General features: G+C 42.3%; 32 protein-coding genes and 3 long non-coding RNA genes across 77 annotated transcripts in view; 23 read left to right on the top strand and 12 right to left on the bottom strand.

Annotated features, from left to right (window-relative positions):
• Positions 1 to 35,390, top strand: part of lmo3 (LIM domain only 3) — a 37,495-nt gene extending 2,105 nt beyond the window's left edge. For all 3 annotated transcript variants that reach the window (XM_088288264.1, XM_088288265.1, XM_088288263.1), the window contains exons 2-4: positions 2,677 to 2,890; positions 25,851 to 25,976; positions 33,294 to 35,390. In XM_088288264.1, the coding sequence (XP_088144390.1) occupies positions 2,685 to 2,890; positions 25,851 to 25,976; positions 33,294 to 33,399 (438 nt within the window). In that variant the 5' untranslated portion in view covers positions 2,677 to 2,684 and the 3' untranslated portion in view covers positions 33,400 to 35,390. The remainder of the gene's footprint in view (positions 1 to 2,676; positions 2,891 to 25,850; positions 25,977 to 33,293) is intronic.
• Positions 35,391 to 58,759: 23,369 nt separating this feature from the next.
• LOC148341507 (microsomal glutathione S-transferase 1-like) lies at positions 58,760 to 61,663 on the bottom strand. The gene is made up of 5 exons (XM_088288464.1): positions 60,834 to 61,663; positions 60,548 to 60,566; positions 60,332 to 60,456; positions 60,155 to 60,246; positions 58,760 to 60,040 (listed from the first exon to the last, which is right to left on the bottom strand). Exons 1-5 carry the CDS (start codon positions 60,867 to 60,869, stop codon positions 59,794 to 59,796), a joined length of 519 nt encoding a protein of 172 aa, XP_088144590.1. The 5' UTR covers positions 60,870 to 61,663; the 3' UTR covers positions 58,760 to 59,793.
• A 142-nt stretch (positions 61,664 to 61,805) lies between these two features.
• On the bottom strand, positions 61,806 to 63,537 carry LOC148341506 (microsomal glutathione S-transferase 1-like). Of its 2 annotated transcripts, XM_088288466.1 has the most exons (4): positions 63,407 to 63,537; positions 63,190 to 63,322; positions 63,028 to 63,119; positions 61,806 to 62,218 (listed from the first exon to the last, which is right to left on the bottom strand). In XM_088288466.1, the coding sequence occupies exons 2-4, from the start codon at positions 63,304 to 63,306 to the stop codon at positions 61,972 to 61,974; spliced, it is 456 nt and encodes a 151-aa protein (XP_088144592.1). In that variant the 5' UTR covers positions 63,307 to 63,322; positions 63,407 to 63,537; the 3' UTR covers positions 61,806 to 61,971. The 2 variants fall into 2 exon arrangements, with proteins under 2 accessions (XP_088144592.1, XP_088144591.1); XM_088288465.1 differs by having other exon boundaries at positions 63,190 to 63,465.
• A 19,208-nt stretch (positions 63,538 to 82,745) lies between these two features.
• dera (deoxyribose-phosphate aldolase (putative)) lies at positions 82,746 to 87,096 on the bottom strand. The gene is made up of 9 exons (XM_088288372.1): positions 86,973 to 87,096; positions 86,167 to 86,264; positions 85,859 to 86,006; positions 85,575 to 85,670; positions 85,362 to 85,496; positions 85,160 to 85,288; positions 83,592 to 83,704; positions 83,020 to 83,169; positions 82,746 to 82,952 (listed from the first exon to the last, which is right to left on the bottom strand). The coding sequence occupies exons 1-9, from the start codon at positions 87,001 to 87,003 to the stop codon at positions 82,896 to 82,898; spliced, it is 957 nt and encodes a 318-aa protein (XP_088144498.1). The 5' UTR covers positions 87,004 to 87,096; the 3' UTR covers positions 82,746 to 82,895.
• A 4,997-nt stretch (positions 87,097 to 92,093) lies between these two features.
• On the bottom strand, positions 92,094 to 108,126 carry hmga2 (high mobility group AT-hook 2). Its single transcript, XM_088288379.1, has 5 exons — positions 107,749 to 108,126; positions 106,699 to 106,785; positions 105,917 to 105,967; positions 94,630 to 94,662; positions 92,094 to 92,608 (listed from the first exon to the last, which is right to left on the bottom strand). Exons 1-5 carry the CDS (start codon positions 107,848 to 107,850, stop codon positions 92,534 to 92,536), a joined length of 348 nt encoding a protein of 115 aa, XP_088144505.1. The 5' UTR covers positions 107,851 to 108,126; the 3' UTR covers positions 92,094 to 92,533.
• A 1,061-nt stretch (positions 108,127 to 109,187) lies between these two features.
• tmbim4 (transmembrane BAX inhibitor motif containing 4) lies at positions 109,188 to 128,425 on the top strand. Of its 6 annotated transcripts, none has more exons than XM_088288272.1 (10): positions 109,188 to 109,422; positions 113,315 to 113,399; positions 119,088 to 119,211; positions 122,294 to 122,527; positions 126,331 to 126,439; positions 127,008 to 127,113; positions 127,268 to 127,301; positions 127,375 to 127,492; positions 127,566 to 127,611; positions 127,736 to 128,425. In XM_088288272.1, exons 4-10 carry the CDS (start codon positions 122,515 to 122,517, stop codon positions 127,940 to 127,942), a joined length of 633 nt encoding a protein of 210 aa, XP_088144398.1. In that variant the 5' UTR covers positions 109,188 to 109,422; positions 113,315 to 113,399; positions 119,088 to 119,211; positions 122,294 to 122,514; the 3' UTR covers positions 127,943 to 128,425. The 6 variants fall into 6 exon arrangements, with proteins under 6 accessions (XP_088144398.1, XP_088144400.1, XP_088144399.1 ...); XM_088288274.1 differs by having other exon boundaries at positions 113,307 to 113,399; XM_088288273.1 differs by lacking the exon at positions 119,088 to 119,211.
• On the bottom strand, positions 116,035 to 117,844 carry LOC148341503 (protein BTG3-like). Its single transcript, XM_088288797.1, has 4 exons — positions 117,445 to 117,844; positions 117,246 to 117,383; positions 116,366 to 116,540; positions 116,035 to 116,187 (listed from the first exon to the last, which is right to left on the bottom strand). Exons 1-4 carry the CDS (start codon positions 117,723 to 117,725, stop codon positions 116,035 to 116,037), a joined length of 747 nt encoding a protein of 248 aa, XP_088144923.1. The 5' UTR covers positions 117,726 to 117,844.
• On the bottom strand, positions 118,668 to 125,513 carry msrb3 (methionine sulfoxide reductase B3). 3 transcript variants are annotated; one of them, XM_088288278.1, is made up of 8 exons: positions 125,344 to 125,374; positions 124,079 to 124,193; positions 122,336 to 122,487; positions 120,553 to 120,661; positions 120,230 to 120,307; positions 120,107 to 120,135; positions 119,765 to 119,862; positions 118,668 to 119,258 (listed from the first exon to the last, which is right to left on the bottom strand). In XM_088288278.1, exons 3-8 carry the CDS (start codon positions 122,409 to 122,411, stop codon positions 119,082 to 119,084), a joined length of 567 nt encoding a protein of 188 aa, XP_088144404.1. In that variant the 5' UTR covers positions 122,412 to 122,487; positions 124,079 to 124,193; positions 125,344 to 125,374; the 3' UTR covers positions 118,668 to 119,081. The 3 variants fall into 3 exon arrangements, with proteins under 3 accessions (XP_088144404.1, XP_088144403.1, XP_088144405.1); XM_088288277.1 differs by lacking the exon at positions 122,336 to 122,487 and having other exon boundaries at positions 125,344 to 125,513; XM_088288279.1 differs by lacking the exon at positions 124,079 to 124,193 and having other exon boundaries at positions 125,344 to 125,511.
• A 742-nt stretch (positions 128,426 to 129,167) lies between the features above and the next one.
• lemd3 (LEM domain containing 3) lies at positions 129,168 to 135,381 on the top strand. The gene is made up of 13 exons (XM_088288948.1): positions 129,168 to 130,387; positions 131,653 to 131,693; positions 131,810 to 131,879; positions 132,190 to 132,263; positions 132,356 to 132,435; positions 132,495 to 132,640; positions 132,799 to 132,900; positions 133,053 to 133,155; positions 133,634 to 133,812; positions 133,876 to 133,957; positions 134,060 to 134,165; positions 134,238 to 134,316; positions 135,112 to 135,381. Exons 1-13 carry the CDS (start codon positions 129,178 to 129,180, stop codon positions 135,279 to 135,281), a joined length of 2,442 nt encoding a protein of 813 aa, XP_088145074.1. The 5' UTR covers positions 129,168 to 129,177; the 3' UTR covers positions 135,282 to 135,381.
• A 2,096-nt stretch (positions 135,382 to 137,477) lies between these two features.
• Positions 137,478 to 139,523, top strand: LOC148341499 (beta-2-microglobulin-like). Its single transcript, XM_088287896.1, has 3 exons — positions 137,478 to 137,646; positions 138,138 to 138,413; positions 139,069 to 139,523. Exons 1-3 carry the CDS (start codon positions 137,583 to 137,585, stop codon positions 139,080 to 139,082), a joined length of 354 nt encoding a protein of 117 aa, XP_088144022.1. The 5' UTR covers positions 137,478 to 137,582; the 3' UTR covers positions 139,083 to 139,523.
• A 506-nt stretch (positions 139,524 to 140,029) lies between these two features.
• On the top strand, positions 140,030 to 142,052 carry LOC148341498 (beta-2-microglobulin-like). The gene is made up of 4 exons (XM_088289049.1): positions 140,030 to 140,239; positions 140,799 to 141,071; positions 141,430 to 141,467; positions 141,564 to 142,052. The coding sequence occupies exons 1-3, from the start codon at positions 140,170 to 140,172 to the stop codon at positions 141,441 to 141,443; spliced, it is 357 nt and encodes a 118-aa protein (XP_088145175.1). The 5' UTR covers positions 140,030 to 140,169; the 3' UTR covers positions 141,444 to 141,467; positions 141,564 to 142,052.
• Positions 142,053 to 142,472: 420 nt separating this feature from the next.
• On the top strand, positions 142,473 to 148,978 carry irak3 (interleukin-1 receptor-associated kinase 3). Its single transcript, XM_088289047.1, is given in 14 exon segments — positions 142,473 to 143,034; positions 143,125 to 143,233; positions 143,928 to 144,194; positions 144,588 to 144,652; positions 144,741 to 144,786; positions 144,863 to 145,011; positions 145,147 to 145,211; positions 145,294 to 145,408; positions 146,242 to 146,360; positions 146,521 to 146,719; positions 147,360 to 147,422; positions 147,862 to 148,026; positions 148,220 to 148,561; positions 148,563 to 148,978. Coding segments are annotated over 14 exon segments (1,743 nt in total). The 5' UTR covers positions 142,473 to 143,022; the 3' UTR covers positions 148,590 to 148,978.
• A 599-nt stretch (positions 148,979 to 149,577) lies between these two features.
• On the top strand, positions 149,578 to 154,451 carry LOC148341496 (uncharacterized). The gene is made up of 6 exons (XM_088289048.1): positions 149,578 to 149,855; positions 150,658 to 150,875; positions 151,628 to 151,697; positions 151,805 to 151,895; positions 151,976 to 152,079; positions 153,349 to 154,451. Exons 1-6 carry the CDS (start codon positions 149,720 to 149,722, stop codon positions 153,663 to 153,665), a joined length of 936 nt encoding a protein of 311 aa, XP_088145174.1. The 5' UTR covers positions 149,578 to 149,719; the 3' UTR covers positions 153,666 to 154,451.
• A 3,325-nt stretch (positions 154,452 to 157,776) lies between these two features.
• kcnc2 (potassium voltage-gated channel, Shaw-related subfamily, member 2) lies at positions 157,777 to 193,275 on the top strand. Of its 11 annotated transcripts, XM_088289038.1 has the most exons (7): positions 157,777 to 158,588; positions 185,336 to 186,269; positions 187,091 to 187,261; positions 188,286 to 188,418; positions 188,834 to 188,943; positions 190,125 to 190,218; positions 191,328 to 191,438. In XM_088289038.1, exons 1-6 carry the CDS (start codon positions 158,031 to 158,033, stop codon positions 190,184 to 190,186), a joined length of 1,968 nt encoding a protein of 655 aa, XP_088145164.1. In that variant the 5' UTR covers positions 157,777 to 158,030; the 3' UTR covers positions 190,187 to 190,218; positions 191,328 to 191,438. The 11 variants fall into 11 exon arrangements, 10 of the variants coding, with proteins under 10 accessions (XP_088145164.1, XP_088145163.1, XP_088145168.1 ...); XR_015842376.1 differs by having other exon boundaries at positions 188,834 to 190,218; positions 191,328 to 191,391; XM_088289037.1 differs by having other exon boundaries at positions 190,125 to 191,432.
• Positions 193,276 to 196,524: 3,249 nt separating this feature from the next.
• On the top strand, positions 196,525 to 210,278 carry LOC148341494 (tetraspanin-8-like). 2 transcript variants are annotated; one of them, XM_088282793.1, is made up of 11 exons: positions 196,525 to 196,673; positions 202,426 to 202,486; positions 206,096 to 206,165; positions 206,374 to 206,439; positions 207,124 to 207,240; positions 207,699 to 207,773; positions 207,855 to 207,950; positions 208,017 to 208,106; positions 209,209 to 209,277; positions 209,342 to 209,425; positions 209,499 to 210,278. In XM_088282793.1, exons 3-11 carry the CDS (start codon positions 206,106 to 206,108, stop codon positions 209,631 to 209,633), a joined length of 792 nt encoding a protein of 263 aa, XP_088138919.1. In that variant the 5' UTR covers positions 196,525 to 196,673; positions 202,426 to 202,486; positions 206,096 to 206,105; the 3' UTR covers positions 209,634 to 210,278. The 2 variants fall into 2 exon arrangements, with proteins under 2 accessions (XP_088138919.1, XP_088138910.1); XM_088282784.1 differs by lacking the exons at positions 196,525 to 196,673; positions 202,426 to 202,486 and having other exon boundaries at positions 205,945 to 206,165.
• LOC148341493 (tetraspanin-8-like) lies at positions 210,105 to 214,143 on the bottom strand. Its single transcript, XM_088282770.1, has 9 exons — positions 213,837 to 214,143; positions 213,136 to 213,201; positions 212,610 to 212,723; positions 212,438 to 212,512; positions 212,281 to 212,379; positions 212,090 to 212,176; positions 211,036 to 211,095; positions 210,886 to 210,969; positions 210,105 to 210,809 (listed from the first exon to the last, which is right to left on the bottom strand). The coding sequence occupies exons 1-9, from the start codon at positions 214,023 to 214,025 to the stop codon at positions 210,705 to 210,707; spliced, it is 879 nt and encodes a 292-aa protein (XP_088138896.1). The 5' UTR covers positions 214,026 to 214,143; the 3' UTR covers positions 210,105 to 210,704.
• LOC148341492 (ras-related protein Rab-19-like) lies at positions 211,184 to 218,145 on the top strand. The gene is made up of 7 exons (XM_088282805.1): positions 211,184 to 211,332; positions 212,049 to 212,179; positions 213,081 to 213,211; positions 214,940 to 215,469; positions 216,434 to 216,617; positions 217,463 to 217,566; positions 217,650 to 218,145. Exons 4-7 carry the CDS (start codon positions 215,275 to 215,277, stop codon positions 217,836 to 217,838), a joined length of 672 nt encoding a protein of 223 aa, XP_088138931.1. The 5' UTR covers positions 211,184 to 211,332; positions 212,049 to 212,179; positions 213,081 to 213,211; positions 214,940 to 215,274; the 3' UTR covers positions 217,839 to 218,145.
• Positions 218,146 to 218,928: 783 nt separating this feature from the next.
• Positions 218,929 to 230,369, bottom strand: lrrc17 (leucine rich repeat containing 17). Its single transcript, XM_088282756.1, has 5 exons — positions 230,246 to 230,369; positions 226,322 to 226,659; positions 225,334 to 225,805; positions 221,174 to 221,329; positions 218,929 to 219,725 (listed from the first exon to the last, which is right to left on the bottom strand). The coding sequence occupies exons 2-5, from the start codon at positions 226,598 to 226,600 to the stop codon at positions 219,301 to 219,303; spliced, it is 1,332 nt and encodes a 443-aa protein (XP_088138882.1). The 5' UTR covers positions 226,601 to 226,659; positions 230,246 to 230,369; the 3' UTR covers positions 218,929 to 219,300.
• Positions 221,198 to 243,151, top strand: prdm4 (PR domain containing 4). 7 transcript variants are annotated; one of them, XM_088282727.1, is made up of 12 exons: positions 221,198 to 221,365; positions 238,924 to 238,984; positions 239,042 to 239,157; positions 239,228 to 239,416; positions 239,500 to 240,237; positions 240,324 to 240,473; positions 240,541 to 240,659; positions 240,746 to 240,831; positions 240,909 to 241,036; positions 241,115 to 241,615; positions 242,015 to 242,183; positions 242,271 to 243,151. In XM_088282727.1, exons 3-12 carry the CDS (start codon positions 239,043 to 239,045, stop codon positions 242,617 to 242,619), a joined length of 2,544 nt encoding a protein of 847 aa, XP_088138853.1. In that variant the 5' UTR covers positions 221,198 to 221,365; positions 238,924 to 238,984; position 239,042; the 3' UTR covers positions 242,620 to 243,151. The 7 variants fall into 7 exon arrangements, with proteins under 7 accessions (XP_088138853.1, XP_088138869.1, XP_088138816.1 ...); XM_088282743.1 differs by having other exon boundaries at positions 239,028 to 239,157; XM_088282699.1 differs by lacking the exon at positions 221,198 to 221,365 and adding an exon at positions 238,518 to 238,782 and having other exon boundaries at positions 239,068 to 239,157.
• Positions 243,152 to 243,246: 95 nt separating this feature from the next.
• On the top strand, positions 243,247 to 248,617 carry tmem209 (transmembrane protein 209). Its single transcript, XM_088280287.1, has 15 exons — positions 243,247 to 243,881; positions 244,780 to 244,919; positions 245,005 to 245,063; positions 245,142 to 245,270; positions 245,344 to 245,567; positions 245,634 to 245,838; positions 245,947 to 246,122; positions 246,197 to 246,268; positions 246,348 to 246,444; positions 246,988 to 247,113; positions 247,195 to 247,292; positions 247,367 to 247,481; positions 247,561 to 247,658; positions 247,893 to 247,966; positions 248,076 to 248,617. Exons 1-15 carry the CDS (start codon positions 243,276 to 243,278, stop codon positions 248,128 to 248,130), a joined length of 2,274 nt encoding a protein of 757 aa, XP_088136413.1. The 5' UTR covers positions 243,247 to 243,275; the 3' UTR covers positions 248,131 to 248,617.
• Positions 248,618 to 249,204: 587 nt separating this feature from the next.
• ahcyl2b (adenosylhomocysteinase like 2b) lies at positions 249,205 to 265,104 on the top strand. 2 transcript variants are annotated; one of them, XM_088284051.1, is made up of 17 exons: positions 249,206 to 249,583; positions 258,406 to 258,514; positions 259,241 to 259,384; positions 259,497 to 259,597; positions 259,814 to 259,916; positions 259,997 to 260,091; positions 260,216 to 260,322; positions 260,522 to 260,638; positions 260,710 to 260,773; positions 260,846 to 260,934; positions 261,018 to 261,088; positions 261,730 to 261,824; positions 262,051 to 262,149; positions 262,439 to 262,507; positions 262,600 to 262,678; positions 263,170 to 263,290; positions 263,460 to 265,104. In XM_088284051.1, exons 1-17 carry the CDS (start codon positions 249,251 to 249,253, stop codon positions 263,464 to 263,466), a joined length of 1,803 nt encoding a protein of 600 aa, XP_088140177.1. In that variant the 5' UTR covers positions 249,206 to 249,250; the 3' UTR covers positions 263,467 to 265,104. The 2 variants fall into 2 exon arrangements, with proteins under 2 accessions (XP_088140185.1, XP_088140177.1); XM_088284059.1 differs by lacking the exon at positions 263,460 to 265,104 and having other exon boundaries at positions 249,205 to 249,583; positions 263,170 to 263,294.
• Positions 265,105 to 265,678: 574 nt separating this feature from the next.
• Positions 265,679 to 279,539, top strand: strip2 (striatin interacting protein 2). The gene is given in 22 exon segments (XM_088284037.1): positions 265,679 to 266,211; positions 267,534 to 267,603; positions 267,945 to 268,019; positions 268,515 to 268,649; positions 268,734 to 268,854; positions 268,931 to 268,999; positions 269,086 to 269,192; positions 269,268 to 269,395; positions 269,518 to 269,706; positions 270,855 to 270,905; positions 273,320 to 273,552; positions 274,099 to 274,164; positions 274,239 to 274,302; positions 274,528 to 274,599; positions 274,685 to 274,759; positions 274,880 to 274,977; positions 275,870 to 275,996; positions 276,441 to 276,541; positions 276,682 to 276,748; positions 276,844 to 276,987; positions 276,990 to 277,212; positions 278,025 to 279,539. Coding segments are annotated over 22 exon segments (2,577 nt in total). The 5' UTR covers positions 265,679 to 266,100; the 3' UTR covers positions 278,276 to 279,539.
• A 377-nt stretch (positions 279,540 to 279,916) lies between these two features.
• dhx57 (DEAH (Asp-Glu-Ala-Asp/His) box polypeptide 57) lies at positions 279,917 to 287,945 on the top strand. 5 transcript variants are annotated; one of them, XM_088288912.1, is made up of 23 exons: positions 279,917 to 279,961; positions 281,071 to 281,253; positions 281,314 to 281,580; positions 281,650 to 281,847; positions 281,982 to 282,814; positions 283,078 to 283,232; positions 283,309 to 283,430; positions 283,537 to 283,732; positions 283,834 to 283,958; positions 284,263 to 284,396; positions 284,484 to 284,538; positions 284,636 to 284,850; positions 284,930 to 285,046; positions 285,119 to 285,215; positions 285,281 to 285,454; positions 285,535 to 285,735; positions 286,001 to 286,277; positions 286,360 to 286,455; positions 286,736 to 286,882; positions 287,017 to 287,091; positions 287,217 to 287,351; positions 287,425 to 287,625; positions 287,746 to 287,945. In XM_088288912.1, exons 2-23 carry the CDS (start codon positions 281,075 to 281,077, stop codon positions 287,887 to 287,889), a joined length of 4,143 nt encoding a protein of 1,380 aa, XP_088145038.1. In that variant the 5' UTR covers positions 279,917 to 279,961; positions 281,071 to 281,074; the 3' UTR covers positions 287,890 to 287,945. The 5 variants fall into 5 exon arrangements, with proteins under 5 accessions (XP_088145038.1, XP_088145037.1, XP_088145033.1 ...); XM_088288911.1 differs by having other exon boundaries at positions 286,736 to 286,948; XM_088288907.1 differs by having other exon boundaries at positions 281,071 to 281,580; positions 286,736 to 286,948.
• Positions 287,946 to 288,415: 470 nt separating this feature from the next.
• Positions 288,416 to 288,980, top strand: smkr1 (small lysine rich protein 1). Its single transcript, XM_088288398.1, has 2 exons — positions 288,416 to 288,507; positions 288,569 to 288,980. The coding sequence occupies exons 1-2, from the start codon at positions 288,505 to 288,507 to the stop codon at positions 288,812 to 288,814; spliced, it is 249 nt and encodes an 82-aa protein (XP_088144524.1). The 5' UTR covers positions 288,416 to 288,504; the 3' UTR covers positions 288,815 to 288,980.
• stmp1 (short transmembrane mitochondrial protein 1) lies at positions 288,801 to 289,724 on the bottom strand. Its single transcript, XM_088288399.1, has 3 exons — positions 289,560 to 289,724; positions 289,353 to 289,406; positions 288,801 to 289,248 (listed from the first exon to the last, which is right to left on the bottom strand). The coding sequence occupies exons 1-3, from the start codon at positions 289,572 to 289,574 to the stop codon at positions 289,177 to 289,179; spliced, it is 141 nt and encodes a 46-aa protein (XP_088144525.1). The 5' UTR covers positions 289,575 to 289,724; the 3' UTR covers positions 288,801 to 289,176.
• Positions 289,725 to 289,817: 93 nt separating this feature from the next.
• LOC148341483 (dynamin-1-like protein) lies at positions 289,818 to 295,636 on the top strand. Of its 2 annotated transcripts, XM_088288391.1 has the most exons (19): positions 289,818 to 290,052; positions 290,491 to 290,632; positions 290,992 to 291,038; positions 291,128 to 291,199; positions 291,335 to 291,421; positions 291,488 to 291,650; positions 291,765 to 291,885; positions 292,008 to 292,139; positions 292,383 to 292,589; positions 292,682 to 292,802; positions 292,900 to 293,055; positions 293,144 to 293,233; positions 293,353 to 293,445; positions 294,082 to 294,135; positions 294,329 to 294,385; positions 294,641 to 294,772; positions 294,849 to 294,958; positions 295,027 to 295,186; positions 295,328 to 295,636. In XM_088288391.1, exons 1-19 carry the CDS (start codon positions 289,951 to 289,953, stop codon positions 295,382 to 295,384), a joined length of 2,103 nt encoding a protein of 700 aa, XP_088144517.1. In that variant the 5' UTR covers positions 289,818 to 289,950; the 3' UTR covers positions 295,385 to 295,636. The 2 variants fall into 2 exon arrangements, with proteins under 2 accessions (XP_088144517.1, XP_088144518.1); XM_088288392.1 differs by lacking the exon at positions 294,329 to 294,385.
• A 230-nt stretch (positions 295,637 to 295,866) lies between these two features.
• On the bottom strand, positions 295,867 to 298,304 carry creld2 (CRELD disulfide isomerase 2). Its single transcript, XM_088288397.1, has 10 exons — positions 297,927 to 298,304; positions 297,732 to 297,814; positions 297,390 to 297,500; positions 297,235 to 297,326; positions 296,980 to 297,156; positions 296,802 to 296,903; positions 296,646 to 296,729; positions 296,466 to 296,561; positions 296,244 to 296,384; positions 295,867 to 296,173 (listed from the first exon to the last, which is right to left on the bottom strand). Exons 1-10 carry the CDS (start codon positions 298,062 to 298,064, stop codon positions 296,115 to 296,117), a joined length of 1,083 nt encoding a protein of 360 aa, XP_088144523.1. The 5' UTR covers positions 298,065 to 298,304; the 3' UTR covers positions 295,867 to 296,114.
• On the top strand, positions 296,785 to 310,737 carry alg12 (ALG12 alpha-1,6-mannosyltransferase). Of its 4 annotated transcripts, none has more exons than XM_088288395.1 (10): positions 298,498 to 298,717; positions 299,235 to 299,367; positions 299,435 to 299,608; positions 299,698 to 299,892; positions 299,964 to 300,068; positions 300,146 to 300,368; positions 300,447 to 300,616; positions 301,146 to 301,221; positions 301,291 to 301,536; positions 310,639 to 310,737. In XM_088288395.1, exons 1-9 carry the CDS (start codon positions 298,559 to 298,561, stop codon positions 301,526 to 301,528), a joined length of 1,473 nt encoding a protein of 490 aa, XP_088144521.1. In that variant the 5' UTR covers positions 298,498 to 298,558; the 3' UTR covers positions 301,529 to 301,536; positions 310,639 to 310,737. The 4 variants fall into 4 exon arrangements, with proteins under 4 accessions (XP_088144522.1, XP_088144521.1, XP_088144520.1 ...); XM_088288394.1 differs by lacking the exon at positions 310,639 to 310,737 and adding an exon at positions 301,611 to 301,778 and having other exon boundaries at positions 298,499 to 298,717; XM_088288396.1 differs by lacking the exons at positions 298,498 to 298,717; positions 310,639 to 310,737 and adding an exon at positions 296,785 to 296,946 and having other exon boundaries at positions 301,291 to 301,778.
• zbed4 (zinc finger, BED-type containing 4) lies at positions 301,829 to 310,223 on the bottom strand. Of its 4 annotated transcripts, none has more exons than XM_088288389.1 (2): positions 310,167 to 310,223; positions 301,829 to 306,521 (listed from the first exon to the last, which is right to left on the bottom strand). In XM_088288389.1, exon 2 carries the CDS (start codon positions 306,334 to 306,336, stop codon positions 302,635 to 302,637), a length of 3,702 nt encoding a protein of 1,233 aa, XP_088144515.1. In that variant the 5' UTR covers positions 306,337 to 306,521; positions 310,167 to 310,223; the 3' UTR covers positions 301,829 to 302,634. The 4 variants fall into 4 exon arrangements, with proteins under 4 accessions (XP_088144515.1, XP_088144513.1, XP_088144516.1 ...); XM_088288387.1 differs by lacking the exon at positions 310,167 to 310,223 and adding an exon at positions 308,631 to 308,715; XM_088288390.1 differs by lacking the exon at positions 310,167 to 310,223 and adding an exon at positions 308,374 to 308,524.
• Positions 310,656 to 318,718, top strand: brd1a (bromodomain containing 1a). Of its 2 annotated transcripts, XM_088288384.1 has the most exons (12): positions 310,656 to 312,037; positions 312,785 to 312,941; positions 313,070 to 313,201; positions 313,269 to 313,397; positions 313,471 to 313,780; positions 313,865 to 314,191; positions 314,622 to 315,185; positions 315,249 to 315,381; positions 315,467 to 315,600; positions 316,290 to 316,399; positions 317,338 to 317,492; positions 318,287 to 318,718. In XM_088288384.1, exons 1-12 carry the CDS (start codon positions 310,656 to 310,658, stop codon positions 318,468 to 318,470), a joined length of 3,717 nt encoding a protein of 1,238 aa, XP_088144510.1. In that variant the 3' UTR covers positions 318,471 to 318,718. The 2 variants fall into 2 exon arrangements, with proteins under 2 accessions (XP_088144510.1, XP_088144512.1); XM_088288386.1 differs by lacking the exon at positions 316,290 to 316,399 and having other exon boundaries at positions 318,287 to 318,452.
• A 1,575-nt stretch (positions 318,719 to 320,293) lies between these two features.
• Positions 320,294 to 321,788, top strand: LOC148341478 (uncharacterized). Its single transcript, XR_015839956.1, has 3 exons — positions 320,294 to 320,331; positions 320,837 to 321,004; positions 321,708 to 321,788. It is a non-coding gene; the product is annotated as an uncharacterized LOC148341478 (long non-coding RNA).
• A 386-nt stretch (positions 321,789 to 322,174) lies between these two features.
• Positions 322,175 to 422,495, top strand: LOC148341477 (uncharacterized). Of its 2 annotated transcripts, XM_088289057.1 has the most exons (6): positions 322,175 to 322,214; positions 326,672 to 326,755; positions 348,764 to 348,854; positions 372,692 to 372,819; positions 399,823 to 399,924; positions 422,357 to 422,495. In XM_088289057.1, the coding sequence occupies exons 3-6, from the start codon at positions 348,803 to 348,805 to the stop codon at positions 422,429 to 422,431; spliced, it is 357 nt and encodes a 118-aa protein (XP_088145183.1). In that variant the 5' UTR covers positions 322,175 to 322,214; positions 326,672 to 326,755; positions 348,764 to 348,802; the 3' UTR covers positions 422,432 to 422,495. The 2 variants fall into 2 exon arrangements, with proteins under 2 accessions (XP_088145183.1, XP_088145185.1); XM_088289059.1 differs by lacking the exon at positions 399,823 to 399,924 and having other exon boundaries at positions 422,357 to 422,471.
• tafa5a (TAFA chemokine like family member 5a) lies at positions 413,827 to 502,035 on the bottom strand. Of its 2 annotated transcripts, none has more exons than XM_088289055.1 (5): positions 501,325 to 502,035; positions 445,398 to 445,547; positions 426,314 to 426,441; positions 419,170 to 419,349; positions 413,827 to 415,144 (listed from the first exon to the last, which is right to left on the bottom strand). In XM_088289055.1, exons 1-4 carry the CDS (start codon positions 501,434 to 501,436, stop codon positions 419,341 to 419,343), a joined length of 399 nt encoding a protein of 132 aa, XP_088145181.1. In that variant the 5' UTR covers positions 501,437 to 502,035; the 3' UTR covers positions 413,827 to 415,144; positions 419,170 to 419,340. The 2 variants fall into 2 exon arrangements, with proteins under 2 accessions (XP_088145181.1, XP_088145182.1); XM_088289056.1 differs by lacking the exon at positions 501,325 to 502,035 and adding an exon at positions 474,340 to 474,936.
• On the top strand, positions 465,352 to 529,995 carry LOC148341475 (uncharacterized). Its single transcript, XR_015842378.1, has 3 exons — positions 465,352 to 465,703; positions 521,638 to 521,756; positions 529,895 to 529,995. It is a non-coding gene; the product is annotated as an uncharacterized LOC148341475 (long non-coding RNA).
• A 24,735-nt stretch (positions 529,996 to 554,730) lies between these two features.
• Positions 554,731 to 569,662, top strand: part of LOC148341474 (uncharacterized) — a 50,583-nt gene continuing 35,651 nt past the window's right edge. Inside the window, exons 1-3 of the long non-coding RNA XR_015842366.1 lie at positions 554,731 to 554,864; positions 565,072 to 565,222; positions 566,273 to 566,404. This is a non-coding gene — a long non-coding RNA (uncharacterized LOC148341474). The remainder of the gene's footprint in view (positions 554,865 to 565,071; positions 565,223 to 566,272; positions 566,405 to 569,662) is intronic.

The raw sequence follows: 569,662 nt of genomic DNA, 5'->3' as shown, positions 1-569,662 counted from the left end.
ACTCCGCTGCCATGGCAACGGTAATTAAAGTGATCGGGTGAAATGTCAGCAAATAGTGGGAGGTTTAGATAGTCGGGAAGGGGGTCGTCTCCTCCGACGTCCTCCATCCGGTGATGCTGCATGTGACCGCGGGGGACGCGCAACCCCGCGAAACGGAGGATACGAGCCAGCAAGCAAAAAAAAAAACAGATATCATTAAAGCTCCAAGCAGCTGTGATTCAGCCCCCCCCCCCTTTATGGGGAAAATAACGCTTTTGTTAAGGCACCCCCCCACCCTCCTCTTCCACGCAATCGGAAGAGCCAAGTAGCCGAATTCCTTCCATGCTTCTCCCCTTCTCCTTCCTTGATTGCGGGGGGAGTCGAAACCATACCCCCCCCCCTTTTTTCTTCTTCTTCTGGCTTTGGTAATGAGCAGCGGGGACTTTGTAGTGTTAACGAGGCTGCAGGACGGATCAGTGCAGCTGAACAGGAGCGGCCGAAAGGAACCGTGGTGGTGGTGCGTGGGGGGTGCGGGTGGGTGGGTGTGGGCGGCGGGGGGGGGGGGGAGCGCAAACCCGCGCGCTCTCTAAATCCAGCCAATTAACAAATCAACAGCCGCAACTCGGTGGAACAAATGAGATGAGCTCGCCGGCGCGAGCTGTACGCGCACGCGTTTCAAGCCACCCGCAGCACACAAGTTGGAGTCCAATTCCAGGAAACGGACTTTTCCTGAGTAGTAGAGACATAATGTTGCCTTATAAGGATACTTTCACCTGAGGTAACTTGTTCAACATGTAAAAACAAATAACTCAGATACAAGTTTAAACAGAAATCGATGAAGTTGACTTTTCTGTGCTTGGAATAAGGAAAGTGCACCAAGGGGCAAAAAAAATTTAAACAAACTAATTCTAAATAAAAGAGTAGTTGCATGTTGCCTGTTTGATCGGATTGAAATCGTCCAAATCTTTAAGGATATGGCAAATAAATATTTTGTACAAAGTATACTTTAGGTGCATGTGCAAGTGAAGTTAAAAGAAATTTGTCTGTCCGAGACCAAAGATGCAGAAAAAAAGTTACAGTTGAATTATCTTTGGTAATAATTTTGACTACTTAAGATTATTTTAGATAATTTTATATTAAAGATAATTTTTTTTCATGACTTATATCGTTCATGTAAACTCAATTTTTGCACTACAGTGGATAGTTGAGGTGCGTGCTGTTTATTTTTGGAAGCGAAACATGGCCCAGAATGTTGCGAAATGCGTTCTGCGGCAAATATGCCGAAAATGAACCAGCGTGAATAAAAATAATCTTATTTAGAAAAATGAAAACCTTAAAAACATCCCATTAAATACAAATACATTCAAGTTTCTGTCAGTTTGTGACCCTTTCCTGAATTTACACAGAATAGTAAACTTTGCTTTTCACTTTGTGGTATTAGCAAAGAAGCACGACCCAAACAAGACTTTTTTTTTTTTTTTTTTTTCCATACTGAACTGAGCACTAGTGCGTGTGGTGAATGTTGGACAAAGGCGAACGGGGGTACGCCTCTCCGCAGGGAATAGTGGGAGAATACTAATTCCAGCCCGGTGCCCCCCCCCACACCTCTTCTTTAAGTCCCCCAGTGGACCAACAAAGGCTCTCCCCAGTCAGCTCAGGCCAAACAATGCAGCCGGGCAGGAAAGCTTCTCGTCTGTAGCCACGCCCCTTTAAATACAGACGAGGTCAGCACATTTAAAAACAGTCAGAAAAAAAAGTGACCCCCCCAAAAAAAATAAAAAAAAATTAAATAAAATGAGTGCTGTCTTTGTGGCAAGAAAATAAATGTCAAATATTTTTAAAGTGAATCCAATTAAAAGTTGGGTGAAATCTCAATATTCCATCACGATGTCCTTTCGTTAAGTGATGACACAGAGCAGGATTTATGATCGCCAACCCGCCCTCAGATAAATATCGCTTTAACATTTCTTTTCAGCTGCCTCAGCGATATTTCTCTATCTCCCTCGCGCACGAGCAACAGAAAGTGTGCCTTCCGTTTCAAGCGTTTTGGTTTGACGTTTTCTGCCGGTGTGAGTTTGCCGCTCTGTTTGTTTGACATTTAAAAAGTTGACGCCGATTTTGTGCATCTTTTCATATCGGTGTGATCTTTTGTTTCGTGTTTACCGGGGACATGTTGTGCTTCAAAACAGTGTCGTGTCGATGTTTGTCTTTTGTCCGTGCCTGAGTTTTGCTTTGCAGGGAAAACAGTTTTAAGTTTGAAAAAAAATAAATTAATAAATAAAAAAAAATATATATTATTTATTTATTTATTTATTATTTTTTTTAATTTTATTTATTTTTTTGTCTTTTGTTGAAACATTCATTGCGACTTGACAGCAATTTATGATCCAAGAAACCACCGCGCCTGTGGAAAAACAACCAATCAGAGATAAAAAAAAAAAAAAGCACATCGCTGATTGGTTGGTTTTCTTGGGGCGCGGTGGTTTCTTGCAACGCAAATTACCGGCAAAATGATGGCTCCAATAATGGCAGAAATGTATTTATTTATTTTTAAAAATCTTCATCTTTGCATGAATTATTTAATTTTTTTGATTTGGGTGACTAAAGTCAAAACTGCATATGCCGGTTTTTAAACCATAGGTGTAATTGATTCTGCGACTAAATCTTGCTTTTTTTTTTTGTCTCGCCTTGTCGCAGGTATACAAATGCTTTCCGTCCAGCCGGACACGAAGCCAAAAGGCTGTGCCGGCTGCAACCGGAAGATCAAGGACCGCTACCTACTGAAGGCCCTCGATAAGTACTGGCACGAAGACTGCCTCAAGTGCGCCTGCTGCGACTGCAGGCTGGGTGAGGTGGGCTCCACGCTCTACACCAAAGCCAACCTCATCCTCTGCCGGAGAGACTACCTACGGTAAGAGACGAGCGTGAAAAACAAACATTCCGGCGTTTTCGGTTCAAATCAATCTTTACTTGTGATTTTCGAGATGTGGGTCATATGCCGGTCGGATGAGAAATTTTTTATTTTGAACACTTTCAATTTAATTATAGTTCAATTATGTGATGATGGGAGGGACTTTTGTTTTTTTTTTGCGTATAATTTGTCAATGGATTTACATGAGGAAATCGCGCCGTGGTGCGACTCACTTGACATATCAAGTTTAGTCAACACAGTTCGGTTGTATTTAACTTTTAAGACAGCAACTTTATTTACATAGTGAATTTCATACGCAAGATAGCTAAATGTGCTTCACAAAATTAAAAAGGCAACATTTAAAGGCAATGTAAAAAAAAAAAAAATATGTAGCTTACTAAAATGACAAGAAAGTTTTCAGTTCATTATTTTGCCTTTAATTTTTAAAGTTCATGCAAAATGAAAATAAAATTGAGACACCACAGAAATGACAACACTGTAAATTAAAATATTATAATAAAATAAAATAAATAAATAATAAAAAAATAAAATAAAAATACTTAAAATGAGGCTTCAAAATTGCAAAAAAACTAAACAAAAAAATCAAGCCGTTGTCTCCGCTCTCAAGTGCGGCGAATATGTAAACGCACATCCCAATAAATTGGAGCTAGTTCACCACGCATCTCTCTTATGCCTCCACACGTTTGAACCGTGAAAATATAGCTGTCGGAATATCTACGCAATGAGAGGTGTTAGCCCGCAGCTAGCTCGTGAGCTAACTTTCGTCTTTTAACATCTTTTCAGCCACTATCTTAACATTTCTACTCTTTTCCCACTGATTTGTTCCCAAATCCAGCAAACGGCGGCCCACGAAAAGTCAGGATCCAATCAATGACGGAGATATTCACAGAATTTTCACACTCGCCGACGACATCGCATTTACTCGGCCTAACTTTGCCTCAAAATGAAATGATTTACGTTATCAGGACTTGCGACAGATTCATGACCCGGCGCACCCGCTCCCGTCAAAAGCGCTTTCTGTATATTATTTGGACTTGTTTATCTCGCTTGTGTCAGCCCGGGGTTAGAAGCGAGAGGGAGAAAAAAAAAAAAAAAAAATCCAGATTTCAGACTGTCCATTTTTTTTCTATTCTGACACGGGGTGCTCCTGTTCTGTTTAGCGGGTTTGTATGTTATTAAGCTCGACATAACAAGGGTTAATAGAATTCGACGGGGGTCTAAAAGCAGCAGAGACGTAATAATCCCTCTAAAATGAAAAGAAAGAAACGGTGGGAATAATACTTAAGGCTTCAGCAGTCCCCCCCCCACCCCCCCGGTGCGATTGAATATGACGCACAGCGAGGAATGCAAAGAAAATTACGGGTATTATCTCCTCCAGCTTGATTTGTACTTTGCTCCCTATGAATATGGAGAGCACCGTATCCATAAACGATCCCTTTGCAGGCTTTCCGTCGGTGATTCCAGGTAATAGCGCCACTTTGTTTATGCTGATGCGCTATTTTCAGGCAAGGCGAGGCAGCGAACGTGTTTCCGCGTGCATCCGAGGAGGGCTTGGGAGGGAAAAAAAAAAAAAAGCTGTTGGGCATCAGTTAATGGAAAACTGTAAAATTTCCGAGCATCCATTTTAAAGACGGCACCAGAAAGAAGGCTTTATTTATTTATCTATGTATTCATTTTTTTTTTTTTCTTCCCACCAACTTCCAATTTTCCTCTACAGTGGTTTTACTCAGATTGTGAACGCAAGCAAATGCGCACACCGGTCAACACAGCTGGATTTATTCAGGTTTTTAGAAAGCTGAGCGATAACCAAATGTAGAGCATGGTTTAGCGTAATTCTTTTTTTTTTTTTTTTATGCCTCTTCTTCAGGATAAAAAAAAAAAGTACAAAATAGCTTTTTTTTTTTTTTTTTTTATATCTCGCATCAAGCTTATTACGCATTTGTATGTCGGCGTCAGGCGTGACTGTGACATCACGTCAACCTTTATCGCCGGAGACTGACAGGCGGTGAAGAGAAAAAAAAAAGCTTAGCCTGTCTCAAAGCCATCTATTCTCCACGGAAATCTCATTTAGATACATTCCCGCTCGTGAACATGTGTCATCGCTTTAATAAGAAAAGGGATATTCCGTCGGCTGCGGCGTGTGATTACTCACAAACGGAGTTTTCCGAGTGCAAACACATTTGAATTAGTGTTGAAGGGGCGCGTTTTGCAATCAAAGCCAGAGATCCTGCCGTATGAAAAGTCTACACACCCATTCGCCAAACCTGTGACAGTGACTCTGAATAGCCTCAAATCAAGTTCTGATGTTCTAGTAAGCTTTTCCTGACGTTCTTTTGCTTTTCGAGCATGTGTGCTGTCGCAAAGTTTTTTATTCCAATTCCATTTCTTCTACCCTTCCTCATGGTTTTTGTTTTTCATTTTACAAAATCAAGGCACCGTTTGGTTACCCGTTTTCTGTTCTGTCTCCCTCTGTTGGCCATTTTTTTTTAAATCTTTCTTGTACAGGTTGTAATGTAAAGTGAAATTTGTTGCATGTGCAATTTCAATGAATTTTAATTGCATTTTTTTTTTTAAAGTTTTTGAGGAACAGCTTCACATAACTGTCATTATCACAGGACATTTGAGCTTTTAGGGGGTAAAAAAAATGTCAGGAGAAGCAAATTAGAACAGTTGAACTTTATCTGCTGTGAATCAGAGGCCCTTCAAATGAAGGCAGGTGTGTGCTGACTCCCATTTAACAGTTTGTGCGTGATTGGTTCATTCGGCACACAGCCACAGCTTCGGATAAGAGGGTGTGCACACTTTTGCAATCTGCTTAATGATAGGAAATTTCTAAATGTTTCATCCTGGTTTAGTTTTTTTTTTTTTTAGATCACAAAAACCTGACATTTCAACAGGGGTGTGTCGACTTTTCCCCCCCATTATAGCTGATATTTTGGCATAATTTACCATGTGGAATGCAAGTTGCACAATTTTGCGGAAAATCAACGTTGCCTAGTCAGAAATAAAATCGAAAGTTGGTGTTGTTTAGCTAAATAGTACGTCAACTCGCAATATGTGTCGTTTTCCCCAACAGAAGGTCAAACGTCATAACATTAAAAACTGCTCCGGGAAGTAGTTTGCCGTTAAAAATTTCTCACATTCTACAGTAATTGTGCAAATTTCTTCCAACGATAATTTATTCCATTTTATTTTTCAAAAGAATATAACTCAGAAAGGAAACAGGCAAAAATGAAGGCGAGATTGTGAATATTCATTTACTGCACTCATGACAGAGACTCTCCACGCTTTGCTTTGTAGCCACAGATACATAACATGAAGTCATAAATATTGTCATACAATATTTATTATATTTACTGTATTGGTGGCGGATGGTCAAATCTAGCTTGGTACGCGGAAACGTCATTTTTTCGTCGCCGGAGATCATGTGATTCGACTGGGCATTTTTGATTGGCCGCATTGCTTGATGTGTGACAGAGCTAAAAGTTATATGAAATCACTTTTTTCCTCCTTCTCTATATTCCTATATTCTTTCTGCCCTTCTTGGGAGGGGTAACAAAGGTAGCCATCTGTATCTTGACAAATGCGGCTCTGCGAAAAGGTCACGATGCCCGCTGTGCCCATGAATGCCACCAGTATTACTTACACCGTGGCCATATTTAGATAGCTGCGGTTTGAATTCCACGTAATCAATTAGGATGTCAAGCTGCGCAAAATCCCGCTGAAAAAAAAAAAAACTCGACGCGACAATTGCCTTCCTGGGAAACTTAAAATATTTTCTTTGCACTCGAAAAGAAAAGGGAGCCTTCAATTTGTCGAGCGCTTTGAACACTTTAGCGGCAGAATTTTGTCGGGAAGGCTTCATTGAGGCTCCAGATTGAATCCTATCTGGGCTGCTTGTTATTACAATGGAGCACTCAGCATGCACAAAAGGCTTCGCCTGCTCGAGCTTTTAATGGGGACTCGGAGGTGGAGAATGCGCCACTCAGTCTGTCAGCCTCGGCACTCCAGCATCTTTAGCCTTCATCTTTCTTTTTTTTTCCACCCCTCCCGCTCGCCGCGCTCCATCACAAGTCTCGGCCCTCTTGGCCTTCTTTGATGCCGCTAATCAGACTCTCCATCGCTTTCGTAGGACCGTCGTTGATACCTGATTCTAATTACACGCAAGGGTGGTGAGGGGGAAACTTTGTTTGATGTCTTTTGTGAGCATCTCAGCTTTGGCTTGCTTTACCTTTCAAGCCCCTCCCCTTCCCTCTTCTCATTCTTTCTCTGCCCCCCCCCCCCCCCTGGAGACCCCCGTGTATGAGGCTAGACATACATGCGGCGGCCTCATCGCTACAAGGTGAACTATTCCCCGGCACGTGTTATTATTAATAACTGCCAGAGAGAGGGGTCAACGAAGACAACTCCTTGAAAAAGAACCCCAGGCCAGGCAAGTAGGCCGCAGCTGGGTGTGTTGTAAAACAATACACCCCCCCCCCCCCCCTCCCGTCGACTCACCCTCGAGACGTGCTGCTCAAAGCAAGAATAATGCATAGGGGAGCGCGAGGAGAGCGCCGCAGCCTCACTTTTTAGGGCTGCGAAAAATGAAGATGTCACCACCTGGTGCTTTTAAGCAAACTTTCAGGAGCCTTCTTCTGTTTTATTTGGACTCGGCCATTGTTGCTAAACAGGGATGGATTCACGTGTTCTATAAAGCATGACGTCTGAATTCTGACATGACCGAGTGAGACGATCAATCACTCTACTGGAATTTTGCGCTTGTCTCGATCGTGCAAGACCAGATTTATTTCTCTCCATTAAGTCAAAGGGCATAATTCAAATCATGATTAATAATTGTAATAATCAGCGTTGTAACAGTTTGGGATTTTTCTTTTCTAATTTTTCTTTTGTTATAACTTTAGTTTTTTTTTTCAGTTTGTTTTAATTGGTTTGTAGCTTTTGTTTTTTTTTTCCCATTAAAAGCGTTTGTGTAATGTTGTATAAAGACTTTCATTTGATGTCCCTATATGAGGAATTTTAATAAATTGAAAACTAAAATATTGCAATATTATTAAAAAAAAAAATTGCTTTAAAATGCAAATACTGGATGCATATAAAGTAACTTGGCCAACACCGGAAATAAATACATTTAAAAATCAAAACTATAAGATATAATTTCAGTTATTTTTTTTTTAATGAATTTTCGCTTTCAATTTAAATTTGTATTTGTTAATTATTGTTAACTTTAATAACCCTGTTTGTGATTGACGTGCACATTTTTTTTTTCCCAGGCAAAAAAAAAAAAAAAATGATGCTTGGTCACTCGGAACGACTTTTCCAATGCCAGCATTCAAATGTGTGCAGAGTGGCGTACATAAAAATGGGAGCAATGCTAATCACAGACACATTATGGGATATCTCTTGTTAGCGCAATTCATGAGGGTTTATAACCTATTTTAGCGGCGCCGCATAATTAGCCCGTCTCTTTGAGATTACACTGGAAATAATTAAGGTTGTGAAAGCATGGCCGAACTGTAAATAGTATAATGGGAATCGTTGCTTCCGCGCCGTCTGCCCCCCGATTCTCTTCCGGTTGGATTAAATAAGAATTTTCAGGTCACGGCACACAAATGGAAGGTATTATCAGTAATGGGCATCCATTGTTGCGATATGATACGACAACTTTTATGGGAGCTCCTGCGGCATTTTGGAAGGTCAGTCAAGGTTTTCTGATTGCCGCGTGGTGAGATTAAGGACACAAAGCGGTGAAACGGCAATTACAGCTATTAGCTTTATGTCTTAACGGCTGAGCGTAGAAGGCCTAAAAGCGCTCCCCTGTTTGCGTTCGGGATTTCAAGGCACCCGAGATGCTGTTGCGTGATTCCTCCCACACATCTTGAGAGGAGAATCTGCCAGTGTGGGCTGTTAAAGTGAGAGGAGCGATCTGAAAGATTGGCCAAGGGGAAAAAAAAAAAAAAAAAAAAAAGTCACGTGTGGTTTATCGAAATAATGCAGTGAAACGAAGTCCACCTGACGTATTTTGTACTGAAATGTTCGCCAATGACGCGAAAAAGCACAAAATGTGACAAAATTCCAAACAGCTTTTTTTTTTTTTTTTTTTTTACGCCATTGAAGTTACAAACGCCGAAAAAATGGTCGATCATGTGTGCCTTGAGCCGTGATAGGCTCAAAGATAATCCGAACAGAAACTGGATGGGTGGATTGTTGTTCTTGTAGCGTCGGCGACACATAAATAGTCACGGTGATGTTGGCAAAAAGAGAGGACGTCTGTACTTACGTTCACAACCGAAACAGTACAAATTTCGTCACGTACTGTAAGGAGTTAAAAAAACATTTTGAAAACTACTGAAAAATATTTAAAAAAAATACTTTTTAAAGCATTCCTAAGTGCCAAAATGGGAGAAATTTTTGGTTTTGGAATTTAGTTTCATGTTTGTCTTTGTCTTGTCATGCTTATTGTGTCCACCTGTGCTCGTTTGCGTCTTGCCCAGGTGTTCCTCGTTGTCTCGTCAGTTGCTCTGCATTTAGTTCCCCGGTTCCTTTCAGTCTCGTCGGCTCGTTGTCCATGTCAGTTGTTGCCTATCGTGTTGTTTGGTACCATTCTTTGTTTGCCTTTTGGTTCTTTACATAGAATATCCTTTTGAGTTGAGCCGAAACCAGACAAATTAAAAGAAACTCCTGCCCGCATTCAAATTTATTGTGAGAGAATTAAACATTGTTTAGAATGTTCAACCAGGGGATATATTTTTGTCGAACTAACTTAATGCTAATAGAAAATGCGTAACACCGTAAGTGCGCTAGGAGAAGTTAGCATTGATGCTATTGTATTTCTAAAACTTCCAACAACAAAAAAAAACAAGTCTGGTCTTGCTCGTAATTGCGTTAAATCAACATCCAGTAGAGCTCAGTGCTGCCACGCATGTTGTGGCACAACCTGGTACTACACCAAAAGCATGTGGACTCGAAATTTTGGCTGTCTACTGTGAAAAGCCAGTGGGGGGAAAAAAAAATCTTAAAAATAAGCAATCTAGTGCAGGATCACAGTTTTTGCTATTTAGCAAAACAATATTTTTGCAAGTATTGACGGCACAATGCATAGCTTTGAGAAACAATGACCTTCAGTTTTCCCATTCGAGAGACAGTCGCGACCAACTGCACGTCGTACCAGCTGCCAGATATGTTAATTCGCTGGGTACTGTGCTGACCCGCTTATTTGTCAGAACATTAAGTCACGACATTGAGGTCGACCACAAGTGCTCCGTTTTAAACTTTACGGGCTGTTGACTTTGAAAAGCAAGCATGTGTCTCGTGACCAATCCTGTTCCAAATTTCACTGCGAAAGAACGAAATTTAGTGTGTTTTACTGCTGCTATCAACAAGTGTCACATTTCATATGTGGGGTTAAAGAGGATACTTGGTGCATGGCTCCCCCTAGAGTTACGGAGTATAATTTGATTCACACCGCTGCATGGTCAGTTTAGTCAGATCGAAATGAATCCATAAGCACAAACTTTCTTCTCGACTGAAGTTGGTTGGCTACTATTTTCCCTTCCGATCCTCCTGTTGCGTATTAGACAGTGAGATGATTACTCACCGGTGAATAGACAGCTCACTCTCGCCGAACACGGTGTTTACTGTAATGGTCCACTTGTGCCGCCCGCGCCTTTATGTGTTGTTATTGTTGCGCTATTGATTTCCCACCGTCACATATTCTTGGTAGACTTATATAATTCTCCAAGGTTTTTCTTTCTCGCTCGCATCTTCAGGTTGCCTTGTTCCCACTCTCCGATTCACCGCATCTATCGCGGACTTTTGTGCGGCGATGACATCGACATGGCATCAGTCATAACTAATGAATATGAGGTGAAGTGTTTAAGACGAGGGTAACGGGAGGCATGGTGATTGCAGGTGTGCGTCGTTCTTAGTTAACCCGATGTGGATGTTTTGGAAACGTGGGAGGATGCCAAAGTATCAGGAGAAAACCCACACAGGATTTGACTTGGACCGTAGACCAGTAACTCCGGTGCTACCCTTTTGGGGGGGCCCTATGATGAAAAGTCAGATGGTGCCTCCCACCCCAACCCGATGTAACCATCTTTCTCGCTTTGTTGCTCCGATACCAGATATGCTGAAAGCTAACCAGTCGTGCTGCCCTTAAAGAATTTAATAAAAATCTAAAGCACAAGAAATGTGTAGGACACATAGTAATTTGGTAGCTTCATATTTTTTTTTCAAACATTTCCACGTGACCAGTTGGTTCATTGGTAAACGGTCGAAAAAAGTTCCCCTCTCATACAAACACGCGCAGACTCGCGATGTGACGTTAGCCGCAAAAATACGTTGGTATATTTTTTTTAATTCCCGGTGACACATTTAGCAGATGATAATATGGCGTTTAAATAGTAAAGCTATGGAATTTGTAACGGAATTAGTGAAGTATTTACTTACAAGTTGCGGGCGTCGCTAGCATGCTAGCTCCTCGTGCTGCTCCATGCTAACATGCACACACTCGCTATGTGACGTTAGCCGCAAAAATACGTGATATATATATTTTTTAATTCCCGGTGACAAATTAGGCAGATGATATTGGTAATTTGGTGTTTAAACAGTAAAGCTGTGGATAATTTTCAACGGGAAGTATTTACTTACAAGTCGCGGCTAGCATGCTAGCTTCATGCTAACAAGCAGTCCGGATGATTTTGACGGTTGACATTTCTTTGTAAATGTTATTTAAAATGACGGGAATTAGTAAAGTATTTCCGTACAAGTCGCGGGCGTAGCTAGCATGCTAGCCTCATGCTAACAAGCAGTCCGGATGATTTTGACGGTTGACATTTCTTTGTAAATTTTATTTAAAATGAATGTCTTGCAGCAAATCCGATCCAAAACAGTCGCCAATCACTGACGCAATCGATGATGTCGCGACGTGATGATGGACGATATTTCCCAGTTATCTTTGTGCTCTCCTTCCACCCAAATAGTGGTAATTACCGCCGGATCATATATAGAAGGGGGTTTATTTAAATCTGGACACAAGTGTGCCAAATGAACAAATCTAAAAAGCGACGCCCTCAGGGCCTTTTAATACACAAGCCGCCGCTCCGTTTCATCAGCGGGCTTATCTAATACGCTGTCCCAAACACATCAACCAGGGTAATGAAAAATTCATTGAGTCAGTTACTTTGCGCAATTGAACACATCCATCATCTTGTGTTACTTTGTAATATAGTAAATCACGCCGCCGTCCCAATCATGAACCCCCTCTGACCGAGCAGACCTCCCCGTAATGAATATTGACTCCCATTGTGTTAAATTCATTCAAGCAAATCAAGTTTTTAAACACTCAAAGCCCGCCATGTCCCACTTTGCTCTTTCGAGGTTTTTCATTAAACACGGGAGAACTTGATTACCTGATAACTGAATTTGAACTTTCCTCCAGAAGCGGCAACTCGTGCCGATTCTTCCGCCCATGTGATATCCTCTCTCCTTCCAGATTAACCTTTCTGGCCCTAATAAATGGTCTATATTCACATCAAAGGGATGAGAAGATGGCGCAAGGCCTTGTGGGAAAGGGGGACGCTGGCCTACTGAAAGAACCGGCGCTGAGCTCCCCTTCTCATTGAACAGTAATCTTCGCTGTCCACTCCAAAATTATGCCCCGCTTTGTCTTTTTAATTAAACTCAAGTGCAGTTTGGCGGCTATTTGACCTCTACTGGCCCCTCTTTACTGGAAGTGCCGCAGGTCATTTCCATGCATATATTAATATCCCCTTTCCTTTTGGCAAGGCTTTACAGATTAAGTGGAGTTTTAAGTCTTGTCTATTTCCATTTTTTTGGGACTACGTTACACAGCAAATTCTTTGATGGAGAGTAAAAACAATGTTTGTTTGTTTTTTTTTATACAGTGTAAATGATACATGCTAGTCAAGTCCACGACAAATACTTACCTACAAGCGGCTGAAATGAGTTTCCTCTGCCGGGTGTTCGGGCTCTCCCTTAGAAATGGGGTGAGTAGCTCGGCCATCCGGGAGGGACTCCGAGTTCGAGCCTCTGCTTCTCCGCGTTGAGAGGAGCCAGATGAGGTGCTGATTCGGATGCCTCCTGGACGCCTCTCTGGTGAGGTGTTCCGGGCAGGTCCCACCAGCAGGGGGCTCCGAGGACACCCAGGACATGCTAGAGAGACTATGTCTCCCGGCTGATCTGGGAACGCCTCCGGAAGAGCGAGAAGAGTTTGCTGGGGAGAGGGAAGTCTAGGCTGCTGAAGCTGCTGCCTCTGCGACCCGACACCGGATAAGCGGTGGAGAATGGATGGATGGCTAGCGACATGAGTAACGATAGCAAGTACGAAGCCCGCTTGTCAGAGCAGCGAGCAACACAACCCTCCCCTCGCCACACTATTCTGCCAGAAACCGGTCCTCAAAATTTATGGAGTTGTGTGAACCGGAAAAAAAATGGGGACCACTACCTTATGGTGTTTTTGATCGTATGCTCACATTAAGATAGCTGTCTTTCCCAAGTTATGGTTTAGGTAAAAACTCAGTGTGTAATTCTCATATTTCAACTTCAACTGATTTTGAAATACTACCATTTAGCGCTTGGAACTAAAACGCCGGTTTGAGGGTCCCTTGTAGGGACCGGCGGTACCACTGTAGACGATTTGGACCCTTGACGATTTCAAGATTCGCCTAAAGAGCAAATAATTTCTGCAGAAATCTGTGTACATCTGGCGGTAACACAGACAGTTTTGTAGCTGATAAAGCTATCAGCATCTTTGGAAAAGAATCCCAAGATGAATTTATAGGTCCAAATCATACCATAGCGAACTGAACTGTACTGCTTTGTGGAAATTGGGCTCATGTCTGCAGTCACGGGCCTCAAACCTTGGCGGTAACGCAGCGCCACCGCATATTTGGCTTCTCCGTCTGTTTCGCGAGCGTGCGAGAGGATGATAACAGGCTTGGTGTTTACCTCTCACGGCGGCGCAGCATTCCCTCCCGCCTTCATCCCCACAAGTTTTGGCAGACGCTTCTCTTATTTTGTTTCATGTTTTGGGAAGCATCGGCAATATGCCCTCGCGATGCCTCTCTTGTCCGAAAGAACCCGATTTCTCTCATATGAACCTGCGACAAAAGCGGGTTGACGACGTCAATGGCGACAAGAGTCGGGCGTTGTGCCCACTACATATGGAATTAGAGAGATGGAAAAATCGTCGTAAGCGTTTGTAAGTGGAGATACCAGATCAGGGAAGATCCAGTCAAGACCGCAGCACTTTAGGCCGATTCTGCGATTTGACGGAATAAAATTCCAAAAACTGATTAATCGGCCGATTAATACCTGTATGAAAAAAGCGTCAACAAAAAAAAATGGAGCCATTTTTGATCATTTCAAAAGAGCTATTATCAAATGTCCGATTAATCGGATCGACATGATTGTGACAAATGTTCCTTTTCCCCTACGATCCTTATTTTTTTTCCCGCATGTCCATTCTAACAGCCATGCCGGTGTCAGAGGTGATGTTCCACATGAGAAAGGTCACGTGAACTCAAAGCCTCGTATTGTTAGCGGAAGTGTGCGAGCAGGAGTCAAGCCCCATTATGGAAGTGTGGGAGCGGCGGAACCTGATCCGCGAGTCACTCGGTTCGGGTTTGCCGGCAATTAGTGTGGTAATGTGTCTCGGCACAGCGGTGTGTGTGTGTGTGGATGTGGCGAGGCCTTGTGTGCCACTGCTGGTTAATGAGGCCTTTATGGAGATGAAGTAGGGGTGTGGGCAGAGGAAAACACCGAGACGAGTGCTAGCCGCGGTGATGCTAGCCGGTTCCAGCTGTTAAAACGGCGCCGGGGTGAAAGCGGGGAGACGGGCGCAGAACTGCGGAAAACAGCATTGCAAATTGCTGATTGGTTGGTGTCAGCCCCACTTACAGACGTTATTTGAATGGTTTAGGCAGGGCTGGGAGACCTGTGCTGAACCCCTGAGCGACTTCTCAATTAGTGGGCGGCGTAGCAGAACTGCCAGACACCATTGTGCATCCCCCAACGCCCAACCGTCATCCTGCTCCAACCTTCCAAGCCACATGTTTGCCAGATCTAGTGATCAGGCACTTGGTAAGTTATTCCACGCCGACTTGTTGGGAAGACTCCTTATCGGTTCATTTTTGTTTTCATCGTAGCGGCTTTGAGGACGCAATGCGATGTTTTTGATGTGGCTCTTTCTTCCGCGATAACGGCGCTCTCCGGATTGGAGTCGCGTGAGGCTTTGTAAAACCTGAATATGGCAGATAACGCACTCCACAATGGAGAAGTCCGCTTTGCTTAACCGAGTCGAGCCGGTCCCCGTTGCCGTGCTCCGCTTGTGTGAAATGAGATGTAAATGTGGCAATTTTAACAGCGTGATTTATTCATGAGGATGCCAAAAGAAAGAGAAGAATGCTAATGCTACACACGACGGTGCCCTTGGCCGGGCCACATCGACAAACAAGTCACTCAACGAAGGAATTAACAACTTCATTAGGTCACCTGACAACATTGGCACGTCGTCCCTGACGTCACTCGAGAGGACCTATCTATTACCGCAGATGTTGCTGAATGCGTTATTTGTGGAGTTGATATAACAAGTGTCAACATGATCGGGTTTTAATCTGGAAATGTTTACCCAGGCAAACGCGATGAAAATGAAACGCCGCGAATCACTCAAGTGAAAATAATTCAAAGACTCATTATTGGTGTCCAAAGTTTATTGGTTTTGGGGGGTGGGTGTAAGGAATCAATGCCGAGGTCATTCCTGCCGCTAGTGTTTGGATCCTGGAGGGGCAGAGTGACTGCAGAGCGGCTGCCGGTGAATTGATTGCGCCCTCTGCCAGTTTTCCAGGCGCTTTTAATCTGCAAAATGGTAAATAGGCAATCAGAGGGATGCGCAGCAGTGTTCAAATGTCGGTCCTGTGATTTTTCAGCCACCCCCGGTGATGACTTGATCAGTGGGTGGGACGGACAGAACTTCAGAGACTTCCCAGAGCTTCAGAAACCATTCAATACTTGTGATTGGCGGATGTCTGACGTCTCTTGCCCAAAGTCAACTGCAAACCCCCTCGTGTTTCAAGGACTTTGGTAGAACTAGAAACTGTTCCAAAAATGGACGCCACATTCTCTCTAAGCCAATTAAACCAACTAAACAGTCAATACAGTTTTACATGTTCGGTTAATTAGCACCTTTATTATTATGAAGCAAACATGGTGAATCAGCTGTTATGCCGCATGCAAATAGCATAAGCAGCCTCAATTTGACTTTCAAGTGTCTTAAATTATTTTGTTTGTAGATATTTTTAAAAGATATTCTAATTATGTGAAGCTCATTGAGTTACCTTGTCAAGTATCGGTACTCGGGTTTTACTCTTGTCGTCTGCTATTTTTTGCGACTTGAAGCTAGGTTAATTCTCTATTCTTGTATTCTCTCCCATATGTTTTGCCAAGCAATTCACACAAAGAACTATTTGCCCTTCACTTTTCCAAAAAGGACAAGCACTTATCCGAAGACAAACAATTAAAAGCCGGTCTACCTCAGTCCTCTCGAGAGCACCCTCCGCACTTTAATGGTTTCGCGTTTTTTCGGCCAAACCTGGGAGGCTTTCTATGATCTCATTAATTTAATTGGCATTGCACCGTGTCCATTCATTAGCGACATCGCCTTTGTTTCGCAGCTCGTCTGGTTTTTACACATTGTTGCCTTATCGGAAACGTTTTTTTTTTTTTTTTGTGAAATAATAAGCCGTGATGCTATTGTAAAGGTACGCTTTGGGGCGGGCCTCAATGCTTCTCACAAAGTTGACCTTTTCGACAGACCATACTCAGGTAACTCCCCCTTGGAGAGTTGCTGATGGGATGATTACAAAATTGAATGAACGTAACTAGATTGCTACGGACAGCGATGACAACTCAGTTGAAGGGAGCAGTGGGAATATTTATGTATTCTGATGCACGTCAACATTTTAACATGGCGTCAGTAAGCCGAGATGCAGCCGGGGGGGAATGTATCCTCCGGGTAGACGTGTGTGAGCTACAACGTTGTGCCACCTGCTGCAACTTATAAGTTACTTATACCTACGTACGTATAAGGTTGGCGATTTCAAGAAGACAAAATCCACTGACTAAATGAAGAAATTGAGACCAGTAATAATATTAAAAAAAATAAACAGTACTTAGCATATTTTCCGGACTATAAGCCGCTCTTTTTTTCCTAGATTTTGAACCGTGCGCGTAATACAACGGTGCGGTTTTTCTGTGGATTTTTTTTTTTTTAGGAGTTGCTGCAGCTTATATACAGGTGTGCCTTATAAACCGGAAAATACGGTATATGAAATAAAAGTGATGTTCCCACTCAGTTCTGTCATTTATTCCAAAAATGTTTTTTCACTCGAATTAAAATGAATCAAAACATGTTACCTTCTGGTTCGCTGAAACCTTTTAACCGCCATGACGGCATGTCGTTGAGCCACTTTATTAATACGACAAATAATATTCCCACCGTTTCTTTTCTATTCAGCCTTATAAGACAAATGAAAATGTATTCTGACTCACACTTTTAATGAGATGCTTTCCCCATGTTAAACTCTGGCAAAGTACTCTTTAAATGTTGTAGCTTTACAAGTTGGCTACCATTAACCCCTCCCCTACATTGCCACTCACTTCACACGGCAAGCAATTACCTCGCCAATAATGCACCGAGCTCACAAATGTGCGAATGTGAATTTCCTGTAATTACTCCGGGCTTTTCACGTGTAGTCTGAAAGTGCTGAGGGGTCAAACTGGGCACCGGTGATTGTGTCTGAAGGAGGGTCACACACACACACATTGGAGGGTCTGTTTTCACCCCCGGCTTAATTGTCCTGATGAGAGAGGGGGGGGAGAGTTACGTTTTGTTTAGCAGAGGTCAAGAGTGGCTCCTTTGTTTTGGTTCTCAAAAGCACGGAAGGAATGCCATCTGATGGAATAAAATGACAGGCCCTCAACGGCAATATCATTTAGGGTGCGTTTGAAGTGCAGCTGTAATTAATTTGAGGGGCAATGCCGCCTACTGATGCTCTTAGGGAAGTTTTTGTCATTTGCAATTCCCCATTAAAGGAACCAAGTCAATGTGTTCCCGTAAATGTTTTCCACGGTGCAAAACGCATTCATGAATTCTGACTTTATTTCCCCCGAATGTTTCTTTCAAATCAATAACTTGAAGTGTTACCGGGCCACAATTTTGTCGCTTGTGGATTGAACGAGTTACCCCCCACATTGTAAAAATATGCACTTTAAATTTATTACAGTGTCACTGGAAAAAATAAAATTGCATAGACGTCCACATCAAAGTCTTGACCAGGAAATAGTCTTTAATACTTCACAAAAGCAAACAGGGGGGGAGGCGTCTGGATACAAATTACCTTCATGGCTGACCGGTTCCTCCTGCACCCAAAAATGTACTCAAATCAATCTAATGTAATTATTTCCATTTTCATTGCTTACAATAACATGCAGACTTCAAATCGTTTCAAACTTCCCTTCATCGTTGCAATACAGAAAACATCTCAAACTGCCTTTATTATAACGTTGCCACTTTTCTCCACCTTTTGTCTCCGTGTGGGCCCCGCCGCCGATATTTCCAATTGGACTAAAATGCTTACTTGTTCAGTCCCCTGGATGCATTATTCTTTTGGATCATCCCCTCCAGTGGAGATTAGTTAAATTAGCTGTGAAGAGCAATGACTCATGGGACTGTGCATGTTTGGTGCAGATAATTGCGGGGCTTGTGTGTGCCACTATCTGGCACCCGGCGTGGTATAGCAGGTGGGCTGGCGCTGGGAGAGTGCCTATCGAGCGACACATCTGGTCGGAATCTTTTATTCAGTCGTCCTCAAAATGGACCCGGGTTGAGCCTTCTGCCAGAAAACTGTTTTTTGTTTGATTGGGGTGAGTTGTTTACATTTTCGGACACTATTGATAGGAGAGCATTTTCGGACTAATTTTCCGGTGGGTTTCTGTCATTTTGCTCTCACGATCAACATGGCTTGTAAAGTGAAACCAGTTTACAAAAGCAGAGTTGGCGCTGTTAAAGAATTTGAAGACAAAGATCGTGACTAAAAATCTGCATTCGCGATTCATTGAAGCAATAGCCACCAAATGAACGAATGACCTCGAATGGGTTACTCGATGTACGTTTGTCGAGAAACATATGGTCATCCGGCAAATGATAAATCCAATTTGAATAAAATAGGAAATGGACTTTATTTAACCTTTATTGCGATTATTTTTACGAATTTGAATGTTTCGAAGTGTAGCACAACACTCAGAGGTTAGTTCAAAATATGCTAAATAATTTAATCGAGATCTCCCGCCGTATCCTGGCCAACTACAGAACTCATCCATTTTAAATCAATCCCTGTTGCTACCAGCCTCATGCTAGCTAGCGCTAAGCTAGCATATCTCACAGCTCTGAAAACGCCCTGTCATTAGTTTTTTTTGCTAGCATGACATTAGCCCGCCAACAGCTAAGGCGTTAGCAGGCCAAATATTTCCGCTGCTTGGACGGCGTTAGCTGCCCACGTACATTATTCGTGTTGCTAGGATGGTGTTCGCTAGCCATATATTCTCATCACTACTGTACTTTTAAGCGTGAATGTCTTGTGTATGTAGCATGTGTACTCGCAGATAGAGAAATGAAACGTGCCCTCCAAATTTGCCTCTCTGACGACAACGTGTTATGACTCGTTCAAATTCAGATTCAGCGATCGCTACCCAGTTCGACTCACACAGCCCTCTGAATTCTTGCCCAAAGTAACAAAGAACATGACCTTGCACGTACGGCTCATCTTCTGAAAGTTGCTTAATGTAGAAAAGCAGATGTTGTTAAATCTCTCGACGGAGGTTATACGGAAGCTAATTAGGTGGCGCTCTGTGGCGTTTCGCCGAGCTGACAGTTACTGGGGGGAACGTTGCGTTGTATACTCCCGGAAAGCGGGCCATAATTCATCATTAGGATATCAGAGTCCAGGTGCAGATGAGAACTGATAGAAGCTGGCAGCCAGGCAAGTCGGGGCACTCGAGGAAGAAAATCTTATCCCGCGGACAATTCCCAGGTCATGGCCACGGTAATTGAAATAATTTTGCCCCGAAACGTTGTTTAATCACTGACAATCACACAGGCTGGGGGTATTAAATTGAAGAACGCGAGAGTCTGATTACATCTGCCACTTTTAACTGCCCCCCGCCCCTCCCCCTTCCTACCCGCCCTGTTGTAACTTTCTTTACTTTGCAGCTATATTATAAAACCGGCCACCGTGGTATCCATTGGAATTCATTCGACAAACTCCCCGTGAGTAAATTCGTGGTTACAGACAGGCCGAATCAGCAAATGGGACAAAACGCAATCCCATTAAAAAAAAAAAATAAAAAAAAAAAGCTCATGTCGAGATGCAACAAATCATTTGTCTGTTATTAACCCTGAGCCTGTAATTATGCAGATTACCATAGATTTTCCTTGGGTGCCTGGAAGTGAGATCCCGGGGTTGTTCTCGGCGTGGCAGGCGGACGAGGGAATGGCCATGCATTACTGAACTTGCCACATTCATCATGTTGACTGATGGCACGGAGAGTCGGTCCCCGGGTCCCAGTGGTTAATGTAGTGGGTAATTAACTGTCATTTGCCTAGTAATAGGCCGATGATCAATGGTTTGTGAGGAAACAAATTCTAATCCGGCAGCTGATGAATGCATGCAGAGGCTGGGGCAATTCAAGTGGTGGGAGGGACGGCAAAGATGGAGATCGGGGGGGAGGAGGAGGAAGAGGAGGAACGTCGCGGCTGGAATTTTAAATGGCTACTGGAACTCAACCCCTTCCTAATAATAATTTGTAAAAATACTAATAGTCATATTGTCTGAGGAAACACACGCGTATATTTATTTATTCATTTTTATATTTATTTATTTTTATATTTATTTATATATTTGTTTATTTATTTATTTGATTTATTTAGAACAAAAGCAGAAAATAAAAAGAAAAAAATGAATCGGTATATGTATAAATATGATGCAGTCGTTCTTCGCAAAGGATAAAGAATATATGCCGATGAGTATTGTTATATTTTCTGTCTGTGTTGCCCCATCGTTTGTATTCAAATATACGGATGCTATTCGTTAGCCTGTCTTTGACGTGAGTTATGTGGTTGTTTTCAATATATGTGTAATACTTTTTAGTTTTCGGTTCAGTTTGTTTGGGGCCAAGCACTGAATTGAAGGTGACCAGTCATGTTTTCACCCCCCTGTTGGGTGGTTTGTGCTTTGCTTTTGATGTGAATCGTTTTAGGTTATTTCATAACCTACCTTGAGAGATGGCAGAGCATGTTTCCGTATTTGTTTTTTCCGAAATGAATAGACGATGATTTGAACTCCCCTTTTCGGCAGGAATCCTTTGCATAGACTTCAAACTTATCACCTTAAACACAAAACTTTTATGTTTCGCCTCAAGTCCAATGGATAAATATATTCCCTGGTTAGGTTCCTCATTTCTAACGAGCGGGGAGTCGTCGTATTTTTGACGCGTTTAGCTCGCCAAAGCTGAAACAATCCATTTGCCATGACACCGCTTGTGCATTCTCCAAAGGACTCGAGTGCCTCGTAGTTTTGGGGTCCACTGGGTTAAAGCCTTGTGGAATAATTTAATTGGTATGTTTTGTTTTTTTTCCCCTCTCTTTCCCCACTCATCAAATAGGTACCACTGAGCCGTACCGGGCTCTAATACACAGTGAACGCCTTCTGACCGACAATACAAGGTATTGAGCACTGACTGCATCAATACCCTTTCAAATTCAGATTTGCGCAAGGCATGAATTTGAATTCCAGGCTGTATCTCCGAACCCCTTTAAATATACATGCTGTCTTGTCAGCCGTGGATATTAAGTGTATGTCAAGCCTGCTGTTTTACATTGTGATCCCGCAGCCCTCGAGACATAACAGGCAGCTGTTAGAATAAGCGAGAAGGGCCACGAGAAACGTATTTATTTATTAGCAATTATAATGCGCAGCTAAATGCATCCAATCGCGAGCTTTGCGGCCTCCATGCCGTCATCCGCCCCCCCCCTCCGATCGCGTGTGAGCTTCGCGCCTTTTGAATTCATTACAAGGAAAAGCACGCTTAATTTGCCCTCCTCCCCCGAGAGCCATTAGCGTCCGCGACATCAAACTGGCGGAGCGGCGAAAGACGAGTGGCAGGTACGCGCCATCCATCTTCCCTCCCCACAGGGCGAGGGAGGCCTTTTCGCCGCGACACGCCCGCTTTGAAGTGTGTTCGCCACACCGGAGCTGCCATCGCCGGCCAAAGGATGGTCATCAGAACCCCGATGCCTCCAGTCACCCCCCCCCAAAAATAATCAAATAAAAAAATAATTTTATATATATATATATATATATATATATATATATATATATAATTTATTTATTTACATATATATTTATTTATATATATTTATTTATATATATATATATAATTTATTTATTTACACACATATATATATATATATAATTTATTTATTTACATATATATTTATTTATATATATTTATTTATTTATATCTATATATATATATATACATATATATATATAATTTATTTATTTATACATATATATATATATATATATTATTTATTTATTTACATATATATTTATTTATATATATTTATTTATATATATATATATATAATTTATTTATTTACACATATATATATATATATATATATATATATATATATATATATATAGTTAAATTCAAGAAGCAAATGTGTTGTCCCCGGAAGCGAGCAGACGCCGGAAGGCCACGTTGAATCATTTAACGCGGTGGTTAATGTAGCACATAGGTACCAAATGAATTATGCAGTAAACAAGTGGATGAGAAGCAGCCACGAGGTCTGTTTAGGAACCTGGGGGGTCTTTGGGCTTCTCATTTTTTTTTTTTTTTTTCCCCTCAATAAGCACATCCATCACCGATGCAAGAAAAATCTCCGCTCACAGGCTGGAAAACATTATCAAAGATTTAATTTCTCGGTTGCAGTCAAAGCGAAGAAGGATGGTTTTAAAATAAAATGTCCTCTTGGAATCAAATTAGAACTTTAATCTGGGCTCCATTTTTTTTTTTTTGGAAGACAGTTTTTCCCAAAGGAAATGTGGCAAGAGAAATAATAAATTAATTCTAGAACGTTCAGCACAGTTATATTTTAACTCATTCGCTACCAGCCGAGTAAAAAAAATAAATAAAATGGATCTTTGACGTCTTTAGCCGTCAATGGTAGTAAATCTAAATCTAACATATCACTGAACAAAATACAAATCAAATTTATTTTGTTAAAATGCAACTGCATTGTGTATAAGTACCGTACGTTTTTAAAGTTTGTCATGGAGCATATGTTTTCTAATAATTTCTTTTTTTTTTCTTATTAAACTCGTGATTCTTTTTACTGAACCATGATGCAAGTGAAGTGTGCTTATATAATATTGAATATACATTACGAATAAAAACTGAATTTATTTGATACGGTGGTAATTGGAAAACTATTTTCCAGATGGCACTTTGGTTTAAGAAGTTTGAGGACCACTTGACCCCGATTGCAGTCAATCAAGAAACAGCGCGTTGGCGTTTGAGTCTAATATGCCACTTGAAACATATTACGTAATTTTGTTTTTTCGGCCAGTCGTGACCTCCAAGTAAAGTTTCCTTTGCGTACTTACAGGCTTTAACTTCACCGACCGATCCCGGCGGAAAGTCGGGCGTCGTTTGTTATTGATTGCCGCGCTCGACGCGACGGGGGAATAGTAACAGGGCACAAGGACGTATATCGAGAATCTTTGGAAGCAAAGTAGTGTGACAGACTTTTTAAACAGACGCATTTCAGGAGAGACGCCGCAAATGAAACGGTGAAACAGAACACCGTTTTGATACAATCCGACAAGCAGAAAGCTTCTCACCTCACTTTTTTTTTTTTTTTACGCCAATACCTTCCATCATTTATAATCTGGGAGCCTTGAGAGCATGCTATCTGAAAATGATTCGGGTTAGTGGAAGACAAGGACATTCACCCCTGCCGAGTAAGCGGCATCTCGCTGTGACTTTGTCGTACAAAGTGCCGCTGTTAGGCTTCGACACACGTGCTCATTATCTCGAACTAAATCTATCAAATCTGGTTCTTTCTTGCTTTTTTTTTTTTTTTTTAATTGTTTTTTTTTTTTTTAAGATCAATTACCATTCTCTGTAAGAAGTCATCATTTCATACAAGCGCCTCTTGGCGATACGCAAAAAAAAAAAGATAATGCAGACATATCTAAATTTAGAGAACTCAAAGGAGGAGGCATAATTCTTTTAATTAAGTCCGTAATAATCCGCGGAAGAAGCCTTTTTTTTTTTTTAATGTTTTCACCTAGCTAGCGCGTTACAAGCAATATCCTTCATTGTCTCAAGGTGTGTTGACAGTGGCCCTTAATTCTGGAGGTATTCATGAGGGCGCAATCTATCTGCCTTCCGTGCCTCTGGGAAACATACTTTCTGAAGGTTAATAAACAACCCTGCATATCCCAAGCCCCGAGATCATTTATCAGATTGCGATCTCTTACAGACTCGGAGAGTGGCATGCCGTTTTATCATTTTAACAACGATGGCTAAAAGTGCCCCAAGAAGTCTGCTTAATAGGTTATTTTGTTATATGATTTCGTTATCAGATTCCTTTCTCCCTTGTAGCCTGGTCTAGGTCGCTGTGTAGTAACAGCCCTGAATCCCTAATGAATACTCCCATTAAAGTCCCTGGAGCAGGCAGAGAAATAATAGGGTCCTCCCTGGGCAGTGGTGGAAGCCATGTCCCATCTATTTCAATGGCACAAGCTGTGGCCCTGTATTTTTTTATTTTTTTTAATGCTTTGGCCAAGCCCAATCCATTTTTTTGTCTTTAGGAGTTCTCTTTTTGTCAAACTTAACATAAAACAACCACTTTATGATAGTTAACTCATTCACTGCCAGCCCAGGTAAAATGACGTATTTATCCGTCAATGGGATTGAATGAGTCAGGTTCGTTTAGCTTAATGCTAACAACCACTGTGAAATATCATAGATGCGCTAACAAATAGCATCGGTGTGACGCTTTGAACTCCTGTAAAGAAATGTAAGAGGACTCACAGGAAGAAACTGTGGTCGCTAGTCGTGTTCACATGAGCGAGTGGGTACCAAATTTGGACTTTCTCGGGAAAACATTTCATGGACAAACAAATGAAAAATCTAATTTTTCAGAGTTGTAAATAGCGTGGACTACAGCTAGCATATGAAGTTTAGTCGTCGATTCGCTCGGCTTGATTGCGATTTCAGTTGCCGGTCTGATGACGACCCTGAACAAAGTAAGTGAGATAGAAAATGGATGTAATAAAATTATCATATTGCGTCAGTCTATAAATGCGAAGGTGTGCTCTTGGATATTTCTTTTAGGAACATTTCGATCATTTTAAACATAAAAATAAGTTCAGCCTCACGGGTCTCAATTTTTCTCATTCTTAAATGTCACAAGTATAACAGAAATGAATCATTTTGTGTATAGGAATGATTTTTTTTAATTGCTTTGTATAGAAGTCATCGTCTCTTAATTTCTGGTGTATTTCTTTTGGAGTAAGTGTTGCGTAAATAAAAAAAACATACACGCTCAGTGAAATCTTCGATGCTTTGAAGGTGCAATCTATTTGAGGTGCAGTGTTTATAAAGACCGCGTGCAAACAAACGCTGATACTATCAATGCCTTTTTGGGCGGCAGTCAATAAGACGTTCGCTTTCACGCCAGAATAATCCTCTGTTGGAAATGAAGTCACCACTTCCCTCAATTCCAGTCAGTCTTGCGAACTTGCAGTTTTACAGACCCTAATATTAGGTGTTCTATACGCCGCAGGTTGTTTGGCGTGACGGGGAACTGCGCAGCCTGCAGCAAGCTAATTCCAGCCTTCGAGATGGTCATGAGAGCCAAAGAGAACGTCTACCACCTGGACTGCTTCGCGTGCCAGCTCTGCAATCAGAGGTGAGTGATTGAACTGCACCGAACTGGCGTGTCTCTGCCGCTACCTGTATCCGGCCAAATGGCTTCTCGAGGAAGAACGATTGAGGCGTGCTAACCCTGCTGATGATGGTTGAACATCGGGAGATTTATCACGCTAACAAGTGACCAGAGAGATACCCCAGATGGACCCCGGGGATGATGATCTTGTTTTACCACGGTAGAGTTTCAGGCGAGACAAAGCTAGCGGGTCCGTACGTATTTTTCCATCGGTCTTCATTACTGGCAGTCCACCTGAATCGGGAATCTGATCAAAGGCTGTCTGTAGAAAGACAACAAACAATGCAGACGTTTGTGACGCCGTCTGAGAGGTTTTTAGGCAACGGTGTGTTCTACGCACTACACTGCATGATACCAACTAGATGCTTGTAAGACAGAAGAACTTTGTAGCATTCAACATTGGATGAATGGGACACACCTGAACAGGTTGGAATGAGCGATCTCGCTGGTGGAGCGATATGGGTCAGGTGGGGCAGACAACAGGTGTAACGATTAATGAGAATCAGTACAGCTAGAGGGCGGGCAAAACACTTCCTTAACCCAAATTCTTATCCAAACATCAAGACGCTTGTGTGATGATTAAAAATTCTAAAGCAAGGATTTTTAATTTAATAAAAAAAAAAAAAGAACAATTGTAAGAGCAATTGTTAACTTTAACTTTTCTTGACCGGTTAAGAAAGTGAAAAGTTAGCAAAAAAATCACTGGTTGCGTATTCGAAGGTTGCGGTGTGATTTCAAGAGGTGTTTCAGTTTGTCGATTTATCTCCATAGAGAAGTCCAAATATTTCTGCCCACGTCTCGTAATTCAATGCCACCAAACGTAAGCCAACCCGCCGCGGTAGTTGACCGCAATTGAGTTTCCATTTGCGAAGGTTCCAAGAAGCACAATCAGACACAAAGAACATTAGTCTCTCCGTCGCCGCCATCCGCGCACGCCGGACGCTTCGTGCATACTAAAAAGCAGGAGACCTGGTTACGCACAATTAGCACTTGGTTATTGTCTTGCCACTTCAGCCGGCTGCACCAGACAGCCTTTCCTAATAGAAGAAGTCAGCTAATCTTCATCAGCTAGACCCAGGCAGGCCAACCCTGCTCTCCCGCATTAAAACCCACTTAAGCGCGGGCAAATCTTTCTTTTTACATTACGGCGGCTGATGAACTGTTGAATAAAATTGACGTTTGTGTGTTTCGCACGGTCCACCGCGGCCTTGCAGGCACCATTTAGATGCCCATCACAATTTTTGCCGGAGTCTGGCCGCGGTTTATGGTGTGGCACCGGATTTAATTGAAGCTGTTCGTCAGCTTTGACTTTTTGTTTTCCAGTTTGTTACTTGCAGCCGATAGATACTATTATGGACAAAAATATTGGGACACGTAGAAATAATGGCTTTTGGAAGTATTTTGAATTTTTTTTTGTCCTGATTTGTTTATTTTACGTAGTTGAATAATGATTATAATAATTGATTACATTAACTTTTTTTGAGACCTTGAATATATTTTTTACGATATTTTTTAGTGATTTAAAAAAAACGGATGGAAAGCTGTGCCGTCGCAAGTTAAGAAAAACTAAATAAATTTAAAGTGAATGTCAAAATTCCCACAGAAGCCAACAAATCGTATTTTCCGGGCTATAAGTCGCAGTTTTCTATGTTGAAAAAAATGAGTTGTTTACTGCATGTACAGAACAATTTTGTACTGTGAATGCACCTAAACGTACATAAACAGATTGTTAAAACAGTGTCTTATAACACGACAACAACTTTGCTAATTAAAACAGAACAGACTCAAGAGAAAAAAAAATTGATTTATTTGGCGTATTTTCTGAATTATAGAGCGCCCCTACTGGTGAATGCGAAATCTACAGAAAAGCTGCACCGTTGTATTAGCCGCAGGGTTCAAAATCAAGCAAAAAAGTAACTATAGTCCGGAAAATACGGTACATATACTTACTTATATGGAACATAAAAAGAAAAATGTTAAAAAATAAATCGGTAATCATGTGAGTGTCAAAACGATTCTACTCAGAACAGTCTGCGAAGTTCCAAAGTTCCAACTCGTCTTTGTTGTTTGTGTTGCCGTAATACGCCTTTGGAGAGAGTAACACGTTTAGGTTAGGTAAAATGCTCAGCATTTATAGTGTGATTAATAGATTGACCTTCAGCAAATTGCTCCCAACTCTCTCGGGATCTCACTTTTCCTGAATAGTTTATCCGCCTTGTTTCGGATGGCCTGAAAATGAGCTCCTGCGCTTTGTCTGGCATACCGATCCTGCTGCTTGCCTTGTTCGCTGGCACCAGCTCTGTCCCCTCTCATTTCCCCGCCTCAAACAAACACGAAAGACCAGCCACCCCCCCATCGCCTCCCCTTCCATTGACCCACTCCCCCGACAGGCCCTTCAATAAAGCAATCTAATCCATCTCGCAAATGGCCCAGAGATTTCTCTGCGGAACGTCGTCAGAAAATGTGAAATCTGATAAACAGAGCAGGCGATCGGCGGGTCGGCAGGGGTCAGCCGGTGTAATTATCCGTCGCTCCTCCAGGTCAGCTGCCGCGCAAATTGGCGTTTGAAGGTTGAATTGCTACAATCGCGTATGAACATCCAGCCGACTCCCCCACAATACTCCGCCATTTATCAACCCGTGTCTTGCGTTCCTTTGTGGGTGCATTCAAACTACCCGAGAGAACTCGGAAGCCGGTGATTATTCTGATTCCATCACTGCACGACTCTAATAGTCGTTGCCATGCTCTGCTATTAAAGGCCTTGGTTAAGTGATAGGCCAATTAGTGCACGGGAGCGAGTGACCGTGACCTTTGTTCTTTGTCACCATCACTGTCAAATTGACAGCAATCCATGTATTGCCGTGAAAGCAAAGCAACGAAGAGTGTGATAAATGGAAAAGCATCGCCGGTTATCTCGCTTGTGCATCGACCAGACCATTTTTTTTTTTCTAGTTCCCACTTTTTTTCCACCGCGAGCATGACTTTGAAATGTTATCAAGCAACGGGGAGTGACTACTCTCTTGTCCGTGGTCCGTCAGTGAAAATATAGGATCCTACATCAGCCCTGATTCCTCGTGTCTGCACCCAATGCGGCCTCACTCCGTTAAACCAAACATAAATCTACCGTTGTAACCTTCCCAATTGCCCGGGCCTGTTATTCTCCCTACCTGAGCGGCGGCGAGCAAGCCGAAGCCGAAAGGAACAGGCGACCGCTTCCGAAAAGAGGTGTTGGGAATAAGGAAGGAGATATGAGCCTCCATCTAGCAAGCAGTTAGCCACAGATCAGCCGTGGGGGACAGCTAATCGATGAGGCTGTCGTCCAGCCTCATCATCTAGCCAGTGCTGGCCCAATTTCCCCCTGATGAGCTGGAGGCCACAGTCTGGGGAGGCTGGAGGAAGGTTAGCGCAGAGAAGAGCAGGATGGGTGACAGTGCAGGCGAAGGTCAGTGCTGATAAGGAGGTGGGGTTGCGAAGGGGGGGGGTGGTCTCCATACTTGAGCCTTGGAAGGAGAGACTGACGCCAATTGGGTTCAGCGCAGCAAAGCTCAGCCACGGGTGCCTTGTATGTCGTGAGTCAGGCTTGTTAGACAGGGGCCTAATAGGCAATAAGGGACATAGTTGTCACTTTGTGTATGATTGGTGTCGAAAAGTGGGAGCCTGTGCAGGGAAGACTACTCGGAGAACACAATCGTGCTTCCTCATCCTGATATATGATAAGGGCAAAATGATGGACACATTAAAAGAGGGGTCCCCAATCCTGTTCCTCGAGGGTCGGTGTCTTGCCTGTTTTCCATCTCTCCTTGATTCAAATATTCAGATAATCAACAAGGTCTGCAGAGCGGGATAATGATCATTTGAATCAGGTGTGTTGCAAGACAACGACCCGCGAGGAACAGGATTGACCCATGTCTTCAAATATATAAATGAGGATTTACCACACTCGTTTACAGTTAAAAAAAAAATGTCACTAACCATTCAATAACCTGAGAAATACGGAGCAGAACACTAGCAAAGTTTAAGAAGATTCAATAAATCAACACACTCAAACAATTGGAAAGGGCAATCGTAACGATTGCATAATCTCACAATACAATACAACTTTATTTATAGTCCTGGAAATTGACCAGTTAGGCGACTGGCTAGCCAAGTGATTTGGAGATTTCTTCTTCAAAGCTTGAAATGGCCTCGCCCCAGCGTACCTCTCTGAGCTCCTCCACCCCTACGCACCTGCCCGCTGCCTCAAATGCTGCTAAAGTCCAGACTAGCAGAAAATACCAAGACAAAAGAAAGAGTATTAGTCGAAGAAGAAATTGATAGAAGCTGTTCCTCAATTCTCCAACAGAAAGTTCAAAGTAACCAAGAACTCACGGTGTACCCAGATGTTGTTCTTGTCAGCTAGCTTAAACCAAGGATGCAGTTGAATATTTGATAAGGCTTGACTCCGGAAAATATGCCAAGATGCATTTCGTGCTGCTATCGCGGAAATTTGTCAGAGTCAAGAGGAGGAGGGCAGCTAACAAGTACGCGGCCGTTGTAATTTACAAAGAGACTGTTCTGGAGTACATACTTAGGAAGACCGTACGAGGCGCGTTCACAAGACCGTACTCGGCATTCTTCATATTGATCTTGTCTTTTTTCTTTTAGGGGCACTGTTGGTTGGCGGAGTCTCATTTGTGTAGTATTTAAATGGAGCTGAAGTGGAAGGAAGACATCAAAGTTTTAGCTAGCTTGTGACCAGTGTCTCTACATTTGTGTTGGTTGTTTCTAGTCCAGTTTGTCGCATACCTGGAAGTCTACTTTTTTTTTTTAATAAGATATAAGTACAAAACGTGGTATGGTTTTGATTTTTAATGGGGCGGGGTTAGTCATCTTCCTTCAATTCATAAATGAATTTCGATGAGCTACTCTTCCCACATTCAGCGAAATGCTACAAAAGTGATAAAACCACGTCGACCCTAAACATACTGCGAAAACAAGACTTTTTCACGGCGAATCCTCCCATTGTCCTTGTCCTGATAAGATGCGGTCCCATTCACAAGGCTGCGTTATCCGAGAACGCTAACTACATGTGGCACAGCTCACTTTTTCTCCTGTTTCCTCATTTGAGTGGAAAGCGACTACTCTAGTTAACACGCGCCTCCGGGGCATATAGCTGGCATCGCAATGCATCTTTTAAGTGTGCCTGTGGAAGCCATTTTTTCCCCTCCTCAATCCCGCCCCCTACAACAAGAGGTCTCTAAAGACTCATTAGTCACACTCACCTCTCGGTAAAGACAGGGAAGAAAGCGAAAGGGAGAGATGAAGAAAGCGTCAGAGGACGATGACTGCGTGTACAGTTAGCATCTGGATGACGACGGACCGCGATCGGAATACAACTAGGCGTAGGATTGTATTTATGACGTCAAGGGACTCTTTTAATGAGCGTCATTAGTAAAGACCGATGAAATGACTGCATCCTTGTCATAAATCTTGTTCAGCTAGAAAGTGTAGCTTGTTCTATTCCAACACTTCTTAAATGCTAATGCAGAGTTGCTACATTTGCTGTTAGCAACACTAATTGGCCATCATTTATATTTTAAGTTGCAGAAACAGCAAACCACTTTCCAAGCCTGACCTAATAGAACTGTGGAAAATATACTCGCCTATTGTTTGTTCCAGGAACTGGAAATAGACGGGGGCGGCAAAACGTCCTTTATTAGACACGCCTGTGATGGGCCCCGGTGTAATATCCTCATCAAAATTGGCGCACAGATGTCACATATGCTGTTGACATTTCACCGGGCAGAAACAATTTGTCTGTGTGAAATAGGGGAGAGGAAAACGAGCATGGGGAGGTGAAAAGGGGGAGAAACAATTTGACTGGTGGAGAGAAGGAGTGCGGAAAAAAAAAAAAACTGCTTGACAAGAGGTCATTGTGAGAGTGGACACAGTGTAAGCAGAAAAATAATAGCGATCAGAGGCGTTTGTTTTCAAGTAGCAATATGTAGAAATATGAGTTATAGTGGGAAATAAATCGTGATAAAGATGACCAAGACAGCACATCACACGTATATCGATATATCGACCAACACATCATGGAGTCTGTTGCTCTGCCAAACTCAGTGTTGACCAAGCACATCAAAATTTGCTCTTATAAATAGTGAACAGGTTTAACCCTTACGGTAGTCAACCTTTCTCGCAAGTGGATATAGAATAACCAGACAGGTGAAGTCAGTCTAGATTACGGTGATGCATTATACTTTGGAGTCAGCCAGTCCTCCTTCAAATGTCTCCAGTTGGTCCAAAACGCTGCTGCTCGCCCCTGAACTTAAACACGCAAGAGTGAGCGTATAACTCGTATTCCGGCTTTCCACTGCTTGCTTGTACACTTCAGAGTTCATTTTCTGCTATTTGTCTTCAAAGCTCAAAAAGGTTTTGTTCTGAGCTGCTCCCATCGGATCATGGACGTACCATAATCAGACAAATATGTTTCTTAACACACCCCACACCACGAATCTTTCAGACTGAAAATAAAGTTATCGTCTTTGCCGAACCAGATAGTGTAACGGGTGATTTCATGTTACATCAGTTCTGAGCGCAGAGCTTCACAGAATGTTTTCCTAAGTAATTATAATCCCTTCCTTGCAGCTCTGCCTTTTGCCTTCTTTCCCAAAATGCACCGGTCTCACCTTTTATGGTCTATCTGTTAATTGGTCCCAAACGGATGTAACAAATCATGCTCTCAATCTGCCCTCCAGCGCTGAATAAACACAACGAGCATGTCAGGTACGCGAGCTACCACGCGGCTTGCAGCTATGAATTGTGTATTCTTAGTATCCGTCGAAAGTCAAACAAGAGGAGAAACTGCCACCCCCCTAAAAAACCCACACTCGTACCCTCTGGTAAACACTGGCACCGGTGTTCGCCAACCTTGTCCAACCTGAAGGGAGATAAGCGACCCTCAGGACAATTCAGTGAGAGTTGCCTCTCGTTCGACATAATCTCCACTTGGCGCTGCGCTGAAAGGTCAGAAATAACCGGAGACCCGCACTTGTGAGGACGTGGCTGCTGGGGATGAACGAGGTTCGGTATCATCTGCAGGTGGAAGGGAACTAAACAAAGAAACACCCGACTATCAGCTGAATTTACCCTAAGTTGTTAAATTTCCTTCCCGCTTTGCAGCTGAAGGGGTTTGGCACAGTGCTACCTCCCAAAGACGAGCTAGCACCACGCTAGCCTACAGCTCGATATTAATGATGCTCTTCCGCTTTTTCACCGCTCTTCTCCTCTCGTGTCGCGCAGGTTTTGCGTGGGAGACAAGTTCTTCCTGAAGAACAACATGATCCTGTGCCAGACGGACTACGAAGAGGGCCTGATGAAGGAAGGCTACGCTCCCCAGGTCCGCTGACACTCGTAAGAGTGGGGCGGGGGGGGGGGCCAAACGCAGGAAGACAGAAGAGCGGGAGAAGACTGATGGAAAGCTTGCAATCACACAACAAAAAGCACTATCGCTTCCTGTCCTGTCCTGCTCCTGTCCCCCCCCCCACGTGTACATAATGAAGCCTCATTTGGAAAAGGGGAGGTACTTGACTGTACAGAATAGCCATAGAGACTGCGACATAACAGCCAGAGGCCCCGGAAGCGGACTCTTCAGTAAAATAACGTTTTGTTTGTTTGTGACTGACAAGTGCTGCCTCTTTCTTTCGTGGAAAACAAAAACACTTGCCTCAGAACAACACAAAGCAAGTTGTTGGACAGATATCTCCATGCATTCATGAGTCACCTTTTCTGACAAGGACTGTGCGGTCCAACTACTTGAATTGAAAAAACAAAGAGGTATTGTCAATCAGTGTTTCTTTGGGATAAACACCTTTTTACTGGATGTTGTAAAGTGTAAGCAGAGGAGCTTGAAAAAAAAATTAATTTAATACTTGTGTGGGTGCGCGTGTGTAAATCGCTCTTTGTTTTTTTTTTTTTTTGAGGGTTTTTTCTCATGCGGTCTTGGTTTGGTCTCTTGGAGTCAACATCAGGTTGATCGGTATATTTTTTTAATGTATTAATTTTTACTGACAATATGATTGCTATCCAATTCTGTGCAAAAGGCCTTGGCGTTGTTGTGTTAATTCTAGTTTTTATAAAATTGGATAAATAGCAGAATTCCACAGACGTTTTCTATAAGTGGAATGTGATGGGCCAAGTCAAATTTGTCTATATACTCGCTTCCTCCTCACCACCTAGCAGGAGTGGGTCGGGGTGAAGTGGCAGTAAAACAGGCCAAAATTCAGATGTGATGTCACGGGTTAACTGGACAACGAAGAATCTTTTAAATGATGATCTAGAACTATGGCAGCAACGAAACGGGCAACCTTTCAGAATCGGTCATCGCCACCTAGCAGGAGAGGGTGGGGAAGAAATGGCAGTAAAACAGGCCAAAATTCAGATGTGATGTCACGGGTTTAGGGAAGAAGAATAATGTTTTAAATTTTGATGCTCTAAAAAAGTTGACGATATCAGTGGAACTGTCCACCTGCACGGAGCTGCTTGATAACAACAACATCAAAAATCCTCCATTTTTAAAGCCTTGACAAAGTAATTAAGTAAATTTGATATTGAGCGACACTGTCGCAGCCATCCACGACAAATCGCCTCAGACTTTTGCACAGTAGTTTGAATTTAACAGCCGATTATAATAATAATAATAATAATAATAATAAATGGGTCACGGCCTTATGGACTAGAGTAGAGGATCGGTTTACAAAGGGTGGTGCGCCTCATACTCGGAAAAATCACTGGACTGGACTACTCTTGATTCCATTTTTTTTCAATCTCATCTAATTATAGCATAGTATTTGACCACCTGGATTTGGAGACTCATTTTTTTTTTCTTTTTATTTATTTAATTTTTTTTTTGTATGGGAAGTGTATTTATTAAACTTTGTATTGGAAAGCAGGCTGGTTGTTGTTGTAGCAGTTGTATAAAAATCACCTTGAGGGGTTTGCTTAACTTTCAGACGATTATTTATTTAAGCAGTTCCCGTCCTGAATCTGGCTTCGTTCAACAACGCTGATACTTGAATGCAATCGATGGCGGACGCGCGACTCCGCTCGCCACTCGCGGCCTCATCATCTTGACCTCCCCGTCCTGAGTAAACTGTCCAGCTGCGCTCAGCGTTCATTCTTGACTTCAAAATGTCCTCTGTAAAATGTTCTTGTACATAAAAAAAAAAAAAAAAAAAGAAGAAGAATAATAATATTCCCTTTTGCTTGCCTATTGTACAATTCTTTCTTTTTATGTGTCATCCAGCATGAGATGTTTATTTTTAGGACAACGCTTGTAAATAATGTAATTGTAATAATTTTAAGCACAAATGTAATACAGTTTTATTGTGTTACAACGGACTTTGGTGTCTTTTTATTCTGTCATTTTTTTTTTTTTTTTTTTTTTGTAAGAGGGCAAAACGTGCATTCGTTCAACCAGTTGACAGGAGGAATTTATATCCGAAGAAAGGTTTACACTTTCAAAGCCATTTAGAAGGCCGTGTGTTTGCTGGAGCTGCTAAGGTTAAGTATCTAGCTCAAGGGCACGGCATTAGATGCAAACCAGCCATCAAAAAAAAAAAAAAAAAAAAAAAAAAGCCAGTTTTCTCTGTCTATTACCCTAACCAACAGAGCATGTTGCAGCTTATGATATATGACTGATTTGAAGTGCAATAATTTCCTCAGTTTGTTGTCTCTGCTGCTCGGAGGGGTCGGAGAGGGTGGTGGGGGGGGGGTGAATCCCATTTCAGCCTTGCTTAGATGGAAGGAACCCAATGAAATGTCAAAGCTAAGAAGCTTGGTTGCGGAGGGACAAATCTCCCCATTTAGATGCATGCTTGAATATAAAAAGTGTCCACACCCTTGCGCAAATTCCATTTTTAATTTTCTTTTTTTTTTTGGGGTCAAGGGTTTTTCCACCATTAATGTTGTCCCGATCTCTCTTTGTTGTTTTTGGTTTAATCTTTAGTTTCGTGTATTTTCCCTCCTGTTTGGTGTGTCTCGTCATGCTCATCGTGTCCACCTGTGTTGGTCTGCCCAAGCCCCAGTGTCTCGTCCAGGTGCTCCTCGTTGTCTCGATAATTGGTTTGTATATAGTTCCCTTTTTTACCCAGTTCTTGTCGGTGTCGGATGTCCATGTCCGTTGTCTTCATGTCAAGTCGTTTTGTTCTGTTGGACACTGTTGCTTTGCACTCCTTGATATATATATATATATATATATATTTTTTTTTTTTTTTTTTCAAGATCCTTGTTTGCCTTTTGTTTTCATCAATTAAATACCCTTTAAGTTCCCCTTGCATTGCTTCCCTGCGTTTGGGTCCTCCTCTTCCTCAACCTCCATGACAACCTGACCATGTGACCTATAATCTGTTCAATTTATTTGAAAAAAAAAAAAAAAAGGGAAAGTGCCTAAAATTCACCGCCAAAAAATGATTTAGTTAAAGTAGGCTTTTCCTGACATTGCTTTCTCCTAGAAAACTGATTTGTTTTAACATTGACTGCTATTTTTGAACTGGTCATAATTCCCACCTTTTTGTATAAGGCCGCGGTTGCAGCTAAAAAAAAAAAAAAAAAAAAAAAACAGTCCCAAAGCGTATTTGTGTTAACATCAAATGTATATTTTGGAATTTTCAGCTGGAGCTCGGGTCACAGACAAAATAGAGTGAATTATGAACAGTTCAAAATAGCATAAAAGCTTCCTGCTTCTGCTAAACTCTAAGCAAAGGTTATCCAATTTTTTTTTTTTTGAGGGGTTAATCAGAGGCACTTTAAATTGGTGGAGCCACAGTTGGATGAGGGTGTGCACACTTATGCAGTTTTGCTTCCTTCCCGCTTCAAAAATATTTATTAATTAAAAAAAAAAAAATAATTGACGTATAGCACAAAAAAAAAACTAGCATTTAAACGAGGATGTCGTCACTTTTTTGTAACCACAGCATTTCTAAAGAAATCCGCACAAAAATGTCAATTTCGGTCCCAACGCGTGTCAAGCGTGAAACGCTTCATTTCTACTTTGCCGTCAGCAGCCTTCAAGATGGGAGTCGAGCGATCTCCTCGTGCGAATGGGGGTGTGTGTGTGTGTGGGGGGGGGGGTTATTTCTACTAATTACCTGGATTTCAATTTGGAATCATCTGGAATGTTGAGGTAAAACATTTGGATTAAAGTTATTGCGCTAATTAGCAAGGTGCTTCCAAAGTGCCCTGTGTAGTTTTGGTGAAAGCGATGCTTCCATCACATTACAGTGGATAATATCCGGCCCAATTAAGCTAATTGAATTTCCTTATCCAGAGACACGAAAAAAAAAAAAAGAGAGAGAACGTCTTTGATTAGGCTCAAGCTGTTGAAAGTCCTTTAGTAGATGAAAACACTCGAGTCGATGGGAGATTACAGCCAAGCGAAATTAAAAGAAAGTGTGGCAACCGCGGGGAGGATTCGCACTAATGGCAGACATGTGTCATGTGTTATTTTGCCTCGGCTGTTCCGGAGTCAGATGTTCGGAGCACCCCCCCCCCCCCCTCCTCCTTCCCGCCCTGAATCCTACTGCTGATAGCCTGGCATCATTAGTGCCGTGTTGTCTTTTGTGACAGCGGTGATACATTGCAGCGCGATGGCCATTTGCACCATTACGAGACGTGCGCTTGAATAAAGGAGTAGTTTGTGTGGAAAGTACACACACTCGCTTTGTCATGTATGTTTGCCCCGCAGATGAATAGAAAACCGTGTTGTTTTGTCACGCCGGCTGATTTATGTCCTTACCTTTTTACGTGTGGGGAAGTAGAGCATGCTTACAGTGACTGGGGGGGGGGATGTAATATGTACTTGGAAAATATTTCAAACTGATGTGAAATCAAAAAAAAAAAAAAAAAAAAGTACAGTGCATTTTATTTTTATGTCATTCCCAAATATGTTGTACTTAAAATAAGGGCGTTTCTCAGAACGTATCGCCCAATATTGTGCCATAAAATGAACTTGTTCAAAACCAGGTAGAAATCATTTTGTTTTCAAATTCGAACTTTCCGGCAGTGTGCTATGAATAAATGACAGGAGATTGTTGAATGGCGTGTTTCATATCGGAGCATTTGGAATCAAGGACTAAGCACTCAAGTAAAAAAAACAAATGTATTTCTAAATTAAATATGTTTGTACTTGAACAGGTTCAACAACATTCAAACAAAGATTTCATTTTTTTTTCTCCATCATAACTTATTATACAGTGAACCCATTAAACAGGCAGTTCAACTTACTAAAGTTGTTACAGTGTAATTACACAGTAATAAATACTTAAGTTTTTTTAATCAGACACATTTTAAGAGTATAATGCAGGTGTGGGCACACTACGACCCGGGGGCCACATGTGGCCCGTTTAACGTTTTAATCCGGCCCGCCGAACGTGAAAAAAATTGTTTGAATAAACCTTGTTAATGGTTTATTTTCTAAATACTGTGGTTTTCCAAAGCCATATATATTGTTGTAATGCTTTTGTTCACTTTCATTTCAAATTAAATGTAGGTTTTTTTTTTTTCTTCGATGAGGTGAGGTTACCAAAACACTTCATCAATCTGCTCCTGGTACGGTCCCTCTGTCAAATTTTAGAACCCATTGTGGCCCACCAATCAAAACGTTTGCCCAACCCTGCTTTATAGTGTTGTACTTAGACGTCATTGAGGCTCCTCTGTTCATAATAGTTTTCAGTCAACAACTAATTCCCTAAACAATCTCTTGAACCCAAAATATGCAAAAGAGCCACATGACACATCTTTAATAGCGTTGTAGACGTGTGAGATGACCGCCTCCAAGTTATTTATGCCCTCATACTGTCAAGTTTAGTTCACAATTATCCCGTTTTGTCCATGGTGGCCTGAATCGGAGCTGCAGAGACCACTGGGCGCGAGCTAATCGCATTAGCATTCTAGAAAATGGATGGATAATTAGTTTTAAATGCCTCGCATCACCATTTGTCGGGTTCTTTAATGCAAAGTTTTATACAATCATATTATTTCTGGCAAGGACTGTGTGAGGTAACCACGTTTTTGTCGGTAGGCTTGGCAGAACAGCATGTTGCTCATTACCTCATTTCGGAAAGGCTACATTGCGTTAGCGAATTAGCTAAGACTAGAAAGAAAACTGTTGAATTAAAAAAAAAAAGTTGGAAATGATCACAAGAACAGCTCACGAGGTCCTTCCGGAAAAAAAAAAAACAAAAAAAAACACACACACTCCTCTCCTCTCGCCACAAATGAGATGGAACCTTGAGAAGAGTAAAGAACGTTTAAAGAACGGCGCCACCTCGCTCACAGCCAAAGTGAGCCGCTTGAGCGCAAAGAAAAACACAAACTCTCCCACATCCAAATCTACAGTCATTAAGAGCGTTTAGAAAAAAAGTATTAGCTGCCAGGCTGTGTATCGTTAGCGTCTTCATCCCTGTGTTAATGCTGACCCTGGAGTTAGCGCTGCTCTCCTTTGCCAAACGGCTCCAGGGGCAAAAATAATGATCTTTACAGACATGCCAATGCTATCTGGACCAGATAACGTTGCTTTAATGACTCCTTATCCTTTGGCCCTTTCAAGGAGATGGGCGCCCTGGCAAATAAATTCCAGTTGTTGGGTCATTAGCTCTTTATTGTGGTGATAATGGATTTTGTATTTTTGGGTCTGATTTGAGTGTAAGACCCGAGCGAATTTGACTCTTTGAACAATTAGTCAGCTCCCATGAAGCGTACGCAGCGCCGGGGTCAATCGAATAATGATTTGTTATGAGTGGAAATAAAAATAGAATTGTCGACAACGCGAGCTGTTTTGATTTCATGCTATGGCTAATAATTTAGCGTTCGCAAACTACGCCCGATTTATTTGACTATCTTGAACTAATGAATTAAAAAAAGTGGAATTTTTTTTTTTTTAAAAAGGACTTTATAAAATATTGTAGTTGTTGTATTTACGCAAGCGCAGTTCATTTGCAGACTGGATGTGAACGGGTGAACAATTTCATAAAAGTCGAGCGGTACGCAGACTTCTTATAGGCCCAAAAATCCATTCGATGATCGTCTCGTCTGAAAATAAAGATGGAACATTGAAGAAAGAAAAATAACACTTTATAGCAGGCGTGGGCAAACTGCGGCCCGGGGGCCACATGCGGCCCGTTAAACGTTTTAATCCGAATAAGAATAAACCTTGTTAATGTTTTATGTTCTAAATACTGTGGTGTGTCAAAAACAGATATTTTGTTGTAATGCTTTTGTTCATTTTCATTTAATTAAGTTTTTTTTTTTTCTCCGATGATGTGAGGTTACCAAAACACTCCGTCCATCTGCTCCTGGTCCGGCCCCTCTGTCAAATTTTAGAACCCATTGTGGCCCACCAACCAAAACGTTTGCCCACCCCTGCTTTATAGTGTTGTACTTAGACGTCATTGAAGAGCGCACATCTTAGCCACCAGGGGGCAATATAATAGACGTCACTCTTCAGTTCGCTGCCGTAATATCGGTCGCTCTTTGCGGAAGATAAAGAATAAATACCTGGATTTGTATAACTTGTATTTCAAGATCCTGTGAGTTGGGCCACTTGTGTCTCAAGGCCGCATTTTTGTTTTAAGTTAATCATCTGTGATATTTGCATTTGTTCTATTGTTTAAACATTTCATAATCACGCAAATATGCACGCAATAGCATTGAGGATTAGTGAAGGTTAGGGCAATTAAAAGCTGTAATATGGAGTCACAACCTTTCCCCGGCAGAGTATTGACAATCGGTGTGGAGAGAACGTCAGCGAGACACGCAATTAGCACCTCATTGATTGCATTAATGTCCCATCACAAATCTGACCCCGTCAACTGATCCGCCGCATGGCCATCGGGATTCATCGCAGCGTTTAGGTCTGTGAACTCCGTTCTTTTGAAGCAGCCGGATAACTCCTACCAGATGCCCATTTAGGACCCGATCCAGGAAGTCGACCATGCGAGGAAAATCACAGCACTCCCACGCCAACACTCACCTGACCAGCGAAAGTGGTTTCAATTATTAAAAAAAAAAAGATTGCGGTGCTTATGTGGTTTAGTGGTCACATATACAATTAATTAAACAGGTCCTCACTCCCTACACACTTTCCAGGCATGCAATCATTTGGAGGTTTGTAGATTCATCGTCAACATTATGAATCTCTTCAAGGAGACATATTAAGTATTTTTTGCGGCTTTATAGGAGTCTCCTGGAGACGCTGACGGACCCAGACTGCAATGAATGATGCTAATTTAGCCACATCCCGCCCACTGTACATAAAACGTGAGCTCGTAAAGATTCAATCGCACGGATGGGCAGGCACTCCAGAGACGCAACTATTCAAATACAAACAATTAAAAAGTGAAGTTTCCACAATGTCGACATGACAAAGACCGCTTCGAGTTGTTTAACATCACCCCCACCCCCCCAATTGAAGTTTACGCTCTAAAAAAATCTGCTAGCTTGATGCTAAGAGTTAATTAGAAAAGCAATAGAGATGCTAGGATAACTAGCATCAATGAGTTATAAATCTTTAAAAAACTATTTGGAACACACAATATAACGAGACTAACAGGCATATATTCTTCATCCTCTGCGAAAAATGTGGCGGCTAAATCACACACACCAGACTCTGTTACAGTTAATGAATTTCTTCGGTATAACGCGACTCGAGTCCTCTAAATGCATTTCCTATCATTTCAATTAGTGGTGATTTTATAATTTCCGAACAATGGATTTCGGGAGTTGGTTGAGATTGGTTCCTCCATCTCAGGTCAACCGCCAAATCTTGACCACACAAAACGATTTGTGTGTGGAAATTATTGAGCAAGTTTATTTTCTATTGTCGGCCTACGGAAAATCCGTTAAGTCTGTTTACTAGGCCTGAATATAATCACGTGGGATGATTTCTCGAGGGCTGTCGCATTGCGTGCTCAGCAAGCGGCAAAAGTCAATGCAGCCGTATTTCAAACCCTCACTTGTTCACTCAGATATTAATTATGTTGAAAAATGGGTTTAGTGATCCGAATCAAGCTTCTAGCCAGGTCATGCTGTTTTGGAAATGAAGGAGGAGTGGGAGTCTTGTTTTCCCCCCCCCCCACTTCGTAATGGAGATCTGTGTAATTTTGTTTGTTTTCCTCCTGGTTCGCCAGCGCTACGGCGATCCCACCCTGCCATCCTTCATGGCTGTTGATGCCGACCCTGTGTGTTTATGAAGCGCTGTTTCCGTATGACCTAATCTCAAACAAATTGGAAAGATGATTGTTATCTGCGGGGGGTATAGGAGCTGCCTTATTCCTAACAATAACCTTCAGAAAACCTTTCAGGATGAAAAAGGCAGTGGGAGGGAGGGGAACGGGGGGGGGGGGTTCAGGCCAGATTATTGAAAAGGCAATTTTCCCACCCAGCTCGTTTGGTTAGATGCAATGAAACGTCTTATTTTGTTGCGGGGGAAAATGCTGGAAGAGACTCAAAAGGCGATTCTGCCTCTCTTCACCAGCTCTCTCTAGAGGATGAGTGTAATCAAACAGGGCAGATGGAGGATCTGAAGAACTTTGAATATGGGCGTTAAGATGTGCAGAAAATACAGAAAGCAATGCGGCTTTTGCACCACACACAAACTTTTGGGTTATCAAGCTAATTTTGAATGATGCAAACTTTTAGGAGTGGTAGTTTCAAGCCGTTTCTAGGGTCAGGCTGTCTAATCAGCCGCCGGTAGGAAGGCAGAACAATGTTCTGACATCCTTGTGATTTTGTGAAACGTCATCAGTCTTGCCTCAGTACTGTTCCAAAAGAAAGTATGGAATACCCGGATGTTCTTGTACTCTATCTCAAAAACGTCACGGAACTACGTCAGAGTCCGGGGAAGTATTATACGACCCGTTTACAAAGAGTTCTCAGGAAGAACATTCTCACGTAGGACCTTATCAGGACCCCCTACTTGATCGGCCCTTACCACCGTTGTCTGCAAGTTTCCTGATGTTGCTCAGTATCCGAGAGGCTATGCGGTGGGGCGGAGTTTGACATACTGGGGGGGGGGGAGTGCTGAAACCTAAACCCAGCTATCTTCGGGCAGTAGGCGGGGTACACCCTGAATTGGTTGCCAGCCAATCACAGGGCACACATAGACGAACAACCATCCGCGCTCACACTCACCTAGGAATGTGGGAGGAAACCGGAATACCCGGAGAAAACCCACGCAGGCACAGGGAGAACACGCAAACTCCACACAGGAAGGCCGGAGCCGGAATTGAACCCACGACCTCTGCACTGTGAGGCCGTTGTCCTAACCAATCCTCCACTGTGTTGCCCGATATACATTACATTATGTATTAATATGGTAAAAATTTCCATCTCCAGCTGTGAAATTAAATTGCCAATTATGAAAAAAAAAACCCCACCTGAGGTTAGAAAATGAGACGTCTCAGATATCACGGTACATAAAGAGTAAATAAATGGAAAGTAGTTATATTGAGCATTTGCAACCGGTAGATAATCATCTAGCAGTTTGAAGTATTGTGATAGTAAATGTACTAATGTTTTTTTTTTTTCGTGCGTGTGAGTGCATGCATAAAGTGAAGAAACGTGCTAATGGATGTGACCAAAATCCAGGAAAAGACCTCACAAAAACACGTTCTGAATATAATGCCATCCTGTATGATCCGTGTGAACCTGGAACAATTATAAAGCTTGCAGAACACAAGGTCACGGTCTCTCTCCCAATCAGCTCCCATGTAACATCACACAACAGCCATAACTCTCGTCATTAACTCGCCGCGCACGTCTCACCCTGCCAACTGCGGCCCTGCAAGCCCTCACTACTGACTTACGGTTATTAAGGAAGCTGTAGACTAAGGTGACGCTAACAACAACAGTGAGCTTCACAAATGTGCAGACCATGCTGTAATTGCGCACTGGAAGAGCACAGGGGTTGGCTTGATAAGGACGCCGGGCCTCCATCCTAATGGGTACTCTGGAGACTCTCAGGCAGGAGCGCCTGCTGCCAATCCAGCACTGACCAACTGACAAGGCGGGGGGATCTTGATGGGGCCGCGGCCTTGCTGTAATTACTGTTCACCATCCCGTTACGGAACCTGACACTGCTAATTCTCCGCCAAACTATAGCCTTAAAGGCCAAGGTGGACCGAGGAGTATCTTCTGAAAGTCATGAATATAACAACACCCATCGCAGCGTGGGGTTTATTAGAGGAAGAAACACCAGAAACCTCTTCGAACAAAGTGTTTTAGAGTTTCAACAATACCAAACTCAACTATGTGAAAGGAAAAATTTCACTGTTAGTTGGTTGACGTGGATTTTCTTTTCTTTTACCTGAAGGCCACACAAATCCGACGTTGGTGGTCTGAAAGTCGGTACACGCCGTCTGTTTGGTGTAGCAAGCGGCGTCGGAAAGTCAGTTGTTGGAGTACCTGAGGGGCAATCGGGTTAAATGAGCCCTGTGATTGGCTGTGAGCTAGCGAATCAGTACACTAGACAAGAAGTGATGGAAAGCGGAAGAACTGTGAAAATCTATGCTACGGAACTACGCATGCGCAAAAGTCTCCGTGTGCTTCCGTCATTTTCCGGTCCGACATGCCGACGCTGAGGCCACGACGCCCGACGTCAGATTACTGCAGAGAGGCCTTTAGACATACACAAACCTCTCCATAAACTAGCCACCACTTTTCAAGCTCATGTTTTACCAACAAATTTCATGTCCCCACAACGCTGTGTTGTTTGTTTGCGGAGATAATTCTGCATCTGTAAAGTCACAAAAGACTTTCTTTTGGCCGCCTCCGCCGCTGAACCCTTGACCGCACTTGCACAATTTGAAAGAAGGCGCCCACGTACAAAATTTGCCATGGTGTAACTCACTCTGGATTGAATATGTGGGCAGAGCGGGAGGGGAACAATATACTGTATGAGCTCTCGCAAGCACAAGAGAGAGGCAGGAGTTGGAGATGGAGAGACTGCAGTGTTTGTATTTGTCTTTGAAGACGGAACGGAGCGGTTGAGCGGGAGTGTCTCCGGGGAGCAGCTAGGCTAAAGCCATCGCCAGAGGCTCTACCCCAGGGCCTCCCAGCCGCATGAAGCACTACTGAGGCATCGGGACTTACCTGGGACCTGCCTGCAGGGACAACAAAGAAACCAAAACAGCGAGCATGAATAATACATTTTGCACCGGGAGATACTGCTTAACAATAAGCCAATGCTACAGGGAGTGAGATTCAACTTTAATTAATACGTGACACAGAAACTGCGGAGTCCGCATTAGTGACCAAAAGCTGTTGCCATGCGTTAAATGTAATCGCTAAGGCTCTCAAAGCAGACCAATGAAATATGTCAGACTCAAATCTGCCTTGGTACAACTGAACTTATAGTGGAATAATTTCCACACAGCTGTCATTGGACAATATGCGGGGTAGGCCCTGAACTGCTTGCCAGCCAATCGCAGGGTTTTGCAAGATGTGACGACAAAGACAATTTGCCTTCTTCGACTCTCGGATTGTGATTTGCTTTAGATTACTTCTGCATTGATTGAGACGTATGATGTCAAAAAGGCAAAATAAGCAGCACAGGTCCAAAGGCGATCCACGTCTGGTTCTAGCAGTCCGATGACCTTGAATAGGATCTTAATGGCGTAGCAGATGAGATACAGTACACTGACTCCTCCCACCTCCATCGTTCTTTGGGGGTGTCCAGGAGCAATGGAATGTGTTTCCACTTCTTGACGTCCTCTCTCCAATTCAACCTGGGCCGACCTCGTCTTCAATTTCCATCCACAGATCCTTGATCCAATGCTTGGTTTTGATCTTGTCACACAGCCGAACCGGAAAAGTTTGCACTCTTTCACAATTTGAAATTGTTGGTCGTCCGATTACTGCAGTTATTTATTTTTATTTATTGATTTATTTTTTTGGGGTACTATGTACTGTGGGCGACGATCAAAAGTCTCAATCTTCCTTTCTGAGATTGTTATTATTGTGTTCCAGTCATACAACAATAAACTAGCAATACCCTGAAGGGTAAATTTGCCAGTCCTAGCTTTAAAGTTCTGTAGTCATCATCGGACTACATTCATTACCATTGCTAATAAAGTTTGGATTGGAACATCTGCTGCAGCTAGTTTTTACCAATAATTAAAGCCGGCTCAACATTGAATGGTTTTATGTTACTATAATGATTCATCCCTTTCGACAGCAGCCACACAGGAACCTTTAAAATATCCCAATGATCGACTTCGCCAAGGCTTATTAGGGTTGGCGTAAAAGGGTATTCATTCTCCCCTCCTCAAACTTAATCAGGCAACGGAGAGAAGAAACAAGGGACTGTAGATAAAAGCGTTAGGAATGGTAACGATGCCAAATAATGATTTCTGCTGTGGAAATTGGATCTATTGCCACGGGGAAGAAATGGAGAAGAAAGACCAGAGGGAAGGCGGAGGCACCCACATCAGCATTTCATGCAGGTGCACCCAAACTCGCAAAAAGGAAAGCCCGTCATAATATATAGGAAAGAGTTTTCAGCATCCTATCGGTGGCCTCATTGCCCTGTGGTTCTTGTCTGTCCCGTTCTCCCTTTTAATACCTCCTCAGTATTCAGCGCAGATACCAAGTCAGAATACACAGCAGGCCCGAATTTATAATTTAATAATTTTGGTCCTGTTATCTCGGCCTGCTGGGTTCCACCCCGCAGTTGACACACTTAACTCAGATCTCGGCACAACAACAGCCTTATCAACAAGAATAATTGTCCCAAGATGGCAACTCTGACCATATTGGTCCGCTCAAACCACCATCCCCCGACGTGACTACTGCTGATAACGAGCAGATAGTAGTGCTGAAGGATCTGGAATGTCTAAACTTGACAAGGCCCCATTAAGTTCTCATTAGCGATCATGATCAGCTGCAGCTGGTAGTTTCTTTGCAAACATAAAACTGATTTCTATGATTGACCAATACTCTGTTTAGGAATATCCAAGGAACTCTGTGAAAAGTTTGACCGCATCATCATTTCAAACACATGTAAATTATTTGGATGCACTTTTCCAAAGTCTGGAAAAAGATCTTCAACTGTCATCCTCCCATGAAAGGAAATTGGTTGGGATGTTCAGGAACAACTCAGTAAGGCTACCAATCTACCATGAACTGAAAACTGCAGAAGCACCAGAGGAGTCCCCAGGGACTTTCGATGGTGTTTTATCAAGTGTAAAAAGTAGATACTGTATGCCCAGAGAAAATATGACATACAGTCACCTGATGGTAGTCACTTTACTACATAATTGTTATTGAGGGGAAGCAACTGAAACTTGCGTCAGAAAAGTTCCAGGACTGGTGTTAAAAAGAGGGCCCATTTTGAAGGTGTTTTCAAAATTAGACATTTTCAAGAATCCTTCTAGCCTTCTTCTCTTTGAACTTTCCTGCCTCCATTTTTATGTTGGCAGGCATCGACTTCAGTGACAGACTACCAACATGCTTTGTTCTGCGCGGGCATCATGACTCTTCATTTATACTTCGGAGTGCAGACAAGTTACCACCCGCCGCAATTTATTTTACCAGTAAATATGTTTCCATCATCGATGCTCAAAGAGCGCACAGCACGTGTAGTCGTTATTATCCTTGCTCTGTTCAATTATTGATTTTGCGAGTTCCGCCAGGTGAAAGCCAGAGCAAGCTGCGCCCGGGCCAAATAAATGTGTTTGCGCCATCGCAGACTTCTTCTGTATCAATCGCTGCGCTCGCATCACAGTCTTGCCGGCGGGTTCTGCAGTTTCCCCAGGTGCACAATCCCAGTCTCGCCCTCGCAGCAGCGGCGGCATCATTGACATCTGCACGGCGCATGAGGGATGTTGCCTTGACGGATTCCTCCCCTCATCCGCCCCAATCTGATGTGTCAGAGGGCTGGCAACACCGCTAACACACTGACATCATTCTGCACTCGGTCTTCACTCACCACGGGGGAGCAGATTTGTCTGAGCCTATTCAGCCTTGAGTCATTTTGAAATGATCGCACACGAACTGCTATAATAATATGTTACGTCATTGTTGCAATGAGACTCGGCTACAACTGTCATTATGCCATCAATTACGTACTGTAAGTCAAGTTTTCATCCAGGGCTGTCTTCAGGAGTCCACAGGCAAGTCATTAAAAGGTGGACCGTGATGTAATACGACTGAAATAAACATCCGCAACAAAACATAATGAAACTGAAACGGCAAATACTCTTCTTCAAACTCTTCCAGCTGGCAAAAGTTAAAAAAAAAGCTTTCGACTGGTTTATTGGTCTAGGACAGGCATATTCAACCCTGTTCCTCGTGGGCCTCATTCCTCCCTCCTATGACACCCGATCGTTATCCAGCCTCTGCAGATTTTATCGGATCACTTGAATCAGGTGTGTTGCAGCAGGCCGATGTCGACCCCAGATCTAGAAATTCCTGATTCCCATTGGGGAGGAATCCCTCAGATGAGTTTGGTCCTGTTCAGATTTCTTCCTGTCATGATTTGTCTTTGTTGTTTTTTGGTTTTTAGTATTTAGTTTCATGTTTTTTCCTCGCATTTGGTGTGTCTCATCATGTTCATTGTGTCCACCTGTGTTCGTCTACCCAAGTCCCAGTGTTGACCAATCAGGTCCAGGTGTCTTGTCCAGGTGCTCCTCGTTGTCTCATTAATTTGTTTGTATTTAGTTGCCTCTTTTCTTTCAGTTCTTGCCGGTGCATTGTCCTTGTCAGATGTCCCAGGCAGTTGTCCTCCCGCCGGTCTTGCTTTTTTTTACCCATTTAGTCAAGTCCTTGTGTTTTGTCGCTCCCAGTTTTGTTTTTTCCGATGACCCCTGCCTCGCTTCCCTGCATTTTTGGGTCCTCCTCACCAACCTGACATGACCAAACTGGAATAGTGGCTAATTGTTTCTAGCTTACCACCGGAAATGCTGAAGAGAGGGGGGTTACTATATCACCCGGAAAACTAAATTTGGAGCGTTTTGGGGTGTGCTCAGGCCACAATAAAAAACTGGTATGCGCATTAGTGTTCTACTTCCACAATAGCGTCGTCCATGTTGCAATTAGGAGGCCGCTAGCTGCAAGGTAGTATTCTTAATAAATTTCACTAACTCGTTTACTGCCATTGACGACTATAGACGTCAAAGATCCATTTTTTTTTTTTTTTTATACTCAGCCGGTAGTGAATGAGTTAACTGTTAGCTCTCGTGCTTTGGCCATGGCTCACCACTCTCGCGAACTAAAAATTGGAAATTCCTGTTTGTTCAGTCGATTATTCCTCTCCTTGCCAATGGAAAGTCTATTTCTTTGAAATCATGACAAATGGGGAACTTTCAAAGGAATACTTTAAATGATATAAAGACAGCTAGCTCAAAGGCAGACTTGGTGTACGGCTTACTCCAACCGAACAAAATCCCTTTGGCGATCTATTTGCAGCCAAATGCGTGGTGATTTCACGCACTGCTGCTTCAAAGATCGAGGTGGTTATAGATTAAAGCATGATGCTTTAACAAGCTGCCCTCATATTAACGAAACATGTCCAAATATCTTTAAAGGCAACCGCATTTTTTCACCCAACAATCCCCTGGCAAGATTATATCGTCTATATCATTTCGATCCGAATAACTTCCCGCGCAATGATGACAAGGTGTTGCACCAGAATTGCTTTTTTTTGGGGGGAGTGGACAGAAACAACTGCAAGAGAGTGAGAACACATCCACATGGCCAGAGGGATGGAAACAAAAGTCCAACTGGCTGGTAAAGTACAAGTGTGAATATTTCTGACGCAGCTCAAAATGCGCTGAATAGGTCCCGGCGCACAATCCGGGGCGAGCGCTACAAAATCGCGGCTTAGTTTTCATGGTTGAAGTGTTCTAATACTCTGATCGCCAGTCGACTGCCTCGTGCTTTGTTAATACATAAAGCTGGGGCAGGTTTCAGGATTTTTGCGATCCGTTGGTGCTATTTCAAGTACCTGGTCATGCAAAGGGTGCCTAAGCGAATACTGCGAGTCTTGTACCACCAGGAATGTCGTCCCCGCTTCTAAATGGGGACGCACAATCTAACACTGTAGTTACTTCATTCCACGGCGAAACAAAACCATCTTGGTTTCGCATGGGAATCTTTTTGAAGGGTAAACACTTATTCCCCGGAGCAATTTTGGACCTGTCAGCTGATAAGCTTGCTTTTATTTCACTAATAAAAAACTGTCAGATTTATCTATTATTAACATGGCTACTTATAATGGCCACATTTGTGCCTCGCCAAAATGGCTCCGGATGATTAGCAGCAGTTAATTAGCCACCCTGCAGGTTATTGATTATTCTCCCGCAGAACTCATTAACTCCAAACGTGTGTCTTGAAAGGAATGGTTGGAGTTTACTTCATAATGCTTGCACCATTGCTGCTTATTTTACTGGATTTGGAGACGGTCATAAATTGCATGCAGGGCTTCAATTACTTCCTTTGGATGGAATTCAAGACACCATTAAAGCAAAGGTCAAAACTTCCTTGTGGTTATTCACCAAAAAACGTAATTGGGATATTTTTTTAAATATGACTTGTGCTCGCTTGGTTTTGAGGATCGTTTAACTAAAAGGGTGGCCAGTGTTGGGTGGTGGTGTACAGGATGACCCGAGCAACCACAGTAGTGACCACTAGTTGGCGCCACACTGTTACGGGTAATCGTCAATTACACTCGGGAACGCAATTTTAGTTGAGTTAGGTCTGACAGCTGATTTTAATTATTTCTTTCGGTGCAGAAGCCAAAACTGATTCATCACATCAGGTCCCAAACATTTATGTACTGTATGTGAAGAAAACACTTAGATGGAAAAGCTCCAAAATTCGAAAAACTAGAAAAAACTGAACGGTATGCGCATGATTGAAGGGTACGAAAAAAGCTAGCACGACAATGCTAGCTTTCTGTTTTCAGATATTTACCGTACTGACTTAGGGGGAGCTGCACGCACCTCTCGCCGCACTGTCTCATCTGTTGTAGACGAGTCCAATCGTAAGGAGCTAGTCAGTGGAATTTTGCTTACCAGGAAAGAAACTTTACGTGCTAGAAAATAACTGTGGGTCAAGCTTATTTTTTTTTTTTAATGTTGGGGAAATAATCACACATTCCTATTTATCTGACATTCCTTCGCTATTTAAAATATACATTTGCGCACAGTTACTCTGTATTTGAGCTGTCAAGTAATTATAACCGTTTGCTTGATAGAGTCCAATTTTGCCCACCTCAGCTAACTGACTGAAAATCAATAAAAGCTGTCCTGTGTTGAATAATTTTCCTTCAAGTTGTTTATTAAACTAAATGACGAGCCTCATAACAGTCATCTCCTGAGTTCCTGTCATTTAGTTCCGGTTGAAACAGGAAGTGAGCGACGTCACCTGATAAGGTGCATCCGCTTTCCCGCCGTAATCGTGGCTCCCGCGTCAAACGTGTCCGAGCAAATTCGCGTCCCCATCTGAGGCGACCGGCGGGTGAAATATGGCGGATGAGCCTCTTCCGCTACGCCTGACAAGCATAAATTACGTTAATAGATTTGAATAAAAATCGTTTTACTCCAAAGGTTTCAGTACTTTGAAATGTCAAGATGATCTAGTGGTCCTACCTGGAGAGAATTCGGAAGCTTAAGTTAGAGCGCTAAAATATTAAAACAAGAAATTGTGATCCCCAGTGAGGAATGGCGGGCGCTTGATGAAAAATGGAGAACGCACAAGTGTCTCTCCCAGGTGGAGTTTTCTACATTTATTAATTGATCTGACGGCAGAATCTAGTCCTCCATTATGGCTCGGTATAATGAAGAAGATACGGCGCACATTCGGGAATATTTTAATGAACAAACGGCAATATCGTTTTTTTTTGGCAATTCCGCTCGGTAATTTACAATTAGGCTGTCCTTGTTATCTAAAATAAAAACTGTAATTAAGTAAGAAATTGGCCTTTTGTGTTAGCGATGGTGATTAGTAATGACGGTCTATTCACGGGAAAATTTATCAGAAAATTATTCTTATGAAAGGGAGAAAACACGGGACATTCCGTGCGACCTCTGCTACCGCGCGACGGCGGCGAGACTGTAAATTACCCGCGCCGTTTTGTTCATTGAACAGCGCCATTGTCACCGGGGCGAGCCGCGGACCCATCGGTTCTACCGCTTCCGTGACCGTTGCAACAAAAGGCAGACGAAACAAAATACTTGGAAAGCGAGTTGCGCGGCGGGAGGAGGCGGCTCGGAGTGGAAAACCAAGAGACCTTGCTTTTCAATTACTGCACTCAAGAGGTTAAATCAATAAAATTTAAATTGCTTATGGTAATCACCTGCACTCCAATCACTGGGATCAGCATAAGCAATCTGCTGACCCCAGCCATGCTCGGCCACTGATTGAAACATATGAAGACGAGTCGGCTGGCTGCAAGGGTCGGCGGAGATTAAACTGTGTTTATTTATTTGTTTGCGTGACCCGCCTGGCCCTTTGATATTTCTTATTAAGAGAGTAGGACTTTTTAAAATGCAAATGCTGCTGTGGATATTTTAGAGGGCTGCATAATATGGAATGTGGCATTGGAAGTGCAGAAAATACACAGCAATGAGGTCAAGCTCAAAAGGTTATACAATTAAAGTGGATTAGGTGGTTTTTTTTTTTTGTCACAACTGCAACTTTTACTAAAGCTGATTTAGGTCATTTTTTTTTCTTGGTAAAAGTTAAAAAGGGGAGTTTGCAATCCAGTGTCTCTTATTTGATTTGAAAGAAACCACAGCGCCTGAGAAAAACAACCAATCAAAGCCCGCCTCCTTGTGCGTCTGGAGGTTTGCTGAAACTCTGGCGGAATATCCAGGAAATGCACTCAGGGGTCCTTGTCTTGTTTTGATTAAGTCATGCCATCAATTTAGCTGCCATGGCTAATGCTAACGCTAACGTTTATTGTTGGCAGCCTATGGTAGTGCAATTATCAACCAATCAAAGCCCGCCTCCTTGTGCGTCTGGAGGTTTGCTGAAACTCTGGCGGAATATCCAGGAAATGCACTCAGGGGTCCTTGTCTTGTTTTGATTAAGTCATGCGATCAATTTAGCTGCCATGGCTAATGCTAACGCTAACGTTTGTTGTTGGCAGCCTATGGTAGTGCAATTATCAACCAATCAAAGCCTGCCTCCTCGTGCGTCTGGAGGTTTGCTGAAACTCTGGCGGAATATCCAGGAAATGCACTCAGGGGTCCTTGTCTTGTTTTGATTAAGTCATGCCATCAATTTAGCTGCCATGGCTAATGCTAACGCTAACGTTTGTCGTTGGCAGCCTATGGTAGTGCAATTAACAACCAATCTCGGCAAAGGAGAAATTTTCACTACCACGGATTTATATGGACTTGAGAACAGAATACAAAATGGGTCTATTGTGAACCAGAGTATTGTATGCTGAAGTTTATTTTTGAGAGCTCAGCGCTGAGTGTTAACATTATTCAATGTACGGCAATTTTACGCATTTAGGGAAGTCAACGCAAAAGTTAAACCCCGACATCCATTCATTCTATAGTAAGTTGCAAAATGCAGCCGTGCCGCATGAACACAACATGTCCGGTGCGCGGGGTCAATTGCATTCCATTTGTAAATATACCGCAGCGCTACTCATAAAATTTAGGTGTGTAGAGTGGCAGCTTTTCAAACTCGTGCTTATGCAGTCACCGGCGGGTCGAAGGAAAAAGTTGGGAGGTGATGCATAAGTGAAAGTGTTGATGTGGTCTTTTGTATGGATGAAAACTGCTCAGGAAAACAAATTTCCATTTGTTGCACATTGAAAGTGGTATTCAGCAGCATTTTTTTGTTTGTGGTGATTACAATGCGTGCGTTAGCTTATATTCTGAATTTTAAAATAATAATCACTTTTTTTTTTTTTACATTCTTTGCCGAGGATAAAGAATATAGCCCTGCGTGAACACTTATATAATTTGTATGCATTGTTTTGTGTTCAAATATGTTACTTGTGCTAATCATTAGCCTGTCTATGGTGTTTCCCATTATGTGTTAGCATTAAGCTAGCAGACTTATAGGCTAAGCTTAGAGAGGAAGCAAAATAAATTATTTGTAGTAAATAAATGACTCTCGGACTATTTCAGTGAAACTAAACTGTCCACGATGCGAGGGAAAGGAATAAAGATTTTGGTGGCCTCAAAATGTCCACCCGATGGCACCCCAATTGATTCCCATTCCCGTAAATCGTCCTTGCCATCTTCTCATTGCATATCCGGGACCTTAGGGTGCCGCTGTAAGATATAAATATCTTCTTCATCTCCGCGTGGAGCGTTACTTTGAAGTTGTATCTAATTAAGCGGCGATGCGGTTAAAAAAGCCGAAAAAAAAAGAAAAAAAGACACGAGGCAGTTCCTTAGCGTGTGGATGACAGTTAATGAAGCGCAGACACAAAAGAAAGAGAACAGACGTAAGTGAGGTGACGTTTTCAAATGCACACGGCGTCTAATTATACATGAAATATAAAATTTACACACAGTATCAAAAAGTGGATGCGTGCTTGGGTGAAGTCTGCTTAATTAACTGATTTAGAATGCCTGACTTGGTGTCAATGTTCCTCCCGGGCTGGACACGGAAGGAGGATTGTGGTTGACAAATGTGTGGAAAAAAAACAAAAAAAATGTTTTTGACCCGCATGCACGTAAATATGTGTTACTTCGTACAATGTGTGATTGAATAATAATTTTTCTATATAGAGGATAAATAATATATGCTCATGAGTATTGATATATTGCCTGTCTATAAGTGTTCCTGCACCGTTTGTGTTCAAGTAGAATTGCAAAAAGGCACACAGGGCACGAGTTGTTCGTTGGTGCGCACAACTAAATAGATTTTAAACACAAATGAGGAGTCTGAGCACGCAAATTAATTGTTTGTGCATGTGCACAAATTAGTAGTTTGTGTGCATGTGTTAGTAATTTGACCGTGCGCACAAAAGCACATGTAGTAATCTGTGCATTCTTTTGTAGTTTGTTCACACACTCGTTGTTTGAACATGCTCTTGAATTTATAGTTCGTGAGCACAAATTAGTCGTTTGGCTGTGCACGTGAATTGGTAGTTTGGCCGTACGACAAATTAGTTATTTGTGTATGCGCACACTTTTGTAGTTTGTTTGCGTAAGTAGTTTGTAGTTTGTGTGCAGAAATTAGTAGTTTGTTGGTGTCAATTAGTAGTTTGGCCATGCACATGAATTTGTAGTTTGGCCGTTTGACAAATTAGTAATTTGTGCATGCACACGTATTTGTAGTTTGTTTGCACAAGTAGTTTGTACATGTGCACAAATTTAAAGTGTGTGCAGGATTTTGTATTTCATGCGCGCAAATTAGTAGTTTGTTGGCATTAATTAGTAGTTTGGCCGTCCACATGAATTAGTAGTTTGGACGTATGACAAATTAGTAATTTGTGCATGCACACATATTTGTAGTTTGTGTGCACAAGTAGTTTGTATATGCACCCAAATTTATAGTGTGCCAGATTTAGAATTTTGTGTGCACAAATTAGTAGTTCGTTGGCGCTAATTCGTAGTTTGGCCATGTTCACATATTGGCCGTAAGCAAACAAAACCACATAAATTAGTAGTTTGTGCAAGCGCTCGTATTTGTTTGTGCACACAAGTACTTTGCGGACAAATCCATATTTCGTGAGCACAAATTAGTAGTTTGAGTGCATTAATTAGTAATGTGCGCTAATTTATCCAAAGTAATTTGTACCAATTTGTAATTTGTGCGTACAAATTAGTAGTTTGTGCGCACAAAATGCAGATTCATCCGCATGAATTAGTTTTTGTCCTCTAAGTCACGTCATACGTGCACGTAATTTTAGTTCTGAGTATTGAGGCGGACTCGGTGTTACAAACTCCAGTTTGTTCGTTAAAAATGGTGTTGGGGTTATTATCCCCCCCCCCACCCCTCACCCTTCTTCTCCTAAGCTGTGAAATGCTTGGCTTGTCTGAGGAATGAGAGACCCTGAAGGGCCAAGGGTCCCGAACAAATGAGCGCCCATAAATTTTTTTTTTTTTTTTTCCAGAAACTCCTCTACTTATACAGAAACAGGACACAATGCAGACAAGCAGCCGCCCAAAGCAGCCTTCATGGTAATTTCATCCCACTATTTGCGGTGCCCACCCATGGGTTTCACTGCTCTGGATTGACGCCAGTCACCTTCATGTGCAGCGAGAGGCATTCATCATATCAGCGGCTGACACACTGTATCAAAACAAGTCTGCCCCCTTTTTTTTTTTTTTTTTTGGGCCAAGCATCTAGTCTAAAAAGCAATTGCGGATGAGGCTAAAACGGAGTTGTGTTCATGCATGTCAATTAAGCCCAGTGTTAAATATGTGACATTCAGCAGGGTGTTTTTTTTTTTTTGCACCCGGTTTGAAATGAAAGAAAAGCAGCGTTGTGGGGATATGCAGAGGAATGTTCGCAGCAAAGCTAATGAAGTTAATTGCTTGAGCTGAGACACTTTTATGAGCTGCACCTGGTCCATAAATGATTCCTAATGAGCAAGTAACCCCGGTTGACTTTTAAAATGCTTCCCTCTAGTGGCAAGGAGAAACACTTTTGAATCCTCCCAGTGAAGGAACAATTCACAATAATTTTTTTTCTAAAGAACTGCATTAAAATTCCGCTGATACACTTTATACATTTAGTTATTACAAATATGCCCGGAACTGCTTGGCAATTAAATGAAAATTGAATTATTAGTATTTTGTCCCCCCAAAAAAAAAAACAGTGAAACATTAATTTCCCCAGAATATTAAGAAGTGAAAATGAAATTGGATTAATCGTCCAATTATCAAATAATATGGACAAAAAAATATATATAAATAGTTAGTAATTATCAATAAATAAATAGTTTAATTTAATTGAAATTGTGACGATCGACAGGCGACATTTAAGTAGTGCAGTAAAATATGATTTCAATGGGGAGGTAGCTGTCTATTAAGATAAGCACAAATACAACTAAAAAACAAAAAAACAATTTCACGCATTTTTTTGTATCTGATTATTCAAGGAAAAACATTTTCCAAATTTTATTGTCGCTAATTGCACTGAAATAAGCAGGGTGGCAAATATAATAAAATAAAAAATAAATTAAAAAATAAATTGAATAAAAATAATAAAAGATGGAATGCACTCTGTAAATAAAGTTGTAGTGATTTATTCAGGAGTCGATTTGGGGAAGAAATACATTAACTGCCAGCCCGGGTAAAATAAATGGACATTTTGGCGTCCATTCCCGTCAATGGCAGTGAATGAGTTAATCACGAGGCCTTTATTTGATTATTTACTTGGTTACATTTCCACAATAATTTTCATTAAAGATTTAATTTTGGGACCACATATATCAAAATGGAAACCTTTTCTTCAATTACGAGACATTCTGATGACAAAATAATATGTTAATTTTACCGGAGGTTGAATGGTAATTACTATAGTCAGTGACAATCGCTCCATGTTTTTGTGGTTCAAAGTGTTTTTCAAACTTTCAATTAACAATAATAGTAGATAAAAGAAAATGATTGCGCAATAATAGTCAACAAGTCAGACCTGGATGTTTCTTCCACTGCTTTTAATATTCTCCTGACTGACATTTTGCTTTTACAAGTCGTATTAAAGAACAATCGATAGCTCCCAGGCTCCCGCTGCAGTTGTAAAGTGTCATTTACTTTTAAGAAACAGCGGTAAATACTGATCAATCATGATAAATGTGCATTTCGGAACTCACAGACTTTTTTTTTTTTTTTTGCAACAGAATTGAATTACTGTGTTCACATCGCCTTCCATATTGACCAAACAAACAATGAAAAAAGGGGGAAATTTTTTTAATTAAAAAAAAAAAAAAAACAGGCAAAAGACTTTAGACTCAAAATCATTATTAATTTAAATACAATGGTGCTTTTTTTTTTTTTCTCTCCATACACAGCAGACAGCTTACACAATTGCCTGGAATCCTTCCCACCGATTGTGAAACGTAGCGGGCGTTGCCCCAGACTTGCCCCTTTTCTGCTTTTGATCAAAGTACTGTTCGAACATGACATAAAAGTCAACCGTTGTAAATATAGAATTCTGCCAGATCATCAAGTGAGTGCCATAGTTAACACGCCAACCAAAGTTTATTAACTTGTTGCCATATTCAGACTTTGAATATCTTGAGTACTGAGCAACGATGATCAGACATAAAAACATATTTGAGGATGTTTAGCCACTTATGCTCATTTGGATCACGAGTAAGCTGGAACCGATCCCAGGTGACTTTGGGCAAGGGGAAGCGTACAACCGTACAACTGGTTGTCAGTAAGTTGCAGTACCTAATTTACTGGATTGATTGTATGGGTACCAACATTATCAAAACGATTATCGTTCACATAGATCCGAAACAACTGGTTTGATTTGTGCTCTTAGGTCTTATCCGAAATCATCTTTGGAATACAACGGTTCGCTGAACAACAGGAAACATCGGGAGTTTTACGAACCTCAAATGAACTGGGAGTGGCTCCGACCCGGTGACACCCAATCGAAGGTAAACAGAAATCGGAAAACTTTTGCTTTCGCAGCTTGCGGCTCATTTTCAAAGATTTTTAAATAAAACTGTTCAAACAACTGTGTTTGTAGTCGTAGAACCGACTTATTTAGTTAAAGCAGCTATCAGGTTTGTCAGGAGACCTTGTGTACTCGTCAAACACGGTGCTATTCTTCTCAACTACACAAGTCAGAGATACAACAAAGTAAACTTATCAACCGGTCTTTGAGAAGCCACCTAACAAAAACAGGCTCTCTTGAAGACTCTCCAAATATGGATTAGTCAACTGACCCCTGAGGACTCTCCAAATATGGCAGCTTACTCAAGTGACCCAAGAGTTGACCAGACATGACTATCCGGAGTTCAACCAAGTGATATTGCTGGGGTTGAGAATGACGCCCCTCAAAGACTCAAGACACCTAAAAGATCATGAGTAAGACAAAGCAAGGCTTAAGACAAGCCTGAATCAACCAAGAGATCGTCCCTCCAGAAACAATCAAACATTCTGACTCAGCTGTGGCAATGAAAGACCAGCTAAGTGAGTGACCTGACCCCAAGTCTAATCTTGAAAGTCTGTGGGCCACTTAGAATGTTTCTGGTAGTTGAACAGACTTTGCAGCAAGTAGAGTCCACAAAAAAAAATCCTGGAGTGCCTCAGATGCCTTTTCACACTTCAGGACTACACGTGGCTCTGAATCCTCAATCCTCCGACAGCAGCCCTCTTTGAAACACTAACCTATCTTTCATTTCATCTGAAGACCAATTTCTTCTTAAAGATATGATAAATCTTCTGTTAAACATAATTGACGTTGAGGAATGATCAAAAGTGATTGTTCATGTGTTGGAGTAGGATGATGCGGTATTCTCCATTAATGCACAGGAGCGTTCCTGACTGATCATAGAAAAGATAAATAGCCCCTAGGGACCGCTTCGAACCTGGTATGCAGCCCCCGCCCGGGTGTCCCTCTAAGGCCCACACAGCAAACCCCCACCCCATCCCCCGACCTGAGGAGTCTTTATTACCTTACAGCCCAGGTCACCGGACAAAGGGGGGCAATCATATAATTCTCTGTAAAAGAGGTTTTGAGAACCGCTCCCATGCTTGCGCTGATTCAAATGAGGTAGAAAGTTTGCTTTTAATTGGGATTCTCAACATTCAGTAACAATTACTCCCAAATCCAATGGAATGTGAAATCAGTCGAGCGGCGGTGGCTGTCGTCTTCAAAGAACGAGCACTTTGCAGAGAACATTGTAGGTCATGGAGAGGGTGACCGCCACACCCACGATAAAGGACAGAAACCTGCAGGGTTGACGCAAAGCAGCCAGGTAGACGATGGTGTGGCAGATCCGAGAAGCGGCAAAGAGGCGGAAGTGAAGCAAGGCGGCTGACAGTTCCGGTCCACTCAAAGCGTAGAAAAAGCCCACTAGCACGAAGGGAATGACGTTCTCCAAGTCGTTCAGGTGACATCTGGGAAACAAAAACAAACTTTGGTCACAAAAAGTGTGGATGACCTGGGACAGGTTACTAGAAATATCTCTGCTTAGTGATTCAATCAGAATCCGAATCTGAATTTTCACTCACCTACGAACTCGCTCAACTTCAGGGTGCGTTCTCACCATCTTCTTTCTCTCCTCCCTCGGCTTATTCCCCACATCTTCCTCATTGGCGAAAGCCTAAACCGTGGTCATGCAAAGCCCGCCGAAAAAATATTGTTTCACTTTCAAACAGTCGTTGAAAACACAACTGGTGTTTACCTACCCCTCTGCTGAAGCGGTAATAACCCGTAATTGGTGCCATGACCATCAACTTCATGATAACAATAAGTGAGTATGTGCTGAAAGCCATGAACACTTCATCCTGCATCAGGTCCATCATCATTATCGCTTTAGATGAAAACGACAAATAATGTTGAGCGTGATTTGATAAAAGTACCGGGAAATATACTTGTAGTATCAGTGAGGTTGATCAGCTTACCTGCGTGCGGTGTCAGTTGCTGCAAGACAAGAATGGAATGCGTTACGAAATAAGTCACCCTTTGCCTGATCACTGTGGGGGTGGAGCCAAGGACTCGGACCTACTGTGCAGCTCACATGTGTAGGATAGTAATAGTCTTACCATGACATATGATATACATTTCTGTTTGGAAAGCACTGGATCATTAGTTTAGTGAGAAAGTTTTTCAAACAACAAATCCTCGACTGAAGACATTTCATTTCACAGGATAAAGAGTAAACTACAAAGAGAGTAACAAGAAAACTACCTTGAGCAGAACCATGCCAGAGAGGTCTGGACGCATAACAAATGGAGGGTGGACGAGGCACAACAGGAGACCAGGACAGGGAAAACGAGTTAAACCTGTTTTTCGATAGATTTGACTCTGCTCCCCCTCCAATTTTCTATCAATATAGCCCCTCCTCTTCCCACTTCTCCGGGCTGGTCATCTCTCCCCACTTTCAGCTCTTCTCATCTCGGCTCAGAATGTCCCTCCCCAAATACCGTCAGTGCAGTTCAGTTGTATTTAACTTTTAAGTATATGACATCTCTCATTCTGTTCATAACATTTGTAGACGGGATTTGTGGGGCATCCGAGATAGCGCGGGGGTTCAGTTTGGTGGTTTCTGCTTTTGGAAGATGGTCTCGTCCTGTTGGCCTCATCAAGCCGTGAATTTCAAGTCTCACTGAAGCGGTTTCACAACCAAGTGTGAACGGAATCCATAGTCCTAAACTGGAAAAGGTTGGATGTACCACTCCGATCATGGCTTGTGATTGACCAAGATCACGGAGACAAGATGCTCAAATGAGTTCGCTCCATAGAAATACGGTGAGAAGTTGTTTTATCCAGAAGGGCTCGGAGTAGAGACGGAGCTCCTCTGAGGTTGCGCCGGCAAATGGTTAGGGTGCCTTTTGGACGCCTTCCTGGTGAGGTGTTCTGAGCATGTCCCACTAAGGGTGGGCGCCAGGGAAGACTCAGGGCGCGCTGGACTGATAGCACCTCGGGATCCCCCTTTAAGAGCAGGGTGAAGATCAAGGTCCGGTCTTCGCTGCTACAAATTCTGAGAGTAGAGTCATGTTTCTGTTTTTCAAGGCTATGCTAGATTTTTATTCATGTTTCTGTTACTTGACAGCTCAAATTTGAACTCGTGAATGTTTTAGCATGCCTTCTGGCCCGACTGATGCGATACCTTTTAGTTTTACTTTTATTTGACCCAAAAAAAAAAAATACTCATGAAAATGGTTTCATGAAAAATTTTTATTTGCCAAATTGTTCGAGTGAATAATGCGTGAACTGACCAGCATGAAAATGTGAAATTTGTTAGATGGTTAACGGGACACGTAGAAGTTGGACCAGCATCGACGTCCAAATGCAGAAAATGGCTGCGGAACAGTGGCTGTTATCTTCAGAGAATGAAAACTTTACTGAAGACGTTGTAGGCCATGGATATGGTGGCTACCAAGCCCACGAGAAAGGACAGAGCCCTGCACGGCTGAGGAAAAGCCCCGACGTAGGAGATGGTGTGGAAGAAGCGACAACCGGCAAAGATGCGGAAATGAAGCAGGGCGGTGGGAAGTTCTGGTCCACTCAGGGCGTAGAAGAAGCCAACCAGCACAAAGGGAATGACATTCTCCAAGTCATTCAGGTGACATCTGGTTACCAAAAACACCATAATAACAAGTTACAAGGAGTCCATTACAACTAAACCTAAATACATCCGGTGTCCTCAATCCTGTTCCCCGAAGGCCTTGTCCTGCGTGTTTTCCATTTCTCCCTGATTCAAATGATCAGATAATTAGCAAGAACAGCAGAAGCTAGAAAACAATCCTGATCATTTGAATCAGGTGTGTTGGAGAGATGAAAACGGGCAGGACACCGGCGCTCGAGGAACAGGATTGAAGACCCCTGATTTACGTTTTAAAAACATAGATAATCCTTGCATCCATCCATTATCTGTACCACTTGTCCTCACTAGGGTCGCGGGGGGTGCTGGAGTCTATCCCAGCTGTCTTCGGGCAGTAGGCGGGGGACACCCTGAACCGGTTGCCAGCCAATCGCAGGGCACACATAGACGAACAACCATCCACGCTCTCACTCACAACTAGGGACAATTTAGAGTGGTCAGTCAACCTGCCGTGCATGTTTTTGGAATGTGGGAGGAAACCGGAGTACCCGGAGAAAACCCACGCAGGCACGGGGAGTCCACACAGGAAGGCCGGAGCCGGAATCAAACCCAGGACCTCCGCACTGTGAGGCCAACGTGCCGCCCCCAACAATAATCCACCAGCTATTTTATACTAGTGATTGAACAATTAAACATTCTTAGTAGTCGACCTTAAGGTGTTCAAAGTCCAAGTCCTTTGCCCGCTCATACATCCAAACACATTCAAATGTCTTCAGGTCCTTGCAGACAACTTGTAAACCACCAAATCATGGAACATAACAGTTGGGTCGCTCTCACCTACGAACTCGCTCAACATCCGGGTGGGTTCTCAGCAGCTTCTTTCTCTCCTCCACGGGCTTATGGGCCACATCTTCCTCAGAAGTGAAAGACTAAAACAAGGACTTGGGCGTTGAAATCATGTTTTTCATCTCATTTAAGAGACAACTCACGTTGACTTACCCCTTTCCTGAAGCGGTAAAAACTTGTCAAAGGTGCCATAAACATCATCTTCAGGATAACAATAAGCGCGTAAGTGCTGAACGCCTTGAAAACGTCATCTTGCATCAGATCCAACATGGTCACTGCTTTACAGCTGACAGAGAAAGACGATTATTCGTATAAATGTTGACTTGTAAAAAGTAAACATGTGCAGAAGCGGCCGTTTTGATCGGCCTACTTGATCGTGTAGTGTCAGTTTCAGCGAGACAAGACCGGAATGTGTTATCTAACGCAAGTCAACCCTTGACCCACTTCCTCGAGGGGGTGGAGTCAGACCACATTGAGACATGTGAGCCAGATGATCAACCGACACGTTTGTGAAGCGATCCAGCGCCGACTAGTTTGTTGATCAACATGCCTGCTCACAACTCTCCGAGCAGCCGACAGTTTGCGACCGAAAATACATTTTTGGTTTTTCTTTCCCAAGCTCAATGGCCTGTTTTGAAGACATGGATGACATCAAGATGATTAGGACTGAAGAATTTTAAATACCTTTTATCCACGTTAGCCTTTTGCCCAAAAATGTTAACAGAGTGCACATCCGGGCTATCTGTGATTTAATGTAATGTTTTCGTTTGTCAAGGTTGTATAAAAAAAAAAAATTCTGTTTTAATTGCTATGAAATGTTTGAAAGCTCAAATTTGAGCTATTGAATGTTTTAGTATGCCTTCTGGCACGAATGATGCGATCAGTCAATAGCCCGTGACAAATAAATGGGCAGATTCAGTTATCTGTGACGTAAATTACGAGATTTGTTTCGAGATACATTGTTTGGCGATAATTGCTGAAAACGACTGAGCACTAGTTGTAGTATTAAATTGTCGATATATAGGATTTGAATTATTGATTTTATAAGTCCTGTCTACCCCACTTGTTAAGAAGCTAGTTCTTTTGTAGCTATCTGTACTAGCTAGGCTAATTTCTACCAGTAGTCTACAGCCTGCAGTTAGCTAGCTAGCTATGCTGACACCTTAATAAAATATCAATCCATAGGAAAGTTTTATTTAATTTTCACGGGACGTGATTTCAGCCATGTGACAATGTGAAGGGTCTCTTTACCAAATTTGGTAAGAAGCTACAGCCTTTGTTTCGATGAGTTAGCTATCAGTACTTGCTAGGCTAATTTCTACCAGTCGTCTACACTTCTGTTAGCTAGCTAGCTATGTTGACACCTTGAAAAAAAATACATTTATAGGAAAGTTTTACGTTATTTAATTTTCGCGAGGCGTGATTTCAGCCACGTGACAATGTGAAGGGTCTCTTCGCCAAATTTGTTAAGAAGCTCCGGTCTTTTTTACGATGAGTTAGCTATCAGTACGAGCTAGGCTAATTTCTACCAGTCATCTATAGCATGCAGCTAGCTAGCTAGCTATGCTGACACACCAAATAAATATAATTTTACAGAAAAGCTTTGTGTTATTTAATTCGAGCAGGACCTGGGTCCATATAAAAAAAATATATATATTAATTTGATATAATTGCGAGCCCGCTAACTAAACCAACTTGCTAAGTGTCAGAAAATCAACCAAAAGTACAATTTTCTCCTTGGTGATATCCACGGCTACATTTAACATCTTTCCTTCCGTCAACACAACTCAACCCCAGACTGCGGCGAGACCCGAGCCGCACGGTCGTCACAATCACTTTTGTCTCCAACTCTTGTCATTTCGCTTTAATCAAGCGCGCGTCATGTCGCAATGTTTGGGAGCCAGGTGCTTGAAACACCGCGCGCTTGAAACACCGCCTTGCCAGCGTGACGCTCTTTGAAAAGAGCGTGCAAAACACCTGCCAGTCACATCCCAGCAAGCCCGGCACACTCACTTTGTTGGGTGCGTGTGCCAGTTTGGGGAGGGGAGTCGTCGACTGTTGTAGGACGTCGCGAGCGAGCGTCAGCTGCCAAATAGAAACAGAATGTTGGTAGTTTGTCTATATGGCCCGAGGCGTGTTTTCCATGATTTTGACACGCTGATACATGTGGAAGCGTGAGACTAATAACAGGTGACACGCAAGCCATCAATGTTAGTTATTCGGTGCCTGACGTTTTGCCTGTTCTCGTTGCTTGGAACAGAGGGGGTTTGTGTTTGCGCAAAACAGATTAATACCCGTTGCGTCGCCCATTTTTTTTTTGGAGTGCTCATCGTTCATACTCGCAATCGCACGAGGTCGTGCAGTCCTGGTTTTGTTTTGTTTTTCGAGCTGCGGTGAAGCAAGAACAAAGAAGCAACATTTATACGGGTCGTCGTATAAATACGCCTGGTGACGCTAGTTTTTTTCTGGTTATGATTGTTTTTCAAAATGTCTTAAAACATCAGTTCTGTTTTACCACCTTAACTTGATTTCACCCCGTTTCAGTGAGCAAAGGCACCAGAGCAAAATTAGCATTTTTTAAAAGTCTGCGTAAAAGACAAGAATTTTGTCAAACCCGCAAAATTGGGATTGGACTTTTTCCAATCCTTGTCCTCACCCCTCAAAAAACAAAAAACTCTAAGACAAGAACAAACAAACTGCTCATCCTATTTGAACTTATTGCTAACCAAAACAGAAGGGCACAAATAAGCTCTTAACTCATTCACTGCCATTGACGAGTATAGACGTCAAAAAAAGTACATTCATTTTACCTGGGGCTCTGTTTCAAATTTTTTTTAACTGATAAACACATCACCAAGCACAGCAACAATATTCTCCCTCCTGCATTTCTTACTTATCCATGCACTTTCAAAACAGCTCGCACGGAGCGCCCCGTCGTCCTCCTTTTGTGCAGCAGATTTCACCGAGAAAACTAATGTCCTGTGATTTCCCTCAAGGAGTGGTAATGGCTAAAAGCCGCATTGATTCCTTGCCAGCCCTGCCAGTAATTGGGATGCGAGCTGCGCTGTGTTCCCATTGATTTCTTATGGTCGCCAGGTTATGCCGCTGGTGTAGGACAACAATGACTAAATAACAGCCTGGCCAATGATCTTAATGCCACAAGCCAAGCAAAGTTATTGATTTCATTACAGAATGCCTCCTAGGTTCTAGGCACATACATTTTTTTATTGATCACAACCGGTGTCCGCATTACTTTCAGGACTGTCACACGGAGCCGCCAATCAATGAAAGCCGAATTCTGCAAGCGCATACCGTGTTGGGGGCGGGCTATAAATTTGGCGGCATATAATCAGGATTTGGAAGGTGACCCCGACTGATCGAATTGATAAGTGCAAGCGTCCCCCCCCCCCCACCACCACCACCCCGCCCCCACTGCCCCCCCCTCCCGCAACCTGTGGGTTAAACCATAAATATTGCGTGATTAACTTGTCCAATTGGGTTTCATTTGACCCCATTCACACACCGGTGGCCCAAGGGCAGTAAGAAAATAAGAAATCAGATTAGCAGCCAAGCAGGAGAAATGCTCTGATAAGACTATACTGGGCAGGGTTTTTTATTTTGTCATTTTACCTGAACCTCAAAAGAGACAAATCTGTGACATTTATCATTTCTGAAGAAAATCCGAAAAACCTTCCATTGTCGTGGTTTCCCACGAGTGACAAGGTTCATTTTGTTCTTGTTCAGACTTCCTCCTCTTCGGTCCACTTGTAACTCCTCAAGAGATCGTCTACTTAAGTATACTCCTCCGCCGGTTGGCACGGCTGTACTTAACATGATCAATATGTCTTTATTGACATGCTATGCACCACAGTCCTTAAAAGTAGCTGTAATCAAACCTCTTCTTAAAAACAGCTACTCTCTCTACAAAGGCCTTAATTATAAACCGGTCTTTCTTTTGTCGCCAAGATTGTTGAGGAAGTAGTAAATGGCGTGAGTTGTGTGTTTCAGAAACTGCCTTAGATGGGTTGAAATCCTGCTTGTGAGATCAGTTGTAAATTTCAGTTATAAAGACTGTTTTTAACGTGCATGCAAAAGGAAAGCATGGAGTACCGCAGGGGTCCGTCCTCGGACCGGTACTGTTCGGTTTTTACCTGCGTCAGATTTGGAAAACGCTCCCACAACTTTATCGATTCATCGACAGAAACTGATCTTCAGGTTGACCGCCAAGAAATCCAAAATGGAAGTTGTCTTTAGTGATGGGTAAATGAAGCTTCAAATCTGCTTCATGAACCAGTTGGAGTATTTTTGGACTCCAGTAGATGGCCCTCTCGGTTCAACATTGGGCTGAAAGCAAACTTGACTTCCCATTTTTTTAAACCCTAGTTTGTAAATTTCAGTCATGAAGACTGTTTTTAATGTGCATGCAAAAGGAAAGCATGGAGTACCACAGGGGTCCGTCCTCGGACCGGTCCTGTTTGGTTTTTACCAGGGTCAGATTTGGAAAATGCTCCCGGTTTTTATACAGATGGCACACAACTTTATCGATACACAAAATCTGATGAAATTCTGATGAATCTTCTTTCCTGTGCCATCTACAGGACTCAAAAATACAACAACTGGTTCATGAAGCAAATATGAAGCTTCATTTTCCCATCACCAGTTAACTTTAGATTCTATCAATCCCATTTTGAGAGCAATTCTACCAAACATAATCAGTCAAAAACCACAGCAGTCAATCAGTTGTCGTCTTGACAAAAGGCGTGCCACATTGTTCTGTTTTAGGACCACTTGAATTCTCAAATAACCCGACTTGTGAAATTCAGCCATTTAGGAACGCGACCGCATTGCGGAATTTGATCAGTTCCATATTATGATGTTTGCCAAAGGTCTTAATACATCATGGCATGCTTTTTTTTTTTCAAATAGCTATGCTGCATTTGCGCCCATTTACGAGCTTCAGCTCCAATCATTTTTGATTGACAGTATCTTAATCTCGGAAGATGAGTGCTATAACCCACATCCAGTCAGTGGGTATGCTTCTAATGGTTTTCCCTGTTGGTGGTAGGCCGCCCCAGTGCTTGGGGTACTAAACCTACACAACATTCCCCTCCGAATGTATCTTAATGAAGAAGCTCATTAAGGATCAGCAGTTGCGCTCGGCTCTTAATGAGAGTCACACAGCTGCTCATTAGGCGCAGGCCTTTAGGCTTTGTCTTTTTACTCGCTCGCGAACGTGGCCCCGAACCCTCATTACGTCCACCTTTTTAGCAAGCCATTGTTGAGGTGGGTGATCAAACTAGTTAGCACATCTGGCAGCGTATAAAAACCTTGTCATTGGCTGTTAAAATCTGCCGGAACATACAGAAGAGCGGTAAAAGCCACAAGGTCCGGACATGAATGAAGTACACTAAAGTGAACGCAACGCTGCCGTTTATCGACTGGGACGAAATTATATGATGAATAATATTGACCGCGGATGGGTTGTCGTGACCATCGCAAATGCAGTTTCACGATATCTCCGGGGCGGTGCGATTTGATTATTTCACCGCAACAATTGTTGTTTGCGTGAATTACATTGTGCGCTGAAGCAGAAACTCCCGGTGGAGAGTGTTCAAAATGCGACCCAAATAATTGTGTTGATAAAAAAATATCATCACAGCACTCGTTATGATCTGGTTTGGTTGATTTTGGTTTGGTTTTTAGGTTCAGGTTTTAGGTTCAGGTTTTTCTTGTGTCCCTCTGTGCATCGTTAGAGTTTATTGTGTAGGCCTGTGAGTGGCCGGCCACGCCCTTGTGTTAGCCAATCAGATCCCGCCAACACGTTCTCTCTTGTCCAGGTGTTCCTCGTTGTCTCGTCAGTTCGCTTGTATTTAGTTCCCTGGTTCTGTTCAGTTCTTGTTGGTTGGTTGTCAGTGTATGTTGTCTTTTATCTGCTGTCAGTTTTTCCAAATGTTTGTTTGCTGCTTTGATCTGTGTTGTTTTGAGCTTTTGCATTCATTTTTGTTCGGCTTAGTACCTTTGTTTGCATTTAATTATTTTTTTCTTTTGGAAATTAAACCCTTTTTGGTTTTAAACTGCTCTCTGCTTCCCTACATTTTGGGTTTCCCCTCATCCACAAGAATGTGACAAATATTCCACTTGTAAACTTTTTTTTTTGGATCATGTCAATGAGATTGAAACAAAAAATCATGCTCCCCACCCCCAAAATCTCAAAAAACTCAAACAAATGACACATAAGTATAACCGGCATGCATCAGTGACTGGCTCAGAGGTCCGTCGGCATAGGACCTGGTTTCTTGATGATTACTCAGATGGACGAAAATCCACTTCCGTCAGTGCTTAGTCTGTTTTTTTTTTTAAGTTCCCATCAATCGTCAGCATTACGCGCAAAAAAAGCAAAACTAAAATAAAAAAATAGTATGTTATGTATATATATTTGTGCTGTCAGGAGATTACATTTTTCAACTACGTTATTAAAAAAAACAAAAACTGTAATTTACTCATTTACTGCCATTGACAGCCAAAGTCGTCAAAGATCCATTTTTTTTTTTACTCAGTTAATTATGATTAATCGCATTTTTCAATTACTATTTTTTGGGGAAGCTTGTAACAGGTATTTACTTGAATAATAACTTGTAATTACTGTAAAATCACCAAATATGTGTATTTTAATCAAAGACTTTTCTAATAGCTTTTGTTGATCCTTGAATACGATATGGACGTACTTCGCAGGCATTTTTCTTAGAAACAATTCTAAAAATGTTTAACTGAGTTAAAATATTAAATTGCGTTTTTTTTAGTTAATATGTCTATATATATATATATATATATATATATATATATATATATATATATATATATATATATATATATATATATATATATATATGCCCTCATTTCTTCTTTGAGACAGAAAACGGCATATCAAGCATACTGAGCAATTACCTAATTGTGGAAAGTTTTTTTTTTTGTTTTTTTTGTGCCATGCTCGTTACCCCAAATGAATTTGGCAGACTAAAAGCAATGCACTCTGGGTGATCCAGCCAGGCAAGGATCTCGCACAGCGGGAGGGGCCTCAGCGCCTCATTATGGCGCTATTTTAACAAAGCACTTTCTCTCTCCTCTCTGTAGAGTTGCATGTAACCGCCGCTCAATATCCCGAGCCTTTCCTTTCAGCCCTCACAAAGAGATATAAATCTTTCCGGGCAGGATAATTACCAAGATAATTTTATCCATAATGATACTTGTCAGTCAGGGGTGGTGATGAAATTGAAAAGGAAAAAAAAAAAAAATCTCTTCTGTGAAGCCCGGATTTATCCCGAGATTTATGCAGGGGGAAAGAAGAAAAGAGTAACTGAAGTCTGAGAAACTTTTAGGTGTATAATGGGCTAACTCCATAAATCCCCGCAGTGTAAGTAGAGTGTACATTTCCCGCCTGGCCTCAGGTGGGGCTTGTCTCAATTTGAAATAACGGTTGCGATGAATGATTGATCAGTGCTGACATTATAATGAACGGACTTCTGCCTTTTTCCCAAAATCTGTCAACTATTCGGGGTTCGTGTGGATTTTTTTCACTGACTCCTGTTTGGGTGTAACAATACATGTATTTAATCGATGTTGCACACATCCCATCGGCACGTAATTTTTATCGATATAATTAACAAAAATAATTATACACAAAATTCCCAATGTCCTATTATTTTTTTATTCAGAATGAATGAATGTTAATTTTAATTAAAATATTTTTTTAAAAAAATTCTTTCAGATTTTATAAGAAAGGAGATCATCTTGACAAGACCATTGCCGTCGCATCACAAACGGCGACAAATCCGAATCAATGAAAGAAGCGTCTTGCAACTACAACAAGAAGACCAGTCGATATTTTTTGAAACAAATATGCAAGCTGATTGCTAAATTTGTTGTTACATGCAGTTGCTTTTTAAACAGGAAAAATCACTGCAGCCGTTTTAATTAACGTGAAAATATACAATTTTAATACTTTATTAAAATTATAAAAATTATAATACTCGTATCAAAATGACTACACGTGTGTTTTTTAGACGGAATATTAAATGTTATTCAGATATGAAGCACTTTACCAAACGGCTTAATTGAAATGTTTTGATACATAAAAACTCCCACCTTATTCTGATAACGTCGGTTTGTATATAAAAAGAGAACTAGCTTGTCCTGTCTCACTTCATGCTGGAATAAAAAAATAAAAAGTTTGTTCTGATATCAATGATGGCGTCTTTTCCTATTTGCGAATGAGTGAAGCTGAGTTGGTTTAAAAATAAAAATGATTGAAAAACGTACACCCCTTATATGTAATATATATATATATAGTGGTATAAAATTTAAAAATGTAATATGTACGGTTCTTGAATCGTATCGTACCCGGTGTGTTCGTATCAAATTGTTTTTAATTACCAAAATGCGCAACCCTAATATTTATTATACGGAATACTCTTTAACTTATTTAATCCCAGAAATTTCCACTCGAGGAAACCCTCTCAATTCCTGCGTCTTTCTGGATTTTGACTGATTATGTGAGGCCAACAGAATATTGTGTTCTATAAAAACACAGAGCTAAGGAGCAAAAAAACCAAAAACGTATAAATACGTCTTTGGGAGGCGGGGACTACGTTTTTGAAAATGTTTATGTATGTCTTATGGATTGAATGACTTATAATAATAATAATTCAGAGGAATTATTTTATTTAAAAAAAAAACAGCACTATTATTTCGATATAATTTTTGCCGGTGAACCCGTCACCCTCACCCTAAATATGATCATCCACGGTGACATAATGTGCTCATATATTGTCTGCTTCCGTCATTCAACTTGACATTTAATTTGCTGTTCACACACACGCCTGTAAATACGCCGACACGTACTGCGTTTACATCTCAGCAATCCAGGACAGGCCTTTTAACAAAACAACGCACTTGATCATCGCGCGGCGCTGAAGAGAAAGCTGACGCCCTTGCGATGGAGAAACTGCACACTTTGATCTCGTTTTGAAATTCTTCCAACTTGTCTTAGCGTTGTTTTTTTTTTTTTTTTTTATAATAAAAAAAAGGGATACTTAAATTATTTCTGAGATGCTGTTATGAGGCTCAGTGGCAAAGGTAAAGGCCTCCCGTGGATAAGAGGAGATAAAAGCTTAAAAAAAAAGACAAAAGACATCACTGGCTGGATGTTATAATATTTAGCATAAGCAGTGCCAAACATTTCTTCAAGGAATACACGTCTTGTGCTTTCTTTTAAAAAATTAACGTGGTGGAACTGGGACCCTGTTACCCGTTGTATCGCTCAACAAAGGCAACAGAACAATCATTTATGTCAAAGTTTGACAATGACAGAATTAGAGCAGGATTTTTCACAGCTCCCCCGTCCCCCCACGGGGAACCTCGGCGCTCGCAACTCCGAAAAGTTTACTTTTCCTTGTCATTTGAAATTACGCTCATTTGCATTTTCGCACAGGAACGGCGGCCCGGATGAAATAAAAAAATAATAATAAAACAAAAAAAACAACGACGCCACCGAGAGGGACGTGAAGAGACGCGGCGTGCCTTTGAAATGGAACCTCGGAGCACTTGAACGGGATGAGCTGTCTCGGTGATCACCCCTGCAGGGCTTCGACAAATATGGAATTCCGGATTGAGCGACTTCTCCATTAACGTGATGTTCTGTTTCCCTCTACTGAGAGAATGAATCGGCGCATTTGATAGTGTGCCAAATTCATTCATAATACAGTGGATATTAAAAAAAAAAAAAAAGTCTACACACCCCTGTTCATTTTTCAAACGCCAGGTTCCTGTGATTAAAATATAATGAGACCAAGTCAAATCATTTTGAAAAAGGTGGTTGCAAAAGTGTACACCCCCTCATAACTCTACATATGGATGTCAAAGAGCTACTTGAACAGCTGAACTTTATTCGGGCTTGATCTGGGACAGCATTTAAATTCACACATTTAAAAGTCACTCGAGTTGCAATAAAATTTGCCCACCGTGTAAAAACTGCTCTTATTTTATCCATTTAATTAATTTCGCCGATTAAAACAGTGTGCACTTGTAATATCCCAGACCTTCAAGCAAACACTCGGTAATATTTGCTTTGAGTATATTTCAACTTCCACAATCCACTTTTGAAAATGAATAAATGCAATGTCTGGTTCTCGGAACGCTGACCTAAAAATTGAGACGACTGACTGCAGCGCGTTTGCACAAATGATTTGTGAGAAGTGCACTTTCTGCAGTGAAAGGCATTACTATGGTTAAGATTGTTTTGGAGGGAAGCATAAATAGCCGCTTGGCTGGCTCGAGTCGCGGGTTTCAAATATATGTATTTATTTTTTTTTTTTTAGAAGAAATCATTTTTTTGGTTTTAATTAAATTGATTACAAAAGTGGGAGCAAGGCATTATTTTTTGCGGTCTTGCAAAATGAATGCCGTCGTGTGATGTGAATGTTTCGGGGGCATAAATCCAGCCTATACTAATAATTTTATTTTCCAGTCGGCTGTCTTTTCATGCTTCCAAATTTTTTTTCATAGAATTACTGAAGAATTAGCTTCACTAACAAGCGTATTAAAAAAATGTTTGAGAGGGCATCTTTTTTTTTTTGTTGAACGTCTTTGTGGTTTTGTGATGAGTTAGTAACCGAATAGTCATTTTTATTTTATAATTTTTTTTCGGGAAGTAGAGTAGCCTTGATGGGTGACTGAGAATTTGCGCAGAAAACGTATTTTTGGGGGGTGATTAATAAAATATGATTTTTTTTTTCATCGAAAAAGTTTTTTTTTTAATAAAAAAAAGCTTTTTTTCGATTAAAAAAAAAAGTTTTTTTTCCCCCAAAAACTATTTTTGGGAGGAAAAAAATCTTTTTTTGGGGGGGAGATAAAAATACATTTGTTTTTCCCCCCAAAATTTTTTGGAGGGGTCAAAAAAAATTTTTTTTTAATTTTTTTTCTGTTATTCGGATATTTTTTGTCTGTTTTTCTGAATTTTTATAACTTTTTTATAAATGATTACAGAAAAAAATATTCTGAAACATGAAAAAAAACAAAAAAACAAAAACAAAGCCCCCCGCCCAAAAAAAAAAAATTTTGTTTTTTTTTTCAAAGTGAATTCAATACACCGTAATTAATTAACGACTCTTAACACAAACTTTTCTAAACGGGGGGTTAAAAAAAAACAAAAAACTTCCAGTTACGTTTCATTCACTCCCCTTGCATCTAAAAAGAAGAAAATCCCACCGCAGCATCAGCTCTTGAGCTCCGCAACTTCCCTCAGTGCGTCTTTGAGAGAAGGAACATTTGGAAAGGCGAAGAAGGGAAATGAAAGGAAAATCAATGAGGGCGGATTTTCGTTTGAGCGGGCCAGTGTGAAAAATCCAGCCGAGCGTTTCACATGCCGCCGAGCCTGACGCTGACCTCCATACGGCGCGCAGATCAATGGACAGGACGGAGGCCACCGGGGTATTGATTGATTAATCAAAGCTAATGTTCTTTTGATCAGCGCCTGCGCCCTATTAACTGGTAAAGGCGGAGTCAAACTGCGTGTTTTATTTTATTTTATTTACTCATTCACGGTATGTGATGATGGCTTTCAAACTGACCATCCAATCTGGAAAGCGACTTTGCATCGAGAGTTTACTTTACGAGCAGAAATAATTTCGGTGCAAGTCTGTTTTTGCCATTTGGATCAAATTTGAAAGCGAGTGTTAAGGAGCAGGCCCGATGTCCACTGAATTCGAACACATCATGAGAAAATGTCATCAAGTGTGGCAAAAAACACGATTGAGTGAAGAAAAGTTTTTTTTTTTTTTTTTAGTCATTTCAGAAAGCTATTTTGTTTTTGTCTTCAGTTTGATGTGCTACATAAATAAATATGCCTTGCCTTAAATTGTATTTGTGATTTTATAAATTAATTAAAAAATATATATATTTTGGAAATATGAAATCAATTGTGTGGATTTGGTCCAACAATTCTGACAATAATTAATTTTTTTTATTATTTTATCAACTGTTCAACTCCGGCAACAGCAGTAACTCCGTGTTAGCGATTAGCATGAATGCTAACTAGCCAAAGTATCAGAAACAGCACTGTCCAAAAAATAAATGAAAAATAATTTCACTTTTACGGTGTTACTTCATTTAGTGAGCACTTTGTAACAACCAAAAGTTACACAAAGTAGGCACTAAATGCAAAAAAAAATAAAATAAAAATGTGTTAGCATGCTAGCTGAGCGTCCGCTCCTCATCCCTGTGCTTCTTTCGTTTCTATTATCCACATCTGATGACCATTCAAACATTAAATTAGTTTGGATTTCGAGAAATATTTGTGATTTAAGGTTTTTAAACAACCTAAATCTGCGAATCATCATCAAAAAGTTTGGCTCTGTGCGCGCAAGTAGCGACGAATCCATCGCTAGCTAGCAGGCCGGCTCCACGCGGTTCTACTTGGCAAGCCCAACTTGTTTCATTTTTAATGATCTCAAGTGCCGATATTTTCACGTCTTCTTCCTCTCCTCTTCCCACCTCGGTTTACACTCCCAAACTTGACGCTCTTGAAATGGCGTCTCGTAATTTCGAAGGTGAGCGCTTCGCTCTTGGTTTGAAAGGCCCCTCGCTCCCTCGCCGCCCTTGGGTTTCTTCAATGTCAGCGCTCACTTCAAACGCCTCCGAATGAGCTCTGAGGACTCCGTTGAGATTTCCCATTGCAAACAATTATTCCGTCCGTGCTGCTCCGACAGAGATTCCGCTAGATTTATATTACTCGGCCATGAGTCAAATTTCGGTGTCTCTGCGGTATCGTGTGCTTCAGAGGTTCTGCTATTGACCCGACGCTTGAGGTGAATGTAGATGATTTCTATAGAGATATCCACCAGCTAGTTCGGAGTGAGATTTGAAGAATAAATCACAGCGAAACTCCCGCAGCCGAATGATCGTATTAAGTTACATTCTGTTCATTTTTGCCACAAGGGGGCAGCATAAAACTGTTTGTGTAGACCAGGGGTGGGCAAACTTTTTGATTGGCGGGCCAGAATGGGTTCTAAAATTTGACAGAGGGGCCGGACCAGGAGTAGATGGGATGGAGTGTTTTGGTCACCTCACCTCATCGGAGAAAAAAAAAATACATTTAATTTTAAATGAAAGTAAACAAAAGCATGACAACAATATATAAGTCTTTGACACACCAAGATATTTAGAAAATAAAATATTTACAAGGTCCATTCATTTAATTTTTTTTCAAATTCAACGGGCCGGATTAAAACGTTTAACGGGCCGCTTGTGGCCCCCGGGCCACAGTTTTCCCACACCTAGCGTAAACGGTCACAACTGCTCGGTAAGCTGCAGCGATATTGCTCAGTTTAGCGGAGGATAAAGATTGTATGTCTGTGAGTTTGACAAATCTTAACGACGAAGTGGCAAGAAACGAGTTGGGTTGGCTCTTGGTCGCAAATTATAAAAAAAAAAAAAAAATCCCAAACTACACCGAATGATCAAATCAAATCCACTGTGATTTTTTTTTTCCCCAAGTATTCACACTGATAGTTTTTTTCCCCCCCATCACAAAACCAAGTTCCTAATCACAGAACTTTTCAACTTAGTATTTCTGGTCCAGCCCTCTTACTGCTCTTCCTCTGGAGGTCCGACAACCCCTCTGGCCTAGGCACCTGGCTTCTTTCATGGTGTGTGGCTATATCATCCAAAATAGATAAGAAAGCTTCTCTGTTGCCACAGGAAAGCATTGTGAAGCCTTCCCCCCCGCCCTCCGCCCCAGAGCAGTGGATCTCTGCAAAGCCCCCCCCCCCCCCCACCCCTGAACAAGCTCCAGTCCACAACTGGAACTGTAAAAGAAGCCGGAGTTGCAACAGCCCTCACCTCCCCGCGGTAACCACCCACGTGGAGGAGACACACAAGCTGCAGCCATGTCCTGGAGGGAAAACGAATCTGAGTAAACATGGCTGAATAAATAAATGCGGCAACTTTTTCTCATTCGTGCTGGAGGACGCAGGTGAAGTTTTCAACGAGAGTCCGACAGTTTCGGTGTTCGGGGAAATTGGATTATTGTAATTTTATTGGAGCAAATTAAATTATCGGAATTGAATTTGTCGAATTCAATTATAGGAATTGAATTTGTCGAATTCAATTATCGGAATTGAATTTGCTAAATTCGATTATCGGATTTGAATTTGCTCAGTTCGATTATAGGAATTGAATTTGCTAAATAATTATTAAATCAATAATTTTTTTTTTTTTTTTTAAATCTATTAACTCATTCACTGCCATTGACGGGTTTATAAGTCAAAATTTTCATTTTACCTGTGCTGGTAGTAAATGAGTTAAAGATGTTTTGTAAGTGAATTTCCAGACTCGTACTGATGGAAAATGCTCGTTCAAATATATTTTTGGAATAACAGCTTCAATTTTTTGGGGGGTGATGCTTGGAAAATGGAGATGAGTCATTGACTAAGAAATCTTGGCGGACTCCATCGAGCTGTTTTGCCACTTAATATGATCTGTGTGGCACAATTCCAAAAAAAAAAAAATTTTTTTGTCCTTTAATTTTGTTCTGTAACATTAAATGCAGTTGTTGGGCAAAAAAGTTTTCAGTTTCAATCCTTCTGTTCTTATTGGCTCATTTTTGCACATTCGTAGCCTACAAACTGGCCGACAAAAATCGCAGATAACCTGCCGTTGCATTCACTGACCCTCGCAAACCTATCAATCAGTCCTATTTTAAAAGATTAATAACCAAACATAATTAGAACAGCTCCCGTTGGAATGTGTCACGAGATCGGCAAAGGAATCGGAATCGATGCTGATCAACTTTCCTAATTGCGAGCGAGCCTCAGACAGGTGAGGCCGGACCGGTTTGATCTCTCAAACATGTATTCCATCTCTTCTCCCGCCACGAGGGAGCATCCAACCAAGGTCAGTGCTCAAAGGCAGCGGCGCACCATGGGAAATGAGCGTGTGCCAGCCTCCCACTTTTGCGGGATCAGCGCGGCATCAGAAGGATCGGACTGACACTAGTGAAGTCCCCCGGTGCCACCTATCACAACTTGTTTCTGGCACCGAGGAAACCAAAGACCTGCTCTAATTGTATCATTAATATCATTGCAGTCGAGGTCTAATTATTTTTGCTTTGAATTTCACCTGCCCCAACCTTGAATCGGCTTCCGTGCGGATGTTTGAGGACAAGCAGGCTGGAAGTCATGGAGGGTTTTTTTGGTTTTTTTTTTTTTTTTTTTGGGGGGGGGGGTAAAAGCAACATGCAACAAATGACCTTCAACTGTAAAGATGAAATAAATAAATAATTAAAAAAAAAAAACATGATAACACAATTGTGTCCTTAATGCTGCATCGATTAATCAAATAAGTTGAATAATTTGAAAATTAAAAAAAAAAAAACACAGTAAAAGGGCAAGCCGGCCAATTAACCTGACACCCACGTTACTCACCAGACCAGGCCCCATCTTCAAACGTAATCCTTCCTCCCTGAGAGGGCAATGCAACCAAATTTGAATCTTAATTGGAACCTACCTCCAACACTGATAAAGAAGAAGTAAAAACATAATTTTGGTAAATATGCATGAAATACATTTTTTAATCAATTCCCTTCACTAATTAATCCATCCGGTATCATCCAATTTGTGCCATGGCGTTAACAGTCCGCCGACATCTTTTATTAACGGCGCGTCTGGCACTGTCGAATGATATTAATAATGCAATGTGTACAGTATATTATGTTAAATGAATCATCTCGACCGATACGTTACATGTGCATTTTGTGTCGGAGCCCAAAGGAGGTTGTCAATGTTGGGGTTGAGATTGACTGACTGGTTGTTTTCCGCACGGCGCGTTAAAAAAAAATGGATTTCATGATGGCTCCTTTAAGGACCTTTTGATTTTCTTAACGTGAAAATGTTAAGGTTTTATTTTATTTTATTTTTTTTCATTTATTTCAAGAGGTTATTTGCAAATATAAATGTGTTGATTTGATTTTGTGGAACAAAGTATGTGGATTTGCTATTCACGGGAGAAGCAAAAAAAAAAAAAAAATGCGCAGGTCACGGAAGAACACAAAAAGTTTTTTAAATTGCCTATCGATGATTGTGTTGAAATGAAACTCCTCAACTGACTTCAACATAGTTCCTGACGCCAACATTGCTTCAGTGAATAACGGAGAAAATTTGTGAATATGTGGACCTGCTGTATGCATTTCTTTATATTTTTATCAATGTTTTCTTCATAATAAAATATAATATAATAAATAAAAATAAATCAATATACCACTTACTAATCTCACTTCACAAACATTAGGCTAAAAATAATGAATAAAAGTGCATTGACTTTTTTAACAATTTATAAGTAAGATTTATTTAATAAAATTAAATATAAGTTATTTTTTTTTAATCTAATGCTTTTGTTTATTCACAATAAATAATAAACCAATTGCTTCATAATAAAATCAATAAAGGATGTTTTAATTGTTCATTCACTGTTTAAATTAATCAATTTTTTTTAATTATTAACAATAATTCCATTCACCATGTCTTTAGAAGTTTAGAAGAAATTAGCTTTAAAAAAATGACTCAAATCTCCTATTTCATGAATTCTAATGAATTGTATTCGCACCCAGCGGCCGTGACGTCCGACAGCAAGATGGCATCTAGGGATTTTTTATTTATTTATTTTTTTAAACATGTATTCATCCTTCATCCGCCGCAAACAGCATGACAAATCCAAAGTGCCGTTCATAATGGATAGTGGGGCCATTACTGACGGCGTGGGCCGCTCGGCCATTTTTTCTTCATCATAAACTACGTGTGGGATGCCGGGGCCTGGGAAAGTGTCGTTTTTCACCGCCGCTGCGGGCTAAAGAAACACTGATGAATTAAACAAGGGGAAAACAATCAATCTGAGCAAGACGATTTGTCAGGCGTGAGGGACTTGATCACAGCTGGCCTGCCGGGTGTTCATCCGAAGCGACCTCTTGGTTTGGCGCAATGCAAACAAACCTGCTCGCCGTCGGACGACACATCCAGCACAAACGAGTTACAGCTTAACTGGAATTTTATTTTGCTTAGTTAAAGTTGGCTGGAACGGTTTGGCTCGAACCGACCAATCAGAGGACTGGAAAATTCTGATGTCACGGGAGGGGGGGGCGGGGTCACTTCACTGACAAAAAATCTGAAATTTGATTTGCTGACAAAATGGTCCCGTTACGTCGACGAGCACTTCTGATTCGGAAGGTTGTGGGCAGATTAAACTGGCATAGCAACAGATGAGAAGCTGAAATCTGATTGGACAAGCAAAACAAAACGGTAGCCAATGGATTGGTTGCGAGCCAAATGCGAATTCTGATGATTTAAAATGACCTATTGATGCCACAAGATGGCAGCGATGCACTTTTTTTTCCCGATTCGACGCGGCGACAGCTACTAAAGGAAGCTCCTCCTCCTCCTCACCTCGGCATAGTTCCTTTTTAAAGCCACACACACTCAAAGTTAAATGTAGAATTGAACTTAATTGATTTTAAACCATTTTAAATGAGATGTGGTTTAGCCTCAGCAAAAATAAATAAATAAAAATTAATCATTTAAAAAAAAAAACTGAAAAGTTTTTGTTTTTGGGGGGGGGTGGTAGCGGGGCAAATGTCTTTTTTTCCCCCTGAATATTCACGAATTGATGATGAATGCCAAACCAGGATTTTTTTTTTTTTTTTTTTTCCTTTGCGTCAAACAAGTAAGAAAAAACTATTTTAGATTTTTCATTATCAAGTGACTGAATCCAATCCATCGGCGTCCTAAAACGTATTTCCCGGCCGGAAGCCATTGCTGTGTCGTCATGAAATCAAAAGCACGTGTGGAAATATCCCGCTCGTCCACGTGCGTGTCCTCGAATGCGTTCAGTGGGGCTATGACGCCAAACGAGATGTTTGAAGAATACCCGGAGACGATTTGAACACCTGAACAAAACCTTTAAATTGAACCTAATGAAGCAAAACGGTGAGGCTGCTTGGCGTGTGGGGGTGTGTGTGTGTGTGTGTGTGATAGGGATCTGAGTAGATGGCCTAGGGAATCAATCAAGCTGGTTCCAGCCTCCACGCCTCCATCTTATCAAGTGGCAGCGCGCTGACCGATGGTTCAGATTTGAGATGATCTACATGCCTTTATGTAAGTGCGGCTAATCCATCAAGAAGCGGACCGTACAAGCTCACTCCATCATTGCCGCCGAGTCCACACCTCACGCAGAGCTTTTTTGGAGTGTTTTTTTTTTTTTTGTATCTGTAAGGAGTGAGGGTGGGGAGAGAACCAAAAGGGAAAAACAATTTCAAAAGTTGTCAGTTTGCATCATTTATTTCCATCAGGGATGGCGTCATTCAGTCTCGATAAATCACGCAGTCGGCTCGCCCCGGACGGGAGTGAGGATAAGCGGTATTATAAAACAAAAACAAAAATGGATGGATGGGTGCGCAGAAGGGGTTTTTAAAAACATCCAAATGAGAAGTATAGATGAACTTTCAAAAAAAAAAATAATAAATACGAAGCATCAATGTAAAAAATATAAATGTGTAGCGATTGAATTTGCGTTTCGAATTTTTTTTTAAAAACATGTTTAAAGATCAAATGTATTGAACTTAAAAGTTAAATAAAAATGAACCAGTTGTGTGCACTAAAATATTGGAAAAAAGAACTTTTAAATGATTTGCATTTTTATTTAAGACAGTTCAACACAGGATTGACCGATTATCGGCCGGGCCGATTCTCTGCGCCGATATTCCGCATTTTGACGATGGTCTTTTATTTTATTTTATTTTTTTTTTTTTTTTAAATCTGACGACTCAAGTGTTTTGCATTTGCATTTGTTTTTTTTTTTTTTTTCAATAAAAATGAAAATTTCTCCTAAACGTTTGAAAACTATCCGTTCTTAATGCAAATGCTTTAAATTTAAAAAGTTAAAGACAACTGAACTAAAGTACTGTATCGAAAAAAAAAAAAATAAAGCTATTTTTTTTTTCTCATTTTGCTAGCTTGCGGGTTTAATATTAGCGCAATGTATTTTCAAAATGAAATATTTTTCAGCCTTCATAATAAACTGGAAGCCCTGCAAGTTTTTTTTTTTCTTTAATCTATGGCACCAGTTTTGAATCACTGGTCTATCTAATTAAAAACAAAAAAAAAAATCAGCTATAAACACCGTTTTTAGATTCCTTCAAGTTTCTTGCAATCGCGCCAAAGCAACGGCAAACCTCACGTTAGCATGGCCTCATTCCCAGCCCTTTCGCGCCTTGTGCAGAAGCCAAATCGCTCCCTGGAGTTTCCCCCACCATCAAATCCGGCATTTTTCTCCCAAACACTCCCGTAATTAATTCACTCATTTACACTTTCTTTCCTTCAAGGTCAAGTCTTCTGATATCTTAATTAAAAAAAAAAAAAAAAGAAGAGAGGAAAAAAGACAGAACAAAGTTTTTTTTTTTTAAAGTCTTCAAATGAGTCCTCAGTTTTGTGAGCTGTTCAATCAGATCTTTGAAACTCACTTAACCCCCTCGATTAATCCCCCCCGCGCACCCTTCAGTTGGCTCGGCGTCCCGCTAATGAAATTAAGAAGGAGAAGCCCCCATAACGGATTCAGCGCACGCAAGCAACTTTGAGTCCGGGGGACGTTCACAAGCAAAAATAATATCTGCATTGTTCAAAAAGAGACGTTTTATTGTTGCTGTTCAGTTCTCACCGAAACTGGTTCAAGTTTCTACCAGCGACAGTGACGGGGGAAAATGAAATTGAGAGGCTTGCTTGGTGAACGTGAGGTCTTCGTTGGTCTTTTGGAGCAAAAAAAGTTCACGCCATTGGAAGTTCATAGTAGGCGGCATACTGTCCCGTTACGTGATGATAAACCTGCACGAGCCACAACGCATTTATTATTCTCATATTTCTAATAGTGACTTAATTTATTATCACCTACCTGTCTCTCAATGTCAGCCAAAAGGCTGCTGGCCCCCAAACGGAAGAGGTGAGGAGTGAGCCAGTCGTTGCCCAGCTCCTCTTTGATCAGAAGAAGCCACACCAAAGACTCCTTGGCTGTCCGGATGCCCCCCGCTGGCTTGAAGCCCACCTGAGGGTCCATGCGAGAGAAGCGTAGTATGATTAGACGGCTAAAAGATGGAAACTAGCTGAAAGAAATGCTTTTTTTTTTTTTTTTTCCTCCGCTTGGGCTCCCCCTAGCGTTGATAAATTGTATTGCACTTAACAACTGAATTGTTATTTAAAATGTGTCATGTACTGAATTAAAAAAAAAATGAAGTTATTCTATCATTATGCATTCATTTGATTAGACACGTAAGTAATTTCTTTAATCTGCCACTAGAGGGAGCCCTGTTGAGAATCACTAATATGGCTTCATTTTAATTTGTCCTTTTTTGTACTAAGACTTTGAATACACGATAACACAACTGGAGCAGAATTCTACTACTTTCGCACTTTTATATTCTGTATTCATCATAATTAAAGCGGCGTGATAATTTAGTGACACGTTACCTTGTGGCCTGTACGCAGGAAATAGTCGCGGATGGCCCTGACCATCACGATGGCGACAGGGTAGGTGGCGTTGACGGATTCCTTTCCCGTGGACGTTTTGATGAAGTCGGAGCCTGGTGGGATGAAGACAGTTGTAGCGAAAGAAATCGAGAATATGATTAAATTAGCATGTAGTGGCGTTGAGTACGGGAAATTTATTCGCAGTCCGGACGGAGATACGGTAACAGTAAAAAAATCGCAGATATCGATATTTTTATTTATTCGTTTAATGAAGGTCTTTCTATTTGAATCCAAAATGTTAGACACTTCACAGGAAGGTGCAAAATGGACTCTGGATACTCTGGTCAGACAAGAACAGATGTTGCCGCTGATGGCTAACAGAGGGCAGCTGTACGCTCATCAATAAAATCCGACATTTTTTCCCTCCCTTCACAGGCAATTATCAGCGTTCCTGATAAAAATAGAAAATGAAATGACACTCTTTTAATAGATGATCCACAAACTATAGAGTGATAATCAGCCCTTCTGTCTCCCTGGTGTATAATGACTGTTCATTACGGAACAGAACAAGATGAACATTTTCCAGTTCATTAAAGACCTGTGCTATGTATTTTTTTTTTTTTTAGCATTTCAACCCCCTTCTCTCCCTCAAAGTGGCATAATCCTTAAGATTCGTCATGGGGTGTCTTAATTACCAGATAATGGATAACGGTTATTAAATACGGGTGGTGGTAATGAAGCTCCATTCATTTGTGCGCGAAGGGGGGAGGGGGGGCGACCGGTGGAGGAAAATAGCCGGCGTCAGAGATTAATAGGTGAAATTATCATTCAATTTCAGGAATCTGATACGCAATTCATAGGAACAAGCGGAGATTAAGAAGGGAGAGCGGTGACAAAAGCAATGCATTTTAATAATGATCTCCATCAGAGCCCCCTGACGATTCGGTCCTGTAATCAGCTTATTACGTGACGGCGAGTAAAGCACCTGGAAGGCGCGCGAGCGAGTTTTCGGCATCAAGGCAACAAGGATAGAGTTTAGGAAAAGCCCAATCGGCGGTTTCAATTTATATTCTTATGGTTCACTTCATGTGTTCATGGACAAAAATAATAATCACGATTATTTTTGACTGGTGACGTTTTCGGATTACAAGGCACAATCTCAACGTCTATTTTATGGAAATTTCCACATTTCAGACACACTGGGTTAATAAGGCACATGAACTCGTTCACTACGAGCCGAGAAAATAAAAAAATGGATCTTTGACGTGTTTGTCCGTCAATGGTAGTAAACAAGTTACGGGAAACAAAACAGTAAAGCAAATAAATCAAACTTCATCCATTCATAAGGCGCAGTGTTGATTTTGTTAGCAAATTAAAGGATTTTAAGTGCGGCTCATAGTCGGAGAAATACGATAACAAGCACGATTACTGACCGATTTCGATACTCCTTACTTGTACGAACAATCAGAAAATAAATCAGAATAAAAAATGAAGTCATATTTTAAACTAACAGCAATAAACCACAACGAACACTTCCGAGTCAACAATTTCGGATTGACGGAACTGACCGGCCATCATGGCGACCAAACTGGCCTTGTAGACGTTGGCAAAGGTTCCCAGCTCGCCGATGGCCAGGATGGTCTTCATGTGGGCATCGCCGCAGGCCTCTCGGAACTGGCAGATCTCGTCATACATGGCTGTGGAAGCCAAAAACTGACTTATTATTCATTGTAATTTTTTTAATAGTTTATTTTTTGATGGTCTCGCTACCTTCCCACCGTCCTGTGATCGCAAGCGTCCTGTTAATGACGATGTCGATCTCGGTGGCGCCGTCCGCTACAGCCATGCGAACTTCCGTGAGGCGAGTCTCCAGTGGGGTCTGACCGGCTGGGAAACCAGTCGCCACTGGAAGAGGACAAACGTCACCCGTTTTGAGTAGTTTTCAGTTTTACCATTTCCAGATGTTAGCTTTAGGCGGCTTACCCGATGCAACCGGAAGATTGGAGTTGGCAGCTTTGAGTGATTTGACCGCATCGGCCACACGTGACGGATACACACACACTGCACCGGTCGTCACTCCTTCGGAAGCAAAAGGGAAAACGGCAGAGAATGATTTCAACTTGGTTTGTGTCTCCCCTTGCAGGCTGCGAACAGAACTGCTGGACGGAAACTTGGATGTTTAAGAAAGAAAAACTTGGCATGTGGAACAAAATCCATTGAGTGAAAAAAAATAAATAAATATTTAGCGCAATCAAGGCTAAGCAGACCTTTATCATGCATGTCAATTTTCTTTAGGAGCTCATACTGGACGGGCTGGGTGGCCTTCATGCACAGCCGGTGGACGTTGGACGGCGTATCGTCCCCGGCCAGCGTCGTCAGGTCGATACAAGTGACGGCCTTCAACAGCCAGGCAGCCTGCAAAAGAGCTCAAATGTATTTAAATATTGTCAAATATTTTTACACCAAAAAAAAAATGGAAAAATACTGAGATCTGCACATTTTTTTTTTTTTTTTTTTTAATTTTCAAAACAAAATGACTGAGTCAGTTTTCAAAGTAATGCAAATTTTGTTTTACCTGCCACTGTTTCTTGGGGATCTTCAGTCCTTGGATGTATTGAGCTCTCCGAAGCACTGCTTGTGTGTTCACTCTCACTTTGGAGACCCACTCCAGATCTAAAATACAGAAAAAAAAAAACATGAAATTTAAGTTTTCCAGCACTCACACCATGAAAACTGCAATATCGGATTTGGCAGTTTTTTTCATGATAGCGCAATTGTATTTATTATTTAACATTTTTTTTTCAAGGCGAGGCAGTAGTGCTTTAAGAAAAGCAAGTTGTTGTTTTCTAACTTTGTGTTGCAAGCAAAACGTGTAAATTAATTTCGAATAACATCCGGCCACTTCAGTTCCCATGGTTACCATGCAATTAAGGTGCTTTTGTGCTTGTAGTTATTTTGCAAAATGTATTGTATTGTTCAAAATAAAGTGAAATGCTGATAAGACTTCGACGATTTTTTTATTTAATTTAAACCATCGAGAAGCATGTATCGGGACGCCACTGAATTTTCCAAATGTGTTTGTTCGGCGTCTTTGGCTGTGAATGATCCGAAATGAATCTTAAAGCCAAAAGGAAAGCGTGGTGATCATGAGATGTTAATTACATGGTCACGCGACAAATTTCAGCCAACATTTTTTGAACAACGAAGCAAGAAAAAGTCCGTCTGATTGTCCCGCACAGCTCCATTCCTGCATTTTGCAGGTCGTTTACCTCTAAAGTGTTACTTATTAATCAAACAGAAGGACAGAAAGCGATCTGCAAACACACACTTCGACCACATATTTATTTTTTTTTGTAAAAAGGCGCTTTTGTTAACACTTACCGAGTTGGGTCCCCGGGTTTCTAGCAGACATAATGACAATATTATATTTTTAAGAGCAGATATTTGGTTTTTTCCTGGTCTCCACCGAAGCTGTCAGTCACCACTTCCTGCAGCCAGATTGTACCGGAAGTGGAATCCCTACGCAGTAAAACATCTCACCGCGACGCAAGTCGAAATTCGCGATTACTTTTTGTTCCCATTAATCGTGTACTCCAAACCAAATGTGAATTTAACAGCGATATTCCTGACTAAGCGAGTCGTAACTTGGAATTAAACGAAGGAAGTGTAACCCTTTCATAATAAAACATAAGGTACTCGCAAACATTTGAGTTTCACTTGTAATGTTCCGATTTTCCCACAAGAGAGCGCTGTAGACTACATTTTGAAGAGTGAAGCGAAAATGAAAGGTTTTGGTTTAACCTGAACGCAATCCTAGAAGAAATGTCCGCAAAATTAGCTTTGTTTTGCACAAATGTATATATATCATGTCAGATATTAATCAGTGAGTGAACGGCTACAAAACAGAATCTTAATACTGTCGTTCAAAATGAGTTATCTATAGTGAATAGGGAAAGAAAAGAAAACAAGTCATTGATGTTATAGTCCACAGGTGTCAAACTCAAGACCCGTGGGGCCAGATCGGGCTCAAGACATCGTCTTATGTGGCCCGCAGAAACAAATCAATCAATTTTTCATGTTTCTTGTTGAAAACTTGAGATATTGCAAGCACTTTATTTCTTACTAATGTCCTTTTATTAATATAAATTAATTGAATATTTAAAAGTATATATTTTCACTGGCCTTTGATTTGAAAACTAGTTTTTAAATCAATTGTTGTATTATTCGAGGCGATCGTACACATATTTGGGTTCACAGTCAGAGCAGCCCTCCGAACAGGAAAAGTGGTGCACAGAATTGGATGAAAGGAAGAAAAACAAACTTCAATCCAAGTATTTGACAGAAGGGAAAGGACTGGCGAGGTTCCTTGATGACTCGACTCCGGTGGAAGTGACGGCGTGCTGACTCAGTGATGAAAGGAAGCGACGCCGTGTGAGTCAGTGTGGAGTCACTCCATCACTGCTTGTGGAAAAAAGAAATAAAAACTCATTTGAAGATTATTTAATTGCAGATTCATAACGTCACATAATAAACTGGAGAAAACACTAACATGCTAACAGCTACTATGCTAACATCTGCTATACCAGTCAAGTAAAAAAAGAAAAGTATCTTCGACGTCTTAAGCCGTCAATGGCAGCAAATGAGTTAATATAAAAACATGTCTTGAATGAGATGTAAAATGCTAATTGTTGCTTAAAAATGCTAACATGCTAAATGCTAATGTACTATAGTGCTTGGACTGGTATGTTCCCAGTTGAGCAAAGCCAGGAATTTTTCCATCATCATTAAGCACTTATCGTGCGGTGCCACCAAGAATCGTCAAAAAAGACCAAAAAGATTTTTGTAAAAATAACTGTGGTCAGTGTCAATTGCCAAACGAGCCTTTGTGGTTATTTCCTTGCGGTAAAAGCAGTTTATGCTTTATTCAAAGTGATTGACAGGTGTTTTGGAGATCTTGTGGTTCACCATATGAACGAAACCACAATAGTGTGTCCATGAATTCACTAAATTGTGGAAATACTTTGATTCCTTTTTGGTATTATTTAAAAAAAAAAAATTAAAAGAAATGTGTGAGCGAATGAAGTCCAACCTCAAAAATTGCTTCGCCTCCATTTTTTCCCATAACATTTGTACAAGAGCCTTTTTTTTTTCATTATTATTTCCATTAAAAAATATAATAAAAAAATTACAGCATCACAAAAAACAAAAAAAAAATCACACACGTTCTGGATGCCATATATTTTTTTTTATTGTGCTGAGTAAAACGCAGTGAATATCTAAAAACTTTGAGCAAGCGAGTAAAAATTGTAGCGTAATCCAAGACAGGAAGTGATAGGAAAAACAATACCAAAAAAAAAAAAAAAAGTTAGATACATTAAACGTTAGATGTCAAAAAAAAAAAAAATGAAGAGAAGTTGGAAAAATCCAACCACGTGCCTCCCAGCTTTGACTACATAATAAAAGTTACAAGTTCAATTGAGGTGAATAAAAAAAAAAAAAAGTATCCCGGCAAAAATAAACATTTCAAGATGTTATATGTCAGTATTTAGGATTGAGATTGAGGTAAAAAAAAACAAAAAAAACGGCCTTTTGAGAGGTAGTAATGTGTATCTGATTGTACTAGAATAGAAAGGTTATGACGAGTATTTTATTTTTTTTTAAGACTCCCAGAGTTGAAAGTTCATCCACAGTGGCTTCAACAATCATCTCAGTCGAACAGGCTGCAAGCGCGTGCGCTTTTCGGGGTCTGAGGCTCTACCTCTGGCCTTGCGTGATTTTTTTTTTTAATTTATATTTTTTTTTAATTACAACACCTCCCAAAGTAAAAACCAATCCCATATCCATCTGGTTTAACCATATAACAAGAGAAGAAAAACAAAACAATCACATTTGCGTACACGAGACAGCTAATCAAGTATACCAACTAATTAAAGGGGACGTCAACTCCCAAAAAATTATTTGCAATAAAATGTTCTAAGCACCTTCACTCGTTCAAACATGACATTCTGATTAATATTTTGTTTGTGGAATATGATTTAAGCAGTAAATCACCGTTTTGAGCCATCTCGGGACGGCCATTTTGTAACTTTATGTCGACTGAAAATGACATTACGGTGGCTCAGGAATGAAAGCTCACCTGTTTTCGGAACTTTGATGCCATTTTCAGTCGACTAAAGTGACAAAATGGCCGCCCCATGGATGGGTATGAAAGGGTGGATTTGGCTGCTTAACTCATATTCCGCAAACGCGATATTAATCAGAATGCCACGTTTTGACTCGTGGGCCTGTATAGAATATATTATTGTAAAAAAAAAAAAAAAAAAAAAAAAATTGTGTTGACTTCCCCTTTAAAAAACAAGTCATGAATACAATATACAATATTCAAATCGGAAAGCCACTTAAGGGTGAGAAATGTACTGAGATTAGACAAAGCACTTTCAAACGAGGAGCCTTTGCAGTCCTGATAGATTCCGTCGATTATCAACATCAATCGGCGTTGCTCAGACTGAAAGTAAACCGGCATGACCAAAACTGGAGGTAGTGAAGTGATTAGTCCGTCGTTAGCTGATACTTTCGAGGTACGGTTCATTCATACTGTAGGTAGTACAATCAGGAAAAAAAAAAACAGTCCTACCCATTCATAAAACGGAAAAAAAAAATTCAAGTTAATTATTGTCAATTAGAAATCCCCGTTTGTCGTCTCATGTGTGGATATCGAATAAAGAAAAAATCGAGGGAATACAAGATTTGCATATTAAGTATATCAAATCAGAGCAAATGTCAGGGAGCAAAGCAGATTTTAAATGTAATAATAGATTTCAAAAAATGATTTGCGTTTTTGTGTTGAGGAGAAGGCCATGTCTAATGTAAAAATAGAACTTAGCGCCCTCTGGTGGCATCTATAGGAAATTACAAGTCAATTATTAGAAAATCCCTTAATGTGTTTTATATATATTTATATATATATAAAAAAAAAAATTGGATATGGGTGAAAAGACAAATAGTTCAACATGGACTTAAGTTGTAACGAGCGCAAACCTGACTTGAGTTTCGTCGTCGATCGTAAACAGTTGCGGACCAAATGCGCGACAGACGTCAACAAGCATGACCTCGCTTTCGGGTATACAGTATCAAAACGGAAGTTCCAACACATAAACGTGAACGCACACTGCCTTGAAGTGCGTCGCTTCGCGCCGTCGCCGAAGCACGGCGCGTTTCAAAAGCGGATTGTGCCGAGTCGGAGGTAGTTTTGAAAAAAAAAAAGAAAAAAACTGAGAAAACGCCGCTCGTCAGTGACCACAAAGCACTGACGGGCGAGCGGATTTATTTCCACGCGAGGCGTGTTACAGTGTGAGATGAGATGTCCGATGCCACGCTGCCACTAAAAATCCAGGTATCATGTGTGTTTTGAGGTAATGCGTTTTTTTTTTGTTCTTTCATGAGGTTGTTTTTTTGTTTTTTTTCTGCATGGCAGACCGTCTGACGATAAAAAAAAAAAACTGCAGTGCGACATTGAAAAATGACGATTTAAAGCTATGTTGTGCGGATGCAAACAACTTAAGCCATTCGGGAATAAATGTACTGTACAGTAGTCGGATGCAAACAAGTTTGGTTGTGGCGGAGGTTTGGGGATTCCACCAAGGACAGGACAACTAAAGCAAAAACGCGTGTCTGAGGTCGTGGCAATAAATGAGACCAGTATGACCTAAAGTCAATCGAAATTAAAGCTTTAAAACATATTCGAGGCTTTGGAATGAAATTGTTGATGATTATCTGGTCAATGTTTAAAGACGAATAAATTATGATGTAAAATAAGGGTCTTCAATCCTGTTCCTGTCCTGTCTGTTTTCCGTCTCGTTCTGCCGCATCTGATTCAAATCGTCAGAATTGTTATCCAGCTTCTGCAGAGCTTGTTGATTATCAGATTATTTGAATCAGGTGTGTTGCAGCAGGGAGAGATGGAAAACGGACAGGACATCGGCCCTCGAGGAACAGGATTGAAGAACCCTTATGTAAGTTATCGACGCTGTCGGGAGGAAGTCATTACTCAATTTTTAAAAAATTTCTCAAATTAAGACGACTGGTGAGTCCTAGTCGCACAATATTAAGAGTTTACTTCCTTTATACCGATAATTTTTTTTTTTTCAAATTTCCTAAAAAAAGAATACTTTTGTAGATGAGACAATTCCATCCAACAACGATGATATACTATTTAAAAATATATTAAAATAAGATTTTTTTTGAGGGGGGTTAAAATTACGTGAACAAAAACGTAATCGGTACATTTTTCTCGATACTAATAATCGGGCAGAAATTACGGAACTGATCCAAATCTGCAAAAGCAATCGTTATAAACGATTATCATGACCGGTAATTCAGTGGTGTTAAGCGTGATCGTAAATGTTAAACGTGTTCCGTATTTACGATCACAAATTTACCGATTTTGTCCAATTTCCAAACCATTCGAAATGTGTCGATTATTTTTGGATTCGCTTTTTCACTTTTTCGAAACCCGAGCGAACTTTCCAACTTTACCAATCGACGGCTTTAGGTCAACACGATCGATTTTACGAGAATAAAATATTGCCCTGAGGAACGCGTCACCCTGTCCTTTGTGGTGATTTTGGGTTATGTGCGGGTGGCTCTATTATCTGTAAAATTTCGAGAAAAATAATTCCGGAGACTGTCACTCCAACCGTGCCAAAAGGTGTGTGTGCATGTGCTGGAAATTGTAAGATAAATATATTTTGAGCTGCTTAGCGGCAGGTCTCTGCATCCAGCATCCAGTGACAAAGTGAAACACTGGACGTGGACTTAAAAAAACAAAAAAAAAAAACGTGAAATGACATGTGGAACAGGTTAAAAAATAAGTGGTCAAGGTAGTCTTTTCCCTTTGAAAGACCTGACAGATGAATGAGGTAGAGGTTTCATGGTATGGAAGCTTAATCTTCCTCCGGGGACTCCCCTGCCTCTTCTTCTTCCTCTTCCTGCTCCTCCTCTTCCTCCTCTTCCTCTTCCTGGCAAGGAACAACATGAACGAGTTACGGAACGGAACATAAATGCGTACAAGACATACTTTCCAGACTTTATTTTAAGGCTAGTTCTACTTAAAATATAATTTTTTTTTTTAGGGGGCGGAGTCAAGAGCATAGCATCGCAGGAATAACACCTTCCAGACTCGGATGAGATGAATTTCATTCCCCACGTGGCTAACCGGCGCAATTTTATAACCCGTCCTTTTTTCCCAGGCCGCAGGAGTGGAAGCCGTCGCACGTTTTTTTTTTTGAAACGCGCAGCTCCGCTTCCATTCATTAGCGCTTGCAGACGGCGGGCCATGAAGAGCCTGCTTAAATGCTACCATGTGTGACGAGGGCAAACGAGAACAAGAGGGGGAAAAAGTGGGGTGGATTGATGTGGGGTGGTTACCGCAAAAGAAGCTTTAATCTTATTGCATATTGCATGCAGGCATGGTAAAAAAAAATAAAATAAAAAATGTGGATTGATTCAAAATGTTAAAGGGGACATTTTATGCAAAACTGAATTTAATTGCTTGTAACGTTATTTTTTTTTTTATTATTAGATTGGAACATGTTGTGAAAAAAAAGAAATTGCCTTTAAATTCTTGACTGCGCTCATGTGGCAGAGGCTCTCCACACTTCGCTTTTCAGTCAGTTAGATAGGTTTCAATATAAAGTAGTTAAGAAATCTACTTTAAAAAAAAAAGATTGCCTTTAAATCCTTGACTGTACTCATGTCGTTCTGTGGCAGAGGCTCTCCACACTTCGCTTTTCAGTCAGTTAGATAAGTATCAATATAAAGTAGTTAAGAAATCTACTTAAAAAAAAAGATTGCCTTTAAATTCTTGACTGCGCTCATGTGGCAGAGGCTCTCCACACTTCGCTTTTCAGTCAGTTAGATAGGTTTCAATATAAAGTAGTTAAGAAATCTACTTTAAAAAAAAAAAGATTGCCTTTAAATCCTTGACTGTACTCATGTCGTTCTGTGGCAGAGGCTCTCCACACTTCGCTTTTCAGTCAGTTAGATAGGTTTCAATTTGAAGTAGTTAAAAAAAAATTATGAAAAAAAAAAAAAAATTCTGTACAATAACACGTTGAGTTGAGTTCGCTTCCGGACGCATGAACCCGAACCCCGCCCTGCACGGCGGAATGAAATGTTTTTGAGGTTTTGCTCAAGCCGGGCGTTGTTTGGGCTGAGATAAAGCAGCCTATCAAAGTGGGTGAGCTAAACGACATTTTTATGGTTTGCAGCTCCGCGGGCCTCACAGCGCCTCCCAACTGCTTCGGGGCCTGTTCCCACAGAGCTACAAATCAAAGGTGAGTTATGCAAAAAGTGGCCTGTAGCAGCAAACACGGGGAGGTTGGTAGATTCCTGGACAGTGAGGGCATGCCGAGGGTGGGAGGGGGGGCGGTCGTGTGGGGGGGTCCTGTGTCACGTTTCACTCACTCTCCATCCTCCCGCTAATGAATGTACTCGGGAACACAAGGAATGACTCAAAGTTATGCGTTACATCTGCACGTGTTTTGCGAGAGAGAACTTTTTTCGTTTGTCCTGTGCGCCGAGCTTGTTTCAAAGAGAGAGTCGAGCTAAAATGAATCTTTCAAATGAGTAAAAAAATTGCAAGATTATTTTTAAAAATAATAAAAAAATTCAAAATAATAAAATAAAATAAATAAATCAGTTTTTAATATTGAGCAACCTTTCTTTACATAAAACTGCATCTTAGTTGAATGTAAATTGATTTTATGCGCTCATTTGAAGTGATGTTAAATGAGAAATATTTTTATTTACTTTTACAATTTTGTCTCGCTTCACGTTTTATTTATTTATTTCTCTTTTACTTATATATTTATATATATATATTTTTTTTTTATTTAATTTATTTTATTTTATTTTTTTACACTTGCATGGCATTTAAGATTCACGACCAGCCCAAGTAAAATTAACGTACTTTTCGGCGTCTATATCCGTCAATGGCAGCAAATGCTTTAAGTGGCGTTAAGAAACGGTGATCTCTTACCTGAGCAGGCTTTTTCTGGACGACTTGCTGTGGCTGCAAGAAAAGCAGAGAGAGGGGAAATGTTAGGCTGACACAAACATGTCATAAAAACTCCACAAAGAGGCTCGCACAAATGTTCGTCTAAGGATCCCGCGTTTCTACCCGTGTTATCGCCCACGTTCAACGTGAACAAAATTCTCAATTGATTCATGTCGCCCCATCACCAAAACTTATCTTGCGGCTGATTTATATCCACTGTAACTTCTACATGGCCAAAGTCAACTAAAAGTGACAGAAACTGACCGATAATAAAAACAACAATTTTACAGGGTGTATCCCAGGGCTAGCCGGCGTTTTATGGCGAAAGGCAACGAGCCAAAGGAAGTGGCTACCCACCACAGGGGCATGATAATCTCCGAGGGAATGTTGGTGGATGACATAGACTTATATTGAATGCAGCTGCTCTTCACACCTCATAGACGTTGAGACCTAAGCAAATTGAGACTGGATGAAGGTCTTATTTGGACTGACAGCGGTAAGCTCCGCATAGGATGTGTATGAACGGAACATTTCTGGGAAGTAATACATGACAGAGTGTGTCGCTTAATCGCAACTCAAAGACAATTGAGCTAGGAAAATGGAAGGCGCAGGGGCAGTTTCAATTGCTGGTTGTGGTAGTTGTCGGCAGCAGCAATTTATACGTACATGCAAAAAAAAAAATGGCATCACGCTGATGTCCGTCACTGATGCAGTCAGACATGTTGGCTCTCGCTGAGATTTTGGAAACAAGAGCAGGACTGAGATGTCCTGAATCTCACGACAATGTCCAGGACATACCAAAGTTCCAGAAACAGATTCAGAAGACCACGATGAGAAACTTAAGTCCTCAATGTCAAGACAATGTCCAGGACAAACCAAAGTCTGAAAGAGATTCAGGAGACATAGAACTGAAACTGAAGTCCTTAATCTTAAAACAATGTCCTGGACGTACCAAAGTTCCAGAAAAAGATTCAGGAGAGAAAGAAGAAAAACGGAAGTCATCAGTCTCAAGACAATGTCCAGGACAAACCAAAGTCCGAAAGAGATTCAGGAGACATAGAACTGAAACTGAAGTCCTTAATTTTAAAACAATGTCCAGGACAAACCAAAGTTTCAGAAAGAGAATCAGGAGAAGAGAAACAAAATTTCTCAATTTCGAGACACTGTCCAGGACAAACCAAAGTCTGGAAGAGACTCAGGAGACATTAAACACAAACTGAAGTCCTTAGTCTCAAGACAATATCCAGGACAAACCAAAGTTCCAGAAACAGAATCAGGACACCACGATGAGAAACCTATGTCCTCAATATCAAGGACAAACCAAAGTTCTAGAAAGAGATTCAGGAGACATCGAACAGAAACTGAAGTCCTAAATCTTAAAAAAAAATGTCCAGGACAAACCACAGTTCCAGAAACATATTCAGGTGACCACGAACAGAAACTTATGCCCATAATGTCAAGACAGTGTGTAGACCAAACCAATGTTCCTGAAAGAGATTCAGGAGATAAACAAGAGAAACCTAAATCCTCAATCTCAAGACAACGATCCTGGAAAAAACAAAGTTCCAGAAAGAGTTTCAGGAGACCACAACGGGAAACTTAAGTCCTCTAGGTACAGGACAGACCAACTCTCTGGAAAAAGAAACCGAGCTTAACTCCTGAGTGTTAGATGACTGCACTTTGCATCTCATGATCCGAATCTTCAAATCAAGTGCAGGCACCCATTGAAGACCATCTCACCTTTTCATTGAGCTGAGGGATTCCCCTCCAGCTCACCCGCCACCCGTGCGGTCCAGAAAATGGTGGATATAATATGTCAAATGAAACCTTTCTATCCTGCCACTCATAATCATGAACGTTCTATTGCTCAACCGGAGATCTCATTTTTCGGTTTTTCTCAGGTTTTCACGATTTGCATAAACACTGATGTCACGTGAGGGATGTCCGAAGCCATCCTAAATCTTCACAGGAAGCAGCATTAGAGCAAGCCAACAGCTGAGCAGCCGGACCGCTCCGAGAATGTAAAAAGAACATGGCGAGTATCCTGTGCTTGTAATCCAGGCCAGCTGCAGGTCACTGAGACCCCCCCCCCACCCCAACCCGCCCCCTAGATCACTTTTAGCAGCTGGTGGGTTTTTGGACTTGCCGGAATGCCAAGAGGCTAAAACACAGCAAGCGAGTCTATGCCAACACCGGATGCGTAACACAAGTAAGGTGCAAAAACACAGCGGGTCCAAGTCGGGAGTCTTATCACCTACTGTTTAATGTTCTTATGTTTCCGCAATGCCTAAAAATAAATCAGGACGTACTAAAGTGAGTGAGTGCAGCTGTCAGTAGATTAAATGAGAAGATAAATATCACATCTTCAAGCGAGCAGGTTTTGGAGAAATTAAGGGGGCACAGATTTTGTTCTGATTTAATCCACCAATTATTTTTAGTCACCTTTATTATGAATCAAACTTCCATCCAATCTAAAACTGAAGGGATCATAAAGCATCAACACCATCTAGCAAAGGGGTGTCAAACTCAAACACACAGTGGCCGAAAAGTAAAACTTGAACTTATCAGGGGTGGGCAAACTTTTTGATTGGCGGGCCACAACGGGTTCTAAAATTTGACAGAGGGGCCGGGACCAGGAGCAGATGGATGGAGTCCTCATCGGAGAAAAAAAATACATTTAATTTTAAATAAAAGTGAACAAAAGCTTTACGACAAAATATATGTCGTTGAAAAACCACAGTGTTTCGAAAATAAAACATGAACAAGATTTATTCATTTAATTTTTTTTCAAGTTCGACGGGCCGGTTTAAAACGTTTAACGGGCCGCATGTGGCCCCCGGGCCGTAGTTTGCCCACCCTTGACAAGCATGTACGCAACCCATGTTACATAAGTACGACTTTGGATGATTCAATACACAAACAAACAAGCACCGTCACATGAAGCTCATATTTCACTTTTGGCTGTACACAACGCAGATGCGCGAAAAAAAACGAGGATTTTAGCGAACAGCGGCGGCCATCTTTAAAAAAAAAAAAAACACTTCATTATACTGTACTTGTTTGAACCGTTTTGCACAGTGGGCTACATGAATTTGTCGAATGACCCCCGAATAACGACGCATGACAAATAGCCATTCAAATAAATCGACTTCCTTTCGGCACAGACTGCTCTCTCTCCCAGTGCCCCGGCAAAGACCCTTCGCTCCTTATGCCCCCCCCCCCCTAAAAAAAAAAAGGAGAAACCACCGCATTGTCTTTCACTTACTGTGGCGGCTTTTTGATGTCGCCCAGCTCTGACACTATGAATCACTTGTAGGCCCCAGCAGCTGCTCAGTCGTACGAGTGATTCGGGAGACAGCTTGAGGCGTAGCACGAGGGCAGCCCCATTCAAAGGAATGTTGGGTAAGAATGACTCAAAAGGGGAGTGCGGTTGGGACCCCTTTCTCGGCTGAAACACAATCCCCCCCCCCCGTCTGCTGCTTGAAGAATGCGAGCTCTCCTCGCGGGCTTCTCACCCACCCAGAAGTCCCATCCGATCAAAGGGGGCGGGGGGGGGGGGAAGCATTCACTCCCCAGAAAGTACACTGCACAGGCCGCCATTCTGAAGAGACGAGAGTCCACTCAGCTTGCTCCCCGTCCTCTGCTTTGTGTCGAAATGTTTTAGCCTCGACTTGACTCACTGAGAAAAAATATTTCAGATTTTTTTTTTTTTTTTTTTTGAGCCATTTCAATTTTAGCTTAACTGTGTTGCCATGTCAATAAAATCTGCCCAGGGCCTTCAGAATGGGTTCTAAAATTTGACAAAGGGGCCGGACATGGAGTGTTTTAGTAACCTCACCTCTCCGGAGAGAAGAAAATTAAATTTTTTTTTTTTAATGAATATATATATATTTATTTTTTTTAACTTATTTTTTAATTTATTCATTTTTATTTATTTTTTTTTTGAAAAACCACAGTATTCAGAAAATAAAACACTAACAAGGTTTATTCATTTCATTTTTTTCCAGTTCAGCAGGCCGGATTAAAACGTTTAACGGGCCACATGTGGCCCCCGGGCCGTAGTTTGCCACGCCCGGCCTGACCTAGGGGGAGCTGGCCCTCGAAGATGTCATTCTTCTTTCCTGTGACCGGTGGGTCAGAGCAAAACTTGCTTCGGCTAAGTGCTACTCGCAAAATATCTGTAGCGGTCTAAAATGAAGGTACGTTTTGTAGTCTACACATGTCAATGGCAGCAAATTAATTAATACTCAGAATTTCTGACGAAGGATGCGTTTAATTTTTTTAAAATTGTTTTTGTCACATAATTTGATACTGCAGATATTCAGTAGTGGTTGAGAGGTGGCTACGGTTAGCTAGCTACTAGCAGTAGTAGCATTACTTTTGTTTATAACAACAATAAAACTGCAATTAAATGTTTAAAAAACATCAAACAGTCCAAGACATAAAATGAATCCAACTCTGCATCCACAATTCTGTCTTTAGCGACGCTAAAACGCTAAAATAGCCGGAAGCACATTCCACGTCAACAAGTATCCTCTTAGCCTCGTTCCCGCGTCGCTGTCCTCGCGGTAGCTTTCATGCTCCCTTAAGATAGGAGCTGCTGTTTGCTCTAGTTAACCGTTACTGAGCCCGCTAACCTTTGCACCTCCTTTGAAGCCCCGGCGGATAATTGGAGCAGCGAGGTTCAACCTCCACAAACACACACGGCTGCACGGGTGAAACGGCCGTAATGGGATATGCATCGGACGAGCCGCTATGCAGTGGAGGAGGATGTTAGGAATGTGGAATGCTTAACATTTAAATAGTTAAAGTTTAACGACGGTGCCTAATAGAGCACTTTGCCGAGGTGAACATTTTACTTATATGGCCGGTTTGTGGAACACTTGAAAATAAACACGTCTGCCCGGAGATATAACGATGACAGTTTTTAGTCACATGCACCAATATATTTGTCATTATGCAATTAAAACTCACAAAAGCAATTTTTATATAAAAATATTGTTCGGGCCATAGCGTTGTCTAACAAAATACCGTATTTTCCGGATTATACGCCGCTACTTTTTTCCTCGATTTTGAACCATGCCGCTAAAACAACGGTGCGGCTTTTTTATGGATTTTTCTTTCACCACTAGGGGCGCTGTATAGCTAAAAAAATATGCTAAATAAATCTTCTGTGTAAGTCTGTTCTGTTTTAATTCCCAAAGTTGTTGTCTTTAATGTGCATTCACAGTACAAAATCGTTCTATACGTGTAGTAAACAACAATTTTTTTTTTCAACATAAAAAAACTGGTGTGGCTTATATATCGATTTTTTTAGTTTTTTAAAGAGTTGCTAATTCTACCGATTAGTCCATGGATTAATCGATTAGTCCGACAACAAAATGTGCACGTGAGATCTAAGTATTATTTTTCGGGTCACCATAGTCATGTTCCACACCATATCTGTGGCTGGTGAGTGACGTGGGTGTCAACGAATAAGAGCAAGATAAATGTGGCTGTTTGTGTCACCTGCCAAATAGTTAATTGTATACCTCTTCATTAAGTGTTTTAAGATTCAAACAAATTGAAAAAGATCGTCCTGTGTCCCGGAAAGGAGTTTGTTCGACCCTATCTCAACCATCCTCCAGATGCAAGGCGAAGAGATATGTTATCAGCAGCTTCCTCATCGACCAGAGGATTTTAGTAAACACTGGCAATGTAAACCTCAGGTAGTCGTGGCGACGCAGGTAAGCACACAGCTGCAGTTCAAACAGACATTGGCCGTATTTACCACGGTCACGCGAACCAAGTCATGCACCAACTGAACATAAGGAACGAAAGTACCATGTTGTTTTTTTTTAACCTGAGCATCATTTTGCTGGAAATGCTTTTCCAAGTTGCTCCTCTCCCACTACGGTCTAACATGCTGACCCGTTGACGCCACCCAGTGTCCCGACAACCAGAGTTATGAATTGCACCTATCAGGGTTCGGCGATTAGGGGGAATTTGCCGAAGGGGCCTTTGTAGAGCAGAAAACTGTCTGTCGTTGTAAGGAATGTGGAAAATTCCTCGCAGACAAGCAGCCTTTTGTTTGGAAGGGTTTTTTTTTTGGGGAGGTGGGGGGGCTTGCTGTAGAAGGAAAGAAAGGCGCAGACAAATTGGACTGGCTCCATTTAGGAGCCTCTGCTGTTTGAAGTGAAATCTGTTCCCAGAGTATCTGGGAAAAGGAGGGAAAAAAATAGTGTGTAAGGTTCTTTTTTTTTTGTTGTTAGTTTACAGCAGTGGTTCTTGAACTTCTCACACCATGTATCGTTCCAAAATAAATGGTTCTTAAAGATGAAACGCAAACGATTGTATTGAAAAGTTAAATAGAACGGAACTGTACTGTATTCCACTTTGCCAATCAGTGGTTGACAGGATTTTTGAAGAAAAAAAAAAGAATTCCACTCCCGCTTGTTCTACTAGAGTTGCACGTGTTATGAATTAACCTGTCTTGCCTGAAACGGCTCACTTCCTGCCTCATAATAGCGCCGGCGCAAATACGCTAATGGCAAGAAAGTCTGTATCTATTTTAAGGAATCGTAACAAAAGAGCAGCATTGTGAGGGGGGCGGGGGGTAGCCATGCAGGACACCCCGGGACAGCTGTGGAGCTTCCTGTGTAAAACAAACAGTCGGTGAGCTAAGTGCCCTCCCTCTGCAAACGCACTACTTAATGTTTATTTGTAGATTGTGTTAAACAAGGATCATTAGAACAGGGAACATTTTTGGCTAATCTAAATAGTGAGGAGTCATTACAAATTGGTTTGTGAGATACAGTGTGGATGATGCGCCAAAATCCCCCCGAGGGGAATTCCAGAGAGTTCAAACGCTGTGCGAGGTTTGCAGTTGGCCAAATTGCATCATCGCTTTGTACAAGAGGAATAAAGACAGAATTTCGCTATTAGCATATAAAATAAATGTTTTAGTGTGGAACGATTAAAGTTGTCCACAAGCAGCAGTAGGAAAAAGAGGTAGGCGCTCTGGGGTGGGGGGGGGGGTGACCTGTGGAAAACCACTAAAGTCCTCGGAGACCTCCTAATACCGGGACAAAGGTCTCTAGTGGCTGGAATTCAAAACTGGAAGAAGGGGGGGTTGGAGAACGTAGGGAATGAGGCAAGGTCTCCTACTGCCGACAACCCCCCCCCCCCACTCAAAAACTCCTTTCAGTGTGTGTGATCTCTGGGGTGTCTCTTCCTCGCCCTCTTAAAGATACCCTGAGGGAACTAGTGTGGTCCAGTAGCACCCATCTCAAAATAACTAGCGCAAACCGTCCAAGATTCACGGACCAAAGAGACAGTATAGCCAAGAAAATAGAAAAAACTGAATCTAAAATATGATGTCTAAGATGATTTGACCTCTGTTGCTAACCTAAACAGCAGCACAGAAGCAGTATTATGGCTGTACTAGACTAATTGGAACATACTGCCACGAGTCAGAAAAATTCATAGCGCACACCGGGGCCGAATGAACACAGAAGCCTTTTTAAGTAGTTTCTCTGCAATGACAAGCTCTGTAAATAGTGATATAGACTCTCTTCGAATACATTTGCAAAGACAGTACCTTGCTTTGGTCCTTCAGTTTCCTGGTTCTGTCTCATTTAAAAGTAAAATCCTCCCAAGAATTGACACACTGTGCAGCCGAGACCGGCCTCTATGACACACACGTTGACATGGAGAGAAACATTTCAAGTCTGGATGTACAAGCAACCACTTTGTTAGCCTGTTTTAAAAAAAACGGGGGCGATGCTAGCATGCTGTTACAGTTCTACGATTACATCACCTGGTCAGAGTTTAGTATCAGTGGACCCAAGGTGTACCAAAACCGTTTTGAACGGGGAAACCTTTTTTTGATTTCAAAGATGCGAGTGCATCGAATTGAATTGCTCCATAATATATCCTGATACGTATCGAATCGTCTTGTATCGTAACAAAAAAGTCATTGGAAAAAAGTCCTTCCACTTTCAAATCGAACTATCCATGAATCGAAAACCGTATCTAATCATTTAATTAATCATCATTAATAATTTTGTGGAGACATGCACATGTGTACTCCACGAACTGTACGAAAGTCATCAATGAGAACCGCGACGCACCAACTGATATCAAAGCCAGAGTCCATCCCATTTGAGTTCAGTGTGGTCCGCCGACTATTTCAGAGAGGTTATGGGTGGGCATCGACTGGGAATTGAACCATCGCCAGATACATGGAAGTTAGTGTTGTGAGCCCAGTCAGACAGCCAACCAACCATTTTCTGTACCGCTAGTCCTGCTCAGGGTTCCGGGGAATTATGGATCCCAGTTAGCATCGGATAATACCCGTAATCAGCCCTGGGGCTTAGTCTACGCCGCTCTGTTGCAACCGCGTTGGTGTTGTAACATGCGTATTTCCCTCGGGTGTGATGTGGGTGTGATGCCGCCGCAGTACACTACCCGCCAAATATCCACCCATATTGTAGAAGACTTTTGGAGGGTTGCATGTTTTTCCCAGCTGACTTATCACTCAGCTATGTAAGATGTTACTTTGCCAGTCACCCAAGGAGATATTAGTCACAGCACATTTTTACAATTTATTCCAAAACAGAGCGTGACTCACGGTGGCCAAGCGAAAGTTTAAAATAGTTCGACTTCAACACACAACAGGACTTGATTCCGTCCTGACTCACTCCGGATCTAGCAAATACCTTGCCAAGAAACCGCAGACATCTCGTTCAGTATTTCCTCTAAAGTGTTTAACAGCTGTTTAATGTTTGACACGAGTGATCACAATAGAACATTTACCCCTTCCGAACACAAGCACGGCTTTTCACACACTGATTGTCTGTAAGGGCTCTCCAAAGCTGCTGGCCAAACGCCAGGAAGTGCTGCTCATCACCTCAGCCTTTCCTACTCGCTTCTCCAAATGCTTGGCACTTGCCACCGGTGTCTGACCCAAAGCCAAGAGCAGCAAAGCAGTTTGGGAGTTTTTCACCCAGTCCTCTTCACACTCCATCAACTCCCCCCCTACTCCTTCCACGCGCTCGCGCCAAAGCACTTGCGCTTCCTCTCCCATTCAGCCAGTCATTTCCGCGGGGTTGCATGTGGGGTGTATTAGTCTCACAGTAGCCTCCATTGAGAGTTTGTGCCGTCGCCAAAAAGAGGAGATGGGTACGAGTGTGAGTATGAGCGTGTCCTGGGTGTGAGTAACTTCAGATGTGACTGCGGAGAATGGTATACAAAGAAGCAGCTGTGTGTGGAAGGAAGCGGGGATGCGGAGAGGAACTGGCCGACTGGTGGAAAGGAAAGCCCGAGCGCAAAAGTCGGAGTGATGAAGAGAACCCTTACAAATTCGTACGGTGATTTCCTACTTGGCATGAGTCAATACAAGGCTGTCCTCGCACACAGAAAAAAGAAAACATTAGGCGGGAGGTCACGGTCCTCGGAAGAAAACGTCTGACTCATTTCCCATGTCAAAGCATGAGTCAAGGTACAATCATCCGCTAACTTTCATGTTTAGGAGCCATCAGTCACCATGTGGATGTGGAAGTCTACAAAATGCAGTCCTTTGGCAACAGAGACATTGGGCAAAACTGATGTTCTGGGAGGGGGGGGGTCACATGGCCCTTCATCAGCTTTGACTAAGAGAGGAAGCAGAAGCTTCCTTGTGCAATCGAGCAACCGCACACAGGCAATAAAGAGAGAGAGCGGAAAAGGAAATCGGAACTTAAACGGTTCGGCAAGTTGAAATATGGTCCAAGAGTCAAACAACAATCCAGATCTCCTTTACCACCCAACTCTATATTCCCAAAAGATTTTGAGAGATTTAAAAGCAGTTCTAGTAGGTCTTGCGTCACACTTCGGATTTATTTGCCCTTGATTTTACCGCATACGTTCCACCGTTTCGATTGGTCGAACTCGGTCAATTGCATCCCGGCTGCCACTTCAACCAACACGTATCCAATACTTAGACTTGACATGCGACATGTGATTCATCTTGGGGCATATCAAAAAAATTCCCAAGAACTGCAGACAAGACCGGGCAAGCACTTGCTCGCCGCTCATAATTCCACATATTTCTGTTACATTGCGTTGAAGCAAGACATTGGATTTGAATGCTTTCAATCTTCCTCCCATTTATCAAAAGCCGAATCCCACTTGGGAAATCATTCAGAGACCGACGCTGAACAAACAAGAGGCAAAGTATTCCACAAAGGGGGTCTGATTCTTCAACCAGCGTCTCTGAATGTCTGACGAAGCAAAACTGATCTGTCGCAAATGCAGCAAGGGTTCGAGAGAACGGCACAATATACGAGTCAAGTGGTTATCTAAAGAGTAGACTGTCTGTAGTTGATGTCAAGGCCAGAGCGTGGGCGTTGAAGCGGAGGTGCACGTACCTGGGACATGCAGGCACCAGCAGACACCACTACAAAGAAAGCACTGCGGCAAACTTCAACCGCTCGTTATCAGTTCAGTCCAACGGTTCAGTGGCGGCCTTGCAGCTGTGTTGAGAAACTGATTCGCCGCCGTTGTTGCTTGGTAATCAACTTCCTTGCTTAAGCTCATCCGAACAACTACCCTCGCGATACCGGGGAGTCACGGAATACAGCCTTATAAAGATGCCGCAAGAAACCAAAAGTCGTGCCGGGAAAATGTATGCGGAATCTAGCGAACATACAAACAGTCCATCCCCGCACACCCTTCCTGGTGGCACCTCGGACTCCATTTCCTCGCGCTATCAATCACTCCTGTCACTCTGGTGCTGATAAACACGGAGGCCTTCAAGCTGTCAGAGGCATTATTTCAGTTTTCCTGCGGTCAGACTGGAGGGTAAACATTTTCTTTGACTGATAACAGTAACCTTACGGGGGATCTCCTTGAACACATTTGAGGGTGACATCATCCCGTTTAATGACGCCAAGAGTCATTTCTCAAGATGTATTAAAAACAGACGGTGAACCTATAAGGGGATCCCCGTTGAGTAACAAAAGGCTTTTCAATGACAGGAAGTGAGTGCAGGGGTTATAAAATCAGTCACTTGAAGTGGTTCTCTTTCCTCGCTGACTGGGTGTTAAAACCCGGTGTTAACGCACACCTGAGTGGACAGCCGAAAGTGCAGATAACGAAACTATTGAGATTGTGTCTAAAAATGTACTTGTTCTTCGGCCTGATCTAACGCAGTGACAAAGTGTAAAGGGAGTCATGTGATGAGCTGAAAATATGGTTGAAAAATACAATTATCGAGCCCAGCACAAGAATGCATGCCGAGTGATCTTACCCATTTCCTGGGTCGCCCCCTGCGTCGTTTCTCCCCAGTTGCCTCGGCTTTCTGTGGGCGCAGGAATTGATTAAGACTCGGTGAGATGACATTACACAGAAATGGAGGCCGGGAAGGATAATCGAAGGTATTTTACAAAATTTGGATGGTCCGTCATTTGTCGTCCGTTACCGGCTTAGGTTATTCGTCGGTACATAATTTTTTGTAATCATCAGTCAGTCCGTTTGTCAGAAAGACCGTCAGCATGCTCCCGTCTTTGATGGTCTGTAAGTCCGTCAATAACTGGCGCTCCGTACGTCATTTTTAAAAAGCGTCCCATCATTCGTTAATCGTCACAAACCGGGCGTCCTTCTTTGACGGTCTGACGGACGGAATGCCCAATCGTCACTGTACCAGGGTTTGCCCCAAAACAAGTGGATCTTACACTCCCAGTAACTAAAGCAATCGTTTGTGTAACGATTTCTCGTTATAACACTTGGCCCACCTGTTGGTACACCGCATTCCCCGTTCTACCTGCTCCATTTTTAATGCGGACATTCGACAGTCAAAGGGAAAGACAATACCTTGTTTAATTAATTATCAGTGTGTTTTTTTTTACGGCTGAGCAGAGACGCGGCAAATGTTTCCAGCAGCTCATATTCAAATTCACACAACGATTATCAGATCAGATCATACTTTGACAGCTATGTTATATTGCCGGAATTTCAATGGGGAATATTGATTTGTCACATAGTCGTATGCCACGTGTTGTGGCTGCGTGTCCATCAGGTGTTGGAACCCACCTTCTGTGCTGCCTTCGAGGGGCCCTTATTCTTACTTCCTTTGGGGCGGCCCCTTGGTCGCTTTGGGACGGGCTCTCCGCTCGGCTCCTGGAGGGAAGAAAGAGGAGGGGGTGGGGGGGGGGGCGTATGACATGAGTGTGGAGAACAGGAAACAAAAGCGGGGAGGGGAGCACCCCCCCCCCCACACACACACACACACACACCCTCCTCGGCTCACACCACACACCGGGCAACCCCTCTTGTGTGGGTCCCTTTTCAAGCATGTGCTCATTTGCTGGTGGTGGTCCCCCATTTGGTCAGTGCTTTATGGGTCAAGAGCAAGGCAGACAAAGGTTGCGAGCGTGTGTGACAATCGCGTGCATGTGTGGGCTGACACTGGGAGGTGTTTCATTCGCTTTTATTCGGCGCCGTTACTTATTTCTAAACAAAGCCTGTTTCAATATGAATCCCATATTCCAAATGTGCATTTACTTACAGTATACAGTAGATTATTATTATTTTTTTTGTGAATGTAAAAGTGTTCCACAAGCAAAACATGAACGTGTATTTCATGCTTCTTGTTCAAATCAGTCCCAAAAATTGAAAATTGTTTGTGCGAATATTTTGCATCACTACTGATTCCTAAACGACTTTGTTCGATATATGTAATATTATAGTGAGGCGATACATTTACGGCGTTCAGTCATAACAACTGCGGGAAACCATAATAACAAAAAGTTTGACTAATTCCGTTCGTGTCAGTAAATATGATTCAATTTAGAATTGTGATCGGGTTTTTTGTGTGAAATACTGCTGGAATTACACACATGCACATGTTCAAATATGTCCCACTAGCACTCCAATCACGAATGTCTGCAGATTGGAAATTCCTCCATTCCACTTTTTTTTCTAGCACAAATATGTCACATAGATGAAACACTCATGTTGCATACTACAATCAATATAATTTTTATATATATATTTTTTTTACTTATGCATATTCATATCAATAAAAAATGTAAATTCAAATTTTTTGGTTTGCATAAGCACAAAAAATAAAATTATACTGACTTTTTGGGGTTTCCTCGGTCTCCCCGGTCCCCTCTTTTGGGGCTCCGCGGCCCCTGCGGGCTCCTGGAAACTCTCGCCGGTCTCGTCCCCGTGTCCACTCATGATTCCCGGTGGCTTCTCCGTCCTCCCCCCCAAAAAATGTTTTAAAAAAATCGGTGGTAGATTTTGTTATCCAATTGAGTGGGAAATAGCGGGTTTAGCCTGGAAGTTTGGGTACGGTGAGCACCAGGGGGGGGGTAGCGAGACACCCGAGTCCGCGACGCCGGAGGAGAAGCGACTCAACTCGGCTTACAAGGCACCGCGGCACCGGAGCAGCGGCGAGGCGTGACAGCTCGGCACGGACCGTCTGAGAAGCATACTAACCGCATCCACGGTCCACTCGAGGAAAAAAAAAAGCGCTCAATGAGGATGAGGTTTAAAAAAAAAAAAAAAAAAAAACAGGAGGGAAAAAAAGAGGACGAAATCACCTCTCCCGTGGGTGGACGCAGAAAAAAAAAGGGGGGGGGGGGTAGGGAGGTGGGGGGGTTGGACTGGGGCCAGAGAAAACACGCCAGAAGGATTCCTGGCAGTGGGCCAGACGTGACAGACCGCATTTATGAATTAAATTCACATTTTCACACGTTTCAATGGAATTCGACCACCGGATAGCCATTGAGAGGAAAGTTCAGTTCTCAATGGTGGCTTGATGATATCAGCTCGTTGGGAGGAGTTCGGCTCCAATGCAGAAGTTTTGCTCTCCTGGGTGGGAAGTAACGAAGTACCTGCAAATATTTTGGTGCGACGCTTAAATAGTTTTTTTTCAGGGATTAATTCTCTAATCATCAATCATAATAACAAAAAGAAGTATTAATTCATACCACGATTAAATAAAATTACATTACCATTCATATTTTGTCCACCAGGGGGCAATATAATATAGACACACGATTTTAGAAAAAAATGACACTCGTGAAATGAATGTAGTTGCTTTTGATGAGGACAACGAATATATGCATGTGAGTATGTTTTATATCCTCTGCCTAGTTGTGTTGTTCTGTTTGCGTTCAAATATTCGTTGAGTGTTGTTACTAGCGCAACAGGGATGCTAGTTTTGTTAATGCATCTGGTGTTTTGTGTTAAGTTAGCTAGCTAGCTAACTACCTTTGGGAGGGGGGGGGCGGGGGTCTAAACTTCAAACTGGCCAGAACTCGGCTATAAATATATGTATAAATAATAAAAATATAATTATATAGTATAATAAGAATCTTCTTTAAAAAAAAATAAATACAAATAATAAGTTTATTATCTGCTGCTTGTTGTGGAGTTCACTGCCACTATTAGCTTGATGACTCAAATTTTAGTCAAGCCAAGCCCACAGTGTTAACCAATCAGGTCCTTCCAATCCTTGTCCAGGTGCTCCTCATTCTCTCCTTAATTTGTTTGTATTTAGTTCCCCGTTTACGTTCAGTTCTTGTCGGTGTGTTGTCTTTCTCTTTTTTTTTTTCTGCCTGTCTGGCCCAGACACTTTTTGATATTTTTTTTTAGAGGTCGTTGTTGTTTGTTTAATTAAAACCTCTTTAGGTTGCTCCTGCGTGACTCCCCTGGTTTTTTTGGGTCCTCTTCTTCCTCAACCTCCACGACGACCTGACAAAAATCATACCTTGAGAATCTGAGTGGGGGCAGTCATAAATCGAGGTACCACTTCAGTACTTCTACTTTTATGGGAGTGTTTTTTTTTTTTTTCATGTACACAAACCTGTATTTGCCACTCATTGGTTTTCCTTGTTTTGTAAATAATACAGAGTAACTAAAATTACAGTGTTTAAATAACCTTGTCTCGTAATTCTTATAATGTGCTGTCTAAATATGGCAAAAATGATTGTTCCGCCCAAATTCTGTCTAGCAACAGGTGATGTTGTAAATGTGTGGGAACTTTTTTTTTTTTTTTCAGATTGAAGTTTCAGTAAACAGAAATTTCGAATTTTTAGGCATTGCTTCATCACATTCCAAATTTGGTCAAGTAAAATAAAATAAAATAGTTTTGCTGTCAATATTTAATACAGCGCACAATATATTTCTATTGAAGTTGATTTTAGGTTTATAAAGTGAGCGAGGCCGAAAACTGAGAATATGCAAGGTGTCCACTTGGTGGATCGGCCACGTCCCACATTGAAACTCTCCGCAATGGACGTTCGTTGAGATCAATTACCCAAGAACAGCCGAAACAAAGAATAAAGTGTCTTATGTGCGTGACCTTTCCCACGATCCCACCGTCTCTCGCTGCTTTTACAGCCCGGCCGGTGCGAGTAAATGTGCGCAAATGTTCGGCCAGAGTGAGCTTAACGTAACCGCGACGCTATCAAAATATTTGTTGGTGTAACTGCTCACTCCCAAGCGGACAATGACTCCACAGAGAGAGCATGGTTAATTTGTAGTGAGTATTCATTCATAAAAACAGCCCCCCCCCCCCGTCAGAAGAAGGGGGTCTCTGTGCAAATCCCGCCCCCGCAGACTGAGTGGCGTCGGCATCAAACCAATACAATCAATGGGCCGCGCAGCTCCTTCAGCAACCTTCAGGGTGGTTTTGTGGCACACGTGCAGCCTGACCCCTTGTTGAAGCGCAATTAAACGGGAACGTAAATATGTTGTTGCGTTTTGTGAGCCTTCGCGTCATCTCAGACTTTCCACCTTTCCAGCCTGGAATGCTGCCCGAGCTAAATAAATACATCCGAAACAGTCTGAGTGATGTGACGCTCTCCCAGCCAACCCAGTCGGGCGTCTGCTGTGAGAGTTGGGCTGTTTTTTTTTTTTTTTCCGTGTTCTACACAGTCTTGGGAAGGGGGGGGGGGGTGTACTTAATTTTTCTGTAGATTTTTTACTTTAACTCCCTACATTTGTACGCAACTTAAATAATCTTTCTCCATTGAAATGAATGGAAATATCATTAATCTGTTCCTGTACCACAAAACTACATAAAAAAAATTGCAACCTGCTTTTTGATCAGGGGCATAATACAGTAAAAAATAAATAAAATAATAAAAATAATAAATAAATGTTTCACAATCCAGCAAATCCGTACAGAGGAGTGACCATCAATCTTTGCGGACGATAAAGAATATATGCCTGTTTTTGTCTAGCAAAATGTGCGATGTTATTGCTAGTTTGTTATTTTTAGCCAATGACAGAGATGCTTGGCGAGTATGCATCTTAAATAATCTTTCCCCATTGAAATGAATGGAAATGCCATTAATTTGTTCCAGCACCACAAAAAAAAAAAAAAAAATTGAAACACATTTTTTAATAAGCAGCATAATGCAGACATGCATAATACCTAAAGTTTCATACTCTGGAGCGTTCTTTGCAGATGATAAAGAATATATGCCTTTAATTATCTCTCTACAGGTGCAATGTTGATGCTAGTTTTGTTAGCCAATGTTAGGTGTTTTCAATTGTCTGTTAGCAATATGCTAGCTGGCTAATGTCACTTGCGTTTTGATTATATACCACATACTTCACTTAACGCTAATTCAATTTTTGCCTGCAAGCCAAGACAGAAAAAGATTTTGTCAAAATTGTGCAAAATTAAAAGCAAGCACAGAAGTTTGCCTCCCAAACTAAGAGAATTTTTTTTTGCCATTTTTTGGCAGCATGTGTGTTGTTTTTTTTTGTTTGTTTTTTTTGTTTGTGTGTTTAAGTATTTTGCTGCATTTCGTTGGCTACAAGGAAATAGTGGCAAACTTTACCCCTTTAATTTTCGGCCTAGCGCGTCCGACTTCAACTTAAGCCTGATGGACAGCGTGGGTTTTCGGCGCGTAGCAGTTTTGCATCCACTGCTAATTTCAAATGTGACTTCAACGTCCACATTCTTGGCACGGCAAGAAAAAGGACCTATTGACAGCACGGGAACAGATGAGAGTTTGACCGCCGCGCCACCCAAAGTCCATTTTAACCGTCTCCCATCCAGACGTGGCCCTCCCAGGCCTCTCTCAAAAGCAGCGGCACATATGTCATGCATTTACAGCGCTACAGTGCTGAGAGGCCATCTGCCAAACACTTTGGATTGTTTAAGAATTCCTATTTCTATCTGATCTCGGATTACAAGCGTTTTTTTGGGAAAATAGATTCTCGCGGGGAGGGGGTATATAGCCCCGCCAGCCCCCCACCTCGCGTGTTCTTATTTTCAAATCAATTAAAACGGAGCCGTCGCTTTCGTCAGCTCCTGCTTTTGCGCTTTCAAGGACATCTCCATGTGGAGGACGACGTCTTCTCGGCTGTCAGGGGAGGAATGAGCGCATTAAATATAGACGGCGGGAGATAAAGTAAGCCATCCAGATGTCAGGCGGGTTGGCTTGCGTGTGTGTTGCATGTGGGATCGACTCAGAATAGCATATGGAGTGTGGGGTACTATTGCATATACAGGATGTAAAAAAAAAAAAAAAAAAAAAAAATTAGAGCGGCAGGGCGGAGCTACGGGGTGGACATAAAACAGCGAGAGGAAGATTTACCGGTGACTCTTTCTTGCTGCGGAGCGCTTGATACTCAGCCACAACACGTTTACTTTTTTTTTTTTAATTTAAAAAAAAAAAAATAGTCAATTGATTTGTAAATAATTTAGTAAAGAAAATTTCTTAGTCAGTCAGTTATAGCAAAAATTGTTCTTGCTTTTTGCCTATAGGCTTTTCCTCACTTGTATTATGAGTTATGCAACATTTTGTGTATTCGTGTATTTTTATTTTTATTTTTTATGAAACTCTTGACTGTGCCTTCTCGGTTCCAGAGGACGTAACCCGCACGATAATTCATGGTCATCCCGTTGAAAATATTTTACTGACGTCTCTGTAAAGCAGAGTAAAAGCTGTAATTTCCTTCTTGACCACTAGGTGGAGCCGATTTTAATCTCATCTGTTTCCCCCGGCCATAGCCACCTTGTTAAATTTGATCTAGCATTGAAATTGATGTTCAAACCATTTGCATGAAGAAAATATTTTTGACGATTTATCCTTTAAAGGTTTTAAACTGCGTGATTTTACGCAAAAAACATAAAATCCCAAATTTGGGACTCAAAAATAAAACTAATGAAGAGAAAAGCCAAACTGAACAGAGAAGTGGAGATTGCGACTCTCGTGTTAAAAATACCTCGAAACGACGTTGAACAAACCACACAGTCAAGTCGATGCATTCCTGGCCTTCCATCGTCAAACTATTTTCTCCTCGTACATGGCAGGGCACAGAGTGTTACATTCCACAAAACACAGGATCCATGAAGATTAGGGACACTGGAATGTGGGGAAAAAAGCAATAAAATAAAAAAACCTGAGAAGGAAGCTTTGAGGATTTAGAGGTCTGTCCTGTCAGACGAGCGGTGATATGCTCCAACAAGCCTGAGAAGTTATACGTTAAATGTTTTGAAGGACATGAAAACGGGGCGTGCGCCTTTAAAACAATCCTGTAATTTATTCTCATCTTTGACAGTCATCACCAAAATCTGGTTTAGGCTCCTGGGTCAATTTGACCCGTGGCTTGTTTTGTGACAAAAGTATCAGAAATTATTTTATTATTTTTTTTTTTTTTTGTGTGAGCTGTTTAGATGAACTCCAATGGAGTTGTGGAAGCCAACCGCCACACCCACAGAGGTCAGAGGTCACATTCAGGATTCCGGCAGTACACATGAGGTGCGTAAACGCCAAGATTTTTTTTTTTCCTTTTTAAAAATTTACAAACAAAATAGAGTTGAATTTTTTTTTTGTTTTTTTTTTTGTCAGAAATAAAAACCCTCACAGCTTTTATTAGGTGCTAATTAAAGCGACTAGTGGAAAGGAAACGACGCCCTCTGGTGGAACAGTTGTGCACATGCTCTACCTTCTCATCTAACAGAAATTTAAAAATATTTTTTTCTTTAACTTTAAAATTAAAAATCTGAAACTTACACATCCATGCCTGTAGCGTTCCTTCTGGAATAACGAAAAACTGGAACCCGAGTCACTTCAAAGTTGTCTGTTGGAGGTGCCTGTTTTGTTCACACGTTCCAGGCCCGTCGGAGCGGGCGGATGTTTAAATTTTCCCTAATCCGCGTTTAAAGTGCGCAGGCCATTGCGATGACATCAACCCCCTGCTCCGTTCCAGCACATGCAGACCTCCACGATGCTATTAATAGCTCCGCGAGGACTCTCATTGACTGCATTCATTACCCCAGAAAGAACCGCAAAGTGACTTTTGTTCACCCACCTCTGGGTGACAATATTTTGACGTTATGAAAGAAGTCAGAAGAAACCTTAAAAAAAAAAATAATAAATTACATGCGTGTAATTTGAGCATTTACTGTTACAGTCCACTTGCATCGTGACTCCTGATAAAGCTGCGAGATTGAGTATGAGAACCATTTGGAGTACTTGGTTGCAAATACTCGATGGTGCCATAATGTCGGGAAGATTTGTGGTGAAAATATTCGCCAAAAACACCGAATGTTTTAACATGACGTGTTTTAAATACAACACTTTCGAAAGTAACGTGGTATCGGTGTCATAGTATCGGAGCATTTTTCGTAGTTTTAAAGTTTTTACTTTTGCAATTCACTTACATTAACATTTTAGTGATTTAATATTTTGCTCTTTTTTTTTTTTTTTTTTTTTTGCCGTTACAGTCTACTTGCATCGGTGACCATCATTTTGATGTGAATATGCAAATAAAAGAATATATTTTACTACATAATTTTCAAATGGCTACAGCCGTTGCAAACCTGCGTTTAAAAGTGACTAATGAATTATGCAGTCTGCCATACACAGTTGCCTGGTTGCAAAACACGTCTTACATGTTTTGTTGGAAATCAACCCCTCTTGAATGATTTACGTGTTTTGACGTCTGCACATAAAACACTGCAGTTGGCGAGACAAAGTCAAATTTCTCCGATCAGGTAAGAGCAATTGAGCCTATTTCCTCAAACCACTCTGAAGCCACAGTAGCTGTAAACCGCAAAAAAAAAAGGCCTGTGCACGCTTTTCCTCGACGGCCAAGTGTTTTTCCAAGAGGAGAAACATTTCCAGCAAGGCCGAGACATTCCTGTCATGCTTTGCGTCAAACACAGGCTCGGTGTGTCGTAAATCAACATTCGGTATCTTCAAGCAGAGTAAAATGTTTCGTTTTTATTTCGGGTATTACGATTAACAAATAAGAAATGATGAGCATAGTTTGTAAATATTTAACTTTAGATAACACAAGAATGATCGAAGTTGTATTCTCATACAAAAGCAAGTTGCAAAATGGCCGCCCTTTGAGACGGATTAAAAGCAGGTGACTTTTGCCGCTTAATTCATATTCCACAAACGCAATAAATCATCAGAATGCAATATTGAGACTATTGGGAGGAAATAGAACATATTATTGCAAAGATTTTTTGTTGACTTGACAGCCCCTTTAAAAAAATATTTTTTTCTTGGATAAAGTTGGAGAGGGCAAAAATCTTGTGTGGGTCAGATTTGACTTTTTCTACAGATTTGAGTGTTACCATCCCCTTTTTTTTGGGGGGGGGGGGACCCATAACTGCCATGTGGCCTGCCATGAAAATGAGTTTGACACCCTCGCTTTAGTCTTTGCACTGGAAAAATACACTAGGCAGTCAAAGAAACCCTCGTAAAAACGGTTGGCTGTTTCAAGGCCTGTAAACTACATTGCTTTTGTCATTCGATAATCATTTACAGACTTGTATTTTTTTGGGGGCTTTTTTTCCTGCAATACTCATACTAATACTATTAATACTAATACTATTAATACTACTACTACTACTACTACTAATTCTACTACGAATACTACTAATACTAATACTACTAATAATACTACTACTAATACTAATATTACTACTGCTACTGCTACTAGTGCTATTAGTACTAGTATTAGTTCTAGTACTAGTATTAGTACTAGTATACGGTGTACTAGTACTAGTATATGGTGTACTAGTACTAGTATACTAGTACAAGTGTACTAGTACACTAGTACAAGTGTACTAGTGTACTAGTACACTAGCACAAGTGTACTAGTACACTAGCACAAGTGTACTAGTACACTAGCACAAGTGTACTATTAGTATTAGTATACTGGCGCAAGTATATTAGTATTAGTATCCTAATACTAGTGCACTATTATTAGTACACTAGTATTGGTATACTAGTATTGTTATACTAGTATTAGTGCACTAGTATTAGTGTATTAGTATACTAGTATTAGTATACTAGTATTAGTGTTATTATACTAGTATTAGTATTAATAATGATGAATCCATTTGTTTATACAAAATAGACTTTGCATATATTTTTTTTATTTCATTTTTATTTTCCTGACTGAAGCAGTCTGACAATGCCGGAAAATATTAAACGAATGGGCCTTTTCCTTGGTACCTTTACAGACCAAGCGGGAGCGAGTTGGTTCAGGAAAGCCAGAGGGATACCAGGCAGGCGCAAGTGGATTCAACTAAGAAAAAAAATCAAACAAAACAAAAATAATTCAACTTCATTAGTTCCCAGTTTTATTGAGTCACTTTTTGTGATCAAGAGAAGCGCTTAATTTTGTCAGGTCATTTTATAGCGTAGAAAGAATGGTGCTTTGTCGCCATCTAGTGGCGACTGCAGTTCTATGACATATCGAATACCTGCGTGCAGTGGTTCATGGAAAAACAAGTGAGTGTATCCTCGCCATCTGAGGAAGAACACGAGTTGGAATCGGACATCTCGCTATCCGCAGTGTTGGACAGTTTCTGGGCAATATAGTCCTCGTACATGGCAGCCACAGTCGCGACTGAGAATGGAGGATTTTCCTCACCAATCCTAAAAAATATATATAAACAAACAATAAGAGGAACAAGGCAATCGAGAAAAAATATTTTGCAATTTTACCCTCAATATTAGGATTGCGATTGTTTTATTATTTAATAACTAAACGATATATTTCTCTTTTTAACAAATGCTAGTAATAAATGAACTTTTTTTGCATTGAACAATATCAGATTTATTACACATAAGTGAGTTTTAACTTTTCACATCAACTTAACATTTGACAAGTTACGAAATAATAAATCAGATAATGGAATAAAATCTAAGGATTTATCACTTTAACTTTTCATGTCATACATGCATAAATTCATAAACAAAATACATGTTTCTAAATCACAATGTCTTTTGAATTTGCCTAATAGTTAGGCCCAACACTTCACTTTTGATAAGTTCCAGAAAGTTACCGTTTCGAATGATTTTATTTTTTGTGTCGTCTGTGATCTGCTTTTTTTTTTTTTTAAACAAAATTAAACAATTGAATTAACATCCTCCGAAAATGGTGATTCCACATTTTTTCCTATTCTACAATAATAATAATTGACATTTCTGTGAATTTGAAGACTTTTTTTTTTTAGGTGCATTTACAACAACCGACCGATAGGTGGCACTGCATACGGTGACACGTGTGCAATTATGACCATACGCTGACTTAGTGCAGTCGTGACTAGTGTTGCTTGTCCTATAAAGAGCCAAACTCACCTGCAAAAAGCTTCGCCAGGGTTTATCCACAGCGTGAAATCAAGTGGCAGTCGCAGGTCACAGAACTGCAGCCCACTTTCATGACAGGCCCGAAGAAGTTCTGGATCATTGCTATTGTACTGGTTTACTCGGAGGCACCTATGGGAGCCTCAAATTATTATTTGGATTCATTTAATGGGATGTAATTGCAACGCAGTACCTGTAGGCTTCCCCCTTGCTGGGGTTTTCGGGGTACCAGTGACCCTCAAATTTCTTCCGCAACGCAAAACTCAGCCTCTGGATGAAGAGTTCTGTTTTTTGGAATTCCACCTCTTTGGAAACAAGCGTCTTCATCAATGGAAACACAGCATCGGTTATTTCTTGCTCCATATTTCGAAATGTCTCCAATGGGATGGGTGGTGGAAAAGGGCATCCATTTTGTCGTTTTTTTCTCCCCCGCTTAGCCAGTGCCAAATTTATTGATATGTAAAATGGGACCATCTAGAACTATGTGGAAGAGTTACAAGTGAAAAGTTGTCCTTTATGATGCCAGGGATGCATCATAAAGATCAAATGTGCAACATTAAAGGTTGGTCTGCAGATTACAAATTATTGGATCGTTAGCTCTTGGCTCCCCTTTTCATGTCCTTTCGTCTCAAAATTGGCAAGTTTCTCCACCACAGGGTTGTGAAAGTTTGTTTTCTGCAAGAAAAGCGCATTTTTTTTTCAACAGAACAGCGTCCTTGGCAGAGGTACATCTTTGGTTGGAGGTATTCGCCTTTGACCTGTATCACAATAATTTTTGTATATTACTTTGCATTGTATATTAAAACTTGAATAATAATATGTAGTCTTTTTCTTTTTGTTTGTTTAAAATAAGCTACATTTGTTATGTTTTTTCTGACATTTTCTGAAGCGACTATGAAAAAGATGCTAAAAAAAAAAAAAAAAACAGACAATTAATTATTCAATTTAAAAATAGCTTTGCGACCAAGTACTTGGAAATCTGAAAGTGAATCTTAAATGTTCAAATGTCACTATTGCGTCATTCCAATATCAACTCCCAAAAAGAGAAACACGTCTTTTAACTTCATTACATAAAGTGTGACTGCATGAGTGTAATATTGAGTCATATTAAAAAAAAAATTAAAAAAAATATTTGTAATGTTAAAAAAAAATATTTGTAATGTTCTGGGAATTTTGCCATCTGTGTAGTTAATATGTCCATTCCATGTTAATTTATTCACCATAAATCCAAGGATTTTTTTTTTCTTCCAAAAGATTATTAAAGACATTACTTTTTTTGGGAGGGGGGTGACTAACCAATATAGTTTAAAAATATAAATTAAATCCCACACTAGCCTTGAAAAATTAATTACAAATTATTGAATTAAAAAAAATTAAATATAATTATTGAATTTGAAAAGAAGAGACGCGACCATCTTATTTTGCGCTTTTATTCATCAATTAAATGCATCACTTCAAGCTGTGCAAAAAAAAATAAATAAATCCATTCTTTAGAATTACAAAATAGCGTCCACATCAAACAATCCAAATGCTCTGCCTCTGCCTGAGAACCTGAATCGCACCTTAAAAGCTTCAAATATCATCAAAGGTACACTCAAAATAGACTCTGGTGTATTAAAAATAATCAAAGTGTGTGTTTCTGTGAAAAAGGACATCATCCATCTATGAATATATTCTCCTGTTGGTGAACGCGAGTGTAATCGTTTTGGTCAGTATTTGAATGTGAAAATATTTTGTGCACTTTGCCAATGTAGCTCAAAATTGATTTAACTAATTAATCTATGCACTCATTATCTTAAATTCACACTATATATGAGCTTTGTTGGGTTCTTATAGTTCCGTCCTTCCCTCCGATATGGAGGAGTCCGCGGCGGCACCTGTGGAGGCGGAGCCAGAGGCCCCCTCGGCATCTTGGGGCTGGAAAGACAGCGAGGCCGAGTTGATGCAGTAACGTTTCCCGGTAGGCTTCGGACCGTCGTCGAACAGGTGTCCAAGATGGGCTCCGCACTGCATCAAAATGGAGAATGATAATATATCATTTAAATGGGACATATTATGGAATATAGATTTATTTAATTTATTTTATTTTATTTTTTTATTTATATATGGCTCCCTAAAATATTTTTTTCAATTTAAAATCCAAGTTCGGAACTGTTGCCTTTAAGCTCAGGTGCAAGGGGGTCCAAGTCAACAGGGCGGGATGTAAAATGGCCACTGGAAAGTTCAACGCCATCCAGGCTTTGATTTTCTCCAGAGGAGTTAAAAGCGGACTTAGGAAAGTGTTATTTTTACTCAACGGGACATAAATTTGCTTGCTTAGCTTTGAAAGGAAATACCATGCCTTCTTAAAATGGAATCCAGGGGCAGCAAGTAAAAATCAAAACAGTAGGAGACCCAAAATTGAGCCCTGCGGAACACCATACCAAAAGGGATGCTTTTCTGTACATCGCTATTGCATCACGAAAAATCTTGGCGACTCTTCAGTACTCTCTCGTGTAGTGTCGTTAGTATACCTGGCTACAGGTGGTCTCCACTCTGTGCATCCCATAGGAGAAATCATCTGACACAGCGATGGACTCTTGTTTCACAAGGTCGAAGAAGGAAGGCCAACCTGCGCGTGTCATGAATGGGGAAAGTCATGTTGCAGTAATTGATTAAATATTAAAAAAATAAATAAAAACAGGGCATCTGACAGTATTGCCAAATATATTCAGTTTCATTCTAAATGATTTAAACTCCATGTATTTTTTTTTTTTTGTATAGATGTCCTGAAAGATACCAAAAAAAAAAAAATCAAAAGGCGACCTTAATTTTGATCACAAGGCTATTGACACATCTGTTCGGGTTGCGCTTACCTGATCCTGAGTCAAATTTGGATTTTGAACTGAAAAAAAAAAAATTGTTAGAAAAAAACAGTCAAGACAGGAATATTACTAAAAATTTCTTCTGCACTTCGTCACGCATGGGAAAGGTCTTACCTGAACAACGGCGCCCCGCAGACTACACACGTGTAGGTTCCTTCCTCCTTGTGGTACGTAAATTCTCCTGTGAAGGCACTGCAGAAAGGAAAAGTTCTCACACTCTGTATTTAAGTTGAGTTAAGATAATATTGTATAAAAAAAACTAAAAAAAAAATTTTTTTTAAAGTAGCATTAGAAGAAACAAAAAATCTAAATTAGATATCAATCGGTAAAAAAAAAATACTCCTTGTTTGAATTTTTTTTTTTTTTTTTAAATATAACAGACAATTTTCTTAATTCAATAACTAATAAACCTTCGTCAGGTGGTTCAAGGGCCACACCTCTCTGTTCCTCGTTCCTGGGTCACATGATACTGAATGGGCGTGAGACGCTTCTTCATCTCCTCCTGAGAGAAGGTCACCGGCCATGTTTTCTTGGTTCGAGCAGCTCCTGCGGGAAATATTGCTGATATTAACTCGATTGCCGTGAGCATTTAAAACTGCGAGATTACGATGATAATTTTTTTTTTTCTTCCCCTCAGGATATGATCCAAAGTTTTATTGTCATCATCATCCAAAGAAAGATTTCCTTGAAAATTAGGTGTGTAAATTAGTGAAACAAAATCAAACCAGATCAGTGCGTGCAAGCTGCAAGGAAGCCAAGCGGTGAACCTTTTGGTTTGTATTGTTAGCCGCCCAGATTCTACGCGTGTGACAACGAACAACACAAACAGCCATGAAACGAAAGCGTTAGCATACCATCTTGATTTTTTTTTTTTTTTTTTTAAAAATATGCTACGATCTAAAGTTTACTAAATTATCCGCTTGTTCTTTTAGTAACTTATTAGTACGACAATCCCAGATTTTTTTTATCAGTTTTATGGCTAGCATCTGCGCTAATAATACCATTCAGCGCTGTTAGCAGCTAACAATTCTTTTTTTTTTTTCTTTTTTTAATATCTTGCAATATTCTTCATTTCTGCTTCTACATCAGTCTTGCAACAAATAGAACAGGGGTGGGCAAACGTTTTGATTGGATTCTAAAATTTGACACAGGTGCCGGACCAGGAGCAGATGGATGGAGTGTTTTTGGTAACCTCACCTCATCGGAGAAAAAAAAAATACATTTAATTTTAAATGAAAGTGAACAAAAGCATTACAACAATATAAAAATAAAACATTAACAAGATTCATTCATTTAATTATTTTCAAGTTTGGCGGGCCGGATTAAAACGTTCAACGGGCCGCATGTGGCCCCCGTGCCGTAGTTTGCCCACACCTGGAATAGAACAAAGGTGCCTTTATCCCGTCATGTGTAGACGAAGCTCCCCCCCCCAATCATGTTTTTCTTCTCTTCCCCACAAACTGGTTGATTAAATGAACAGCGCCTCTGCTGGCTGCAACCAAGCAGCGCACTTCATTTTGCCTCAATTGTTTCGAGACGCCACAAAAAAATCAAAACCACTCAATGGACAGAAATTTCTTGATTGGTAATTAGTAGTGATGATAAAATGAAACTTCAAATCTGCTTCATGAACCAGTTGTTGTATTTTTGGACTCCATTAGATGGCACTCTCGGTTCAACATTGGGCACACTGACGTGCCATTTTTTTCAACCCTTAATTTAACCCAACAGTGCCATCTAGAGGACTCATAAAATACAACCTGTTTATGAAGCAAATTTGAAGCTTCATTTTCCCCATCACTTGTAATCAGTTCGCCTATATTTGGGACGCATGTGAATCCGCAACATTACTTTTGACCTGAAAGCACAATCCAGGAAACTACAGGACGTACTCGATCAAGACTAAATGAACACAAGCGAGAAAGATTCAGGAACCTCACTGGGACAAATTTTTGCTCCTATACAATTGAAGTCCAATACATTTGATCGGATCTGGAAATTCCACAAGCCTCACAGCACTGTTGCTATTCCCAGGGAGGTTTGATCGAAATGAAGAAAAAAACAGTGAAAGCAGCGCGTCGTCGTGAACGCAGACACACACGCAGACGGAGACTGTTAAGACATGCTGACACACCAAAATGTTAAGGCTTCTTTTTTTTTTTTCTCCAAACGAAACAGAGAGGCAGAGCACAGCAGGCACACGGCACCCAGTCAGTGGACCTGAGGGAAGACTGCAGGACCTCAGAGTCACAGGCTGACTCTTGCTTATTAGATGGAGAAGATTGAAGCCCGACATGGCTGCTTGAAGAGACACTCCAACCACCACTAGAATCAAAACACCCTCCTCAGCAGGGCTTACAACAAGGCCCGGGCTGGATGAAGAGGAGCAGACACAAGAGATGACAACACGAAGTGAGCGGCGTTATTTGGGATTCCCGGTTCATGCGACAGAGAGAGCAACGGTTAGGACACGCACCTAGAAAGGAAGCACAATGTTAGCCGATGATGGCCGCGTATCTTAAGTCGTCTTTGGAGATTTAAAAGAAGGGGGAATGGATGTCAAGATGGGCCACAAACAAAACCTGGTCACACTCCTTTTTCCGACTTAGAAACAACCTTTTGTTACTCCGCGACACAAAATGGCACAAAATTGATGAGACGGCCTGAACTCATTGACTGCCATTGACGGCTAAAGACGTCAAAGATCCTTTTTTTTTTTTACTTGGCTCTTAGTGAATCAGTTAACATGAATAAACTCAGTTATATATATATATATATATATATATATATATATATATATATATATATATATATTAATTATTTAATATTATTTATAAAATTGATGAGAAGGCCTTAACTCATTGACTGCCATTGACGGCTAAAGACGTCAAAGATCCTTTTTTTTTTTTTTTTTTTTTTTTTACTTGGCTCTTAGTGAATCAGTTAACATGAATAAACTCAGTAATATATATATATTTATTAATTATTTAATATTATTTTTATTATTATTTTCTTTTTTTATAAATCATGATCGCTGTAGTTAATCCCCAGTAGTCATGATAAAGCCTACCTGGTTCTATTAACTCATTCACTGCCAGCCCCAGTAAATAAATATATTTATCTAATATTTTTATTATTTTTTTTACTCCTACATCCATCAATGGCAGTGAATGAGTTAAGATATTTCGCGATTAGTGCTATTGCGTGTTGATTTCAAGAGCTGGTTTCTTATGTTTCATTCAATTGCCGTAGGCTTGACAGGATTTTATCAGACGCTCGGCGGTTCGCTGGGTTTTTATTTCACCTACGAGTTGTTTTTGTGTACAAAGCAAAGAATTGAGAGAATTGCTAGTAGTGGTTCACCGCGTATGTTTTTTTAAAACAAAGGACGACGATTAAAATAGTCATTGAATCAAGAGTGGTCACTGACTGCTGCATTAGCTTCTCATGCTAGCTGCTAATTAGCCGCAGACATGTTAGCTTTTATGTGTTTGTCACTTGTTGGTCGTCTTTTATATATAGTGGAATGATTTTTTTTTTTTTTCATTTTTTTGACTTGTGTGACAGTTAATGGTAAAGAATGAAATATTATCATTAAATGTTTGAAGAGTGTTTTTAATGTCATCGTTTTAGACGAGCTAACATCTGCTAATGCCTGTATGACATTTAATCGCGTTTAAATGTAACTTGAATATTTCATCATGGAAAATTAAGGTTTGATGATGGTGACACATTTGGGGTTCTGCAAAAAATGTTTAACAGTGGGAAATTTCACGTCGTGGTACATTCGCCTGACTCCCATGCAGGCATGCGTGGGTTCGCTTTCATCTTTGTGCAAATGAGTGCAAATTGGATGGATCGGTGCAACACGTCGTTTTGAAAAAGATGACGAAAATGGAATGGATTGTCGTCGTAATTTCATGTACTATTAAATCTCCAAAAAAAAAAAAAAAATGACTCTACCTAGCAGAAAGGCGGACACTGCAGGGTGGCAGATTGAGCTGCTGCCTTGCCCAGTGAGATGGTGTAAGGTCAGGAAGAGCCCACGTCTGAGCAGGGCGGCCATGAGATAGTCACACTATAGAGAGACAGAGAGTAGGCTGGATTATTCGGCTAAATATTAATATTTGGACGACAATTTGTGCTGTTTGGGAGATTTTGAATTTGGAGCGCTTGTTTTGTTTATAATTTTATTTATTTATTTTTTTTTACATTCGTATTTTGTTAAAAAAAAAATCAAATGCAGCACGTGCATATAGAGGTAGTAAGGACGACTTGAATATTAATAGCTCCGTCCATACTAAATGAAGGCAGAGGTGTAGCGTTACAAGTCAACCGTCTGAGCCATTGTTATTTTTTTTTTCATTGGATCTGAATGACGTGAACAAAACACCATAAATGAGTTTCCAGTATTTCATTAAAGCCAATAATCGGAGTTTACACCAAAATATTATTTTGTGACCTTTTTAGAAAGTTTGTTCAAATTTGACCCATGTCAACTAAAATGGATTTTTAGATATGTTAAAGCATGTTAAATATTGATATAAATTTGCGTGTTCTTTGTACAGGCTGCCCGCGCAAAACACGCTCGCTCTGAAAATCCCAAAACATTTTTTTTAAAATCCTTGTCATATTGACGTGTATTTTATGGGATCAACAGATGAGTTGGACACAGTCTCGAACTGTCTATGTAACCACCACATTTGCTCAGGTTAATGCAGAAACGTGCACCTGTTGGTGATGTTATTGTGTTAGGTGCGATAGGATGTCACATTGTTTGATCGTAGATGTTTTTATCAAAATATGGGAGATGCAATGCACATTCTCTTTCCATTAATTATCCATTTATTAATGTCAAACAGGGACTTAATATTGTAATGTGTGCAACACAAACAGCTGGAGTATTCGAGAAGGCGCCATGTTGAAACGTAGGGACTTTTGTGTACCAGTTCACCCCCCCCCTTGCCAGCCCCCCACACCCCCGAAAAAAATAAATAACTCCACCACTTCAATAATAACTTACTTATTGTCGAACGAGTAAACATTTGTAGTTAAGCAGACAGAAACAATCGCTCGACACTGTTTATGACATCGTTATTAACGTCACTGCAAGTCCCTCTTGCAGCCTGAAATGCAAGTCATCATTTCGAAGGATCGTATTTTAAACAGCCACAATACTGTTAACTTAAACATCAGCTTTACTAAGTTATTAAAATATGGAGACATACCAGTGGAGGTTAAGAGCAGGATCGCGACGTAAAGAAAAAAGCGGCGGCGACCAACCGGTGACAGTCTGCGGGTGACTGGCTGAAACATGAGCCGCAGATGGGCCACGAACAAGCGGACAAGGTTGGTAACACGTCCCGCGACACTTCCAGCTATGCAACAGCGCAGTTTCGATTGCAGGACGAGTCCATTTATGGTCCCGACATGTCTGTTTTTGTGCAGAAACTTTATTTAAAATCGAGATGTGTACAATAAGTGTCGAGAGTATAAAAATGTAAAATATATGATTTGGCTTAGTGTATATTTCTGCAATATATAATTGCCTTTTAACATTTATGAGCTTTATTTACTGTGAACAATACGCGTCAATAATGTTAAAAAATAATATGAATTTAAATATAGGGCTGATAAAAAACGAACTATATAGGATTAAAAATAAAATTGAGTCTGTTGAGCGGCCGCTGTTATTTAAAATATTTTTAAAAAGATGCTACAAAAATGTTTATTTGCCATTTTCCGTGACGTCATAACTACGCGTCCGAGTTCCACATCAGTCTTCGGTTCATATTCTGCGAACAAACGAAGATAAGATATATCGAACCATTTTAACAATGAGCAGTGAAAAATACCCGAGGTCTTCTATTGAAGATGACTTCAACTATGGCACAAATGTTGCTTCAGCCAGTGTCCAGATACGAATGGGTATGTGAAGTAGCACGACTGTTTTGACGCATATTGAAGGCCTAGCTACAAGCTAACGCAAATGGATGCAGAATTACTCAATTTAATTGTCAATGTAGCTAATGTAAATGTATGGCACTATAACATTCATATTATAACTGTGTCGTAGTTCGTTTGTATCTTTTTTTTTTATTGCCATTTCCCAGCCTGGTTAGCTCTACTAAAGCAATCTTGCCATTCTGGTTTTTGTGGGTGGGACTTTCATTTCATGTTATCAGTAAAACCATCTATTTTGTTTCGCTTGTCAGATTTCCTGCGGAAGGTGTACACCCTCCTCAGCTTGCAGATCATTCTGACGACCGGCACGTCAGCACTTTTTATGTTCTCTCAGACCATCAAGGACTTTGTCCATGCCAGGTGAGGACATTTCACTGGAGCTGGGTTTGAATATAGAAGCCTAAAAATGCCTCAAATAGGGGTCAAGTGGAGTCGCAAAATAATATCCTCCGTCAAAATAAATAAACTTCTCCTGGTCTTAACCCCCATCAGAAAAAAAAAAAACAGTTTCAAAGAAAAAGAGGAAGACATTTTGGGAAGGAATCAAAATGGTAGGATCCTGCTCCCGAGATAACCTTGCTGGAATAAATGCCGAATGGGCAACATTAATCACATATGATGCTACATAATATTAGTTTAAGCACCACGAAAAGCTCATTTAATGACACCGAGACTCCTTCGGGGAAGCGGTCGGTTGAGACAGAGTCCTCAATCGACCACAGCAACATCCTCATTTTGCTCATCGCCAACGAGTGTCCACTCTAAACGGGAGGTGGTGGGGAAGCGGCAGTTAAACAGCCTCCACTATCAAAGTGTTAAAAGAAAATCAATAAAATGCCCCTGGCACATCAAATAGATCACGACAAACCATGTGAGTCTGTCAACACCACCGTGGCTTGACTTTGTGGTTACTTGCTGTCTTTCGCAGCCCCGCTGTTGTTTTGGGTTCTGCTCTGGGTTCTCTGGTCCTGCTTCTGGCCTTGGCCGTGTACCGACACAAGCATCCAGTCAACCTCTACCTGCTGCTTGTATTCGTAAGTGATTTCTTTTACTTGTTGAGCAATTCTTTGCCGCAGTAATGTCAATTAAAACGTGTCACACTTACGGAAGGTTTTACAATCTTGAAGGTGACGTTGTCTGTATTTCTTGACTTTTGAGTGCTTTTAATGATGTGTGATTTGTTTACAGACTCTGCTGGAGGCGATCTCAGTAGCAACTGCTCGTAAGTCAAGTTACAACTGTACAGCATCTATTTGTTGGACCGTTGTGATAACAGAGCCCCTCTCTTGGTACAGTGACCTTCTACGAATACTCCACCGTGCTCCAAGCCTTGTTCCTGACCTGTGCCGTTTTTGCCGGACTGACCGCCTACACCTTCCAGTCCAAGAGAGATTTTAGCAAACTGGGAGCAGCGTGAGTTGGCTCAAAAAGGGAAGAAACGTGTCAAAGATTTAGAGTGCGGTTTATGATTTGCTTTGTGTTGCAGGCTTTTTTCCTGCTTGTGGATCCTCCTCATTGCAAGCGTTATGAGGGTGAGTTGATATATTTGGCATGGCGTCAGTTTCATTTGTTCAATTTACTGTCTAGTTAATGCTCGTGAAAATGGCCACTTCATAGAGGCTCACTTTTGGTCCCCCCCCTTGGTGTTCTTTGCAGGTGTTTTTCAACAGTGACAGCACGGAGTTGCTTTTCGCCGGGGCCGGGGCGTTTGTCTTCTGCGGTTTCATCATCTACGACACCCACCTGCTGATGAAGCAGCTCTCCCCCGAGGAGCACATCTTGGCCTCCATCAATCTCTACCTGGACATCGTCAACCTCTTCCTTCACATTTTGCGCATCCTGGACTCGATGAAGAAACACTAAAAAAAAAGGCCGGTGTCCATTTTAAAAGCTTGAATTTAATTCATTCTCACATCAGATTGTGTTTGGAATATGAGCACATGGCTGTCTTTAGTTTAACACTATGGGCAACTATACTGACAATTGCTTCTTTTACTTTCTCTCTACACTTCCAAATTTAGCATTTATAACATGTTATAAATTGAAAGTAAGTATTCGGAAGAGATCAAAATGCCTGTACCTTATGTAATGGAATGCAATGTCTTGTTTTGCAATGGCTGTTTTGAAATGCATTTAATTTAATTCCTCTAAATATGTTTTTTAAAATGTACTCTGCATATGTGCAATATTCAACTTGTGTCGGTTTGAACAGATTTCATTGTCCACTTGCTCTATTAATATTTTCTCCAGTCTTAATATGGGGTACATAATGTGGGTTTAATGACTTGTGTTCGGGCTTTGTTGTAAGATCATTTCTCCCACTGTGGGGCAAATTAAATATCATGATGAATGTCAAACCAAATAAATTGCAAATTGTCATCTTTTAACATTTATGATGCATTTTTTCCCAATTAAAAAAAATGATCAAGACAAAAAAATGTCAACAGCGGAGGTAAATCGCTTTTCCATTGAATTAACTCCCAAGTATTTATTTACAAGGTCGTACATAAACGGAGAAATACCGCATTAAACGTATTGAATGGAGCGCGAGGAACATTAAGGTTAATCACGTGTGCTCAAGCAACCAATCCGCTCCTCATTTTTCATCTGTGTAATAAACAACCAATCAGCGTCGCTCTCTTCTTGTTTATGTGTGATTGCCGGTTGGCGACAATGTTTTGAACGCCATTACTTCCATCTATAGATACAAATGGGAACAGCGCCTTCGCAGAAAAAATGAGACGTAATAAAGAGAGAAAATTCAAGCTTATCCACTAATTACGTTTACAAGCGTAAAATATTAATACATAATGTAACGGGTAAACATCCTGCTCAACGAAGCGACCTAGAAAAAAAGTATTTTAAATCCCATTGAGACAAAAACGGGAGGGAAATAAAAACCGAAGCATTTTGGTATCATCTTTTTCCAGAGATGTAAACATTAATTCAAGAGAAAAAAAATAAAGACGGCCTGTGGTCAGTTTTTGCGTGTTTTAACGTCTGCCAAAGTTTTTGGTCTAATCCAATTAGAACGCAGCAGCCTGTCACTTTGCTTACGTCACTTCCGCCCCAAAGTCCTTTGCTAGAGTTGGACCAAGATGGCGTCAACGCAGTTAACGGACGCGGAGCTTTACTCCGAATTGAAGCGCCTCGGCTTCACTCCGGGTCCGGTTACCGAAAACACTCGGCCGGTGTATTTGAAGAAACTCAAGAAGCTTCGCGAGGAGCACCAGCGAGGAGTTCGAGTCGCTAAAACCCGCAGCGGCGCGGCCGTCAACAGCAACAGTGGCGGCGGCGGTGGCGGTGGCAACACGGCGGGAGCCAGGCCAGCCAGCCATAACGTCACGCACCTGAGCTCCAGCAGGACACCGGGCCGGAAGTCCACCGTCCTCGGTTTCAGCTCGGACGAGTCCGACGCTGAAGCTCCACTCAGAAGGAAGTCTCTCAACCACAGCGACGCGGCGCCGCGGAGGAGCCCCGCTCTGAAGATAAAGCTCGAGAAAGAGAAAAGTCGACATGGCGCGGGGAGTCCGCTGAACAGCAACAATTCAACGTTGGCTCCGGGGGGGAACCGACGTGTCTCCTCGGGCTGGGGACTCGGTGTTAAATCGAATCTCGGATCGGATGGAAGAGATTACGATGAATCCGAAGACGAATTCGAGAAAGGCGAAGAGAAGTCCTCGCGTTCTTTAAACGGCAGCAGGGCGTCACACTTGAATACAAGCAAGCTAGCCGGGAATTACTCCGACTCCGACGAAGAGGAGGCGGAGGAGGTTTGGGGCCTTGGTGGAGACCGACAGCGGGGTACTCTGGAGCCCCGACGGGGCCACACGAAGGCGCCGAACCCACCCGGGAGTCTAAACATGTTTGGCAGACGGAAAGAGGAAGAGGGCGACGCGAAGAGAAGCTTCCCGAGGAAGACCATCTACGTGTCGCTTTCGGAGAACCACAGAGGCGAAACGGAGAAGAACAACCACGCCGACGGCGATGACGCCAGTCGCTTCAGCATCGGGCTCAGACCGCGATTTTCCAACTACAGCGGACTGGCCAGCATCTACAGAGGCAACCACTCCAACCACACCGCCCCCAACCACTCGTACAGCCAGCCCATTAAGGAGAAGCGGTCCGCCGCTCCGGACGATGAGCTTTTCCAGCAGTTCAAAAGGGAAGAGGTGGCCACCTCGAGCAGTTTCAGTGCCCACTACCTGTCCATGTTTCTGCTTACGGCTGCATGCCTCTTCTTCCTGGTCCTGGGCCTCATGTACCTCAGGATGAGAGGCACCGGGTCCACGGAGGTTGATGGAGTCAGTAAGTATCACGAAAATGAGATTCCTGCACATTTGCAACTTGTGCAGTCGGTGAAGAAGAGAACACACAAATCAGCACAACGCAAACAGTAGTTAATAATTCAAATATGACACCCGTTATTATCATGTGTGGCACGTCAGTCCAAACAGCAATGTTAAGTAAAAAAAATGTCTTCCGCAAGCCTGATGTTGATTTGCTTCCGAGTCTGTTCAGACCAACACCAGAATGAGTATTCGCTCTTCGCTTGTAGTTTTGATACATAAAATCGTCACTCGACACAATGTCAGATAATTGTGAAAAAGGCATTCACATGATGATTTGCTGCTCTGTTAGTCGGCACAGTGAAGCGCCGAAATTTGTCGAGAGTGATTTTAATCAGTGTCAGGTTTTGTTTGCCTTAGGTATCGGTGACTGGTATCGACATCATTCACGACTACCCGGTGCCTTCGCATATTGGTACTCATCCTCAATTTCTATTGAAGGAAAATACTAGAAACCCCACACATGATTAATAAAAAATTAAATAAATGATGAGGAAAAAAATAGCAAGTGTGCACAAAGGATTTGGAATCTTTTTTGGAACACACTACACAATCGCCACAAAACAGCTCTTTGCAAATGTAACACTGGAAAACAGAAATGGCAAACCCCATCATTGAGCTCTTAAAAAAAAGGCGCTAGAATAAGAATGAGGCTGTTTCTGCGCACTGAAAGCAGCAGTGCAGGGAGCTTTCATTATGGCTGACAGTGTGTCTGTGGTGGAGGGCAAGCAAAGTCACCAAATAGTTGAATCGGGCTCAACTTTTGGTGCAAAGCAGCATGACGTCATCCCGCTCGGTTTTCTTGCAGCGGCCACTGCCGTGCAGGTGCACGCCGACACGCGTCTAATTACGGTAACTAAAATAATTGATTCCAGCGCATAAAGCTCAAATTAGAACTTTCTTTTTTCACATTGTGGTTTCCATAGATGACAACTAGGGTAGCATGTATAATTTTTGTCAAGCAGTGACAACTTGCAGGGTTGCGCCGGTATTTTTTTTGGGGGGGGGGGGATTGCAAAAACAAAACAGTATGTCAGCCAAGAGTTTGGCGATGGAAGTAGTTGATGCGGTGAAAACTGGCATGTATAGACACTGACTCACTTATTTAATGGCTGCCTTCAACATGCTCTCTTATTGCAGAAGAATCAAATTTCCCGAAAACCGGTTGAGCTTGTGCCCTCACTTTAAAGCTTATTTTGACTGCATCCTTTTGTCTTGTTGCAGTTAAGAGTCACCCTTTTGGCAGCGAGTTCGACGCCACGCATGTAAGCACGCATTTTTTTCCCCCTTTGTACTGTACACTTGTCACAAGAACTGAATTTAACACAAAGAAAATAAGGTGAGATTTGTTTATTTGTGTGTGAATTGTTCCCATCTGCAGGACAAGCCCATTAGGGACCTCATCTTGAAGCTGCTGCTCAATCTCCACGACCACCTAGCGCACATTGCTGGTAGGGATCCGTTTTTGTGTTCGCTGGGTTTGTATTCGGTTTGATTTAGTTATAACAGTGGCTTTTGAACTTTTTCATCCAATGGCCACCTCGTGTCCAACTTTTAAAGTGTATCGCGTGTCATGGCGTCCCACAGGGGTCCGCGCTAGGACCAGTGCTGTTCAATCTTTCACATGCTTCTTTTTGGTGGCACTCGTATTAAAATATATATCGATATGCATTTAAAAGTTTTAAGAGGCAATTGCCCGCAAAAATATAAATACGTAAAACTCTTGTTTAGTTCAGTTTATGTGAGCGTTTTTGTTTGCAGGCCAACATGACTGTGGAAATCAGCAATATCCAAACAGAAGTCTGTCCATAGATGATGCTTCGGCCTATTTGACGGTATACTCGTGAATGCGTTTACTGTTTAAATGGAAGCAAATTTTGTTTTCGCAAGTTTAGTGGCGACGTTTATATTGTCTGTCAATTTCCAGGCTCAGAATGAGAAGTTTGAAGACTTAATCTACACGTCACTTGAATGGATCGTCCGGACAGGCCAAGATGTCGGGATAAGGTAAGATGGTGATTGACATATGGTTTAATTGCCGCTGATTTGTCACGTGCGGTTTGTAGACTGACGGGGCAGGTAGCCGATGAGCCCATGACGGACGTGTCAGAGGTCGCTCGGCTCGAGTCCACGCATCCAAGGATGGCCTTCACGTGCCGCTTCCGCCGAGCTTTCCTCACCGTCATCAGCAGAGTCTCCCTCTTGGCAGCCGGTAAGACGTCGACTGATTTCTTGAACGTAGCCGCGGCTATCCACGTTCGCGTGGTGATGTCATAATTTCGGAGGAATTTGCCCCTGGCCCGAGTGGAACGCGCGATTCGTTTGTCATGTTTCAGCCTGTGACTCATGCGTGTGCGTGTTTGTACGCAGCGGTCGGCGGTGTGTGGGGCCTGGTGTGCTACTTCAAGTATCGCTGGAAGAGAGAGGAGGAGGAAACCAGGCAAATGTATCACATGGTGGAGAGGATCATCGGTAGGATGCACGTCTTATCAAAATAACTGATGAAATGCATTCGCATTTTACAATAAAGCGCGATTTTAAATGTGAGGAATATTTTCCTTGGCATTTCAGCCCAATTCAGTGATTGAAAGCTGTGACTCGACTTAGTTTTTATTGTCGTGCAGATGTTCTAAGAAGCCATAATGACGCTTGTCAAGAGAACCAAGATCTTCAGCCCTGCCTGCCCATACCGCACGTCAGAGACGCCCTGGTGCAGCCTCAGGACCGGTCAGCACGCACACGCAGCACACAGATCAGGAAATCAAGCACAAACGCACTCGCCAGTTAGTTTTTTTTTTTGGGAGTTTGGTTTCTTTTCACTCGAAAAGTTCTGACCTCGGGCAAACGACACCCCAGATTTGTGAAATCCATTCAATCAGTCCGGGATTTTCTTTAAACGCCAACCGTATTCATTCAAAATAATTCTGTGGAACGGCAGCAGTGAAAGCTAATCATCAAATTGTGAGAATAAAGCTGCCAAAAGGTTTTTGGGGTTATTTCTCAAAACTCATCCCGGCGAACCTTTGTGAAATTTGCCGAGTTTGTCGTCACAGTTTGTTGATTTGAATCGGATGAACTGTTCGGTTTTAGCGGTTATGTAAATTAGAATGTATAGTTGAAGGCCACGGATTAGCACCGTTGGCTTGTGCAAAGATGCGCATACGTCGGCTTTTCCTCTTGGAAAAACATTTCCGTTGTTTCGCAGGAAGAAAATGCGGAGAATCTGGGAGCGCGCCGTGCGATTTCTGTCTGCCAACGAATCCAGAATTCGAACGGAGAGCCAGGAAATCGGGGGTTCCGACTTCCTTGTCTGGAGGTGGATCCAGCCATCTCTCAGTTGCGACAAGACGTCCTCCGTTCCCTCCAAAGTGTGGCAGGGAAAAGGTACCACTGAACCATGCGCTCTCACCGTTTCAACGCTCACCCGTTTGTGATTTGGATTCGCAGCTTTCCCCCTCGACCGGCGAAATTCGCCACCAAATAGCCTGACGCCGTGCTTGAAAATCCGCAACATGTTCGACCCGGTCATGTGAGTGTCTCATTTTGGTGACAAGCCACTCCTTTTTTTCTTTTTATTTATTTATTTTTTTTCTTCCCCACCTCACACGCACTGCTAATAAATAATTTTCAGGGAGGTCGGGGAGAACTGGGATCTCGCCATCCACGAGGCCATCCTGGAGAAGTGCAGCGACAACAACGGCATCGTCCACATCACGGTCGATAAGAACTCTCGAGAGGTATTGACACGCAACCGCTCTGCTCCCTGACGTCGGCGATCTCACAGCCGTCCTGGCCACTCTTGTCAACAGGGCTGCGTGTACGTGAAGTGCCTCTCTGCCGAGTACTCAGGGAAAGCCTTCAAGGCACTTCATGGCTCTTGGTTTGATGGTAGGTCACTAATTGAGTTGATTACAACAGAAGCAAAGCTTTGAAGGGAAGTCAAGTCCAAAAATTTTTTTTGCTCGATGTGCAAACGCGGTTTTCTGATTTCATATTTAAGCGGAAAAATCCATCCCTTTTATTTTTTGTCCATCTCAGCGACGCCCATTTTGTCCTCTGCTGTCATTTGAAAGTGACATGACAGAGTCAAGGTTATTTTATTTTAGTTCAACGCAAGCTGACGAAATAATTACATTGAGGGGAAAAAAAAAAAAATTACCCCAAAGAATAAATAAATAAATAAAAATACATTTTATGTTTACAAAACTAAACCTTATTTTCGTGCAAATGTCCTTTGCAGTTAATTTAATGCGCAAACACTTGGGGTTGATTTTGAAATTATTTCAGTATGACGGAAGAATTGCTGCCAAAGCGCTACGCTAATATACACGTATATCTTGCACGAAAAAATAATACAACTATTAAAAATGAACAATTGTTCTGGGATGGAATTAAAATGAACTTGTTACAAAACAGTCAAAACGAATTAAAAACTCCTAACTATAATTCAAATGAACTTTTATAACCGTGTTTGCAAATGTCACAGCACACCTGTTTATTTGGTTGAAATAAAACTGGTTCACGTTTATGTTCCACAAACATGATATTAATCGGAATACCATGTTTGGATTTGCGGCGGCACGCCGAACACATTATTGTCAATCACGACTTCCTCTTTAAGCAAGTAGTCCATTTTGTGACAAAGTGAAACCAACTGACAATGCGGTTCCTTTCTGCCAACAGGTAAGCTGGTGACGGTGAAATATCTGCGTTTGGACCGGTACCACCAGCGCTTCCCACAAGCTCAGGCCTGCAGCACACCCCTGAAGGCCTCCAGCCTCCACGTAAACGCCACGAACACTACGGCCAGCTCGCGCTGCCGCGGCTCGGCCAACTCCTCAGGCTTCTCGTGAGATCCACGCTAAGTTTTTTTTTTTTTTCTTCCTTCTTCTGTCCTTTGTAACAGGGATGACTTAACTTTTTTTTTTTTTTTTTTTTTTTACATTTTATGTTACTTCTCCCCCCCCCCCCCCCCCCGAGTCTTTTTCCTGTGTCGGTTTTTCTACGACGTTCGTATCGAAACTCGCTGACGTAACAATTTCCTCTGGGTTAGTTTTTAAATGCGCGTGCACGAACTCCAAAGTCGTGCATCTCTTCCACAGTCTGCGGAGTTCGCCACGGCTCATCATGGGTATACTGTCTGGCGGCTGCATGCATCGGCCTCCATGTCGGCGTCCCATACGGCAGCGTTAATCTCCTCTCGTTAGTTCCGAAGTACGCGAGGAAGGCATGAGCAGATTTGAAGAGGACATGCTGTAAATACTTGGGAATGACGGCACACGCTTTATTGAATAATCTGCATTAAAAGCAAACCACAAGCCTCTGCCACAACCCCCAACATACTTTTTTTTTCTTCTTCTTCTTGTTGTTGTTGATACAGCCACTGTTTGTTCCTTTTCTTTCCTGTTGACCTCCATCTTAATTAGCAGTGCTCCTGACATCACAGAATCAGCGAGTGTTGTCTTGTACATTTGCCCGAAGCTTTCTTCAGTTATAATCCAATTTTGTATTATGATTTTGCGTATTGTTTACCTCTTTCAAGTCTGGCCCTTTTTCTTCATTTTTATTTGACGTCCACCATCTCCCCCTCCCCGACCCCCCCTTTTTTGAAATGATGCCACCGTGACCTTTGGAGCACTCTAAATGTATTGATAGTTTGTCATTTGTTATATTCCAAGCTCTATTAAGAGATATGAAAGCTTTTTTTGTTTTGTTTTTTTTTTTCTTTCCAGCACCTGTTTATCAACACTACGATGCACCGAATTCATGTTTTTAAAATGCAGTGAATTGAAAGTCGCATTCAGTATTTGCAGTTTATAGTTGTTTGAATGATGCACATTGACAAATGTTCACAAACCTGGTGCAAAACATTTTGCAGCAGACATCCCGACCGTGCCTTAAATGTGTGCTTTGTTTTTTGTTTTTTTGTTGTTGTTTTTTTTTTTATAAAGATGGGCACTGCATCGCTGTGGGGGAATGTACTAGGTTTGAAATGTTGAAACCGGTTTAAAGGGGTAAGGAAAGCCGGACATAGGTGTAGTTTTGTTGGATTTTGACATCTGAGATTTGGTATTTTGTAGCAGTTTCCTCTGATTTCTTAAACCAAATGCTCCTCTATTTATTTTTTTTTAAATCAGCCATGGTGATGTAATATTTAATGTGACTAGAACTGTTACATAATGTGTCATAGCTTTTTTTTTTCCCACCCTCATTAAGGATTGACCTTACATCCGCTGCCAGACAATTGTCAGGATGTGTAAAACAATAAAGAACACTTTCAATAATAATATCATTGTTTCGGCTATTATTTTTACTTAAATAAATGATGCATGGTATTCAGATTTTTTTATTTGTTCCAAATTGCCCCACATATACATGCAATCCAACAGATACTTTTACTTTTTGAAATGAGTTCTGATAAGTGACCAATAGAGGTCAATGTTGTCTGCATAATGACTCAATTTCCAATTTAAAAAAAAACTAAAATACACAGTAATCGTTACTTTAATTATAACAACATATTTTTTCTAAGCTTTATCAAAATGTCGACATGAACATAAAGAAAGCACAAAATCATTCATCTGTAAACTAATGTCCGCCACAATTCATTCTTTTATGTATACCTGCATATACGCAGTATATTACATATGCTGTATGATTTACGTCACAACAAAATAAGGCAACGGTGCTTTTTTTTCGGTTCAATGTAGTGAGGATTAAAACTACACGTACATATAAATGTGAAAACAAAAACACGTATTATGGCGCTGTTGTGACGTCATTTATCAGCGACAACGTAACACGCATGAGGAAGTTATTTTTTTTCCCATAAACTGTCGTTTTCGTTGCCCTAAAATATAGGTTGTGTGTACAATATGGATGAAACAAATGTTTAATTATTTGTGCCATAAAACACATCCAGGTTTGTAATCTTACCGCCCTCATTTGTTGCAACGCACCACGTCGTGAAGCCAAACTTGTTCACGTGGGACAATATTAAATTCACTGATTGGCTGGGCGGATGGTGGGCGGGCTCAAGTGCGTTTATACGGTTGCAACTTTACTTTCGATTTAGATTGCTACACTCTCGAAAGAAGTGACGCAGTTCTTTTGAGTTGTATCTGCGACGAAATTTCGTTTTTGTGGCCTCAAACATGAAGACCTTAGTAATCTTTGCTGTTTTGGCGGCTGTCTACTGGAAAGTCGAATCCAAGTTCCGTAAGTATGAGATTCAACATAATTTGTTTATTGTTGTTTTTTTTTTCTTTTTTAATAAGTACCCCCAAAGCAAAATGCTAAAAGTTGTATAAAAAGCTGCTTCTACTGTCAAAAATATCAAAAAAATATCAAGCATAAATTGGGTTACTGCTGTCGCCAAAGTTAAGTTTCGGTTTCTTAGAAATTGCTTCTATTTGGGACCGCCCTCCGGTGACATCAGGAAGCGCAAAACAAAATAATTCTTAATTCCTGGCTAAGCAGTGTTTAGAGTGGACATTAAAAGTCTGCACACCCCATGTTTTTAATGAAGTTTAGTAGTGGCAGCATGCCAGGATGGAGAGAATTATGTACAGTTCAAAATAGCATTCAAGAAAGCAAATAATATGTCTGGGAAAGCCTCCTAGAACAACAGAACTTTGTTTAAAGTGAATCAGAGACTCCCATTTTACCGGAGCTTGACTGCAATTGGTGAATTCTTCTCTGATATACAGAATCCCCAACGGTGCAAGTGTACAGCCACATGCCCGGAGAGTTCGGGAAGCCTAACACGTTGATTTGCCACGTGAGTCAGTTCCACCCACCTGACATCAAAATCCAGTTGTTCAAGAACGGAAAGGAGATGGAAAATGCCGTCGAGACCGACTTGAGCTTCGAAAAGAACTGGCACTTCCATCTGACCAAGCATGTGGAGTTCACACCTCTGAGGGGTGACGAGTACTTCTGCCGTGTCACTCACGCCTCGGATCCTTTCAAAAATATTGACTGGGGTGAGTAAAACTTGTGACAGCGGAATCTCCAATTTCTGCTGTTAATGGTCCATTTTGCTAAATATAATGATCAGTCTGTCAACAAATTGTTCTCATTCATATTTACCTTAAAGTATCGGTGTCGCAGTATCAGAGCATGGTGCAAACACGGCGGCAAGGAGATGCCAAGTAGGGTTGAACCATTTTCATGAATAAACTATCAGATTTATAGTATTATACGTTTATTACATACTTCAATTAGCTTTAACTTAACACTTTAAGTTCATTATGACAAATTCACAAAATTCTAAAACTGTTTTTTCCCCTCCAAAATTGCAGCCTATGCAATTTGAAAATTGCATTCTTATATATTGAAATGTTGATTTGAATTCAATTAATTTCTGAGCCTTCGGGATAAGTATCAAAACATGTTAATAATAATAAAAATAAATCACGGAGGCAATGTTGAACGCGGAAGTGAGGGTTAGTCAAATTGGGCATTTTTTTTTTTTTTAACGGTGTAAAATAATGAATTATTGCTGTACTGTTTCACTAAATAAAACTATAATGAAAAGACATTTAAGCAACGGGATGACATCGTTGTGGGTGGTGTTATGTGAATTTTTCATTTTATGACACATTGTTTTTTGTTTTTTTATTATTTTTTTTTTTACAGATCCCTTCATGTGAGCAGGGGTCATTGACGTCTTTCCATCCCGATCCTGTCAAGTCTCATCGATTTTGCCCATCACTTGACAATGTCTCACACGTCTTCTGCATTCGGTGTTGCACTTCAGGCATCTGCTTCAGCTGGGGATATTTTCAATCAAGGACAAACTTTCTCAGTCATTATCCCATCCTATTGCTCAACTCACAAGCAGTCATTTAAAGGCAATATCACTCTGAAGGAAATAATGACAATAATTGATTTTCTCTTGGTTCACTGTCCTGAAATTCATTTTGGGCCACAATGATTTTTTTTCTTTTTTTTTTTTTTTCCCAAGTGTGGTTTCTTACTCCTATTAAATTGTTTTAAGTGTTTTAACTTTGTAAATGTAATTTGATGTAATACTCTTCCATGTATTAAAAAATGAAATAAAAATGTAATTCTCACTGATTGCTGAAGGGTCACTTTAGAAGTCTGCGCTGTCTTTAGTCATTTAATTATGAAAGCGTAAACAAGGACATGACATTGTATGTCACGTGACATCCACAAAAGGTGAAAAAAAGGATTTATAAGTTGAAAGTAAAGCTTTTTTGTTTTAAATGTAGTGGGAAATATTAATTCGGAAATAGTACAGTTAATATCATTGTATCAGTAAATATTTTATTTAGTTACTCCCCCACAATTTAGCGTTGAAGTGAGTTTAGAATAGAATATTCAGTAAATCGGGGGAAGAAACCAAAAGGAAGACTTTGAAACAAAACAGGTCAAGTAGGTCATTAAAAGTTGAATAAAACAATCTGGTTAAATTGAACGTCATAAAATGGGAGCGTAAAGTCACGGCGCTTATTTACTGGTTTACACTGGCGAAAACATCGAGGTGCGCAGCATGTGGGCGGGGCTTACGTCAACCGACCGCGTGACACGCCTGTGACGTAATCGCCATGCGCCTGTCTATTAGCAGGTGTGATTTATTATTTCTGAGTTGACATGTGGGCGGAGTTGTAATTTACTGTCGGCGGTCGACACACGGACAAGTACTCGTTTTACTTTCGTTTGTCGGTTAATTTGAAATCAAATCAGAGAAATCACGAATGAACTGGATTTAAAATTATGAAGACTCGCGTTTACTCGTCTGTATTCGTTTTTTTGTGCCTGTTGGATTCTGCGGTGAGCACAGATAGTAAGTATACAATATTATTTCTGAACATGCGAGTGAGATTATATCGCGGAAGTCGGCGTTCGGTAATCGAGTAAATTCGTAGTTTTACTTGATTTTGTGTTAACGGATTTGGCATTCATTAAAATTCACTTTTCGCCATGCGTTCGGTGCTGTCTTGTATTTGTTTACGTTTATGTCGTAAAACCGATAATCATGATCGTTCGAAGCGTGTTAATCGTGATATAAAACGTTCATACCGTATCATCTGTTGTTAGAATTATGATTTAGCGGCTTTTGTGTACACACTACTCAAATTCATGATGAATTTAAAGTCTACTTTGACCATGACTGGTTAACTTAATTTGAACTTCTCGAAACGTTTTTGGAGCTGAATGCCAAAATTCTGTATTTATTTATCTGGTTGTCTCTTTCAACCTGCGAATGAATCTTTGACTCTCAGCTCGGTGATTGATTTGTTGTGGTAACAGAAATACAGACTGGAAGAGTCACAGATAGGCATCGAAAACGATATCCTTGGAAATGTATCAGTCTATGTCATGGTTATTTTTTTTTTTTACAGCTCCACCAGTCGTGCAGGTGTACAGCCGGACAAGAGGAGTGTTGGACAAACCCAATATCCTCCTCTGCCACGTGAGCAAGTTCCACCCGCCGGTGATCAAAGTGGATCTGCTGAAAAATGGCATCGTGATCAGTCAGGCCAATCAGTCAGAGATGGTCTTCGAGACGGACTGGGACTACTATGTGACTAAACATGTGCCCTTCACCCCCCAAAGTGGAGAGAAGTACACTTGCGTGGTGACCCACATGGGGATCTCCAGGACATTTGTTTGGGGTATGTTTGCATTTTCAAGCTTACAAACATCTGTATTGTACCATGAGAGGAATATTGATGATGGAATTAATTTATTAACAACACCGTCCAATCACAATCATATAACTAATACATCAGTTAACCTTAGGTGGGCTTTAGTGGATTTGCAGAGGTATCATATCAGACTTGGTATCGGCCGATACTGAAAATCAAGTGACTTGAGTTATTGATTCGTGGTTAAATAAAAAAAAAAAAAAAAAAAGCATATTATTATGAATCAAAGTTCAGTAAACAGACTTGTTAGTGTCTACGTCAAATTTCAAACCTCAAAACGTAGAATCAGAGCTTCTGTTTACAATGTGATTATCTTTTTCTGCAGAACCGGATATGTGAGATCTTCCCCCGCCTTTGTTTTGGGTATGTACTGGTTTCCTGATATTTCTGAAAGCATTTTTATTTTTTTTTAAAATTTGTTCTCATTACCAAGTTTTTTTAACCGCTTGCTTGCCACAGGTGTGCTCCGTCTCGAGATGAAGACTCAATCACAAAAAGTAGTCATCCTGTATGGACAAATAATTTTGGCCGTGGTGACGGAAGCTCTCAGAAGAAACGGGACAGAAGCAGACAAGTGACCCTCCCTCGACCGGTTGTGAACGATAAACAATAGACGGTGGAATGTGGAATAAGAAGCAAGCGATCACGTGGACGATATGTTCCCGCCCATTTATTAAGTTGCACACTCGAGGGCAGAAAAACTGCAGAAACTCATGAAAAGTGTTTACAGTTGAAAGTTTACTGGGCAAATATATTGCACTATTTCTTGTATAACAACATTACGGTAGTTAAAGAGTTTGCTGACTTTACATTCGAGTGGAAACGGGGATTAATTTTTAACCTAAAACTTGTTAAAAATATTTTTATCTGACTTGCTTAATGTCAAAATATGCGCATATTTTTCTTACCGCCTTTATAAATAAACAGAAAATATATTTTTTAATTTCATATGTTATTACTGTATTTTGATTCCTAAACTCTGTGATTTATAATGCAAGAATAACTTTAACGCTGTATGGGAATCCAGTCCCGGATTGGGTAATCTAGATGTTCGGGTTAATTCCCACTCGGGGCCGACTGCAATATTCATCAGGGATGGGAAATGATTTAACTTTTAAGTATTCTTTTCATTTTCTGTGGTGAACATGTTAAGTTTTATCTGTTTTTTTAAAAAGAATTTATGGTGATTAAAAAAAAAAACATGTATAGATGTATTTTTTAACGAATCAAACAGGGCCATGAATTGCCCATCTCTAATATACAAACTATTTGAACCGCTTTTCCAGCCTGCCTTTTATTTCTGTTTTGAAAAGAGTAAATTAGTACTTTCACAACACTTCAATCATGCAATCTCACTGTTTTGAAGTATTAAAATTAATAATAAAATGTTATTTGGCGTTACTCGTAACGGCTGCAATGCATGATGGGAATGCCTCCGACAATTGCCGTTGTCGTAAAGTTAGCGTCAGTTGGATTGCGACAGAAGTGGTGTGGCTTTCAAAATAAGAGCATGAACCGGAAGTGCACATTACATTTGTGAATTAGTTTTTTGTTGTTGTTCAAATCCAATATGAATATCGTTGAAGGGAATTGTTTGCTCATTTATATTGATGCACTAATAAGTATTTTTATTTTTTAAAACCTGTAGCTGTTTTGAGTTGCTCGAACAAATTGCTAGCATTTCATTTTGTTCTAAGCACAGTTTTAGAATCCATTATTTTATTTTTTTTATAAATCAAGTTACGACTGTATAATATGTACCTTGTTTGATTATTGTTTAGCAATTTTCAACTTTTTCGAATTTTAAATAGCCCTTGGCTCGTCTCCTCGACGAACAGCGGGAGTGATGACGTCACTCATTGCATAAAACAGAAACCCGGACGCCGACTTACCCGAATGGGTTAATGCGTGCCTCGGAATGACTCGACCGGTGAGTGTTGTGGGGAGTTTCCACACTTTCACCATACGCATTTTTTTTTTATTGTCTTTATTTTTGCCTGACACTCGTGGCTGTTCCCAGCGCGAAATGGACCCAAACACGTTTCTCTACAATGTCCCCCCGTTGGTCGTTCAAAGATTTTGTGATATTATGGACACGGGATGTCATCGCTATGGATGGCGCGGACTCGGTGAGTTTATTTATTTATTTATTCATTTTTTAAATAGATTTGACCATTGAAATTGATGTCAGAACATTTGAACAAACTTCACATTTAAGGAATGGGCACGCTTGAAATTTTTAGGCAGGCAAATGACGTTTTTTTTTTTTTTTTTGTTATGAGTACATTTTAAATGCGTAATATAAGTACTTAAACCAGGATTGGAATAGTAATGTAAAAAGACAGAACACATATGGGATGGTATTAAAACAAAATTTAATTGCGTTGTTGTGCATATTAAAATTAACAGCTGTAGTAGTAGCAGAAGTTGTAAAAATTGCAGATTTTGTGTCAACTGCTAGAAAAAGTATAAACATAATGATGACGTTGGATATTTATTGTATGGTATGTTTTCTCATGACCACTTGGTCACGGCTGCCCTATAAATGATGATTATGTATGAGACTGGTCTCAGGATCGACCCCTGTGGGACACCGTGGCTTTTGTTTGTAGCCTTTAATTTTTTTCATTTATTTAATTCTCTGTATTTAATATCGCTTTTTTGAGTGCTGTCAATCGATTATATTTTTTAACTAATTAATTTCCCCAAAAAATCAGTGATCAATTTAAAAATATTTTTAAATAAATATAATCGAGTTTAAAAAAGTTAACGGCGTTAACATTTTTTAACAAATGTACTGTATTGGATTAAAACTATCCGCAGCCGCCCGAATCCTCCCGAGCTTCACGGAGGTCCGCCTGTACGAGCGCATGGAGGCAGGCGGTCGCAGTGCCACCAAGGAGCTGCTGTGGTCCTGGGCCCAGCAGAACCCGCAAGTGCGGGACCTGCTGCAAGTCCTGCAGGACATGGGCCACTACCGGGCCATGCAGCTCTTTCAGGGCCAGTGCCAAGCAGTCGAAGGTGCCGCGAGCGCTGCTTCCGAGCCTCCTGCGCCCAGATTACGCATAAATCAAGTCGTAAGAACAGATGGTATGCACGTTAAATGTTTAACCCAGGTGTGGGCAAAGTACGGCACGGGGGCCACATGCGGCCCGTTAAACGTTTTAATCCGGCCCGCCAAATTAAAAAAAAAAAATTAAGTGAATAAACATTGTTAATGTTTTATTTTCTAAATACGTTTTTTCCAAAAACATATATTTTATTGGAATGGTTTTGTTCACGTTCATTTTAAATTAAATATATTTATTTTCTGCGGTGAGGTGAGGTGACCAAAACACTCCATCCATCTGCTCCTGGTCCGGCCCCTCTGTTAAATTTTCGAACCCATTGTGGCCCGCCAGTCAAAAAGTTTGCCCACCCCTGGTCTAACCGTTGCTTTGCGTTCATTTTCTTTGCACACGACGAATCTATTTTCTATTCCAGAGACACCTTTGCCCCTCAGTAATAAATATGAACCCATCAGACATGTGTCAACAACTAATATGAAGGTAATTATGACTTTTTCTAGAATGTCGGCAAAAAGAGTTTTCAAGAGCATTTTTTTTTATTTTTTTATTTTTTTTTTTTTTTTTATAGGAGGCGATCATGTTTGAGATGAGTCACTCAGACGAAACGAGTCAGGGTACGTGCCGAATACCTCCAAATGATTCAGTCACTCGGATATGGAATTTCTGCATTCTGAATTTCTCTTTCTCCAGGAGAACCCCGGCCACAAATCACTTTGCAGAACATCGTAGAGGGAACTGGAGATTTTCACCACAAAATGCGAATTTCGGAAGGCTGCTTCTCTGACGTCTATCTGGCACGGATGGGATGCGAAACGTTTGCGGTGAAGCTTTTCAAGCAGGTGACTGGGAAATTTATTATTTTTTTTCTTAAGATGTCTCATTGATATGAAACCATTTCTAATATGTAGAAGAAGTGTTATTTTTCTGTTGAGCACAAACGTCAAACGTGATTATTTTTGGATCATCCTCCGTAGGTAAATAACGTATCCTGGAAGAAACTGTGGGACGTTTTCCGAACCGAAATGGAAATTCATCGATTGTACGTGTTAGCGGTAAAACCAATTTCTTGACAATATCAGCACCTTCTGTTGTGCAGCTTTTCAACGTTTCTGATGTTGCAGGTGTCGACATCCAAACATTTTAGAGTTGTTGGGCTGCTTTTCTGATGAGAGGTGCTACTGTCTGGTTTACCCTTACATGCCCAATGGATCGCTCTTTCACCGACTGCATCATCAGGTACATTATGTTTCAATATTAGCTAACATTCCACTAAAAAAAATGAACATGGGCCAAATGCCCAAATTTGTATTTTTTAATTCCCCGATAGAGGCATTAAAATTTTTGAATCACAGACCATCATTTTTTTACTCACAAATATAAGTGTGATTAATCGTTTCAACCTTATCGGTAAATCGAGTTTTGCCGAGGATGCTTGCAAAACTGTTCATTTTAATATTATGGTGTATTATATTCCAAAAATGAATTCATACAGATTGAAATCCGCGGCGGCGCAGGCGGCAGCTGTTGGTCGTTATGTCCATAATGCGAGTGGAGCACTGCTTGTAAATTTAAGCCAAACAGACACCGTGAAAAAAAAAAAATCACGCGATGGAGATATTATTTCCGAAATTGTTCATGCTTTTGTGTCTTGCCGTGCTCACTCTCATAATTAGGGACAATTTAGAGTGTCCAGTCAACCCGCCATGCATGTTTTTGGAATATGGGAAGAAACCGGAGTACCCGGAGAAAACCCACACAGGCACGGGGAGAACATGCAAACCCCTCACAGGAAGACCGGAGCCGGAATCGAACCCTGCACCACTGCGCTGTGAGGTCATCATGCTAACCAGTCGTCCACCGTGCCACCCAATTATTTAAAAAAAAAAAAAAAAAAAAAAAAAAAAAAAAAATCTCATTCACTGCCATTGACGGATATAGACGCCCCCCCAAAAAATTCATTAATTTTACCTGGGCTGGCAGTGAATGAGTTAACTGAATGCTACAAGTGGTGTACATCTGTGAAGTATCCCTTTTAATATGCAACTAAAATACGACAATGGCGTCCACAGAACAGTGCGCCCCCTTTGTCCTGGCAAGAACGTCTCGCCATCATCAACGGGACCGCCAAGGCCTTACATCACCTCCATACGTCGCAACCGTGTGCGGTCATCTGTGGGAATCTTTCCAGGTACTAAAACATCCTCACTTGTGGTTTAGAAAAAAATGAAAAAAATCCTGAAATTCTTCAAAATGTACAGAAAGTGTCTCTAACCAAAATTGCGCAATTTTGCGCTTGATACGTGAATTTCCCTAAAATGTGTGCGGGATTAATTTCTTGTGCGACGCAGTTCCAACATACTCCTGGATGACGCCATGCAAGCCAAGCTGTCCGATTTCGGCCTGGCCCGACTGCGTCCTCATTCGATCAACCGTCATTACACCATCACCCTGGATGCAGGTTCCCATGGCAACCCGGAGTACCTCCCCGAGGAGTACCTCCGAAATGGCAAACTCTCCACCGGTTTGGATGTTTTCAGCTTCGGAATGGTGCTGTAACGAATCCACGTTCTTATTCGACTCAAATGAGAGAGTTTACTGAATCAAAATGGTCAACTGTTAATAATTGTTCCATGAAACGTCACATTCACTTCCTTTTTTCGCCCCATATCAACACAACGCAATGACACGTTCTTTAAGCCTCACAATAGCCCAGGATGAACTTCCTCTTTTGCTCTAGTTTCAAGCATAAAGTGTGTATGTTTTTTTTTTTTTAAAGCAGCAGTCTGAAATGGCAGGAAATGATGCTGCGAAAAGTGTCACATTTTCAAGCCGCTGTTGAGCAAAGCGACAGTGAATCAAAGGATTTGTGGTTAGGCTTGAAAATGTACAGAAAGTACCATTTTGGCGGTTTGAATTAATTAAAAAAAAAAAAAAATGTAATCAGGACGAAAAAAAAAAAAGATCAATTAAGATACACTTGACATTTGTTTACGGTTAAAATTTGTGTTTTCTCCACGCAGCTGACATGTTTCATGCTTAAGAAATGGTATCGGTGTTTTAGTATCGGTGCTTTTATGAGTACAGACGTATAGCATCGGAGATATTAATGACATTATTCAATTCATGGACCGAGTTGAAACGTGCCCCTAAGGACACCCCTCACATTTCAGCAATGTACGCCCTTTAGGTTGTCATGGAAACAGTGACAGGACGTAAAGTTGTGGAGGAGCTGCCGAAACATACGCTGCTGGTGAGTAAAAACTACGGCTGTAACAGGAACAGTGCGGCTTTTACACGTCCTATTGCCAGTACAGTCCAAAGCTCTCGATTTATTTTTTTTTAACGCACAAATCTTGCAACCTTCGAGATGTCACTGATTTCTTTAGTATTTAAACCAATAGAATTTTTTAGGCTCCCTCTAGTGGTATATCAGTGAATTAAATGTTGAAATAGGATTTTTATTTTTTAATCCAATTTGTTGAGTACAGTTCAGTTGTATTTAACTTTTAATGTTCTCATTCAACTTTTTTCAAACAGTTTTTTTTACCAGCAGTAATTTTTATGGAGCTTTTTTTTAAAAAAAATTTTAATTTTTTTTATTTAAGAGAATTAAATGAATCCGCTCCAATGATTTTTTTTTTTTAATTAATTATTTACCGTAAGTACAGTTAAGCGTCTCCTTTTCACAGCGGGATGTGCTCACCTCCGAGGTGGAGGACAGCGGCAGCGTGGACTCTTGTCTGCACTTTTTGGACGCGTCAGCCGGTCGATGGCCAACGTCTTTGGCGCGCTGTCTTCTGGATCTTTCCTTGCAATGCGTCGCGAGTCACCACTGCAGACCCGGCATGGAGAACGTAAGCACTTGATTGTTTGTTGTGAAAGGGGCCATTTTGAGTTGTTGTAAAATAATATGAAATATACTTTTCAAGAATAAAACTAATTAAAAAAAATAAATAAATAAAATAAAACTAATTAAAAAAAAATAAAAACACAACAAGCTAATTAAAGCTAATTATTTATTTACTTATTAATTTTTTTTTTTTTTAGGTCCTTGGTGCCTTGAGTCAGCAGCTTCCACCTCCCAGCTGCTCTTCTTTGGACCGCCCTCACAGCCTGGATGACGGCGCCGCTGTTCACATCCAGCAAAGCCCCTCACCCAGCATCCCCGTGGAGCACGACGAACAGCGCAGCCTCCCCGGCTCTCCGGCGCAGGCGCGGCCTTGCGAATGCAGCCAGTCAGAAGTGACATACTTAAGCGCCACTGACTCTGAGAATGCTGAAACCAAAGGAGAAGCAAACCGGATGTGCAGAAGTTGGCCGGTTCAGTGTAGCTGCCAAGCCGAATCGGGAGCTCTGTCCTGTGAGGACTGCAGGGCGAATGGTTTTAGCAGACACTAGCGCGGAATTAACTGAGTAACCAACCATTGTTTTTTGTTTCTTTTGATGTTGCAAAGCGGGAGATAAGCTCTTAAAATGTCGGTTGCACAAATATATTTTTGCGTGGTTTTCTGCACTCAATTTCAGATTATTTTAAGCGTTTTTTTCCTATTTAATTTGATGTACCTCATATCTTAAAATAGTAGCCTCAATTCAACGACGTTTGAGTAAACACTTGTCTGCTTCTCTCATCTGCTGAATAAATAGACCACCCTAGGCGAAGTTTGAGGAGATACGGTGTTAATAAACCTGCAACAGAATTTCCTGAAAATTGCTTATATATACTGTTTATAAATTTGGGATGTGGTAAATGTATGTTTTCGACTATAATACACAAACACTATGTATCAAACTAAAGATGAAACAGTGTGACTGCATTATATTTGAGTGTTGATGATTTTATTGTTAAAAACATTACAGTTATATAACAAATGAATAAATGAGGTTGATATTTGTAATCTCAGTTGCAGGTTGGTATTATGTTCCCTCGTGAAAAGACAAAATGATATTGATTGACTGCAACCTTTTTTTTATATCGATTGGAGAGTTTTCAGCGAGAAATTGAGTTGAAGTTTACACGCACACGCGCGCGCGCACACGCACACAAACACGATCACGCACACGCACACGATCTGCGAATTCACACGCTCCGAACTGTCAATGAACAGTAGACCATAAATTCCGACTTTTACCCTTGAACATGAATGCAACATCAGCTGTCGGGGGAAACGTAGTGTTCTTTTTTTCAAAATAAAACCATATATCCCCGTGGTAAGGATTACAACGTTACATAAATGTAAAAAAAAATGGGATCTGTATTTAATTATTGCTTAAGAAATATTTTCTTTGTGGAACATTTAATTTTTCAACAATCCACGCTCAGATTTTCCTTGGTGCGCCGTGTAATTTTCCAAAGGTTGTTCAGAGACGCTTTAATTTTGAAAAGTTGCTATGCGGAAGTAGGGTTGTTGATTTGGTCGCAGGGCGAGTTTGTGGTCAACGCAGCTGTGGCCTCATTGTCCATGCAACCAGCTGGGCGTGTGTTGTAATTAAATTAGTCATTTATTATTTTATCTTTGACTGAATCTTAGTGGGACAAGTGTTTCTAAAATGGTCCTGTCAACATCACAACAAGTCGCCCTGGCGTTCACTGCGGTGCTCTTCACGTTTGTCGTCCTGCCAAAGATGTTCGGCGTCGGCACCGGGACGAAAGAGTCGAGGCTCGACCCTCGCTACTCCAGAAAAGGTGACGTAAGATATTATTGTGACAATTCCAAAGATATTTTTTTTTCCCATTATATACATTTTTTTTTATCATTATATGCTGTCTTTATTGCAGTCTCGCGAGATTATATTCTCCACTGAATTTCACCCAATTCTCATCATTCTATTCCATCGTATTCCTCTAAAACTCGAATCTGCTTTTCCCTACCAATTATTCTCAATACTTTATTATTCAAGTCAATAAGGTTTATTACTTTTTTCTCTTTCACATCATTCCAATATCTGAAACGTCATTCCGTATCATTTGATATCATTCATTCCATATAGCACATTTTTCACCAATGTCATTGTACTTTCCATTTATTTGTCAGCAGTATTTCATCATTTGCACGCAATTATTTCCGAAATTGCTTTTTGTAGTTACGATTAATATTTCATATGGGTGGGTAGCGATACCATGTGTCCATAGTGGACCGATACCTCCGTATTTTAAGATACCATGGACTGATAGTTCATACAAAAAAAACCAAACGAATCTGCCATCGTGTCAATCCTCCTCGGCAGTAGTTGGCGCTACACTGCGGCAGTTGGACACATCGGCAGGACTTTGTCTGCATCGGAATTGCAAATGATATTTTAGGATCAAAAGTACTACCGCTATCTGTACTCTGTATCGTTGAGTGAATACTCATATTGATCGGAAAAAAAGCTCAATTGAATATTTCTGATTATTAGCCCATATATCAGTTCAACTCTTACATGCTGTTCATTTTCATGCACATATAAACTAAACTCAAGTTTGCATCGTGCAATATTCATGGCAGGAGGTCCCGGCCCGGGTGCGCTTCGAAGTCCGGCGGTCATGGGCGCCCCCAGCTCGCATCAATCGGCCGAGAGCATACAGCAGATGAAGAAGCTGATGGAGCAGGAGATGAAGGGCGACAAATTCAAATCCAACAATAATAGCAAGGGCTACGTGTTCACGCTCATGCCGTTGTACGCCATTGGAGTCGGAGTCTTTGCGGCATACAAGTTTTTGAAGGTAAGTCTGAATTTGGGGAACGAAGAAAGTGAAATTCACATTTACATGTTTACTATTTCCCTTGACGTAAACTGGAATGTTGTTCAATAGGGCCCGACCGATTTAATCGGTGAAATTGGCCTATTTGAGCTTTTTTCAAAATAATCATACTCGGCCAGAGGTTTGTCGATTTATTCTTCATTTTTCATGAAGCAGTAGAAGTCCTTGTGCCATTTGTCCACTTGAAGAAGCTCTGACTCACTCCAAAATGCATTTTCCCGGATGACGCGGTCATCGCCAATTTTTGCGTGATCACAGCCAGCGTTTACAGCAACAATGGTTACATTCGTGTTGCCAAATTCTCCCGAGCGTGATCTTCTCCCGTCAGCAAGAATTGGAGCTGGAGTACTGCTATATCCCACGTGCTCAAAAAGCTTTTGGTGAGAGTCTGCGTTTTTATTTTTTTTGAAAATTAAAATTGATCAATTAAGCAACTAATAAATAAAGCACAAGGTAGTGTGAAGCTGTAAAATGTTCTGCATGTAATTAATAACTTTAAGTCGTTATTTCGTTCATTATCTATTTTTTTTTCATTTATCAGCCGATTAATCGGTTACCGTATTTTTTTTTCTGCTAATTATCGGAATTGTCATCAGCTTAAAAAAAAAAAATTATTAATATCGGTTGGGCCCAATTTGCAGTTGAGTAAATTAACACGCTGGCTCCTGTTTGCGGAAATGTAGTATTAACTTTTTTTTTTTCTCCATTTGCAGATCAAGTCTTCAGATGACCTGGCACAAAAGGACAAATTTACAAAAGGGGCCAAAAAATCGGCCGAGGCTGGTGTGTTATTGTTTTACATGCACTGCGCTTTCCATTTGAATACCTTGTTTGCTTTACCGCTATATTTGTTTACGCCACGTCAATGGAAACGTTTATTTTTCCGACAGAGAACCAGTTGAACGAACTGGAACAAAGGCTCGCCCAAACGGAGAGGATGCTCAATTCCATTCTCACTCAGCTCGATCCGCTCGCAAACTGGTGAGTGGTTAAGCGCGGAAGCGTTTCATTGTTTATCACGTTTCTTGACGATTGTAGAAGATAATCTCCGTTTGTCTCAGCGCCAAATCTGTGGCCCAGGAGCAGAAGAACGAAATCATGACCCAACTGCAGACCATCCGCTACCTCATGAAAAAGAGAGGAATGGACTGCCCGCCTTTGAACGGTGCGTTCAAGTGTCACGCGGAGGAACGACCGCAATTTGCAATTCAACTCATGCGTCCGCGTCGCTCCACCTCACTTTGCATTTTATTTTTTTTTTGTCATTTTCTTGTGGCTCGCGTGTCGACCAACCTGAGCCAGATGGAAAGCGGACTGTTTACTTCCGCTCGTATCTTGCTTTGAATGCTACAATATTGCGACATCGTTTTATTACTCTTTTATGACACTCAGTACTTTTCTCTCTTATTATCATCACTATTTCATATTCATGACTACAGCTGACCCTTAGAAATTTGAGGTAAAATTAAAAATAAAATATTGTCCATATAAGTCCGTGATGGGAAAACTTAATTTAGATTATTTTTCTTTCACTGAAAATTAAGTTAAAATGTGCATGAGAAGTAGTTAATTTTAACAACACAAATTTTTAAAGCAGAGATGCACATTTTTTTTTTCTGTAGCACATCAGGTTTTAATAATAATAAAAAAGAATAAAAAATATTATTATTAATAATAATATAAATAATACTATTAATAATAATGATAATAATTCATAATTATGAATTAAGGTCTATGTTCAGCAACAGGTAGATTTTTTTTTTTCCTTTTTTCTGAATCGTCATATCTGTAAATTACAATGCATTGTAAAAATCCGCATTGCGCAAGAGTTTTCAGGTCAAACTTAAAAAAAAATAAAAAAGAAAATATATGCTTGAAAAATTAAATAATTTGAGTTAAAACCTGGGCCAAAAATAAATTTATGGACACATAAAACCATGTCTATTTTTTATTATTATTATGTATAAATGTATGTATAAAATTATTATAAATGTTTTGTTGACATTTTGTAATCTTATATTATTGCAAATTAATTTATTATTAATTTAATTACCCACATTAAGCAATATTTTAATTCAACGTGCATGTAAAAAAATTAGTTTTATTTTCTATGTATCAGTGATTCTCAAAGTGACGTGGTACACATGCTCCCTCTAGTGGTAGCAAAAAATAACTGAATTAACTCTTCAGACTGCAGTTTAGTATCTTTTTAAATTTCTTCTTCTTTTTTTTTTTTTAATCCAGTGCTATTTAAATTTAAAGTACCGCACATTTGAAATTCATCTTTTACAACGGTCTGTTTTCAAATTTTAAAGTGCTCTATAAATAAAATGGAGTTGCGATTTATTTTGAATGAACTGAAGTGCACCACATCTCCATCGAAAGCATTTTCTGATTCCCCTAATGTTGCCTCTCAATATTTCTCCCTTTTCAGAGGCCTGCTTCGAGCGGAGTCTGGACAACCTCATCGAAACGTTGGGCGCCAGCGAGACCTCGCCGGCCGGCGACACGCCCGCCGGTAAAAGCGCCGAGACGCAACAAGATGCCGCCGAAGGCGGCGACGTGAACAAACCTCTCCCGGAGGAGAAAGACGTCGACCCGGAGGAAACGGACGAGGGCGAAAAAGAGGAGGTGGAGGACGAAGGGTCAGAGGAGTTTGATTTTATGCCTTCGCTTGACGTTACAAACTGTGAGGAAAGCGGCGAAGAGCAGCAGGCGTGCGGCCTCAGGCGGCGCTACGTTCCTGAATGAACTTTGTGTAGGAAATAGATTACTGTATATGATTATTTATTATCTGAATATTAGTCCCAAAATTTGAATCTTTTCACAAATTCATCTCTCCCCCCCTCCAAAAAAAAAAAAAAAAAGCTTTCAATCACTAATTAACAGGGCTTGAGTAGTTGTTGCTGATATAATGTGAGTGCAGTCAGCTGCTGTTATTAAATGTGAAAACAAATCTAAAAAAAAATAGATGTGCCTTTTTAAAATTGGGATTATACTGACTCGCACATTTTTTTTTGTTATATTTATTTACTATATATTATTTGTCATATCGCCTCACACTGGCTGAGGGGTCTTCATTTACTTAACTGCAGATGAGACCAGGTGCCTGTTGTGTGTCAGGCCTTTTTTTTTTTTCTTTCTTCTTCTTCTTAAATTAAAGGTCTTTAATATAACAAATGCATTTTTGGAAATGTATTTTTTTTCTCAAAAAAAAAAAACACATTTAAATGATTTTAAATGAAATTGAAACGTATTAATGAGCTGCCTGTTTACATGTGTGGTGTTTATTTCTTCTCGTATAATAACTGCTTTTGGTGTTATTTGCGAGAAAAAAAGAAATTAAATACTCAAGTAAAAAAAATAAATAAAAAAATGCCCTTATGATCCCTTCGAGATGCTCGCTGCAGTTGAGCAAATGGACGACCTTTTGCCATTTTGAGTAACTCCAGTACATGTTTACTGACTTGTTTTACCGCAGTGTCTTAAAAGGGAATTTTTGAACGGGAGCCCTACAGCTGGAAGACAAAAAAATATATATATAATTTAAAAAAAATAAATATATATATATATATATATATATATAATTACGTTACTTAAAGTAAAGAAAATGTCTGAATGGATTATTTCAAAATCAATTATCGTTGCATGTTTTTGTGACTTCTTTGCCTGCAAAATGTGAATTTTTTTTTTATTTTTTTGTTATTTGTTACAATTAGTCTTCAACGCTGCCACCGTTCTACTTCCTTAAGGACTACTACAACTTTCGTGTCCCTTAAATGCGTTTGTGTTGCACTACATGATTATTTTTTCCTTACCCAGAATATCCATAAATTGTCATGTCGAAGGAAATAAATGTATCAATGAATCATGGATTAGAATTTATTTGACCTACATCAGTAGAACAAAATTTGCTGACTTGAATGGCAGTTCTCACGATGTCCTGTAGGTGGCGGTGCAGTAGCACAATTACAGCCGCTTAACCTCTACTCTCGAACTGTGGTAAACGAATTCCCTCTCAGAGTATCAGGTGTTAACTTTATTTCTGAAATATTTAATCGGGCGTGAACGCGTCACATCCTATCAACGTACTTTTTTTTACATGTGACCTAATTAGAGAAATTCTGCCGGGTGAAAAAAAAACCCAATCTCCTAATTAGATATGCGGCATTTCTTAATGACTTCCTCTCATTGCCGCATGGAAACAAAGTTGTGGGATTGGTCGCCAATTAGCTTCTCAATTAAGGAAGGCAACATTTAATCAGCTCAGTGTTCCTCCAGTGGGATTCGGGTTTAATTCCTTCCGAAGGTCTGCACTTATTATAGTAAGTTTTTTTTTTTTTTTTTTTTTTTTTTTTTTTTTTTTTAATCCCTTGAGTCGCCTTTTGGACGGAGGTAAAAGTGCACACGGCATTTGGGGAAATAAAATCAACTTTAAAGTATAAAATACACAAAATGGTAAATATTTATTTTATGTGTTATTTTAACTTGCAAGCATTTACGTATTATTATTAGTATATTATTTGTTATAGTGAAGTTATTTTATTCATATAGATATATTTTTTTACTGTCCGTTTTTAAAGTGAACTGGGTTGTTTTGGCGGCGCTCTCAAAGTTTTCCCAGCAAATCTAAATTTTAGGGGTCAAAGGTTTGAGTGTTCCCTCATCTACGTCTGACAGGCCGTCTTGCTCTGTAGTTCCCTGACGTAAATATGCTTCAACAGGATTAATAACCATGCACTTGAGATGGAGCGGAATATTAAACGTTATTTATTTTTTTTCTAAATACTTCTGAGCAGAGACCCTTTCTCTGATTTTTTTTTTTTTTTTTTTTGGAATAAATGAAGCAGGCATATTACTTAGTATCTGGAAGTTACCGCATTTCTTGGACTATAAGGTGCACCTGTATACCCGCCGCAGCAGCTAATTTTTGGGAGAAAAAAAAACAACAAAAATAAATGAATAATTAAAACAGAACAGACCCAAGAGGAAAAAAATGAGATTCATTTAGAGTATTTTCTGAACTATAGAGCGCCCCCTACTGGCGAAAAAAGAACCCACAGAAAAGCCGCACCTTTTGTATTACCCGCGTGGTTCAAAATCTATGAAATATAAAATCTTGCTTTCGACTCGCCCCTTCGTGAATTTGCTCCCAACCTCTGCCAGCAGTCCAGTCCCGCGTGGGACCGATCGCGTCGCTCACTTAGTGAAAAATGGACTGGCCGGGAACCTCGTCTTTGAAACTGAAATGTTGTTACCCTGCAATTCCTCATAAGGATCAGCTATCCGGCTGCTCTATTTTTAGAGCCAAGGATGTGGGGGAAAAAAAAAAAAAAAGACTGTCTGGATTCTATTTTGAACTCCATTCCATTTGCGCCAACGGGACTTGATGAATTTCCAAGAACTGCATTTAAGTCTAATACCTTATTTAAGTTAAGGTCACCTTGAATGCATTCTATTTACCTCTTCCCGTCAGCGCCAGCGCACACGGGGAGTCACGTCCGTAACTTGGCCCGCGACCTTCATTCCCGCGTGATGAATGATCTCATTAGGAAATCAGCGAACAGCCCAATTTTCCACCGTCACCGAAAGGTCCGCTTGAAATGAAAGTGGGCGGTAGCACATCGCGGAAAGTGAGTAATATAACCGGAATGTACGTTTTTTTTTTTTTTTTGTTGTTTTTTTTTCCCCTTTTTTGGTTCACTGGCCTAAAAAAATGTGGCAGTTCTGAGAGTATCTAAAAAGAATTTTCTTCAGCTTGACCTTTTCGATGCAATCTTTCCATCTGGCGTTTCTTTCCGTCTTATACGCTTCAACAATACTTCATTCATAAACATCATTTGCTTCCCCCCCAAAAAAAAAAATAAAAAAAATCCCCAAATCCCCGTTAACTCCATCCCGTACAGCTGTAATCACAACAAGTAATGAGTAATTAGGTTACTCGGAGGCCGCCGTTTCACAAAGCGGCTGCACTGTACATTAGGGAATAATGATGCGTGTAATTAAAGGCGAGCCTCCTGCTTCGTCTCCCCGTTGATTGAATTGTGCTCAGACTTAATTCTGATGTCACTCTCTCCTTCCTCGTGTTCAAAATAAGAGCTCCTTTATTTCATTTATTCTCCGGGAGAGCAAAAGAAATGAATTGTGAGTGGATGACTCATCTTTTTTTTTTTTTTTTTTTTGTGGTAATTTTTAAATGAGAAAATAAAGAAGCAGATTCCAATTAGAAGGTCAGTTCAGTCAACTAGAACAGCTTAACTTGATTCGGGGTTAATCAGAGGCAATTTAAATGTTTAAATGACTTTTTTTTTTTTTTTTTTTAGTTTTAATGGGAGTGGTTAATTTTGAACGACATCCCATCGTCAGTCGCAATGGGGGAAATGTGAAAATCAGATGTTTCGGGGTGCTGACAGTGAGACAAAAGGGAAAGGGGATTGTTGTCACAATTTTCCAGGTTGTTTAAAAAAAAAATCAAACACACCGTATATAAAATCTCAAGAACAAGGGGTGTGTAGACTTTTTATACGGTGTGGAATTGCATGGTTGTATTTTAAGAAGTCAATTGGGATTTTGATTTTTAGAATGAATTTTGAATGAACTGCATCTAAAATAGTTGAGCTGGATGAGTCAAATATTCTTGAAATGATATTTTTGAAGAAATCTTCCCGTTGCAATATTCAACAGCATGAGCGCATTGATGGATGACTCATTTTTTTGGAACGATACAAATCTAAAAATGCCACATTACATATTTAGATGTGCGTTGTAATTTATTTTTTTGGGGGGGGGGGGGTCGAGCGTGACGCTGACGCGCGTCTCTGCGTCTTGGAGGAGGAGGAGGAGGGGGGCGGGCGGGGGGGGGGGTCATGGGCGGAGGAGACGCGCGTAAACGCCACCGCCGTCTTGACTCAATCGGCGCCCCAACAATGGGCACCCTTGCGTTTCTCCTCCCTCCAAACCCGCCAAGACGTCGAGCGGGTGCCACCGGCGACCAAAACAACCCCGACGTCGCTTTTTGACCGAGCAGCATCAGGACCGTGCGCCGTGGATGCGCGCGCACCGGCTCCGACTCAACGTCCACCCGCTTCTCCATCGAGTCATGTCTGATCCCGAGCGATGGGCAAGTTTGACGACAACGAGAGGATAATCCTCAACGTCGGGGGCACCAGGCACGAGACGTACAAGAGCACCCTGAAAACCTTACCGGGGACGCGCCTGGCTCTGCTCGCCTCCGACTCGGACATCGGTTCGGTGCTGGATCAGCTGCAACAAGTCCCCGGCTTCATCGAGTACAACGCGCGGACCAACGAGTACTTCTTCGACCGCCACCCGGGCGTCTTCGCCTACGTGCTCAACTACTACCGCACCGGCAAGCTCCACTGCCCGGCGGATGTTTGCGGACCTCTATTCGAGGAGGAGCTCTCTTTCTGGGGGATCGACGAGACGGACGTGGAGCCGTGCTGCTGGATGTCGTACCGGCAGCACCGCGATGCCGAGGAGGCGCTGGACGTGTTCGAGCTCAATGTGGACACCGGCGAGCAGGAGGATGACGACGTGGCCAAGAGGCTCGGCATCGAGGACGTGGCCGCCGACGGGAGTGGCAGTTTGTGGAGGAAGTGGCAACCGGTCGTCTGGAATCTATTCGAGGACCCTTACTCCTCCAGGGCCGCCAGGGTAAGGATGCCCTCATCCAGACAAGTGCTTCTCAAACTTTTTGCGTCAAGTCAACACAAACAAACAAAGTTGTCTTTCCAAGTTCAACCATGACCGCCATTTAAATCTAGTAGCATAGTAGGCCTAAGTGTTCAGCAAACCTGTGATGGTTTTACTCCTAAAAAAAATTTTCTTACAATTTTTTTTTTTTTTTTTTACAATTTTAAGCCACTGAGGCGATCTCACAAGCATACTGTGACTATGATGTTTAAAATCGGAATAACCGTACTTACACTAGTTGTCATTAAGCTTTACAAATTCAGGATTTTGGGTCCAATCACAGAGCAAGTAAAAAAAAACCCAAGAAAAAAACAATAACCGATCACCAATCCGATCAGATGATGGACCAGTTTGTCTAATATTATTTTTTTTTTTTTTAAAAAAGTTAATTTACTGTACAGTCAGCGGAGGATTGCGTCGACAAAATCCTTGTAGAATTGATAGCCAGTGAAATACTTTGGGAAAAAATTGAGCAAAAAAAAAATTCACCTCGAAAACTGCTAAACATTAAATATACTGCAAAAAAAAAAAAAAAAGTTTCAAAATATATTTTTAAAAAAAAATCATTGTTCATGCTGAGAAACCTTCCAATATTTCTGAACATGGCGGCTCCCTGAAATTACGAAGTTTGATGAATGGTTCCGTTTAATTCTTCTCGATATTAATCAGCAAAATGTGCGCATATATAAACTATGATTGCAAAAAAAAAATATAAATCTATATTTTCAAGATAAAAAGCAAATGTGTCGAACTACAAGTGAACCGTAATGAGGCGGTGATTATTTCGCATACCACTAGAGGGAGCCACGCTCGGATTTAATTTGAAATGTTTTGAAAATGTTTCATTTTAGTTGACTTTTTATTACTTTTGCTGTTAGTTTGAGTTAATTTTTAAATAAATGGAGTATTTGTCGAGTACAAGATACAAAAGTAATAAGTCAATAAGTATTGCGTAATAAAGTTAACTCTTCTTCCTTCTATATGGAGGCTCAGTAATAAATAAATGAACTCAAAAAGGTCATATATGATAATGACACCGTCTGAATTTTGCCATAATTATATTCAGTTTTATTAATGTAAGACGTATTAGTTTATTTAAAAAAAAAATACAAATTCATTTTAACTTTATTTCATTCATTTTTTTACAAAAAAATCATTTTTTTTCATTGCCGCCCACCCAGCAAAGCAACCCCGTGCGACCGCCACGGATAATAACGTAAACAATCCGAAACTGAACATTTTTGCGTTATTGGATCTCATCTGACTGCACCAATTGTCCAAATTTCCTTGAATATTTAAACGGGTTATGTAAGCAAGCACGCACGAGGAGCTCGCATTCTTCCGTGAGGGATATTTATAGCTCTTCTGTTCCTTTTTGCTCGCGCTTTAACAATATATTTTTTTTTTGTGTGTGTGATAGTTCCCAAGATGCAACAGTTGAATGTTGCATGAACTGATACACTGAGCATTGTGGTACTTTCGACTATTATTTTAATTTTTTTTTTTAATGACGATTGTGGGTCAAACAAATGGCGGGGCGATGATGCGTCCAAACGATTGCGCTAACCGTATGCTGTTCACCAAATATTTACACAGAAATGACAAGCAGGACAATAGATGACAAGCCTCCACTGTCTACATATGAGGTGTTGCTAAGATACCTCACCGGTTTGGTGAAATCGGAGCTGCTTACAGTTGGGCTCAACTTCCTCTTTTGGCTAACGAGCGTTTTTCCATTGGATATTTGCGGTCTACCTTTGTTCCATATTTTATTTTTTTTTCATATTTGCTTTACTCCAATGACCCAAAGCGCACAATGAGTTTCTGTCTCCAGGCCGAAGTCCAAAAATGACAAGACTGTCCCTTTAATGAACTTGCTTGCAAAGCGCTCGCGCCAGCAGTCGTGTTTCCGCGGGCTCCCCACGCTTGTTTCTATTGTTGTAGCCGTCCTGCTCTCTCTTCCCTCTCACACGCTGCCTCTCCGATCTGCATGCAGCGCGATGCAAATGTGCTGGTGAATCGGTTGAAATGTGTCTTCAAAATCGAATTTAAAAAAAAAATAATTAAAAAAAATAAATAAATAAAAGTAAATAAAGTTGAGATTTTTCGGAAATTTAAGTTGGAATATTATGAGAATAAAGTTGCAATTTTAGTTGAATATTATAATCGTATTATAAATTGTGATATTCTCACATGCATCATTTGTGTAGAATCAGGATTATTTTATAAGAATAAATTCAACTCAACTTTATTTATTGAGCACATAAAAAGTGGTGTAAAAATTAGACAAAAACAAAAAAAACTACTAAAATTCATGGAATCTATTACAAGTCTGTTGCGCGTTTAGTTTTTTTTTTCAGTCAAAATTGGAATTTATTTATTGGAACTTTATTCTCATAAATTTTCCACAATAATAAAAAAAAAAATTCTTGAGGTCATTCTAGCGACATTACAACTATTTTCCCCTCCTAATGTTATATGTTATAAAAAAAAAATATATATATATTTATTATTATATATGTATATATTTATTATTATTATATATGTATATATATATATATGTGTATATATATGTATATATATATATATATATGTGTATATATATGTATATATATATATATATGTGTATATATATGTATATATATATATATATGTGTATATATATGTATATATATATATATATATGTGTATATATATATGTATATATATATATGTGTATATATATGTATATATGTATATATATGCGTGACTGTAAGATTGTGTGCTTTTATCTGTTTAATTTTTGTATTTGTCCCTCTCATATTTCTGTAGTTGACCCTGGCTGGATTGCGATGGTAACAAACTAAAATAAAGACGAATAGCAACCGCCACCGATATCATTTTCCATTTTTGCACTGAGGCGGAGGCTTTACTGCCTGTATTGTAGATCACCCCCCTCCCCCCCTTTCGCCTCACCTACGCAACCCCCCCCCTCCCCTCCCCTCCCATGTCGGCTTCCCATCCCCGCCTATGATCTCATCTGAGACCAACGCTTGCTTTCTGCCACTTAAGAGGTTAAAAATCCAACCCGTCTGGGGGCCGCCCGCCGCACGCCTGAAGAAACCAAAGCCGGGCTTGCACGCTCAGCCTCCGAGTTGTCATGGCAACGTCATCGCTCATCACCGCGGCCTGTTTTCATTGAGATCCGTCTGCTCTGTGAAACGGATTGATTTCACCAACCTGCTCGACCATGAACCCCCTTATTGCTCGGTTACCCCCTTGCGTGCCAGCTTGTTAGTTTACGGGCGCTGATGCGTTGAAAATGAAGCGCGTTGGAGCGTGACGCATTCAACAACACGTGCATGCTTCTTTGACACCGATAGAGGTATGATGCGAGGTTGTGTGGCGTCTTTGCATCGTGTCATTTAGGTGCCTGAGAATAAGCCATTTGCCAGCCACTGTTTAAAAAAAAAAAAAAAAAGTCTACACACCCCTGTTCACATGCCAGGTTTTTGTGATGTAAAAAAAAAAATGGGACCAATATAAATCATTTTTAAACTTTTTCCTCCAGGAATGTGTTGACCTAAATTGGGGTCAGCGCACAACATTTAATTATTTGCCCAAAAACTAAACTGAACGAAACAAAAAGTGATCTGATCTTAACTGAACTAAACAAAACTCCGCAAAAACTGATCTGAACACAACAGAACGAAACAAGAACTGAACTGATCTATCATGGATATAAACTAAACTAAGCAAAAACGGAACAGAACAAAACTACTAAACTGTTCAAAACCAAAGAGAAACTGATTTGAATTAGACGAAACAAAAACTGATCTGAACCTAACGAAACAAAACAATAACTGAACTAAACTAAAACTGGTCTGGACCAAACTAAACTCAGCAAAAACTGAACTGAACAAAAACAAAACAACTAAACTGAACACAACTAAACAAAAACTGAACTAAACTAAAACTGGTCTGGACCAAACTAAACTAAGCAAAAACTGAACTGAACAAAAACAAAACAACTAAACTGAACACAACTAAACAAAAACTGAACTAAACTAAAACTCATCGAAACTAAACTAACCTAAACTAAATTAAAACTGATCTAAACTGTTCTAAATTAAACCAAACCTGAACTCGACCCAACCAAAACTGATCTGAACTAAGCAAAAACTGAACCGAACTGATTCAAACTAAACTAAACTTGAACTAAACCAAGTAATACCAAAACTAAACTGATCCGAACCAAACAAAAACTGATCTGAGCTGAACTATTTCTACTGTGGTGAACGAATCTTTAACTCGGCAACAATGCTAGCACCCGAGAGCGAAGGCGATGGGACTTGTTCCACAGCCATGAGCGACAAGTGTCTCAACGGCCATTTTCCCCAAAGTCCACAGCAACTTCCGGGGAGAGACGCTAAAACAGACAAAGAGTATTTTTAATCCTAAAAACGACAATCTTTGTTTATTAAACCGACAACGAAGTCCAGCGCATCAACAGGAGCATCAGTTAACGTGGCGCACAGCCTGACCAAGCACAAAAAGCCCTCCACCGATGACGGGATCGATAAAGAGCTGGGAATCATTATTCTGGGACCATGAAAATAACACCGGTTGACATATCGGTGTGAGTCAGCCTTTTCTGACATGAATATCATCTAATCTCAGTTCCGAACCGGACTGATGAGGATTTAATCGTTTCCATCTGAGCGATACGGTCTTGCATGCAGTGCCAGTCCTCTCACTGACTGAAAGTTTCGATTTGAGTTTTTAGTACAGGAATATATCTCTAAGTATTGTTTACAATTGTACATTTTTCATCCAGTACTGGCGAGTCGAGAGGTTATTTTAGAGGACAGGCACCAGAAGAAATCCAAACAAAGCACTTAAAATTGAGAGGCTCGACCCCGTGCATCGAGCATGCACACATTTATTTACCCACGGTACATAGTCGACTATTCAATTTTAAAATTATTTAAAGGAACAAACCACCTTCACGCGAGGCTCGTCGCCGTGTTAGCTAGCATGCTAGGCTAATTATGGTTACACAATGTATTTAGTTGATATAGTATCGGTGAATCAGTTATTTTGCATAATCGAGGCTTGATAAATATTTGCGGTTGTGAGGGTACAACCCCTTCACTAATTACTAGTGATGGACAAAATGAAGCTTCATGAAGATTCATGAACCACTTGATAATTTTTTCACTTCTCTGGATTGCACTCCTGGTTTAAAGATGCAGTGGACGTTTTGACACTAGCCTTTGTCTTTAAACAAAGAGCACCTTCTAGAGAAGTAAAAAAAATGATCAAGTGCTTCATGAAGCTTCATTTTGTCCGTCACTAGTTATTATTGAAGGGGTTGTTCCCGAACACCCGCAAGTGCTTCATGAAGCTTCATTTTCCCATCGCTACTTATGACCGACTCTCCCCCTGATAGTGAGTTGGAATAGCGAATTTCTGCCAAAAAATGACGGCAAAACACTTAAAGCATCATAAAGCACCAACACCATGCATCTAGCATACACGCAATTATGAACCCATGGTACATAGACGATGCATTCTTCAAAACAAATCACCATCTTCACCAGGCTCATAAAACAAATGTTTCAAGGCGCAATTTGGAAAACCTTGTCCAATCCCGCCGCACCGCTTCTCAGGTGGAAACGGACGGCGAGACCTCGCTGAGCTAATAGAGGCCGACGCGTAAACAGCAGCGGACCTGTCGGCCGGCGAGGAAGGCAAGGGCAAGCGTCCGTCCAAGCGTGGGCGGTGATGACACGCTGCTGGTCATGTTTGGAGCCGCTGTCAGTCACGTTAATCCGCCCCGCCAATCACGGTGGCATGCCGATGCTGTTAACTGTAACAGCTTGATGGAATGGAGCAGCGGGCATGGCTGTATAAGGAGTCAACAAACTGACGCTAGCGTCGTGCTGTGAGTCATTGTTGATGATACTGTAATGTTTTCTTCCTCGCCCTTTGATATGCGTGACAGCAGAGTTGTTATATGGAGAAAAACAAAGTGGAAGTAGAATTCCGGGAAAGCAACATTCTTAATTCCATAATGTTGACTTAGTGAAGTGTTGCTATCCATTGAGAAAAATTAGCAATCTACTTCAGGCAAGTGACACCAAATTTATATTTAAAAATGCTGAAACAGCTTGATTTCCTTTAGAGGAGTCATTCAAGGATCACACATTTTTTGTTGACTTAGGTCTGAAAGCTTTTTTTTCCGCTAATCTATGGGTACGGAATCCAAAACTAGTCTTGGGTATTCTCTCTCGTGTCAAGTTTTTGAGCGATAGGATTTCTTTAAAAATAGGAAATAAAAGTGTATGTATATAAATAAAAGACTAAGCTGGAATACATACAAGCTTTGAAAACTGCAAACAAGAAAATAGAACTTAAATCGGTTTGTCCATGCTCACAAGGGTAAGAGAAAAACCAACGCTAATCCTCTTAATTCCTACAATGCTATGTTTGTAGATTTATTGGGAGCCGCACACACCTCTCTCCGCACTGTTTCAATTGTGACTGCACAAACAAATTGCCATGTAGCTGTCGGTGAGTTCAATCGTAATAAGTTTTAATCGGTGGAATTTTGCCTATTTGGTAAGAAGTGGAGAAAAATAAATTGACTAGCAAAAAAAATGAATTTTGGAATCAAACCAATTTAGTTTTAATCAGCATATAAAATCAAGCTCAATTGTTTTCCCAAGTGTTATCTGAGTCACTGATAGCAAGAGTAGGCTAACTCCGTTTTAGAGGGATAAAGGCGACTCGACTCGTTCAGTATGCATGAATGGAGTCGTTCCCTCGGAGTTGCCGGCTTTATACGGCGTCCCATCGGGCTTTATGCTCCCCGTCTTGTCTGTCGTCCTCCTCGTTTTCTCTCTTCCAGCCTCACAAACGCAAAACTTGCTCCCTCACTTGCAATGGGGACTTTTAAATTATTCGGCACCACAAGTCATGCGCCAGATTTGGCATCGGTGAAATGTTAAGTCTGCCGACGTCCATTTAGGTCAACCGTTTTGAATGTCTTTAAGTGGGAAAAAAAGAGGAATTGAGAACTAAAGTGGGCTAACTCCGTTTTTTGGACATTTCTAGATTAAGTGCACAAATCAAGGCTCAGTTCCAATTTTGAAATAATTCTGGATTCATCAGTGCAACACGAATCTGAAAATGTTGGGAAATATATACTCGGCGCTAACTCCATTTAACCATTTTAAAATCATGGGCCAAAATCCGGATTTAGTTCCAATTTTGACATCTAGGGGGCAGTCAACATTACTGATCTTTAATGAGTGAGGCGGCGCCTTCCGTGCTAAAATTCATATGAGCTATAAGCCGCATGTTTAGGCCCGATGGTGAATAATTCACGCGTATCATATTTATTCCGGAAGACCGATTGTTTCTCAAGGACAGCAGATTGACTGAAAGTTGTTGTTTTTCCACAGCGTTTTGCACAACCCCGAGGCTCACTCCTTTCAAGGGATAATGGAAATTCTCACTGTCAGGCTCATATGAGTTTACTGGGGCGAGTCCCCCCCCCAGTGGGCTTGGGCACCGTAAAGAGATTGTAGAAAATTGCCTGAAACTGGTTTTCTTTACATGGTAATGGGAATTGGCACAATTGAGGAACTATATATATATATATATATATATATATATTTATATATATATATATATATATAAGGATTTCAAAATATAATGGGTTGATTTTTTTCATTTATTTATTTTTTTAATAATGTCTTGTATACAACTATTTGGGCCTCTGCAGGGCCTGGCCAACAATCAAATGTTAAATAAGAAAAAAATAAAAAAAATGTCCGCCTATGACTTGATGAGCTAAGCTTGGTAAAGCTCCCGTGTCACTTTCAAGCAACAACTAAGGAAGGGAAATTAAAAAAAATAAAAAATAAATTATTCGACTCGACTGATAGTGACAAATTGGAGTGTCAAATTAAAAAAAAAAAAAAAAAAAAAAGCCAGCCCGTTATAAAAAAATATTCTGAGCACTCTTTTCAGAACGTTTTCCTCTTGAGGACTGGATTCCTATGACAGACAAAGATAATGACAAAAACATTTGCAACTAAGTGACTCATTAAGGTGCAGCAATATTCATCATTTTTCATTGAGGATAAATAATATATGCGCATGTGTGTTGTTATATTTTCTATTATAACTTTATTATAACTGCACCACCAATGCTAGTTTGCCAATTCATAATAATTCATGATATTTTGTATAGTTTCAATTCTGGCTGACTGTGGTTTCATTTTCACGGGTGAAATACGTCTTTTGTGTCCACATCGGTACAGTGGGAATATGATTGGGAAAAAAAATTATTCACATCTTGTTCTGTTGGCTTCGCATGAAAGCCGAGTGACCTGAAGCCCGCAGTGCGGCGCAGCAGACTTTTGTCTCTCCGAAGTTGCTTTTACGGTTCAGTGATAGCGACCCGGCAGAAGCAATCCTATTAGTAATTCTCTACTGGATTCAGGATTGTAGTGACCCACCGGACCCTCTAGACCTGTTCATCAGACTCCCAGGCAGAGGATGATGTTCATGCCTGACTTCGCTCGCTCTCTAACAAGACGTGTCAGAGTAGTCCTGCGGAAAGTAAAACGGTGAAGGGTTCACTCTTGTAATGTCGCAACCGCTGGTTCAAACTCTGAAAATGTGAAAATAATGACACATATGCATGAAAAAAAAGATAATTTGGAAAGACAAATGATTGCGTCCTTTAAAGGCTAGGTAATCAAAATATAATCTGTTATTCCACTCAAGTCCGTTGAACGTCCTTGAGATCCAGTCTCAGTGACACTCTAGAAGGCCCGTGGCTGAAACAACGGGATCAAGGATGGATTTTTAGCACAAAGTGTAATCCTTCCAAAAGTTAGATTGTTGACCTCCAAATCGGTTCCAGTTCAGTATCTGGGTGAAAGTGATATCTCAGGACACACAATGACTCTGCAGTTTTTCCCTGGTTTCTTTGCTTTCTGCTTTTTGTCATCTTACTTTATTTATTGTCTGAGATGCAAATTAGGGTTGTGAGTATCTTTGGGTCAAGCTGAAAAGATGAAAGGAGACCTCACACAATTTTGTTGTCCAATTCACGGACGCATGATGTCATTGAAATTTCCCAAAGGACTCAGAATTCTATCACCAATCTGTTACAGGAAACATTTAAATGTGACGTAAGTCAACTTATTAAAAAGGAGAACTTCCGGTATAGTACATTTCAGAGTCTGTCCGTTTTCGCTTTACCGCCGGTTCTGGTGTCACATATAAATGCTGTAGTGTCTCTGATTACACCCGCGACCCAGCACGTAAATACAACCCTCTGCGCTGAAGCATCATTTACCCGCTCTCAGATGCGGACGATTATATTTTTGAACTGCAACTCTTGTTCCATTAGAAGTGTCTTACAAAGGCGGAAACGGGGAATTGGGATCATAAGTGTGTGCGTAAGTGGTCAGTAGTGAGAAACCTCATTGTGGCAAACAAGAGGTGCTCCATTTGCATCTTGGTTTTACTTGAATCGCTAATGGCTGCTTCTTCAGCTGGTTGAGCTTGAGTCCCGTTTTCCATACTTGACCCGTACATAAAATTATGTTCAAATCGGACCCATTTTTGACATTAATAAAAATAGCCTCTGTGTGGGAGTTTGGAATGGACACTAGAATTGTCTTTGTCACTACATTTGCACAGGATCTCGCAGAAACCTAAACCTGTTGGTTTTTGAAGGGTTACGTAGGAATCTTGAGACAGTAGAAGAGTCCAAGTGATGTATGTGTATATTTTTTGGACTATGGTAACAGTGTTCAAGAGGGTCTTTGGATCAGACACCAGAACTGTCTATGTTCCCACCACACTTGCACAGGATCCCTCAGAAACCTAAACCTGTTGGTCTTTGAAGGGTCAACTGGGAGTCCTGAGACAGTAGAAGAGTCCAAGTGATGTATGTGTATATTTTTTGGACTATGGTAACAGTGTTCAAGAGGGTCTTTGGATCAGACACCAGAACTGTCTATGTTCCCACCACACTTGCACAGGATCCCTCAGAAACCTAAACCTGTTGGTCTTTGAAGGGTAAACTGGGAGTCCTGAGATAGTAGAAGAGTCCAAGTGATGTATGTGTATATTTTTTGGACTATGGTAACAGTGTTCAAGAGGGTCTTTGGATCAGACACCAGAACTGTCTATGTTCCCACCACACTTGCACAGGATCCCTCAGAAACCTAAACCTGTTGGTCTTTGAAGGGTCAACTGGGAGTCCTGAGACAGTAGAAGAGTCCAAGTCATGTATGTGTGTATTTTTAGGACTATGGTAACTGTTCAAGTGGGAGTCTGGATCAGACACTAGAACTGTCTATGTTTCCACCACATTTGCACAGGATTGTAGAACCATGAACCAGTTGGTCTTGGAAGGGTCACGTGGGACTCTTGAGAGCGTAGAAGTGTCCAAGTCATGTTCGAGTGCATTTTTATGGGTGTGTTTGCAGGGGGCATTGAAACAGTCCAGAGAAGTGTCTGCGTTCTCATCAACTCCAACCCGACCCCTAACCCTCTAAGCGTCACTGGATGATCTTGAAACAGTAAGAATCCAAGTCACATACGCGAGTATTTTTCAAAATTGACTCCAATTACCGTATACTTTGCATGCATGGTAAACGTACGCGTGGATATTGAGCAAACCAAATCCATCACAGTCGTCATCATGAGGAATTGTCTCAGCCCCCACTTTTGATCTTCGGCTGCCAGACGGCAGGAGGTTGGTAACACTGGCGCTGCCCTGCCTTGACGCCATCTGGGCAGCTTTTGCTCCCCACTCCCGCCGTCACACCGCGATGCTAATGCACTTCCTGTGGCAGGCGAACAGTACTCATTGATCGCGGGATGACGTTGACAAAATCTACTGGACATGCTAAACTGCTCCAAAAGGTGTCTCTGTCCCATTCAGCGCCCGTGGAAATGTTATTACAAGCCACGGTATATTCGCCGTGGGGAAATTCACCACCGCTAATGTTCCTTCATCCTCTCACTCTGTGATTTATGAAGTTCTTTATAGCTTGTGATGAATTAGGTTACTCAAGTGAATGTAAGAGACCAGCCCTGAAACTTACTGTAGCAACTAACCCTTTGTACTTCAAATGAATATGGAAATGAACTACGGTCCCTTTTGTTCTGATTATTCACCAGATTTATTCTTCTTCTTATTCTCAAGCTCGCAACTCAGTTCCGTCGTTTGTTAAATTAATCTTCCCAATCGAAATGCTATGAATCCGTTATCGTTTTAGCAAAACTGCCACACTGCTATGAACGCCTTCATGCTCGTTGAGAGTGTCTTCATTTTGTGTCTGGTTGATTAATATTAATTGACGGGAAACACTGACACAGTTTACGTTACGATCTTCTTTAGAGTTTATTTTTAGTTTCATGCTATATTCGTTATTCTTCAGAAAACTTTAATGGAATAAATCAGATTTTTTTTTTAAAGGCCATCTCAACGATTTTAAGAAATGTCTCAGAAAACGGAAAGTAGGACTGTGATTTTTTTTTTTTTATTTGAACCCTAGCTTGCTTCACACACCTAAACAGATTGATTATACTTGATAATTGAGTATACCTGGGTTGATTTCCCACACCTGGTGATAATCAGCCAGAAGGTATGTAAGGAGGGTGTTTCTGTTGCTCCTCGGACTTTGCGCTAGATCGATTTCGACTTCTTCCTGGTTCACCAAGGATGATGAACACATTCAACCGGTGGAGTGAAACTGAAAATAAATGTCAGAATCAACACTTTTGAGTTAGATTTTCTCCCAAATTGTGTGTTCTTCCTTGACCCGTGCGGGTCGCAACTGTCCTACTTTTTATGGCTTTACTCTGTCAAAATGATTGGTGTGTCTGCCTGCGAGCCCCCACTTCACCCAAACAATAACAGTTTCTTTTTCTGCTGGTGGTGTTTGATAAAATGACTGGATATTTTCGATGGGTCTATTTTTCACCATTAGTCTAAAGTGGTGCAATGGGAAAGGGTGGGATGAGTCATATTTTTTCAGTCAGGAAAGAGGACCCACTTACCCAGTTTGGTCAAAGCAGATTTGGCAACAGCTCGTCATGAATCTCATTGACAAAATATTTGCTGAGTTTGGAATTCTTTCTCTAGTTTTGTGGACAAACCAAATGCGCTGGTTCTAGCGATCTAGTAGAACCCAGCGTGCAAATTTTTCATTCAAATGAATCTACTTTATCTTTAGTGTTCAATGAAAAGATTACGAGGTGGTATGCAGTAAAAGGTTGTATCATCTGCGACTTTATGGCGATGCTTCTTTCCACCTCGTCTGTAGCCATACATGTTTAATGACGGCGAGTACAGGCGGCAGTGACAAGGAGGACTTGTAAAACTGTCATGTCGAGAATGGGAGGCACCTGAACGAGCCGGAGAGTGATTAAACTCCGGGAAAAGGTCGCGTTTTATTGGCCTGCCTTTTAACCCCTTTAGAATAGAAGTAATTATCGCGTGGGGCATCCATACATATGGCCTTTATGTTCCCTTTTCTTACCAGACACAATTTCCGACCTTTGCAGAACTGTTATGTTGCCTTTGCGACAATAAAATGTTGCTGTATTGATATGCAGAACGATAAAAACCTGACCTAGACTCTCATAGATGGTCTCCTTTTTGCCAGCCCCACCTAGTACAAGGGGAAGGGACTCCAGTTTCTGGAGACCAACATCCGGCCAGTTTTAGACCTCTCCCTACTTCAAACACACTTGATAATAATCAGGATTGTTTCAGGCTTCGACAGGAGTTTTGATCGTTTGTTTTTGGAGTAGGGAGAGATCTAAAACGAGCAGGGCTCTCCAGGAACCAGAGTTCCCTACCCATGACCAAGTACCATTGAATAGTTCTACTTGTTGTTTGGCCCGGGAATTCCACGAATTCTTAATCCAGATATAGATGTCAATCAGTGATGGTCTAAAGCTGGGGTTCGTGATGGGTTGGGATTGGCTCTTCCTGCTGCAACACATGCTAGAAAACGGGTAGGACACCGGCCCTCGAGGAACAGGATTGAAGACCCCTGGTCTGGAGTTTTGAAATTGTTCATGCCATGAATGTAGTTTATGAAGCAGTTGTAGCAGTGTTCCAGACTGATACCACCACCACAACAACCTTACCAGCAGCTACATGCAGAAACGTAAATACAGCAGCTCCTCGAGTGTATTCAACGTGGGATGTTTTTCCGATTCTATTTTCATGTGGGAAAACCAAGACGAGTAAGGCTAAGCCAAGTAGAGTTGCGGCGTGGAAAGTAAAGGCCTTCCTCAAATCAATACCTCGACGCCTGGAAGCTAAAGGGCTTTGTGCCCACATTTACTGGAGCCCTGTAAGGAGTTTTAAGGGAAAGGGCTTTTGAGGAACGTAACAGAACGTAACACAACTGAGACGCTCTATTTTCTTCTCCCCCCCCCCCCCCCCCCCAAGTGTGCTACTATAAAATAACACTTCTTTCATCACCCTGGTATCATTCCCGGTACTGTCAGCTGTCAGACACTTCAAAATCCTCTCACGTGTCTTTTCTATTTCATTCAGGGTTGGTAAATCCCTGATTGGCAAGATTGAGCAGCGAGTCAAACGTGAATTCACACGAGGGGACGCAGTTGTTGGAAATTGAGCAAGCTAGAAAGCGTGGTCTTGGTTGCTGGTTAATAAATCTAAACTCGCAACAAGGTTAAGAATAAAACATTGGACTCTTATCAAATGGGGTTCCGAGCCCCATGATCCGACTCCCATTGAACGGTCCAACAAAAGTGTCATTCTATCCGATCACCTATCTGTTATTGATCAGTGTCTAGGGACAATTAATCAGGAAAAGTTCGGAGCTGTCACAAAGACGGACAAAGTCACGGAGCAAAGATGATTACCCGTCAATTTGCTTCGTAATGTTGGAATAATGCATGCGGCTGCGTCAAGGCAGATACATTTTGTCTGAGCCCAAGCCCTCTGGGATGTCTCCCGTCTGCGCCCGTCCGTGTGTTAATAATTACTCGGCGAGGATGCGAATGGATTAAATTTTGGTATAGACCGTGTTTGCCCCAAGACAATTAGGCACTCTTCTCATATTAACGTATTTTCCGGACTATAAGCAGCTACTTTTTTTCCTAGATTTTTAACCATGCGGCTAGTACAACGGTGCAGCTTTTCTCTAGATTTTTCTTTCACCAGTAGGGGCGCCCTATAGTTAAGAAAATACGCTAAAAAAATCTCAATTTAATTTTTTCTCTTTGGTCAGTTGCCGTGTTAAAAAGGCACCTTATAGTCCGGAAATGGCGGAACTTGGGCATTTATCCGAAAGCTTCCTTTTTCATTGAAGTGTATTTGCCAAACATCCATCACAACTCGAATTCCTCCTCCGTGTGATCGTGGGAACTGAAATTCCTCCCTGACCTCGGCGATATCGAATTTTCTGACCGAATGCCACGTACACTTCCAGTTCACCAAAAAAGGACATAACCACAAGCTCTCTAATATCCGGCTTGCCTATTTTTTTCTTTCAAAAACTTTATATTCATGACGGTAATCTAAATACGGGTCCCGTGAGAGCACCTGATGAGCCAGATGAGACGATCAATCAGAAATGGGGGGGTGGTAAAAAACCCAGACTCACTGGGGATGATCTCAAATCTGGCCAAGTCTCTTGGCTTTCCGCGAATCGTGCGTCTCACTGACTTGGCCTACATTCCCACATTTTTTTTTTTCCCACCAGAAGGATATTCTTAGACGGCTCTTTCAGGGTTATCCCTCGGATCAGAACGCTTAAGTTGAGTCTACGTCTTATCACGATTCTCATTTGTTCTTTCTCAACAAGTTGATTTAATTGAACACGTGAAGGCTTTTCTGGCAAACGGCAGAATACAATTTTTGTCAAACGTTACAGAATAATTCAGGCATTTCACTCAACGGCAACAAAATTCAATAGGAACAGTTTTGACGAGTGTGCTCTCATTATTCGGAATTTCTCCTGACCTCCAAGACGGCATGTGTAGTCTTAGTACTCCAAGTCTCCCTGGCTCTGATCTTTCTGGCACAGTTTGTTCTTTGGTTTCCTTTGAAGGAAATACTTCTTTTGAACATTTTGTATCTGCTTCCCTTGCACGACCACACGCAGACTTAAAACGGCAAATCTGTCCGGGAGACTGTTTGGCTACTCGTCATAGCAGGAGTTTTGCAATCCCCCCCGAATTGCGCTTCTTTGCTCACGTCTCTCTTCCCGAAAGGTGCTGGCGTTTTGATACAAAAGAACGTTTATTTTTAGCACATTAATGAATCAAGTTAAAGTCTAAAATGGCTGCCGCGGGAGGTCAGATTGTTTGTCATGCGGATGGACTAACTCAAGGGTGGGCAAACTTTTTGATTGGCGGGCCACAATGGGTTCTGAAATTTGACAGATGGGCCGGACCAGGAGCAGATGAATGGAGTGTTTTGGTAACCTCACCTCATCGGAGAAAAAAAAAAAAATCATTTAATTTTTTTCAAGCTCCGCGGGCCGGATTAAAACGTTTAACGGGCCGCACGTGGCCCCCGGGCCGTAGTTTGCCCACACCTGGACTAACTGAACCCCGCGGCGCAAACAGCCTCACATTGAGGTACCACCTCAACCAGTGTGAGCAAAAGGCCCGATTGGGGAACCAGGCTCCATCCAGCAGCCGTCTCCTTTCCTGTCACGCTCGTCCCTCAGGCGTTGTTAAAATAAATGCAAAAAAAGTGAAGTATATCTATTCTCAAACGGTGTCTAGTGTGAGTATTGCACAGTGCATATCAAGTGTTTCCTGTCCCCCTGGAGTATGGGGACCGCCTAGCAATGTGTGTCCTCCTTTTTAATTTTTTTTTTTTTGTCAAAAAACCTTCAGGTGTTTCCAGTTTAATTTAATCCATTCATAGTTTTCTCTCTTCAGTTCCGTGCATCGTAATGAGATTTTATTTTAAAAAGACGCAAATGAAACGTGACTCTCCGGATTCTTGATTGTTTTAAATACATCATGCGGTGATGAGGTCATTTTAAAACAATGAGGCAAGTGATGAGTTTGACACACTTGTTAACTTGTTGACTACCATTGACGGCGAAATACGTCAAAGATCAATTTTGTTTTACTCCGCTGGAAGTGAATGAGTTCATGAGGTTTCTATAATTCTTGACTTTGCAATTCTTGAGTTTTTCCCTTTGTCTCTCCGACCATGGATGGCAGTGACCTTGAGACGGGGGGAATTTGGAAATCACAAACCCGGCGGAGAGTCTAGGGAGGGATTAGTGTCTGTTTTCCTTGGCGTGCTTTCACGGCAGAAGGTGACACCCAGACACAACGGTGAGAGAGTCAAAACCTAAAAAAAAAAACATATCGTCTCTGAGAACCATCTAAATGTGTTTCCGAGCAGTTTTTTTTTGTTTTTGTTTTTCAGCTCTCAGCCACGATGTCTTCTTATCACATACGAGAATGCATTACAGTCCCCCCCCCTCGGGTAATTCGTTTCATGTGAACATCAATCTGCAGGGCTGCCTCATCACTCTATCCATTGTCGCGTCGCTTCTATCTTTGTCACCTTCGGGTAAAAACAAAACAATGTTTTTATCATTGGTGTCTCATTTCTTCACCTCTACGCCCGGGGATTCTGACCTGTGGCGCGGAAGACTCGCGTGTGCTCTTTCTTCCCATAGACCGAACCGGGACAGAATCCGATTGATAGGACAGATATTTTGAGGAAAGCATGTCTTTAAACATGCGATCCAATGGGAACTGTTCCCAAGAATGAGTGGAATATTTTGACGACTGTGGTGAAAATTGGTGGAATCACAATACAAAAGAATTCCAGTGCCGAAAAACTGTTCCGAAAAACTTCTATATTAGCTCAAAGTGTAGTAATGCCCTTGTTTACTCCGCCACGGGGTGCGCGGTGAGTTATATTTAGTTTTAGTTCTCGTCTTGGAGCTGAGTTCACGTTGGTGCGATGGTGTAGGGAAGTCGTTTCTGTAATAATCATTGCTATAGGGCTATATTGTGTGTGTGTGTGTGTGTGTGTGCCTCTTCTAAGCCGGGTCTGTTTTGCCATGGCTCCGCTCACTTCCTCCAGGCTAATTGGCCTTAACTCGATGCGGAACGCCAGATAAGTTCAGCCATAATTCCTGGTGTTGATAAATACCCACTAGGGGGGGGTGCTGCTGTGTACTGGAAACTGATCCATGGATGCTTCTGGAAACATTGGTGCTAGACTTGAGCTCTTCAAGATAACAGATACTTAAAAAAAAATAATAAAATACAAGCGGGCATATATTCTTTATCCTCTGCTGAGAAGTTGAAACTGGCCCCCTTTGCCGTGTTTATTACACCGCCCCCTGGTGGCCAAGGCATGCACACCAGAAAGAGCAGCACGGTCGATTGAGTCGAAGCAAAAAATGTTTTACGTTCTGTTTAAGTACGGGCAAAGATTTCCCGAACCTGTATTTGGTTAAATACTTCAACATTAAAAATGCTCAACTTTTCTCTAGCGGTATATCGCTGCTACTCTGCCAGTCTGTTTGATCGTAATGGGATCCGCTTCATGAATCATTAAAGACATTTTTCTTCCAGAACAGAGTGCGATTTGGCTTAATGGACGCGGGCGATGAGAGCTTTTCCATTTTATCGGTATTATTTAAAGAGGAATAGTCGGACAATGGACGGTCAGAATCGGAGCGAGCCACAATGAGCGGCAACCTTCATTATCGTCACTCGCTTGCCTCGCTCTCCTCTTTCACCATGTCTGTAATCTGCTTTTGTCTTCCATTTTTCATGCCTCCCTTTTTTCTTGCGCTTGGTTGTCTCCTTACCGCTGTCTCGTTTTTTTTTTTGTTTTTTTTCAAAGGCTTTCAGACAGAAATGCAATTATTGCACTAATGGTTGGTTTTATACCAGAGAGCGTTTTGGCACACTGTCATCGTACATTTGCATAAATGTGACTGTTCTCCGAGGTTTTTTGATCCACTACGATGCTAAAACGGCGATAAAAGCCTCGTGTTGTCTGTCAATAGTTCTGGTTTATTGACGCCAATAGACAAAATATCAGTCAAATTGGGCCGCTTGAAACCGTCCAGAGAGCCTGCATCCCGGTTCCCACGGAAACACCTGTTGGTCTATGGATTGTCACGGCGGAAGAAAAATAGTGGTTACTTTGTCAAACTAATTGGTCATATATGCCTTAAGCGTGTGGACTTAAAGCACCCCGACATTTGAATAATTGATGCGAGCAAGTTGTTGTTGCACGTACCTCTCGTAAGAATATAATTCTTAACACTGAGCACTGAGTGACACCGGAAACAAGACGTGTCCGATTTCAACAGCGCAGCTTCGCTTGAAGCCACGGGCCATCTCATGACCTCGATTTGCATTTAACATGCTGGTTTCAGAGTTGAGAACTTTCTTTGGTAATAAATGATACTAAACCTGAAAGTTGGCTCTTAACTCTTCGAGTGCCATTGACGTGAAAAGTCGTGCATTCTACGAGCAGCACGAGCTGACATCTACTAGATTTTTTTTTTAAATGGGAATGGTCCGAGAAAAGCCTTAGCCAACTCTAGTGTGATCATTAAAGTGGGAAAGTTGAAAAAAAAAAAAAGAACACTCTGGCCAGCAGATGGCAGCACTGGGTCTCTTTTGGATGAGATCGCGATGTATCTTGATGCATGTGACCATGGCGGACTTTTGGAAATTCGACCGTTATACGCAGCTTGTAATTGCTCAAAGATGACGGAGATAATTAAATTTCGAAGCTGAAGCGATGATGTAATGTTTGTCCGTACGTACACGCATTATGCACACACACGACTAAATCCTACTACTACTACTAAATAACAAATAATTCGGAAAGTTTCTCAAATGTAAAATTGTTATACTGGTATCTTTTCAAAAAGCTTGTTTTCTGTACTTTTATTTTTGGGGGGGGGTGGGTGTGTGGGGGGTGTTTGAAATGTTCACACCACAGGCATCATTGCCATGGTTTTACATCCACGGTGACCTTTTCATTTGGCAAGCTGTAACACTAACTCCCCGTTGGCCCGAGGGTGTTCATCTCGCTGGACGTAACGGCAAAATAGGCGCTGTAATTTCAAATTGCCTGAAGGGGGGGGGGGCAGTAAAATGGCGCAACATGAGTCAGTTCTGACCCGCGATCCCATTTGGGGCCTCCCGAAAGATTTTTATATGACGATGTTATTGGGCGTGCTGGAATGGGATTTTGTCATTCTTTTTTTTGCGATTCATGAATTTGCGATCCAACAGTCGTTTTATTTTGGTGTGGCATACGAAGCGTCTGAATGAATTTTCTGCCTTTCGACGTCACGGTGGTAAAGATCTCGGGTGCAAGTCTGCGTTCGTCAAAACACTTCGACATTCAGCTCAGCTCAGGCTCGATTGTCAGATCGGCTCCTGTCTTTTGTCACAGCGCGCCGCTACCGCCGCTTACACCTTCCTCATCGTCATAGCAACAGTCCATGCCCCTACCTCGTCTCCTGGCGAAGAACGCTGAGCTGCTGCCGTGCACTCTGTCAGTGAATGAAGCCGATAAAGTAAAAGAGCCGCTATTGTTTCTACTCGGCTTATTCGTTGGTCCTTGCGAGTGCTTGTTTGGCGGATTACGATTTTTAGAATGGAAGTCAGACAAGACTCACGAATGAGTGCTTTGGTGTTTTTTTTTTTTGTTTTTTTTTAGCCTAACCTCCATTATTCAACTAAAAATTCACATCGAGGAAATATGTTAAAGTTAGTTGAAGAGTTTCATTTTGACCTGTGGTGCTTTGCTGCCATCTTGTGGCATTTATCGGCAATTTCAAACCTTTTTTTTTTTTTTTTAAATGTTTTTTTTTTCTTTCATTGATTTATTGTTTTCCCTTGATTCTCAAAAATGTGGCGAGAAACACTCGTGGTGGTTCCCGCGAGTGTACAAAACAGTTCAGTTGTATTTAACTTTTAAATTCAAGTACATTCGCACTTAATATTAATGCCAAAATTAAGTTAGACTTTCCGTTGGTTCTTAGATCAGAATACACGATATATGTCACATGATGGCTTTTGTTACCATGGCGACCGAGGGCGGAGCTACGACAGGTGCCCAAGGGATTTTTTTTGTAATTTATTTATTTATTTATTTATTTTTTTAGCAACCCTCTCACCCTTCTTTCCTCAAATCGACAAATCGTAGCTACTTTTTGTGCTTTTATTGACAACTTCTGAAAACTCTCGGACTCCACATCCAGACTGCGAATGATTTTTTTAGTCTGAAAGGTTTTTTTTTTCTTGTTTTTTTTGCACCATTTGTGCACTTCAAGTGTACGACCACATGAAACTGAGATGCGAAAATCCGAGTGTGACCAAACGGCAAATGCTATAGACAATCCGTATTTTGCGAAGGGCTGCAGCTGTCAGCTGTAGCGGCACCGTGCGCATGTCCGCGAGCGTGCTCACACATTAAGGGAGACGTATCACGCTTCTGCTCGCCGGGTTTCCACTCTCCGTGTAGTTGCACGTTTGCTTTTGTGTGGGTGTGTGTGTGTGGATATTTTATTCATTTTTTTTCTGATGACAATAATATATTCATGTATTCAGGAATTCTTGGGAGGGCTGAGCAAATGTCTGCCAACTCGGCTTTTAATCACGACCGAGAAAGACACACAAACGTAAATCGTCATTTGTTCCTCCAAAGAGAGTCCTCTTTGACAAGAAACTAAAAGTAGTTTTGGAACATCTCACTGTTAGTACCGTATACGTTTTACGTGATGATACTGCATGGAATATTGTGCTTGACATTTTCTTTAATGAGTGAAGTTCAGTGGTGGATATTTTTGCCCGTACGTTTACGGTTTGGAAAAAGAAGAATAGCACCATAATTTGAATTGACCTTGAACTACTCCTTCCGATCTTTGCAGAGGATAAAGAATATATGTCTGCATATGTTGGTCACTTCAAGGATTATGACGCCGTGACAGATTCGCTACCAACCGAGTAAAAAAAAAAAAAAAAAAAAAAAAAAGGATCTTTGACGTCTTTAGCCGTCAATGGCATTCAATGAGTTAACGGCAAAGTTCTTTGAGACCTCAACAAAAATCATTGTCAGCATTTATCTCTAATCCTGTTCAGTCAGACGCCTCCAACGCCAAACGCTTCACGCCACACCGGCTCAGACGTGCCGCCGGTTATTAAAATATCACGACGGATTCCGTCTAATGAGGCCACACGTCTGCCATCCCGTCCACGTCTTTCTGATCCCTCCTCTGTTTTTGATTATCCCGTCAGACTTCCATATGTGGCCTTGCCTTGAAATGTGATTAATGTCAAATTTAGTCTCCCAGGATTTGGGAGCTCGGATTTAAACGCACCAAATCAAAGAGGTTGTGTCTTTTATTGAAACGCTGGCCTGTCAGTGGCCTCATTCGTAACTTTTTGTAAAGACAGGCTGTTTGGGGAAGTATTATTTTAAAATCCCAAATGTGGCATTTAGAAGAGAGAAAAAAAAATTTTCTTTAATGTTTAATCGTGGGGGATCAAGGCAGCTAAAAACGGAACATGCTAGCTAGCTAGCTAGCCACCAAAAATCCTACCCGGATTATTATTAAAACATGCCCTTTTATTATTTTTACTTTCATTTTTTTTGGTCTCTAGCTCTTCAAAGAAAAATCTGCAACACAACACAAATTAGCAGCCGTCGTCAAGGCATCAGCACTGTTGTTGCTAAACTGTCGACGGACGCGCTCGCGCAGTCTCAACATCAACATGTCATGCATCAATGGCACGTGTCCGCTATAGCCGAGCTGCTGAAATATGAACAGGCGACGAACACACAAAAGCGCGCGTGTGAGACGCTTATTTTTAGCCTCGCCGTCTCCCTGGGACCTTCGCGACGTTATTTTTATCCCCCTTGCTGGCTGTGATGTAGCATTTATTTTCTGTGATGTTCCGTAGTGTACACTGTACGTTTGTTGACAGTTTGGAGCAAAACACTTTGTCGTCGCTGCGCCTCAAATTTATTCCTTCCATTATTTATTTATATTACTTTCCCAAGAGCCTTTAAAGACCAAGTGGTGCATTACTGTCAAATTAAACCGGAACAAAATTCTGCGGGATGCTAGCTTCATGCTAACACACGATTAAATTCCCCATAAATGTCTATCGAATGACAATATAACGATACCCACATGCATATATTCTTTATCCTCTGCAAAGAGCAACCAAGATTACTGCATTTGACAGAGCTTCGTGTAACTGCACATTTATGAGACTGCCCCCTGGTGGTCAAGGCGAGCACAAGCGAAGTCCCATTAAATATGTTTTTCTAACGTACATTACTGGCCGAGTGTTTTTTTTTTTTTAAAGGAATTCAATTTTTCGCCGGCGTTTCATGACAAGCCGGAACGAATCGAAAGACGATTTGAACTCCCAAGACGCCGCTCTATTATTCCAACACAAACACGATAACGCCTCGCCTTCATTAGTCCCGAATGTGCCTTTCCATTGCCCCCTCTGTGACAGTGAAAAGTCGACAGCCCGCACTTTAAACGTCATCTTAAAAAGGGAATGAATAATTCAAATGAGCGTAGACATTTTTGAAAGGCGACTTTTATTTATTTATTTATTTATTTATTTATTTATTTATTTATTTATTTTTAGCCGTGGCTGCCAAAAGCAATATGGGTTTAGCAGTGTTCCCCCAGTGCGCTGGCTGTCATGTCACAGCACGGCTGCATAATGAGGAAGCGGATGTGTGTGTGCGTGTGTGTGTGTGTGTGTGTGTGTGTGTATCAGCAACAGCAGGAGACAAAGATGGGAGACAACAAGGGGAACAGCAAATCCTTTTGTCATGTGCGCTAGCGACTTCAAAAAGTTTTGTTTTTGTTTTTTTTGTCGCCGCCGCTTGCCTAGTTCATTGTCATTCTCGTTAACGTTGCACTGCGATGGAGTCGCAATGCGATTGATAAATCGGATATACCGGCCCACGGATTAAAATAGCCATCAAATATCAGTTTGTGACTTTTTGAATCAAAATTCCATGCGAACAGAACTGCTCGGGTCAAATTTTTGCTTTAGCTTCAGAGTTTTGACGATGGAATTGGGACGGGACCCCGACACCATCGCGCCATGTTAACTTATGTTATAGTTTCCCTCCAAATATGCAAATTAGGACCTCCGATTCAAATCAAAGTACAAATCATTTTCCTGGTCGTTTCATGCTCTCCTACTGCATCGTCCAATTCACCCCCCAAAAAAATAAATAAATAAATGGAGGGTGGCGTTACCATGGCGGCAGCTGATCAAGGGAAGACGTGCGGCATCGTGTTTGATGAAAGGAAAATTTCCTGTGCTGGATATTCTGGGACCTTTTCTCCCAGGCTTTATTTTCAGCCCGCTTTTGTTTCAATACAACCTCACAATTTTCCAAGCGAGTCTCGAAAGAATGAGGCTGAGATGGAAGTCAATTACTTGGCGCTTCAATTACGCAACAATGGGCTTTAAAGAGTCATTCAGTGAAACGGCACAACATAATATTGGTTTAACTGGTGTTTGATTTTAGAATGTGATTTACAAAAAAAAAAAAAGAAAAAAAGAAGGAAATGAAATTACACTTCATGCCTGTTTCTCAGCGTGAGTCGTTCCCTCCTAAAGACCGGCCGCTATTACGCAGCATGCCAAAGCGGATTTAATGGATTTTGTGATTTTAACGCAGTCATTTTTTTTATTCATTAATTACAGAAATTGTAAAAAAAAAAAAAATAATTAAAAAAAATATATATTTTTCTCTGACGCCCACGTCACTCACCAAGCCAGGTTCAGCCAAAATATGGTATCATTAAAATATATATATATTTTTTTTTTTATTTGATTCCTTACTTAAAAAGCCAGCGCAGATCAACTGGTCTCGACTGAATTAATTTACCAAAAGCGTCGTCCTGCCTAACTTTTCCTCCCGATCAAATAACTCCGACCTCAATCGCGACAATATCTTTTACTTAGGTTTTTTTTTTTTTGCCTCTCTTCAACTTTAATCTTCCGAGTACATGCTTAGCAGTCTTTCCTCCTCAATGTGACTCGGTGCGAGTGCAAGCGGGATAAGAGCAGCATGAATAAACAAAAGGACACATCACTTTCCCCCGTCGTCGACGTCTAAAAGGGTCAAATAAATGAATTGCGATGTTGATTCGACTGTCACTTTTGAGTAGACAATACGTCATATAATGAAGTGCTTTGTTGTGTCTTGCCTCCCGAAACCTTTCACGTTGATTTAGTGACGGACCAAAATTTTGCAGTGCATTACAATTTGGCATTTGAATATGACATTGACTTTGTTTGCTTTTATAGATCATTTATAACATTTTTTTTTTTTTTTAATATATACATGAGGTTTTACGGTTCCAAGGAGGAACTTTTGGAGCCTCTCCTGTATATTAACTCCTTGACTGCCATTGACGGCTAAAGACGTCAAGCATCCATTTAGTTTTTTTTTTCGATCAGTGCCCTTTTGTTGGTGTTGTCACTTTCAAAGAAACGACAGTGGAGTGTAAGAAATGAAAATTCACGATTTTAGAGTCATTCGGAATGTTGACTATGTTTACATGTCGTCAATAAACATTTTAATATATAGGCAGTATTCCGGTTTTCAAAAGCCATTTAAATATGCCTTCATTCAGGTTGTTAAAATTCTGATTATTACACCTTTATTACATCTTTACGACTACGTGCCGGTCAGAGTACCCAAATCGCACGAGACACTCTGTGCATGCTCAACCGCACAGAATCTTGGTCTTTGTAGTCCAGGACCGGAAATACACGGCGAAAGTTGGAATAAATAGGACAACACAATCTTGCAAGAGAAAGAAAAGAACGGAAGGAAAAGTAGAAAAAATTTTTTTAAAAAGTTTAATTACGTCATGACATCCGTTATTAAAATCCCTCAAGCCAATCAAACGGGTAATTCCGAATGGCTCCGAAATCTGAATTTTATCCTTTAACCCAAATATTGACTGATCGAAGATTTAATTTCTTTTATACATTTAAAGTCCAATTTACTTGTAACAAATATTTGAACCGCATTGTCTGCAGTCTTTGAATTAGTCATAACCTTTTTGTCTTTGACCGCATGAATGTAATCATTCCCTCTAAAAGCCACAAAAACTTGCATTTTTTTTCCACTGGCGCTGGGAAACAATTTTTTATTTATTTTTTGCCGAGTAGACTCTCTTTGTCTGTAGGAATATTTTAGAAGCTAAAAGTTAAATGATGTTTACCGGGAGAGCTTTCATGTTACTTCTCCAAGCGCGTAACTACTTCCAGTGGAGTTGCTATTTATATCTCCCCGGATGGTTGGCGTGGAAATTGCGAACAATGCTGCTTGGGAACACAGAAGCATCATTAGATACTGACTGATTGTGTCAGCTTTCTTTCCGAGTTGTCTGTTTTGGAGTCTTGTCTTTTGCTAAATGCAGTTCTTATATTTATCTTTGAAAAATTAATTATTGTGAATATACAACATTTGTAAGATAATTAATCAGTAACCAGTCATGGGAAAATGCAGTGGTGGGGCGTCAAGGCCTGCAAGGCTTTCTCTGCCGGCCGAACATAATCAAGAAATCATGATCATATTCTTCACATTGATGTCATTTTGTATTCTAGTGTTGAATTTGTAGGTTAGAGTTTTTAACCAATCAGAATTCAGCTAGCTTGTGTTGCCAGGCAGATTTCATAATACCAATCAAGCGTGCCATTCGTCCGAGGCCTTCAGATACCATCGTGCGGGGCGTCTGTTCTGTCAAAGCCAATCGACTTTCAGATTTGATAGACAGTTGCGACAGCCAATCAGATCGCGAGTTGGTTACAATGAGCCTTCTCGCGGGCTTACGCTGAAGGTGATGAACGCGACTTGTGATTGTGAGAGGGCGGCGCGATGCGGAATCAACTCACCCGGAAGTCGTCACTGGCGACCGTTGGAAAATCTAAATTATATTCTTGCTTTTTTTTTCAAACCACAATGGCCGAAGAAGGGAATTTAATTGCAGATACGCTTGCGAGGTCATTTTCTTGACGGACCTTTCAAGAGAAGCTAGCTCGTCCAACACTTGTTGACATCCTGATGTCAAACGTCCACTCCCTCGCATGCTAAACGAGTTCTCTCTTTGCGCAAATGACTTTTGGAGGGCCGTTCAACGCCTTTCAGACGGCCCATTTCTGAGTACGTTTTTCATTTCATGTCATGGCCATATTTCACACCGGCATAATCGAGCGCCACAGGCCAACTATAATTTGATATAGAGGTAGAATTACTCTGATACTTTTTTTAACTGCATTGTATTCAAAATGTGGCAAAAAGGAGGGACTACCCACGAGATCTCTCCGCCAACTTTCGCTTCCTACTTTACAAACCGCCCAACGTTAATAGATTTCCTTTAATCCGTATTCCCGCGCTTCATGTCAACAAGTGGCACAAGGAGAAGCGCGTGCTTGTTTGGTTGACTCGCTAATAGATTGCATCTCTCTCTGGAGGCAATTTAAAATTGAAGCAAGTTAATTAAACTTGTCTTTGTTTACTCTCTCGCTCAAGAGTTAATGAGTTATCCTCATTTTGCACGGAGGCTTTATAAAACTGCAACGTCAGCGTAATCCTTCGTAAATTGCGTCTCTGTTCTCCTTCCCTGCAGTTTATTGCCTTTGCGTCGTTGTTCTTCATCCTGGTTTCCATCACCACCTTTTGCTTGGAGACCCACGAGGCGTTCCACACCATCATCAACAAGACGGAAGCCACGCGGAACAGCAGCCTGCCCGATCTGGGACCGCAGTACGAGATCGAGACCGACCCCGCGCTCATATACGTGGAAGGAGTTTGCGTCTTCTGGTTCACCATCGAGTTCCTGGTCCGGGTGACCTTCTGCCCGGTCAAGTTGGAATTTGTTAAGAGTCTGCTCAACATCATCGACTTTGTTGCTATCCTTCCTTTCTACTTGGAGGTCGGTCTGAGTGGCCTTTCCTCAAAAGCTGCCAAGGATGTGTTGGGATTCCTCAGGGTAGTACGTTTTGTGCGTATCCTGCGTATCTTCAAGCTGACCCGTCACTTTGTCGGGCTTCGGGTGTTGGGCCACACGCTACGGGCCAGCACCAATGAATTCCTGCTGCTAATCATCTTCTTGGCGTTGGGGGTGTTAATATTCGCCACCATGATTTATTATGCCGAACGCATTGGCGCGAAGCCCAATGACCCGACGGCGAGCCTCCACACCAAGTTCAAGAACATTCCCATCGGGTTCTGGTGGGCCGTGGTCACCATGACCACTTTGGGATACGGCGACATGTATCCAAAGACGTGGTCGGGCATGGTCGTGGGGGCGCTGTGCGCTTTGGCGGGGGTGCTTACGATAGCCATGCCCGTGCCTGTGATCGTCAATAACTTTGGGATGTACTACTCCCTGGCCATGGCCAAGCAGAAGCTCCCCAAGAAGCGGAAGAAACACATCCCTCAGACAGTACAGGGGGGGTCCCCGACCTACTGCAAAGCTGAACTCACCACCACCTGCAACAGCACTCAAGGTGACCCGTGCCACGCCAAGGGCGGCAGGGTACTTGAACGCAACCGCTCAGGTAAGACCACAAGTTTCTTATCGGCAAGAACGCTTTGTAATTCACCGTTGTGTGACCTGGCTGATTTTCGGAGTCTTTTCGGGTCAGGGGAGGAAAATCATCAAAACAAGTGACACCACAAGATAATCTCTCAGGATAATCTTGAGATGCATCAAATAACCGTGCCTTTGTTCAGAATCAGAAGTATATAAATTAGATTGATTCAAGATGAAATAATTAGATAGAAAATAAATCCGAAACTGTTTTTCAGTCTGTTAGTCTTAGTTTTGATGCACCTGTCGTGCCTGCCAGAGGGCAACAGGTCGAACAGGTGTGAGCTCGGGTGCGTATTGTCTTTAACGATATTGAGAGCTCTGCTGAGCCACCGGGTGGTGTCGATGTCCGACAGGGAGGGGAGAGGGCAGGCAATAATCCTCTGCGCTGTTTTGATTGTCCTCTGGAGCCTCACTCCGTCTGCCTCAGTGCAGCCGCCGTACCAGGTAGAGACACAGTATTTCTCTGTGCCGGTCTTTCCTAATTCACTGCCAACCCCGGTAAAATCCAATTTTCGGCTTCTATGTCTGTCAATGGCAGCGAATATTAACAAATACCGTATTTCCGGACTATAAGCCCCACCTGTATATAAGCCGCAGCTTTATACGGGTGCAGCTTATAGTCCGGAAAATACGGTATTCTCATCAAATTCACTGAATTCGGTGGTGAAGCAAAATAGCTTCATCGCTATTGACCTCTTTCATCACTCCAGCGTTAAAAAGGATCAGAGGAACAATTGGAACGTGAAGGTGAGAGTGTGTTTGACATGCTCGTTATACCACTCGCAGTTCTGTCAGCGGACTGTAGCGGTGGCAGCGACCTGACCATGTCTCCAGAGGAGAGGGTCCCCATGCGAAGGTCGAGCACCCGGGAACACGAGCGGCGGAGCGCGGGGACGTGTTTTCTACTTGCTGCTAGCGATTACAATTGTCCCGCGGATGGAGGCATAAGAAAAACAGGTGAGGATCTGTAGAATTTCTCCAAGCGAACTGCTTTAAAAGCCATCTGTCAGAATTATCGAGATAAATATTTAAAACACCCCCTTAAGGGTGATATGAGGAAAGACTTCTGTACGAGTGCCGTAGTTAATAAACCGGTTACAAATTCACTGATGAAAATTGATGACTCGCGTCCACAGGCGGCTAGAAACTGCGCACTCAGTGGTTGGTTTTGTCTTCTCCAAACAAATCAGCAGAGATGGGCATGTCAGTAAATTCTGCCGGTTCGTCACTCCGTCATTTGAACCGCGCTTCCGTCATGGCTAAATTTCATTTCCATATATATTGTCAATACAGTCCGTTCGAAGCAACCGCAGTGTTTGTTAGTCGTCTGATCCGGTTAGTGACGATTGAAAAACTTGCTGCCGTCAGTTTTTCGAAGTTTCCCGTCATTCGCCTGCAAACCGGGAGTCCTGAAGTCATGTAATAAGTAACCGTTAGCATAGCTCTTTTCACGATGTTTAACTCATTCACTCCACAAGGCATACACACACCTTTTTAAAAATGTAGTCCCCCGCATCCCAAAGACGTATTTATACGTCTTGGCCTTTCTTTTTTTTTTTTTTAAGCGTTTGATAACACTTTCGATCACTCGCTCAAGACTTATACACAGGAAAAAAATCTGTGACCTCCCCCAGAAAAAAAATCTTGTCATTTAAATCGATTATTTGGCCTGCAGGATAATCACTCAAGATAATCCTTTCGTTATCCGAGAATGCACCCTTTGCTAACTTTGATTGATGACCTGATTGTCATTGTGCGCTTACGTAAGACTTCATCAAGCCTTTCCTGTGATTGTCCGGGAAATAATCTGTGCATGCACTCACCATACACAATATGATAGTTGCTCTGTCTCACTCTTGTCTCCTGTCTTGCCATGGTTCACTCGACCTGGACTTGGATGCCTGCCTGCCTGCCTGTGTGTGTTCATATCCCGCACTTCCTCCTCCACCACCTCCACCTTTCTGTCGTGCCCCATCCGAAGGCTACGAGAAATCTCGGAGTTTAAACAACATAGCGGGCATGGCTGGTAACGCCCTGAGGTTGTCTCCCGTCACCTCGCCCTACGGATCGCCCTGCCCGCTCCGGCGCTCACGTTCCCCTATTCCCTCCATCCTGTGAGACATCCGGCGCCACCACACTTTTTTTTTTTAATTTAATTTTTTTTTTTTTTAGCATTACCCGCTTCATATCCGATCACAAACTGAACTGTGCTAGATCTCGTGGTTAATATTGAGCACCTGTAGCAAAGACTGATCAACTGACTCCCGCCTGAGTGTGCTTGGCCATCATCCTCCTGTGTCACTTGAATTCCCTTTGTTTTTTTTGGGGGTTTTTTTTCTTAATATTTTAATCTGATATTGTCATATTGCAATAAAAAAAAATGACTGGTGGCTTTCAAAGTTGCAGCCATAAAATTTGGTAAAGGACGTGTTTATATTCAGGGATATGTTCTATTTCGATACCTAGAGGGAAATGATGTGCTTCCATAAGAAAATATATTTTTTTTCCATTTATTATTATTTTTTCCAGCGCGTATGTCTGCCCCTCTTCACCTGCTCATGTTTTTGCATGGACGCCACTCTGTAAACCGTCGTCGTCTGCAAGCCGTGTTGCCAGGGGGAGTCCACATCAGGCACTCTGTGAGAATATCATATATATGCCGTCATGCGTTAAAAGGAAGCACTGGACACACGCTTTCGGTTGGGTTTTATGGATCAGGACCTGTTTGGCTAAAATTGGAGTGCAATACTTGGCGTCAACCTGCAGAGGCGCTGTTGGGTTAGTCAGTTATTGGAGGTTTTGTGAAATTAGGATTATTCTGATGAATAGGAATAAAATCTGATTCTCAGTTAAAATATTCTTTAAAAAACATTTTGATGCAGCATGAATCACTTAAGTTCTTGAACAATTTTCAAGCAAATTTGTAAATTTTATTTTGATAACTGTAGGACTTTTTTTTTTTTCGGGCAATCATATTTCGACTTTTTTTTTTTTGTCGTTACAATTTTATTCTAAAAGAAATTACAAAATTGACCCATAATTTCACTAATTTGTTCTTTTTTTTTTATTTTTCCCCCATTTAGATTTTATGCTAGCAATATAAAAATAAATATTTTTTATTGTGTCAAATTTATTTATTTTTGTTTCCTTTTTTTTGAAAAATTTACAAGCATACATTTTATTTGAGTCATGTTCAAACCTTTTCCTGATAATATTCAGTTTTTATTCTGGCAGTTTGTTGACCCTTTACTCGTCAGACATAAACATGTGTACTTTTTTTCATTATATTATGATAAAAGTAATATTAACATATCTACATCTCTTATTACAATCTGGCATTTTTATTCTTGCGACTTTTTTTTTTATCTCAATTTAGTTATTTATTCTGAATTAATTTCCGTAACAGTAAAACCGTTTCCCCTCAAATATAATTTTACGTCAGTACTTTTTATCGTATCTATTCTCGTAACTTGACATCTTATTTTTTTGCGTAATTGTCGCAATTTTACTCTGACAACATCGCCCATTAATTTTTTTCCCCACGTATTATCACAATTTTCTATTTAGTGACGTAACATATTTTCATATCACAACATTGAATTTAACTTTGTAACTTCATTTTTGTTCTAAAAAGTCATTTCAATGTGGCGCTAGTACTAAAACATTCAAATCGTTCTTATCCCAAAAACGTAATTCGTCATCCGACTTCATGTCAAAGCTGATGCGCCCAATCAAGAAAGACGGTGTTCTTTCCTTTCCACATGACTGCACATATATGCGCATATAAGTTGTTTGTATGTTTCTGGTTGTTCACTCGTAGATAACTGCAAAGAGATGGTGTTTACTGGTTTCACACAAGCAGAGAGTGGCGTTCTATCTTAATGGCTTTGGGAAAGCAGCGCCTTGGCAGAAAGGTAACCGCCGTTTTGAGTTGACAATCCTGGAATTTAAATTTTTGACGTAATATATCGTCAATGGTCCCTGAAGAATTCCATTTTTTTTTCATATTTTTATTTAGTATTTTTTCGTAAATGGCTTTTGTCCGTTCCAGACATCCCATTAATGTAAAAATGAAAAACAATTACAAAAATGGGCGTACGTGTTTTTAACAGGACAGCGAGATTGAGATTATCATGATATTGCGATATTTTTCCGACTAATATTACATTACTCTGGCAGCGTGACATTTTTTGTTTTTGTAACAATAAAACGGCTAAAAACATTTTCATTTTATTATTACGAGTTTTTTTCGCCGATTTATTTTTGGGAACTAAGATTGAGATTATCATGACATTGCGATATTTTTCCGACTAATATTACGTGATTCTGGCAGCGTGACATTTTTTGTTTTTGTAACAATAAAACGGCTAAAAACATTTTCATTTTATTATTACGAGTTTTATTCGCCGATTTATTTTTGGGAACTAAGATTGAGATTATCATGACATTGCGATATTTTTCCGACTAATATTACGTGATTCTGGCAGCGTGACATTTTTTGTTTTTGTTACGATAAAACAGCTAAAAACATTTTCTCTTTTTTTTTTTTTCTCGATTACAATACACAACTGTTCATAATTTAATTTTTATTTTTTCGTCCATACCGTGGCTTTCATGCACCTTCCCATCAGCCTCATGATACCGTACCCCGATCCAACAAAATTCCCCGCATGCTCCAACAGGTGTGGGCCTGCACACTTGGACCTCACCCATTCTTCCAATACCACCGCTAGCGAAGGGTTGCCTAGCAACTGGCTTGCAGATGATGCTTTTTGCCCATAGATTGGCCCGACAGAAAGTCAACTAAAAACAAGCGCTCTTCCTTGTCTGTTGACTAAATTATTGATCACTTCCATCTAAAAACACAATCGTCACATGTATGTTTCATCCTGCATGTATTTCAAACAACACATGCATGGCGATATGTTTATTGTAGACGGGCTGAGAGTTAATTTCTGGTTTGATTAACACCCCCCCCCCCCCTTGGGGTGAGACTATCTAACAATATGAGGACCTATTGCAGCGGGACGACCCCATTTGGAGGCATTCCAGCCGCTACTACAGGACAATGAAGGGGGGAGTCGACGCAAAAACCACTAGGAGACGGCCGTCCTCTCGGCTCGTGGCTCGTGCCCCCCCCCCCCTTCCCCTGAGAATCCAGGAGGACTGTGACCAAGCATTTAATCCTGAGCAAGAGGCCAAAGCGAACAGGACATGTGCTCCAATAGACTTGTGTAAATAAGTCACCCACGGCAGCGCATTTTTTTTTGGTTCACGTTGCACCGTCTGGCACTCAAATCTCACGATGGCATCCCCCCCCCCCCCCTTCCTTGCAATAAGTGTATTAGTCGAGGCACTTTGTGTTCTACAATGGGGTGTTTTCATATTGTGGACATTGAGTATATTCAGTAGAGAGCGACAACTGTGCTACTTTGAATCAATGTGACATCTCCGCTTTTGGGTCAATTTCAGTCCGGCGTGTGTTAAATGTACGTGCGTGTCCTATTGAGAACATGAAAGGTCGTGTCGGTGGATTTTTGATGACGTCACTTTTCGAGATTAGCACAGAAACGGATGAGAGGGTCGTCGTCCCGATGTCCCCGCCCCCCGCACCCCAATCCCGCCTCCTCCCACCGTGATGCTTGTTGAAGTCTCCCACTGTGCATTGAACATGCAACGACCCTGCGTTAGTGCTGCAAATGAACCAAATGATTATGAGAGGATGACTCAGCGCTGGCTAAAAAAAAAAATGTTTCTTCCAAATGTATCCCAATGTTTTTTTTTTTTTTGTTCTGGGTCTGGACAAATTGTGTAGCAGAAGTTTACCAATTGAAAAAAAAAAAAGTGGGAATTCCAGAATGGCTACTTTTGGACAGTAGCAATTCTGTGTACCCAAACAGTTAGATCCCTTTTTTTTAATAAAAGTTGTATTAGGGCCACACTGAAAAGGAAAATATGAGAATAAAATTAGCATTATTGTACTATTAAAAGATTTTTTTAAAAAAACATGACAAAATTTTTAATTGGTAATAAAAATATTTTAGATGGATGGAGGGCTGCGCCGTTGTGGGAGTGGTCACAGCCGACAATCGCGGCCAATCAGAGAGTGTCCTTTAGAGTCTCGACATGACGTAAGCACACCTGCGGTGTCAAGTGGACTTTCTGCCACCAAATTTGCCAATCGCACCCATAAAAGAAAAGACTATGAAAAAAAAAATAAATAAATATTCTTGTGAATTTTTTCCAATCATGTCATTCCTTTCTTTACATAATTTTCCCCGCAAATGTTGACTTTCTTCTTAACTTCTTTTATCCAGTGTGGCCCTAATTCTCCTTTTTGATTTGCAATAATCCGAGAAACCGAAAAAGCGCCAATCCACACTGTGATTTCCGTCGAAAACTGAGGGCTTGTCGGAGTGTAAAAAAAAAAAAAATGACGAATGATGGAGAGGACTGTCAGGTGGCATTTTTGATGTGTCACCCTCTACCCACAATCCTCCTTGTGTAGTACACACGCTGCTTTACTCTTGAATCTGACAAAAGAGTACCGTTTTTTTGTGTATTTTTAGGATAAATGTAACTTGGGGAGAAAAAAAAAAAACAAGCCGTTTATTTTTCTGAATCCAGAACTTGTATTTTTGTGTCTTACTGTTCATGGCCTGTGAAAGTCATGGTAGTCCGATGCTGTGCTTCTTTCTCCATCGTGTCTTCAGACGTCGTCGAGCTTTTTTTGATCCGAGTTCACGTTTTTTTTTTTTGTATGTTATATCGTGAGGACAAAATTCGAGTTTCGAGTCTGTATTTGTGGAGCCTTCGTTGGCGTTCTGAAGTGCATGCTAAAAAGACAAAAAAGACAAAAAATGTGTCAGTTAAAAAAAATAAAAAGAAATGACACTGTATATCATGTGGAGAACAATGTGTATAAAAGTGAATACGATGTGAAAGATTCACATAAACTATTTATCTTTTAAGGAGTGGATTCTTGTTTTCATTTTCATGACATAAATGTTTTATTTTTGGGGCTGTTTTGAATTACCAAAAAGAACTAAAAAAAACGTCAACACACAGGTAAGTGTTGTACGCACGCAAACTTATTCAAATACGTCGTTCGAGGGCTCCCTCTTGTGGTATGTGAAAGAATCGCTATCAAAGTACAGTTCAGTTGTATTTCACTTTTTAGTACAGTATATTTAATTTTTAAGAAGTTTGTTTTTCTACTTTAATTTAGGTATTGTGATTTTTTTTAAAATTATTTAACAAGTGTTTATTTTATTAAAAATTTCTAAATACAGCTTCTTTTTTTATAACATTGTTCCATTTAATTATATTGATTTATTCCCAACAGCCTATTTTTTATTTATTTATTTTTTTTGCTTCTCTTTGTTGCGCTTTATCCTGTTTGCATATGTGGATCTTATTGTTATTTTTCCTCCAATCAGGTTTCAGTGTCTGTGTTGCCAGGTACATCTATTCTGCCCAGGCCTTTCAGAATCCACGTGCTGGCTATTTTTTTTTTTTTTTTTTTTTTCCACGAAACCAGATGTCAAATTCAACCACCCTAAGTCTCACAATGATGTCATCCTTTTCCCGTTCTCTGATTGGCCAAAGCAAGCATTTCTGGTGAGCATGATTTATTTACTTTTAGGTTAACATGTACATTATGGGCTATTATTGTTATTGTTTTTTTTTTTTTAATTATTATAAGACAGTATATCGCACTCAGGCCAAAATATTGTCCCTCCAAAATAGTCATCTTTCAGGCGATGCCAAAAATGGCAAGTTTGTTCAACCATTTGTTTAGTGTGAAAGAGAGCAAGTGAAATTCTCTCTCTCTCTCTCTCTCTCTCTCTCTTTTTCCCTGACTTTAAAGTGCTGCAAAAAATAAAAAATAAATCTCGAAGCTTAATCTTCATGGTTTGTGATTTCCGACATTTTTCACTTTGCTTTATTTCATCTCTTGTTATCGGGAATGGTTCCGCATTGAAAATCGTAGTCACAGGGGCTGGGTGTGATGTGCCACAATTATAGATGAGATAGTGAAAAAAAAAAGGCAACATGACTTTCCCATTCTATATATGGAAACTCAGACACTGAATATTTGATTGAAGGCCCATGCATATATGCAAGCTACTTTGTGGAACATGAGGCATCAGAATACCAAAAGTAATTCCTTGTGATTGAAAACTGCATTTCTCTTTGGTTGTACGTTTCTTCAACAGGTTCGGAAAGAAATTGTCAACACGGCTATTGTTCGTGCTCACCTATTCACTCTTCAACTCACGTCTCACATTTAAGCACCATTTGGGGCCTCTGGATCTCTGAGGCATTCCAACTATCTTTACTCGGGTTGCCATGGAAACAGCCACAGACGTGCCACGGAGATGTAAACAGTCGGAGCTGGGAGTGTGTTTTATTCAAGGAAAAAAAAAAGAATCCTCCGCATCCTACATCCACCCACGGCACACTCCCATGCCTCGGGGAGGAGGACGGATGAGTTTCTTAAAAATGAAAGATGCTCGAAACGAAAAGAGCAGCGCGAAGATGCATTCATTGTACCTCGTAATTCTTAGTGTTAACTTGAATCTTGAAAGTCGAGTAAGACGTCATTCCATCTTTAAACTGCTTTGATAAAAACACGCCAAACCTTTTGTCGATGCTGTCAGAAAACAAAAAGGCGTCGTACTGCGACGTGACATTTAAATCTCGCTAAGTGGCGCGTAATGAGGCCGCCGTCGAGAGCCGAGTGACTCAGGTGCTGTGAGTGGAGGCTCCATTTACAGGCTTTTATACCACACATACTCCAAAAAGCCACGGTAACGCTCTAAATTACTCGCACAATGACACGGAGCCGGAATTATTCTAATTAGGAAGTCGACAACAAAACAGGAGAGATGGCACGAGCACGGCGCGGGAAAGACGCAGCGGGGTGCTCGCGTGGTCATGCGCAGGAAGCTGCAATCACTTCAGCCGGCCATGACGACACTTCACTCCTCTGAGCATGTGGGATACTTATGTGTACTCCTCCGTTTATTTTTAGCTTTTCTTTAGTCATAGCATCAGTGGATGTTGCCATCAACTCCATGAAGAATGCTCTGAGGCAGGTGTGGGCAAACTGTGGCCCGGGGGCCACATGCGGCCCGTTAAACGTTTTAATCCGGCCCGCTGAATTTGAAAAAAATGTAATGAATTAACCTTGTTCATGTTTTATTTTTTAAAAAAAATTGTTTTTTCACAGACATAAATATATATATTTTGTTGGAATGTTTTTGTTCACTTTTATTTAAAATTAAATTCTTTTTTTTTTTTCCTCCGAAAAGGTGAGGTTACCAAAACATGTGGCCCGCCAATCAAAAAGTTTGCCCACCCCTGCACTGTAGTCTACGTCTGGTGGCTAAAAATGATGCGGAGATTAACACGGGCACACAGGGCGAGGAAAAATAATTCTTCAAATATTTAGTTGAGACCTTTTGATCAGCAGAAACCTCTCATCCGGCTCAGCTGCCTCCATGTCCACCGCACGGTGAGAGATCATAGACTGTCTGCGCCCAGCAGCGTCTTAATGAGCCAGTCAAGCAAAGGTAAGCCGGTGCGAATTGTTGCATCAGGCGTTGCGGGCGACACTCGTTTTTTCGTGCGCTAAATTTAGCTGGGCCGATTTGCCGTGTTTGCAGAGGTAGGAAAGCTTTTCATCAGTTGTCATGGGGAAGCTGTTGCGCAGCACGGGGTGGATGAAGAACTCTGTGTGTGATAACGGGCCAATTAAAAATCAGAACATTGTTGGCTTGATTGTGGCTCCGGTTGGTTTGGATTCCGAAATTGTTTCCCCGAGTTCATTTTCATGCGTAATTTCATTCAGAGTTTTACAGATCGGCAGTTGCTACGCAACGGAAAATTCAAGTCAACGGCTTTTACCTCAAACGCACAAATGATAAAATGTTTGTTTGACCTTTCGGTTCTGTTGGAATTACTACTTGGAGTAATCATAAAACAGCCATTGATGTTTTTGTTTTTTTTTTTATTTCATTTAAGAACACGTCGCTCCTAATTTTGATCGGATATTTTTTTTTTCAGGATTTTTAGGGACTGAAGACCTCAAGTGAGAATTTGCATGCATGAATTGTGATGTTTCATGATGTCATTTAGTCACCTGTGTCTGCCCCGCCCCTTTCCTTGAGTCTCCACCAATCAGGTACCGCCTCCATGATTTGTCCAGGTGTGCTTTCATACCTTTGTTTTTTTGTCTTGCTTGTTCTTTGTGCTTGTTTTCTCAGTTTCTGGATTTGAAATCATTTTTGACCCTTGACCCTTGTTTGAGTTTTCCACATTTGGACGCACCTGGATCAGCTTCCACCACATCATCTATGAAATCGTAAGATCACCTTCAATGTCCACGCACGTTAATCCAAGGTCGTACTGTTTTTAATTTAAAACTCCAAAACAACTGAACTGCACTTGGGCGGTGATTCTTTTACTCGCCACAAGAGGGAGCCGGCAAATCTTTAGTGGCGCTCGTAATAAACTTGCAAAATCACTCGTTTTGGACTCGAGTGGACGACACGCCCACTTACTAATCGTGTCACTCTGTCGATTAGCGAGATGGACGCAATTTAAGGAAGTGACTGCTTTCAATGTTGAGACAAAATTGCGCCAGTCAAAGGGCAGTTTAATGTTAAAAATGAAGCCGGCTGGTAAATTACTGATTGAATAAAAAAAAATAAAAAAAAATCCGGCTGCGTCTTCTCAAGAGTTCTGCGCTGCGCTGATTGTCTCTCTGCTCAGTGCCTCCACTTCAATCACCGTGTTGAAATTCTCAAGTGCCGCCATTTACAAAGCAGAAATATTGCCAATCGCGAAGCCGCTACGAGTGCGCCGCGCCGGTGGGACAATTTATTCACAAGCTCATTTCCAGTCGACGGCCGCACCGTAACTGCTAGACGAGAGCGGCAAAGTGCTATTTGACATGAGGAGCAGCGTACAGAAGATGCTAACTTAATTTTCAGTTCGCGGAAGATGCTAGGCTAGCCAACCAACCCGTCGTTTGTCGAGGTTAACGAATATATGCCTGGGAGTTTTGTTTTATTAATCTAATTAATTTAAATTTCCGCACAACAGTTCATAGACGTTATTCAGGACCGTGTCAAATGTTTAGCGATGTTTGTTAGCATTAAGCTAATCAGACTTCCAAAGCCAAGGTTGAGCTGTTAACTTAGGTGGGGAATGGCGGAATAAAAAACAAAAATTGCTCAATTTAAAAATATAATCCCATCACCAAATTGAATTTACGTGAATCTAAATTTCGCTCCACGTTAAACCACTTCGTTAACAAGCTAATTACGTTAGCATTAGCAAACTGTGTCCTTGATTGTCAGGCAGCTGCTGATGAGTCATCCCCTAATCACAATTTATATAGCGCCAATTGTAATATTTTCGGATATAAAAGAGAGAAATTCCAGACTTTTTAGTGCTCGCACGAATTTGTGTTCAGCTGTCAGTCGCGCGTCGTTAGCGAAACGCGAGTATGCTGTGCGTTCCGTTTATTTCTCATTACTGAAAGGCTACCGCGGGATTGAAGGACATCATCGCTTAAGTGAAAAGAATTGACTGTTTATTTGATTTTTATTTTTTTTTCCACCTATCGAGATCAGCAGCGACTTTGGATTCACCCTCAAGGTGGTCGCGATAATTGCCCGGCAACGTTCAACCTTGACACAACTTAATATCCAGTCCAATTTTTTTTTTTTGTCACAACCACTCGCCGTTAATGTGATCTAGGCAACAATTGAAATATTTATTTCTCATTCATCCCATTTTAATGATGAAATACGGACTCGCGTGCCCCTTCAGCCAAGACTTATTTGCAAGGTAATTTTTTCCCATTAACCTTTCAACAATCTAGTCAGGATTCATTAATCTTATCGCTCTATTAATCCTCATGTAATTAAGCAGGATTTCCGCGATTATGCTCGGGTGGAAAAAAAAAAATCAGCTCTGCTGTTACCCCCCAAAAAAATCAACTTTTAATGAGTACAACACGATATATTATCTTAAGTAAGTTATAAGTTTAAAAGCCAGAATAAGATTTAAATTCTCCCTCTTATGTGTTCCAGTTGAATGAATTTAAATTAGAAAAATCATTTAAATGCTTTGTATTAAAACTAAAGCTAAATCTCAAATGAAGGAACATGAGGCTGTTTTTCCCCAGAATTCCACATTTTTTTACACACCAAAAAAATCCTATGAAAGCGAATAAGAGCTCATTTACATATTGAGCTCCTCCCTCCGGAGCTTTCAATTTGAAAAGCAGTGCGAAATCTCCGGCCAACCTCCGTCCAAAAAACTAAAGAGGAATTTTTCTTAAACGTCTTATTTCCAAGCGGCAAAAGTATGTCATGCTGAGAATGCCTCCCCGAGAGATTGCTTGTGTTTATCAGCTTAGACGGACTGGTGCCTGGAGGCGCTGCGGGCCTCTTTGTTTCATTAGCATCATTTGATTACCAGCGTCTGAATGTATCACTGGCATCACATTCGCCGCTGAAGGCGCCGTCTGTGTTTGAGTGGGATGATAGTGGAAGGAATGTGACTCAGAGGCAAAAACTCGGCCGTGCACATCCTCACGCATGTATCGGGAGGAGGGAAAAAAAATATATATATTTTGCGGGTAACTTGGCTTGGCGTACTAGTTTAGTTGATTCCTGCTGCTTTGAGCCGAGTAAAAAACAAAAACGGATCTTTGACGTATTTATCCGTCAATGGTACTAAACAAGTTAAATTTGCCAAGCCATGGAAATCAACCTTCACATGAAGCAATACTTGTAGCTAGCATGCTAGCTTAAATACAACATTGAACATAATCAATTTATTAAAAGATCTTTCAAGAACGATTCATTTAATCACTCATAGTCCGACTCAATTAATGCCGGCTAATGGTTGCGCTAGCTTCGCCGCACCGCGACGCCCTTTGGAAACAGGAAGCCGGTTGAATCGAGCGCCTGTCCTGTCTTGTTATTATTCCGACGACTTTTGTGTCACTTACGGACATAACAAAGCAGCTTGGCGAGTAATCGGGTTCTTTTGCGCCGACAAAATTGAGTCATGTTAATGTTAGCTGGACGATTAGCATCCCTGTTAGCGGTACGCAAAAGGCGGGAGAATGACATCACAATTGCTATTCGCTTGCATAAGAGGCGGCCTTTTTCTGGTCATTTGCTGTGATAAAGTCTGGATGGTGTAAAGATAGTTTTGTAAAAAAAAATTAAATAAATAAATAAATTTTAAAAAAAAAGTCCACCGCATACAAACACAATGCGCAAATCAGGCATCCTTCAAATGTCAGGAGTTGCTTGGCAACAGGCGCAGAGGTGAGTTGCAGTTCTAAAACGGCGGCGTTACAAAACCAGAAAACTTTGCAAAATAAATAGGAACAATCATGAAGCTGTTATACGTCACGTAAAAAAAAAAAAAATCCATATTTGCGCAAGCGTTTATCGGACAAACCTCAGAACAAAAAAGGAAAATAACTGAAAAATTGTGCGAGAAATTTTCTTACCATTGACCGTTCTGAATTATAAGGCTGATGTAATTATTTAAAAAAAAAAAAAAAGGGTTCTCTATTCACATCGCCACCCCTGGAAGCTGTCTTTATCCCGCTGCCATGGCGACTATGGCGCATTCGAATCGTCAACCTTTAGTTGGAGGTGCTAGATTTAAAAAAAATAAATAAATAAATAAATAAATGAGTCCTTGGCGGGCTCAACTGAAAAGATTCAAAATGTATTCTTTTCAACATTCGCGGGCCAATGAAAGGAAGTCCTTCAAGCTCCTCCCCACTTGCGAGCGCTTTTATTGTGCAAGTCTGAAGGTGCAGCTGGCGGATGAGATGACATCAAACAAGTGAGCATCCTCGTGCGCCGCTGCCCGTGACGAATGACGGCCACAAAGGTTAAACCACTGTGACATAATTTGAAAATATTTCAATGAAATGAAAGTGATTTAATTATTTTTTGACTTTTGTTTTTTTTAAACTCCATTATTTTTAATTTGATTTTAGGGCGTTTTTTTTTTTTTTAAGTAGATTTTATTCCTCCCAAAAATCCTCATTGTAATTTGACCTTATTAGTTTTATTGTTAGTTAGTTTTAGTTTTTTTTAAATTAATATTATTTTGATACGGGGCAAAAAAAGGCATGCAAAATAAAGTAAACTAATTGAAATAATGAAAATAAATTTAAAATGAAGCCAGAAAGCTCATACGCGACATTAATTAATAAAATAATTCACGCTATAATTTTTCATCGTTGTTTGTTTTAGTTTTATGAAGATAAAATGCAGTTTCAGTTAGTCAGTCAGTTATTTTTTTTTTTCTAAGTAGTTTTTATTCCTCCCAAAAATCCTCAATTTAGTTTTGCCTAATTAGTTTTATTTTTGGATTTATTTTTTATTTATTATTTAGATATGGGGCAAAAAAAAGGCACACAAAGTAAAGTAAACTAATTGAAATAATGAAAATAAAAATAATAAGGGAATAAAATAAACTGTTATTTTGCTAGTTTCTTTCACGGTTGACTTCAAGTGCCAAAAAAAAATACAGCACTAGTTTGATAGAACAAAGCCAGATGGAACAAAAATAAATATATTTTTTTAACACTCTATATGTCGTATGTGAGAGGGCTCATTCTTCTCATTCTGCGATTTGTTGTAATTCAAATGGTTGGTTGGGCCTTTCCCTCCATTTGCCCTTCAAACACCATTCATCCTTGTGGCGCCATGGCAACAAGGAACACTCACGACAAAGCAGCGACAGATATGAAAAGGGTTATGTAAGATAGATTTGAAGGAAATTTGAAGGGTTTTTGATTCAAATCTATCACTGACGAACATAATTGCTGGTGTCTGGGGGGCCAAAACATTAAAAGAAAACCGCAGCGGTAGTCAAACGCACTTTGTCAGGAGTTGGAACACGTGCACATATTTTCGTATTTATTTTTGATGACTGTGAAATGTCAAAATCAAATTTGAACCTAACATTATTATAAGTGTCAGCTCATTTTAGAAAATGGAAGTGTTAATAGAGTGATGTCACATATGCGCCACGTCACATTTGGACTACATGAAAAATAACAATGGGGGAAGGAGAGAGATTCAAGTTTCCAAATTGGAAATGCAGTCACTATTTTGAGTGTGTGTAAGCAAATGGAAATTCTGGTACATTGCACACCCTGTGCTGTTAACAAAGTGTTATTTAGCTTCAAAAACTTTACCTGTATGTAAAGAAAAAAAAAATTATCGCTGTACATTCAAGATTAGATAAAAACCCAAAATGCTCTGTGACTGTACAAGGTCCCAAAATGTAATCATTATATTTACAATGTATATTATAAATATTAATTGTGCCATGAAAATAGACCAAAATAGACCTTAAAAAACACACTTATGATTGGAGTCTTCAAAAGATGTTTTATTATTATTATTATTATTATTATTATTATTATTATTATCATGTTTGAGTCAAAAAAATGTTCTCTATTTTATTTTTTATTTAAAAAGAATCCATCCAATTGTAAGCAATAAAACGTAGCCATTTTGAATGTCGCCCCCTCGTGGCTCTTTAAAAAAGAAAAAAACGTTCGATTACGATTGAAATCGATGAAATAAAAAAAAAATGTCTCTGATACGAAAAAAATGTTTTAACATTTAAAATTCAGAATAACCTACATTTTAGAGCTTTTTTTTTTTAAATCCTGTTTGCAGCATTTTGATTTTGTCTTAACATGTGCATTGAAGGGAGACAGAAAAGATCGTCTCATATTTCTGGTGTGACTCGACTGCCATCTAGCGGTAATAATAGCACAAAGCACTTGAAGATCGCTCAAATTTCTTCAAACCATTTTCCGAATAAATATTTGTTCTTTTTTATTTTATGGTAGTTTTAAATTAATAATTTACATTTTCGGTTTTATATAAATTTTTATGACATTTACTTGCGATTAACATGATGATTAATAGTCATCAGCAGCTATCAAACCATCCGACATTTTGGAAGACTGACTATTATTAAATTATTTGCTTGTATTTTTATTTTGTTTGTTTGTCTTTTATTGTTTTTTTTTACATTTATCATTGCAGGATGACCGGAGACCAAACGTGTCGAAACGGAGTTTCATCATTATGACAAGCCTGATGATGGTAAGATCTTTTTTTTTTTATCATTATTATTATGTTAATAAAAGCAACTGTAACATCAAAACCGTGCTTTAATAATTGTAAAATTAAAAAAGAAGGCAAAAAAAGCGAATCAAGTGATGAATTAACTTAAAATGCGTCCAGTCAAATGTGGTTTGTGGTTCCTTTCCAAACCACTAGAGGGAGCCCGCGTATCATCGAAATTGTCAAACTATTTCTTATTTTTCCCCCTACGGAAATATAGAAAGGTTTCGTATGCTTTTAAACAGCAAAATAATATTAAAAATATTTTTTTAAAACGTTTTAAATGTATGTTTAAAATATGCAGAATAAAAGAAAATTATGTATAAAAAACAAAAGTAATTTCATCAAACTTGGGACAATTAAAAAAACGAATTAAAACAACCTTTTGATGCGTTTAAAAAACTTTTTTTAAGCATGCAGTAAAAACAAGTGATCATTTTATCAACCTAAAAATGACTAATCTTTAGTCATTGTAAACAAATATATATTTTTTTGATGTGATTTATTGCAAAAACAAAAGCATCATATCAAATGCCTTTCCTCCAGGGATTAATTTTTTTTTTTTTATTGTGACTTGATGCTCTCAATAAACCATGACAAATACATTATTTGTAACGATTATTGTCAACCCCCCTTGAAAAATAATTTTAACGATTCCCAACTCTTGAACTGTTTATGCTGGAAGGCTTCGTCCCATCTTTCTTTTTTGAAAGGGAATCGACTCCAGTTTCTTTACAATTACGTCATAAATCACGATGCTCATCGGAGACGCTAGCCATAAAAATAGTTTAAAAGAAAAAAAAAAAACTGTCTTGTCTGTCTCCTGAAGTGTTTCTATCGTGGTTTCCCCTTCACAGTCCAATAATCCCTGACTAATTGCTAACAGCGCTAACAGCGCTCACATGATCCAACCTTGAAAAGAAATCAAAGTACAAATGAAAGATGAGCTCGATTAGCCCTCCAAAAAATAAAACAATAAAACTGCACAAGCTAATCGACTCAACGTGAAGAAGGTCCACTTTTTGGTGTTGCATAACTTCCCCTTCAACTTGCGCTACTCGGCATGTTAGCTAATGCGCGTCTGCTTTGCTAGCTGCCCGCCAACTCGCTGATTTCGCAGGGTGAGTCTGAGGTTAGCGTAGCGAGAGGAAGTGAAGGACGCATTGACTGGGTTTTTCGTGTGATTTCTTATTTTTCACTCCCAAAGCTAGCATAAAAAAGAAGTGGTGGTTGTGTTTTTTTTTTTTTTTTTTTTTTTTTTTTTTGGCGTTGGTTTCCCCACAAAGCCAGCATAAAAAAGAAGTGACGGCAGTGCTAATGTCCCAAATGTATTTCTGTCTTTCTTTCTTTCTTTCTTTTCATTTTTTATTTTGTCTTTTTTCTTTTCTTTACGTTTCTTCTTTATTTAATTTTTGTCTTTATTTCCTTTTTTTTTGCTTTTGTTCATTCATCTTTTTTCCTTTCTTTTTTTGGTTCTTTTTTCTTGCCAAAATGTCTTTCCTTTTTTCTTTCTTTCTTTCTTTTCATTTTTCATTCTCTCCTTTCTTTATCTATTTTATTTGTTTCTTTTCCTGTTTCTTTTTTCTTTTTCCTTTCTTTCTTTCCTTTTTCCTTTTTCCTTTTTCTTTTTCTCCTTTCTACTCTATATTCTTTCTTTCCTTCCTTTTTTCTTTCTTTTCATTTTTCATTCTCTCCTTTCTTTATCTGTTTTATTTGTTTCTTTTCCCGTTTCTTCTTTCCTTTCTCTCCCCCTTTTATCTTTTTCCTTTCGTTCTTTCTTACCATTTTACTTTCGCTTCCTTTTTCATTCTCTCCTTCCTTCTCTATTTTCTTGTCTTTCTTTCCCTTTTTCTTTCGTTCATTTTTTCTTTCTTTCTTTTTTCTTTGTGTTTCTTTCTTTCCTTGCTTTATGCTCTCCTTTTTTCAGTCTTCATCCTCTCTTTCTTTTTTGTTTTGTTTTTTCACTTTTTTTTTTCTTTCAGTCTGTCCTTCATTCTGTCTTTGTCTTTCTTTCTTTCTTTCTTCCTTTCTTTGCTGGCCGGCGCACCATGGACCGCTTCCAAGTTGTATCACGCCGTATTCCATTCTGTCAAGTTACTGTCATCACGCCAGTTTTTTTTTTCCTCATCCGCGCCGTGAGTGCTACGGCAAATGTTTTGACACTTCAAGACTCTCGCCAGGCACCCACGGCAATCACAGCCTGTCATGTTTAACCATCTTGTTCCTCTTATTCACACCACCGTAGCTTTTTTACCACGACGCAAAAAATGATTGATAACCCCCCCCCCTACCCCCCTAGCCCACCACCCTCTGTGATGGTTTGGGAAGAGGAAAAGGGAGGACGCAAGATTGCCAAGCATGTGGAAATCTGGCCCCAATTGTTTATGTAAACGTGACATGAGGAGGAGAAAACGGAATTCCAAGGTGACGTGTTGCACAGATGGTTTTCTGCTCTCAGCGTGACCCCCAAAGGTCGACCCTCTCTGTTGAAGCTCGGGAGCACGCTGTTCTTCATTTTGCAGAGAATACTTATTATTGTTAAAAAAAAAAAAAAAAAACTGGATTTGGTGGTTCATTTTCAATTTTTAACTGCTTCGTCTCCGAGTATCGCGACGGTCGCCGCCCCCCTTGTTACGTCAATTCGCATTGTGTCGTTCTTTCCGCGTCGTCACTGAATGTTGTTATTTGTGTGGCCGCCAGATGGTGCTGTTCTACTGTTGTTTCGCTGATTTATTTGTTTACGTTCATATATTTTGGAATGTTCACGTTTACGTATAATATTTAAATATTTTAAACTGTTGTGTTTTGGGGAGCTGGACTAGATTACTGGAATGTCTTTTATGTATGTATGGTATTTATATAAATATTATTCTCAGTAGTATCTGAATCCCGATTTTAATCTTGACATCTCTGCAAAACAATTCCCTTTTTGGGTTTGACAGTCGGGTGAAAACAATAATACAAGCATCAGGTTTCGATTTGAATCTTTTATGCAGTGAGCATTCCATAAGAGCTCTTGCGTGGGTGTGTTAATTTTTGCGTGTGCGCTTCCAAACTGCTCGTGCGTGTGCCGTTCTGCCATCGCCCCAAGACAAAGCATGCGTTATTACGTTATTATGACTGAGATGGAAACAAGTTGCAACAGTACGTTTCTTTTTCTGCTTTCTTACCAACAGGTTTCTTTTCCTCTTTTTAGTCTTGAAGGCATCGTGTCTGCAGTTGAAAAAAAAAAAAAATGCTTCCAAGCGTCGCTTTGCATGGGACACATCTGGATGGGGGAGTTCCCCCTCCTTACATTTTTTTTGGAGGGGGGGGGTGAAGTGTAATGGATGAACAATGTGCACATCTGTTCAACTTTCTTCACAAATATCCTTCGTACGCCCCCCCCCCCAAGTTCCCAAAGCAGTTATAATCCCGCCCCCCCCCTTCCCCGTTTCCTCTCTTCACCAGCAGAACAGGAAAGTTTAGGAGGAGGGGTGCGGTTTTTCTCTTTTTTTTTCCCCCCTCGTTTTTGTTTTGCGCTTTTGTAAGCGTCGGTGTGTTGAGAAGACGCTGTTACTTTACTATTTGGTTGTTTTAACACCGCCGGAGGAGACAAAATGGGGAAAGTGAACATCTGGTTGAAAAGGAGTTTTATTGTCGTCGCAAGTCTGATGACGGTGAGTGCTTTTTTTTTTTTTTTAAATCTTCATAAGTTTCCTGCTGCATTTCCATTATGCTTTGTTGCTTGTGCTTATGCAACTTTTTTTCAATGTGGGACAACTGATTTCTTATGTAAGAAGCTTATTAAATCTCAAATTGTGTGTTCGCTATTCCTCTTTTATTTATTTATTTTTATTTTTATTATTTTAAATTTTCTCGTGACAGATTGTAGGAGCGCTCATGTTGGCCGAAACATTGTTCAGCCACGGGCAATTCCACGCGGATGAGAAGGTAACGCCCCCTATCTGCCAAACTCTCAATCTGGTTTATCTCTCGACATGTCGCGAAGGGAAGCAGACGTCACAAAATTAAACAAAACATTTGCTTGTGAGCTGTCAAAACTGGTTCGTTTTTTGTCACATTTTTTAAATATTTTTCCCTGTAAATGCAGTGTTAATGTTCAAACTTTGAAAATTGCGGAACTGCTTTCAATTGAAAGAAAAATAAAAAATCATTTAAAATATGAATAGAAAAAAAAAACATCAGTACAACATATCCACAGTTACACAAAAATATGACATTGAAAGTAGTACAACAAAATAATTTTTTGGAATCCCTGCCGCCAAATTCATCATTGCAAAATTGTCTGTTTTATTTATTTTTATTTCTTGCGTTGTGAGCAAAAGATGTTGCTAGTTTAATGTTAGCAAGCGTTGCAAAAAAAAAAAAAGCCATAGAGGGGCTAACTAAAATAGTATTAATGTCGCAGTAGTTGGAAAGCCAGAGGCAACCCATTTAAGCACAGTGGTGCAGCAGCACACGTAGACAGACAATAAAAAAAATCCAGTATTGAGTCAAGGCATGGAAATTATTGCAAAAGTCTGCAGTATGAATGCTTGTCATACTCATAACATAGAAACAAATTGTTTACATTTCTATGAAATCCTCATGAGAACTACATTGTGAAATCCGCAGGTAGAGGACATGATCGTGGGCATTCACACCATGTACGCCCTGTCCATCACGAGCCTGCTCCTGCCCATCATCGGCTTGTACGGCGCCTGCAAGGAGAAGCGATGGGTGCTCGTTGTGGTGGGTGAACACACTCAAGCGCAGAGGTTGCAACTCTGTGCTACTCACTCTGTGGATTGCTTTAAACGCTGTCCTTAAGTAAAAGTTACAAAGTTGAGTGGCGCTTCAAGTGAGGTTTCAATACTGCTAGTGGTGAGTTGGCTCCCTCTAGTGGCTGTTCTTCAAGTGGACCTTAGACAACGTGGAAGGAATTCTGAACTGTTCCCTAACTTTAAGATTTCTGTTAGAATGGCAGAGAAAGCCTACTAGATCATCCGAAATGTATTTGGGGTGACTGAGAGGCATTTCAAGTCGATTTATTTCAAACTTTAATTTAGTTGGACACGTTTTAAAGTCACATTAATGGCGCAAAAGATTTGAAATCACAAAAACCTGCCGTTTGAACAGGGGTGTGTAGACTTTTTATACCCTTTTTTATTCCCCTTCAGAAAGTGACGCTTTGTTGTTGTGCATCTCAGTTCACAGTTGGAACGATCCTGTGCAGCCTGTTTGTGCTTTACATGACCGTCCATGTGCTGGTCATGCGACCGATGGTAATTCCAAATCACGTTTTTTCTTCACTTTCCCGCAACGTCTGAAGAAAAAGTCACCCGTGTGTGTTCCCTCTTTTGCAGATCGTTAAGATCATGTCCAAATTCTACCTGAACATGCAGCCGATTAACAACGCCAGTGAGGTGGATCTGAGAATCCTGAAGGACACCCAAATAGAAGTGGGTGACATCAGATGGTGCAAACGCAATATGGACGACTTCTCCGTTGTTCTGTTTGCTTCCTAGTTGGAGTGTTGCGGAGTGCAACAGGGATACACGGAGTGGGGCTACAACATCTCTGAGTCCTGCCTGTGCAACGACACCTTGGCCGACTGCGTGAGTACGCAAAATGGCGCTGTGCCGTGAAACGCGCCGAATATGCATGGGTGAAAATTTGCATTATTACATACTCGCATTCCTGGTGTCAGGTTATAAAGAAACTCTTTGCTAATCTGTTCCCTCAATTTATTAACAGAACACTAATCTGTACCCCCAATTTACTAATCTGTTCCATCATTCTTAATCTGTACCCTCACTTTAATAATCTGTACCTTCATCTGTTGTCTCAATCTAATATTGTGTACTGTAATCTGCACCATTAATTTAATGATATGTTCCCTCAATTGAATAATCTGTACTCTAATCTGTTCCCCCACTTTACTAATCTGTTCCCTCACTTGAATAATCTGTACTCTAATATGTTCCCTCAATTGAATAATCTGTACTCTAATCTGTTCCCCCACTTTACTAATCTGTTCCCTCACTTGAATAATCTGTACTCTAATATGTTCCCTCAATTGAATAATCTGTACTCTAATCTGTTCCCCCTATTTACTAATCTGTTCCATCATTCTTAATCTGTACCCTCACTTTAATAATATGTACCTTCATCTGTTGTCTCAATCTAATATTGTGTACTGTAATCTGCACCATTAATTTAATGTGTTCCCTCAATTGAATAATCTGTACTCTAATCTGTTCCCCCAATTTACTCATACGTACTTTAATGTGTTGTCTCAATTTACTAATATCTACCCTCAAATTACTAATCTGCGCCCTCAATTTAATAATCTGTAACCTAATATGTATCCTAAATTTATAAACATGTACTCTCAATCTCGTAATCTGAACCTTAATCTGGTGTCTCAATTTCCTAATATGAACCCTCGAATTACTAATCTGCACCCTCAATTTAATAATCTTTCAATTTGATCATAAAACGCAGCAGAGAGTGAAAAATTCTCCCGAAACGGTTTGTATTGCCGTTTAAATTAGCTGTCAAATTAAACATATAACAAACATACCGACTGTCGTTGTTCATTTATTTAATCATACTGCCCCCTGGTGGCCAAGCAGCACACTACACAGAGCGTCGCACATGTTCAAACTGTTTAATTCTTGATATTAATTTTGAATGATGCCGTCATTTGTGTCGCAGGTGGCCGCCCCCACGAACAGTAGCCTGTTTCAGCTCACGGAGAACGCGCCAGTCATGATTTATAAAGAAGTACGATGAACTTTTATTCAACACGATATATGTATCATATCATAACGCGCTGGACTGTCTTCAGGCATGTCTTCCCATCATGATCTCACATTTAAACATGGCCATCAACATCGTGGTGGGCATCTCAATGGGCTTGACTTCACTTTGGGTACGGACGCTTTGGATTTCTCACCATACTTTGAATCCACCGGTCACGCTTTTTTTTTTTTCTCTCTCCCCAGACGTTGTCCTGCGTGCTGAGCATCGCCATTTTGTGTCAGCTTAGAGTGAAAAAGGACACGCTGGTGGTGGCGTACAGTCGAGAGGCCAAAACGGGCAACTATGCCGTGCTCGCCGAGCCGGCCGAGCTCACTTGATGGTCTCGGCGGCAGAAAGTGTTAACGTCCAAATGCGTGACCTTTCGGGTCAAAGCCGTGCTTTCGGAATGGGAGGTTACGTTTAACTTAACCAAAATATGCATCGTCTGATTTGTGAATGTGTGCAATTGAATGCAAGTTTGGGATTCCTCAACTGACTTTTTTTTTTTTTTTTTTTTGCATGTGAAGGAATTCAAATTTTTGCTGTGGTTGTTGTTATCGTTTGTTTTAAAACATTGAGTTGTGCAATAAAATGTTTGACATTCATAATTTTAACAGTATAACAGTGCATTCAAGTTTCAGGTCAGTGTTTGGACATTTGAGATTTTTGGGGGCGCGGCTCACGTGCGATACTGTAATTTTTTCATCATTTGTATATTTTTGTATAGTGATTAAATGTAAATTTAATCTTTTTTCATCTGTATCTTTTTAGAACTACCCAAGTGTATGTTACCATAAACAACCAAAAAGAACAATTATAACATTTTATTCCTGCTATTTACAATCAAGTAGATTACATAACTGATGACATTATATATTAATTTGACACACTTACCGAAGGGGAAAAATGTTTAAAAAAAAAAAAATGAAACATACATTTTGTAATAAATAAAATGGACGAAATAAATGATAAGAAGCGTTGAACAAAAATTGAACGACTCCGTCCATGTGCTTTGATACAAACTGAGGTTTCCGGTGTACTGTTTTATAATGTGTAACATTCTCAGTCAATTCTATTTAGCCATTCAAACCTGCTGCGGTCTGGTTAGATAATATTGCAAACACTGTGCTACATACATAAGGAGTCGGTTACATACATTTCTACGACTTATTCATACCTGCTTTTTTTAGGTGCGGAAATGCCCCCCCCCCTCAGTGCATGCTGGGATTGTATGCTGGTTATTGTACTTGATAAATGTTCAAACTGGGACCACCATTTATAGGCAAAATGCATGTGTGGGTTACATGTCAGGTTCACGTGCATTTTTAAGTGATGGCCTGGTTATTAATGGTGTACAGCATATTTGTGTTTTACATGTGCAAATTCCAAAAAGGTTCGCTCTGTGATGACTAGAAGGCACCAGGGACGTAGCGATTGGATTGGAGCAGGGCCATGAATTCGTGTTTGCGCTTCATCTGCACCATCAGCTTTAAACTCATCACTAGAAGGACCGCCTGGGAAAAAAATGCACTTTAATGCCTGGATGGGGATGCGAAGTGATTAAAGAGAGATAGAAAGAGAGAGATTTACCCAGAATACTCCGCTTCCAAATTTAATTCCCATGGCCAATGAGAATGCTCGCTTCAATGCCGAGACATAGATTGGAAGGCAAGCCTGTGGATTTAACACATTAATGTTTATAAAATATAAATAAATACATGAATGTCATTTTTTTTTTACCTCCTGATAGACATATTGGTTCTTTGGAGCCCCCAGAGTAGCGCTGCCTCGCAGTCGTATCTGATAAAATGAAGAAAAAAAAAAAAGAATCAATGACTTGCAGTGCTTGCAATAATCGATAAGGGGCGCTGTTAGAGTTTACACGTCAGGCCCAGCTCGTGTGTGCCTCCATTGTAACCAAAGAAGAAGATAAACCGGAAGCGAGAAAGTTTGTTGGTTTTGGATGAATTAGCAGCTGAAAAAACGTTTCTTTAAAATGTTTGAATGACTACGAATGGAATGAAGATACACATAAAGGTAAAGTCTTTGGTGTGTCAATATCTGACTTATTTGTAACTTTGCTACATGTTCAACTGCAGTTTATGTTTTTAATTAAATCTGAGATCAATTCCTTTTTCCTTTTTTAAAAATTAATTATATTTTATTTTCTTCAATGGCCCATTCCTTGGGGTCATTCTTTTTTTTCAATTCTAAAATATTTAGAAAATGTAAAATATTTGGATGAATATTTAATTTTAAAATGCTTTAAAAATGTGATCTTTTGTACTTTAAAACTATTTAAAATATTTGTCCATTTTCTTGATTTTTTTTAATAGGCAGCTAAAAGCAACATTTTTAATCCAAGTAATTTTTTGAATAAATATTAAGTGTGGGAATGATTTAAAACAATCTAACTTCCTACTTTTTCCAAATGCCCACCATTCCACATATGTATATTTAAAAGAAATTCTAGAATGTATTTACAATATTGAATATATTTTTAAAATCGTTTTTCATCACTCATTATTGATTTTGGTTTGGCAATTATAGTATTTAATTGTTAATTTCCTCGATTTGCTCCTTTTATTTAATCACGAGATAATGCAATTCTGTTTTTATTCACATGCCCACCCTTTAATGATTTATGCTTGAAAAAAAAAAACAAAATTTCATTAAAAAAATGAAATGATATAAAACATTGTATTCATTTAAGAGTAAATACATCTCAATTCCAATTTTATTTTATTTTGCAGGCCTGCATGTTGTGCTGAATATGTCTTAACGGGACACTCACACATTTCCCCGGCGACTGACAATGACAAGAAGCAGGGATGGCTGTGCCCCAGTCTTTGTAGCCTTCAATGAGCCCACAGCATTTAAACTGGTAAGCATACACACACACACACACACACAATACACTCCATTTATTTACAGAAATGGGAATACAGTTGACTGTATTGTTGATGAATGGCCAACATAGCTTACATGTGCTTGAATACTATGAAGTAAGGTCCTGTTGACTTTGCTGGTGGCACTCAGAGGCATCATGGACAGCAACTTGGACTCCTCTCTTGCCACCCCTGTCTAAAAAGAGCCTCTTAAGTTGGATTGAAAATGAATACAAAGCGCGTACGTCGTCTACCTCGTAAATGTCCTGGTAGCTTAGCGCTGTTTTGACGATGATTGTTTGACTGGCCGCTGCCATCCCGGCCGCAAACTGCACGGGGGACGTCACACAGTGGAGATGAATAAATCTACACGCAACCCCTGTTGACAGCGTGTATTGTGATGCAGAGAGTGAATAGCCAAATTACCAGAATCAAACACCACCTCCTCCCCGTGCAGGCTCCGAACACGCCGAGCACGGAAAGCAGAAGGCAGGCGATTTCCAGGATGTACAAAATCACCACGGACACGTTGGACACCAGCTGATGAGACACATATAATGCAGAAATTTACATATGCAATCGCACGCCACGAATGTTAGTGATGTCAACAATTAAAAAAATGACACTATATATTTATGATATGATTCTAAAAATATTTTACAGTTTCTTATGGCCATTTAATATGATGACAAAAATATTCAAACTATAAAGGCTTTCGTCATGCACTAAAATATTATTATTATTTACTTGGCCATGATGATTGTTTTTATTATTTTTGGTTTTTCTTTTGAGGGATGTGACAACGGCACTGAGGCCGTAAAAAGGGGCGGGTGGGGTGAAAGTTCAGGGTCACATGTTCAGTACGTCACTTGACTATAATTCACCGCCTCGCTCAAGGACACGCCAGTGGGAAGAGACGCTGGGCACAACGATAACATTTTAGGAGTCCCACCTGGCCCGCCTGCAGGAGGTCTCGGTGGCCCACCGCCGTCATGGTCAGCATGAAGAAGCACAGAGCCTTGGGGGAGGTAAGCAACACAGAATACCAAGACGTAGAACAGCAATCTGATTGGTTTAGGATGCTTATTTTTAAAGAACTCAATAATTAACCTAACATGCGTGTTTTTATTACATCAGAATAATTTGAGTCTATCTGCGATCTTCATTTTGCAATAATGGGCTCCCTCTAGTGGTAAATAAAAGAACAACTTCCTAGGTAGATAACAGTTGAGTTAAACTGTGTTGGCCCGTGTTAGGCTTTGAATTTCCTTCCTCCCTTTCTTAAATTTGTGAATTTAAAACATATATTCCTACTTTTGACCCAGGCTGCATGATCCGATAGTCGACGTCTACAATTTTATGCAGTGTAATATATAATAATACTACCAGTGCACATGCATTTTCACTTTAAAATCCTTAAATGAGATCCAAGGAATCATTACACGCGCTTGAATGTCATTTTGGCTTCCACGAGAGCACATTCAAAAAAATGTGCATTCTCCTCGTGACGTCATCTGTCATTCCGATACTTGTAGTCTGGACCGCAAATGTTGCAAAAATGAAAGCAGCACTGGCCACAAGGGGGTCGTCCCTGAGCTCTCTTTTTTTTTTTTTTTTTTGCACAAGTTGCATCAATTCATCGCATGCACCTACCATGTTGACGGCGCAGGCGAATATAAACGGCCTCTTCAGGCTCGTTTTATCCGCCACCACGACCACCGCGTTCCGCTGCATGTCGCCGCCGCCGCCGCAGACCCCCAGCTTTGACAACACCCCGAAAGCACACGGGAGAAGGAGAACGGGTAAAGATGCGCGCTGGTGGTGTTTAGGACGTAACGGCATCCGAACGCGTGCGGAGGACGTCACAGCGATGCGCTGGATGGAATATCTCCAATCGCCCGGATAACGTTACGTGTGACGTAAGCGAGGGCTGCAGTGGCGGTCTTAACTTGAAATGCATTCAATGCGGCAGCCACCCCCCCCCCCCTTTCGACCCCTCACCACCAACGAAACAAAATAATGTTTTGTAAGCCAATGAAAATACAGAAACAGCAAATAATAATTAAGAAAGACTGAAAATTAAAAAAAAAAAACATTTTTTATTGCATAATTTTTTACAAGATTAACAGCATTTTTTTTTTTTACGTAAGATCTGAAAACAAATGTATTCTATAGTAAGGCCTGATGTAATGGTCGATGTAAAAAATTATATAAATGTTTTTTAATTAATTGGATTAACTGGTAATCTGTACTCTTTTTTTAATCGTTTTAATATTGAAATATGACACTTCCTTGTTCCTAATATTGTGGCCTTCAAAAAGATCTTTTCTTAAAAAAATCCTGAGAGATTATATTTCATGAAAATATATATTAAATATGATTTAAAGCAGTTACATAGCATGCTGTTTAAAATCTGGAGCAATTCAAATGAGGTTTGGTGCAGGTGAACTTCATTACCCACAATGCAGCAGCCTTAAAGGAACAGTGACATTATTTTCTCAAGAACAGGTAGGGCGGGATTCTATTGTTTCTTCAGGTGCTATGAAGAGAGCGCGAGACCGATCGGGGGGAGAGGAACTGAAGTCGCTGATCGTACTAATGTGGGAAGGAAAGACGAGTTTAAAGGGATAATAAAACGGCAAATTGGATTATGGCGGGAAAAGCACTTTTTTCCGTGTTGTTTCTCTAAATGAAAACATTCTGTCAAGTGGATCAGTTCGGAAAGCCCGGGAATTAAAGGATGTTTTTTGCTGCAGTTGCCCTTCAACGGGATTACGTCCTGAGGGCCTGACAACAGAGACTCCAAGCAAAGACAAAAAGGGAAGAAAACTTGGTAACAGCAAGAAAATGTGAAGGACTTTTTTTTAACCTTTTGAACGGAACAATTTAACACCGTGACAAAGAGTCCTCAGGAACTGGTTGGACTGGATCGATGTGGACACGTTCGCTCCAATTCACCCTGCGGTGTGACATATTTGCTTGTGCAAATTGACTTTCCTCAAACCTCAAACTCGGCATCCCCACAGCCCAGGAATCGGGCTGACCACCCCCTACCGTCTCCCCCCCCACCCCAACGACAAATTCCTCCAGGATGCAGAACCCGGGACCAGAACATGACGACTCTTTCGACTACCTGTTTAAAATCATCCTGATCGGCGATTCCAATGTTGGAAAAACCTGCGTAGTCCAGAACTTCAAGTCGGGAGTTTTCTCCGAGAAGCAGCAGAACACCATTGGCGTGGATTTCACTGTGCGCACTTTGGATATTGAAGGCAAGAAAGTCAAGGTCAGTAAGATATCGATTTTCATGTAACTTGCCTGCAGCGAGGTTTGATATCTAATCCATCGCCGACAAAGTCTGGGGAAAAAAAGTCCCAGCATGTGACTCGCAAAGATTAGGACACGCTAAAATTACACCCTTGTTTTTGCCTTTGTTTTGTTTCTTGTGGTGTCAGCTGACTGTAACGGCAACACGCCTGAACTCAAATCATTATTTTTTTTTTTCAAACGGCTGTCAAAGCCATCAAGCGGAACCTTTATGGGTTTTAATTACTAACGAGCTTTTGGCCTGAGTTTCAAAAACAAGTCCGACCAGCCGATGGGACCGCGAACCGGTTCTTCAGGTTCCTCGGCGTGTTGTGTCAGTGACAGAACCACTGATAAGTAGATGTTCTGCGCCCTGATTGGTTCCGCCTAAGTTGATAGAATGTTCCAAAAGAAGTTGGGCCGCTTGTTTGTGTTGACTTGCTAGCAAATATTTGAGATAACATTGAACTCAAGTCTCTTAACAAGCAGCTGAGCTAGCTTAATGCTAGCACGTCATGCAAAACATTGACAAGCTAACGAATAGCATGTATGTACAGCAAAACAGTGAGCATCTATTTCTGTCTAGCTAGGTAGATAACTAGCTAGCTAGCTATCTCGCTAGCTAGCTAGCTAGCTCGCTCGCTAGCTAGCTAGCTATCTTGCTATCTACATGGATGTTATATGGCCCGCAGGGGACTTGGCAAAAACTGGTTCCTCTTTCCCTGCTGCTGATGCTACAATAAACAAGAGCAGCGGATGAGGGTTGCTACGGCGCCTGTTGCCGTAGTGACGACTTTAGTCACATGCTCCTGTGTGTGTGCGTGATAAAAAATCATTCACCGAGCTGTGTTAATTTAACATGGTTTATTGTAAGAAGTAATTCTACTTTGAGGTTTTTAATTGTGAGTACTTTTAGCATCTCTGACGAATGATGTGTTTAACAGATGCAAGTGTGGGACACGGCGGGACAGGAACGCTTCCGGACAATCACTCAGAGCTACTACCGCAGCGCTCACGGCGCTATGATCACCTATGACATCACGCGGCGCGCCACCTTTGAGTCGGTGAGCGACTGGATACAGGAAGTGGAGCTCTACGGGGCGGCCAACGTGGTGCTGGTTCTTATTGGTGAGTTTGCGCTTCGTCGCATCCAGCAGGTGGCAGTGTGGTGAAAGAAAGTTTGGTTTTAATGTTGAGAAATTGTCGAATCGAGAAAATCTGCAATTAATTGACCCCGCCAAAAGGGAATTTTATTGCATGTAAATGACGGTAAAGCACTTTATTTGACAGGGCTATGGCCTGACGAAACAAAGTTCCTACTCTCACTTCCTTGGCACCAAAAATTTTCAATGAATACTAGACAATAGATTTGTGATGATGATTTAATTATAAACCACCATTTTAAAAATCTTGCTTCACATATTCTGCCTAGCAACAGGTGATGACATGTGGCTTGACTAAGAAATAGTCAGCGCAATTCTGGTTGTCCATCTTACTCTTTAGCTACATTTCCATTCCAGTAATAAAGCTTTTAAATTAATCACATATTTTTTTTTTGCAACAAAAAGCCTTTCACATATTCTGCCTAGCAACAAGTGATGACATAAGCATTTGACATGACTAAGAAATAGCTCAATTCTAGTTGTCCATCTTACTCTTTAGCTACATTTCCATTTCAATAATAAAGTTTTGAAATGAATCACAGTTTTTATAACAAAAAGCCTTTCACATATTCTGCCTAGCAACAGGCGACTAAGCAAAAACACCAGAGCAGAATGTAAAAACTAGAGCCGTATTGTTGCCATACTTGCGAGCTTTTACAATCAATCCTGTTGAATGACTTTTTTCTTGTGTGGTATGTTTCATTGAAATGTAATAAAGAAGTTGAGTATAATAAAAATAAGACAAAATATGACAAATCAACTTTAAAACCCCCCAATGGTTGTTTTACGAATGTCTGTCTCTGTCAACAGGAAACAAATGTGATTTAGAGGAGGAACGTGAGGTTCTATTTGAGGAGGCCTGCAGTCTGGCAAAAGAAAGCGGCGCATTGGCTGCCTTGGAAACATCTGCTAAGGTAAAAAAAAAATAAATAAATAATAGAAAAATTAAAACTTGACTTGTAGAAGCGTTGTAGAAAATATGTATACGTTTGTCCAGGAGGGTCAGAATGTGGCGGAGAGCTTCATGTTGATGGCGAAGGAGCTCCTCTCTCGTAACGGACTCCAAGTCCAGCAGGACGAGCTGGAAAGCTTCAGCAGGCCCCGACTTCTCCTCAGGACTAACTCCCGTCCGGTTAACGGCTCCGTGGGCGCCTTTCCATCGGCGGAGAAGAAGTCGTGTTGTTGAGGATGTTCTTGAGGGAACACAGTGGATGCCGATCAAGACGATAAGAATGGATGAGCATTACTCACGTAATGAAGAATCAATCCGAAGACCTTAAATAGTTCTTCTATTTTTTTATTTTTTTTTTTAAGATCAGAGTTTTTCGGTGACAAATTGTTTGACCATTTTCCCTGTCTGGAGGAAACTGGAGAACAGGCAACAGTGGACCGAAAACTGCTCAATAAATGATTGTTCATTTTTCTGTTGTGATCATAATGTTGCTTTGTGAATGAATTGTATTAAATGTGAAAGTCTGCACTGAAAAACTCAAGTTAACCGCATTTCTATAAAAAAAAATGTTTTACATCCTACTGTATTTGAAAACCAAATGCCATTTGTATTTTAGAATGTGAAACAGTGACACCAAGTGGAGAGTTTATGATCTTCACCCACAATCTCTTTCAACGCTTTTGCTTCCCGACTCTCACGTGAACGTCTACCTGGATGACAAGTACGCCGGTGAGTCTAGCCACGCCCACTTTATTTATCTAATTGGTTGGTAGATTGACACAGGTGGTTTAGCCTTTGGCTATTTATTTAAAAATCAACTTCTCTTATTTCTCTTTTATTTTAGGTATTGATACAGTGCTTCTGTGTAAAATAGTTAATCATAATTTGATAAATTGTGTTATGTTATAATTAAATTAATTGTGAGAAAATAGGTTCATTTTGTCATCAAATTAATTGTCGCGTTCCTAAAAATGGTCTGAGTAATTTTATCTTTTTTTTTTTCCTGAAAACAAAAAAACTGAACCAAGCGCTGATTATATTTATTGATAATTTCCGAGACATAGCTGAATGGTGTGTTTTTTCACTGTTAGCATGTGAAGCCATCTGAAAATTTCTTGTGATTAAGGGATATATAAATCAATTTGACTTGACTGGTGGTTTAGCAAGTTTTAGCAGAGGTGGCTAACATCATGAGATGTTTAAGTAACAAAAAAAAATAGGTTGATGAGGTCCAAAACATCTACTCGACCAGTGGGTTGAACGTTTTGCCGGTTGAAAAAAAACCTCTAGAAAAAATAGACACGTTTTTTTTATTTCCAAAGATCTTATTCAAAGTACCACTCATTCATTCACTAGTACAAAAAGAAAATGAATTGAGAGATAAAGCACCTGTAGTTCATAGTTTCGAGCAGCTGGGGGCGGTGTTTGATTTGGGGAATACAAAAATTTCTGCAGAAACTAAAGATGACTAAGCACAGCAATGTGACAACTAAGGATCCCTTCTAAGAATTCAAATACCCCGTAAAAGACTTCCCATTCTTATTTACATAAATTGCATGAAACAGAGGACAAAAACATCCATTTTTTCCTCCTTTCAAAACATAAAATCACTGAGTCAACCTGTGATCATTCTTCCGCCTGATCCCAGACTAAATCCCCCTGCACACAAACCTTCAACCATTAATCTGCCTCTAGATTAACTCAACCTGATGATCTCAAACTTTTTCAGCTTGCGCTCTTTCAGGGGTCTCAGCCGGACCCCTTCCTCCGTCTCGGCCACCAGCTCTTGCGCCTCATTCTCTGTCCCCCCCTGTGCCCCGTTGGTCCCCCCTGTCTGTATATCCTTGGGACACTCCCCGTTGTAGGTCTTGACGTAGTCGACCACGCGCCAGCCCCGGAACTCCTGTGGCTCGGCGCAGGTGAGGCCCGTGTGGGAAACGCCGGGGTGCAGCTTGAGCCAGTAGATCAAGTAGTGGATGTTGTAGTCGCAGATCCACGGATTGTTGCCCAGAGACAGCTTGCGCAGGAAGTAGAGGTCCTCCAGAACGCCGTACTGGAAGTAGTGGAGGCTGTTGTTGGACAAATCCAGCTCGCGGAGGTACAGCAACCCTGCGAATGCACCTGGGAGGAGAACACATGACTTGGTAAAAAATGTTTTGGCCCATGCAGACTTGCTTAAGTTCTTCCGCTAAAAACCCTGGCTAAACGTAGCTCCTCCCCCAAGACGCACATTTTTCAAGTGAGCATAATATTCCGAGTTGCTCGGGTGTTGCCTTTTAGATTGATTGCTTGAATTAGACATTCGATAGTGCTTACACACAATAGAGGACTTCATCAGGCGGGAAAAGTCAATCCCCAAACCTGAACCTAATAGAGCATGCATTTTACCACCTGAAGAGGTGACTGCAACCTATGGAAACCCTCCAGAAACTGAAAGAGGCATCTGTAAAGGCCTGGAAAAGTATCTCAAATGAAGAATGCAGCAGTCTGGTGAAGTCCAAATCTTGTCGGCTTGATGCCGTTTTTGCGAGTAAGGGTGATGGCAGTAAATATCAAATGTTATTCACTTGAATTAATTTAATAATGTCTGCTTCGAAACGTGTTTGGGTCCCGTCGCCTGGGAACGGCGGTGTTCCCTGCACTTTCCTCTCAAATAGTGCTTTGGCGCCATCTTGTGGTTTCTTTGGATGTTTTCGAACAATCGCAAAGAATATCAATAAGTGAAAAATTTCAAGAGTCCTCGTGGCACTGCAACATCGGTATGATCCGCTTGCCCGCATGTGGCGTGACGCCCCCCCCCCCTTTCTGTCGTCCCTCACAGGAAATGAACGTGAGTCAATGGAGTGTCTTCGTACGCTGACGGGAAGGAAGCGAGCGAGTGGAATGAGACATTTCCAAGCGTTTCCTGCTGCGCTTTGCTGCCTTCGCTTTGATCTCCACGACGAAGGGGAGAGAAACAGGAAGTCGGGGGGGGGGGGGGTAACCATATGTTTAAAAATAATTGAATATATTAAGAAATAACAGAAGAAGATGAGGGAGACGTCCTGTTTTATCTCTGGCTTGCTTGACTGCGACCTTCCGAAACCATCTCGGACATTTCCCCTGCATACTGAAAATAGAGTGTTAAACTCTCACTGGATTATTTAAAGGAAATATCGAGTTTCACCGGCGTATCACGTCTTAAAAGAGATATCTGATGAGAAATTGTCCCTACCCAGGCCGTAACGACCCCGGCAGTGAGTCCAAATACTTCAGAGAGAAAGCCCGTGGTGAGATTATTTACACGGACGCACTAACGAATACAACTGGCGGGATTTGTTAAGGGTTTCATTTCCGCGCGGCAGACATCGTTAGCTTTGAGCCTCACGGCGGTCCATTAGCGCGATGAGAGACACATGCCGGAGGGTCAAGATCATTCGCCGTGCTTGATTTTTTTTAAATGGTATTAATATTAAGAGCATGCAATTAACTCATTCATTACCAGTTGAGTTAAAAAAAAAAATCTTTGACGTCTTTAGCCGTCAATGGCAGTAAATGTCGGAAGTACACAAACGTGTTTTTTCTGGCACCTGTGTCTATTTGGTTCAGGCTGGTGCTGCTGAGGTTGAGCATCTTGAGGTCTTTGGACTGCAGGAACTGCTTGGGCCTGAGATGTTTGATGTTGTTGCCGGACAGATCCATCTTCACGATGTCGGAAGGCAGGTTGGACGGGACGTTGCTCAAACCTGCCAGAAAGTGGAGGAGTGATCAATTCTTTTGGAGTAAGTCGGCATGAGAGAATGCAAGTAGCGTGCGAGCATCATTTTGTGTGTTGTTTTTTTTTTAGTAAATACCGAGTGAGCCCCGCTCATAAATAGCGAACAACCACATGTAACTGGCATACATTAATTTAAACCATAATTATACTACAAACTGTGATCCCACGACACTTCATAAAGCATTTTAATCTTAAACATTGCCCTTAAAAGTAAATGGCTTAAGGGGGTTATGATTTTTAAAATAAAATGCCCCGGATGTCAAAAACTCCCCGTCATCTCCACTAACAACCCAGGCTAAACTTAGCCCCTCCTTGGTGCACAAAGATGGTCGTCTTTCATTTGAGACGCGTGATTCAACGTCCAGTGATGCCTTGACTTAAGAGTTTAATTCATTCCTTGAATACTTACTCAAAACACTTCAAATCTTTGAACTCATTCACTACCAGCCTCGGTAAAATGAAGGTACTTTTTGGCGTCGATAGCCGTCAATGGCAGTGAGTGAGTTTTAAATCATCTGAAATGTCATTAAAACCCCAAAAAATGTAACAAAAATAGTTAAATATTTTTTTAATTTTATTATTATTATTATTTTTTTTTTGGTGCCTTGGCCACCAGGGGGCATTATAATTAATCGATCTTTGCAGAGGATAAAGAATATATGTAGTTAAGTCGCGTTATATCCGTCGCGTCCGGGGTTAATATTATCGTAATGTCAATGCAAGTTTGTTGCCATGAACCCTTGAGCGTGTTTCGCATCGACCTGAATTTCTTGCATCTGTTTTGTCCATCACGTCCGCCGCTCATAAATTCGCAAGTTCCCACAGGTCACCTCGGAGTCAATGGGAGCCCCCGAAGATCCGATTTGTCAGAGTCTAGCTATTTTCAAGATGTTGCGGGGGTTGTGTGCATTTTCCCTTTTTTTTTTTTTTTTCCCCTTTCTACGACAAACACAAGTGTCTCAATGCGTTTCCAAGGTCCACACTCACACACATCTCCCCTCTGATTGGCCGGACTTACAGTAATCATGCGAACATTCTCCCACCCTTGTAATATTTTGCCTGTTGCGATTTTTGTTGTCGAGACTCAAGAAGTTTTCTGCAGCTTCTTCACACTTTCTAAACAGAACCAGACGTGTGACGCACGTTCAGCTGTCACGGTTTGAATGAAATGATGAAAACATATTTCAAAAGCTGTTTTGATTTTTTTTTTTTTTTTTTGTGGGCTCAACAGTGTTTGCGGCATCCAATTAAACATGGCTGATTGTCTTTGTAGTAAACTAGTCGCAGGTGATCGGACGTAGTCATACTTGCGTCGTATGCCTGCAGTTACATCTTTTGTCTGCGTGCAGTTTCCTGCATGGACGCTGTAATTTAGTCCGAGAACGCTTGCAGACGGGTTTTTACAGTGCAGATGTTAAGCACACTCAACCGACACAGATGTTGTAAGCTGTTATCGTGGAGACGCGGTGCCGTGAAGCTAAGTCTGGATACAGAAATGCACCTCCAAGGTTTGTTGTTATTACAGGAGCAGACTTTTAAGGTAACATTTCATGACTCTAGGACTGACTCTGTCATTGGGACCAAACACACAAATTCTCGCTGTCCAAGAGAGAAGCTGTGGTGGAGGAAAGATATCATTTCCTACTCTGGATACTTCGATGAAAGTAGATTGACGAAAGATATCTTTCATAAAAGGAAAGCAAAATTGATGGTTTGTGGAAATATGGCTTGGGGTATTTCAATTGTCCTACTTTTTTTGGTGCCCTTGCGCTTCACTTTGGAGTCTGTCGTGACCTTTTTAGAGCGCCTCGTCGTCTGCTGTGAGTGCGTGCATGTGATGCAGAAAAAGCAAGAAGTGAGGAGGTGGGAAAAAAAATGCGAGATGACAGTTTTGAACTGTCGTGGCTGCTTTAGAGCGCCCTGTTGTCCCGTCGCCAACATGTCGATGTTAGACAAAGTAGCATCCATTTTTCCAGGCTGTAACAGTAATAGCCTGTGAGGAAGCCTAAATACAGCTTTGATTTATTTGGACTGGTGGACGTTAATCGACATGGTCTACTTCAGAGGGTGAAAGGAGCGTGACTTGAGAGTCTGTAAGTTGTAAATGCGCATAGTTTATATTGTTTGGACTGTGCAATTTATTTATTTTATTTTTTTTTGCGCCTCGAATTCAGGCCCACATTTTGGCAAATTACAGGTTTTTCATCCAAGACGTTTTGCTTTATGGTTGCACAAGTATCCGCACGCAGCCATCTTTTTAGTGCAGGGTGTAAACGTCAGCGGCGCATTTCTACGGGGAACCCGAAGCCCCTTGCTGTCAAACGCGCGTTTCATAACTCTGGCGCACAGTCCAGTTCCAAACGGACCTCCTGCAGGAAATGTCTCATTACCTGGCAGAAGCTGCATCCTCAGCAGAATCATGTTCGAATACATTTTCGTTTCCCTCCAAGACGCTTTGGAAGAGTTTTTTTTTTTTTTAATCGGTCGTTGTTTTGAGTAATGGCATTAATTAAAAAGTTCTCATCAGTAAGCAACATCTAAAGCAGCCTTGAGTGAATCGCAGCGCTGAGAATGACGTGGAGCCTGAAATTTGCTGTGGCTCACCTCAGAAAAGCAGCCCTCAAACCACGGGGGCGGCGCCATTTGCACACCAGGGAGGAAAATGAGGACGCGGAGAAATCTAAAAAGGCTTCAGTTAAATTCTCTGGTCTCTGGTGTCAGAAAGAAAACTGTTTCCAAATTTATTCCGCCCCCATACACGCTTGGTTCAGATCTCTCGTTCTCACATTTGGGCCAGTGCTTCTTGTCAAGTGATTGCCAACTTGAATTTTGTGACATCGTCTTTTGTTGCGAGAGATAAACAGTCTTGCCGTTTAATAGCCGCCACAGCCAAAAGTTATTACCCTTGATAAATGACTTGCATTCATTGCTCCGGGTCGTAAGACAAACCCGTCACCTTGTTAACGTCATCCAATTTCATAAGATCGTAACCGACGAAACCGATACGTATGTTTATTCTACTCAACATCAGGATTGCGTAACATTTTAAGAAGCAAAACTCAGGTTGCATCATAAACTAGATGAAGAACTGCCGGGAATCGATGTCAGGAGTCAGATAGAGACCCCATTCAAGTTCCTACTGTAGAAATACTCGGAAAATATGCTAAACATCCGTCCTCGACCATTTGCCCGACACAGATGGTGCTTTGTGGGATTTGGGTTCAGTGAAAAATGATTCGAAAGATGTTTTGGGGTCTGAATCATTCTCAAAGACAGACGGAGTCTATATGAGTTCTGTGTTGTGGTAGTGGGAGCCAACAAAACGGGGCATTGTTTGGAAGAGGACATTGGCGAGATAAGTCAGCGTGAGCGATAATCGTCATGTAGCGACGACACCGAAACAGTTCTCAAATGATAACTGAAGAAACAAACGCGACCAGATGTCAACTGAACCCCCTTCTTCCTCATTGTCTTTGTTTCGCGCCAATCTTTTTGTCGCTAATTCCAGCCTGTCTCTATCCGGACTTTCTTTTAGCCAAGCGAGGTTTAAAAACAAAGACAGACTTTTAAAGGCTGTTTACAACTTCCTCTCAGAGGATTCATATGTTGTTTGTTGTTGTTGAACAAATAAAATTCAAAGCTGTAATTAAAACGATATTAGCATTGGGTCTGTCTCTTTAAAAGGGATGTCAACCCCCCAAAAACTTGACTTCATCAGTTTTTAAGTTGCTCCTCACCGGGACAACAAGCTGGCCTTTTCCCTATCCTCTGATTGGCTCCTTGGTCTTTCTTGACTGACTGTTTATCCCAAATTTCTGATTTGCCGTTCATTTTCAACGGGCAATTCGCAAAACAGTCCGAGTCACCACCGATTCGTGCGGAGCCATAGTTTCTAATATATCGCTGTGATAGTGAAAGCATGAGAGTTGGGTTATGTCGGGGAAGTCCTCTAGTCTAGACAATCATGCTCACCTTTGTAGCTGCAGTCTAGCAGAGGTTTGGGGAACATGTAGGTGTGGCACAAGGATTTGGCCACTGGCTTTTTGATCGGTGGCTTAAGTTGAGTCTCATCCACCTGGTTGTCACCTGCACACAACGAGTCCACGTTCAGCTTCTTCAGCTTCTGGCCCCTCAGCGAAAGGGGCTCCGCGCATTTGGCGTAATTGCCCAGGTTGCGGTTACTAGGCACCTGCAGCGTCCTAAGCAGGCTGTCCAACGGGCAGTGACAGCTCCAGGGATTGTCGTAGAGACGGAGGTAGGTAAGGCGGGGCATGGGGAGTAGGACCTCCTCGGAGGCCGTTTTCAGACTGTTGTGTTGAAGCAGCAGCGTCCTGAGCTTGGAAAGGCCGTTAAATGCTCGGTCTTCCACCATGGAAATGACGTTCTGTTGGAGGTCCAGGCTCTTTAGTTGGCTGAACTGGGAGAACATGTTGTCCCTCAGAACCTAAACAATGAGATATGGGATTTGTTGTCATTCCAGGAATTGAAACATGTCCCATGATCCCAAGGATCCATTGATGCAGAGGTACAGTAAATGTGTTGTAATTAGCAAAACCGCAAAGAGGCAAGGACGGGGGTCACGGTTCTGACAATCAGTTTTTCCCCAGCAGCCCTTTTTAGCCAAAATCAAATTGACAACATTCTTTAAAATCCTACATGTATGTATAAACAAGGGCAAGGTTTTTCATTGAATGAGTGCATTTCTGTTAAGCACACATGCACAAACAGAGAAATTTCCGTTTGATCTCAGCCCCCCCCTCGTGATGGTGCACAGATGTTCATGCCGTCAACAAACTGGCTGCAATTTGGGTCATGGTGAGAGGTCAGATCCACCGACTGGATGGAAATGAAACCAGACGACTTAATTGGAGACATAAAAGATGACGGGACAAGCTGTGGCTTGCATCAGGACTGCAGCAGGTGCTACGTGTCTTATATCCTGAGAGCTGCTTGTACTTGCCTGGATTTTATTCCTGGCCAGCAGCAGGTGGTGGATATCTTTGGGCCAGTCTTGCATCACGGTGGTCAACTGCCTGTCCTGGCAGTCCAGGTACTTTTCTCCCGCTTCCATGTACTCCTTGCATTCCTGAGTTTGGCGCCTCACGACACTGGCCCTTCCCCTACCCCGCGTTTGGGCCCACTCGGCCGTCCCTCTCTCCGTGGCGCCGGACCGCGGGCCTCTGCGGGGTTCGGCGAACCGGAAGAGCAGCAAGAGGGACAGCGCGGCGAGGAGACGCATGTTGGAGAAGGAGGGTAGTCAGATCAAGCTCGGAAGACGGCGTGATGAGGTTGTCACAGCTGGAAATAAAGAGGACAAGTGGATTTAGATATTGTGTTTCAGTAAAAACAAGGAACACTGAAGCTTATTTTTTGAAAGTTCATGCGCTCCCTCCAAAGGGTTTTGTCCAGATCTCTTAAGTTCTAGTCTGTATCCATTCAAGCCCACCTTTCTGGACCTTGGTCTATGCACTGGGAACTGAATAGGTCATTGTTTCTGCAAAAGGAAGCATGGAAAAGGTCTTCAGGTTAAGAGCTCGAAGAGCATGAGTGCACCCTGACTGATTCAATGGATGGATTCGCAGTTTATGTTAATTTCAGTAACTCCTTTGCGATCAGAAGCCGAGACCTTTTCCAAGCATCACACAGACACACAATGAGTCAGTTCCAACTATACCAAAACCACAACCCACCCCTTAACAGTCTTGCTGTGTCTTGCACACTGGAACAACCCCGTCAGTGCAGATGATCCTTTTGTGTGAATAATCGAGCGGGAACAGACAGAAACAGCTGCGAATGTATATGCGGATGCGGATGGGCCCTCGGAGGCAGTCTATCACCTCACCCTAGTTGCCATGACTTCTCGTGAGGTTCCACCAAGCCTTCGTACTGAGTGCCTCGTTGTTGTCACTCAGCATATCGTCTTTCCCTTCCATGAAACATGATCACTCTTTTAAGTGTAACCCCGTTTATAGCCGGTCAGTCTTTTCCTAGCCATCGGAACTGGCCCGGGTCACTTTTGCCATCACAGCTGTGAAGCAGCAACTCATCTGCGATACAATACATTCCCCACTAAAGCCAATGTGGTTCACCTCGTGCCCGCAGCGCCCTGAATTAGCCATCACAGGCTAGCATTATTGTCCCAACTAAAACTTCTGCGAGTCAATATTTTGCACAGGGCTGCGGTCACTTCCATCTCCAAGGATGTGGCTTAAAATATCATCCAGACTTGCTGCTGAAAAACTTAGCGAAATGGGATCTTGTCTAACGCTTCTGTGCCCTCAAAACGACATACTTAAAGTGACTTTTTGCGCAAAATCCGACTTAAATGGTAAGAACAGGCTCCATGGGCTGTGCGCACCAGTTATGTAACATGTTTACTAATCTATTTTAATCCTTTGTGCCATCATTTATTGTACTTTGGTACCAAAGTGGATTCCCTCCAAGAGACTTAATCTTTCTTCTCTTTTAGTATGTCTGCTAATTCCATATTTGGCTGTCAATACCGCATGTCAGCATGATTAGTTGACATCCTGCAGGGTGTTTGTGTTAACTGCTTATATTAGGTGCAAATTGTAAAGACATTTTGTGTTTTTTGTGCGAACGTTCCTGCGTCTACGCTCAGTTGTAGAAAGCATGCCAGCTCGAGGAACACTGCCAGCATGTAGTCCTTAACGACGGGATGGTTATGGGTGTTATACTTGGGCCGGCATGATTACGAACCTGAAAATTGGAGATTTCAGTTGGTCATAAATTGTACTCATGGTTTTCGAAACCAATACAATTTACAGATGTGCCTTGAAAACAAAGTTACAGAGCAGATGTGTGGCCATTTATAGACGTGTATTCCGTTGCTTTGCACGGTTTGCCCACTTTGCCGACTTGAATTCATATACAATCGGATTATTCGTGGAAGAGGGGAGACAAATTCCGCCTCATGCCGTGTCTACGAAATGTCTACGGACTTTTGATGGGTCATTTGACGTCAGCAGACCGAGGAACAGACATCATCACATGCCACCTACAGGAGGAAAACTGTGTGGCGAAAGGCACTCTGAGCATCAAGGAAACACAGATGGAAAGCGCTTACATCTTTGAAAATCATTTTCAAGTCTCGAACAACCAAGGTAGAACATGATTATGTTCGGACGATTCACAGGACATGGACCAACTGAACAGTTTCTCCTCCAAAGCTTTTTGAATGGATCAGCACTTTCTAAAAACGTCTCCACTTGTTCCAATAACTCCAAACACGGCATGGAGCTCCACGGGGACCTATCCTGACACAAGGGCCACTTTGTTTCACAAAAGAAAGAAAGTAGAACCAGAAGGAGAGCGCTTGCAAAAACAACTGCGAGAGAACAAGGGCCCCCTGCGTTTCTCAGAGCAAGTGTGGTTTTTTTTGAATGTCGAACCAGAAAACAGAGCGTAGTGTACAGGCATACAGTAGACTATGCAGACTCGGCAAGTAAGAGCCAGGATCCCTGAGTGCCTAATTGAAGACAGATTTGTTTATTTCTACAAAGAGGGACAGAAAACCAGTTTTTCCCTTTCACAAAATCGAGGTGATGTGTTGGACCGCAACGTGAGATTGGCGTTCTTAAACATCCCTCTTTGTTCCAACTTGTTCCATGTTTTTCCTTTGTGTTGGGACTGCCAATGCATAGTACTTGAGATCTGCTGGTTGCAGCGTCACCCTCCCCTCAACAACCTCCCTCCCCTTCCCATGTCTTGGCTGCTGCGCTAATGCACTAAAACCCCTCCGACATCTGGATTTTGTCTTCAGTGGGAAATCGGTACAGTCGGCATTTCATTCAAATCATTCATCATGACTCAGTGGGTCATCATGGGCACTTTGGCTCGGTGCTAGAGAGTGACGAAAATAGGGCACCTGGACATACATTGGTACGTTTAATACCCTGGACTGTGTGCCTTTTACCAGACGGATTGGTAGAACTAACATGAGAAGTAAACACTGAACAGATAATAAAGAGAGTCTGTCTCCATCGGGGTCCGCTTAAATGGAGCAGTAAGAAGCTGAAATGGCAAGACTTGAAGTATATGAGCCTAACTAATCAACACACACTTGCAAGTTAAGCCTTTTTCCTCCCCTTCCCTTCTCTTGGCCGGGGCAGAATTCCAGGGTGAAAGCACATGTGGCTGGAATTTTACTCACACGGGGGGCATGTCACCCCTCCCTCCTCTTTCTGTCCATTTGCATTAAGTTGCATACACAAAAAGTACAAAAAGGATTTTGCATCGCTGAGTCTAGATTCTTCTAAATAAGCAGTCATTAAGTTGACATAATTACCGAGACTACTTTAAAATTGGCTACATTAACCCCCTCCCCTCTCATGCACATGACGTCCTTATCTGGATCGGTCCCTCGTCACAAGGGACAGTCTAGTAAATCATGGATGTTCCATGGGGCCACCATGAAAAGTTTTCTTCTTCCCCACCGAAGGGGATCTTGGCCTTGACGGAGCGGGAACGGGATGTCTGCAAGACGCGCTTACATCAGCGGAACTGTACATTGGCAAATTCTTTCAAAGTCAACCATTTTAGTCCAGAGACGTCTCTTAATTGGATCCATCCATCTAAGCACATTGACAGGATGTGTTTATATGCTTCCAAGTTCTCGTGCAACTTTTCAAATGTGTATATAACGCCGCCAAAGGTGCACAAACAAGGGGAGTGGATGAATTCTTTTGTCTTGTCGTGTTATAGTAACAGTATAGCAGTAATAGTATCGTAACAATGTCAGGAAAAAGCATGAATGAGTCTCGTTTTTTTTTTTTCCTCAATCCTAGAGGGATTGTAATCACAAACATGTGGCAGGATGTATATCAGACTGGACCGGAATGCAACAGTGTCACGTCAGTCCTACCTGACCAGGGAGCGAATCTGGCTCGGGTCGGCCAATTAGGACCTGCAGATCACCGGTGTGTCCCGCGTCCCCGGCTCCTAATCCTGACATGAGCGCGGCGTCCTAGCCAAGAACGTCTGCCTCTAAACTTAAAGCAGGGAGTGAAGAACAACTGGCTGCTCCTCCACTCCTCTCTCTCTCTCTCTCACACACACACTCTCTCTCTCTCTCTCTCGGGAGGGGAGATGCAAGCTAATTGGGGGACTGTGTGTGTGGTTTTCATTTTATAACTCACACAGAAGAGGGTCTGCCCTGAACATCCAGTCCACCGCCTCCTGGATCTCGTTCTAACTGGCCTGATGCATGGCGAGTCAGTCTGATGGTAGACGGCAAAGCCTTAGAAATGTAAATATTACCAGGTTTGCTGCAAAATAGACTTGTCCCCAATCTGGAGAGGAAGAACTTGCCTTGGATGATAAGAACCCTTAGATGCAGTTTCATTCAAGTCTTGTCAGCAATTTTCCCTCTATCAACCAGGTATCAAAGCAAATAAAGCAGCTTACAGTGTTATGTTTATCATAGAGACCGACTCCCCCTCAACTAGTTGCTTACGTGTAAGGCCCAGCTGAAACAAAGCAGCCTCCACGTGGGTTAATCCCCGGGCTATTTGATAATAATGGACCTGCGCCCCCCTTGTCGTTTCTCCAGTGGATCAACAGTGGGTGAAACAGCACCATATTAGGACCACCATTGGGCTCCGTCTGAAATGGATTGTTTACTGCCAAACTCTTCCATTGGCTTGAGGGCACTTATAACAACTCCGGTTGAAGTAAATAGAGGAAAACCTTGACACGGTGAACCATTAAGCGCCGTGTGTAACTTTAGCGGCAGGCGTGGGGCAAACAGTAGCTTGCGACTTTTTTACTGTGAAGTCTGGGCCTGGTTATGACCGTACATGCTTGAAGTCATTGGTCCCCAACCAGTGGCCCGCGGGCTGCTTTGGATCAGAACGCACAGATGATAGATGAAAAAACAACTTATTGTTGACGCATGTCGAGATGCTAATTGTCTTGGCCGCGTTACGCTAATATTAAACCCAGAAGCTTATGAAATGAGCACGTTCGAAGGCAGTACCGCCTGGAGTTCGCAAATCCAACTAAACGTCGCAATGATTCATTGCAATCGTGCTATTTGTAGCAAGTTTGGCAGCCATGTAAACACAAAAACACTGCAGGCCTCTAATTAGCCTGAAGCTTCCTTCCCTTCTTACCCCCTCCGCATGTTGTCATTCATGTTAGCAATACTTTCCTTTATCTTCGGAACAAAAAAGCGACCTAATTAAATTCAGACACGTTATGCCATTTTCACAGGAAGGCTCTCTTTCCCTTTATCTCCTGTCTGTCTGTCTTTTGTTGTCTCTCGGTTCTTTTGTTTCTCTACTGTACCTGGCCACCGTCCATCACACAATGGAAACACGCGGCCATGCAGATGCAACTATTTAAGCCAACTAAATGATCCCATAGCACCATCTGCAACACGTATTGTATGACTTCCCTTTTTTTTTTTGGTTTTATGACCATAGGCTGTAGGCCCCCCCCTTCCCTCACCCACGTGAGGAGCAAAGAAAGTCATTCATCGCTCGCATAAAAAAAAGAAACGTCATCGTGAATCACCGTTTTTCGCTGTTGTTTTCCCAGGCTTTCAAATCCTCCTACGTCGTCGAATGGCAGTTTATTACAGTGGGTCAGCTTATGTGTCATGTTGTCGATGATTAAAAGTCGTCGTGCAACTGCACAGGAATGCGTTTGTGGACAGACAACGGAGAGATGAGAAACCAACAGTGGAATTAAATTAAGCCCCTAATAGATGTGGGGTACGCAGTTCAGTTTGACTTAGAAACAATAGCACATTACGGAGTCAATTACATCACTTTGGGGGTCTTGCCATTGGGAGGATTGTTTGTGTTAGCGTACCGCTAACGGTAATTTCTCGGCCTTGCTAGCAGGCCGAGAAGTCTGAGGTATTTAAATTGACAACCTCCTGGTCCGCAACCTGCCTCGTGAACCGAAGCAAATTTTGGATGAGTAGTTTTTCCAATTGGGGAGTGGGCGGTGTGGGGGTCACCAGGACTGGATGTTTCCCCCTCCCAAAGAAACTGTCGTGTCAGGAAATAGTGTTTTGCGTGGTTGAAAGTTGAGAAGGCTTCAACTTTTTTTTAAACTTGCCCCCTGGCAGAAATACTTTGGTTTCATTCTCACACTGACAGGATTAAGTCATTAAAAAAATGTCGGCCCTTTCTTCCTGCGGGGGCTTCTGTCAGACTGTGACAGATATTAACAACCAATTTAGCAAAACCAGGTGTACATCACCACAACATCAGATCATATTCCCGCATGCCCTAGCTTGATGATGACATTCAGTCTTGGTGGTATCTAGTTCACAGAATCCTGTTCCTGCGTGGGGGAACAGAAATGTCAGCCTATGTTGTTGGGTAGCAGCATATAGACGACACGAAAATACTCCCAGCTGGAACGAGTAATTATTTGCATATGTCTGCCTTTTTATCAAAGTTATAAAGGAATCCCGCATTTCTGCAGTTACTCCAGACACATTTTTGGTTTCGCTGTTCATTGGATCACTTTTGATGTACTTGCATTAGTTGTTGACAATTGTTATTCGTGTCTTCAAACAATGGAGGCAAACGGATTGCCACCGGAGGCACTGTTGAGGCACTGCCAACTAGTTTGCGGTGTAAATAACCAAAGAACTCGAGCGCTTTGTTTGGCAACGCTTGTGGGCGGCGTTATTAGTCTCAGTTGAATCCCTTGAAAAAAAAAAACAATTGATCGATTTAATGAATTATTTTCCCCGAATATGATCGAGGAAATTCAATCAAATATCCATCCCTTCTAAACAAGAGTCCAAAAGGTGTGAGTGGATTTGTTGTCTGTTGAAATGCCATTTAGCTAGTCTGGATTGATCTGGAGTCTTCAGACTAACCCTTCCCGAACAGAAGCATGGTGATCTTGCGATCATCAGCCAGTCCCTGTTCCGGCGATAGAAGCCGATGAAGTCGAAGTCGGTTGCGGGACCTCACGGTTAAGTTGAGAGGAAATTGATTGGGTAAGCCCCGAGAATCACTGTCACGGACTGTCGTGAGCTGCTTCAGAATGGTGTTGTGGTCTGACGAGACCAGAAAGAAGCAGATCATTCACTATGTCCTTGCGCGGCGGGATCACATGCAGGTCTATAATTGGGCGAGGTGGAGCCCATCGTCGATATCTGCGGCATCTTGTCATCTTACCATGAACAAGTATCCCAGATACTTGAAAGAATTAATGTTGTCCATCGCCATAGGATTGGAAAATCATTCGGGTAGCGGGACGAAGGTCGACACGCAATCTTGGACTGGATGCTCGTATGTTTGTTGTGGTCCCATTGGGGGATTTGGCACAATCCAAGGATGATGATCATGACCTCTGACTGTTTGGCTTCTCCATTTAGACTACTTACCCTCAAACATCTCTGCTCTGCTCTGTCCAGAATACCCGCTTCTCCACATCCTGTTTCTGTAGTTCCTCCAACTTTTCCTCAGTAGGTCCAGTTTAAAAAGACAACGGCGCCATAAACCCGAGCAACTATTAGCGTCTGCGGTGTGTCACAGGGTTCCGCCCCGGTGCCAACTATATGCCGCCCGCTGTGTTTATCCGCCGCCGTGCTGTAGAGCGCTCGGATCAAGATCCTTTGAGGACCTGCAGCCTACAAATCATCGTGCTATTTTCATTGACTTCACCGAGCCAAAGTTGGGCGAGCTTGACAAGCGGATTGATCGATGTGATGGTGTTGTATCGGGTCTTTCCACTCTACTCAGTCATCACCCAATCATTTATCCCCGCATAAAGCCCCCCCCTCCTCCATCGTGTTCGGTAACCGTCTCACTGTATAGATGTGTATTTCTCTGCAGACGTGATTTAAAGACACATCATTACCCAACTATGGGAGGGGTCAAAGGTCATCCAAGATAAGACCCCCTGAGCTGCATATCGTCACTCGCCAAGACCTCATCCCTTGCTCCTTTGTAATTAAAAACATGTGTCCGAACTTGTCGGCGTCCTCATTAGTTGTCTGTTTTTTTTGAACCGGCAAGCTCCTGCTGCTTCGACCCGTGTGGTCACGTTGCGGTTGTGTCCGTGTTTTACAGTACTGTGGCAGTTGTACCAGTAAATGCGGATCTGGTGAGCAGTTCCACAAAGGGATTATTTTTAGCTCCACCCTTTTGGTACCGTTTAATACGAATCAGTCATTTTGGTGTTCCTCGCAACTTTTGAGAGCGGTCCACAAATAGAAGTCGATATTTTTTGGACCTTAATTTGCCATTTAAGACACGCATATCTTCCATCCCTCTCATTCTGCGCGCTCTGTCATTATGCTGTGGATACGAAAGCCTCTCCAAGTACCCGACTGAAAATCTTCCATATACTCCTCAGAAACATTTCCAGCGTTTTTCTTACCACAGACAAGTTGAGAGAGAGAGAGGAAAAAAAATAAATAAATGAAAAATGTGAATATCATACAAGGAAATGGAAAAACTGTTCTTCAAGATGCCACCGCCATCACGGAAAATTACATGTCTGTCTCTTTGCGGTCTGAACACTGAGCGAAATAGAAAATAAAAGGAACGAAACCTAGTTTTGGGGACGCTGCATTTCGAAAAAGAAAGATCCTGACATTTTATTTCCTTTTTTTATGTCTTTTGTTGGTTGTATAAATCGTAGATTTTTGCACACTTGTCCCTCAGAAGTAGGATGAAAACTTAAAAAAAAAAGAACTGGGATTGATTTTGTTGTTGTTGACTGGCCTCACAAACATATAATGACTTGAAGTCACCCTCACTTAAGCAATAAGAACATTCTTAAACCAGATGCTTATTGTGCTTTGTCGACAAAGACAACTAATTGTGCAAATTTGTTTTTAACCATCTTAAAGCCATAAAGGATGAAGTTTAGAATAGAGATCGAAGTGGCTGGGATGAAAGGGGAGCGCTGGAGCACTGCAAAACAAACATGCATGTACACACCGGGCAGATCTATGGAACTGAACGGCCGCCCTCTCGGTCTGGTGAACAGATGAAGTTAATTGTTCCCATCCAGCCTCACAATTTTTTTTTCCGCCACAATATGAACGTTCTCATTCATATATTGTTTATTCTCTTAATACAGTCTGACTTGCCGTATGTCTGCCAATTCTTTTTTTTTATTTGTTATTCTATAAGCTAATTAGCGTGTTGCGCAATACGTGCGCATTGTTTCTGGGGGGGCGCATTTTTCGTGTTTATATTTTTTTTTTTTGCGTGTCATTAGCATGAAAATAAATAAATAATGGACATTAAGGCCTTTTGGTTGAAAATCCCCGACTATTTATGCAACATAAATGAGCTGATTACGACTAATATTTTTGGCTTCTCGAAGTCCTGGCGATTACTTCCAAAATGTCGCATTAAAATGACGTAATAATTCAAGCGCTCCTCTACACTGGCGCGGCGCTGAAAACAAGAACGAGGTGGTACGCTCCCTTGACAGTTGTTTGGTGTCCTCAGATGGATACCTGCTGAAAGGTCGCGTCTGGTTTCAATTAACTCGCCACACAGTCTGACACCGGCCCGCTTATTTGGACCTTCAGCCGCAGCATAAATGCATGTTTTTAAATCTGCTAAATGCATCGCTTTGTGTCAAGTATTTACTTAACTGCTTCTTCAGCGAAGGGCTTCAGGAAAAGGAGGTTTACAAGTTCAGGATCCGTCGAACAAAAAGAGTGAGTCAGCGTGTTCCAGTAAGCTGTTGCTGAAGGGGGCATTTACGGTGAGGGTCATTAACTGATGCTGAGTATGGAGACTTTCTTGCACCAAGTCTGTTTTGTTTCCAGGTGTTGCCACTTTCGGAACTTGCAGAAAGAAAGAGAAAACAGTCTGACGTGTTTTAATTTAGTTGTGTTTTTTGCAGTTTTAAATCTGGTCGAGCGTAATGAAACAATGACAGTTGTTGGCCAACACCTATGACCAATGTCCGACTTTTTTTCCCCCCCAGTAATTTCTCTCGTTACTGAACAACAAAATAGGTCAGGGAAGCATTGAGCGTCGGTCGTCACGGTGACACTAAAAACAAAGTCAATTTGGTTTTATTTGTGGCGCCAATTCACAATGCGAGTCATTTTGAGGCACTTAACGCATTTAGCAGGTCAAGAATCAAACACGATCTTCATATATTATTTATATTGTCACTAAATTGAAAGTGTTGCAAAAAGATTGAGAACAATTTGATGCTTGAGACAATAATGAGTGAAAATGGTTACATTTTGAGTAAGACTTTTGTTTAAAGTTCATAGCTGTAATGCTTTGGTGCAGATTAATTTTCATTATTTTTATTCCATGTTATTATAATAAAGTTTTTGTAAAACGGAATATTACACATGGATAGTTTCCTTATTAAATCAAAATTGCAAAAATGTTTTTGGAACGGATTTGTGACACTCGCATTCATTTTAATGGGAAATGATGCTTTGAGGTGTGATTTTTTTTTTTTTTAAATTAATTTATTTTTTTAGTTGAGGTTGTGGTCGCTAAAAAAAATTAATCCCTTATCTTGAGGTCCCATTTTTTTGGGGGGGGGGGGCATCTCAGAATTATCTGCTATCTCACTTTGTTGTGTAAAAAAAAAAAAATCATGAGATTTTAATGGTACATCCATTGGGAATATTTAATATAAAAGCTGCATCAAAATTTCGCAACCCTCAATAGGTAATGACATGTATTTTCTGCATTCAAACTTCAGCCTCGACTCTTCTTTGCAAATGAAGTCAGCCGTGTCAAGGACGGAGCGATTAATTTTAAAAGTGTGCAAATGATTCTGTCAAAGCCTCCATAAAAGTCGTTTTCAGGGTTTTTAAGGCACTTTAAACATCTGTTTATGAAGTGTCTCCAGACACTTTGCCTCAAGGACAAAATCTTTGACGAGAGAGTGTAACGACATATGGAGTATGGGGGCGAAAGAAAAAAAAAACGACAACAACTGCGTGCATGTTTGTTTTAATGTCGATGCTTGAATTAATATCTCATCACCAAAATATGCATAAAAATGTGAATCCTAGTGATGACTCCCGCTTTGTATGGGCTCATAAAATCCCCTTGTGTCGAGGTGCCCCCGAAAACCGTCTCCACCCGTCTCGGCACATACACTGGATCATCAGTATTTATGCCACCGTCACACTGTTTGGAGTTTTTCACATTATTAGAAGGTTGTGGGCGTTGAGCAAACCCGCTGACTCTGCAGAAATCACCTCCAATTCAAACACAGCGGACCTATACTGTGTCATTTGTGCAGCTGTGTTAAGAAGCAGCCATGCAAAATCCCTATAGGGGGGGAAAAGAGGGAAAATAAAAGCTGCCAACATTACTACTGGACATACTCTGTAATCCCACTCTTCAGTCATGCTTAGCAGCTCCTCTTACATCATTTTCATCTGTTGTACATTATGGAACTTTAGTGATAAATTGAAGATCTGGTGACTTTTATGCACAAACAAGTTTTGTAGCATGTGAAGGGTGATAAATTGGCAGAGTTTGTAATGTACCGTGAGGACGCGGAGGTATAAATTTGGGGTTGCTCACATGATGGGGAAGCTTTGATCATTTCCACGTGTGTTGATAATCATAAAATGAGTTTATGTTAGTCAACATAGGGATGATTAATTAAAAAAAAAAACTCATGAGGAACCCCAGAGCGCTCCTTGTCTGGATTTTTCATTAATTTGGAATATCTTGATTAATTTGGAATATACTGCCCATATTTAATGGAGGAAATATAGAAAAATACAGACAAGGAAAATGTACCTTTTTTAAGATAAATGGACGAAAGTCACTTTTAAAGGGGCCGTGAGTTTGATAAATTACTATATTCTGTCCCCTACTGGACATTTCAGGCAGCAAAGGTATTCATTCATTCATTTAAGTATTTATTCATTGCGTGTTCGCTATATATTTAAGCGAGTGAGTACTTTCGAGTATAATCTTTTAAAATTAAGTTCTTTTCATGGCGTCGTAAAGGACGCGAAGCGTCGTTGCTATGTCAACCAAAGTTGCCCCCCCCCCCACACACACACACACACACTCACGCACACACAGCTGAATCGAGTTTAAACCCATCATTCCGCGAACAGAAGTTTGTCAATCGTTTTTAGTACTTGTTTTGTTTTATGTAGTTACGTACAGGTTGTTAGAAGTTGTTGACAAGGTAGGGCAAGTCCTCGACGAGCTCAATTGCGCATGCGCAAGTGTATCCCGGCTAGGATTACTGCGCATGCGCAACAGTCTCCCTGTTATGACGTCATTCCGCGTGCGCAGTGGAGGAGTGCCGCTACGCTGCTCGTTTGTTATTGTTTTTTTGAGGAGTTTTTTACGACTTTTTCCCCTAAAGCTGCCGTTTTCTTTTAGGATAGGGACTCACGTTTGATCGCGATTCGTCACATTTATCTCTTAATGTTCTGATCCGAAACACTATTTTATGGTACGTAGGATTGTCATCGGGAGCTAGGCTAACGCATAGTTAGCATTGTCAAAAACAAACTCCATTAGCTGGTGGCAGTATGCTTTGCTTAGTCAAATACGCATAATGGAGATGGAAATTGCCGTTTTTCGTACTTTGCAGGTTCAGATATGTCAGCGTACCCTTGTCTGGTTTACTGATGGAAAGAAGCTGTTGATTTCAGGTAAGCTAGCATCGATGCAGCCATGACTGATGTCTCAATAAAGTGACAATGTTGTAGGATGAATGACATGAACCTGAGTCCAGTGGGCATGGACCAGCTGAGTGTGCCTTCAGTGAGTGCGAGCCACTTGGGTCTGGCCACCTCACCGCCACATAACACCATCCCCACCCCAGGTAGGATAACACTAACGCCGCTTTGTGCTGTCTGAATGACTTTTCAATTACTGTGTCTACTTTCTTGCAGGCATGCCAGTTGCCATCCCCAGCTTGGGTCCTTCTTTAGGCTCCCTTCCCTCGGCGCTGTCCCTGATGCTGCCCATGGGCCCTCTGGGGGATCGAGGAGTCATGTGTGGCCTCCCGGATAGGAATTACTCCCTGCCACCCCCTCCATACCCCCACTTGGAGAGCAGCTACTTCCGACATATATTACCGGGTAGGTCATTCTTTAAAGGTCATCAATAAGGAAGTGAGGAAAGCAAATGAATAGACACTTTTTGGTCATTTTCGTTGCTTTAGGTATTTTGTCCTATTTGGCTGACCGTCCACCACCTCAGTACATCCATCCCAGCAGCCTCAACATGGACGGGACCCTCTCCGTGGCCAGCAACAACCCCTCGGGTCTCGACCCTTACAGCGGAGCGGGCGGCCCACTGGAGCAAGGCCTGGTGCCCATGGACTCGAGACAAGTCAGTGGCCAAGGAGACCTCCACCAGACTGGCAGCCATGATTTGGACTCGACAGGGTTAGCCATGGAGTCTCGTGACAGCAGCCCCATGTCCCCGGACAGAATGGGAGAGGAGCTGGCATCCATGGATGGAGTCGGGGTAGTCCCGGTGTCTGATGGTGGGAGCCAGCCCCTGACTGGGGTGGATTCATCTGGCGGGGTGATGCCCTTGCATGGACCCCCTGTGTTGGAACTCCCTGTAGTGATGGAGCCGGATCACATGGTGGGCCGCATGGGCAATTCGGGAGGTGGAGCAGCAGGAGGACTCGGGGACCAGCTCCACCCAAACGGGGAGCTGAATTCCGGCGTTGTTAGCGTGGTGCTCACTAGCTCCATGGCCGGACAGGGCCAGCTGGGTCCCGTGTCCCTCCACGGGCACTCTGGGATGGGGCTGGACTCAGTGAATGTGTCCCCCATCACCACGGAGGTATCGCTGGGACCGGAAAACAACCTGGTGCTCGTCAATTCCAGTCTGCAACTGGAGGATTCAAGCCCAAATAAGGAGAGCATGGTTACTGCTTACACTATTTGTGAGTATTGTTGGAAATGATTGAAAAAGAGATAAAGTAATCCGAATAATGACAACATGCTGCCGTCTTTAATCATCGTCACTCAGGGTGCACTCTGTGCGAGCGCTCGTATACGTCAGACTGCCCTGAGCACGGCCCGGTCACGTTCATCCCAGATGCGCCCATCCAAAGCCGGGCTCGCCTCTCCATCCCGCGTCCGCTTTGCCTACGCATCTCCGTGGCTGACGAGCCGCTCGGTAAGAGAACCGAAGCAGGTTGACAGCGCTGGCATTGTGACGATCTTCTTTTTGTTGTTTACGTCAGGTGTTTTTGCACGCGACATCATCCCGGCGAGGACCTGCTTCGGGCCGATGGTTGGCCAGCATTGTAGCAACGTCGACCTCTCTGATTGGCCGGAAAAGGACACGCCGCAGATTTGGAAGGTTAGTTGGCGTTCATTATTATGGCTTTGGTCAAATCGACCCGGCGCATAAAACGGTGTGTAAGGAATAACACTCCATGATGACAGATGTACCACAACAATGTGCTGGAGTTCTACATCGTGACGGCAGATGAGAACGAATGCAACTGGATGATGTTTGTACACAAGGCAAGGTATGACAAAATTGAATCTGGAAAAATAAAAAGCTTCTCGTGATTATTTTCTTAATTCGAATCCTCGTTGCCTGTAGGAGTCGCGAAGAGCAGAACCTGGTCGCTTACTCTGCCAATGGGAAGCTCTTCTTCTGCACCACCATGGAGATCCACCCCGATGAGGAGCTGCGCTTCTACTACAGCCGCGACTACTGTCGACTCATGGGTCCGTTTCTTCACGTACTTCATTTTTTTGCACTGTACTGCTGACAATATCGTCGCCATCTCGCCATCTTGTGTCCAGGTGTTCCTCCTTTACCCGAGGCTCAGCTGTGCCAGTGCGGCAAAGACTGCTCCTCGTTTTCGGACCTCAAGCCTCACATGAGCAACCCCGAGCACAACCAGCCCGCTCACAGCCACAGCCCACCGCAGCAGGACCACCCGCTTCAGCAAGAGCAGCAGCAGCAGCAGCAAGTGCCTCCACGACCGGACGAGAAGCTCACCAACGGGACGTCGAGCTCCTCGTCCTCTCCGTGGCCTCAAGCGGCAGCGCAGACCAACGGGGACAACCTGAACGCCAATCAGAACTCGAACACCAGGACCTCCAGAACCGGCTCCAAAGGTCCGAAGCACCCGCGGGAAAAGAAATTCAAGTGCAGCATGTGCTCGCGGGCGTTCATCACCTCCACCAAGCTCAACGTGCACTTCATGGGGCATGTTGGGATGAAGCCGCACAAGTGCGAGTACTGCAGCAAGGCCTTTAGTGATCCCAGCAACCTCAGGATGCATCTCAAAATACACACAGGTGTGTATGACTACATCGTCACGTTTTGTGTGTTTATAGCAGTTCTTCTGAGGTCCTGCGCTAAATAATAATGAGATTTATTTTGATTTACTACACCTTTTTGGAAGCACTTTATTTGAAGTTTGTTTATAAGACTGTCATAATCATGTTATAACATCTGTCATAAACATGAATGAATCCTTATGAAACATGTCATAAAGTCATTCGGTAAATTATGTGACTTTTGATGCAAAGTTGACATTGATCAATGAAACAAAAGTAGTTTCCAGAATGACACGTATTTCATTCACTGCCATTGACGGGTATAGAAGTCAAAAAGTACATTTCCCTCCCCTAACTTCAAATAAAATGTTACCCACGTTTTAGTCACTGCCCGTTCTTTCCTTCCGCCTTAAACAGGTCAGAAGAACTATCGGTGCACTGTTTGCGAGAAGTCGTTCACGCAAAAGTCCCACGTGGCGTCTCACATGCTCATCCACACGGGCGCCGAGAAACTCAAGTGCGACCTGTGCGAGCGGATGTTCATCCGAAAGCACGACCTCAATCAGCACATGTTCTCGCACACGCAGTACGTCCGCCGTTTCCCCACCTCATAACTCCGTAATCTCTTTTTTTATTTTTTTTTTAACTCATCACTTTTTTATTTTCCCCACAGCGAGCGTCGGATTCAGTGCCCCAAATGCAACAAGCACTTCCTGAAGCCCAACCACCTGAAGAAGCACATGAACTCGCACGAGGGCCGGCGGGACTTTGTCTGCGAGAAGTGCCACAAAGCCTTCCTCACCAAGTACCACCTCACGCGACACCTCAAGATATGCAAGGGACCCAAGGCGGAACGCTCGTCCCGCAAGGAGCGACACGTGGACGAGGAGGAGGACGACGACGAAGAGGAAGAGGAAGCTGAGGATAGCGGGGGGAGAGGCGGAGAGAGACGTTTGGACTCTGGCAGGAGCGAAGACATCGGAGGATATAACTCTGAAAAGTCACCGTCACCCCCTCATTGACTCCAGTCTACCTTTAGCCAAATTAATTTATTCACTGCCATACATGACACTAATGTTTACCTCTCATTTTTCTAAAAATTTCTAAACCAAATTTTATTTTTTACATATTGAATATCAAAAACATATCGCCGCTGCTAAAAAACTCTGAATTTTTGTTTAGGTGCATAAAAGCTCTATCATTCTTTATCTGCCTTTGACTCATTTCAGTGTAAGTCATATTTATAATTTTTCCGTAATTATTATGTGCAACTATAAATAGTCTGTATTTATTTAAAGGTGATTCAACTAAAAATACGTTTATCGCAGCATTTAAAGTGGGACACAAAAATAATAACTTGAACATAATTCAATAAAATGTCATTAATGTGGACAAAAAGAAATAATGTAACGTCAACGTTATATTTGGATTTGATTTAATAGAAGAATTAAAACAATGTTTCTAAGTGTATATGTTTAGAAATGAGACAGATGCTTAAGCAATCGAGAATGTATTGTTTATTTACTTTGTGTTAAAGATATGCTTTCAAACGTGTTCCACGATGTCTCTTTGATTCTTTGTTGCTTTGTTTTAAAGTCTTGAACATCCGGGGACTTTACCACCAAAAAGAAGCCGCACGGTACCGCGAGCCTGGCGAGCATCTCCTGCGAGTAACTCAATGAGTCGGCATCTGACTGAGACGAACCGCTGGAGTCGACTTCTTTTTGACGGAGATGAGAGCAACTTTTTGGGTCACTTAAAACTACGGCTACGACTCAAAGACGCGATTTTGTGCAATCCTGCCGATAATGAAACAGATGATGAGGGTGACGAAACAGCCGACATTGAAGTGGAAAATGCCGAAGCATCTGCAGAGCTGATCCAATTTTTGGAGGACAAAGGTTTATCCCTGGTGATTCGAGATGATGGACGAAATGCATTACAAATATCGACTATCGGTTACGAGGGTGCGGGCAAGCAGCACATTTTTAGCCTCTACACTTGTTTGACTTCTCTCCAGATATCGAACAGTGAAAACGTCACTGAGTATATTACACGGGCACAGACTGTCATCACAGCGCTTCGAAATGCCGGCGAGATATTGAGCGACGGATTGCTCATCTCAGTGGTATTAAAAGGGCTGCCGGAATCTTTTCAACCGTTCAATGTTCACGTCGCTCAAAGCGATGAAGTAATTACTTTTGCTGACTTCAAGACAAAACTACTGAACTACGAACACAGCCAAAATATGAGAGGGACAGCATCTGAGGACAATGTCATAAAGGTAACGAGTACCACCAAGTATGCAAAACGCGTTCTCGAGGGCGCGCGCACTGTGCGCGGCGCGTCAAAGAGGGAAGCGGGGGGGGGGGGTGACAGTCAGTGACGCGCCTTTATTAGTAGTAGATCAAACCATACCCGTGAACAAACCTCTGTAATACATAAAATGCCCACTCAAAAATTATTTTGCGCCTCTATGCGCCGCATACACACTTTCTGCGCCACTACGAGCGAAAGGTGACAAAAACAATAGAGTGTCAACGTTTGTGCAAGAACAACGCGCATAAATTGCAGTCGTAAACAACGGTTGGATAAAGCACGACAAATTTCCGATTACGGATTAAGGATTACGCAATCCATTTGGATGACAATGACGGGGAATGGCGCAAAGTAACGCTGAGGTAGGCGTTATACATTTATTTTTTTCCACAGGAAAGCTTCTTTGTGCGGGCGTCTCTATCCAGTGGTGTGGACGGGACACAATTCCACATTCAAACAAGTTCGAAAAAACGTAAACAAAAAAATTCGAAAAAAAAACGTGACATCCGGGGTAACCCGGAAGTACATTATTCTGCTTCTGGGTCGGGAAAAATATGGCATGACCTGCCGTGCGTAACTTCAGTGTACTATGAATGTTTAAATACGATATGCGGTGTTTTGCGAGCTATTTTTTGGTCCTTAGCAGGTGTAATGTGACGTCACTCAAACATTACATCACGTTCAACCTTTCTATGTTTGCGAATTCATTGTTTGTGTCACCGGGCTAACTTTAGCAGCTCAGCTAACACCAGTACACGAGCTCTATTCTCTCGCTGTTTTTACTTTTCTTTTTACAACTGTTGAGTTTCTTTCTCTCCTTTTTTTTTTTTTTTTTTTTTTTTGGCGGCCTCGATTTGGTGAAGATGTTTACCCCGCCGAAAGAGGGGCTGCCCGGCATGAATGACAAGGCACTGAGGAGGAGGAGAGAGGAACAAACTCGCCAAGTGGTCCTTGCCCGGGCTGTTCTCTACGTGTCGCTGGCCGGCATGATTTACACTGAAATGTAAGTTTATGCATTGCGTTGTATGAGAGAGATAAATATTCCCCAGGTACTGCCGATTTAAGTAGTAATGCATCTTTTAATTTAGGTCTGGAAAATTGTTAAAACAATTCTACAACATCACCTACTGGCCTATTTGGTACATCGGTGAGTCTCTTTTACTCTCAATTTTTTTACCTTTGCAGTCAAAAATGAGCTCAAAGTGTTCTTCTCTTCTCATTGCAGAAGTGGCACTGGCCTTGATTTTTAGCCTCAATGCTCTTTTTGATTTCTGGAAATATTTTAAGTACACTATGGCTCCATCCTCCATCGCTGCATCGCCGCAACATCAGCAGCTCCTGGAGCTCAGGAACAGTGAGTCCTGAATAAGATTGACTCTTCTTCAAGAATAGTGTCTTCAACTGTGCCCTTGTCTATCCTCTTGGAGGTATTCAGGCTTCTCCTCCCCAGACACCAGAAAAAATGGAGACCAGCGCTCTGATGGAGTCATCCCCCTTGCAGGGTCAGAGTGTTTTGAGTTACAGCCCGTCTCGTTCCGCCACCGCCAGCCCCAAGTTCTCTCCAAGCTGTGTGACAGGCTACAGCCCGTCTCTTAGTAATACAACCACTCCAAGCAGTGCCCCTTATTCGCCTTCAGTGGCCTTTGGGAAGGTATGTGACGATACGATGTGAAATTGACTGGCATCACGAGAGATGGTCACAGTTTTGTCTTTTCAGGTGTTGAGCTACAGTCCATCACCTGGCTCTCCGGCGTACCCGAGTAGCATGGGGACTCCGGAAAGCTCCTTGTTGAGGGCTCGGTACCGCACGTCGCCTTCCGTGTTCAACTCGCCCGGAAGCGAGGAGGATTACATGGAGGATCTGAAAAGCCTCGAACGATTCCTGCGCATGGAGGAGGAGAAGAGTCACCGTAGTCAACTTGGTACGATGATTGGACAATTTCCCAATTGTCTTTTTCTTTTTTTTTTTTTTTACAGATTACAACATAAAAAGAGAAAATAGTTTCTAATCCTCCATTTTCCCCTTCTAGGAAGTCCCGAAACTGTCTCCCCAAGTCACAGTCCGACTTTTTGGAACTACAACCGCTCAGTGGGGGACTACACACAGAGTCTGAGGAAGTTCCTATACCAGCCCGCCTGCCGCTCTCAGGCGCCCTCCGCCCACAAGGATGAAACGGACCCGGGTTCCAAACAGGCTGCAGAGGAGGTCAACCAAATGCGTATGATTTGTATGTCAAGAGTGGAATTAAAAATAAGACGTTTTTTTTTTATTTGATGTAGGTGTGGGCGAGGATCACAACCAGCCGCCCTGTTGTGGACAGCATCGACGGCTGGACAGCGAAGCTTCGAAATGTTCGTCTCGGTCTCGTCTCGACAAATAAATCAACTCCAACACTGTGTTAAAATATTCATGATGTTTGTGCTTTGTCAGTGGATTAGTGACACCATTTTAGTCCCCCTGGTCAAGGAAATGGACTCGGTCAACACTCAACTTAGGAGGATGGGCTGCCCTGAGCTTCAGATTGGAGGTAAGCATTCTCTTATTTATAAGTCATGGAATTCAAGATAATCAATTATTTAATGGGGGGAGGATTACAAATAGTTTATTGTGATATTACATTCAAGGTGGGCAGGCATGTGCCAAAGGGTTATATTTTATTTTTAAAAGACAGATCTTGAAAAAGATGAATGTGAGTGTGAAATTGTTAGTTTTGTACTGTTTAAAAAATATATTCACAATAAATGGATTATCTAATTTTTGAAGTGTAATAAATGACTAAAAAAATACATTTTAACTAACTAACCAATTTTCGGTTGGTTATTAGTATGTAATAACATTTTTAAAATGTCATTCCAATTTTTTTTTTTTTAAATCTGCAATTTTAATGAACCGTATATTGACAGAATAAGTATGTAAGTAAAATTAGAATTTACAAATAATTTTCATTGTTTTCAATAATGCATTGACCAATTATTTTTTTTGAGTTTTATGAAGGAAAAAAAAAAATTAAATGACATCAGTTTCAAGAGCTCACTCAGTTCACCCCGACCGCCCTCTTTCCTTGCACCAGAGGCCAGCATCAGCAGCCTAAAACAGGCCGCCGTGATGAAAGCGTCATCCATTCCGACTTTGAACTCCATGGTCCAGTACTTGGACATCACTCCCAATCAGGAATATCTGGTGGACCGCATAAAAGGTTTTTATTTCAAACATGTGCGCATGGAAAATTTTGCCTTGCTGTGAACTCAAAATGTTTCTTGTGTTTTGGAATCGGCAGAGCTGGCTCACAGTGGCTGCATGAGCTCCTTTCGGTGGAATCGAGGAGGTGATCTGAAGAACCGCAAGTGGGACACGGACCTCCCCACGGATTGTGCTGTGTGTACAACACGCACACGTTGAAAGCGGGTTTGCCCATTTCTGCTCTTGACATTTGTGTGTGCCCACTCTAGATCCTCATGCACATATTTTGTACCTACCTGGACTCCAGACTGCCTCCTCACCCCAAATATCCAGACGGGAAGACGTTCACCTCGCAGCACTTCAGCCACATCCCGGACAAACCTGGTGAGTGCACATACGCACAAAATACGCGTTAGCAAAGCGGGTCCAATTATTGTCTCTTTTTTTTTTTGTCCTCATCCAGATGTGACCAAGGAGAACCTCTTCTGCATCCACCAGAGTTGCACCACGCCGCCTCACTACCAGCTCATCTATCAGGGACACATCTCCAGTCTGCCCAAGGTGCCGCAACACACGCGGCAGACCATTTTCAAAATAAGTCGGACCACGAGATTAATCTGTTCTGTTAACCGCGTGCAAACTCAAATCGTTCGCATCTCAAATCAACCTTCCTCATTGAAATGAATGGAAGTGCCAGTGATCTGTTCCAGCTACCAAAAAAAACCTAAAGTATTAAAACATCCAGGAATAATAATACGTAGCGTATAAAGAAACTGGCTTTCATTTCTGTTCCAGGGCAGGAACAACTTGTTCCATACGATCCTCATGTTCCTCTACGTCATTAAGACCAAGGAGTCAGGAATGCTGGGGTGAGTATATTTGATTTTTTTCCCCATAGATTTCGGATTGTTTTATTATAACAAAGGCAGATGTGAAAATAACATTTTATTTAACAATCTGTGTGTCATTCTTTTCCAGGCGAGTAAACCTCGGCCTCTCCGGTGTGAACATTCTGTGGATTTTTGAGGACTGACTTGCTAAAGGTCACAATTGACAACTTTCAAGTGCATTTTTTTTTTCTTCCCTCTGCCATTATAGTCATATTTTTCAGGACTTCTCTTGCAGCGGTGGAAGAACAACACTCCGACAGATATTCAATACTTATACCAAAATGTAAGCATGGCAGACATCTTTGCATTAGGACTGAGAACATATCACTTCTCGTTTTGAGAATCGATCTCAAATTATTCTGGAACGCGTTTAAGGGCTCAATCCTCATTCGGTTGAATGTTTGGCAGTTAACAGTAAAAGAGAGAACAAGTTGTATGTTTTGTATTTTCTTCAGCTCCAGCGGCATTCTGTTTCGTTTTTTTAAATGGAGCATGTAAAAATGAAAAATACAAGTGCAAGTAAACTGAATGTAACAGATCAATCAATTGTTTATTAGGGTTTTTTGAAGCTGTAGGAATTCTCAGAATTTACACCTGGGACTTGAATAAAAAAAAAAATACTCAAATGTTTCTCTGTGACCACTTGATGTCACTAGTGTACACGTTTCGTTTTTGTTCTTTAACCTTGCTCTCTTTTGATGCTGTGCAGATGCACAGCGTGAGGTTTGTAATGTGATTCGTTGCGGTGCTTCAAATCCAAACGACCTGGTAAGAAGTAAAGCAGTAAAATGTAAATAGTGGCGGAAAGAAAGGACATGTTTCACACGCTGGTGGCAAATTGTTAACATTGTGCTTTACTGAAATTGTGTGAGGAAATTGAGAATTAGCGTCCGTTTGCTTTGAAAACACCCAAAAGACGTTAGAAGAGGCAACATTTGCTTTGTTTTGTAGTTTTCATGTTGTGCTTTTCATAACAGTTTCCCATCATGCACCTCGCGCATGGGATTTTTCAAAATGTAGTTGCTATGACAATTACGGCTATCAAATTTAACCGTAACACGATTGTAGCTTTTTTTAATTTAACACATTAGGAAAGTTGTAAAGTTCCGCTAGTGTAAATAGCATCGTGGGCAACCGTGGGTCGATGTTGTAGTCCAAATACGCGTAAAGAACTACAAAGACCAGAATGAATTTCGCATCCCAGCTTCCTCCACTCACATCCGCTCGCCTCCATAGAAAAGGGACTTGGTGAAAAGTGGAGCGATGTCAGTACAGGTTGTGGCAGCGAAAATGGCAGAGGTCGAACTGAAAGACGTCGGCAAAGAACTACCCGCCGACTCTCCTGTTACACCGACGTCGGAAGGAATTCTCACCAAAAACTACCCGTGCGAGGCCGGTTCCTCCTCCTCCGCCGCAGCGTCCCCGACCGCGGAGCCCTCCGCTAAAGCCAGCGAAGCCAGCCCGGGCTTGCTCGCCCCGAACGCCACCAAGATGCCGCAGGCGTCGGCGATGAAGCGGCCGGACCCGCAGCAGAACGGCGGCGAGGCGTTCGTCAACCGGGACGGCACCGTGGCCGAGGCCCCGCGAATGAAAAAGGCGAGTGGAACCTTGTGTTTTTTTCCTCCCTTTTGACGTGTTCCCCCGACCGAACGCACGCTGTGTAATAAGCGGCGAAGCTAACTATGCTAACCGACAACCAGGCTAATTCAGCAGTGTGACTTCACACTCAATAACGACACGTTATAATATTTCATAACATTGAAGACAACCAAATGCCGATTTGTACTTTTTAATTATTATTCGGTGAGCCGTCAAACTGCTGCCGTTTGCCTTTTATGTTCTTAACTAACCCGGTGTTGCTCAACCTTTTATGCAGCCAAGCCACATTTGACGTTAAAAACTATTAGTACCAAATAGATCAGGAATGGGAAACTTAAATGCTGGAGGTGGCCAGAACATATTTCCCAACCAGGTGTGTGACAAAAATGACACATTAAATATGACCGAATATGTGCAAAATGTTACATTTATCATCATGCATTTCTCTGTGTGTGTGTGTGTGTAAAAGAGTAACAATTCTAACCCAGCAACAAAGGGTTTGAAAAAAAAAATAATCATGTGATTTCCTTTAAAAAAATGTTAGCACAAAAATGGCCTTTCAAGGATGGCACAAAACCACTGAACAAGAAACAGGCAATGAAAAGGGAAATAAGAGCTCATTTTGTACGGGTTTTTTTTTTCCCTCGCAAAAATCAACTCACTCAAAAATGTTTATCCTGCATATCATTCCAAATCTGCAAACAATTATCAGGGATTCTCATGTTGCAGTGGCATCCAGTGGTGAATGTTGATATTACAACTTAAAACTATAGTCGCCTGCATACAAACTCTATATTTTTTTATTTAATTTTTCCTTTTTTTTTTTTTTGTCCCTCATTTATTATTAAACATTTATTTTTATACCTGTTTTTCTGGATTCTTATTCCCCATTTACCACCATGTTTATATGGGAAACGTATTTTGAATGTTTCTGGTTTTTGAAGAATTTTTGGGGGGGGGGGTTTGTGAAAAAAAAAAATAATAAATATATTTTTGGGGAAAAATACTTAAGGGGGCCACGCAACATGTCTTCATCTTTGTTGGCCAAGTATATTAAATTGGAGCAGACAAGTCAGGAAGCAAAATATACATTTAGGACATAAATACAAAGCGGTTATTCGCCAATATAAAGTATGCTGTCATACTGATGGAACGAGCGTTACTTCACTGTTGTTCCCAGTTCAATTGAGATGATGCGTGGTATTCCACGGGGGATTGTTTGCGAAGCAATATTAATTCCCCCTCGCATCCGGCAGGGCAGAAGGTTGTCTATTTATAGGTCGGCGGCTTTGCAGGGGTCCCTATGGCAAACGGCGTTGGACATATATGAGCACGTCCGGGGCCGCGTGCATCTGTTGCAGTCACCCAGTCCAGTGAAAAGTGGCAGGGCGTTGTTGACAAACCGGTTAACGCTTTTAATCTCCATCGTGTCCCCCCCCCCCCCCCCCATGGCGAGAGGATTAGATCGTCAGCTCCGTGTTGTAAGCGATGCCCAGATGTGAGCTGTTTGGTGTTTTGTTTTTATTGCAACCTGAAGAGAATATCGCCGCACTCGTACGATGAGAGTGTGAAATTCCTAAGATTTAAAAAATAAATAAATAAATAAATTAATAACCTGCGTTAGCTCATCTGACCACTTTTTTTCTTTTTTTTTTTGCGAAACACATGCCTTTTTTTCCCAAGGCAAACATCCCAGATGGTTTCCCGCAACAAACCATCTGTTACGTTCAGTTAATCATTCTCCACCGTCTCTCTTCCCCCCCCCCAACATTCACCAGGTGTCTCCCACAAAAAAAAAAAAAAGGACGTCAAATTCATCGTCCGATTCCAGATCATCCCGCTTTGATACGACGTTATGTCACATGTGCTAAGCTGGTGTTCCTGGTATTGCTTGCCGGCTAACAGGCTTACAACGTGACCTGTGGCTGCCCTACATGGGAAGTGGAGTGGACGGAGGAATGGGTTATGTATTTATTTAAAAAAAAAAAAAAAAAAAAAAAAGCGCTGGTGGCTTAAAAGCTCTAAACCCAAATCACGTCCTTTTACTGTCACGATATCTATCCCAGTGATTGTCAACCACAGGAAAAGCTGACAATTAACTCGTAATTGTGACATACATCCCATGGCTCCATAAAGCCTGCTTAACATCTTCCGGCACGATCTCGTCAAGTGTCTCGCTTCGCTCGGGTCGCCCTCCGCTGCGTGCGGCCGAGCACATTTGTACCGCTAGTGTGAAGCGCGCCGAAGGGCTTCCAGCAACACACACGTGAGGGAATGTTGCAATGCGGCGTTGGGGGGGGGGGGGGGGGGGCGAACTGCCCCGAGTGGCTTCTTGTCTTCCTCCCGTGGAGATTGACCGCATAGTAATAAACGTGATTTGATCTTTTGAAGCTGTTGCTATTCTCACGACGGCTTTGTGTTCAACGAATTGTGCTGACATGACTAATTGGTTCGTGAGTCATCGTGGATGTTGATTATTGTCAGAGGTTCCCCGTACTGGACTGTATTTTGGGCTGTTAACGATTAATCGGTCTGGTAATAATTGTAAAACGCCAAGGCTGAATGTCAGATGTGCTTTAAGGTGATTTATTGAAATCTACTTCGCACCCCCAATCTGGCCGAGCTTTTCATATCAGCCCGCTTGCCTTTTACTTTTTAAAAAAAAAAAAATCTGTTTCGTCTCATCATTCTCACCGCCGATGCTTTGTTGCGATCATACAGTGGATTGCTGCCTCGTGGCCTGCGTCTGCCCTCTCGCAGTGCAAAAAAAAAAAAAAAATCTCAGCGTCAAAGTGCTCGGCTGTTCGCACCCCCGCTAACCAGTTCCTTTCCGTCCTTTGAGGCCAACTCAGGAAACTGACCGCTGGTCCTTTACACCGCTTTGAATAGCCGTTGCCTCACTTTGACACATTAGCCTTATCACGGCACAGAAAGCGTTTTATTTTATTTTATTTTATTTTTTGGTCGTGCTTTTGGGTTGAGTCGTATGATCCTGATGATAAGATTCAGTTTTTATGTATTATTGTTTCAGGAAACAAAGTGATAATGCCACAGAATTGTGGATAACGCGACACTCGTTTGGTTGAACTTTGTGAAATTGTCGTGGTGAAGGCGTTAAAGACAAATGTGTTATAACACATTCACTACCAGCCGAGTGGAAAAAAAAAAATCTTTGACGTCTTTAGCCGTCAATGGCACTAAATGGGTTAACTGACCTAAATGAAGTAAATATACTTTCATTTGAATTGTTATTTTTCTTAATTTTAGCCTTTACCTGACTTAGAAGACCGAAACATTTGTTATAAATCTGTTGTTCATAATAATAAATATGTAAATGTAATTCAAATAAAATTATTGCATTGTTGAAAAATACATTGCAAGAGGACTTTCAAAAAAAATACCCTCATATTAAATCACAATATTGGGGGGTCTGGGGGACGCAAAATAAAAATTTGAGAGCCGCGAACGTTAGTTGGTTAGCGCTAACGTCGCGTTCCAAACGTTAAAGGCAGACTAACCCAAGTTAGCTTTGACGTAACGCTGACCCATGTTGCCCAATCGCAAGTGTCCAACGGGAACTAGAGCGTCCGCGTGTTTCCAGGAACTCGTGTGTTAGTGTGAAATGTTCAACCCTCTCCACACTGACAAATTAGTGTGTGTGTGTGTGAGAGAGCTCCGTGATGTGTGTCCATGTGCTCAGTGGAGTGGACACGAGTGGACGTCAGCTCGATTCCCAGCGTGACGCTAAACGCAACAACGGGAAAGGCCAATTTAAAAAAACAAAACAAAAAAAAACGCGTCTCTTGTTGATTTGCAATTTCAAGCCAAGTGACATTTTTTTTTCGTCGGTCGGTTTTGCCGTGTTTTCCTTTCTTCCGCGCATCTCACACTCCCGATGAAACTCTTTGACCTGTTGTGTTTCATTCCAAAATAGAGAGGCACCAGCCCTGCCTTGCTGCCGTTTGATGTAATTATAGTCGGCCCTGAGGGAAAGCGAGCTGTTTTTGGCAAAGTTGGAGGAAGATGAATACAAAACAAACTCTGGCACAAGTCGAGCACTCCCACCAAAAATATATATATATATTTTTTTCCCCCGGGGTTAATTGTGCCATCGAGTTGAATTACCAATCGATTTAGTCGCATTTGACTCCACTGAAAGGCTTTTATCGAGTCAGAGTGGCCGAAAGGTTACCGGGATGGAAAGGCACGCCCCGGTGGATGTTTGCCAGGGTAAACATATGCTCATATTTGTTACAGCTCAATAACACAACCGAGTTAAAAAGCCTTGATAGTGTCGATGTGACGCATCACCAAATGTTTCCACTGCGGCCGCTTAGTCAAACATCACAACACTGAGTAACGGATAATCCGCGGCGGTGACTTTGTCAAGGTCATTTGACCGCCGTTCAACTGGGAGGCGCCCTGCGGCTGAGTGACATAACAGGGAAGCACAAATTCTACAAGAATATTTTTCTTCAGTTTCTATGACCATACGGGAAAAAAAAAAAAAAAAAAAAAAACTAAAGCTAATACAAAAACTAAACATTATTTTTGAAAAAATTAAAACTAATGCATGGAGACTGCATCGCTCTTTGTCTCTTTTGCGGTTTCTGCGATTGTCTCAACGGACTCGGCGTTGCATACATTCCAGAGTTGACCAAAGCGGACACTCTGGAGAACCGTCAAAGCACTTTGTGCTCAACTTTCTTTTTTTTAATTGACACGGCACTCCTGACTCAAAAAACACTTGACGCCTTAACAAAATGGAAGTCGACTCGGATTGGGAGTCGTATCCGCGGCGCTCGAACGTCGTCACATAGCTGTTGTGTGCGCATGTCATTGATGTTTTTTTTTGTTTTTTTTTCCCTCTCGGAGGTTCTTACAATCTGGTTTGCGATTCATTTCAGCAGTTGTTGCTTTTGTGTCAGCCGCCGTTTCCGTCATGTCGTAATGAATCACGCACTGTCACTGGTGTATTTTGGTGAAATATGTTCCAAGATTACCTTTTAAAATTAAAAAATAAATAAATAAATAAAAAACGCTAATATCTAATATAGTATATAACTACCGCGAATGTTACAATATTTTTTTAGAGCTTTAATAAGACTCCGAATGTTGTCATCTAAAAGTTACTTACAAGGAAAGAAGCTCATTTTTTAATTAAGTGAATCAAAAATGCAACTTAATTCTCCTAATCTTGTTTTTTTTTTTTATTCAGTATCCTGTAATAATTCACATAAAATAAAAAAAAAAAGCTTGACCTCCATCATGGGGGCGATGTCATATTTACGTGATGTCACAATCATATCAGAGCTTTTACTTGTCCCAAAGCTCAATTGGAGGATTAATTTATTTATTACTCCCGCTCTCTATATGTAGACATGCAATTTTCCTTTTTTTTTTTTTTTTTTTAAATGATGGAGCATAATTATATTCCGGACCCCCAAGGTACAGCTCGTGGACCCCCAGGAGTACCCGGACCCCAGTTTGAGAACCCTTAGTATAAATGACCTGAGGATGACTTCCTCCTGGCTGGTACTGTATAGCGCACGCCGCGTCGACATGAATCCTCCGGCGACGCACGCGCGAGGCCACTGGTCGCTTCGTGTTTGCGTTGTTTACGTCGTCGGCGCGCATAAATCAGCAGCAAGCGCTCTTACATGCGCCGAACACGTCGATGCTGTCATATGGAGGCGAAAGGAATTCCAAATTTAGAGTAATACCGCGGATTATCATAAGACAAAAAAAAACGGACCTCGTGTTCTTTTTGGTGAGTCCATTTGAAGGGGATTATACCGCGTTGGGCTCATCATGTCACGATGGCTTGATCGGCGGATAGCATTCGGCCGACTATTCAGTCTTGGGTGGCCGACTTTGAGTTCGATCGAGAAACGGCCGCTCATCCGGTTTTGTCATTCACAAAAACCGCAACGAGGCCTCGTTCGAGTGCGCCCGTTTTTTTTTTGTCGCAGCTTCTGCCAATAATGGCTCTTTGGTTCGGCGTCTCTCGCTTGACAGAGGAATCTTCGGCGGATGTTTTGATGTCTGTTGCCCCCAATTCACCTACGCCGTCGATGTCGTGCCATTGCTCCGAAATCCACGGCTGCCGTTAAAAGCATGACACGGCGTGCAAAATATCTCCAAATCGGCGTCCGTTTATGTAATGCCGTTGAGTAACAGATGGCAAAGCTTGAGGATCAAGTCTCCTGTGACACGAGAGGCTTCCCTGTGTTTTTTTTCCTCGCATTGTCGTGCGAAAAGCTCCGCTTTGGCCCATCAAGTTGCATAACTGCGACTGCAGGCTGCGGGTTGACGAATATGAATTTACAGTATCTTTATCGTGGAGGCAGGGTGGAATTCACCAACCTCCCCCGTCCTTCTGTTGTGTTGGCGCCGATTCGGAGAATAGAAAATCAAGGGTTCTCTTGTTGGACCAGCGACTCGGTCAGAGGTTTTATTTTTTTTTGTTTGATTTTTGGTGTTTGATTAGAATCAGGTTCCCGTCCGTCTCTGCGGGTTTTCGAGACGAAACCCACCCCGTGTGGGAAGCAAGAAGATCCCGAGTGAGGTTTTGAAATGGGACCAACACAGCTGTATGATTGAAGGCGCAGCTGCCTGCTCCAGGTTCACGTGAAGCCGTCATGACTTTGTTGATCCAATCGTCTCCTACGGCGATTCACCTATGTCAATGTTTGTTCCCATGCTTCACGGAAATGCCTTTGATTTTTCTCGCCGTTTGCTGGGGAAAAAGTTAACCACTTCCTAATCAATCGAAACCCAAGTGTGGGTGTTGATCCTGAAAGCACAGGGGTCAAACTCAAGGCCCGGGGGCCAGATCCGGCCCGCCACACCATTTTATGCGGCCCGCGCAGGCAAATCATGCCCTTCATGTTTCTTGCGAAAAATCGCAAAATTGCAAATCATAATCGCCAATTTAAAAAAAAAAAAATGTTAAAATATTGCGAGCATTATTTCTTGGTTATCAATCACACTTTTAAAATGAATGTGATGTTAGTGAAACAAATATTTTCCTGGATTCTGATTTTAGTAAAAGTAGTTATCCATCAGTTTGTTGTGAATCTGTCATAATAATAATAATGACAATGATAATAGTACTACTACTAATAATAATAATAATAATAATAACATTGTTGTTATTATTATTATTATTATTATATATAGTATTAATATAATAGTAATAATAATAACAATATTATTATTATATAATATTAATATAATAGTAATAATAATAACATTATTATAGTTATTGTTATTATTATTATTATTATTATTTATTATATAGTATTAATATAATAGTAATAATAATAAAAGTATTATTATTATTATATAATATTAATATAATATTAATATAATAGTAATAATAATAATATTATTATTCTTATTATATAATATTAATATAGTAATAATAATAACATTATTATTATTATTAAGATGATGACGATTTATATGGGTTTGCTGTCATAATGGCTCTCTGAGCGAGAAAAATACGTTTGACACCCGTGCCTCTTTGCGTACGCATTTCACTCTATTTTGTCTCGAAACATCCCAGAAGTGGTCAAACCTGAAACTTTATCTGCGGTGTTGGTGGTCCAACATTGCCAGCTAGCTGACTTTGCACTAAACGGCTTTGGGTAAACTTTGACGCATCTTTTTAATCTCCTTTAGGGAGCCGAGCAAACCTGTTGACTGGTACACAACCTCAGGTTAACTGCCAAAATATTATTTGTCATTTACTTAATTGTAATTAATTAATTGTGATTAATTCAATGACAAATATTTTGGCGGTGAGAAATGGTTATGAAAGAAAAATATTGTTTTGAGCGTGTCCCCCGCTGCTCTTTTAATCTCAAATCAACTTTTACGCCGCTTTCTGTCACGCACAACCGAGCACAATCCGCTCTTGTGTGAGGTGCTAATTTATTAATAATCAATGGCCGCGAGGTTAAGAACGAGCGGGGGGGGATTAGAACATCAGCTCATTCGCGGCGTAAAATTTGATCTGAAAAGTCTAATCGCGGCGCGTTCTAAAACGGATTAATGGGAGATTTTCGATAAACGCTGACAAAGCTCTTGCCTTCGAAGGAATTTGCACTTTTTCGTCATGCGCTCACCTGCTGTTGTTTATTTGCATCACACTCGTGCGCACCGGTGCTACTTTTGTCCGAAAAGCATCTTCTATTGCTCAACTCTGAATTCCTCAAGCGCTTCTAACCTCAATCAGTTTTTTTTTTTTTTTTTTTTTTTAATGGCTGGCTCAGTTATTTGCTGCATTTGAGGTGCTTAACGTGCTGAGAAATTTCCACCCAATTGTATCTAATTAGCCCTAATCGCTTTCTTAATTCTTAATTTTTTTTAATTTTTTTTTATCGTTCAGTTTTGAAGTAATCGGAGCAAATAATCTGTCGCCGGAGTAAAGGTCCAAAAGGAAGGGAAACAATTAATTGCATTGTGTCTGCCGGCGCTGTCGGACCAGTTTGGGCTGGATTGCAAGAAAGAGGCCAGTGACCATAAAGAACGGCGACGACAAGCGCTTGGCTGATTTTTAAGATCCTTGACAGTGGATTGCGGCAAAATCAGCACATCTTCCCCTTGGTTGCACGGATTTATGGTGGGAATAAGTCAACCATTAATATTAATAATGAGGCCAGTACAGAAGCAACTGCGGAAAGATTAATAGCGTGATTTGTATCGGTAACTTTCCATTTAGCGTGAACTCTCTGACCTTCCGTGCACTTGAAAATGAAAATCTTTCCGATGAAAAGCACCAATTGTGATCCCGTTTCCGTGTCGACCGACAGATCCAGTTCGCCGACCAGAAGCAGGAGTTCAACAAGCGGCCCTCCAAAATCGGCCGCCGCTCTTTGTCGCGTTCCATTTCTCAGTCGTCCACGGACAGCTACAGCTCAGGTGAGCCCGCCGCTCGTTTTCGATTCCCTCCGATGAGTCGTTCGGATTCCTCCGACGGTTCCCAAGGCCGCTCTGTTCTCATGTCACGGCTTTAATCTTTCCAAGTATTTCCATTAGTTCTGATGAATCACAACCTTCTCTTTCTCAGTATTTATCACCGGGGGGGGGGGGGGGGAGGAAATCTTCGCGGCTTGTCCTCATTAGGCCCGGCGTGTGAGCTGGCGCTTGTCCGTTATCCCGCTGAATTTTTGGCCTTCACAACATTCATTCATCGTCAGGATTCTTAAGACGACTTTATCATAGTTCCACCCGTCTCGAGAGGGTTGTCATATCTTCAAATTATCCCCGTGTGCTTTTTCTGTCTTGGCAAAGCACACGGTGTTCTATTTTTTTTTAATTTTTTTTTTACTTGACTGATTTTTCCAGCGCCGCTTGTACCTTGGCGCAGACTTGTTAGAAAGCGCTGGCAGGGTGGTGATGGCGCGATGCGACGTCTCTCCTTGACACAAATGGGTTGCGCGTTGAGTCAGACTGGCACGTGTCGCATGGTGCCAGACGCAGACTCTCAGCACATTTGTCGCCGTCTATACTATTTATGTCTCGTTTAGCTTCCGTGCGATGACAACGCCGATGTAAAGTGTAGTGTTTTTTTTTTGGTGTATTTTTTTTTTTAAACACTCCATTAAAACGAGTACAGTCCAAACAAAACTGCCGTTTAATTTCCAGCGGCGTCGTACACGGACAGCTCCGACGACGAGACGTCTCCTCGGGATAAACAGCAGAAGAACTCGAAGGGCAACGGCGACTTCTGCATCAAAAACATCAAGCAGGCCGACTTCGGGCGCCGCGAGATCGAGATTGCCGAGCAAGGTTTGTCAATCATCTTAGTCGTGAAGTATTTACCGGATTAAATGATCATGAAATGAATTCCTTTTTCCTGTGTTTTTTTTTTTTTTTGGGCCGCCTGCTCTTGACCCTCCAGAGATGCCGGCCCTCATGGCTCTGAGGAAGCGAGCCCAGGGTGAGAAACCCCTCGCTGGCGCCAAGGTGGTGGGCTGCACCCACATCACCGCTCAGACCGCTGTGAGTAGAGCTTGGAAAGACTCGATTTATAAAAAAAAAAAAAAAAAAAAATGAAGTGGGTCATAAAAAGGACTGTAAAAAAAAAAATATATTTTAATAATCCATCACTCTGTCAATTCATTATTATTTTTTTTATATTGGCAATAATAGACTGTTGCAAAAATAGGCAAAACTTATGACTTCCTTGTGCCTTGTTTTCTCGTCCGTTGCCTTCAGGTGCTGATGGAGACGCTGTCAGCTTTGGGCGCTCAGTGCAGGTGGGCGGCCTGCAACATTTACTCGACCCAAAACGAGGTGGCGGCTGCTCTGGCCGAAGGAGGTGAGACGCTGTCTTGCCCTTGACGTCGTCGTCGTCGTCGTCCTCTTCTTTTTCTTCACGCCGTCTTTCTCTGTGTCCAGGATTCAGCGTTTTCGCATGGAAGGGCGAGTCGGAGGACGATTTCTGGTGGTGTATCGATCGCTGTGTCAACGTGGAAGGCTGGCAGCCCAACATGGTAGCACATTTTCCTTCGTATAAATCGTTAATTGTAGCACTTGGGATTTGCTCGACCGAAGCTTAAAAAGCATCGCCGTTTGCCTCTTTTTTTTGTTGTTGTTGTCGTCATTCATCGTCTCCAGATCTTGGACGATGGTGGCGACCTGACCCACTGGATCTACAAAAAGTACCCCAACATGTTCAAGAAGATCAAGGGCATTGTGGAGGAGAGCGTCACTGGCGTGCACAGGTACGACAAGAGCAAAATTGGTCTCAATCAGTTTGCCGTGCCACATCCCCATCTAGTGGTGAACGTGTGCATCGCCAAGTGTTCTGCAGTTACGTAATCCCAGCATCGCAGTACACGGCGCTCTCGAGGAAGTCATCCTATTTGATTGATGCGACGCAATTGGTTGCGCCGATTGACGCATGCACGTGCACACCGGCAGGCTCTACCAGCTGTCCAAAGCCGGGAAGCTGTGCGTCCCCGCCATGAATGTCAACGACTCCGTGACCAAGCAGAAGTTTGACAACCTCTACTGCTGCAGGGAGTCCATCCTCGACGGGTATGAACCCTTATTTGGACCATTAAATCTTCTTTCCATGAAGCTGAAAGCCTCGGGCGCTTGTTTTGTAGTTTGAAGAGGACGACTGATGTCATGTTTGGAGGCAAACAAGTGGTGGTGTGCGGGTATGGAGAGGTAAGGCTCACCCCTGCGAGTTGTCGAGCGCACACGAGTCGCAATGCGTGATGGGGTGTTTGGCGCCCCCAGGTGGGCAAAGGCTGCTGCGCCGCCCTCAAAGCGATGGGCTCCATCGTTTACGTGACGGAGATCGATCCCATCTGCGCCTTGCAGGCTTGGTACGTCCGGCCGCTTACGTTCTCAACGCCGCTGTTGACAGTTCAGTTTCAGTCTCACGCTTACGTTCGTTTGGCGCCGGCAGCATGGACGGCTTCAGGCTGGTGAAGCTCAACGAAGTCATCAGACAAGTGGACATTGTCATCACGTGCACGGGTAGGGTCACGTCTTTGCTGCTCGCTCCGGCATAATCACAAGATAAATTTTTTGGGGGGGCTTAATTGGTTTTAGACGCACGAATAAAAATGATTTGCTACTCATAATAAAACGCCATGGAGAACATCAGCTTGCGGAAGTAAAATGGACAGCTGAGATTTATGCGAGTGCTCTTCGTAGGCCTAATAATGTCTACTGATAACATTTAATAAGTCCCAAGATATTAATATACCAAGATGGAACTAACTCCTGGAAGGTTGCTTGCTCACTCGTTATTGCGTTCATAAAGAGAATAATAATCTTTAATCCATTTTTTTTTTCCAACTAAAGGGCATCTTGACTCATCCAAGCAGCGACAATTACACACCACAAACAAAACAAAATTTATATGTATATGTATATATATTACACATTTATTACATATATTATAAAATATTCTTGTCAACACAATTGTTGCATGACAGTACCTCTTTCTGGTGTCGGTTTTCTGAAAAGGCTCGATGGACACCATCGTCTGCCCGCCGAAATATGTCACACTAATTAAACTGCAAAGTCACTAATTTGACGTTTAAGTTTAATTAAGCTACGTTGGTCTCTTGTGAACCCCCCCCCCCACCCCTCCTTCACCGTCATCTCATCAGGCAACAAGAACGTGGTGGTGCGAGAGAACCTGGACCGCATGAAAAACGGCTGCATCGTCTGCAATATGGGCCACTCCAACACCGAGATCGACGTGGTCAGTCACGAGCTTCTTTTTTTTCCGATCAATCGTTACCTATGACATCATAGTCATCGTCCCTTTAAAGGCCTGTAGCGTTCTGCATATGAAATGCAGGATGAGTGATGCACAATCGAATAAGGGCGGATGAGTTACGGCTATGGTTGTCATGGCAACAGCCACACATTGTTGGAATCGGATGATCCCGAGCTCAAAACGGGAATGGCGTGTTGTGAATCGGCAGGCGAGTCTGCGGACGCCCGAGCTGACCTGGGAGAGAGTGCGCTCGCAGGTGGACCACGTCATCTGGCCCGACGGCAAGAGGATAGTCTTGTTGGCCGAGGTACTCGCACGCGCGTCGCAAAAATGGATTAAGGCTTCCTGCACTTGTCACTTCCTACATGCATAAAATACAAGTACGGTGCCCCCTTTTTTTTTTTTTTTTTTTTTTTGTGTGTGTGTAAACTGCTGCGACAGAACCAGAGCAGTGGTGACAGATCCAAGCAGACAACCTGCCAGTCAGGGTGTCGAGCGCCATCAGCGCCTCATCGTCGCCCCTCATCATACACGCATGTCACTTCAAATAAACGCAAGACTTAATTTTTGTATTTATTTTTTCGTCTGCTTGGCAGGGTCGTCTTCTGAACCTCAGCTGTTCCACCGTGCCCACGTTTGTGCTTTCTATCACGGCCACCACCCAGGTACCGTTGTTTTATTGTGAAGCCTCTTGAGGCCAAGCAGGCGGAATGATGTTTGTGTGTTTGGGTTCGTGTGTGCGTGTGTGTGTGTCTAGGCCTTGGCTCTGATCGAGCTCTACAATGCTCCAGACGGACGCTACAAGCAGGACGTTTACCTTTTGCCCAAGAAGATGGGTAAGGTGTTTGAATTTTTTTTTTTGTTTTTACCTTTTTTTTGGGGGGACTTTTTATAACTGTTCTTGCGCCACGGCACACATTTCACATGAGATTTCACGGGAGACCACCAACCAAAGACGACAAAAAGTAAACACAAATTGTGCCTGCTGCCATATAGTGGAAGCGTCTTTATTTATTTAATTCTATTTTTTTTTTATTAATTTTAATATTTTTTATTTATTCATTTTTTATTTTTTTACAATTACTTTGTTTTACAAATATTATTGAAAAACAAATAGAGAATAAAAATGAAAAAAAAAAAAATACATCTATTAAAAGCCATATGGCGCAATGCAGCAAATACCAAACTTGCAATAAAAATAGTGAGCCAGATTAAAGAATGAAGTGGCTCATCTCCGACTAAAAGATTCTTAAGTAGACCAAGTAAGTTTCTACTCTCTTTGCCATTCGGAATGATTCATGAGTGCCACACTTCTGCGTTTGTGCAGATGAGTACGTGGCCAGCCTACATCTGCCGACATTTGACGCGCACCTCACAGAGCTGAGTGACGAGCAGGCCAAGTATCTGGGCTTGAACAAGAACGGACCCTTTAAGCCAAACTACTATAGGTAGGAAAACACTTGGCCATGCTGCTGCTGCTGCAAAAAAAAAAAAAAAAGTCAAAATTAATCAACTTGTAAAATGGCGTTTGGGGCCTGAATTTGATCAAAGATGGAAAAATATTCAGTTTTTTGTTCCTTTTCAGTCCTTATCCCGCTTGGTTGTCTTTTCCTCAAGGTATTAAAGCAGTTTTAAGGTGGGACAAGAGACGGCAGCACTCCCCAAAGCGCACCAACCGGACGAGGCCGCCGATGTGGGCGTGAACGGTGACAGGACAGGAAAGTCAACACACATCTTTTAGAATCTAAACGGGGAGGAGGGCAGGGCTCAGGCCGGGCCTGAGAGGGTAGACATTTTAATTTATTCCCACGTGACAATATTCATGAAAACCCCGAGGAGGAGGATCCTTCTGTTATCGCTCCCCGGGAAGCCTTTTAGCTCACACCTTGCGCGTCTCCATCCTCTCGTCCCGTCGCCACGCCTTTTTATTGTTTCAACCAATGCAAATATTTACTATCTAATGCAAAATGTGATTTAAAAAAAAAAAAAAAAAAGAATCAAGACAAGATTTAGTGCTTTTTATTTTCTTTCCCCCCACTCCTGTTCTTTTTGTCGTTATTCTTTTATACTTTGTTTTATTCTTGTGTGTTATTCCGGGGGGCGGGATCTCAAGGTCCATTCATATAGATTTTTTTTTTTTAATTTCTTTCCATGCTGTTCCTTCTCATTTAATAGTATTCCATTTCTTTTTAAAAGCCAGACTGGACAGTGATTGGTTCCCTGCAGCCATCACTCAAAACGCCTCTCGGCTTCCAGATGCTCACACAACTTCAGTGTGGCCCAAAAAAAAAAAAAAAAAAAAAAGATTACATGTTCAGCATTGGGGAGGTTTTTCAATTCTTCATAAAAAGTGACCATAATGTGTTCAAAGTCTTGTCAAATCGACCACATATTGTATATTTACATATTTATATAGAAACGACAAATTTTCTACCATTTTTCGCCCTCTCAATGTCTTAGATCAGCTGTCATTGAAATAATCAATTTAATATTCTAATTATATGTGTCATAAATGTACCTATAAGAATGAATACTGTGATTATATTAACAAAGATACCAAAATATACAGAAAAGGTGGCTTGGAAACAAAAAAAAGCATCCTCATTGACTTTTTAAATTTAGTTTCCATGCCGAAAATCTTCGTCGGGAAGCAGCTTCCATTTCCTGCTTTCCCCCCCCTTTTCACATTCTTGCGCTCAAATTCAGAATTTGCACGTTCTGTTAATACCATCAAACGGGAACCATTTTGAGATAGCACAACAAGCTCGCCGAAAACGCTCAATCCCCAAATTTTTCCTTGACTAGATTTGTGCTTTTGTGTCCTTTGTGCTGTCCTAAATCTTCTGCTTTAGTGTGAGCCGCGCGAATGTGCGGCCTTGAGAGAATGTAACTGTAACACGCGCGCGTGTGTGTGTGTGTGTGTGCGAGGGTGTCTACATTTGTGTATGTGTGCTTCATAAACAGCTGCCTCAGGATCCAAGCCTGCGCGTTTGAGGGTGGGAGAATTTCCGTTTTTGTCAGCCTCAAACTGACCATCGACCCGTGGGTGGGTGGGCAGGGGTGACACCAGCATCGTGAATGATGAAAATCATCTCCTGTATTTATTGTTGTAAATCATTTAAAAAGAAAAAAATGGTGAAAATTCCAAAAACCTGTTTTGTCCATGAAGCGGGGACGCAAAGTGACAACGGTAGATGACAAGCAATAATCTGTAATCCAATAAAGATGTAATAAAAAATAAAAATAAAAAATTGGAAAGGTTGGCGGCCTTTTGCTTTTATGTCTTTGTGATGAAGGTTTGGAGGAGGGGTCCGTGTGGGCGCGTGCGTGCAGCTGCCGAGTCCGGTCAAGACGTCACTGACCTCATCCGAGCTCAGCTGACTGTCAGCCTTTATTTATTCACTCGCCTTTTGTCCAAAAGCGATCAGAACAATACTGGAATTGAGATATGCCCCATTTATTTTTACAATGCAGAATTATGTGGTGCTTTTTCACCGCATATTAATCAAAGGATGAACGGTTTAGAAGAATAATCGGATTGCTATTTTTTAATTAATCGCGATTAAATATTATAATATGTTTGAATATATTTTTACACTATTCAAGGTGGCAAAAAAATCAACTGATCTTTTTTTCGTACCTTCTTTTCCCTTATCTTCTGACCTTCTTACCTTCATTCTTCCTCCCACTTCCCTCCTCAACCATCCTTGTCTCCTTCCTTTCATCCTTCTTTCCTTCCTTCCTCCTTCCTTTCCCTCATTTTCTCTTCTTTGTACATCCTTTCCTTCGATCAGCTCTTTTCCATAATCCCTCCCATTCTGTTTCATTCTTCCTTCCTCCCATACTTCCTGAAAGAAGTTCAAATGTTTTTTATAAGCTATTTTTGGCATACCTTGCAGTATATCCAAAATAGGTAAGATAAGTTTTTAGCCAAAGTTAATGCTAAATATTCGCCTACAATCACTTTTAAATCCAATGTTTTCATCAGTAATGTTGATTTTATATTCACAGCAGTCGTGTTTTTAATGTGTCGAATTGGCCGGCGAGTTCCTTTCTGTCGCGATCCCGCGTCTAGCCCCGCCCACGCGAGGCGTGCGCGGACCACAAATCCAACACACGTTTTGAAGCAGAGAGGCGGGCGGGGGCGCGAAAACGAGGACGGAGAAGCTCCCAACTTGTCCTCCAGCCGGTGCGCCGCCGTCTCTCGTCCCCCCCCCCCCCCCTTCGCCCGCTTGTCCCCCCGAGACCCTCCAACAAGATGCAGGCGGAAGACATTGAGGTCCCTCTGCTCAACAATCTCAACGACAACGGCGACAGGCTGAGGTCGAAAGGCAAAGATGTGTTCAAGGAGCAGCAGAAGGAGTCCGAGGTGGGTACGAGCGAGAGACGTTCGCGTCCGTCGGAAACGGCATAATTTTTTAGGGGGATTTAATTCCCTATCGTGGTTGTTGCTGAGGAGTTTTTTTTTTCGGGACAGCTGCACGACCCTTTCCAAATGGAAGCAGACAGGCATCCTCGAGAGGTTATTTTGGCGCGCGGCTCCTAAAAATAACCCTGGCTCGTAATCCTGCAGCGTTGCTCGACGTGGAGGCTGCAGGTGGCGAAATGTGGCTGCTTGCTGCATGGATGCCATATAATATTGACATTCGTGGATTGGCAACTATCATTTAGCAGGAATAGTTTTATTTTGCGCGGTGTGTGTAATGCTTGCTGGCCTGCATATGTCCGTGACATTTTGACCTAGTCTGAACATTGCAAAGGTCACGTGATTGATTTGATTAAAAATGTATAATGAAGACTAATGGCTAATCCTGCATTGATGTCACATTTTAAATAGCTTCTTGTGTCTCCAATGTTTTGGTACAATTTCCCGTACCTTATATTGCATTTAAATGATCTTCCTTTTATAATTAATTGGTTTAATAAATTGAATGCAATATTTCATTTAAAAATGTAAAATGATTTTACATTTCATAAAAAGGTGTGCATTAAAAAAAACTAAGCACATTTATTTTGATAAAACCTAAAAACCCCCAATTTTTTTTATTTTTAAAATGCACTGTTAAATATTGCTTTAATAAAAAAGATATATATATATATATATAACTAGTCCGTCTGCCATGAGATGGTTCTGGTTCTTTGGTTTAAAACTTAACATAAATTATGAATGGGATGCTAAAAGCTGATATTTTAATTAAAAACTAGAGATTGGCAAGTACTGATACCAGGTATCGATCTTATTGTTCGTCCCTCTCCTAAAAAAAGAAATAAATAATAAAATGAATGTTCCCTCCTGGATGCTGTTACAGCCTCTCTGTCTTTCATCTGCAAGGCCTGTGAAGATTATGCCTCAGGGGCGTACAATATCGCCAAAGCACTTGGCGCCAAAGCACTACATTGATGCTGATCCCGTCATCAACGTGTCGTTATGATCGCCGCTAACCTGTTTTTGTCTTTACTGGAACTCATTTGCATTGCCCGGAGCAGACGGAGGCTCGCTTCCTGTTGCACTGGCTTCACTTTTTTTTTTTTTCTCTACTTCATGCATAGGAAGAACCATTTTTTTTTTTAGCTGCAGCGTTTTTCCACTTTGATATCTTTTTAAAGGCACAATCTGTCGTATGAGCGTGGTTGGTGTTCCAAAACTGCTGTATTGAGTTTTGTGCTCACTCTTAATGACTTCCCTGGCAGAGCTCCATGGAGTCTCCCAACCTGGAGTTTGAATACGGCGACACGGACGCACTCACCGCCGAACTCTCAGGTAACAATTGTTTCTTACATCATCAAGAGTCGGGTGATATTTTGATGTATTTATTTAGAATTCTTTTGGGCGCTTCTTAAATTGGTAATTAAGATTTTTTTTATTAAATTATTCATTTTGTAAAATGGAAAAATACAAATTAGTAACATACCCCCTTTTTTTTTTTTTTTTTGCTGCCTTGTCTACAATTGACCGAGCAGACTGCATATTTCCGTACATATTTCCCCAGACTTGTGTGGCTGACAAGTGTTATGACACACTCGTAAACTAGTGCTCTGCTTGCGTTTGCCTCCGAGCGTAACGTCCTCCCTCGCTCACGTGTGCCTTGTTGTCCTTCCCAGAGCTTTACAGCTACACCGAGGAACCTGAGTTTGCCCTGAACAGAGACTGCTTTGAGGAAGACTTCCGAAGCCATGGTACTGTGTGTCTCTTAATACAAAAAAAAATATATATATTCTAACATGCATGCCGTACTTCCACTTATCCTTTTTAAGCGGATTTGATGTAGGAGCGTGTGCTAGAAACTACTTAGCTTTCATTATTTTATATTTACCGCTAATGAATAATCAGGCATCTGTTCTTACCTTATTTGCAGGCACGTGCACACATAGACGCCTAATGGTGCTCGAGCACCAGCCTCCACTCCCTGAATGCAAAAAATGCCCTTCACCTGGGGCCTTTTTTTTTTGTTCTGAATCAATTTAAAAAAAAAAAAAAAATCTTGTGAGAATTTAATTTCAACAGGGGTGTGTAGACTTTTTAAATCCACTGTCGTGTCACTTCACCTGTAATACGACTTCTAACATCATTACATTTAGGGTAAATCGAAACCCCCAAGGGGTGATATTTAACAGACGTATTTAGAGGAAGTGTCCTTGAAAATGACCTCGAGTGCGTCTTCCGCCGCTCAGCCCGAGGCCGCCGGTGGATCGATCTGAGCGCGGCGGAGCGGCGCACGTACGTGATGCGATTACTGGACGCTCTGGAGGTGACCGACCGGGACAAGAGGCTGAAGGTGGCCCGGGCCATCCTCTACCTCGCTCAAGGTACGCAATGGTGGGGAAGCAACCAAGTGCAAATTTATTTTTGTCAGACATCCGTTTGTTAGTAAAGTTGAATCCGCTGCGCAGGGGTGTTCGACGAATGTGACGGCGAGGGCGACGTGCTTCGCCGGTCCAGGCGCAACGTCTTCCTTCTGTACGACATGGGCATCTTCACGGCCCTGCTGGAGCTTCTCAGCATGGAGATGGAGTGAGTAAGAAGTCCCACGAGAGAGCCGTTCGGATGTCCGGGTGGGAAAAATGTTTTGCGTTGATCACTTTTGCAGTAACAGCCAGGCCTGCAGCAGTGCGGTGAGGAAGCCCGCCATCTCCCTTGCAGACAGCACAGAACTCAGGCGAGGCATCCCACCGATTACCGCGCTCGTTCGTCCATTGCGTCACATTTTTAAGAAGAAAAAAAAATTGCCTCGTCTCTCTCCAGAGTCTTGCTCAGCATCATGTACCTGATGGTGGAGACCATTCGAGTTCAAGCGGAGGACGACGGACCCGATTGGAGAGCGGCCAGGGAGGCCTTCAAGAATGAGCTCGGTGAGTAGGCGGGGTGCGTCGACAGGATCGCGCTTCGCTTCCGATTGCGCTGTCATCGTCTGTGATCCCACTCAGGTGCGCCGCTCTACAATGGCGAGCCTTTTGCGCTGCTTCTCTTCTCCATGGTGACCAAGTTCTGCAGCATGAACGCACCGCATTTCCCCATGAAGAAAGTCCTGCTTCTCTTATGGAAGACCATCCTGGTGAGCACTTTTACACACTCGGGCACGTGCGCACGCAGACCCCTCGTGGTGCTCCGGCACCATCAAGTTTATAATAACGCTGCTAATCGTAGTTCTGCCTCCTCCTCCTCCTCATTTCCCAGTTCACTTTGGGCGGCTTCGAAGAGCTGCAGGAGATGAAGGTGCGGGGCCGCGAGCGTCTCAACCTGCCCCCGCTTCCTGAGGACAGCATCAAGGTGGTGCGGGCCATGCGAGCCGCCTCGCCGCCCGCCTCCGCCATGGAGCTCATCGAGCAGCAGCAGCAGCAGAAGAGAGGGCGGCGCAGTCGCAGGGTACAGAAACGCCCACCTGACAGTGGACACACACGCCCGCACACACACGCACACACACACAGAGTAAATCGAACCCCTGCTTGTTCGCCGATTGTTATTCATGAATTTGCTACGTCGTTTTGTTTTTCCTGTGCAGCCTATCCCCAACAGTTTGTTTCTCCGAAATCCTGTCTAAATAGGAAAGTAGTAATCAGTGTCAAGGCAGTATCGTGGTACCTTGGACTTAGTAATTAAATTTGTTCAGTGGCCATGCTTGCATCTCACATGACTTGTATCTTGAATCAACTTTCACCATTGATATGAATGGGAATGCTGTTAATCCGTTCCAGCCAAAAAAAAAAAAATTGTCACATGGTCCTAATAGGAAAATTATTCAGCAAAATAATTTGCTGTTTGATAGCCTACAGCAACATAATAAATTTCATGAAAAATTTTTTTTATTCCTCTCCCTTATTGCTACATTTATTATATCATGTCACTGTTTTTTTTTTTACTTTATTTGACAATATGCACAAAAAATATAGACAATGCATGTGAAATAAGAGTGAGGAGAAGACACAAGTAATTGATGGCCCTAAAATTGTGACTGTTTTACGATGGAAATATGACAGCACCAGCACGCTATTTCAAACTCACTCAAAAAAAAAAAAAAAAAAAAAGATTTTATACGTTAAAAAACGCACCGGACAGTTGTCCGTTCCACTCACAACCCAGGCTAAAGTTAACTCCTCCCTAGCGTAAAGTGGTGTCAGTCATCTTCCGCTTACTTCCTTGAGACCGTTTAATGACTATATCCTGTTTAAACCGAGCATCATCGAGAACTCCAAAAAAAAATTAAAAATTAAATTCAGCAAATCATTGTGGATAGTTTCCGTACCGGGAAAAAAAAACCACACACACAAATCGGTGAATTCCTGAAAACAAACGGTGAATATGTCAGGAACGTTAGACCCATTTGAACTAACAGCCTAAGCAACATTGTTAACACTAACACATCATACACACTAACCAACCTAACAGTATTTTTGTTTTGTTTTTTTTCATTCTATGAAAGCGATCCTTCTCTAACACCTCCAACAATAAGCGGGCCCAAATGAGGCTCGTCCTCTAATTGCCCTCATGGTGTCTCATTCCTTGTGTCCCCACAGAGTGCCTTTGTTGATAGCTTGGAAGGAGACAGTCCCTTTCCCAAGAAGCAGGTCTTTACCCGGCAATTATTTTTTTTCTTAGTTTTTTTTTTTTTCTGCATTGAGCTTTTCTATTTTGTTGCACTCCATCCCCTCACCTCCGTTTGCCATCCTCGCTCTCCTCTCCTCCCTTTTCTCCTCCTGTGGTTGAAATCACGCCGGGGATGCACCAACACTGAGATCAATTAGCATTTAATTATTTTTTTTTCATTCATTATTAAAGTCGTGTTTCCACTGAGCGGCTCAAGTTGAGTTCAGATCGCCCAAAACTCAGAATTGGACATTCATACATTAAAGAAGCAAAATGTCATTCGATTAGATAGACGAGCATATTTCTTTGAACAAAATTGAAATTCACTCAGAGCGACTAACATTTTTGCAATTTTCCCATGTTATGTGTAAACGCCCCCGAAATATGTCATCTGGATCAGATCTGGATTAGAAAATTTAAAACTGGACTTTAGTGCAAATTGTCAATTTAAAAAAAAATGTCTTCTCTGTAATTATTTTCTTATTTGATTTTTTTTTTTTAAATTGGTCTTCAAATTTATTAAATCCCCTTTAAATTGTTTTTGAAAATTACAATTATCGATTTCATTGGTTTAAATATCAGTCGATGTATTCTTTTATAATTTTTCAGTTTAAGGAACTAACTACATTTGAATAAATGAATAAATGATCAAATTTGTGACGATACTAATTTAATTTTAATTGACTTTTGCAAATTAATTAGAGAAGAGAATACTTGCCTTTAATTACCCCCCCCCCCCCCAAAAAAAAAAAAAAAATCAGGTTGATATTCGCAGTCTTGGTGCAGCTCATGTCATTTTCCTTAAAAGCGTCTTCGTGTCTCATCTCCTTTTCTTCTCCCGCCTTTCCGCGTTCTTTATTCTGCATTTCCATGTAACCCAAATCACCTCATTGTGTCACTCTTTCCTCTTCTTCTTCCTCGTCCACATTTTGAGACGCGGGGGGCTGCCTTGCTGGCTTGTTGTCGTTGACGCCGGTCCCACCGTCCCGTGAAGACAGTCGTAGCGTCCCCGCCCAGCCCACACACCCTCACCGCCACTGCCACTTTGTAGCTATCCCACGATGTCCATCGCATTGGGGGGAAAAAAAATCAAATAAAGACACGGTCGACCTCCCCACATAGCAGGAATGGCTTCTTCATGGAGAATGTGCTCCTCAGCGAGTCCCGCGGGTGGCGCACTAACATTCACAACGCTGACTCATGCCTGATTGCTTGCACTACTGCCACACTCATTCATGATAGCGACACTGCGTCCACGTCAAGCTGTGTCTGTGTGTTTTTTTTGGTACAATGTCTCCTGGTTCCCAAAGTAATTGCGAGTGCATCCACAATTGAGTTGTGTTGGCAGATTTTTCTGTGGGTGTATGCTAAATTGAGTTAGAAATATTTCAAATGGAAACGCAAAGAAATGATATTTCCGTCACTTTTGGATTGCGTCAAATCTCGCTTACCCGCCGAACTGGTAGAAATTTTAAAATGGTGTTTTAGTGGTTCTAAAAAATTCGGACCGACTTTCTGATTAAAGGTTTAGAACTTCCTGTGGTTGATTATTTTATTTTATTTTTTTTTTCTTTTTTACTCAAAATGATATACATTACACGCCATAATGACGTTTTTTTTTTTTACTTTTTTAAAAAAGATGTAAACTTTTTTTAACTTTTTTAACTTCCTGTGGTTGATTTTTTTTTTCTTTTTTACTCAAAATGTTTCCATTACACGCCATAATGACATGATTTTTTTTTTTTACTTTTTAAAAAAAATGCAAACTTTTAACTTTTAACATTTTTAACTTCTTGTGGTTGATTTTTTCCTTTTTTTTTTAAAAAAAAAAACCCTCAAAATGATACACATGACACGGCATAATGATATGATTTTTTTTTTAAATAGATGTTTGCAAATTTTTTGAAAAAAATCTATATTGGATTCTATTTTGATTTATTGAACATTTAAACATTACAAGAGGGGAAAAAATTGAAGAGGAAAAAAATCCTGTTAATACAATGGCTTCACTTTTTCTATATTTTATCTATTTTCTATGAAAATATTTTTAGGTGGATTTTTTTTCTCGTCCCACAAAATGTATTTTTTTTTTAATTTCATAGAAAACCGAAATGTAATGTTTATCGGTGTAATTTGAATATTTTTTCGCCTCATATTTGACTATTTTACAGCTATATTGAAAAATGCATTAAATATACATTTTTACCGCACTTGACCCAGTTAAGCTCTAGCAAGCTATACATGAAATTATATGGCACTATTATCTTCGCTTCGGCTAGCATGAAAACTGAGAATACTCATGCCCTCATGACTCTGCTTGTGCACACATTCCCTATTTGCATGACACAAGACTGTCAACCAAAGTGTTTGGTTTTTCTTTTTCCTCCCGCCTCAGCCGCTGGTCAAACAGGACAGCCTGGACACGTACAACGAGCGGGACCCCTTCAAGAACGACGACGTCCGCGACGAGGAGGAGGACCCCGACGACGGCGACGGCGCCATGGAGGGCGAGGTGGACCCGTTGGACCGCGACGTCATCATCCAGCCGCCGCCCCCGCCGCCTCCTCTGCGGCCCCCCACCGAGAGGGTCAACTTCCCCAAGGGCCTCCCCTGGGCCCCCAAAGTCAGGTTAATGGCGACATTTTTTGAAAGGATTCCGTTGCTTTGAACAAGAATGCTTCCAACGCGGCGAAGACTTTCACGCCCTAAATCGGCTCGTGTGAATATAATATTTTCAGCGATCTTCCCGGCTTGATCTCGAGCAATACGCTCTCTCCACCTGTGTATCTGTGATTGTGTCACTTGCTGCTAGGGTTTTGTTTGCACCTCAAGAAGAATCGAGATCCGTTATTTTAATCAGTACAAAGTCTACTGGCTACTTAAAATATATATTTTTTAAATGTATTCATTTTAAAAAAACTGGTTGACTATTATAATGAGATGAGAATGACATAAAATGTCTTTCATGAAATAAATTTTAAATAACTATATGCGTAAGTAATACAATAAAAATATGGTTAAAGCAATAATAATATATATATATATGTTATTAAAATAAATAAATTTATTTAATTTATTTAATTTATTTTAATTTTAATTTATTTTAGTGGGGCGCGCTGTGCTCCCCAAAAATGTCAACATGACGCACCGTGAGTGTCTCTTGCGTACCTGCAGGGAGAAGGACATCGAGCACTTCCTGGAGACCAGTCGGAACAAGTTCATCGGCTTCACCCTCGGAAAGTCAGTAAAATATTCCATCGCCTGCAATCCATGGATTGCCAATGCCAATTTTTTGGCTGCCTATTGTGTTCCAGTGACACGGAGACCCTCGTAGGCTTACCTCGACCCATCCACGAGAGTGTAAAGACTCTTAAACAGGTGCGTGAGGGACAAATATGTTATTCGCTTTCTTTCCTCTGGTTCAGACTTTTAACTCATTCTCTGCCATCTCGGGAAGAATGAAAGCACTATTTCGACTTCTATATCCGTCAATGGCAGTGAATGAGTTAAATAGGGCGATTGTCTGCGAGCTTGAACTTAAACGTGGCTGTCTATAATTTCCTTTGTAATTTCCCAAGAATTTTGTCGCTCTCTTTCCTGCAGCACAAATACGTGTCCATCGCCGAAGTGCAGATGAAACGCGAGGACGAGCTCCAACAGTGTCCGCTGAGCTTGGTGAGTTTCCTCATAAATGGTTTCCTCCCGCTTGTCATTATACCCTCTAAAATGTCATCTCCCATTTTCACCGACTTCTACGAAGGGTGAGGAGGAGTGGGAAGAGACGCCTGCGGAGATGCTCTACCTGGGCATGCTTCCAAACCTTTCGCAATACGTGGTGAGTGAGAAATCGAAAGGCATGAAGTGATCCAAGTGGGGCAACTCGGTGACGTCGTGGTTGGCATGCTTGCCTCATAGTTTGATTTTTTTTAATTATTTTTATTCCTTTCTGTTTTAGATCGCCCTCCTGAAGCTGCTCTTGGCCGCCGCACCGACCTCCAAAGCCAAAACGGACTCCATCAACATCCTCGCCGACGTGCTGCCTGAAGAGATGCCGTAAGTGCAGCTGGTGTGATGTAGTTTATTTTGAATATCAATAATAAAGAATTCTCATTTTTAATGTTCCTCTTTCTAATGGCCCTGAAGATCATTAATCTACAAATTATTTAATCCATAAAAACAAATAAAATTTTCATGTAAAATAATACATTTTACATGTACATTTTAATTGTATTTTTTTTAACAATAAATCAATAAAACATTTATTGCCATATGTTTTGAAAAGTGAAACATGTAAATAGTTAATTTTACGAATACGTTTTAATTTTATTATTTACTTTAACTCAGTGGCCCCATTTTTTAATGAGGGAAATTTTAAACTAAAGTTGGGGAAAAAATGCTTCAAACCTGTCTGTAAAATATGTTGAGTACTTTATTTTACAAATAAAATGAAATAATTACATTTTTAATTTATTCTCAATTTACTTGAACTAAAAAAAATTCAATGCCTTTATAAATTAGATGTCTATTTTTTATGCTAAATACATCCCAAAAAACATTTTAATGAGCTGCATAAACAAATTTAATTGACCAATGTTTGAAAGAAAAATGCAAAAATGTACATGTAGCTCATTTCAATAATAAAATAGCAATCATTGGAATTTGTTGTACATTTTTATTAAATATCAATAAATCAACAATTTCTTCCATGAAATACACAACTGAAATTTACATGGGAAATTGTTCATTTTACTGTTTATTATTCGCAATGTATCAAAAAAAAATCATGATTTAATGAGATCAATGCAAATGAAGAATTCTCTGCATTTAACATAATTAATTTGAGCAACAAAATACAAGCAATACGGCAGAACTGTTGGCCGTCTTCAAATTGCGATATTGTAATCGACACGCCCGAAAGCCTTAACACGTTTGCGTTTCCTTTCAGAATAACGGTCCTCCAAAGCATGAAGCTGGGCATTGATGTCAACCGGCACAAAGAAATCATCGTCAAGGCCATCTCGGCCCTGCTGCTGCTCCTCCTCAAACACTTGAAACTCAACCACGTCTACCAGGTTCCGCCCACACCCACGCTTGCGCTCCCCTCCCACTCCAAAGCGTGACATTTTCCAACCTCTCTTTCATCCATTCCACCGTCAAACCTGACTTTACTTTCATCCTCCGTTACCTCCTTTTAGACTTCATTTCAATTTTTCCTGAGATCCTGCTACACCAGCAGACCAAAAAAAATGACATGAACACCTGCATCTTTTTGGTGACTATCTAATAAGATATAAAGTCACTTTTTTTCTCCGATTATTGGACATGTCAGTATACAAAAAGCGTAGCTCAATTTGGTTGCTAGGAGTAAACGTTTTTTTTTTTTTTTTAAATATTCTTCCCTCTAAAGTTGAAGTTATATCGCCCTCTACTGGCAGGCAGAGACTGCGCAGCCCCTTCCGCAGTTTTAGAGTCGCGAAATATGATGTCAAAATTAGCCGTACTTCTTCCTCCTCCAGTTTGAGATTGTCTCGCAGCATCTGGTGTTTGCCAACTGCATCCCTCTCATCCTCAAGTTCTTCAACCAGAACATCATGTCTTATATCAGCGCCAAAAACAGGTAGGCCAAATGTTATATGTATTTTATTTTTTTTTAAATCCTACTTGGTTCTCGCTAGACTTTTATTTGTCTCGTATCTACTTGTGAAATGTGAATGCTTCCATGCAAATTGTAAAAGAACATAAGTGTTTTCTATTCAGTATATGTGCGTTGGACTTTCCCCACTGCGCCGTCCACGAAATGCCTGAGCTCACCGCCGAGAGCCTGGTGAGTCCAAACAGCTCGAGCCGGATTGCGTGAAGCTCTTTAAAAAAAAAAAAAAAAAAAAAGTTACTTTATTGTGTTGTTTGTCGTGTTATCAGGAGGCCGGAGACAACAACCAGTTCTGTTGGCGGAATCTCTTCTCTTGTATCAACCTGCTGAGAATCCTCAACAAGCTGACCAAGTGGAAACACTCTCGGACCATGGTAAAATATTATGGGGTGTTTTCGTTTCCCGATATAAAACATGCGCCTTGCCGCATCAGATGCTGGTGGTCTTCAAGTCAGCACCCATCCTGAAGCGAGCTCTCAAGGTCAAGCAGGCCATGATGCAACTGTACGTGCTCAAGCTGCTCAAAATCCAGACCAAGTATTTGGGCCGCCAGTGGAGGAAGAGCAACATGAAGACCATGTCGGCCATCTACCAGAAGGTCCGCCACCGGCTCAATGACGACTGGGCCTACGGGAACGGTATGGCTTCTCACACAGACGCAAAGCTGGCATAAAGATTTGGAGAGAAAAAAAATCGGCACTGTCGCTTTAAGAAAAACACACTGGTCCCTGGACTTGTTAACAACACTTTATGAGGTTAATAGGGACTAATTGTGGAAATGATGGTGCTTGTCTATGCGCCTGGATGGTTATTATATCCGCGGGAAATACAACACAACGTCCTACGGTTGGGATGTTGTTGCCATAGCAACAGGGGGAGGGGATGTTTCGCGGTCACCAGCCCTCGTGTTCTCATTTTTAAAAATGATGATGATTGTTATCATAATCAACCACTGATTTGATTAAAAACCTTTTTGGGTATTTTTATTTTTTTAAATTTTATTTACAATAAATCAACAATTGCGTGAGTTATGTTTGGTGTCATTTTATTTAAAACTTATGGAAATTGAAAATGGGGGTGGGGAAAAAAGACATTTATTTTAATACTATACCATATACTATATTTTGGTCGAAACACAAATTTAATTCCATTTATTTATTTTATTATTTATTAAATTAAATTATAATGTTTATTATTTTATTATTATATTATAATTATTAATTAATAATAAAATATTTATTATATTAATTTGTATTATTTTATTATTATATTATAATTACTAATTAATTAAAACATTTATTTATTTATTTTGAATTTCAAAATCTGGAAAAAAATAAAAAGGAAAATAAGGACAAAAAATTCAATAACGTGTATCTAACTTCAATCAAACCCACCCCCTCCCTTTCGTATTGTATTTGACACTAACGACGACGATGTCCACCTGGTCCAGATATCGACGCGCGCCCTTGGGACTTCCAGGCGGAGGAATGCGCCCTTCGCGAGAGCATCGAGAAGTTCAACAGCCGCCGCTACGACAAGAACCGCAACGGCGACTTTGCGCCCGTGGACAACTGCCTGCAAAGTGTGCTCGGCCAGCGTGTGGACCTCCCCGACGACTTCCACTACAGCTACGAGATGTGGCTGGAGAGGGAGGTGTTCTCGCAGCCCATCGAGTGGGAGGGCCTCCTGGTGGAGCCGTGACGCGGGAGTCGGGGGGGAGCGCGCAAAACACGCGCCCACGCCTACTGTGAACGCACACGGACGAGGCGGCCATGAACTGAGGTAGCAGTTCCTGAGAACGGGGGTTCTCGAGCTAACGGTAGCTTTGGGGTAAAACATTCAATTATTATTTTGAGCTTTTATAAAAAGCATACCTGCTTCCCGGGGACCAATGCACCAATTAAACATAATAAAGCAATTAGTCCTTCCTACCTTAGCTTTCGGCCAATTAATGATATAAGGACAAAATGTTACTTTTTATCATTTTGAAAACGTGGGTGCTGGTTTGACCCCCCCAACTTGTGTGGTGAACATTATATTTTAAGGATGTACGTTTCTCGTACATAATGTCTTCACAAAATGTGTTTGTTTCTCGATTTAGATTTTAAAATGATTTTTTTTTTTTTTTTTTGGGCGGGTTTTTATGTGGGGGTGGATTTGATAGTCAACAGCATATCCAGGATGTCATCATTTTAAAGACGAGCAACATGGTGGTTACCAACCTCACCACAAAAAAAAATGTCACAAAATGTATATTGAAATGATCATCACGGCACAATTTATTTTCCAGTAAACAACTGCACAAAAAAAAAAAACACTTCCAGAGCTCGCAGTTGCCTTCACAAGCACATTGTCGCCTCAATATTTTATTTTTATGTATTTTTTTAGAAATGTTCTCTACCTGACCTGCCAACTACACAAGCTTCAAGGCTTTTGTGTGTACAGAGCACAAACTCTGAAAAAATCGTCGCAATGTTTGATGTCAGATTAGGAGATTCAGTTTTGTTCCCCTTCACAAATGTGCATTGCACCTCTCATTTTTTTTAACAATGTGTTTATTTCATTGTCTCTGAATAATAATATACATGTAGAATCTCAGGTTTACACGGATACAATATTGCAAAGGTTTTATCACTCTTAGCTCCTGTACTTGCACATTCTTGTACTGAACTAATCCCTCACTTTGTTACAGTTGTGCCAAACAATTGAGTGGCGTTTTAGCTTTCTCACTCACGCCTTCATTTGTCATGCTGTTTTAAAATGCCAAATGTTATTTATTTTCTACTTCAAAGTTGTACAGTCTATGAAATTAGACCTTTTATTGTATCAATTGGAGTCTTTCAAATGTGTTAATGGTTATTTATATCCATGACGTATGTGCAATTACGGATCAGAGGAGGTTTTATTCGTGATATAAATACATAACATGACAGTTGCATATTAAAGAATGGAGGGGGAAAAATTGCATCTGACTGATTTTTGTCGATTTGCAGTGTCTGTGGTGTGGTGGGCAATAGTTCTCCTCATAACGTTCTGCAGTGTATGTGATCTAACAACACGGACGAGAAAATAACTTGGTTCTGGAAAGTGCTTGAGTTTTGCGAAATGGTCCAGAAAAGTAACATATTGCTCGCTGTTTTGTCTAGTTTGTGAACTCGGCAACAACACGATTTGTGGTTGCCGAAGTTACACCAATATAATTACTAATATATACTTTGATCGTACTTTTACATATTTTCGCATGTTTATGATATAAATATTATTAATTCATAATGGACGTTTTATTTTATTGATTTGTACCGATCGAAAACCGTGACCGGATGTGAAAACTTTGACCTCTGACTTACGACCAATCAACGGGCTGCAAGCACCTGGCTCACTCACACGGTATTCTTTCGAATATTTTCTTTATTTTGTAAAAAGTTCACTTTAAAAGGATGACATTTAAACTTCCTTTTGTCATTTTGCCTAACGTTTAAAGGTGTAGACCAATCTAAAATTTTCGTCACTTTCCCGCTGTGAGAAAGTAGCGAAAAAGGCTCTTATTTGAGGTAGCCGGCCGGTTAGCATTATAGCTAAGGTTAGCGCGAACGCTATCGTTGTAAATTAATCCACAACTGCGAGATACGATACGTCATAAACGTTGACTTTGTTGATTTGTTATGTGGGTTTGATTGCCACTGTTAACCAAAGAAAAGCTGTTCAAGTGTGCTTTGCAACAGTTTATACGATTTAGAAAAATTCTACCACAGCCTTCTATATTGCCATTTAATATGGGATTCATTTTTCCGAGGTCCTCGTCCCATGTACCTTTTAACAAAAAAAGCAATCAATTAATCTGTATTGCAATAAAAAAGAAATACCAGATGCATTTTGCAAAAATGGTCTCGTACATAAGCCTAACCTAAAAACGAAGGGTAAGGAACACTGAATTCTGAAATATTATTTTGTATGAAACATATTTTTCATCTGCTTCATTGGGAGTTGTTATATTTTAAATAATTGCTTGTTGCCTGTTGTTGCTTACCGTGTTATCATATATTATTGCTGAAATATAATGCGTTTGAAAATAAAAATTTTGATAAGTATATGGAATATATTGCGCATAATTTTTTCTAATCTGTTTTTTGTGTTAGTCTGGCTTGTAGAGGAGCAATTTAACCATTCGGGGGTTTGCAAAAGTTAGTATCTGTGGCTTGTAATATAAATGGGAGGTGGAGGTGGGATTTAATACATTTTCTTCTTCCCACTCCTTTTTTGAGCAGCATGTATAGAGCAGTTGCATACGGTGATTTTTTTTTTCAAAGAGAAGAAATAAACTAAATGACCGTATAGTAAAATAATACCTTAATCAAAGGTATGGGGCGAGGAATAAAAGCATTTATACTTCAGGCGGACTTCACTTCTGTTGGCAATGGCAACTTAAAAAAATAAAAAGAAAGACATTCTCAATGTTTTGTGCTGTTCGTTGAATTTGTTGCCGGTTCTGTTGACAGAAAAATGAGTGCATGGAGAAGAGGCGGGAAGCCCAACAGAGGAGGAGGGAAATTTAACAAGCCTCGAGGAGGAGGAGGCAGAGCAGGAGGAGGAGGAGGAGGTAGAAAAGGAGGAAGTGGCTGCTGGGGTGACGACGACGATGATTTCACCCTTGATTTTGGACCCCGGCGAACAGTCAGCAGGTATAAACCTCCATTGCTCAGAGTGATTTCTTCTGTCCTAAATTTGGAATTTCCCTCCAGACCTGCCAAAGCACGAGGTGGCAGCAGCCATGTCTGGATTGGCAATGCCGGACGGGGAGGTGGAGATCGAGATAGAGTCAACCGAACCCACTCGGTTCTCCCAAAATCCCTGGCGAATAACCGAACGTCCACCAAGGCGAGTGACAGAGGCATGCCCGACGCGAGCAGCATGCCCATGCAGAAGATTTTCATGACCGACAAGAACCAAGAACTCCTCAAGGAGCTGCTGTGGGACCTGCGGACACGCGACTTTGATGGCCGTGACGAGTAAGGCAAACGTTGAACACGAAGAGGAGCGTTAAAAAAATTTAAAACCCATTTCTCTTTTGTCCTTAGTGACACGGGTCTCGATGATTTGAATGAGGAGCAAGAGGAGGAATGCGATGAAATGGACCACCGCGACGAAGGCCAGTTTTGGACCACCACCGGCGAGCCTGCGGAGCGAGCGGAGAGCCCGAGAGAATATGAGTCGGCCAATGAGCGGCCTCCGGTTGAACCCGTCGTCTCCTGGTTCGCTATCGGCAAACTCTGCAGGTGATCGCACGTCTTTCCATTGTAAGCTCGAATGATCCAAACCAAAAAAATAAATAAATAAAGCTCTCATCCCTTTGTTGAAAAATAGGACATAAAATGTCTGTTTAACCTTTTGACCTTGTCGTTTGGTCTAGGTATGGCTTTGACCGGGAGCGCAGCAAGCAGGCACTGGAATCCTGTGGAGGAGAATTCGGTGTTACATTGGAGCATCTTCTTCGTCAAGTTTACTCCGAGCGCTACGGACAGGAAGCGGTTTCAAGCGCGGGCCTCTCCGCCGCGCCCGTGGACGAGTGCCTGTACCAGAGACAGGAGGAAGCCCTGGCGCTGGCTGCCATTTACGGCGACCGCTTCCAGGAACGCATTGCCAATTCCGTGTGGATCATAACCTTGGACGCCCTTTTCCTCACTGACAACATTGGAAAAAACTACAGCGCAAATCAGAATGGCGGGAAGTCTTCGAAAAGAGTCTGCCAGTTCTACTCAAAAGGAAGAGGCTGCAGGTATGGCAGCAAATGCAAGTTCAAGCACCAAGCTCCAGAGAAAGGATTATCAGACCAACAGGGGCCTGCTCAGACTGGGATCGGCAGCTATTCGCCCCCGCAGTACGAACTGGAGATCCGTTTCCCCAAAGGGAACCTCTACCCATCTCAAGCACCAGTCGTGGCCTTCAGCACCAACGACGAGTCGATCGGCGCCGCCGGGAAGCTCAGCGTGACCGAAAGGCTGTTCGGCGAAGCTCTGACGGCCGCCCGCCACAAAGAACCCGTGGTTTATACTCTGGTCAGCTTGTGCGAGGATGAGGCCACCATGAAGGAGTTGCTGGACGTCACGCATCACAAATACAGCAACCCGCCGCCCATTGTGGTTCCTCCTGCCTCGGTTGCTCCAGAAAAACGGAAAATTGGGAGCAGCCGGACTTTGGAGGAAAGCGTTTGTCCCAGCAGGAGGACCAAACCACCAGTGTACCGTAAGAAAACTATTTAATTTTGATTCATTTAGCTAGACTTTCCAAAATAACATTCTGTCTTTTTACCAAATCCAAATGATCGCAAATTTAGAAAATAGTAAGATGGAACACAGAGGCAGCAAATACATATTTTGCAAGGGGCCCCAAAAAGGAACCCTGTGGAACACCGTACGACAATGCGGCAGAATGGGACTATCACATAAAGTTCTGTCCGTCAAATCGGACCCAAATAACACCACGTCTTTGGTATTTTTTGTGAAAAGGCACCGAAGAGGCAGAGGGGCCGGAAGAAGACGACGAGGTCGCCGCCGTCCCTGTGGAGAACGTCAGCTCTGTCAACCTGAGGAAGAGGGTGACCAATAATCCCAAGATGCTGCAAGAGAACGGCAAACTGTGTCGAGACTTTCACATGAAACAGGTATAGAGACGAGGACCAAAAAAAAAAACCTGTAAACTTGTTTCTGAGTTGAATGACTCATCGTATCGTTCCATAGTCGTCGAAACACTTCAGGTCAATGCTGGAGCAGAGGATGAAACTGCCATCTTGGAATGAGAGAGACAACATTCTGGATCTGCTGGATGCCTGTCAAGTGTTAGTTATCAGCGGTATGACTGGGTGAGTTTTATTTTTGAAAAATTAAAATTATTTTTTTTTTTTTTTTGCCAACTCACTTAGAATCTTCATTAGTGCCCAAAGAACTGAATTTTCATCTTCTCTGAAGGTGCGGTAAGACTACTCAGATCCCGCAGTTCATTCTGGACGCTTCCTTGAGCGGGCCGGCCGATAAGGTGGCCAACATCGTCTGCACTCAGCCGCGTCGCATCTCCGCCATCTCGGTGGCCCAGCGGGTGGCGCAGGAGCGCGCCGAGAGTCTCAGCAACTCCGTGGGCTACCAGATCCGCCTGGAGAGTGTCCGGGTTCGTCGACTGCCTGGCGATATACTCAACCAGACTTATTTTGCAACTCGATCAGCACTATCTTGTGTGTCGCCCCCCCTCCCCCCCGCCGCTGTTTTTAGTCCTCGGCCACCAGGCTACTTTACTGCACCACGGGAGTGTTGCTGAGAAGACTGGAGGGCGACGCGGACCTTCAAGGCGTCACTCACGTTATTGTGGATGAGGTGCACGAGCGCACGGAGGAGAGGTGCGGTTTTTTTTTCTCCTCCGAATTTGCCCTGATAACAGATATTCACATAGGTCAGGGCGATCTTGAAAAAAAGAAATTAAATTTGAATCCCCTTTGCTTCTAGAAAAAAGAAATGACAATGTTTTTCCAACATGATCCTTTTTTTTTTTTTAATTTGTATTTTTTTTTTTTTTAAATGTATCCCCCCCGTAGTTGTTGTTGACAATGATGCAATTAATTTTGTCACCTCTAAAATCGCACATAATATTTATTATTCAAAAAAACAAAAAAACTAAATTCACTCAATTCTTGCTCTTTGCAGTGACTTGCTCCTTTTGGTCCTGAAAGATCTGATTTTTCAGAGACCTGACTTGAAGATTATTCTCATGAGTGCCACACTGAACGCCAACATCTTCTCTGAATATTTTTACGACTGCCCTACGCTACACATCCCTGGTAAAAAAAAAAAAATTAAAAATGCACCGATTTTCTTTTTGTTTTTTTTGTGGTTTTCTCTCAGTGAATCTCTGTCAATGTGTCCAGGTTGCACTTTCCCCGTGACTCAGTATTTCCTTGAGGACGTCATCTCCTTAACCCGGTTAGTGCCTCCTAAGCGATGGAATTTTGGATCCTTGAAAATTTGAACCTTGAAACAATCTCCGCTGTTTTTTTTTTCTTTTTTTTTTTTCCTTCAGCTACTCCATGGAGGACGGCAGTCCTTACAAGCGCTCCGGGAGGCAAAACCCCTCCTCTGCGAGTGGGCACGGAGAAAGAGGCGAGCCGAGGGACATAGTGAACACCTTGGGGGACGACATGTGGAACTTCATGTCTCTCACCAAAAAGGACTTTGTCAAGGACTCCATTCCCGACCAGCAGCTCAGCTTTCAGGAACTTACAGTTAGATTCAAAGGTGAAGTGACGACACACGGCATTGATATTAAAAAAAAAACAAGTGCATTACCCAATGACTAATTTTTCTGCCTTTGCAGATTGTAAAGCATCTGTGCTGAAGACAATTGCTTCTATGGACCTGGACAAGATCAACATGGACCTGATCGAAGGTCTGCTGGAGTGGATTGTGGATGGGAAGCACAGTTACCCACCAGGCAAGAATCACGCACAAATTAATTATTTATGGCTCGCTTATATTCAGCTTTGATGGTTCTTGTGTGCTCCAGGTGCAGTGCTGGTGTTTCTTCCCGGCCTGGCTGAGATCACGATGCTTTTCGAGCAGCTGCAGACCAACAGGACGTTCAACAACAGACACGCAGACAGGTGGGAGTCCCTCTCTGTTCCTCGTTTTCGCAAACGCCAATCATCTTTTGTGTGACCGACGTCAGGTGTGTGGTGTACCCGCTCCACTCCATCCTGTCCAACGAGGAGCAGCAGGCCGTCTTCAGGCGCCCGCCGGAGGGGGTCACCAAGATCATCATCGCCACCAACATCGCCGAGACCTCGGTCACCATCGACGACGTGGTGTACGTCATCGACTGCGGCAAGATGAAGGAGAAGAGGTGACTTTTGTCGCGTCGGAACGTGAACGAACACCCGAGGCTGGCGGTGCAATGTGTTTGTGCGCCGGTGCCCTTTCCAGGTATGACGCGTCCAAAAGTATGGAGAGCTTGGAGGAGTCGTGGGTTTCGCGGGCCAACGCGCTTCAGAGAAAGGGCAGGGCAGGCCGCGTGACCTCCGGGGTTTGCTTCCACCTCTTCACCAGCCACTGCTTCCGACACCAGCTGGCCCAGCAACAGCTTCCCGAGATCCAGAGAGTTCCTCTGGAGCAGCTTTGCCTCCGGTAGATCCATCTGTTTCGAAAAAAAATAAATAAATAAATAATCAGACCAAGATGAACTCATTCACTGCCATTGACGGGAATAGACGCCAAAAAAAGTCCATTTGTTTGTTTGAAAATCTTAAAACGTATCATCATTCAGGCAATCGTTCCATATTGAATGCTTGTCATTAAATAAAATAATAACGTGTAATTACGCAATAATAGGCAAATTCCTATATTATTTGACACTATTTTTTATATTTTTTTTTTTTGATGCTTCTGACAGCATCAAGATCTTGGACGTGTTCGCCGAGCAAACGTTGGACTCCGTCTTCCATCGCCTGATCGAGCCGCCGGCCACAGGGAGCTTGGACGCGGCCAAGCGGCGCCTGCAGGACCTTGGCGCCCTGACGGCCGAGGAGAAGCTCACCCCGCTGGGCTACCACCTGGCCTGCCTGCCCGTCGACGTACGCGTCGGCAAGCTCATGCTGTTCGGCGCCATCTTCCGCTGCCTCGACCCGGCGCTCACCATCGCTGCCAGTCTCGCCTTCAAGTCGCCTTTTGTAAGAATTGTTTACGAGGCAAAAAAAAAAAAGTTTTCACTTGAGCTCTCATTTTAGACTTTCTTTGCTGTCTGTCGTCAAGGTGTCACCATGGGACAAGCGTGAGGAGGCCAAAGTGACGAAACTGGCCTTTGCGGTCGCCGAGAGTGACCATCTGACCCTGCTCCAGGCATACAAGGTGGTATTTTACAGAAGAAAAAAAAAGTGTTAATTTAGATTTTAGGTTACTCCAGGTGTGGGCAAACTACGGCCTAGGGGCCACATGCGGCCCGTTAAATGTTTTAATCCGGCCCGCCAAACTTATATATTTATTTATTTATTTTTTTTTTTTTCTCAAATCCATCTGCTTCTGGTCCGGCCCCTCTGTCAAATTTTAGAACCCATTGTGGCCCACCAATCAAAATGTTTGCCCACCCCTGGCTTAACGTTGGGCTTCTCTCTTTTTTTTTTTTTTTTAGGGTTGGTGCAACGCTGAAAAGGCAGCCGACCTCCGTTATTGCCGAATGAACTTCCTGTCTGTGCGAGTTCTGCGGGAAATCGCTTGCCTGAAGCGGCAATTTGCCGAGCTGCTGTCCAACATTGGTTTCATCAAGGAGGGGCTGAGGGTGAGGGTGATTGAGCGACTTGGCTCCAAAGGCTCCGACGGGGTTCTCGAGGCTACTGGCCCTGAGGTACCGCGTCATCAACACTCTTTTTCATTTTTTTTTTTTTTAAACAACTCTATTTTGCTTTGTTCCAGGCAAACCTGAATGCAGATAACATCGATTTAATGTCGGCCATGCTGTGCGCTGCCCTCTATCCTAATGTGGTGCAGGTACTTGTCTCCTCATTAACTCCAAGTGAAAAAGCAAATCCTAAATGTGGATTTCATGCACACGTTGGGACCTCATCTGATTTCTAAAAGTGACCCAGGCTGCAACGAAACCATTTCCTCACCAGGTCCGAGCCCCAGAGGGCGTTTACAAGATGAGCGTCAAAGGAGCCGTGAAGATGCTCCCCAAGACCAACGAGCTGTGCTTCCTGACCAAGAGCGACGGCTGCGTCCACGTTCACCCCTCGTCCGTCAACTACAGCGTGAGCGGGACGACGAATTGAACCGAGCGCCTTTTGCGCCGACTCTAGCGTTTTCCCTCCCTCTGCGCTAAAGGTCCGCAAGTACCGCAGCCCTTACCTGGTTTACCTGGAGAAGGTGAAAACCAGTCGGGTCTTCATCCGAGACTGCAGCACGGTGTCCGTGTACGCTTTGGTGCTCTTCGGAGGCGGCGAGGTCAACGTGGACATGCACCAGGGCCGGTTTGTCATCTCCCTCGACGACGGATGGATTCGATTCGCTGCCGATTCTCACCAGGTTAGCGTCAATGGAGGTTTATTTACCGCTCCAAGCTCAGATTGCATTTTTTTTTTTGGTTGAAATGAGGTGCCAAAAGCACTCTAGGTATTAAAAAAAAAATACTTGAACTTCCTCCAGGTGGCTGAGCTGGTAAAGGAACTCCGCTGTGAGCTGGACCGCCTGCTGGAGGACAAAATCCGTCGCCCCAGTATGGACCTGTGCAGCTGCCCCCGCGGCTCCCGCATCATCCGCATGATCGTCAACCTCGTGTCCACTCAGTAACTCTCCCCGAAGTCCTTCTGTCTCCCGTGTTATGAGCTCACCTTCAGTTGTTTCAATCGTCACCTCAATTGTTTTTTTTTGGGGGGGGGGGGGGCGGGAAATCCGCGTTTGCACGTTTTAGACTGTTGATTTCTTGGATCCATATTGGATGCCGTTTACTTACTCAAGATGGCTGCACTTAGGACAATGTTGGTCCAGTTTGCAGTTTGTTCATATTCAACACCATCTGAATGTATTTGCACGCTCACAATTTGACTCCAAGGGCTGTTTGAATTGGGGAGTTGCCAAAGAATTTGTCGGAAAATATTTGAAATAAACAAGCGAGTTCTCTTGTTAGCTTTTATTTGCATCTTTAGTCGTCTGTGACATTTTTTGGAGCAGCGTGTGGGAGAGGCCGACGTTTTCATTTGTAAGATCCAGTCTGCTGTTACCATGACAACGGGACGTAAACAAACCAGGAGCCAGTGGGAATCTTTTGTCGGCCTATCAACCGCCGCAAAGAACTGGTACGCTGTTTTTTTTTTTCTTTTTTTTGTGAGGGATTAAGAAATCCTGTTTTGGAGAACATTTTGAAACCGATTTGTGGCCTGATCGTGGACCTCGCTTCTCGCTCCGATGGTAAGGCTTTTTAAATATCATGCAAGTAAGTCATAAATGGTGACACTATTTTTCTTCAAAGGCTACCAAGACCACAAAATCAAGATCCCGCCGCTCTAAACCCACCAAAAAGAGTCAGCCTCTAAAAGCAGCCAAGAAGTGTTCCACGGGGGACAAAGCCACTCAAAAAGACGCAGACATTCTTAGTGGAGCAGCCATGCAGAACGTGTACTACATCGCTCACAATGCGGCCGCCTGCTTGGAGTTAAGAGGCTATGGCTGCTCCAAGGACATGAAAAAGACAAAGAAACGGAAAAAGTTAAAGTAATTTACTGTTCATATTCATTTCAATCCAGTCAAGTATTAATACCTTTTTTTGTTTTCAATTCATAAGAGAAAAGGACTGACCAGCAACTTTATTGGAAGCTGAATATTTTCAAATTCTCAGAACACAAGTGCCAAACGGGGAACACACAAAACCAAAAAAGTGTACATTTTTTAAAATCCAGCCATCTATTAGAAATATAAGTAATGTAACTTTTCTGCGAAACTAAATGTTTCAGGCACTGTCATTATTCACCGTACACACATTTGAATGATATCAAATATAAGCTCGTTGCACAACCCTGTGAAATAAATAAGATGTTCTGCAGAGTGCATGATCGTGATGGAATCATCATCCCACGTTGGTCACTCGGGTGGCTTCTTCTTGGCCTCCACGTCTTTCTTGAACGCTTCGATTTTTTTCGCTATGTTGGGTACCTTGACAACCAAATCCAATGCAATGCACACAAAAATGAACAACACACTGAACACAATACTGTAAAGAATGGTGGCCCTGGCGGAGGTAATGGGAGTCAACTTACATCGTAGTTCTGAGCGAGGTACATCCCCACAACATTGCCCAAGGTGAATCCAGCCTGAAAGATGATCGCACACTAATTTAAAAAGCATTAGGGCTAATATTCATGTTCGATTTTTGCGCTGAGGTTTTTTTTAATGTAACAATTATGCTACGCTAGCAATCGTTTCAACTCAAGTGTCGATGAAGTACAAAAGTAGGTTCGACTCACCAAGAACTGTAACATAGTGCAATATTAAAGTCTTAAAGATGGCAGACTTAGTCTACTTAAAGAAAACAAATCTACGTTAAAGCTTTGAGGCTACACACAAACTAAAGTACGTGTGTCAAAGCTAGGTTGTCATAATAATGCCTTTACGCATGCGCGACAGTTGGACCAACCCCTGTAATCTCGCGTTGTTTTATGAGAACCAGTTTTTGTAGTCCTTTTCTCCGCATGGGCCACAATCGACTATCGTGAGAAAACTCCAACTCCCATCGCCGCGAAAGCCCAATTGCAGCTGCTGTTGTCGCAATGGTGGCGACGCCGAGACATTGAATGACTTTGGCTCCATCACAAAACATAGCCGGCGAATTCGTCTTATAGTCGCGAAAACGAAAACATGGAGGCGCTGATACCCGTCATTAACAAGCTCCAGGATGTCTTCAACACTGTGGGCGCGGATATTATCCAGCTGCCGCAAATAGCCGTGGTGGGGACTCAGGTAGAGTAAAAAGCGACGATAACTGTCAAGCACCTGGTGTGGATCATTTAGCTAATTGATTCTTATTAGTTCTAAATTCCAGGGGATAATGTTAGACGTTAATGACATGCGCGTACATATTTAGGAGGAGTGCTTTCAGTTTCAAGTCTCCACTGGAAAGACTGATAACCTTGATTCGGTGCTAATTTAAGAATCCTGCCAACACCCCATTGGCCAAAATAGGCCACTACTAGTAGTAGAAGACGGGTGTTTCAAAATATCTTTTTCACCTTCATTCAAATCTTTCATAATCATGAACACCAATTTGTAATAATACTGATTACTACTTTCCTATTGGACATGCTAGAACACAGGAATGCAAAGGTGGCATTTTGGTGCCAAGGAAGTATGTTTTAGACAAAAGTAAACCATATAAATCTGTGCTTGTTGCGTCTTCAGAGCAGCGGCAAGAGTTCCGTCCTGGAGAGCCTGGTGGGCCGTGACCTGCTCCCCCGCGGAACCGGCATCGTCACCAGGCGGCCTCTCATCCTCCAGCTGGTCCACGTGGACCCGGGAGATGCCCGCAAAAATGACGACGTCGGTAGGTGACGGCTTTTCGCTCACCCCTCGCCCACACCATTCTATCTTAGTGTTCTCAATCTTTTCCACCACACATTTCGGTGTCCCAACAATGAAGTTTTCTGTTTTCTGTTGCTGCTTAATCACTTGCAGATTCCAAGGTGTGAAAAACAAAAAAACTCTATAAAGGTGCATTGTAGTCACGTGAATCACATTTTAACTAACCTTTCCTTCACCCGCCATACGCTGCTTTGACCCCCAGCTTTAGTGGTGCCCCTTTGCCACCCTGCCTCTTCTGACCTAGCATCCTGCACAAAATAGTTGTGTTATATGTTAAACTACATGGTCTCGCCCTTCATTTTTTTTCCTTTTGTTGTACAGGCAGAGAAGGTGAAGAGTGGGGGAAGTTTCTGCACACCAAAAATAAGGTGACGAGTGGTGTGGTTTAAAGTATTACATGGTAATCAATTATTTATTTATTTTTTTGCATTGTTTTTTTTTTTTGTTTTTTGGGCAGATCTACACTGATTTTGATGAAATCAGGCAAGAAATAGACGCTGAGACCGAGCGAGTGTCCGGGAATAATAAGGTGAGATTGTTTTTGCTTCTGACTACTGCCACCACTCGGCGAAGCAATTGTATTCTGATTAATTTTGCATTTGCGGAGTTAGAATTAAGCAAATGAATCCATCTGTTGTCGTCAATCCCGTTTTGCATTTTGCAGGGAATCAGTGACGAGCCCATTCACCTGAAGATATTTTCTCCCCACGTTGTCAACCTCACCCTGGTGGACCTGCCCGGCATCACCAAGGTAACACGGCCCTCCTGAATGCAGCGTTCGCTTGCCTTAAAATAAAAAAACCTCATTTTGTCTCAGGTGCCTGTTGGGGATCAGCCCAAAGACATCGAGATCCAAATACGAGATCTCATCCTGAAGCACATCTCCAACCCCAACTGCATCATATTAGCCGTCACCGCCGCCAACACTGACATGGCGACGTCAGAGGCCCTCAAAGTGGCCCGGGAGGTGGACCCCGATGGTAAAATCCAAAAGCAATTCCGTTTGCGCAATCTTATCTTTTTTTTTTTTTTTTTTTTTTTTTTTTCCATGAATGAATTTAGATCATACAAATCAAATCTTTTCATGTGACAAGGCAGGAGGACATTGGCCGTGGTGACCAAACTGGACCTGATGGACGCCGGTACCGATGCCATGGACGTGCTGATGGGTCGAGTCATTCCTGTCAAACTGGGACTCATCGGCGTGGTCAACAGGTCAGCGCACATTCAACACAAATCTGGTGATAAGTGCTCTGACATATTCAGTATAAAATATTAATAATGAATATCCCCAAAGCTGCATTAATGTACTGCATTTTTTTTTTGTGTGTGTGAAGGAGCCAGCTGGACATCAACAATAAAAAGTCTGTGGCTGACGCTATCCGTGACGAACACGCTTTCCTGCAGAAGAAGTATCCGTCTCTTGCTAATAGGAATGGGACCAAATACCTGGCCAGGACCCTTAATAGGTCGGTGTGATCCATATTATTTATCTAAAACTAATTTAGGTTCATTATTAAAAAAAAAAAAAAAAAAATGAATGTATTGATCCGTTTTCAAGGGTGTGAAATGTTGACTGAAAATAGAAATCAGAAATATAACATTTGGACCATTTAGTAACGGGCTTTGATTTTTTTCTAACTTGAATAACCTTCAGGACAGAAATTGTCACGGGTAAAGCTTGACTTAACCCTTTCGTCTCCTCACGCCAGACTACTGATGCATCACATCCGCGACTGTCTGCCGGAGCTGAAGACGCGCATCAACGTGCTGGCCGCCCAGTACCAGTCGCTGCTCGGCAGCTACGGCGAGCCCGTGGAGGACCAAAGCGCCACTTTGCTCCAGCTCATCACCAAGTTCGCCACCGAGTACTGCAACACCATCGAGGGCACGGCCAAGTACATCGAGACGGCTGAGCTGTGAGTGTCGGCGCCATCGGATTAAGATGCAAAACCATTTAAGCGCATGACCCGTGTGAAGTCAATCGCATCTAATATCCCCTTGATATTAGGTGTGGTGGAGCCCGAATTTGTTACATATTCCACGAGACTTTTGGCCGGACTTTGGAGTGTGTGGATCCTCTCGGAGGCCTCAGCACCATCGATATCCTAACAGCCATAAGGAACGCTACTGTGAGTGTTTTTTTTTCATTTTTTTTTCTTCCTTATAAATTGGATTTTTCCTGAACGTTCCGAATGGCCTACCTTTCTCCTTCCCGTCTCGCATCAGGGACCTCGCCCCTCTCTGTTCGTGCCCGAGGTCTCCTTCGAGCTGCTGGTGAAGAAGCAGGTGAAACGCCTGGAGGAGCCCAGCTTGCGCTGTGTGGAGTTGGTCCACGAGGAGATGCAGAGGATCATCCAGCACTGCAGCAACTACAGCACTCAGGTATTCAAGTCGCGCTTCCATATTGGGCGGCGTCTCGGTTTCTTTTTCTCTTATTCCAATATTTGTGCTAATGCGAATTGACCGCCAGGAGCTGCAGAGATTCCCGAAGCTCCACGAGGCCATCGTGGAAGTCGTCACTTCCCTCTTGAGAAAAAGGCTGCCCATCACTAATGAGATGGTACCATTACATTCTTTCTGCTAAATAGCACAGTGTGTCTTGCCATTTTATTTTTTAGTAGTAGCACATGTGAGATGATTATCATTGAGGAAATGAAACATGTTTTCCTGCTCCAACAGGTTCACAACTTGGTTGCCATTGAGCTGGCTTACATCAACACAAAGCATCCGGACTTTGCGGACGCCTGCGGGGTCATGAACAACAACATTGAGGTGTGTTCTAACACGCCGTACACGCTTGTAGAGGAACACTTTCATTTAAGTTAATTTTAATTGTTATTTTTAATTATTTATATTTTTAATTATATTTATATTTTATTTTATTTCTTTTTTTTTTTAAATTTTAATTATTTTTATTTTTAATTATATTTATAATTTTTATTTTTAATTATATTTATATTTTATTTTATTTCATTTTATTTTTTTTATTTTATTTTAATTATTTTTATTTTTAATTACATTTATATTTTTTATTTTTAATTATATTTCTATTTTATTTCATTTTATTTTTTTTTATTTTATTTTATATATTTTATGTTTATTTTTATTTTATTTTATTTTATTTTTTTTATTTTAATTATTTTTATTTTTAATTATATTTATGTTTTTAATTATATTTATATTTTATTTTATTTCATTTTATTTATTTTTTTTATTCTATATATTTTTTTGTTTATTTTTATTTTATTTTATTTGATCTGTCCGCAATGACTAATCCTTCACTTGACTGATTCTTTATCTCATCTTGTTCGTCAACATTACACTTTGATCTATTTTATTTGATTGTAGTCTATCATGTAGGAGAACTTGATGTATTCCATTTCACGCTTGTGCGTGTGAATGCTGTAGGAGCAAAGGAGGAACCGGATGAGAGAACTGCCCACTGCAGTGCCTCGGGAGAAGGTAGATTTCCTCTTTAAAAATGTTCCGATCTTGTATTAGGGAGTCCCATTAGCTTAAAATGTTTTTTTTTTTTTAAAAACAACTCAAAACAAATCAAGAGTTACCAAGAAGGAACCAAATCACTTTGGATTGCACTTCCTCTCTCTCTCTCTCTCACTCTCTAACTCTCTTGCTCACTTGACCTCTGTGCCAGTCTCTCGCGGTTTCTGGCGAGCCCCCCGCGTTCGGAGCAGACGCGGACGGCGCCAAGGTGGGCAGCTGCTGGCCTTGTTGATGGATGGCTTGGCTTGTCCCCTAATCTCGAGTTCCCCATGTCATGCTGTTTTCGTGCCCCAGCCTGCGTGGACTTGCACTAACAATTTAATTTCCTCTAGTCTTGACCTATCCAAACTCTTGGTTTTGTTTTGCATCCCAAGCTCGTGTGACGCGTAAAACCTCACACGAGTGATCCTACGCTCGACTCGAATGCTGATTGGCTTCATGTTGGTGCTACTTTTGATCCTAGACTCCGGCGGCGGGGCCGCAGGGTGAGCAGGACGGGACGGGCACCTGGAGGGGGATGCTCAAGAAAGGAGAGGACGGCTCAGGCTCGGGTCCGGGAAGCCCGCTTAAAGGAGCCGTCAACCTGCTGGATGTGGTGGCTTGTCCTCCTCTACCGATTTGTTCAGACGAGTATCGTTTATTGAATAATCTCTCGTCTTTTTAACTCCTAGCCGGTACCGGTAGCCAGGAAGCTGTCGTCACGCGAGCAGCGGGACTGCGAGGTCATCGAACGCCTCATCAAGTCATACTTCCTGATCGTTCGCAAGAACATCCAAGACAGGTACACGGTGCACCTCCCCGAAACAATCTTGCATGATTCGATTTCCAACCGCTCACTCTGCTCCGCAGCGTGCCCAAAGCGGTGATGCACTTCCTGGTCAACCATGTGAAGGACAGCCTTCAGAGCGAGCTGGTGGGTCAGCTCTACAAGTCGGGCCTCCTCAACGATCTGCTGACAGAGTCGGAGGACATGGCCCAACGTCGCAAGGAAGCGGCCGACATGCTGCAGGTAAAACCCGTTCAACACTTCTAGCGATGGAAAGTTTCTCAAGTCATTTACTGCCATTGACGGCTAAAGACGTCAAAGATTTTTTTTTTTTTACTCGGCTGGTAGTGAATGAGTTAAACGTTTTTTTTTTTTTCTGCACAGGCATTGCAGAAGGCCAGCCAGGTGATAGCAGAGATCAGAGAAACTCATCTGTGGTGAATTGAATGAAACCTCAAGAATGCACTGAACCCTCCCCTGAAAGTAGACGCCATGACCACCTCATGTACCTTTCAACACACGCACGCTTTGACGAAAATGTAAATACGGTATCTTGCCATGATCACGGAAAGCCTGTCATGACATTGCAACATTTTATTTATTGTAACTGGACAAAGTTGTTGACGTGACGTGCAATTGTGTTTGCCGGTGCCATGTATCACACCGCTTCACTAAAAGTGATCAAGTGCTGCCTCCACGAGTGGAAATGCAATCAAAATCTGTGTGGCTTTATGAGTTTGTTGACAGAGGAAGTCTCCAGAAGTCATCAATAACTCCACAAAAAGTATTCCAGCTTGCTTGGGTGAGTTTTTGACCCAACAAAATGCTCTGCAGGAAGTAAATTCTCACGGTTACACTGCCCCCTGCTGGTCATTTGTGATCACTACCACAAAATTCCACCTCTTAACTTGCAAGTTGACAAAATGTGTTTCCATCAAAGATGAGCTTAAATTTTTATTCGCAACATCTTTACGTTAAAACACGACGACAAAAATGGACAAATTGAGCACAGTGGAAAAAAACAGCATAAATCTCAATGACTTCTCCGTCCGCGAGTAGAAAAAAAATGCTTTTTTTTTTTTTTTTTCCCTCCCCGCTGGCTGCCGTTTAAATTATGGAAGTGCATTTTCTTGTTTTTAAAACGAGTTTGTGGTCAGTGCCCCGTTGCACATCATAGCTCCGTATGATGACTTTCATCTGTCTCGGATACTGCTGGCTCCTCCTCTTGTTCTGATGACGCAATAACAACGAATCAGACGAAGAAGCTTCCCGTGCCGAACACGTTAAGAGTGACACAAACCTTCTTGTGGCTTTTGGACACACTCGCCATCATGGTCCTCGTAGCCGGCGGCGCAAACGCAATTGTAGCCGCCGCTGGTGTTGACACACTGCTGGTGCTCCTTCGTGCACGTCGGCTCAACCTGGGAACACTCGTCAATATCTAGTGTTAAAAAAAAAAAAAAAATGATGCCCACTTCCGTCAGCGTGGCTATTTAGGATCCATTTATGAAACGGCGCAAACCTGTGCAGGCGCCATCAACGTTGTGGTAGCCACCGGCGCACGTCTTGCACTTCTCTGCACCGGCTCCCGTGCATCCCGAGCACGCTTGATCACAACCTAAGAGACCCCGCCCCCCAAAAAAATAAAATAAAAGAGTCAATTTCCAGCTTAATTCAACAAAAGTGAGACGTGCACGTTTACCCTCGCAGGAGTAAGAGCCTTCCGTGTTGACGCAGTATTTGCCATCTTGACATGGAGGCGAGTCTTTGGCGCACTCGTCCACATCTGCAATCACATCCCAATGTTGAAATGAATGTCTTTGAAGGTGCTTTATTCCCTGAAATGGAGTCGTTCTACCAATGCAGGCTTCCTGGTCATCCTCCTCCCAACCGTCTTTGCACTGGTCGCAGTCCTGATTGGTCGCCCCGCCGCTGCACGTCTTGCAGGAGGAATGGCATTCTAATGGAGAGGCGATGCGGATTCTTCGGTGGGTGATTCCAAGGTGAGGTATAAAAAAAATATATAGATGTCGTACCCGTGCACAGGGAGAAGGAGTCGTTGCGCACTTCGTTGAAGTAGCCGTCGATGCAGTCCAGGCAAAAATCCCCCTTGTACTCCACGTCGCACGTGCACTCGCCGTCCCCTCCTCGGGTTCCGTCGCCGTCGCACTTGCCGTTGCCGTGGCACGGTTTCTCAGAGCCTCCGACACAAGCTTCGGACGCAAGTGGGTGAGTTGTAGCAACAAAAATGGAAGATTTCCAGTTAGGGCCCCGGGGATGAGTTTCCTCACCGTTGCAGTCGGGTCCAAACGTGCCTTTCGGGCAGCACACATTGATGGTGTCGATGCAGAACCATTTATGCAAATCAGGATGTTTCGTTTTCCTGCATGCCAACGACGGATTAAGCAGACGTTTCGAGCGGCATCTCGAGTACACTTCCACGCACCTTTTAAACCACCACGTCTCAAGCAGATCCTCGTGTTCCTCCAGCATGCGGTTGCACTCGAAGCTGCTGCTCTCACACAACCCCTCAACGATCTCCATTAGTCGAATCTCACTGTTCAATGCATGAGGAAAATGACAGTTTTATTTAAAAAAAAATATTCAAGCACAGGGCAACTATGGTTTACACGAGTGTGTTTGTATATATTGACCATGGATTATCCAAACTTTTTTGGGGGGGACTGAAAACGCTCTGAAATTCTGCAATGACGTCATACTCCAATGATGTGGTTTGATGCTTGCATATTTGTGACAGTGGCAAGGATGACCTGGACTTGGTTCTCACCTCGTCTCATATTTGGACAGCTTCCTTTCCTCCCAGGCTGTGTTGCCGCCCCCAAAATTTTGCTTTACAGTTTTCTCATAGCCCTAAAAGTAAAACAATACACCCAAACATAAAAGAAAAACAATCCAGATTGTGGAGTTTCCATTTAGATGTATTCATTCATTAGAAGCCAGTGCTTCCGACGTGCTCGCTTACCTTTTGGAAGTTGTCAGTAATCCGCTGGCAGGTAACACAAGCGCTTTTTAAATCCCTCTTTGCATTTGTGACTTGAATAAGTAAAAGAAAACAGGACAAAAGCCCGAGAAGTCGCAGCTCTGCACCCGTGGGCAGCATTTCACCGTTTCATCAGGACACACAGTCAAATTCCACCCCGCAACGAACTTGCTATGAATGTTGCTTTCGGAGAGCTGCACACAGCCGAGTAATTGTACCGTCTAGAATAAATAAGAGCTGGCGTTTAAATACAACGCACGATAAAGTCATATCTACATGCCGGCTGAGGAAAAGATGCACGACTTCCAGTTTTCCGCTTCAGCCTCCCTCGGTCGCTATTGTGGCTCGTGACGATTGGCTCTTTGCGCCTGTCAATCAAACGGAAAGCCAATCACCTGCCGCCACGCTCGGGACAACCAGCTCATTCCGCACGTGGAAAATTCACGAAGGCGGAATGTAACGATAAAACTCATTTCCCCCCCAAATAGATTATTAAATTTCAAACGAATGTCGTATTTAATATGATAAATAAAATAATGTTTTAAAAACACAGAATCGACTTGGTGAGGTCACATCCGGTTTAAGCCGGAAGTTGAGACCATCCAGCAGCTGTCATGGCTAAAAAAAGGAATGTTTGGAGACTCCCACTGTTAGTTTTATTAACGTCCGTGGTTCTGTTGCATTTATTCATCTGCCCGTTCACCAAAGTGGAAGAAAGCTTCAACTTGCAAGCGACCCACGACCTCCTTTATCACACATTTGATTTTGACAAGGTAGGAAGCAGCAGTTTTTGCAGAAGAAGCTAACAGGCTAGGCTAAAAGTGGACACAGAATTCACTAAATGTACTTTGGGTAAAAATCATGACATGGAATGTAAGTAAGGGCTGTAAATGTCTGTAGAATGTGAATTGTTCAACATGGGAATTAATATGGAATTACGCTAAAATTGTGATTTCTTTGAATGCCATAAATGATATGATGAATGTCGCAAAAAAAAAAAGTTTTTGGTATATTTTATTTTCTAATTAGGTAGATGGTAATATTTTTTTAATAGACCATTCAACATTCTGGAAGATAATAAATAATTTCCAACATGTCTTTAATTACCTCAACAGTTGGTTTGAGTTAGCTGACTACGTTTAAATTTAAATTATGAACATTTTGTCATTTAAAGAGATTACGTTTCAAGGGAAATGTGGAATTTGTGAAAAGTAAAAAAAAAAAATCACATTAAAATAGTTTCACAGCCCTTATGTTTCCTATTATTGCTGCTATTTTTTTTTTTTTCAGTATGACCACCATGATTTCCCCGGCGTGGTTCCCCGAACTTTCATCGGCCCCCTGCTCCTCTGCATCCTCTGCTCCCCTGTTGTCTTTCTGTCTTCTTTGCTTGACGCGCCCAAATTCTCCACGCAGCTCATCGGTATGACTCACATCTCACCGAAGAATCAGACGGCCGTCTTACAATGTCAGTTCTTGTTTATGTCCAGTCCGAGCGTCTCTGGGAGCGTGCGTGATCGCTGCGCTGTGGCACATGCAGCGAGAGGTGAGGAGGCAATTTGGCTCCACGGTGGCGCTCCTCTTCTGCCTGATGTGCGCGTCTCAGTTTCACCTCATGTTCTACAGCACCAGGACGCTCCCAAATGTGTTTGCGCTACCAATTGGTAAGATGCTCCGATTCTCTTGAGCACGGTGAAATGCCGGTTAGTGCTTCCACCTCGCGTTTGAATCTCGACTCATTTTGTCTTGGCAGTCCTGATTGCGTTCACCTCATGGATGGCTCGCAAGCACGGCGGCTTCATCAGCCTCTCCGCCTTCGTCGTCATCGTGTTCCGCTCGGAGCTCTGCATCTTGCTGGGTCTCATGTTGCTCGTGTCGCTGTTGAGCAGAAAGCTGCGCTTACTGCAACTTCTTTACTACGCCGTCCCTGCTGGATTGCTCTCATTAGGTTGGTGTGAGTCGAGCTGCGTACATTTTCGTCCGCCATATTTTGGAGTTTGACATTGTAAATTTTTGCAGCTCTGACTGTGGCGATCGACTCGTTCTTCTGGAGGAAGTTTTTGTGGCCGGAAGGCGAGGTGTTGTTCTACAACACCATTCTCAACAAAAGTTCCAACTGGGGAATATCCTTTTAATACACACTGACACCAAACACGTTCCTCCTAAAGCAGTGGATACATTCCCTTAACCCCCGTTTTAAACTTCACCCTTTCTGTGGTATTTCTACTCGGCTTTGCCCCGCGGCCTGGGCTGCACGCTGATGTTGGTCCCCGTCGGGCTGCTGGACCGGCGCATGAGGCTCCTGCTGCTCCCCGCAGTGGCCTTCATCCTCGTCTACTCGCTACTGCCGCACAAAGAGCTGCGCTTCATCATATACACCTTCCCCGTGCTCACTCTGGTGGCCGCGCGAGGCTGCTCGTTTATGTCGGTATACAAGCGGCACGCAATCGGACACGGATGAAGAAGTCACATTATAATGGGTTTTTTAAATTTTTTTTTTAGTTTAAGCAACTATCAGAAGTCGTGGACGTATAAACTGGGATCGGCGGTTGTGGTGGGCCAGCTGGTGATGAACGCGGCATACTCGGGTGTTTGCCTGTATGTTTCCCATCACAATTACCCAGGAGGCCGTGGGATGCAGGAACTTCACAGGTTGTTGCCGGCCACGGCAGGTAGGAACCTTTTTTTTATTTTTTATTAAAAAAAGAGTAGACAACTGGGCCAGGTCATTTAAAATAAAATAAGGTTTATAAATATAATTTGTATTGTCCCCATTTATATCAATTCCAAGGGATTGAAAAGGCATTTTAATTTGATGGTCCCCACCCACTTTGGACTGGGCCATACTGTTGAAAAAAAAAAAAAAACACAACAGTTTGTCGCATGTCAAGATGCTAATTGTATAACTCTCATTACGCTAATATTAAACCCACAAGCTAGCTTAATGAGTAAAAAGCATACCACCTAAGAAGTCTGCTCTGATTAATATGCGGCTAACGCCCCGCCCCCTTTTTTAAGAAGAAGAAGAAAAAAAAACATTTTACAGCTCTTGAAACATTGGTCAACCTCCCCAATAATTATCTTGACAATTGTTTTCCAAAGTAAAAGCAAGCATGTTTCCAAGTCTTATTTTGAAAAAAACAATTTGGAACGTAACGCACCCCTTTTTCATTTGTACAACTAATATGATCTTCTTCTCAGACGTCTTTGTTCACATCGACACTTACGCTGCCGAAACCGGAGTCTCTCGTTTCTTAGAGCAAAATCGACACTGGAGGTTAGTGACTTGTTCCTATTTTAAAAAGCCAAAACGACATATTTAGTCACGCAAATATCTTCTCAACAGATACGACAAACGTGAGGATCTGCACGCCGCCAGTCCCGACATGAAAATGTTCTCGCACCTGCTGATGGAGGCCAACGCCACCAAGATGGAGCTCCTCGGCGACACTCATCGCCCCCTAGCTTTTGTTCAAGGCTATGACGGCGTGGCGCGCCACTGGTCACGCTTCCCGCCTTTTAGCGTGACGTTGGCAAGCAAAACTGTGCTGATGCAGCGGACCACGTTTGAGGGGTCTCGTTAAGGAGTCAGGTGACCGGCGTTCCCATTTCATCTTCTCCGGCCGGGGTTTTCGTGAATCCAAAGTGTTTTTTTGTTAACTTTAGGTGTCAACAGTGCCATCTACAGGACTCAAAAATACAACTGGTTCATGAAGCAAATTTGAAGCTTCATTTTCCCCCATCACTAGTTGGATGGCTGCGAAAAGTTCTCTGCTTTTCTTTCTGACATGCATATTTTATACAGAAAAAAAAATAAAGCCCAAATTGAAATGAGTTCGAATAAAACCTGATTACTAAAAAAAAAAAAGTCAAATGCACGCATGTAACGTAAGGAAAACCTTTATTAACAAACGGTCGCAACATTTGCGTGGTTCCAGTTTCAATGCTCAACATTTATCAAATCAAGTTCAGAATTTTCGTATAAAATGTACAATTCTTTACTCAAACCCATAAATTAATCCCCCCCTGAACAAAAACCGAAATTGTGCTTTCGAGACAAATTGGAAATTCTAAACCTCTCAATTCTGAAAAAACATCTGTCATATTAAAACAATTCAGTCAGTTACCCAAAAAAAAAATTCAATCTCTAAAACGACAGTACCATGAGCCACAATTTGAACAATGAAAATTAAATAACATTAACTTAAAAAAAAAAAACATCTTTTCAGTCACAGCATTTATTTTTGGGCCACGTTTTCCCTCAAGAAAACTCTGCATCAGTAATCAAGACGGTTTGAAAGCAAACCTGACGTGGATTGCGCTGATTCAACACAATATGTACAGCGTTTTGACCTGAAGTAGATTTTTTGGATAAGGCACAAGGAGAGAGCTGAGAGAAACAACAACAACACACTTAATCAGATGCAAACGCACGACCCCCCCTACAGCTCGAAAAACCCTCCCTCCCTGATACACCTCTAACTGAGACTTTTTATGAAAACTTCTTCAAAGAATTCGAACAGTAGTACTCACAATATAATTAACGCCCCCCGCCGTCCCTCATACCCGGCTGCAGCATTGAAAACAAACAAAAAGAAAAATCGGCGTATACGTGATACTGAACATCGCGCGATTCACAGCTATGTCACTTGGTCCTTGAACTTTTTTTTTTTCTCAAGTGAACGCTTCATTAATATTGAAAATAAATGAGCGGGAGGTTAACCTTGAGGAAGAGCAGCCCCTCCATGTTTTCCAAAGAAGGCCTGGGATGTTTGAGGGCGCAGTTGACGCTCGACGTGCTGAACAGCGCCTCCGCCGGGACGATGCTGGGAGGGCAGCCCACGTAACGGGCGGCTACTTTGGCGAGCTCGGGCCACAGGAACTTTTTCAGGTTCCAGTAGTCGAGCGGGTCACAGCTTTGATCAAGTATGTCCTCTTCGAGGTACTCCAGCACTGCTAGTTCCGAGGACTTTGGTTTTTCCTCGTGTTTGGCTTTTTGACGCAAGTCTGCCATCAGGGACCAAATGTTGTCTTTGTCCGGGGCCGACGCCGGGGCCTCGTCGCACCCGTTGAGCACCGAAGACTTTTCTGTCGAGGTAGAAGAGAACAGGTCCAGCTCCTGGATCAGGTCCTGCTTACATCGTTCTGCCTCTTCCTCTGTTAATAACGAAGTCTTGTATCGGGGGTCCAGCATCGTCGCCCAGGTGAAGCGCGGGTCGTGCAGCGTGGCCGACATCCTGCTCACCATAGCTTCTTTGAGAGATCGGAGCATGTTGTCGATGCCGACGGTCTCGTCGAACAGCAGGTCAATCTTTCGATTCAGGATGTGAATGAGTGGTATGACTTGTCCCAAAGTGGCAGTGCGGTTGCGGATTTCCCCGTAGGCGACCTCGAACGGTTTCAGCGCGTTGCAGACGGACTGCATCACCTCCCACTGGTCGCCGCTGATGATTTCCCTGAAATTGCACTCGATTGACATCTCGTCAATGGCTTTCTTTTGCTCGATGAGTCGCTCCAGCATTAGGAAGGACGTCCTCCATTTCGAGGGGATGTCCTGGATGAGTTGGTTCTCCGGTAACTGGTGGTCCCTCTGGAGCTCCACCAGCTTCTCCCTCGCCTTCGGCGAGCGGTGGACACGTTCGCAGATCTTCCGAGCGATACTCAGAAGGTTCTGAACCATCCTCTGACTCTTTATGGCTTCGCTAACGATGAGGTCGAGGGTGTGGCCAAAACACTGAACGGTAACATGGCCGTGGTCCTCCAGATTGTTTCTGATGTTGGCGTTATCTGTGACAGTGAAGCCTCGCTTCAGACCCGGTGATGTGATCCAAGACTCCCACAGGTACTCCAGCCGCTTGGGGATGTCATGCATGTCTTGATCGCAGTCTATTTGAGAAACGCTGAGAAGAGCCGAACAGTGAAAGTCTTGTCCTTGGGGTCTGACGCTGGATTCGTACGTAGCCCAGTGGGCGGTTAGAGTCAAGTACTCCTTAGTCTGGCTGCTGATCCAAATACTCGTTGTGAAGTGGACGACTCCGCCCTCAGCCTCTTTCAGATGGGTCAGCACAACATCCCGCACCTTTTCGTACATCTCCGGTATCGCCGTGCTGGTGAAGTAAGATTGGGGGGGGAGACAATACTGAGGCTGGAAGTACTCGAGAAGTCTGCTCAGTCCGGCGTTCTCCACCACGGCGGATGGCTGAAGATCCAGCGCAAGCATTTCGGCGATAAGTTTGGTAATCTTTTGGGCAACGGGGTGGTGTTCGCCGAACCTCCCGCGGTTCGGTTCCGTTTTGTAAAGCGACATATCCACCCGCTCTTGTTTGACGTGAATTCCAGCAGACGGTGCGTCACCTGAGATAGCGTTGTTGCTTTCCAGAAAATGTCCATGAAACCTCTGCATGTGTCGGAAGAGGCAGCTTGTGCCGAGGTTGGTGGTCTTTTTGCCTCTGCTAATAGTGCGGCCGCAGTGCAAACAGACCACCTTGGTGGGGTCGGCGGGGGAAATTGAAAAGTGGTTCCACAGTTTGGACGTCTTCTTGCTGAAAACGGTTTGTGGCTTTTTCTGGCTGGCTGGGCTTTCAGTTTCTTTGGCCGAAACTGCGTCTGGGGTGTTCATGTAGGGGAGAGGGGAGGGCTCCTTGTCGTCGGCGACTTTTTGGTTTTGGAGGACGTCTGGATGGCGCCTCATGAGGTGCCTCATTAGACAGCTCGTACCAAAGTCCCCCCGTTTGCCCCGACTGATGACGCACGGGCAGTACCGGCACAGCGCTTTCATCTGGTCAACCGGCGACACGACGAAATGTTGCCAAACTTCAGACTTGACCCGTTTCATGATTTTCTTGTTTTGCTGGAAAATGACGTGGTTCTGATTGTGGCTGGGAGCGTCGGAGAGATCACACGGGGAGGAGGTTGAGGGCGTATCGTCCCCGTGAGCGCTGAAGGGCAGATTGAGAGAGGACTCCTGGTCAGTCAGAAGCATCGCCTCGTCAGATTCTTCTTTGATATCCAAGTTTTCCACCATCGTCGGCGGCAACTCGTCTAATATCGTTTCTGGCGACGAGGGAAGAAGAGGCGATTCCTTTCTTATGTCCAGCGGGTCGTGCAACAGTGAACGGGACAACATTGACGGCGAGTTTGAGTAGGGCGGAGGAATGTGATTGCCCAGTCCATTTTCCTCGGTGACAACCTCCTTGTGGGCCCTCCACATGTGACGGATAAGACAACTCGTCCCGAGATCTTTCCCGTTCTTGCCTCTGCTGAATTCGTTCATGCAGTGGATGCATACCGCCTTGGAACTGTCCACGGGGGAAAGGTAGAAGTGTTTCCATACGGCCGATCGCCGACGGGAACTCGAGTTTTTGGGGTTGCTCGGAAGGCACGACCCGCCCTCGGGTATCTCTTCGAGGTTGTTTTCCCCGGAATGTAAAGATTCAAGCGCAAACGGTTCAAGTTTCGGTTCGACTTTGGACAACACTTCTTTGGATGACAGGTCTGAGTTATCAGCCGAAGATGTGGACGGCGACGTGTTCTTTGACCCGGGATACATCGAGCTGTTTAAGTCTCCGTTTTTGGGCGAGTTTGGGGAAGGCGGGATTAACGAGGAGGGCAAGGTACTCGGATTAGGTGTTGGTGCGTCCGCTCCTTCTTGGTAAAGCATCTTCGGGTGAGCCCGTCGCACGTGTCGCATCAAGCAGCTCGTACTGAGGTCTTTCTCATTCTTGCCCCGACTAAACTCTTTCATGCAGTATAAACAGATTGCTTTGGTATTGTCCCTCGGCGAAATGCAGAAGTGATTCCATGCTGGAGATTTTTTCCTGGGGTTGCTTTGACTTCTCATCGATGCCAAAAGGCTCTGAGTGACAGCATCCATGGCCACATCGTAAAGAGTGCTTGTGTACCCACTTAATAAGTTACCGTAGTCGTCCCCGTCTCGACTCAGAAACGGGGCAAACGAGCTGCCGAACGAGAGTCGTTCAAAATCTTGCGTTTCGTCCTCTAAATCGTTTGTATCCCGGCTTTCATCTTTGATATGCTCACTGGGCTCATTTTCATATTTTTCAGTCTGCGTATTTTCATGTGCGTGGTTGCTGAGCCATTTGTTGGAAAAGGATGGAGACGCCGGATCCATTTCTTTTTCTGCGTCCGACTCCAACTGTCGATCACCCTGAGAAGAAAGCTGGCTCGCTCGGAAAAGGTCTTTATCCAGTGTTTTCGGCGCGCAGGACGACTTTGCGTCCGTTGTCTCATGAGGCTTCATGCTGTATGATTTAAAGACGTAGCCGTCCTGGCCCTCGATTTTCAGGCAGGTCCCCTTTGCCTCTCGTTTCTTTTCCAAGGAGCCGTTGAGTGACTCCTCACCCGCGCCCGATGCGTCTTCCTCCCGGTCCATGGCGGCAGCCCAAAGGTTTCTGTTGTGTCGTCTCGTCCGCCGTGTCAGATGGGGTCACTTCTTTGTCATCGGCCGGGCGGTTCTCAAGCAGGTGTCGTTATGTTAGTGCGGCTGCTCGGGTCACAGGATGCCAGCTTGTCCCTCGCCATTTATGACCCAAATAGTTCCACCTCGCCGCACACAACCTAGAGAGGGGAAACAAGGTCAGAGTCCATTCTCTTTCTTGCTATGACAACAGACGATATGTTTATAGTGGGTTTTCGTCTCCAATTGCATCATCGTAACTCAAACGACCCCTTTAGACTCGGTTGAATCACATCTCAGATTCGACACTTAAAAATGTGATTTTGTCGCTGTCGGATAGCTGTGAGTTTACTTCCTGTGCTCTTGCGCAACACTTAACGGCTGACGAGCATGACTCATCCATGATGTGTAGCGTTTTACCAACCTTTTCAAAACGGATAGCTGCTTCTTGGGTATAGCCTAATACGAAAGACCACTACGGTAATTACACGTGTGAAATTTCAAATGTGCATGAAATGACCACTTCAAAGGCATCTAAAATTCTCCAATAAATAAATTCATGAAAAAAAATGGACTGCCGAAGTACATGCCGACAATAATCCTTAAACTGCGCTAGACAAGTTGAGTTTTTAACTCATTCACTACCAGCCAAGTTAAAAAAATAAATACATAAAATAGACTGACGTATTTATCCGTCAATGGTAGTAAATGAGTTAAATGAGGTATCGGTGTTTCAAATATATTGGTGGATATTTTTCGCTGTAACTTGTGAGCCGAGCGGAGAAGGAGGAGGTTCCCCCGAATAGAAGACGGAACGAAAAGGTTGCAGAGAATGTTGAGAAATATCGGCGTTACACCGGTTTACTCAATTTTTTTTTGCAATTTTCCTGAGCCACTTTCTGTAGGTGATGTACAAAATAAATCCCGTTTTTTTTTTTCAAATTCTTGTTTTGTTGATCTTGGCGCCTATTCCAAAAAAAGACTCAGCCAGTTGACGGATTGTCATTTTTGGGAAATGATGTCACAATGCTACTTTCATGTTATTATTTTATCTAGTCAATAATTAATCATTAGTTTGTCTGACGACACTCGTCATGTTAACGAAATATCCCGATGTAACCTGCCATTTTTTCAAAAATATTTACATTAAGAAATAATCATTTCTACAACATACCTAGAAAATCACAATGTCCTATTACTGGTGAACCATTTTTAGAACATGCTCCCGGGCTGCTCATCTGGATTCTTGCCTGAGGACACCATGTTGGCGATCTGTTTTAGGATGTGGGGGGGAGGGAGGGGAAGCCCAAGTACCCTTGCTAAAAAAAAAAATAAATAAATAAAAAAAATCAGGTAAGCACAGGGAGAACTCATCAATAGAATATTTTGTCAATTTGAAAGTTTACTGTTGTTGTGATGACAAAACTATGACAAGACATAAAATATAATCAAAGACCAGGGTAAGATAAAAAAAAAAAAAAAAAGAAGAATCACTAAATGAGACATCATGGAAACGTATATTTGTTAACTGGCCTGAGTAATAAAGTACTGTATTAAACCGTTGTAGCTGCGCTTACGTGTAAATAAACATAGCATGTTGCTAAAAACACGACTCTCGCAGATAAGACCGCTGTGATAATTTTCATTCCGTTTGATTGCGTTCATAAAGGATGGTTGAATATTAATCATCACTACAGGAAATAGAAACAGCAAGAGATTTCGCAAGTGCTTTTTGACAGCAAGCTTTTCCGGGTTTGGCTCAAGCGCTAGTCCGAAAGAACAGAATAGATGACCACTTTAAAACAAGTTTTAATAGATTTAGTTCGAAACGTGGCTTGGCAACACATTAAAACAAAGCGCGGGTCAGAACGCGCTAATAATAAACTAGTAGTTACGACGCACCATCAGTAAACATCTCACGGTGGCTATCCTTGTGCTAACTCGGTTAGCCTCGAGGCTAATGCACCCCCCCCCCAAAACAAACAGGGAGCGTTTAACACTGTTATGACGCACCATAGAATGCCGTTTGGCTTTGGATTCGGAGTGGCCCCTAAACCGAGTTCGGCTGTTCGGTACCGCGCCGTGGCTGACTCGCTTGTTGGTCACCAGCTAGGCCGTACACGGGGACAAGCGAGCTAAACCTGGCGAGGCAGTACCCGGTTGAAACCAAACCTAGCTCGCATCAGTTCTCCCCAACGATTCGTTTTTTTTTTTAAATCGCAACCCCCCCCCCCCTCCCCGCGCGGATTCGGACCAGTTTGCGGGCTTACCGTGAAGTGCTGCTACACCGTTTCGGCCCATGAACGGTTAAACGTGACACATTGGAGTGAACCGTACGGGGGGGGGGGTCACTTTGTTGCTTTTGTCTGCACGTTGGGCCGGAGCAGCTCCACACAGCGTCGGACGGAAGGAACAGGTTTTCGTGATGTCAGCGAAACGGCAAAAAGGGGGTGGGGGTGTGATGTATGGTCAGTCGTCGCGCGACAACTCTTTGATGCTCGTCCGCGGAGCACTTGTGCGTGACTTTGAGTTGATTGTGAATCTTTATGTGGGACATGGCAACGCTCGGCGTTGACGCCATTTAAAAGACCTGGAAGGGCTTCTCGCTCGTTCACTTTCAACGTGTGCTGCGTTCACTGTCATTTAAAGAGCATTCGCTATCCGTGCTTCGTGGTAGGAACGCATAGATACCCGCGAAAGTTTTATTTCTCCATTTATTATTTATTTTTACGTTTGTGAATAAAATGTTGTTAACAGAGTGAGGAGCTGAAGTGGGTTGGGGATGAATAAAAAACATTTTTGTGTCCACTGTGTGATGTTTATGATTCAAATGACCCAGCACATGATGGGGAAGTAAACTCACCGCGGTCGGCTCGCGTTCGGTACCCGGGTCGGGCGCTTTGTCTTTGGGTTTAGCTTTTGAGTCTGTGCGTTGTGTGTTGCGTCGTGGAAACATTGCGTGACAGATGGGGCTTTTGTGTGAAATACGACTCGCTACCAACATGACCTCCGGCGTCACGCGTCGAGCGGTGCGTGCGGTGGGAGTTGTCTGCTGAAAATGCATTGTTGTGTTGGGGGGTGGAAGAGCCGCCCGGGCTGCTGCTTCTGCTGCGATTCCCTCCGGTTCGATCGGCGCCGAGCCATTCTCACGATTATGAACGGCCCTTTAAAACCGAAAACCAGCGCGGAGCTCATCGCCGAACTCGATGCCAAATACGCTCCTCTCCCTATTCGCGTTTGAATTAAAACGTCGATTTTGGATGAGAACTCGGTGTACGGAAACCGAGCCACTTAGCAGGCCGCGTCGCCATTGCTTTGTAAGGCTGCTGGCGAGCTAACGCTGTTGGACGAGCTCAGGTATGTGCCTTTCGTTTAATTCCCCGCCATGCAAAAACACTTAACCACCGCAGCATCACCCTAGAAGTTTTGCAAACATTATTTTTTAAAGGCTTTTATAGAGTTAGACTATTATTACTGGGCATTTAGCTCTTCGTGCTAACGCCAGCTAGCTTTCTCCTGTTATTGTTAGCCGCTCAGCTATTCGTGAATCCCTAAAAAAAAGTGCTTTACTCTTAATTCTCTTTGCATTATCAAATGTTGGCGAGTGCAAACTTGTCCAGTGACCAACCGTGTCCTCCTCCAACTGCAGTGAAATCTCTTCACCGAACTGCAACTTTGCAAACTTTTTTTAAGTATTGCTCTAAAAGAAACTATTGAAGTGAAGCCAACGCACATCATTTACATATACAAATAAAAAGGCCACAGAAAGTTTTTGTACAAAAATGATTTGATTTGAATTTACTCACAAATGAAGTTTCTCACTGTGAAATCTGGGCCTGCGTCACTGATAAAGTGCATGTAACACACTTTTTTTTTTTCTGTTGTTTGAACGCAAATAAGTGAACACACTGGTTAATTGTAAATTCTGCCATCTAGTGGAAGATTAGGACTATTCATTCAATTATAGCAATTATATCTTCCTCTATCTTCACGTGAGTATGAAAAAAATAATTTTAATGTTGTGGGTGCCTTGGCGCAATAAAGTTTGGGCAACACTGACATAGCCGAGCAAAGATACAGTATTTATAATGAGTACTTTTTACTTTTCCGCCGATCACCTGATGATCTCTGAGTAGGAATTACTGCTCTACTTATATATAATTTTCCAATTAGTATTCGCAGATGTAATTTTAGTTTGTCCAGTGAGCTGTTTTCATTAAGCATCCTCGTCCCATTAAAAGGGCAGAATATAAATCTGTATTTTTTTTTTCTTTGCAGAAACAAGGAGCACCAAGATGAAGAAGAAAGCCCGGAACCACCGCGTCTCGGCTCCAGTGAGGCCGCCCTCGCCCATCAAGCCGTCGCCCAACAAACAAATCCTGACGTACGCTCAGGCGCAGCGCATGGTGGAGTTTGAGCTCGACGGCCGCATCCATCGGCTCAGCGTCTTCGACCGCCTCGACGTGATCTCGGACGGAGACCCCGTCTTGCGGGAGATGCTGGAGTGCGCCAACAACAAGGAGAACGCCGACAAACCGCAGCAGCAGGTTCTGCTGAGGTCGGTTCGATTAAAAAACAATCAGGAGAAGAGAAAGGCTGCCCTGGGCATCACGACTCAGAAAGGAGGCGGCGGACATCCTGTCGCCGCTAATCCTGGTCCCAAACTTCCTGAGCCCAAATTTCGGACTGTGGAATATAACCTGCCTGCCGTTCCTAAACGTCATTCTTCGTATTACAAATACAAAGAGAAGACGGAGGAAGAGCTCGACGAGGAAACGGAATACGACATGGACGAGGAAGATTACGCCTGGCTCGACTTGGTCAACGAAAAGCGGCGCAGCGAAGGCGCCAGTCAGGTCTCGTTCAACGTCTTTGAGTTCCTCGTCGACCGCTTTGAGAAGGAGTTGTACCTGGAGGGCTTGGATAAAGGCAGCGAAAAGCAAGCGTCCGTCGACGACGACACGGTCTGCTGCATCTGCATGGACGGCGAGTGTCACAACAGCAACGCCATCCTCTTCTGCGACGCGTGCAACGTGGCCGTGCACCAGGAGTGTTACGGCGTCCCCTACATCCCCGAGGGCCAGTGGCTTTGCCGCCACTGCCTGCAGTCGCCCGCGCAGCCCGCCGACTGCATCCTCTGCCCCAGCAAGGGCGGCGCGGTGAAAAAAACCGACGACGACCGCTGGGGCCACGTGGTGTGCGCCCTGTGGGTCCCCGAGGTGGGCTTCTCCAACGCCACCTTCATCGAGCCCATCGACGGCGTGCGCCACATCCCGCCGGCCCGCTGGAAGCTCACGTGCTACCTGTGCAAAGAAAAAGGCGTCGGGGCGTGCATCCAGTGCCACAAAGCCAACTGCTACACCGCCTTCCACGTCAGCTGCGCCCAAAAAGCCGGCCTCTTCATGAAGATCGAGCCCGTCAAAGACCTGACCGAGTCCGGCGAGCCCACCTTGTCGCTGAAGAAGACGGCCTACTGCGGCGCGCACACGCCCAACGGCTGCGTGAGGCGGAAACTCACCATTTACGACCAGGCCAAACACAAGAACGGACTGTGCGGGAAAGGCCGAGGCGCCGCGCGATGGAAAGGGAAGCAGACCAAGAAGACGAAGAAATCCGAGTCTGACGTTGAAAGTGAGGCGCCGTCTCCTGCTGCCGTGCCGACGTTTCCTTCTCACAGGTACCACAACCTGCCAGTGCTGATTTTTCATATTTTCTGTTGATAGAAACGCTGTTGCACAACAATTTGAATGCACTGTAATTCCTTTAGATGCCACAAGATGGCGGTAAATCGTTTAAAATGGAGAGGCTCATTAAAAAGGATTTCAATGACTTTTTATTTACAAATTAGTGTGTCAAGGTGAATTATTAATTACATTTGTATTTGTTAAATTATTCCACATGAACAAATCGCTATAATACCTTAAAAGCGCTTACAAATGCAAACTGAAACTTTTCACTTGTCATTAAAATTTTGGGCTTCCGCACACAATAAATGTTGGGAAATACGAGTGAATTTTCACGGCAAAGTAGAAACGACGCCTGACTGATGTTCACTGACGCGTTCCAAAACTGCCAACAAAACGGGATGTGTCCAACGCAGACAAAAAAAACCCACAATTGATTTAAGATAATGACAAGATGGCACAAAATGGCGGCAATTTTTAAAATTTATTTAATTATTTTTTTTTAATAAGTTTAGCTAGAACAGAAAACATTTTTCAGCTTTTTTTTTTTCATTTTTTTTAATAACGACTCAATTTATTGCAAAGTGTCACACAGCAATCCTCAAGCTTCCCTGAAATGATACTGAATTATTGAAGCGCTCTTGATTTTCTGTACAATCTTTTTTTTTTCCCGCCGTTGTGACTGGCGCCGTCGGGAATGAGTTGAATTTTATGTTTTTGTTTCTTCGTGTCCTCGCCAGGTTACAAACCATCCTGAACCAAGTGTCTGTCCAGAAAAAGAAAGCCTTCGTGGAGCTGGTCCTAAATTACTGGACTCTTAAACGTCAATCCCGGAACGGGCTGCCGTTGATTCGACGTCTGCAGACGAGCCTGCAGTCCCAGAAGAACGCGCAGCCGGTTTGTTCATCAGTCAGTCCTTCACAAGAGGACTTTTGCTCTTCTTTTCTTAACCCGGCTAGCTCGTAGAACCCATCCCGCCGCTCGCGCGTTGTGAAATAGCGCCATTTCCTCGTCTTGCGCCGCAGAAGCAGAACGAGGAGGAAACGCGGGCGTTGAAGGAGCAGCTGAAGGAGTGGCACCGGCTGCGGCACGACCTGGAGCGAGCCCGGCTGCTGCTGGAGCTCATCCGCAAGCGGGAGAAGCTCAAGAGGGAGGAGGTAATCTGAAAAGTTCCCCGGAAGGGGTATCGAAGGTGGGCTGATGTTTTTTCGCTTTTTGTTTCAGTTGAAGTTCCAAGAAAGCCTGCTCGAGATGCAGCTCACTCCGTTTAGCATCCTGCTCCGTTCCGTCTTGGACCAGTTACTGTTGAAAGACCAAGCCCGGATCTTCACCCAGCCGGTCGACGTCAGCGAGGTATCGATTTTGAAATTCTTATCATCGAGCGACCGAAGACACGACGGGATAATGTCTGCAACTTTCCCCGTAGGTGCCGGACTACCTCGACCACATCAAGCGTCCGATGGATTTCTCTACCATGCGGCAGCGCCTGGACGCTCAGAAATACAGCAACTTTGACCAATTCCAGGAGGACTTTGACCTCATCGTCAACAACTGCATGAAGTACAACTCCAAGGATACTTATTTCTACCGGGCCGCCGTTCGCCTTCGAGATCAGGGCGGGGCGGTGATTCGGAAGGCGCGGCGGGACGCCGAGAAAATTGGTTTCGACGCAGTCAGCGGCATGCATTTGGACGAGACGCCCGAATTGAAGTCGTCGACGTTCTCGTGGGAGGACGGTAAAAGCGCAAATAAACGCTCGATTTGTTACATCTCACTATACGAACGCTCTTATGTCATTTTTTTATTTTTTTTTCCCGCAGTGGATCGCTTACTGGTGCCATCTAATCGCCGCCATTTGCCGCTGGACAAGCAGCTGCAGCAACTTCTGGAGAACTTCGACCTGACCTGCGGCATGAAGTCCAGCCCGTCGCGCAGCAAACGCATCAAGCTGCTGAAAAAGACCATCAATGACGTGCGCAGCGACATGAGCCTGAAGAGAATCCAGCCCTCCCTGCACCGCCGCCACCGCCACAGCGGCGGCGGCAGCTCGTCCGCTGTGGCGACTTCGGCGGCGGCATCGGCGCGAGATGCGGCGATGCTGAAAGAGGAAAAATGGAAACCAAATGGGCATTTCCAGGATGACGAGGGTATGTATGTTGTCAATTTTTATTTTTGTTTGTATTGCATCACATTGGATTTAACTCATTCACTGCCATTGACGGCTCAAGACGTCAATGATCAATTTTTTTTTTTTTTTTTAACTCGGCTGGTTGTGAATGAGTTAATTTATAATAATTATTATATTATATAATAATTTATAATAAATAATTTTATTTATAATAATTATTATATTATATAATAATTTATAATAAATAATTTTATTTATAATTATTATTATATTATATAATAATTTATAATAAATAATTTTATTAATAATTATTATTACATTATATAATAATTTATATAATATTTTGTAGAATTATTAATTATTCTATACATTAATAATTAATAATTTCATTAATAAATTTTTCCAAAATCTTTTTTTTTTTCCTTCTTTCCCCCCCCTCGCCCCAGCAGACAAATCTCTCCCGCCTAAACTCGAGCCCTCCGACGCCATTCCCCCTCTCATCCACTCCGACACGGACCCCGAGCCCCCGACCCTCAAACCCATCGACGCCACCCCAGATTACGACGACAAAAGTCACGGCACGCGCGCCATGTTCTACGGGGACCGAGCAAACGACCCGCCGTCCCCGCCGCACCTGAACGGCCACTCGCACAACGACCTCGCCGATTCGTTATTCGACGGCGACGTCAGCGTGGTGGCCACTTCCACTTTGGCCGAGCCGACGGGCGGCGTCAACCGGCGGACCGCCGTGCTCTTTTGCAAATCGAAAGCCGCCAGTCCACTCAAGGCCGCGAGAGGCCGAGACGGCAACGGCGAGGCTGAACGCAAAGAAAGCGAGGAGGAGGAGGCGGAGGATGACGAGGGCGACGACGCGCAGCTGGCTTCCAAATCTTTCCTGTCGGTGGTGATTCCACGACTGGAGACGTTGCTTCACGGCAAAAAGAGGAAGCATGTCGACGGCCACGAGGAGCTCGAAGAGGACGGCAAGTCTCCTGTTAAAAGACCTGACATGGGTAGGCGGATCGAGCAAAGTCATGCCGGCATCGGGAATTCACGTCCGTTTTGTGTCCGCTCAGGGCTGTCGAGAAGTTTCCTGGAGGTTGAAGAGGAGAAAGAGCTCGGCCAGCCCAGCAGAGCTGTGGAGCCCCGAAGACGCTGCGCCTCCGAGTCGTCCATTTCTTCATGCAGCAGTTTACCAGGAGGCCCCGGGTAGCCCATTAGCGCACTTTTCATCTGTCCGCCATCTTGGCAAAGCCACTCAAGTGTGTATTTCATTTTTTGCGCTTGCCCCCAGTACCATTCTTAGTCTTCCAAAGTGCGGGAAAGGCAAACCAGCCTTGTTGCGGAGAAATACCGTGGATGACAAGAATGAGTTAATTGCCTGCATTGAAAATGGAAATTTTGCCAAAGCTGCTCGGATCGCCGCAGGTACGTTTGATTTTTGGAGTGTCTCGCCGGTGCATGTTGGGGCTTAACCTCAAGATATTTGCCATAAAATAGGCTTGTGCTCGTTTTTATATGCACTAAAACGACGCCTTGTCTAATAGGAAAGTAGTACTCAATTGTGCGTCCAGGAACTATGTTGAGGTGATGCGTCTGAAAAACAAACTTCATATGTCAAGTTTAGTCTGGCTTAAGTGAGTTTTTATTTTTCCCCTAAAATGATTATTACATCATTTATATTTAAGGGTAATATTGTAAAACGTTGAAATGATATTGAACTGTAATATTAATATTTTGGGGTTTTAGGGAAGGCATTTCTCCCATTATTTGTGACAGGACTCAGTTTTGAGTAAAAAAAAAAAAAAATGAACGTCAAAAATAACCTAAAAATCTCAAGTTAAATTTAATCAAAAATGCCGAAAGCTGCTCTTCGTAGTCCCGCAGCCAACTTCTCGTGACATTTGGCAGCGTGTGTCTGTCGCCGTGGCATCCAACCAGTCAACATCTGGACCACCCCTCATTTAAAAACTCATATTTGGCTCATGAGGTGCAATAACTGTCGTTGGATGTGAATTTCCTGCCCGTCACCGTCGCTGCTGTGTGTGTAATTTTTTATTTATTTTTTTTTTAAACCCACTTGTATCCTGTTTGGTGTTGTGTTCCCGCTTCCGTAGAGGTTGGCAACAGCAATATTTGGATGCCCGCTAGTGCTGCAACAGTTGCACTGGAACCTCTAAAGCTAGTTTGGGCCAAATGTAGTGGCTACCCTTCCTACCCTGCCTTGGTGAGTGTTTGGTTGCAAAAAAAAGCTTATGATAACCTCGATAAGATTTTTTTTTTGTTGTTCTTCAGGAAAAACTTGAATAGGATGTTTCCTAACCACTGAGTCACGACACATTTGTGTAAAGTGTAACCTCGTGTTACGAACTTAATTTGTAACACAAAACGTTCATAAACCAAGATAACGCTTCCCATTGAAATGAATGGAAATGCAATTAATCTGTTCCAGCCGCAAAAGTTTTACTTTTTTTGTCAGGAAAAAAATTTAAACAAGTGAAAAACACTTTAATCACTTATAAATAAATCATTACAAATATATTTACGTGATCAGCAATTTTTACATTATGCTGACATTCAGCATTTTCTTGCTTAATTAACTCATTCACTAGTAGGCCAGGTGAAAAGAATGCAGTTTTTGACGTCTATATCCGTCAATGGCAGTGAATGAGTTAACGACACTACATTCTAATAAATGGCGCAAGAACAACAACAACGTAGATCCAATCCAGGGAGCGTACGAATTCTGAAAATTGTTCATAAGCGGCTGCGATTTTTTTTTTTTTCCCCTCAAGGTTCCGACCGAATAAAAGCTTTTTTTTTCCCCGCCAGGTATCACTGAGTGCCTTTGTGAATAAATTGCGACTAAGCTATTTTTCAAGTATCGGTATAGAAATATTTATGTGGCGATGTGTTGTGAGATTTTTCTCAAATATGTGCCTTGGCTCAGTAAGGTTGTGAAACTCGGAATCAAGTGGCGCCAATGGTGCTCGGCGTGGATCGAGTTGCATTGCGCCACTTTGTCCTATAGGTGGCAGTCATTAACAGCTGGCCATTGATTTTGATTTCTGCATGCCGGACTAAAACGGAACGCTGCCTAATTTGATGCGCATTCCCTGTGAACGAAATGTATGCCTTGTGAATTTTAATTCATGTAACACGTAGATCATCGACCCCCACATGCCACGCGTGGGCTGCCAGCACAACGGGGTGTCCATCCCCATGCCCCCCATGGACGTGCTCCGCATCGGAGAGCAAATGCAGTACAAAGCCGACGAGAAACTCTACCTCGTGCTCTTCTTCGACACCAAGCGCAGCTGGTGAGTGCCGGTGGCGATTTATGCGTCGGAGCGCGCGGGTTGCGCTATGTTCCATTTGTCACGTTTGGATTTGATTCGCCAAACGATACTCGAAGGGTCACGCGTTAACTTAAGCTTGTTTTTGCCTTTAAAATATAATAGCGTCCGATGTTAAATCGCCATTTTGAAGACTGAAGAAAGAAACCTGCACAATGAAGTCTTGCCTGTAAACCCGGCGTGGGCAAAATATGGCCCGGGGGCCACATGTGGCCCATTCAACGTTTTAATCTGGCCCGCCAAACTTGAAAAAAATTAAATGAATAAACCTGTTTTATTTTCTAAAATACTCTGGTGTGTGAAACACAGATATTTTGTTGTATTGATTTTGTTCACTTTCATTTAAAATTAAATGATTTTTTTTTTTCTCCAATGAGGTGAGATTACCAAAACACTCCATCCATCTGCCCCTCTGTCAAATTTTAGAACCCATTGTGGGCCGCCAATCCAAAAGTTTGCCCACCCCTGCTGTAAACAGTTGGCAAACAGAGGGATCTAAAATGGCGCACCGCGACCCTCTGGTGGTGGTTTGGTGCATTACCACATTACCATAAATTCCTCCCAATGAAAAAAAAAAAATCAAATGACAACATAACATGACCTTTGCTCTGAATATTTTGTAGTCGAAAATAATTTTGATAACAAAAATAAAAAATAAATTAAAAAAAAAAAAAAAAGAATTAATCGTAAAATATTTATTCAGCACCGGTCCATAGGGAATATAATGCGGGACGATCTAATTATCTCCTCCCTCCCAGGCAGTGGCTTCCTAGATCCAAGATGGTTCCCCTGGGCATGGACAAGACCATCGACAAGATCAAGATGATGGAAGGCCGCACGTCCAGCGTCCGCAAGGCGGTCCAGGTGGCGTTCAGCCGCGCCATGAACCACCTGAGCATCGTGCAGGACGAGCCGGTCAGCGACCTCAGCGACGTGGACTGACGGGCTTTTGTCCCAATCTCGCACCTCTTCACGTACCTCTCAGCGAGTTCTACGGGGCCGCCGCCCCGTTGCCACTCGTACACACTCCTCGAACATGCTGCTTGAATGAATGTCAACCCCACCACCCCCCAGAACGCCGCCACCGTGGCCACCGTCTGTCCTCACCACCCGAGACGTTTTCCTTCGAAACATTTCAAGATGATTCAGTTTGGCTGCTGTGTTGCAATTTCATTTTTTACAATTTTTTATTTTTATTTTAAATTATCTCACTTTTTTTCCCACATGACAGCAACATTTCAATCATGGTCGCGTTTACGTAACGGAATCATCTCTATTCACAAACGCCTGCCTTTGTATTTAAACTGTAAATCTGTATAGTTGCTCAACACTAACTTATTTAGTAGTTTTGACCGACATGACTTTGCTTTGTATTTATACTTGACGCGTTTGTGGCGTGAAAGCTTTGAGCAAGAATAGTCGGGGGGGGGCTTATTTGTTAAGCAGATTAGGCCCAAACCAACATGTATAAAAGTATTCCTTTTTCCTGTTTTAAATTATTGAACTTTATTATCAGGCCTCTATTTGGTATTAATCATTTTGTATCGAATAGTTTTAGTCTATTTTTGTTCCTATATAGTATATTTATATGGTTTGAATACAACATAATGTCTGATTTTGTGGACAAACGAACCAAAAATGTTGCTACCCAGATTTTTTTTTTTTTATTATTACGTTTTCGGTGGATTGTGTGAAATTGTTGCCAAAAGAAGTAGTTTTTACGTGACGTATTTGACGGGTTACGCACACTGCACTAACTTACGGTTTTCATGACTTCAAATTCGAGCGACTATGTGGAAATTGTCCAAGTGGCACATTTTGCGATGCATTCTTTTCAATTCTGTTTTCTAACATTTTTGTTTTGTACATGTCAGATTCCTGACGGTTTTTTTTTTTTTGGGGGGGGGGGGCATCACTTATGTTAATTTCCTTTTGTATTTAAACTTCGTTGTTTTCATCAAGTTAACATGAAATGCAAAAAATAAAATATACAAACATGAACTCGGTGAAATGGATTTTATGTTTAAATATGTACATTTGAATGTCAATTGGCCAACTTCTTGTGTTCTCAAGTGTTTTGTGCACCGCAGAGTTTGAAAAGGAAGACATGAAACTTGACGGAAGGCTACTTTATTAATCATGAGGACTTCTGAGGATCTGCGGGGGGGCTTTCTTACCAGCAAGTAGAAAAAAAATGTAGAAATCAAGACTCTCACACATCACCCCCTGCAGATCTTTTGATAGATTATAATTCATCTATGCATTTTCTAAACCACGTTCGGGACGGAGCTGGAATCAATCCCACAATCTCCGCAATGTGACGCCATTACGCTAACCAGTCGGCCATTGTGTCGCCTTGCATTATAATTTTATATTTTAATTTGCTTTTCTAAATATATATTTTTTGCTTTTGATCCTGTAAAACTACATGGAAGGTGTCAGAAAAAACATCAATTTATTAAAGTTGACATTTATATTTGACATTGACATTTATCGACATTTAATGTCGTAACAATAAAGGGATTTCTATTTCTATTTCTATTCTAAAGCTTTAATTTATTTGAAATTTACGTTGAATTCAGTTAGTGAGCCTTTTCAGCTATTTAATTTACTCACGTTTTATTTCTATAATCACTCTATAATCAATTCGTGGTTGGTCGCCCGCAGTAAGAAGTATTGTAGTTCCACGGTTTGCCACCAAGTGGCGCTGTGGCCCCGTGAACCCACCTTTGCGCCGTTGCGTCGTTTGCTTGCATTGCCCACACCTGATTTGTCCTTTAATCAGCACATCTCCTCTTCGAAGGTAGGGTAAACTTGACTTCGATAAAAAACTAAAAGTATTTATAGTTCCACTGTACTCATTCGCGAAACTATGCATGCATACATTAAAAAATAATTTAAAAGTCTTGGTTATTTCGCTCGTCACACCTTAGGCGCTTGTTTTGCGGTTAAAACGCCAGTTCCCCCCTTTTTTTGTTTTTTTTGTTTTATTTTTTTCATTATACGTTCCAGTCACGTCCAAGATGCAAATGCGAGCGAAAATTGATGAAACACGCATTTTATTTTTCCATTCAGGCCAATTCGGCGTTTGTTATTTTGAGCCGCAGGCACTTGGAGAGGAGAAAGTAGCATCATGGGGATTAAACGAGCGAGTAATGGCCCTTCAGTTATACGCGAGCCACCTTGAAGACGTTTGAAAGACATCTTCCCGTCTTCCGAAACAATTGCAGCTAATCAAGCCACGCAACGTCGCCCGCTCTTCTCCTCGCAGTCTGTCTGTCTGTCTTCACCTGAGACTAATTGTGCAGGGAGGTAAACACGGCAGTCAAGTGGAGAGGAAGCAGAGTTGAGCGTGAATAACAATCTGCTCGGCGTCATCGTCGCCGGGTGACTTTGACTTTGGAGTCCAGAAGCACCAAAACAAGCTGGAAAAGGCTGCAGAGCTCACCTGAGATCATAAAAAGTGGGGGCCAAAAGTACGTCTATTCACACATTGAGCACGCATATTGAACATACTTTACATTTAATAAATGCATTCATCATATTCGCTTCATGCATCCTTGCTGTTTTCTTTTCTCCCTCCCTCCTTGATCGTCACTCTTTCCTTCCTGCGTTCCCTGCTGTCAATTAATTTCCTTTTTCTTCTTCCTGCTTTCTATATTCCTTTCCTCTCTTCCTTCCTTCCTTCCATTCATCCATAGTGTCCTTGGTTCCTTCCATTTTCTTCCCTTTCATTCCCTCGCTACCACCTTTCATATATCCTTCCTTCCTACTGCCCCCTGCTGCTCCCTCCCTCAGCATTTCCTTCCCTCCTTCACACCGCTTTCTTTCCTTCATCCACTCTTCCTTCCTCATGTCCTTTTTTCCTTCCTTCCTTCCCACCAAACCAAACGTTATCCTTTCTCCTTCCTTTCCTCCCACTCTCCCTTCCTCACCCATCATCATTATTCCTTCCTTCCTTCCAGTCAGCCTTCATCCTTCCTTTCCATTGATTTGTTGACTCATCATTTCCTTCCATCTTTGCAAACTTCCATCTTTCCTACCATCCCTTCTTCGATCATCCCTCCATCCTGGTCTTCCTTCCTTGTTCCCTCTACCCTTGCTTCCTCCTTCCTTTCTTCTTTCCGTTCTTAAACAAGTCAATTTTAAAAGAAATGTGTGTGTGTGTGTGTGTGACAGGGCAGTCCTTGTACCATTCAGCTATCGTGCTCCAAAGTGTCACCTGTGTGTCCACGCAAGAGGGAAAAAAAAAATTCCCACATGGCACATACAAAGGATTACTCATACAGGCTATATGCACAGTATGTCCCGACATGTCAGTCTGGGGCAGCCAAAAACGGCACCGTGGGTGTCAGACCTTTCAACAAACGCCAGTAACGAAGCCTTTCTGCCCTCCAACTTTAAAATAAGAAATCACGTGTGCATAAAAGCCTCACATTGCCGTGGGGTTCATTCTCTTTTTTCCCCCCCATCATGCCTTTTTTTTTTTTTCTGTGCTTGACGCGCCGTTGCTGTTGGATGCTTAGTTGAAGTCAACAAGACGAGCTATCGTTTTGCTATTTGCTGTTTTAGTACCTCATAACTGCTGAATTATGTTTCCTGTCGGGTTTTATTGCAATTCTCCTGATTGTTCTATTCAATATTTTACAGACATAAGACGTGGTTGCGAGGGACACTATTGGAGAGGTAAGGATACATTTTTTTTTTAAATTAATTAAATTAAATTAAATTAAATATTATTATTATTTTATTTATTTGTTTATTTTTTTTTTATGTTATTATGTAGTCTTCTATACGAACCTAAAAAGTGCCCTCTCATCACTTAAAGTGGATTTCAGGGAGGGCAAATTCATGTTTCCACGAAATAAAAGTCTGACTCATTCGCTGCCAGTCTGGGTAAAATGAATGTACTTTTTTTGACGTCTATATCCGCCAATGGCAGTGAACGAGTTAATATACTTTCCACTAGTTCTCGGCAACGTTGGCGCCCGCCTGTTTGTTCATGCAAAATGTCTTCACTTTTTAATTTCAAGTGCAAGAAAAAGCCTCTAACCTTGCAAAAAAAAAAAAAAAAAAAAAGGAACTGCTGAGGCTCGTTTATGCCTGAACGTTGGCGGCGTGTGGGGTGACTCGTGAAGGAAACGCACTCTGAAACTTGGCCTGCTCCTTCTGCATTAAACATCACGCAAAAACCATCCACTTTCCATTTTGGAACATGCACAAAAATATTATCCGCCGCCACTCGCTCCCAGCTCCTTTCTCGTTTTTTTTTTTTTTTTCTTTCCTTCCCCTCCTCTCTCTCTCTCTCTCTCTGCGAGTCCCTGATAGGTCCAATCTCCAGTGGCTATGTTCAAAACACTGGGCCAGAATAGCACAGGCCCTGGGTAGATAAATATTTATGGGGTGCGCATACGTCTTACCACAGAGGAGAAGTCGAAATAGTGTGTTTCCAAGGTGAGCAAAACAAACAACTTCAAAAGAATTTAAATGCAATTCATGTAAATCACTCCCCCCCTACCCACCGACCCAACTCGCAGTCGGAGATTGCAATGACCTGATTATTGTGTCTTTGCACCAAAAAAAAAAAAAAAAAAAAGTGCTTGGGAAGGCGTTGCGTCAGGCAATCCTGGGCGTCAATCAAACCCCGGCCCGGCGGCTACATTATTCATTGATCAGCGTGGACTGTGATCAGAAGCAGCCCCCCCCCTGCTGATGGCGGAGATGAAAGCAAGCGCTCGGCTCAGATGAAATCACAGAGGGAGGGGTGAAATATTGCCGATGACCCCCTGGGGTGTCATTTATGTGCTGCTAATCTGGAGCCGACTTGGTCAAGGCGGATTAGCGGCAGACAAACGAAATGCTTGTGTTTGCGTAAATAAATTTAATCTTGTTGGGGGGCGGGGGTGGGCGGGGGTTGATGTGAAAAATAACGAATCGAGCCAATTAGCTGTCCTTGAAAAATATTACTTTTCCGACTATTTGACTTTAAAAGAATTTTAATAATTTTCCTCGCAAACGTGAAGATCTCCGCTTTGTCCGTTGTTACTTTTCATGCGGTCAAAAGTCGGACAGTTGAAGAGGCCGGGATAAATTCACAACTCAAAGTTTGTGTTGTATCGCTGCGAGCTAAACGTGCACTCTGAAGTTCCCGCAGTTGGTGAGTCGTCGAGTTGTTGACGGCCCGTTTAGGCGGCGAGATAATTGGGCCCTAATGAGCTGCCCCCCTTGGATGCGCCCCCCCCCCAATTAACTCATTCAATCCCTAAAATATATATATATACATTTTCAAAATTGTAGTCTCTGCCTACCAAAGACGTATTTATACGTCTTAGCCTTTTTTTTTTTTTGCATCATAGCGCCATGTTTTTATCTTTAGAACACAATGGGCCGTGCAAAATCAGTCAAAATCCCCCCAAAAAAGGCTTTGTTTGAGGTGTTTCTTGTCGTGAAAACGGCCAATGCTCGAGAATTGACAGGTGACGGCGACCAATCAAAAAAATAAAAACAAATAACCCGCTTTGTTTTGCGACCGTTCATTCCCCATTTTTCGGGAGAGGTAATTGACACCAACCGATGTTTCACCCCCCCGCCCCGCCCCGCCCCGATGTGAGAAATCACAAGAAAACAAACTGCATTTGAGTTGGCGCGCATGTCAAGTCAAGTTTGAATCTACCCTCGGTGACTGACGAAACACAACCACATCCCGACTGTGGTGGAAAACGACTCGCCCGCCACATGCGCCGCTCTCATCACCATTCCGCCGCATCCCAAGGACACTGTTGTGATTGACGGGGCTTAATGTGTATCTTGCCAGAATTGGATTTGATCCTGGGGGCTCTGCCACAGGCCCCTATGTTAGATTTACGCCCCCACCCCTCTACCCCCTCCTCCCGTCGCCCCCGCTCGCAGCTCCTATTTTTTTTTCTCCTCCCTTTCTCTGTCGAACAAATAGAAACAGAATTACCTCTTCTGCGGAGCCGCTCCCGCACGCCCGGCTTGCTGCATTGTAGCGAGATCACGCGCGGATCTGTGTCGCTGAATGATTGCGCGTCGCCCGCCTGTGTTTTTTTTCCAGGCGAAGTGTAGGAGAGGATTTGTGCAAAGAAGCCGCGAGGGCGGCAGGTGTTGACGGCGAGCTTTGACGAGCTCGGCGTTCACTTTTCATGCAACGTACAGGTGGCTTTTGGGGGATATGCGCCGCGACCGTCCACGCGCACTTTTGGGCGCATGAGGAGGAGGAAGGAGAGATTTATTATTTTTTTTATTTTTTTTTTCCTTTTTATAGAATAATTGCTCAGGTTGTTAAGATTGTCACGTCCTGGGGGAACATGCTTTTTTCCCCCGCCCTACTACAATCAAGTGTAATTGCACATCCATTCCACTAGTTGGCAGTGGCGCTCTCATTGCTCATTGTGCGCAGCGAGTATATCTAATATAGTATTATATTATATTTTTTTTCTTCCTGCTCGGAAGGGGCGTGACAGAAAATAATTGAGAAGCACTGGACTAATCTAACCTGTTACTTTTTCCAGGATTTCAAAGGGCGGTTCTTTTGTCCACCAAAGACAGTCACAGTAAAGCTGTAGTGGGTCAGAATTGACAAATTCAGAATTAACAAAAGTAATATTTAATGCAACAAAACTAATATTGAATGAAAAATAAAATGCAGGAGGACACTTGTTGAGGTCTCGAGGTTTATCGTCGGCCCGTGTCAGCTCCAAAGCAAAAATATCATTTTGTTGCTGTCGACAGTGTTATCCGGCTTCAATAACGCCACAAAAATTCCCAACCGATCGAGTTGACAATTCCGCCCGCGCTACGTCTTCCGGGCGTACGGTAGATTGTCAGGAATGCCACCCAGCCGCCGCGCCGTGCGCTCGCGTCAACGTCGAGCAGTCCTTCCACATCAAGGACTGATCCATGGCAGCTTTGGGATAACGCTGACATTAGCTGTCAGCAATCTACATAAAGAGATGGCTTCCCATAGCCGGGCCGCCATCAATTCCTGAGGCAGCGCCATAAAGATGCCCAACGGCCCGCGTATGAACGATCCCCCCCCCCCTCCTTCTCCTTGGCCTTTAGATAGCGGACTTGTCTGCTGCAGATCTGCGGCGGCGGTAACATCCTTTTAAAACAAGCCGCCGCCGTCCCGGCGTATTCATCTGGTGGAGAGCTGACATTACCGCGGCGTCCCGCCTTATCTCTCCCTCGCGGCGAGGGGGAGCAAATGCAAGATAGATTCCCATTTCGCCCGAGAGGGGAAACAATGGCTTTCTATCTTGTTTGTGTCCGCAAGTGTGCATGTGCGGCAGCGCGTAAACACACACAAACAGGACAGGCGAGATGTGTCGTTCGCATTACCTTGAGCTATGTACTGTATCCGCGCCGGACACTTTATTAGATCCGCAATTTGATGAGATATTTGCTCCTAGTTCGTCTTCTCCCGATGAAGTTTGCAAGAGACAACTTTTCCAAAGTACGCCCCCCCACCCCCCCCTGAACTTGACCCAAAGCATAACTCAGACCTTGTCAGATTCAGGGCCACGTCGCGCACCTGGAAAGCTTCAATTTCTAAAATTAAATGCGACTTGCCGTCCTCTTGTGTCTTCCTCCCGCGAGCAAAAAGGAGATATCGAGGCTGACCTCCAAGCGCGTTCTGCTAAACTCAAAATGCAGCAAAGCAGAGCGGCTAAATGAAGGAAAACCGCCACATTTGGATAAAAGTAACACTACGACGCGACACATGTCGGAGTTAAGTGTTGATTCCTTTTGACGTCAAAGCTCATTAACACTCGCTCAGGCTGAATGAAGTCGGACAATAAAAGCCGTCGGTTTCTTCCCCCCCGTTTTTGGTGAATTGGTTCTTGCTGGGTAGCGACGCCAAGCTAATGAGACAGTCCCGGTTTTTTGATTTCACATGTTCAAATGTTTGAAGTGTTTTTGTTTTAGGATGAAGCGCTCTTTAAAGGCGCGGCAATTTGTCGTCTTTCGATATCCGGTTAACGTACTCGCATTGAGGTTTTGTTGGCAGTCACAAATCTGCTGATGCAGGGCAAGAAAGAGCGTTCTCTGAAATGAGCATTTCTGCATTTTTTTCTTTTCCCGCTCAACCCAATCCCAATTCCTCTTTTATTGCTTTTCAGATCTGCCTCAGCCTGCTCAAATGCGTACCTAAGATCAAACAGACCTGCCCACCGAACCAAAAGGAACTCTGTGATAAGGGCAAGGTAAGGCAATTTTATTTATAGAGCGCATTTTATATGCAAGGTCGCTTCATTGTGTCACATAATTCAAAGTACAACATTTCAGAACAAAAGAGTAAGACCTTTAAAAAGAAGCAGTTGCTTATTACATTACTTTGAAAGTCATTAATCATGGGGAAATAAATAAAAATAAATAAATAATAAACAAACAAATAATTAATGATAAATAAATAAATAACTAAAGAATAAATAATATTAAATAATAATAAATAATAATGAAAAAAAACAAATAAATAAATAATTAATAATAAACAAATAGATAAATAAATGAATAAATGAATAAATAACCCAAAAATAAAAAAAAACAAAAACATTTTTAACGTGTATTAAAAAAAACATGACATTCAGGCTGACCCAAACTTCTTCTCACATTCCATTTGCCTGCAGCAGAACAGCCAAATGCTGCTTCACCATGTTTGCTTTGAACTACTCTCCCCTGATTGACAAATTCTGGATTATTAAATGTGGACGGTCGCTTGGTGGCGGTGTGCACGTGTAGTTCTTAAATTCAGTTTATTTCAGGGACAATCATGGCCGATTTTTTTAAGAAACGAATAGTTAATGTCGTAATTATCGTGGCCTGCCTAATCGTGAACGGCGCTCCTTATTTGCACGCCCAGTGATGATTTTTTGGTTTACTTTCAAGACGTTTCAGAGACAGAAAAAAAAAAAACGGAATAAAAACTGCTCACATGCTTCGTGGAGGACGGCAGCAGCCGCACAAAGATCAGCCCGCCTCAAATGGAACGGAACTTTTCAGTCGGGGAAAAAAAAAAATCAATATCACAAAATGCCAATTCCGTTTGAAAAATGTTATTTTATCGCCGCCGCGTCTTTTCATCTCCAAACCAAACAACACAGCTGCCGCGTGGTACCAAATGTCCCCCGACGTCACAATCAACCTGTGAAAGTCATCACCGCCAGCGACGGTTTTATTGTTCACTTCGCAATTTGGAAACTGACACTTGTTTTGAAAAAAAACCCCGAAATTAATAGACTGCGTTTGACACCTCCAAGCTGTGACAACAGGATTTTTCTTTTTCTTTTCACTCGGCATTTCTCACAAAACAACACCACGGGGTCTTCGGGTGTCGTTAGCGCCTCGTGACACCGCGTCTCTTGTGATGAATTGACAATAAGTCATGTTCAGGTTTTGCTCAATATTTGATGCACTTTTAATTGTTTATTTGCCCAACCTAAGATTCTCATATTCACGGCGGGCCGAAAAATAAAACTTGAACATAGCCGCGGGCCAGCATTGGCAAACATGAATTTAATAAATACAATTTGGATAATAATAAATAATTATTTAAAAAAAAATCAATTAATCAATCAAAATGTTAATAGGAATATTCATAAAGGAAAAGCAAAAAATTGATGGTTTTATTAATACAATACAATGTTTAGTTTTTAAAATTACTATAATCATTTTGAATGTAAAATGGTATAGCAGTCATTTGGTAAAGCCTCGCGGGCCAAATATAATTACACTGCGGGCCAAATTTGGCCCACGGGCCAGAGTTGGACACCTATGCCCTAAAATGTCAGATGGGATGTACGGCAATTTTACGATTTTCAAATTCTGTTACTGGTCAATAAATCACTGAATGGTTTGGGTTCCGACGACATGAAAGAAATGTGAATTAAATATAACCCGGAAGTGTTCCAAAGCAAACACGGTGAAGCAGCATTTAGTTGTTACGCTGCGTGCAAATAGAATGCGAGGAAAAGTTAAGTCAGCCTGAAGTGCAATTGCTTTTTAAATCCAAGTTCATAATTATGCTGTTTTTTTTTTTTTTTTTCTCATCCGTTTCTGGCCTTTGGAATTTTGAAATCAATTTCCGAAATCTTTTTTCCTTTTGCTTTTCAAGCTATGGGCGATGAATGTGCAATGTGTCATTTTAATTAGCTATCTTTGCTCTCTTTGCGTTTGCGAATTTCGCCAGTTTGTTCTGTTTGTTAATGCGTTGAGGTCTCGTGTGAAGACGTGCAAGTTGCCTTTTCTTAAAAAAAAAAAACAAAAAAAACTGTGCTACTGTTGTAAAATTAAAATTTTCTGCACCGTTCAACAAAGTTGATCGTGGCAAACGTGCGTGCTGTACAAATATAACATATTTTATCGACTGGAGTTAATGTCTAGGAATGTAAAAACATTTTTGTGTAAAATGCGACATTATTGTGAGAACTTTTCGATCGCTTGCTTCTTGTCCTTGAGTACAAGTGTGTGTGTGCGTGTGTGTGCGCGCGTGTGTGATGCATCACGCAGTGCCGCTGCAAAGTAATGAACAGCACATGAAAGTGCTGACAAACCTCTCTGCCAAAACCGCGCCGAACCATTTATTCATTTATTTTATCTCGCAAAAATGAAATCAATCAACTCGTTTAGTGCCATTGACGGCTAAAGACGTCAAATATCCCTTTTTTTTTTTTTTTTTTGACTTGGTGGGTAGTGAATGAGTTAAAATGCGATGTATGCGCCACCTTGTTCCTCTCCGGCGTCACGGCAGAAAAGAAGGGCAGGGTCGAAATGCAGGATAGACGCTCCGCAGTATAGGCGGGGAGTGAAAAGGTCTGCTGAAGGTCACTTTCAAATGCAGAAAAAAAAACGAAAAAAAACAAAAAACAGGCCGTTACATTTCCGCCTTGTTTGCCGGGGAAATAAGTGAAATCAACAAGGTGAGTTGGATGAAAGCCTCAAGGCGGGCGGAGTATGAATTCCATATTCCTTTCATTGCCATGTAATTCGACGGCACTTTGGATCCGTCCCACCTGTGGGATATTTTTTTTTTTTTTTTTTTTTTTTTGGTCGTGACAGCAGTACAACCCACTAAGAGATGGGAAGAGACAGGCGAGGGGTGGAGCAGCGGGGAAAGAATCAAGTGAAAAGAGTTAGTCGTCCAAAAACGCCACCTGTGATCCGACGTGAGCGTAAAACCCTCTCGTTCCCAATCGGCCCCCGCCCCCCCCCCTCCCAAGCTCCCGGGAGGACGGCGCCGCCGCCACACGGCGACTCGAGGCTATTTCGAATGCTTTCCCGGTGGGCCCAAAGTGATAGAAAAGGCGTAATTTGCTTTGATTTGGCTCCCTCGCACAAAGCAATCTCCCGGTGTTATTTAAGCCCTCGCTGGCTCTCAGCGGCATCTGACAGCAAAACAACAAATCTCCGGTTGCCATGGATCTCCTCCATTTTTTTTTTTTGGTGTGTGCCTTTCAATAACACCTTCAGTCGGTCTAGGAGGATTTAGAAGTGTCGAAGCAAACCTGACCCCTCCCAAAATTATTGAAAACATTTTTAAAAAATAAATCAGACTGGGATAAAAAAATGTAATGTAATTTGAATAAATTAATAACATTTTTCTTTACTAATTATTGTATTATTCTTATCATGAAATCCTGAAAAAAAAAAAAAAGTCAGATTCCGAATCAGCGCCAAAAATGATTTTTCAAATTCACTCCGCCTTCACTCAACCCAGCAAACAATTACTTCCCTCCTTAACGCCTTTGTGCTTGGCGGAGGTAATAATAAACCCCTTGTTACTGATTTGACAGAACAATGCGCTCATTTCTATTCCCGCTGCCGGCAAATCTGGGTTGGTCTGATCCGAGGATATGAAGCCACAGAGCGTCTAGGAATAGCAAGAGGGGGGCAAAAAGAAAAAAAAAAAACGAACAACAGTGCCAAAATATGGAGCATCATTATGGCATCCATGCTGATAATCAAATCTTTGTGGGTGACTTGCAAAATCGCAATTTCCCGTCACGAATTAGAAAAAAAACAAAACAAAACCAAAAACCCAAACAGGCCCTCGCGCTTTTGCGTCACGCCGACAAGGTGTCAGCTTGACAACGCACTTATCGTTTGTTTTCTTGTCTTTTTAAAGCGACTTTGCCCGTCTTCAGCGAACAAGCGCTTGCTTTATTGTCAGAAAGTAATTTGGTATCCTCGCGGAGAGAAAAAAAAAAAAAAAAAAGCAACAAGCGAGCAAGAACGAGGTTTGACGCTTGCTCTCCTTCCCACACACAGAAAGCGTCACACTTTTTTATTTTTTTTTCCCCCGACACACTTTCATCACTTCCCCCGGCGTCACGTAAAACAGTCGATCGCAGCCACTCTTGTTTGTTTTTCACCTTCGAGGTGTGCTTTGATGCAATCGCCGCCATTCATTTGACTTGGGATTCAGAATTGCAATTCTGAACGTTAACCGCCGTGTCGGCATTAAAAACGAACGACGGAATCCATTGGCGAGGCGCTGTACGTTAATTGCAGCCATCTTTTTATTTATTTATTTATTTATTTATTAGGATTGATTCGACAGATTTTTTCCAAAATGCACAAATGTAATAGGAAAAAAAATAATTCACATTTAGCGAGCAGTTTGAAAAATCGTCCACAAACTTGAGCTTTCGTCCCCTTTTATACATGTTTTTAAGTTTGCATGTTTAGTTTAGAGTCCCAGGGGTGGGCTAACTTTTGGATTGGCGGGCGACAATGGGTTCTAAAATTTGACAGAGGGGCCGGACCAGGAGCAGATGGACGAAGTGTTTTGGCAACCTCACCTCAATGTAGAAAAAAAAAATACACAAAAGCATTACAACATTATAAAAATAAAACAAAAATAAAACATTAACAAGGTTTATTCATTTTATTTTTTTCAAGTTGGGCAGGCCGGATTAGAACGTTGAACGGGCCGCATGTGGCCCCCGGGCCATAGTTTGCGCACCCCTGCTTTAAACCAAGGTGATGAATGAAAATTAACAAAAAAAATATATATATATTTTTGTCGACGCAATAAAATAAAAAGTGCCTTTAAAAAATATATAATTTTAGCAAAAATCTTCATTTTGTCTCTCAAGGTTTATTTCAAATTTATTTACTTTGCTATTGCTGTGTGGCCGTACAGAAGAAAGAACATTATAGAGTCTTTTATTTTTCTATATTATTATTTTTTTTCTAATCAATCCTTTACTCCACAAACCCATCTTCATAATACCCTAAAACTAAAACTAATACTAAAACAAATAGCTTCATTAATATAAAGCATTTAAAAAATATAAGTGAACCAATTCAAAACGAACAAACGCGCTCCCCAAAATACATTGAAACTAAGTGAATTAAAAATAATAAATAAAAACTATCCCCACCCTGGTTCCTAATCAGCTCAGCGCTGTCCCATTTCCCCTTTTCCTTTTGTAAGAAGAGCAGCGGCAGAACAGAAACGGGGCGGAGCCATCATATCGCCGCAGCTCTAATTACGTCCACACGCCTCCCGCATGTCTTTGATGGATTCTCAAGAGCCCAAAGTGGCGGATCAGCACTTTCCATCCCTCCTACCGACTCTTCTGTTAACCACCTCCTTAGTCAGGACAGGCCTTGTGTTATTAACCTTCCGTCTGCTCATGCAAATACCAAGGCCGCGCTCGCCGCCGACAGTTGAGCTCTTATTTCTGCTGCGAGTTATCCCGCAGCGTTTGTCAAAGGTCGGAAGCGAGAAGAAATTCAAACAGGGCGGCGGAAAACAGACGGATTGACTGGACACTGTGCTTCAATTATTGTCGGATTTCACTTGAGGATAAGGGACAAAATGGAAAAGGCAGAGAGAGAGAGAAAAAAAAAAAGGGAGTGTTTGGAAAGAACAAAATGGAGACAGAGTGGACTTGATGATGGAGTGTGAGTTGAGTGTTGATGGCGTCTTGTCTGCGCGGGCCGCCACCGAACCAAAAAGGGGTCATGGGTGCACTTAGTTTTGATGGATAGAGGCCTTCACCCCCAAAGTCTTGCTCCATATCCTGGTCGTTTGGGCCACTAAGCGCCTCTCCATGTGGTGATTGCTTGCACCTCGCATCAGACACCAGCGCCAGGCAAAAGGGGGGGGGGGTGCGCAATAACGCAATAATCATCCGACGCGAGTCGAGCGTGAACGGACATCTTTACGCGCCGACCCTCCCGGCTGATAAACGGACGGCCGGCGGCTAAAGGGCTCGCTAGCGTCCTCGTTAGCCATTCCCCCCGCCCCCGCTCCTCGCCAAGACCAATGATGAGGGGCTGACGGCGCCGCGCATAAAATCCATGTTCATACCCGCCGTATAAAAATGACAGCTGCACTTTAAAGTGTTAGTGTGTCGCTTGTAACAGCCGACACAATGAGATACACAGTCGTTAAAAGGCCTGCGTTTGCGCCGTTTAGGGGGTCCGGGGGGGGGGGGGGTCTTTATGTGAAATGTTGCAGACGTCGTGTGGAAAATGGGCCAAATGTCATTGACGTCTGTCCGCACATGGAGCAATTAACTCATTCACTCCCATTGACGGCTAAATACGTCAATGGGAGTAAATGACGTTCTCTGGTGGTGAATATTTATTTATTTTTTTTGTTTCTCTATCAATGTCTGTTTTTTTTTTTGTTTTTTTTGAAAAATCCTAAAAGCTATAAAGCAATCAACAATCGGCATTGTGGTTATTACAGCGTAGTAATCAACCGATAACTCAATTATTCATCTGTGTCCACGCAATAAATTCTCCCGGCTCCTCCTCCCCTGTCGCGTCTTTGTTGCTATTTGATAGTTTTGCACATAAGGTGGATTTGTTCAAATTGACAAAAAGGGACCAAGAGGAAAGCGTACCTTTACTTCGTGAACTGACGCTAATGTTCCGTTAACATCAAGATTGCATTCATATTTGCCTTTGCATTTTTGATTTTTCCAACTCTGTGAATTTAGGGCGACTTGGTCGAGGAATCAATGCACATAAGAGCCTTGCGACATTTCATGAAACCAGTTTATTTTATTACAATCTCTCTTTTATTTTTCGTACGATGTTTTTTTTCACCGTCTTTATTTAAAATGGAATAAACGGATATTGATGGTTTTCTGGCGGCTTGAACGGATTATCGGCTTTTCAATTTATTTCAATGAGGGGAAAAAAAAAATAATCAAGGTCTGTCCGAAAAGTTCCAGGACTGAAGTCATAAAAGTTAATTGAGTGCAGTACACTGCTGTGACCAGCAGAGGTGCTGCTGATTCCAAAAGTTGCTGTCTAAAGAGAATCCTTCGGCTCAATTCTTACATTTGCAATTTTGCCTCTGAAATGGTCCGAATTTTTATTTTATTTAAAAAAAAAAAAAAAAAGCTCTTAGAAGGACCCTTCAAAGCTGTGTTTTATGACCGGGGTGAATATCTCTGGCAGACACGTGAAGGCACCGCTTTACCAACCACTGTTCTCCCGTGGCGAAAAACATTGTTGCTATGGTTTCCGCCTTGACATCGCTCTCGATTAGCCCACATGTCTCCTTTGCCTGCTTTTTGTGTCAGAAGCGCCGGTCGGATGGACAAAAAGCAGGATGCAAGCCGCCGGCACGATCGTCATAGTCACATTGTGGATTACCACTGACCCCCCCCCCCCCCCACACGTGAAAGCAGTAAAAAAGATGAATATTTTTTTTGTGCCGTCACAGTGAAAGGTAGCGCACATCCACTCCACTGCGATATAATCTTGTCTCGTTCTCATCACGGGCTTTTCATTTTTAACACCCTGAGGTGCTGTCAGCCGTCTCCCGATGGGCAATTTGATGAGTTGTCATAGGAACGCTGTCGAGTTGTGTGTGTGTGTGTGTGAGGGAGGGGTCGGGGGGGGTAGAATGTTAAACAGGCGATAGAGTCAATGAGCCACTTGATGGTTAAACACAAGCGTCACCTTTAGATGAGTCAATATCCCATTTGTTGGTTTTAGGGCCCGTCAGTCAATTATTTTATGTTTCTTCATTTACGGACACCATGAACAGTTTGAGTGCTAATACCAAAAGTTTTTTTCTAGGATTCTTTTTTTTTTTTTAATTAAAGTCACCTTCCCATCCTCGACTTGCCGTCGTTGCCCATTCACTTCACGTAGTCTTTGGATCAGGTGGCGCATTTATTTCCATGAGGAATGCCCCAATTCTTCGCAAACACATGCTCCGCTGCTTATTCGTCATTACCAAGTAGAAAAAAAAAAAAAGTTTCTTGGCCCCGGCCTATTATTTCCAATTTCTCCAGGAGAAAGTTAATCTAATGAGCATTATCGGCAGCTAATGGGAATTATAATTAGTCAGATGCATCAGATTATCTGCACGTAATTAGCTGTGTCTGTCAGCTCCAATTAGCATGACAGAAATGAGGAGACTTTGGAGTTTGTTGCAGCGCTGATGACGACGATGAGAGAGGCGAGAAGGGCGAGGAGATGGAGAGATGGTGGCGTGGAAAAAAAAAAATGTTAAACTTAAATGTTTTAAATGAGCCGAAAAAATGTCACGGTGTTACTGTCGTAAGTGTTACTGTAACTCCAGATCTTTAACTCTCCTTACAAGGACCCTAAAATGTGCTCTGATTGATTTTGTGCTGTAAAGCGCTTAAAAGCAGCCATAGACATTTAATGAACAGTGTCAAATTGGTCTTTGGGGTGAAATCTAGCGTAGCCGGCTGACCGGGCCCGGAGTGGCCCATCTGGAATTCCGTGACTATTCCAGATGGGCCACGATTGAGTCACAAGGATGCGGTATTTAGATATCTTTAAATGGTGTCGGCTGTCAGTGACAGTTGCGTTCTGATTGGCTGTTAGCTAAGTACGCCATGAGAGAGCTCAAGCCCATCTTCATTTGTTGAAAAGGAATAAAATGGTGTCAAAATTTTGAAGAATTAAAAACTCCAAAACTTGACTTAGTTGAAATGCCTTTAAGCGCATGTTTATGAAACCACTTTAGTGATTTACAACATGTACAACTTTTTAGAGCTTAGAAAATAGACAACTTAGTTTTAAAAGTCACACAAAACGCACACGTATCTCCCAATCAGATGGTGCTGTGGGAGAGGCAATCTGCTTCTGCAAGCAGGGCCACCAGCATGAGAGAGTGAGAGAGGGAGGGAGAGAGGGGGGGGGGGGAGAGAGAGAGAGGGAGAGAGGGGGGGGGAGAGAGAGAGAGAGAGAGAGAGAGAGAGAGAGAGAGAGAGAGAGAGAGAGAGAGAGAGAGAGAGAGAGAGAGAGAGAGAGAGAGAGAGAGAGAGAGAGAGAGAGAGAGAGAGAGAGAGAGAGAGAGAGAGAGAGAGAGAGAGAGAGAGAGAGAGAGAGAGAGAGAGAGAGAGAGAGAATCAGAATCAGCAACATGCCAAATATCGGACAAAATACAAACATCCGAAACTCGTCAACATTTTATCAGAATCAGAAAGTATACTTAACTCATTGATGACCAGCCGAGCAAAAAAAAAAAATTACATTTGACGTCTTAAGCCGTCAATGGCAGTAAATGAGTTCATGTTGTGGCCAATTTGACTTGAATGAAAATTAAAGAATCCAATTCCCTGTCGTCCTTGCAAAAAAAAAAAAATGCAGTCTGGGTACTTTCAAAGGCACGCAAATCACACGCCACAAAAAAAAAAAGGCGTTTCCAAATGTCGGCTAAACAGTTGCAGTTCAAATTAGCTTCATGACCCAGTTGTAGTTGTTTTGGTCTCCAGTAGATGGCACTCTCGGTTCAACATTGGGCTTAAGGCACACTGACTTGCCATTATTCAAACCCTTTATTTAAACCAACAGCGCCATCTACAGGACTAAAAAATACAACAACTGGTTCATGAAGCAAATTTGAAGCTTCATTTTCCCATCACTAGTTACAATCGGCCGGGGAAGCGAGCGCATCCCTCACCACCTCACTAAATGCACCCACGGTGACGTTAATGCACCTCAAGTACTTGCGCACCTCAAACCGGCGAGCACGCACCTAAACCCAGGGGAGACGCCGGAGACGATATATATTCCGACAGTGACAGTCAATTTGAGACGATCTTAAACTTCTCTTTGCTGGAGATTATTGATCGGGCTTAGCTCATATTTACCAGACAGACACTCAACGCCGTAATGTGTCCGGGAGGCATTTATCAAAAGCGTCGCATCCCCAAGTGCACCCCAAAGGACTGTTAGCCGGCAGATTTAAGACCCCAAATGCAAATGCGTCCCGTCCCAGCCATCAATTTATGTTTTAATGTTGTAAAATGTTGCCAACGATGTAAAGTAGTTGCAAGCTGTGACTTGCGTGCTTATGTTGCTCTTATCTTGTAGCGGGGGTCAAACAAATAATTCCGGGGATTACGCATTTTTCCCGCCACAAATTATAAAAAAAAAAAAAGTGTTTAATGTTCTGACTCGTGGGTCATTACGGTCGCGCAATTTGAAAGTGAAGTCGGAAAGCTGGTGCGCAGCTATTTTGTTGCCGCCGCTTCGCTCGTTTGTTTGCCGAGAGTCCGGTGATAGACCTTTTGTTTGATTTTCATTAGTGGCGGTTGAGCTCGAAACGATCGATTGTTTCATTTGTTGTTTGGGCTTTGTCGACCCTGAAGTTGTTGCTACCTACGTTAAGCGTTAAACAAATCATCTTTTGTTTGGACTGCAGCAGTTGTGACCCTGCTAGCGAGGCGTCTTCCACGGAGACGCCCCCCCCCCCCCCCCCCTGGGTTGGTCGTAACATCAATTGGGGCTCGTCTCATTCTTTATCTTCTTTTTTGTTTCAAGCTGTCTGGCAGTTTTTTTTTAGGTTGATATAGTGTTACGGTGAGTTCATAGTCGAAGGACACTGAGAACCGCAGCAAACAGGCTAAAATATCGCAACTGAAAAAAAAAATCTTCGTCTCCAATCGGTTTCCAGGAGTGATGATGAGGAGTTCAAAGCGTTTGCGACACGGGTTTCTCTTTGTCTTGACGCTGAGACGCCGATTCGGATTTTGAATTGCGATAACGCAATAGTCGCTGGTGTCGATTTTATCGTCACAAATTATTTAGCCAATCGGGAATTCCTCTCATCTCCGAAGATACTCAATAAACCGATTTCGGGTCTCTGCGTTTCTGATCCGACTCCGGAAAACCCGTCCAAGTTTGCGACTCCTCCATAGCTTCCGAAAGTTTTATCCAAGAGGAGAAATACAAAGTCGTGGAACTTGATCCTTGTCGCGATCAGTAGACGGTCAAAAATCGCAGAGAAGACTGATACCAACTTTGCGCGCTTGTTTTTCTCCGGTAACCTCCGAAATGTGAAGTCTGCGTCCTTGTCACCGGTTCCGTTGTTCTGGGCCATCGTATGACTCAAATTGTGGTGAAATGCCGTTCACGCCAAATATGTCCGATTTCCGGTAAACCAAGTCAGGAAAACACTTCACGGAATTGCGTGATCGCCGTATAAGATGTTATCGAACAGGCCGACACGTTCCCTGAGCTTGCTCTCAGCTCAGCGGGAGCGCGGCGAAGAGATGCACGTGCGCGGTATTATAAACGGGCAATTTTTGTATCCCAGCTCAAGGCTACTCGGCAACCTATGCTATGTCGGTACGCTCGCTGTCGTCGCCGTCTGCCCATGTTGACGTCTCGCCGCTCTGACAGGCACATTGAAACTGACAGCATGATTTGTACTCCAGCGCAAACAACATCAATTCCCACTAGACGGGAGCCTCGGAAAATCTCTTGGAATTCCACTGTGGGTTTTACATATTTATTTATTTCTAAGGTTGAGCCACCGAGCAGCTCACAGAAGGTGAGTGGTGACGAGTTCAACAACTTGCGCGAGAAAAAAAATAAGATGTCATTTAGTGATAGACTGAATATCAACCAGGCCGATTGTCGGGGTCGATATTTGGCATTTTGCCGATAATCGGCGTCGGCCTTTTAAATAACTTTCAAGGCCGATAAATTAAAAGATGATTTATTTTGGCTCGCTGCGTCTCTCTCTCTCTCTCTCTCTCTCTCTCATGTGCTGGTGGCCCTGCCTGCAGAAGCAGATTGCCCCGCCCACAGCACCATCTAATTGGTTCCTTCAGCTCTAAGATGCCTGTTTGTTTTTTCACCTCGAGTCATACACACTACAACAGACTTTGCCCACTTTACTTTTAATATTAAGTTTTCTATTTTCTTAGATCTAAAAAAAAAAGCTTTAACATATTTTGCAAATCACTAAAACTGTTTCATAAACATGTGCTTAAAGGCATTTAAACGTAGTCAAAAATTTTGGGGTTTTATTTTTCAAAATTTTGACACCATTTTTCCCTTTTTTTTTTTCAACCAACGAATATCGGTTTGAAATATCGGTTATCGGCCTTCATGACTACTAATAATCTGTATCGGTGTCGGCCCTGAAAAAAAAAAAAAAGCATATCGTCTATCACTAATGTCATTTTAGTCTTCACGAGTTTGATTTTGTCATATCAAAGGGGAAGATCGTCCACGCATGCCGGAACTGAAATCGGACCGTAGCAGGAGTGCCTGTCGATGTACTCTTGAATTTTTTGGGTGGGGGACATTAGGCCGCTCACCTCGAAGGCCACTCTCGAGTGAATTGAATTAAAAAAAACCCTGCGTACAAATCAGTAATCAACAACCAAATCCCTATTCCTTCGCGCTCATCACTATTAACTTCAAATAAACAATCAGCCGTTAGCGGCGAATGGTTCCGATAATCTCTTCCTGGATTGCGCGACTACATTACGCGAGCGTTAATGTTTAATTACAGTTTTCCTCGGGCGCCATTTTTTTTTTTTTTTTTTTGGAACGCATACTCTCTATATGTTGAGTGGAGCGTTGGGCTGGCGATCGATGGCCGCCTGCAAGGGTGGGCGCGGTTGGAGCCGCTTGGAGCCGCTTGGAGCGTGTGTCTTCTGGCCACAACGTGTGGATTAAGGGAGGCCTGAACTTGAAACGAGAAAGGACAGAACAGTCAATAACACACTGATTAATGATAATGGCATGCAAGCCAGGGGGCTAATCTGTCGAAGCTTTTTTTTTTTTTTTGGAATCTAAAAAGCGATTGGCTAAGAAACATCGAGGACAGGAAGGGAAGGCGAGCAAGGCGGTGGAAGTTCGTATGACTCCGGCCGGCCTTGCTCGCCGAGGCCCACTCGGCTGAGTGATCTTGAGCTACACAGGCGTGATAAAAAGCTTTATTGATTGCGGCTCATTAAGAATGTTGGCAATCAGAGCACCTTTCATCGGGGCGTAATAAATTTGGGCTTTGTTGGTCATTAATATTCATAAATCTGCAGTCTCCAGTTCAGAAACAAAAGTAGCATTTTTTTTTTTTTTTTTTTTAAATAGTGTGCGACGACGCTTTTCATAAAAAAATGGACTGAATTAATATTATTTAGGTGAATAAAAAAATCATAATCATCAAATCTTTGATTTTTTTTTTTTTTTGTTATCCCTTGTGGAGCAATTAAAAAAAATAGGCCATCGCTGAATAAGTCAGCCGCAAGGACTTTTCTTGGGTATCTCCCGCCATCCATTGGCCCTATAGTTTATTCACTTCACTCGCTCACAAAAGGCATCAGCCTGACCGATCTTCGCATAGGAGTCAGACCCGGGCTGATCGATGAGGTCTTGGGCTCAGCGGTGGCGGCGCTGCTAGCAGGCCGGACAGGTAGCCTGACAGACGTACAATCAGTGGGCCAATCGATGGGAACTTTTGCTGAGCTCAGATAAGCGCCTGCTCGGGATGCTCAATCGCCTCAGCTGACGGTCGCTTTTGGTCGCCCGCGCTGCGGATCTTCCCCTCAGATCACGACGCCCGCAAAACAGGGAATGTAATGCAGCGTGATAAATGCTTTCCTTATGTGTGTATTAGTGTGCATCAGCGGAACCATCGATTGGACTTGATGCCGTTTTGTTTGCCTGACCATCGCGCGCGCTAGCGGTGCAGACTGTCGATCCGATGCACGGAAAACAATAGAGCCAACTGCAATGCCCCGCTGTCGTCTTTCAAGTTCCCACTTTGAAATGCACGTTGGCCTGTGCCGAGAAGATTTCCAGTTCAGCCGAAGAATAAATCAGGCTTAAAACCCCCGTGGTGCCCTCATTAGGGCAGGGCTATTGAACCTCAATAGACACCCAGAAAGTGTCACGGGAGTCGTTGCCCTCAGGCTCACTATAAAACTTCAAGTAAAGCGATAAAGCTAAAGTTCGGCTTGTTTAAGGTAGAAGTTAAGTACTTTAAGATCCACTTATTTCCGGTCTTTGGGATTCGTATAACAAGGATGCTTCGAAATACTTTGGATCTGACACGAAAGAATTTATACTGCTGGTGTGATTTGTAGTGATGGACCGATTATCGGCGCCGATATTTGGTATTTTGCCGATTATCGGCATCATCCTTTTTTTAACTTTCAAGACCGATAAATTAAAAGATGGTTTATTTTGGCTCGCAGCAGCAGCACACTTCGCTCTCTCTCGGCTGTGCTGGTAGCCCTGCCTGCAGAAGCAGATTGGACAGCTCACAGCACCATCTGCAGTAAGCTGCCTGTTTGCTTTTTCGCCAGAACTTGCTTAATAATCTAATAAACTCACAACTAATCGAAAACTTCTTTCCGTCGTAAACGTTAAAGACGTGTTTGTTTTCATTGAACTATAATGTACGATAACTGAGCCTGGGAGGTCTGTACACTTTTTGTTAGACTTTTGAAATTCAGTTTTTTATTTTCGAAGATATACAATTTTTGTAAGTCACTAAAGTTGTTTAATAAACATGTTTAAAGGACTTAAAGAATTTTGACACAATTTCCCTTTTTTTTCAACCAATGAATATCGGTTTGACATATCGGTTATCGGCCCCTAATCATCGGTATCGGCCCTGAAAAAAAACACATCTGTGTGGATGGACCCACGCGAACGTCATCAATTATTCAGCAGGAAATTATGTTGCCTGTTAACGTTGAGAAATATGACCATAAAATAGTCTCCACCAAAAAAAAAAAAATAAAAAATCGCATAGGCAAGTCACAACCGTCATCAATTGCCTTGCTGGCTTTTCGTCGCGATCCCACTCAGCCTTCTTTCCTAAATGTCAGACCTTATTCGGTACATCCTTCAGATGCAGTTATATCGCTTATCGAGGCCAATCAAATGATCTCGTTCAAGATTTCCTAGTCTGCGTTGGAGGCGAGCATACTCGACCACCTCCGGCGAGTGGTGAGATCTTGACAGAAAGCGTCTTTTGAGCCTCGTCCGGGCTTGAGAGCTGATCGATGGCGAGTTAATTGGAAAATGGCGGCGAGGAAATGTGACGACGTGCGTCGGTAGCCACTCTGTGGTCTGATTTTCTTGCGTGGGTCTCTGCCACCGGTTGACTCCGATGAACGTCGGATGAAATATGCCGGACGTCAGTACGAGGACGCCGTCCAAAACGTCGTACGAAAATATAATTTCCTTTTAAATAGTTTCGGTAAGTGAATCTTGTCGAGATCCAGCCGAAGGCGCTGCGGTGCGTTTGATTGACCGCGCGGAACCCGCCAACACGGCTTGCAGATGTGCTAATAGCACGCCGACGGGAAAGCCATCGAGCTGACAGGAAAAAGAACAAAAGTAATTACAGTGAAGAGGAGCCCGAAGCCAAAGCGCCGCGGCGGCCCGACCCTCCAAAGTAAAAGCGCGCTTTCATGTCCTTACCGTACAGTAGAATCCGTAAGATGTGAGGTAACACAGTCAGTGTTAAGTAAGTTCAATTAGGAAGAACATCAACAGCTGCAGGACACTCCAAACAGTACTCTCTCTGCAAATAACGTCGACGGAATTGCTAAATTGACTCTTTGAAGAAAATAGAAGCGGACATCACAGGCGGCGTGTGCCCCAAATGACGGCAATTTGTGAAAGCGACACGCTGCCTCCAATCTGAAAATAACTCGACTTTATTTCAGGAGCGCGGGAGCGGAAAATGCCTCACTGCTGTTCGTGCATACCCTCGTTGGAAATGACGGAACTGAGGCGTGGTTTTCGAAGGTCGTTGACGGTTTTTTTTTTTGGGAAACGTTCTCCAGTACCATTGACGGCTAAAGACGTCAAAGATAAAAAAATAAAATGTCATCAACAAAGGGCTGGTCAAGTCTGCGTTTCTGTTGCGTGTGGTCCAAACAACATTGGGACAAACGCGGAAAAACTTATTAAACGATCACCTTTCAGTTTGATATTCTGCCACGATCAGAAAACAGACACTTGGGAATAGACGGGTAGCCCGAGAAAAAAAAAAAAAGAAAAGCCTCCCGTCCCATTTCATACTCTGGGGATCACTACATGTCGCCAGAATACGATGAACTGCCAGACATGAACGAGAGTGATAGCCACTGTGGGTCGACGATCCACGAATTACCCCCCCCCCCCCGCTCTTCCCAATTCCCAAGGCCAAGTCTCTCGATCCCGGAGACAAGATGAGATGTCGTGTAAGCCGCCCTGAGACCGTTGCTGCCTTGTCTCTTTTATTCAGATTGCTGGAGTGCCTTTTCTAGTTCCAAACAATTAATACTTACAAGGATGTCGCATAATAATCGCAATCTAATCATCATAAGAAAATCTTCCGAGCTCCCAATTTACCCTCGAATACTCACCCGGGTATCTCCGTCACCCCCGTTGCGCTCTTACGCTAAATTGTCGCATCGAAGAATGACAGACTATGCAGCAAAACCCGGAATCTTTGGTTTCACACCTGGTCAAGAGCTATGTAAAGGTCCGTCGTAAATCACTGGAGTCGGTCCCCCCAATTCTGCCATCGCTTTGGGGGTTCAAACACTCGGGGGATAAAGAAAAATAAAATGAACTCGGCGCGAGATCATAAATCCAGTCTGCAGTGAGCTGACGATGCAAAAGGGGGACCAGTGTCTAGCCTCCGTGATAGTCCCGTCGCAGATTGCTTTGTTAGACCAAAAGTATCCCCGAAACTAGTGGAGGACCGTGCGTTTTACACGTCGGCCTTCAGTGAAGTCCTACCTAGTCTGATTTGAATGAATCATATTAGCATAATTTCTGACACCTCAGCGAGTTTTGGACGAGCTAGCTTCTCTTGAAAAGTCTGACTTGAAAATGACGTCGCAAGTGGTAATATCATGAGATCTGCCTGGCAACAGGAGCTTGCTGAATTCTGATTGGATGAAAACTAACCTAAAAATTCAACACTAGGATATAAAATGACATCAATGTGAAGAATATCATCAGGGTTATGTAAGGCCAACAGAGAAGGACTTGCAGGCCTTGACCGCCCGCCACTGCCTCAAACAATCGCCGAACAAAGGTTCTAAGATGCGTTTCCAACTAGAACTGTATCAGATAAGTCGGTGATCCTCTGATAAAAGAAGGGAACAAATGTGACAAGTTGTTAATAAATGAGGTTTTCGTTTTGTAACCGTTGTTCCATCAACCTCAACTCCACTCGATCTTTTTTCGATCTTTTCAATTACCAAGCATACAACTAGAGAACGTTTGCGATATTTCCCATCAGTTGCAAGTGCATTAAGCTCTCGTTTAGCTTTCTATAATCACACCCACAAGGGCCTTATCAAACGGGCGCCCGCATAAAAGCAGCCCTCCTCTTCCCTTACGTTGACTATCTCAGCCTTTAGCGGCCATCATTTATTTTGCCGGGCGGACAAGCCAATCTCGTTTTGTGCAGCTGTTGCCGTCCTCGAACGCTCGCCTGGCTTACTCGTATCTCCGGCTTCATCAAGCTCCTGATGAAACCTATACTGGCCCTTCTCCAGATAAGCTAAGGCGGGCAACCAGATAGATCCATCATTCTCCTACTTAACACACACGGAACGCTTGCTTACCTGTGTATGTGTTGCCGGCCTTGATTTACTGCGGGGGAAATGCTGGTGTGTCCTTAAGACAATTTGGTTGGCTTTCGTATGAGAAGCGATGCGATCTCTGCTGCGAGAAGATTCAGAGTTAGCCGGGTAACAAGAAGTCTGGAGCGCACAGGAAATTGAGTTGAATTTTTTTCAAACCTGAGGCAAATCAATGTTGAACATCCTTCAACAACCCAAAATGTCTGACGCTGACCGGCCTGTCGGGACAGAATCTTAAGAACCGTCGCTGTACATCCGGAAAGTGTGATACCATTTGTGGTTTGGGGTGCCAACGGTTTGGACTGGCAAAACCACAACAGTTCACCTGCAATCGATTCAATGCCCCGAAAATTTAATAACATGGATTAATCCGGAAAACAGGATCGACTGTCAGGAGAATTTATGAAGAAATATTACTTACCGTATTTTTCGGACTATAAGGCGGATCCTTATATCCTTTCATTTTCTCCAAAATTGACGGTGAGCTTTATAATCAGGTTCGCCTTATGTATGGATGCCAAATAGAAGTGGAATGAAAGTTTATTTGCTTTACTGGTTTGTTTCACTTAACATGCAGTAATGCGCCTTATAACACGGTGGGTCCAATATATGGAAATTTCCAAATGCGGCGAATGCAACGGTGCGGCTTTTCTGTGGATTTTTTCTTTCACCAGTAGGGGGCGCTCTATGGTTCCGAAAATACGGTAAATAAATCTGGATTAAATTTTTTTTCTCTTGAGTCTGTTCTGTTTTATTTATTTATTTATTTATTTGTTTTTTTATATTAAATTAATTAATATATTTATTTATTTTATTATTTTATTATATTTAGTTAATTAATTAATTAATTTATTTTTAAGAGTTGCTGCGGCTTATATACGGGTGCACCTTATGGTCCGGAAAATGCAGGTAAACTTGTTCCTTGCACCTTATAATCCGGCGTGCCTTACCGTCTGAAATATACAAAATTTGTCTTTCATTAAATCAATACTGCAGTTCTCAGAAGCGACAAACAACCAGATTTGTGTTGCAGTTTTATAAAAAAAAAATAAAATAAAAAATTATGTGAGCCGCACGTATGTTTGGGAGCCAAGAGAACGTGCGGTCTCCCCCATTAGGCCCGGTTCGCCGTAACGCAAATCTCTACCTGGGAATAGTTGCTCATGTGGCCAAGGCCCAAAAGGTTGCGAGCTATTCATAATTGACTTGCTTTTGCCAAGTGCATGTCCCCGGAACATAAAGTCCGAACGGTTGTCATGACAGCGCTCCTGCAGCGGCCAAAGTGTTGCATCAATATGAGCAGGGAGATAAATTGCACTCAGGATAATGCGTGGGCACGTGTTGTATGTCGTTCCATTAGTCGCGTCATGCAGAATATCAAAAAAACGAGCCAAAAAGCCTTTCAATGATGTCTTCTGGTCGCTGTCTTTTTGGACACAAGGTCATTTAGTTAATGATCAATAGCTCGTATCGAGCCCGCGCCGCCCCCCCTCCCCCCGTTTCTGAAACGGCCGTTAAATCGATGCGAACAAATGAAATTAAGCTCCTGGGTGGCTCTGAGGAGCAAATGATCTCCCCGTGATTAATAACGCACCGTAAACGCGGCGCCGGCGCTCGGCACCATCACGACGCACGCGCGAGGATTTCCTTTTCGAGGTAATACCCCCCGGGGGGGGGGGGGGGGATGAAGTTCTGCTAATGGTGTTTATCTGCGGGTGCGCCATTTGCCGTAACAGCCAGAAGAACAAATGGTTTTGTTTACAGAGCTGGAAGTAGATCGCTTTTGGATTCCTGTCATTTTTCGACAAGCAAAAAAAAAAAGTGTTTGACAGTCTGAATTTAAATCGGTGTTTCATGGCTTGTGTTAGCTTGCGCGTACTACTTAATACGGCCGTAAACAAATTAGTCACCGACTTCGAAATGAGATTGTCATGTTTTCGTTTCTCGGTGTTGTTATGCATTTTCTCGACAGTACTTTTTTTTTTTTTTTTTTTTTTTAGCTTGTCTCGGACTCATGTCTGACCAAGCCCCCCCCCCACCCCTCCACATCCGTCGTCCATTTTAAAGTCACCACATTGGCAGATTATATAAAATAAATTTGATTTTTTTTTTTTTAATTATTTTATTTTATTTTTTTTATTGCTTTGAATTTAATATCAGTCTAATTTATTTTAATGTATCTTCATCTTTTTCTTTTGCTCCAAAGTACACGAGAAGGAAGTTGTCATTGAAAATAACGACGCTAATAATTGCCCCAATCATTTTCATTATATTCTGTGTTTTTTTTTTTTTTTGCCGTGCCGGGCTCTAAATAGAGAAATGGTTTTCCGCTTTGCTCTAAGCTCACCACCACTTATTTCAGGTGTGTTTATCATTCACGCTGACCTCGGTTAAGTGTCCCGAGAATTATATTTAAGGCCCTGGGTCCCAGTCGGCAATTAAGTACAATTCATTACAGCAGTCGCACAAGGCCGGGGGGGGGGGGGGGGGGGGTTGGCAGGTAGGAGCAAAACACTCCGGCAAGCAGGCGAAAGGCGAAACAGATGGAGCAGCAAGAGGAAAAGGCAGTGTGAGAGGAATTTACGTGTGCGAGAGGCGATTGCGAAACGTACAGTAAACCAAGATGGAGGGAGGAGGTAGAAACGTTTTGCTTGTTCGGCGTCGTCACGCCTCTCGTGTTTCAAACTTCGAGGGATTATTATTTTTTTTTTTTGGGATGATTTATAGTAGTTTATGTCAGAGCAGGCGCCCTGCTCGAGTTGAATACGACACAAAATGTATTTTTCTGTTCTCGTGGCTTTTCTAAATTATCGCACATTATTTTTTTCATGATAGCAAAAAAAAGAAAAGTCGCCCAATAAGGTCCGTGGTTATTATCGTTAACAAAAACTAGCAAAGTAACATTTGATATTATAAAACTAAAACTAATTACAGTAAAAGTCCTTTTTTTATTTTTTATTTCGTCTTTGTTGATTATTTTTACGCGTGAGCTGTTTGGGTTCATTTTAAAAGCATTTATTTGACTACCGAAGAAGGAACGTTAAACAGTTGTTTGCAATTTTTTTTTTTTTTTTTAACTGTGCACTCAACAGGGACTCTATATTGAGAAAACTAAAACTAATACTAAAACTAATAAAATCTAAAAAAATAAATAAATAAAATAAAAAAAAGTAAAAATGAAATAACTATATTAGATTTAATTCATTTTTTATTTGAGCTGGGCAGCGTGCCACAATCGACCTTCCACTTCAGCTTCTTCGATGAAAAGCTGACTGCAGCCTTTCGCCAAGGGCAGGCCGTGACCCTGAAGGTCATTTCTTGCCATTCGCTCTTCTCGCCGACATAAACGCCGCATTGGTCCAGATTCACTTTGCATCCGGAATCACGTTTGTCACGCGTTGTGAATCGGGAGTCGTGCGTGTTTGTTCATCATGTCAGTGCAGCAGTCTGGAAGTGCACTTCCTCTTCTTTGCTTCTTTCCAAGAAAGGAAAAAAAAAATACTATGAAGTGGTCATATTCATATTGCTAGAAATGCACTCTTGGTCTTCGACGGTACACATCATGTTTTTTTATTTTTTATTTATTTTTTTTATTTATTTACATTTGGAACAATTCCATTTTCCTGTCGGTTGATTTCCTGAAGTTTTTTTTTCATGATGCATATTTTGAAAGGCGCTTTGCGTCTTAATCTGACATTTTTTGTACCGACGCAACACAAAGCTGCGTTTCACGACTTTAGCCCTAAAAGTACATTTCCGACGCGTTGCAATGCTTGAACGAATGTGGCCGCTTATTGTGTTTCCATTCTAGTGCGGCCCGAATTTGAACGGACTTATCAGAAAATTGAAAACGAGAATGCAAACGGACTTTCCATTAAAAGTGTGTTTCTACGGGGAGGTGGAGGGAGATGAGTGTGGCTCTCGTCTTTCGCTCGCGGTACATTTTGCAAATTGTATCCTTGCACTTTATTGTCGGCGTAATAATCATGATTGCTTTCGCCTTGTTACAGTCCCGATCCATTTTCCTCGACGTCGTTTCTTACAGAGGCGCCACGTTTAAATATACGGCGTCAAGTCCCCTGAGTGGGTTATATATCGGCGCACCCTTGACATTTGACATTGCGCTCACCGTTCAATTGCGCTTCCTCTTTTCTTCAATCGACGTTTTCTCGTGTGCAATATGAAACATGCTGACTTTATCGTTTTTTTAAAATATGCAAATACCTTTCTGTCGACGCTGCTGTTTAGTCCCGCACAAACGACATAAGTCCTTACAAAATTAATACAAAACAAAACAATATTAACTCGTTGTTACAAACATTTTTTTTTTTTAAATCCACACCTGTGTATTTTTTTTTCCCCCTCTAGACTCCGCCTGCCAGCTCCTCACATCAGTCCACCAATCTGATGAACTGCGCCAACCTCAGATTAACCTCCGACCTCCCAGTTGTCACTGGAGGTGAGCCACACACACACACACACACACACACACACACACGCATGCACGCACACCCCGCAAAGTCGGGACCTTAATAGACTGAGGCAGGCAGAGAGCTTGGATGGTGTCTTCAGGTATTGCATCACAAGCATGGCTGATTGAATAAAAATGTTTGATCTTCAGGGGCCTTTTTTGGTGGGGGCGGGGCTTATTAGACTGCTATTACAGTGAAGTAATGGAGAGAGTCAAAAATGCAATGTCAAGTCCAATGTCAATTTTGCAACATCACAGTAAAGGTCATCGCCCGAGCTGAACGATTAATCGAATTCAAATCGATATTACAATTTAAAAAAAAAAAAAAAATAATAATTAAAGCCAGACGTGTTCTTTTGTCCACCAGTGAGCGGCTCACGATGCAGTTTATGGTACATTAAACCCCGAGCGTTCGTCCATGTCGTTCTTTTTCAACCTGCCACAGTCACAGTTTGCCGTCGACTTAATGACTTTGGCGAGCATTTGCCTTTTCCTCAAGCGCTACAGCCATGAGGTCATCATTTCTCCGTTAAACTGTTGTGACAGCTGTTGAATGGACTTGCCATTACATTAGACAGTCACGTTCCCCCCACAGCGCGGCTGCCGAATAATTTCGCCCATCTCGCCGCTGACATTTCATCAAACGCACCACACCACCGGGTCCACGTCTCCTTTTTTTGTCCACTCCGCCAAATACTTCATGGTGCGATTTGCGTTTCATTGGCCATTCTGTTTTGGTGAAAATCATCACATGACCGCGCATAACTGCGAAGCAGATTTGTCGTGTTGTGACTTTGAGTGGGAAAATGTGAATTTAATTTCAAAGCTTGAAATCTTTTCTTTATAATCCATACTTGAGAGTTGAGTGTGTTTGTATACTCAAGGTTCCACTCAGCAAAGATTTGACGACTTAAGGCGCTATGAATCGCCGATTATGCCTTCTGATGAAAGGCAAAGTGGGGTCGGCGGTCACGGCGAGCCGTTAAGAGATTTACCGAAATCACCTAGGAAGGTCGAGCCGCCATCACTTCTTTGTCTGGTTGCGCTCGTCGGACCTTTAAATGTGCTTGCGAGTGAACAGATGAATCGATGACAATCCATCCTGTTAACCACTAGTCTATAACCTTAGAGACCAGTGCAATCGATAGCCGAGAAATCAATCGGCGTAAAGGCGAGCTTTTGTGTCCATTGTGGCTGTTAAACGAAGGAGCATGTCGCTAATTAACCGCAGGGCCAAGAAAATAGGTGGCGCTCAAATAAAAAATGTTAACAAGCTTTAATTGAAGAATAATGCTGATATCGCAACAATGGCTTTGGATTTAGCCACTCTGAGCTGAAGTTATACGAAACGACCATACTAATGACCGATCATGGCACAGCATCAGAAAACATTTTCAGTCGACGCATTAAAAAATTGCCACCTCCCCCTGACATGGCTAAAAACGGGGGGATTTTGTTGCTTAACGCTTTCATATTCCCAATGCAATATTAATCGGAATGTCATGTTTAGACGACTGAAGGCACATAGAACATTTTATTAGGTATATAATAATATAATATTATTATATTATTATAATATAATAATATAATATTACATAATAATAATATATTATAATATAATATAATAATTATAATAATAATGATAATAATAATAATAATAATATTATTATAATATAATATTATAATATTATATAAAAATAATAATAATAATAATAATAATAATAATAATAATAATATAATGATAATTTTTGGGGGGCGTTGACTTCTCCCTTTAATGTGTACTAGCTTATTGCTAACAATAACGGCAATAGATGGTCCAACAAATAATATTGGTTCTATCCCTTCAAGCAAAACAGATCATATTAAAACATATTCTTCATCCTCTGCGAAGAACGACTAATATAGTATGTACGGTGCTCCGAAGCACTATTTAAAAAAAAAAAAAAACTTTTCGGGCGTACCTGGAACAGATTAATGACATTCCTATTAATTTCAATCGCGAGAGATTATTTGAAATACTCACAATTCAAGGCACTTCTATATTGTGATTTATTTATTTATTTTTTAATTTCTTTCATAATATGTAAATGGCATGTGTGCACACTGCAAGTGTTTTAATGAGTGAAAAGATCTTTGCAAAGAGGCAACCACAGCCAACACAAAGCCCGGGGGCTCATAATGAATTACAAAAGCTGCAATTAATAGCTAATTAAACATATCAATCACGCCGGTCAGGTCCAACTAATAATGATTAATGAGCAAAATCTTCCAAAATGAGCCAAAGCACACTTCTATCGAATGCGAGCGCTTGTTAAGACACTTGAAAGGCGATACCGGCCGGCGTGCAAATTAATGAATTGAAATTTCATCGGTGATTGGACGCGATGCATTGGCTCAGACAGTCGCGCGTTAATTCGATATTCATGAGAATATAAAGTAAATCATTTCTGATCTTGCCTCCATCCAGGGCTGTCCAAACATATATATCCTAATTGCGAGACTTTGATGGAATATTTATACACGATAAATGAAAAAAAAAAAAAAAAACGTTCCTATAATGGCGTGGCAGCTTTGGAACGCGTCGTTTCGAAATATGATAAGTCACATCAGGAGAATCTCATTGCCGCTCATTAGAAATGGCACAATATCGAAACATGTAGGAGCCAATCATTATTCATTCAAATAGAGGTCACCCACTCTAGGTGTCGTCTTCTCTTCTGTTTTTTTTGTTTTTTTTTGTTCTAGATTATAAATTGCTTCTCTCAGTCCCGTCGTGCTCGGCCCCCCTCGTCTTCCTGCAGCGTTTGAGAAAGTCTACTGAATTTAAATAGGATAAATGATAAATCTGATTAGGTGAATATTCTCTGTGATCTGCCGGGCAATATGGGCAGAAAGGTGATGAATTGGAAATGATGAGAAGATTTCTCTCATTTTTATCCCCCCCCCCACACCCCATCCCCCTCCCCTCGCTGGCGTCACCCGGGCCTCCCATCAGGAGTTCCGTTGAATAATTTACCAGCACGACAATAATGGGAAGTACTTCATTAGACCAAAAAGCTCTCGCGGTGTCGGCGATGTCTCTTAATTGAGAGTCCTTAGATGAATCTCGATAGGGACCATTACGATCTCAACAGTCGGGAGATTTATTATCGCAACCTTTAATTTTAAATCGCCACAGAGGTTGCGACGCTGCCGGGAAAGTGGCCGCTAACTTGCTGTTAATGGCGACTCAAGGTGGACTGAAGTGCATTTCCTTCCGCCGTGAGATATATATGACCCCAAAAAAAAATTATATATTTTTTTTGGAAGTTCTCTACCTGGAGATCCGATTCATTTAGGTTTTATGTAAACTCAACTATCATAGACGATTTAATGAATTTCACCACGTTGAGTCGCATGCAATTGCCAAGGACAGGGATGTTTTCATAATTGAATCCCAACCACAAATTTTTTATTATTTTTTTTTTTTGCGCACGTCATCGGATGTGAAATCAAAAATAATCCCAATGTCACAATAATCGAGACTTGTTGAAAGTTTGTTCTTTGGGGTCGAGACACCGTTCTTCTTTGCGAGCTCGCTGACTCAGCAATTAGTTTGCCAAGTCAAATTGTTGCCGTCGTCAAAAAAAAAAAAGATTTTGTGTTACCGCTATATCGCAATGTTTCCGTTAAACATATATATGACTTATGTTTACATATTTTCAATGTGTTTATTCAGTAAAGTGTTTTAAATTTCAATATGATTACAGAGCATTTGAATGGTATTTTAAGGCTCAAACTGTGACATAAAATCAATATTAACTCATTGACTGCCATTGACGGCTAAAGACGTCAAAGATCCATTTAAAAAAAAAAAAATTATACTTGCAAAATTAAGTTGACAAATTTAATTCCCCTTTATATTGAGTGCTGCAAAAATCCAAATAAAAAGCTCAACGTTCTCCCTCACGCCTCGCTGGACGTCACGCCAGAACTGAATTTCATGACCTCAAAGGTATGTGACCCATATATGAGCGATTCGTACTTTCCAGGGAAAGTTGACCCCACCTTTTGACTGCTGATAGTTAAACTCGAGCCCAGTTGGTGGGATAATTTTTTATTTTTTTTTTAAACCTTGGTATCCCACAGCCGAAGGAAGTTACCCCGCAGAGCTCCGTCCGCTCTATCCCACGATACAAACCACCGAATAAATGCATTCCCCCGGGGTCTCTCCGATAATTCCTAAATTCTATTCCCTCATGCCAAGCAACACATCTTAAAGCAAGCGACACATAAGCCGCGCCCATTCCAATTTTTTTTCCCCCCAATCTCACCATTACCCCGACAGCAGCCGCGCGCACGGCCTCGGTATCTCCCGCCCGGTAGAGAATATCGCAGTGACCGACGCGTTTTGTGGCCACAAACGCCCTCTATTTCTCCATCGCTCACTTTTGGCGGCTGAGCGTGTGTCGGGATGTTATCGCGCCCCAGGCAATCAGAGATACAGTCATATGTCACAAATAGGTGTCAACTCTTATTACAGCGGGGAGGGAGGTGGGGGGGGGGGGGGGGGGGGGTCGAAACCGAGAGAAAACTCACTTATCAGGAAGGACACATCCCTTCTTCCCGGCCTCCGTGCCTTCGCTGGATATTAACTTGTTTCCTTTCACAGGCCTGCCGTATTTTAGCAGGAACACAAATGTAATGCCTCTCCGATCCACTCTCACCTTGTTGACTTCATTCACCCGGAAACCGAGTATTGTTTCGTCGATATTGTTTGGAGGCTTGGGAAGTGAGGCAGCAGGCTTGAAGACACACCGGCCGTACGTTTTCACGGACTCATTGATTCCGATTAAAATCGGAGTAAAAATGCTTCATGTAATATTCGAACCCGATTCTGGTCAAGGTTTTGTTCCGAACGAGAGGTGCGCGGAATACGATCGGCACGAATGAAAACCGAAATTTCCGAACAAACCGTCTTCACTGCGCATTTCTCTGACGTCAGAAGCAATGCGAGCGAACTGAAAAGTCGGAACTGAAAAGGGTCGTCTGAAGCTCCGTTAGAAATCGTTAACTCGACCGAAGGGCGCAAACGGGAAAAATATGCAAAACGTTTCACGTCGAAATTGACTGAACGATGTCGCTACGGATTCTTCTTCTACGATCATTTCCAGTAGATTTTGCGCAAGTGTGGTCGGAATAATCTGAATATTTTTAGTGACCATAAAAACCGCGCATCTGACCATAACTTTAATCCGAACGAAAAAAAAAAATGTCCGTCAATGTGGCCAGTTTGGTAGCTTTTACTACTCAAATCTTTTTTTTAACTCATTTACTGCCATTGACGGCTAAAGACGTCAAAGATCTATAATATTTTTTTTTTTTAACTTGGCTAGTAGTTTTTTTTCAAATACCGCATTTCATTTCATTCGGATTTTGAGTCCCTCGCATAATTTGCTGGCACCGTTTCTACGTAGGGGTGACAAAACGCACCCACCCAGTTTTATTTTTAATCCAAAGCTCGGGACCGTCTGTACCGGTAATCGAACATTCAAATCATTTTTACGCCACCAGTAATAGCCAACACTGTGAAATTACAAGACGTTCTCTCTATGCTTAATGGTTTTGCCAATCTGGCTTTTTACCATGTCTTTTATACGAATTTGTGTTTACAACCGTGGATTGACATGTTTTTTGGCGGTTCGCATTTTCTTCAACGAGAAAATGAGTCACTCAAGAGGCGCATCCGTTCACATTCTGACGTGATGGTTCACGCACGCATTTGCCCACCAGAGCTGAGCAAAAAGCAAGCTCGCGCGTCATTCGTCATACATGATTTACGCTACGTTGCGCCTGCTAATCCATAACGCTGCTCTTCCAGCCCCCCGAGGTCGCACTTATGCACCATCGCAATCGCTGCTTTTCAAAGACATTCAGCGATGTCGTTAGAACCGTTGCATACGGCGCGTCGGTGTAACAAGTGCCTTTTAACGGCCTTGCGACGCTTAAATGCCTCTCGGGGGCACGAGTGCTCATGTCAGTACATAAATTGCAGAGTATTTGCATGTTTGGCTTGGGTGTTGCAAAGATCGTTTGCATTCATTGGCACGGAAAGTGTTAAATGCTCGCCAAGTTTAAAAAAAAAAAAAAAAAACATTTTTTTTAAATTCCTTTTCTGAAGAGAGCCAAAATACACAAAAATCTAAATATTTTCCGGTATATAAGGCTCACCTTAAAAAGCCAAAATAAAATAAAATAAATAAAATGAACAAAATAAATAAAATTTATATATATATATATATATATAAAGTTTTTTATTCTGACAACAACTTTGCTAATTAAAACAGAACAAACCCACGAGAAATAAAAAATAATTAAATAATAATTTAATTTATTTTGCACATTTTCTGAACTATAGAGCGCCCCTACTGGTGAAAGAAAAATCCACAGAAAAAGCCGCGCCGTCTTATAAGCTGCATGGTTCAAAATTGATGAAAAAAGTCGCGACTTATAGTCCTGGAAAATCTGGTAAATTGTTTGTGCATGGGAAATGAACCGCGCGCAAGGTTTATGTGAACGAAAACTCTTGTGTATTTTCATCCCTCGTTAAATCTTTTTTTTTTTTTTGTTTACCCAATATTGGACCAGGAAATTTCTGTTTGTTCACCATTTCCCGCACAATTTACTCTCCCGATCGTCACCATTATCACAAACCATCTCCCTGTTTCTATTTCTTTTCTCTGTGATTTTTATCTTGAGCTTCATCTTTGATCACGGGACCCCCCCCGTCCCGTCCCCCCCTTTCCACCCAAGTCGGTGAGCTTTGACTGGCGAGATGGGCACAAAAAAAAAATCTGGCAGCCAGGAGGAGTCAGCCATCAATCTTGCTTGCTGTCATTGCCTTATTTGCCCTCTCCTGCTCCCCTTCACTATCATTTCCTCTGTCTGTGCTCTATCTCGCTCTGTCCGTCCGTCTCACCCCCCCCCCCCCCCTTTCTAATCCCGAGACTTCAGTCAAGGTTGGACATGTGACGGCTGTCCGGCTAGACCAATATAACCCTCGTCTCGGCCGGCGCTTTATTACTCCTCCGTCTCGATAGCATCTTCACGAAGTCCCTCAGTGGGCGTCTTTCCGAAACAAAAAAAAGTGCCTTGAAGAGACGCACCCTTAGCGGAAAGCCAAAAGCGGAAATCCTCAGCGGATGGTTTCGTTCCCAAAAAAAAAAAAAAAAAAAAAAACGGGGGCGATCCAAGCGTCGCTTTCATGCTTGGCACTGGGAAATGTCCCTTAAGCCTTTTTTTAGGCGAGACTTTTCAACGCAAATATGCTGTTGGTTCAACTCTAAGCCGGGTAATTAAGCTTAAAAAAAAAAAAAAATGCCGAGATCCATAAAGATAAAACTGCAGATTAGATATAAACCTTGTTAAACACCGATTGGTCTCCGGGAAAGGAAGCGGGTGTGGGGATCACCGACGGGCTTTAACCTCCCCTGTCAGCCTAAATTAATGAGGTCATTAACGGCTCAGGTGGAATTAGACGGCGAGGCCACTTAAGGATGTAACGTTGCGGAGACGGGACGCAGAGGTCAAGTCGGACGTCCGTCGTTCGGCGGGAATTCAATTTAGAGCGCGTCGGGTTGACGCGCGGTGAAATGCGGCCGCCATGACTTTGCCCGTCGACAAGGATTCGCCCGGAAAAATCATAGCGGTTTGTTTCCCATTACAGGTCTGTGCTGATAAGCGATCGGGCGAACATAAGGAGAATTGAAGAGGCTCTTTTGGGCAGTTTGATGTGATTACATTACATAGCCTGCTGCAGTCGTAAAATCAGCCGATTTAAAGCAAACATAAAACGCTCCCGCGGGGATCATTTTCGCATGATGGATTTTTTAGTGCCTTCTCCTTCGGGCCGCTGGGGCTTCCATTTGTTGTTGTTTTTTTTTTTTAGTGTTTTCAATTTCCCAACTTTCTTTACTTGGGAAATACAATCACAAATATTGATTGATTGTCCGTTGAGGAGATAAAGGCGGCAGCTGTAGTCGTAAAAAAAAGTGGTGCCGGAAGATTAAAAACAATGTGAGATTAGCGCCAATGCTACGTGCGACGGTCATAGTTGGAGCAGGCGCCTTCGGTAAAAGATTTCAAAACTTTCGCCGGCCAGGCGTCTTAACCCGTCATTTCATTTCAAACGTCCGCCGTAACCTCTGTCGTAAAGATAATGAACGCAATCAAATGCCAAATGAAATGGTTTTGGAACGACTCGGCCGGACGTCGCGTTCCTAACGACGCAGGCCGCTTCTTTTGAACCCGTCGTTACCCGAATCGGAAAACACCGCAGAGGCGGCCCGCGGCCATTTCGTCAGGCAAACAAGTTAAATCCTTATTCCGTTCGCCGTGATCATTTTCCGTCCATTGGGCCGAGGTAATTAGCTCATCCCTCTTGCCGCCTCATAGGTGGACGCGTTTATATCGCCGCGGCGAAATGAGTGATTATCGTGGCGGACGCGGCCCGTGGCTGTGGGTGTTCCTATCAGCGACACCCACCGCCGGCGCGTTCATGCATTAGTTCATGAATGCGCTCTCCGAGATTCATCTCGGTAATAGATATACGGCAGGATTGCATTATTGGAACGCGCCCTTTGAGATTCAAGATGCAGTCGGGGGAACAAATGGTTGAAAGCAGAAGTTAACACAAACCGCAGAGTTTCATGTCGATTTATTATTCATGATTTATTGCGAGTGATTTTAATTGAACGTTTGTTATTAAATTGGAGCAAATGTATTTGCGCAGTGTAACAGCGCTCGGTTTTCAAATTTAAGCTAACCCCGTTACTGCTTAACTCAGTTTTTCACAATTATTTTGATACGCCCCTCTAGCAATCAGAAAACAATTCTCGCCCCCACCCACCACCACCCACTCTCCGCCGCAATAATTTTTTCACATTTTTTGTTGTTAATACTCGAGAGCGCCACTGCCAACTACTGGAGTGGATGTGTAATTACACTTTATTGTACGGCGGGGGGAAAAAGCATGTTCCCCAGGGTCTCATGCGCCCCCACTATTTGAGAATCGCTGTCTGAACTGAACAAGCCTTTATGGTTGCGATTTACCCCGATGTTATCATGAAACTCATCCACTGCCATTGACGTGTATAGACGTCCAAAAAAAAAGTGCATTCATTTCACATGTGTTGGTAGTGAATGAGTTCAAAATGAAATCAGAGCTTCCTGTCGCTTTGTCCTCCCCAGCGCGTCCTCTGATGTCAGTCAACAGCGCGGCTCCAGCAGGTTTGACTCCCCGGCACGACAGCGCGCTCTCCGTCGGACCGGCCCGTTTCGCTCCCTTCCCGGGGTTATCCACATATGCCAGAACGCAATCTGACATTTCCGCGCCGGTCCGCAGGCGTAATCTCTGCCACCGTCCCACCTCCACACTTTCACCTTGAGTGTTTACGCTCCACTCTTGAACTTAGTTTGCCCAAAACAGTATGTCTAAATGTCACACGGAGTTGTTAAAATAGAGCGCCGACTTTGCCTCTCTGCCGACACCGACTCTGCCTCTCTGCCGACACCGACTCGTCCTCTGAAGCCGTCTGGATGCGGCCGCAGTCCTCCTCATCTTTTCCCTTTTTTTTTCAGGCTCAGTGAACTGAGGGAAAATGACATTTAATTACAGGAGAGCAGTCACGCAGTTTGGCTAATTACAATCCCGGGAGTTCAGTCATCATATCTAATTAACTTTCACTTTCATGAAAGCTTAATGCAGCTCCATAGGATGGCGCTACGTGTGCCCGAACTTCACCACGATTAACGAATGTCTGAGAATTCATTTCTGCTTTTGCTTCTTCTCATTTACAAGCCGTGGACGTTTAACGACTGTTTTGAGGGTGTTTATTACATTATTATTACATTATTATTACCATTTTATTTATTTATTTTTTACGCAAGTACTAAAGAGACTATAAAAGCTATTCATAATTGATCGAACCCTGAATTGTGCCGAAATAGGACCGAATATAATCAATCACTCGGATGCTCGTAGCCGTATCGATCGCAGAAAACGGCGCAAAAAGCACGTCTGATTCACATTTATTATGACACTCTCAGAGGACGATCAATTCATTATTACGCCTGCCCTTGACCACATTGTTAGTGTGCTTACTGGGGCATAATCCTTGGGAGTGCATGCGAGTGCTTGTTGCCGTCATTTTTCATCCGCGCACTGCACTTGACAACACACTGCATCTTTCAAGTATCTTGAGAAACATTTTGCTGAGTGCATTTTATTTTTTTCACCTGTTAAGTCACCACGTCTGCTCTTAGGGCGTATTGCGACATGTTGATTGAATGACTTTGCGTATACCGTCCTGGCCTTGTCGATGGCCGTGCGACTCCTCTCGTGGTGGTCGTAGAGTGCTAATTGGTGGCTTCTAATGATGTAGCACCTCCAAACTTGAAACCACGGATGGAGCTGATGTCACAAATTGTAGCGTACGCGCATATCTTGGCCAGAATTAGTGATGATGTTGAGAACTTCAGACGAACGTGGGACCGCTTTGTCCAATTTAATACCGAGACGACATGGAGATGAATGTTACTTGCTTGTTTCGGACTTTGGTGACCAGTTGATGTTGACCGTCATGTGTGGGGACATTTGGTATAGGCCTTTTTGGTGTCTTGTTGTAGGGGAAGTCTGTTTTTTTAATTAGTCTTTATTTAATTATTTATTTATTGTTTGTTTTGTGTTTTTTTTTTTACATTTTTTTTTATTTTTGGTGTTATTATTTTGTATGATTGGAAAATTTAATAAAAACTTTAATCATTAAAAAAAAAATTGTAAAGAAAAACCCTTAATAAAATATATAAAAAAATATATATACATATATATATAAATATATAAAAAAAAATATATATAATATATATATATCTATATATATATAAATATATATAAATATTTAAATATATATATATATCTATATATATATAAATATATATATATATATATATATATATTATATATATATATATTATATATATTATATATATATATTATATATATATATATATATATATATATATATATATGATTAAAACAATCTCCTTATTTATGAAGTTCGTTGGTGGTCCTGGCCCCGCGCCTGATTCCACACAGCCATGATTCAGCTGCCTGCTTGAACACCCTCTCACGTGGCAGTGACATGAAAAATATGAGCGTCCCGCTGCAATGTTGCAAACATCAGCAAAGGCCACTTGGAGGATGAACGCCTGGCGTCCTTTGGCGCGTCGCCATCCATCCTCGTGAGGGCTGTGCTTTTTGTCGCATGTGCTATGCACGGCTAAAGGTGGCGGACGCTAACACCAGAGGGTGTTAAATCACATGGCATTTCCAGGGTCACGTCCGGCTTGTCTTATCAATCTATTGACCCGGCACCTGCGCTGCCGGTGGTTGCGCGGGTCCACGTTCCGTCATGGATGAATACTAAAAGGGATGCAGATCGCTTCGGCTTGGGCCGTCTCAGCCGACGTTGATCCCCCTGCGGACGTCCGAGGTGCTGACAGATGGACCGTCACCTCTGAATGAGAGGCGATTGGGGCACGTCCCGTCACATCTTGCTCATTCACCGCACTCCGCTGTGTTTGGCTCCGAGTGGGTCTCCCTTTACCTTCCCGTTGCTTCCCCCTTTTCCCACTCTCTCTTTCTCTCGTGCTCCCCCCCGCTGCCTCGAGTTGGAGGGTCTCCCGCAACACTCAAAAGGTTACCGCTAGAATCCCTGCACCTGCCATCTGTCATTTTGGGTGTCAGCCCTGACAGTAACTTGTCGATCTTTACTCTGGTTATTAACACATTTTTTTTTTAGCTGTTCAATCATATGAAAACTGGAAATGATAAAAGTCCCGTACAATAGCGTATACAGAGACTATATTGCACCGAGTCGTCTCGATGCAATCGGCAGAGATGACCAGCCCAAGCCCGAATAGATGATCCCCGATATATTTTTTTTAATATCATGGAGGCTGCGGCGATTCTTTTTCTCTGACCTTAACTGTCAGTGTAGGACTTTCCGCATCAAACTCAGCCGGTCTGGCGACAACAAGCACGCTCCACTAAAAGTCTCTTAAATCGCCCCTTGTCCCGATTCTTATCCCCCCCAGCAGATCCCTTTGACCGCGTCTAACGTGCCTCGTGTGGGTTTTTCAGTGTTGCAAGGAGGAATATCTCCGTCTCTCATCTGAAACTTGAAATGAATTTCCTTCAGAGGGCTTTTCACAACTTGCTTGGATTATTGGATTAGCTGCCACTCTAAATTTGGACAACAGTCCAAAAGCCGTCGAACACATCAAGTGTGTGGTGAAAGAAATCTCCGGATTTATTTATTTTTTTTCAAATCACCTGTTGAGCAGTTTTAACTTTGCCGTTTCTCACATCTCCCCAAATCCCGCTTATCAACCGGCGGCGCCGGGGATGGTATCGAGACGAGCTATGCAAATGACCAGGAAAGCGAGCGAGGCCAGATCTAATCTTTCGGTTTATTCTAATTAAAAGTGATTTACTTTCCGCACCATCCCTTGCGAGGGTGAGGTGCTTAAATGTCCGATGGCAACCGCTAACTCAATTAAGTTAGCCGAAAGATGCACTTGGATAAAGTTTGCGCCGCGTCAAACTGCTTAGCATGCAATACGAAGCGGACGTGGCGATGCAACTCGCATGGCAGAGTAGTCAAACGTCAAGGTGACGGAGGCTTTTTGCTTACTTCTCGCGAAAGTGTCGTCAGGGAAGTTATCGAAAGTCGTTGATATCACGTATTGATTGATTCGTGAAGATCTCAGCCCCCCCCCCCCTCCCTCATTGATATCGGCGCCGTTTCCCGCTGTCACCCGGCACCCCTCATCAGCAACACCACTTAGCGAATAAAGGTCAGGCAATCAGGCATCTGGAAGGACAGCTAATTTGTCATCCCTCCACAAACGTGTCAGAGTCCGATCTTGTCCGCCCGGGCTTGATACCGCAACAAGCCGTAAAGGTTAAGAGATTCAAAGAACACACATACACGCACCCCCTTCCCCGCTTGCCCTGTTTCCATCTCGACAAGCATCGGGTGGCAGAGCAGAAAATTCAATTTTGGATTTGAGACGGCGAGAGTTATGGGGGTTTCTCGGATCTAACTCGGAGGAGGGTGGGGGGGGGGCGGTGGTGTTTAAGCATGTCGTCGGCAAGCCTCGCTCCGTTGAACCCGCTAAAATGGAGGTGTCGCCGCCTCGTACGTGTCGTCGTCAACCAGCCGTTGACCCGCCGAGCCCCGTCCCCGTCTTTAACGTCGACCTATAGAATGTGAAATGAGCTTTGGCACCTTTTGATGGTTGCGCGCCTCAGCACCCCTTAGGCCGCACTGTCGCCCCCGCCCCCACACACACACACACCATTGACGAGAATACATCATGCAAATAATTCAGACGAGAAACAAACACAAGCAGCGCTTCCCACCCCAAAGGGAAAAAGCTGCCATCTCTAATGAGCAGAGTGAAATTTGAATATTTATACCCGTTTTTTTTTTTTTTTTTTTTTTCCTCGCGATCTTGAGATTCCTTCCTCTTGACACGTTTCTTTGACACACTTGTGCCTTATGTTTGAAGTAGTACACACGTAACATGATTGAGGGGGGCATAGGGACCAAACCCTGACGCGAAGAGCTGGAAATGTGTGGCTAATTGACGGCCACCCACATCGGTTTGGAACTACCGTCGGAGGCCACAAGATGGCGACAAATTACACACACAAAACACATATATACATTTTATTAACGTATTTATTTATACATCACCAGACTAATTAAAGCCCATCTCCTCAGTTCCACGTAGATGTCACCAGATGGCGCCAAAGCAGTATTTTTATGTTAAATGCGACGTTAGCCTGAGCACAAAAACTGTGAATTTTGGAGGTTTTCCAACCGAAAACTGTGAATCGGTAAAATTATGCGTATGCTAAACTATTTGGAGATTTGCTGTAGAATAAATAAAAAATAAATTTGATTGACAGTATGAAGAGAAAATCTTACAGATTCTTTGTGACGTATAATTCAAGGACGGTTCGTTTATAAGCTGTCAATAAGTTTCCCGTCTCACAAAATGAACGCATCAGTAGTCATTGTGGCATTTCCCTCGAACGTACATTTTTCCAATAAAAAACGATTCAAAACGTCACGTGATCTATTTAAACGATTCAACCCTCTCGTGTCTTGTAAATCAAAATGGATTTTCCGATTCAAATATATATATATATTTTTTTTTTTATTACTTCACTCAACCATTTATATCCTTCTTCGATGCATTATTTGTAGTGAATAAGTCTTCAATTTTCCGACTAAATCAGCGAAGCTTTATCATTTTGCGGCACAGTGTTTGGGAATCCCTCCACAAGCGTGGCGCATTCTTTCCAAAGCATTCCAAACAAGAGAATCAACTCAATCGCTGAATGATGATGCAGCAGAGTCGCACGAGCCTGCTGGCGCTTGCTAAAACTCTAATGAGATTCCAGGTGGGCATTCGAAGGCAGGTGGCGTAATAAAAAGCCCATAAAATGCCGGGCGGCGGGAAGGGCGTCTGGGACGGGCGAAGACGGCGGCGATAACAAGGAACAGCACGAGACAAGAGGGGTGTTAGTCGCAGGTCAAGTTTCCGGGGGGGCTGGGGATTTAATGGACTTGTGTACAAAGGCGCTCGGAGGGTACAAAACAGATGTTAGCTTTGCAGCTGAGGTTGCTCTATTCTAATGCCAGACGTGGATTAGCCTAACGTGTTTACGTAAGACACTATCACGATTCCTAAAACGCTAAGTATGCGTTATTCTTGTGTTGACTTGCGGATTAATTCTCGAGTCATTTTCGAGTTTGAGTGAGTCTGATGAGGATTTGATTAAAACTCAAGTCATTAATGTGTGTGCTTATCCGGCCGCCAGTTATAGTAAATCTGCTCAGATGTTCAAACGCAAGCCAGTGTGTGGATTTAGTGACACGACGGCACTTTGACCAGTTTAAAACAATCACTTGAGGGGTTCAACTTTTTGTCCCTGATTGACCCTTGCTCAATGGCGGCGTAAAAACCACGCCGTTATTTTGTGAGTCTGTGTAAATGTGTTGCTTGTGGCTTAAATGGATGAGAATGGAGATATTTTGTAAAAACATTTTTGGCCCCCCAAGGGCTGCTGTACTTGCAGAGTTTGCTTTAACTCATTTAAATTTTCACGAGAGGAAACCCCTCAATTGCGGCGCTTTTCTAGATTTTGACTGATTTTGCGAGGCCAACAGAATATTGTGTTCTAAAAACAGAGCTATGATGCCAAAAAAAAAAAGAAAAAAGGCAAAGACGTATAAATACGTCTTTGGGAGCGGAGGACTATAAATATGAAGGCGAGTGGTAATTAAAACGTACATCAAAATGATCCCTTCTTGTCTTCAACCGTGTTTAACAATAAGATAACGACCCAAGGGAACATGCTTTAAAGTATACGTTTTAAAACATTTCCGCCAAAAGGTAATCATCATGTTAGTTTTAGCTATCGACGTCGGACGATTTTCTTCTATTTGTATCATGCATTTTTTTATCAGCCCTGACACTTCTCACCGGTTTTCTGTAATGTGAATGAGAAGCAAAAGCACTGGCTGTCAGTAGGCGGATGATCGCGATGATGATGATATTAAGAGCTCATGCCAGCTCTCTGCAAGCTCGGCTCTCGTCTGGGAGTTGAAAATTTAAAAATAAATAAATAAATAAATCCCCACGCAAAGTAGCCAGCGGGTCAGGTTGGATGGCAAATCTGTCAAGCCGTGTGCATTATTTGCTGAATTCCAATTGCCATTTGATGTATAGAATTTGTTGACGCCGTGATTCTTAAAGCCAAAAATGTGACCGTTAGGAAAAACGATTTCCCGCCAGATTTGTTTTTATTAAATTTATGAGCTAGAAGTAAGTTTTCCTAAAAATATTCAGAGCTGGGCACTTGACCCTTTTTTTGCGGGTCAGTCCCCCGCCCTCCCGTCGCGACCTCTGTACCGTTACTCGTAAAAAATTGACGACCTCTGACCCCGTTCGGGTTACGTGAAGTCACAACAAGGAAATACCGGCACGCTTGAATGCACACTGCTGTCTCTGGTCTCTTCAGTTTTTGTTATTTGCGAGTCGGCTCATCACACGCAAGAGGGCCGATTCATGAGCCAGACTAAAGTCAACCTCCGGACTTTGTTCATTGAATTTTGAAAATTTGGTGCCCAAAAACGGGCGTCCGGTCGGACCATTCAGCTCTGCAAATATTTTTCCATTTTTATTTCATTTTTTTAAATTAGTCTGGAGTCCCGGGGGTTAACGGGTCATGTATTTGTAGTCGGTCCGCCTCGGTACCATCATAAAGGCAGGAAACTATTCTTTAAACAATCACAGTGCAGCTCAGCCTCTGGCTACAGATGTCCCGGCTTGCGATATGCTTCGAGCACTGGGTCACGCCCATTTGAATATCAATGCAGGTCGAAAAGAAAACTCGAGTGGTTCCAGCACAACACCCTGCGGCACTCCCAAACTTGACACCATCTGACGATTGAGCTTGTTGCTTTGCCGAACCAATCACCACCTTAGAGAAGAATAAATTAGCGCGCAAAAAATATAAAACGCAGCAACCAACAGGGAAGAAGTTGCAATACTGCAGTGCGGGGGTTTCAGCAGGCAAAAGTGGTCGGAGGTGAAGCCCGTGATGGGAGCCATTTTTCATTAGGCCCATTCCTCATCGGCGAGGGAAGCGGCGGAGTGAAGGAAATGGCATTTCAATGTTTGTAACCTCTCACCCGACTCGCTCCCCTCTTGACAAGGGGTGGCGGCTCCTTCTCATCCCTCTCAGGCGGCCTCGTACATCACTCTCGCCTCTCGCCCACTTCTTTCATCCCTCGAGGCCTGTGAGAGTGCTCCTCGATCCGCTCCACAATGAGCACGTCCATCACCCCCCTCCCCCGTTTTACCTGGAAGATGTTTTGAAGCAATTGGCACGCGTGGAAGTTGCATCTTTGGCTGCAGATGAAATAAAATGACAAAAAAATACCCTAATGCTGATTCAGTCCAGCATCAAGCATGACCGAGATGGATGGAGACTTGGGGAATCCGCCACTTGGTGGCACTAGCGGCCAAAATCAACGGGGGCCGACTCCTCGCATGGAGCCTGTGTGCAGATCACGCCTCGAGAACACCACACAACCGTGGAATGGAATCAAAATGAATCATTTGCTGCATTAATTTAATTAGAGGATGAAAAATTCCAGCTTTGGAGCGGCTTTGGAAACGCTCGCCGGGGCCACACTGTCAAGTGCACCTGCACGACGATCACTAGCGCACTTTCATATTTGAACCAACAGTGCCATCTACAGGACTCAAAAATATGACAACTGGTTCATGAAGCAAATTTGAAAATTCATTTTCCCATCGCAAGGCTACAGACGTCAAAGTTCCATTTTTATTCACGCCGTTGGAAGTGAATGAGTTAAAAAAAAATACAGCAAAGGCAGCATAGTGGATTTCCGGTCACGTGCTAGCAATGTTAGCTTAGCATTAGCAAGTGCGCGCATGACAGCTGTTTTCATTAAAGCTAGCAGTGCTATTTTTGGAATTTATTTATATTTTTTAAGCCATTATCTATGGTAATCAGAACAGAGGTGGAAAAAAAAGGAAACCGTGTCTCATGAAGGCAACCGGAAGCAACTGTTATCTTCCCCCCCCAAGCGTAATTTTGAATAAGCTTTACAACTAGACCGTTTCCAGCATTTTTTTTCAATGATTTTTTGTATTTTTTTTTTAGGCTACCAAAAAAGTACGAGACAATTTTATAAGCTATTCAAAAAGTACATTGATGTCACGGACACTCGCCTCGGTTAAATCGAGGTTTCTTATTGGATTGTACAGGTGTACCTAATGTTGTGGTCATTATCCTTCACATCTCATAAAAGCCTCTTTTTGTGCCTGAGCTCTTTTTTTTTTTCTTCTTGCCCACCTCGGATTTCTTTTTGTTGGTGGAACAATTAGGAGCGAAAGCCATTTGGAGCTCAGAGGGGAAGCCACTTTGTGATTCAGGTCATGTCGCCGCCTAAATGTCATTGGCCCGAGTGCAGCGGGTTAATTAAAGGCAGCGCTCGCCACGGTGGCCTGTTTCAGCCCGATAGTTGGAGGGAAAAGCGATTGACCTGTCTTGAAATCTGATCGCACATTTATTCATATTAATTCCCAAACATATGCAAGTGTTTGCTACTAACGCACTCGCTGCACTGCTATCGGGGGATGGCGGGGCGGATTCTCACATTGTGGCGATATGCAAATTTTCTCTTAAGGTGCCACAAAGTCCGCAATTCAGTTGTATTTAACTTGAAACTATTGCATTTTGACAAATTTTAACCAACTGAAAACTTTCCATCCCATAGACGCATTTTCACGTTAAAGGTAGAGGTTGCCCTAACGACGTGTCCCGGCGCACTCTAGGTAATAATCAGCCCTCATTTGTCGCAATCGCGGGTAAATACTCCAGCGTGACTGAGTCGTCCTGTCAGCGGGATTCTAGCGGCGGCAGTGGCCCCCGATAATCTTTCACTAATTTTTATTAAGTGGAAAGGAAAAGGGCAAGTCGTGGCAGCAAAGCACGCGCGACATAAATCAACCACCAGGGGGTCTGTGGTTATTATTCACGCGACGCTACATGTGCGCCGTTGCTCGTTAAGGGAAACGGATGTGCTGCCATATTAAATGTGTCATAATTAGCAAACAGTGAAAGTAATATCATCATTCCTGGGAGATTTCTTTTGATTTCGTTTGCCGGGTAGGATTTTGAAGCGCACAAAGTGGAAGCCCGGGGCAAAGTTTCTCTTGTTGTGCTCGCCGTCTCACTGAAGAAACTCCCAGATAAGACAAATGGTTGAAATGACCTTTGGAAACATCACCATCTCTCAGCCGGACCCGAGAGAGGCAAGCGAAGGAGCTATTTCGATGGAGCGCTGGGTAAAAGTGGGTTCCCAAACCGTGCCGGATTTGTCTTTCTTCTCTGAACGCTTTCTGCTCCATTTACACGAGCGAAGTGCATTCGTCTCTGTCTTGGACTTGGAGTGAAGAACAAAAAAATGAAGTAAAAAAGTGCAGGTTGAATGTGCAGCAAGCCGCTAGCTACATTTGAATCGAGCCGCACTTCTCTCATCCCGGCTAAAGACATCAAAGATACGTTTTTTTTTTTTTTACTCTGCGACGATGTTAGCCAAAGTGGCTACAGAACGTCGGTAGCGTGGCTAATTCGTATTGGAAAGTCGCCAAACATGAAATGTTACCGGTTTGATGTGTTTTTTCTTCTTCTCATTTGTTGCAGTTTCAATTTTCCCGCCCATAAAAAAGCAGAAGGATGATTTTCCTGTCAGGTCATAATTTTTTTATTTTTTAAAAAAAAATATTTTATGACTGAAAACTCGCTTTCCAAAGCGTCCGTCCACATTTTATTTTGAGGAAAACTTAATAATGCGAGACATATCATTGTCAAAGTGTTCCTATTAGCGCAACGCTTCTTGTCGTAAAGATTTCACTCACGTTTGCAAACGCTTATTTCCGTCTAAACGACCACAACGGAGTGTCGCTTTTAAAAATCCAAATGCACGACGACTCGCAAATGAAATGCGTCGGCGCGCCGGTGTGTTCGAGGGAGTTCACCGAGCAGATGAAGTCCAGTCTGCGGCTGCATCACTCGCGTCCCAATTAGCCATGCGGGGCTTTGAATGTGTTTAACCTTAGCAAAGCTTAATCATGTCGTTAACAGGACGGGGGCGACTGCCTCTCTGGTGCCACCCTCCTGCTGAAAAAAACAAAACAAGACTCGCCTTTATATGTGCGGCGACGTCATCCTTCGTGACCTCTAAATCACGGAGAGCTTTGGTTACCTAAGGCATGCGTGTTTTATTTAGCCGCTCTAAATTAAAGTCTTATTATCGGCTGCATGTGTCACCACTGACCGTGCGTGCTCCGCAGTGATGACTTTTCGGCTCGGGTCCCACGCTCGACTTCTCCCCGCCTGCTCGTCAAGTGGCTGTAATTGCTCACCAAATGATGCCTTTTTTATTTCAAGACGTACGAGATTGAAAAGGGACATACGGAATCGGACAGGGATCTTGAAATAATCGCCCGCCATAATGTTGGTGCGCGACGGCGGCGTCCATTAGCTAAACGCGGTTGAATTCTATTTATTTGATTTTTTTTGTGGTAATCAACAGAAGCACTGTGGAAGATAAAGATAAGCCACGGGTATTATTTTCCCTTCAGACTTGAAGAGTGACAGGCCTATTATGCGCTGCGTGGGATTTATGCGATGATCATTTTTGATGGCCCGGACGTCCGTCGTCGCCCGTAATGTTTTCGATGGTAATGATGCTTCCACTCTGCCTTTGGACCACAACGCTGCCATCTTTCCTGCGGGAAAGTGATTGTTGACGGCTCCATTAAGAGGTGCAACGATATTTCCTCGGTGGTTACGTTTGGCTCGTCAGCCAAGCGCATTTATGTCTTTGGCTCTCGGTATAGGGATGGATTGAAGTTACTCGCGAGATGGGTGGTGGGCCGTATGAAATGACCTTGATACAACGTCCGGCACGTGAAGCGCCAACATAGGCGGCGACAAGGAATGAAACGGTGAAATGAAAAGCCGTCCGACGCATTCATCAGCGCTGTAAGGCCATCCGCGCCTGCCTTGTTGTGCATTGTAAGTACAGTATCTTGATGGATCAGCTTGCATTCATAATGACCTTTCCAAATGGGGACTTGCCACGAATTGCAAATGCTCGCGTGTGCTGTATTTTTCGGACAAAAAAGTAATCCTCCCCCCTCCCCTCCCAAAGACGTATTTTTACGTCTTAGTCTTTTTTTTTTGCTTGGCGTTCAATCGGGTATATACATATACGTTTTCAAAAACATAGTCCCCCCTCCCAAAGACGTATTTTTACGTCTTAGCCTTTTTTTTTTTTTTTTTTTTTTTTGGCGTCTTAGCTTCATGTTTTTATCGCATTAGAACACAATATTCTGTTGGCCTCGCAAAATCAGGAAAAATCCAGAAAAACGCTGGCATTGTGGGGTTTCTAGTGCAAATTTCTGGGATTAAACGAGTTAATTATCTCAAAAATCGACGAAGTAGAATGAAGTTTGACTTATTTTCTGTACTGATTTGTTTCCCTTCTTGTGCGGTAATGCGCCTTATAACCCGGCGTGCCTTATAAAAAATACAGTACTTTGTGGATTTTTTTTAAATTTAATTTTATTTTGTTTGATTTTTTTTATTTCATTTATTTATTTTTTTTCTTTTCCTTGGCCTTCGATCGGGTTTATTTTGCTCCTATGAAGTGTGGAATTTCCAGGGAAAAAAACCCATCATACACTTCCAGTCATTTATGACTATTCTATAATATTCAGCCAATCAGGGAAGTCTCTTGCACTCGTGTGCGCTTTTCCTGTCACTTGCAATACTCTTACGCAACAAACGCAAGACCCCCCCCCCCACCTCCAATCCTAAACATTTCTCTCTTTCATACTCGGCTGACAGCTGCCTTTAACAATAGATGGGATGGATGTGACCTGTGGGGTTTGTATCTTTTGACACATGTTTTCCACAGTGGGACTCTTGGCGGTAATTGCTTCCGAGGGGTCCCTAATCCGTTTTTTTTTTTTTTTTTTACACTGCGCATCCAAAGCGGGAAACGTGATTTATATTTGACACATGTCCTGTTTTCCATCTTCGGTCTTTGTGATGATGCTGTTTATTTGGGCTGGCTTGGACTCTTGGGGAGGGAAATTTTTGGGTTTTTTTTTTGTTTTTTTTTTTTGTTTTTTTTTTGTTTCCATCGCTCTGTGCCATGATTCAAGTCACCCAGTTCAAATGACAATTAATAATTCGAATCAGTTCGTCACACAAAGGCTGTCTCTAAACACTTAAACATCATAAACACTTGAATTTTAATCGCTTTTATTTTTCCTCTCACAATTGAATGAAAATGAAAACAATTTCTCGCCACCGCGCTAATATTTCTGAGAACAATTTTCTTTCATTTCAGGCAAAGAACCGCTGAAACAGAATACGAAACCCACTTACAGAAACATCAGTTACACTCTTGAATGCAAAACGGGTTCTCGCCGTCTCCCAGAATCTGTTCTTCAATCGGTCGCTGGTGCTAAAATTAGCATTGAGTTTTTTTTTCTTTTTTTTTTTTTTTTTTATCAGCGCTGTGAAGAATTTCCTCCCAAAACTTGTGCAGCGTGTGTGCAGGTCTTCAAAAGCCGGAGTCGTGTTGTTGCACAACACGAGACCATCCTGACTGCCTGTGTCGGGCTGTGAATACTAATACATGTTCCGTTGTTTGATGCTTCACAGAGGACACAGCAACACATATTGAGAGCAAAGATTTTTTTTTTCTCGTTTGCGGCTGACAGGTAGGCGCAAGGCCTTCCTCGTCAGCTGATTAATTATCACGTAATTAATAGTTGATGCACCTCCGTGTGAAGAAGGGCTGATAAGCTGCATGCGCTACATATGCTTCATCGATTTATTTATTTTTTGGCGTTGGCAAATCAATGTATACGTTTCGCTCAAGCCTCGGCGTGAATCGAAATTTCTTTTTCTCATCACATATCGACTTTGCATCGAAACGGGCACTGAGGATGAATAAGGATGTAATTCACACAGAAAAACATCCTCGTGAAAAAGTAAGATTATATCAGTATTTCAACTCAATCGCTACCAGACTTGGTACTTTTTTGACGTCTACACACGTCAATGGCAGTGAATGAGATAATTGGCAAAACTCCACCGATTATTTTTGAACCGACCTCATATCATCCGATGTAATTGGGCGGCCCTGAATTGTATAAAAATTAACGGTGTCAATTGATTCATTTGTTTAAAATTAATTCATCACAAAAAAATTCCATGATTCATTGAAGTAAATCCACCTGAGTTAATTGAGTTAAAATATTTAACTGAGTTAAAAAAAAAAATTGGATTTATCCCTTGAGTTAACGCTTTAATTTTAACAGCCCTAAAAAAAACACAATACAACGAAATCTATCCATATAAGCCACTGTAGTATCTGTGTCGAAAGTGTCGTCAGGCTCTTACGATGTGCGTCTGGAGGATTGTAGAACAAAATGGTGGACTCGGAACTGAGCAGTTTTGGTCCCGGTATTGCGCACGGGGTCACTGCATCGCAGTCACGCCACGGACGCTTCCAGAACAAAGCCGTTGTTAATGTTATTAATGACTGCGTGTGTCTGCACTCTCGGGTTGAAGCCTGGGGATTTTGCTTCACATGTGTGCGCGTTAGCATCGTCAATGAGTCGACATGCTAACACAACTCGTCTTCAATTTGAGCAGATTGTCCGCGTCCCGCCTTATTTAAAGCAACTTTCACAAATTCTGATATGGAACGCTCCAAACTATTTGCATATCTGATTCATTGCGACTTTAGCCGCTTGACAATCTAATCTAGAGCTTTGTTTGTCGCCTCGCTCTGCAAAGTTAGATTAATAAATGAGAATTCATCGGAAGCCATATCTGCGATTAAAGTGCATGGGGGGTGCGGGGGGTCTCAATCGAAAACCAAAAAGCATCTCCCTGACAATGCATGTTTTACAGCTCACTGACAGCCGCTGGAATTAAGTGATGCAAACACGCCAAATTGAATCAATTTGCCGCCTCTAAATGGATGTGATGCGCGGCGCCTGAATGCTCGAATGAAGCCGAGAGAATTTCTGCGTTTAATAATGTTGTTTTTGTTTGTGCCTTCCTTGTCCTCGCTCACTTGATGAAGCTTCCAGAAGATGGGGCGTGAAGAGGATATCAGATAACAAGGCGCACGGCGGCGGCGGCGGCGGCGGCGCATGCTCCGGGAACGAAGCGACGGGCCGTGGTGGAGCGCGACGAGGGCCGGGGGCGGAGGTGAGTGGAGCATATCAAAAGGATAAGAATTCATGTGGAAAAATGCATGATGCAAAATCATGCATGGAATTATCTACCACCCCCCTCACACACACAAAAAAAAAAAAATTGAAGAGAAGCAACATTCCCCGTTGATAAACGCTTGGAGATATTTCAAGTTTGCAGAGGTTGAGAAATTTTTGTAACAGAAATACGGATAGAAATAAATGATTGGTAAAAGTACTGATTCAACTCCGGTAAGTGAAAAAAAATGCTGCACAAAAAATAGTTTTTATGAATTTACAGCGGTTGCACTGAGAATAAGAATAATATAATTGCATTCCTTTTTTTTTTTAGTAATTTTTCAAAACCATGTGTTCCTATAGCCTTGAATTGAGTATCACAAATTGAAATTGTATCGATATGATTATTAGCAAAAATAGCAAATAAAAAAAAAAGCTGTTGACTTTATTTATTTATTTATTTTTATATTTTTTTTTACCCCAAGAATCCTACCCAAAGATTTTTGTGTTTTTAAAAAGAAAAACAAGTACATGATAGTACTTTTGATAAACAATGACCTTTTTCAGGGAGGATAAAGAATCTATGCCTGCTCGTATCGTCGTATGCGCCCGCCTGCGAGCACGGCTACCTGAAATAGTAGCGTAACTGCTACGTCGACGTATTGATCTGGAATCGTGCGGGCCGCCCGCAACATATAATGATCAACACGGAACGCAAAGCTTCCAACAGCGCCGACACATTGACAGACCCGTGATTAAATCAAGAGCGGCGGCCACGTTGTTGACGACAATGATGAGAACGCGACGGGCACTTATCAAGGTCGCCCGACGTTGCGGCCGCGCACTTTTCCAAGTTGATGTCCGCGGATGCTGATGGGCTGAATCAATCGGGGAAAAAAAAACAAAAAAAAAACGTCGCGCGAATAATTGCGTCCGAGCGTTATTCTTTGGCTGTCAGTCACGAGCGCGGCACGTTGGCCGTAATGCATCTGCATTGAGGCGCTCGCCGGCTCGCCGTCACGTGCTCTGCGCCGTAAGCCGTTAAATACATAAATGGGGTTTAAATGAACACACACCCCACTTGTCTTGCTCGCTTTGCCGAGTAATTCATCTCCCAACTCGGTGATTCTGTTATGCAGTCAAATTGACAAGTAATCCATTGCTGGTGTCCTTGTTGTCAACATTGAGGTCATTGCAGTCTTGCATCGACGGTAATTCAACGGTGCGGCTTTTCTGTGGATTTTTCTTTCACCACTACGGGCGCTCCATAGTTCAGAAAATACGCTAATTAAATCTAAAAAATGTTTCTGTCTCTCTTTGGTCTGTTCTGTTTTAATTAGCAAAGTTGTTGCCATGTAAAAAAGGCACTGTTGTAAGAATCTGTTTATGTACCTTTATGTGCATTCACAGTACAAAATCGTTCTGTAAATGCAGTAAACAACTCATTTTTTTCCAACATAGAAAACTGCGGCATATAGGCTGGTGCGGCTTATTTTATTTTATTTTATTTATTTATTTATATATTTATTTATCTATTTATTTATTTATTTATTTATTTTCAAAAAGATTGGCTGCGGGTTATTTACAGGTGATTATTTTATTTATTTATTTTTTTAATTTCCTGCGGTTTACATAGAACACTGCGGATTATAGGCTGGTGCATCGTGTTTATTTTATTTATTTATTTTTTTATTTATTTATCTATTTCTTTCTTTCTTTATTTTCAAAAAGATTGGCTGCGGGTTATTTCCAGGTGAATTTTTTTTTTTTTTAAATTTCCTGCGGCTTTTATAGTCCAAAAATACGGTCGCCAATCCACACTTGTGAGTGTTAATTTCTCCAACTTGATTGACCCATCTAAATATTCAAGAGTTATCTCATCGGTGATATGGCATGACTCCTTCTTGTGACTAATTCCAACTCTCATTCGGGAAGCACCCACATTTTTGTTTAATAGCATTTCAAAAATATTCCTCCTCTGTGAGCTCTCTTGTTTTACTGTTCTAATAAACAGCAAAAAAAATAAAAAATAAATCTCCTTTCCCACTCAAGAGGGCATCCCCAGTATTTAAGAGGGCTTTAAAAAAAAAAAAAAAAAGCAATAAACATCCGACTGTGCTATATAGCAGCAGGGGAACGCTGCACTTTCTTTTACAATCTATTAACAAAAACTCTTAATCCCAGCACCAACCCTGGATGATAATCCTCCATTTTTTATTTTTTTTTGCCGAATCACTTTGAATTGAATCCTTTGTTGCATCCTTTCAAACCCGTTCAGCACCTGTCAAGGCACTTGGAAAGCACTCCGAATGTATTACGTACATGTTTTTTTTTTTTTTTTTTTTTTTAAACAAGTGCACTCAGGCTTTAAATAGATCACAGCTCATTATCCCCAATTACATTTCAGAATAAGCTTGGAAATGGCGAGTAAATCGCCGCCCTGCTCCAACGTCTTTCATGGAACTTTTTACCGAGGTGCTCACTGACGCCGCGAACGGGGATTATTTGTCTTAATTAATACACCGAGAGGGGGGGGGGGAGCTGCTGCCACAGCAAGGTCAAGATGAAAATATAAACACCCAAATATATTTCTTCCAAACTGCCCTGGGTCGCATCAAATCTTTAAACGAATCGAGACCGCCGGACACGAACACACGACAGCGGAGAAAATGCGAAAAAAATCTATCAAATAAAATGAAGACTCAATAAGTTCAGAATTCCACCTTCAAAATTGCAAAAGCGTTGTTTCCATTCTCCGTTTTTTTTCCTCAAACCTCGTAATACTTTGCTCAATTTCTTACCGCGGCGCCATAAAGCAATCCGTCCGTTGAAATACGGCCCGAGCTCCGCCAGCATCTCGCCGTGCCTGCGGCCACCTCGAACGTGCGCCGCGACATCTTGTCGTGTCCATCACGGCGACGGCGTTTGACAAGTTACCTACCCGCGCGCACTTGACATATACGAGCGCCCTTTTTATACCCTGTCAATAAAAGTGATTTACCCGGGAATCAATACGACACTTGCCCGCGTTGCTGACAGTCGGCTGTCCTGAATTTATCCCGAGCGACGTACAGTACATTTTTAGCTTTAACATTTACACAGGCGCTCGTTGACTAAACCCGCAGCCAGTTTCCTGAAGGGGAAAATTCTGGATGACATTTACATTAAAAAGAAAAAAAAAATCTCGCCATATATGCTTGTCGAGACTTTTCTCATAAATGCTACGCCATATATTCAAGTATCATTATTCCAAAGTACCTCCAAACGTCTTTTCCCTAATAAGGGGGGGATGTCAAAAATGTTACGCTATCTCCGTCGTTAGTTTCCGAGGGAATATCCCCCTTGTTCTTTTATTCAAATTTAGCCTCACGGAGGGTGGAAAAAAAAAAAAAAACATCTGTTCTACCACTATTATCCATCTGTCGCGCTTGTTCCTCGCTGCTTTCCTCAATGGATTCCTCGTCTTCGCCTACTACAATGTAATAACCGTCATCTTCCATGCCAATGAGCCATGTAGGCTCAAAATGGTGTCACTTTCTCCGTTGTCGCGGTGTAGCAATGAGCCACCCGCTCTCGTAAAAAAAAAAAAATAATAAAATAAAATGAATGTACTTTTGGACGTGTATATCCGTCAATGGCAGTGAATGAGTTTAAATATGTCATTTGGGAGAATCTTGACCTCCCTGGCCCGGAATTGCTCAAGAGGCTACAAATTCCTGCAAGGCGACTGCGATTTTTAAATATTTGTTTTTAACGTATTAGCATTCCGCCGAAAGCAGGTTCAGATTGTTTTTGCATCCATATTTATCGGCGGAATTAAATGTAATTTCTTTGCTTGACAAGCAGCTCGGTCTCCGTTGGCCAGCCGCCCACGCTCAACGGCACCTTGCGGGACCGAAGTGACATTTACTGGTAAATTTGCATGCTGCAGCTCATTAGCTAATTAGCAATCTACATAGCTCTCAGTAAAGCGCAGTTAACTTTGTCCTCAGGTGAAGGATTCTCCCGCGGCTTGTTTAACAAGCTTACAAACTCGATCAGAGCAGTCTTAAAAGTAAAATTTGACTTTCGGTGGGTGACAAAATAGGCAACAAAAATTGCAATAATCTATCAAAAAAATTATATATATATATATATATATATATATATATATATATATAATTTTTTTTTTGTGCTGTTAAGTGTCTAATTTGTTTTAACTAATTAATCACAAAAAAATTCCACAATTAATTGCGATATTTGTTCAGAATTCAAATTACTTTTGAAGTAAATCAACCTGAATTAATTGAGTTAAAATATTGAACTGAGTTAAAAAATTTTGGATTAATCACCTGAGTTAATGCTTTAATTTTGACAGCGCTAATATATATATATATATATATATATATATATATATATATATATATATATATATATATATATATATGTATATATATATATATATATATATATATGTATGTATATGTATGTATATATATGTATATATATATATATATATATATATATATATATATATATGTATATGTATCTATGTATAAGTATATATTTATTTATTTATATATTTTTTCCTCCGAAAGCATAAAGCGAGGTTGTAAGTAGTTTTGCCCGAAACACGGAAACTCCGTCATTAGCCGACGTAACGTTTCTTCTTTAGCGCTTAATCTCGCTGCTCCGCTAGCAGCAGCGGCGCTAATATTTACATCACCAATAAAAGTCATTGTTGCGCTCTAAATCTGACGCCTGACTACTGTCGCTGATGACAGAGGAAAACATAAAACATCCCTCGCGGTGACGGAGCGCTCCCGCCGCTTTTATTGGATCGCTGGAAAAAGGCTCATCATAGTCTTTCCGATTTAAAAATCCAGTTGAATTACGACTTGGAATGAAAATAAAAAATGAAAATTACATTGTTCTTAATTTTTTTGCACATTTTTTTCAGAGTAACTTTTTATATAAAGGAACACGACACAGCTTTTTGTGCCTTAGCTTGTTTGGTTGCTAGCTAGCTAGCTAGCTAGCTAAATTCCTATTTGCCTTTTCTTATTGCCTTTTTTTTTAGCGTTATACGTCACGCAACAGAATGCGAAAGCTAAGCGGTCAAGGCGTTAAGGGACTTTACGCTAACCTTCGACGGCCCGCGCCATCGTGCTGATTTTGCGCAAAAAGCGCCGGTAGTAGCAAGCGATGAGGAGAGTATCGGCTGCCAAATGCTCCGCGGGCCAAACCAAGTAGAGTCCTCGCCATCTGGGGCGCCCGAGGCAAGGCTGCAAACAACTCGCCCACGTTTTTTTTTTCTCCCCTCATTTATTTATCTGCGAACACATTCAACTCAAATGATACATACGTGTGTAGCGCGCGCGGGTTCGGTGTCACTTTATTATTTTTGCCGACGCTCCTTTCGCTTAAAAATATGACTTCCACTAAACTTTTTTTTTAAATCAGGTTGTCGACTTTGCCAAGCTCGGGTCGAAGTGATGCGCTGCATAAAAATGAGCATTTATTCAAGTCTGCATTTTTTTTTTTTTTTAATGACTTGCAGTCTTAACGCAAGAAGGATGTATTTTTGCTTCTTTTTTTTCGGTATATATCTCCTGATTTACGTGGGATAACAGTGGCAAGGATAAATATTTAGAGTTGTCGATGTGTGTGTGTGTGTGTGTGAGAACAGATGTCTGTTTAAATGTCATGTTTGTCGCCGAGGCTGCGCTGACATTTCCGTCCCAGACTTTCACCTCTCGGATTCGTTTTGGCCGTGACTCATTTAGCGGAATCCGGTTGAGTCGTCGTTGCGGTTTGTGAATAAATATGATCTAATTGCGAGCTGACCTCTCACATTAACAAGCGACTTAACTGTTTGTGGATGCAACTGCAGACCCCCCCCCCCCCCCCCCCTCCCTAACCCCCCCCCCCCCTTGCATGTAAACCGCCTTGGGTGTGCGTGTCTGATTCCTACTGCACATGCAGTTGGGACAGCTGGTGGCCGCGGATATTGATAATGGCATCGGGGACGCTCGGCTTCTTGTCTTATTAATCACACCAGGCTGAGCAGTGACCTTTCCCCGAGCCCACCGCCTTCGGGCTCAGCCGTATCCCTCGCTTACTCCCACGTGCCCCCCCCGCCCCCCATGGGAGTAGGAGGCTGACATCACTCACCCGGCGTCCGCTAATGTCAGCCCCCCGAGCCCGGCCGCCGCGGCTCACCGGCCCTGCCCGGCGCCCCGGACACGGCCCAGGATGACAGAGACATTGATCATCCGGGAAGCAAGCGTTGTCTGGTGGCGGCCGGGTTGAGGCGGAGCCGACCGGGGTGGGGGTGTGTGTGTGTGTGTGTGTGTGTGTGGGACGGACTATAACGCCAATTGTGACTGGTGAGCCTAATTACAAGTCACATCTGGGCGCTAATGAGCAAATCAACAGCCATTATTGATCAAGGATCAACTGGCCTTGAGCTGCTCTCTGATTGGCCGAGAGGCGTCACGCGGGTTGCTTGGTTACACGGTTTGGGGAGCAACTAATTACTCCTTCAGAAAACTCGCATGAATCCGTTTATTAGCGCTAAACGCTAACTTGGCATATTGGGAATTTGGATGCGATGAAGAGAAATGACGAGATGAGGTCACATTATCTGTACGATAATAATGTCCTTTTTTTTTTTTCTTTTTAGGGCTGGCAGAAGCCCGCTTTGGCAAAGTAACACAAGTGTTTTGTTTTGATCGAAAAAAAAATAATAATAATAAAATGTATTTATATTTTCATCTGAACCGTTAACATATCACAGATCAAGATCAAAATACTGTGTCTTCAATGTGTCTCTCAAAAAGAGGATGAATAAAAATCGAGTTGTTTTGCGGGTAAAATGACGTCCGTAAAATCATATTCTTGTCGTCTGTCTTGTACTCAAATAAATAATTCATCATATAATTAATAGTTTTAAGGTGGAGAGATTAACTGATTGAAATATTCTTTCATTAACACCCCCCCCCCCTGCTCGCGCAATTTAAGTGCTCCGTTGATTGCAAAAATTCGAGGCCCACTCTGTGACGAGAGTCAAAATTTGAGAATTAGGAAACGCTTCCCGAAAAGCTGATGGCTCAGGTCGGAGAGACGAAGCAGATGACGAATAGGAAGTCAAATTGGAGCGGAGTTTATTGTCGGATGAACCGAGGGGGAATAGACTTTGGGAGTCCTTGTCAGAAATTGCCAAATTAAAGATGTGCAAATAAAAAAAAAATAAAAAAAGGCTTCATTGACAAAATGGATGCATAAAAAAAAAAAAAAAAAATCACTTTTTATTTTTTTTTTTAATATTTATCAAATGCTGCTATTGGCTAAGAAAAAAATTATGTAATCTAATTTTAGCAACATATTTATATTTTTTGACACCTTAGTCAGGTTAATCGGAAATGATGTTTGTACAGCAACATATTTTATTGTCGTTTTGCTGTCCATTCAGACAAGATGGAAAAAAAATAAATAATCCAAAATCAAAGTGATGAAAATGCAACGAGATGTCAGGATGCCTCGGCGGGCTTGTTAAGTTGTCAGGCTTTGTTTGATTACCTTTAATTGCTCTCGGCACTTTAGAGGAATGCAAAAAAAAAAAAAAATATTTTTCTTGCATTGGTGATTCATGCACTGACGTCAGAAAAAAAAAAATATCTGGAGGAATCTTGCTCGGCCAGCTCATTCTAAACGAGGACAACCGCAACAACAAAAAAACTAATTAAAGAAGACATCAAAGTGCGCGTTGAGGAGGAGACGCCAACATGAGCCCAAAATAATTCCATTTAAATTATTCCAGGATAAAAGGTGGATGTTTGCAAATCAGCACTTATATTTGCGAACTTTCAATTGGTCTTTAACGACCGCTTTTGGCACCCTCGTTGTGGTCCGTTAATGAGGACTCGCTTGTTGATTCGGTCCTCCGAGAACAAATGAGTTCAATTTTGCGATAATGATTTCTGAGCGTCGGCCCGCCATGACTTTGCCTCGCTTTGGAATAAACTTTTCAAATTTATGGGTTTTCCGATTTTCACGTGATGTCACTCAAACCTGCCGAAGTTTTTAAAAAAAAAAATTTTTTTCTTTTATTCTTCTCCCGTTGCATCGTCTCGCTGAACCCGTCTTCGGCGAGGACCGACGCGCACACGTGATCCATGCGTGTTTACCTATGTTGTCTACCGATGTGTGTTTAGAGAACACATTTCCTTGACGGCGCCCAAGCAATACAGATTTGCCAATTAACCTTGATGTCACCGTAATTACCGAGTCACATCAGTAAAATGAATTCATTTCCCAAAAGGACTCGGCAACAAAATTACCTCCTCTCTTCCCGATGAGAGCCAATATGGTGTCTGATAATTAGGCCGGGCAAATGTGAGCAGCCGCTGCCATATTTCTGGCCGCGGTTATGTGTGCTATGTGTAAATCGGCCACTAGGGGGACGGCCGCTGATCTGCAGCCCTCCTACTTCCTGTTTCGGTGCCACGCGGCCGTCGCATTGTAAATTGATATGTAAATTCTTCCAAAAAATAAATAAATAAATGAAAAATAAATAAATACATATAAATAAATAAATAAATAAATAAATATAAAAATAAATAAATAATTAAACAATTAAAAATGAATAAATAAATAAATAAATTAATTAATTAATAAATAAATAAATAAAAATAAAAATAAATAAATAATTAAACAAGTAAAAACGAATAAATAAATAAATAAATAAATAAACAATTAAAATAAATAAATAAATACATAAATAAATGAATAAATAAATAAATAAATAAACAATTAAAATAAATAAATAAATAAATAAAATTGGCGCGAGGGCAAATCTGTCGAAAAACTTGTTGAAGATCTTTGGGGGAAAGGGGGGGATCGGGTTCTCCGGTGTCGCATCAATCATATTGAGATCTAATTAAAGCTTCAATCTTGTTAGATGCGTGATTGATGTTTTGTTTAATCAGTTCAATAATTCAGCCTCAGCTCATTAATTAGCCAGAATGAATCCGTTTGAAATATGTATTGTGGGAGTTTATGGATGCGTCCAGTTAGATGGCGAGGGCGTGCTGGACTCCTCCCCTCTCGTAAAAAAAAAAAATAAATAAATAAATAAGTACCTTGGCTTCTGTGGCTTTTGCAATGTTTTTGTTGTTCAGCACTGGAGCATCTGTGATTGGCTGTTATATATTCATCTGGAAAGGGCAACTCCCATCGAAAATTGAAGGAAAACCAAATACAATGTGGACTCATCAGACCACAGCATGAGAAGCCGACGTCGTTTCCAGTTGTGGTTGATTGATGACTTTCACGTTGGATGGTAAAGCTTTTAACTTCAATTTATGGATGCAGCGATTAATTGAGCTCACTGAAAATATAAAATTGGTCGGTGGTTTTGAGCATCCGAATCTGATTGGATACTGAATTGGATACTGGTTCAATATCTCACAAAATAATTGCACTCCTTTTTTTTTCCTTTTTTTTTTTTTTTTTTTAAATAACTGGCAAAGTAATAGCCATAAAGATGGCAAATAAAAATAAAAGTTTGTGACGCGTCTCGGCATTCACAAAATAAGACTATAACACTTCATAAGTGCTCAGGGAGCCATACACAGCAAAAAAAAAAAAAAAAAAAAAACAACCAAAGAGTGTGTTTTGTGCCTAAAGCCAATCTCATTATTTTGCATGGATAAATTATTAAAGAAATGTTTAATAGCGAGTAAAAAGAGCCAAACGCATTTTTCTGTGTTCGGGGGCTTTCTTCTGCAATCGGCTACTAAATGCCGGCGCATCCATTTCAAGGTCATTTCATACAATCTAATTAGTTGGCGTAAAACCACGAGCGTTTAGTGTTCGCGTAACCGACACTACTAGTCGGAAGCTAAAGACTCGACTGTGGCCGGCGGAGTGGACACAGCCGGCAGGAAGTGTTGAGTCAATTAGGCATGAAGAAAAAAAAACCGTCAGCCTGCGTTTGGACGAACGCAAAATGTGTCAGGCGAGTCTCGACCCCAAGTCACGCGCTGACCCTTCGCCTCCCTCGGCGACGCAAAATTATACCGTCTAGATTTTTTTACGAATCACTTTTCAGTTACAACTGTTTGATCACCTTATTATTGACTCGAAAGCCATTTTTTTTTGGGGGGGGGGGTGAGCATGTTCATATTTAGTCATGAGCCCCACTTGAAAAAAGAAAAGCAAAATCCGTCAAACGAGCTAGCGTCGTCGGCGGCGGCGGCGGCGTGTTCGCTCAAGCGGCCGCGGCGGCCATTAGGACCGCTCGCGCGGCGTTTGCCGTTTATGTCACTTGTCGGAAATTAAGTCAATTTTCAACCCAGTTGATGTTCATGACATATTATTTTTTTTTTTTCTGGGCGCTGATGAAATGAGGCGGCGGCCGAAGATGCGAGCACAAAGCCAGCAGCGATGGCTTGAGTTCAAGGAGCGTGTGCAGCCTACTGTAAAATGACGAGCGACTCCGCCGTGAATTTGCCGGCTTTTTATGAATTGCGAGGCGGCACTGTTGATGTCGGAGGCCAATTAAAAGAAGAAATGGAAGCCTCGTTTTTCCCCACTTAATGGACACAAAAAAAAAACTAAAAAAAAAATTGGCTTAACTTTTATTGATGAAATAAAAATAACGCGCCCTGTTCTCCCTGAAATATGACACGAGTGTACGTTTTAATTAATAATCAAACAGCGAAAATAAACAACTAACTGACAATTTGGGAGGTTGTAATTATTTTAAAGCATCGAGGCTTAACGGAATGATGTTTACGCTGTCTCGACTTGGCACACTTTGCAAAATAAGTCCAATGTGCATCCAAGCTGTGGAAAGAAAAATATTTGTGTGGAATTTTCATCATAATTAAATTATTAATTTTGACTTTGTTTCCCTCAATGTATTTTTTTACGCTGATTTAACAAAAAAAATGTACAGATTTTATTTTTATTTTTTTTTTGCAGAAAAATACCTAACCATTAATTCATGAATATTATTCAATATATTAAATATGACAATTTAATATTAACAGTCTGATGAGCTCCAGAAAAACATTTGGAATCTGCGCAAACAATTAGAAAAAGCAAAGAATCAAAAAAATTGATGGGAAAAAAAAAAATCCCAAAATATTTTTTTATAAATTTTTATTAATGAGCCCCTTTAAAATTTAAAAAAAAAATATTTTAAAAATATAAAAATATAAAATGATAAAAATATAAGTATTTTCAAACAGCCAAATGTCCTTCCTGAAATCTTTCTTGCATGAAATAAATATATTGATTCCAATTAATCGGCCTGTTAACCAGTGATCGGAATATCGGCGTCGGCCTAAATATAAATAAATAAATAAATAAATAAATAAATAAATCCATCTCGCTTGGGCCAACAGGATTAACATCCAACGCTTATTTAATGCCGTCGTTCACTATTGTTCAAAAGCTTGGCCGTGTTTCGCTAAAGTTATTTTTTTTTCCCTTCTGTGTTAGGCTGCGACTTAAAAAGGATTTATTAAAGAGGCTTTCCCCCTTGCATGTGTTTGTTCGTGCAACGCAGTGATGGCGTCGTAACGATTGGCGGGCTTCTCACACGCAAAAAAAACCAAAACAAGCGCGAGCGAGCGTAACGTCTGTTGAGTTGAAAGCGGCGATCCTGCGAAGGTCCCGCAAGCGTCTGACGAAGTCGGACGGGGACCAAACGCAGACAAATCCCGCGTGAACAAACGTGACCAGGAATGGTTTGTATCAAACGGACGGCGGACGCGTACAAAAACGCATACAAAAAAAACCCCACGATCAAATCAAATAATTTTGGCCGGTTGTCGCTTATTTTGCTCTTGGAATCAAATTCATGTGTGCTTGAGAGAGACAGATGGGACGGACCTCCACCAATTCTCTGCGCTTTCTCTCCGCATGACTTCTCGCCGCAGTCTGCGGCGTGTTTTAGTGCCAGAGCGTCTCACGTCCTCACACACACAAGTGCAAAAACAACGACTCTTTCATTAATCATCTGCATGTGTAAATTAGGCATGAAAAGAGAGTATTTGGAGCATAAAAAAAAAAAAAAAACTTGGAATGCGGTGCTTTCAGCGCGTCCTGTGGTCATAAATTGGATGATGGAGGGAAGTTAACGAGCTTCTGTCTGTTTCTGGACAGAACGGCACCCGCTCAAGTGTAAAATGTCACCAGTGCTCACTCATCGTGTAGGTTATATTGTTTGCCCGTGATCATGATTAATCGCTGCCATTCGCAGTTGCAACGTAGCAGTTTTGTAGTTTGCCACGAAATGCCTGAACACACAAATTGAACTCATGTTATACTTAACTACTTTTGGATTTTCCATTATAGTTTTTTTTATTTCATATTTTATGTCCTTTTTTTTAATTCCGTTTTAATAAATTTTAAGAGTGGGTTTGCTAGTATATATTTTTTTTAAATGTTCAGGTTACTTTTTATTAGTTTTAGTGTTAGTTTTAGATTTTTTTTTTCTTTTTTTTTTTTTTTTTTTATGTACCGAGGATTTGTCACATGCAATATAAAAAGAAAAATGTAAAAAAAAAAGTATTGTGTAATACATGGTTGGTGATATGCTTTTTTTTCACGACCGATACCGATTATTAGAAGTCATGAAGGCCGATGACCGATATTTCAAGCCGATATTCATTTGTAGAAAAAGGATAAAATGGTCAAAATTTTGTAGAATAAAAAATATGATCCAAATAATATCCAAAACTTGACTTTGTTCAAATGCCTTTAACCACATGTTTATGAAACCACTTTAGTGAATTACAACATATTAAAGCCTTTTTCGAGGTAAGAAAATAAACAACTGAGTTTTAAAAGTCGAACAAAAAGTACACGGAGCTCCCAGGCTTAGCTGCATGTATTCTCGTTCAATAAAAAGAAACGGGCTGCTACAAGGAACCAAATCAGATGGTGCTGTGGGTGGGCGGGGCAAACTGCTTCTGCAGGCAGGGCCACCAGCGAGTGAGTGAGTGAGAGTGAGAGAGAGAGAGAGAGAGAGAGCGGGGGAGAGAGAGAGAGAGAGGGAGAGGGACGGAGGGAGAGAGAGAGAGAGAGAGAGGGAGAGGGAGAGGCATGGAGTGGGAGCGAGGGACGGAGAGAGAGGAAGGGAGAGAGAGAGAGAGAGAGAGAGGGTTAGAGAGGGAGAGCGAGAGAGAGAAAGGGAGAGGGAGAGAGAGAGAGAGGGAGAGAGAGAGAGAGAGGGTTAGAGAGGGAGAGCGAGAGAGAGAAAGGGAGAGGGAGAGAGAGAGAGAGGGAGAGAGAGAGAGAGAGAGCGGGGGAGAGAGAGAGAGAGAGGGAGAGGGACGGAGGGAGAGAGAGAGAGAGAGAGAGGGAGAGGGAGAGGCATGGAGTGGGAGCGAGGGACGGAGAGAGAGGAAGGGAGAGAGAGAGAGAGAGAGAGAGGGTAAGAGAGGGAGGGCGAGAGAGAGAAAGAGGGAGAGGGAGACAGAGAGAGAGAGGGAGAGAGAGAGAGAGAGGGTTAGAGAGGGAGAGCGAGAGAGAGAAAGGGAGAGGGAGAGAGAGAGAGAGGGAGAGAGAGAGAGAGAGAGCGGGGGAGAGAGAGAGAGAGAGGGAGAGGGACGGAGGGAGAGAGAGAGAGAGAGAGAGGGAGAGGGAGAGGCATGGAGTGGGAGCGAGGGACGGAGAGAGAGGAAGGGAGAGAGAGAGAGAGAGAGAGAGGGTAAGAGAGGGAGGGCGAGAGAGAGAAAGAGGGAGAGGGAGACAGAGAGAGAGACATTTTTTGGGGGGTGCTATACTTGTTGTCAAAAAAAAAAAAAAAGTTTGTCCTATGTCACAGCTCTGTAAAAGAAGGTCCGCTAACTGCCCAATTGTCTCATCATGGCGCCAAATTGATGCTCGGAGATCTTTCATCAAGACCCGGCAGGATGAGCCGTCAGGAAAACAGTATGACATTCTCATCGCTGCCCCAATTAAAAGGCGAGGCGGTGTGAAAAGCTATGGGATAAATTGCCTCCTAATCAGGCAGGTGGGCTGCGAGGACCCGCGGTGTCAGAAGGCTTCAGATCATTCCATTTATTACCAAGTTGATTTAATCAGCACTGCCCACTGATTTGATGAATTGCTCTAATAAGCCGCTTGGTGAAATGTTAATCTTTGGGGTGAGGCGCAAGTGTTCAAAGAGTCTTGTCGGGATGCATCTAAGATAAATAAAGCTGCGCTTTTTAAATATGAACATGAGCGGATAAAATTCAAGCGGGAAGAGGAATTTTGTTCATTTTCGAAGCCATGTAAAAAAAAAAAAAAAAAAAAAAATTTAATTGTTTTTATGATGCTTAAATTTTACGATTTAAAACCAAGATTAAGCCTTGCACAATTTGAACTGGAAAAAAAGAAATAAAGCACATGCAATAATTGTATTGCCACGATGCCCCTCCCCCTTTGCGATTTTGACGCACCAATCAAAGGTGGCGAAATTTCTCATGGGTAGACACCGTTTCGTTTTTCAACTCATTTGTCTTTTTGTTTATCGCACTCTCAGCCGGCTAAATTAGACGCCTCCTCACTCTGAATGCAAATTATCTGCTCTATACTGTTTTTTTTTCCCCCCCCTAATTTCGCCTTATTCCTTCCTCGGCGTGATCGCACATCTGTATGCAGGGTCGTTAAAAAAGTCCAGAACCAAAGCAACCCTGGCTCACTCTGAATAGTCAATTCTCTCGAAAACTTGTTCCGGGAATGACCGGCGAGCGAGAGAGGAGGAGGAGAGGGAAGAATAGCCATCCATTATCTAGCAGCTAATTATCTCGCCGCTGTTATTTCCATTTGCCAGATAGTTTGTGATTAAAGGGTTTGGTCAATCAAATAGATAACAGGGATTAGAACCGGGAGGATGAGAGCGGAAGGAAGGGGAAGTCGGGCCAGCAAAGTGACGGCTCGCTTCGATTTTTTTCATGTAGCCTTTTAACGAAAGCGCTGACATAAAAAGATGACATGCCTTATTGGGGTCGTTTTTTTCCTGGAACAGTGGGATGGAACGGATATTTTTTTGGGGGGGCGTCATGCTCACTTGTTTAACTCATTCAATCGTGTATATAAATATATATATACGTTTTCAAAATTGTATTCCTTGCCTACCAAAGACGTATTTTTACGTCTTATCCTTTTTTTTTTTTTTTTTAGAATATAGCTCCATGTTTTTATATCTTTAGAACACAATATTCTGAAGGCCTTGCAAAATCAGTCAAAATATGTGATGGAGGTGTTTCCTCTCGTGAAAATGGCTGGGATTAAATGAGTTCACGGTGCTTTGTTTGGATTGTGAATTTATCAGCAGGATTTTGCTTGCCAATTTTTGTCTTTGAGATTCTACCAAGGTGTAAAAGCAATTATCGAGTTTCTCTCGTTTCCACACGGCGGGAAAGTGGATCGAATTATCTTATCTTAATCTCCCCCTTGAGGTGAGGGTGGCCACAACCACCGTTGGCCACCACGTAGCTCCGCCCCTGGCTTGCCCTGCATTCCACTTTCCCGATGATACAGTCAGCTTGCATTGGGACCAACCGATCAAACAAGTCAAAAATTGGCGCCCATTTGCAATGTCAATTCCCGCCAACTCGAGTTGAACAGTCAAACGGGAATGATTTGCGGAGGCCCAATGATCAAAATGCAGTTGTAACTCAAAAGAAAATATTTCCCGGAAAGTAATATAGAATATTAAACAACGCTGCAAGTGTGCCATCCATGTCAAGTCAAACGTGGACTCGCAGCAGATGCAAGCTAATAAACGGCGGAACCGACCCGGCGACGCCGCATGGAATATTAATGACCAATATCACGCCCGCTATGGCAATAAAGACACACACACACGCACACACAAACAACAATAATCGTCTTTGCTGGGGGGACGACAATGTAGCATCGAGAGGGAGGAATGTGAATAATCTGCAGGCGGACGGAGACACGCCCCTTAAATGCTCACAGAGACATCAATGAAATCTAAATGGATTGTTAAAAAAAAAAAGAGGGATTTCAGGAAGGGACTTGATGATATGATTCTTAGTGCTTGTTGTGTACGATATTGTGATGGGTGCGAGTCGGCCACTGGGGTGGAAAAAATCGGAGTTGACCGACCAGCTGCTCCTGCTCCTGTTTGTAATTGCAAAGGGGGGGGGGGGGGGGAGGCAAATTTTTCACACATTTTTTTTCGAATCATCAGCCTCCAAAGTATGATCGATCGCCTCCTTTTGGTTTTATTGAAATCGTTTTTTTTTTTTTTTTTTTTTTTTTAATCTAATTTGAATTACAAAACAAAACATCCCGTTTTCCTCTTTGCACATATTTAGAATCTATAAATCATGTTTGGTCCCTTCATTTGTTTTGCGGGACAAATCGCACAGGAGGTTTTTCGTGGGTGTTAGCCAAAATAAATGAGATGAAGTTAAGCACTGCGTTTTAGAAAAGGGGGCGGGGCCAAAACGTGAATACCAGAAGACCCGTTAGGAATGCGCTTGGATTTTGGCGGCAATTAATCATGTGATTTGATTTAACGCTGTGAGCGGCCGTTGACTTTTTTTCTGATTGTTTGGTCGCATGACCTGAAAGTGCCCGCGCTGGAATTTCCCGACTGAGCCGCAAAAAAGGCAAAGTATTATTAATTCATCGCCGTCACGTCAGCACATCACCGTCAGATTTCTTACGCTTCCACATCAGAGGCTGTGCGTGAACTTTGAATTTATGACCTGGTACAGAACTGCTTTGGTTTTCCCCGTGACTCTCTCTCGGCGTCCTCAAGAGTAAGCACAGAATCCAAAAAAAAACTTGCTTGTACGGCTCCTTTTTGTCCAGTGCCGCAGTGCCAGTTGTTGAGTAGAATTAATTATCACCCTCCGCCAAGGACATTGCGTTTGCAACCGACATCAGTCACTCTATTAGCGGGATTACGCCAAAACTGCTCGACTGGCACCCGCTAAGAAAGTAACGGTGTCCAACTCTGGCCCGTGGGCCAATTTTGGTCCGCAGTGTAATTATATTTGGCCCGCGAGGCTATACCAAAAAAGTTTAATTTTAAAAACTAAACATTTTATTGCATTAATAAAACCACTTATAGGAAATATTTTAAGTAAAAAAATCTGCTTTTTTAAAAAAAATATTTAAATTTTTTTTTTTTAATTTAATCCTGGCCCGCGGCTTTGTTCAAGTTTTACTTTTCACATTATATTATAGTCTGAAAATTCCTGGAAGAGTGCAAAATTATTGTGAATAAATATGACTTGAAAGAGTTGGAAAGATTTTTCAAATTTTCCTGGTTGGTGCTTGGGCTTCATTTTTGTGTTGACGGTAGCGGTACGATGAGATTAAAAAAAAACAAAAAAAACAGCCATCGATATGATGCTAAGTATTATTTATGACGAGAACCAAATTTGGAATCCCGGTGGCTGTTGGTTCCACTGCGCATCTTTATATTTCCGAATTGTCGGTGGCCCTCACTGAACGGACTCGTCCTCTCATCCATGCCTGCCTCGGTCTGCGGCGCGACTTGATTGTTGATCTTCCCCGCAATAATTCGGCAATATGAGATGAGCCCCGGCCCGTTTTGAAGAAGCATTGTAATTGGTTAATGAGTCGGAAAGCAAAAGCTTCTTGATCTCATTTCCAGTGCTTAATTAACCTTGGAGTTGGGAGATTTCCCTCCGGTGCTGGGAAAGGAGGGGGAGGGGCGAGGCCGGGTGCACTCGGCTCCGCCTCTTGCGTCCTTCTCGCCCGTGTCATTCTCTCTCCGGGCCCGGGCGACACCCCTGCAATGACAATGGCTCATCTGGCGTGTCCTTCACGTGGCAACGGCGCTTTATTGACGGAATGGAAATATGCGCATGCATAAAGATGACGTTAGGACAAAAGCCATTCGCATTCGGCCTTCTGACTTTGACCGGGTCTGTGGCCTCGGGGGGAGTTTGAACCCACTTCCGATAAAAGTGATCTCGGGCTCATCATCCCAGCTTGCTTGGTCTGCTCTCAGTGATGGGAAAATGAAGCTTCAAATGTGCTTCATGAACCAGCTGCTGTGTTTTTAAGTCCTCTAGATGGCACTGTTGGTTGAAAAAATGATTTCAACTCAATGTCGAAGCGAGAGTGCCATCTACTGGAGTCCAAAAATACAACAACTGGTTCATGAAGCACATTTCAAGCTTCATTTTCTTATCTGCGCCATTCCGCCTCGCCTTCTGTACTTCACTCCTTCACTGCCAATCCCGGGAACCACAATGCACTTTTTGACGTCTATACTCGTCAATGGCAGTGAATGAGTTAATTTATCCTCCCTCCTATTCATCTTTCTGTCCCTTCACTTCTACACACCTCAGTAAAGCCAAGTTGCGATTGACATTGTTGATCCCCACCGCCCCAGCTGAGCTTCTTAGCTGTAAAAAAAAAAATCAAAAAAAAAATCCGAGGCTCTCGACCAGCACCGTAGCCTTAACCTACATTATCTTTTCATAGCGGATGGTCAGACCTTGGCCCAAATGTCGGGATCATGCCCGCGAGGGGCTTTTCTCAAGGATGCTCATTAAACTAGAATGTTGCCGCAACAATGTGAGGGATAAAAAAAACAAAAACGGGCAAAATGATTCAAATGTGCTCGCGAGTGAGTCGACACTCCGAATTGGCAATTCGATGTTTTCATTGACTCCGCCCACGCGCTTACCTCGTCCGCACCTGCGGCTCCTTGCTGTCGCCTCGGGCTTCAAAGCACATCATTTACAAGTCGTCGAGCACCTCTGCGCCGCGTCTCTCTTTGACCCGCTTCCAAGTTCCAGTTGCCAGGCCATTTTTCTCCGTCCCGTTTCCCCGTTCTCGGCTCGGGCCTCGCACCGTCTGCCGGCAAAGCTTTCCCCGCGTCTTCTGGCGTACTTGCACCACGCCTCCATCTCGACCTCCATATGGTCCGGCGGTCAGAGGAAAGGCCCCCCGACGCTCGAAAAAACCGGGGGGGGGGGGGGGGGGGAGGACTCACATGCAACAGGCGTGAAAATTTGTAATTATCGTGTGCGTTTGCGCAAAAATCGGTGTGACATTATAACACTTTATTACCACAGCAGGTGGTGTCGCCGTGAAACAGGTGGTCGCTTGACTTTGACATAATGAAGGTGGATGTTCATTTAGATGACCCAGATTCAGCTGCTAAAACTACAATAAATAAATAAATAAATAAAAGAGGAAGAAAGCTTTCCTTTTGAGAAACCATCTGAGATGGTAAATACATTTTTGCGTCGGGGACTTTAAAAAAAAAATAAAGAGACTTCCTAGTCTATTACCTTTAAAAAAAAAAATAAATAAATAAAAAAAATACCCATTTTAATTAGAGCTTGAGACAATAAACGTACCAATAAAAGCGAGCCTATCCAAATGCGAGGAAAAAAAAAAAAAATCCTTGAAATGAGAGGATGACATTGAATGCGTAATTAGACCAAGACGAGTACGGATTTCGGAATCCGAGCCAAGCGTAAGGAGAGGCGGAGTGGAGCGAAACAGCAGGCATCAAATGGGAAGAGGTGTGAAATTGAAAGCCGTAAATCCCGACAGTTGTGGGAGCCGCAGCGGCCGTAAGACGCAAACCAAACTCGTGCCCCCCCCCCCCCCCCCGTTTTATTTTTTTGTTTTTTTTTTGTTGCTCGATAACACATCATTTGCATCATGTAGATTTCTTTCCGGAGCACAAATAACCTGACGCGAGTTCAAACTTGCCGACTATTACCCTGTGACGCCGCGATCGCGATAACCAAACAAATAATGCCGATGATGGATTGAATGCTTCTCCTTGCCACGGCGACCGCGTTAATTGACTGAGGCATATCGCGTCGCCACTTAAGACCTCCAATCTTCCCGACTCTGCACCCGGGGCAGGCCCACCGCTAAAAATAACCTCGCTAAAGATACGACTAAACCAGAGGTGGGCAAACTGATCGGCAGGCCACAATGCGTTCAAAAACTTGACGGAGGGGCCGGACCAGGAGCAGATGGAAAAAAGAGAAATTATAATTTAAATGAAAGTGAACAAAATCATTACAACAAAAATATTAACAGAATATTTTAGAAAATAAAACAGGTTTATTCATTAAATTTTTTTATTCAAGTTGGGCGGGCCGGATTAAAACGTTTAACGGGCCGCATGTGGCCCCCGGGCCGCAGTTTGCCCACGCCTGGTCTGAACTAGCACTGCGAAATGCACTTCTGGAGTACGTCTTTAAAAAATCGGATAAATGATTGCTGGGCCTCGTTTAGACAGTGTCCCCCCCCCCTAAAACTTCCCCCCCCCTCCCCTCTTTCAAGACGGAGAGGAGAAGAAGGCGCAGTGAACGAGCTCATTGGTCAGGAGTTGGATTCCGGTTTTTGGGGGTTCTCGCAAGGAATCATCACGTCGTACGCTCTTTGTGTCTTTGAATACCGGATACAAGCGCCGATTAATTGAAAACTTTTTGACGACACCAGCTGATTTTATAAAAAAATATTATCGCAAGACCCGAACTGGAATCTGGCTCCTCCTCCCAAGTTTTTTAATTTTTATTTTTTATTTTATTTTTTTTAATTCAAACTTTTTCATTAGAAGGTTGCCAAATATTCTCTAAACTCTGTTGGGCTGATCCAGGACCTTCCTGCCAAAGCGTGAAAAATCCCATAAATTATTTGCATAATTCCCGAACAGCACCGAATTAGTGGGACAAACGGAAACCTAATCTCGCAAGAAAAAAAAACAAACAAACAAAAAAACATGATAGAACTCATTGCTAATTTGCTTCGAATCGCGCCGAATAAGTTTGTAAAAAGCGCACACTTTTGCTGACTTTTAACTATCATCAATCTCGAGGCTTCAGATGCCCCCCCCCGCCGGCCCCCTTGAGTCCTCGGCTCTGTTTTTGGCTCCGTCTCCATGCAGGTAGGGAGGTCTCCTGATACTCACCGCTGGGGTAGCTCGCTTCACATTAATGCAACATCCCTCGCCATTAAGCAACTCCATCGGTCGAGCGCACCGTTAACTCGTTCACTCCCGTTGACGGATATAGAAGTCGAAAAGTACATACAAGCTGAAGGCTAGCTGAGACCACTTAAAAATGCTTTTGGGTCCCTTCCATAACATTTTCAACGTGACGAGCCTGTGCCAAATCAATTCCATATCACCCCCGATGTGATTTCAAAACTGACGTGTTGCCAAGCTCATCAAGTGCAATGATGTCCGGAAGTTTAGGAGCCTATAATCAGGATGTTTGTGAGGGTAAAGATTTGAGCGCGGATCTCGAACATGCCACGTGGGAAATTTCATGACATCGAGGTGTTGTTCACCAATGAAAAAAAATCAAAAGAGAAGGTAATGTGGAGAAAAACGTATTGGTCATGTTGCGCGGAAGGATTTGGAAATATTCACTTTGCTTTATGCTTCACACTTTAGACAGTTTTTCTCGTGACGTTGCTATTTTGTGCAAACATGGCAAAATGAAATTAGAACATAAGCACGTCATTATAATGGAAAATAATAATTGCGAAAATTATAAAAAAATAGGAGTGGTTTAAAAAAAAAACTAAATCTATATTTTGTCTTTATAACGTCAACTTGAACAGTTGCGATTCAATTAATTTCATTTTGAATTTATTGTTTTTTTTTATGTATTTTTTTCAGTGTGACTGTACAGAAAGTTGTTTGGGAATTTTATTTTATAATACAATACTTGGTGAGCTTTTTTTTTCTTTTTTTTTTTCGACAATTACTCCACATAAGGGAAAAACTAATACTAAATCTAATACAAACTCAACTAATATGAAGCATTTTCCCCAAAATAAACACAAATAAAAACAAACAAGCCCGCTATAAAAATGAACTGAGTTTAAAAAGCAAAAGTCAAAACAAATTAAATTAAATTAAATCTAAAATAAAATATTTATTTATTTTAATTAACAAAAATAAAAATATTAAAAAAAACAAAAAACTCTTAAATATTTAGAAAGCCAAACTGGACAGCAGTACCCTGTTTGCTTCGCTGAATTGACACAAAAGAAAAGGCATGTTGAATAGTAGAACTGCTGACATTTGTTTACTCCATTTCCTACCCTCCTATTCTACAATTTCTCCCTATTATTTTCCCAACTCTCACTCTGAAATCAATTTCAAACTCTGGCCAGCGAAACGGGGTCTCTCGATGGTGGGGGCACTGTAGAGGGAGCGAATTGTACTACATCGGCAGTTTGTTCTCTACAGCTGCGGCTCGGGCGTCCCGCTTTTTTGCGACTATTCCCAGTCCGGGCCTGCCTACAAGCCGCGCCGCGCTCCCCTGCCTGCCTGCCTGCCTGCCTGCCTGCCTGCCTGTGATTTGTGGAGCCCACTTGGGGCTGAGGGGGGGGCCGACTCCCCCATAGCTTGCAATCTGCAAACAATGAGCCCCGTGCCCGTGACGGATGGCCTACATCCCTCCCCATTTGTCTGCACTTTATCCCCATCACGGAATCAATTGTTAAACCCCAAAGTTTGCTTAACATGCACTCCCCGCTAAGGGGGGGGCGCCACTGCTGAATGGAGAGGCCGCGCTCGAGAAAGAGATCAACGTTGTCCCGAAGTGGAGGAGCCGATGAGAGGGACTTTCAGCGTGACTTTCAGGCTCCTAATTAGGGACGGGACGGCGAGCTACCTCTCCGGGTGACATTTAACTGGACATACTTGATAAATGTCACAACGCTGGATACAGCCACGACAAATGGATGCATCAACAACGGCTTCATAACCTTTACTGATAGTCCCTGCCAGGAATTCAAATTCTTTATCCGCTCTCCCTTGCATCTCTAAACACCGCGCCCTCGTAATCAACATTGTGCAGGGAGAGTGCCTTTTTCGCCGTGCACGTTAAGCCAAATTAAGTGGACCGGAGGGGGCGGGTTCGGGGGGGGGGAGGGGCATTGTCTGCATGTGCCCTTGCAACACGACGGCGTGTACGCGCGCGAATGCCAAATGATGTTGGCCCTCGACGACGACGGCGGCGAGAGAAGGGGACCTTTGTAAGCAATCAGAGAGAATGGAGTGCTCGTAGAACTCCGTCGTATCTTCCCCAAACTTCCATGCCGACGAGCCATCGGAATTAATCAGCTCCCAGGACTGTCGGAATAAGGGAAGGAGCAGCAAAAAGATGGACTCGTTGGTGTCATCGGGAAATGTCATACACGTAATATTCAAGGTTCAAGTTCTGTTTTTGTATTTATTTTATTTTATTTTTTTATTTTTTATTTATTCAAATTAATAACACAGTGCTTAGAGATCCCTATATAATGAATATCCACAATGTATTACAATAAATCTAATAAATAAAATAAAATATTTATAATAATAAATAAATAAATATAAATAAATAAATAAATATAAATAAATAATTCTCGATGTTCCTTGAGTCTTTCAAACCAAATCATCGATCACCACCCAAATGAATGGTAGCGCGACTAATCCATTCCAGCGCCCACAATTAAGAGAACAAAAAATGTGTAATGTTGTCTTAATACGATAAAAAGCCATCTGTATTATTGCGATTACTAAGGACATCATTATATAGATTGTAAACAAATTATTTTTTATTTTGTCTTGTTTTTGCTTCAATAGACGTGCTGCTCCGTTTGCCGCGCATGCCTTAATCCATCTTGCGATATTTGTCATTTTTAAGGCTTATACGCCGGTGAGTAGTTATATTACAACGGTAATATAAAAATGTTCAAAATATTAAAAAGTTATGGCACAGATTTGAAAGGAATTTAAAGGAAAGTTATGTTACAATTTATGAGAGAGAAAAAAAAATTCTAATTGATGTCTAATTATTGAACGGACGACTTTTTCCCTTTTTAAATCCGATGTGCTTCGGTCCCATCGGAAGGCGTTAAACGCTCTTTGATTGGAAGTGACGTCTCGGCAAGTGGCTGAGAGAGTCGATGAGCTCACATGAGGCCGGTGGCAAGTCAACTGACAGCGACGTGACGTTTTTAGGGCGAGGCACGAAAAAAAAAAATAATGTTATTGCCATTGTCGGAAGTCAGCCACCTAAAAAAAAAAAAAAAAAGATTGCGATTACGCAATTTTTCCTTCACTTGCAATACTTTTGTTTCAGTTGGTAATTATTTTCAAAAGAACAAACCCCTAATGGTCATGTTCCGGCTTTGGAAGGCGCAGCACTTCTTGTCTTTTGTAGTACATCTTTGATATGGAGAAATATGTACTGAGATTTATCGCAATGTTTTGCCCCACCCCCACCCCTTGCATATAAAGTAAAATCATTTATCGGATTAAAGTGACTGTCTAAATATAAACCTTTGATTTGTTTCTGGGATTCTTTTATCTAACACGGAGCTCTCCTTGGACCTGTGCTCCTGAGTGATCGCACCGTGCATACGTGTGTGTGTGTGGGGGTGTGTGTGTGTGTGTGCGCGCGTGCACATTCCGGTGCATCCGAGCGCTCGCGCGCACCTGCATATGCATGCATGTACGCGTACTCCCATGCTTCACATCATGCAGCCTTAGTTGCTTTGCGGTGGCTAATTGCCTCTCCTGAGGAATAATTAGATGACAAAAGCAAATCTAGCGGTGCCTCCGATGCAAAAAAAAAAAAAAAAAAAACTGGGGAAAGAGATGTATGTTATGTCGTGAGTGCCATTTGTTTGCGATGGAAATCTGCCAGTGGTGGCGATAGCAAGCGAGGACATGGCAGGGGCCATGCATTCGCAGGCCGAGACCTCGCGAAAGAAAGATGGGCCGACAATTAATTACGGCTAATTAGATGTATCCGTTATATTTACTGGGCCAACCATAAATCAAGTGCTCAGGTTATTTTTAGCCTGAAAGATGTGTGTGCGTGCCCCGCGACGTATTTGTGTACTCCGGCTGTGTCGTAGTCGTCCGTGTCGCTGGTTATTTACTGTTAGCGTTCCAGGTGTTCAGAGCTGGGTCGCTGCACACTCCCTCCTCAAAGATTAATAATCCATTAGTAATCCATTTCGCTAATGAGCATAGTGGAAGAGGTGGATTTCGCAATTTAGGCAGAGACGGTCAAGGGAAACCAAGTGCAGACTTCACTTTTCCAGCCAATCAGATGTCTTTTCCTCCTTTCCGGCGCCTAATGTTGAATTCCAGGAAAGTGACGTCATTCACTAGCAGTGCGGTGAAATTTGTAATATTTAAGTAACATCATTCGGCGTTCCCCAGGGAAGCGTTCTAAGCCCCCCTGACACTTGCTGCAGTTTGTCAAAAGATTTAAAAATAAAGCAGTTTAAATCCCGCCTTCTCTCGAGAAGAGCTCAGCCTTTCCAAATTGGCCCCTCAAACAAACTCGTGGCAGTTCCCTCCACTCTCCTGCGTCGGTAATGAAGTTGGCGCGTGACATGACATTGAGAGGCCCCGATCACTGACAACAAGACGGCCCACCGGAGAGAGGTTAACAACCTGACAAAGCGGCGTCTCTTAATGACAAGCCAAGCGCCCGTTGAGGACCTCATGAGGGGATTGGGAAGGACTCCCTAATGTCACCAACGGGTCCGAGAGACCGGCAATCGGTATTTGTTCGAAAAATACGTCTGAATTCCACCGAGTGAATTTCGAGGTGACTCTTGAAAGGATCCTCAAGCTGGGCTAGCGCACTCAAAGGTTTTGCAGACTTGATAAGCGTTTTGCTGTCACGCTGCGCCGCCATTCGCTTTTCCCCTAAAAAAAAAAAAAATAGCGTTCCAGTGGGGCTCGTGGCACCTAAAAGCCGTTACCGGCGCTGGCACATCAAAATGAGCTGGTAAACACGAGAAGATTCTTCACAGCCGCCGCCAATCCTGCACGCCCGCAACAATCTACAATTGCGCGTTTCAAGTCGGAAAACAGAAGATTTCCCCCGTGTGGCGCCCGGCTCCCTCCGCAGATCTCCTCTCCGCTGTTTAGCAGTCAAAACATGACGGAAGCTGACAAAAGAGTGCGTTCCAAATTGAACGCCATAAGTGTGGATCGGGTGGGGGGGGGTGAAGGTGGGCGGGGCCCGGTTGTTACCTCCACCTACACGCATGGGTGAGATCCGACACCTTCCTTTTCTCGTGGCTCTCCCTTGGGGAGGGAGCCCCGCTTCCAGATTGCACCGCATGATGGATGTGCGGTGTGAGGAATGGGCCGTCCCGCGGGCCAGGGCGTCGTTTCTGAGTTAAACAGCATCCTATATCAAAGCCATCTATACCTTCGCAAAGCGGGGGGAAGCTGTTTACTGGGCGCAATCCAATTCCTGTCAGGCTCGCTCGTGGAAGCAACAAAAATTTTGGACAGCCACAGGTTTGGGGGAGGGTTTCGGGAATGTTGATTTTAGGCCGGCGGCATTACTTGGGAGCGTGATATTAATACGGGTAACATTCACATTGCGATTTTGAAAAATATTTTTTTTCCCCTTCTCAATCTTGCGATTTAAAAAAATTAATCTTCATTGCAATAAAAAATATATTTATTATACATTTATTACACAATCATCCATACTATATCGAAAGGGTTAACTTCCTGGAATTGGTCATATTGATAACTTACAAGTGAAAATCTGGAAAAAAAAATGATGACAAAAATAAAAAAAAAAAAGAGGATATTTTTGAAGTATTGGAATTATTAATAGAAGTTATGTTGGTCACGAGTTTCGACTCAAACAAATTCTTTATTATAGCAAAATGCAAAACATTTTTGCGTTGGTCATTTTTAGATTTTGATGCCTTGTTGTTTGACGTTTGTGTCTCGAGATATGGTTATAAAAAAAAATTGTTATAAAAAATTATTTGCGTCAACAATGTGAGTTAGAGCGGGAAAAAAGTAAAAACTAAAGCAAAAAAAAAAAAAAATCAGTTTGTCACCTTGAAATTTTGCGTCAATCCAATATCCGTTTTCGTCATTTTTTTTCTCCCCGAGATTCGATTCTCCAAGACTGCCTTTCTTTGCTCCTATTTTGTATTGTGACTCATCCTCAAGTGTTTTTTTTTCTCTCCCCCCCCCCAGGTATCACTTCCATCATCCAGCCCTTCACCAAACTCATGCCCAGCGTGCGACCTTTCAAAGAATCGCAACAGCACTTCCTTCACCTTGAACCTTCACTCTGAGGTACACCACAAACTGTGATGTTTCCCCCCCATCTTCACCTTCTTGAGTTAAACTTCCCAAAGTCCGCTCAAACTTTTTCTTATTAAGACCACACGAGCGCCGTCCTTTAACTCATATGAAACTGCGACATCCCCCCGTCGTGTCTATTAAACGGACCCCGGGTCTTGAGTGGTTTCATGCACCAAAAGATGGCAAAAGACCTGTGAAGTCAAGATGATATTCCACTTTGCACTTTGTGTTCAATTCCCGCTAATGCGTTGTGGGCTTACCTGCGCGCCGTAGGTGGATCAAGAGTCAATTAGTGAGGCTGGTGGGCAGTCTTAGCCGAGGGCCCTCCGGCGACAGTTTGCGGTGGACCGCCTCGCTGCCGAGACCCGGCGAGGGGCAAGGGGGGGGGGGGACCAAAATGGAATGCTAATACGGGGGCACGCAAGTCAGGGCTCTCTAATTGGGACGCAGCTGCTGCGGGGACCGAGTATACCGCCAAGCGCTACCGAGGTAGACGGCGCGGCGGGTCGCGGTGATCGGGTCAGATGCGCTCTGCTGAAAATACTTGGCCTAAAAGCTTCGGGAAGGAAACGAGTGCCGACTTTCGGGAAGATTGGACTTTGTTGTTTGCCGGCCATCGAAGATAGACCAGAAAAGGGAACCGAAAAGCTGATATTTGGTGTTTTTTTTTTTTTTCTTTCAAGGCCAATAAATTATAAGCACGTTTATTTTGGCTCTCTGCACCACCGCTCACTCTCTCTTTCTCTCTCTCTCTCTCTCGCTTCACACACTCTCTCTCTCTCTCTCTAATTCTCTCTCTCTCTCTCTCTCTCTCATTCTCTCTCTCTCTCTCTCTCTCGCTTCACACTCTCTCTCTCTCTTTCTCTCTCTCTCTCTCATTCTCTCTCTCTCTCTTGCTCTCCCTCTCTTTCTCTCTCTCTCATTCTCTCTCATTCTCTCTCTTTCTCTCTCTCTCTCTCTCTCCCCCTTTCTCTCTCTCTCTCAATCTCTCTCTCTCTCTCGCTCTCCCTCTCTTTCTCCCTCTCTCTCATTCTCTCTCTCATTCTCTCTCTCGCTCTCCCTCTCTTTCTCTCTCTCTCTCTCTCTCTCTTTCTCTCTCTCTCTCTCATTCCCTCTCTCTCTCTCATTCTCTCTCATTCTCTCTCTCTCTCTCTCACTCTCCCTGTCTTTCTCTCTCTCTCATTCTCTCTCTCTCTCTCTCTCGCTCTCCTTCTCTTTCTCTCTCTCTCTCTCTCTCTTTCTCTCTCTCTCTTTCTTTCTCATTCTCTCTCTCTCTCTCTCTCTCTCTCTCTCTGCTGTGGGCCATGCCTGAAAAAGCAGATTGATTCTTTTAAAACTAATTTGTCTATTTTGTAAGATCTAAAAGTGAAACCAAATCAAGTTTTGGAGTTGCTATTTTTCAAAATGTTGTCACCATTTTATCCCTTTTTCAAAGCAAATGAATATCGGCTTCAACTATCGGTCATCTGCCTCCATGTCCTCTAATAATCGATAATCGTTATCGGCCCTGAAAAAAAACAGCACATCGGTCTACCACTATTTTCTAGTCGCGATTTGTTATCTTCCTAACAAATGGCAGGTGGTTAACAGTCTATGGCAGTTTTATTAGACAGTTAATTTGATGCGTGGGTGCTCAACACTGAGGCAGCTGTGCTTTTAAAAACCTACCGTGACTGTCAAAAGATTTATTTTGCTGTGTCCAACTGGGATGTGTTGGATTAATGCCTGTTTGTCAGAGTTTTTTTTTTTTTTTTTAAGCACGAGGCAGCAGGGCACATCAGCCTCACAGTTTGGAGGTTTGAGTTTCGAGTCTCACTTCAGGTCTTTTCAATTCCCACCAAGAAATGACATTAAAATGAAATTGGGCTTCTATTTGTATGTTTGAATGGTTGCTTTCAAATTTGAGGTTGAGGCGTGATGCGCCGCCGCGGCATTTCGACAAGACGCGCCCCGCTTCGGCGCAATACGCAATAGCCAGTCATCTCTCGCGCCCGTTTCAAGTCGTCAGGCCGCGTTCTGTCTACAAGCCGCCGCCTTCACCGTTTCAAAGCGCTCCTCCCCCCGGCTCTTCAAATGGAAGCGGAATTTTCCGGAGAATTATGCATGAGCTCGTGGCGGGAGATGGACAGGGAAGCCTCGTGCCTCAGAAGTCGGCCTCCATAGACGGCGAGGCGATTGACATTAACCACCCAAGAGGAGAACCTCAGGTGGTGAGGTGTTAGAGGAGCCTTTGAACGGCAGCACCTGTAATAATGAGGCCTCGCGCCGACAATCGCATCCGCCAACACGCAGACAAACTTTAATCGCTGTTTCACATTCAAATAGATCGGAAGCATCGGATTTCGTTGTTGTCCAATGAGGACTCTTATTGACCTATCAAAAATTTCCGGTCAACAATATTTGGCAATAGGAAGCGATTACATTTTTTTAACTATCACAAAAAAAAAAATTCTGAATTAATTGTGATGAATCGCATTTTCCAACTGCTGTTTTTTTTAACAGATATTTACTTGAATGATTTGGAATTAATGCCGACTCAGCAAATGTTTAGTATATTTTAATTCAAAGACTGTTCTAATACATTTCTTTGATCTTTGAATGTGATCTCAACGGAGTCATCTTTCCAGGCATTTTTCATCGAAACAATTCTCAAATTTATTTTGTTCTGTCGACAAGCGCCACACGCCAGCAGTGATGCTTTGCAAGGCCCGTGGCAACTTGAGCAGAGTGTTTTGTTCTGAGATGAGGTGCGAAAGATGTACAGCGACATGTACAGTACAATCGCATGTACATGCAGGTCTCTCTCTGTCTCTTTCCCCCCCTCCCTCTCTCTCTCCTTTCACCTCCTCTCTCTCTCTTTCTCTCCTTTCACCCCCTCTTTCTCTCTGTCTCTCTCTCTCTCTGTTTCTTTCTCTCCCTCTCTCTCTTGCTCTTTCTCTCTATCTCTCTCTCTCCTTCTCTTTCTCTCTCTGTCTCTTTCCCTCCCCCCTCTCTCCCTCTCTCTTTTCCCTCCCCCCTCTATCTCCCTCTCTCTCTCTCTCTCTCTCTCTTAATCTCTCTCTCTCTCTCTCTCTCTGTCTCTTTCCCTCCCCGCTCTCTCCCTCTCTCTTTTCCCTCTCCCCTCTCTCTCTCTCTCTCTCTCTCTAACTCTTTCTCTCTCTATCTCTCTCTCTCTAACTCTTTCTCTCTCTCTCTCTCTCTGTCTCTTTCCCTCCCTCCTCTCTCCCTCTCTCTTTTCCCTCCCCCCTCTCTCTCCCTCTCTCTCTCTCTCTCTCTCTCTCTTTCTCTCTCTCTCACTCTCTCTCTCTCTCTCTCTATCTCTCTCTGTCTCTTTCCCTCCCCCCTCTCTCTCCCTCCTTCTCTCCCTCTCCCTCTCTCTCCCTCCCTCTCTCTCTCTCTCTCACTCCTTTCGCCCCCCCCTCTCTCTCTTTCTCTCTCTCGCCCTCTCTCTCTCTCTATTTGAATACATAATTGGTCACTCCTTTGCTGTCCGAAATACAGTATATGAACATAAAGATCATTCCTGCAACTTTTCATGACACAAAACGTCCTATTTTTGGTGGCAAGCCATGTTGCGAAATCTTCGTGTTACATTTCAATACCAGATTTGAGGTGAATCTGACTTGGCGCGAGAAAAGTTTCCACGTGTCTCCTCCGGTTGGGCCGACCGACATATTCGTCCGTGTAAAATGCAACTACTTTACGAGTGAGGTGGGGCAAGTGTTTGCAAGCTCTGTGGCCGACGACACTAATATCCCCGCGCCGAGCAGTGCGAGCGCGAGCGACCATGCGCATCGGTCGCACTCGGCTGCACTCGATGAGCCGGAGCCGCACAATTGATGGGCAGCGGGATGGAAATAGGAAGCAAGTTTTTTTTTTTTTTTTTTTTGGTGGGCAGATGGTGAATAATGTTCCACTCAGGCTAATGCAAATGATTCCGTCACATAAACATCAAGACGCTTGAAGGAAAGTGGTGCTTTCGTCCAGCAACCTCCGCTACTCTTCCAACGCTGCTATTGTCTCCCCCTCCGTCTGCTCTTGCCTTGAAAGCCGTAAAAGTCGAGTGAGTTGTGTCTGCAGCCTCCAGTGGCATTTGATGGACTTTTGGAGTAAAGCGGCAGCAAGGGTCTGCGGGGAGAAAACAGCCGACGGCAGGAGTGTGGAAAGTGGGCGTCGCACCCGCTCGCTCACGGTGTGATTTTCTCTCTCTCACCACATTATGGCCCCCGCTGTAAAAAAAAATGCAGCAGTGCAGCTTTCATTAGCGCACAGAGCAAAGATTATGGTTCAATGCAGTGCTATAAATTATGCATGGGCTGCGTGCGACAGTGTGCAGCCTTCACCCCCACCCCAATTTGAAAAAAGACAATTTCCATCCGGAATATTCCCAGAGCTTTGATGTCAAATTCTATTATTTATTTATTTTTTTTCCCCACTTTGTCACCTGGACCGCATTGAAGGCCGATACGTCGTTAGTTCTAATGGACTTTTCTTAATGGGGTAATTTTATGTATATACCCAAATGCATGTTGTCGTCGCCGGCTCTCGATACCCAGAACAAAAAAATTACTTCACGAATGAAAAAATGCAATTAGCAAAAATACTAAAGCTGCGACTCAAATAAGAATGAAAGAAGAGTTTCACAAATAATGTGAGTTACTTTTGAAGATGCCGTCAAAGCTGTCTAGCTTGTTACTGTAATGTTCTCAATATCGCGATAGTCTCTATGTTGCTGCACCATTTGTGTTCAAATATCGAAAACAAATTTCGTGAAAATTGAAAGTGTCGCCTTGTCGTCATTTCTTCTCTCCGTTAACTACGATTCGGTCCGCCTGCGAACCTACGGGATTTCGTCAGGAGTGTCTGGTTGTGGAACGCGGTGCCGCGGGCGAAATGTTTGCGACAGATGGCGGGCGCAACCGCATCGGCGGTTACAATGCGGCGAATTCATAACAATGCCAACTAGACTCTCGCTCTAATGAAGGTGCACGGAATTACCTGGAAACGCTCAACTCATTCTCAACTTTCTTTCAGCGTCGATGATTTGACAGTAACCGCGGAGTGGGATGGGCGGCCATCTGCCTCACGCTGAGCGATAAACAGTGGAAATATTTTTTTTTTCATTGACTGCCATTGACGGCAAAATACGTCAAATCCATTTTTTTAATTTTTTTTACTCGGCTGGTCGTGACTCAGTTAATGACGACACCCGCAAAAGTGTGTTTCCGGATGCAAGACGTGGCTTTGAATGATAAGCGCCTCCTTTAATCAGCGGCTCAGCCCGGTGTTTACTTCACCTTTTAAGCCGTCGAGACGGAGCTGAAAGCCGCCGGGCGCCTCGTGCGCACGACTCACTCGAGCACCCGTCTCTTCTGACAGACATCCGCTTGCGTGTGCGCTGCCCATCGCCGAGCAAGTATCGCATTTGAGCATCCGCTTTTGGAATTTTTTAACGGCCCCCCTTTAAAAGTGTCGGCCTGTTTGTATTGCTCATTTTCGGCACATTTCACTCTACTTTGAGCAGTTACGAGCTGGCGATAAAGAATAATGGTCAGTTTTATTCCTCGCAGCATTTTTACGTCCCGGCGACCCGCGGTGTTTTTTTGGCAGGCCGGCTGGTTTTGATTGCGGCTCGCAATCAATTCATTTTAATCACAACGGGCGCCGCCGCCGAGCACGAAGGACGGGGGCCGCGCTAATTGATTGGCAGATATTTGCATATACAGTACGCGACAAAATGTCACGAGCGGCCTTGGTGGTGACCTGCGTGGGCCTGTTGGCGAAACAAACTGATGAGGGTAATTCATCATGCCGCCTGCGCCCTCGCTCGCCGGTGCGGCGGCGGCGGCGGCGGCGCGCCCGCCATTGTTAGCGTCGTCAGTCACCTGTCATGCCACGGTGGGCACGAGGACGTATGAGGAGGAGGCGAGGCAGGGTGGGGTGGCGAGATTGCAGATGAGGATGATCCCCGAAGCAATGACGGACGTTTATTGCTGTCACTCAATCGTTGGACGGATTTGCTTGTTTTTATTTATTTTTTTAGTGAGCTGTCAGGACTCTGCTGGCCAACATTTCCCTCCTAAAATGAAAAGTTCTTAATTTCTGCTCTGTTGTGTAGTTTTTTCATTTTACAGTGCGTCTCTTGACTGCCATGTGGATGGGAGATTATTTATTTAGTTTTTTAAACTACAGTTTTTTAATTTTATATATATATTATTTTTTTAAATTTTATTTTATTTTATTTTATTTTTTCCACGTGATTAGTAATTCTATATCATAAATGGTAATAGGTCACGGTTTCAAACTCAAGGCCTGGGGGCCAGATTTGGCCCATGATCTCATTTTATGTGGCCCGCGAAGGGCGAATCTGGCGCGTCAACAATATTGATATTTATTTGTTACCAATCCCCCCCCCCTCTTTTAAAATAAATTGTTGAACAAACAATTACTTCCGGTCTTCTGATTTTAAAACTGGCTTTCCATCAATTTGTTGTGTGTATGTGAAAACGTAAATTGTAATTTATGTAGCTTCACAGTCATGAAACCTTAAATACGATGTGGCCCGTCCACAAAAATGAGTTTGACACCCCCGCGATAGGCGTAAAACAGTGAAAATGTTTATTTTCGCAATTTATTTAAGCAACCATCCATTGATCCCAAACCTCCGAACATCTTTGTCGCCCAAGGTCAACTGTGGCACAACACAGCTGGTCCGAGATGCGCATCTGCGCCGTTTTTGCAAAAAGTCTCCCGTGGTATAAGGTAAACATTTAGCCATCATTGTCGTAATTACGCCCAAGCGCAAGTCCCCGCATCCTCAAGCTGAGCGGAATTCTAGTTAGAACGCGATGGGGGTTGGCCGCAACTCATTAATAGCGTGGCTGACTTGCCGTGATAACGCCGCCTCCAATTCCAGCGAGAGGTTTTACTTTTTGACCAATTAGCTGCCGGAACAACCTATTGGCCACCAAGTGATCTCTGCTGGGACTTTATCAGAGCACGCTCTATTAAATGCACTCTCCGGCTGAGGCCTTGGAATGGCTTCCGCTTCCAAACGCCAAATAATAATAATAGTCGTTATGACACGTTCTCTTGCGTTTATTTGGTGTTAGAATCCAACCGCCGCTTGGTTTGTGTGTGCGGCGCATCACACCTGATCCCTGCGGGCGATTTTGTGTGTCTTATGGACCATTTTTGGAGCAATAAGGCTAGTTGAATAGATTATCATAATGCGCCGGGTTGGAAGGTGTCCCGAAGCTGAAATACAGCTTTCTAGTATTCACACAATGTCTTCACGTGGGTCAAAAGGCCTGGCAGTAGTTGCCGGATAATGTAGTCAGGTGGGAAGTAATCCTAATGACTCGCTAAACTCTGCAAGAATGCATCGGCATCGACGTGCCCGGTAAACTAAACTCGGCAGAAGCTTGTCCGTTTGGAAAAATAAATGCCGGTCGATGCAATTAAACTGGTCGCCGGTTAACTTTTCGTGGCTCGCAGTTAACGCGGCACAACCAAAACAAACACGACAAAAAAACAGGCAAGGCCAGGAAGGTGAGCTCAATGTGCTTCGCACGGTTAAAAATGCAACATTCCAGAGGAACTTACCAAGCAAAAAGTTTAGATGTTTCAAAACAAAGAAGTAAAAAGTAGTTTACTGAAATTACCAAAAGTGGAAAAGTTTCCTCCATTTTTGGCCATTTACATTTTGTCACATGTCGTCTGCTGTTTTAATTTTAAACTAAGAGCTAGCTAGCTAGCAAGCTAGCTAGCTCTTAGTTTAACTATCTTGCTAGCTAGCTAGCTCTTAGTTTAAATATCTAGCTAACTAGCTCGCTAGGTCTTAGTTTAACTAGCTAGTTGGCTAGCTAGCTCTTAGTTTAACTAGCTAGCTAGCTAGCTAGCTTGACATTTATGCTCTGAAAACGTCTTCCCATAGCTTTGCTCGCATCGTGAACTGAGAAACAATGCGAAATTATCTCATGATAACTGAAAAAAATTCACGTTAGACGGAGAAATTTGGAGCATCAGATATTTACCGTCTTTCGACTGGCACAGGACGCGTCAAATTCATAGTTGACAAGCAATTCTCTCAAATAAGGCAAAAAGTATCAAGCCCATTTTGACAAAGAGGTAGAAATTGAAAGAAAAATAAAATAAATGATTTGTATTTCGTTACGTCCCACCCTTGATTAGAATTGCGCGCGGGTCTTCAAGCCAACAATTCCTTTTGACTTCCTGTAGTGTTCCGAATGTGAACATGCCGAGGACTTGTTTGGTCATCCAAAGCTTTCAGTGCAACAGACAAGTCTTGATCCTTCCAGATGAAACTCAAACCGAGATGGCCGCCAATCATCGGCTTGGGCGACGTAAACATGTTACCGCGGCGACCCCGCCGGATTTCTCGCTCATCCTCGACAGTAGGGGGGGGGGGGGGGGGGGGTGTCACATTTGGCGGCGTGTTTTCTCTCGGAAACTTGTCGAAAACGTCGCGGCGCTTAAACGACTATCATTGTGTTTGTTGTGCGAAAGCAGACTGATCCCTCTGAGCGGCCTGATAAAAATCGACAGTCCCTCCTGTGTGGCGCGACCCATTGTTTCGGGGATTAAGGGGGGGGGATTAAGGGCGGATGCCGGGGACCCGAGCCTTGAGCGCTGTGACCCTTCCGCTAATCATTATGAGACGCGTACGACAGCGCTCATACTTGCCACCGCTGAGACGGCAGCGCCTTCTCAATAATTCATGGCCGGATGGAAACGTGAGGACTTTTGGAGACTCGTAATGTCTTGGACAAACAGACTCGGTTAACGACGACTTTATTGGCAGTTCCATCAGGACGCGAGTGACGGTTCCAAACTTGAATCGATCAGGCAATCAAACTCGGGCGCTACTGTGGATTCTTTCCCCGTCCCCGATGGTGCTCGCGTTTTATTCTGGCGCAAGACTTGATCGGCGGTTAGTAGTTTCCCCTTGTGGGCTAACGGTTCGATAAAAGAACCCTCAGAGAGGCGAGCAGACTTTGAGCTTCGCCAGGTTGTGCGCTCAGTCGGATCTTGCGAGGTTCTTCTGCTTATCAAAAGCTATACCCTTACGGCTTTCGGAAAAAGGAAATTTCTGTTTGACTTTGCAGAAGTTTTCGAAGGACTGTTGTGTCTTTGCTGGAATTTTTTTTTTTTGGGGAAGTAAAAATATGTCTTATAACAGGAGTGGGCAAACGTTTTGATTGGCCGGCCACAATGGGCTCTAAAATTTGACAGAGGGATTGGACCAGGAGCCGATGAATGGAGTGTTTTGGTGACCTCGCCTCATCAGAGAAAAAAAAAATACATTAAATTTAAAATGAACATATATTTATATATATATATATATATATATATATATATATTTATATATATATATATATATATATATATATATATATAGATATATAATTTTTTCATTTATTATTTTTTTTTTATTTTTGTATTTCTTTTTTTAAAAAAACCTCAGTATTTACAAAATAAAAAAGGTTTATTCATTTAATTTTTTTCAAGTTTGGCGGGCCGGATTAAAACGTTGAACGGGCCCGCATGTGGCCCCCGGGCCGTAGTTTGCACACGCCTGTCTTATAAGGTGAGACGATTCATGTCGTGATTTGTTTAAGGTCTTCTGAAATCTCTCCTTTTAATATTTTCCGTCCTGCTCTTTCTGGTTCTGATTAGAGTTGACTTTTTAATGAATGCGGATCCAAGAATTGACTCGTACGTTTTCCTGGCTCCATTCGGAACGGCAATCTGTTCGTTAGTGCCGTTGACGTTGTCAGAAGGAATCGGCCATTCTCATCAGCGAGTTCCAACAAAAGCGCCGAGAGCCTGTAAGAGTCCCGAATAGGCATCGAAGTGGACGTCCTTGATAAACGGATGAAGTTCTGCCGAGCAGCCACTTCCAAACTTCCCTCGGGACACCCGCTGTCGTCTTGGTGCGAAGCTGTTAGCGTGCTAATCGCTTTGGTCTCACTCCATTATCAAGGTTGCCCGAGTTCAATAAGCGCAAGTCCGCCATTCCTCACCTGGTCTTCCGGGGCCAGTGTAAATAAATTGTTGAAGGCGGCGAGAAAGACTGAGGAATAATGTATCGCGAGTATCAAGCCCAATTCATCTTCGGCTGCCCATCTGGGATTTTAGTCTGCGTTATCGTTTTCGCCAAAAGGGATTATCGTCCTATAAGCATTCAAGTAGAAAGCAATCTGAAGTCAGCGTGATTGAAACGTACACTCCAGGATAGGAAAGGAAAATAGTTGTCCGGTCAAGTCTTCAGCCGCCGATGTTATTGTGACCTCCGTCGGCTATCAAAGAAAGATGAAAAACGTAGATTGCGGCCAGAACATGCAGAGCTGGTGACGAAAACAAAAAAGGACTCATTGGAGAAACGCCATCACTTAGACAACGAGGAACATGACGTGCATTTGAAAAAAGTATCAAACGGACATTTTGACATCGCGACAGACGTTCACTCGTTTTATTTATTTATTTATTTATTTATATTTATTTATATTTATTTATATTTATTTATATTTATTTATATTTATTTATTTATTTATTTTTTATTTTTTTTATTTTTTACATTTTTACATGTATTAAAAAAAATATATATAACTGAATTTGGACACCCCCTGAACTGTCCTAAAGATCGTTTTTGGGAGGCATCAAGTGTCCTGCGTGAACGTAATTACCAGTGCTGGGCACTTGACCCTTTTTTGACAGTCAGTCCCCCGCCCTCCGGCTGCTATCTCGGTACGGTTCCGGCCTCGACCCTCCGGCTTTATTCCTAAAAATTGTCGGCCCCTGACCCTGTTATTGACCACCCAGCTCTGGGCAGTATGGAAAAAAGAAAAAAAAAAAAAAACGAGGGATGATATCTGCGGCGGCTTTGCAGCATTTTAGTATGACAGCCCGGTGATCATGGCGTTCAAATGACACGACGACTGATAGACGTTTTTTTTTTTTTTTTTCTCGCCAGATTTTACATCACGCAGCTTGACACGCTGCAACGGGTAATAAAAGCCCTTTTAAACGTACAGAAATGTGCGTGGCGAGATGTTCTCAGCAGGTGTCCCCCGGGAGCGGGAAGCCGCCGCTGCGCGACTCCGATGGAGCCCGTTGTTATGCTCATGGCCGTGCGCACACACATACAACCTCACGTGCACACACTCCTTCACAGACACACTCTTGCTCATGCATGCTCTCACTCATATACACGCTCTCTCACAAAACACACGCACACACTTCACCCGTGATTCGTCATTCGCCACGCACACTTAGAGCGCCCCGTCGTCAAAAGTGAGGCATCGTCCACAAACGAGTGGCAGGTGGGTGGCCCGTCTTTCTCCGTTCCGATGGCGGCCGTTCATCTGAAGCTTTTTGTACGTTGCACAAACCCCCCTCCTGGCCTCTCGCGCAACCCGGAGGAGATTGACGAGCCTCCCGCAGGTTAAGAGGCCCGGCCGCTGTCTGGCAACAGCGCGCTCGGCACGGGTGCGCTCAGAGCATATTTGAAACATTTACGCCCTCTGTCTTGACTCGTGCGCACCTGAAAACAATCGGACAGTCCGACTCTTGCGCTTTGTCATTGTTACACGAGGCGGACTTTCTCGCTCCGGTCCTCGAGGGCCGCAATCGTCTTCCCCTAGATGTGGGGGTGTGGCCAGAGCTCCGGCCACCTCGTAGTTTCCTCCATATTTGTTTTTTTTTTATTCGTTTTACTCTTTCCACCATTTCGAGAGCACACCGTGACATTTGACCAGCAGGTTTTTGCCGGAGCAAATCTGACAGGCGGTTCTCAAGACAGTTTCAAAACGCTTTCGTGAAGACCATCCAAAATTTCCCATAAAAAAGAGAAAATGAGATTCGCACATGCTCCAACAGTTCCTGGGACTGTTTGAAATATTCACTAATATTCATTCACTACCAGCCGAGTAAAAAAAAAAAAAAATAAATAAATCATTTATATTTGACGTCTTAATCCGTCAATGGGAGTAAACATCTAATGAAGATTTATTCTGTCATACTATTTCACCATTCCTTCGCCGATTGTGTTGTAGCACAAAGTGGAAGATAAATATGTCGTGCTCCTCCCAAAAAGATTTATTCAAGGCTCAGCATTTAGCAGCCTTCTCCTCTTTGCTGATGCGAGAAGGCGCACGTCGAGAGTGGATTAATTGTTTCAAAGGGGCAAAAGTGGGCAACCAGGCACTTTGATAATCGCCTTCTTTTACGAGCCGAGTGTGCACCATGCAGGGGCGGTAAGGGGTTTTGAGGAAATGGGGGGTGGGGGGTCTGAAGTGGTTGTCTAGCGGAGCGGTGAGGCGGATCAGGCCGACGCTTGCTCGGCGGGCTCGCTCGCTGCACCCGGGAGCCGCGCTGTCCTGCGCGGCAACCCGGGCGCGGGTCGGCGGCCGTAATCAAAGCTGACAGCATGTAAATGAGTTTTTAAGGGAGCTGGTGAAAAGCTGGTCATTTTTTTTTTTTTCGAATTCGATGCTCTTGTGTGTCAGGCCGCTTGCCAGCTGTCAACCTTGTTGGCGAGATGGAGGAGGCTTGTGGTGAAATTTTCGGACGTCTTGATTACCGATCAATATGCCGTCCGGCATGGCTTTTTTCTTCTGTTGCTACTATTTAACATTGTCGGTTGGATATGAAATAGATACGCTAAAAATTTTGATTATTTATTTATTTATTTTTTTTATATATTTTTATTTTTTTAATTTTTTATATATATATATATATATATATATATATATTTTTTTTTTTTAATTAGTTATTTTTTATATTGAGATAAAATTAGCATTTAATTTTGTGTAATTTGTACGGTGGCTTTAAAACAATTTTTGCATAATTTTGATTTCTTTTGGACAATATCCTACTTAAAATGTAAATCAAGCAGGTAGTAAATTGCAAAAAAAAAAATGAAATAAATAATTCTAATTTCCCTCCGTGCCGCCTCACTCATACTTCCTCATCAAAAACCCGCTGTAAAAATTTATGCAATTCTTTTCATTTGATATATTTAAATGAGCCGGACTGCTCATATTTCCACCGCATAATTGTATATATTTTACTTCCCAAACTCTTTTTGAATATCTAAGTCTGTCTAGTTTATTTATTTTATTTATTTACCCGCCACAAAATCTGCTCGTATAACTCAAAAAAAGTCAAACGTTGTTTACCGTGTAGGGGTAAAAGAAAAAAAACATTCCAATACAAACCTTCCGCGTGACTCAGCAGCACTGGCACATCGATCCACTTTCGCGGCGCAAATTCATACTTAAAAAAAAAAAAAAAAAGACTCACTTCATCTAAACTGGACGTGAAATGTGAAATTGTCTCAAACCTGCCGGATGCAAAAAAAAAAAATAATAAATCCTAAAAATGCGATTCAAATGAATACATAGAAATGAACTAATCGTGGCGCTGGATTAACCTCGATGGGGAGCCTTCTCCATTTTTCTTTATCGTCAAACGTTTGCTGGAATGCATCCTGGCAGGAAAGCGTTTTTTCCGTCATATCACATTCCGGTTAATGAACTTTTTTTTTTTTTTTTTCCCGAATCAACTTGCACAATAAAGGCCAAGCAGAGTGATCCCGTGATCGTTTTTGTGCCGCACGCTCAAATCGTCTTTTCAGCGCTCATCATCGTGGCACAAAAAGAATTTGTAGAATCGGTAATTGCGCGCTTTTTTACGGCGCCGCCGCCGAGGAGCGGACCGCGCCAAATGGACCATGTGAGGACGAGCGCCTTGCTCTACGTCTAATCGCAAATGACAAAATAAAACATTCAACTCCAAATTGAGCAAAGCTTGTGTGATTTCGTCGTCATGGCAACCGATTCCTTCAACCCAAACAGACGAGTTCATTCATTTACCCTGCGGGACTCCATTTTTTTTATTATTTTTTTTTTTTTTCCATTGTATTTAATTTATTCGTAAAATATTTCATGATTTAAAAAAAAAAAAAGTGCTGTATATCAATGTAATATCTCTCTCTGGTTGGATCTCCTCGTTCCGCTTGCCCGCGTGCGTCAGAGAGGCCCGGTGGTTGCGCCGACCAACACAAGCGCGGGGAATAAATTAAGAGATCAAAAGCCATCGAGAGGAAACGGGGTCAGTATTCCACACGGTGTACAATACAATATCATAACAAATTAGCGGTCGTCAATGGCTTCCACTGACTACTATACACTTACAATGTTAAGTCGGCGGCAGGGTCGGTCCTCGGGATTTTGTTTGTTTTTTTTTTTCCTGGAAATGAGCATGAAAAGAAAGCGGCTAGTGCGGTTGTGAACGGAAAAACCCAAGACTACGAGCGCCGGCGGTCATGAGAACAACAGCATTTGTTCACATCCTAATCGTCATGGTGACCACACGTCCAATAAGCTTCTCTACAAAGGTACAACATATAAAAACTGTTAAATATATAATTTTCGGGCCTTTCAAAATACATTTAATGACATTTCTTCACGCCGTCTTTTCATTCGTTTTTTTTTTTTTTGTTTTTTTTTTGCTGTCCCGACCGTCGCATCTGTTTTATTTTTTTTATTTTTTTGTTCTTGATACACAGTTATAAGGATGTAGTACCTATATCTCCAGTTTCCAAAGTACAGTGTTGGGCTCAGTCGGTGGAAAGAAAAGTCAGGAAATGGTCAAAAGTACTCCTTTGCCAGTCAACGCGAGTTGGGTCCGCAGCGAGGGTCCACCGTGTCAGTCCTTCTTGGCATTTCTTCTTTTGCTCTTTGGTCTATAAAAATATGGGAGGTCTGCTCCGGCAGAAGGCCTATTCACAGCGGAGAGCACTCGCTCCTCCAAAGGATCCCAGCGCCCTGCTGATGTTCTAGAAAGGTGAAGAAACGCGGGGAATTCTCGCCTTCAAAGCAATTCCGAGAACTTCCGATGGGGCGCCGATCGCCCGTGACATTTCGTAGGAGTCCGACCCTCCACGGCGACGGGCAAAAGCTGCTAATTGGACGGAGCAGGCTGAAGTGGAGAGCAGGCGACCATGTTGACCCAACGACACGCACCCGGGGTGGGAGAAGTCCGAATGCCTGTGGAGTTGCTCGCGAGGAACAGTGTTTTACTTCGAGTCATTTAGCCAATGTCCTGGGGGGACCGGGGGTGGGGGGGGGGCAGGCGGGTGTTCCTGCAAACACTCCTTTCCAGTGGTCTGGTGGTGTTACGAGACCTGCCATGACGGATGAAGAACAGAGCAAACAAGAGATTGTGTTAGCACGGTCATGCGTCGTCTGGAGTGTCTTGACTTTTTCGGCAAAATACTTAAATGGACCTCGCTTGCAATATGATGCAAAAAGGACTTCACCGTTTGATATGGTGGACTACAGTTTTATGTTGGGTCCAGAGTGATTTTGATCATATTTGTGGCAGGCAAAATGTTCTTGCCCTGAGTCCCGCTCTGTTTCACTGTTGTATGGTGTTCCGCAGGGTTCAATTTCGGGGCCCCTGCTGTTTTCATTGTATTTGCAAGCTCTGAGATTCATTTGAGGAAATCTTGCCATTTTCTTTTTTACCACGATGCGGCTGACAGTCAGAAAACCGAATATATTCTCTTGAAGGCCACCTTTGTCCTTCAAGGCATGTTTGGTCGCATCTTAAATTTGCTCCCCTTGGCAAGCCAAATGAGATCATTTCTTAAAATCCAGTCGTGCTCTTCCACCGTCATCTATCTTGATCTCGGAACCGATTACCTGTTTGTGTTCATTTAGTTTTTATCGTGTGTGATGACTGCACACAAAAGCCTGGAGGCGCCTTTGTGTGATTAAACAAAATCCCAAAACTGCAAACAGGATTTGTTCACTCGAAGGCTATTTCCTTTTCCAACTCGTATTCGATCTCAACCAAGTGCACACGAAGAAAGTGACTCTCGCTGAGAAAACAATTAATCTTACGGCCAAAAAAAGACAAATCTGGAAGCGCCGGCAAACCATCTGGCTGCTTGCACGTCGCCACGCAGCCAGAATGATTGTGTCGTTGTCCAAGATTTTGGCAATGCCACTGCGGCTCGAATGTAATAATAATGAGCTTGACTGGAACATGCCACGCACGAATCAGGTGTTGGAGGCCGAGCAGGCACGGAATAATAATCGTCAACAAGGAGCTGAACAAATTGGTGGCAGTGACTGTATTAAATCCGATAGAGCAGGAAAATGGCTGCGTCTATTTTTTTTTTTGTAACTTTCAAATGATATTGAACTTTTTTGGAAAGCATTTTGAGTTTATACTATCAACTTGTTTACTCCCATTGACGGATAAATACGTCAAAAATCCATTTTATCTACTCGGCTGGTGTAGGTAATTCGAAACATTTTTAGCTGTGTCCCTATCTCCCCTTGAGTCGCAGGGGACGACTGCAGCCGATACTCGCGGCCCAATTGGGAACTCCTACAACAGCAGTCGAGGAAGCGGGACTGAAATGGAATGCAAATGGCCAGCAACCGAATGGTCTTGTTTTTCGTAAACTACCTCATAGTTGGACAACGCGGTCGACCGTGGTCGTTTTCTTCTATTCCCACAATGCCCCTCTTTCGTTGTGGCAAACAGCCTCCCATAAATCTCCCTCACACACAAATCTCATCTCGGGGAAGTGCAAGTCTCCTATTAAAAGAGGAACCAATGTCAGATGAATATCAGATGAATTTGCCCTATGAATAAAATTCCCAAGCCCTAGGTGATTATTACCTTGGGTTTATCAGGAAACTGCCATATTACTCTATTTGATATCTTATGAGAGCCAACGACGAGATTCCATTCGGCGAGACGAGGGAGGGAAGGCGAGAGTCCGGCTTTAAAGTGACTGACAAACTTTAATCCATCACCGACGCAGCGGAACGTAAATAATCCACGTGTGTTTATGTCTAATTTGTGCACACTGGCTCCCGGGCTTTTCACTCGATAGATATCGATATTCATCCAACATTGCATTCCATGCACATCGCGACGTGCGCTACGTCTTCCTGTCTCGAGGCGCATCACTGTAGCAAAGGATACAGTACATTTGTGCGGCCGTTCTAGACGCGCTTTACTTGTGCACTGAAGTGAAGGTGAACAGACGCGCACATCTGTTGGCGCTAAACACAACTCTATTCATAATGTATATGCAGTCGCTCTCCAGCTGGGATGGAAAGCAAATTTGCGGCAACATATGGCCGCGGCTTGACATTTCCTCTGCGTGTGTACTCTGGACGACTCGCTTGGAAATGTCAGCGCACACGGACCCGCGCTAAACGTGTTAACGGACGCATGAAAGAAAGTGCATCCTCTTGGTCACCACCAACGCTGAGATAAGTTAGTAGGTTCAAAACTTTAGGGATATTTAAAAAAAAAAATAAAATAAAAATCTGACACCCACTGCGTATAGTATTTATAGGTGACAATAAAAAGGCGGTTTGTCAACTTTTTGGACCATTTTTTTGTATGATATATATATATATATATATATATATATATATATATATATACGTATATATATATATATATATATATATACGTATATATATATATATATATATATACGTATATATATATATATACGTATATATATATATATATATATATACGTATATATATATACGTATATATATATATATATATACGTATATATATATACGTATATATATATATATATATATATACGTATATATATATACGTATATATATATATATACGTATATATATATATATATATACGTATATATATATGTATATATATATATATATGTATATATATTAGGGCTGGTAAAATTAAACCGTCAACTCTGGAGATTAATTAATCAAAATTTTTTTTAACTCAGTTAAATATTTGATTGACCTAAAAAAATAATTAGCATATTTTCTGAATATTGTCCCATATTTGCCTGTACATATTTAGCATATCTTTTCAGAACCAAACACCCTGCTCAAGTTAACACTGGGCCTTGCAAATTAACACTGCTGGAGTGTTGGTGCTTGTGGGCTGTGTTGAGAAAAAAAGAAAAGGCCTTTGAATTTAATATAGTTCATATTTGGTGATTTCTGCATAAATTCTGAGGTATTATTCAAGTAAATGTCTGTAACCAGCTTCACAAAAAACTGGAGTTGAAAAAATTTGATTATTCACAATTAATCATGGATTTAAAAAAAAAATTAATTAGTTAAAAATGTAATCACTTGATAGCACTGATATATATATATATATATATATATTTATTTATTTTTTTGTGATTGTATTTGCATTTCACTGATTGCTCATTTGTCGTTGTAGCAGTCCCGTTCTTGTCGCATCTCCCTGCCACAAAAGCCTGCCCGATGAATATTCATCAGCGGGTTCGCGACGAGCCACAGGTTAATAAGCGGTGGGAAATGGCTCGTTACACGCCTGAAGCAGCAAAAATGTTCACACACGTATGTACGCCGTACGCGCGGGCCTCCAGACGCTCGAGTGCAGCTCGCTGCCGATTTATGTTGCGATCAAGCCCCCACTTTTTTTTTTTTTTTTGGTATATTTCCTCAGAACATCAAACATCAATCTTTGCTATCTGCTCAATACAATATGATTAGAAAGCTCGTTCTCGAGAGGCAACATTACATCAGATCCACGATGGCGTACCGCAGGATTCTGACCTCGGGGAGCGAGTGCACTAATTCGTCTCTGAAACAAAGAACTTGTCTTGTAGCAGAGGTTATGTTATTAGCTTTCTTTATGGGGCGCACTCTTCTAATTGCATTTTGCTCTTCCTTAACTGGTGGTAAACAGATCTTCTCCATGACGTGCTGCGCAAGTATACAAGCATGGATTCCTTCAATGTCTATTTTTAGCTGCAAATCTACCAAGGGACTCACTGCCGAGATGGGGAAGAAACAGCGCCATCAGATTTTCTCTTAAAAGCAAATCGTATAACTGTCAGGAATATTAACTAATAGACGAGGGGTGCCCCGCCCCCCTCCCCTTATTTTGCCGCCTCGTTTTATTCCGAGTCACAGACGCCATCGGAGCGAGGGCTGGCGCGGCTTCACTTCAGGCATTGCCAAGCGAGAGCGGCAACAAGCTGCAAACGCAGATGGAGCCGTCTTGTATCGTAGCGCGCGTGGATTTTCGGTAGCTTAACGCACATGTGTGTGTGTGGGTGGGGGGGGGGGGGGCTGAATGAAAAAAATTAATAAATAAATGAAGCAAAATAAGGATCTTAACAAATATATATATTTTTTTTTTGGTACCTTTCTGCCTCCACGAGGACCACGGTGGGGGCGGGGGGGCGTCCAGGGATCTTGCGATAGTGGTGGAAAAGTGGCGGTGGTGGAGGGGGAGGGGGTGTTGTTAGGCTGCCTGTCAAGGGGGTCGTCAAAGCTCTCCTTAGTGCAACAATGTGGAGGGAGCGTCTTGTCGCGTCATAGAGCCTGCAGGAGACAAAAAAAAAAAAGCTTGCTTGTTCGTCTAATGAAATACACGGCAGATGTGTGGGAGTCAAATTGTTGATAAAATAAAAAAAATAAGAAAAAGAATATAATGTAATCAGCACAGTCTGGTTGTTTTTCTTCGGCGGTGTCGTCGTATTATTAGCCGGGCTTATCAAAGTGTCACATTTAAGCGCCTTCAAAAGTGTTGCAAACTGAAAAATGGTTACGCCGGTGATTGTGCTCGGGGAAAAAAAAAGCCGAGAGCGAGGGAATTCTAGTAACTCAAAAGAGACCAGGACATTTATTTGTTTTACGTTCCCTTACGCCGCGTGTGTTTGGACTCAAACGTCATCTTTTGTTTCTCTCGACTGTTTGGGGAGTCAGGTCACATGATTCACGAATGTTAACTCGTTCGCTACCATTGACGGATATAGACGTACTTTCATTTTACCTGTGCTGGCAGTCAATGAGTTAAGACAAAGGAAAACTTCCGACATACTCGACTTTGCCTCTTGAAGCTTGACGTAGACTGGACTTGAATCTATCAAACTCTGGCCCGCGGGCCAAATTTGGTCCACAGATTAATTATACATGGCCCGCGAGGCTATACCAAATGACGACCATTTTACATTCTGTACGATAATAGTAGCATTCAAAATAAAATAATAGTAAATAATAATAAATAATAAAATAAATAATAAAAGTCATTTGAAAAAATAAATATGTTGCATTAATAAAACCACTTATAATAAAAAAAATTCAATAAAAGAAAAAAAAAAGAAAAAGTTAGCATTTGTATTGTTTTCCAAAACATTAAATGCTGGCCCGCGGCTTTCTTAAATTTTTTAAATAAATAAATAATTGGAAAAAAAACAAACTTTTTGACTGGCGGGCCACAATGGGCTCTAAAATTTGACCGAGGGGCCGGACCAGGAGCAGATGGATGCAGTGTTTTGGTAACCTCACTTCACCGGATAAAATAAAACATTTTTTTCAAGTTCGGCGGGCCGTATTAAAACGTTCAACGGGCCGCATGTGGCCCCCAGGCCGCAGTTTGCCCACACCTGTAATAGACCAACATATTCTCACTACCGATACGTAGCCCGGGTCGTCAAATTTGCTGTTTTGCTATTAATGACTGAATGGCGAATCAAATTCTCGTCAGCTCACATTTTTCTTTTTCATATTAAGTACACCCTCTCCGCTTTGTCCTCTTTAATTACATTTTGTGACACAAGGAGAACACAAAACAAAAAAAAAAAGCTATAAGCGCAACAACGAACATAATGGCCTTGTGTTCATTTGCCGCCGTCTGCCACTCGGAGTGTCAAGACAGCTGCTTGCAGCTCAAGCGCGAGCCATCAATCACTTCCTACTTTATGAAATCAATTATCGTTTTTTTTTTTTGCCAAATCGAAATGACTCAAACTCGTCATTATTGGCAATTTGGGTTGGAAACACGAGTTGTTTCACCGGCCAGGGGAGACTTGGCGCATCAATCCAAAGAACATGAGGAGACAGCACTTTTTTTTTTTTTTTTTTTTAATATTCTTGGTGCATCTCCCTCTTGCCCCTCGCTAACACTCTAATGTCTTCCCCAAGCCCCTCCCCCTCCCAAAATGGAGAGTGAGGTATGCTGACTTGGCTCCGTGGAAAAGCCAGCGCCAACTAGAAATGAACGCTTAGCAGCAAGGGGCTCTTCGTCTTCCCGTCTCGCTTGCCTGTCTGGGTCGGCCAAGCAGCTGTCTTCTTAGCGGTTATTCTGTTCCGCTGTGCCCGGAATGCCCACCGGGATCAATTACAGAAGCTGGTACCGACCCAGAACCTGTGCTGAAGGGGAGCGTGGGGAGATCCCATCAGGATGGTCTTCAACTGGTTCCACCGAGACTCCAAGATGCAGATGATGGAGAAAAGGGGCGAGCGAGGCCGCTCGGGTTGGTGCGATTGCATAAATAGGATATCGTGGTGTGAAAGCAACCTTTTTTTTTTTTTTTCTTTTTTTTTAAGGGTACTCAGATCGAATCATGGATTTTCTCCCGGTAACATTCTAGCCCTGCATTCGCGACACCGTGAATGCTGCCGTTGTTGTTATTAAGTTGTTATTACACTCAGGAGGTGCTCACAGTTTAAATAACGCTTTGTAGCTAATGCTTTGTCGAAAAAAAAAAAATCAAAATAATAAACTGTTGTGAAGTTTGTTCATGACAATTGCATTGTGTCGGTCCGAACCTAAATGGGCCAATTCGTTTGCATACCGCACCGCCGGCGCCGGCGACACCCTGATGTCGCTTCACTTGCACGACTCACAAAACGACAGCCCAATACTTAATAATCATTTTTTTTTTTTTTTTTGCCAATTGTTTGTCTTATCAGACTGTCACAAAAACCCCGCCGGATCACCTGCGGTGATTTTGCTTTTTTTTTTTTTTCTCCTCTAATGGTGCGATCACTCTGCCTCCATCTCGCCGAGCAACCCCATGCAGCCGGAAAAGAGAAAGAGAGAGAGACAAAAACACGAGAGAGACTTGAGAGCGAGCGAGAGGACGCTTGTTGTGTCTGAAATGGTGGAGGGCACCATGCCGCTTACTTCCCATCGTTTAGTACCAGAGAGGATGGACAGGAAGCCAACGCCCGTATTTATTTATTTTATTATTTTTTTTTAAGAACTGAGTTGTCTACTGTGTGTGTGAATCGGTTATTAACCTCCAAGATGGACAAAACAAAATAAATTTTGTCAGCGATCCTTTGAAAAATGATCCCCAAACTGATGCAGTGCCCCCTAGCGGTGCTCCATGGTTAGTTCAGGCATTAAACTCGAGTCACCTCAAGTTAATTCACGAATTGAGTTGATTTGCTTGACATTTGACAACTTGAGGTTGCTCACGGGAGGAACTCGGGCGGCAATTCGTGTTGCAATATTTCTCGGGTTTAGTCTGCGTTCCATTTTCCACGTGAGACTCAATTTCCTGATTTTTACTCACGTGGCCTCTTTTGCTCTCTTCTGCAGAATAAACCCGATGAAGCACTATTAAGCATCGTCTGCCATCCGACGGCGAACTTACAGGCGATCATGAAAAACTAAAGTGAGGGTCCGGTCATGTGACTCGCGCCGCCCCTTTCCCCAAACACAGTTCAGAACGCATCCGGTAAGTCACATTTTCCCTTGAAATTTAAAAAAAAAAAAAAATTTTGTGTGTGTGTGGGGGGGGGGGGGTTGTTTGATCATCAATGCACAAAAGAGGTCAGCCATGTCATTCGTCCGCCACAATCAAGACAAAGAGAGAAGAAAGTCCAAATAGTTTGGCCGAGGCACGCAAAAGCGCTTGCTGACATTTGTCCAAAATAGCTCGGTCTGAGTCAGATTGACTCGGCTTGCTCATCCGCCCCACAGGGATGAGCCTGCTTGTCTGCATTGATGTTTTCACACAAACACCTGACGGACAGGTCGGACATGCTCAGTGGACTGTGCACGGGCCGCAGTCGCCCTCTGGCAACATCCACGTATAGCGCCAGTGTGGGTTTATACTCGGACGAGCCTCGGGGCGGGGGGGGGGATTTGTTCAAAGTAAACGGAGTAAACTGTTTTGCTTTTGCATGTTGTTGAAGCGAGAAAACATGGTGGTGTATTTTTTTTTTTATTTAAAAATTTTTTTTCTGAAAAGTCAAACTTTGATGCCGTTCGATTTGTTGCTTTGGGACGCATATGTTGCGTTCCTTTCGTCCATTTTCCGCATGAGTCAAGTAGCGCTTTGGGTCGCAGGGTACCGCGGCCTGGAACTTGTCAATTACACAAATCATTTTTACGGATCGCCGTTGTTGAGTCACTCCCATTCACTGCCGTCATCCTTCATTTGCTAAACTCGGCACAACAATCAGACCTCGGGAAGCTGAGGATTGGGACGGGACCCTAAATTAGCAACATGGCGTGTTGAGCACCGCTTTTGGATTTTTAATGAGCGGTACAATCTTTATTGATGGTACATAACATTTAGTGTTAAAGCGTCACACGCTGACGAATATGTCGGTTTTTCACGATGGGGCAGTGATGGGCGTGGCTTTGGTCGGAGAATTGAGGTTCGAAAGGCTACGTTCAGTTTTAAAACGATGTGGTCCCCTTTTAAAAATTCAAAACGTAAATAGTGAGCCCTCATTTATTTACAGAACGTTTAGATCAGCTATGAGCAAACTGCGGCCCGGGGGCCACATGCGGCCCATTAACGGTTTTAATCCGGCCCGCCCAACTTGGAAAAATGAAATGAATAAAACTTAATGTTTTATTATCCCTGTACTTCCTCGTGTCCCCACTAGGAGGAGCACTCGAGATTGATTGACTTTGTTGGGGGTGGAGCCTCTTACTCGACGTTCCCACTTGACTTTCTGTAAAGATGAGCGGCGCTAAGAAAATTAAAGTGGACGGAGAATGTCGAGTGTTCAATAAGGAATGGACAACTAAATATTTGCTGTGATATGCCAAGAATTATTTTTAATATTTAAAAATTAAAACATGTATTTTCTGTATATACTATATGTATTTTTTATAATAATTTTATGAATATTTTTTTTAGAAAATGTAATAATAATAATAAAATTTGTCAAATTTTAGAACCCACAAATCAAAAATTTTGCCCGCTCCTGGTTTAGATCATTCAAGGAAAAAATACAAGCTGACCACATTTGGGATTTTGAGTGTGTGATTATCTGGATGGTCCCCGCCGATTGGCTGGTGAGGAAAATACCAATCCGAGGCCTTCTTTGCGTGGGGTTAATCATCAACCTCAAAATCAGACACCCGCTCGACTTTCCTCAACGCCGCATTACCCCGTCGCGTCTCCGACACGGATTCATATTTTGAAAGGAATTTTAAACAGTGACCCATGACTGCTTGCTGCCGACGACTTAAAAAAAATAAATAAATAAAATAAATCCCTGACTGTGAAAGCTGCTTAAACATGCACGCCGAACGGGACAGACGAGTGCGTGCGCGCGTCCGTCCGGCCGTTTGACGAGCTGTCGGCGGGTCTTAAAGTCAGGAAGAAGCTGTCATCTCGAACCGATGACTGACGTCCTCGAGCGGGATATGAAAGGTACGAGCAAGGCGGCAAAGTGGCCATTCGCGTTTGTGTAGTATCCGCACGCATTTGCATGCCAGCTAACGTCTGCTCTTATAGCTGTCAAATCTAATAAATGGACGCAGATATATGTTGCTTATGAGCGCACGTGCGGGCTATCTCCGCCTGCCCCGGATAACAAACGACGTTGTAGGTGAAACATAGAGGGGGCCGTCACCCCGCTGGACCGCGAGCAGGTATATCCGGATGCGTGTCAACGGCTCATGGCAGGAGCTAACTGATGTGTGCGTTCGTCTTTCAGCAAAACAAGTGAGTCAGCTGATGACTAAATTATGACAGATTGCTTTAACGATGCCCCGGCCGGCCTCAGCCTTCGCCGATTGACATTCACAGATAAGGCAGCCGGGGTCGGGCGCGTGTGCCATGTTGGGCATGAGATTTTTACGTCGCTTGTACAAGAAGAAACGACAAAAGTGGGAATAACCAACACAAGCAATTTAGCTTCGATGAAATGCCTCCGCCATTAACGTTAAAAAGAATCTTTTTTATATTACATGGTTCCAACGTGTGCTGAAGCAGGCTAAAAAAAAAGTGCGGCAGTGTGTCGGCCATGTTGGCATGGGCAAATTTCTCATTCTGACGCGGAGGTCATGTTCGAATGAAGAGTCCCTTCAAATGTTGGGAACGGAGACGTTAGCTTAGCATCCACCGTAGACGCGCAGCTAGCATGTCGTATCGGCCTATTTTTGTCCGTGGATTTTTATTTATTTATTTATTTTTTTTTGCTGGAGTGAGCCTGTATTTTGTACAGTGCTCAAAATTTTATCAGAATTGAATTGCAGCGTAAAAAAAAAAATTAAGCGCTAACGCAGTAACTCATAATTATTTTGTGCAGTTAGGTCATTTTCAGACGATGGAAAAAAGAAAAGCGGTAAATAAGTTCAAGTCTTGATTTTTTTTTTTTTTTTTTTCAAACACTTTACCTTCCCCTAATTCAGGCGTGGGCAAACTACGGCCCGGGGGCCACATGCGGCCCGATAAATGTTTTAATCCGGCCCGCCGAACTTGAAAAAAAAAAAATGAAATTAATAAACCGTGTTAATATTTTATTTTCTAAATACTGTGTTTTTTTAAAGACATAAATATTGTTGTTCACTTCCAATTAAATTTTTTTTTTTTCTCCGGTGAGGTGAGGTGACCAAAACACTCCATCCATCTGCTCCTGGTCCCTCTGTCAAATTTTAGAACCCATTGTGGCCGACCAATCAAAAAGTTTGCTCACCCTTGGCCCCGTTAACTCGTGCTTCTGCGGTGACATAGTTACTCAAAGTTTGAAAAAGACAAAATAGTAAGAGCTGTGTCTGTTTGAATTCCACATTTTCCATATAATGACTGATAAAAAAAAAATAAATAAATAAAACGCATCCCCGCTGCGCACATCCAGCGCCCGCCCCATTCCGTTCTTGTCATTATTCCAAAAGGCGACCCGGCGTCGACACACAAAACAATCATTGTTCAATCAGAATCATTTCAGCCACAGCAGGTAGCCGCATGATTTCAGCGCCGCGAGAAAATTACATGTGCTGTCCGCATGGCACCAAATGAGACCGAGATGAAGATAATTGGAGTATTTAGTGAGCGTGGCAACGCGGCGGCAAACCAAATGGCCTCAAACTGTGACAAAAAAAAAATAAAATAAAATAACTTTAATTGTTGTTGGTCATCGTTTGCAATTATTGGCATTTTTTTTTGAGGACGCATAAAACTGTCAAAGAGGCGACAATGTGAACCACAATCATTGCTGAGCATTAAAACATTCGCTTGCGTGTTTGAACAAAATCGGACACATTTCTTATAATGCCAACTCAAAGACGGGTCTGCCTGACCGAACTCACCGTGGTCGTCTTGACTCGGCCGCCGGGCTGCGTACAAGTCCAGCCGGATTTATTGACTAACAGACCGCAGCACTCGTCCTCCAAACACGGCACCATCTCGCACCACTGCTTTTTCCGAACAATGGCGGCTGTTGAGAAAATGGAGACAACGATTAGAACGGTCAGTTGTCGTCCAAGTCATAGGAAACGATGCAATTTTCAGAACATGAGCTGCCCTCCAAACTGTGACAACATCAGCGCGGCGTTCGTTACCATTGACGGAAATACACGTCATTACGTCGTTACACGTTAAATAGAAAAAGGCGAGGACAAAGGCATCGCTTCTCAATAAACACGTCCGCGTGTAATTATTGCACGACTCAAACGGAGACCGGGAAGGAATTGAAAGTGAAATGGGGGGTGTCTTGAAGGGAGATCTGCTTTCTCTCATAATTCCCCCCGCCCCCCCGCAGAGAAACTGAAGCAATAGCTGATTGACTGCGTTGGTGCTGAAAAAAAAAAAATGAAAAAAACCTCAAGTGTGATGAGTGATTCAGTGTGGCTCACTGACACGGAAGAGCGGTTTAGAATCATTTGAAAAAAAAAAATGTGATCGATCCATTGAGCCCCACGGGCGGGGGGGGGATTGACTAACACCACTGTCAAGCTGAGCGGTTATGTTTTGTCACTCACTATTTTTTTTTTAAGCAGTGCTCTGAACGACCAGCAGTCGCCGGGGTCGGGGGGGGGGGCTGCCATGGCGACGCATGACAAAAACATATAACACTTTCTGGAGAAATCGCCTCTGCTTCCGGAAGCGGGACGGAAACGCTGCTGTAGAATGCGAGACGTCAAGTTATCAGTTTGGTCGGCGCTCAACCATCCAAATGAGTCTATTTTTTTTTTTTTTTTACATCCCGTTCCTTGAACTCATTCGCTGCCATTGACGGATATAGACGCCAAAAAGCACATTCATTTTAAAAGGAGGTTTCATCAGCGGCGTGAATTATTATTAAAGCCTCCGTGGGGCATTTATCTCCCCACCAAATGGTCGATCACACTTGTGTCAACAGCCAGCATCTTGGTCTCATAAATTCTGTCTAATCCCATGCCAGAGCGGTGAAAGATGGGCCGTGCGCAAACCGGGGGAGGTAAGACGGAGCGGGGCGACTCGGCGACAGATCAGATCTCGCGTGATGAATGTAGCGCGCCTCGTTTGGAATCACACGCGGTCGTACTGGATTTGGGATACGGTTGTTTTCGGCACACAGAGGAGGATGATGTCATCGCCACAAAGCGCTGAACATCCAAGCAGATGGCTCGCAGCCGAATATTATTATGTTGTACTTTTTTTCTTTCCGTGAATGAACAAAAGCAATTTCAACAAAATATCTCGATTTGACACACCACATTATTTAGAAAATAAAACATTAACATGGTTTATTCATTTAATTTTTTTTTTCAAATTTGGCCTGCCGGATTAAAATGTTTAACGGGCCGCATGTGGCCCCCGGCCCTTAGTTTGCCCACACCTGCTCGACACACTGATGTAGAGCAGGTGTGGGCAAACGTTTTGATTGGCGGGCCACAACGGGTTCTAAAATTTGACAGAGGGGCCAGACCAGGAGCAGATGGATGGAGTGTTTTGGTAATTAATTAATTATAAATGAAAGTGAACAAAAGCATTATAACAATATAAAAATAATAAAAATAAAACATGAACAAGATTTATTCATTTCGTTTTTTTCAAGTCCGGCGGGCCGGATTAAAACGTTTAACGGGCCGCATGTGGCCCCCCCCCGGGCCGTAGTTTGCGCTATGACGCGATTGCTGCGGAAATTTTCCCGAGTTCTTTTCCCTTAATGCGCCTTTTCCGCAACACCTCCATATGCATGGAAACAGTTCCACCGTCGCGATGACTGCGAGGTTTTATTTGCATGCTTATTGAAGCCATGCATCCGATCGCTTCAAGGTTGCATTTCCCGCCACTCATATCGGTTAGCGCCGAGCAGCAGCATCGAATCAACATTATTCATCATTCCCCTCCTGCGATGAGCTGCTTGTAAATTGGAGCTGGCGCATACAAATAAGCGCGCGTGCGTGTGCGCGTGCGTGTGTTTTCTTCTCCTCGCTCTTCGTCAATCCCCGCCCTCCCTCCCTCCCTCCCTCCCTCCTCCTCTTCACTAATGCGCCGCCATGTTGCTCAAGCTCCGACGAGTCAAATAACCTTTTAAGCCGATTCACTGTGTCTTCATTTCACCTGAAGTGCGATGAATCTGCCGGGATTTTCCTCCCTGGGCTCTTCATCCTACTGTAAGAGTAAAATGTCCCGGTGGTACATGCGAGCGTGCGTGCGTGCGTGCGCGCGTTACCGCAAGCGTAAGCACTCAAAAGAGGCGGCTGTTCCCTCCTATCATTCTCCTTTTATTGTTCGAAAATTGCCAATTTATTCGCAGTCGCCTGCGCATGAGCAAGTGGTGAACATCAACAAACCATACGGGAGGATCCTCCAAGATTTTGCATGCATTTCGCTTCCGAGAGGATTTACCAAGCACCGATGCGTTCTCGTCCTCTGACTCACTCTTTGAATTTTTATTTTTATTTTTATCCCGTCACGTAAAATGAAGCTTCAAATTGGCTTCATGAACCAGCTGTTGTATTTTTAAATCCTCTAGATGGCACTGTTGGTTTAAATAAAGGGTTACTGGGTCATCTGGGTAAGACGTTCACGTAAAACAGGTGTGGGCAAAAATGCGGCCCGGGGGCCACATGCGGCCCGTTAAACGTTTTGATCCGGCCCGCCAAACTTGGAAAAAAAAAAATAATAAAATAAACCTTGTGAATGTTTTATTTTCTAAATACTCTGGTTTTTCCAAGACATATATATTCATTTTTTTTCCTCTGGTGAGGTGAGGTTACCAAAACAACTATGTCAAATTTTAGAACCCATCGTGGCCCGCCAATCAAAAAGTTTGCACACCCCTGACGTAAAAAAATACGTCAGAGACCATCAAAATTGAACCAAAAAAATTTTGATGTACAGTTTAAGTATTTGCGGTAGTTTATGCGATTTATTGGATTTCAAATGTTCTGCCTGTCACGAGCGGAAATAGATTTTTTTTTCCAGCTCTGGTAGATTTTTGCTTTAGCAGTGATTTAATTTTTTTTGCTCTGGCAAGGACAACGCAAAGTCGTCAGCGCCGCTCCGCAAGTTGTTCCTCACGCGTTCCGTCTTCACACTCAACAAGGGAGGCGTTAAATTCATTTCACAGTCATGACAAAGCCCAGAAACACATCTCGGCCAATCACAGCGAGAACGAGGAGTCTCGCCATGCGCGATACACGCGATCTTCGAAATAATCTTCGAATTATTCTGGAGCGGAACATTTGTTTGTTAGAATGCGTGTTGACGTAATCCCGCTCCCATCTACATATACCGTTTTTTTTTTGGGGGGGGGGGGGGGTCGCGGCGCCGTTGTGGTGTGTAACCTGGCAGTTTTCGTGGCGTCATCGCTCCAGGCGTGGGTTTATTTTCTGTCTGTATGTGCGGTGACCATCAGGTATTGCTGATATCGTCCCGTCGCAGATGTGCTCTGACATTTCCACACAGCTGAGCGGCGACGCTAACCCCCTGATTTGTTGACGCACACACACACACACACACACACACACACATATACGTGAAGGAGAGCCCAGAGGCTCGCTGAGCCCGAGGATGAAATGTCAGCGTGAACAAGCACATGTGGGAAACGCGATCATTTAACACCAGCGTCTGCGGAGACGCCACCACATCAGCGCCGAGTGTTGCACTCTTGACATGTCGCTTACGCTTCAATCCTTTCATACGTCTTGTTACATATTTAAAACATTTTTTTTATTATTATTCAAAAGAGAAAAAAACAAACAAACAAGACAATAGGGGTGTGCAAACTTTTTGGACCACACCTGCCGTAAGGGGGTGGGTGTACCTAATGAAGTGTCCTGTGAGAGTACGTCGAACAAGAGCAGCTGGCTGAATCCCGGACTAACGAAGGCACGTTTTTTTTTTTTTTTTATCTGCCCGCCGCCCGTTAATCGCAGAGACAAAGTCGGCACGTGAAAAAAAAAAAAATAATGTTAACTATGATCTTGGTTTTCAAGACTTGGTGTGTGCTGGGAGTAAAAAAAAAAAAAAAAGCATTGCATAGCTTAACTTGTTTACTACCAATGACGGCTATATACGTCAAAGATCCATTTTTTTATTTTTTTTTTTAACTCGGCTGGTAGTGAATAAGTAAATATTATTTGTATCTTTGCCTCATCCGTCTTTACGTCTTGACTTGGCGTAGAGGGTAAAAAATAAAATTAAAAAAAAAAGTCCATTAGGCGTCAAATGCATCGTGCAACGGCGATGTCACGATGCGTGCGGCGCTAATGAAGGTGACTCATTTGAAGATGATGCCAAATGACACGTTGACATACTTAAAATTGAAGTCCAACATCGCGCTCCTCTCCCCGGGCCGCAAACCCCCCCCAAAAAATCCCATCGTTAGTTTGCTGACGGATCTACTCACGGACGCTAATTTTTGGCTACACGTGTCTTTGCATTTTAAACTAAAGAGTCACCCCCCCCCCCTCCCCCCCTCCTCTCGATGTTGTCCATTTAGCCTTCTTCACCTCTACATCCAAACTAATCCGCCTTAAATTATGCATAACCTTTACTTGGCAGAGGCCCGTCCACCAATAAATCTGTTTATTCCCTTTTTCCCCCCTCTTCTAAACCGTGCTAAACAAATTCCAATTAAGCGAAAGCGCAATACGCCGTGAATAGTAATTTGCCTGCGAACGGTCCCCAAAGAGGATAAGACCGCAATCATTTGGCATTAATGTAAAAGGCAGCTTATGGCAGGTTTTGCTTAAATATGCTTCTTGTTATCAGGTCCGCGCCGTTTGTGCGGCGCTAACGTACCGCCGCATTCCTCAATCCGGTTGTTCGCCGAGCAAACAGCGCCGTGTACCGACTTGTTCCTGAATTTTGGGCGTTTCCCCCCAATCGATTTTTTTCATTGACTTTTCAGCTCGGTGATATCTCACGTCGCGTTCCAAAAGGACTTCTGTTTGAGAAAGGATGTCTCGCGAGGAGGCCGAGTTATGTATTTAGGTCAGGGGTGGGCAAACGTTTTGATTGGCGGGCCACGATGGGTTCTAAAATTTGACAGAGGGGCCGGACCAGGAGTGTTTTGGTAACCTCACCTCATCGGAGAAAAAAAATGAATTTAATTTTAAATGAAAATCAACAAAAGCATTACAACAACATCACATTATTTAGAAAATAAATTATTCATTATTCATTTCATTTTTTTTCCAAGTTTGGCGGGCCGGATTAAAACGTTTAACGGACCGCATGTGGCCCCCAGGCCGTAGTTTGCCCACCCCTGATTTAGCCTAATGCCGGTATCCATCCTTCTCTTTTCCTTGTCTGAATCTTTACCTCCCTTTTTCCCTTTGCCCTCGGTCACATGACCCCGCCCCCCCTTTTGGTCCGCCGGGGGGGGCAGAATACCCGGCCGGACATCCAAAAAGTCGACACTGTGGCCGCACACTAAAAGCAACGTCGGCCCGTTTGCGAGTGTGCTGACTGCACTTTGTTAGCGTGTAACAAAGTGTGGCTGAGCTTTGCCGAGGCTGACATTTCAAAGGATCAGCGAGGATCAATAGCAAAAGGTCAGGAAAACAAGAACCCCGGGCCTGTTGCGACGCACGGTACCGGAGTCGGTTCTCCTTGGTCGTGTCCGTGAGATGGTGGTGAAAGCTTGAGCGAGGGGCGAGCTCAGTGCCGCCAGTTCCGTTCCGAGGTCAATCATGTGCACCGAAGGGGGGGAATCTGAACTCGGGATTGTAAACAAGAAAATCGATAGCTCATTTGTCATTAGCGTTGGAAGGAAGACGCTTTTCTTTTTTTTTTTAATAAAAGCGGGAGAGATGCACTTTTTCCCCTCGCCAAACGAACCAATCATTCTCCTTTTCTCTGATTGGTCAGAAAGGTGTGGGGAAATTCTAATCAACCTCTCTTGGCTCACCGACATTGGCAAAAAAAAAATGTTTGGATTGCTCGATGTTGAAAAGCATCTTTTGAATAGTTTTTGCTTCCACACACTTTTGAACAGATTTCAAACTTATTCAGTTGAGCTTTTCTCAAGAATTCGTTTTTTTTTTTTTTATTACATCATATTTATTATTTGATTTATTTTATTATTATTTTTTTTTTACGTGTCTTCATATGTGTGCGATTATCCGTTTTTAAGACTTTTCACGGCACGAGACTGATGCTAGCCGTTAGCATGTCTATGGCATTTCGTGTGTTAGTGGTAAAAATGGCCGGATTTTGTTGGATTACGCAATTTGTAATTCTTTTTGTTTTATGTTAAATTTGACAGAAAACCAAAAACGAGTGGCAATAAACGGGTGTTCGGAAAAATCCGGAATCGTACAACGGGGGAAGCAGGCAAGCCACAATGGGTTCTAAAATTTGACAAAGGGGCCTTACAAAAGCATGACAAAATTTTAAAAGCCAAAATAAAAACCACAGTATTTAGAAAATAAAACATTAACAAGGTTTATTCATTTCGTTTTTTTTTCAAATTAGGCGGGCCGGATTAAAACGTTTAACGGGCCGCATGTGGCCCCTGGGCCGTAGTTTGCCCACACACGTTGTGTGCCAATCAAGGAATTGACGACTCATATTTGGGATTTTTCAGCCTTCCTGTGAAGTGAGCAGGCAAGCACTTTTTCTTTTCTTTCCACCCCAAAAAAAAAAAAAAAAAAAGTTTCATTGACACATCCGTAGCGATAGGAGTGGGAGGGGGAGTGGGAGGGGGAGAATGGCTTCCGCGGTTCTGCACTGATGGCGTTTTGTGTTTAAGTGGGAGAAGGGCCCGAATGTTTCTGCCACATGGCCGCTGATGCTGAACGGCGCTGGCAGGTGGATTATACCTTGTGCCGCTGTGTCCCCGGACAAATTTAAAGCCAGCCCGGAAACTCGGCACCGGGGGACAATGTCGGCACGCAGGAGGGTCGGCCCATCTTCTCCTTTTTTTTTTATATGTGTGTGTGTGTGTGTGTGTGTGTTTTTCCATCTCGCGTTTCCGCTCGCCTGAACTTTTTGTTGCACACAAATCCGCCCAAACACGCACACACCAACTGCTGGTCCGAGCCCTTCCCCTTCTTGTTGTGATCCTTCGACTCGATGTTTTTGCAGCGCCGATGAATGGCGAGCTAAGCGGCCACTCCGAGTGAATCAGCTTTCGAGAAGGGAAGTGTTATTTCCGGGGAGGGTAGGGGAGGGGGAGGGGGCACGAAAGCCGTGTGCACGAAAGCCGTGTGCAAAATAGCAGACGACAAGTGCGGCGATGCCACACGTTACCGTTCCGATCATACCTCGCGAGGATGACATCACGCGAGGAAAACAACCACTTCGACTTTCCAGCGGCTTGACTGGAGCTCACCTTCGCTTTTATTTATTTATTTTTTCTCTCTCTCCTCAACTCGCCTTCCTCTGTCACTATAAGTCAAGCCTCTGGTGGCCTGCTCCCTGCGGGCTTCGGTGTAACCGCCCGAATTGACTTTGTCCTGTCTCGAGAGATGTCGGCGTCTCCCACGGGGATGAGACGCTCTTTATGCGAGTACCACAAAAAAAAAAAAAAAAAAAAACGACTCGCTCGTACTCGGGCACCCTGCATGTGTGTGACAGGAATCCTGCCGGAGTCAATGTCGTCCTTCATCCAAACATTGCACAGCTGCGCTCACTGCTTAGGTGAGAAGGCGGCTACATACTTCAACATTAGCGCCACCTACTGCCGAGGAGAACTCACTCAATATCGGATTTTACTGTGGAATCCGTGGCTGGTATCAACAGCACTCACCCGTGGCGAATAGCCTAAAATAAGAACGGTATCGGCCCGATACCGATACTAGGTATCGATACTCGCTCATTTCTAATTTCTATCAGTAAAAACTGTTTTTTTTAAATACAATTCAGTTACTTTTTCAGTGAAGTTGCGCATGCCATCTTGAATTTCACTTTATTTAATTGCGTCAAATAAAGAATATTCACGTGCGGATATTCTTTATCCTAAATTGACGCAATGTGTCACGATGACAGAATGATGTCACCGGTTTGGGTTTATAAGGAAAACAAATGCGTAGATGTGCTAATATTTCATATCTAAATCTTCCTCGGGAATACATCGAGAACATTACGGAATATAATTAGTCGCTAATTGAACAGGAGGGCATGAGCTTACGCGTCGGACGCACCCTCCACAGGTTTGACATTCAAGCGGATAGCGACCGACGCGCATGTTATTGTGTTGATTTGCCCCGATTCTCCCGAGAACCTTCACTTTCACTTCACCTCTTCTGCATGAATTATTTCCATCTTCTTTCTCAACACCTGTCAAGTCTCTTGGGGAGCAGCCCAATCTGCACGGCAGAAAATTGAGAGAGCGGAAAACTGTACGTTTTGCTGCTCCAAAAAAACATATTTGAACAACCGACGGACGCCCTTTTCGAAAGTGCCCACATGTTTGTGTTGTCACTCTCCTGGCAAAAAAAAATTTGAAATTCCGCGCAAAAATGCACCCTAGTGGCCGGAACCTGCCATGACATCATGACAGGTTGACACTTGCGTCGCCAGTAAATAGCGCGGCTCACCTCTATGAGTGTATTATTAATAGAGAAGGACACAAAGTTAATCTGATGGAGGCTGAGTGAGCGGGCGAGCGAGCGCGAGAGAGAGCGAGCGAGAGGGCGAGCGAGCACGCCGCATTAGAGCATGTGTGATTTATTCGCCCCTCTAGGTGAAGGAGACCCCATTTGTATTCATTTGCCTTTATTTTTATCCCAGATTCATCTGGCCTTCACGTGCCTGTCGCCACCATACTAATATTATTTTGCCCGTGTGCGGCTGCATAAGAGGCTCTTAGAAAAATTGCTCCCAGTGTGGCTGCGAGATGCACGGCGGAGAGGGAGGCGGGTTTATTTGATATCAATCATCTGATTTGATTTCTTTTTTTTTTTGGTTTGTTTTGTTTTGTTTACGGTCAGATTAAAAGTCTCCCAGGAACAGGATGGTGAGAAAGGTGCGCATACTGGGATCTGTCCTCCTATTTTTACGAGCCTGCCGCACACTCAACAGACGGCCTGTGTGTGTGTGTGTGTGTGTGTGTGTTTTTCTTTTAAGACTGGCAAGGTGAGCCAGTGGTGCTCCAAGCCAAGGGCAAAGACAACAGTGACCACCAAGCTCCTTTTGCAGAACAATTAGATGGAAGTGGAGGGTGACTGCGGTCGTTTTATATAAGCGCGCATGCCGAAATGGGGGTGCGGAGGTGCGCTTAAATATGGGAAAATGGGAAAAAAAAAATTGTACTCGTGCTGAAATCATAACAACAGTGACATAAAACGTCTGAAACAAAAGTTAACTAAAAAAAAAAGTGAAATACAACTGAGCTGTACTTAAGCGGGGATTCTTTGTTGTACCACTAGGGGGAGCCTGCATTTCACTCTATGAAAATGACAACATTACACAATTAGTATCGAGTCCGCCCAGTTTCTGATGTTAATTTAATACGTTTTTTTTTATTTATTTGTTTAATATTTACTTCCTAGTTTAACTACTAGGTCCAAAAGGGCCCGGACCAATATTGGGTTATTGGTCAAATTAACCAATACTGCTGAGTTAAAGCTTAATGGGTACGTACAAAAAAAATCTGCTCCCAATCCGCAGCGAGGCGGTCAGAAAAACAACCCAACGTTTTTTTTCCATGTGTAGCCAGCAGTATGATTGTGAGGAATTCATTAGTCATGCTAAGCTACGCTAAAAGCCTCCATAACCGTCAAAAATGGGAGTGCTATTAATCTCCGGTCAGAGAGCAAAAGCACATATTTCCCTCGATGACAAATGATTCTTTTTCAACATTTTCGGTTGATATGGCGAACAGGACCTGAGATTTCTTTTTTTTTTTTTTTTTTTTTACAGAACCCTGCACCAGTAACCTCTCTCTCTCTCACCGCCATCCGTCCGCCCGAGTGCACCCAGCTGCGCAACAATTACAGGTGGGTCCGCAGCCGTGCACAATAACCCGACGCATGCATTATTGAATGAAGACGGAATTGCTAAGCCAACCAATAAAGGCAAATTACCATAGACAGGAAAAAAAAAAAAACGCCTCGGAGAGCCCGAAAGACAAAATGGCATCGCATTAATGAACAACATCATTTCTGAAAATGGAGGGAAAGTGCAAGGTTGCGTCGATCAACACGAGACAGAGCGTGCGTGGGGGAAGCGATGGAACACGACATTGACTAGCTAATTATGCATTTTATCATTTCCGTCACAATAGAGTGACCCCCCCTTTTTTATTTATTTATTTATTTTTTTAGCCACGGTGTAGCAGTGCAGCTGTTGCTCTGTTTCTTGAATTCACAAGCGCCCTTTACGCAAGGTTGAACCGCATTACTTCCCCGTCTCTGGAACGCGACCGTGAAAATTAGCCGACGCGAGCCGAATGGTACGTTACAAGGCAACGGATCGAAAAGGGTCATTTTGCCATTTCACTTCGCCGGTCCGAAAATTATTTCGGTATTCACCCAATTCATAAAAGCGAATTGAGATACGATTAATCGGCGAATCAACTGTTTGGTTCATAAAGGAATCAAGGATTATTTTCATAAGCAATCATTTAGATACCTTTTTTAAATTACAATCTCCAATTCCTCAGAATTTTCAATGGTAAAAAAACGATTTCTGTTAAAGGCGTTACATGGTCAGGACAGTCGATTTTTCACTAATAAGCTCATTTTTAATTTTTTTTTTTTTTAAATTTATTAATTTTTTTTTTTTTCAAAAATGAGTCAGCCTGCCTGCCAATGCTGAAAACGCTGAACAATCGCCCCCAAAACTCATTCCTACTCCACTTCAATCTGTAAAAATATCAAAGCGATTGTCACCTTATTTTCGATTCTGTCGAAGTAAAAAAAAATTCAATGCCAATCCCAAATGTCGTGCCGATCACTTTTAGATTTTCACAAACTGACACTAGTTGACGACAAAATCTGACAAACGCTACAATACAGTTAATACCAAACTCTGTAGTCCGCAAATAAATAAACCCAAAAACTGCTCGCATTCTATACGTCTCTGAAATAGTAAACCGTCAGGAGCGGAAGACATCAGCACCTCATGACTAACGGTTCAAAAAGGGAAACCATCTCGCTAGACACCAGATGGACTGCGAGTGTGTTGTGTGACTGAGTGATGAACGAGTGAGCGAGTGAAGTCTCGGCATGTTGGAAATCCGATTGCGGGGCGAGACTCAACAGATGATTGGCTGGCCTCATCTCGGCTTCCGTCAACAAGTGGCAATAAAAGTCCATTTGCGCTCCCGCGGGGGCCGCCGCTCTCGGTGTGTCACGGGCCAACATGAAGACATTAAATATGGAAGTGCTGCAGAACAAGCTGTCTTTTCACACATTGCCGCTCCATGTTTGCCAGAAGGGGAAACGTTTATATCTGCGCGCGGTGCTCTAAGTCAACGCCGGGATGCTATCGGATGACAAACTAACGGTCAAATTATGCTAAAGAAACGATGCGGCCATCTGTACAAACTATTTCAGCTTCTCTTTGCGACCATAGATGAAGCCTCATTTCATGTAATATGAATTTATCACTTTAAAAAAATAAATATAAAATTAAAAATGGCTCTTTGACGTATTTTGCCGTCAATGGTAGTGAACAAGTTAACACTATTCATCTCTTCAGTTCTGCCGATTGAGCCATTTTCTTGGGGGGATGTAAATGGACAAAATACAGAAATGATCGACATCTTAGCGCCAATTTCAAGGTACGTTGCCTTGTAATAAGGAGGATATTGTCCGTCGTTGCCATGGCAACGGCGCATTATCTCCTTTCGCAGACTACAATGCACACCTTTGGAGTTGTTTTGCACTGGCGTCGCTATTATCTTTAAAATCTTTGTCACTTCACAAAAGGAAGGGGGAAAAAAAATAGTCAGTCTTTATTTAAAAGAAACGAGCAGCAAGGTGAACTCGCGTTTAACGAGCATCACAGCCAATTTGGCCGTGCTGATAGACTCCAGGAGAGGCAAAAGGCTCTGAAATGAAAGCAAAAAAAATAGTGATCCACTTCGCAGTCTTGACACTTTGCAGCCCCCCTCTCCGCTTTCAATCGTGGCCTCGGCCCTGAGGCGCCCGCACAAGCGGTAATTATTAATTAATTGTTTATAGCCTGTGGCCGGGTGAGCGGACAGACATGGCCCCTCGGATGTGTGCTCACAGCAGGGGAACTGTTCACTTCCAATTAGACCAGCGAGGTGGAGAGCACGGCCCATCAAACACCCAAGTGCTAGTGAGCGGACTTCTGGGAAACAGGTAGCGCTTTGGCCTCATCACCTTGCCTGACAGACTTGGTTTCGACCCAAAAAATTGGACTTCCACTTAAAAAAAAAAAAGAAAAAAAAAATCGGCAATGAAATGAACTGACGACGAATGGAAACCAATTATTTTTTTGGGGAAATTGTTTCAGAAAATATGAAAAAAAAATACTGCGGATATAAAATTTGAAGTTGTAATATCACCAATCACCACTAGATGGCAAGCATCCTTTTTTTTTTTTTTTTTTTTTATAAAAAAAAATGAAAAATTCTCAGGATGTCGACCAAATATAGTAAATCAATAATATTAACCATTTTGAGTGACTTTATTTTTATAAAAAAATTCCCTTGTTTCGCAGTTTTGTGGCATCCTTGAATGCTAATTTGAATGCGAGCGCTGCGAAAGAAAATGACACTTTCTGGTTATTATTTTTGTTGTTTGCTTCAAACCCTTTGTTGTCGACTTTGGATCTTTTATGCAGGCGCTGAGAAATGTATTCTGAAAAATGAAATCTATCAAGAGCACATATTTTGTCCATATCTCAAATCGCTTTTTCTGTCATACATCTTGTTAGCAAATTTGTGGTCCCGCCGTCGCACTGATGAAAAAAATGTGGCCTCCTCCAAGGCATTAAAGTTGCGCAATCTTTTTTTTTTTTTTTTTTTGCATCCTTCCATATTGATGTCCACAATATTTCTGTTTACCACTAAACTCAAATTTGCTTCAGTGTAACTAACAGGGATGTTTTTATAATGCGATAGGAAGCCGGATTCACACAAGCTCAGGTCCCTCCATAAAGCTGTGTCGGCTTTGATAAAAAAAACTAAAAAAAAAAAAAAAACCTGCAGCTGTAATACTTCAAGACGAGTGCCTGAAGGCTCATTTAAAAGCAACACGTGGCGTCAATTTAGCGAGCAAACGCGACTCTTCATGGACACTCGTGTGCTGGGTTAAAACGTCACCTGAGCGACTTTGCATTCAATCAACGCCGTTCCCCTTTTTTTTTTTTTTTTTGGCATAATTTACCTGCAAGGCCCTCAAGGATCCCCCCATAGTGTCCGCCGGAATATTCAGTGAGCTTTTGTTCTCATTCAAGATGGATTCATGAAAATCAAACGCACGCCGGCTGGATTTATGGAGGCGAAGACGGCCGGAGAGAAAGCGGTCCCATTTAAATAAATAAATAAATAAATAATTAGATAAATAGATAGATAGATAAATAAAAAAAACTAAAATAAAATAAATGAATCAATAAATACATAAATAAATTAATTAATTAAAAAAATTAATTAATTAATTAAAAAATAAATAAATAAATAGACAGATAGATAGAAAGATAAATTAAATTAAAAAAAATGATAGATAAATAAATACATAAATAAATAAATTAATTAATTAAAAAATAAATTAATTAATTAAAAATACATAAATAAAAATAGATAGCTAGATAGATGGAAAGATAAATTAAATAAAAAAATAATAAAAAATATATAGATAAATAAATGTAAAAAATAATAGCAAATAAATATATAAATTATTTAAAAAAATAATTAGTTAATTAAAAAGTAAATAAATAAAAAAAATATATTAACAGAAGATAAAGGAAGCCAAAAAATATTTACACTTAGGATGCGTTTGGGATTCCAAAGTGCATCGTCATCATTGACAGCATTGTTCAATAAATGCAAGTCGCAATTTTGGTGCGCAAGTTGGTAGCAAACAAATCCGAAATTTGAGCTCGCTTATTACGGAATTCAGCAGGGAGAAAGATGGCTCGCAGATGGGAAAGTTACAATAAACGACGGCGCGTTATTTCTATGCTAATGTGCGGCGCGCAGCACAAGCAGCCTTTTGTTATATTTTCATGCTTGTCATAATCCAAAACACAAACCATCTCCGTGTTTTTCTTTGCATCTGTGTAAACCCACAAAGAAACTATTTTCATAGCAGCCACTCTACAGGGACAGAAAGAGCGAGAGCGAGCGAGAGAGAGAGAGATCCGCGTTCATATTAGCACAATGCAAACAAATAGAAATAGGAAATAGCGACGCTCATTTGGGAGTGTGGTTTGTTCTCTCATTCTCTCTCAAAGCCACTTCCAAACTCGGCTACAAGCTCACTCAATCATAAATTATTTCCCCACAAACACTCTTTTTAACATTCCGGATGTCTCCGTTTTGTTTTTAAACCAATAAAAGAAGCGAGCTGTCAAATAAGCTTTCAAAATTAATACTCACCTCATGAATATGAATTGCGAAGAAAAAAAAAAAAGGGGGTTTGACAAACGCAACATTTACTTTTTTTAGATGAAAATGTCCATCACGGGAGTGACTGTAAAAGATGATTTATACAAACGCCGCATGCCACCTTAAAATATGCAGTTTATTATACAAACATTTTAGATAGCGGGGAAGGGCAACTTGAATGGAATTTAAAAATTTTTTTTTTACTCAGCACTACTGGGAGGCCACATAGATTGCGCAATTCCGAACTGGACAAAACTGTCATTTTAAGTGAGAACAAAAATATGCCCATATTTTTATGTATTATTATTATTATTATTATTATTATTAATAATGCAAAAGGTAATATAATTTATAATAATTATAATAATAATATATTATTATTATTATTATTATTATTATTATTGTTATTACTAATGATAATAATAATAATAATAATAATAATGCAATAGTTAATATAATTTATAATAATGCAATAGTTAATATAATTTATAATAATTATAATAATATATTATTTTTATTTTTATTAATATTATTATTATTATTATTATTATTATTATTCAGAACCAATTCAGCAAACTCCTCATTTAGGTTGAGCAACTCACCTGCAGTGCAGGTCGTCAAAATTTGCCGCCACCGTATCCATGTTTTTGTTTCCATTCCGGAACTCCTCATGCGCTTCAAACGAACTGTCAACGGTTCGTGTGAAAACAAAACAATTGCCGACGGTGCACTTTTGCGATTGATTGCTGACGCCACTTGCCCATCACACGCAAAAGTCACAAATAAAGTCCAAGTCCCGTTTATGATAAATAATTTTTTCTGACTAGTCATCGGCAAACACGATTTGCGACATAATGTATGAGAAAATTTCCCATTAGTGTAAGTGATGTTTTGCTCTTCCATCAATTTGCAGCCGAAAACGGAGTTACTTTCTCCCTAATGTCATCACGTTACCTCGCGCTTTATGCTTGTTTTATTATCTCCTTCTCCCCCAAATAGCTCCTTCATCTCAACTCTAAATGGCAGATACAATCACAGACGCAACAAGCAACCTCACGCTGATATAATAAGAGTGAGATTGCTTCATTTTATAAACATATTGGTGGCAAATTGTGTGTGGGTAGGGAGGAGACGGGGGTAAAAATCAGTTTTTTTTTTTTTTGCTCGATGATTAATTAGAAGGATGGAAAAGGGGGGGAAAAAAAAAGCAGACGCGGATTAAAGCGAATCATGCACGCTAACACCAGAAAGCAATCGAGCGTGCGTTTGAAAGAGGAAAATGCAATCACACTGCAAATGAAAGATTATCTCATTCCTCTAGGTTGAACATAAAAGCAACGCGGCATTGTGAACGGGCGCTTTTTCCGAGAAGACGACAAAGATATTGAGGCGGTTTACAAAAAAAAAAAAAAAATTCATTAATAAAAAAAGATGCCATGTGATTTGTGTCGCGCTCCAAAACGGACCACCATCTCCCTGCCCCTCCGCAACTTTGCACCTCCCACCGTCATCAGTTTACACGTGACTATTATAAAAAAAAAATGAATAAATAAAAAAAAAAGGGGTCAAGAGACGCCACAAAGCAGAAAAAGCGAGTGTTTCTAGTCCTCCTCCCCCCGGAGGAGAATTTGCGTTCCGTGGTTAGCGGCTAGCTTGCTAACTGGCTTCTGGAGCTGACATGACATGTTTCCCCAACAGACGTCGGCCCCTCCCCCCTCACGATCGCAGCTCAAAGCCCAACGAGAGAGTCGTCCTGACGCGTGCCTGATTCACGGCCGACATGCCAGAGATGACGATGCCGCTTTTTCCAGCGCGTCTTAGCGTTTGCATGGAAATGAGCAACGCGGCCCTCGACACGTTTGGAGCGGAAAATCTTTGAACCGAAAGACTATCAATAATAGATGACATGCGATTCCTTTAGTTCCTTTGCCGAACGTTAAGACACTTTGGATATACTCTCCGCCCTTTTTGCAACATGGCGGCGGTCGCTTCGGAAGACAGTTGCGCTCTCAAAATAAAATATCTTGTGTCTATGTTGGTGGCTTGCCGTGACGCGACAGGCAGAATAATAAAATGCTCTTCCGCGACGCGACAGAAGGTGCAATTAATCTGCGATGGACTTTTGTCGTAGGGTTGCTGAACAATAGACGGCCGGGTGGCGGAATGCGGCCCAAACGGAAAATGATGAGCAATGCTTTTTGTGTTTGGGGGGGCTCGTCCCATTCGTCAGTCTAAAAAAAAAAAATTAATTAATAAATAAATTAATAAATTAATCCAGCGTGTCCTGTGGCTAAGGATGTTAAAAAATAAAATAAAATAACAAAAATAATGGGTTTGTGGAAGGTATTTTCTCTTTGCTTGGGTTGTCTTGTCGTAATTTAGCAGCGAGTGTTAGTCGACCTGAAAATGGCGTCGCAAGCATTTCTGCAATTAAATCCCTAATTTGGCCATTGTGGTTTGAAAAAAAATAAATAAATAAATAATTAAATAATTTTTTTGTTTTTAGATTTTCGAACCAGTTACGACTTTCTGTTGTGTTGATTTCGCAAAGCGCTGCCCCCTCACGAGTGAGTAGCCAATCACGAGCCGCGTTCATCACCTTCAGCGTAAGGTATTAACTCGTGATCTGATTGGCTATTGCAACTGTCTATCAACTGTAAAAGCCCCCTTGAGACGCAGGACAGACACCCGCACGATTATATATGAAGGCCTTGGACGAATAATGCGCCCTACTGGTAATATCATGAAATCTGCCCGGCAACACGAGCTTGCTGAATTCTGATTGGATCAAAACTTTAACCTAAAAATTCAACCCGAGGATATAAAATGACATCAATGTGAAAAATATGATCAAGATTTCTTGATTGCGTTAGACCAGCAAAGCCTGCTAGCTACCGTCCGCTTGTCTCATTCACTGCCATTGACGGCTAAAGACGTAATTTTTTTTTTTTTTTTTTTACTTGGCTGGTAGTAAATGAGTGAATAGCATGCCGACTTAGCCAGTTCCTCACTGTCTATTTTTTTTTTAATCGGCTTACTCGATCGGTTGAAAACTGGTGCAAGAGGCCTTCATCGATTGTAAACACAAATTGTCACCCGAATGACCTCACCATTAGCCGGCTTTTTTGTTTGCACAGAACCTTGCGTAATGGATGACACCATTCTGCTTTCATTTTAAAAAAAATTTTTATTTTTTTTCGGGGCGCGAGCACGCATGCAGCTGACATTCTCGCGCCGGCTCTTCAGAGCTTCCTTTTTCTTTTGTTACATCTCAGCGGTGCCGCCAAAGCCTCAGCCCTTACACAAAAGTCATCAAGCCAGCGCCGAGATAAAAAGAATCGGAGATTGCGCGTACGCGACGGCGTCTTCGGAAACTAAAAAAAAAGAAAATAAAACTCCACGGCGAAGCCGCGGTGACCCGGAAACGGCCGGACGGCGGCGATGGATTATCCCGAACAGGCCGTTGCGTCGTTACACGGATGCGCGAAGGACACAGACGAGAGGTGTCGGCAAAGGCGGACCTCAAGGACCCCGGTGGATTTGAACTGATTGAATTCCCATTTGCGGCATCCCGGGTCATCGGCGGCGCCACTCATTCTCGCTCACTTTCCAACTCGGAACAAAATAAGACGGCACTTGCGCAGATAAGCCGATTTGCATGGCAGTAATAGCAAGCCTTGGGATTTTTTTGAAATATCACCGGCAATAAAGTTTTTATTTCGACGGGAGGCAATATCGTCGCGCGGGAAATTGTAAATTACAACCATCCTCACAAAATGTGCACACAAAGTTTGGTTTTATGACTGCGATATATGCATGCATTTGATGTTGTTGTTGTTGTTTTTTTTCTGGACAAGTGATCAATACGAGGAAGTAGAATGTAGAAACAATGATTAAGCCAAAATGGCAAGAAGAGATAAAATTCCACCCACTGCTTTCTTGCTGAGGGAAGCATCGCGCAAAGAAAAAAAAAAAAAAAAAAAAGCTGAGTCACAGTTTTATTCGACAGGCTTGTACTTGGAATGAATGTTTGTTGGATCAGTTCTAAGTACAAAAAGTCACATGACGCAAGCAGAACGACAGCATATCTCATAATTACGCTCCCAAAAAAAAAAAAAACTCAAGTGATTTTTTTTTGTTGTTTTTTTTTTAACTTGATGCAATTGAACGACAAAACGTAAAGGAGCGAGCTATGCAAATGTCATGATGGGTTGCAAAAGCTTTCGGAAGGTTAAAGAAAAAAAAAAAATCCAAAAATACATAAAATTCACAATATTGAGGGGGGAAATTTTAATAAATAAATAAATACATTTTATTGATTTATTGATTTATTTTTTTTAAAGAAAAAATGCTCAATCCACCTGTAATCCAAACGTGACGAGCCCGAGCACTTGCCAAAACGTCGCTCAGAACAAAACTCCAAGCCTTACCGTCCACGCAGGCGGGTCTGGCTCTCGTAGTTCCCGCGATCTGGCCCTTCTTGCAGGCGCAGCGGGCCGTCTGCCTGGCGATGGTCCGCCGCGGTTGGCTGCTGTCCCTATCCAGCGTCACAATTTCACATGTCCCCGCTGCCAGCTGGCCTGCGAATGACAATAAACGGCAGGGAGCGAGGTCAGACACACGCAGGCGGACACAAGGAACCGATACAGCAATCTGCTTCGCCGCCATCCCGTGACACCTTCTGTCACGTCACTCGGACTGTTTGGGAAGTCTGCGCCGGTAGCGAGGCACTAGTCCACTCTTGTCATGTAGCGCGCACACAAAATCATGGCTGAATGATGTGAGAGTGAATCCTTTTTTCCAAATTGACTCATTCACAACTACGTATTTAGCCGTCAATGGGAGTCAACAAGTTAAAGACCAGCTACTCGTCTACACTTTGTCTTCAGTAGCAACCCCGTTCGCTGTACACGCAGAAATAATTAATCGAGACAATTTTTTCCACGACTAGTTGGGACAAAGCATAGTAACGTGGATTTTTGCGCCAAGCGGGCTTCGTACGTAGCCGTATTCATTTTGCTAGCTTGTGGGTTTAATACTAGCGTAATGCAACCAAGACGGCTAGGATCTTAACAGAGAAAATGTCAGTCACTTTTCAAAATAGAAACATTTTCAGCCTCCAACAGTAAATAAATCTATGTGGCCACTGAACTAGTGCACAGTTTTGCCTCACTAGTAACATGATGTTGTCCAACTAGTATGCCAAATAGTCTAATAGTCCCGCTACCTAGCTAGCATCTTAACGGAGAAAATGTCAGTCACAAAATAGAATAATTTTCAGCCTCGAATAGTAAATAAATCAATGTGGCCACTGAACTAGTACACATTTTTGCCTCACTAGTAACATGAACTAGTATGCAAAATAGTCTAATAGTCCCGCAACCAAATTCAACTAGTTAACATTTCGATCTTCCCTTGCCGCACTATAACTGCTACTAGTACTGAAGCCAAACACAAGTCGACATCAAGTCATTCTAGTGGCGTTCTGAATATCCCTCCAAGTGAGGACCGAGAGGTACTAGTGCACCTTGAGCTGGATATCAAGGTGGGGGAATAAATGCTCAAATGACTTTCCATAGCTTCATCCAATCAGTAGCATCTCTTTGAAGGTAATGCAGCCATTAGGCGGGAAGGAAACGCATGAATACTGATGAACTTTGTAATTGCACTGGAGCCCGCCCCGTCTCACACACACACACACACACACACACGCACGTCATATATTCAATCAGGTGACCTTTGGCTCTGTAGCCGAAGCCCTTGCTGCTGACAAATTAACCTTTGTCTGTGTATGCAAGCCTCAAGGCCCCATGCCTGGAGAGGCTTATCAGGACCTAATTGTGATTGGCAAGAGAGCGGAAGTTGTGATTAAATCTGGACTTGAGTCGCCGGCACTCGGCCGCTCGGCTTAATGAACTGAGCCGCGAGGGGTCAACACCTGGGGTAATGAGCATCCGTCAGGATTCACGCGCACGGAGGGAGCGCCGGCAAACACCCCCGACCGTGTCCGTTGCCTAAAGTGGAAACTTTCTCCAATTAGGCTTCGCTTGCTACTTTTAATCACGTTTAAGTGCTCACATGGTTTTCAACCGGATTCTAACACGCAGCCAAGCTTTTTTTTTTTTTTTTTTTTTTTTTTTTTTACGGAATTGTTCAAAACGCGAGCGGCCGTCGTGTTTGTGAGCGTTGCTCAACGGCGTCTTTCTACCTCGTGTACCCGTAAGTATCGATATCAAAAAGCCTTTTGTTGTTCAGGTGCCGCAACAGAAAAAATATATATATTAGCATAAAAGTCATTGTGGTGCTTCATGTTTATTTATACACTAACATGCTTTTTATTTATTAATATTTTTTTATTTTATTATTCTTACTTTTTTTATTTATTTTTATTTTTTTATTTCTATTGATTTTTTTTTTTTTCCCCCTGTTCTACAGCTGATTACTCAAGAATGGAAAACAAGTTATTTTCGGTTCTTTCTATTACCACAGCACAATATTTTGAGATCAGTCAAAAACCCTCTCGAACGGCTGGTGACGAATTAACTCTGGAAATGCCAGAGCGAGCAGAGAAAAATCGTACAGAGTGGACATTGACTCCAACACGATGATGGAAAATGTCAAGTCAAATTATCCTCTAAATCCTTTAATCGCAGAAGAGCGTGAGCTTGCGCTTGCTAGCGAGCCAAAACTAAATACAACCTTGAGAAAGGGCCAAATAATTTGATTGATAGCGCGCCGTCCATGTTTAGTCAAAAAAAAAAAAATGAAATTCCACACAAAATCAATCAAGTTTGAATAATCGGGTTAATTAATTCTCATTCGCTACCATTGACGGATTTAGACGTCAAAAAGTAGATTCATTTTCCCCCGGACTGTCTGAATGAATTCATCGTGATTTCAGCAACCGATATTTTCTCCAATTCACCGCCCATCCGTACTCGATCCTATCTAAGGAATTCTAACAAATGGTCACGCTGTTGCGTCTCGCGGCAGGTAGCGTGAAACAGACGAGCGCGCGCACCAAGCGCCGATCTATAAATACGACTGCGCCGACGACGAAGGGAAAGACTTGTGAGGAATATGCAGATCACCGTTGCGAGTGAGCGCCAGATCACTTTGTTCAATAATGCATGTCAACAAAATCAAATGTGTCACGTCGCGGTAGATCAAGACGCCATCTCCACCTTCATCGGCCCCCCTCTTCCGCCGTCGTGCCATCCTGTTAACTTCACGTCCTCCTCCGCCTCCTTGTTGCAACTCCTCTGTCTTCTCAGCCTGATGGCGGATAATCACTTGTCATATCAGCCGCCTGTGCGCTTGGCGATGTTTTCCGCCGTTAGCGCCCGGCGACACTGCCCTCCCCGTGCCTCGGCATCGCCTCCGTCGACGCTCGACAGACGCGGCGAGCTCAAAAGGCCGCGGTGACACGGCTGTGTTGTTCGTCTTTTTTGAGTCGCAGGAACTCATTACTCACCCGCGTCTCAACACCGAGGGGCCTTGCGTCGGCGCTGTCGCCGCTCCGAAGCTAAATTAATATCCTCTTAATGCTGCATTGCACTTTGTCTTTCGTGAGTGCTTCTATGCGGGGATGAAAACAAATGTGCTCATTCTGATGCCAATACGGGAAGGTTGTGAGGAGACTTTCGGGAAAGTAAACAGTTTCATTCTAGTCGCTCTACTCATGAGTCCAACGTTGTTTTTGGAGCTATTAATCCTGACGTATTGTATGGGGCAAATTTGACGGCAATAAAATGACCTTAAAAGTCATTTTTTTATAGTTTCTACTGATGATCGTTTTGGCGCATTTTCTATTTAAATTTATTTTTAAAGTCCGTTTTTATTGTTTAGAAAAATAAAATGCTTTGTTAAAGGTTAGCTATAATTAGTTTTAGTATTAGTTTTAGTTTTATTACATTTTCTTAATAGTTGCCGAGTGCATCTTAAAAAAAATAAAGGGTCACTACGTATGAAGTAAATTATTATTACTAATAAAGTAAAGTGAAGTACAATCCCCCACCCCCCCAAAAAAAAATAAAAATCTGACCTTTTTTCTGCATGGCCGTGCATTTATATTGAAATAAATACATCCAAACAAAACCCCGAAAGCTCACATTAATTAAAAAAAAATAATAAAATGAAAATTTCACTCCAATTTTAGTGACTTTATAAACAAAATGTAATATAGTCAAGCGCACGTTTCCATAGCAACGCACAGCTGTTGATCATTCCAGAATCAGAACGGACAGAAGTCATCCAGTCCTCAGGGGGGAAAACAAACGGAATGAAATCGCGAATCTGACATGATGTGAAGAACGATTTTATTTTAAGGCCGAGAGGAGAAAGGCATTTGTGTTTAGTCATATCCGCCCAAACGCGCTTTTTCCGTGACACGCCTGTGTCACTCGTATTTGTCCATAAATCAAAGTAATGATGAAATCCCAAGCTGATGGTGGCCCTGGGTGGAAAGATTTAAGGATGGCCAGAGACACTGAAGCTCATGAGAGGTGATTTTTCACTTCAAAACAAACAACAGGAACCCAAACAAACAAAAAAGCGCTATTAAAAAAGATTTGGAACCAGTGGCTGTGCTGAAAGGGCAAGGTGAGCCATCGGGGGGAAAAAAAAAAAAAAAAGTTTGTCTTCCTCAACTTTGATTGAGCTGCGGCGCATTTTGGAAAAAAATTAACTCATCGCTATGGTAACAAAAGGAGACTTTTTGGTATCATGACAACACGACGCCCCTTCGACATGACACCTCATTTCATCCAAATAAATCAAACAAAAATCCCTCTCCTTCTCGGGTATCAATTTCTAGGATGCGCAAAAAATTTAAAACATTAAATAAATAAATAAAAAAAAATGTTGAATGTTTTTTATTTTCTAAATACTGTGGTTTTTCAAAGACATATATATTGTTGTAATGCTTTTGTTCACTTTAATTTAGAATTAAATGTATTTTTTTTTCTCCGATGAGGTGAGGTGACCAAAACACTCCATCTATCTGCTCCTGGTCCGGCCCCTCTGTCAAATTTTAGAACCCATTGTGGCCCGCCAAACGAAAAGTTTGCCCACCCCTGGACTAGAGCGTATAACGCAGTGGTGGTCGGTCAAGACCTTCAAGGCCTTCTCTGCTGGCCGAACATAATCAAGAAATCTAGTGTTGTATTTTTAGTGAGAGTTTTTATCCAATCAGAATTCAGCTAGCTCGTGTTGCCGGGCAGATTTCATAATACCGGGAACTATTCGTCCGAGGCCTTCGGATACAATCGAGCGGGCATCTCTTCTGTCGAAGTCAATCGGCTTTCAGATTTGATCGACAGTTGCGATAGCCAATCAGATCACGAGTTGATGACCGTAAGGCATCTGGCCTTACGCTGAAGGTGATGAACGAATCAAGTTTGGATTTAATTGCAGATACGCTTGCGAGGCCATTTTCAAGACGGACCTTTCAAGAGAAGCTCAGGCGTCCAACACTCGGTCGTACGATTCGAGTTGTGCCGCAACGGTGTCGCTGGCCACAAAGGTGCTAGCGGAATGCACGCGCTCTCAGAAATGAATCCGAAGCTGCGAGCGGCACGGCTATGATTTATCATCAACCTTTTTGTCGAGCAGTTGTCAGCTTGGCCGGCCAAATGGCTGATTAAAATGTATGTGCGGCCACCCTGGAGTGAAATGAACGGCGGCAGAAGATGGATTCATGTGGCAACGTCATGTTATTGACACCCCCCCCCCCCGCCCCATGCCTGATTATTTGGCCTCCCACTCCTCAGCACATTACAATTGCTCTGTCATAGGGCGGCCGTGTTGACAAATGGGCAGCGCGGCAGCAAAGCATTTGTTTTCACCGCGCCTCCCAAAGGTCTCGGGATGTCATCTCAGGACAAAAAAAATAAATAAATAAATAATAATATTCGCTTCTAAATCAAAGGTTTCATTTGAAAATATCCGTGTTTATTCGGAGGGATTTATTTCCTCTAGACGCGAAAATCATCCGAAATTGTTCAATTTGTCGCCACAGCTTGTGTGTGCCCAACGCGACCGTACGCCGATGGTAACATACGGACACGTGTAAACAGACGTCGGCGCCGTCAAAAGGCGCACGAAGAAAATGTCTTCCCCAAATAATCTCCACTTAACCCCAAAACACGACATGACAGCTTGATGTAGTTGGCATCTGTTGTGCTGGGGGAGGAGCGTGGAAACGTGAGGCATGAGCCCAAGCCAAGATGCTGCATCACTCCTGCGTTACTGCAGCTGCTCAAAAACGAGCGAGGAGCGTCTGGCGCCGACACTCAGAATCTTTTTTTTTTTTTTTTTTTAAACATTCAATTACGGCATTTAGTCCTACCTTGATGTCACACAGGTAATGCCTCAACATATATATTTTTTTTATTTATATATATATATATATATTTTTTTAATATATATTTTATATATATATATATATATATATATTTATATATATTTATTTTATATATTTATATATATATATATTTTTTATATATATTTTATATATATATATATATATATATTTTTTTTTTATATATATATTTTTTATATATATTTTATATATATATATATTTATTTTTATCCAATCAGAATTCAGCAAGCTTGTGTTGCCGGGCAGATTTCACAATGCCAGTAGCGCGCAATATTCTTTCCGAGGCCTTCGGATACAATCGTGCGCGCGTCTCTTCTGGCATAGCCAATGAGCTTTCAGAGTTGATTGGCAGTTGCAATAGCCAATCAGATCACGAGTTGATTACAATGAGCCTTCTCGCTGGCCTTACGCTGAAGGTGATGGGGTGCGCTTTACGAAATCAACACACCCGGAAGTCGTCACTGGCGACCGTTCGAAAACTAAAATATAGTTTTGCTTTTTTAAACCACAATGGCCGAAGGAGGGAATAGTGTGGATTTAATTGCAGATACGCTTGCGAGGACATTTTCAAGACGGAGCGTGGTCGTCCAACTCTCACTTAGTTCTGTCTACGTGTGTTTTTGTATATTATTTCTCCAGCCGTGGTGACATAAATGATGTAATTATGAGGCGCATTTATTCAAGTAGGACCAGTGTCCAAATTCCCGCGGCCTTCGGATCTCGCCTTCAAATCTGGCCTTGGTTGACGTTAATTTTACTTACAGTTGATGGAGTATTTATTTAATTTTAATCATCTTCATATTAAATAGTGCTGGATTTTTTTCACGCTTTGTGTTAGCGCTGAATGAAATCGGCGCCGTCCGTGACTTCTTTTTTTTTTCCATTTGTATTCCCGATCCAATCGACTATAATTGCTTCGCCACTCGGCTTTATTTGACTTTAAAAAAAAAAAAAAAAAAAACCTTCTTTATTCTTTTTGAAGCCTTCAAACTGTCGATTTTCGGGTGAAATTACCGCCGAATCGCTCTCCGGGTGATGAATCAAAGGTAAAGCTGATGTTTTATGACAGAGCATGAAAAAGATTTACCCACTTGCGCACTTTCGACCGCCTCATCCGTCACTTGGGCCTGCGATTTTGCGATTTAAACGTACCGATTGTCCATCACTTCCTTCCGCTATCTTGAACTTGCCTCTCGGACAGCAAAAAAAAAAAAAAAAAAAAAGGTTGGCGATGAGGTCGCAGAATCTTGGCCGGTGCGTTCGATTGCTGCTGGAAAGAAAGTAAGCTCATCTCAAAGTGCCTCGACTTAGAGCACACGTTCATTTTTTTTTTTTTTTTTCCCTCCGACGCTGATCGATTGACTGAAACGCCATCGTAAAGCCGGCCTTGGGATTATTAATACCCTGCCGCTGCGGCCGTGAGTCAGAGAAAGTTCTGGAGACAATCGTCACCGGGAGCGCGCTTTAATCACGGTGCGGGGGCGGGTTAGGAATGTGGGGGGGGGGGCGTTTTTTATTTTGATTCCTCGCAGCAAAGAGGTCCATCTATTTTCAGTCAGCAAACTTGTCCGAGCACTTCTTCGCCTCGTGGAGCCACTCTTGCGAAAATGATTTTTTTTTTTTCCCACCCCTCCTCCTCACGTCCGTCCAAAAGAGGGGGTGGGGGGGGGGGGAACCGCTCAGGAGCAGACACACTACAACATCAGCACATGCACTTACAAAATAAGCAGCGTATAAATGTCAAACACAGCCACATGATAGACTTTGCTCTTTCCTCTTCTCTGACTCATCCACATTCTCGCTGCTAAGCCGCCGTTGCTCGGCAACTGCCGCCACAACCAAACTTAAGGAAGCTTTTTCTTTCTTTCTTTCTTTCTTTTTTTTTTTTTTTTTTAATTTTTTGCTTCCTGCTCATTCCAGCAGGAGATGATGCACTTTTGCGTAAAGGAAGCCACTGTAAAAAAAAAAATAAAATAAATAAAATATCGTAACGGCAAATGTCAATTTTAGAATAAAATAAAAAAAAAAATAAAAAATAATATTTCTCCATTTTAATTATTAACCAGGTAAAAAAAAAAATATAAAAATATAATATGTATAAAAAATAACAAAAACGACACAAATGATCAATATTTGTGTCCAAAAACAATTTTTCAAACCATCCACAGCCATTTAAATTTCCCCAAATAATGATTCAAAAGTATGAATACCACTGTTTTGTCAGATATAAACTTCTAAAGATTACAAAATATAACAGAATGTAAAGGGCCGTTTTACGACGTGTGATCAAAAGTGGCATTTGTGATTACGTCGGCGCCATGCTCCTTGCATGTGTTTTCATTTTGCGTTTGTCTCTTTGGCTGCTACTTCTTTTTTATTTATTTCTTTATTTATTTAGTTGTTTTTTTTCGGTTGAACACAAGCAATCGCGTAGCTCAAGCACGGCAACACAAAGCAAAAAAAAAAAAATCTCCCTACCGTCCAACCATAGAATACGGGTCCGTTTTTTTCATTTATTTTTATTTTTTTTAATATATTTCATTTAACATTGATGAAACAAAAGCACCTGCACACAAATATGGCCCCTCGTGTCTGTGAACAGTATATCAAAACAATCTGATTGGATCTTTGTCAAATCTATGACATCATTGCGGCATAATTGCGTTTTTTGCGATATTGTAATGTTTACAGGCCAACATTTTCGAAGCGATTGAGAACCACGCTTGTTTCTCAGATACACCCAAAACAGACGTTTGAATTCCAGTGTTGTGTGACCTTGTGTTTAAAAAACAAAAAAACAAAAACGCACACGCGCAATGGCGTTGTCCCGCGGGACGCCCTCTTTCCGCCGCCGTTCCGGTGCTTTATAATCATGAACGCTGCTTAATAATTCCGGCGCACAAAACAATGAACGATCATCTATTAAAACCGCGAGAGAAAAGGGAGGGAAACAAATAACCCCCGGTAACCCCGCGTACGGATATGAACGCCACCTTACTGTCGCAATTAAGGCCCCCCCCCACCCTCCACCCTCCTCCGCCCCCCCCCCCCCCCCGAGGGAAACACATCGCAGCGGGGCAATGATAAGGCAAAGTCCTTAAACGCGCCTACGATTTTGCACACTAAAGACCTTGGAGTGAATGCAGGACATTCCATTCATATCTCTTTGCATCCTCCGGGGACCAAAACAGCATTTTAATAAGACTAGCCGGGCTTCAAAGTAGAAAGATCTATAATAAAGTACCGCTTTTTTTTCTTTTCTTATAATAAGCAACTGTAAAGGAGAGTTTCAAAGGGTTTAGTTTGAGGGATCGATTTGGGGCGAGGCCTTTATTTGTTTTATTTTATTATTATTATTATTATTATTATTTTAATATTATTTATTATTATTATTTTAATATTATTATCCCTTATTATTTTAATTGCATTATATTTATTATTATTATATATTTTCTATTATAATTTTAATATTTATTATTATTATTTTAATAATATTATTATATTTATTATTATATTTATTTATTTATTATTCTTTTTTTAATATTATTTATTATTATTATTATTTAATTATATTAGGATATTTATTATTATTATTTATTTAATTTTATTTATTAGATTTTTGGAATAAGCCTCAAACTTTTTATTCCAATTTCGGACATGCCGAGTGTGCGCGTGAGTCGCTTGGCGTGAGCCGTGGTTGACAGCAGCATCTGCGTTACAGATTTCTACTTCCAGGCTTCTATTTTTTTGGTTCGCGACAGAGATGAGCTCAACTGTTTATTTGTGAACTATAAAATCTAGAAATTGGGGATTAATTTTCTGTCCTCGTGGGGAAAAAAGAGGTTATTTGTCTTAATGGATGACGCACTCGGCGACTAATTAGGGCACGGGCCACTATTTGAGGAAATCCGGTATTTCACTCTGGCCTACTTCGCGGGATGGGGCCCGGCTTCTTCGGGAATTATTGCGAGAAGAATGTGGAAGGTGGGGGATGTACAGGAAACGTCACGCTCACCGACGCCGAAATAAGAAAGGGATTTATGTTGGTGCAGTCTGAGTGCCATGGAGACTTTAGAGACAGTGGCGCACCTCTTCAAAAATGCAACCGCAGCTTGAGGCCAGCACGCGCGATAACGTTTCTCGTGTAATTGTTGTTTACCATTCCCTGCTTTTGTGTGATTATATATATATTTTTTTGTGTAGCCAGAAGAACACTGCATATCCGGGAAGCATCCGGAACGCTTATTCTGTCCGACTGCAGAACAGTCACAGTCTGACCCACTTTATACAAATGTATTCGGATCACCTTCAGCTGTTTTAGAATCTCGTTTTTTACGCCAGAGAGTTGCTTTACCGGTAACTGTCAGAATTCTGCTTGTGCAAAATTAATAACGCACCATTTTCGGCTGATTAAAATTCGGTCCATACGTGATAGACTAGTACACGGATGGGATATAAACGCCGGGGGGGAAACATATATTTTTTTTAACACGTGCATTCATGTTTCACAAAATGTTTCCGGATGTTTTGCGTGGCTCAAATTTTCCGCAGGATTAATAGGCGGAGGCGAGTGAAAAAAAAAGTCTGTTCTGGTGAGTTGACTGAGATGCTGTTCAAAGGAGACGGCTGTCCAAAATAACTTGCAGATGAGGAGGGAGTAAGGATGGCGCTGTGGATGTTGAGGGAGAAGCTTTCGTGAGGGATTTGGGGCCAAACTCATTCACCGTCATCCCTGGGCGAATGAATGTACTTTTTGACGCATATATCCGTCAATGGGAGTGAATGAGTTCATGGATGATCACTTTCTCAGGATTATATTTCCAAAAGAGGGGAATGTAGACATTGAACAGTAGGGGGCTTAGCACCTAACCCTGAGGGACACCTTGAGGAAAACACCTTGGGGCATTTCCGAAACTTTATTCATGATAAATCTCGAGGCGGACCACCAAACAAAATATCCAGTAGAACCTCATTTTAAAGATACATTTCGCGGATCCGTTCGTAAATGTTCAAAAACCGAGTTCATGGTTCCTTTTAATTTGAATGGAAATGCAATTAATCCGTTCAAGCCATCTTCTTTTTTGTGGGTGTGTCATTGAAAACAAATCGAGAGCGCCGTCGAAATGATTTCGAGAAAATGAGTTGAGTCGCATTGGATGATCTCTTGCGCCGCCACCTGAGATTTGATTTTGCAAAGTGCCTCAGTCTCCTCCGTGCTTGTGTATGGGAGTGGCCGAGTGCATGGCTCCTTTCACCGCAGCCCCATCAGCATGCAGGCTGAGGCGTGGCCCAGTGTGCTGATTGAATACCGAGGCTGCGGACCCCGGCGCTGCCTTTAATCTCCCGTCGCCGTTTAACTTGGCCTCTGTGCTGCTGCTCAGCTGGGCCATAAAGACGCACACACACACACACACCTCTGAGTTCTCCTGGTTTTCTGCGATGGTTTTTCTTCTGGCTTGTCCTCCAACATTTAAATAATATCCTTCCCGGATTTACACCTGTAGAACCACAGGCAGTTAATTGTCATATCTCAGAGCAATTACAGGGAATCCTTCGGAGGATTGCGCCAATTTGCCAGTGCGATCTGTTTTTATTTTACTAGCCAGAGGGGAACGCTCACAACGGCGTTTAATAAAATCAGCGGCGGGCGTTCTGTGAAATGTTGTGGTTACTGTTATCTCCGGCGATAAAGAATCGCTTTCTCGTTATACATGCGCCACTTGTTGCGCCAGGAGCTTTAAAGGTTGCGTCCGCTTCCAAGAAGAGCGCGCCATCCCGTGACCCAAGAGCCTCGACGAAAAGGACGACGGTCCGCCGCTGTTTAATTATTCACGAGGCCCTCCGTAAATATAGGAAGCGACCCCCGGATTCGCTCGCAAACAGTCCTCGTAAGCGCCTCTCGTGGAACTTTACGAGTTTACAGTGCAAGGGAGGTCTTCCGCATTTCCCAGTAAATTCAAGCGGACACTTAACACTTTTATACATATTTAAAACAGTCCTTTAGATGATTGACCTCCGTAAATACAGACTGAGCAACTCAGCAGGAATCAACAGATAGGACCGAATGCGCCATCGGGGCGGAGAGGTAACATTTTAGAGATGCAAGGGGTTAGATTTTAAGAAAAAAAAAAATGCTTTCATTTGTATACAAGGGAGGAAAACTGATGCGGAACACGGCGGCCTCATTAAGCAGCAACACTTGGGGTGAGGCTAATTGCTGCATTAATGATTTAGAAGAAAGGCTTATTTCTAAAATGTGTGGATGGTGTAAAGCGACATCACCATGCATGTACGACTAATCGACAAACATGACCGGCCCAGGAAAAAAAAAAAAAGGATTTTGACGTATTTATCCGTCAATGGTAGCGAAAGAGGTAATATCTTATGAACTGAAAATTTACTCTATTTTCTAATGACTTACCCGAGTAACCGCGCATTAATTCCAGCCCCGAGTCATTATTGTTGCATTACTGGGACGTAAAAGCTCATTAGACTTAACGCGGGGGGTGAGGCTTTAAAATTTTAGCACGCTTCCACAGCTCGACTAAATATGAGGTACATCTTTGCGAATGGGATCTAGTCGAAGAGGCGTCTCCAAAAGTCTGCCTTTAATTTAGATTAAAATTGGCGCACCACCTGGATCCGTTCCAGCCCCACAAATTTTTTGTGAAAAGAGAGATGACTTGCTGTCCTTTCGAAGTTTAAAATCGGCGTAAAGGAAACACAGGACACAACTCATCGTGCACTTTAAATGAACTGACACACACACCCAAAAAAAAAAAACTGGTGCAGCCGAGAACAGACAATGAGACTTTGCTTGAATCGAAGAGTGTACATCAGAATTCAAGCAAAAGTTTTGTGCATTTTGCTGCTTCTTTGACCTCCTAATCCAAAAAATGGGCACGGAGGAAGAGCAAAGAGACAAAAAAAAAAACAAAAAAACATTTGGCTATTCAAGTCAACCATTTGAATGAGCGAGAGCGATGATTGGATCTCTCCCGAACAAAAGCGCCTTCTTCCTAATCATCAATAACGCCGCTGACGGGCGACCCGCTAATGAAGCACGGAGCTCATCTCGTGTCAGCCATTGTGGAGCGGGCCTTTCATTCCCGTAGACGTGCGGGGCCGAGACGCGTTTGGGCTCGTCTGGAAGCAAAAATGCCGTTTGGTTTGAGCGACGGCGGAGAAGCTGCAGCAGGGCGCGAGCGCCGAGTGTGGGATGCGACGACGCCGCGCTGTCAAAACACCAAGACGGGCTGTCAAACACGATCCGTTTGTTGTCACTCACACAACCGGGCCGTTTCGTTTTAATTCCGAATGATGAGCTGCGACAATGGCGAGATGCGACGCAGACCTCGGGACTTTTTTTCCTTCTATATACCGAAAGGTCATTTCTCATCTTGAGAACACTTTCCCGCCGAAAATTGTACAGCTACGGCAACACGTGTTCAATCAGAACAAGGTCAATTCTACACGCGAGTATTTAATCAGTTCAATAACGTACTACGAGCCGGTGTGTCCCTCGAGAACTCATTTGAAAGGATTCTTTTTCGTCTTTAAATGCATTCCAAATCAGACGGGTGAAAGATCACGCGGGCGCTCATCGCGATTGTAAATTTGCTCCGAAGATTGAATATGTTTGAATGTTTGAACAGCTGGTGACCGAAGTAGCCGACTAAATAAACGGTGATGCCATTTCAAATTACATCCTATTACAAATAAGTCGCGCTTCGAGGTTAGCTAACGCGGCTAACGCCAGCGTGTTGACAGTGCTAATGCTAGCTTAGCATTGCTAGCGCTGGACAGCGTTCAACTCTGCCGCTATTGATGGCAAGGACATATTTTCGTAATGTGCCGTTATGATTGGCCGTGGTTGAGACAGAAACTGGAGGGGGCGCTATTAGCAAAGTCATTCCACTTTCAAATGTTGCTCGCGGTTGTGTCACAGAGTTTGTAACCCTTTTTGAATACACGACGAAGACGCTTTTATGAGAAGAGTTTTGATGCAAAAATTTATATCTAATGATAGACCGATATGTTATTTTTTTCAGGGCCGATACCGATTATTAGTCGTCATGGAGGCCGATAACCGATATTTCAAGCCGATATCCATTGTTTGGAAAAAAAGGGAGAAATGGTGTCAAAAATGTTTTTAAATAAAAACTCCAAAACTTGACTTAGTTTAAATGCCTTTAAGCACGTTTATTAAACAACTTTAATGATTGACAAGATGAAAAAAAAAAAATAAATAATAATAATAAAATCAAATTTGGAAGCGCATTTCAAGCGTTTTAGATCTTAGAAAATAGAAAACTTAATTTTAACAACAAAAAGTGCACGGAGCTCCCAGGCTCAGTTATTTATATTATAGTTCAATGAAAACAAACATCTCTTTACTACGGCAAACAGTTTTCTATTAGTTGCGAGTTGTAGTAGACTGACCTTTATTCAAATTTTGGCAAAGTCTGTTGTAGTGCGTGTGACTCGAGGTGAAAAAGCAAACAGGCAGCTTACTACTGATTGCCTGCCACCCACTACACAAGGAACCAATCAAATAGTGCTGTGCGCTGTCCAATCTGCTTCTGCTGGCAGGGTCACCAGCACATGAGAGAGAAGTATGCTGCAGCGAGCCAAAATAAACCATCTTTTAATTTATCGGCCTTGAAATTTATAAAAAAAGGCCGATGCCGATTATCGGCAAAAAGCCAAATATCGGCCTTGCCGATAATCGGTCCATCCCTACTTAAGAGTCGTGCTTTTACATCTTAACACGAATTAGGCCTCAAAATGCAGGAGTATGTCGTACGAGACCCCGAGGACCCTCGGCCTACTGTTCGAAGACATAATTAGTAACACATTCTCTTTAGATGAATTAAAGAGTGGTAAAGACACCGTATATAAACCGGCTAATTTCGAGCATATAAGAGGCTGGAGTACAATGAAAGCGCGAGAAAATTCAAAGCACATTAGACGTCCGGAGGGAACGAGGACATTAATAGAAGAAATCCCCCAAAGGCTGCTTCTGGCCAGAATATATAATTGGGTTACAGTGCAGTTACCTCGCTCGTATGAGCCGACGTTTACTTCTTGAGCGCTTACGGAACTGAACTGCGTGTCATGCGACAGATGCTTCGCTCTCAAATCGTACGAAAATTACGCCAAATGAAGGAGCGTTTTTAGCTTACGTGCTCACAGCTGGTGTTGAAATGAATTTTGAAATGTGCAAAGTTTGCTCATTTGTGCGGGGAGGGGGCGGAGTCAAATCCGGATGGTAATATGTCATCTATTACCAAAAGCATGATATATGTGCGCCATCCCAGCAAAATAAACCTTTCAAAAGTTGTTACCCGGCTCATTTTTCACCAGCGGTAAAAAAAAAGCTGCTGAACAATTTCGAGGGCGCAAAAAAAAAAAAAAAAAAAAAAAACCCAAGAGGAGCGTACCGCCGTGAAGCGGCTCGCGTAGTTTGGGGAGAAACTCATGCGCGGTAATTCTCCTTGAGACATGCAAATACATCACCCCCCCCCTCTGTCCTCGCACGTTGCAACCAACAGCAGAGAAAAAACAAGGCCATAAAAAGGCAAAGTGCGCCTTATATTTCACGATCGGAGCGGCTTTGGCCAGACGCCGCCTCATGAATATTTAGGCGGCGGCTATGAATATGCATCAGGACACCGCTGCGCCGCTATCAGCGCGTAGATTTATGAGCTGGTGTGCAGATAATGATGAAGGAGGGGATAACCTGGCTGCTGGGATGACGATGAGGAGCACGCACACACACACACACACACACACACACACACACACGTGCAACAGTGCTACTTTTTTGCTTTGTCATGCCAATCCCTTTTCAGATGGACAAACGCCATTAATATTTTTTTTAATTGCTCGAGGGATTCTAACCATTTTATTTTTTTAAATTTATATATTTGAAAGTGAGGCATGCAATTCCATTTCATGTGTTACAAAGTGCTTATTAACAGAGCCAAACAAATCTCGCGGCATGCGGTCCACCTCCGCGCCGCGTTTGCATTAACTTCAAATATTCAGGTGACGCATTCGGATGAACCCGGCGCAAAATATGTGACGGGGCTAATTAAAGTTCATTTGTCATGCATGTGAGTCAGCGTGGAATACTTTGCACTCAGCGAACTTGGTTCCAGGCCGCTGATGTCAACATTCGCCTCGACAAATGTCAAAGAAAATTAAAATGTGACAAACATCAATTTATAGCCACCCCCCCTCTCTCAAATATTTTACAACCCCCCCCCCCCTGATCCAAGCAAGTCAAGACAAACTACAAGTCGCTCAAACAGCAGGATGACAAGGGCCTGATGGTGTTGCGGTCACAAATGTCTTCGTCTGACTGCAAAAAAAAAAAAAAAAAGCGACACAAGCGAGTCGCACGAGGGAGAATAGAGCATGGAAATCCATCCCGACCCGGATTCTCGGCTCCTTTTTTTGCCAACAATGTGTGCTCCTTCACAGGAGATAGCGCCACTCACTATAGCATTTAGCATAACAAAAGAGGAGGAAATAAGGACGCGGGGGGGTAAAAAAAAAAAAACAGAAGTGAGGAATGGTGCATGTCAAGTACGGCGAGGAAGTTCTACATTTCTGAATGTGCGTGTGTGTGTGTGTGCATTAGTAATAAAGCCAGCGGGGGCTAGAAGCTGGAACGCGCGCACAGTCAATGCGCTTTAATGGAGACGATGCGCTCACTTCGGTGCGGCATAAATGATAAATTATTCATTTGCTTCAACATCAGGCGGCCGCTGTTATTACCAGGCGGCGCTTGGCCATCATTTACAGATGCAAATGAAATGGCTTCGACTTTTAAGAAACTGGTCGAATGCACTAAAGTCCACGTATCGGCCAATCAGTACAAAGGGCGGGGCTACAGAGATTTGCAGTCTGTTCTTTTTTTTTTTAAATGTGATTTTTGCGTCATAGCGTGGCGATGGAATGGGATCGGTCGCCTTGTATTTATTGATGAGGTGACTTTTGACAAAAGCAGCGCGATGAATTTTGAATCGTGTCAGGCAATATTATCTGCTCGTGTTTGGCCAAATGCTTCGGTACGCATTGGCTGCGCGTCCCAGTGCAGATGGACAATGACCATACTGTTTATTTTATTTATTTTTGTATTTATTTATTTTTTATGATTTTTTTTTAAGGCAAATATATAAAATGTTATCCGATTTATTTGTTTTTTTAAAGGCAAATAAATAAAATGGTATACAATTTATTTATTTATTTTTTAAAGGCAAATAAATAAAATGTTATGCAATTTATTTATTTTTTATGAAGGCAAACAAATAAAATGTTATGCAATTTATTTATTTTTTCTAAAGGCAAACACATAAAATGTTATGCAATTTATTTATTTATTTTTTAAAGGCAAGTAAATAAAATGTTATGCAATTTATTTATTTTTTATGAAGGCAAACAAATAAAATGTTATGCAATTTATTTATTTTTTCTAAAGGCAAACACATAAAATGTTATGCAATTTATTTATTATTTTTTAAAAGGCAAGTAAAACGTTATGCGATTTATTTATTTATTTTTTAAAAGGCAAACAAATAAAATGTTATGCAATTTATTTTTTCTGAAGGCAAACACATAAAATGTTTTGCAATTTATTTATTTTTTCTAAAGGCAAACACATAAAATGTTATGCAATTTATTTATTATTTTTTAAAAGGCAAGTAAAACGTTATGCAATTTATTTATTTATTTTTTAAAGGCAAATAAATAAAATGTTATGCAATTTATTTAATTTTTGAAAGGCAACTAAATAAAACGTTATGCAATTTATTAATTTTTTTTAAGGCAAATAAACAAAATGTTATGCAATTTATTTATTATTTGTTTTAAAGACAAATAAATGGAATTTTTTTTGCAATGGCCAACTCAATCACCTGACTTGAATCCAATCGAGCATGCATTTTCTGACGGGGAGACCTGACCACGGATGAAATCCAGCGTCTGGGCTCATGATTCACAACAAAGTATATTAAAACATGAAAGTTTGATTTACGATTGTTATTTGGTCCAAGAAAGTGGGAAGGTTCACGATTCAAGTCTTCAGTGAAAGCTCATCTTCTGTTGTGTTGATATTTAGATCCAAAAAGTTGCCAATTGTGTTGGCCCGATATGGACGAGAATTTTACAATTGGTCAAATCAAAAAGCGATCCCAAGATGAGAAAGCACACCCGCTAACAAAACTAAATTTGCATTTAAAAAGCAGAGCCTGACCAGGTTGTGAAGTACGAGGGGAAAAGTACTTCTCCATATCAATCATGTTTTCACCAAGCGGTCCACTTCATTTGGATTCACTAAATCCCGTTGAAGTAGTTGCGCCATTGGCAGGATGGTGCTTGAGTGACATCATACCAGCATAACCAAATTGCCATTTAATATGCGCTTGTTTTTTTTTTCCCCTCAGGTCCTCTCCTCAAGCATTTTGCAACAAACTGGAGGATGCATTCTGATTGGCCACCGCTTGAGCAGCACACAAAAGGTGAGTTTTTTGGGTTTTTTTAAACTTCACTTGGTTAAAGATATTTAAAAAAATATATACTAGATCACACCGAGTGACCCCTTGATTAATCCTCATGGTAAACATTGATTCTGATTTATTCAACATTCAATTTGCATTTTCCTAAAAAAAAAAATAAATAAATAAAAAATAAAAAATGGGGATAAAAGTACAAATATGGAAGAAAAAAAAAATATATATATTCTTCCATTTTTGTACTTAATATATATAAAATAATATAATAATAATATAATAATAATACATACAAATATATATTGTAATATCACCATTCACCACTAGATGGCAATCACGTCTTAATTGCACTTACACTGTCCTATTGTACAACGTTAAGAGGCCTAATAATTTTTTTCGGCAGATTTGGAATGATATGTAGGACAAACACAGTACCTAAATATTATAAATTAAAAAAAGAATTATGTGATTTTACTTTTCAGGGATACAATTCCTGCACTTAATTTGTGGTGTTTATTGTTCAGCAGTTTTGTGCCATCCTTGAATGGTCCCAAAAAGTTTGTGATTTTTTTTTTTTAGTCCATCTTTAAAATGGCCCCTCCCCCCTCCAGTAGCACTAATTTTTCATCGAGTTGCTCCATCCCTGCGGTTGCCTCAAGGCGTCGTGAGATGAAAAACTCGCCAAATTTCTTGTTTTATCACATCACGATGAAATCATAAATGCAATTAATCACCCCCCCCCCTCCTCCTCATAATCCATCGCATTTCATAAATGCTTCATTTTGTTTTCTCCCTACCGATCAATACCACCCACTGCACCAACCTGTGCTGCACACCACTTTTACAATGGACCTTGAATCGAGCTGTTCTGGACTCGCACTCATTCTCGTCTTCACCGTGCGCTGCCCGTTACGTGAAAAAGGAGGCCGCATTCTATCGATTCCTTCTTACGTAGACCACGTCTTCCATCGTCACATGAAACGCCTCCCCGACCCGTCTTGGCATCCGTCCTGTGGCTCTTTCCAGCACCCACCACCCCCCCATTTCTCCCCGTCGCCAGGCCCGGCCCGATTTGTATGCAGGCTCCGTCTGATCCAATCCGAAGCCCAGTTCGAGGAACAAGGAGAGAGGAAACGTCCCCCAATCTGGATTTCCACGGAAACCAGCGTGCCGTTGCGGTTGCTGCTCTTATTAGTCGTGATCTTCTTTGCTTTCCCTCCGTCTTTTCTTTTGTCTCCATGTTCTCTCTCGCCTAATTATTGACTGCTTGTGAGTTTGCGTGCGCGCTCCCTGCAACGCAGGTGCACGGCGAAATGCACAAGCAACGCATGGAATGACACCTGCAAGCAGGCATTGCACACACAACTGCACACAAAGCCCCCCCCCGCCGAGATGTTCACTCCACACACACACACACACACACACACACACATAGACATGCTGTGTCCTCTCCGAGCAGCTACGCCACAAGACACATGCACTTGCACAGCACCATTATAGGACTATTTTAAGGATGTTGGGTAAAAATATCAAGCAGCCGCCTCCTCACGCGATGCACGATGTGGCCCCAATGAGGAATAATCAAGGCGGCTTCTTCTTTTTTTTTTTTTCATGTTTTGCATTCAAACGGCTGATTATTTGCGTGTGAATCCGACGAGTAACGAACGACAAATGTCGTATAACCCGCGACTCTGTGTGACTTCTCCGCAATTAGGTTCGGCATTAACGAGGGGAGTGATTCAAATCCAAAGAGGCGGCGGGAGCAACGCGTCGTTAAGATTTCACACCTCTCACCTCGTCGGGACCGGCTGCAAGCGTGACATGTTAAAAAGTCAAGGTAAGGGAATGCAGGAATTGTTTTGATGTTTGGTCGAAATCACTGGTTTTCAAACTAGATGCCACCTTCGAGAATATTGAGTGCTCGCTTTGATTTTTAAGATTCGGTTCAATTACGTGGGTATTACGAGTTTTGTACGGCTCACTTGGAGAGGGTATGATGCAATGTCATTCTTGTTGTCATTTAAAAAATTTTTTTTTTAAATAATATATATATATATATATATATATATAGATATAAATATATATTTTTTTATTTATTTTTTATTTATTTATTTTTTAATTAAAAAAAAAAATCGGCAGATATATATATATATATATATATATATATATATATATATATATATATTTCAATTTACTTATAATGGCATAGTTTATTTGTCGATTTGTTGTAAGCAAATAAATAGTTTCCAGACCATTTAAGTGAAATTGGGTAATGTTCCGCGGCCCACCTGATGCTCTCTTATTGTTTGGGAAGACGGCATGAAATAACAGACACGACGATCCCCTGCCGGCTGCTGCGTACCCACGTTGCCATGGCAACCGCTCCGCCCCGTCTAATTTCCAACAGCAAGAAACAATTTTGTCACAACCTATGACTCCACTTGACCTCTCTTCCTTCCTCTGCCGCTGTTTGTTTCCTTTTGTGAACTCTCAAAATCCAAATACGCCCTGTGGCCACTTCATTAGGTACCACGGCAAAAGGCCAACGCGCTCTCACACGAGAGAGCAGTTCCTTGTCTTCTCTCGGATCGGCATTTTACCCGTCTGTTCCTTTTCCACCTCATTTGCCGTCACCGCCTGCCCGTACTCTGCCACCGGGTGACTTCATTTGCAGCTACAACCAAAGGAATCGGGCTCCTCCACTCGCCGTTATCTGTACTCCATGATGTGTGTGTGTGCGCGTCTGTGTAAAGCGACGGCAAATCTATAAAAGAGCATTTCATGCCTGTTTGTGGAAGTGTGTGTGTGGCGCTGGCTGCCAAATATTTCATTAGCCGCTGACGGATTTCTCCTCCTTCTTCGAACCCCCTACAAAGATGCCAGCTCAGCAACCAGTCAAAGTTCATCAATTAGCGAGGCAATTTGTGCAAAAAGAGCGCTTCTACCTGGGCCAAAAAGCACGTGGGTGGGCGGGTGTTCATACTCGGTTAACCATCCGGCACAGCCGGAACTCCACTTGTGATGTCAGCGCATCACACTTAAATCACCGCAAAGTGCCACAACCCAATGACAGCACGTGTTATTTGTATGTTCTCTTTGCTTAAAGGAGCATAACTCAAAAATATAAAATAAAAATATATTTTATATTCTTGTTTATGAACCGTTTTTATTACTCCTGAAAAAATTGACATCCTATTCACACTGCCATCCCTGGTAGACTGAATGTACTTTTTGACGTTTATATCCGTCAATGGGAGTGAATGAGTTAACCCATGTACTGCCATTGACACAATTTTTTTTTTTTTTAATTCGGCTGGTAGTGAATGAGTTAAATATGCCGGATAGAGACCATTTTTTCAAACTATTCCTTGGTAGGATTACTAATATATGTACTTTTCAAGTACTTAACCCCCACAAGCAAGCACAGTTACAAAGCTGTAACAAAGCACTTTCCAGCTGATGTAATCAGTGGCGGGCGGTCAAGGCCTTCTCGGCTGGCCTAACATAATCAATAAAAAAATGATCATATTCTTCACGCTGATGTCATATTATATCCTAGTGTTGTACTTTTAATGAGAGTTTTTATCCAATCAGAATTCAGCTAGCTCGTGTTGCCGGGCAGATTTCGCGATACGGGTAGCGCGCGATATTTGTCCAAGGCCTTCAGATAAAATCGTGCGGGCGTCTGTTCTGTCAAAGCCAATGAGGTTTCAGAATTGATTGACAGGTGCGATAGCCAATCAGATCACGAGTTGGCCGAAGCAGGGGAAAGTATGGATTTAATTGGCTGCACCTGGTTTTCATTGGAGTCCGCATCATCCGCACGCGTATGCGCTTTCCCGGTGGAAAATCGCACACGCATCGCTCACTGTCACAGTCTGTTTGATCTCCGGTGGTTTTTGCAACACACTTCTGCAAACAAACGCGCAGACGGGCGAGCGCTTCTGCCGCGTGTGTCGTTGCAAAATGAACTTGCGAGCGGCGTTTTAAGGCCACGACTTGAAGTGTACAGTCGCACCCAAAGGCCCTTTGTACAATATTTGATCTAAGCAAGTATTTTCCCTTTCCCCGAATCCCGCAAGCCTTATTTCCTTTCAACTCATTGGATGTGTTATTATCGTCTAGCTTAGGTGGCGCCGCACGAGGTATAATTTCTTGTCTGTTCAGCAAGGCAAATGTGCCACGCCGGCATATTTCCTTTGCTGAATACATGTGATTATTAAAATCAAATGATTTTATTTTTTTTTTTATACTCTCCCGTCGCTACTTTTTTTTTTGTGTGTGCTCTCGCGCTTCAAACACCCCATCTAAAATCACCGGCTTCATAGCCTCATTGTGAATTTCTCGGCGGTAATAAGCGCTGAAATATGGAAAGGGGAAACGGTGTCGATGCAGAGTTGGCGAAGGAAGTTTGCTGATTTGAAAAGGGGGAGGAAAAAAAATGTGAGCCAGGTCACATCAATGCATAGCAAACCGGAGAAAAAAAAAAAAAAAAGGTATTACTTCTCCGATGATGAGAAAAGTCTTTTCCAGGCACAGGCTGTTTATTGCAGTGCGAACGTCATAAATTATTGTTTACAGTATATGAGGCACGCTTTACTTCGACAACTTTTAGGACAAAAAGGCAAAAGAAGAAAGCTTTTTGTATTCATGAGCTTGCTTTTGATTGGCGGGCCACAATGGGTTCTAAAATTTGACAGAGGGGCCGAACCAGGAGCAGATGGATGGAGTGTTTAGGTAACCTCACCTCATCGGAGAAAAAAAAAATACATTTGAACAAAACATTAAAAAAATAAAACATTAACAAGGTTTATTCAATTAATTAAAAAAAAAAAAAATGTTCAAGTTCAACGGGCCGGATTAAAACATTTAACGGACCACATGTGGCCCCCGAACCGTAGTTTGCCCACACCTGCTTTAAATAATCCCCGCAGGTGACGGTGATGAACAAGCATCCCCCAAGCTCGACCGCTTGAAGTTGACGTGTGAAAAACTAATTGTGTCTCCGGCGCAACGGTTGCTATAGTTACGCCTAACACCATTTGGGTAGCGCAAGAGTTATCTCATTATTATAATGGAAGTTCATCATACTTAAATCATATTTTGCGTTCTCCAAGTACAACAGACATTTCAAAACTAATAGCTCTCATTTAAACATCTCACGTGCGTTGGATCTCATCGGGTGAGACGGCGTAGCCGTACCTAATCAAGTGTCCCGTGGGTTCACTAATTATGAGTTAGACGACAAATTTGCTTCGCCGCAGACGTGTAACCCGAGCAAAGTATAAGTATATAAAGGGAACGGAAATCCGTCGTCATCGGCGCGTCGTGATGGATTCCATCGGACGCCCTGTCAATGATAAGCGGCGACGGTGCCACCGAAATGAATCGCGCGTCACATGACTAACAGGCATGTCGCCACCTTTTTCCCGCCGCTCCACGTGCCGCCATTAGACAACAAATGAATCCCCTTCCTTCTTATGAGCCATCATGTTATAGCTTGTCCTTTACTCTGGGATAAATCCATTTTCTATTGGCGAGATCGCAATTGGAAAGCCGCGAGCAATTTATTCAAGGGTGCAACAAGCTAAGGGGATGTGTCGTGGCGTCGCTTTTTCTATTTAGTGATTTTCATTACTTGCCGTTCGCTTCTAATTCATTTTCTATTGGTGTGCAAGAGCTGAATAAGTGGCAACAAAAGGCAGGGATGAAGGTTGGGAGATCTTGTTTAGCAGCAAGCTATCCCCAGAAAGAAAATTATGATCTTTATGAAATAGCTTTCGACACAATCTGACAGGCAAGACAAAGCAAGTGGCCGGGCTTGTTTGAATCGATAAAGCTTCCATTAGTTTCCCAAAACGAAACATGCGATTTCTCTCGGCGCCGCACCGCAGCGTGGGTAATATTCCGCCCCCCTCCCCCTCTTTTGAGGCCAACGTGAGCTCGCGCGCTATCACCAAGCTAATGTCAGATTAAACCCCCGATTTCTGTCAGATGGAAATAGAGAAAAATGTTCCGGCGCAGCCGATCCATAAAGCATGACCGAGCTTGTTATCACTGACGCCACATTTACGGCACAGGGTCCCCCGGGGGACTGAGCCTTTGTAAGGACCAAAAAAAAAGTCTTGTTTCCAAATCCATTCAAATGACTGCGGACTCAAAGACGATCAAACTTCTTAAGTAGCTATCGATTAGCGAGATGAACAGAGACACGGCGATGGATCGACCGCAGCGATGACCTCGTCGCTACCTTTGGCACGGCAGGAAAGTGCAAATTGAAAGCGCGGGAGGGTAAGCACACTCCTCACCCGTCATTTCCTCAGCTAAGGCGTGGATGGAACACACTCCGGCGCCGTGGAATCAATAGTCCGGAGACTTAGCGCGTGAATAAAACTGAGCGAGGGTCCACCTCGGTGCCCTTCAATCAGTACTCTGAGCTTATACATCTGAATAAATACACACGGGGGCTTTAGCGGGATTGCGTGGTGAGCGATGACGGTGACGGACACGTTGCCACTGTTGCAAGAATGCACCGAGGAGGAAAGTGCTGATCTGAGAGGATCTTTGTCTCGCCTGTTGACAAGTCTAGTCTCTAACCTCGAAAACTGCTTGGCCCCCCCTCCTCTTACCTCGGGTACACGTATCATCCGCGACCTCCTACCGCCCTGACCACGGCCCATTGGTTGCCCACCGAGGCTTTAATTAAAAATGCAGCTCGAGTTATTAAAATCGCTCCATGGCGTTCCTCACATCCTCAGTGCAAGCGGAATTGGAAACCATTCGGTAGTACCCGTGTAAGGTTGAGTGATTTGAATGAAGTGGGTATCTTAGTCCAGTCCGGACTGGTTGGACCGCTGGGATTTGCACGTGACGTGACGCTTCATGGGTGGAAGGGCGGGAATGAAGTGTGCAAGGTCGATGTCTTCTTCCTGACATCACGGCGAGCGCAGGCCAATGAGTCAAATCTGTCTCCTCACAGCCAGCTTTTCATTAGCGCCGAACACCCCCCCCCCCCCCTCGTCATCTTTTATTGTCCCGCCGTGCTGCCAAAACGCAATCAATAGGACTTTAGGAAAACACGGCGCAATAGTGCACACTTTTTACTGTCCCGGGATCAATACGGCGAGTGAAATAGTGAGCCGCGAGTGTGTACTGGGGCGTCCCTACAAGACACACGACACACGGAGGTCATTTGAAGGTTTGATTACTTTGAAACCACCGCCAGAGGTCTCTGCGGCGACTCGGCTTGATGAATCCAATCGCATTCATTAACAACCGCTTTAAGTAATGAATCAATTAAGCGATTGATTCGTGCGTTTTGCCCTCATGGATTCCAGCTGATACCGCCCATTAGGGGAGAAGCCGATGCTCGGTTGAAACGGTTCGGGGAACGCCTCGGTCGGCGAGATTGGTCGCCAGTCGGGCCTCCACGTCGCTTCTGTATGCCGAAGGAGTATTACTGCGGCATTAAATACAAGCGCATTATCTTTCTGTCTCTGGAGCCTGCGAATGCGCTTCAAGGCTGAGATCTCTAAAATCCCCTTCTTTCCACAGATGAATAATAGATGCCGAAAAAGGGAAGAACGACTTAATGACTGACGCTGCTGTTGCTCAAACATATTTGAGTCGGAATGCCGCAGTTTGCTCTCGAGCGCAATTGAGTACTTTTTATCCTCTTCGTTTATTGACGAGAAGAAATCGACACCGATTTGCCGATAGACTCGGGATACCACTCCAAATGGGCACCTTTGACGTAACAGTCAAAAGTGACACGAATGTGGATGGATCTTTGACGTATTTAGCCGTCAATGGTAGTGAATGAGTTTTAAAGACGAATGGACTTCAGTTCTGACCCATGCAAATCTGTTCTGGTCCACAAACTTGCCAATTCCAAACCCCACACACAAAGACTCCGCCTCCATCTTCTTTCAGGACCCGGATTGGTCTGCTAGATTTTCTCCGCGTCTTTAAAAGATTTCCATTCGAGTCAAAATCAAAATAAGACGGCCTTTACTCATCGGGTTTAATGACGAGAATCCCCGAGCAAACCTGTGCCAGACTACTTCTCAGCTCCGTTTTAGTCTCGCCCCAAAGCAGCTCCACACTTCAAAGCAAGGCATTTTTTTTTTTATTTGCAAAGAAATGGTGCCTGCTCAATGAGAAGTTGAATGCGAGTTCAGCCACACGTCATTTCATCCTTCAATCATAAAGCATTTCCCGCCACTCCGCGTCCTCCACCTGCTCCGCTAGCAAAGAGGCTCACCGGCTGCCTGACACCTGCAGTTATTGATCCTAAAAACCACAAGGTTAGGTGTAATGGTCCAAAGCGACAGAGAGATGTGTATTCATACACTGTGGCTGACACCAGGCAACCCGCATCAGTTTTGATTTAGCGCATACGGAGAGAAGCACGGGCCGGTGAATTCTCCTCGAAAAAAAAAAAACAAAAGATGGAGAAAAAAAATGGAAGGGAGTGACTGTGCGTCGTGGCAGTTGTGCTCAGAGCCTCGGGCAGATTTGGGTCAAGCAGTGTCAAAGTCTTTGTGTCGTGTACGTACGTTTGGTCCCTGCAAGGAAAGGGGAGGTAGTTGCGGGAGAGACATTTATTCTGACCCCGCAGAATCAATTTGGGCAACGTTGAAGCGCCGATGCTCGTCAGAAGCATTGGTGGCGGTGGTGGCTGGATGGTTTGACACCGGGATCAGGGTTCAAATCCCAGTCGCAGCAGATGGCCGACCCACACAAGATGGGATGGTTGTGTCAGGAAGGGCATCTGGTGTTCAAACGGTGCCAAACATATCATGCAAGACTTGCTTGGCGACACCTGATGGGGGGGGGGGTTACTTCCTCTTGGAAAATGGAACTTGGACCCAATGCTAGCGAGATTATCGATTTCAGGCAATTTTTCAGTTTTAGACTGAAATATTCCCACAATTATCGAATTTAATCCCATACTCAGACATTTCTCATGACTGGACCTCGATCGCCTTGTGACAAATAACACACCACTGAGAAGCTAAATGACGTTAGCGCCATTGCTTGAATTATTCCAGCGGACAATGCGAGAGGCTCATGACTGCCGTTCATCCCAATTCCCAACGCAGATCCCCCCCCCGTGCCTGATCTGAGGCTAGCAGAGTCTAAAAATGTGTGCGCCAAACAGGGTGTCAGCAAATATACAGATGGCCAATCTGTGACATGCTCAAATGAGGCTAAAAGCAAAGTCTGTCTTTCTCCAAATGGATTTCGGGGCAATCCTTTGGTCCTTCCGGACCTCGTGTGCGTTGCCACACTCGAGAAACCCTCCATTTTCTTTCTGATTCTTTGAATCTTATCCGTTCTTTGATGGCTAGCCTCACGCAAGCAGACGTTAAGTTGCTAGCTATTCAACAAAAGCGCATGACGGCACTGAAGGTCCAAAATCCCGACGTCAACATTGCTGATGAGTCCGAGGATGCTTCCTCACATTACAGTCGCCCCGAGCGACGGGTTTGTCATACACTGAGGTGGCCACATGGTGCTCTTTTGACCCCAAGCATGTCACAATACATTAAGACGTCCAAAGGGAGGCTTGGGAGGCATGCGCCAGCACAAAATCCTCAACTCCACTTCCATTTTGGCTCTCGTACGAGAGCTGGATGGTCTCCAAGCGATCGGTCGTCATGGAGGCTCCAGAGCGACGGGAGAGCGTCTGACCTGAATGTTTGCTCATGCTAAGGGCCGTCCCGCGTTCTGCAAAGCAAGGATAGTCGGAAAAAAAAAAAAACCCCGGCTCTGTTTGCCCTGAGCTCATCAATGGGGAATATGAACCGCTTTTGTATTTGCTGCCAAGTTCATCAAGTACAGCGACCGTTTGACTTTCATCAAGAGCAGGAGCTTGAAACGTACTCGCATCCCCGAGAGATTAGCCGGCTTTGCGCCGCGCGGGCCTTTCATTGCGGCCTTCGCATTGAAACAGAAGCAATCATGAGATCAATCAAACGCCACCCATCCATTAGCCGAGCCGAGCCGTGCGGTGCGGCGTGTGCGCACGGCGGTGTCACCCGATGGCTTTTTAAAAGGGCTGGGAAGAAGAGGAGGGCTACGGACGATGATGGCGGCGATGATCTTAATTGCGATTCAACCTTGTTGGAGTCTCGGAAGGGCGGACAACAGAAGGTAACATTAGCGTGGCTTGACCTCCATGTTACCCTAAAGCGAGACTCTAGTGCCATCTATTGAGAAGGCTTAAAACAAAAAGCAGCGTGCGGCTGCTTGGTGGGTTCTTTTCATGCCTGTGCTGGAACTTATTCTGCTGAAACAGAATCCGTGTGATTTAAAAAAAATAAAAAATAAATATACGATTAAAATTAAGGTTGCGAGTGCAAGTGTGATTTTGGTTCACAGCCGTCCCGACGCCCACGGATACTTTTAGTGGCAACTTCACGGCGGCGCGGCGATGGCGCACAAGCGGCCAGGTCGCGGCGGGATTACCTTCTTTGAGCAGACGAGAGTGGATGAGGAGGATGAGGAAGCAGCAGATCGCGGCTCCGGTCAGTGCCCACGCAACTCGGAGCAGCTGCATCCTGGCGGAGGGGACGGTGGAGGCGGCGGAGCGTGGGGATGGAGGCGCAGCAGAGGGGGCGGGGGAGGGGGGGGGGTCCAAACTCACTCACAAAATCACACTGTCTTGTGATGCCGCATTCATGTCTTGGCTTTTCAAAAAAAAAAAAAAAAAAAAAAAATTCCAAAATCCAAATCAATCCAAAGCGTTAGTCCAAGCGAAGCGGTTCAAAGCTTGAGTGCGTCACAGCGGCTCCAAAACGGGCTGGCTGCCCATCGCCTTTCACTTCTTCACCACCTCCCGCTCTCCCTCCGAGGCTGTTCTGACGAGATCCGCGGCAGCCTGTCGTCCGAGTCCGCCTTGGTCGGCGTGGGGGCGCGTTTTACGCGTGCGCACGGTTCTCCAAGGCGCGCAGGAAATGCCCACGGCCGCCGCTCTCCACTGCATGTTAGGCGCGCGTCACCGCGACCACCACCGCCGCCGCTCAGGCTGAGGCGAACACTAGCCACCAAGTCCCCCTTGCAGCTCCTTTCACTCCCTTTCTCCGCTTCCCCCTCCCTCCCTCTCCTCTCTCTCTCTCTCCCTCCTCACAATGCTGCCGTTACATCTCCCTCCCTCCTTTCTTCTCTCCTCCTCCTCCTCCTCCTCGTCTTCCTCCTCCCCTCTCCAGGCAGCCCAATGCGACTTATTTAGGCGCGATAAGTATGCCTGTCAGATGCATCTCCTCAATAATCACCACGCTTGATAAATACTTGGGCAATCGCAAGAGTGGCTGGCTTATGTGACAGCTTCTCCCCCCACGGCGAAGGCTGCCAAAACGCTAATGTACTCGCCAAATAACGGCGCGATACGCGTAGAAAATGTTGAAGCCCCTCCATCGAGAACAGTCTGTGCTGTCATTAGGCTTGGCTTTTATTTACACCCTGTCACTTACCGTTAAGATATTTCTGCACGGCCAATTTGAAATGTTATTCTCTCACTTGGCTTGGCGTTTAGGATGATGGTCTTGCTTATATTTGCACACATTCGACTCCGCTTAAGGCGGTTATGAGCCACTATGAAATGAAGATTTGACCCAGCAGTTGGGTTAAGATTTTAAATCCAATCTGCAACCCAAATGGTCAACCCAAAAAATACACAGCTTCCCCCGCAAGTCAGTTAGGAAAACAACCCAACATTTTTTTGGTGTGTTTGTTTATATGCATTATGGGGACCTGAATACACACCACACTGTGAGGACATTTTTTTTTTTTTAAAAATCACAGCTTCCCCGCAAGTCGGTTAGGCAAACAACCCAGCATTTGTGTGTGTGTGTGTGTGTGTGTGTGTGTGATTTTAAATTGACCCCATAGTGTCAATTAGGATATAAATTCAATGAATTGACATAATTAGTCTTCAGGACTCATTATTGGGCTCCAGGGTTAGTGTTTGCCCTTCTCCAGGACGAAAATAAAACGAGTGATGCGAATCAATGAAGTCCACTTCATACTACCCAACTTGATCCACTAACCATTTTTGCATTTTATGAACACGACCAACCAGATAACCCGGTGCAGCAAATTCTATTTTTATGTTTTGTTTTACCGAATGGATGCAAAATTATTTACTCAAATTTTTAATCCATTGCTTAAATACATATTTAATGTTAAAAGTACAACGATGCACTATTTTTACCTCAGAATTCCGACTTAAAAACAAAAAGCATCCTTTCCTTGCATCCTTACACCGGCAAAGCCTCGGGTTCTGGCGACGAGCGATATGCATTATCATTGCTCAGTTCCTGAGCCAAAATGATTCCTCACCGACTGAAAACCATTACATACTTAGCCGAAAATGTCATCATCATATGGCCGGAAATTCTTAAAAAGCATTTTTGAAAAAAAGATGCGTTGAAAGCCGCGTGACTGGAGGACGATCGAAAATAGAGCAAAGGCGTCCAATGGAGGCAAACAATAGCTTGCATAATCCCGCCCCTGCAGTGCAAAACAAATGCAATTGTTTCCTCATATTTATATCCCTGCATGCTGTTTAACGCTAAAAGAGAAAAATGCAAATAAGCATCGGCGACACGCACACGCAAACATTTGTAGGTCAGCCATTTATTCCACAATAACGCTCTTTCGGATGCTTACTGGTGTGCCCACTTGTGTGCATTTCTAATTGAGGCAGATGACAAGCGATGGCACCACTCACACCACAAAACTGAGCGTGTAACCCTCCCCCTGCAGCTCTGAGCACTAATTAGCTGATAACAGTCTCTGCTATCAAGTGCCAAACTGAGCACTCGCCACGCCGATGCCAGTTCCGCCACCATTGCGGAGAACGTGGACTTGTGAAGCATCCGGAGATTTGACCCGGACAAGGATTTGGGGTGGGGGAATTCGACGCCTGTGTGCATGTCAAACAGCATCATATGGACTGAGCATATGCTAGCGCACGCCCGGTGGACGAGCTAAATATAGTACAAGGGACAGAGTTTGGAAAGTTGGGAGCCAAATGAGAGCGCTTGACGAGACTGGCATGTTTAGGCACCTATTTTGACGCCGAGCATGCGGCGACCTGTTAAAGAATGGGGGGGGGGATGTTGCGGAAATTCAAAATGACACCGGCAGTTTGTGTAAATGGGAGGAAATATTTATAACGCGCCTTCGCCAACACCTCGTGGCAATTAGGCTTGGCCTGTTAAGTTATTCATCAATGCGCAGATTGTCATCACCGCTGGTGATAAAGATCGCTGCACACTTCAGACGCTAAGGTGATGAGAATCGAGTCGTCGTCGGTTAATCGACACCATCACTGTCCTCACCCGTCTAGTTCTTTCAGATTCACCCTCTCAGATGCTAATTTACACAGCTCCCCCCGCAAGTCAGTTAGGAAAACAATCCATTTTTTTGTGTTTGTTTATCTGCATTATGGGGACCTGGATACACACCGCACTGTGAGGACATTTAAAAAAAAAAATAATTCACAGCTTCCCCCTCAAGTCAGTTATGAAAACAACCCAACATTTTTTTTTGTGTTTGTTTATATGCATTATGGGGACCTGAATACACACCCCATTGTGAGGACATTTAAAAAATCCATGAAATCCGTTCCACACATGATAAATAATTAAATGTTGTCTTTCAGGTCAAATAGGAAACTTTGAGAGTCCTATCACAAACAGTCATTTTTATTTTGCAGAAGAACCGTTGACAGTTCGTTTGAAGAACTGCGATTACATTTGCGTGAGTTCGAAGGAGTGGATGGTTCAGATCGACCGCTCGACAAAATTCTGCGTGTCAGTTGAGGAAGTAGCATTCTACTCTCTTGTTTTAGTAAATTTCTTTGTGGGGGGGGGGGGGGGGGGGCTCATTTTTTTAGGGCTTGGGGATTAGCGATTCTGTCTAGACGCTATGTCTGATATTAGCTTTTATTTAGTTCTAATCCCTCTTCTTCCTACACAGAGATAAGTTTTGGAACGCTGCGTCCCCGCGTCGTCTGAATTAATAAAGCGTTATCCTCATCCCACCTACTTCCAAGTGTCTCCCGCCGCTTCCTCCTCTTCCTGACACCGCCCTCAGCGTTGGCCAGGAGAGGCGTTCCTCGCTTTGTCCTTTCGCAGGTCACTGGCCGCACGCCAGCAGGAGCCCATGCCGATAAAAGCCGTGAGTAATGGCTTAAAACCGCTACATTCACTGTGTTTCCCATTATTTCCCATGGCCAATAAATCTACGAGAGGGCTTAATCAGAGCCAAAAGCCGAAACATAAGGCAAATGTCCACAAAGGTGTACAACGCAAATGTTCCCACAATTTAATCAGAGATAAAAGTTGAGGTGGCGGACATTTATACGGTCTCCCTCGCGTCGTTTGGCCACTGCCGTTCGCCGAAGAACGTTTGTGAACTCCGAATAAACTCATTTCCCCCCCCAAAAACGTGGAGAGGGATAATTGAATGAATATTTGATCATTTGGTTTCGTCAAAGAAAGACCAGAGACGCTCTCGGGAGGGCGCCGTGCATAACATTGTTTGAAATAAACAACAGATTTGCCGCAATATTTTTTGGAACTTGGGCGAGCGGAAGGGGGGGGGCCAAGGGGGGGAATGTGCGGTCAACATCTGCGAGTCCGCAACTTTTACGACAACATAAAAGATTTTAAAGCCCATATAAGGTTGTAAACGCCTTTCGGTGAGAAAGACGCATTGATTAGATTCGCGTTCCCTCTCACAAGCTTTTCTCAACGGGCTTGAGTGGGAAAGCACACAAAAAGTTGAGTTGTAATAACGAGAAATGTCATTGCAACTTGAACAAATATTTGATCGAAGGCATAAATAACTCATATTTTTGCGCAGAGGATAAAGAATATATGTGATTTTTTTTTTTTGGGGGTGGTGAGGGAATCTCCAGATAGATGCTCTTATCTTGAAACATGTCGCTCATATCTCAAGGCACCGGCGAAATGACATCATTCAGGGGCAAAAAAAAAAAATGGAGACATTCTCAAGTAAAATGTCACAGTTGATCGACAAGATAAAATCCGCGACGTAGATTCTCGGAAGTCCCTTTAGCGTTCCTGACAACTTTCTAATCTTCTCAACGCCGTAATGACTGACTGACGTGTGAGCCACTCTTCATATCTCACATCTCGGCGTGTTGCCTCGCCAAGTCTTTAATCTGCCTCGTTGCGTTTCTTTCGCCGCCGGATAAATTCATGGAAAAATGCCTCCTCACTTTCTTTTAATTCTATTGCTTTCTCCAAGACCACATGGGGCGGCCTTGGCGTGGTCACAATGTTTTGAAACATCCCCGCTCGCCCTTCATCACACTCTCGTAATGGGCGGGAAAAAAAAGTGCGTTATTAGTTTGTAAACTGCCCGCAACGCCTTGCTCTTTTTTTTTTTTTTTTTTTTTTTTTTTAATTGGAATCAGTGTCACTCACGCTGGCGTGCGAAACAAAAAAAAATCCTCTCTCGTTAATTATTTATCGGCCATAAACACACATACGGCAGACACGGGCGTGCATTTCATTAAGTCTCATTACAGGAAATGAAATATATTCAGCGCCGAGACAACAAGTGGCGGGCTCATCCCTCTGGAGTCCGCCGCTAAGCTTCTTACATTTCCTGTCGTGTGCGGAAACGAAACGCACACACACACGCCGCCGCCGCCGCCGCAACGCCATCCATCACGCCCCCAGCAGTGAAGCCTCACCTGCCGTGATTAGTTAGCGGCCGAGTGCTGCGGCGCAACAAAAGAATTAGTGCACTCTATCGCGACCATTCGTCTCCAACTTCCTTTTCACCCGCCCGCGGATCCCGTGACGTATGAAGACAAGCGAGCGCCGTTTGCCAAAAAGCACTTTGCCTAAGAAGATTGTACAAATCTATCTCATCAAAAAGACACGAGTAATTCCCGGAAGCTTCTTAATGGACACATTGCAGCGAGCGAACAGAAAATGGACGCGGGAACTGAAACAAGCTGGTGAATCCGAAAGTCATTAAGTGGAGAAAATGGACGAGAAAAGAAATGAACTTTTCACACTTAGGATGATCTCGTTTGAATATATGAAGTGAAGAAGAAAAAAAAAAAAAAGCTTTCCGTTGCGATCAAAAATCATTCGAAACGTGACGCACGCCCAAACTGACCTTGAAAACTTTGCATTCCGCGAACGCCTCGTTTACGCTTTCCATGCACGTGAACCCGGACGACATCTGACTCATCATTATTGATCACTTTATGCAACCAGGGTGTCAAAATTAAATCTGTTCGGCGGAAATTAAAAATCAATATGCTGACAAAATTAAATGAATCGCAGCTTATCTGTCCGGCTTGGAATCTACCAAAAGTAGCTCCGCCCCTAGCAACAGTCGCCGGCGAGAACACAAGTCTTCTTTTTTTTTTTTTCTGCTTATGAGGTGGCGGCAGGCGGGGAAAATATGTATGGAAATGAGAGAAGAAAGGTGACACGCTGATAGAAGCAATAACAACCAAAGCATTAAAAACCAATCGGGGGGCGGGGGGGGGAATTTGCATCTCGACTTGTGCGGCGGTTCAACTGAAAATGAATCAAGTGGGGCCGCAGGGGAGGAGGGAGGGAGGGTGGGGCTGATTAACTCGTTCAATCCATGAGACATACATATACGTTTTCAAAAATGTAGTCCCCTGCCTCCCAAAGACGTATTTATACGTCTTTGCGTCATAACTCCGTCTTTTTATAGCTTCAGAACACAATATTTTGTTGGCCTCGCAAAATCAGTACAAATCCAGAAAAATTAAATGAGTTAATGGTTTGAACCATTTTTTTTTTTTTTTAGCTTATGAAAATGCGAGAGCTGGTTGATGGCTCGGTGGGCGACGCTGTTAACCTTGAACACGGCACGCTTGTGATTAGTTACACGGCCCTCACTATACGTTATTTATTTATTTATTTATTTATTTATAAGTACCATCCGTGGTTGTCTTTAAAACACCTTTCTATATGCGGCCATTTATTTATTTATTTTTTTCTCTTTTAAACGCTTTCTTTTTACGCGGCCGTTGGTGGACAGCATTGGCGGATAGCGACAAGGTGAGGCGAAAGGTAATAAAAACAAAAGGGCAGCCACCCAACCTTGAGTCAGCCTGGCATGCTTGTATTCATCAAGTAAAAAATAAAATAAATAAATAAATTAAAAAAAAAGTCAGAGAAGGCCGTAAAGAAATGTGATCATTAGATGGAGGGCATGTTGGAGGCAGCGGGAGAGTGGCGAGAAAGACGGCGGCACGCGGGTGGAAAGTCACAAATTTATTGTCTCGCAGGACTCGGTTGGAGTGACGTGAAGGGCGAGCGGATTTTCTCTCTTTTTATTTCATTATTTCATTATTTATTTATTTATTTTTTGCTTTAGCAGCCCGTCAAACACTAACACTGTCACCGCGGGCTGTTGATGGACACATTATTGGATCGTCGCCGCAGCCCTTTGCTCACTTGCGCTTCTTCGGCGCCGACGTGCGGCCTTCACTTTAGGAATTATTTGGCGCCATACGGCCAGCCTCGGCGCACGCTTCAATTGTGACACCAAATCTAATAAAAAATACGTCGTTGCGCTCACACTTGATGAAGGATGCTGTCCGCGAGCCGTCTTTATACGTGAAGGTTAGCTGACGGAACATGCGGAATTGATTTACTGGATTTTTCTTTTTTGTCTTGAGTGAGCCTGTCTGGACGGTCTTGGTCAAATAACAATTTGTTTTAGATTGTTTGTTGTCGTCGAGCAGATTAGGAAGCCCTCAACATACTCAGCGAGCGATGTGCATGGCTAAAATGAAAGGGGGCTCGATACGTATCCCGATACATACGGTGCGATACTATTCAACGACGGTTCATTTTAAAATGGAACACTGGGATTACGATTTGATATATTCGGGTTGTGTTGGAGACTTTTCAAAGTCTTATGTCGGGTCACTCTTATCTCAAGGCGCCAAAGTACCTGACAGCGGTTGCGAGCTTCACGTATGGTGTGTGTTTTTTTGAGCCTCTCTCGATGCCGTGCTCCCTTTGAAATCTCATAAAATACGACGGGATCAAACCTAATTCCAAACAGGCTTTGTCTCTTGATACTGTGAAAATATAGCTTGAGACTCCGTGATCCTCAGAAACCGCGATGCGATGGCACCGTCTTCATACTCTTATGCGCCACCGTCAAAATGTCAGTGACGGCCTTCGCAATGACGCCGGAGAAAGAAACAAATGAGTACTTCCCCTTCTTAACAATACTAAATGGACTCAAACGCCAGCCGAACTTCAGATTCCCACAAACGGGCATTCCGGAGCGTCTCCAAAGGTGCCTCGTGTTTGACATGACGCAAAAAGAGGGCACCGGGATGAGAAGCTGTTACAAAAACCTTCAACTCAATTTTCTCTGCCGTGATTTACCGGCGCCGTGATCAGAACACACAATGTGTGTTCCGGCCCACATGACAAATCACTCCGAGAATTGAGTTGGGGGGGGGGGGGGGGGGGGGGGCATGATATTCGATTTGATTTGATCTCTTTCCGTGCCTCCTTGGCTCTCTTTAGGACCAAACGATCTCCCGTGCGTGAGAACTTATATTCACGTACGCCCCAAACACATCAGCACCATCTCGGGTAATTATCTCCTTGAGCGGATGCCAGGGGGCACCAAACAAATTCTTGTGTTCGTGTTTCCATGGCGGGGATTGATATATGAAGGAGTCAAGGTGGAGTGTAAAGGGGGTCAAATATGATGGAGTGGGGGCAGCCAGAAACGGATCACGAGTAAAGTGGGGAGGACGGAAGGTCACGTGGATTGGCGCAGCGCCCGATATGTCGGACAAAATACGGCCGCGGGGTTATAAGAGCACCTGAATATAAACGGTCATCGTTACACGTGGAGGGAGAATAATCGGCGTTAATTGAACGTAGGCGTCTGGTAAACGCTGCTTACAGAGGCGTCAAAAGTATTCGCGTTCATGATTCAAGTTGGGATGGTAGTGGTTTTAAAACGACCGTATTTTCCGGACTATATACAAGCCGCTACTTTTTCCCTCGATTTTGAACCATGTGGCAAATACAACAATGCGGCTTTTCTGCGGATTTTTTTTCACCACTAGGGGCGCTCTATAGTTCAGAAAATACGCTAAATAAATCTCTATATTTTTTTTCTCTTGGGTCTGTTCTGTTTTAATTAGCAAAGTTGTTGCCGAGTTATAAGGCACTGTTTTAAGATTGTTTATATATGTTTGTGCGTTCACAGTACAAAATCATTCTGAACATGCCGTAAACAACTCATTTTTTCAACATAGAAAATTGTGGGTTATAGCCTGGTGCGGCTTTTTTTATTTATTTATTTTATTATTTTATTATTTTATTATTTATTTGTTATTTATTTATTTATGTATTTATTTTATTTATTTATTTTTAAAGAATTCCTGCGGTTTATATAGAGGTGTGCCTTATAGTCCGGGAAATACGGTAATCTTGCATTCATGAAATGATGATCAGATGAGATGCACCCCAGTCCTGACCTAAAGGAATCCCAGAATATATATCGTGTTTATGCATATCGTGCACGACCAAGCCCCCCCCCCCATTTTTATCAAGGCCATAATACAACTTTTACGTTGAAGTCAATTCGTGTTACTTACTTAATATTACATAAATATAGATGTCTAGAAATGTTCATTTTCAATATCACGTACAAAGCCACCAAACGAGAGCTTGCCAACGTTGCCTCACAGGCTGTTGCATACTGCACGGCAAAAATTTCTCCTCAAGTTGAAAGCAAAGAAGTGTTGAGGTGGAAAAAGTCAAACAAGGCTCGCTAGACCTCCGATCACTCACGTTTGCATGCAAAATAGCCCCTCCCAAAAACGCTTAGAGGGCAACGGGCGATGTTTCACCAAGGCGCGCCGCATTTGCATATTTATCCGGCTGACAATTTTCTGCCTGTTTTCTTTTTCACCGCGTTCGCTTTATTTATTGACTCATTTGAGCGTAGTAAGCGCCAAAAAAAAAAAAGCGTAAAAAATGAGCTGAAGCTTGGCTTTTTTTCTCTTTAAGAAGGTCATTTGCATTACACCCTCCTTACACACGCTCGCCTCACATCTCAACATTTTCTCGACAAATAGATGTTCACGGGGAGCGAAAAATAGTCACGCTTAAACAGTGTCATTTTTTTCGTAGAAATCCGCATACTTTTGAGGATTAGTTGGCGGGTAGCAAGAACAGGGGGCGGAGCCTCCATCTGTGCGGCCAAGTTGGGCCTTCCATCCTTCGTGTCGCTCCGCACACCGCGCTGTGTCGTGTTTGAGTTGAGCGGCAAGAGCAATAAATAAAAAAAAATACTCATTGCGCTTTTTGTCCCGGAAGCACAAAAAAAAAACTCTTCAAAACGTGCCCATCAGCTCTTCAGCCCGCCCAAATCCAAATCTTCAAACTGCTGTGTCAAAATAAATTAAAAGTAACCCAATCCGCTCAAAATCCACAGCGACCCGGCGATTGTGTTCAGAAAATAACCCAAAATTTTGTAGCGACTGCGCAATTTAATAAGAATCTACCTTCAAAGATAATCCTGTTTAATTTTGATTGACACTGCCAGATAAAACTTTAAAGGGCTTGTCTTTTTTTTTTTTTTTTTTGCCAGACAATGACGAGGAGTCCTGCCACGACTTAATCAATACGAGGCTCCTCCCGTAATTTTAGCAGCGGCCACGTCAAACCTCTGCCTGCCGCATCAAAGATTGGCGTCAAACTTCCTCCCTCTCTCCTTTTTGCTTTTAACTTTCCATCCGCCCCAATCGCTTCCCCAACCCACGTCACCATCCTCCCCGCTCTTAATCTTGCCGCCCGTTCGCCGTGTAATCCATCACGCCGTCCGTACACCGAACATCAGTCGGGTTGGCGCGCCGATGAGTCATGTGACGCATTTAGCGCAAGCGCGCGGTCCTAATAACCTCGCCGGAGCGCCGCCAGCGTGACATAATCCGCGCCGCCTTGGGGAAAAAAAAATTTTTTAAAAATGCCTTGCCACGTTTTGGAGAGATTAGAGCTAATCAATTAGCAGACAGCATCTTCCAAATGAGCATCTCCGGGTCAAATGAGCTCACGTCGTTAATGTTGCCCCTGTAGCTACACAAAAAAAAGAAAAAATTCCCGTACACAGCGAAAGAAATCAGAAATACTTCAAACTTGCTGACAAAACATGTTAAACTGATCCTCGAAACAATTCTTGAGGCAAAATAATCCCGGATTGAAAGTTTGAGGTCGAAGCAAGATGGAGTTATTGCGTGTATACATTTCTGCCACTATGGGGCGCTCTTCAAAGCAGTTGACGTTTTATTTTAGTTCAATTTTATGTGGATCTAATTTGGTAGCGTTACGACCATAAATATAAAAAATGTAAAGAATCTAAAAAAAATATATAAAAAATAAAAAATATAAATTATATAAAAATACTAAATATATAAAATATATATAATATATAAAATATAAAATATATAAAACAAAAAATATAAAATATATAAAAAATGCAAAATATATAAAATATAGAAAATATAAAATAAAGCGCACATTTCTAGTCATGTGAATTCCGGCGTTCCGTCGCTATGTGCCCTTCAAAATAAAAGCTTTGCCATCCAGCTAAATGATTTTGAAGAATTACAAAACATTAATTAACAATTTAACCTTTGAACACATTTTTAAGTCATGTTGATTCTTTTAGCATCTATAATTCATGATCTTTTAATAACGGGCTCTTATTCCATTCTGTGAACAAAATCTCGTTTTGGAACCGACTCTAAAATGGCTGCTTCAAACCAAAACGCCGCACTATCTGCGTTATTTTTTATTTTTTTTTGGAGAGTCTTCTAAAAATAGGCATGTAACTACTTTCCTTTTTCCTTTTTGAAGGCCACAGTATCAACATGTTAACCAATGTTCATGTTTGAAGCGTTTTCTCCAAAGGACTCCTCGAAATGGCCGCCATTACGCTAAAGCAGCCTGCAAAATTGACCGCGTTCAATTCTAAGTATGTGAAAGCTCTCGAAAAAAAATGAGCGGCTTCTCAAAACATCATCCTTCTCCTCTTGGCCTGAACCCGGACGTGTGCCGTGAGCCGTGACCCGCTCCTTTATCATCACAGAGCCAGGTGCACTCCCCGCTCGCTCGCTCGCTCTTTTTTTTTTTTTTTATCAGCGCAATCCTGCAAAAGATGCAAAAGCATGTTTGCCGTGTTTGCGCGTGTGGTCGCCAGGGGAATGGATCCGATTGTGGGACTGCGGGCGAGCACATGTTTCGGTGCATGTGTCCATATTGGGAAAGCGCAAATATGTATCCAGGCAAAAGTGTGTGTGTCCCTCCCCGAGTAGGGGGGGGGGGGCTGTCACTTCAAAAATGAGCCACGGAGCTCTGCCAACCTGCACGCCGCGGGGGGGGGGGGCCGGGGATCCTGTTTATGTGGCGGCTAACACCGCGGCCTGGCTTCTTGCTCAGACTGTCACCACCCAAGCCGTTTTTAATCCCCGGCCGCACTGCCATGCCGCCATATTCCCTCTTCGGGAAAATACGCTTCAATCAAAAAAAAAAAAAAAAAGAAAAAGCGGAAATCAACATTCTAGTGCAAGATTTTGATTTTAATGTGACTGACAATGTCATTTTTTTATTTTTATTTTTTTTACCCCGTAGGCTGAGTATCAGGATCCTCTTGAGCTTGATCCATCCCAAACGCATAAACGCAACCCAAAAAATATCTATGCGGTCTTTTTATGTAATCGGTTAAGGAGAAATATGTCAAAACAACAAATGTCATTTAAACGAGACGTGGCGGCCGAGTTGCCTCGAACCCGCGGGAAAAATGCCATTCTCCCCGCCGACTGTTATTTTACGAACGAATCCCGATGTGCGTCCGATCACTTATTTATTAACCCGTCGTTCGATCGATTCCCGAAGACGCGCCATCGCGAGTCTTCGCCATATCAAGCGCCAGTTGAGCAAATGCCAGCCAATTAACGGCGCTCTCCGAGGGTGCTGTCAGAGCGACTGCAAAGCCGCATGAAGGGACTCCAAAGCCACAAGTGGGGAACTAAATAGTTCCCAAGTCGCTGTCACTCCAAAGACGAGAGCCGCAGAGTCAAACGGCAGCCGCGCGCGCTTCTTAAATGCCATCAAACGACCGAGAGGATCTCGTCGATCATCGTTTGGGGCCTTCAAAAGCAGCTTTGATGCTAAAAGGCGACAAGCTGTATCCTGTATTCCACATATACGCGTATATTAGGTGCTTGTCACATTTGTTGTCTTCTTTTGAGGTGGGAAAGTCACCCGAGGTCATTGAGGTGAGGACTTAGTGCCCTGGAGGAGGTCCTGTCCTATCAAGCGAAACCCCCTCCTGAATATTGCGGGGGGGCTTCATTGCCCGTCGTGAGTGGGCTCGCAGCTCCGCAAAGACCTCAAGAGAGCGGACTCCTTCTGCCTCAGTGATGAAATCCATCACATTTCTATGATTGCAGAAGGGGTCCCGCCCCCCCCCCCCGGAGTCACTCAAGTGCGTCCTTTAAATCCAAAAAAAGAAAGTGGTCGGGAGCAGGAATAATTCAGGGGGGTGATATCAGGTTTTTTTTCACCCCCCAAAAAAAAATGTTAAAAAAATCGGCATTAGATAGCTATAAAAAATAATTTGCACGGTTGTTTATCATCATCGGCAATCGATTTGCTTACAACTTTGCGCCCCCAACATTTTTGTTTTTAATTTCAGTTATCATTAACCCACTCAATCCATAAGACGTGTATATATACGTTTTCAAAATCGCAGTCCCTGCCTCCCGAAGACGTATTTCTACGTCTTTTTTTTTTTTTTTTAAATATCTTTATAACACATGTCTGTAGGCCAAATCAGCAAAATCAGTCAAAATCCAGGAAAAAAAAATGCTTTGATTGAGGTTTTTACTCTGGTGAAAACGGCTGGGATCATTAATTTCATTTTTTCCCCCGCTATTTCCTCATAAATCTCGCATCTCGTTTACGATGCGGCGTCATCGGGGCATTTAATAAATTTAGCGAAATAATCCCATCACATTTCATTCCATCGCCTTTCCACTCGCTCGTTGTCACTTTTAATGTTTGATTTTTATGACGACTTGTCTAATAAGTTTTTAGGACTTGACTTGGTCAGAACACTGTTGATGTACGAATCCGTTTGAAGATTCATCAAATTTGACCGCCGAGGCCAACCGCTTGCATGCTGCGCAACTCGTAAAAGAACATCCCGCTTGTTTTATAGTCAAAGTTGGGTTTTTTGTTCCTGTCAGCTTTGAACCCCCCTTTTAAGCTGACATGGTGAGTTTTCCCCTCCCTCCAAACAGATAAATCTTGTTTTTGATTGATGGCCACGATGAAAGGCGCTCTGCTTTTCCAGATAATGCACGCCGCCTCACAAAGCCGGCGCGAGTCTCTGGAGTGTTGCGCGCGCTCCACCTGATCCCGCTCTCACTTTGCACATCCGTTTAGCGAGAGCTTACAAGTGCAATCGCGCTCTTTTAAAGCCCAAACAGCGCTCGCTGCCGAAAGGGACTAACTGGCCAATCCTCTCGGTAGCTCTTCGTCCTCGCGGGGACGATTTTGTCGAGTCCGCCGCCTGCTTGGTTGAAGGCATAAAGATATATTTTGAGTAGAGGAGAAAATGACTCAGACATAAACCTCGGGAACTCTGTCCTAGTTCCGAGCAAAGGTGTTTGATTGGGTTTAGGTCAGGGTTCTTCCACACTAAACGCAACAGGCCCTAGAAACGCAATCAACCTTGATTGATTAAAATAGTTTTTTTTCATCCATATAATGCCGATCTGAGCTCCTCCCCTACGGACCTGCCCGCTGCCTCAGGTTTGAGGACCGGATGCTGCTGGAGGTGCCGAGGAGTAGGCGGAGCCTCAGGGGGGATCGTGCCTTGTCTGTTGCCGGTCCTTCCCCATGGAATGAGCTTCCATTAAAAGTTGGGCAAGCCCCATCTCTGTCCATTTTTAAAACCCGTTTGAAGACACATTTTTATTCTTTAGCTTGCTCATTCTAACATTTTTTTTTTTTTTTAGCAAACTATATTAGTGGTCGAGCATGATAGTGGCGAGTTTTTACGTTGATGCGTATCAGTAATTACCGTATTTTACGGACTATAAGCCGCTACTTTTTTCTTGATTTTGAGCCATGCGGCTAATGCAACGGTGCAGCTTTTCTGTGGATTTTTTTCTTTCAACAGTAGGGGCGCTATATAGTTCGGAAAATACGCGAAATAAATCGCAATTTTTTTTTTATTTTTTTTTTAATCTCAGATCTGTTCTGTTGAATTAATTAATTTATTTTGTTGATTTTATTTATTTATTTATTTATTTATTTTTATTAATTAATTAATTTATTTTTATTTATTTTATTTTTTTCAAAAAGAGTGGCTGCGAGTTACGCACAGGTTCCCCTTATAGTCCGGAAAATACAGCACGTAATTTAGTGGATTGTGGTTCAACATCACAATCTGTTTCGCTCGCACTTGATGCTTTGGAAGTGAAATGCGAAAATGCCTTCTTTCAAATGCCGTGCCTTTAAGTCAAAACATTTGATTAGGAACGCGCTTTTGCTGTTTATTCCCCCGCCAACAAAGCACCTTGAGTCTTATTAAGTTTGTTTTCATTTCTTTAACAAAACCAACTCCCACCGAGTTCACACTTGAGGACGATTCTTTAGGAGTGACTGTGTGCTCCGGGCTTTGGAAAATGCCCCCTCCATAAAGCGCCCACACGCTTTCCCTCGGGAACCACTTATATGTGTTTATTTAATACAGCGAGGCGCCTGCGACCGGCGAAAGGGAGCAGAGTTCCCGAAATGTGCGTCGGAGTAGCGCCACTCCGACGTCTTTCTCCCACTTACAAACGGCGACCCACCTGACCGTGTGATGGTTTGGCGGTCGCTGTCAATCATCGTAAGCTGCTTGGCCGCGTGTCGCTGAGCCTGTGCTCAGCGCAAGAGCAGCCACAATGCAAGTTCGTTCCAATCTCAAGGCTTGACTTGACTTCCATTTTTTTTTTTTGGAAGTACTTTAATGACGCAACCGTTAAACACTGCTGGCTGGCGGTTTTGTATAATCTCAAAGGCGAGGATGCGGTTTAATGTCGTGTTTAGGTGTAGTTGTCATAAAAAGCTTCTGCTAAAGTGGATTTAATTGCTTAGAAGCGAGGCTTGTCGTGAATGAAGAAAACTGGAGTGAAGCGCACAAAAAAAAAAAAAAAATCACTGGTGGGATGTACAAATGCAAATTTCCCGCGTATCTTGACTCGATTTGAGTGTTCATTTTTCCGATGACTTCTTATTTTCTTGCTTAACTCATTCATTGCCATTGACGGACATAGACGCCAATTGTTCCTGGGCCGGCAGTGAATGAATGAATTGATTTTAATTTCTTGACTCTGTTGATATAAATTCATCTGCGCTTGAGGTTGTGACTGATTGGCTGAAATCTTGTGGCCTTATAAGACACATTTATTTATTTATATATATATAATTATTTATTTTTATTTTTATTTTTATTTTCTATATATATTTATATATATATATAAATATATAGAATATAAAAATAAATAAATACATAAATAATTATATATATATATATATAATTTTTTTTTTATATATATTTATGATGATTTTTTTTTTTTATACGTGAAAAATGATTAGACGTTTTCCCCACAGCACTTTAAAAAAAAAAAAAAAGGCCTCACGCTAATGTACGGTATATCTCAGTGCACACAATGCCAACCTTCCAGTGTGCACACCACTTCACCCGGGAGCTCCAGCGCTTTTTGGTGATGCCGGTGGTCCCGACTCCGCTCTCCTCTTTACAGCTTCCATTCAATAAAAAAAAAAAAAAAAGCTTGAGGGGAGTTCAGGAGGAGCGGAAAATAGAGTGAGCATTCAATTCTGTCTGAATCATCCCGAGGTTTGTGTGCTTACCTCGGATGAAAAGGGAAGCAAAAAAAAAAGACGGGAAATCTATGGCTTATTTAAAGGCTGCCGCTTGAATCAGACCGCAAAGCCAAACTGCGCCTAAATTTTCCATGCCCGCCAGGGAACCCGAGCGCGCTTTGCATAGCGAGCGCGTTACTAAGTGTTGCTGAGTGACTTGTTGACCTGTGAGGGCCGCGACGCTTGTGTGGAGGAGGCGAGCTGTCGGCCGCCCTCACGCAAAGGTCGAGGCTTTCCGCCGAGGCTCCACTGTTAACATGAACACAAATTATGCGTGTTTGAGGGGAAAAGATTAACTCTGTCACTGGAAGAGGCCATGGAGGAAATTACTGGAGCCTGAAGTGACATTAAAAATACTAAAAAAAAAGTCTTTTGGTTTCAGATATCATCTTTCTAATGCGGGTTTAAAATATATTTAAACCTGAGGAATAAATCTGACAGGATTGTTACATCCTCAAGCGAATGTTACAAGAACCTAATATATATGTATATATATATATATATATATGCAAGAAATTATTTGCAATAAACTGTTTGGTATTTTGATGACATACGGCAAATGGATGTATCTTCTCATCTTATCGAACGATTAAAGCTGTGACTAAAGTCTCGCGGCAGCGACCCGACACGAAACGGCGAGGAGCTATTCATTCCTCCGCCCGGAAGCTTGAAGCGCGTCGACTTCCCCGTGGCCTCTTCAGGCGTTGACTAATTAGGTAATTACACCTCTGCGAGTGTGTGGGATTGATCCACCCACCGACTAGCCCTTACCAAGTAATTTTTTTTTTTTTTTACCGCCGACATTCCCATTGTGTGGCTATCTATGACGGTTATCGTAAACGATAGCCTCGCTCGCGTCTTAATTAGGGAGACTAATTGCGACTCAAGCAGCTATTCGTGAACTCAAGGGCTCCCCCTACAGATGTGAAGTGGCACTTACTTGACGGGAAATGTTCACATTCGCCAATAATTACACTCGTATATTCATATTATTTTACTCAAGATCATCATCGACTTTTTATACACGTCGATATAGTCACTCTTTCTTTTACCCGCTCATCGTTTTCTATTTTTAGAGGTGTTGGGCTGCTCCTTTAATATTTCATAGCGTAGATCCAGGGTTGCCATCGCCGTGACCGAGACTGAGAATTTCGTTATTAATTGCCTGTAAAGGGGTGACGTGATGAGTAAATTTGTGCTTATTATCGTTTTAACACAAAGCATGCTTAAAAGTCATTCACTGCCAGCATAGGTAAAATGAATTGACTTTTTGACGTATATACCCGTCAATGGGAGGGAATGAGTTAATCACCTGACCCCCCCCCCCCATATAAGACCTATTTGGATGAACGCGAGTGATATAGCAACGGAGGCTGATTCCAAAACGGTCCAATTCGCAATTTGATAGAAGGTTGTCCCATGCACGTCTCACACACACACACACACACGCGGGTGTTGCCAATTGGGTCCCCGCTGAGACGGTGTAATGAGCTCTTCAAGCCTTGAGAAGCAGGCGCAACTCACATGTTCCGCTGTCATTGTAACAATGGGAGGTTTTATCAGTGCCAAAGCCTCGGGAGGGAAGGAGCGTGAGCAGAGGCTCGAGATATTGTGTACAAAAGAAAGCGCGAGTCGGGCTGAGATGGAGCATGATGGAAATATATATAAAAAAAAAATGTAGTGCCTGAACAGAGGCGTGTTTCAGCGTGCAGATGTGGCATAATTATACTTTCCGGAAAAAAATCCAAGACAGCATTTCATATTTACTTGAAAAAGTGAAGCGTGGTGAGTCTGCCGCCGACAGTTCACGGGTTACTATGCAATTTTAGTCTAATAAATAATGTTGAGATTTAATCAGGTGCCATCCAGCTGCTAATTTTGCTAAAAATAATCAAACAATCCGCTTCGACACGCCAGGAATAGTCAACGCCTGCTAGTTACTCGGACATATGGCGTCAGTGGATTCTATACAGCATGGATGGCAGCAGGAGTCAGCTGCTGCTGGCATGAGGAATCAGGTCGCGCATTGTATACATTCACTGATCGCGTACAAAAGCCCCGCAGTCAGTCATTCACCACCTGCACTGCTCGAAGAAACTGAAATAGAACAGCGGCAATGTCGCGTTCAGATCTGTCATGCGCGGGAACATCCGGGCCTTCTACCGCTTTATCGGAGCGCGTTCTCCTTTCAGGCTTGCGTCTTGATTTTCTTTTGTTATGCTGTCACGCAGACAGTTTCGTCTTGTCTTGGATTGTTTGTTGCGGCTGATAGGAGCAGTCCGAGACGTTTGTACAGTGGGCCCAAAATGGCCCCCGGGCCCCAGGTTGGACACCCCGGTTGTAACGTATTTACTGTTTGATTTGTAACGATTCCGCATCCTCCTGCTCCCGCCTCCAAACCAGGCGGCCTCTCAAATCAAATCTTTGACTGTGTCCCCTCTCCTTTTTTTTTTTTTTTTTTAAACTCCCGACGACAGCAGCCGCCCGCAAATCAGCTCATTGTTTCCACATCCCCAATCTGGATGTCGGCTTGGCAACGGCGAGATAAATGAGGGCCGTCGGGTTGCAATTTCCATATCATTCACACATCCAGAGAACGGGAGCCAGAAGAGAAACAAATACCACTAACAAGCATTTTTTTTTTCTGAGTACGTTTAAACTCTTCTTTAGTCGGTTCAACCCGAGACAACCCTGGCTCATCTCAGGTCAAACCTGGTTGCCTCGCAGGTTCGGAGACGCGAGGCAATTAGCGCCAAACCTGCGAGCTACACGACTGCTGCAGCCAAATACAGAAGCACGCGGAAAATAGTTTTTGACAAAAGAGTGATGATTTCTTTTGGACGAGAGCTGTCCGATTTTTTCTTGCTCGCGCGAGGGGCGAAACATCTTCAGTCCAAATTGCGATCGATCGGGGCCAGGTTGGAAAAAGTAAATGAAGCCAAACTGCAAGAGCTAAGGGGAGTCAGCTGACCTCGTGTCAAATCAATGGAACGAGATTTAGCGTGTTAGTTTAAAAAATAAATAAATAAAAAATACGCGAAAAATTCAGGCTCTGGAAATCCGTTTTTGTCTGACTCGGATGACGATCTAATTATATATTCAAGAGCATTGTATCGATTTCCGGCTCGTTTTTTTTTTTTTTTGTTGCTTCATGACTCAAAGATGATAGCTCTGCATTTCTCCAGTCACTTTCAAAACTGAATCCAGACCAAGAGTTCAAACCCACAAGGGTCTTTTTTCAAATCCTATCCCAAAATCGGCACCATCATCAATTTGGAGTCGCGACGAAATGTTGCGCGGCTTTAATGAGCATGTCTTTGTATTAACATGCAATTCACGGACAAAGAGCTTTTTTTTCCGGCTCAAATGATGTCTCGGAGCCACTCAGGTGTTCTGATTCAAATTAAAAATCAACCCTCGTGTCATCTCATTAGCGACTCATTCAGAGGTGATACAATGGCAAGTGATGACGAAGAAACAAAACGAGGAGATGCTTCGGTTCTCAAATTAAAAAAAAAAAAACGGTCGTGGTCATGGAGCGCGCGGCACCGAGCCAAGCGTCCGAACTCGGCCGCTTATCCGAGCTGCGCACTCGATGACACGCGGGGGAGGGGGCGTGGGGGGGGGGGGGGGCACCGAGAGTGCAGCTGTCACAGCGGCCATAAATGTCCTGCCGATTTGGCTCGCAGACACATTAACATTGAATCGTCGCTGTCAGCACGCGAGTCAGCGCGATGCGGAGGTGCGCGGGGGCGTGCGCACGCGGGGGCGCGCGCCGCCCCGCCCCGCCCCGCCTCGAGTCGGAGTTAGCAAACGCCCTGGAGGTCCAATAAGAACTTTGAGAGCGGTGAAAGTTTGGGATCTCGAGAGGGGATAATTGATTGAACGGAGTTGACGTCAGCACAATTTTCATGGTGCCGGCGACTTCGTGTAGATCAAGACGGCTGCGTGCGCTTCTGCGCGCCACCTTAACTACCTCTCAGGCCGCCCATTGTGACAAATGGCTTCTGTCTCTTCTAATGTAATATTTGTTTTCGCTTCAGAGAGCCTCCGGGCTGCTCCGTCTGCAGACTGCTCTGTTGTGTTCGTTGACTTTATTCCCCGGCCGGCTGTCAATTGGCGGAGCGTCTCGGTGTCCTCGTCTGTCTGTCTTTTGTCACATTGGCTCAACTGCGCCCCCCTCCCAAACCCGCCACCCCCCTTTTTTTTTCTCTTTCCGAGCACTTCCTACAACTCCCTTGTCGACCTCTGGCTCTGTCTGTCTCGCGCTCGCCATTTCGCTGCCTCCTTGCGCTCTCCGTCACTTACTCGGCAACCCCCCCCCCCCGTCATCCCCCCCCCCCCCCGCTCGCGCCGCCGTGTCTTTGCTCCAGATGCTAGCTGTCTCAGCTCCGTGGGCCGTGACTCCGTGATGGGCCCCTCCAGGAATTCAAAGCACCATTCTGGCATTTTCTTCCAAGCAATTGGGTTTTTGTAGTAATAAAGGAAAGGAGGTGGGAGGAGGTGGATGGGTGTGTGTGTGTGTGTGTGTTTGATTAGCTTTAGCATCTCTCTCCGGATGGGCTGACTGGCCCAAGGCAAAACATGCACAAGTGAGCATCCGTGAATCCTCTCGAGAGGGAAGCACAGCGCCAGACTCCTGTCTAAATTCTGACCCAATTAAGCACAACCCTTGCTTGAATTAAAGAAGTAGTTACAAAGCAAAAAGTAAAACAGGCGCTCTCACAAGACTTTTCGGAGGACTACGAGTCACGGCTATTATCCACACTGTGAATAAAGAATGTCCGAACACGGTGAACCCTCGCTCAAGGGTTAGGGAACAATCGCGAATGTGAATAAAAATGTTGAACTCATTCACTGCCATTGACGGCTAAAGACGTCAAAGATCTATTTTTATTTACTCAGCTGCAAGTGAATGAGTTTTAGTTGCCCATTTTAATTGTTCAAAGCCTCAATTCATTCACTACCAGCCGAGGAAGTAAAATTAGATCTTTGACGTCTTTAGCCGTCAATGGCAGTGAATGTTAATATACCAATGCTAGCTACTTGTACGCTAACGGCGACGTGATGTCGGCGCACATTTTCTAAGCTCAACGTGACTAAACAAGTTAGTTGCCTGGTGTGAAGGACCATACTGTGTCACGTTTGGCAAATATGGTAACCATGGTTACCACGGTGACGTCTCATATGAGTCCTGTAAAAAGTTGGCGTTCTAAGGCGCCATTTTGAATTGTTGTGACACGTTAGTTAGTTTTCAATGAAAAAAATAAATAAATAAAATAAAATGTGTCCCCAAAAAGGCTGCCCAATTAGAAGCGTCTCATAAAATGTTAACCGCAGTCCATTATTGAAAAAGTAGTTTTGGACTTCAACCGGTTTTCATGTTCCCGGAACGGCGCAAGCTGTTGGCGTCAGCCATAAATGAGCGCGTCCTGGTGCGATGTAATTGCCTCAAAGCGTGCTGACCTCGACACATTTTAACGCTGATGGGATGACGGCCGGGCCGGGCCGGGCCGGGGCCGGCGCCGACGCATCGCGAGCCCGCCAGACGCTAACCTGAGGATCACCGCAAGCCTTCCATTAGGAAGTGCCCCCTCTTCAGGCCCATTTAATGTCAGCGGCGCCCTTTTTGCGCGCGGAAAGAGATCCCGCGCCTGCTTAATATTTCATATTTCAAGTTGCAAAATGGTAATATGTCTTACTTGACTTATAAAAGTTGAGGCCTTCCGTATGTGGAATGCTCATTATGCCATAATGGCAAATGCGACCCTCCCTCCGCTTCGTACAAACGCTCATCACTCTCTTTAAATTTTGCAAGAGTGCCGTCTAAAAAGCTCTTCAAATATGTATACGCACTCTGGCCCAATTTCCCGGGGTCCATAATGTGGCGTTTCCCTTTCTCACAGGAAGACTTAACAAGTTGACTTCCTTTTATGAATTTACCTCCCCGGGCCATCGGCGGGGCCGCTCTGCTACTCCCTGACAGCGGCTCCTCTCTCAGCCTTCCCTCCCTGCAGAGGAGAAGGCTCGGGGCTATGCTGGAAATAGGATAACATATTCAAATATGTGCACGTGTTCACCTACAAGTGAGGTCAGCCCAGTCCCGTTCTGTTTTTTTTTTTTTTTTTTTTCTCCCCGGCTGGTGAATCAGCCCCGGTGGAGGCTTCTCAGACATCAGACAAAAAAAAAAAAAAAAAAAGGCAAGTGTTTTGTCTGGAAGCATGCACTCTGAGGTATATGTATATGCATCGCCGTGGCAACGGTTACATGCCTGAGCTATCCGGACACGTCAGCGGCGCTTAGGAGCGGTCCGTCGTTTTGATGGGAAGACAACAAACAAAACAAAACGGGGAGGTAGGCGAGCACGCAGAGTAAAAAAAAAATGAGAATACGCATAACTATGCATGTATGGACTTCATGGTGATATATCTGGATCCCCGTTGCGGGCATGCACGCTAACGGGACACTTGATTAGGTACACCTGCACTAGGTGTCTGTCTGTCTCGTAAAGTTGTTTCCACAAATGGAAATGATCAAGGTCACTTACCGTATTTTGAACAATTTTGAACCATGTGGCTTTTCTGGCGATTTTTTTTTTTTTTTCGCCAGTAGGGGCGCCCCATAGTTCCGAAAATACGCTAAATATTTCTGGAAATAAATACATTTATTTCAATCTAAAAAATTTTTTTTTTTTCTCTTGGGTCTGCTCTGTTTTTATTAGCAAAGTTGTTTCCATGTTAAAAGGCACTTTTTTAAGAATCGTTTTTTGTACCTTAATGTGCATTCACAGTACAAAATCGTTCTGGACATGCAATGAAAAAATACTTTTTTCAACACAGAAAACTGCAGCTTATAGTCTGGTGTGACTTGTATATTAGTTTTTTTATTATTTAATTTTATTTTTATTTATTTTTTTCCCCCCAAAAATAGTTGCTGCCGCTTATATACGCGTGCGCCTTATAATCCGGGAAATACGGGAATTGGAATGACGTCATTATTCATCAACTCCAAATTATATATCTTTGCTAATCTATCTATGCTTTTAATGTAAGTAGTTTTAATTTAAATACCCTGCTAAAAAAAAAAAAAAAAAAAAGAAGAAGAAGACTGGCACGGGTACACGTCAGCCCCAGCCCCGCCCCCCAAACTGCAATTGTTGCTTGTTGTTTTTGCACGTCGGATTTTGTGCGGCTATTTGGACTGATTCCGTCGTTTGAAAAGCTGCAGGTGTGACGTTAGCCCCTTAGCGCTCGTGCGGCGCGCGCATGCACCGCGTGCGTCTACGTGCTAACACACAAGAGCGCATTATAAGAACCCCCCGTGCATCAGCAGTCGCCGCGGGATTTCACGCGCCGGGAAGTGCATCCCTCATCAGGACCGCGAGCATGCTAAACTGTAGCTAACCCGACAGCTAAGATTAGCATACTGATTAGCTCACCCAGCCCGAGCAGACGACAGCCTCATGAATAAAGAGCGATACAAAAAAAAAAAATGTACCGCCAAGAGGTTCCAGAGGAGGGAGCTAGAGGCAGATTTTTTTTTTTTTTTAAGAATGTAATCAGCGGCTAGTGAAGCATTCTTGTGTGATTAGAGTTTCAAACAGCCTCTTACAGCTCGAGCAGTTAAATTGTTGAGCGTCTGCCATTTATCTTGCCAGTGTTTCGCTCTCGTCTCTCCCTGACTGATTGTCTTGCTTCTCGCTTTGCTCCCTGCTCCCTTCTCACTATGCGCTCCTCTTCCTCCTCAGCGGGCGGTCGCCTTTCTTATTCTTCACCGGCCCTCCTTCTATCCGCTTCCCTGTGGATCAAGCCCCTTTAAACGCCCTCATTTTCCCGCAGCGGCTCACATATTCTTCCCTTCCCAATCAAAGGACATGGAGTTCCTGCGACGTGTGAAGTCGGATGTTGATTCTAGGTGACGGGCGCCATATGAATTGGTGCTGTAATCAAAGAGCGCCCGGAAGCCGCCGCTTTGGCGCACCAGACCAACTCGGACACACAATTGATTCACCCACATTGTAATTTAAAAACAATAAATGCAAACCTCAGATGAGCCATTTCAAAATGTCCCAACACCCCTAAGACGCGCTCATAATTAAGATAATAAAACAAATGATGCAACATATTTTTTTCGCAATTTTTGTACAAGCGAATTTAGACTACCGTATTTTCCGGACTGTAGGCGGCTACATTTTTCCTTGATTTTTGAACCATGCGGCTAAAACAACGGTGCAGCTTTTCTGTGGATTTTTTTTTTCACCAGTAGGGGTGCTCTATAGTTCCGAAAATACGTTAAATTTAGATTTTTTTTTTTCCTTGGGTCTGTCCTGTTTTAATTAGCAAAGTTGTTGCTGTGTTAAAAGGTACTGTTTTAACAATTTATGTGCATACACGGTACAAAATTGTTCTGTACATGCAGTAATCAACACATTTTTTTCAACTGCGGCTTATAGCCTGGCGCGGCTTGTATATCGTTTTTTATTTTATTTTATTTTATTTTTATTTATTTATTTATTTATTTTTTAGGGCTGGCTTATATACAGGTGCGCTTTAAAGTCCGAAAAATGCAGTAAGCAGCGTCACAAAGTAACCAAAGTGGAAATCACAAAACAAATAAATACATAAAAATTAAATAATTGGTCATCGATGGGCAGCAACAAAAAAAATTTAAAAATTGCGACCCTGTTTCTGGTTTTGAGGCTCCATGTACAATATATTGTATTGCATTGTTTTTTACTGAACCGCAAAAACTTGGTGCAATTGTCAAGGAATGCATTTTAGTTCAAAATTATCCAGCATCCCAAAACGTAGAGAGTGGTGAAAGCAAAAGAGGGCAACAAAAAGTGCTGAGAGAGCAGAGACTTCAATGCAGTCGTCGGCTCAGACCTTCAGTGCCTAAAAAAAGAAAATTGGAGAAAGTGCTGCAAGTTTGTGTGAAGCCAACATGTAGAAGAGGAAGGTCAGGGAAAATACGAAGGGACAAGAAAAAAGTTGCCGCGAAAAGATGGAGTCTTCAGAAGCTCCACTTGAATTGATTAGGAGCCAACGTCAGAACAAGCCTAGAGAAGATGAAACGCAGGCACTCGGGGAGCGAGAACAAAAAAAAAAAAAGTGAGAAATATCAGATTCATTTCATCACAACTTCTCAGAGAGCGAAAAACAAAAAGCTTCCCTTCGCCGCTGTGTAAGCTTGAGGTCAGCAAACAGCTGAGCGCAGTATGAGCTGGAGATGTTATAAAAGCACACAAGACAGATTATTACGGCGAGGCGTGAGGTCGAGCTCCTCGGGAGGACGCCGAGACTTGCTGACTGAAACAAACACCCGAGCGCCGCCATTGATTGGCCCAAAGCAGGAGATCAATCGACATGGCCGAAGCCGGCGTAGGAGGGGGGAAAAAAAACTCTCTGACCAAAACCTCAGACTTTTCAAAACTGGGCCGCCCCATTGATGACACCGGTACCGGTGCTGTTCAGATAATGGGGAATTGCTAACTTATGCTGGTTGTATTATTATTATTTTATTTAATTTGGAACGCGGCACACAGCGCGTTCCATACGCGGATAGCCAATTAAACTTCATGAAAGTGAAAGGACAACGAAGCTTATGAATGGCTAATGTGCTTCAAGCCAGGATGATTATATTAATCATTAACTGAGGGGGCTAATGGTATACTTTTTTTTTTTATATATATATATATTTTTTAATCATTCCACGTGCAGTATGCCAGCTGTATCGTTCCTAACGCGTGACTCACATGCATTTGTCGAAGAAGGGCAAGAGTGGGCTTCAGAAACACAGACAGTCCCTGTGTGGCCAAACGTGCGCGTCGGCGTGCGTGCGTGTGAATACATTTGCCTAATAAGGTCGAATGAACTTGCTGTTCGTCGGGAGTCGGGTCTCTGATGCGTCCTCTCGAGTCGCTGTTTCGTGACGATAACGGGATGACTGACACATGACTGTGTGACCTCAGTCAGTCTGCGACAGCGACGTAGCCCCGGGGACATGTGAGTGTGTGTGTGAGAGAGAGTGTGTGGTGTGTCCAAGAGAGAGAGAGGCTGAAATACATGAGACGGCATCAGTTGCCGAGGCAAACAAATCCGCTTTTTGTCGCGTGTGTGTTTTATGAGCAATCGATACAGTAAGAAAATGCCAATAGTGGAAGGCGTGATTGTAAATAAGGCCTAAGACAGAAGGAGGGAGGGTTCAGTTCCCTTTCTGGAGCCCATGAGCAAGGCAGTGTGTCACGATTGCATGTAAAATAAAAAGAATAGAAAAACACTGCCATTGGCGACTATAAAAGCCAAAAAAATGTACATTAATTTATCCTAAGATGACAGTATTAATAGGATTATTTTTGCGTGTGTTCTATGAGGACTCCTACTTAGCATGCGCCCCCACTGCGCACCAGAGTGGGGGCCAACCCGCGCGCACCACCACTTACCGCAGTAGACAACCAAGAGCGCGGCGAGGAGCACAAAAGCCCAGAAAGTTGACGACATCCTCGGCCAGCGACCGGCGTCCTTGCGTCCGGCCGAGCGGGTCAACGATGCCATGAAAGAGCACGCAGAGGTTAAAGACGGAGGGAGGTGTGGTGGTGAATGAGAGGAGGAGGAGGGGGAGGGTTAAGAAAAAAAAAAAAAAAACAGCTCACAATCCAAATGGGGGTCTTGTGGCGCTCATTTCTCCGCGTTATTTCCACTTAAGAATAAAAATGACCGGCTTGGCTTGAGCAAGTGGGAGGAAAAAAATAGGTTGATTTGCTCCCGTGGTAGTCTGATTACCAGTACGCAAAAGAAAATATTACATCCTCCAGGTTGTAGCCCCCCCCCCTCAACAAAAAAAAAAAATCCTTTAGTTGTCGACCCTCAAAAAGTGCACTGAGTCTTAATTTCCGACGAGGAGAACGCGCCGGTGGCTGATTGCGCTGAGTGGATGCTCCAAGTGTTCAATCATCTATACCGCAGCGTCGTAAAAAGATCCTTCCACCTGTGCTGCCTGCTGATTTTTTTCTTCCCCCCTCCCTCCCTGCCCCCTCTCACTCACACACTTGCGAAAGCCGCCGAAGCCACTCCAAAATAACAGCGAGGTCCTATGCAGTTCAGTGATTACGCATGGAGCAGCGACACGAGGGAGCCGGGCACCAAGTAGATCACAGCGTGCATGCTGGAAGATCGTGAACGCATGAGACCAAAGTGAGAGAGAAGAGAGAGAGAGGGAGGCAGCGGGAGAGAGTGAGAGAGAGAGAGACGGAGAGGGGGAGGCAGAGAGAGAGAGAGAGAGACAGGGGGAGAGAGAGAGAGTGAGCGTGAGAGAGAGAGCGAGAGAGAGGGACGGACGGAGGGAGAGAGGGGGGGAGAGAGAGAGAGTGAGAGAGGTAGAGAGAGAGTTAGAGAGACAGGGGGAGAGAGAGAGAGAGACGGAGAGGGGGAGGCAGAGAGAGAGAGTGAGAGAGGTAGAGAGAGAGTTAGAGAGACAGGGGGAGAGAGAGAGAGAGACGGAGAGAGGGAGGCAGAGAGAGAGAGAGGGACGGAGGGAGGGAGGGAGGGGGAGAGAGAGAGATAGTGAGAGAGGTAGAGAGACAGGGGGAGAGAGCGAGAGAGAGAGAGACGGAGAGGGGGAGGCAGAGAGAGAGTGAGTGTGAGAGAGAGAGGGAGGCAGAGAGATAGAGAGAGAGGGACGGAGGGAGGGAGGGAGGGAGGTAGGGGGGGAGAGAGAGATAGTGAGAGAGACAGGGGGAGAGAGAGAGAGTGAGAGAGAGAGAGACGGAGAGGGGGAGGCAGAGAGAGAGAGAGCAAGACAGGGGGGGAGAGAGAGAGAGGAGAGAGAGTGAGCGTGAGAGAGAGAGAGGGAGGCACAGAGAGAGAGAGAGAGAGAGAGAGAGAGAGGTAGAGAGAGAGTTAGAGAGACAGGGGGAGAGACAGATGATGTCCTAAACGTTCAAATCAGCTAATCAATATGACATCACGCAATGAGCCCCGTGAGGTTGCAAAACCGCCTGGGCGAGGGGGCGGAGTTTATGGAATAAGCGTTTGACGCTTTTCATTTTTTTTAATTTATTGATATATTTCACGCTGTACCTTTGAGTTTTGGATTCATTTATTAATTAATGATTAGTGGTCAAAAATGGCGAAAGTAACTCCGGCATTTTCCGGTTGGCAGATTTGACTTTGGATAAGAACACGGGGGGGGGGAAAAAAACCTCCTCGTCATCTTTGTTGTTGACAGAAAAGTCACCTGACCGAAACCTCGTATCAGGTTCGCTGCTCTGCGCGTCGGATCGGATTTCAGTTGAGACTCTCGTCGATGTACAAGAGCAAATTGAACAGGTGTCCCTAATGAAGTGGCCTTTAAATGAACAGTCACCTATTCAATTCCGAAAAAAAAAAAAATTAAAAGTACGAGACGCCAAGTTCTCTCTTAGAAGCAGACCCCCGGGAATCAAATCGCACCTGCCGGTCACGTATTTTGTATAAATAGCGCTCAAACTTGGGTAACATTTCCGCCAAATGAACGATTAATTAATGGACATCCTCAAGTTTCGCCTCGCCGCGGTAATGAGCTCCAAATTGGGCGTCTTTTAAAACCGACTATAAAAGCGCACTAATAAAATGGTTAATTGCGGTATATGCCTTTCCTTGTAATCCGCTAAATCTGTGTGTAATTGCTCCGTTTGACTACTTTCAAATCCTCCGCGAGGACTCATCGGCGAAAAGCGGCTCTCGTGGACTCTTCTCGTTAAAACGGAACAACTTCATCAAGTCGCTGCCTGCCAGCCGTTTCCATTTATCGCAACCATCATGCCTTGATCGAACCTTGCGATTTGTTTACCTGTCACTCGACAGATTGTCACTATCGGAGTTTTTTTTTTTCATTTCCAACCAATCTGTTGGTTCCGGGGGATTTGGACCGATTAGCCGAGTTTGTTCTGCGCATCCGCCTGATTGTTTGATTTTGAGCTTTTTTTTAATTGAATTCCACTTTAAATCACTTCCGCTCTGCATCTCGTTCCTTCGCTATTAAAATGCCTTCCTTGACCACAAGGGGGCGCAACCTGTTGGCCAAACATGCTCGACTTCATATGTCACGTCCATGAGCTTGACGCTGGCATCCAATTAGAGGAGGAGCCGTTTGGATTCAATTAATGGCGTCGTGAATGAAGCAAGTCGGCCAGTGTGGGAGCGCCGTACGATTCGAAGACAAGAATGCAAACCTTTTTTTTGTCCGGACACGTGTCAAATATCATATCGTTCATCCCGTGTCTGTTGTGCTACAAATCGCAAACGCTGGTGTGGAGCTTCGCCTCTCGTGGCGGGACTGATCTTTCGCCGCCCGCCAAGCTTCTCAGACCTGACCTTTCGCTCCGCCGCTCGGCTTTGATCTGGCCAGACACGAGCGTCGCCGTCTTCTTCTTCTTCTTCTGCTTTGCCAGTCCACTGAGGAGTGCTTTGAAAGTAAACAAGTCTTCGTGATTGAAGCCAACAAAGCCACGGTGGCACCGCCCGTGATTCGGCCGTTATTTTATTTTGAAATGGTGTCTGCCCCCAATTTACAAAATCCACTTCGTACAAATGTTGATTATTTCATTTAGAATCCTTGCGCTTCCGAAAATGTCCAAACTTGCTTCGCTAACGTGAGCCAGCCATTTTCAACACTTTAGATTCTTTTTTTAAAAAAAAAAATAGCCGACACACACCAACAGTGTCGATTTTTTTTTTTAAATGTCAACGGTATGAGATTTTTGTTAAAACTCTTAAAATGTGATCTTATGCAAAGGCAGATTTTGGCACTCAAGCTACTACCGCCGCTGATCTTGTGTTACTTGGAGATGACTAAAGCGGACGCTTCTGCTTACAATACAATCCAATATAGCTTTATTAATATAGTGCATTTTATATATATTTATTATTATTATTATTATTATTATTTAAATATTATTATTTAAATATTATTATTTAAATGTTATTATTATTATTATTATTATTATTATTTATTTATTTATTTATATTTTATTTATATAGCACAATAAATTAATTAATTAATAAAATAAATAGAAATTCATTTTTTCTTTCTTTATTTTTTTTTTTAATGTCCATCCATCCATCCATTCATCCAGCTCCACCTCAGGCCATTATTTGGTCGACCCAAATTAAACAATTTAGATATGGCAGACGTCAGAATTGATCTTCCACTGGCGCTGAGCGTCTGATTTCATCCTTTGGAAATGCCCGTGCCGCAATTGGACAAATGGCGTCAGAGCCCAAGGACGATATTTCTTCCAGCAGTAGGGCTAACTGTTGATCCCAGGTAAACAAGCGCATGGGAACGCACCTGTTTGCCCCCCCCCCCCCTCGCCCACCCCCCGCTGGTCTTCGAGGCTGTCGTTTACAAATGGATAACAGGTGCCTTTGCTTGTATTTGCCTCGGCGGCTTGGCACACCGCCACAGGCCAAATAAATAGAGCGAGGCTACATTATTTTATGAATTGAAGAGGAGGAACTCAATAAAAGATGACAACGCCGAAGCTGTGTTGCCACCTGTGTGCCACTTGGACAAAATAGAAAGGGAGGTGACAACATCATTTTAGGCCATACTTGTTTTTATAGTAAAGCGTGGACCAAAAATAATCATTCGTCTTTGATGCCAGGTGTGTGTGAGGTATTTTTTAATCCACTTTTAGAGCAGACACCATGCAATAATCCCCCCCCCCCGCAACTGTCACCTGCCCCCACCCCCCACTGCCAAATATTACATCATATCCGATATTAGATAATCACCATAGCGACAGGTTACTTTCTTTTCCGCTTTTCTGCGGAATCAATACGAGCAAGCGTCGCTTGCCGCGGCATCCGTTGCAGCTGAGCGCCGCTGGTTGCCTATTGGCGCGGGTTTGTGCGGAAGGTGCAAATGAACAGGGGGTGCGCACAATTCCCGTCGGAAGTGATTTTGTGTCGCTTCGGGCCTGATGGAGGTTTTACAATCCCGTTGCACTGATGTGCTGGCTAGCGTGCGTTGGCAGTGCCACGTTTCACTCGGCGTGACGCGGTGGTGGGATTTTTTTTCTTTGACAATTATCTGCAGGCATTTCTCTTTCTTGTGAACAAGGACCCGTTAATTGCCTTTGCGCGGTCTGAAATGAAGTACAGCGAATGCTTTAAGTCGACGACTCCCCAACTCATTTGCATGGTAATTAATATATTTGTGTGGAAATCCCCAACGCGTCCGCGTGAGCTTTTGGGGAGATGCGCTGCGAGTGCCTGGAAACAGAAGATGAGCACGGAGCCGTGCTCTAATCAAAGTCAGTGTGTGTGTGTGTGTGTGTGTGTGTGTGTGGGGGGGGGTGCGTGTGTGTGTGCCTGTTTTCCTGTTGCTTTAAATCTGCCAGGCACAGTCTGACGCCCATAAAAAGAGCATTTGTCGAACAGGAAACAGCTCCTTAACCAGTGGGCATTGTTTCTCGGTAATGTGCCTCCGTGTTGGGAAAGGAAATTTGAACGACCTGAAAATGAGGTTCACACGGGAACGAAACGGACTGATTCACGGGGAGGCGTCTCGTCATTGGTCGGATGCTTCAGGCGGAATTCGATCACATACAGCCACCTTGAAGTTGATTCGATCGGTCCAGACCAGCATTTTGGAACGCGACCTCCCCCCACTCACGTCCCTAAATATTCAAAAGTGCGACCATTTCTGCAATTCCCTCAGCTGCTATTGCACTTGCGCACCAACACTTTTTTTTTTTTTTTAAATGATTGGAATGCAGGACATGGCTCAGTATCCTCAGGTAAAAAAAATAAAATAAAATAAATGAATAAACAATAGCCACTGCTGGAAAAAATACAGAAAGCAAAAAAAACAAGATTTGGTTCTGTGCTGCAAAAAAACTTAAATAATCGCAGATGGCTACAAAACGGTCACATGACCTCATCGGAGAAAAAAAAATACATTTGATTTTAAAAATAAATGTCTTTGAAAAACCACAATATTTAGAAAATAAAATATTAGCAAGGTTTATTTATTTATTTTTTTCCAAGTTTGGCGGGCCGAATTAAAACGCTTAACGGGCCGCATGTGGCCCCCGGGCCATAGTTTGCCCACACCTGCTCTATGATCTTCCCTAGGTGTGTTTTTTTTTTTTTTTTTTTTTGATTTGGCATACCAAGTTCCAATCAAAGGAAAACCCTCACCATGTTCTACTTTATTTGAATCGGGTGGCAGCCAAGCATCAAAGGCGCGGCCAAACAATCCCGGCCACACAGTGGCGATGAAATGACAATTTTTGATCCGGCGGGTGCGAAACGCCAGCTCGCCTGATTAGCCGCATAATGCGAAGAGGCGGCTAATCTACTCCGACGTTTAACGAAATCTTTTCTTGCTCCCGTCGCACGACCCCCCCCCCCCCAAATTGCTTTGACTGGCCAGACTCAAAGCTGGCCGACAATCTTTGCGGGCGCATTTGGATGACAAACGCCAACTGACTCGACAAAGACTTGAGTGGAAAAGAACGACTGCTGTTGGCATAGCGGCCCCATTTTTTTTTTTTTTTTTTTTATAATCTTTCAAATAAACCCTCAGTCCAGGGAGCCATCTTGGCACATCAGAGCAAAGCAGACGCAATTAATAGCACTAATTGCAACGCTGTTTCATTTTGCCAAGCTTGTATTTTTTTTTTGTTTTGTTTTTTGTGTATAGGTCCTAAATCACTTGGCCAAAGTGACGCGAATGGAAGCACAAGCAATTAGATCAATTATACCTGCGATTATCTGGAAACAACGGTCGCTGTGCCCTGTTGCTTGCCAATACACAATTGCGGATAATAGTGAGCAATGAGAGGACTAAATGAGAAATGAGAAAAATAAAAAATAAATAAAGGCCCTGAAAGGAAAGAAACAGTCACAAGATTAGCAAAGATGACTTGTCCTATTAGAAGGATGATTAAAGGCGGTTAATCGTCGCATGTACGAGATTTTCCCGACGCCGTTAATTATTTTGTTCCGTCCGCATTCATCGACATTCACGAGGCGCCCGCGTCCCATTCACAATCCGCTCACAAATGTAAGCCGCTGACCTTATGACTGCGGATGGGAATTTATGCAGCGCATTATCACTGATTCACATAAAGATGTACTTTTAAATTGGCCCATTTTTATGCGGGGAGCTGTCTGATAAGACCGCCGCTTTCCTCTGCAATGCCCGTGCACAACTTTAGATTGTAGACACGAGCGCGGTTAGTTAACTCCGATGGGGTAAAAAAAAAAAAAAATGTTGAATTTACTGGATTTTATTTCGTCAAGTGCCTGCGCAACAGAAATCACGTGCGTCCAGGTCCTTTTTTTAAATAAATGCATCTGGATCCAAATGATTTTATTTCTTACAACCGTTTGGAAAAAAACTAAATAAATAAAATAAAAATGTTGAATTTAAAAAAAAAAAAAGAAAAAGTATCTGGTTCCAACTGATTTTATTTCTTGCTACCGTTTGGCAAAAACTAAAAAAATTAAAAAAAATAACAGAAATCACGTGCGTCCAGGACCTTTTTAAAAAAAAAAAAAAAAAAGCATCTGGTTCCAAATGATTTTATTTCTTGCAACCGTTTGGCCCAAAAAAAATAGAAAAAAAATTAAAACAAATAATTATAATAAATAAATAGGTAAATAAAAATGTTGAATTTACTGGATTTTATTTCGTCAAGTGCCTGCGCAACATAAATCACGTGGGTCCAGGACCTTTTTTTTTGGGGGGGGGGGAATCATCTGGATCCAAATGATTTTATTTCCTGCAACCATTTGGCAATAAAAAAAAATAGGAAAAAAAAATATCTTTGTGATATGTGTTGCCACGGTAACAACGCTTTTTCCTAGTAGCATGATTTTGAAGGTCCAGTTGCCGTCTGTACCATGACCCACTTCGCGACGGACTCATGCCGCTTCGCGTCACCTCCCGCTCTTCATCTTCTTACCAAGTGGTAGGGCAGGTCCGTGGCGTTTAACCTCCATAACGTCGCCGAACCCTCGAGAGAGTCGTGGAGGTCGGGCGCGGGTCGTTTGTCCACCTGGCTGTCAAGTGCGAGTCATTAGAGTCACGAGGTGGGGTGTGAATAAGTGTTCAAGTGTCCGGGATGACATGGCGGGGTGTCGTCGCCGATGACTGATAAGTACCGTTCGCCGACCACCTCTTCTGATGACTGATGCGTTCCGTCGCGTGGACGCAGATGGCCTCCTTCACTTCTCTTTCAAACCATCTGTCTTTCTCTACATTAGTGTCTTTAAAGAAGTCTCCCCATGGAGTTGCTCACATCCACCATGTTTGGGGGGGGATTTCGGTGTTGCCAGGCTTCATTTAAAGTGGGCCAAAAAGTAAAACTTGGAACAAAGCCGCGGTCCAGCATTTAATTTTTTAAAAACAATATAAATACTGATTTTTTTTTTTTTATTGAAAATTTTTATTCGAAGTTTTTTTCTTAATGCAATACAATGTTTATTTATTTTTTTAAAATTACTATTATCATTTTGAATGTTACGATTAACATATAGAACAGGCCTGGGCAAACTACGGCCCCGGGGCCACATGCGGCCTGTTAAACGTTTGAATCCGGCCCGCCGAACTTGAAAAAAATTAAATGAATAAACCTTGGTAGTGTTTTATTTTTTAAATACTGTGGTATTTCAAAGACATATATTTTCTTGTCATGATTTTGTTCATTTTCATTTTAAATTAAATGACCAAAACACTCCATCCATCTGCTCCTGGTCCGGCCCCTCTGTCGAATTTTAGAACCCATTGTGGCCCACCGATCAAAAAGTTTGCACACCCCTGATATAGAATGTAAAATGGTATAATAGTCATTTGGTATAGCCTCACGGGCCAACTATCAATAATCTGTGGGCCGAAATTGGCCCGCGGGCCAGAGTTTGACGCCTATGGTTTAAAGCTTTGTTGACTGATCCGAAAAGTTCAGAGAACGCACAAATTAAGTTGGCGAATATCTAATCTATTCTCTTTGTGTCCTAAAGTGCGATGTTAACTTTATTGTAGCAAAGTCGTAAGTAAGTCCTTCGAGATTTGCGCTTTGGAGGTTCAACCCGTCACGATCCAGAACAGATCCATGGAAAGTCATCGATACATTTTTTTTTTTTGGACCGTACGGTATTTATATCGTTCACTCCGCTGCTAATCGTATTTTTTGCGGGGGGTGTTTATTATTTCCCACTTCTGTTGACGATTCTTATTCGCACGTTTGCATTAAATCTATTGTAATATTTTTTTCCATTCATATCTGCATGAATGCCGTATATTCTTTTGGAAGCTGCCTCCTACCGGCATTAAACCTGTAAAACCAAGAATTCCCATTACGCGACTGATAACGGCTTATTATATTTTTTTCTGTCGCATTCAAAATACGTTGTGGTAGAAACGACTAGTATGTCATTAAAAAAAAAAAAATCAATAGTTTAACTGAAGCCCGATTAAACCAAACCCCCCAAAAAATAAATAAATCGCTGCTCATTTCCCGATTTCACCGGGTGATATTTGCAAATGATAGCCTGAGAGCTCAATTACAAATATAAATGGATGACATTTTGTTTGCCTGTGGTTCAGCAATAATAGTCTTAAAAAAAAAAAAGAAATCAATTTCTCTTTCGCCTCGAATAAAATATTGAGGCGCTATTGTGCGTGCGCGTGTTATCGATTTGTTAATTGACTCATTTAATCATTCATACAATTAACCAGCTCGTACAGTCACGCCGCCCAAATTGCTACAAGCAATACAGGAATGCGATTCCACCGCCATCGGACGTTATTTTCCCGTATTGATAACTCGAGAAGAAAGCGTGTTTATGGTGCCGCCGCCGCCAGTGAAAGATGACACTAATGCTCATTTCAGATTGTGGTTATTAGTGAAACCATGACAACCGAGACATAATATTTACAAAATAGTGGCCACGGTCTTGCTCGTGTCATTATATGTAAAAAATAAAAAATGTGACGACGACTGAGGCATGTTCGGCATTTTCTTTCACCGATCTTGTTCACATCAAGCCTGCGATGATCACAGCCTCGCTCTTTTATTCCATATATAGCGTTTCCATTGTGTGGCAAGGACACGTAAAAAAAAAACAAAACTCCTCTCCTCTCTATCTACAGCAAATCTCCCGTACGCCAGTGCGAGCATGAAACGTTTTTCTCTTCAATATTTAATGATAACAGCTGTGACTGTTTAGCCTGGAAAAGATCTTTCCTGCATGTTAACCGGCCGCGAGGACGCTGAACATTCCTCACGACTCGACAGCCCGCCCGCTGCTAGCATGTTGCTTTTAGCGCAAATATGATTATCTAAAGCCTCGGCTGAGCCGCTAACATTAACACCGCTGTTAATCTTGTTTTCTCGAGACCGCCCCCCCCTCTTCCTGACTTCGGATGCATTTGGCACAGGGGTTGGGCAGCTCCTTACAGCATGCTAGCTGGTGCGTCGCTATCAAATTGATGTATGCTATTTAAAATCCAAATTGGTAAATGGTGACAAGAGCTTTGATAAGTTATTTTTCATTCCGTTGCCTCTGGGCTGCTTAGCGTAGTCAACCAAGACGCTGTGAGAAAGAATTTAAAGCCGGCACACACGCTGGCGCTCTGTATTTGAAATTTCCGTCCAACATTGATCATGACAAAATTTTACAATGAGAAAGTGTAAAACGGGGGGGAGCCGTGCTGAGTGCTGAGCGCAGTGGCTCGTTTATGGAGATGGTGAGACAATATCATTTTTTTTTTTTTTATTATTATGAGTTTTACCCCTCCCGCGTGCTTTAAACACATTCAAACTTATTGGAACACATTCTTAAATACATGGTAAAAGTCGTTCAACATGCAAATGTAAAATATAGAAGAAAAATTTTCTTTGATAGGTACAAGGTAAAAGGGGGTGTTTGCACCTGATCCCGATTAAGTATATTTCAAGGAACTGTAAAAAAAATAAAAAATAGGACCCTCTGTGTTAACTCATTCAATCCATAAAACGTACATATATTTTTTCAAAAACGTAGTCCCCGCCTCCCAAAGACGTATTTATACGTCCTAGCCTTTTTTTGCGTCATAGCTCCGTTTTTTTTTTATAGCATTAGAACACGATATTCTGTTGACCTCGCAAAATCCAGAAAAACGTTGGAATCGAGGGGTTTCCTCTCGTGAAAATTTCCGGACTTAAATGAGACAAAAAGCATCCATATAAACAGCGGGTGTCGATGAATCGCGGGGATTTCCGCAAAATAGCAAGGGGGAATACTTTGTTTCTACTTACAGCAATCGGTTGAGAGGCGCAAATCGTTTAATTTCCTTGATAAACCTTCTTGAGGGAGCACGCTTTCATCGCAAAAGCATACAACAGCAGGTTTTACATGAAGGCTCAAGGCATCGCCCCGGGGGAGATTTGCTAACCAGCTTTGCTCACAAGATGACAAACGTGTCAAAGGAAGTAAGAGATGGCGGCGGATGAAATGCAAACACAGCTGGATGTTTGCATCAGATAACCGCAGGCTGCGTTCTCCAGGTACGGTTAATTGGCTTGATGATGACGGATGGCGAGTGGTCGCTGTTGGCTTGACTCAGATGAGTAAAAAAAAAAAATTGCGGATAAGTTGGAGAACAGAAGAGAAGGGATACGTGGAGTCCCCTTTTGAAAAGATGATCACTTTGGACAGCACTGTGAGCTCTCACACAAAAGCGTCCACAATTTGTACAAGGGAGGAAGATAAATATCGTGAGACTACGGGAGACAAACAGTCAAACGCCAAAAGACGTTTGTGATATAATCGTAGTTTCAGTTTGTAAATGCGAAATATATTCAGTTACCGTATTTTCCGGAATACTAGCGGCTACTTTTTTCTTTCACCAGTAGGGGCGCTCTATAGTTCATAAAATACGCGAAATTAATCTCAATTTTTTTTTTCTGTTTGAATTGATTATAGTCTCGTACGGCTTGTTTATCTGTTTTTCTTTTGTTTGTTTTTTCCGCAAAAAAGAGTTGGCACGGCGTATATACAGGTGCGCCTTATAGTCTGGAAATACGGTCGCCGTAGTTTCAGTTTGTAAACGTGAAATATATATCCAGTTAACGTATTTTCCGGAATAATAGCGGCTACTTTTTTCTTTCACCAGTAGGGGCGCTCTATAGTTCAGAAAATACGCTCAATAAATCTTTTTTTTTTTTTTCTGTTTGAATTGATTATAGTCTTATACGGCTTTTTTATCGTTTTTCCGCAAAAAAGAGTTGGCACGCCTTATAGTCCGGAAATACGATAATCATAGTTTCAGTTTGTAAACGTAAAATATATATTCAGAGTTTTGCTTTTTTCCCGATGCTCATGTGTCATTGTCCAATTCAACCAGGAGCTCATTGCGGTCAAAACATGCGCACAGATCACCGTAGAAAATGAAATTAGCGCGCGTTCAAGAGAGCCTGAACCGCATCTCGGAGTCAGCCCTGCATTCACAGCACACCTAAGTCCGCAGATGTAATTAACCGGGGTTAGCATACAGTTCACAAAGGCTGCTCTTGGGTAGATAACCGCGCACAAAAGATGGCAGCATTGCATCCACGCACACACAAAAGCATCCCAGGTACCCCGCCTCCTTACGCATTCATGCCACGGATGAAGCGATCGATTCCTAACCCGGGGATTCGATAGTAACCACATTAATCCGCCACTGGGCACAGTCGGCGTGTCTAGCAGACAGCCACTCTGTCAGCCGTTTCTCTGCTGCCTTCCTGCCATCGCTATTGGTTGACACAGTCGGAGGAGTCGGCGTACTCGTGCACCCGCCGCAGACAGGAATGAAAGACGGAAATGAAATGAAATGTCACTATATTGTTATGCTTGCCCTTTGCAAAGTGCCCGGTCCTTTGAGACAAATCAAACTGTAACGGAAGGCAAAGTTCAAGCATGTGAAGAACTGTGTGGGGGTGTGTGGGTGTGTGTGTGTGTGTGTGAGTGTGCGTTTGCGGGTTATCATCGCAAACATGGACACATGCATAACTTGTTTTTGACCAAAAAGTTTATTATCCGACCAAATTTAGTGCCACTCGAAAAAACCGCGACCGAAATGACAAAATGTATAAGGTGTGTTATAAGGTACGGGTTGAACCGACTAGTCGATCTTACCACTACACAGTGAATAGTGATATCCTGAAGTCGATTAATAGGTGGACGGGCATTTTGAAATATTTTACTAATGATATTGTGTGTTATAATTTATAAAGGCATGCATTTTTAAAAATGAAATACCGTAGTTTCCGGGCTATAAGATGCACCCGCATATAAGCCGCAATAACAACAACGAAAAAAAACCAAGAGATACGTGAACAGATTCGGCAACAACTTAGCTAATTAAAACAGAACAGACCCAAGAGGAGAAAAAAAAAGAGATTTATTTAGCGTATTTTATGAACTATAGAGCGCCCCCTACTGGTGAAAGAAAAATCCACAGAAAAGCCACTCCGTTGTATTAGCAACATGGTTCAAAATCGAGGAAAAAAGTAGCAGCTTATAGTCTGGAAAATACGGTACTCTACTTTGGCGAGAAGTCAAAGTTGTCTTTAACTCATTCGCTGCTATTGACGGATATACAAGTCCAAAAGTACATTCATTTTACTTATACATCACCTTAGCATTGTGCAAAAATGTCGCACATGCAAGCGCCAGGCCACTCGCCATGGCAACCGACAAAAAAAAAACATGTTCTCCATCTCATTAAATTAAACCCAAATTTTCTATTTCACTTTTCCGGCGTTGAAAAGTAAACCCACGCTAGCTTCGTTGGACGTTTCTAATGCCGATTTTGCCTTTTAGCTTCACAAGTTTGCATTACTGTCGAGCATTTGAGCTGCGATAATGCATCTCAACTTTTTTTTTTTTTCTCGACACACTCCAGCGCACACCACCTGTCTGCATTAGCGACTCGTTCTTCCCCCCTTGTGAAAAGCAACACTCTGGAATTGACTGAAAGAAGGACAATTGGAACGAGCGCGCAAGCTGCTGGCAACTTCCTTCATGAATTCATTACAGCCTGACTCGATTCAAAGGGAGCTCACGTTCCAAAAAACCTCATCGTCCCTTTTCTCTCGCTACGATCAAGCCTCTTTCCATGTGCCTGCTGTTGGTCAAAGCATGAAAGACCAACATGGACTTTACCTGGGGATCCCACCTGGCTCTATGCCATGCCCTCTACTTTTTTGATGACCACTTTGCTTGAGTCGTATTTTTCCGTTTGCTCCATTCCGAATGCGTCTGCGTGGCCTTGAAAGAGTGCCCAGCAGGGCCAATTGGTCTGGATGCCCCCCCCCCCTTTGGCATTGCTGTTGCGATTTTATGACAGCTACCAAAAAAATACGACGCAGGCGAGAACAAAGCCAACAAGTCGACATGACAAGAATAGAAGATCTTGTGGTAGTTTTGATTTTTTTTCCGTGTTTGAGTCTTCTGGATCGACGTTGACGTTGCTTAGGCTCAGCTCCGCATTTGTGTCACGGCAAAAGGTGTTGCCAAAATATTACATCAGCCCCGCACTGCAGCGACGGTCGATTTAGGGATGGTTTGTGTAAACGTTGATGTTATCTGGCAACTGCGCCAAATTCCATCTACATATCGGCGTCGTTGATAGCCAACATGAATCCCTTCCAGTGGAGCCTTCCCCGGAATAAACATTGTAACGGATGCTCTAATTTGCGACTCCGCTTTAATTCTCTGCCGCGCCTGTGTCTTCATCGAATGTAATTCCCGCTGCTTCCTCACCATCTCCTCACTCAAATCGCCCCCGGGGGGGGACTTTAAGAGATTTATTTGTTATTGATTTGAATTAAGGAGCTTGAAAAGACGGCTAAATGGATTTTGATGCCCAGAATAGATGCAAAAAGAGAAGCAGATGCTTTTGAAATGGGTTTGATGACACCCGCAAAGCCGCTGTTCGAGATGGATTACACTTTTAAGATCATCAGCTTTTAGTGAAACGCATGAGTGGACTTCCACTAATAGCGTGCGTTTGGTTTGTGTTTGCATGAGGATTAGTCATGCGTGCGTGCGACCGCCTTTGAGTTTCCTCCACGTGACACGGGGGAATTTTCCACATTTGTGTCCAGTTGCTTTCCAGGAATTGTGCGCGGGACGCCGTCTCGGACGACAACCGCCGCTTCTGTTCGTCTTTCCCGGGGGGTTGCGCGCATTCTAAATTCATGCCGCATGAAACATTTAGTAGCACAACTGCTCTTTGCCATATCCATCCTTAATCTGTGTGCATGAGTAAAACGGACTCTGCTCCACCAACGGCAGATCAAGTTGCCATGTGGAAGAATACCGGATAGCAGCATTTAAGATCTCTGAGCCCAAAAAAATAAATTAATGCTAATTAACTCATTGCCTACCTTTGACGGCTAAACACGTCAAATATTTTTTATTTATTTATTTTTTTCTCGGCCGGTGGTGAATGAGTTAATTGAACTCCATTGCACTTTCATCTCCATTAAATCTCAAATCGTTCCGATGTTTCAGTTTGTGAGGAATCCCACAATCCGAGAAAGGCGGCGGGGATTATTTTAGCCACGTTGTTGGGATTGTTATCAAGGTGGTTGTTGCGGTAAAAGCGCTGAAACGTCGGTTTTGCGAAAGGCAAGGGAAAAGGTTTTGAAGATTTGAAATGACTGTTTTCCACTACAATGCATTTGCAGACGCCTTTCTGACAATTTGATGAGCGCTCTTATTGAAAATGCGCGTATGGAGCCGAGTTATTGCGCTTTGTCAAAGTAAAGAAAAGTCACATTTGAGATGGCACGGTGAGGGATTTTTTTTTTTTTTTTAGTTTGTGCTGCCCACCCTGCAGGATTCCTATCACAGAGGCGCTTGTGTGATTGGTTCCAGCCCAGCGCCGCCTGGTCCCATTTAGATAATAAAATGGCCCGCGAGTCTCGGGACTCATACATACAGATGCAAATGCAACGGATGCACACCGAAATTGACACATGCGGATAGAAAGCGCTACAATGATAACGCCGGCTGGGATGAACAATCCTGCGCCTCGGCTGAAGTTTTGCAGACTTTGAAATACTTTCCACTCTGAGATCCTCCTCATAAACGGAGGCCAAGAACTTAAAAAAATAAATAAAAATTTCAAATGTCTTTTTCATTTTTATTCCCATCCAGGGACTTAAATCCGTCATCCCCAACTTGCCGCAGAAAATGGTTCCCACGCTAGCATCATGTCCGACACACCCAAGACCGTCCTTGTACAAATTAGCAGGCAAGTTTGGTGCCGTCTTTGTTCCGTGACATTTTGTGAAACGTAAATTTTTTTTGGCAAAGTTTTCACGCCGGATGGCACCGGCCGTAACGTCCGCACTCCCACAGCATTCTATTTTCATGTCTAAAGTAATCCATTGAAGGACACGGTGATAGCAAATGAGTATTCCTCTACAAAATGGACACCATCGATACTAATTGCGGCAATCAAACACAACGGCACAATACTCGTCGTCTATGAACAGCCTGGCATCCATCGCAAAGCAATCTGGGGCGGAACGACTCGCCAAAAAACAACAAAGTCAGTCATGATAGCGACTTGTGATTACCATCACATCTGGCCATTCCCATGCCGTTTTTTGTAATTATGCAACGTAAGCTCGGCACGAACGGCTCCAAATGAGAAAAAAAAAATGCATTCCGCTTAATCACAGACGTAGTTTGGGAATATCAAAATTATTAGCTGTTTGAAGCATTCGCACACACACACACACCCAGGTTGAAGAATCAGTTTGAGAAAAGAAGACGCGCTTATTTACTCAGTCTATTTACCTCTGTTGTCTTCTTCTGTGCTGCATCGGATTGGCTGAATGCAGCCTGAATAAACAATAGCGTGTGTGTGTGTGTGTGTGTGTGTCTAATGTGTATGCAGCGCCGTATTGAGTGGATTAACACGGAGAGGGTCAAAGCCTGCCCGCCCGTATCTTGTTTATCAGCATCTGAAAGGCATATTTGGATGCACGGGACTGTGTTTGTTGTGTGTGCACTGTGTGTGTACAGTGTGTGTACTGTACAGTGTGTGCGCTCGCGCGTGCCGCCGCGGGGTCACGTGTCAGTGTGAGGGCTCATCAAATAGGTCGGCCGGCACGTTGACGCAACGCTTTGGCAAATAATAACTAAACGGGAGGAGAATAAAAAGTCAAGCAACTTCTTAAGCAGCATTTGGGTTCAACTTGAAACTGGAAGAGGCCTCAGTAAAGATCACGTTTTATTTTCCGTGATCAAGGAATATAGCGGTTGGATTCTTCGGTGTGAGCGGGAAAATAGGACATGGCGGGACATGAGAAAAGGAAACTTTGTGGAATGGGCCATAAGGCAGTTTTTCCCCGAACTTGGTTGTGGTATCTATGTCATAGTATCGGACTATATATATATATATGTATATACAATATAATTAATTAATTTAATTTAATTTAATTTTATATTTATTTTATTTTATTTTATTTTTTTATTTTTATTAATTTATTTATTTTTCCAGAATCAGCCCTAATTTTCTCCAAAATGACGTGTCTTACCTTGAGAAGCGCAATCAACGCCGCCCCAGTCGAACTCAACTACAGCTGTTAATCTGATCCAAATGTACGGAACATATCATCTGAAATATGATATCCAAGGCATAATAAATCGGCCTGTTCCGAGCTAATGACGAGAGGTCGGAATGCGCCTTGAGTTGACAACAGGGCGCTCATTACGTTCAGCATAAACTAACAGTAGAATTCACGGGCTGTAAAATTAGCCAATCAAGACGACGCGGCGGTGTGCTATACCTTCATGCATTTTACATGTTCAGCCATCAAGCCTCGTAAAATCGCCCGCAATGGAAATGAGCAATCAGTCAGCGATAGCAACACCATTTACGAGCCCGAAGCGGTATTGAAGGGCTGATTTGCTTTTCAGGCTGCATCTTCTCACTCTTTTCTTTTTTTTTTTAATTTTGCCTTTTCATTTCGGAGACTTGAAGAGGGAGATTCATTTAGCGTGTGATCGCAACACATCATTACGATGTTTTAAAATGATCAAAACATTTTTTCTTTATAGGCAATTATGCATACGCATTGATCTCATATATGGATCATTATTTATTTATTTATTTATTTATTTAATTATTTTATTTATTTTTTTATTTATGCATTTATTTAATTATTTATTTATTTGTGCATTTATGTATTTATTTATTTATTTATGCATTTATTTATGCATTTATTTATTTTTTTATTTATGCATTTATTTATTTATTTATTTATGCATTTATTTATTTATGTAATTATTTATTTATTTGTGCATTTATGTATTTATTTATTTTTGCATTTATTTATTTATTTATTTATCATTTATTTATTTTATTTTTTTTATTTATGCATTTATTTATTTATGTATTTATTGATTGATTGATTTATTTATTTTTTTGTGAGCCCGTCATGAAACGACATTGTGGGGCAGCCGATGGGTTCTCACATGGCAGACACACACATGCTCGCTAAGTCACACAAACGCATGATCCGCTTAGCGTCCACTTGGGTCAGACGAGTCCAAGATTGGTTTGCTCTCAGAAGAATGGGATTTGCCATCACTTTGGATTTGGTGATACATGCTCATCACATAATTCAGATCATGATGCTTGCTTGGACGCCGTGACACACACACACACACGCATTCCATCCTTGTCATCTGTCATTTGTTCCCCCTGGCCCTCCCGAATTGCTCTGAGCGTCAGAACTGTTCTGCCAAAGCTTATTTACAGACATCACATCGCTCACAACAATTTCGCCGCTCCAGCGATTGTGAGTGGAAAATTGCCGAGGCCTTTGAGAAATGACGGGTCAGGGTAACCTTGGACGAAATCCTTTAAAAAAGACTGTACGCGCAGGTGCGCGTCCAAGGCGGCGGCTCGGAGGAAACGCTGCGAGTGTTAAAGTACAAGATTTCCCTCAGCCGACGGAGGGTGAATGAGTACACAAAGTTGGGAAGTCAAAAAGTTGGAAGTTAAGTCCGAAGGGAACCGACTTTCGCCAAAGTCGAATCCCGTGTGTGTATAAAATTTAGCCGGGCATCTGGCGATAGCGCTTGACCGTTTTACCCGAATATTGGCCGTTTAGCATCGGTGTATTTCAAAGAACTTGGGGATTGTGTTCCCACAAGGTCTGAAGTTGTTCAGCCTTTTCCATTTGAGCACCAAAGAAAAGTCCCACTTTTTTTTTTTTTTTTCATTTCTCGCTGGTACCCTGTGATTTTTCTTTTTATTGTTGACCATCTCGGTACTTTTCATCTTCATTTGTACCCCAATGGGACGTTAGCAACCAATTGTTGTCGCGCTTTGTCGCCACCTAGAGGACTGGAGTCTCTCAAAAATTCTTGTTAACCTTCATCACAAATGTGATTAATTGAAAAAAAAAGTCGTGATGCGGATTGACCCCATTTCGTTACATCGTGCTGCAGTATTCTCTTCAAGTGGAAATCAGCGCTTTGAGCAAACGGAGAGTTCCACTCATGCCCGCTTCCCACTCATCGCTGTTGTGTCTTCCAAGACCGACTAAGAGTTGAGTGTTGTCAGGCTGATTTGCGGTGACAAAGTGAAAGCTGTTTGTGCCGCAGTGTGTGGGCGGCGAGATGAGCGTCTATCTTTGTTTCCGCTGCTTTCTTTGAAAATTTGCACTTTTGAAGTTCATTTGGCATGAAACACAATTAAAACAACAAACAAGCGCGACTGATACCAAGTATCACGGAATAGCAGCTGCCTTTGTTTGACTGACGACTGACATGTTGTGTTGTTGAATGCAAATCAGGATGCTTAATCTCTTCTGATGCTTTGTCAAACACCAACACAGTTGACTTGACCGTGCTGTCATTTTTTATGTGCATTTTATGGCTGTATTTGTTTTGGATCCTGGATTTGAGAAATGAAACTATATTTACGAGGACCGCAAAAAAAAAAAAAAAAAAAAAAAATCTAAAACAATCTTTCGGAACAGTGAAGTCTTAGTAAATTGCGTTTAAAAATTCACACCTTAGCAGACATGGCCGAGAAGTTTTTGTTCGTCGCAGCAAATCTATGTAAAAAGCAACATTTAAAATTGTGATAAATTCTGGCTCCGCCCCCTGCAGGATAATAAATAAATAAATAAATAGGTAGATATGTAGATAAATAAATAAATAAATAAATAAATGAATGAATGAATAAATAAATAAATAAATAGGTAGATAAATAAATAGGTAGATAAATAAATAAATTAATAAATAGTTAAATAAATACATGAATAAATTAATAAATGAATAAATAAATAAATAAACACATGAATAAATAAATACATAAATAGATCAATAAATACATGAATAAATAAATAAATAAATAAATAAATACATGAATAAATAAATAAATAGATAAATAAATACATGAATAAATAAATAAATACATAAAAAGACAAATTCATGAATAAATAAATAAATAATTTGTAATTGGATTGATGCAGTGGAGTTTCAGGCACCCGTGGGAAGCGTGCACGCGGGCTCTCCTGACTCACTGCTTGGCGGCGCAGTCTCCATGGGGACGGTCTCCTAGCTACACGCGCACAGGTGCACACATGTCCATGCTGCTCACTTGTCCCAGCCCGTTTCTCACATGACTGATCAAACACACACAAAAAAAAACAAAGGTTCTGTCAATCACATGCACGCCCCTCCAATCTGGACTTTCTTTCCAGGTTCTCCCTGAGGTCCCTCCAACTTCACACGTCCTTCTCTGGCCGCCTCACACATCAAAGCCAGCGAGGACAGCTGCGGGACCGTCAATCGAAACAGCGGGCCGCCGCTTTGGCAGCAGGTGAATTAATCCACTGTGGCATTTTTAACCCCACCACCCTCCCCGGGGTGCCTTCCAAACTGTTCCATCTACGCGGCACCCCATTTCCTTGGGCAGTAACATCAGAAAACGTCAAAATAGCCATTATCTGTGAATTAGCACTCTTGTATTTTTTGGGGCGTGGCCAGTGAATAACTTATTAGTGAAAGTTTCTGAATCAGGAATGCTTCACTTTAGGGTTTGTATTGACAGTTTATGGACTAGTCGACTTTCCCAGTGGCCTTTTAAAGCATAACGACTAGTCACAAATATTTTTTTGAGTGTGTTGAATAACATGTGTCCACCATGGTATAAAATGGACATCCGTAAAGGAGATAGACTGCTATACCTTTTCTCCTGGAATCGGTGTCAATGATGTCAACTAGTCGATAATCATCCGTGTCGCGATAGCCCAATTCTAGATTGTGGTTCGTTTTTATACATCATCGGGCCGGATTAAAACATTTAATGTGGCCCCCGGGCCGTAGTTTGCCCACGCCTGACTAATAAGATGCTTGATGACTGTAAACAAAAAATTTTACTTTTTAAAAAACTCAAAAGGACAATGCAAAAATGAAGTGAATTGGCCGTCGCATGCCCCGCACAAAAAGCAGTCACACCGCAACGCTGAATCCTTTGTAAATGCCTCTCAGCCTTGCGTCTTTTGTATTTTGCCAACTCTCCGTTGCTTTTCAAACGGAGAACTATCAGAGCTGCGATTTTTCTCCGGCCCTTTCGCAGCTCGGGTTTGATCATTTCCATGAGCAAAAATTCAACGAGTGACTTTCTGACGACTTCTATGGGGGCTTTTGTTTTTTTTTCAGAAGCAGAAGCTAACTCTGTTTCCACTTGGATGTTTTGCAACTGTGGACAGTTTTGCCTGACAATAACGAGCAATGTAGTTAATTGGCCACGGGTCTTTTTCCACTAATCATCAAAATATTTTGACTGTGTGGCGAACCACGATTCAAGAACCAATCTCACCTGATATTTATCGTCACAATAGCTTTTTTCTAAATCTTGAGTTAATGCATTCACGGCCATTGACGGATTTAGAAGGAAAAAACGACATTCATTTTTCAAGGCCGGCAGTGAATAAATGAATGCTTTCCAAATTGCAATGAACTCATTCGTGATCTGCGCGAGTCCTCTTCAAGAATCCCGGAATGTTTTTCAGTTTCCTCGAGCCGAGCGAGGAGAAGCCGAGAAAATATTCGAATTCAGCTTTGATTTCGTTTCCCCCTTGTTCTGTCAAGAGGCCTGGCCCGAGAATGCCTTCTTAAACGTTATCATCCGCGGTATAACGCGGAAAAAAAGCTTTGCTTTGAAGGCGGGCTCATCATCGCCGGCGTAGCCGACATGAAATTGGACTCGCTAGGTACGAGCCGGGGTGGAAAATCGACTTGCCCGATGACAATGTTTCCGGTCCGTGTTGGCTGCAGCAAGACGGCAATCAGCAAACTAGCGGATGCCGTTCGACTTGTGCGATGAGTCGCTGCGCTGTGGAGAAACGTACGCCGGCATCGTTGACAGCTGATATTCGGGCCGATTGGAACATTCCGCACGTGAGTGCCGTGAAATAACCTTGAAAGGTACTGCCTCACCTTCAATTATCTTAATAAAACAGAAAATGGCAGTCTTACCCCCCAAACCCCGCCCCCCCTTGCCTCCATCTCACGCTCTTTTGTTGCTCCGCCATGCATCAAGCGCTTAATGGCGCTTTGCTATTTGGCACACCCGCGCGATTCTTCTGGCTTCAAATGTCCGTTTTCCGTGGATGTGGAGCCCGATGGCTTTCCGGCTGGGGACGAAGATGAAGGCCAGCTGGCTCTCTCCCGCTCTGGATGTGAACTGACGGCAGAAATATGGTCTTGGGGGCTGCCAGAGGAGAAAAGGGTTGCGGGAGAGATATCGACAGGCAAAAGGTTGGCCAATAGCATTCGAGCATTTCAGGCTTTGAAAAGCTGCGGCGCATGCATATTAACTGGCTTTGATTCAGCGTCAACCCTGAAATTGAAAATGTCAAGAAAATTAGCTCGTTACCACCTAGAGGAGGCGTGGGCAAGCTACGGCCCGGGGGCCACATGTGGCCCGTTAAATGTTTTGAACCGGCCCGCCGAACTTGTGAAAAAAAGTAACTCATTCACTCCCGTTGACGGGTTTATACGTCAAAAAGTCCACTTATTTTACCGATGCTGGCAGTGAATGAAGGCCAACGAGTCAACGTGGGCGGGCACGTTTTTGGATTCCTCAAGATATTCGTGGCATCGGCTTTTATCTTTCTGTCGCTGATATCTAATCACACGTCTCTCCGTGTGTGTCTCCTCCCCACCCACTGATTTTCTTATCAAACTTTTTTTTTTTTTTTTTTGCACCACGCCATTTTATTCTCAACTTGCCGCCGTGTCCATTTACGTCCCGGAACTTCAGCTTTAATGGTTACCTCCTGTCGGAGGGAGAGGTAATCGGATCGGTGCGTGAGAGCAGATTCGGGGACAACACAGCGAGGGGCACGCTTATGTTTTGAATGAAGCTCATCTTGCGTCTTCATTTTTTTTTTTTTTTTTTTTAATCAGAGCCACAGTGGATGCTCAATCAAGTCGCATTAATTCTGATGGATTCGTAGAATGGAAAAGCCATTCATGGAGTCGATTACACAATCTCGCTGTGATTTCGGAATGAGACGCGAGGAGGGGCCCTACTTTGTTCATCATCGGCGGCTCAAGCTCGCAATTATCCAGCGGTAAATGCGATCAGGTGATCAAATGAAAGCAGCGGCCAGCGCGCCATCGGTCAGCTCAATCAAATTGGATGTCAATTAAAATCCCCAGCGTCTGAATCTTGATCCAATTCTCAAAACGTCCAATGCCGGCTACCATAGCGACCAATGGGGAACCCAATCGAAAAAGGCGCAAATGAGACCTCGCACGGAAGTTCTCGAATCACCTCGTGAGCGAAGATAAATTCTGGCTCGTTTCTTTCAGTGACGTCCATCTCAACGGAGATGCTAAGATAACGCTTTTGAGAACCTGCGATGGGACACTTGCCCTTTCCAACATGGCCGCCACAGACTGTATGCGCATGCCATGCTTTTGATGTCGAATTTTGCCCTTTCCAACATGGCCGCCAGATTTTTAGCCGGTTTTATCGATGACAAGAGGGCAGTGCAAAGCTGGAAATGTGTCAAGATTATTTTCTATTTTCTGTCATTTTGGTTCCAGGTCCATTAAGAGTAACGTTGACTCTAAATGATGAGATTGTGAGGCACAGAACTTGTTCCTATGCGATCGCAAATCTTTATTTAAAACATTAATTTATATTATAGCAAAAACGCAGACCATATGGCGAGCGTATTGAAGCCTCCCATGCTTAAATTTGAATTGATGATTATGGTTCGGGAAAAAAAAATATAAAGCTTGATCCCATTAGTTTCGCAATATGGCCTCCGCAGCTTGCCATTGTAGTGCATTTTACCGCCATTTTTTTTTTTTTTTTTTTCCTGAAAATGATCACGTGCGTTTTGTTCTTGATCGACATATGTTGTGCTAAATCCAAACAGACTGGCACAAAGTCAAACGGCAACCAATCTAAAGACTTGGACACGGGCGGCTTAGTGAAAGCAGACGCTTCGGTTTGTCTTGAAAACACTTTGAGCGTTTATTAAAAAAATAACAATAAAAATAAAAAAACTGCTTTGAAATATTACAAATATTATAAAATGGATTTGAAGAAAAGAGCATCTGCTGTGTCCAAGTTGGACAAATTAAGATGATCATGAGAAAAATTTTAATTTTTTTTCTAAATTCGTGCAAGCCAATCAGTCGCGTACATTTTTTTTTTTATGATTTTGTGGGAGAAGATATGGCTATCTGTCGTGTTTATTTCCCCCCCCCCACGTACATTATATTCTGTTCTCCTTCCAGTGCGACGTGTAGGATGTTTGTTTCGGAGTCGCCGCGAGTCGATCAGTAAGACTTCCCCATTTTGCACAGCGCGGGCGTCAGCGTGAACATTAAAAAGCAACAGCATGCGTGTTGTATAATTGCAGCGGCGCGACGGCGAGGTAACAGATTGTTGCGCGGCAATTTCAGCGGGAAGCTTGTTCCGACGAGCGCTTCGAATCGTGGATTTTATCGGCCTTGTGCCCGCGCAGTGCATCCAATCCCTCGGTTCTTTTGTGTCTTTAGGGAAAGTTAGCACGACTCCCGGGGAGTTTGGCGGCAAAGCTTCACACAACAACACGGCTGCGGTCGTTTCGGGCTCATTTGTTCACAGCGGCTCGTCGCATTAAATGTTGCTGCCGCTGCTGCTGGTGAGCTGTTGCTTCATGTGCCAACCGCATTACGCAAACGGCTTTGAAAAGAGAACCGAGTCTCCCTAAACACTACAAACCGGGGAAAACGGCTTTTACGTTTGCATTATTAGGATCCGGTCGTCTGGGGGCAGGGGTGATGACGGTACAATAGGGTGGTGTGTACGTGCGTATGTATATATATATATATATATATATTGGGGCTGTCAAAATTAAATTAAATATTTTAACTCAGTTAACTCAGTTTGATTTACTTCAAAAACAATTTGCATACTTTACAAATATTGTGCCATATTAGCTGCACATCTTTAGCACGTCTCAGAACAAAACACCGCGTTGAAGTTACCACTGGGCCTTGCAAACCAACACTGCTGGAGTGTGGCGCTTGCGGGCAGTTTTGAGAAATGTTTTGAAAATAAATGTCTGCAAAGATGTCTCCATTTAAGATCGTATTCAAGAATCCAAGAAAGCTATTAGAACGGGCTTTGAATTCAATCGACTTCATATTTGGTGATTTTGCATCAATTCCAAGATATTATTCAAGTAAATATCTGTTATCAGCTTCGCCAATAGTAGTTGAAAAATGTGACTAATCATGATTAATCATGGAATTTTTTGTGATTAATTAGTTAAAGAAATTAATCACTTGACAGCACTAATATATATATATACTTTAAAATACTTTTTCAGTTTCATCCAGCAATTGTTTCACCTCCTTGGATGTAGTTGCAATCATTTCTGATTTATGAGCGCCCGCCATTATTTTGTGCAACAAGAGGATCTTTAAACGATGTTGCATGAGCGCTAATGTTTGTTTTCTTCTGGCCGTGGCAAAAAAAAGAGGTCATCTTGCTGCGATACTTTTGCCTTTTCTTTTGGAGCTAATTACCTTTTGGTTTGTCTAATGAGGCCCAATGAGAGCTGGAGTATCAAAGATATCAAAGTAATTTTCATTTCTGAGAGACGTATGAATTGAATAACATCATTACTAATTGTGGTCGGAGTTTGCGGTGGTTTGGAATTCTCTCTTGAGAGCTCACCGAAATATTCCCCCGTATTGCCTCTCTTCTCATTTCCTTTGTTTTGATTCACCTTCCAACTGCCTTCGTCTCATTAAATCCTGATCAAGCGCCGTCCGTCGCGTCCTCCTCTTTATCCAGGATGTCAAACCTCCGCGGCGAGCGGGACCGGTCGCTCGTGCGAGGTGGCGAGACGTTTTTCTGTTTGACAGCGCCCGACCCCTCGTAAACACGACGCGAACCCAAATAGAGACCTCTGCCGGCTCTCCACGGCCACACGCGGCGGACGTGCGCGTATATTATGGGATGCCCTCGGCTTCGCCGATGTCTCATTTTCTCACCGTCTGACCTCCAACCCTGAAGCTTGGGAGGGAAAAAAAAAAAGAAAAAAAGAAAAGTGCTGCACGGCAATTCAAATGATGCGCACGCATTTGTTTCCCCGTCCGTCCACAAAGAATCCGTCCTCACTCCAGTTGTAGCATCTAAACGCAACATCATCCCGCTCCTGACATAAAGTTCACGCGGATGCCTGAACAGGTCCCAAAGCGCGGCTGCAGTTTTGACGCCGATGAAAAATTCATAGGGGTCCCTGGTGAAATCCCAATGCAGCTTGATCCCATTAATATTTATCTGTCCGTCACTATTTGGTTTGAAAATAGACCAAAATAGTGTTTGTTTGCTTTTTTTTTTTTTTTTTTTTAAGGCAAAAGGTCACATTGTCGAATCAAATCCTGTTTTTGTGCGTGCGTGTCCAAAATGGAATAAACATAACCGTAGCGATGCATTAGTTAGCATCTATAACGTCGAATATATTGAAGCAGTTGTTTATTTGGAACTTCTTGTAAATTGAAAACTGGGTCAGAACAAGGGCTGCGCTCAGAACAGAGTTTGTAAAAAAAAAAATAAATAAATAATAATAAAATAAAATAAACTAGGACACATACAAAACATTTCACTTTCAAGATTCTCCAAATCTTATATGAGCTGTATATTGCACTGAAAAGTCTGTTAATTAGCTAATTTTTTTTTATTTAAAATAAATAAATAATTGGGCAGGCAAATTATAAAAGTCATCCCAAATGCTAAAATGCAAAAAAAAAAAAAAAAAAAAAAAAAGACACATTGCCGCGAACTTTTCGTGACGACAAATATGCGTCAATAGGCCAAATGTTGCCGATTGAAAAAAAAAATAATAATAATGTGGAAAAAAAACTAAAAATGAAGACGACTGACCTTCACAGCGTCTGACAGGAGCCCACTCGAGCGCAGCTCATCATTCACCAAAGTAAAGCCTCGTGTGAGGCGTTCAGGTGAAAGAATCAGGCTAGGTCCTCGGTGGCCGGGACGGGACGTGCGCTGACACCGACCGGGCTTCCTAAATGGAGCAGCGGCCGACACGTTCGCTGTCTGAGCCTTTTGGGGAACACGACCAACTGTGCATCACAAGTGCCGTGCGTAGGAACATCGCTTTCTACTCGAGTTTAGAATCTGGCAAAACAAATGTTCAGAATTTGTCTTGAACATACTATTTACTAGGATGGGATGCTGAACTCGGATCAGGAGGGTTTCGTGGCGTCAGGAAAAGGCATCAAAAACAAACCAAAAAACAATAATGCTGAATCTTTACCCCCCCCAAAAAAAATTGAACCGGACTTAACTTTCGTTACTTTTGACCCAGCAGTTTTGAGAGTTAGCAAATCAATACACTCACAAGGAGCATGGAACAGACATAACAAATATGCTCCTCTCTCTCTCTCTCTCTCTCTCTCTCTCTCTCTCTCTCTCTTTCGCTCTCTCTCTCTCTTTCTTTCTCTCCCTATCTCTCTCTTTCTCTCTCTCTCTCTTGCAATCCCTCCCTCTCTCTCTCTCTTTCGCTCTCTCTCTCTCTCTTTCGCTCTCTCTCTCTTTCTTTCTCTCCCTATCTCTCTCTTTCTCTTTCTCTCTCTCTCTTTCTTTCTCTCCCTATCTCTCTCTTTGTCTCTCTCTCTCTCTCTTTCTTTCTCTCCCTATCTCTCTCTTTGTCTCTGTCTCTCTCTCTTTCGCTCTCTCTCTCTTTCTTTCTCTCCCTATCTCTCTCTTTCTCTCTCTCTCTTTCTTTCTCTCCCTATCTCTCTCTTTGTCTCTCTCTCTCTCTCTGTCTCTCTCTCACAATCCCTCTCTTTCTTTCTCACACACTCTCTCTCACTCTCTTTCACTTTCTCTCTCTCGCTCTCTCTGTCTCTTTCTCTCTCTCTCTCTCTCTTTCGCTCTCTCTCTCTTTCTTTCTCTCCCTATCTCTCTCTCTCTCTTTCGCTCTCTCTCTCTTTCTTTCTCTCCCTATCTCTCTCTTTCTCTCTCTCTCTTTCTTTCTCTCCCTATCTCTCTCTTTGTCTCTCTCTCTCTCTGTCTCTCTCTCACAATCCCTCTCTTTCTTTCTCACACACTCTCTCTCACTCTCTTTCACTTTCTCTCTCTCGCTCTCTCTGTCTCTTTCTCTCTCTCTCTCTCTCGCATTCCCTCTCTCTCTCTCGCCATCCCTCCCTCTCTCTCAAAATCCCTCCCTCTCTCTCTCACACTCTCTCTCTCTCTTTCTCTTTCTCTCTCTTGCTCTCTTGTTCTCTCTGTCTCTTTCTCTCTCTCTGTCTCTCTCTCTCGCTTTCTCTCTCTCTCTCTCTGATTAATTCCACGTCATAAAAGCATTTTATGTCTTTGTTGTCTTATCCAATTTTAAAATGCAGTGCTATTTTCTTGATTAGGTGTAACAAAAAAACAAACAAACAACAGATTAATGACATTTCAATTCATTTCAGGCAAATTGATTCCATTATCGGCTGCCCTCTCCCCTCCCTTTCGGACATCGACACCACCCGGTGCCTCAGCAGAGCTCTCAATATCATCAAAGACAATACGCACCCGAGCTCTCACCTGTTTCGACCTGTTGCCCTCTGGCAGGCGCTACAGGTGCATCAAAACAAAGACTAACAGACTGAAAAACAGTTTCTTCCCGAGAGCCATCTCCATGCTCAACTCTCACTCACAACTACCCTTATCTTGCAGAACGGCGACATAATGTGTTTTGGTGTATCTAATTTCACGTTTATTTTCTATGTAATTATTTCATCTATTTTATATATATATATATATAAATATATATATATATATACATATATATATATATATATATATATATACATATATATATATATATATATATATATATACATGTCAAATAAAATTGTTGTTGTATTGCACTACTGAGTACAATGACAATAAAGGGCATTCTGATCTGATATAAATTCTTCACTCTATTTTTTTCGGCAAACAAAACTCCAGATCTCTTTGTTGATCCAATGAGATTCTTCCCTCACTTCCCGTTTGCAGTTCAACAGTTCCACCTCGTTTTTGCCAATGATTTTATTTATTTATTTGTTTTTTATAACACCGGTTCAGCTTTTCAGGAAGCTATGCCGCACACTGGAGATGTAGCAGTCATCCAGGCACTGACTCTGCGCTACTGAACATAGTCGTAATGATGTCGGACTGCTTCCGGTGTTGTTTGGTACAACTCGCTTCAATTCCATGGAGGTTCTTTGGAGGCTTCTTGCGGATAATGAATCGTGTTATTTACCGAAAGAGCACTGACATGGCCGAGAGGCAGCCAGATGCGGTGCAGTCTGTGTGTGTGCGTGTTTATCTCGCAGAGGGCCCCTAAGCAAAAGTAGCCTGTCCTGCCTCTAAACACCGAGGGATTCGCCCGCCTACGCAGCATCGGTCCTCTGCTGGCTAAAGAAGCCCATTGCAGTGTTGGGCAGCTTCAACAATGATTTGTCCAAAAAAAAAAAAAATATATATATATATATATATATATATTTCACAGCAGTTAATAGTCTGTATTTTGGTCTCACTGTCATTTCTATTGAGTGTAATTCCACTGTCGACCACTAGGTGGCTGGCAGATTTATTGTGTTTGAGATGGTGTTAATTTCAGAGATTTTTAAAGCAATGCAATAAGTTTTTGCTAATAGCCACGGCACTAAATTAAGAGCGAAGTCAACTTCCCGACGTCACGCGTGGGTGAACAAAAAGCGTGATGTTACGGTAAACGGCTGCAACATTTCCTGGCGGTCGCCTTCTCGTCGGGTTAAAATCACAGCGAGTAATGAGTGATGAATGACATTTTGGACCCGCCGGCCCCCCGACCTGAACAGCTGCCAAGGACCTGTCCACTTCATGCCCGGCGGGATTATTTTTAGACAGCCTCTCTCATCAGCGACCTGTCTGATTGCGGTAAAAGGCAACCTCTTGGACATCTATCATTGGAAATGCTCCTGATTTCTTTTCAAACCTTTTAAAGCATCGCCACTTGGGCCATTACTGCTTTTGCCCATTTATGTCTGGCATGTCCTCTTTACTGGAGTGCATCACCTTCTCTAGCCCAACCCTACCTTTTTCTCTTTTTTTTTGTCTCCCAAAGTCATCCTAATTAGTGTTTAAAGCTGCTGCACCCCTGCGGTGAGGTTGTCTGTGCCCGTGAGCCACCGCTGCCTTGTCTTTGCTGTGCCAACTAATGAAAGGGCACTATCTGCTGCCATCACTTCTTGTGTGAGCGTAGGTGAGGGGAGGCCACTCACACAAACTCAAAGAATGATTTAAAAAAAAAAAAAAAAAAGGTAATATACCAACCCCCCTCAATATTGAGATGTGATTATTTTCTCAAGGGTTTCTTCCCATATATTTTTCAATAAACACAAGCAATGAATTCATTTTGATTGCATTATTTATTTTAAGTATTTATTGGATTTAACAGATTGTATGCAGGTGTAACCAAGTTAAAAATATTTTGACAGATTCATTTATAGCAGACAATATCGTTTTAGGTTGGTTCATTACCTGACATGTTTTGGCGAGTTTTTCTCAGTCAAAATGTAAATAATAATAAGACAAAATTAACTTTATACAAATACAAGTTAAAAATGCTTAAATATTTTCATGGACAACCGACTGATGATTCGGACCGGACTCATGACCAATCTACGATAAATGTACACGATCAGAATTTTGTTCATGGCGCATTGAAACATGCACACTGCTATTCTAGTTATTACGGTAAACGCGTCACTGAGCTGAGCCAATCACATCTTTTGTTTCCGATCCACCCAATCGCGCACCAAAGCGGAAGTGAGTGTTGCGGATAGCATCGCCTGCTCAGAAGTTTGCATGGTTGTCTTAAAAATGAATGGACGGAGAAATGTTTGTTCGTTCTGCCAGCAGCTGTTTTTAAACCATTGTGCCTCACCGCTCTCTTGCGCAAAGTTGTCCGCTGCAGTCTGAGGTGAGAGCACGCCAAAACGTCGAACTTCGAGCGCAGTTTGATAGATTTTTGAATTATCGTTTGCTGCCCAGCGGCGTTCAAACGAATGTTCACTAAAAGTATTATGGATTTTGTCGAAACAAACAAACCAAAAACATTCAGTGATGGGGCAGGTGTGAAGAAGTGATGAAATGCAGTTGCACAAACATTTATTGAAACACAAAAACCCAATGTGTGAAATAATAAAGCAAATCCGTTCCAACCCCGATTTAAGTCACTGGCAGGGCAGTCACAAGCTAATTTTTTCACATGACGAGAAGTTAAAAAAATAAATTAATAAGGTGGAGTCAAAGCTTGGTTTCAATTTTTTTATTAGAACAGCCATTTTTATTGATTTACTTAACATGTTGACCCGTTTTACTTGGAAAATTAGGCCTTCCGTTTTTTTAGGCTGGTAACTCTTTGATTTCAGAAAAGATGTTAACTCAATGCTCAGCACTTGATTTATTTCTGCAGGAGATATTTTAATTTTTTTCCCCCTGTAAGTGGCACCCTTAAATTCTCTGAAGTCTCTTTTACATTTTCTTGAATTTGAATTAAACGCCTCGACTTTATTTGACTGGGAAATGTGTTTAATAGGAACATTGCGAAATATTTAGTGGAAAATGACTCAAAATATAGAAACTAGATAAAAATGTGAACATAGGCTAGACAATAAGAGAGGTTGCACTTTGGTTCGGGCCTTTTAATTTGAAGAAATGTTAGCAGTGAACCCCTGTGACTTTTCATTGAATACCCCTGGTCTAAACAATGGGAATTAATTGTATATTTTTTTATTTTATTATTATTTTTTTTTATTAAACCCCATCCGTAATAGCAAACGATCTGGCCTCTTTTTACAGTCACTGTGATCCCCGCCACCCACCCCCACAAAATTACAGCTGCCATTTAATATTTTTTTTTCCCCTCTTTCATGTATTTTTTCTCTCTCTCTCTCTCATATATATATATTTATATATATATATAAATTGTAATGTCAATTTGAATTTGATTAATTGCTCAGCCCTATCACACTCTGTGATGAAGTCAAAGTACAGATGGCTACAAAAGTTAAGTCAACGATGGAAGCAAATTGGCAAATCAAGTGGTCTCATCCCACCAACCTGTGCCGGAGACGCATACAGTATGACTTTATATTCCACACGTATCCACAAGTGATTGAACACGCCTTGACAGAGAGATAGCGGCTGGCGGAAGTGGCTATTTGCTTTGCAATGACAGGCCCTGATGCATTCAAATCAAACTTGACATTTTTCGTTTCTGCCGCTCCCGCAACCTTTTTTGCATGACAATGCTTTGCTGCCTCTGCCACAACAGTAAGTCGATTTGACTGTTGTCATGCTACGTTTTTTTTTTTTTTTTTTTCTTTCTTCCTCCTCTTCCATCCTCGGTGGCTGCAATTTTAAAGATGCCCGTCTTTTATTTATCTCTAAATTTCCTCTGGGAATAAGACACAAAACAACAGAGGCTCTACGGGGAAGAGGGGGAAAAAAATGAGAAAGAAAAACAAGAAGCAAAAGACAACATGATGGAGGTGGAGGAGACGCTGGCGGTTGGAGAAAGAGTTCAAATCAATATTAGGAATCTACAGAGATTTGAAATGGTGCCCAGGGACAGTTTAGAAGCAGCACATCCGCTGCCGATTGTGCGTCTGACCCAGGGGGCGAGACCAGTCAGGTCTGCTCGACCGCAGCGCTCCACAAATCAATCGCCATGCTTTGTGTGTCTCCATGTGTGTGCACGTGCGACCCAAAAGACCGTCAGCCATTGACGGAACATTGAGGTTGGCCTGAAATAAATATAAATGCTTCTTTGTAATGACGCCGATTGTGATTTTAGGAAGAGTTTGTTACATGTCGAAGGCATGCGAATGTCATCCTTCCTTCAGTTTATTTATTTTTTTAAATAGAACAAGTAATTGAGTATCAAAATATATACAGTGTTGTTTTCGGAACCCACTCGCCGGGTAGCTTTGGATTTTTAGCAGATGAGGTTACTGAGCTGAAGATGGTGGTCGTTGTCGTATTGGATGAAGTCAATGAAATATCACATTCTTCCAACCCGTTGGTGTCTCAGTGGGTTCGGCGGTTGACTTGAGGTCGGAGGGATAAAGGGGAGGTCGCGGCAGGAACGGCATCGGGTGTGAAACGGTGAATGGGAGTTACTGGCTGGGAAGTGAAAGTTGAAAGGAATGTAAATGTACCCGAACATTTCAACAGGTGTGGGCAAGCTACGGCCCGGGGGCCATATGCGGCCCGTTGAACGTTTTAATCCGGCCCGGCAAAGTTGAAAAAAATTAAACGAATAAATCTTGTTAATGTGGTGTGTCAAAGATATATATTTTGTTGTCATGCTTGTGTTCACTTTCATTTAAAATTAAATGTATTTTTTTTTTGTTCTCAGATGAGGTGAGGTGACCAAAACACTCCATCCATCTGCTCCTGGTCCGGCTCCTCTGTCAAATTTTGGAACCCATTGTAGCCCACCAATCAAAAGGTTTGTCCACCCCTGCATTGAAATGTGACTTTTTAAAAAAAAAAAAAATTATTTTTTTTCATCCTATGTTGGATCAAAATCTTGACCCAACATGCTCCGTCAAACCCGTAACCCAATGCACTGGGAAAAACAACCTAGCACTGGCTCGGTCCCGTTTGGAACAGGTGTTGGGTTTGCGATGTTACCCAATTTGGGTTACTTTAAATAAAGGTGTCAAACTCTGGCCCGCGGGCCAAATTTGGCCCGCAATGTAGTTTTATTTGGCCCGCCAGGCTCTCCCAAATGACAACCATACCATTTTACATTCTATATGATAATAGTAACTCAGTAATTTTAAAAAACTAAACATTGTATTGCATGAATAAAACCACTTATAATTAAAAATTTTAATAAAAAAATCAGTATTTATATCGTTTTTGAAAAATTAAATGCAGGCCTGCCGCTTTGTTCAATTTTACTTTTCTGCCCACTGCGTATTTGAGTTTGACACCCATATGCTCAAAATTTTTAAGCGAGTAGCGGATGTTCAGAAGAAACGTCTTGATGACTGGGTTTTTCGTGGACATCGTCCGTTTTGGCAAGCAACCACTTTGAACACAATAAACACGATTAAACGGTTCCGTTAAACGTGAATCAATAACGATAATGTAAAAGAAGCGAACAAGTGAGTCGTCAATCACGTCGGAGAATTTACTGTCAAGTCTGCATGCCGACTTCAAAAGCCCAAGGCATCGGCAACATCGTCTTCTTATGAATGCAGACGCTTTCAATTAGCATACCGCAACAGCTGGCGCGCCATACTTGAGAGATCGAAGCGAGGGAGCAAGCGCGAGTGCCGTGTTCTTGTTGTTGTTTTGCAAGCCCGAAACGTTTTTTAATACGAAGGGTTTTTTTCGAAAAAAAAAAAAGTATAACTTGAGGGACCAAGAGTGTGTTTTGTTACCTCACTTAACATGTCGTCGCCATCCAGTTCTGGAAATTGGAAATGATTTATTGGCTGCAGACCACCAACAATGCGTCACAGGTGACGGTCGAACACGAGCCATTACGCGCTCATCTATCTTCGGGACCTTGGGGGGTGTCACAAGGCGAAACATGATGCGTCTCTCGGGCATCGAGCGGAACACCATTTTTATGCGGTTACGGAAATGGAGACGGAAACGAGATAGCTGCAGTTGCGTGAACATCAGTTTTAGACTCGCTCGCTATTGGTTAAAACGTAGCCCCTCCCATATGCTTTGAACATATTTAAATGGACGAAAACACGTTGTGAAACAGATTTGGATGTAGATTTTGCATGCATGAAATGTATAAAAATATATCAAATGGCAACAACAATAAATGTAAATTGTGTAAAATTGCATTGTGGGGACACGAATGGTGAAGCTAAATAAAAAAAAAAAAATCAATAAAACAAACAGTAACAACAACAAAAATCCAAAGATATGACAATTTCGAGCAAAACGATGCTGATATTATAAATATTTCATATATATTAAACTACCTTGAAAGCGCATGCTTCTTGCTAATTTACGCGGAAATGTATTAATTCATTTTCGTTTTCTCTCTCGACTCATTTAAATGCAAATTTGTTGTTCTTGGTAGATTCCTTTTCTCTGTCACACGATTCCAGCCAGACTTGTTTCCTCCCGACGTTTTGGCGCGCTCCATTTCACGTTAGCTTAGCGGTTAGCATCACGTCTCAGTCGCGCCGCTCGGCTAGCTAGCCAAAAATGAGCACCCTTTCATTTAAAATTAAATGTATTTTTTTATCCAATGAGGTGAGGTGACCAAAACACTCCATCCATCTGCTCCTGGTCCGGCCCCAAATTTTTGAACACATTGTGGCCCGCCAATCAAAAAGTTTGCCCACTCCTGATTTAGAAGGTAATTAAAGCGTGAAATAATAAATAAATGTGAAATAAAAAGAGGGCATTTCATAATATGAAACTAATTAACAATTTATTTTTTTTTAAAACCGTTTGATTATTCCCAATGTTAAATTTAATCAGCTTGTGACAACTCACATTTGTGAATATTTGTTTAAAAGGCTTGTGACTATTTTGGGATTTGAAATCAAATAAGCAATGCACGTTAGAACTGTACATTTCTTATTCTGTCGATTAACGATGAGGTGTGCATACTTTCTCAAAAATATAGCGTTGACGAGGCTAGACATTCAAAATCAAAAATCTGCTTTTTATTACGTTTGCGTATGCATATGTGCAAAAAAAAAAAAAAACAGTCAGGATATTATTACCGTATTTTCCGGACCTGTATATAAGCCGCAGTAACTCTTAAAAAATAAAATAAAAAAAAAAATAAAATAAAAAAATATATATATATATATATATAAGCCACACAATTTATATGTTGAAAAAAATTACTGCATGTACAAACCAATTTTCAATTTTTGCGCTTCCTAATACTTATTCACAAATTGTTTTTGATTGTGATCTAAATCTATGGGTTGAATTTTTATTCTCGCTTCACATGTGCCACGCTCCCAAATTTCCCAAGCCAATTTATTCAGACACTGTATGCACAGTTATCTAAACATTGATATTTTTTTTTTTGCAATCTTTCTGTGCAAATTGAAACAAGTGTGCTTACTTAAGCTTGAAGCAAAATGAAGCAAGATGCAACATTCAATGACAGTTAGGGTTGTTTTTTTTTTGTTATTTTTTCTCTGCTTTTATTGTTTGGGCAGAGGCCTTCGGAGCTGACGTTGTTGCCGCTTTATTCTTACTCGAGTGTCTTTGCGTCATTGGAAGTATTTGTCGTTTGAACAACAACTTGCATTAACCCCCGTGGTCTTGCGTTCTTCACCGTTGTATAATTATATTCCACAGTTCCCCGTAATAGCCGTCAACTAATGCGGGACGTATAACGACGACTCACGGCGCAATAACGGCGCGGAAAAAATAAAACACACAGCAGGAGTCTCGGTTATGAGAGTGCCGTCACCTTTTTGCACGGCGATATGTGACCTTTTCGCCAACTGATGCGGCGGAAGGCGACGCGTTAACCCTGATTCACTGTCGCAATTCCGCGTTCAAACGATTGCGCTGGAGGCAGAACACGGAATGGAAGTTGGAGGAGTGACATACGTGGCCATTTTTATTTTTTATGATCTACTCTCAAAACTGACTTTGCGAACGACCCGTGGCACAAAAAAAATATGAGTATGCTGATTGGTTGTATTTGATGGACGTTAACTCGCTGTACGGAGGCTCTCAACGCTTCGCTTGTGAATGGTGTTGGAATAGGATTTTCTGCAGTAAGTATTTTTTTTTTAATTGACTCTGACAGAAGAGTGATGAGTGAATCCCTCGAATTGAAAAAAACGAAAAAAAAAACGAGAGACACAATAAAGTACGCGGTGTCAAATAGCATCTAGCACGTTTGGTTCTTGACGCTTTGAGTTGGCCTCCTTTTGAAACTCAAGCCACTTTCTCAAATTATTCTTGAGCTAGGAGATGTTGCGCAGCTAAACAGTCGGCGGAAAATTCTCAGCGGGAGGTCAGAGCTCCACGAGAAAAAGAAAATAATAATGTTAGTCTTTTTAGAACAGCTCGCGTGTGTGGGACGAAGAGTAAAATGCTGCGAGTCGGCGTTTTGAAGCGCAGTCTTATAAAAGCGCCGCTTTATTGAACGTAACGTGCTCGGCGGGCAGAATTTTGAAAAAAAATAAATAAATAAATTGCGCTTGTCTTGTCTCGGTTTAGTTCCTTGAATGAGCAGCAAAGAATATGAAGTGTGCTGAAATGTGCGCACAAAAGGAAAGGAAGGACTCGTCGTGGCAGAAAGTTTTGCGATTTGCTTTCGCTTGCCTCACTTTACCAGATGGCCGTGCTTTGTGGCGTGGGACTGCTGTGGCGCAGTCCATAAGGCAGCTGTCGCTCCATCGCCGTGTAAGAATCCTCATGTGTGGAGTTGTTGGGTTTTTTTTTTTCCCCTTCCCTCCATGTCCGGAACAACTTCTGGGGGATAATCTCCTGAATAATCGAAAAAAAAAATTTTTTGTGGGGTTGAAGTAATTGATTCCGTCGTATATTCTCACATCAATGCGGGTTAACCGAATGGAAAAGCGGAACAAGTTTTTTTTTTTTGTAAGGTGTGTGTATTGATTTTCAGTCGTTTGTTAATCTCTGAAACCGTTTCTTTCAATAAAATACACAAAAAAAGAGTAAAATGAGGGTTTTTCTGGGAAAATGAAGCTTCAAATTTGCTTCATGAACCAGTTGTCGTATTTTTGAGTCCTGTAGATGGCACTGTTGCTTTAAATAAAGGGTTTGAAAAATGGCAAGTCAGTTTGCTTTCAGCCCAATATTGAGCAGTGCGCCATCTACTGGAGTCCAAAACAACTACAACTGGTTCACAAAGCAAATTTGAAGCTTCATTTTCCCATCACGAGTCGTTACTGTTTGTATATTACAATTAAAAAAGATTCAAGGTCCTGTAAAAGTTCACCAGAATTTTTCGATTCGTGACCAGATTCAAACTTTTGGTATCTCTTGTTTATAGTCCATAGTGTGGACCTGAAGTGTTTAAATCTTGCAAAACTAGGTACTCGGTTCTCCTAGATGCCCCACTTGTAGTCGTCGATGCCCCGTGGCGGCATCTCTCGGCATGTGAATATTTGACAACATGAACGTTGCTTATATTCTGAATCCCGACTGCAACTAAACGGCACCGTCGCTAACATCCATTTCTGCGCTTATGCTGACTCTGGACAGGACGACGTGACGGAGAGCTGTAGAAATTGTTTGAATTTCTCTTTTCAAGAATTTATCGTGATGCTTATCACGGCAGACAATTCCGAATGCGGCTTTCTGGGATTTGGTCGGTGCTGTCAATCGGCGGAGTTAGCTTGCGCAGCTAACCGGCAGAACGGGCCCCCACTGTATTAACTTATTTCCCGTCGTTGTCGGCAAAGACATCAAAGATCCATTTATTTATTTTTTTTTTACTCGGCAGTTCGTGAATGAGTTAAAGTCCATAAGCAAAATATTCCGATGGATTTTTATTATTCTAATTTTTTAAAAATGAATTTAACTCTGTGAGTGCGTTTCCAAGGCTAAAAATGAACTGAATGAGTCCAACATTTTTTTTTTCGACGGCCATTTAGCACAGCTTCTGTGGTTTTAATTCCTCATTTCTACCTCCAAGTTCCAAGTGAACCAACTAAACCTCGGGTGACATATGTTCGCCGCGCCGAAAGGTAGTCTAATCATCCGGCTCTTTTTCCCCCTCCACCCTATAATTGATCATATCGCATGTGGCCGTGATTAAACACCCACTCGCGCTTCAAAATTAATCATGCATTGCGCGAACTTAGCATTAATCACCAGATAACCCCCCCCCCACACACACACACACACACACACACACACACTTGGGCCGCTCCGTCTCAATTCCTCAGTCCGACTGTAATGGGATATTCATCCGGTGGACAATTAATAACGACGACACGCTAGCCCCCGTTCTCTTTTGTTCCCTTTGGTGTTATTTTAAGTCGGGTGATGATTGAGGGGATGCAACAAGGGCTTCAATTGAGTTTATTAACATCCGTGCCAGAGGTGAGGAGGTGGTAGGAGTCGTCAGGGGAGGGGGCAGTATGATTAGAAATGGAGAGCGAGACACCTAAAGGTGATGGAGTCGTCGGCGCCGGTTACCACCGGAGGGGCATCGATCGTCTTTATCACTTGAAGATTTTTTTTTTTTTTTTTTAATCTTTCTGTTTATCTCTCTGTAATAACCTTCTGCGAGCAATTCATGAGCCGCCGCTCTTGTGCCATCGCCATGCATTGAAGAAAATGAAGCTAAAAAAAAAAAAATGAGTCGAGGATTTTGCGACGGCACCGCGGCCGTAAAATAAAACGTCTGCTGTCTCGAGCCGATTCAGAGGTCACATCTCAAGCGAGGAAGGGATGCGAGCATTTTGCACTCAATCTGATTTTTTTTTGCACTCGCACCCCAAATAGATTTACTCACCACACTTGGTCCGAAAGAAAGAATTACTTTAGTGAGGCGTCAACGTGTCATTGTGAGCAGAGACGAAGGACGATGGAAATTCGCGAGCAGCACGGCCGAGACAGAAGGATGAATTATTTGCACAAAATGAGGTGCGACAAGAGCGACAGTTTCACTTGATCGTTGGACGGCGTGCAATATTTCAAACGTTAACACAAATGAGTGCCAGCTGAGGCATTGGAAAAGCGAGCGTTTTAGTCGGAGTGGAGCAATGTGCTGTCGAGTGCGTTGATACTTTTCTTTTCCCTGCTTGCCGAGGTCATCTAAGGTGGAGATTTTATTCGAAAAAATAATCAGTTTTGTCGACGCGAAATCGTAAGTAAAATCCCCCCAAAATATTTACCGTATTTATCCGGACTATAAGCCGCTACTTTTGTCCTCGATTTTGAACCATGAGGGTAATACAACATTGCGGCTTTTCTTTCACCAGTAGGGGGCGCTCTATAGTTCTGAAAATACGCAAAATAAATCTTTTTTTTTTTCTCTTGGGTCTGTTCTGTTTTAATTAGTTGTTGCCGTGATGAAAGGCACCTTTTTAAGAATCTGTTTATTTTTTCAATTTATTTATTTTTAATTTTTAATTAATTTAGTTTTTATTTTGAGTTTTTTATTTATTTATTTTTATTTTTCTTAATTTTTTTTAATAATTTTTTTTTCTCATTGGTCTGTTCTGTTTTAATTAACTAAGTTATTGCCGTGATATAAAGGCTCCTTTTTAAGAATCTGTTTATTTTATATTTATTTTTTATATTTATTTATTTTTATTTTATTTTTGTATTTATTTTATTTGTATTTTTTTGTGGTTGCTGCGGCTTATATAGGGGTGTGCCTTATAGTTTGGAAAATACGGTCACCGAATCGCATTTCAGACTCAACGTAATCTTGGATTATTCAAGTCTACCTCATTTCGTGCCAAGTATGAGCATGTGATTGCGTCACCTCTCGGAAAATTCATGCCGCTCCCTCCACTACTAATGAATGAATAAATCATCGGTGCAAATGAAGTAGGTCAATTTGTCCGCACCGAAGTGTTTCTAAAAGGTAGCGAGAAGCAAATCCAGGATGTGTAGGAGGCTGTCCGTCTTGCTCTCAGTGAGGATGAAAACTTTTTGGATGCGTTTATTAATACTGGCAAACAAGCAGACTGGCATCGGCCCGTTCTTGCTTTCGGGAACAATCCTCGCGCGCTGCAAGCTGTGAATGGAAACTCTGGCGTGTCTCGTGGGCACGGCGTGCCAAAAACAGGATGTTTCTTGGCTCGGGCGGACAATACAATAGAACACGAGAGGGTGCCAGGTCCTTTGAAGCTCTTTGGCACCCTCTGAGTGTTCCACGTGAGCTTCACAGCGCCTCCAGTGGACAAACCTCTGAGGGTAGTGTACAGAAAAAAAAATATATGATGTCATTCATGAACCCCGTTTTGTTGTTCTGGTCCCTGTTAGCCACAAAAACCGGAATCTGTGTGTGTGTGTGTGTTTTTTTTTGTTTTTGTTTTTTCTTACCCTCGCTCTATCAACTATGTTGAACGTCAGCTGTGTTTGTCGAACGTTTCCCGTTGTGGGCCGTGTTGTCGAGCCAGTTCTCTGCAAGGTCTGATAATGTCTACGGGAGATAACAACGCAACAATTCCCCGAGTGCTCTCATGCCTTCCCAGTCCATTAGCCTGCCGTGCATGCTGCCGACGTGCCTGACATTGAACCCGAGTGAGAAATATCTCGTCTTCTGGATCCTTCACGTGTGTCCCCCCCCCCCCCCCACCATTGACCTCATTGTAGCTCCACTAAGCGACTTAGTCATGGAAATGGTTAAATTGTTGTCAGGTGCTAAAAGGAAGTGCAGCCGTTTTATCCCATCCTGGTCACACGTGAACAATCAAACAACAGACAAATCCTGTTTAAAAAAAAACGAAAAAAAAAAAAAAACATCCTCTTAACTCGTTCACTCCCATTGACGGGTATACACGTCAAAAACGTCCATTCATTTTACCTATGCTGGCAGTGATTGTCACACGCACCGTCTTTGATTGCGCAACACGCCCTCCTACCTCGTTCTCTTGAAGGTGCCAATCTGTGGAAGGCTACTTTTAATTACATTTGATGAGGGGGGTCATAAAAATCCAATTTCCCTCAGTGGCCTTTAATAGTACCTCTGTTATAACAATCTGCCATTGCATATGGAGACGAGCAACTGCTTTAAAAAAAAAAAACTAATTTCAACCAAGCAGCACAGGTCGGCTTCGTCTTCTTGTACATAATTTCTCAGAACTTTTGAAGCTCACCTCATAATGGCATCCTTCCATTGAGATGATAATGGGTGGAGCTTCATATATTGTAGTCCCGTGATTGGTGGATCGTCTGCTGTGGATTCATTTTTCACGCCTCAATCCATCCATCTTTCATTGTTCCTTACCAAGTTCCGTATAAGACGTCCCCGTTTTCATGACAACGTATTCCTTGTTAATCTCCCAGCAGCAAATCGGGTTCATTACATTTTTAATGTTGTTTGTGATTGCTTGGCACTTTCAACAAAAAAAGAAACAAAAAAATTCCTTCTTTTGCAGATCAGAGCGTTTGTCTGGTGAGTAGAGGATCTCCGTCAGTCTGGTACGTGTTTAAAAAAAACTATTTGCGAGCGTCACTTGAATTTTAAAAGAGCAGCCGATTTGAATGTCTTCAAGTTAACATTAAGTGTGTTTTGTCTGCACAACAATCCGACAATCAAACGCTGATTTTTTTTTTTTTTTAATACGAAATGCCTTCGCCGCACACAATGCTCCTTATTTCAACAACATTTCTAGACGAGAAGAGAAAATTGAAAGCCTCCTGCAAAACAGAAAAAAGTGCGCCTTCTGTCTTTCCCAGGCTGCCAGCCTCGTACTTGTCAAAACACAAAGCTGCTCGTAGGATTTCATACCGACACGCGAGTGAGATGAACAAAAAAAAAAAAGATAATCCCAAGCAAGAGTGAGGGGGTCACAAAACACGAGAATCAAATCAAATCAAATCAAATCCTGCGAGTTCACCCCCCGCCCCAAAAAAAAATAGCCAATTAATCGCTTAGTCCCATTGACGGCTAAATACGTCAAAGATTCATTCTTTTTTTTAACTCAACTGGTAGCGAATGAGTTAAAGTGAAATTCTTGATGAAATGATCATTTCGACCGATTTGCTGACCCAGAACGAAATTCTGCCCGCTACGAAGCCTCGGCGCGTCTCTCGTAGGAGAAGGCCGAGCCGTGCCCTTTCCACCGCATTACACATGCACACGGCCTCGGCTTCACACCAGAACAGACAACCCAAAGGGAGTGTGGACGTAAGTGCATGGATGCAATGGAATTTATTTTTTTTTTCGTACAAAGCTCCACAGGAAGGTTTACGGCAGCCAAATATTTTAATTTCATGCGGTGGTCACGGCGACCAAATATCACCAACGGCAGCAAGAAAACAGAAATTGCTCAAAGCTTCCCGAGAAGCCACCTTGCACATCTTTTCTCAGCGTGATTTTTTTTTCAACTGCGGCAGTGACTCACTCACGCGCCGAGCGACTGCGGTATTTTACGGTCGCCAAATAGAATTGCGGACTTCTGAGGCAGCCCGCTTGATGATCACTGACATTGAGCGAGCCCCGGACGGTGACCCCTCGGACCCGCTGCCGTTAAATCTTCCAAAAAAAAAACTGATGAGAAGAGAGAGGCGGTTGATGATGTGGCACTCCAGTGAACATGGGCCAGGAGAAAAAAAAAATAAGTATCAATTTCTCAAGGGGTTCTAAATCAGGATGGCTTCGCCGAGACGACTTTATCGTTCAATCTGGCCGCCCGCTTCGGAGGCGTTAGCGAGGTTAGACAAGCGAGAGACGAGCGCGCCCGCCTCGCTAGAACAATAATCATCTCGCCGAGCCGCCACCTCACGACCTGTAAATTGATTAAGGAGAGCGCGGTGGCAAAAAGATTCTTGGGCACTCTTTCTCTCCCTCGCCTTGCCTTCATTAGACGCCACGTCTTTCCAATGCAGAGAGTGGAGATTATGAAAAGGTGCGAGGGGGGTAATGGGAAAAACTCCAAACTCATTGGCGGCGTTTCGATGAGATGCCACGAAGAGAAGACACGTCGCCTATTTTTTTTGTCCCGAGACTGTCTGTTTCATTACGGGGAATCTATCAGCGAAATCAGAGCAGATAACTTATTTAGAGGCAAATAACGGAGAGGGGGCTGAGGGGGGGGGGCTTTGGGTGGGCCGGCCATGTTTTCCCGTGATGATAAAGAGGCGGAGTCAGACTCCTCCATCCAAACCTCACAAGCCCAGTCAAGCGACGTTAAAACTCATTCATCGCCATCCCTGGTAGAATGACGTAAATATCCGTCAATGGGAGTGAGTGGGTTAACTTCTTCTGACCTGCTGACACCAAAGGCGCTCGACATAACTCTGAGTCAGGTTAATCAGAACCCCCCAGGGAAATCCCCCTCCCCGGCCAATGGCGCTGTAGCATCTCACGACGTTGCTTCTGCGCTAAATGAGGGTGAACTGAAACAAAAGTCCCTCGCAGTTTTCCAAGTCAGGCTGCCGTACCTTCGGGCGCTCATTTAATCTCCAACCTACATACAGTAAATGTTTACCTTGAATCCGTCTCTTCTCTGCCCTCCTGAAGGAGGAAACTAAAACGAGGGCAGCTGAGTGTGTACAGCTTAAAAGTGTCCCTGGGGGAGGTTGGGAGATGCTGTTCCAGTCCATTTCAAATGACAGCGAGCCGGAAAGTGTACAAAGAGTACGATGCATGTTTAAGCACGGGACGTTTACTGGTGCTGATATCGCTCTTAATATATTAAAAAAAAAAAAAAAGGGAGCTCTCGATTTACCGGTCGATATACTTTCCTAATAGGGCAGCACGATATTGGAAAAAAAAAAAACTGACATTGCGATTTTTGGGGAGGTTGCGATGTACATTGCGATATTGACACTAAAAAAATCAAATAGCTGTTTGGGAAGACCTCTTTGTTTATTATACAACTCTGGGATGATCTTATATGGCGAGTTATGAAATGAGTTGCTTGGAGAGAAAATAAAAAAAAAATGTTATGTAAGCGTAATTGGCGCGATGCTCACGTTGAGCGCAACCGGCGGCGTTAGTGATGTTGAACAAAGATGTTTATTCCCACCACACTCACACAGACTGTCACTTTTGAGCGCCACGCTTTTTCTTTTTTTTTTTTCCCTACCCCACACCTCGCTTGGATTTTTCATTCTTTGTTCTGTACATTTGCTCGCTCGGTTTAAACGGCAGAGCTCGCTAATTGGCGAGGTGATGGCGTTCTGTTCTCGGAAGGAATTTAGTCGTAAATGTCGTTTGCCGATCACTGATTTTTTTTCGTTTTTTTTAGTTACTTGAACTCAGGTGCTTTTCATAATCCGTAATCTGCGTCAAAAATTTCTGTCCCCTGAAATATTTTGTTCTTTTATGATGTCATATAGGCTTGATGTTTTGGTAACCTCACCTCATCGTAGAAAAAAAAAGAAAATTCAATGAAAGTGAAAAAAATCATTCCAACGAAATATCTGTCTTTGGCACACCACAGTATTTTAGAAAGTAAAACAGGTTTATTCATTTAATTTTTAGCCGAGCCGGATGAAAACGTTTCACGGGCCGCATGTGGCCCCCGGACCATAGTTTGCCCACATTTGCTTTAGAAGATTTAAAATTGAGTTCCTCAGAAACACATTAGTCTGAATCCCGCTCAACAATAATCAAATTATGAAGCTTTGTGTGTTTTTCTTGAAAACATGAGTGGTTAAAAAAAAACAAAAAAAAAAACAAATAAAAAGTTGGTGCTTGAATGAGCCACCAATCGTTCTTCTTGCGGCTCTCGTGGTGTCATTTTCTGCCCGAGCAGGCCCCTTTTTTATATTTTCATTCCCGACGCACTAATCTGTGTGAAAAAAAAAGAAAATCCTCCGTGCTATGTTTGCAGCCATCATCGGAGGCAGCGCCTCTTGAATGTTGCAGCGCTGCGTTTTCGCTTTTTCTTGAACCCCTCAGGAGTGGAACACTTTGACTCGTATTCATCAAGTGGACAGCATCTTGGCCGCCAATGAAACGCGTGATCAACTCCAGGCATGACACCGTGTTTCTCTCTCGGCATGTTATCGCATACCGATGATACCGCGCCAACGCCCGAGCGCTCGAGAGCATCTACTGTGCTTAAGAAGTGTATTAACCTTTCCGCAGATGTCATCATATAATCGGAGGCGCGGCGTGGCATTTGTCTTGGGGAAGGCGCAGGGCGATGGCGGCTAAATGCCAGCGGTAATGAAGCGGCTCGTCGCCCGGGCTTCTGCTTTTCCGCTAAACTCTGCTTACTGTCCATCACGGCGGCACGGGCGTGAGCGTGATCCTCGATTATGGAACGGGCTGGGAAATGAGAGGCCGCGGCTCGTTTTCATGCATAGTTAGCGCTGATGCTTATCACGGACGACGTCGACTGCTGACGATTCTCTATTTTTATGGAACGCTTGCTTTATTCAAAATCCAGTTTCACGGGCGGTGGAAATTGGAGCGGTGAGGACGATGTGGCGAAAATCAAAAGGGCTTTGGGGGAAATGATCGTTAGCCCGCATGCTAGCAACGTTTCCTGTTGTTCTGCGGTGCTAAAGAACCACGTTGAAAATAAAAATAAAATCTTTGGCTGAACAGACACTGGATCGATATTTGATGCGTTCCAACTTTGCATGCAGAACACCTCAGGAGATTGAGATCGCTAAATGAGAGATGATCACAGCGGAGGCAAGCGCAAAACTCTTGTTTTCCTTTGCCGACACGTCGGTTCCGCTCGTTGGAAATCTGTGGAGTTAGAGCATCAACTCCAACGTGGATGAAAGCCGCACTGGGGACGTGAAAGAGTTCAGGATGTCGGGGAGAAAATCTTTGCTTTATCGAGCCCAACTCTCCTCCGGCGGTTCTGATGGCGAAGCTGAAGCCGCGTATCGATCCGGCGGTGCAGAGGACAGGACCCCGTGGGCCTGGCGGCGAACCGCGCGCGCAAACACCGCAACTCGTTCTCAAACACTCTTGCAACTTCTCCGTTTGACGTGATCTTCTAAAACCGTCAAAATGTTTACGAGAACGTTCACAGCACAAAACTCAAACATCCCTTACGTAAAAGAGGGAAGGAAGTAAAAATTAATTTGCCAAATTGCTGCTCGCCTTGCCTGATCATTTTATTTATCGCCGCCCTGCAGCCATCGACCTTTAACCTGAGAGGATTTTTACGGGTTAAAGATTATTTTTTATTTAATCAGTCGATACGAGTCTCTTATAACGTCAAGCGTCGAAGATCAGGGTCAGAGGACAAAGGCCAGATAAAGTGGTTGAGGAGTGAATGTTTTTAACCTTTTCCATGCACTCGCTTTTGCCCCGCGCCCAAAAACGTCTTACTACAGATTTAGTCAAGATTAATTCCGAACCTTTCTGATGTTGACAAATGAATGATTGCGAACGCAACAAAATTGGTGGTGGTATACGTGGTGAGCAACGGGTGGCGTCAATTACCATTTAAAAAACATCAATAAATAGTGCTGTTAAGCAATTAATTTTTGTAAATAATCAGAAAAGAAATCGTAATTAATTCCGTGAATAATTCAGATTAATTCGGGACCTTTCTGATGTTGATAAATGAATGATTGTGAACGCAACAAAACTGGTGGTGGTATGCGTGGTGAGAAACGGGTGGCGTCAATTACCATTAAAAAATAAATAAATAAAAAACAGTGCTGTCAAGAAATTCATTTTTGTAATTAATCGGAAAAAACATCATAATTCCGATTAATTCCGAACCTTTCTGATGTTGGCAAATGAATGATTGCGAACGCAACAAAATTGGTGGTGGTATGTGTGGTGAGGAACGGGTGGCGTCAATTACCATATAAAAAGATCAATGAATAAATAGTGCGGTCAAGCAATTAATTTTTGTAACTAATTGGAAAAAAAATCGTAATTAATTCTGCAAATATTTCCGATTAATTCAGAACCTTTCTGATGTTGGCAAATGAATGATTGCAAACGCCACAAAACTGGTGGTGGTATGCGTGGTGAGGAACGGGTGGCGTCAATTACCATATAAAAAAGATAAATAAATAGTCCTGTCAAGCAATTCATTTTTGTACCTAATCGGAAAATAAAATCGTAATTCTGTAAATAATTCCGATTAATCTTGAGTTGACACTTTAATTTTGACAGCTCTAAAAAAAGCAGAATTCAAAAAAATGTGTATTTTTTTTGCCACCATTACCACCACGTTCTTTCAAGGCTCGCTGGTAAATTTTGAAACGTACATGAAATTAAAACCAGAAGAGTCCATGCCGACAGACGCACTTTGGAGCACAGACACAAAATAATTATATACGTTAAGATTTGGTTTATGGCTCACCAAATTTCAGACTCTTACATTTTTTTTATTACCAAATCAGTGTAATTTAGTACAAACCGTAATACATGTTTTAGTGGCGGTCTTTGTCCATTTAATTGTCTTTCAGGATTGTGTTTTTCCGAGATAAAGTTGAGTAAATGGAAAGCCATCCTTCACTACTTGGATGCCCGACAAAGCTCGGCCTCTCCCGAATCCCGACGTGGCTGCCAAACACCAATCCTGCCCTTTAGGCAGGAGAACTTCCTGAATGCCGTCAAAAGCTGGCCCGGGGAGGCGTGAATAGCATCGTCTGCGCCGTGACAAAGGCAACAAAGTCCCTCAGCGGGGCGGGTTCTCCAGCCAGGCGAGCAAGGATGCTGTTTACCGGGCGCATTTCACAGCTGTAAACCTCTGCCACAGCCTCGATGACAAATCGCGCTCCGGCAAAGCGAGAAAGCAAACGGGTGGGGGTGGGGAGGTGGCGGGGGAGTCGTTAATTCCCCGCCATCCTTCCTGTGGTGAGCAAGAGGACGTGGCCAGCTGGCTGCAGACGCCAACAATGAACCAACAAGCAACCTGCAGCTTTCCTACGCAGCTATGAGAAATATTCCCTGTGATAAAGCTGCAACGGGATTCGGTGCCACGTATAATGTGACGAACGCTCAGTGTGGATATAGATATTCTACCTCTGGAGACGTGCGTCCAGATGTGTGCGTCAGTAATCTTGCCATTTCTTCATTCAGACAACAGATGAACCGACTGCGATTCCGTCTGACGTCTTTATCGCTTCGGTCCCAGCGCCGTGGTCGAATCTAACCGCTTCCCGTGGCGAGGCCCCTCAGCACGTCAGCGCCGTGTGTAATTGTGTGGTGGGAAAGCCACTTTGTCGCACTCCTCCTGAGCCTCATTGACTCTGTAAATATCATTAACCAACCCTCTCGCGCTAAAGTGTGCACTCACGCACACACGTGCGCCGCACTTTCCATCAACGACTACTTCCAACGCAGCTCTAAATGACTATAATTAAGCCGTATGTGAACCCAAAACACAAGCACAAGTCTGAAAATGCGTACACGTGATTGGATCGTCTTCACATGTATGTGGAGTGGACGCGGTGACATCTTGCAAGGATTCCGTTTAATCCCCTTTACCGTCACTTATAGACGACCGTATTTTCCGTACAATAAGACGCTACTTTTTTCCTAGATTTTGAACCATGCGGCTAATATAACGGTGCAGCTTTTCTGTGTATTTTTTTTTCACCAGTGGGGGCGCCCTATAGTTTAGAAAATGCGCGGCTTATATCCTGGTGCGGCTTGTTTATTATTATTTTTAAGAGTTGCTGTGGCTTATATGCGGGTGCGCCTTATAGTCCGGTAAAATACGGTAGATGGGCTTAACTACAGGACTGGCTAATGAATTTCCATTGCTCGGATTAAAGCAGGGGTCCTCAATCCTGTTCCTCGAGGGCTGGTGTCCTGTGCTTTCCTGTTCTCCATCTCTTGCTGCTGCGACACACCAGATTCAAATGATCAGATAATCAGCAAGGTCTGCAGAAGCGAGACAACGATCCTGATCTTTTCAATCAGGTTTGTTGCCGCAGGGAGGGATGGAAACCACACAGGACAGCAGCCCTCGGGGAGCAGGAGTGAAGACTTTGGATTAAAGGGTCTTTATGTGCTTTGTTGATGATGAAATGTGTGGATTTCTGGGACTTGTAATAACAACTCCTGCTCAGGGTAAAGGTCTTCAACGAGCACAGGCTCAAGGGACACACGTCCTGTTCTATCTGACAAATTCCAACGTGTGGCTTTTTCCTCCCCTCTTCTATCCCACTTAGGTGTGCAACTTCCAACAGACAGATGTTCCCGACGCCCAACGGCAGCGTCGCAGTCGTTCGGAGGGCCGCCATGTCACCGCGACTATCTGTGCCGTCGCCGCGGCAGCAGGTGTTTGGCTCTCAGGCGCCCCCCCCCCCCCCGTTTCGCACCGCGCATCCGTAATGGCACTGATGTCCTCTAATGACGAACATGTAGTTGTAATGTTGCACAGCGGTGGCATTGGACCAAGTAAATATTTAATAACGCATTACACTTAATGGCTGACTGGCTGCTCGCTGATGAGCTGCCGGAACGCGCGGCGTAACGAGCCGTTAGCGGGAGGATCCCGCCCACGCCGCCCACACGCACGCGCTCGGATCAGCCCGACTAAAACCATTACATTATGCATGAAAAGCTGCAATGAGAAGCGGCAAATTGTTCCAAAACTGACATGTTGCTTCGCTAATGAGATTTATGACGCTTAAAAGTGCCCATAACCTTGAATTGGATGGATAAATTGCGTCGCAGACATAGCGCTCGGGTGAAATTATGTAACACCGTCCTAGTGTTGAAATTATGCAACACCGTCCTAGTGTTGAAATTATATAACACCGGCCTAGTGTTAACATTGACATAGAGGGAATACGTATTTAAAAAAAGAACGTGAAGCAGCCGTTTCATCGGAATGACGTTTTCTTTTTTAACAAATTGGCCTGTTGTGATCGAGCCTATCAAGGTCATCCATCAGTTCTGGCAAGCGTCTTCTATCCGGTGACCTTTTACGCACACAATCGATAAGAGCGAGCCACTTACGGAAGAGAATCGGAAACGGTTGACATTTTACAGGCAGATGTCGGATGCGCTTGGTTAACGCTAAATATAATCACCTCGCATTTTTTGTTTTTGTTTTGTTTGTTTGACCCCAAATTGTAAGCCAGATGCGAGCGCAAACTTTCGCCAGCGCCAGAGACAAATGTCTGCCATCTGTTCCGACTCCGCCTTTCCGATTTAATACATTCTACAAAGCACTGCGAGCACAGTGTGAGACGGCAACAAAATCCACCGTCAAATGAAAGGGAGATTAGAAATGTCGGCACCCTCTTCCTTTTTTTTTTTTTTTATTTCTCCACGAGACTTCAGACGGGGGATTGTGCTTATTAAAAGCGTTCTCACGGGCTGGCCTGCTGAAAGTGCTTTTGAAGCTGCAAACCTCCAATTTGTCACTTGTGTCCCAGCCCGCCAAGACGACCCTTTCAGCCCTTTTTCTGAAGCGAGCCGCTTCAGTTGCGGCGCTCCGAAGAGAGGATGAGGGGAAACAAACGGACGATTCCGTTTCCTGGAGGTTTTGTCGTGGCCTCCTCGGCTCATTAGCGGACTGGATCGTTCGAAAGGGCGCCGGAGACAAGAGGGCGGGGCCAAATTCTGCATGCGAAAAACAAAGCAAACCAAGGAAATGATGGAAAATAAATGGAGACGGCCCTGGACCAACAAAGATTTCCAAAAAGGCAACAAAATAACAAAATCCCATTGATTTATGGCATCTGTTGCATCTGACCCGGACAGGATTCTCCACTGCCCACATGGAAGAACGCAATCCGACCTACCAAAAAAATGTCAGCAGAATCAAAATTTCTGCAAACTTCCTCGCGGCCAAAGTGTGAGGAAGACAAATCGAGCAGAAGCGTCGTCATCCTCGAGTTTGTCGTTGAAAGAGAGGAGCACAGGACTGTCCTGTGGTCGGAAGCTCAAGTCTGAGTGACTCCGAGTGCAGCGGGGCAAATTTATGCTCCAAGAAGGTTCCTTTATCGACGGCTTCTTTTGAAAAATATTTTTTGTTATATTTTTTTTTATGAATATATACGCCGTATATGTAAACGCGACGAGTTCCTCGTTTTTTTTAATATCCTTTGAGTTCAAGTTGCTCCCTTTTGTTATACCAAAGCACTTTTTTTGATGAATTATTTATGAAGTCGGCGGCATTGAATGGAAAAACACTTAGCGTGTACTTAGTGAATTAAATGCGACTTTTTGTCATTTCATATTTTGGAATTTGAGCTTTGACCTAATTTGTCGAAAGTACGCTTTGTATGCGGGAAAGTCAAAAGTTGGCTTTTGTGCTTATAAGAATAAATATTTGGGCTCGACATTAGAAGGGCGTGCGCGTTCCAAAATCGGACCTGAAGTCGTTTTACAGAACGCAGACCCGCCCAATATTCGACGCTCGAAATCCACAACGCCAGCTCCAAGCCGAACATTAAGTCGACTTTGTATTTTAAATATAACAATTATCAAAAACCAATCTTTACCCCTAACGAATCCTCGCAGGATGGAGCCAAGTCTTATGTTTTTTTTTTTTCTCGAGGCGACGCCAACTGTGGCTGAGCCGCCATTTTCGAGCTCTTGCCAGCATCAGGGCGGCTGAACAAATGGGCTTGTGAGGTGTGAAAATGTTCCGCGCAAATGATTTGTGAACAGAGCGCGGTGGTGCGCCGCGAGGACGCACTGTGAAATCGTGTTCGTCACCCCGTGCTGGTTTTTATGATCAGTTGTTTCAGGTTTGCCCCCTCCGTGAGCTGTCACCTTATCGTGGTGGAGGGGTTTGCGTGGCCCGATGATCCTAGGAGCTAAGTTGTCGGGGGCTTTTGGCCCCTGGTTGGGTTCACCCACGGCAAACAGGTCCTAGGTGAGGGTCCAGACTAAGAACAGCTCAAAAGACCCCTTCTGATGACTATTATATGGTTTTGGCGAGCGCCTGGTCGGCAAAGGCCGCGTGGGTCCCCCCCCCCGTACCGTGGTCTAGGCAGCGGCGAGAGGCAGGGACCTTGGCGCTCGGATCCCCGGCTGCAGAAACTAGCTCTTGGGACTTGGAACGTCACCTCTCTGGCAGGGAAGGAGCCTGAGCTGGTGTGCGAGGCCGAGAAGTTCCGACTAGACATAGTGGGACTCACCTCCACACACAGTCTAGGCTCTGGTACCAGTCCTCTTGGGAGGGTTTTGGACACTCTTCCAGTCTGGAGGTGAGAGACGCCAGATGAGGTGGCTCAGGCATCTGATTAGGATGCCTCCCGGACGGCACTCTGGTGAGGCGTTCCGGGCATGTCCCACCTGGCAGGAGATTCCGAGGACGACCCAGGACACGCTGGAGAGACTATGTCCTCCGGCTGGCCTGGGAACGCCTGGGGATCCCTCCGGGAAGAGCTGGAAGACGTGGCTGGGGTGAGGGAAGTCTGGGTTTCCTTGCTGAAGCTGCTGCCTCCGTGACCTCTGACTTAGGCGATTGAGCATTAACGTAGTTCGACAAGATTTTTACAGGTACACGGAGCAGCGAATAGAGTCGAGCGCCAAGGCCGTTTTCCCAACCAGGCAAAAGCCGTGAGGAAAATGACTCTCATTCCGCTTTTGGACCCTCCGGTTGCCTCGATGATTCCACAACAGGTGAATATGAAGTCCGTTCCCCTGCCATTTCAATGTCTGCAAGCCTCAACTGCTTATTTTTTTCTCATTTCTTTTTATGTGCTTATCTCCACATTCCTTACCTTTCCCCTCTTCCGGCTCCCTGATGTGGAGAAAGCCTTTTGTGGCTTTACCCAGTCGGTCTAATCAAAGCCAGACAGCCGGACTGCACACTGTCGGACATCTAGACGAAAGATCGCAATCCCGTAAGTACACACACTTGGCTTGCTTTCACTTGGAGAGCATGTCGTAATTGTGGCTAGGGTGAGGCTGTCAGAATCGACAGCAGTGTTGCGGAATCCGCCGCCTTTTTAACGCGAACAATCCCCATCGCGCGACCGCCGTTTGATTTTTATCGAAGAAGCTGTAACTTGGACTCTAAATAGGAGCGATCAGAGACGTAGAAGAGGCAATAAATAGCTCTGAACGGACGTGATATTCATGCCAAGAGGCGTCATCGGCATACGTTTTATGGAGCGCGTTCCTATCTCATCCAACTGATCTCGATATCGGCCTTAGTATACGTGGTCAGCGTGAAAAAAAAAGAAGAAGAAAAAAGCCCAAGTTTTTCATGGTCATTCTTTTATTTATTTATTTTTATTTAAACCAATCATGGATGTTTTTTAAAACATCCTAAAAAAATAAATAAAATAAAAAAAAAGCCTTACATACATGGTCGTCTTTAAAAAAAAAACAAAAAAAAAACCTTACTATGCATGGTTGTCTATCACCCCCAAAAAAATGTCATATTTTTTTAAACAGCCTTTTCAATAGATAGTCATCTTTTTAAATAAATACATAAATGAATAAAAAATAAAGCCTTACAATACGTGGCCGTCTTTTTTTTTAATCCTTGCTATACATGGTCAAAGAAAAAAAAATCCTGACCGTGCATGGTCGTCTTTAAAAAAAAAAAAAAGCCTTACAAAACGTGGTCTTCTTAAAAAAAAAAAATACTAATCCTTTCTATACATGGTCTTTTTTTTTTTTTTTTAAAGAATTTCTTTTTTTAAAACATTCCAAAAAGTATATAAAAAAGCCTTATATATATGGTTGTTTAAAAAAAAAAAGAAACCTTACCATGCGTGATTGTCTTTTTTCGTCAAATAAGCATTACGATACGGCGTTGTCTTAAAAAAAAATGTGGTAGTAATTTATTTTTTAAACAGCCTTCCAATATATGAGCATCTTTTTATTTTTTTTAAGCCTTATATATACTTGACCAAACATAAGCATGGTCGTCTTTTGTCATCAAAAACGCCTTACTATATGTACTTGTCTTTAAAAAAAAAAGGTCATTAATTTCCAATATATGGTCTTCTTTTTATTTATTTATTTTTTTGCCTTATATATATATGACCAAAAATAAGCATTAGTACACGTTGTAATATTTTTTTTAAATAAGGCCTTATATAGATGATCGTCTTTTTAAAAAAAAAAAGAAAAAAATCCTGACCGTGCATGGTGGTCTTTAAAAAAAAAAAAAAAAAAAGCCTGACAAAACGTGGTCTTCTTTAAAAAAAAAAAAATAGTCCTTCCTATACATGGTTGTCTTTTTTTTAAAAAAAAAAAAGAATTATTACTACAAGTGGTTGTCATTTCTTTTTTAAAACATTACAAACGTGTTGGTCAAAAAGTATATAAAAAAGCCTTATACATATGGTCGTCTTTATAAAAAAAAAATTTAAAAAAACCTTACCATGCGTAGTTGTCTTTTTTCCATCAAAAAGCCTTACTATACGTTGTCTTTAAAAAAATATGTGGTAGAAGTTTTTTTTTTAAACAACCTTACAATAAATGGAAGTCTTTTTTTTTTTTTTAAAGAAAAGCCTATTTTAATAATTTTTTTTTCTTAAAAAAAAAAACCTTACCAAGCATGGCCGTCTTTTGTCATCAAAAACGCCTTACTATATGACATTGTCTTTTAAAAAAAAATGTGATAGTATTTTTTTTCAAACAGCCTCGAGGGTCGTCTTTTTTGAAAAAAAAAATTATTTAAAAAAAAAAAAAAGCCTACCCTGCATGGTTATCTTTTTTAATTAAAAAAGCCTTCCTAAAAGTCATTGTCTTAAAAAAAAAAAAAAAAGAAAAAATCTGGTAGTATTTTTTTGAAGGACTTATATACATGGTTCGTCTTTTATAAAAAAAAAAAAACCCTGACCGTGCATGGTTGGATAAAAAATAATCCTATACGCGTCTGTTTTTTAAAAAACAAAAATGTGGTAGTATATTTTTTTCCAACAGCCTTCCAAAAGTTGGTCGTCTTGTTTTAGATTTTTATTTTTTAAAGCCTTATACATCTGGTCGTCTTTAGGAAAAAAAAAAACCTTAACATGCGCGGTTGTCTTTTTTTCATCAAAAAAGCCTTACTGCACGTTGTCTTTAAAAAATATGGTTGTAGTTTTTTTTAAACAACCTTCTCATAGATGGTAGTCTTTTGAATTTTTCATTTTATTTTTTTGAAGATGGTCATTTTTTTTTAGAAAAAAATGTCTTTTTTTTCATCAAAAGAGCCTTACTATACGTTGTCTTGAAGAAAAATATGTGGTTGTATTTTTTTTTTTAAACAGCTACAATAGATGGTCGACTTTCTGGAAAAAAAAAATGTTTTTTATAAAAGCCTTATATACATGGTCGTCTTTTTTTAAGGCTTTAAGAAAAAGCCTTACCCTGCGTGGTTGTCTCTTTTCATCAAAATTGTCTGATAATACGTCGTCTGAAAAAAAAAATAGTGGTCGCAATTTCTTTTTAAACAGCATTCCTGGTGACCGTTGTATTTAAAAAAAAAAAAAAAAAAAAAAAGCCTTACCATGTATGGTCGTCCAAAAAGCCTTATACGTACTTGTCTTTAAAAAAAAAAAAAAAAGGTCCGTAATTTCCAATATATGGTCATCTTTTTATTTATTTTTTTGCCTTATATACATGACCAAAAATAAGCATTACTACATGTTGTTGTAATATCTTTTTTTAAAATAAGGCCTTATATAGATGATCGTCTTTTTAAAAAAAAAAAAAAAAACCTTACCATGCATGGTCGTCTTTTTTCATCAAAAAAGCATTACTATATGTGGTTGTTTTAAAAAAAAGTTGGCAGTATTTTTTTTTAATAAATTTTTTTTAAAAAGCCTTCTTCCAATATATGGTCATCTTTTTATTTATTTTTTAAAAAAGCATGACCAAAAGTATGTATGACTACATGTGGTTGTAATCAATATTTTTTTTAAATACGGCCTTATATAGATGGTCGTCTTTTAAAAAACAAAACAAAAAAACCCTTACCCTGTGTGGTCGTCTTTTTCATCAAAAAAGCATCACTATCCGTCGTCTTAAAAATAAAATAAAATAAAAAAATGTGGCAGTAGCTTTTTTTAAACAGCCTTCCAAAAGTTGGTGGTCTTTTTTTAGATTTTTTTTAAAAGCCTAATATAAAAAAGCCTTATACATATGGTCGTCTTTCGGAAAAAAAAAAAACATTCCATACGTGGTTGTCTTTTTTTCATCAAAAAAGCTTTACTGTACGTTGTCATCTTTAAAAAAATGTGGTAGTAATTTTTTTTTTAAACAACCTTCCAATAGATAGTCGTCTTTTTAAATTTTTTTTAAGGGAAAAAAAAGCCTTATATACATGAAAAAATAAGAAGCATTACTACATGTGGTTGTCTTTTTTTTTTAATAAGGCCTTGGCTCGAAACCCTTACCATGCACGATTGTCTCTTTTCAGCAAAAAAGCCCGATTATTTTTTAAAATGGTATTGATAAATTATCGATCAAAAAAAAAACAACGGAGCAGATTCGACCTATCACTGCCCTACTCGTCACAAACTCTTCAAGGAAATACAACCTGAGGCTAATGCATGCGGCGCTGAGCTAGCGTGACTCAAAACAAACAAAAATGGACTTACCAGCCAACTTGAGAAACCGTCCCTCAGTTCCATCACACGAGAGCTCCGTCGCGAGGGAGGCGGGCGTACGTAGCAGGGAAACCGCAAACAAGCACCTTGCTCGGACACGCACTGGATGAAAAGGCCCGTAGCTCTAGCACGCGAGGGAGGGGGGCATACGTAGCAGAGAAACCACTAACAAGCACCCTCCGCGGACAGGCACTGGACTAAACGGCCCGTAGCTCTAGCACACGAGAGCGCCGTCGCGAGGGAGGGGGGTGTACGTAGCAGGGGCGCCGCTTAAAAGCACCTTGCTCGGACACCCACTGGACGAAACGGCCCGTAGCTCTAGTACACGAGGGCTCCGTCGCGAGTGGGGCAAGGGTACCTAGCAGGGAAACCGCTAACAAGCACCTTGCGTGGACACGCACTGGACGAAACGGCCCGTAGCTCTAGCACTCGAGGGCTCCGTCGCGAGGGAGGGGGGCGTACGTAGCAGGGACACCGAGAACAAGCACCTTGCTCGGACACCCACTGGACGAAACGGCCCGTAGCTCTAGTACACGAGGGCTCCGTCGCGAGTGGGGCAAGGGTACCTAGCAGGGAAACCGCTAACAAGCACCTTGCGTGGACACGCACTGGACGAAACGGCCCGTAGCTCTAGCACTCGAGGGCTCCGTCGCGAGGGAGGCAGGCGTACGAAGCAGGAAAACCGCTCACAAGCACCCTGCTCGGACACGCACTGGATGAAAAGGCCCGTAGCTCTAGCACGGAGGGCTCAGTCGCGAGGGAGGGGGGCACACGTAGCAGAGAAACCACTAACAAGCACCCTCCGCGGACAGGCACTGGACTAAACGGCCCGTAGCTCTAGCACACGAGAGCGCCGTTGCGAGGGAGGGGGGCGTACGTAGCAGGGAAACCGCAAACAAGCACCTTGCTCGGACACGCACTGGATGAAAAGGCCCGTACTCTAGCACTTGTGGGCTCCGTCGCGAGGGAGGCCGGCGTACGTAGCAGGAAAACCGCTCACAAGCACCCTGCACGGACAGGCACTGGACGAAACGGCCCGTAGCTCTAGTACACGAGGGCTCCGTCGCCAGGGGGGCAAGGGGACCTAGCCGGGAAACCGCTAACAAGCACCCTCCGCGGACAGGCACTGGACGAAACGGCCCGGAGCTCTAGCACACGAGGGCTCCGTCGCGAGGTAGGGGGGCGTACGTAGCAGGGACACCGAGAACAAGCACCTTGCTCGGACACGCTCTGGACGAAACGGCCCGTAGCTCTAGTACACGAGGGCTCCGTCGCCAGGGGGGCAAGGGGACCTAGCTGGGAAACCGCTAACAAGCACCCTCCGCGGACAGGCACTGGACGAAACGGCCCGGAGCTCTAGCACACGAGGGCTCCGTCGCGAGGTAGGGGGGCGTACGTAGCAGGGACACCGAGAACAAGCACCTTGCTCGGACACGCACTGGACGAAACGGCCCGGAGCTCTAGCACTCGAGGGCTCCGTCGCGAGGGGGGCAAGGGGACCTAGCCGGGAAACCGCAAACAGGCACCCTGCCCGGACACGCACTGTACGAAACGACCCGAAGCTCTAGCACTCAAGGGCTCCGTCGCGAGGGAGGCAGGCGTACGTCGCAAGAAAACCGCTCACAAGCACCCTGCGCGGACAGGCACTGAACGAAACGGCCCGGAGCTCTAGCACTCGAGGGCTCCGTCGCGAGTGGGGCAAGGGTACCTAGCCGGGAAACCGCTAACAAGCACCCTCCGCGGACAGGCACTGGACGAAACGGCCCGTAGCTTTAGTACACGAGGGCTCCGTCGCCAGGGGGGCAAGGGGACCTAGCCGGGAAACCGCTAACAAGCACCCTCCGCGGACAGGCACTGGACGAAACGGCCCGGAGCTCTAGCACACGAGGGCTCCGTCGCGAGGTAGGGGGGCGTACGGAGCAGGGACACCGAGAACAAGCACCTTGCTCGGACACGCTCTGGACGAAATGGCCCGTAGCTCTAGCACACGAGGGCTCCGTCGCCAGGGGGGCAAGGGGACCTAGCCGGTAAACCGCAAACAAGCACCCTGCCCGGACACGCACTGTACGAAACGACCCGAAGCTCTAGCACTCAAGGGCTCCGTCGCGAGGGAGGCAGGCGTACGTAGCAAGAAAACCGCTCACAAGCACCCTGCGCGGACAGGCACTGGACGAAACGGCCCGGAGCTCTAGTACACGAGGGCTCCGTCGCCAGGGGGGCAAGGGGACCTAGCCGGGAAACCGCTAACAAGCACCCTCCGCGGACAGGCACTGGACGAAACGGCCCGGAGCTCTAGCACTCGAGGGCTCCGTCGCGAGGGAGGCAGGCGTACGTAGCAGGGACACCGAGAACAAGCACCTTGCTCAGACACGCACTGGACGAAACGGCCCGGAGCTCTAGCACACGAGGGCTCCGTCGCGAGGGAGGCAGGCGTACGTAGCAGGGACACCGAGAACAAGCACCTTGCTCAGACACGCACTGGACGAAACGGCCCGTAGCTCTAGCACACGAGGGCTCCGTCGCCAGGGGTCAAGGGGACCTAGCCGGGAAACCGCAAACAAGCACCCTGCCCGGACACGCACTGTACGAAACGACCCGAAGCTCTAGCACTCAAGGGCTCCGTCGCGAGGGAGGCAGGCGTACGTCGCAAGAAAACCGCTCACAAGCACCCTGCGCGGACAGGCACTGAACGAAACGGCCCGGAGCTCTAGCACTCGAGGGCTCCGTCGCGAGGGAGGGGGGCGTACGTTGTACATTTTAAAACAAAACAAAATAATTAGATTTATATATCGATATCGACCGATATGACATCCATGCTCACAATATAGTTTTCAGCCATATCGCCCGGCCCTATGTGACAGTATTTTTTTTTAAAAAAGCCTGACCATATGCATGGTTGTCTTTTTTTCATCAAAATGGCTTGATTATGCGTCATCGTCTTTAAAAAAACAAAAAAACAGCAAAAAAAAAATTCTTAAAAAAAGCCTTACTATATGTCGTCTTTAAAAAAAAAAAAAATTGGGGGGGGGGCCTCACCATGCATGGTTGTCCCTTTTCATCAAAAATGCTTGACTATGCGTCATCGTCTTTAAAAAAAAAAATGTGGAAGTATTTTTGAAACTGCCTTCCAATAGATGGTCGCCTTTAAAAGAAAAAAAAATTCTTTAAAAAAAAGCCATACCATGCATGGTCGTTCCTTTTTCATAAAAAAAAAGCCCTACTATATGTAGAGGTCTTTTAAAAAAAAAAAAAATTTGAATAAAAAAAGCCTAACCATGCATGGCTTTTTTTTCCCCCCAAAAAAATATTTTTTTTTAAAAAAAAAGCCATACCATGCATGGTCGTTCCTTTTTCATAAGAAAAGCCCTACTATATGTAGAGGTCTTTTAAAAAAAAATAAATAAATACATTTTTGAAAAAAAAAGCCTACCAAAAAAAAATTTTTTTTGGGGGCAAAAAAAAGCCTTACCATGCATGGTTGTCCCTTTTCATCAAAAACGCTTGACTATGCATCATCGTCTTAAAAAAAAAAAATGTGGAAGTATTTTTGAAACTGCCTTCCATTAGATTGTCGCCTTTGAAAAAAAAAAAAATTCTTAAAAAAAAAGCCATACCATGCATGGTCGTTCCTTTTTTTTTAAAAAAAAAAGCCCTACTATATGTAGAGGTTTTTAGAAAAAAAAAAAGCCTGCCATGCATGGCTTTTTCCCCCCCCCCCCCCAAATTTTTTTTTTTTTTTTTTTAAAAAAGCCTTACCATGCATGGCTTTCCCCCCCCCCCCCCCAAATTTTTTTTTTTTTTTTTTTTTAAAAAGCCTTACCATGCATGGCTTTTTTTTCCCCCAAAAAAATATTATTTTTTTTTTTAAAAAAAAAAGCCTTACCATGCATGGTTGTCCCTTTTCATCAAAAACGCTTGACTATGCATCATCGTCTTAAAAAAAAAAAATGTGGAAGTATTTTTGAAACTGCCTTCCATTAGATTGTCGCCTTTGAAAAAAAAAAAAAAATTCTTAAAAAAAAAGCCATACCATGCATGGTCGTTCCTTTTTTTTAAAAAAAAAAAGCCCTACTATATGTAGAGGTTTTTAGAAAAAAAAAAAGCCTGCCATGCATGGCTTTTTTTTCCCCCCCCCCCAAATTTTTATTTTTTTTTTTTTAAAAAAGCCTTACCATGCATGGCTTTTCCCCCCCCCCCCCCAAATTTTTTTTTTTTTTTTTTTTAAAAAGCCTTACCATGCATGGCTTTTTTTTCCCCCCAAAAAATATTATTTTTTTAAAAAAAAAAAAAAGCCTTACCATGCATGGTTGTCCCTTTTCATCAAAAACGCTTGACTATGCATCATCGTCTTTAAAAAAAAAAGGATATGTGGTTGTCGTTAAAAAAAAAATGTTGTAGTAATTTTTTTTTAAAGAGCCTTCAAATGTATGGTCATCTTATTATTATTTTTTTAAAATAAGGCCTTATATACATGGTTGTTTAAAAAAAAAAACCCTTACCATGCACGATCGTCTTTCTCTTCATCCAAAATTCCTTCATATACGTCGTCTTAAAAAAAAAAAAAAAAAAAAATCTTAAAGAAAGCCTTACCGTGCTTGGTCGTCTTTTTTCATCAAAAAAGCCTGACCGTACCTCGTTGTCTTTAAAAAAAAAAAAAAAGTGGTCATATATGTGTTTTAAACCTTCGAATAGATGGTCATGTTTTTAATAAAAAAAAATAAGCCTGATATACATGACCAAAAATAAGCATTACTACATGTAGTTGTAATTTTTTTTTTTAAATAAGGCCTTATATACATGGTCGTCTTGAGAAAAAAAAAATAAAACCCTTACCATGCATGATCGTCTTTTTCATTAAAAAAAAAAAGCCTGACTATATGTTGTCTTTAATTTTTTTTTTAAACAGCATTCCAATCTATAGTCGTCTTTTTCTTTTTTTTTTTTTAAAGCCTTATATACATGACCAAAAATAAGTATGACATGTGGTTGTCATTTTTTTTCTAAATAAGGCATTATATACATGGTCGTCTTTAAAAAAAAAAAAAGGAGAAACCCTTACCATGCACGATGATCTAGTTTCCATCCAAAAAGCCTTGCCATACGTCATTGTCTTTAAAAAAATGTGGTATTTTTTTTTAAACAGCCTTCCAATAGATGATCGTCTTTTTTTTTTTTTTATGGAAAAAAAAAGCCCTATATACATGACCAAAAATAAGTATTACTACATGTGGTTGTCATTTTCTTTTTAAATAAGGCCTTATATACAAGGTCGTCTTTCAAAAAAATTAAAAAAAAAAAACCTTACCATGCTTGGTTGTCCCTCTCTATATCAAAAATGCTTTCCTATACGTCGTCTTAAAAAAAAAAAGGGGTATTTTTTTAACGGCATTCCAATAGATGGTGTTTAAAAAAAAAAAAAAAAAAAAAAAGCCTTACCGTGCATGGTCGTCTTTTTTTCATCAAAAAGCCTTACACTATACGTCGTCGTCTTAAAAAAAAAAAATGTAGTCGTAATTTTTTTTTAAACACCTTTCCAATATATGATCATCTTTTTTTAAAGCATGACCAAAAATAAGCATTGCTCCATGTGGTGTTTTTAAACAAGGCCTTATATACATGGTCGTCTTAAAAAAAAAAAACCCTTACCATGCACGGTTGTCTCTTTTCATCAGAAATGCCTTCATATACGTCATCTTAAAAAAAAAAAAAAGCGCTAGTCATTTATTTAATTAGCCTTCCAAAAGTTGGTCGTCTTTTTAAATAAAGAAAAAAGCCTTACTATGCATGATCGTCTATTTTTAAAGAACACCTTGCTTCACTTTTGTTTGTGGCTTTGCTGGATGCAAGTTGATACGGCATGGAGGGAAAATGAGCCTTGTTGGTCTTATTGTAAGTGGGATTGTTTTTTTTTTTGTCCAGGAGAGTTCACACCAAGTGCATTCTTTAAATAGCCTCGGAAGAGAAGTCCGGGCCGCTTTGCCGAGCGCAGGGGAAATGTCAGTGGTTTAACGGTCATCATGCCGCGAAAGAGTAAAAGACTCGATGCGAGTGTTTATTGAAGGCGGTATTTCATTCAGTTGGCTTTCGGTTGTGTTTGGAAATGACTCAACTTCACACGTTAGCGGCGTTGTGACGTGTTACGTTTGCGTATATTCTGTTGTTTTCTGACATGATATTATTGCATAGCATCATTGTATGTGTCAAATGTTGCCCAGTTGGCATCCATTGCAGCCTGGTCATCCTGGAAGGGGGATTCCCCCATCTGTGGTCCCTTCTCAAGGTTTCTCACTTTTCCCCTAATGAGGTTTTGTGAGTTTTTCCTTGCCCTCCTGGGGGTTAAGATCGGGGATGTCGATTGTGGCTATGTAAAGCCCTTTGAGACTGTCTGTGATTAAGGGCTATACAAATAAAATTGACTTGACTTGACTTGACATGACGGCTGATCTTTGCTTTTGAAACTCCTCTTAGTGGGCCTGTTTTTTTCCTGCCCCCTGGTGGCCAGGTTGTGCACAGCCAAAGGAGCAGCACGATATCCATTGAAGTGAAGCAACAAATGAGAAGGAGCAGCACGATATGCTTTGGGACCGATCAACAAATCTTAGGGAGCAGCACGATATCCATCGAAAGGAAGCAACAAATGAGACAAAAAAAAGGTCAGTCGTGTTTAAAAATAAGATTTAAAAATGTCTTCAAACTAAAAGACGAAGTCATCGCCCACTGCGTGTTTAACCAACAACAGAAAAAACGGCCCTAAAATAAAACCCAAAAATAAAATAAAAAAATGGCGGACCGGAATAATTTTGTAAAATATCAAATATAAATGTATTTGATATTTAACGTAATTATTATATTATTAAATTATTATAAGTGCCTTATATATATTTTTACAATTTATTTCTAACGTGATAAATTGGACTCACTTTTTTATTTCATTTTTATAGCCTTTCAAATGAGCTACAATTGTCCCGCAGCCTAACGCGAGCGCGTAAGGCACCGTCGGTAAAACAACAGATCGAGAAGGTGTCATTTTAACCGGTTGTTGAATTTTCCGAGAGGTTTGATCTATTTGCAAGCCTTCTGAAGCTCGTCTTCATTCTCATGGCTGCGCTCAACTTTTGGGCTCCAGCTAATGTGAGGTTTAATGACGGAACGCTCCCTGAGGCGAGGAAAGACCGATGAATAGCAAGAAGCCAACAGCGCGCACAGCCACGTTTTTCCGTGACCATTGTCGCTACTAATGTATTTTTAATTTCCCATGAAGTGACTCGAGTCCTCAAGTGACCACTACTCCATAATTGGCTGCCTGCGCGAACATCACTCAGCCTAACAAGCTCCAACACATGCACACAAACTTTGGGAGTTACGACTGTTGAACGCATCTAAATGTTAAAACGTTCTCGCATACGCACAACAAATTGATCGCCATCCAGTCAGTGAATTATTGGTCAACAATTTTTCAATTGATTATTTTAAAAAAAAAAGGGAGGATTGGAAACAAATAAATGGCAAAATCTCATCTCTCAATGTTGTTAAAAGTGACGAAAATGACGCACATAATTTGCCCTTTGCGGGGCACATAAAATGAGTTCGCGAGCCAGATCTGGCCCCCGGGCCTTGAGTTTGACACCAATGAGATAGAGGATTGATTTACTCAATGTTCTAAATTCCTGTACATTTTAATTGATTATTAATTTTTTTTTCAGGAACATGTCCACTCTTCCCTTCTCAGATTTTTTGCCACGTCAAATGAGGAGAAATGAGCAAAAGGAGAACAAAAACGACCACGAGGAAATGTTACACGGGTGCACCTTACCTTCGAGAAGAGTCTTCAAAAGGTTTGAAGTTCAGTTTTTTCGTGCGCGCGCGTGTTGGGGGATGAAGAAGGCTGGACGTGCACAAATTCACAGGTGTCAAACTCCGGTCCTCGAGGGCGCTCCTGCATGTATGAGATGTTTCCCTCCTCCTACACATCTGATTCAATCAAATGAATCCGGTCTGCTGGAGGAGGGAAACATCTCAAAGATGCCCTTGAGGACCGGAGTTTGACACCCGTGAATTACATGCGCGTGTCAATCTGTCGAAATAAAAGATGTCATTTTGTGATCTGTACAATGCGTTACATTTGTTTATTTCCTGTATTTTATACACGTGTCATGTAATAAAAATGTTAGTTTTTCCCTTTTTGTCCATTTTAATTAGAAAGTAAATTCTTCAAACCCCCAAAAACAGAAAGTTCAGAGAAAAAAAAATATTTTCCCCTTATACGACGCACACATTTAATACAAAACGTATTAAAAAAAAATGTTTACCTTTTTGTCACTTTTGTAGAGAAAAAGTTAATTCTACAAACCCCCACAATATAAAACTTATAAAATAAAGAAAAATCATTCCTTCATTTTGTCACTTTTATATAGAAAAAGTTAATTCTACAAACCCCCGCAATATGAAAATAAAGAAAATAAAGAAAATAAATTCTTCACCATTTCACTTTTATATAGAAAAAGTTAATTCTACAAACCCCCACAATATAAAATAAAGAAAAAAAATTCTTCAATATTTCACTTTTATATAGAAAAAGTTAATTCGACAAACCCCCATAAAATAAAAAAACAAAATTCTTCAAAATTTCACTTTTATATAGAAAAAGTTAATTCTACAAACCCCCACAATATAAAACTTATAAAACACTAAAAAAATTTCTTATTTTGTCACTTTTATATAGAAAAAGTTAATTCTACAAACCCCCGCAATATAAAACTTATAAAACACTAAAAAAAATTCCTTATTTTGTCACTTTTATATAGAAAAAGTTAATTCTACAAACCCCCGCAATATAAAACTTATAAAATAAAAAAATAAAATTCTTCAAAATTTCACTTTTATATAGAAAAAGTTAATTCTACAAACCCCCACAATAAAAAACTTATAAAACACTCAGAAAAATTCCTTATCTTGTCACTTTTATATAGAAAAAGTTAATTCTACAAATCCCCACAATATAAAACTTATAAAACACTAAAAAAAATTCTTCAAAATTTCACTTTTATATAGAAAAAGTTAATTCTACAAACCCCCACAATATAAAACTTATAAAACACTAAAAAAATTCCTTATTTTGTCACTTTTATATAGAAAAAGTTAATTCTACCAATCCCCGCAATATAAAACTTATAAAATAAAAAAAACTCTTCGAAATTTCACTTTTATATAGAAAAAGTTAATTCTACAAATCCCCGCAATACAAAACTTATAAAACACTAAAAAAAAAAACTCTTCAAAATTTCACTTTTATATAGAAAAAGTTAATTCTACAAATCCCCACAATATAAAACTTATAAAACACGAAAAAAAATTCCTTATTTTGTCACTTTTATATAGAAAAAGTTAATTCTACAAACCCCCGCAATATAAAACTCTTCAAAATTTCACTTTTATATAGAAAAAGTTAATTCTACAAATCCCCGCAATATAAAACTTATAAAATAAAAAAATAAAATTCTTAAAAATTTCACTTTTATATAGAAAAAGTTAATTCTACAAATCCCCACACTAAAAAAATTTCTTATTTTGTCACTTTTATATAGAAAAAGTTGATTCTACAAATCCCCACAATATAAAACTTATAAAACACGAAAAAAAATTCCTTATTTTGTCACTTTTATATAGAAAAAGTTAATTCTACAAATCCCCACAATATAAAACTTATAAAACACTAAAAAAAATTCCTTATTTTGTCACTTTTATATAGAAAAAGTTAATTCTACAAACCCCCGCAATATAAAACTCTTCAAAATTTCACTTTTATATAGAAAAAGTTAATTCTACAAATCCCCACAATATAAAAAAATAAAATTCTTAAAAATTTCACTTTTATATAGAAAAAGTTAATTCTACAAAACCCCACAATATAAAACTTATAAAATAAAAAATTAAATTCTTCATAATTTCACTTTTATATAGAAAAAGTTAATTCTACAAATCCCCACAATATAAAACTCATCAAAATTTCACTTTTACATAGAAAAAGTTAATTCTACAAAACCCCACAATATAAAACTTATAAAATAAAAAATTAAATTCTTCACAATTTCACTTTTATGTAGAAAAAGTTAATTCTACAAATCCCCACAATATAAAACTCTTCAAAATTTCACTTTTATATAGAAAAAGTTAATTCTACAAAACCCCACAATATAAAACTTATAAAATTCTTGAAAATTTCACTTTTATATAGAAAAAGTTAATTCTACAAATCACCACAACATAAAACTTATAAAACACTAAAAAAAATTCCTTATTTTGTCACTTTTATATAGAAAAAGTTAATTCTACAAACCCCCACAATATAAAACTTATAAAACACTAAAAAAATTCCTTATTTTGTCACTTTTATATAGAAAAAGTTAATTCTACCAATCCCCGCAATATAAAACTTATAAAATAAAAAAAACTCTTCGAAATTTCACTTTTATATAGAAAAGGTTAATTCTACAAATCCCCGCAATACAAAACTTATAAAACACTAAAAAAAAAAACTCTTCAAAATTTCACTTTTATATAGAAAAAGTTAATTCTACAAACCCCCGCAATATAAAACTCTTCAAAATTTCACTTTTATATAGAAAAAGTTAATTCTACAAATCCCCACAATAAAAAAATAAAAATCTTAAAAATTTCACTTTTATATAGAAAAAGTTAATTCTACAAATCCCCACACTAAAAAAATTTCTTATTTTGTCACTTTTATATAGAAAAAGTTGATTCTACAAATCCCCACAATATAAAACTTATAAAACACGAAAAAAAATTCTTCAAAATTTCACTTTTATATAGAAAAAGTTAATTCTACAAAACCCCACAATATAAAACTTATAAAATAAAAAATTAAATTCTTCATAATTTCACTTTTATATAGAAAAAGTTAATTCTACAAATCCCCACAATATAAAACTTATAAAACACTAAAAAAAAAACTCTTCAAAATTTCACTTTTATAGAGAAAAAGTTAATTCTACAAACCCCCACAAAATAAAAAAACAAAATTCTTCAAAATTTCACTTTTATATAGAAAAAGTTAATTCTACAAATCCCCA

Source organism: Idiotropiscis lumnitzeri, chromosome 2, assembly GCF_059441095.1.
Source record: "Idiotropiscis lumnitzeri isolate Australia: NSW breed Sydney's pygmy pipehorse chromosome 2, RoL_Ilum_1.0, whole genome shotgun sequence".
Classification (NCBI taxonomy): Eukaryota; Metazoa; Chordata; class Actinopteri; order Syngnathiformes; family Syngnathidae; genus Idiotropiscis; species Idiotropiscis lumnitzeri.
Note: the sequence above shows the minus strand (reverse complement) of the source record. Positions and strands in the feature narration are given on the sequence as shown.

Coding starts and splice junctions, on each gene's coding strand:
- tafa5a (XM_088289055.1), bottom strand. CDS start 501,436: ATGGCATCGTTGACCCGCTCGGCCGGACGCAAGGACGCCGGTCGCTGG. Junction 445,548..501,324: donor GCTCTTGGTTGTCTACTGCG/GTAAGTGGTGGT, acceptor TGTCATTCGCAG/GCCAGCTGGCAGCGGGGACA. Junction 426,442..445,397: donor CAGACCCGCCTGCGTGGACG/GTAAGGCTTGGA, acceptor TTTTCTCAACAG/CCGCCATTGTTCGGAAAAAG.
- dhx57 (XM_088288907.1), top strand. CDS start 281,075: ATGAGTGCATGGAGAAGAGGCGGGAAGCCCAACAGAGGAGGAGGGAAA. Junction 284,851..284,929: donor ACTTACAGTTAGATTCAAAG/GTGAAGTGACGA, acceptor CTGCCTTTGCAG/ATTGTAAAGCATCTGTGCTG. Junction 285,047..285,118: donor GAAGCACAGTTACCCACCAG/GCAAGAATCACG, acceptor TGTGTGCTCCAG/GTGCAGTGCTGGTGTTTCTT.
- zbed4 (XM_088288389.1), bottom strand. CDS start 306,336: ATGGACCGGGAGGAAGACGCATCGGGCGCGGGTGAGGAGTCACTCAAC.
- tmem209 (XM_088280287.1), top strand. CDS start 243,276: ATGAGTCGGCATCTGACTGAGACGAACCGCTGGAGTCGACTTCTTTTT. Junction 245,064..245,141: donor CTGGCCTATTTGGTACATCG/GTGAGTCTCTTT, acceptor TTCTCATTGCAG/AAGTGGCACTGGCCTTGATT. Junction 247,967..248,075: donor AAGGAGTCAGGAATGCTGGG/GTGAGTATATTT, acceptor ATTCTTTTCCAG/GCGAGTAAACCTCGGCCTCT.
- kcnc2 (XM_088289036.1), top strand. CDS start 158,031: ATGGGCAAGTTTGACGACAACGAGAGGATAATCCTCAACGTCGGGGGC. Junction 186,270..187,090: donor ACTTGAACGCAACCGCTCAG/GTAAGACCACAA, acceptor TACCACTCGCAG/TTCTGTCAGCGGACTGTAGC. Junction 188,419..188,833: donor TCCCCTATTCCCTCCATCCT/GTGAGACATCCG, acceptor TATTTTTTCCAG/CGCGTATGTCTGCCCCTCTT.
- LOC148341494 (XM_088282793.1), top strand. CDS start 206,106: ATGGGGAAAGTGAACATCTGGTTGAAAAGGAGTTTTATTGTCGTCGCA. Junction 207,951..208,016: donor TGAAGGACACCCAAATAGAA/GTGGGTGACATC, acceptor TTTGCTTCCTAG/TTGGAGTGTTGCGGAGTGCA. Junction 209,426..209,498: donor TGGGCTTGACTTCACTTTGG/GTACGGACGCTT, acceptor CTCTCTCCCCAG/ACGTTGTCCTGCGTGCTGAG.
- LOC148341507 (XM_088288464.1), bottom strand. CDS start 60,869: ATGCGTCCAGACCTCTCTGGCATGGTTCTGCTCAAG. Junction 60,247..60,331: donor ATTACCGCTTCAGCAGAGGG/GTAGGTAAACAC, acceptor ACCACGGTTTAG/GCTTTCGCCAATGAGGAAGA. Junction 60,041..60,154: donor GAAGTTGAGCGAGTTCGTAG/GTGAGTGAAAAT, acceptor TTTGTTTCCCAG/ATGTCACCTGAACGACTTGG.
- tmbim4 (XM_088288271.1), top strand. CDS start 125,953: ATGAGCAGTGAAAAATACCCGAGGTCTTCTATTGAAGATGACTTCAAC. Junction 126,044..126,330: donor CAGTGTCCAGATACGAATGG/GTATGTGAAGTA, acceptor TTCGCTTGTCAG/ATTTCCTGCGGAAGGTGTAC. Junction 126,440..127,007: donor AAGGACTTTGTCCATGCCAG/GTGAGGACATTT, acceptor TGTCTTTCGCAG/CCCCGCTGTTGTTTTGGGTT.
- lrrc17 (XM_088282756.1), bottom strand. CDS start 226,600: ATGCGTCTCCTCGCCGCGCTGTCCCTCTTGCTGCTCTTCCGGTTCGCC. Junction 221,330..225,333: donor GCTAGACTGCAGCTACAAAG/GTGAGCATGATT, acceptor ACTTTCTGGCAG/GTTTGAGCAACGTCCCGTCC. Junction 219,726..221,173: donor CCTGAACCAAATAGACACAG/GTGCCAGAAAAA, acceptor TTCTCCTCCCAG/GTGCATTCGCAGGGTTGCTG.
- alg12 (XM_088288395.1), top strand. CDS start 298,559: ATGGCTAAAAAAAGGAATGTTTGGAGACTCCCACTGTTAGTTTTATTA. Junction 300,369..300,446: donor GCGCGAGGCTGCTCGTTTAT/GTCGGTATACAA, acceptor TTTTTTTTTTAG/TTTAAGCAACTATCAGAAGT. Junction 300,617..301,145: donor GTTGTTGCCGGCCACGGCAG/GTAGGAACCTTT, acceptor TCTTCTTCTCAG/ACGTCTTTGTTCACATCGAC.
- LOC148341503 (XM_088288797.1), bottom strand. CDS start 117,725: ATGGTCCCATTTTACATATCAATAAATTTGGCACTGGCTAAGCGGGGG. Junction 116,541..117,245: donor CCTGGCGAAGCTTTTTGCAG/GTGAGTTTGGCT, acceptor TATATTTTTTAG/GATTGGTGAGGAAAATCCTC. Junction 116,188..116,365: donor CCATGAACCACTGCACGCAG/GTATTCGATATG, acceptor TTTTTTTCTTAG/TTGAATCCACTTGCGCCTGC.
- LOC148341498 (XM_088289049.1), top strand. CDS start 140,170: ATGAAGACTCGCGTTTACTCGTCTGTATTCGTTTTTTTGTGCCTGTTG. Junction 140,240..140,798: donor TTCTGCGGTGAGCACAGATA/GTAAGTATACAA, acceptor TTTTTTTTACAG/CTCCACCAGTCGTGCAGGTG.
- LOC148341492 (XM_088282805.1), top strand. CDS start 215,275: ATGCAGAACCCGGGACCAGAACATGACGACTCTTTCGACTACCTGTTT. Junction 216,618..217,462: donor CGTGGTGCTGGTTCTTATTG/GTGAGTTTGCGC, acceptor CTCTGTCAACAG/GAAACAAATGTGATTTAGAG. Junction 217,567..217,649: donor CCTTGGAAACATCTGCTAAG/GTAAAAAAAAAA, acceptor ACGTTTGTCCAG/GAGGGTCAGAATGTGGCGGA.
- LOC148341506 (XM_088288466.1), bottom strand. CDS start 63,306: ATGTTGGATCTGATGCAAGATGACGTTTTCAAGGCGTTCAGCACTTAC. Junction 63,120..63,189: donor TTTACCGCTTCAGGAAAGGG/GTAAGTCAACGT, acceptor TCCTTGTTTTAG/TCTTTCACTTCTGAGGAAGA. Junction 62,219..63,027: donor GATGTTGAGCGAGTTCGTAG/GTGAGAGCGACC, acceptor TTTGGTAACCAG/ATGTCACCTGAATGACTTGG.
- hmga2 (XM_088288379.1), bottom strand. CDS start 107,850: ATGAGTGGACACGGGGACGAGACCGGCGAGAGTTTCCAGGAGCCCGCA. Junction 106,786..107,748: donor GACCGAGGAAACCCCAAAAA/GTCAGTATAATT, acceptor TCTTCCCTCCAG/GAGCCGAGCGGAGAGCCCGT. Junction 92,609..94,629: donor TCCAGAAAAAGCCTGCTCAG/GTAAGAGATCAC, acceptor GTTCCTTGCCAG/GAAGAGGAAGAGGAGGAAGA.
- LOC148341483 (XM_088288391.1), top strand. CDS start 289,951: ATGGAGGCGCTGATACCCGTCATTAACAAGCTCCAGGATGTCTTCAAC. Junction 291,886..292,007: donor CTCATCGGCGTGGTCAACAG/GTCAGCGCACAT, acceptor GTGTGTGTGAAG/GAGCCAGCTGGACATCAACA. Junction 293,056..293,143: donor GCAGCAACTACAGCACTCAG/GTATTCAAGTCG, acceptor ATTGACCGCCAG/GAGCTGCAGAGATTCCCGAA.
- creld2 (XM_088288397.1), bottom strand. CDS start 298,064: ATGCTGCCCACGGGTGCAGAGCTGCGACTTCTCGGGCTTTTGTCCTGT. Junction 297,501..297,731: donor CTGTCCAAATATGAGACGAG/GTGAGAACCAAG, acceptor TGCATTGAACAG/TGAGATTCGACTAATGGAGA. Junction 297,157..297,234: donor GTTTGGACCCGACTGCAACG/GTGAGGAAACTC, acceptor TTGCGTCCGAAG/CTTGTGTCGGAGGCTCTGAG.
- lemd3 (XM_088288948.1), top strand. CDS start 129,178: ATGGCGTCAACGCAGTTAACGGACGCGGAGCTTTACTCCGAATTGAAG. Junction 130,388..131,652: donor CACGGAGGTTGATGGAGTCA/GTAAGTATCACG, acceptor GTCTTGTTGCAG/TTAAGAGTCACCCTTTTGGC. Junction 132,641..132,798: donor AGTCTCCCTCTTGGCAGCCG/GTAAGACGTCGA, acceptor GTTTGTACGCAG/CGGTCGGCGGTGTGTGGGGC.
- prdm4 (XM_088282690.1), top strand. CDS start 238,888: ATGGAGATGGAAATTGCCGTTTTTCGTACTTTGCAGGTTCAGATATGT. Junction 240,238..240,323: donor GGTTACTGCTTACACTATTT/GTGAGTATTGTT, acceptor ATCGTCACTCAG/GGTGCACTCTGTGCGAGCGC. Junction 242,184..242,270: donor CACATGTTCTCGCACACGCA/GTACGTCCGCCG, acceptor TTTTCCCCACAG/CGAGCGTCGGATTCAGTGCC.
- LOC148341499 (XM_088287896.1), top strand. CDS start 137,583: ATGAAGACCTTAGTAATCTTTGCTGTTTTGGCGGCTGTCTACTGGAAA. Junction 137,647..138,137: donor GAAAGTCGAATCCAAGTTCC/GTAAGTATGAGA, acceptor TCTGATATACAG/AATCCCCAACGGTGCAAGTG.
- msrb3 (XM_088288277.1), bottom strand. CDS start 124,181: ATGGCCGCCCTGCTCAGACGTGGGCTCTTCCTGACCTTACACCATCTC. Junction 119,863..120,106: donor CAAATTTGACTCAGGATCAG/GTAAGCGCAACC, acceptor TGACACGCGCAG/GTTGGCCTTCCTTCTTCGAC. Junction 119,259..119,764: donor TGGAGACCACCTGTAGCCAG/GTATACTAACGA, acceptor ATTTTGATGCAG/TGCGGAGCCCATCTTGGACA.
- LOC148341493 (XM_088282770.1), bottom strand. CDS start 214,025: ATGCCGTTACGTCCTAAACACCACCAGCGCGCATCTTTACCCGTTCTC. Junction 212,380..212,437: donor GCTACCAGGACATTTACGAG/GTAGACGACGTA, acceptor GGCTCTTTTTAG/ACAGGGGTGGCAAGAGAGGA. Junction 212,177..212,280: donor TTCATAGTATTCAAGCACAT/GTAAGCTATGTT, acceptor TATGCTTACCAG/TTTAAATGCTGTGGGCTCAT.
- stmp1 (XM_088288399.1), bottom strand. Junction 289,249..289,352: donor ACCTCGCTCAGAACTACGAT/GTAAGTTGACTC, acceptor TTGGTTGTCAAG/GTACCCAACATAGCGAAAAA.
- LOC148341496 (XM_088289048.1), top strand. CDS start 149,720: ATGGTCCTGTCAACATCACAACAAGTCGCCCTGGCGTTCACTGCGGTG. Junction 149,856..150,657: donor CCCTCGCTACTCCAGAAAAG/GTGACGTAAGAT, acceptor TATTCATGGCAG/GAGGTCCCGGCCCGGGTGCG. Junction 150,876..151,627: donor CGGCATACAAGTTTTTGAAG/GTAAGTCTGAAT, acceptor CTCCATTTGCAG/ATCAAGTCTTCAGATGACCT.
- dera (XM_088288372.1), bottom strand. CDS start 87,003: ATGTCTGCTAGAAACCCGGGGACCCAACTCG. Junction 83,705..85,159: donor TTTGGTCGCCATGATGGCCG/GTCAGTTCCGTC, acceptor TCATCCCACCAG/GCTCCGACTTCATCAAAACG. Junction 82,953..83,019: donor TGGCTGACATTGAGAGACAG/GTAGGTGATAAT, acceptor TGGCTCGTGCAG/GTTTATCATCACGTAACGGG.
- brd1a (XM_088288384.1), top strand. CDS start 310,656: ATGAAGAAGAAAGCCCGGAACCACCGCGTCTCGGCTCCAGTGAGGCCG. Junction 312,942..313,069: donor CCCAGAAGAACGCGCAGCCG/GTTTGTTCATCA, acceptor CTTGCGCCGCAG/AAGCAGAACGAGGAGGAAAC. Junction 313,398..313,470: donor AGCCGGTCGACGTCAGCGAG/GTATCGATTTTG, acceptor CTTTCCCCGTAG/GTGCCGGACTACCTCGACCA.
- ahcyl2b (XM_088284051.1), top strand. CDS start 249,251: ATGTCAGTACAGGTTGTGGCAGCGAAAATGGCAGAGGTCGAACTGAAA. Junction 260,092..260,215: donor AAGGCTGGCAGCCCAACATG/GTAGCACATTTT, acceptor CATCGTCTCCAG/ATCTTGGACGATGGTGGCGA. Junction 260,774..260,845: donor TGGTGTGCGGGTATGGAGAG/GTAAGGCTCACC, acceptor TGGCGCCCCCAG/GTGGGCAAAGGCTGCTGCGC.
- LOC148341477 (XM_088289057.1), top strand. CDS start 348,803: ATGAACTGCGCCAACCTCAGATTAACCTCCGACCTCCCAGTTGTCACT. Junction 348,855..372,691: donor CCTCCCAGTTGTCACTGGAG/GTGAGCCACACA, acceptor CACTTGATGAAG/CTTCCAGAAGATGGGGCGTG. Junction 399,925..422,356: donor CCTTGAACCTTCACTCTGAG/GTACACCACAAA, acceptor TCTCTTCTGCAG/AATAAACCCGATGAAGCACT.